Source organism: Elephas maximus, chromosome 2 (assembly GCF_024166365.1).
Source record: "Elephas maximus indicus isolate mEleMax1 chromosome 2, mEleMax1 primary haplotype, whole genome shotgun sequence".
NCBI lineage: Eukaryota > Metazoa > Chordata > Mammalia > Proboscidea > Elephantidae > Elephas > Elephas maximus.
In genome coordinates, this window is record NC_064820.1 from 65,074,809 (window position 1) to 65,651,524 (window position 576,716).

A 576,716-nucleotide genomic window follows, 5' to 3' on the forward strand; every position below is an offset into this window, starting at 1 on the left:
GCAAAAGGAAGAAATGATGAAGTAAAAGAGCTGAATAGATTTCAAAGGGTGGCTCAAGAAGACAAAGTAAAGTATAATGACATGTGCAAAGACCTGGAGATAGAAAATCAAAAGGGAAGAACACACTCAGCACTTCTCAAGCTGAAAGAACTGAAGAAAAAATTCAAGCCTCAAGTTACAGTATTCAAGGGTTCTGTCTGGAAAATATTAAACAACATAGGAAGCATCAAAAGAAGATGGAAGGAATATACAGAGTCACTATACCAAAAAGAATTGGTTGACATTCAAACATTTCAGGAGGTAGCATATGATCAAGAACCAATGTTTCTGAAGGAAGAAGTTCAAGCTGCACTGAAGGAATTGGCAAAGAACAGGGCTCCAGGAATTGATGGAATACCAATAGAGATGTTTCAACAAACGGATGCAGCACTGGAAGTGCTCATTTATTTATGCCAAGAAATTTGGAAGACAGCTACCTGGCCAATTGACTGGAAGACATCCATATTTATGCCTATAACCAAGAAATATGATCCAACCAAACGCAGAAATTATAGAGTGATATAATCAATATCACACAAAAGTAAAATTTTGCTGAAGATCATTCAAAAGCAGCTGCAGCAGTATATCAACAGAGAACTGCCAGAAATTCAAGCCAGATTTAGAAGAGGATGTGGAACCAGGGATATCATTGTTGATGTCAGATGGATCCTGGCTGAATGCAGAGAATACCAGAAAGATGTTTACCTCTGTTTATTGACTATGCAATGGCATTCAACTGTATGGGTCATAATAAGTTATGGATAACATTACAAAGAATGGAAATTCCAGAACACTTAACTATGCTCAGGAGGAACATGTACATAGATTAAGAGGCAGTCATTCGAACAGAACAAGGGGATACTGTGTGGTTAAAATCAGGAAAGGTGTGCATCAGGGTTGTATCCTTTCACCATACTTACTCAAATCTTTATGCTGAGCAAATAATCTGAGAAGCTGGACTATGTGAAGAAGAACAGGACATCAGGATTGGAGGAAAACTCATTAACAAACTACATTATACAGATGACACAACCTTGCTTGCTGAAAGTGAAGAGGACTTGAAGCACTTACTGATGAAGATCAAAGACCACAGCCTTCAGTACAGGTTACTCCTCAACATAAAGAAAACAAAAATCCTCACAACTGGACTAATAAGCAACATCATGATAAACAGAGAAAAGACTGAAGTTGTCAAGGATTTCATTTTACTTGGATCCACAATCAACATCCATGGAAGCAGCAGTCAAGAAATCAAAAGATGCTTTGCATTGGGCAAATCTGGATGGAAAAGATCTCTTTAAAAAGTGTTGAAAAGCGAAGATATCACCTTGAAGACTAAGGTGCGCCTGACCCAAGCCATGGTGTTTTCAGTTGCCTCATATATATGCAAAAGCTGGAAGATGAATAAGAGACCAAAGAAGAATTAATACCTTTGAATTGTGGTGTTGGCAAAGAATATTGAATATAGCATGGACCACCAAAAGAACAAACAAATCTGTCTCGAAAGAAGTACAGCCAGAATGCTCCTCAGAAGCAAAGGTACTTTCAACATGTTGTCAGGAGGGATCACTCCCTGGAGAAGGACATCATGCTTGATAAAGTAGAGGGTCAGTGAAAAAGAGGAAGACCCTCTGTGAGATAGATTGACACAGTGGCTGCAACAATGGGCTTAAGCAATACAACGACTGTGAGGATGGCACAGGACCTGGCAGTGTTTTGTTCTGTTGTACACAGGGTCTCTATGAGTCAGAACTGACATGACAGCACCTGACAACATGAAGAACATTTACATGGTTCCAAAGTCAAAACTATAAAACTGGGTATCTTGTAAGCAGTCTAACATCCATCCATAAACCATCCCTCTATTCTCTCCACTCACAGGAAAATTTTTTAAATCTTTTGTTCATCTTTCTAGTATTTTTTTTTAAATGTAATCAAATGCATACTTATGTATGAATGCATGTGTGTGTGTCTTCTTGCCCTTCCCCCCATTCCTTTCCTATATAAAAGGTAAAATTATCTTCTGAACCTCATTTTTTCTGAGTATTTCCTGGAAATCACTTTATGGCAGTATATACAGCTTCCTCATTCCTTTTTTTTCATCTGTACCATACTTTATTGTATAGACATACCATAGTTTATTCAATCAGCCCCTTATTGAAGGGCATTTTGGTTGTTTATAGGCTTTTGTTTTTATGAGGGCTGCAATGAATAGCCTTGTGCATATGTTATTTCATATTTTTACCAGTTACTAGAAAGGGCTTTAAACACATTATCTCATTTAAGCCCTAACAACCCATTAAGGAGAACTTGCACTATTATTCCCATTTTATGGATAAAGAAACAGAAGTGGAGAGAGGTTAACTGGTTTTTAAGAAAATAAATCAAGCTTTGTTTTTTTTTATCCCCTGTTCTTTTTGCTTCCTTTTGGTCTTTGCCCTACATAGTTCAGGGACCCTGTGTATGTATAATAGCACACCTTCTCATTTTAGCAAAGCTTGGATATGAAGAGTCAAAACAGTAAAACATTGAAGGAATCCTGAGAGTCATACGGTGAAATAATTGAGAGCTGCTATTTCTTTTGACTCTTCTCTCCTGTTTATTCTTTGCTAAAAAAAAACTATGACAACTCCTTCCCCACTTACCATTCTTTAGCTTCTCATACAGTGAAAAACCCAAAACCAGACTTGCTGTCATGGAGTTGATTCTGTATATAGCCAATTCTACTCTAGTAAGCAAATAAAATAAAGGCAGATAACCTTATAAATCTGGTAAGCATGACGACACAAGGACATGGTGTAGAGTGATGGAATAGAAGCGAGACAGAGAACTATAGCAGTTTACAGTAAGTGGCAACTCAGGCTTTGTTGTACAGTATCATGGTGTGTTACACAGTAACTGGAGTTCATAAGCACTAATTTTTAAAAGTCATACAAGCAAAAACAGTCATTTAAAATTGAGTACAAACATAACAAGGGAAAAAAGCAATATGGAAGAATTCAGAAATGCCCAAATACCACTGTTTCTTGGACAAAGCTATATTGACCAGCAGTTTGGTTCTTCAATAAGAAAATGTGAAACAGAATTTTTAAAATAATTTATTTTATTTTTTGTTGTCATTGCTGCTGAGAATATACACAGCAAAATATACACCAATTCAACAGTTTCTACATGTACAGTTCAATGACTTTGATTACATTTTTCAAGTTGTGCAGCCATTCTCACCCCCCTTTTCTGAGTTGTTACTCCCCCATTAACATAAAGTCACTGCTCTCCTAAATTTCCTATCTAATCTTTTGAGTTGTCGTCAGTTTCATCCCTTACAGACAGATCTTAAAAGAGCATAATACTCACATTGTTTACTACTTAAGCTAAACTGTTTTTTGGTTTCAAGAAGACTTCAGTGGATATTTTTGGTTTAAGGTTTAAAGATTATCTCGGGGCAATAATTTCAGGGGTTCATCCAGCCTCTGTGGCTCCAGAAAATCTAGCTTTCACAAGAATTTTAAATTCTGTTCTGCATTTTCCACCTCTCAATCAGGATTCTTCCATAAAATCTTTGATCAAAATGCTCAGTAATGGTAACCAGGCACCATCCAGTTCTTCCGATCTCATGGCAAAGGAGGCAGTTGTTCATGGAAGCAATTAGCCGCACACTCCATTTTCTCCTCCTATTCTTGACTCTCCTTCTTCCTCTGTTGCTCCAGGCAAATTGAGACCAATTGTTGTGCCTTGGATGGCTGCTTGCAAGCTTTTAAGATCCCAGGCACTACTTACCAAACTTGTAGGTAGAACAGAAGCACTAAACACGTTATTAGGCCAATTAACTGGGAAACAGAATTTTTGAAAGTGGCAATCCCAAAGAAAAAAACCCTATGCAAAATGAATTTCAGTCCTTCACTATCTGATTTATAGGTCTGATGGAAGAAATCCTTGCAGTTAACTAATTCACAATTCTAAAATAATTTTCACACAAGTCTATCTATAACAATATTATGTAGACTCTTTTTCTGTCTTTCCTTCCTTATTGAAAAGGTAGAACAACTCTTAAATAACTCAGTCTTCTCTGGATAAGTGACATTATAATACAACTGACAGTTTTTTTCCTCTGAAACGAGAGTATTTTTTTATGACCAAATTTGCCTCTTTGCAGAAATATCCAAAATTGCAAGGCATTCATTATCCCATCAGAACAAATCGCCTTGTTTGCAAAATAATAACTTAACCTTAGAGTCACTGGGTAGAGTCAAGTACATCCTGTGTTAAGTGAAAGGCTTGCTATTTTGCAACTGTTTACAGAACAGAAAAATTATAAAGAAATCTTATCAGCCAAATTCATGACAGCTACTCAAGAGAGCCATTAAAAATTATCGTTAGTGATTTAAAATGACAACTTACTAAAAAATTTATTTAATGTTCACCTGTGTTAGCACTTGAGAATGGGAATTCAACCCTACAGTAGATACAGGGTTTTTTGAAAATCGTCAACAAGCAACAAAGCCAGAGCCCACAGTTAGAGATTTCCAGACGTGGAAGAAGGAATCTATTGTACTGCATTGGATCTCTTCTCAGTGCTCAAAATAGCAGATGCTATTTTTCATCTATGCTGGACTTCTTTGAAGAGTACTGTATGCTCTTTCACATCCTCCTTCCACTGTAACAAAATGTGTTAAACAAAACCTTTAGATTATGTTTAAAAGTAGCTGAAAAATTTCTGGCTGTTCTAGGCTCTAATTATCAGAAAACTCAGTTATCTGGGAGCTTTGGGCTCTCAAATATCAGAAACCTCAATAACTTATCATAAAAATACAAGCTCTTGGTTTTGAAAAATACACAAAATGCACTGCAAATGTAAATATTTGTTGATTGTCCAGGAAGATAAGATCTCAGTCTCAATCACTGATTCACAGATTTGGTGCTTCTGTTTCAGTGATCTTTGCTTTTGTAGACTTCATTTCGCACAGTTTTGGGCAGCCTTTGACCTTTGGTGTAAGCACGGTACCAGAAATGGAGAAACAGCAGCAGAAAGATGCAGCCATAGCTCATGATGATGTACAGAAAGACGGGAAACTGGTATTTGCAGTCCTCCATGAAAAAGAACTGGCCTATGTGGATGGTGACAATAACAAACTGGACCTAAAAGATGAAAGACAGAAAAAAAAATTGCCCAGCCAGATACGAAGAATTCCAATGTAACAATGACTTAGTGCATTCCTTGCTCATTTATATTTAAACACTCTCCAGCCATATCTAGGCTACTGCTGGGTAGGTAATTTCGTCTTTAAATCTAGCCTCTCTGGGAGTGACAGTAGGTGGCATAGTGTCAAAATCCAGATGGAGGTTTGGAAACACAGAGCAGGTTTCCTTTGGAAGTCTCTGTCCTGAGTCTTTGACTCTGATGAGATGTACATCAGAACACTACCTTATGGCCTGATTTTTCAGGATGGTTTCAACTTCAAATATTCTGTCCTGCTGCATTTCAATTTTTGGAAAAAAACAACAGCCTAATTAGAGCCCCTCTAGCCAAAGCATCTCTGAGTCCCTGTATCTGCCACTTGTCTTCTGCTGTCATAAATAAAAATATGCCCTATCTGCCAACTGCAGCCGAGAATCTGAAAGGACTGGTGACCTTTCTAGTGATGTTCAAAGGCTCTATGTTCCAGAGAGTCTAAAGCCTGAAGACGGACACTTTCTAGGCTAAGGTTCAGGGTTTTGTGGATATCTCTTTTCTCCTAATTAAAAGGCAACACGTGTTCTATGGAAACTTTGGAAAAGTAAAAATCTGTAAGGAAACAAATAACAACTACTCATAATCCACCCAGTGATAACCATAGTTAAGATTTTCACCTAGTTCTTTTAATTACCACTTAATCATTATCATCAACTTTCTTTGCATTATCTCAATGCATTTTTATGACAATCCTGTGTAGTAGCTACAAGTCCCTGGGTGGTACAAATGGTTAATATACTTGACTGCTAACCAGAAGGTTGCAGATTCGAGTCTACCCAGAGGTATATCGAAAGGAAGGTCTAGTGATCTACTTTGGAAAAATCAGGCAGTGAAAGCCATGTGGAGCACAGTTCTACTCTGACATGTACAGGGGTCAACTTGAGTCAGAATCGACTGAACAGAAACTGTCTTTTGTGTGTGTGTAGTAGCTCCAATTATTTCTCTCATTTTGCAGATGAAAACAGAAAGGCTAAACAACATTCTCAACATCCTATACATGCATGTGTCTGCGTATAACCGACACATTAGGAATAATAATAAACAACTGTCCGTTTTCTCTGTCAGTATTTTCTCACATTATTCAAAAGCTTCACAGCATTTAAGAGCATGTTAATTGAAAAAGGCCCAATGTAAAATTGTATACGTAGTATAATGCATATTATATAAAGGCTCTGTACATATACGCATATAAGAAAAAAAACTGGAAAAGAACAAAATAAAAATGTCAGCAATGATTTTGCCTGGGTGGTGAAATTATGTTTATCTTTCCCATTGCTTAATTAAATTTTCTAATTTCTCTGCAATGAGCCTGTATTACTTTATAATCAGGAAAAAATATTTAAAAAGAAATCCATTTTGAATAATTTTCACAGCTTCATAATATTCAAATATAAGAATTGAAATAATTTATTTGACCGTTTCCTTATGGTTGGTCACTTAGGGTATTGTCAGTTTTGGATACAGTGAACAACTCTGCAAGGACACACTCTGATCTTGATTTAGTATCCTTATAGACTAAAATTTCAATCTCTCACCTGGGAGAACACGTTATATGGATGTGCCAAATTTCACCTAACAAGATATAGGATCTTAATAAAAATTATGCCTCAATAGGCCACCTATATCAAAATTCAGACTTTCTCCTTGTATTATTGGCAGAATACGACACCAATTTATTGTAGACTATAAAATACAAGGATGGTAGAATTCTTTTTGATTGCAAATCCAGTTACTCTTCAAGAAAAAAAATGATGCCATATATTTTTAGGATTAACGTTTGGAAGGTATTTTTAGGTCTAAACTAAGTGACTCTGCTCTTTTGAACATTGTTTACTTGAGGGCAGTACTCAAATTTATGTAACACATTTACATTGGTCTAGTGGGTTTTGGGAGCTATATCTTTGATCTTCACAATCTTTTTTTATTAGTTGGTGGAAAAGATACACTTATAAATGTTGAGACCAGATAGGGAGGCCCCCAAGAAGACTCAGAATTCCCTTAGGGTTACATTCCCTGAAGTCCAGTTAGATCTTGAATATGAAAATTCTAACTTCTAATTGAGTAGTGTGCTTTTGAGGTTCACATCGTTTTGAGATTATACTGATCATAAATATATTTACTTGGTATAAAAGTGTACAGCAGTATAAAGATATTCGTGCTGGTTTCATTGTCTGAATTGCTTGGCTAGCAAACATGCTTCATTATTTTCAATGAAGTTCCTGACAAAGCTCAAATAACACCGAAAAGATAATGATGGCATGCCCCATAAGGTCTAGACGCTTTATATCCTTTCTTATTGTTTTGTAAACATTGTTCTACTTTAGTTAGAGTCCTAATTCATACCAAAAACAAGTGACTCCAGTTTAGCTTCAAATCTGGTTTTAGAGAAAATTAATTACTCACAAGTTGTAATGATGTCAAATATTTTTTCCACCACAAATACTTCTGGTAGGCTGGTCCCAGTGCACACAGTCCATAGTAGGAATACATGACTACATGGACAGCTGTATTTAGAAGGGCATGGAATGTTCCCAAACCACCTGGAAAGTAAAATTATTGTAAAATGAGGGCATTGTTCCTTAAACCAAGAAACATTTCTGTCTGAGATTTTACTATAATTATTTCTTGGATTTTAATGGAAAAAACATATATAAAATATCAAACCTGTTTTTTTTTTTAAAGCCATCAAATTAGAAGGAGCTGGTTAATACATTCATTTAGTAAAATATGATACAAATCTTAGAAAATTAATTAGCACGTCTCTTTTATCGTACCTTAACTTTAAGATGGTCTTATGATTTGGGTTTACTTTAAAAAACTAAGTTGGGTTATCATTTAAATATGACCTATTACTTGATAATTGTAATCAAATTTACTTTTTGAGAGTTAAGATATATAAAGTACACAAAGTGCCTTAATCTCAGGTGTATAGCTTGGTGACATTTTACGTATGCATACACCTACGCAACCACCACCAAGATCAAGATATAAAACATTTCCAACACTGCATAAGGTCCCTTCATGCCCCTTCCAAGAACGTACCCCTTCTAAGGTAACCTTTATTCTAACTTTGATCATCAACTACTAGTTCTGCCTGTTATTGAACGTCACAAATAGAATTATACAGAATGCACTATTTCGTGCCGGTCATCTTTCAGTCAATATAAAGTTTCTGAGATTCACCCATGTTAGTATGTGTATTAGTAGTTTGTTCTTCTTACTGCTGTATAGTAGTACACTATATGCACGTGCCACAATTTGTTTTCCTACTGAAAAACATTTGGGTTGCTTCTAATTTGCGTTCTTATGAATAAAACTGTAAAGAGTATTTTTTTTTACAAGTCTTATTGTGGAATCAATTTCACTTTTTCCACTCTCAATATTTTTTCAATAAATATTTTTAGTGCCACAAAATTTTTGGCAGCAAAACCACTGACTTTTATTAGTCATTAAGTTTGCTTTGAACAATTATTTTTTTTCTAAAATAAATATCTATTAAACCATCTTTGTTTATTGCTTCCTTTTGGTTATTATCACTTATGCCTTCCTATCCTGGTTTTCCTCTTCTAATTTGATCATATCTCTTATAGATCACCTTCAGTTTAGAATAGAAGCAAGGGATGCTGGGGAATGTTAAAAAAAAAAAAAAAAAAGGCCATTTTAATTGTCTTTAGCTGGACCAGCAGTACAGTGGAAAGGGTAACAGGGTGCTTAATTGATGGCTAAAAATATCCCCCCACAAAAAACCCCAAAATACCCCTACCTGGGGGTCTCTTTCCAAAGAGGCACAATCTAGAAGAATCTGTATGTTGTGTGTATAGCTTGATTCAGCTTAGTAATGTTGACCTGGAATTTTAAATTTTCTCCAAAATATTCTAGTTTTTTTAATGCCAACCAAAAAAAAAACCAAACCTGTTGCTGTCCAGTTGATTCTGACCCATACTGACCCTATAGAACAGTGTAGAAATGCCCCATACAGTTTTTAAGGAGTGCCTGGTGGATTCAAACTGCCAATCTTTTGGTTCACAGTCATAGCTCTTAACCACTACACCACCATGGTTTCCTTTTTAATGCCAGTATTCTCTAATTCCAGAAACAAGGCATAACCTCGCATATTTGGACTAGTTATGGTAAAGGACTGAATTCATGAATACTATGAAGTATAGAGTAAGTTTAAAGCAAAATAAATATTTATTACTTCTAGTATAATTTCCTAAAGGTGAATGTCATAAAAATTGTTGCACGGTAGAAGCTAATTACTTTTTAATAATTATTCGTAATTGCAGCAACTCAAGATACTTCAGGATACCACCACTGACAAAACAATCCTTTAAAGTAATCCATTTCAGATAATTAGTTTTAAGTAGTTTAAACATTTCCCAAAGCCTCATTTAGGCTATAGCTATACTGTGCATCATAAACTTTGCCCACCTGAATACAGTAAATAAAATTTTAACTAGTCCTTTAATTATCACAAATTCCAAGTCAGAAGAAACTGAATTAATGAAGCTTATTAGCAAGCTCCCAGATTTTATTATTTACATCTGGATTAGTCTTCTTTTCCAAAAGAAACTTGAATAAATAATTATGTGTGAAAACACCTTTTTCTGGGGTAATTTAAAAATAGAATAGCTGTCTATTTCTGATAGTTTAGGATTCAAGTTGCTTAACAGAGGGGATAAACCAAATACCTCTCAAATCCATTTGTGTCTCACAATTCTATATACACAGCAAATCTATTTCACCCTGATAAGGAACTATATCAGAGCCTTTCCTACTAAGACATCTCTTCCATTTCTTGATGGAGGAGTGTCCATTTTCCAATTGGACACTTTCACCTTTTAAATGAGGATTCCATGGGCAGGAGTTTAGCAAAGCACTCGTGTAGTTAAGAGTGTTTAGTAAGGATTTCTGTTCAAAATAAGCTAGCCAATGAAATTAACTCACTTATATTCTCTAAATGTATTTTCTGATAAGTTCTTTTAATAAGTCTGTTTCCAGAACAATCCCGTTTTAATTAGCAATGCCATCTATATCTTTTTTGGAAAGCTTTTTTAATGAAGTATTTTTAAAACGTGCCTTCTTTATACCAGCTGTAAAGAGCACACACCTGACAATGGATTACAACTAGTGCCATCACATTTTACTCCTTTGGTTTGGAGAAGAAGAAGAAATCACCTAGGTAATTATCACAATTCCCCTCTTCTCTTGACCTGGGTACATGCATAATTAATACAAAAACTTGCCACAGAAATATTTTCATCATATTCAAAAGAAAAGCTGGGTTGCTATTATTCCAGAGAGGAGTGCCACAGGCAAAGAGGAAGTGAAATACTAGATAGGGACCAGCTATGCTCAAGTTTTTGAAAAGAACAGTTTAAAATGGACAGTTTCATTGTAGGAATGGAAGCCAATGCCAAACCACATTTCTGGAAATACCTCTGAAGTTCTTGTTGTGCTTGTCACTGAGCAGATATCAGACACACTGCACAAAGTGTTTACTGGAATTCCACACATAAGACTGAACAAAAACACCAACTGATGGAATACATACACAGAGTGAAGAAAGCATTATTTTCTACTATTTAAATTTTGGAAAGCAGAAGGGGGATTTAGGGATGAACAAGCGACAAGGAATCCATTGTAAGTGTTTGATGTTCATAAACACAGTAATGTTTAAAAATTGAGGTACAACATAAGTCTAAATTCTCGTTATCAGAAGCCATTCCTTATTTTTGAAATGAAGGATAAATTATTAATGGACTCAATGATAGAAGTGAGAAAAAAATGCTCAGCTTTCTATTCTTTAAATAAAATTTATTTTTCCCATTACAGAACTAATAGGTGTTTATTACAGAAAAATTGGAAAATACAGACAAGGATAAAGAAGGGGAGGAAAGTCACTTTTTATATCAGTATCTCCAAATTCCCTCTGCTTGCATTTTGGGGGTACTACCTTCCAATATTTTTTCTATTTCTAGTTATTTTTCAGTGTTGTGATATAGTATTCTGGTCTCATGGAAGAAATCTGAATAAATAAATTATAAGGGCATGAAATCTCCTCTTCTAGAGTATTTTAAAAACAGAATAGTCATCTATTTCTGATAATTTAAGAGTCGAGCTGCAGAGACGGATAACAGAGAGGATAAGCTAAACACTTCTGAATATCATTTGCATTTCACAATTTTTTACACACAAGAAATCATAACCACTGTATTAGGTAATGTTTCAGCATTACTCAATTTTTCACTAATGCAAAGAAGGTGTGAATAAACAACCTCTCTCAAAAGAACTGAGAGGGACATGTGCATGTGAAAGAGAACAAAAACACAGAGAATAGGGATACGTAAAACAACGGAGATTAAATAATATAGCTCCCCTAATTTGTGAAATGGACACGGAAGAGACGATGCTGTTACAAGGTGAGTCAGTTTTCACATTAGCATACATTATAAGAAAAAAGATTCCTCAATAGACAAATACTGATTTTGGGCAAGGAGATACTTGACATACTGAAAAACCCAGCGCCCACTGGCAGTGGTAGGGACAGCTCTTTACCCACTTTCACAGCCCTTGTGGCTCCGCTAGGTTGTCATCTCCTTCCTGTCACTGGCTTATCCATGTCCTCTCATGCTCTGAGAAGGCAGGCTTTTTCCCCATGCTAGGAGAGTCCAAAACTCAAATAAGAGTTCCTAAGATGTGGCTCCTTTTCTTTCAGTTCAGGGGAGTCAGAATGCCTAATAGCATTGACAGAAATGTTAAAACACACTTAACACAATGTCCAGTGTGGGTTATAAGCCTATTTGATAACTCTTAAATTTAAGAAACTAGCATAAACAGTCCCCCAACCAACTTTTGCTGATGAGGTACGAATATGTCCTTCCTGATATAATTCATTTAAAAACTTTACGAAAGGGCAAAATTAAAAAACCTCCTATTTTTCCAATACCGTTGTCCCTCAGTATCCATAAGGGATTGGTTCCAGGACCCCCAAGGATACCAAAACCCAAGGATGCTCAAGTCCCTTATATAAAATGGCACAGTATTTACATATAATCAATACACATCTTCCTGTATACTTTAAATCATCTCTGGATTACTTATAATACCTAATACAATGTAAACGCTATGTAAATAGTTGTTATACTGTATCGTTTAGAGAATAATGACAAGGAAAAAAAGTCTTCTTCTTTCCCCCAAACATTTCCTTTTTTTTTTTTCCCAAATATGTGAGACCCGCGGATGCAGAGGGCTGACAGTACTAGATATTAAGAAGCACAACGCCAAAACGAAACAAACAAAAAAGCCTGTTTGCCAAGCTTTTGATATAAACTATTTTGACCTAAAAAATAATGTCAACATATTCTTCAATATGGTAAGATCCTTAGGGAAGTTGGAACAACTGCCATTTGACACATCTTTAAAGGGTTATTAGGGGTTAGCATGAGTGTCAGTTACTGGAAATTTGAAGGCAAAGAAGACATGGAATTAAAGATAAATATTCTAACTTCCTAGAAACATATAAGGAATAGTTATCTAGCTATAGTCCTATAAATCAAGGTGTTTACCATTTTATTTATTTATTTATTTGTCTTTTTAAAATTAAAGACATTTAATAGAACATTATAGGAAAATAATAAAATCTAAACAAAACATCCAAAGAATACGTATAGAAGACTATGTCCAAAAATTACAGGTGCCTGAAGAGTTGGGGGGAAACCTAGTTAAAAGTCCCACGTAAGTTTCAAATTAATAATGATTTGTCAGAATTTTGGCAAAGTAGACATCAGATTTTTTGAGTTTCTTCTTTTTTTGAACTTTTCTGAGATCAAGATTTACAGATCATAACAAATGTATATAGATACAAACTGTTTCTCAGTCTTCCAGATTAATTCCTGTAGAAATGGCTCCCAGAAAATACCACCACAGGTAACTGTTTGAAACTAGCAGGAAACCTTTCCACCAGGGAGCATTTTGTTCAGACTTTTCCTGGAAATTCTTTTTTTTTTTTTTTAATCCCTATTTCTTCTATTGTTGTTGAAAATATATACCAATTCAACAATGTCTATATGTACAATTTAGTGGCACTGATTACTTTCTTCAAGTTGTGAAAGTTATGCAACCATTCTCATCCTCCTTTTCCAAATTTACCCACCCCCATTAACATGAACTCACTGCTTCTTAAGCTTCCTGTCTAACATTTTAGGTTGCTGTTGTCAGTTCAATCCCATATAGATAGTTCTTTAAAACAGCACAATACTCAGGCAGATATTCTATACTAATTCAGATAAACTATTGTCTGTTTAAAAAAAAAAAACTTCAGAGGCTATTTTGGTTCAAGGTTAAAGATTATCTTAGGGCAAAAGTTTCAGGATTTCACCCAGCCTCAAGCTCCAGAAAATCTGGATTCTATGAAAATTGAAATTCTGTTCCACATTTTCCCCCTTTTGATCAGGATGCTTCTATAGAATCTTTGGTCAAAATGTTCTGTAGTGGTAGACAGGCACCATCCAGTTCTGGTTTCATGGCAAAGGAGGCAATTAGCCATTCCATTTCCTCCTCCTGTTCCTGACTCTCCTCCTTCTGTTGCTCTAGATGAGTTTCTCTTAAATCACATTTAAGGATATAATATTTATTTACAGCACTGTTGTTGTTAGTTGCCATTGCGTCAATTCCACAACTAACTGCCCCACAGAGTTTTCAAGGCTATGACCTTTCAGAAGTGGACTGCCAGGCCTGTCTTCCGAGGTACCTCTGGGAGGGCTCAAACCACCAACCTTTCAGTTAGTAGTTGAGTGCTTAACCATTTGCGCCACCCAGGGCTCTATTTACAGCATACAGAAATGTTATTGTTTGTAACACACGATCCCAATTCTCCCTTGGCTACCTGCAGCAAATTTGACTCCAAACCACCAGGTCCATGGCATGATGGTGTGATGGAAGACATGCAGGAAAGTAACTTGGCTATTTTTCTTACGCAGAACAAAAAAGATCTGAAATAATTTAAAGAAAATCAAGTTCATATAAAATCATGTAATAATTTATCTAGTATTACAAAAAATATTGGTAAAGTGCAAACTATTTCATACTATAATTTGCTTTGAAAGGGTTGCGTTATGGAACGCTCACAGAAACAGCTGACCCTCCAAGGGACAGCTCAAAAATTAATTAGGATGGAGGAATTTAGGTATGATGTCTAATCATGGGAGAACCAAGAAGGTGAAAGAAAATTTTTTGCATATTTAAAAATCAAGGATATAACATAAAGAATATGGCCAAAAATTGCTGGAAAAAAAAAATGCTATCACTAATATATATATCCAAGCAGATTTTGAAGTACTTGGGAAAGCAGAAGAATCTTAACTCTTAGAACTGAAATTATTCTACATTGCTCTCTAACACATCCTTCCAATTGGATAAAGGAGAAAGCAAACTGAAAGAGGACTTGGAACAAATCAGAAGTTAACAAATTATTAAAGAAAGGTGAAGGGATGAAAACTTGAAGAGTTCATTTTAGAGACAGGATGGAAAAGAAAGCAAAGCTTCCTAAAATAAGGAATAGAATAGGAAGGCTTTTTGGAGAAAACTGTTTTAAAAAAAAAAATCAAAAAGCAAAATTCAGAAAACCAGTGATTAGACACTTTGAAATACAGGACTAACCAGAGTAGCACAAAGAAATGTATTAATAGGAGTATTTGAGAAATGTAGCTCCGAAGAGGACACAGGAAGCAGCAACAGTTTCTTTATGGAAACTAGAACTGAGGACATGCAAAACAAAAACCATGAAGCCAAAATTCATTTGCTTATGCACATGGAAGAAGGCAGCATGGTACAACACAAAAAGCCATAAACTAGCAATCCAGGGTCCTGGTCCCAGTCAGTACTAACATTTCTCTGAGCAAATGGTTTCTTGGTTTCAATTTTTTTCAGACTGAGGGCTCTAGATTAGATCAATGGTTCTCCACCTTGCTATGTATTATAACCTCCAAGAAGCTTTTGGAAAAATAACTGTGCCTGGTCTCTACACCAGATTGTCTGGCACCAGATCTCTGAGGGTTGGGGCCTAGTTTTCTTTTCCCTAATGCAATTAATTCTACTACACTGTGAGGGCTGAGACCCATCGGACTATAGCTGAGAACCATCGGACTATAGCAAGGATTCTTAAAGGGTGGTCCCTGGGCCAGCAAAATCTGCGTCACCCGGGAACTTGCCAGGAATGCAAACTCCTGAGCCCCACCCAAGACCCACTGAATCAGAAACTCTAGGGCTGGGGTTTCCAGAATCTGTGTTATAACAAGCACTCCAGATGATTCCGATGCATACTTAGATCTGAGAACCACTGGACATGACGCTCACTAAAATCCCTTCCAATTCTAACATTAGGTGATTAGTCAACCAAAAAGGTGACGCATGTCAAGATTTGCTACAAGAAATTTAGTGCATACATTCTGAAGAGAGGGCACATTTGTCAGTCTCAGATCAGAACTTGTTCCAGACCCACATGCCATAGAGATACAATAAGGATCCAACTTTCCTAAACTACTCTGGAAATACAGGTGCAGGGCTTTTTGCTCTTACCACAAACCCTAATCCACGGCACTTGCTTCTCTCAGGGCCCGCTCACCCAAGTTCAGAGTTGATCCTCAACAAGGTCTTAAGTAGGAAGAGAGAGGGCCCGGTGAGCACAGACTTCAGAAAGGCAGCTGGGGATAGTTTTGGCACAACCAAAATTACTTATATCCCAGGGTTAACTCAGCATCCTAGTGTGCATTTATGAATTCTGAAGCATTCATACCCTTAAAAGAGTATGGATAAAACACAGTGCTTTGGTATAAAAGAGCCAAAGGTAGGATGTTCTCTGCTCTTTGCTCCTGAGCTTGCTTCACAAAGTGACTGTCATGGATCTACATAAAGATGCACAGTTTTGTTGTGTGTTTAACAGTTACATGAATGTCTTCATCAAATGACCTACAAGAACATTTTTTGGAGCTCAGAAAACACTGAAAAATAAGCTTATCCTGGCTTTTTTCTAAAATTACTGATAATAAAAGGTACAAGATAATGGGTACACCTGAGGAAAAGAGAGAGCCAAAGTTATCAGACAACTGAACTATAGAAGCTTATTGGTCTCGTTGAAGCATCAAACATTAACCAAATGTGGTGATGACATACTCACAGTATCTAATAGCTCAATAAATTTGGAGAAGTAATAAAGCCAGCAGGCGCGTGCCATCTGTAGAAACACAAATATGAATTTATTTTTAAATCCAAGAAATTTAAAAGGCACCAATTTTTATGTGATGGAAAACACCCACTTGTCTTCCTTTGGTTCTTATATTTAATTTTATTTTACAATACATATAAACTGATCATGGAATCATTTACTCCCATTCTTAGTTCACATTTAGTGTTGCAAATAAAATTCAAAAGTTGTAAAAACTGATTTTGAATTATAAGTTTTTCCAAGGAGAAACTTACCCTCAAAGCGGCTGGTGACTGTGAATAGTCAACAATTTCGCATCGAAATGAATAACCTGTGCCCCAGCCAGACATCACAAACTGCAAGAGAGCACATGCGTATTAAAGAAGGAAGTATTTGCTCAACAGCTACAACAAAGGTGGTTTAGATTACATCCGATCTTGAGGTTCTCAGCTGAGTCAGCAGTCACTGCAGAGGGAAAGGCTTGCTAAAACAATTACAAACTACGAACACACTTGATATCACAGCAACGAGGATTTCCAAAACCACAATCTCATATGTTACTTATATAAACTGTGTTCTGACTGAAATGCACATTCCGTGTGACAATTATTTTAATCTAGTGAAGAACAAAACACTGGGAGCATTTTGCTTAAGCAGCAAATACTGGTAAGTGATTTATCTTATGTACATTTATATGCGCGCACACACATTGTGTGTGTGTGTGGACTCTAAAGGGAATAACTTGGTCAAAATTCAGTCTTTTCTGATTTCCAATCTTTCACATTAGTCAATAAATGAATGGGCAAACCAAAATTCCCCAATATACTCATAAGGTGGCTGCAATAAGTAGGTTTTTCCTGACCTTGGGTACTGGGTATAATGTGAAGCGGTAGCCCAGGACTGTATTACTCTTTTTCTCCTCATTAAAAATCAAGACTGACCAAACACAAGACTCAGACGCTAGTTTTGCTTTGGATTCACGTTACAAGTCAAGATTTGAAAATGGTCTTGTTAACAACGCAGTTAGTTATAAGAGCACAATTTGGCAGGCCTTAATTCCAGTACACCTGCAAAGTGACCTTAGACCAGTGGTGAGAAGAAAAAGCCTATTGCTGATGAGGCTGAACTCTAATTCCAAGATGATATCGACATTCTCTCAATCTGGTGGTGGGAAGGTCTGCTTTTAAAACAGTATCTGAAAATGCAAGGCTAAGGGCTGTAATTTTAAGGCAGCGCATATATTTAACAGACAGCTTAATTTAGGTGCTGACAAGGTGATCACGTCTTCTCTTGTCTGACATTCTATTCTCTCAAGGGCCAACATCTTTCCTACAATGTCTTCTTTTTGGGTATGATGGTTGTATTATTTTGACCACTAGAGCAAGCTTTAAATTTCTATTTTTAATTACATTAAAGCAAAAATTACAATTTTACCATAAATTAGCTTTTAAAACCAAAGCCTTATGAGGTATTATCAGAATGATATTTAATAGAGAAAAGAAAAAAAACAAGAGATGAGCTAGTATTTAGACTGCAGTGTTTTAAAATGCCCTGTCCTTTTCTGATACTAACTCCTAGCTTGAGTCATTAGATCATCACACTGTTAATTCGATAAGTGATCTTGAAAATTAAGAAAAATACAACAAATATATTTCACAGGTAAGAAAAATATTTTACAAAAACAAGCCAATAAATTTTCTCAAAGGAACAAGGCAATGTGGCACAGATATGGCTAGTCATGTTTTATAAAGCCTGATCTGTTGGTGAATGCTCTCCTGTTCTCTAGCACTCAGACTCGCTTCTCACTGATGCAAAGGAACACTCTAAATCCAGGAGCTATTAACTTAAACTGTAAAGTGCAAGCAGGGGAGGGAAGATCTCTACCGTAGCCAACCATAAACAAGCACAGAGTTAAATCTGAGAAGTTGTGTGACTTTGCCCTCTTTGGGTTCTAAACTGAACTGGTGACTACATGTTCAAGCAATCACTATAAAATAAGGCACATGCATTCCTTTAGTCTCCTGCATTTGACCGTCACTTTGTTTATTTTTGGCCTCACATCCCTAGTAGAGGTATTTATTCTGTATATCACTCGTGCTCCACACACTAAACCAGGTGTTTGGATGTGTCCTGGAGATGGCATGCTGCTTGGTTGTCAAAAGTCTTTGTTTATACAAAGTTGTACTTACTGCTTGTCTGATATTTCATTTAAGAACATTCCAACAGTCTGCTAAGCATTTTATATATACACATACATATATATATACATACATATACACATACATATATATTTACACATACATATATATATACACAAACATACACACATGCGTATGCCTAGGAATAAAAGAAGAGTAATAATTTATATTTGGCAGATAATAAACTCTGAAACTACCATATAAGTAACTGAAGTAATTAGTGGTTAATGGGAGACAAAAACTCTCACATTCAGGTTATTTTCAAACTTTCTTTTTATTTGTAGTTACTAAAGTATAAACCAAAACTGACTGGCTACCATTGGATTCCATCTAAACCTGAGAAATATATTTAGGGACATCACAATCATTGACACAACCAGACAAAGAGCCTAAGAATATCTGAACTTGAGGTACCCAAGAGAAAATTTGATTCAACCCTGACTCTGTAAGATACGTAACCAGAGAGGTTAAGTGCCTTACTCAAATCAGGTCACTAATTAGTTGCAGAACCAGGACTAACTATGCTCTGGTCCCCCACCTTCCAGGTGTATTCTTAACACTATACTACAGTATGCTAGATCCTATCCCTGACAACAGATGAGCATGTACTTCCTCTCTTCCTCATCCCTGCGACTCTTTCCCTTTAGGTTGCTCATACTCCAGAAGGGATAGTAAGAGTGGCCTGTGAGTTAATTTTGGAAATAAAGTAGAAGAAATGGAATGTAGCAAAGTAAGTCCAGACTTCAGCAGGCCTGTGAAAAACAAGGCTAATGTAGATGAAAGGTGATCTGATCACGTGGATTAGCAGCAGAAGGCAGGTTGAAAAGATGCAGGTGGAGAGGCTATGGGATCAAGAGAATCCAGAGGGGCCATGCTGGGCCCTGAGTGAGTCTCAGTTGTAAGAACAAGCTGTGTTGCACAGGAAGTAAATAAGGGGTAGAAGATGAGGAAGCCAGCTGGTACTGGAAAGGAAGCACAGAATTCCAGAGAAGCTGATGCATGAGAGGGGCTGAGGAACATTAAGAGCTGAGGAGAAAGAGGATCCACAAGTCTGTTTTTGGGTCCTGGAACATCTCCATTCCTTTAATTACAATCAAGGGACAGGCCCCCTCACCAGCTTATATTAAGTCTCAGCTCTGTGTTCGGTCTGTCATCTTATTGCTCACTAGAGCATGCAGAAACCAAAGGTGCCTATCATGATGATGGCAACTCATTACAGGGTCAGAATAAGCTCTGATGTCAGACAGAACCTGGTTCAAATATCAGATTTCCACTTACCAGCTATGTTACTAAGTTATTTATTTCCTCTGAGTATGAATTACCTCAAAACTACCATTTATGGACTCATTTAATCATTTATTAAGGCTTACTACATGCCAGTCCCTAGATTAGATGTTAATCTTTCTCATCAACTATGAGTTAGACTATTCTGAAATCTTTTCAAGAATTCCTTATCTTATCTACACATAACAATTTTTAGACAAATAACTGCCCTAGTGAGGTCAGTTTCTAAAGCCCCTTAAATCTCAAAAAGCTACCCTTATAGTCACGAAAACATAATGACAGATAAACAGGAAGACAGACAAAATTTTCCCATTAGGAATACTGAAAACACTTGCCTCATAACACATATACACAGAAAAAAGTACTATGAAAAAATTGTACGTTATCATCGCTCTCTTGAGTTCAAAGGGCTTTCGGTTCTCCATGAGCTTTGGTCCCAGAGAAGTGACAAAATAGACATAGATTCCAAGGATGATGGTTTGTGGGAGAGGCGAGGACATGAGGAGCCAGTCTTCAACTCTCGGATCTAAGAGAAAAGCAAGATGTAAGTGCACACTCACTTGGCCAAGAGATAACTGGCAGCAACCAACATTTCTTTAAGCAAGCACCTAGATCCTAGCTTTGATATGGACTATTTGACAAGGGTATCTTTGGAAAGGGAGAAGGCAAGGGAAGTAATGAAAGATAGTGAAGTATCCTGGGATTAGAAACAGTGGGGCTTTTACCACTCCTAGGCTTCAAAGGGCAAGGCATGGTATTAGTTACCAAAACCTAAAGGAGTAAGTCATGTGGAAAAGCCCTCCTTGAGAGGAACTGCAACCTTCACTCGAAGGACTCAGCTAGCCCAAGGCAGTTCTACAAGAGGACAGGAGGATAGATACCCAACTTTATCCCCATCCTTCTTTCTACTTTGCTGGGGCTTTCAATTGGCTGAACTCAACCAGAAACCAAAGGGCAAGGAACCCATCCCATGGGTGTAATTAATACTGTTTAGCCTCCCCTGTGAGTGAGCCTGCAGGGTGCAGCAGAGAGGAAGAGTAGATTTGGAGGACAGAGGACATTCAGCAAAATCCCACCGCTCATCCATCTATAACTACCATTAACATCTTAGAGTTTTTCTATACTGGTTTTCTTCTGTATATAAGAAATATGTTTGTGTTTGCTTCTCAACTTTGTTTTTCCCCCAAGAAAACTGGAGCACTTCTACATGTATTACATCATAGCATTATAGAGTTGAAAGGGACCACAGCATCATCTAAATCTCCAAAATGTGGGGTCTTGGAGTCCAAAATGTGGGCTATCCAACCTATAATTTTGAACAAAATATGTATTGGCCTTACAACCATGTATTTAGAAACTTATCTGATCATTTAAAGTGGCAGGCCAGCAGAGTTAGATGAATTAAATATTGCAACTCAAGGTGAAATGTGATTCATTCTATAATTTAAAGTAGTTCAAGTATAATTTTACTAAATTGCCTCATAAACCCAGAGCATTATGAAGGAAAGTGAGTGTGGACAAGGTTCCACGTGCACCTCACTCCAAACTGAGTCTCAACTAACATCAATATGCTGAACACCATCACTTCATCAATTGAAAAAGAGGAACGAAGGGCATGCAGACCTCGATCATTTCGCTAATTATGTCACCAGTTACTGAGAAATTATGACTACTCTTCAGGTCTGACTTTCCACCCCATGCAAAAATTTCTTCTTCAGCAGAAGTCCATGACAGACGGTTCACACGGTCTCAATCTGAGTGTGGAGAGCTCACCTTTGACAAACATTCTGATATGCTTGGGTATGACTCTAACTATTAAAAATGATTTTATCTGCAGTCAAATGGGCATCCCTCAAGAATACTAACAGAATAATATGTTGTGGGGTTGGCAACCAATATAACAAAACACTATGTATATTGTTTAATGAGAAACTAATTTGCTCTGTACACCTTCAACTAAAGGACAATAAAATAATAATAATAAAGAGAAAAAGAATACTAAGAGATGCCCCGTCTTAAAAAAAAAAAAAAAAAAGTAAGCCAACAGAGTCAATAATCAGCTCTAAAACAGACCCTAAGATATTTAGGAATTAATATATGATGAAAGAATTCCCATAAACAAGCAGGAAAGGGAGAGATTATCCAACAAATGCTGATAGGAAAACTGACTACTTAGGAGAAAAATAAGTTCATTCCTAACCTCATATATATATATATATATATATATATATATATATATATATATATATATATATATATATATATATATATATACACACATATACACACTATACAAGTATGTCCCAAACTATGGGATGAAATCAAGTTTTTTTTTTTTTTTTAAGACATTTCACAAAAGGGGAAGGGGGTATCTACTGGAAACGTTTGGTTAAACAGGTTTCTTTACTACAAAATTTCTTAGTGCCTCATGTTCATTGTGAACTGTCAAGATGAGAAGGGTAGTATGCAGCATTGCCCAAACTTAACTGGCCATAGAATCCTGGTTTTTTTTTTTTTTTTAATGTAGAACACCACTTAAGATCTTATGGAACTAAGGTTCGGTGGAACACGGTTTGGAAAAGATAGCCATTCACTAAAATAAATTTACAAATTAAACCATTAAAAATTAGTGATGAGAAGGTAAGTAAGAGCAATTTAGATATATTAAGGAGGTAGGAAATACAGGAATTTGTAATTGGTTAAATACAGAGAATGAAATACAGGTAGAAGGAAAACACCCAGACTTTTTGATTGGATAACTATACCATCACTGAGAATGGGGACACAGGATTAGGAATATGATTAGTCAGGGAGAGATGGCTTATATTGTAGAAGACCTTACATTTGGGGTGCCTGTAAAACATTCATGTGGAGATTTCCCCAGGTACCTGGATCTATGGGTCTGGAATTAAAAGAAAGATTTTGACTGGAGGTGTAGGTTTGAGAGACATCATCACATAAATGATGGGCAGTAAAACTGGCTTAGAAAAGTGGGTGGAGTAAGCAGAGTAAGTGGCTTAAGTCAGAGTCTTGGGGACTCAACATTTAAAGGACGAGCAGCAGAAGAGAAAACTGCGAAGACAGAGAAGGAGCAGCTGGAGAGGTAGAAAGAAGAAAAACCACAAGAGTGAGATATCCTAAAGCCAGAGGAAGAGTGAATTTTGGAAGGAGGCAAAGTATCAAATGTGGCAGAGAGGCAAGTAATGTGGGCTGAAAAGTGCCACTGGATTTAACAACAGGAAGTCACTGATGCTCTTAGCAAGAACAATCTGAGTAAAGTATCATGCACAAATACAAATTCAACAAATGTTTGCTGACAGACATTCTTAAAAATAGAAAGCTCTCAAAATTTTAAAAGCACTTTCCCATATTAAGAGGTTTTATGTAAAAGCGTTGAAATTGGCTACCCAGATACACATCACTGAAGTCTTTCATTGTCTCCATCCCTTTCCCTTTAACAATGTCAAGTTTCCCTGGACATCTGGTTGTCACACGCAATTAAAATGGCTACCAGGAACCCTAGCCATAGGCCTGCACCTCACAAAGGAAGTCTCAGTAAAGAAAAGTAGTCATACAACTGGGGACTTAGAGACAGAGTTAGAACTGATCAAACTTTGGTGGACTTCTTCTATCAGTGGGTAATACAAAACCTTAAATAAACAAACATCATAATCTATATTAATGTATCTCATTTTTATTCCTGCTGAAATAAGGATTTCAAACCAGCACCAAAAGCAGGCCTCTGGGAAAATATTAATGCTGTCCCCTTTTGATGGTGAGAGTACGGATGATTTTTATTTATTTTTTTATAAGCAATTTCAAATGTTTCTGTTATTAACAGACATCACATGTATGATTAAAAAACAGGTCATTTTTAAGGGTCGGTAAAGGAATTCCTGAATCAGAAATTTATTTTATTTTACTCTTTCACTGGCTCAGCAGGAAGAAAAAAAAATCAAATGACATCATCTTTCTTTCTTCCTCTGGTAGCAGCAGAAAGAAAACAAGCCTGGGAAAGCACACTGAGCTGGTTTGGGAAGCAGAAGAAAATAATTCAAAAATAAATATTTTTTTTCCTGTAATTTAACATTTCTAGCAGAAACCTTTTCTTAAAATTCTGTAGGTGACTACCAAGTTTAGAAATAAAAAAAAAATCATTGCATCTTTTGGGAAAAGCTGGTTAATTTAATTGTATGTTATTTTCAAAGCAAATAAAAAAGCACTAAGCTTTTTATCCTGTTTCAGCAAAGTTTTGGCATAGGACAGCCTGGGTTCTAATCCTGGCTCTCCCACTGATCAGTTATATGATCTTGGCCAATTTACTTCTGTGCTGACTTTCCTTATCTGTGAATTGGGCATGAAACAACATCTATCTCACAATAGGTTTAACAAGTTATTTTTTGCAAAGAAGAGCCCAGCACATTGTATGTGCTGAACAGCAACTGCTACTGTTGTTACAACAGATAATTCTGTCAGCACAGCAGAGTCATCTCTGGGGTATTTAAAAATCAAGTGGCAAAAGACAGCCCTGGTCTAACTGAATCAAACTCCTAGGGCATGGGTCCCTGGCATCCATATTTTGAAAAGCTCCCAAGGAGACCATGATAAACTGTTAGAGCTAAGAGCCAGGGGTTTGGTGGGTAACCAAGTTTCCTTCACCTATATTGAGGGCCATGGCATTGCGTACCAGGTGTCCTGCAGTCATCTGTTAGGTGGTTTCCTGTCCCCTGTTCTATCCTGCTACACCCCGTCTTCCACAAAACTGCCAAATTCACTTTCTAAAAGTACAGCTCTGCTCTAAATTAAATTAGCTCTCTCTCACTAAACAAATAAAATTCTAAGGCTTTAGTACAACATTCGTGATTCTGGTGGTTGTTCACTTTTCCTACTTTCTCTCTCACCAGTAGTTATACCTTTCTGAATAGGAAGTTCACTTTCATGTGAGATAGTGAGCTGTCTATGAGAAAGCTACAAGTCTGGTGTGGATGATGATTTGATGGGGTTGCTGTAGACAGGGCTCCTTGATGACTTTTAAAGTTAATTCTGACTCAGCCTACGATCCAGCAAATTACACTGGCGGGGGAGGGGAGGGTGGTAGAAGTGAAGTCTATTTTCCCAGAGACAAAAGGGTGATGGGGTGGGAAGAGTACTTCCCCTCTATTTGATGTCAGAGTTGGGCTTAAGTATCATGAGTAGAGCCAAGAACAAAGCAAAGGACGGGAAGGCAGCCTGTCTGAGAATGTACACCCCAGTGATTACCTTATGACTATGACTAATTACTATCACTTTGAATTATGACTAGCCTGTAATTTTTTTCTAAGAGTGTTCCAGTGAGAGTACAAGCTATAAGTGCCACAAAGATAGAATACTAATGAGCATTTCCATCAACTACTTGTAGGAGAGTGCTGTCTTTTTAAGTAGCACGCACTAGCTCAAAAAGTGCACCTGTTAAAATTTCAAGCACCAATTAAGATGAAGACGCTGGAAGGAAACGCAAACATGTACCTCTAGTACTTCGTGAAGTACTAAAGGTTCAGGTTGGAAGCAATCTGGGTCATACTCTACCCTGTTGCAAAAAGGTCACAACTAAGTTTGGAAAGTCATTATTGCTATACAAGACAGGTCTTTTTAAATATTAAAAGCTTTTTCATTTCTCCACAGCCCGAAATGCTAACTGTAGCATTATTTACAAACCTGACATTTTATATGTAGGAACCATAACAAATCCTCTTATAGCTTAAGTATTAATTAAACTATTTTATAATTCTGTAGCTGTGGAATTTTCCACATGAAATAGCTACACATGACTACCACTTCTCTAGCAATCAGAAAACCAGTGAATATCAGTAAGTTTCCCCAAGGCCAGCGAGGAGTAAAGCCAAAGCCAAGAACACACTTGAAATTCTTGGCCCTTAATCATGGGATCAGGACTTCCCAGGGAAAACAAAATAAAACCGAACTAAGATGGCCAGAAATGATTTATAGCAGCTCTCAGAGATCAATACTTCACTAAGTAGAAGGAAAAAGAATCCTATTTTGTGTGTGACAGTGTTCTCAAAAGCTGTAAAGCCTAACACAAAACATTTTAACCCTTCTAGGGTTGCTATGAGTCAGAATCAATTCGACGGCAGTGGGTTTGGTTTTTGGTTAGACCCCAAAAGAAAAAAATAATAATAATGTGAAGAAACTTTTTTAAAAAGTGATATGCTATATTAAAAGTATTTTAAAATAAAAACCCTCTCTCATCTGTAACAACCAGCACCACTATTTGTGTTGAAATACTTCCCAAATAACAGAGCACTTTCATGCATATTATTTGGTCGATACCATTCTCATCTCCATTTTGCTAATTAAAAAAGAGACTCATGGACAATAAATAATGTGTCCAAGATCACACAGCTAATAACAGTAGTGTCAGAACTTAGATCTAGATCTTCTCATTACACCTCCCCATGCTCTCTCTCTCTTCTCCCAAGACTTCAAATTAATGCAACTTCATATATTCAGCATTTCCAGCCTTCTCCTCTCATTGTCCCTGTACTGTCTACAATGCTGTCTCCAGGACTCTCTTTATTACTCTCTATCTTTAAGCACCTCCAGCCCTTTGCAGTTCCTTTTTATACCTCAGCATTACCAAGTTTTCAATGTCAATATTCCAAACACAAAGTAAATGGTCTTCGATGTAAATATCCCAAATAAAAAGTAAATGGCTGATTCATGGATAAAAGTGGAAGTGGCATTCTGAAGTAGTTCACTTTAAAGTTATACTTGTATAACCATCTGAATCTATTAGGCTCTTGAGTTAGGACAGTAAAGATCTGAATCTCTTGGGTTCCTGCATTTAGGAGAGTGAATAGCAAGAGCTGGATAGCCAGGAATTCATTTTTACAAACAGCTCTATCTCAAAAAAAATATACACCCAAATATATTTGGATCCCAAGTTCAAATAATGAGAGTTCAAGTAGCAAGGTCTACGTCTACTTTGAAAAACAATTGAAATATTAGTATTTAAGTTAAGTACTGAATATATGAGAACAAATCACTGTTAACCTTCAGAGAAGGATGACCCCTAAAGTAACCTATATGTTCTTTGCATCATTACATACATTGAGAAACTAGGAAAAAGAGAAAACATAGGCATAGTGACTCCCCAGTCCCCTCCCAGAGTGAAACTTCTCTCTTTATGGGACACTAAAAAATGATCCTTTGGGGGAAAAAAAAAGGAATAAAGGAGGAAAAAGATCCTGGGGGCCCTCGCATGGTCCAAACATTAATGTACTCTCCTGTTAACCAAAAGGTTGGAGGTTGGATTCCACTCAGAGGAGCCTTGGAAGAAAGGCACAGCGATCTACTTCCAAAAATCAGCCATGAAAAACCCTATACAGCACAGTTCAACTCTGACACACATGAGGTCACCATGAGTCAGAATCAACTCAACGGCAACTGATAAAAAAGATCCTAGGCATTTTTATGGGGCAAAACTGTTGTGAAACTTTTTAGCGAAATAAAATTGATCTTTAGCAGATTACAGAGAAAGACGTCAACCATGAAAGGGTATCTTTGCTGAAATCACTGTATAATAAAGTTAGGAGGGGCCAAGATGACAGTGTAGTCAGACACTTCCTGTGGTCCCTCTTACAACAAAGACCCGAAAAAATGAATCAATTTTATATGATTCTGAAGGAACCCTGAACATCAAAGGCAAAGTTGAGGAATCAGACTGAGTGGCAGCGGAGGGAGAGACATTCAGAAGCAGCAAGGAGTTGCCAGTCCTGACCTGGCAGGAGCCAGCATCCTGCAGGATGGGATCAGCTGGCACCAGCGGTGAAGCAAGCAGTGGCATTTGGGACGCGTTTTCCACATCAGGAGAGATGGAGTGGCAGAGAGTTTCCTTATGCTTCCAGAATCAGTGAACAGCAGTACTCTACTGGCAAAAGATAAGCACATGCATCTAACCTACCATGTGGATCAAAAAACGCCCCTTTGGGAAAAACATCTCTCCCATTTACCTGCCCCCTTCCCACTCTACACTGGGTCCGAGCCAGCTTCAGAGATTGCCACATCCCCCGGCCAGAAGTAGGACCTGCCATGTGCCCTGAGCCATTCTCCCGGCCTTGGAGAGGGAACAAATTAACAAACAGGAAAAAAAGAATCTGCTGGCTCCTCTAAACTGGGGACTCAGGGCAGAAAGAGCTCCTTTGCCTAAGCACAGGCATAAGGGGTCCATGAACTCTGAATGCCTTTCACCCCTGCATAGACCTGTGAGGGCCCATTTCAACAGTGTAGGCCCTCATTAGCACAGTATAATAGGGTATATACCTAAAGTTTAGCTTCAACTATTTCACGTATATGGTGGAAAGGCAGGTTTGTGACATTTGACACTGCTCTGCCTATTAAGCAAGGTCTTCACCTACCCACATGAGGGGCCTGAGAACTGGTGGCTCCACCCATGCCACCTAGCCACCTGCAACAGGGGTGAAAGAATAAGTGGTGCCTCCCAGCCCTTACAGCCAACAGCACAGGTGCCCACAGTCTGGTTGCAAAACTCACCCATCTACATGCTCTAGGGAACAGAGACACACTTTCCTCACAAATACTCAGGGGTGGCTGTCAGCCCTCTGCCCTTGTTCAGCACGTGACCCCCTACTGCAGCCAGATAGCTGTGCCCACACCAATCACCCCTAATTTGTCTAAGACTATATGTGGGAGCCTGCACCACACACTTGGTGACCGACTACCCGTACACCTGAGCTGAATCCACACAGGAAAAGTAAACGGACTCCTGGGCTCACATACCTAGTAACATCTCCAACCACCTGGTGACAGGATGCTAGAGCTTCAAAGACACCAAGAATCAAACTAGCTCACATGAGCAGCCTATTTGGGCATAACAAAACAAAACAAGAAGCTAGGACACAGTAAGCAAACATAAAATAAATAAATACAATAACTTATTGATGGCTCGGAGACAACAGTCAAATCACATAAAGAGGCAGACATGATGGCTTCAGCAAGCTCCCAAAACTAAGAATCAGAAAATCTTGTGGATGAAGAGAACTTCCTGGAATTATTGGAGGTAGAATATAAAAGATTAATATACAGAACTCTTCAAGAGATCAGGAAGGAGATCAGGCAAAATGCAGAACAAGCCAAGGAGCACAGAGACAAAGCTGTAGAGGAACTTAAGAAAATGAGAGAATAGCATAATGACAAATTCAACAGGCTACAAGAAACCATAGAGAGACAGCAAACAGGAACCCAGAAGATGAACAACTGAATAGACAGTCCTGGGAGCAGAATTGAGGCAATGGAAGTCATAATTAGTGAGATTAAAGATAAAGCACTTGACACCAACATATTTGAGGAGAAATCAGATAAAAGAATTAAAAAAAATGAAGAAACCCCTAAGAATTATGTGGGACTCTATCAAAAGGAATAACCTATGAATGATTGGAGTACCAGAACAGGGAGGGATAACAGAAAATACAGAGAGAATTGTTGAACATTTGTTAGCAGAAAACATCCCTGAAATCATGAAAGATGAGAAGATATCTATTAAAGATGTTCACCGAACCCCATACAAGGTAGATCCCAAAAGAAAGTCACCAAGACATATTATAATCAAACTTGCCAAAACCAAAGATAAAGAGAGAATTTTAAGAGAGGCTAGGGATAAACGAAAAGTCACCTACAAAGGAGAGTCAAGAAAAATAATCTCGGACTATTCGGCAGAAACCATGCAGGCAAGAAGGCAATGGGACGACTTATATAAAGCATTGAAGGAAAAAACTGCCAGCCAAGAATCACATATCCAGCAAAACTGTCTCTCAAATATGAAGGCGAAATTAGGACATTTCCAGATTAACAGAAACTTAGGGAATTTGTAAAACCCAAACCAAAACTACAAGAAATACTAAAGGAAGTTCTCTGGTTAGAAAACCAAGAGCACTAGATATCAACCCAAGACTAGAACACAGGACAGAGCAACCAGATGTCAACCCAGATAGGGAAATCACAAAAATAAATCAAAGCTAAAACACTCAAAATAGGAAAATAGAGATGTCATTATGTAAAAGATGACAATAAAACAAAAAAGAGGGACTAAAAAATGTAGTCATAGATCTTCCATATGGAGATGAAGCCAAGGCGATATAAAGAAATAAAAGATTCGTTCAAACTTAGAAAAATAGGGGTAGATATTAAGGTAACCACAAAGGAAACTAACAATACTACACATCAAAATAAAAAACAAGAAAAATGTAAAGATGAGCAAATACAAAATCAACGACAATGAAAAAGATGAAAAGAATATACATAAAGAAAAATGACAGCCCAGAAAATTAAGTGGAATGAAATGTCAACAACACAAAGAAGAGACTTCAAAATGACAGCACTAAACTCATACCTATCAATAATTACAATGAATGTAAAAGGACTACACGCACCAATAAAGAGACAGAGAGTGGCAGAATGGATTAAAAAACAGGATCCATCTATATGCTGCCTACAAGAGACACACCTTAAAGAGACACTGTATAATAGAATATAATAACAATTGTGATAGGTGCCAAGAAGTGGTACTTTTTCCTCCTGAATTTGGTAGATAATGTGATTTTTGGTTGATAGATAAGAATTAACCTAAAATGGTAATGGTGATATGTATAAAATAATTCAAAGCTTAAGTACAGGCTACTAATCATGTTCAGAAAACGTATGTTCTAGTCTTTTCTGCCATCAACTAACCATGATTTCGGTAAGGTCACATCTCTGGGCCTCAGTTTCTTCAACTCTAAAATGAAGAGTTAGGTTTGATGATACGTAAGGTTCACTTCAACACTAAAATGATTTGATTCCTTGTCTATTTTAAAAATTGACTTTTGTTAATATTTTTTAAACAAATTTTTTATAGTTATAAATCGACACATTTGTTATGGTTAAAAAATAGATATAGATAAGTAAATAAAAATTACCTACAATCCTACCATACAGAGATAACTGCTAACCCCCACAAAAGGCAATTTTATATATGGTGTTTTATAACCTGCTTTCATTTAACATAGTTCAAACTTCTTCCTATGTCATTAAATGTTCTTCTATAACATTGTTTTTTTTTTTTTTTTAATGGCTAAGGAGAGAAGGTAGGCATTTCAGAATCATCCAGGGATTTTCTTTCCCCAAGAAATGGCTGCCTGCCCTTTCTGATACACTCCCGGGGGGTGCAGCCCCTCCCATTCATGGGCAGAACCGTTGTTGGCAGTAACTATTATCTTCCTTAGGAGCATTAATAAGGCAGAATGAAGCCTAAGAGAACCTTTCCTCTAAATCAGTTCTAATGACCACTGAATTAGAACATGCCATCATTTATTATCCTATTTGCATCACTGTAATTTAGGCTATTTTCAATATTACAAACATTACAATGAATATCTGTGTAGCTCTATCTTTGTACATATCTGCAATGAAATCCTTGACACTTCCTCCTCGTTAACTAGTAATAAAAATCAATATTTGGGGTGTCTATGAGGGAGTGTTGAGTTGCAAAGTCTCTGAATCTGTTTCAGTGAAATTCTATTCAATATGGCAATCTGACATAAAAAGGAAGGATGAAATGAGCCTCATTTGGAAAGTTTGGCTACTCACCAGCATCTTTGATCCAATTATCATAGAGCCGCACAGTCCTCGATGTAAGATCACTGAAGGCCATTTTCCACAGGGCTTACTGACTCTTAAGTTCTTCAGTAGAACAGGAAAAAAAAAAAAGAAAGAAGTGCTTTTATGATTTATCAATGCAAATAAAGCCAAGATTCTAGTAATACAATATTAAAAATGCTAAAAATTTAACAGGAATAACTAGCAAAACAACAAATTTTACTGAAGGAAAATGCATTAGTGAACCACATTAAACCCTGATGCAGCTGCAAATATTTCAGGTTTTCCATCATTCTAGGGACACTACTTTCAGCAAAAGGGCTGCAAATCTATATAAAAAAGAAAAAAAAAATACAGCAGATACAAAAGGAGTAACCATTTTGTAAGTAAGAACTTTCATAGGACTATCTTCCTTTTATGGCAGCAATGCAGATCAGGAATAGTCTGCGCCTATCAAGAAAGTCGAGAAGATACACAAACTTTCAAAGAAGCTACTCTGATCCCAGCCTCATAGCTAATCTTCACGTCTAATAAGTTCTTCCATGTGCAAGTTTTTACAATTTAAGTAAAACAGAGGGAGAAAGGGAGAGGGAAAGAAGATCCACAAGAGCCAAGGAGAAAGAACCTGCCTATGGCTGAGTTTTAGATATCAGCCCTCTGGTTATTTTATCTGGACAGATAAACAAGGTTAGCTAGGAAAATTCTGAGAAGATCAATGAACTCTCTATTATACATTCAAATACATTGTAAGTCTTCAGTAGCTAAAGTAGTGTGACACTGGAATGATGAAGAGACAAACCAGTGGAACAGAATAGAAAGTCCGGAAACACATGAAATACACATGGGAATTCAGAACTGTATTTCAGAAATTCTAAGATGTACTTCTGTGCTATTAGTACCCACCTGACAAATTGATGTTATGTCAAAGTTTAACTGACAGTGCTTTTTCTTTCGTATTGGGACATGAAATAATGCTGTGTCTTATAATCAATGGTGTATTTTATACAAAGACATATGCTATATGATAAAAGTGGCATCTCAAACTAGTAGGTACTGAATTACCAGCAGTTATTCAATAAATGGTGTGGTACAACTTGATAGCCATCTGAAAAAAAAAAAAGTTGGGTACACCAAGATAAACTCCAAAAAGATCAAAGATTTAAGAAAAATCGAACCATGAAAGTACTAGATGAGAACAAAGGAGAATGGAAGCATGGGAGAATACTTTTACAAACTTGGAGTGGGAAAGACCGAGCTATAATTTAAAATCCAGAAGACATAAAAGAGAAGACTAACAAATGTAACCATATTAAATTCAAGGGGAAAAAGTTAAAAAAAAAAAAATACAAACCAGGAACAAATATTTGAAATTCATATTATAGACAAAGGGCACTTCTCCATAATATATAAAGAATTCCTACAAATTGGTAAGAAAAAGATCTAGAATCCAAAAGAAAATGGACAAAGTTCACAAAAAAAAAAAACCCAAAAACAAATATCTCTTAAAAGTGGAAAAGTTGTTTAACTTTATCTGTGGAAGAAATCTGCAATATTTTTATCTATCAGATGGACCAAGTTTAGACATTTTTCATCAATCAGATGGGCCAACATCCAAAAGTGTGCTAACTCTATTGGTAGGAGTTTGGACAAACAATCTCTCTTCATACACTGCTGGTGGAAGGACAAATTAGTATAACCCTTAGGAAGGGCAATTTGGCAATGTCAGTCAAAACTACATATGCATATATTTTAATTCAGCAATCCCACTTCTGAGAACTTTTCCCATAGACATACTTGCACTCACGCAGAATGACATGTATTCAAGGCTATTCGTTGTATCAGTTAGTAATACCAAAAGACCGAAAACAACCCAAATGTCTATTAATAGTGGGCTGGTTAACAAATGATAATAAATCCACACTATGAAATATACCATTATAAATAAGAACAAGGAAGCTCTCCACGTGCTGATACATGAAAAAAGCAAAACAAGGTGTATAATTTTAAAAATTACTCCCTTTTATACAGAAAAATGACAAAACAAGTAAGAATATAAATTTGCATTTATATATACTGCATAAAAGAAACTCTGAGATGATACCTATAGAAAAGGGAATGCAAACTGGGTTGAAGGAATAGAAGGAAGACTTTATACTATTTAGTTTTTGACTCACATGAATATATTACCTATCCAAATAAAATAATTAAAATATTTTAAAGAAAAAAAGAGAGAGAGGATGAAATCAACTGCTCCTTTACTGGAGTATCTTACTTACACACCCATACACAAATGAACATACACGAAAACAAGGATTCTATCTTAATTCCTCAAGACTCGGTCCCTCCAAAGGATCTCTTCAAATCCAGGGAAACATGTCAACATGGACTGCTATCTGACACATCCTGTGTCCTGAAGCTGAGTTCTGACTCAGATTGTGGTGCGTCCAGACTCTTGCCAGAAGTCAGCCTGGACTCTTGTTTTCCTAGGCACCATTGCCATAGTGGAAATATAATATAGGATTATAAGAAGGGACTCAGGAGTCACGAAGACCTTGGTTTGAACTCCACCACTTAATAGTTGAGTGACCTTGGGCAAAATTAAAACTCAGTTTCCTAATATGTAAAATGGGAATTCCACAACCTATGGAGACAAAATTCATAGAGTTGTTTTGAGGACCTCACAAAATAATATGGTTTTGTAAAGTTCAAAGCATGGAATCTGATAAAGAATGAACATTCAATCAAAGTTAGCCATTATCATTTTTAGAGGCAAGTTGTACCACTTGGATTAGAAAATACCTGGATAAGCTCATAACCCAGTGTCGTTAAATGACAGTTTATGGGACAAATCTAGGGAAAATCTGATAGCTACTTTGATTTTCAGAGCTGGTATGTCATAGATTATATACCATTCTTCCCTGTTGTTTTCTAATAGTCTTGGTATAAGCGTTTTCGACCATGCTAAAAGCAACTTTCCCCTCATTTTAACCACTGATATAACAAACTCCAAGCCCTTATTCTCATAAATAAAATTTTTTTTATTTTAATAATATTATTTAAATGAATCAGCCAGAGTGAAAGATTTTAATCCTAAAGGGCATGTGATGGGGTTACATCTCAAAGCATTTATTCTTGTTTTCTATACAATCCCCTTCTCTCTTCTTTTACCAGTTCCACTAGATTGCTAGTTTCACTAGGCCATTTTTCCCTCCTCACCCCTCACCTAAGCTCAAAGCCTCAAAGAAATCACAGTATAATGTGGCTCAGAAAGATCCACAGGCAGCAAATAGAGCTGGTTTCTCTGATCTCAAAGACTACATACTAAGCTGAGATGGAGGAAGGGAAGAAGGCAGTCAGAGGAGCAAGTGAAACTGGATGGGAATGAGCAGCAGGAGTAGGCACCCTCAGAGTAGCCAGGAGATCAAGGGTGAGACAGGTCTGCAAGGGACTCATTAGTCCAAGAGTCCAAACTCTCTCACTGACCCTTTGCATGTAGATAAGCACCTGTTCAACAATCCTTAACACTTCTAGGCCCACCAAAAGTGAAGGAGTGGATATAACTGTGCAGGGATGGGCCATGCAAGAAAAACTCGATCCCTTCATCTTGTTGGAACTGAACACAAGCGGCTAGGAATTTCCTCAGAGCTGGGACAATGATGGGCTTGATTTCAACATGACTTGTGGGGACTGGTATAGAAAGCTGTTAACTGAATTTGGGGCAACCTGGGTTGTTCTGAAAGTGCAGTGCTATCCCTAGAGCCAGGCATATCTCTTCCCCCTTTACCGTGATTCAGCACGGGCACTAGCTTGCTAGTCTGTTGGCACACAGGAAGCCGCCTATTCCCTGTGGCGTAGATAGTAAAGATACCTTTTAGCTGACAGCAGAACCAGGGCCTTATTAAACAATTTAGAATACTTGGTTGCATAAAAATTCAGGGCTGGAAACACCAGAAAAGTCCAGACTTTCATGTAAACGTGTGTGAAGCTCACCAGACTAATGAGCCCAACATGGTTTCTAGAGACCTGGATCAAAAAAGGAGGACCCTTAGAAATATTTGATCTGCGATCCTATCCCCATAATAAGCCCTGAATGCTGTTAAGTGTAGAGGAGGTGCCCTATAGCCCAAATGTTGTCAGCCTGGGAGAAAAACATGTCACTAGGGTACCCCTTGTTGTTGTTAGCTACCATTGAGTCAATTTCAACTCATAGTAACCCCATGTGACAGAGTAGAACTGCCACATAGGGCTTTCTAGGCTGTAATTTTTACAGGAGCAGATTGCCAGGTCTTCTCTCCTTCAGAGTGGCTGGGTTGGGTTTGAACCGCCAACCTTTCAGTTAGCAGTTGAGCGCTTCACTGTTGTGCCACCAGGGCTCCATAGGATACCCCTTAGGGAAGCTATTCCTTTGGGGTACAAGTAATTACTTTTGTGTGTAGCCTTTCTAGCTGTGGGCTTGTAACTCCCACCTAGGCGATTGTGTGATAGGGTAATCGTGGCCTACCAAGGGGATTGGTCAGTTTTGCCTTAAAAGAGAGCCAATTCCAGAGCAGGAAGGAGGAGCCCATCACCAAGGAAGCAGAGACCAGCCAGAGAGACCCAGCAGCAGGAGATGGTGCAGTGGGCTTCCCAGCCCACAAAGAAAGCTGAGTACCTCTGGGCAGAGACCAAAGGCCAGGGAGAGGCGTACTTGCGAGCACAGCTAGGGAGAGGCTATCCTGATGGAAGAACTGTATCCTGAGTGTTCTTGAACCTGAACTGTAAATGTCGCTTCCCTAGTAAACCCCACGGCCTGAGTTCTATGTGGCCACTGAAAGGAATTATCAAACCCAGTAGAGAGTGCTGCGGGAGGGACAGATGGTGTCGGAATTGGTAGAGATGGCTGGGAGAGCAAGCTTGTCTGGCCTCCACATCACGGGAGTCAGCCTTGTGCTACTGATCTTGCTTCTCCTGCCGCCTTGTGAAGTTGGAGGAAGTCAGACACCTCCCCATGCTGTTTTTACATCCTTCTGTTATGAAAGGAGATCATCATTAATGTTAAGGTTATTTTCAAAGTGTATACCAGGGCCAGGCTTTTGAACCTTGGCTAGGTCGTAAGACAGATGCTATTTAGGTTGTAACCATCAAAGTCTTAGAAATGCTTTAGGTTGATGGAATACTCAAGAGACCTGGCCTTTGAGATCATAGGTGCTTCTAAGAAATATATTCTCTGGGACTGTCACAGACTCATCAACTGCACCCAACCAGCCTTTGTGAGGAACAGAGAGCTGGAGCAGAGAGTTGACTAATTGCTTAAACACTTGCCAGAGACTGGAGACACCATGTCTGCTCACATGCTTGAGGCTGGAAACCTCATGCAGAAACTCTGGAAATGCAGATGGATCAGGTTTGGGACATTCTAAGTGAAATGTTCTGCTATACGCACAGTCAGGTAGAGTACAGACTCCTTTCCAACATCTCAGTCATTATAAACAGTGGAGGAGAAGGAGGAAGAGGAAACTGAAGGCAAAAGCACTCTGGAGAATCCTAGAGCTTGTTTTAGATTTCTAGGCTCCTGCTTTAATGGCAGCTTCACAGGTCTCATGAAATAGTCCCCAAGAGCAGACTGCCAGGTTAGGGGATCTCAGTACTTCTCTGATGCTGTTGTGGGCGACCAGAGACCTGTCAAGGGGCACCACTGGCCAGGGTGTGGGAGGTGGGAACCTGCAACGGCCCCGGGAATTCACCTGCTTGTTCTTGAGTATATCTCATGGCGACTGGGTCGTTTGGTAAAGAAAGAACTTAATCTGCTCAGGTTAGCTTCTTTGGTCCCAAATTAAAGATATCAAGTCTAAATGTGAGAAATGTGCCTGCCGCGTACAGCAAAAGGCCCTTCCAACAGGGCAGCTTATCTGGAGACTATACGAAACCACAAACCACTTAAGGCAGTGCAACACCAGAACAGAGAGTGCTTGCTTGAGGCATCTGATCACTTGGCCCATTTTGTTCAAGCCTGCCCCAACACTAATCAGAAGGCAGAGCTCCCCTGGGAGAACTTCCTGCTGGAATTCACTCAGCTAGGAATGGGACCTTGAGCTGCCTATGGTGGGAAGTGCCTGGCAGGAGCCCAGAAATCTAAAACAATGGCAACCATTTACAAGTAGACCCTGAATTGTAGAGATTTATCCAAACACAGCAAAATATGTTGGTTTTTCTGAGGGAAAAACACCATGAGGTGTTTTGAGGGCATGCCTATGGTTCAGGAATAGAGCCATATGCTTTTCCCTTTCTCTTTTGATATGCAGGAGGTTCTGGGCTCCCCACTGATGTCAGCTTTGGAAATCAGGCATCAGGGACAAACCTGCAAGAACAGAACTGGCTAGCCACAGATGCCGCTCAAGGACACAAAAACTGAAATAAGCTACAAGCTAGTCTTGGGATGGTGCAATTGGTTAACACACTTGGCCGCTAGCCAAAGGGCTGGAGTCTTAAGTCCACCCAGAGGAACCTTGGAAGAAATGCCTGGTTATCTACTTCTGAAAAATCGGCCATTGAAAACCCTAGGGAACACAGACTCTGATACACATAGGATTGCCATGAGTTGGAACTGACTGGAAGGCAACTGATGGAATGTGAAATAAGCTACAGGAAGTTACCAGCACAGGGATGGAGCTCAGTGGTGGAAGTGGGAACTGCAGGATAAGAACCAAATGGCTGTATCTCACCACTTACTAGGGAAGTTTGGAACTTTTCCTTCATACAAAGTAAGGGAGGAGAGAGGGACAGGGGAAATCAAGCTATTCCACAGAATGAATCATTGCTCATGGGAGAACTAATAAGGGAAACACTCCCTCAATGTTGCAAGGGCAGAGAGCAGGGGCAGCGTGGAGCGCAAAAAGGAAAAGGGAGTCAACCTTGTCTATTAGAAAGAGGCAGGTTACATCTAGGATGAGTCAGAAGAGGTGGGACCTCAGCCTGCAGGGATGATGCCTTCCCCATGTGCAGGTATCACACACACAGCCTCTGGTTGATGGCTCCTCTTGAGGCGCATTGGCTGGGGGTTGGAGTCTGGGTCTCCTGCATGGAAGGTGAGAATTCTACCACTGAACCATCAGTTCCCCGCAAAGACCAGATAGGATCCTGGATATCTTGGAGGATGTCAATGAGAATAGAGGCCATCAAGGACTAAAGGGATTCTTCCCCCAAAATTACCTGGATTTTACATAAGCTTCTTATAACTTGCAAAGGCAGAGGAGGGAGGCACTCATAGAGTGGAGCTGACAAAAATTAGGCTTCTACAACCTCTAGGAATAGGGGTTTGAAATAAAAATCAAGTTATGAAGAAATAAATTATGTTCTTACATAGCTGACTTAGTCAAGTGAGATTTGAAATCATTTTCTTTAGGTATGGAATCAGGTCAATACAATTCTTCTATCTTCTGTATCCCTTATATCAGTGATTCCCAAACTCGGCTGATGAACAGAATCACCCAAGAGAGACTCTGATTCAGCTAGCATGTTTCGGGGGAGCCTGCTCATTGGTCCAGTATGGGAACCTCTTCTTAATACTGCATCAACATTCTCAGAAACGACAACACAAAACAAGAGGAACAGGCATAGAATACATGACAAAGGATTCAGTGAACAAATATAACCTGGAAATGGCACAGCATCTGGGTCAAGAAGGGCAGGAACAAGAGATGCAATCAATACTGAAAAAAAGTTCTCCGGTGATTCAAAAGAACTTGCAAGAGATCTTTTGAGTCAGCACCCGTACACAGGATCTAAGGAAACGAATCTTAGGGGTGAAACAGTCTAGAAGTTCTCAAACGTCTTTAAAAAAAGAAAATCACCGCTACATGTTAGATCTTTTAGTAAGTTACAGAAAATTAGACCATAAGCCTTATCTTTTTTTTTTTTTTTTTCTGGTGAAAACGTCGTCGTTGTTGTTGCTAGGTGCCAACAAGTCGGTTCTGACTCATAGCAACCCTATGCACAACAGAACGAAACACTGCCCGATCCTGCGCCACCCTCACAATTGTTGCTATGCTTGAGCCCACTGTTGCAGCCACTGTGTCAATCCATCTTGTTGAGGGTCTTCTCCTTTTTTTGCTGACCCTCTATTTTACCTTCTCCAGGGACTGAGCCCTCCTGATAACATGTCCAAAGTATGTGAGATTTAGTCTCACCATCCTTGCTTCTAAGGAGCACTCTGTACTTTTTCCAAGACAGATTTGTGCATTTTTTGGCAGCCCATGGTATATTCAATATTCTTCGCCAACACCACAATTCAAAGGTGTAAAGTCTTCTTAAGTCTTCCTTATTCATTGTCCAGCTTTCTCATGTATATGAGGTGATTGAAAATACCATGGCTTGGGTCAGGCGCACCTTAGTCTTCAAGGTGACATCTTTGTTTTTCAACACTTTAAAGAGGTCTTTTGCAGCCAATTTACCCGATACAATACGTCTTTTGGTTTTTTTAACTGCTGCTTCCATGACTGATGATTGTGGATCCAAGTAAAATGAAATCCTTGACAACCTCAATCTTTTCTCCGTTTGTCATGATGTTGCTTGCTAGTCCAGTTGGGAGGATTTTTTTTTTTTTTTATGTTGAGGTGTAATCTATACTAATGGCTGTCTTTGATCTTCTTCAGTATATGCTTCAAGTCCTCTTCACTTTCAGCAAGCAAGGCTGTGTCATCTGCATGACACAGGCCGTTAATGAGGCTTCCTCTGATTCTGATGCCCCGTTCTTCTTCATATAGTCCAGCTTCTCGGGTTATTTGCTCAGCTTTCACATTGAGTCAGAATCAACTCGATGGCACTGGGTTTGGTTTTGGTTTTACACATTGAATAGGTCTGATGAAAGGATACAACCCTGATGCACACCTCTGCTGATTTTAAACCCCGCAGTATCCCCTTGTTCTGTTCGAACGACTGCCTCTTTATCCGTGTACAGGTTCCTCAAGAGCACAATTAAGTGTTCTGGAATTCCCACTCTTCGAAATGTTATCCACAATTTGTTAAGATCCACACAGTCGAATGACTTTGCACAGCCAATAAAACACAGGTAAACATCCTTCTGGTATCCTCTGCTGTCAGCCAGGACCCATCCCTGGGGTTCCACATCCTTTTCTGAATCTGGCTTGAATTTCTGACAGTTCCCTGTTGATATTCCTCTGCAGCCACTTTTGGATGATCTGCAGCCACAGAAGTACATATTAACTCTCTTTATTTAAATAGACTCAGGCCTGTCCTTCAATCAGGCTTAAGAGTTGTCATTTGTATGTCAAGCCAGCCCTCAAAGCGAATATCTTCACCATGCCTTCCATTCCTTACTACTCCATTATTTCATTTTGATTTTCACCTCTCACTTTCCCTTAACACGCAAACTCATTGCCATCGAGTCGATTCCAACTCATAGTGACCCTATAGGACAGAGTAGAACTGCTCTATAGGGTTTCCAAGGAGCAGCTGGTGGATTCAAACTGTCAACCTTTTGGTTAGCAGTTGGGCTTTCAATAGAGGGGTTCATTAAGAATCAGATGTTTCTGTTATGAAAAGAGGAAGCCCTGGTGGCGTAGTGGTTAAGTGCTACAGCTGCTAACCAAAAGGTCAGCAGTTCAAATGCACCAGGTGCTCCTTGGAAACTCCATGGGGCAGTTCTACTCTGTCCTATACGGTTGCTATGAGTTGGAATCGACTCAACAGCAACAGGTTTGGTTTGGGTTTTTTGGTTATGAAAAGAAGCAGCACTGGTGGTGCGGTGGTAAGCACTCAGCTGCGAACTGAAAGGTTCGCAGTCTGAAACCACCAGCTGTTCTGTGGGAGAAAGGTGTGGCAGTCTGCTTCCATAAACATTACAGCCTTGCAGACCCTACGGGGCAGTTCTACTCTGGTCTACAGGGTCACTATGAGTTGATTTGACTCGATGGCAATGGGTTTGGTTTTTCATGGTTTTGTTATGAAAAGATATTATTATACATGCATAACCTACCAGACTAATTCAGATTGCATTTCTGTTTGGCTCAAGTTCTACGGCATAATCATGACTCTTGAGTTTGGGCAAAGAGCAAGTCGAACTTTAGATGTTCTCTTAACAATCTCAACATGCAAACATGACAAATTGTTAGAAATGAAGAAGTCCTGGAAGCCAACATTATCTGCAATACAATTCATGTAAAGCCTTTAGTACAACGCTAGGCATTGTGCTACTTATCTTGAGTCCCTGTGAGGTGCAAACGGTAACATGCTAACCAAAAGGTTAGAGGTTTGCGTCCACCAGAGGTGCCACAAAGAAAGGCCTGTTGATCTACATCCGAAAAGTCAGCCATTGAAAATCCTAAGAAGTGTAGCTCCACTCTGATATTCATGGGGCCACCATGAGTTGGAGTGAACAGAATGGCAACTGGTTTATTATTACTCTTATTATAACAAAGGGTCTTCCTCCTCTAAGCGGCAGCAATCTCTACCCTTCTTAAGTGCCTTGTCCCAGCTCAGCAGTCTATGCTTGAAAAGACATGGTGAAGTTACAGAAAAATCAGAGAATCTTCAAGGTAAATGAAGGTTCGAATTACCAGGAGGTAAAGCTCAGCACCAGGCAGTAAGGGATCAGAGGATGAAGACAGTACCCCTGCCCTCAGGTAACCTCAATACATGCAAAGATTCTAGAAACTGGGATGAGTAACTCTGAAAAGAGAAAAGCATCCTAAAAACTACGCAGATGACAGTGACAACCTGGGCTGACTGGACTGTTTCTCTATTAGAAGAAATGACAGACAAGAGTCTGTAAGTACCTCAAGGACACTTTAAATCCTATTTATAATCTAAATCCTAATATAATGCCTTGAGTATAATATATAGATGCTCAATATATATTTGCTGAATCAATTTAAAAAGGTCTTAAACAAGAAAAATGAGGTAGGCAAGAGGCTTAGACCAAATGACCCATCCCTTAGGCTTTCCTTCCTACTCTTTCCAAATGGAACGCAAAATACTTCTCTAATTCATTCTCTCATCAAACAAAAAGTATTTTTTGAACATCTCATATTGTGCAAGGAGGTGCTAAGCAAGGGACAATATTACATTTTAAATATGATCGCTGAATTCAAATAACTTTCAGTCTGGCAGGAAATAAACACCTATACAGACATCTACAATGCAAAGCAGAATGCAGGGTCATGCAAACAGTTCACATAGGATATGAAAAGCCTTTAAGACTGCAGGCTCATATCAGGGGAAAAAAACATAATGGAAGAGAGGGTACACTAGATGAGGCTTCAGGATAAGATTTCACTGGGCAAAAATATGTGTACCTGGGAGACAGGAGGGGTATGCAGCCCAAGCAGGGGGACCTCCAAGGGAAAATTTATTCATGTGTTCATTCATCCAATATTCTTAAGTATCTGTTATATGCCAAGCACTGTTATAGGTACCAGCTATATAACAGCAAACACAACAAAAATCTGCCTTCCTAGAATGATGGAAAAGCTCCAAGTGTGTCTGCAGAATTCTTTTTAGTCCATTTTGGTAACGTACAGAGTTAAGGAAGGGAACAGTGGAAAGACCAAGGCAGAAAAGGTAGATTCCAGTGGTGGTACTTGATTGTGGAGGAAGCAAAGGCCAGGCTAAGGAATTTGAGACTTAGTTTTGTTGACAATGAGGAGTCATTACAGGTTTCTCAACTAGAGAGTGTCTTAATCAAACAGGTGCTTTGGGAAGATTAACTGGGTGGTAGGGTCCAGGTTTGGGTAACTGTACGGTGTGGTTTGGAAGCAGGGTTGACTAGGCAGCTATTGCATTCCATTGGGAAGGATCCAGCATAAACACCACTTCCTGTGAGATGCCACCTGATTCAGCCAGCCAGGACTTGTTCCACTAAGGTATTCTCCTAACAATCTGTCTCATCTATGACAGCACTTATTGCATAATACTGCAAATGTCTGCTTATTAATATTTGTCTTTTCCATGCACATACTCAACCTCATTATCTTTGTATTCCCAGTGTCTAGAGAAGTGCCTGGCATGTAGCAGAAAACATCTGTGGCATGAGCAAACAGTCAAGGGAAAACGTCAACTGAAGGTCAACTATAAAGAGAGGTGGCAATTCACATGGGAGCAGAATAAATCTCGGTGAGAAATGATATAGGAGGGGAAATGGCAAAGGGCAGCACCTTAGAGAACACTTGTGTTGAGGAAGCAGAGAGAGAATCCAGGGACAAACATAAAGACACAACAGCCAAAAAGCTGCAGAATGAGGCTAACTGGTAGAATCTGGCCTCTGTATGCCGAAGAATAGAAATGACTAAAAAAAAAAAAAATTAGTGAATGCTCACAAAAAGTTCATAGAAGCAACCAAATAAAGAAGGGCCATAGACAGATTTTCAAAATCTCCACAAGCTGTGGCTCAGGAAATGCCCTGGAGTAGTGGTATCCACAGCTCAGCTAGGTTCCTGACGCAGCACTGCCTCCTTCCCGCAGCTGTCTAAGTGATGCAAAAAAAAAAAAAAAAAGATCCAGAGAATTCTCACGTATCTCTAGATCTGAAGAGAAGCAAATTGACTAGCATCTTAATTTGTCTGTTCCTTCTCCAGCCTGGGAAATGAGCAACAGGCCAGACTGATGATGGAGGCTCCACAACGAACAGCTGAACAGATAAAGATGCCTTAAAGGTGTCCACTTGGGGATGGGCTACAACCCTGCAAGGCAGAGTGAATCTTGATATGGATATTTAATAACACTTCAAAAATGCCAGTACAACTCATATATAACCTGCCTTAGCAGATGTCTTCTTTCCTTTACCCTCTATGTCCTCAGGCTACAGAAAAAAAATGGGTATAAATTGAAATTCTCAGCCCTCAAACTGTAGCTCAGTGAGGATAAACAAATTGGACTCAAAAACTAGTATGGGAAAAGGTTAACATTATATCAGAGCAAACAGATGGTCTAACCTGGCCAGAGGTACCCAAGTATTTACAAAAAAAAAAAAAAACCCAGTGCCATACAAGATGGGGAGAAAAATGGCAAGACGGCTTCACAAATAAACTAAAAAAAAATTAAACCCATTGCCATCGGGCAGATTCTGACTCATAGCCCTAGAGGACAGAGTAGAACTGCTCCATAGAGTTTCCAAGGCTGTAAATTTTTATGGAAGCAGACTGCCACATCTTTCTCCTACAGAGTGGCTGGTGGGTTTGAACTGCCAACCTTTTGGTTTAGCAGCAGAGCACTTAACCAATGCACCACCACGGCTCCTTAAGAAAGACACATAGCATAAAAAACCGACCAAGGGGGGAGAAAAACAAAAATGAAATTCTCCTCAAGTGCTTTGTTAAAACATGTATTCATAAGATGATAAAACAAAATAATGAAATAAGAAACTAATTTGCCCAATACATTTTCACCTGAAGCTCAATAAAATTTAAAAAATTTATATAATGAAGTGAAACTGGAGAATGTAGAACCAAGGAAACAAATTGAGGATCAAAGTATCATTATAGCACTAATTAGTAAATTAGAGACAGCAAGAAACAGAATAGTTGAACATTCAATTCTTGACATAGAGGAAAGGCTGAAATAGCCAAATTGAAGGTGACAAATATTAAAGCAATAAAGAAAAGTTCTAGCAAGGGCAAAGATGATCCACTATAAGGTTAATTAGTGTTTCTAAAGTACAGAACTCAACAACAATAAAAAAAGTGGTAATATTCAAGTATTTAAAAATAGAAAATTTCCAGCTAACTTTACAGACAAAGCAAACCAGATTACAAGAAAATTTGATATCAACAATCAAAATCAATGCAATCCTGGTTAAATCGATGACCTGAAAGAAAAAATTTGTGTATCCATGCAGAAAAAGAAAAAAAAAAAAAAGAAATCAAAGAAGACACAAATAGAAAGTTATACCATTTCCTGAGACACCTGTTGAAAAGGCCTCTCCCACAGGCAATCACATTCAGGTGCCTCTTTAACCACACTTTGAGAAACACTTCACTATGGTTTTCTGTTTTTGTTTAAGACAATGCTTGTTAACACAGGAGTCCCTGGGTAGTGCAAATGGTTAACAAGCTCAGCTGCTAACCAAAAGGCTGGGAGTTCAAGTCCATCCAGTGGCATCTCAGAAGAGAGGCTTGGTGACCTAAAAAAAGAAGAAAAATCAGCCATCGAAAACCCTAAGGAGCACAGTTCTACTTTGACACAGATCTGGTCTCCATTGAGTTGAAACAGACTTGATGGCATATTAACACATGTGGATCTTTAAGTATTTTAGGTACTTAAGAAAATGAAATTAAGCATTTTATATAGTGTGGAGGAAAATATTTGGGGGCAAGAGAACTATAGAAGCAGTTTGGTGCAGCCTGGGGCACTGCACTTAATGACCCTCTTCCAGCTATGTCATAATCCTTAGCACACATCTTCATTTCCCATTCATGGGTCAGAATCCCATACTGACCATACTGAAGGTGAAAGGGGACAGTGAGTTTATTCATTTAGCATGCCCAACTCATAAAAGTCTTTGCATATGTATGGGTTGTTCTAAATCTACTGCTTAGCTATTGTCTAATACTTATCTAAGCTTCTGCTTAAAGGACTTTTATGGAGAATTCACATCAGAAGCATTGTTTTATCCAAAACTGGGGACAGATAAGCCTATATATTATCATTCAGCTGAATCAACGTTAAATAAATCTGTATCCTACAGCACACCGTAACCAAAGCTGATTCTCCGCTCATGTACACTGGCCCAGCAGGTCAGTTTTTCACAGCTGGCATCCCATCTGATAGGCTGGGCATCTTGCCACACTGGTTGTTAAATATTTTGATTCTCATTCCTGCTGGTACCTTTATATTTATTTGACAGTTATCATACTGCATTTTGTTTTGTTTATTTGTAGACATGTCTTACCTCGACTTAAAAACCATAAAATCTTGTGGGTTAGGGTAGGGGGTGACTACGCAAATCTTGTACTGACCTGGGGAGGTGAGGCAAGGAATAAATATCTGTGTTATTAATAAATCAATCAATAAAGGAAATTATTATAGCTGATGATCTCATTTTGCTGCACTGGCTAGGAGGGTGGCCCAATTTTCTCAATTTGTTACATTGCAACCAATGTTTAAGTTAGAAGCATAAGTAAATAAGGCATATTTACCATGAAACAACCCACATGACAAGGTCAGCTTCTCAACGTTTTGCAGTTTAATTATATTCTAAAGGAGGCCTGATGGCATAAAAGGTTAACCACTTGGCTACTAACCTAATGGTTGGAGCTCGAACCCAACTCAGACTTCGCGATCTGCCTCCATAAAGATTACATTCAAGAGCCAAGAAAAACCTTATGTGGCAGTTCGCCTAACAACACAACAATCGTATTCCATTTATACTCCTGCCCTTTAATGAGTCTGTACTTGATCCTCTCAAAAGATTTTCTTTAACAGGATTTAATTCTAAAAAACTTGAGGAATGTGTTTTCATGAAATGCCTGTTGTACTTTTTTTTTTTAACTTTAGGAATAAAATTAGTTGTATTTTGTTCATTTGAATTATGGCCATTTAACCAAATCCTGATGGCTTGAAGGAAGCCATGAACATCAGTACCTTTTATCTGCCTTGGACCCTGATATATACCCAGACTAATTTGAATTTTCCCTCTTTTCCTCTCTCCTGCCACACTTTGTTAAAAAGACAAATAAATAATGAAACACCAAGAATAAACAGAAACTGAAAATGGGGGTCTAGATAACTCATACAAAAACAATCAACTTTTATCTTCATTTGGACTTTATTGTCCAGTGCAGTTTCAACTTTGAGGTTCATTGCCAAAATACAAAACAGGTACCAAAATTCAGCAGTGCTACAGATGGGATTAACAAGAAACACACCCTTTGTTATTGCTCATATAAATTTCCTACAAATTAGAAGTGCTTTTCCTTTCAGACAGTACATAGAAGGATATATATTATTCCAAAGTCTAAAAAACTCATAATTAGTCAAATTTCACATAAAATGTTTAATCTTCTTTGGTTTATTGTAACATTACAAATTTGATCATACATAAGTCTAGCATCTATCTAATTTTTTTAATTAAAAGAATAATCTCTTTAAAAAATGGTACAAATAAATTACAAATCTCCAGAGTAGTAAAAGCCTAACAGCATCTTTTCAGAATAGCTTACTACTGATGTATTTATCACCTAGCAAATTTCTAAGTGTCTAACTGATAGCCACCTAGGTGAAGATACAGGAGCACTAGTCTTATGTAAAGGAACTCTGATGGCACAGTGGTTAAAGCACTCAGCTGCTAACCGAAAGGTCAGGTTTGAATCCACCAGCCTCTCTGCAGGAGAAAGATGTGGCAGTCTGCTTACCAACTTCTGCAGCCTAAAAATTGATCAAACATACAATTGAGATGCACTGATAATTACTGGTGATTGGAATTTAAAAGCTGGAAACAAACAAGAAGGATTGGTAGTTGGAAAATATAGCCTTAGTGATAGTAATGACACAGGAGATCACACAATAGAATTTTGCAAGACCAACGACCAGTTCATGGGAAATAGCTTTTTTCGACAACATAAACGGTAACTGTACTGGTGGACCTTGCCAGATGGAATACACAGGAATCAAGTCAGCTACATCTGTGGAAAGATATGATAGAGAAGCTCAATATAATCAGTCAGAACAAGGCCAGGGGCTGACTGTGGAATAGACCATCAATTGCTCATACGTGCAAGTTTAAGTTGAAGCTGAAGAAAATTAAAACAAATCTACAAGAGCCAAAGTACGACCTTGAGTATATATATATATCACCTGAGAGACCATCTCAAGAACAGATTTGACACGTTGGATGCTAATGACTGAAACCAGACAAGTTGTGGGATGACATCAAGGACAGCATACATCAAAAAAGCAAAAAGTCATTATAAAAGACAGGAAAGAAAGAAAAGACCAAAATGGGTATCAGAAGAGACTCTGAAACTTGCTCATGAACATAAAGCTGCCAAAGCAAATGGAAGAAATGATGACATAAAAGAGCTGAGCAGAAGGGTATCTCGAGAAGACAAAGTATTATAATGAAATGTGCAAAGACCTGGAGTGAGAAAACTAAAAGGAAAGAACACATTAGGAATTTCTCAACCTGAAAGAAATCAAGAAAAAATTCAAGCCGCAAGTTGGAATATTGAAGGATTCTGTGAGCAAAATACTGAACAACACAGGAAACATCAAAAGCAGATGGAAGGAATACACAGAGTCAGTGTACCAAAGAGAACTGGTTGACATTCAACCATTTCAGGGAGTAGCATATAATCAAGAGCCAAGGGTATTGAAGGAAGAAGTCCAAGTTGCACTGAAGGCATTGGCAAAAAACAAGATTCCAGGAATTGTCAGAATGCCAACTGAGGTATTTCAACAAATGAATGCAACACTGGAAGCACTCACTCATCTATGCCAAGATATTTGGAAGACAGCTGCCTGGCCAACCGACTGGAAGAGATCCATATTTGTGCCCATTCTAAAGAAAGGTGATCCACATCATACACAAAAACAAAGTAAAACTGGATTAAGGACCTAAATATGCAAAGTCAAACCATAAAATTCTTAGAAGAACAAGCAGGTGATAATCTTAAACCATTGCTAGTGGGAATGCAAAATGGTACAGCATTTTGCTGGAAAACAGCGTGGTGGTTCATCAAAAAAACTAAAAATAGAACTACCATACGACCCAGCAATTCTACCCCTAGGTATATAACCAAAAAACTTGAAAGCGGATAATCAAAGAGAGACTTGAACACCAATGTTCATTGTAGCACTATTTACAATAGCCAAAAGGGAAACAACCTATGCTCATCACCAGATGAATAGATAAACAAAATGTAGTACATATATACGATGGAATACTATTCAGCCAGGAAGAGAAATGAAGTCTTGATATATGCTATAGCATGGATGGAGCTTGAAGGCATTATGCTGAGCAAAATAAGCCAATCACAAAAAAACTAATATTGTATGACCTCCCTTATATGAAAACACAAGTAAAGGCAAATACGTAAAGAACAAAGTTTATCTGTGGTTACCAGGATTGAGAGGGAGGGGTTAAAGGGGGATTAACAGTGATGGAAAAATCACATTGATTAAGGGTAGCATTGCAGAGCAGATTATTAGAATTGTTGTCAGTAAGTTATATGCCTGTACAAAGCTGAATTGGCAAAAGTTGTGTGACAAATGTACTTACAACAAAGACAAAAAAAAAAAAGAGCACCTGTTGAGGCTGCCTGTGTACAACTAGACACCTCATGGGTTTTAGTTTCTTGATTTGGAGGTTTCATGGGACATCCCAGTTAACTGGCCTAATAACTGGTTTAGTGCTTCTATTCTACCTCCTAGTTTGTTACATAATGCCTGGGATCTTAAAAAGCTTGCAAGAAGCCATCCAAAGCACAGTAATTGGTCTCCATTCACTTGGAGCTACAGAGGAAGGAGAAAAGTCAAAAACAGGAGAAGGATGTGTAGCTAATTGCCTACAGGAACAATTGCCTCTTTTACCATGAGACAAGAAGAACTGGCTGGTGCCCAGCTATTAGTGAATATTTTGATCGAAGATTCCATTGAAGAATCCTGGTCAAAAGGAGAAAACTGCAGAATAGAATTTGAAGTCCTCATGGATTCTAGACTTTCTGGAGCCATGGAAAATGGATGAACCCCTGAAACTATTGCCCTGAGAAAATCTTTAAACTTTAAACCAAAAATATGCCCTGAAGTCATCTTAAAACCAAACAATAGTTTAGCTTAACTGGTAAAAAAAAAAGTCTGTCTTGAATATTATGCTCTTTTAAGAACTATCTATATGAGATCAACTTGACAACAGCAACTTGAACGACTAGATAGGAAACTTAGAAGGCAGAGAGTTTATGTTAATGAGGGAGAAACAACTCAGAAAAGGAGGGTGAGAATGCTTGCACAACTCAAAGTATAATCAATGTCACAAAACCGTACACATATAAACTGTTGAACTGGTGTATGTTTTGCTGTGTATATTCTCAACAACAAAATCAATAAAATTTAGAAGAAGAAGAAGAAAAAAAAAAAAACTTTACTCAAACAGGTTTCAATCACAAGAATCCCCAGAGATGAGGACTTCAGGTTGGCACAAGTTGACTTGGGCCTACTGAGACGTCTTTCCGACCTTTGTCAAAGAAGTTGCTTAGCTGATCTTGTTGCCTGCTTGCTTTTGAACATTTTGGTTAATTTATGAAAGCAGAGGAACTGCTTTCATCTGAGGAACACAGTGGCAAAGTTCCTACGGCAGGAAGTGTTTGTTCCTACAAGTCTCATACATAGTGGTCACAAGGGAAACTCTGGTATTTTGTTTTACTTGCTTGGACTTTATTGTAATTTTATGATTGTTTCAGTGTTTTTATCCGAGAGCTAACTAAGACAAAAGAATATGACAAAATTGTCTTTAAGGGTCTTCATTATTCAGTCCAATCTACCTTTCCAATTTCTGTGGCTGCTTTTCACCTTTACAAATCTTTATCTACTACAACTTGAATACTGGTCTTTCAACGAGCGCCCTCTGAAGTTTCCCAAGTGCGTGTTCCTGTTAGCAGAAATAATATGGTAAGAGCAAAAATAAACAGTTTATGAGTTTTGGGGTTTGGAGGGAGGGAAAAGGACAGGTGGAAAATGGTGTACTAAAAAAAAAAAAAAGCTTTTAACACTAGAGAGTACTAGGGAATGGTGAGAAGTAAATTTAGATGGAAAGAGTAGATTCAGATAATGGAGCTGAGAACTTAGGACTTCATGTGATTTATAATGCAGAGTCATTGTAGGTTCTTGAGAAGGGGAAAAAGATATTGAAAGCTGCATTTTAAGATGATTGTGTGTGCGTGTGAATAATATTAACCCAAAGCATGGATTAAAGGGAAATAAGAGTGCAGGCAGGATTTATCCGGGCCCAGTTGCAATAATCCAGGTGTGAAGTGGGGCTGGTCTGGTTGTTAGCAATAAGAATGGAAAGTCAGGGGAATCTGTTAATAGCTCATGGGTTAGGGGTAAAGAGCTCAGTCAAGGATGACTCTAGTACTTTGGAGTCAAAGAAAAGTCAGGCCATTAACAGATCTGGAGGAGTTGGGTAAAGCATCTGTTTGATGGAAGGTAGAAGGTTGGCCAGATGAGTTCTTCTGGGGGTTATCTGGGTTTCCTGCTACAGTGGAATATTCACGCTTCAATGTTTATTGGCAGTTAGAAATAGTGGACTCTGATATATGTGGATAATTAGGGTTCAGAGTGTAGGGTCAAAGGGAGTCATTACTACAGTGTTAGGCAGGGTATCGCAATGGAAGGAGTAGATAAAAAGAAAAGTGCTAAGGATTGAGGGAGGCATCCCCTGGGCAGGGGCATGAAGAGGAGAACTTCCTGAACAAAACTGTTGAGGGATGGATGATGCAAAGGAAAGAGCCCAGTCAAGAGAGTGCTATGTTCTGAAAGGCAAGGCCAAGGCTTTGGGAAGGAAGGAGTGGTCAGCAAGGTGGGACTACAGGGAAATCAGGATACTTAAGAATTCAGGAAAAGCCTTTGAGCTTAGCAAGAAGGAGGTTACCTCCATTATGTTCAGCTCTGGTGAGCAAACACCTCTAACCAAGCAAGATGCTTCTCAGAGCACAGTCACACCCATCATCTCATCCAGCACCCCTTAGAGATGGTAAGGTTCAGAATCCCTACTGCAATGAATCACTGTACTTCTACTCAAGAACAATTCCACTCCCTTATTTCATTATTATATGCCTATTCCTTGTTTTTTTTGTTTAGATTTTAGCAACTTGTCTGTTCCAACCTGATTAGGGGCTTATCAATATTGTTACAATTACAACACATATTTTCTGATAAAAATTAAACATACCAAATAATAAATTTGACTCCCTATTGCCAAATTTATCACCAAGGATCTCTTTTTCTTTGTGTCCTTTCCTTTCTCCTCAAAATAAGTTTTTTCTTTTTATATTTCTTATTTTTATTTTTGTCTAGGACTCAGATTAAGGTTGAGCCTAGATAAGTAGAGAATCATTCTCAATAGTGACTAGAGGAGAGCTTGAATCAAAGGAAGCACAGAATGACAGTGGTGCTGTGGGAAAAAGACTTTAAAGTTCGTGGAAAGATGATGAGTTGCTCCTAACTATTATTCTTCTTAAAGGAGCCCTGGTGGCGCAGGGGTTAAGACCTATGGAGAGATACGGCTGCTAACCAGAAGGCTGGCAGTTCAAATCCACCAGCCACTCCTTGGAAACCCCATGGGGCAGCTCTACTCTGTCCCATAGGGTCACTATGGGTTGGAATTGGGTATTTCATGGGTATTCTTAAAATTTGGCTGATATTAGACTGAGATTTAAGATCAACATACCTAATGTAAGAATGATTTGAGCTTATATTCCTAAATTTTATTTGGAGGAACACAAACTCTACAGTTCAGATGAGAGAATGGAAGAAATCCAATAAATATTGCTTCTATCCTAGGTGGCAAAAGAAAGTAAAGGTGAAATCTTTTGTGATTTGTATGGTGCAAGTTAGTGGTAGGACTGCATTTTCATATAATGATGATTATCTGAGATAATAAAGTCTATCAGAAGGGAGTTCCAGTTGACAAAAACTTGTTATCCTTAGGTACCTTCCAGTCGGTTCTATTCATAGCAACCATATGTACAACAGAACAAAACACTGCCCAGGCCTGTGCCATCCTCACAATCATTGCTATGTTTGAGCTCATTGTTGCAGCCACTGTGTCAGTCCATCTCACTGAGGGGCCTCCTCTCTTTTGCTGACCTTCTACTTTACCAACCATGATATCCTTCTCCAGGGAATAGTCCCTCCTGCTAAAATGTCCAAGTACGTGAGACAAAGTCTCTCCACGATTGCTTCTAAGGAGCATTTCGGCTGTACTTCTTCTAAGAGATTTGTTCGTTCTTCTTGTAGTCCATGGTATATTCAGTATTCTTCACAACCCCATAATTCAAATGTATCAATTAGGTCTTCCTTATTCATTGTCAGCTTTCACATGCATATGAGGCTACTGAAAACACCATGGCTTGGGTCAGGGGCACCTTAGCCCTCAAAGCAACATCTTTGCTTTTCAACAATTTAAAGAGGTCTTTTGCAGCAGATTTGCCCAATGAAATATGTTGTTTGATTTCTTGACTGCTGCTTCCATGGGCATTAGTTGTGGATCCTAGTAAAATGAAATCCTTAACAACTTCAATAGTTTCTCTGGTTATCATGATGTTGCTTAAGGGTCCAGTTGTAAGGATTTTTGTTTTCTTTATGTTGAGGTGTAATCTGTACTGATGGCTGTAGTCTTTGATCTTCATTAGTAAGTGCTTCAAGTTCTTTTCAATTTCAGCAAGCGACGCTGTGTCATCTGCATATCACAAATTGTTAATGAGCACTCCTCCAACTCTGAAGCCATATTCTTCTTCATGCAGTTCAGCTTCTCGAATTATTTGCTCAGCATACAGGTTGAATAAGTACAGTGAAAGGATAAAACCCTGACACACACCTTTCCTGACTTTAAACCTTGCAGTACCTGCTTGCTCAGTCCAAAAAACTGCCTGTTGGTCTGTGTATAGGTTCCACATGGGCACAATGAAGTGTTCTGAAATTCCAATTCTTCACGATATTATCCATAGTTTGTTATGATCCACATAGTCAAATCCCTTTGCATAGTCAATAAACACAGGTAAACATATTTCTGATATTTTCTGCTTTCAGCCAAGATCAATTTGACATCAGCAATGAATATCAAAGACTACAGCCTTCAGTATGGATTGCACGTCAACACGAAGAAAACAAAAATCCTCACAACTGGACCAATAAATAACATCATGATAAACAGAGAAAATACTGATGTTGCCAAGGATTTCACTTTACTTGGATCCACAACTAATGCCCATGGACACAGCGGTCAAGAAATAAAATGATGTATTTCCTCGGGCAAATCTGCTGCAAAAGACCTCTTTAAAGTGTTAAAAAGCAAAGATGTCACTTTGAGGACTAAGGTGCCCCTGACCCAAGCCAGAGTATTTTCAATTGCCTCATATGCATGTGAAAGCTGGACAATGAATAAGGAAAACTGAAGAAGAATTAATGCCTTTGAATTACAGTGTTGGCAAAGAATATTGAGTATACCATGGACTGCAAGAAGAGTGAACAAATCTGTCTTGGAAGAAGTACAGCCAGAATGCTCCTCGGAAGGGAGGATGGTAAGACTTTGTCTCACATGTTTTGGACATGCTATCAGGGTTTTTTTTTTTTTATTTTTAGCAGGAGGGACCAGTCCTTAGAGAAGGGCGTTATGCTTCGTAAAGTGGAGGGTCAGTGAAAAAGAGGAAGACCCTCAATGAGATGGACTGACACAGTCATTCTAACAATGGGCTCAAGCATAGCAATGATTGTGAGATGGCATAGAACTGGGCAGTGTTTCATTCTGTTATACATAGGGTAACTGTGAGTCAGAACTGACTCGGTGGCACCTAACAACAACAGCAATGGTATCCCTCGTTCCACATCATCTTCTGAATTCATCTTGAATTACTGGCATTTCCCTTTCAATATACTGCAGCAACCGTTTTTGAATTATCTTCAGCTAAAATTTACTTGCGTGTGATATTACTGATATTGTTTGGTAACTTCTGCCTTCTGTTGGATCACATTTCTTGTTTTTTCCTCTAAATATTATTTATTTTACTATTGTTGTTGAGAAGATGCATAGAAAACATACACCAATTCAACAGTTTCTACAAGTACAATTTAGTGACAATGATTAACATTCCTCGAGTTGTGCAACCATTCTCACCCTCCTTTTTTGAGCTGTTCCCTCATTAACACAAAGTCTCTGCTCCCTAAGGTTCCTATCTAATCTTTTGAGTTGCTATTATGAATTTGAGCCTCAGTGGCTAAGTGGTTAACCACTCAGTGGTTAAGAGCTCAGCTGCTAACCAAAATGTCAGCAGTTCGAATCCACAGTGGCTCCTTGGAAACCCTATGGAGCAGTTCTACTCTGTCCTATAATGCTGCTATGAATCGGAATCAACTCGATGGCAATGGGTCTGGTCTGATCTAAAAAAGCATAATGCTCAAGGCAGATATTTGTTACTTGTTAAGCTAAACTACTGTTCAGTTTTAAGATGACTTCAGGGCATACTTTTGGCTTAAGGTTTAAAGATCATCTCAGGACAATAGTTTCCCTCCTGCCCCTGGTAACCACTAATAAACTCTGGTCTCTATACATTTGCCTTTTCTTGTCTTTTTATATAAATGAGGTCATATAATATATGCCCTTTTGTGATTGGCTTATTTCACTCAGCATTATATCTTCAAGTTCCATCCGGATTGTAGCATGTATCAAGACTTCATTTCTTCTCCTGGTTGAATAGTATTCCATTTTATGTATGTACCATATTTTGTTTATCCTTTCTTCGGCAGTGGGTTTTTTTGGGTTTCTTCTGTTGATGGGCATTTAGGTTGCTTCCACCTTTTGGCTATTGTGAGTAGTGCTGCAATGAGCATTTGGTGTACAGATCTCTTTTTGAGTGTCTTCTTTCAAGTCTTTTGGCTATATACCTAGGGGTGGAATTGCTGGGTCATATGGTAGTTCTATTTTCAGTTTTTTGAGGAACCACATCATTTTCCACAAAGGCTGTACCATTTTGCATTCCCATGAGCAATAGTTCATGGTTCCAGTTTCTCCACATACTCACCAACATTTATTATTTTCTGTTTTTCTTCTTTTTTTTTAATCTTATCCACCCTACTGGGAATGAAATGGTATCTCGTTGTTGTTTTGATATGCATCTCTCTGATGACTAACAACACTGAACATCTTCTCATGTTTGTGGCCATTTGCACGTCTTCTTTGGTAAAATACCTTTTCAAGTCCTTTGCCCACTTTATGATTTGTCTTGTTTTTAAGTTGCCAAAGTTTTATATATTTTTTGGTTATTAGATTCTTGTTGGATATATGTTTTCTGAAGATATTCTCCCAGTCAGTATCTTGTGTAAAGACTTTTGGTGAACAAAAGTCTTTAATTTTTATGAGGTCTCATTTATTTGTCTTTTGCTGTTTGTACTTTTGTTATTACATTAGATAATCCATTATTGAAAACTAGACCTGACAGTGTTGCCCCTGCTTGCTCTTCTAAGAATTGTATTGTTTTAGTTTACATATTTAGGTCCTTAATCCAGTTTGGATTTGTTTGTATGTATGGTATGAGGTGTGGATTCTGTTTCATTTTTCTGCATGTGGAAATCCTGTTTTCCCAGCACCATTTATTGAAGAGACTCTTCTTTCCCCATCAAATGGATTTATCACCCTTGTCAAAAATCAGTTGACCAGAGATGTGTGGGTTTATTTCTGGACTCTCAATTCTATTCCATTGATCCCCATATCTATTGTTACACCAGCACTAGACCGTTTTTATTATTGTAGCTTTATAAAAAAACAAATCAAACTCGTTGCCATCGAGCTGATTCCCACCCATATCAACCCTATAGGACAGAGTAGAACTGCTTCATAGGGTTTCCACAGAGCAAATGGTGGGTTCGGACTGCTGACATTTTGGTTAGCAGTCAAGCTCTTAACCACTCTGTGGCTATATAAAAATATACGTGGCTATATAGTATGTTTTAAATCAGAAAGTATGAATCCTCCTACCTCCTACTTGGTTCTTCACTTTCAACATTGTTTTAGCTATTTAGGGACTCTTTCCATTCCATATAAAGTTGAGGAATAGTTTTTCTATTTCTTTAAAGATGGCTGTTGGAATTTTGACCGGAATTGCATTGAATCTATAGATCACTTTGGGTAGTAGTGGCATCATAACAATATTGAGTATTACAATCCAGGAACATAGAACACCTTTCCATATATTTAAGCCTTCTTTAATCTCGTTCAGCAGTGTTTCACAGTTTTCATTGTATAAGTCTTTCACATTCCTGGTTAGATTTTTTCCTAGTTATTTTATTCTTTTAGATGCTATTATTGTGAATGAAATTGATTCCCTAACAATTTGTCATTGCTGGTATATAGAAACCCAAATGATTTTTGTTTGTTGATGTTGTACCCTGCAACTTTGCTAATTCCTCTATTAGCTCTAGAGGTTTTCCTGTGGCCTCTTTGGGATTTTCTATATATGGCATCATATCATCTGCGAATAGAGATAATTTTACTTCTTCTTTTCCAATCTGGATATCTCTTTTTATTTTTTTTTCTTGTCTTATTGCTCTGGCTAGGATTTCTAATAGAATGTTGAATTGAAGTGGTGAAAGCAGGCACCCTTGTTTTGTTTCTGATTTCAAGGGGAAAGCTCTCAGTCTTTCTCCATTAAGTGTAATATTGGCTGTTGGCTTTTCATATATGCCCTGAATCATATTGAGGAATTTCCCTTCTATTCCAATCTTCTTTAGGGTTTTCATTAAGAAAGGGTGTTGGATTTTATCAAATGTTTTTCTGCATCCATAGATATGATCATGTGGTTCTTTTTCTTTGTTCTATTGATGTGGTATATTATATTGCTATTCTAATGTTGAATCATCCATACATTTCTGGAATAAATCCTGCTCGTTCATGGTGTATGAATTTTAATATGCTGCTGGATTCTGTTCACTAGTATTTCACTGAAGATTTCTGCATCTATAGTCATAAGAGATACTGGCCTGTAGTTTTTTCTTGTGGTGTCTTTGTCTGGTTTTGGTATCAGGGTTACGTTTTCTTCATAAAATGAATTAGGGAGCATTCTCCCTTTGTCTAACTTTTGAAAGAGTTTAAGCACTATTGGCGTCAATTCTTCTTTAAATATTTGGTAGAATTCCCCAGTGATGCCATCTGGTCCAGAACATTCCTTTTGTTGCAAGGTTTTTGATCACTGATTCGATCTCTTCACTTGTTATGGGTCTGTTGAGACTTTATATTTCCTCTTGAGTCAGTCTGAGTAGGTTGTGTGCTTCTAAGAATTTGTCCATGTCACCTAGGTTATCCATTTTGTTGCCATATAGTTGTTCATAATATTCTGTCATAATTCTCTTTATTTCTATTGGCTCAATTTTAATGTCCCCTCTTTCATTTTTTACTTTGGTTATTTACATCTTTTCTGCATCAGTCTAGCTAAAGGTTTGCCAATTTTATTGACCTTTTCAAAGAACCAGCTTCTGGTTTTATTGATTCTATTGTTTTTCTATTTTTGATTTTATTTATTTATGCTCTGATCTTTGTAATTTCCTTCCTTCTTGTAGGTTTAGGCTTTATTTGCTCTTCTCTTTCTTGTTCCTGGAGTTATTGAGTTAGGCTGTTAAATTGAGGTCTTTTTTTTTTTTATGTAGGCATATATTGCTATAAGTTTCTCTATGAGTACTGACTTTACTGCATCCCATATGCTTTGGTATGTTGTGGTTTCATTTTCATTTGATTCTAGGAAATTTTTTATTTCTTCCTTGCCCCATGGTAGCTTAATAGTGCGTTGTTTAATTTCCACGTTTGTGTGTTTTCCAGGTTTTTTTTTTTTTTTTTCCTGTCATTGATTTCTAGCCTCACTCCACTGTGGTTAGAAAAAATATTTTGTATGATTTCAATCTTTTAAATTTATCAAGACTTGCTTTGTCACCTAAATTGTGGTCTATCATGGAGAATGATGCATGTGCACTGGAGTAGAATATGTATTATGCTTTTTTGGGGTGGAGTGTTCTATACATATCTGTTAAGTCTAGCTGGTTTATATGATTAAGTTTTTAAAACTGGTACACTTAAAAAAAGAATATCATTTTAATAATGAATTACTGTTGTTGTTGCTGTCACTTAGTCAGCCCCAACTCACAGCAACTCCATGCGCAATGGAACCAAACTTTGACTAGTCCCGTGCAATCTCCATGATCAATTGAGGATCAGACCATAGTGATCCACAGGGTTTTCACCAGCCAGTTTTCAGAAGTAGATCACCAGGACTTTCCTCCTAGTCTGTCTTGGTCTAGAAATTCTGCTGAAGCTTAAGCAGAAATTCCTAAGAAAGAAGCAGACCGATGGATGACAGTCAGCTTTCTCAGCCAGTCTCAGTTCTTGTCTTGGAGTACTGCTCAACAACTGAAGAGGTGTTACCAGATTCTGTGAGAAGATTTGCAGGGAATTTTCATGAAGAAAGAAAGGGAGATGACCTGGCATACCACAGGCAATGCAACTAGGTTCATGCCCTGATATCAGTGTAGTCTCTATTTCCTGAGGCATGGGAGTAGAGCTAGTCACTACCAAACTTATCCAAGAGAGTATCAACAGCTCACACCTACTGAAGGCTCTAGGCGTTTCACATTATCCTATCTAATCCTCGTAGCAACTCTTTGGGAGAGGGATCGTTATCTTATTTTATTAATAAGGAAACTGAAGCTCAGAGAAATTGCCCTAGATCACAGTTATTAAGGCACAGAGTAGGAACTCCAAAGTCCAACAGGAATCTAGTCTATGCCCACCCTCTACAACTGCTTCTCAGTGTGGAAAGTATTGAGAAGAACAAGATGGTGAGACAGATTTATGCAATCAACCCGCATTTATTAACACCATGGTAGGCACTGTGTTGGGGGTTCAAAAGTAGACCAGACAACCATTTCACACCCACTAGGATGAGTATGGAAACCCTGGCGGCATAGTGGTTAAGTGCTACAGCCACTAACTAAAGGGTTGGCAGTTTGAATCTGCCAGGAGCTCCTTGGAAACTCTATGGGGCAGTTGTACTCTGTCCTATAGGGTCGCTATGAGTTGGAATGGGCTCAAGGGTACTGGGTCTGGGAGGATGGGTATAATAAAAAAAAGACAGATAATAACAAGTGTTGATGAAGATATGGAGAAATTGGAATGCTATTACCTTGCTGGTGGGAATGTAAAATGGTTCAGCCACCTTTGGTAGCTCCTCAATATATTAAATGTAGAGTTATCATATGACCCAGTATTCCCCTCCTAGACATATACTCAAGAGAACTGAAAATATATATTCCACACAAAAACTTATGTATGGATGCTTATTGCAGCATTACCCATAAGAACCAAAAGCAGAAACTGTCCAAATGTCCATCAACTAATGAATGGATAAAGAAAATGTGGCATATCCATACAATGGAATATTATTTGGCAATAAAAAAGAATGAAGTACTGATACAAGCTACAAGATGGTTAAACGGTGAAGGCATTATGCTAAGTGAAAGAAGGCATTCACAAAAGATTACATATTGTATGCTTCCATTTATTGAAATGTGTACTACTTACTACTATCAGTTGCCATGGATTTGATTCTAACTCATAGTGACCCTACAGGACAGAGTAAAACTGTCCCATAGGATTTCTAAGGAAAGGCTGGTAGATTCGAATTGCTGACCTTTTGGTTAGCAGCCGAGCTCTTAACCACTGTACCACCAGGGCTCCATGAAATGTGTAGAAAAGGCAAATCCATAGAGACAGGAAGTAGGCTGAAAGGGACATGGGGAGTGACTGCTAATGGGTATGGGGTTTCCTTCTGGAGTGACTAAAAGTTTTTAAAATTGGTTGTTGTGATGGCTGCACAACTCTGTGACATACTAAAAACCATTCAATTGTATACTTTAAACAGACAAATTGTATGGTATATAAATTATATCTCAATAGAGTTCTTTAAAAAATGTGAAGTAGGAAGAATGCTTGCCTTCTTAGAGTTCACAGGCAAGTAAACCAAAAATCAAACCCGCTGTTATTGAGTCAATTCTGGCTCATAACGACCCTACAGGACACAATAGAACTCCCCCACAGCGTTTCCAAGGAGCTAACCTTTGGTTAGCAGCCTGAGCTCTTAAACACTGTGCCACCACAACTGAGTAAACAGTTAAAATACTGAAGTATATGTTCTACATAGGGCGCTTTAGAAGCAAAGAGGAGTATATGTACTCTAGACTGGGAGCCAGAGTAATGAGCAGAGATCAGGGAAGGCTTCCTACAGGAAGTCACGTCTGAGAAGACCATTCAACGGATAAGTAGGAGCTAGGCTGGGGAGAAAGAGACATTATTCTACAGAACCCCAAATGTAACCTAGAAATATATAATAAATAAAAGTTATTACAATCTATCCCATTAAAAAACAATAAATAGACTTTTAAACCTGAGATGGCTTGTGGTTCATGCCATTCATAATCTTCCTGATTTGCCCTGTAGAAAAGTATCCGAAAAAAAGTAAAGGTAGATTCAGGGATAGAAAGTTGAGGTGCCTCAGTGAGATGAATCTCCAAATTCAAGGACAAAATCTAGAAGTGCCAACCATCCATCTTCACAGATTGAAGGTTAATACTGAGCTGAAGGTCTTTGTAGTCCTATGGATTGGGTATGAAAGACAGCCAACCTACTGATAAGAATGAGGTACCACTCTTTATATAAACAAGAAATAATTTAAAATTTAGGTTGTGAATAAGATTTAGTAGGTTGTAACAGTTCTGTTAAAGCTAGCAAAATCAAATGCAAATTGAAAGGCCGTGGCCCCCTCAAAGTCTAGAAAACAGATAGAAAAGACTCACCGGGGTTTCTCCAGGACTGCCTAAAAGACTGGTGCTCAAATGAAGGTTTAAAAAATCAGAACCATCTTTGACAGGTGACCATGATTAGTCAAGCTCTTTTTCCTTGAATTTTACCAAACAACTGTCTCATCTGGACCTGTTCTCCTGAGCAGAATTACCCATGTCTTCTTGCACATTTATTTAATCTTGGGTTTGTCTATACATGTGATTGATTTTAAATTAATGACTTGGGATTCTAGTTTATGAACCAGTTTCTTGGGTGTGGCTGATGTCCAAGAGTAATGAGTATAACACTCACTCTGTTAAACTAAAGCAAGGAGATTTATTGAAGTTTCGAAAACAGTACAGGACCAGGAAAAACATCTGATCTCACACAGTGAAACAAACACTTCCAAAATGGTGACAGTAAACACATATTTAAGGGGTTATAACAAAGAACCTAAAGTGTATTAATGGATTGGAAGTTGCAACCTTAGATTAATATAAGGCAAGTTTACTGGAATCGGGAACTAGGAGGGGATTGGTTTCGAGTACATACGTGTTTCCATTAGATTGGTTAAAGGGTGATAATTGCAGAGGTATGAGGTAGGAAAGGGCTACAGGGAGGATGAAATAGCTTGCTCAAGTAAAACTTTTCCGGTTGCCTGGGAGATTCACATAACATTGGCGCCAAGACGCAGATAACTGCGTCTTGAGACACAGTTTCTACATCTTTATTATGGAAGGAATATTTCTTGAGGCCCTTTTGCATAAATGTAGTTGCCTCAAGACCCTCTCCTTAGAGTGCATACCTTCCACATCCTGGCTTGACCACAGAGAGAAACATCTCCTTATCTACCCATGGTTGCTAGCCAGACAAAGAGCTCAAAGTTCAGGCACTGTTAAAAACTCAATTTAATTTTGCTGAATGTAGCAGGAGCCTGGGTTAGTTCGTCCATTTCACTCTGGTCAAAGGGGCTTCAGGGTTTCTCCTTTACGCTGGTCTTGTATTAATTCACCATACCTTAAGAACATACTCCTCCCCACCAAACACACAGTATGACTGAAATAACTAGATATCCAAATTGGCCAGCTTGAAATTGTCAATGGAGACTCCACACAGGGATAGCTTCCAAGAGAAGTGGGTAAAACCACCTGGAAGATCTTACCTAGCTATAGTAATGATTCTGAAAGGTAAGCAGAAAATTCAGAGCTAGAGAATTTCCTCTCTTTCCTTCTCCTAAAATCCTTATACCTTAAAAAAAAATCACATGGACTAGACTACAGCTAAGAGTTAAGGAACTTTAAGAGGACACTGCAGGGTATGTGAACTGATAGCCTTAAATTTAAGGTACGAACAGAATTTTTAGTGGTGGCCTTCAAACATATACTAGGAAGCTAATGTAAGTGAAATCAAGACTCCTATTATGTTATACAATAACCAGCCTACATGACTTCCCCTAACAGATGTGATTTTTAATTGGATAAAGAATTTCTAGCATATTTTCCTTCTAAATAACCCACATGAAAATACTTGCCATTCTTTAAATGCTTTTGTTCACTCCCTCCTATATGAGAACACAAAGCTATAGAAACACTAGCAAGATAAAATACATATCTACAACAGAGTTGGGAAAAATTAAAAGAATTATCTAAAGTTAGTCCTTAAATTCGGATAACTAAATAAGTATTATATTTTTCTTTTAGTATTGCTCAGAGTAAAGTCAGAAAAATCTTAATCATTATTAGCTCAGAGAACTTAGAGAAGAAATCTGTCTTTGCTTTAGCCTTCCATTGAGAAGTAATAGGGACTAAAAATAGCGAAAGCCTTTAGGTTTACTAAAGCGGAGATGAAAGAGTGGTGTTATGTTGTATCCCAAAAGTTAGAGTAGATTTTCTTTCAGGTCAATGAAATGAAGAGACATCTTGGGCAGAACCAAGACAAGTCTTGGAATGGTGTGGGATAATATTAATCACAAGGCTAGAACCTAAGTCACCTCTGCCAACTTGATCTACGATCTGAGATGTTGATGTTTTTGTTAGTTGCTATTGAGTTGGCTCCGTGTAAAACACAACAAAATGTTGCTTTGATTTGCGCCATCCTTACAATTGTTGGAAACCCTGGTGGCATAGTGGCTAAGTGCTATGTCTGCTAACCAAAAGGTGAGCAGTTCAAATCCACCAAGCGCTCCTTAGAAACTCTATGGGGCAGTTCTACCCTGTCCTATAGGGTCACTATAAGTAGGAATCAACTTGACGGCAACAGAATTGGTTTACGGGATTGGTTACAATTGTTGACATGTTTGATCCCATTTTTACTGCTATTTTGTTAGTCCAGCTCATGGGGTTTTCCCTCATTTTCACTGACCCTTCACTTTTTTTTTTTTCACTTTACCTACCATGATGTCCTTTTCTAAAGACTGATCTCACCTGATCACCTGTCCAAAGTAAGCAACCCAAAGCCTCACCATCCTCACTTCTAAGGAGCATTCTGGCTATACTTCCTCCAAGACTGATTTGTTCATTCTTCTGGCAGTCCATGGTATTATCAATACTCTTTTCCAACACCAGAAATCAACTGCGTCAGTTCTTCTTCAATCTTCCTTTTTCATTGAGCAACTGTCACGTGCTTATGAGGCAACTGGAAAGATCATGCCTTCAGTCAAAGTGCAACTTAGTCATCAAAGCAATATCTTTGCTTTTTAATGCTTCAGAGAGATCTTTGGAAGCAGATTTTCCCAAAAGCAATACATTCATTGGCTTTTTTTTTTTTTAATAATTTTTATTGTGCTTTAAGTGAAAGTTTACAAATCAACTCAGTCTCTCACACAAAAACCCATATACACCTTGCTACACGCTCCCAATTACTCTCCCCGTAATGAGACAGCCACTCTCTCCCTCCACTCTCTCTTTTCGTGTCCATTTCACCAGCTTCTAACCCCCTCCACCCTCTCATCTCCCCTCTAGGCAGGAGATGCCTACATAGTATCAAGTGTCCACCTGATCCAAGAAGCTCATTCCTCACCAGCATCCCTCTCCAATCCACTGTCCAGTCCAATCCCTGTCTGAATGGTTCCTGTACTGGGCCAACAGAAGGCCTGGGGGCCATGACCACCAGGATCCTTTTAGTCTGTCAGACCACGAGAATTTGAGGTCTGCATCCCACTGCTCTCCTGCTCCCTCAGGGGTTCTCTGTTGTGTTCCCTGTCAGGGCAGTCATCGGTTGTACCTGGGCACCATCTAGTTCTTCTGGTCTCAGGATGATGTAGTCTCTGGTTCATGTGGCCCTTTCTGTCTCTTGGGCTCGTAATCACCTTGTGTCGTCGGTGTTCTTCATTTTCCTTTGATCCAGGTGGGTTGAGATCAATTGATGCATCTTAGATGGCTGCTTGCTAGTGTTTAAGACCCCAGATGCCACTTTTCAAAGTGGGATGAAGAATGTTTTCTTAATAGATTTTATTATGCCAAGTGACTTAGATGGCCCCTGAAACCATGGTCCCCAGACCTCTGGTCCTGCTATGCTGGCCTTCGAAGCATTCAGTTTATTCAGGAAACTTCTTTGCTTTTGGTTTAGTCCAATTGTGCTGACCTCCCCTGTATTGTGTTCTATCTTTCCCTTCACCTAAAGTAGTTTTATCTTCTATCTAATTAGTGAGTGCCCCTCTCCCACTCTCCCTTCCTCCCCCCTCTCGTAACCACAAAAGAATGTTTTCTTCTCAGACTAAACTATTTCTCAAATTCTTATAATAGTGGTCTTATACAATATTTGTCCTTTTGCAACTGACTAATTTCACTCAGCATAATGCCTTCCAGGTTCCTCCATGTCATGAAATGTTTCACAGATTCCTCACTGTTCTTTATTGGTGCCTAGTATTCCATTGTGTGAATATACCATAATTTATTTATCCATTCATCCGTTGATGGGCACCTTGGTTGCTTCCATTTTTTTGCTATTGTAAACAGTGCTACAATAAACATGGGTGTGCATATATCTGTTCGTGTAAAGGCTCTTATTTCTCTAGGATATATTCTGAGGAGTGGGATTGCTGGATCCGATGGTAGTTCTATTTCTTGCTTTTTAAGGAAGCACCAAATCGATTTCCAAAGTGGTTGTACCATTTGACATTCCCACCAGCAGTGTAGAAGTGTTCCAGTCTCTCCACAGCCTCTCCAACATTTTTTATTTTTTGGATTAATGCCAGCCTTGTGGGAGTGAGATGAAATCACACCGTAGTTTTGATCTGGATTTCTCTAATGGCTAATGTTCGTGAACATTTCCTCATGTATCTGTTAGCTACCTGAATGTCTTCTTTAGTGAAGTGTCTATAAATATCTTTTGCCCATTTTTTAATTGGGTTATTTGTCTTTTTGCAGTGGAGTTTTTGTAGTATCATGTAGATAGATTTTAGAGATCAGATGCTGATCAGAAATGTCATAGCTAAAAACTTTTTCCCAGTCTGTAGGTAGTCTTTTACTCTTTTGGTGAAGTCTTTGGATGAGCGTAGGTGTTTGATTTTTAGGAGCTCCCAGTTATCTAGTTTTTCTTCTACATTCTTTATAATGATTTGTATACTGTTTATGCCATGTATTAGGGCTCCTAACGTTGTCCGTATTTTTTCTTCCATGATCTTTATCGCTTTAGATTTTCTATTTAGGTCTTTGATCCATTTTGAGTTAGTTTTTGTGCATGGAGTGAGGTATGGGTCTTGGTTTTTTTTTTGCAGATGGATATCCAGTTATGCCAGCACCATTTGTTAAAAAGACAGTCTTTTCCCCATTTAACTCTTTTGGGGCCTTTGTCAAATATCGACTGCTCATATGTGGATGGATTTATGTCTGGATTCTCAATTCTGTTCCATTGGTCCATGTATCTGTTATCGTACCAGTACCAGGCTGTTTTGACTACTGTGGCAGTATACTAGGTTCTAAAATCAGGTAAAGTAAGGCCTCCCACTTTGTTCTTCTTTTTCAGTAATGCCTTATTTATCCGGGGCCTCTTTCCCTTCCATATGAAGTTGATGATTTGTTTCTCTATCTCATTAAAGAATGTCATTGGGATTTGGATCCGAATTGCATGAAATGTATAGATCACTTTTGGTAGGATAGACAGTTTTATAATGTTAAGTGTTCCTATCCACGAACAAGGTATGTTCTTCCACTTATGTAAGTCTCTTTTGGTTTCTTGCAGAAATATACTGTAGTTTTCTTTGTATGTCTTTTATATCTCTGGCAAGATTTATTCCTAAGTATTTTATCTTCTTGGGGGCTACTGTAAATGGCATTGATTTGGTGATTTCCTCTTCGATGTTCTTTTTGTTGGTGTAGAGGAATCCAACTGATTTTTTTTTAACTTTTTTTTTATTAACTTTTATTAAGCTTCAAGTGAACGTTTACAAATCCAATCAGTCTGTCACATATAAGTTTACATACATCTCACTCCCTACTCCCACTTGCTCTCCCCCTCTTGAGTCAGCCCTTTCAGTCTCTCCTTTCGTGACAATTTTGCCGGTTTCCCTCTCTCTCTATCCTCCCATCCCCCCTCCAGACAAGAGTTGCCAACACAATCTCAAGTGTCCACCTGATATAATTAGCTCACTCTTCATCAGCGTCTCTCTCCCACCCGCTGACCAGTCCCTTTCATATCTGATGAGTTTCTTCAGGGATGGCTCCTGTCCCCTGCCAACAGAAGGTCTGGGGAGCATGGCCGCCGGGATTCCTCTAGTCTCAGTCAGACCATTAAGTTTGGTCTTTTTATGAGAATTTGGGGTCTGTATCCCACTGATCTCCTGCTCCCTCAGGGGTCCTCTGCTGTGATCCCTGTCAGGGCAGTCATCGATTGTGGCCGGGCACCACCTAGTTCTTCTGGTTTCAGGATGATGTAGGTCTCTGGTTCATGTGGCCCTTTCTGTCTCTCGGGCTCTTAGTTGTCGTGTGGCCTTGGTGTTCTTCATTTTCCTTTGCTCCAGGTGGGTTGAGACCAATTGATGCATGTTAGATGGCCGCTTGTTAGCATTTAAGACCCCAGACGCCACATTTCAAAGTGGGATGCAGAATGATTTCATAATAGAATTATTTTGCCAATTGACTTAGAAGTCCCTGCAAACCATGTTCCCCAGACCCCCGCGCTTGCTCCGCTGACCTTTGAAGCATTCATTTTATCCCGGAAACTTCTTTGCTTTTGGTCCAGTCCAATTGAGCTGACCTGCCATGTATTGAGTGTTGTCTTTCCCTTCACCTAAAGCAGTTCTTATCTACTGATTAATCAATAAAAAACCCTCTCCCACCCTCCCTCCCTCCCCCCCTCGTAACCACAAAAGTATGTGTTCTTCTCAGGTTTACTATTTCTCAAGATTTTATAATAGTGGTCTTATACAATATTTGTCTTTTTGCCTCTGACTAATTTCGCTCAGCATAATGCCTTCCAGGTTCCTCCATGTTATGAAATGTTTCAGAGATTCGTCACTGTTCTTTATCGATGCATAGTATTCCATTGTGTGAATATACCACAATTTATTTAACCATTCATCCGTTGATGGACACCTTGGTTGCTTCCAAGTTTTTGCTATTGTAAACAGAGCTGCAATAAACATGGGTGTGCATATATCTGTTTGTATGAAGGCTCTTGTATCTCTAGGGTATATTCCCAGGAGTGGGATTTCTGGGTTGTATGGTAGTTCTATTTCTAACTGTTTAAGATAATGCCAGATAGATTTCCAAAGTGGTTGTACCATTTTACATTCCCACCAGCAGTGTATAAGAGTTCCAATCTCTCCGCAGACTCTCCAACATTTATTATTTTCTGTTTTTTGGATTAATGCCAGCCTTGCTCGTGTGAGATGAAATCTCATCGTAGTTTTAATTTGCATTTCTCTAATGGCTAATGATCGAGAGCATTTTCTCATGTATCTGTTGGCTGCCTGAATATCTTCTTTAGTGAAATGTGTGTTCATATCCTTTGCCCACTTCTTGATTGGGTTGTTTGTCTTTTTGGGGTTGAGTTTTGACAGAATCATGTAGATTTTAGAGATCAGGCGCTGGTCGGAGATGTCATAGCTGAAAATTCTTTCCCAATCTGTAGGTGGTCTTTTTACTCTTTTGGAGAAGTCTTTAGATGAGCATAGGTGTTTGATTTTTAGGAGCTCCCAGTTATCGGGTTTCTCTTCATCATTTTTGGTAATGTTTTGTATTCTGTTTATACCTTGTATTAGGGCTCCTAGGGTTGTCCCAATTTTTTCTTCCATGATCTTTATCGTTTTAGTCTTTATGTTTAGGTCTTTGATCCACTTGGAGTTAGTTTTTGTGCATGGTGTGAGGTATGGGTCCTGTTTCATTTTTTTGCAAATGGATATCCAGTTATGCCAGCACCATTTGTTAAAAAGGCTATCTTTTCCCCAATTAATTGACACTGGTCCTTTGTCAAATATCAGCTGCTCATACGTGGATGGATCTATGTCTGGGTTCTCAATTCTGTTCCATTGGTCTATGTGCCTGTTGTTGTACCAGTACCAGGCTATTTTGACTACTGTGGCTGTATAATAGGTTCTGAAGTCAGGTAAAGTGAGGCCTCCCACTTTCTTCTTCTTTTTCAGTAGTGCTTTGCTTATCCGGGGCTTCTTTCCCTTCCATATGAAATTGGTGATTTGTTTCTCTATCCCCTTAAAATATGACATTGGAATTTGCATCGGAAGTGCGTTAAATGTATAGATGGCTTTTGGTAGAATAGACATTTTTACTATGTTAAGTCTTCCTATCCATGAGCAAGGTATGTTTTTCCACTTAAGTATGTCCTTTTGAATTTCTTGTAGTAGAGCTTTGTAGTTTTCTGTGTATAGGTCTTTTACATCCTTGGTAAGATTTATTCCTAAGTATCTTATCTTCTTGGGGGCTACTGTGAATGGTATTGATTTGGTTATTTCCTCTTCAGTGTTCTTTTTGTTGATGTAGAGGAATCCAAGTGATTTTTGTATGTTTATTTTATAATCTGAGACTCTGCCAAACTCTTCTATTAGTTTCAGTAGTTTTCTGGAGGATTCCTTAGGGTTTTCTGTGTATATGATCATGTCATCTGCAAATAGTGATAACTTCTCTTCCTCCTTGCCAATCCGGATACCTTTTATTTCTTTGTCTAGCCTAATTGCCCTGGCTAGGACTTCCAGCACGATGTTGAATAAGAGCGGGGATAAAGGGCATCCTTGTCTGGTTCCCGTTCTCAAGGGAAATGCTTTCAGGTTCTCTCCATTTAGAGTGATATTGGCTGTTGGCTTTGCATAAATGCCCTTTATTATGTTGAGGAATTTTCCTTCAATTCCTATTTTGGTAAGAGTTTTTATCATAAATGGGTGTTGGACTTTGTCAAATGCCTTTTCTGCATCAATTGATAAGATCATGTGGTTTTTGTCTTTTGTTTTATATATGTGATGGATTACGTTAATGGTTTTTCTGATATTAAACCAGCCTTGCATACCTGGTATAAATCCCACTTGATCAGGGTGAATTATTTTTTTGATGTGTTGTTGGATTCTATTGGCTAGAATTTTGTTGAGGATTTTTGCATCTATGTTCATGAGGGATATAGGTCTAAAATTTTCTTTTTTTGTAATGTCTTTACCTGGTTTTGGTATCAGGGAGATGGTAGCTTCATAGAATGAGTTGGGTAGTATTCCGTCTTTTTCTATGCTTTGAAATACCTTCAATAGTAATGGTGTTAAGTCTTCTCTGAAGGTTTGGTAGAACTCTGCAGTGAAGCCGCCTGGGCCAGGACTTTTTTTTGTTGGAAGTTTTTTGATTACCGTTTCAATCTCTTTTTTTGTTATGGGTCTATTTAGTTGTTCTACTTCTGAATGTGTTAGTTTAGGTAGGTAGTGTTTTTCCAGGAATTCATCCATTTCTTCTAGGTTTTCAAATTTGTTAGAGTACAATTTTTCATAATAATCTGAAATGGTTCTTTTAATTTCATTTGGTTCTGTTGTGATGTGGTCCTTCTCGTTTCTTATTCAGGTTATTTGTTTCCTTTCCTGTATCTCTTTAGTCAGTCTAGCCAATGGTTTATCAATTTTGTTAATTTTTTCAAAGAACCAGCTTTTGGCTTTGTTAATTCTTTCAATTGTTTTTCTGTTCTCTAATTCATTTAGTTCAGCTCTAATTTTTATTATTTGTTTTCTTCTGGTGCCTGATGGATTCTTTTGTTGCTCACTTTCTATTTGTTCAAGTTGTAGGGACAGTTCTCTGATTTTGGCTCTTTCTTCTTTTTGTATGTGTGCATTTATCGATATAAATTGGCCTCTGAGCACTGCTTTTGCTGTGTCCCAGAGGTTTTGATAGGAAGTATTTTCATTCTCGTTGCTTTCTAAGAATTTCCTTATTCCCTCCTTGATGTCTTCTATAACCCAGTCTTTTTTCAGGAGGGTATTGTTCATTTTCCAAGTATTTGATTTCTTTTCCCTAGTTTTTCTGTTATTGATTTCTAGTTTTATTGCCTTGTGGTCTGAGAAGATGCTTTGTAATATTTCGATGTTTTGGACTCTGCGAAGATTTGTTTTATGACCTAATATGTGGTCTATTCTAGAGAATGTTCCATGTGCACTAGAAAAAAAAGTATATTTTGCAGAAGTTGGGTGGAGAGTTCTGTATAAGTCAATGAGGTCAAGTTGGTTGATTGTTGTAAGTAGATCTTCCGTGTCTCTATTGAGCTTCTTACTGGATGTCCTGTCCTTCTCCGAAAGTGGTGTGTTGAAGTCTCCTACTATAATTGTGGAGGTATCTATCTCACTTTTCAATTCTGTTAAAATTTGATTTATTTATCTTGCAGCCCTGTCATTGGGTGCATAAATATTTAATATGGTTATGTCTTCCTGATCAATTGTCCCTTTTATCATTATATAGTGTCCTTCTTTACCCTTTGTGGTGGATTTAAGTCTAAAGTCTATTTTGTCAGAAATTAATACTGCTACTCCTCTTCTTTTTTGCTTATTGTTTGCTTGATGTATTTTTTTCCATCCTTTGAGTTTTAGTTTGCTTGTGTCTCTAAGTCTAAGCAGTGTCTCTTGTAGGCAGCATATAGATGGATCGTGTTTCTTTATCCAGTCTGTGACTCTCTGTCTCTTTGTTGGTGCATTTAGTCCATTTACGTTCAGCGTAATTATAGATAAATAAGTTTTTAGTGCTCTCATTTTGATGCCTTTTTATGTGTGTTGTTGACAATTTCATTTTCCCACATACTTTTTTGTGCTGAGGCGTTTCTCTTAGTAAATTGTGAGATCCTCATTTTCATAGTGTTTGACTTTATGTTAGTTGAGTCGTTACGTTTTTCTTGGCTTTTATCTTGAGTTAAAGAGTTGTTATACCTTTTTGTGGTTACCTTATTATGTACCCCTATTTTTCTAAGTAAAAACCTAACTTGTATTGTTCTATATCGCCTTGTATCACTCTCCATATGGCAGTTCAATGCCTCCTGTATTTAGTCCCTCTTTTTGATTATTGTGATCTTTTACCTATTGACTTCCATGATTCCCTGTTATGTGTATGTTTATTTATTTTTTTTAATTAATCTTAATTTGTCTGTTTTTGTGATTTCCCTATTTGAGTTGATATCAGGACGTTCTGTTTTGTGACCTTGTGTTGTGCTGATATGTGATATTATTGGTTCTCTGACCAAACAATATCCTTTAGTATTTCTTGTAGCTTTGGTTTGGTTTTTGCAAATTCTCTAAACTTGTGTTTATCTGAAAATATCTTAATTTCGCCTTCATATTTCAGAGAGAGTTTTGCTGGATATATGATCCTTGGCTGGCAGTTTTTCTCCTTCAGTGTTCTGTGTACGTCATCCCATTCCCTTCTTGCCTGCATGGTTTCTGCTGAGTAGTCTGAACTTATTGATTCTCCCTTGAAGGAAACCTTTCTTTTCTCCCTGGCTGCTTTTAAAATTTTCTGTTTATCTTTGGTTTTGGTGAGTTTGATGATAATATGTCTTGGTGTTTTTCTTTTTGGATCAATCTTAAATGGGGTTCGATGAGCATCTTGGATAGATATCCTTTCGTCTTTCATGATGTCAGGGAAGTTTTCTGTCAGGAGTTCTCCAACTATTTTCTCTGTGTTTTCTGTCCCCCCTCCCTGTTCTGGGACTCCAATCACCCGCAGGTTATCCTTCTTGATAGAGTCCCACATGATTCTTAGGGTTTCTTCATTTTTTTAAATTCTTTTATCTGATTTTTTTTCAGCTATGTTGGTGTTGATTCCCTGGTCCTCCAGAAGTCCCAGTCTGCATTCTAATTGCTCAAGTCTGCTCCTCTGACTTCCTATTGCGTTGTCTAATTCTGTAATTTTATTGTTAATCTTTTGGATTTCTACATGCTGTCTCTCAATGGATTCTTGCAACTTATTAATTTTTCCACTATGTTCTTGAATAATCTTTTTGAGTTCTTCAACAGTTTTATCAGTGTGTTCCTTGGCTTTTTCTGCAGTTTGCCTTATTTCATTTGTGATGTCTTGAAGCATTCTGTAAATTAGTTTTTTATATTCTGTATCTGATAATTCCAGGATTGTATCTTCATTTGGGAAAGATTTTGATTCTTTTGTTTGGGGGGTTGGAGAAGCTGTCATGGTCTGCTTCTTTAAGTGGTTTGATATGGATTGTTGTCTCCGAGCCATCACTAGGAAACTAGTTTTTCCAGAAAATCCGCTAAAAAAAAATGCAGTCAGATCCCTATCAGAGTTCTCCCTCTGGCTCAGGCTATTCGGATGTTAATGAAGCCACCTGGGGAGGGTGGAGGAGGGGACAGAGAGATAGGAGAGTAGCACCTCAGAATATAGCCAGAGTTGCTTGTCTTGCTTGGAAGGACTATTATATCTGAGATTCCCGTGGGCGCGTCGCCTATGTGTGCTGGCTGTGTGGAGATTGCCCCCGGGGGGTCTGGCCCGCTGGAGTCACGGTCAGATCCTCCGCTTCCAGCCCCACGCCCAGCGTCAAGGCTCCCCTGCTGGGACGGTGCACTCTCGACTCCAAAATCAGTCGCTGCCTCCCGGGACTTCTCGTCCTGCCAGCCGCGTTGCCGTGCCGCCGTCGCGAACCTGTTGGGCCCTCTCCCGGGGTTAGCTCAGGTGGGTGGAGCAGCTCCCCGTGGTTGTGCCGTGACCGAGTGTCCTGGCTGGGACGCTGTTCTCCCCGCTCCAATACCAGTCGCTGCCTCCCGTGGACTTCTCCTTCCGGCTGCGTCCCACGCCGCCTGCCCGAACCAGCTGGGCCCCCTCCTGGGGTTAGTTCAGGGGGGTGGAGCAGCTCTCTGTGCTTGTGCCGTACCTGACTGGTACGCTGGCTTCAGGCTCTGAAAACAATCGCTGCTTCCCCGTATTAGTTCGTTCTCCGTCTCTAAATCTGTGTTTGTTGTTCAGAGTTCGTAGATTGTTATGTATGTGATCGATTCACTTGTTTTTCCGTGTCTTTGTTGTAAGAGGGATCCAAGGTAGCGTCTGCCTAGTCCGCCATCTTGGCTCCGCCCCCCCAACTGATTTTTGTATGTTTATCTCGTATCCCAATATTCTGCGGATTTCTTCTATTAGTTTCAGTAGTTTTCTTGAGGATTCCTTAGGGTTTTCTGTGTATAAGATCATGTCACCTGCAAATAGAGATACTTTGGCTTCTTCCTTGCCAATCTGAATGCCCTTTATTTCTTTATCTATCCTAATTGCTCTGGCTAGGACTTCCAGCACAATGTTGAATAAGAGTGGTGATAAAGGGCATCCTTTTCTGGTTCCCGATCTCAATGGGAATGCTTTCAGGCTCTCTCCATTTAGGGTGATGTTGGCTGTTGGCTTTGTATAGATGCCCTTTATTATGTTGAGGAATTTTGCTTCTATTCCTATTTTGCTGAGAGCTTTTATCATGAATAAGTGTTGAACTTTGTCAAATGCCTTTTCTGCATCAATTGATAAAATCATGTGATTCTTGTCTTTTGTTTTATTTATGTGGTGGATTACATTAATTGTTTTTCTAATGTTGAACCATCCCTGCATACCTGGTATGAATCCCACTTGGTCGTGGTGAATTATTTTTTTGATATGTTGTTGAATTCTATTGGCTAGAATGTTGTTGAGGATTTTTGCATCTACATTCATGAAGGATATAGGTCTATAATTTTCTTTTTTTGTGGTGTCTTTTTTTTTTTACCTGATTTTGGTATCAGGGATATGCTGGCTTCATAGAATGAGTTTGGTATTCCATCCTTTTCTATGCTCTGAAATACCTTTAGTAGTAGTGGTGTTAACTCTTCTCTGAAAGTTTGGTAGAACTCTGCAGTGAAGCCATCCGGATCAGGGCTTTTTTTTGGCTGGGATTTTTTTGATTATCTTTTCAATCTCTTCTTTTGTTATGGGTCTATTTAGTTGTTCTACCTCTGTTTGTGTTAGTTTAGGTAGGTAGTGTGTTTCTAGGAATTCATCCATTTCTTCTAGGTTTTCAAATTTGCTTGAGTATAGTTTTTCATAGTAATCTGATATGATTCTTTTAATTTCAGTTGGGTCTGTTGTAATATCACCCCTCTCATTTCTTATTTGGGTTATTTGCTTCCTCTCCCGTTTCTCTTTTGTCAGTTTGGCCAGTAGTTTATCAATTTTGTTGAGTTTTTTTCAAAAAGTCAGCTTTTGGTCTTGTTAATTCTTTCAATTGTTTTTCTGTTTTCTATTTCATTTTTTATTTCATTTAGTTCAGCTCTAATTTTTATTATTTGTTTTCTTCTGCTGCCTGGGGGTTTCTTTTGTTGCTCTCTTTCTATTTGTTCAAGTTGTAGGGATAATTCTTTGATTTTGGCCCTTTCTCCTTTTTGGATGTGTGCATTTATTGACATAAATTGGCCTCTGAGCACCGGTTTTCCTGTGCCCCAAAGGTTCTGATAAGAAGTGTTTTCATTCTCATTGGATTCTCTGAATTTCTTTATTCCATCCTGAATGTGTTCTATAATCCAGTCTTTTTTGAGCAGGGTATTGTTTGGTTTCCAAGTGTTTGATTTCTGTTCCCTGCTTTTCCTGTTATTGATCTCCACTTTTATGGCCTTATGGTCAGAGAAGATGCTTTATAATATTTCAGTGTTTTGGATTCTGTTAAGGCTTGCTTTATGACCTAATATGTGGTCTATTCTAGAGAATATTCCATGTGTACTAGAAAAGAAAGTATACTTGGTTGCTGTTGGGTGGAGGGTTCTGTATATGACTATGAGGTCAAGTTGGTTGATTGTGGCATTTAGATCTTCTGTGTCTTTATTGAGCTTCTTTCTGTATGTCCTGTCCTTCACCAAAAGTGGTGTGTTGAAGTCTCCTACTATTATTGTGGAGCTGTCTATCTCACTTTTCAGTGCTGATAGAGTTTGTTTTATGTATCTTGCAGCCCTGTCATTGGGTCCATAAAAATTTAATATGGTTATATCTTCTTGGTGTACTGTTCCTTTAATCATTATATAGTGTCCTTCCTTATCCTTCTGATAGATTTAACTTCAAAGTCTATTTTGTCAGAAATTAATATTACCACTCCTGCTCTTTTTTGATTGTTGTTTGCTTGATATATTTTTTCCCAACCTTTGAGTTTTTGTTTGTGTCTCTAAGTCTAAGGTGTGTCTCTTGTAGTCAGACAGATCTTGTTTTTTAATCCATTCTGCCACTCTCTGTCTCTTTATTGGTGCATTTAGTCCATTTACATTCAGGGTAATTATGGATAGGTATGAATTTAGTGCTATCATTTTGATGTCTTTTTTGTGTGCTGTTGACAGTTTGTTTTTCCCACTTGATTTTCTGTGCTGAGTAGATTTTCTTTATATATTGTCCTTTCCTCATATTTGTTGTGGTTGATTTTGTTTCTGCTGAGTTTCTATTTTTCCCTTGTATTTTATTTTGATGAGTAGGATAGCCTATGTCCTTTGTGGTTACCTTACTATTTACCCCTATTTTTCTAAATTTAAAACTAACCTTTATTTCTTTGTATCGCCGTATCTTCCTCTTCATATGGAAGGTGTATGATTACATTTCCTAGTCCTGCTTTATTATTTTAATGTTGTCTTCTTTTATACAATAACATCGCTGTTACCCTGTCTTGGGCTTTTTTTTTTTTTTTTTTATAATCTTGCCTTTTTTTTTTCTTATTTCCCTGTCTGGGTTGATTTCTGGTTGCTCTGCCCAGTGTTCTAGTCCTGGGTTGATACCTGATATTATTGATTTTCTAACCAAAGAACTCCCTTTAGTATTTCTTGTAGCTTTGGTTTGGTTTTTACAAATTCCCTAAACTTGTGTTTATCTGGAAATGTCTTAATTTCACCTTCATATTTAAGAGACAGCTTTGCTGGATATATGATTCTTGGCAGGGAATTTTTTTCCTTCAATTTTTTAAACATGTCATCCCTTTGCCTTCTTGCCTGCATGGTTTCTGCTGAGTAGTCCAAGCTTATTCTTCTTGGCTCTCCTTTGTAGGTGACTTTTCATTTATTCCTCACTACGCTTATAATTCTCTCTTTATCTCTGGTTTTGCCAAGTTTGATTATAACATGTCTTGGTGACTTTCTTTGACCATCTATCTTATGTGGAATTCGATGAGCATCTTGGATAGATATCTTCTCATCTTTCACAGTATCAAGGAAGTTTTCTGCCAACAAATCTTCAACAATTTTCTCTGTATTTTCTGTTATCCCTCCCTGTTCTGGTACTCCAATCACTCATAGGTTATTTCTCTTGATAGAGTCCCACATGATTCTTAAGGTTTCTTCATTTTTTTAAATTATTTTGTCTGATTTTTCTTCAAATATATTAGTGCCAGGTGATTTTATCTTCGAGTTCAGAAATTCTAGCTTCTGTTTGCTCAATTCTGCTCCTCTGACTTTCTACTGAGTTGTCTAATTCTGTAATTTTATTGTTAATCTTTTGAATTTCTGATTGCTGTCTTTCTATGGATTTTTCCAGTCTATTAAACTTTTCATTATGTTCCTGAATAATCTCTCTAATTCCTTCAGTTGCTTTATCTGTGTGTTCCTTGGCTTGTTCTGCGTATTGCCTCTTTTCCTTCCTGATGTCTTGAAGGGTTCAGTATATTAAACTTTTGTATTCTAGCTCTGGTAATTCCAGGAATGCACTTTCATCTAGAAGATCCCTGGATTCTTTGTTTTGAGAGCCTGTTGAGGTGATCATGGTTTGTTTCTTTATGTGACTTGATATTGGCTGTTGTCTCCGAGTCATCTATAAGTTATCATATTAGTTTATGGTTGCTTACTGTGTTGTAGCTGCTTGCTTTGTTTTGTTTTGGTATACCCCTATGAGTTCCTTGAGTTAGCTAGCTTGATTATTTTTGCCTTTGGAGCTCTGGTGTCCTGTCCCCAGCTGGCTAGAGCTGTCAGCAGGTATATCAGTCTAGGAGTCCTTTCAGTTTTCTTGTATGAATTCAGCTCAGGGTTTCAGGTAGCTGATATCAAGTGTGTGGTACAGGCTCTGTCCTACAGTCTTAGAGGGGCAGGGGTGATTGGCGTATATATCGGTATCTGGTTGCAGCAGGGGGTCACACTCTGAACAAGGCAGGAGGCTGAGAACCGATCCCCAGGTGTCTCTGAGGAAAACACGTCTCTGTTCCCTAGAGCATGCTGATGGGTAGGTTCTGCAGAGGGACCATAGGCACCCAAAGTTTTTGGTTGTAAGGACTGGGAGGTACCAGTTATTTTTAGACCCCTGTCACGGGTGGCTGGGTGACCTGAGTGGAGCTACCAGTCCCTAGGTCCCTGTTGTGGGTAGGTGAGGACCTTTTTTAATAGGCAAAGCAATGTCAAACGTCAAACACCCACCTCTCCACCGCACAGCTGAAATGGTTGGAGCTTGCCAACAAGGGCCTATTCTCTCAAAATAGGCCCACACAGGTCCATGCAGAAGGGAAAGGTGCTCAAGGTCCATGGACGGTTTATGCCTGGACAGGAGCCACTTCTGTCCTGAGCTTCCCCTGTTAATGGAGCTAGCAAATTATCTTTTCCCCCCAGTTGCAATCTTTTTCCTTCCCCAAGGCCAGGAGGATGGCTCTAGGTGCTCACTAGGGTCTATCTCAGGCCCAGGGATTCAGCCGCTGGAGCTGGCTTGGGGTGGGTGGGACACAGTAAAATATCCGCAAGTACTTAGCTTTTGCTGAGAGCGCTGTTCTCCTCAGGTTCCAGAGGTGTGAGTAGGCTGTGTGACTGGCTGCTTCTCCCTGAGGAAACTGCAGCCAAACGCTAGGACCAGCCTGCCACAGCCGCGGCAGCCGCACCAGGAATGGTGCCTGAGGGCTCCCCGGGATTCAGGTCCGGTAACTCCTCTCCACTTCTAAATGGTCTTTTCCTCCCCCTGCCTCTCAGTTCTTTGTCTAAGCTTGCCTTCGATGCTCAGAGCTCCCAGCTTGTCACAACTATACTCGTTTCACTTGTTTTTTTGGGTCTTTGTTGTAAAGAGGGGTTGCTGGAAGCGTCTGTCTATTCCGCCATCTTGGCTCCGCCTCCAGCTTTTTTTTAATTCATTTATTTATTATTAATTTTAATTGTTCTTTAGACAAAAGTTTAGAGAATAAACAAGTCTCTCATTAAACAGTTAATACATACGTTGTTTTGTGACATTGGTTATCAACCCCACCATATGTCAACACTCTCTCCATCTCGACCTTGGGTTCCCCATTATTAGCTTTCCTGTCTCCTCCTGCCTTCTCGTCCTTACCCCTGGGCTGGTGTGCCCATTTAGTCTCCATTTGTTTTATAGACCTGTCTGATCTTTGGCTGAAGGGTGAGCCTCAGGAGCAACTTCATTACTGAGCTATAAGAATATCCAGGGGCCATAAGCTCGAGGTTTCTCCAGTCTCTGTCAGGCCAGTAAGTCTGATCTTTTTTTTTTTTTTTTGGTGAGTTTGAAATTTGTTCTACATTTTTCTCTACATCTGTCTGGGACCGTCTATTGTGATCTCTGTCAGGGCATTTGGTGGTGGTAGCCAGGCACCATCTAGTTGTGCTGGACTCAGTGTGGTGGAGGCTGTAGAAGTTGTGGTCCATTAATCCTTTCGGCTAATCTTTCCCTTGCTCCAGATGGGGTAAGACCAGTGTAGTATCTTAGGTGGACCCTCACAAGCTTTTAAGACCCCAGAAGCTACTCCCAAAGTATAATGGGGAACATTTTCTTTATAAACTATGTTATGCCAATTGAGCTAGATGCTTCCCAAGACCACGGTCTCCACAGCCCTCAGCCCAGTAATTTGGTCCCTCAGGGAGTTTGGATGTGTCTATGGAGATTCCATTACCTTGGCTTGGACAAGTTGTGCTGGCTTCCCAGTATTGTGTACTGTCTTACCCCTCACCAAAGTTACCACTTATCTATTGTCTATTTAGTGTTTTTCCCTCCCTCCCCTCCCCTCACTTGTAACCATCGAAGATTGTTTCTTTTTGTGTGTAAACCTTTTCATGAGTTTTTATAGTAGAGGTCTTATACAATATTTGTCCTTTTGTGATTGACTTATTTCACTCAGCATAATGTGCTCCAGATTTATCCATGTTGTGAGATTCTTCGCAGATTCATCATTGTTCTTTATCATTGCATAGTATTCCATTATGTGTATATACCATAGTTTGTTTATTCATTCATCTGTTGATGGGCACCCAGATTGTTTCCATCTTCTCACTATTGTGAATAATGCTACAATGAACATGGGTGTGCATATGTCTATTTGTGTGATGGCTCTTATTTCTCTAGGATATATTCCTATGAATGGAATTGCTGGATCATATGGTATTTCTATTTCTAGCTTTCTAAGGAAGTGCCATATAATTTTCCAAAATGGTTGTACCATTTTGTATTTCCACTAGCAGTGCATAAGAGTCCCAATCTCCTCCAGAGCTCTCCAGCATTTGTTATTTTGTGGTTTTTGATTTGTGCCAGTAATGTCAGGGTGAGATGGTATCTCAGTGTGGTTTTGATTTGCATTTCTCTAATGTCTGGTGATTGCAAGCATTTCCTCATGTATCTGTTAGCCATTTGAATGTCTTCTTTGGTGAAGTGTCTGTTCATATCCTTTGCCCATTTTTAATTGGATTATTTGTCTTTTTGTTGCAGAGGTTTATTGGCTTCTTGACTGATATTTCCATGGGTGTTGATTGTTGACCCAAGTGGGATGAAATTCTTGACTTCAATTTTTTTCACCATTTATCATGATGCAGACCTGAGATGTAAGCAACTTTAATCTTTCTGAGCCTGTATTTTGTAATCTACAAAACGAGGGTAATATACCTCCAACACAAGGGTGTTGTGAGGATTAACTGCATGGTTAGCCTTAAGCGCTACATAGTGTAAAAGCTTTATGGTAACAGATTGGGATCAATAAGCTAAAATAAACCCCTAGAAGGCAAGGACTCAATGTTATTCAACTGCACCCAACACAACCCAGCACTACAAAGTCAGTAAATAAAACTTCAAGTCCAGATAAACATTTTAAGCTGCACTGATGACACTAGTGAAAAACAAGGCTCCAGGAATGGACAGAATACCAATTGAGGTGTTTCAACAAATGGATGCAGTGCTAGAAGCACTCACTCATCTATGCCAAGAAATTTGGAAGACAGTTACCTGCCAAATTGACTGAAAGAATTCCATATTTATGCCCATTCCAAAGAAATGAGATCCAGCAGAATGTGGAAATAATCAGACAATATCACTAATATAACATGAAAGTAAAATTTTGCCGAAGATCATTCAAAAGCAGTTACAGCAGTACATCAACAGAGAACTGCCAGAAATTCAAGCCGGATTCAGAAGAGGATTTGGAACTAGCAACATCATTGCTGATGTCGAATGGATCTTAGCTGAAAGCAGAGAATACCAGAAAAATATTTACCTATGTTTTATTAACTATGCAAAGGCATTTGACTGTGCGGATCATAACAAATTACGGATAACACTGTAAAGAATATGAATTCCAGAACACTTAATTGTGCTCATGCAGGACCAACAGGCAGTCATTTGGACAGAACAAGAGGATACTGTGGTGGTTTAAAATCAGGAAAGGTGTGCATCAGAGTTATATCCTTTCACCATACTTATTCAATCTGTATACTGAGCACATAATCCAAGAAGCTGGACTACATGAAGTAGAACGCAGCATTAGGATTGGAGGAAGACTCATTAACAGCCTGCAGTATGCAGATGACACAACCTTTTGCTAAAAGCAAAAGATGACTTAAAGAATCTACTGATGAAGATTAAAGACTACAACCTTCAGTATGGATTACACCTCAACATGAAGAAAACAAAAATCCTCACAACTGGACCAATAAGCAACATCATGACAAATGGAGAAAAGATTGAAGTTGACAAGGATTTCATTTTACTTGGATCCACAACCAAGGCCCATGGAAGCAGCAGTCAAGAAATCAAAAGATGCATTGCATTGGGCAATTCTGCTGCAAAAGGCCTCTTTAAACTGTTGAAAAGCAAAGCTGTCACCTGATCCAAGCCATGGGATTTTCAGTGGCCTCATATGCATTCAAAAGCTGGATGATGAATAAGGAAAACCAAAGAATTGACGCCTTTGAATTGTGGTGTTGGCAGAGAATACTGAATATACCATGGACTGCCAGAAGAGTGAACAAATCTTTCTTGGAGGAAGTACAACCAGAATGCTCCTTAGAAGCAAGGATGACGAGACTTCATTTCGCATACATTGGGTATGTTATCAGGAGGGATCAGTGCCTGGAGAAGGAGGTCATGCTTGGTAAAGTAGAGGGTCAGCGAAAAAGAGGAATACCCTCAACGAGATGGATTGACACAATGGCAGCAACAACGGGCTCAAGCATCACAATGATTGTGAGGATGGCACAAGACCAGGCGCTGTTTCGTTTTGTTGTACATAGGGTCACTATGGGTCAGAACCAGCTCAATGGCACCTAACAACAACAATAACAACATTGCAACTACAAATGTTTTACATGTATACTTACACTTGTGTTGTTACCACAACAATTTTTTAGCCAAGGAAGTAAAAACAATCCAAATATCCACCAGTATGAGGCTGATTATTAAATTGGTATTCATATCGTAGAATACTATGTAGTTATAAAAAGAAATGAAGTAGCATTACTTATGCTGCTTTAGAATAATCACAACATATAATCAATGCCAAGAACAGCATAAATATCTCCTTGTATATGCACAGAACATCTCTAAAAAGATTAATAATTAATTCATGGAATGTACAAAGTATGAATCTAGGAAAAGCAGATGGCATAGATTCAAGAAAATTTAGTGTAGAACTTAATATACTGAAAATGAGCTGTAAGAAATCAGACGTTATTTATCTTTTAGTTCTCTATTTTCTTCATTTCCCAACCTAGCACAGACTCTTAGAACAAAGCAGGTTCTCAGATGTTTAGGAGTGAATGAATGGATGGGATGGAAGAAATGCATGGATGGAGGAGGGATTGATAGAGGGATGGGCGGATGACTAGACGAATGAGTTGAAGTTGAAGGACAAGAATCTACCTTTGCTCCCATTGCCTTTTGACAGTGGACAAGCCTTAGTCTTCCTGTGCCTTGGTGTACAAATGGGAGGTGCTAGGATGTACGCTTGTTTAAAAACCATGATCATAATCCCTACATAACTTTATGGATAATTACTAAGTGGTAGGCAAAATAACACCCCCCAAAGATGTCCATACCATAATTCTCAGAATCTGTGAATATGTTACATGGCAAAAAGGAATTTGCAGATCTAAGTAATAGTATAAACATTAAATTAGGGAGGTTATCCAGAATTTTTAAGGTTATTGTTGTTGTGGCTATTGTTAGGTACCATTGAGTTGGTTCCAACTCACAGCAACCCTATGCACAACAGAATGAAACACTGCCCGGTGTTGTGCCATCCTCACAATTGTCGCTATGTTTGAGCCCACTGTTCCATCTCATTGACAGTCTTCCTCTGTTTCACTGACCCTCGATTTTACCAAGCATGATGTTCTTCTCCAGGGACTGGTCCCTCCTGATAACGTGTCCAAAGTACGTGACGTGAAGTCTCTTCATCCTTATTCATTGTCTAGCTTTTCCATACATATGAGAGGATTGAAAATACCATGGCTTGGGTCAGACACACTTTAGTCCTCAAACTCACATCTTTGCTTTTTAACACTTTAAAGAGTTCTTTTTAACAGATTTGCCTAATGCAATAGGTCCTTTAATTTCTTGACTGCTGCTTCCAAGGGTGTTGATTGTGGACCCAAGTAAAATGAAATCCATGACAACTTCAATCCTTTCTCCATTTATAGTGATGTTGCTTATTGGTCCAATTGTGAAAATTTTTATTTTCTTTATGTTGAGGTGTAATCCATACCAAAGGCTGTAATCTTTGATCTTCATGAGTAAATACTTCAAGTTCTCTTTTGCTTTTATCAAGTAAGGTTGTATCATCTACATATCGCATACCGAGGTGGGCTCAATGTAATTGCACAAGTCCTTAAAAGGAAAAAACTATCTCTGGCTGGAAGAAGAGGAAGTCAGATTGGAAGCATGAAGATTTGATGCACCATTGCTTGCTCTGAGCTGTAGCAGCCCACATTCAAGGGTTGGAAGCATCAAAGAGCTAAGGTAGTTTTCAGCTGACAATCAGCAAGAAACCAGGGACTTCGGTCCTATAACCACAAGGAACTGGATTCCTTTTACAAACTGAATAAGCTTGTAAAGATTCTTCCCAGAGGCTTCCAATAAGAGCCCAGCTGGCCAACACTTTGATTTCAGCCTTGTAAAACACAGAGAAAACCAGAAAATTCAACCTGGACTTGTGACCTACGGAACTGTGCAATAATAAATTTGTGTTGTTTTAAGCCACTAAGTTTGTGGTAAGTTGTTATGGAAGCCACGGGAAAATAATATACTATCTTTTTTAGTTTACCAACCCTTTGTGGAGCCTGTTCCACATAATAGGACCTGTGCTAAGTGTCTAGAATAGAAAAATGGGTACACATTTTCAAGGAGCTAACAATTTAATGGGAAAGACAAGCACATAAGCCAATCAAACAATTCTATGATAGAGGTTAGTACAAAGCACTACAAGAAGCACTACTCACTTCAGTCCCTTCCCTTTCTAGAATGCCCTCTCCCAATGAACTGCACTACCAACCTTATCACAAGTTAGAAACTGTAAGCCATCCTTAGATTCCACTGACTCTTCAAGGCCTGAGTACTGTACCACCTTAATATTGCTCCTAAAAGGTCCCTTCTTCTTCCTTCACTACCACCTCCTCCCCTGACTCCTGATTGCTACTTCTTGGCCCTTATCATCTCTTACTCAGATTATTGCAATAGCCTCTTAACTAACTTTCCCGACTCAACAGCCATCCATGTTCCACGATGGCACTGGAGTCATCTTTCGAAGGAATAAATTGATCATGCCATCTTCCAGCTTAAATGATCAAAGATTGCCTACAGTAAAAGTCTAATTCCTTGGCTCCCCTAACAACACTTTATTGTTTCTAAGCTGTATTAGGGTAGCAACTGTTTCTGCCTAGCTTCTGTCCCCAGTGACTAAGAAGGGTCAGGCACATCATGGATTCTCAGAAAGTATTCATTGAATGATTTATCTCAACCCCACCTGGCTCTCCAGTTTCATCTCTTGTCTTACAGAAGGCCCCCTTCCACTATGCTCCTGCTATATACTCAGTCTTAGCAGCCCCATGTTGCTGTATCTTCCTTCTCTATCTATACTCCAATTTATCCTCGTGAATAAAAGTCTTGACCTTTTAGCTGGTGAGTAGATTTCACTTTTTAAGATTCTGTCCTCCTTTAACGGGCTTTCTGTCTGTTCCCCTTAACAGCTCAAGCTTCCAGGCAAACTGTCTCGTCTCTTTTGAGCTCCTGATATAATCTGTCTCCTTTTCTACGTGTCATCTATAGCAACCCTTCTAATGTCATGCTACTCAAAGGTAGTTGGTGGACTGGTTCTGATGTATCAACTATCTATCACCAGTCTGGTACAAGGTAAGTCCAGAAATCCAGTGTTAGCAATTAGAAATGTTTATAACAATTTGACATTGCTGTTGACACCCAAGTATGTGATACTTGTTGAACAAGGTATGGACCTATTTGGGTGCTGCTGAATTCGTGTGGTGATTCATGTGTGGCACAAACTTCATATTAGTCCCATGTCATATGACCACTTATTAGTCCATGATAAAATGGTAACAAACGAATAAACAACGGGTCCATCACCACAGATAGTTTGAGAAGCATTACTCTAATGCACTTTGGTATATTTCCATCTTCCCTCTTTTGGGATGGTGTTTGCTGCCTGGAACAATGGAGGTGTCCAAAAATATTAGTGACTAAATGAATAAAGAAGTGAGTGATAGGAAGGCCTTCTGGAGGACATGAGATCTGAGCTACCTCTGAGTGAATGGAGGAACTGGGCACTATGGGGTAACCAAAAAAAAAAACCAAACCCAGTGCTGTCAAGTCGATTCCGACTCATAGCGACCCTATAGGACAGAGTAGAACTGCTCCGCAGAGTTTCCAAAGAGCGCCTGGTGGATTCAAACTGCCAACCCTTTGGTTAGTAGCCATAGCACTTAACCACTACACTACCAGGGTTTCCAACAATAAACCCGTTGCCATCAAGTCAATTCCAACTCATAGCGACCCTACAGGATAGGATAGAGCTGCCCCACGGGGTTTCCAAGGAGTGGCTGGTGGATTCAAACTGCCGACCTTTTTTTGGTTAGCAGCCGAGCTTTTAACCAGTGCACCACTGGGGCTCCTATGGGGTAACAGCATGGGCAGATGAACTGACGAAGGAGTACAAAAGAGGAACAGTGAGTGGGAAAAGATGTACAGACAATACAGTACAAAGTCTGCAAACCTTAGCTGTAGGCAGAGGGAGCCCCTGAAAGGTTTTAAATCACTGTTGTGACCCAGCTGCATGAACAATAAATTTGATGAATTCAAGGGAGGGTAAGCCTAAGGGCAAGGAGACCAACTAGGACTTAACAGCAATCACCCCGATGAGACATGATTAAAGGCCTCAACAAGGGCAGAGATGTTTAATAATGTGCAGTGGTGATAAGTGCAAAGTCAAGAAATATATATGAAGCACTACAGGAAAGGCTTAGTGATTCATTAGAGAGGATAAACAGACAGGGTATTATGACACTAAAGTTCTGGTTTTGTTTGAGTGAGTACATGAATGGCGTTGGTACTAGATGAGATAAAGAACACAAAAAAAAAAGGTACAGCATGGGTAATAAATCCAACTGTGACAAGTCTGTGGGACATTCAGGTAAAGATGTCCAGCAGACACTTTCGAAAAAGTTCAAGGCTAAAGATACAAGTTTTAGAAGCTTTCACATGTGCATGTTGATTAAAGCCACAGTAATGGCTTTTTTTTTTTTAATGGATGAGTGCAAAAAGTGATCTAAGGACAAAGCTTTGGAGCATACCATAATGTAAGGGGCAGGCTGAGGAAAAGAAGCTCATAAAGAAGATGAAAAACAGGGTCAAAAGACACGAGAAGAACTTGAGTGCATGAACAATCACAAAAGGAAAGGTGAAGAAAACTTTAAAGGAGTAGACAGTGATGAGCACAACCAAATGCACCCAGTATAAGAGGGACTGAATGGCTTCCACCACAGTGAGCCAAACCAGGGTCCCTGTGGCCTTAGATGGGGCAAATTAAGTAAAGTGATGAGGCAGGAGCTAAAACGTAAAGGCAGGTGAGTAATAGAAGACACTGAACAGGTCTCCTCCAAGAGGCTTGGTTGTGAAGAGTAGAAGTGAGGACCATACCAGCTGCCAAAGGAGAGAGATGGAAACTCAAGGTTCAATCATGAGTATTTTTATGTGAGAGAAAGAAGCAATGGAAAACAGCCAACAAAGGTCCAGAGGAGAAGGTGGGAGGGGACTGGAGACAAATTCCTGGAAGAGTGTGCTCCTCCTTATCTCAAGCAGGGATGACACCTTATCCACAGAGAAGGAAAGGGAGGAAGGAGGGAGTGATGTAAATGAGTTTGTAAGTGGGAAGAAAGCCTTCACCCATGCCAAGTCTGGATTCCGGCCCTTCCTATGTGTTCCAGTAACACCTTATTGCCTGACCATAGCACTTAGCCTGTGCTGCACTTGCCCAACTTACCTGTCTGGGCAGTGCTGGTTCAGCGGTGGAATCCTCCCCTTCTATGAGGGAGACCCAGTTAGATTCTCAGCCAATGTACTTCATGCACAGCCACCACCTGTCAGTGGAGGCTTGTGTGCTGCTATGATGCGGAACACATTTCAGTGGAGCCTCCAGACTAAGACAGACTAGCCGATCAGGGGATGGTGCAGGAATGGGCAAGTTTCATTCCACAGTGCATAGTGTCACCATGAGTTGGGGGCTGACTCAACGGTAGCTAACAACCACATCATGCCACACCAGACTGTAAGCTTCTAGAAGGCAGGGGCTGTAACTGTCTTATTCACCACTCAGTGCACAGTGACTAGCACATTGCATGGCACACACCAGGTACTCATTGTTTAGTTGACTAAATGGGGACAAAAAATTAAACGGGATTCACCAACAAAAGCTTCAATTTTTCCTGTAAAGTAGGTTTTAAACCAAAACCAAAACCTGTTGCCATTGAGTCATAGTGACCTCACAGAACAGAGTAGAACTGTCCCATAGGGTTTCCAAGGAGGATGGTAGATTTGAACTACCGACCTTTTGGTTAGCAGCTGTAGCTCTAACCACTGCGAAATTAGGGCTCCAAAGTAGGTTTTGGAGGGTAATTAAAGTTTGGGATAGCTTTTCAGGGGAATGGAAGATGAAAATCCTTCAAGGACACGTTAAAGCAGTGGTTCTGAATCTTGGCTGCACATTGGAATCACCTGAGAACTTTAAGAAATACTAATGCTTGGTTTTACTCACAAAATTTCTGGTTTAATTGGCCTAGAATGCGGCCTAGGCATTGAGATTTTGAAAAGTTCCCCAGACGATTCTATTACGCAGCCAAACATGAAACACTGAATGAAAGGATTAAGTAATATTGGTCAGGTCTTAGCTGAGATTAGAAACCATGAATTCATAAAGTATCAGTTCACTGTTTCCCCCAATACTGTCCAGCTGCCTAGCTATAGGTGCAGAGAAGAATGACTTTAGGATTAATTTGGGGTTAGGGCTTTGACAGATGAATATGGGAGGCCAGAAGAGAGCTAAGAGACTGAGAGAAAAATGAAGGTAAAGAGAGGGAAGTGTAAGACAACTGGAAAGCCAGAAAATGTGGTTTGAAGATGGGATATAGAGCTAATTATTTTCTTCCTGGCAGATTTCCATGTGGTAAAGCCCTGAGACTGGCCATGAAAGCAGGTAGAGTGTGATAGAGGTTATCGCAGTTGAGTCAGACAAGGAACTTTAAGGCTGCTGTACAAATAGGCATCTGAAAGGATTCTGAAGTCTCCCAGAGCAATAGCAGGCAAGGGGATGAAAAGGTGGACTGTGAGTCAGATGTCAAAGTCCAAAACACATGTGGGATTGAAGCAAAGAATTGGAGACAAAGATGATTAAGAAAGGCAGAGAATATCAAAGCCAAGAGTAAGATGCTCAAAAAAGGAGAGTTATGCTTCATTTTCCACAGAAGTGAAAAAGAAGAGGTTTAATTTGAATGTAGCAATGGGCAGACAGGGAATTCAGACAAGGCCACCCTGTAATGTAGTACCTTTGATTATGGGAGAAAGTCTGCATTTTTCTTACCCCCACATCAAATCCATCAGCAAACCCTGACAACTCTATCTTCCAAGTGTATTCTAGAATCTAACCATTTCTTACCCTAATGGTGGTGCTAAGCCACCATCCTCTTATCTGGGTGATTGCAATAGTCCCTTGGCTGATCTCTTTGCTTTTTTCACCTTTGTCTCTCTTCAGTGTATTCTTCACATAGCACTAGAATGAGCCCTAAAAATAAATATCCCAAATCATGTTGCTTCTCTGCTTATAAGGCACCAATGTTTTCCCACTCCACAGTAAAATTTTTGGTAATGGGCTACAACGCCTTATGTGAGCTGAGCTCTGACTGCCTCTCTGACCTTCAGTTCTACTCATCCCTTCCCTTACTCCGCTTCAGCCACATTGGCCTTGCTGTTCCTTCAACATGCTATTCCTTGCCTCTGGCGCTTGCTGTTCCCACAACCTGTGCTGCTTCTGCAACCTGAATTCTTTTCCTCCAGATATCTGCTATGGTTCTCTCCTTCAGTTTCTTCAGATCACCTTCACCACCCCAATATTCAATTCCCTAGACTCCTTACCTTGCTTTATTTTTCTCCATAGCACTTTTCACCATTATGTGTGTGTGTGTAATACACGCATATATATATGTATACATATGTGTGTATGTGTGTGTGCGCACGTGCGTATGTACAGTAGTCCCCCCTTATCCACAGTTTCACTTTCTGAGGCTTCAGTTACCCACAATCAACTCCGATTCAAAAATGTTACCTAAGTACATAACATGATGAAACCTCATGCCACCCCACTATGTCATTCACATAGCTTTTATTACTGTGTATTGTTATAATTGTTCTATTTTATTATTTCTGTTAATCTCTTACTGTGCCTAATTTATAAATTAAACTTTATCATAGGTATGTAAGTATAAGACAAATCATAGTATATATACAGTTCGGTACTATCTGCAGTTTCAGGCATCCACAGGGTCTTGGAACATATCCCTTGTGCATAAGGGGGGATTACTGTATGTATATATATGTATGTATGTATGTGTGTATATATATATATTTACCAATATTCTATATTTGTTTAATGCATCAGATCTACTCTTGAGATAGATGGTCTCTAAATTCAGGTGGAATATACTCAAGGTAATACTTCAGCCCTCCTGAACTTTCAATTTTCTTCAGCTTCAACTTGAACTTGCATATGAGCAATTGATCTGTTCCACAGTTGCCCCATGGCCTTATTCTGACTGATGATATTGAGCTTCTCCATCATCTCTTTCCACAGATGTAGTCGATTTGATTCCTGCGTATTCCATCCAGTGAGGTCCATGATTATGTTGTTTAAAAAGGTATTTCTGATGAATAAGTCACTGGTCTTGCAAAATTCTATCATGTGATCTCCAGCGTCATTTCTATCACCAAGGCCATTTTTTCCAACTACCAATCCTTCTTCTTTGTTTCCAACTTTCACATTCTAATCACCAGTAATCATCAATGCATCTTGATTGCATGGTTGATCAATTTTAGACTGCAGAAGTTGATAAAATCTTCGATTTCTTCATCTTTGGTGTTAGTGGTTGGTGCATAAATTTGAATAGTTGTATTAACTAGTTTTCCTTGTTAAGCATATGGATTATTATCCTATCACTGATAGCGTTGTATTTCAGGACAGATCTTGAAATGCTGTTTTCGATGATGAGTCCAATGCCATTCCTCTTCAATTTGTCATTCGAGGCATAGTAGACCACATGATTGTCTGATTCAAAATGGCCGATACCAGTCCGTTTTAGCTTACTAATGCCTAGGATATCTATCTTCAAGCATTCCATTTCATTTTTGATGACTTTCAATTTTCCAAGAGTCATACTTTGTACATTGCACATTCCAATTATAAATGGATGTTTGCAGCTACTTCTTCTCATTTTAAGTTGTGCCACATCAGCAAATGAAGGTCCAGAAAGCTTTATTCCATTCACGTCATTAAGGTCAACTCTACTTTGAAGAGGCAGCTTTTCCCCAGTCGTATTTTATGTGCCTTCCAACCTGAGGGACTCATCTTTCATCACTATATCAGACAATGTTCTGCTACTATCCGTATGGTTTTTACTGGACAATTTTTTCAGAAGTAGATCTACAGGTCCTTCTTTCCAGTCTGTGTTAGTCCGGAAGCTCTGCTGAAACCTATCTATCATGGGTGATCCTGCTGTTATTTGAAATGCTGATGATATAGCTTCCAGCATCACAGCAACACACAAGCCACCACATATGACAAACTGACAGATGAATGGTGGAGAGGCAATTGTTCAAACAGAAAAAGGGGATACTGCATCTTTTAAAATCAGGAAAGCTGTATTTCAGAGTTGTATCCTTTCGCCATACGTATTCACTCTGTATGCTGAGATATAATCCAAGAAGCTGGACTATATGAAGTAGAACACAGCAACAGGATTGGAGGAAGACTCATTAACAACCTGCGATATGCAGATGACACAATCTTGCTTGCTGAAAGCAAAAGAGGACTTGGAGAACTTAGTGATGAAGATCAAAGACTACAGCCTTCAGTATGGATTACACCTCAACAAAAAGGAAACAAAGACTCTCACAACTGGACCAATAAGCAACATCATGATAAATGGAGAAAAGATTGAAGTTGTCAAGGATTTCATTTTACTTGACTCCACAATCAATGCCCATGGAAGCAGCAGTCAGGAACTCAAAAAACGTGTTGCATTAGGCAAAACCGCTGCCCTGAAAAACCAGTTGCCATCGAGTTGATTCTGACCCTAGAGGACAGAGTAGAACTGCCTATAGGGTTTCTAAGGAGCGGCTGGTAGATTTGAACCACCAACTTTTTGGCTAGTAGTTGGATCACTTAACCACAGTGCCACCAGGGCTCCATGGCAGCTGCAGAAGGCCTCTTTAAAGTGTTAAAAAATAAAGATGTCACTTCGAGGACTAATGTGCACCTGATACAAGCCATGGTATTTTCAGTTGCTTCATAAGCATGTGAAAGCTGGGCAATGAATAAGCAAGACCAGAGAAGAATTGATGCCTTTGAATTATGGTGCTGGTAAAGAATATTGAATATACCCTGGACTGCTAGAAGAATGAACAAACATGTATTGGAAGAAGTACAACCAGAATTCTCCTTGGAAAAAAGGAAGGCAAGACTTCATCTCATGTACTTTGGACATGCTATCAGGAGGGACCAGTCCTTGCAGAAGGACATCATGCTTTGTAAAGCGGAGGGTCAGCAAAAGAGAGGAAGACTCTCAATTAGATGGACTGACAATAATGGGATCAAACATAGCAACGATTGTGGGGATGATGCAGGACCTGGCAGTGTTTTGTTCTGTTGTAGTACATGGAGTTGCTATGAGTTGGAATTGACTCCATGCCATTTAAAACAACATTTGTCTGTTTATTGTCTCACCCCTGCACCTGCAAACACCACTCTAAAATAAAAGCTTTTCAGGGGCAAAGATCTTTTTCTGTCTTTGTGCTGCTACCTTTCTAGCACCTAAGAGAGGGCCTGGCATGTGGCAGACATTCAAATACTTGTTGAATGAACCTTCTCATAGATGTATATGGACATGAAGAGAAAGAGTCATGATTCAGTTACATTGGAAAGTTAATGGGACTGAGAATATAAACGGGTTTGAACATAATAGAACAAGGTGTTAAAGGAAAAAGGGCAGAGCTGAAAGGGTGGTTAAGAGTAGGAGGAGACAACAGAAAGGCTGTAATACCCAGTAAGGGGCTTCTCTTTTAGGCAGTTACCAAACTTTACAAAAATGAGAGGAATGAAGTGTGGGAATCAACTGGCCTCAAATACCTTGCCTTTGAGGCAAGCAAAAATTGGCAGTAACAGGTTCAGTCCAGGTGAGAATAGAAAGAGGGAATCGAAAAATAGAAGCCTATCTGGATAGGGAAATGGTACCCAAAGATAGATGGGCAAGCCATGTGGACTGCTGAATCCTACAGAGAACAAAAGTCACAATTGTCTTTCAGGTTACAGATTTTAACATAGGGAAGGTGTTGCCGCACACATATATGTAACAGTAACTATCTCTGTAATATACAGGTAAGCCCATAAAAGTAGTCTGGGTGGTAGGTACATTTGGTCCATTATCTTACTCTCTACTTACATAAATGTTTGGAAATTTCCATAATATGAGTTTTTAAGAAAGTAAGGAATAAAATTTCCATGTTGAAAATACCTATAAGGTTTTAAATAAAAGTATACTAGGAGACAGTTCTTGTTCTTCCCGTAATAGTACTCAATTAAAACTTCAACGACTTTTTAAAATAGCTAAAATAGGCTACAAAGCAATTTATCAAAATGTTAGCAGTGGAACCACGGCCTCATCTATCCTGAGACCAGAAGAACTAGATGGTGCCCAGCTACCATTAACAACTGTTCTGACCAGGGACACAATAGATGGTCCTAGACAGAATGGGAGAAAAATGTAGAACAAACCTCAAATTCCCAAAAAAGCCAGACTTACTGGACCAGTAGAGACTAGAGGATTCCTCAAGGCTATTCCCCTTGTCTTAGTCATCTTGTGCTGCTATAACAGAAATACCACAAGTAGATGGCTTTAACAAACAGGAATTTATTCTCTCAGTCTAATAGGCCAGAAGTCTGAACTCAAGACGTCAGCTTCAGGGGAAGCCTTTCTCTGTCAGCTCTGGAGGAAGGTCCTTCTCATCAATCATTCCCTGCCTAGAAGCCTCTCCTCACAGGAACCCCAGGTCCAAAGGATGCACTCTGCTCCTGGGGCTGCTGTCTTGGTGGTCTGAGGTTCCCATCTTGTGCTCACTTCCCTTTCCTTCTAACTCCTGTAAGATAAAAGGTGGTGCAGGCCACACCCCAGGAAAACAACCCTTACATTGGATCAGGGATGCAACGTGAGCAAGGGTGTTACATCCCACCCTAATCCTCCTTAACATAATCTAATCTTGCCTTATTAACCATAGGCAGAGATTAGAATTTACAACACATAGGAAAATGACATCAGATGACAAAATGGGGGCAATCACACAATATTGGGAATCTTGGCCTAGCCAAATTGATACACATATTTTTGGGGGACACAACTGAATCCATGACAGCCCTGAAATACCTTTTAAACTTGAAACTGAACCCACTTCTGGAGGTTACCTTTCAGCATATAATAAGATTGGCTCAAAAAAAAAAAATATTACCCACGAATACTGTGCTCCTTTAAATAATCATCTACATGAGACCAAATTGTCAGCATTTACCCTAAAGCAAAGATGAGAAGGGGGTGCAGAGAAGACAGATTAACGGAAATATAATTAGAATGCTGACACATTGTGAAAAATGTAACAAATGTCACTGAACAATATGTATAGAAATTGTTAAATGGGAACCTAATGTGCTGTGTAAACTTTCGCCAAAAATGTAATAAAATAATAATAATAAAAAATTAAAAATAGTTATTTTTGGTTAGTAGATTATAGGTGATCTTTCTTTTTTGTTAAAAATTTTCCGTATTTCTAAAATCAGCATCTATTACATAATCACAAAATAATTTGGTTTTCCTGAGTAAATGGAAGTACAATCTTCCATGTCAAGCAGAAAAAAAATCTGCCTATATCACAAACCTCTATACCTTTTTCTATATTTACTATGAAAAACATGGATATGAAACCCTGGTAGTCCACAAAACTACCTGTATTCTGACAGTAGGTTGGAAAAAGTGAGTTCTGACTGCCACTGGGGAAAGGCATGCTAACGAAGATAATTCTGGAATGATGGAAAGGCTGGTAGATTTTGATGTCTTTTTTTTTTTTCTTTTGGCAGTCAGTCTTATTGACTCATATGACTGAGTGCTCATAATGAGCCTTCTCAGAACAAATGATCCAGAGGGGTCAGGTATTTCAGGAAATGTGATATATGATATATGATATCTCATATTACTTTCATTTTAAGCTTGGTTTGGGTAGGGTACGTATATAGCTTTCTTCTGTTTTTCTTTTTTGACAGGGGAGAAGATAGAGGAGAGGACATTTCTCTCCATCCTTGAACAACAGGAAACAGTCCACATGCTTTTCTCACCCTCCCTCTCCCCCTCCCCTACATAATTTTATTCTGGACAGAACTCAGTTGCCCATTCTCTATGTCAGTCTAGCTTTGCCAGCACACTGAAAGGCTCTTGACATCCTTGCTCATAAGCACAACTCAGCTCTTGAGACCCAGTATCAGAGACCATAAGGTTCTTGGGGGGAGGAACCATGCATTAATTGAACAAACATCTGGGTACCTGCTATGTGCCAAAAGTCCTTTGTGACACTAGGGATATAGCAAGATCCCTGTTTTCACTGAGTTTATATTTATTTTTGTGGGGAGACAAACAAGTAAGCAAAGATAAGCAAAAATAAACATAAATAAGACAACTAGTACCAAAATTGGAAACCCTGGTGGTATGGTGGTTAAGAGCTACAGCTGCTAACAAAAAGGTGGGCAGTTCAAATCTACCAGGTGCAACTTGGAAACTCTATGGGGCGGTTCTACTCTGTCCTATAGCGTCATATGAGTTGGAATTGACTCAACAGCATTGGGTGTGGGGTGGGGGGGGCGGAATGGCAGTGTCAAAACTATGAAGAAAATGAAACAGAATAACACAATAGGCTACCAGGGGGAGAGGGCTGCAACAGTAGAAGGGTGGTCCGGCATAGGCTCCCAGGAGCAGAGGGCTGCAACAGTAGAAGGGCAGTCAGGAAGGTTAGAAAGATCTGGAAGATCTGAAGCTGTCAAGGGGTCCTGGAGGAGTCAACCATAAGGACAAAAGCCTGGAGGCAGAAACAAACTTAGTATTTCTTACAGCTTGAATTGTGTTCCCTCAAAATCTGTGTTGGAATCCTAACACCTATATCTGTGGAAAAGCGGCCCTGGGTGATGCAAACAGTTTATTCTCAGCTACTAAGCAAAAGGTTGGTGGTTCAAATTCACTCAGCAGTGTGTGGAAGACAGGCCTGACAATCTCTTTCCATAAGATTACAGCCAAAAAAACCCCTATGGATCGGAGTTCTACTCTGTAATACATGGGGGTCACCAGGAATCAACTTGAGGGCAGTGGTTTTGTTTTTTGACTTTTGCTTGTTTTGTATAAAACTGTGGATGTAATCCTCTTTGAAAATAGGGTTTTCTCTGTTATGCTAATGAGGCCATGTCAGTGTAGGATGTGTCCTAAATTTAATCACTTCCGAGTTACAAGGAGCAACAGAGACACAGAGACAAGAAAGCAAACACAAACTGGGGAAGATAGATGCCATGCCAAGGGAAGATGGCCAAGGGACCAGGGATTGCAGGCTACTAGAGGCCAAAATAGATAAAGGAGGACCTCTCCTGTCTTAGTCATCTAGTGCTGCCATAACAGAAATACCACAAATGGATGGCTTTAACAAAGAGAAATTTATTTTCTCACAGCCTAGTAGGTCACAAGTCCAAATTCAGGACGTCAGGTCCAGGGGCAGTCTTTCTCTCTCTGTCAGCTCTAAGGAAAGGTCCTTGTCCTCAGTCTTTTCCTGGTCAAGGAGCTTCTCAGGCCCAGAGACCCTATGTTCAAAGGACACATTCTGCTCCTGGTGCTGCTGTCTTGGTAGTATGAGGTCCCCAACTTTCTGCTTGCTTCTCTTTCCTTTTATCTCTTAAGAGATAAAAGGTGGTGCAGGTCACACCTCAGGGAAACTCCCTTTACCTTGGATTGGGGATTGTACCTTGAGTACAATTCTAATTCTCTCAACATAAAATTACAATCACAAAATGGAGGATAACCACACAATACTGGGAATCATGACCTAACAAAGTTGATACACACATTTTTGCGGGGACATAATTCAATCCATGACATCTCCCTAGAATCACACACTGAATTTGCACTTCTAGCCTCCTCAACTGTAATAAAATAAATAAATTTTTGTCCTTTAAAGCCACCCACTTATGGTATTTCTGTTATAGCAGCACAGCACTAGGAAACTAAGATAGTACTAGAAGAAGAGAAGGTAGCACACGAGGAAGGCAGTGATGCTGGATGACTCGGAGATGTGGGAGTGCAGGGCCTTGAGGCCCCAGTTAAGGAGCCTGGTTTTTATTCTATGTGGAACAGAAAACCATCAGAGGCTTTTTAGGCAAAGCAGTGATATGAATTGACTTATGTTTTTAAAAATTAATTTGGTTCTTTGGTAGAGAATAGGGGGACAATCGAATCAGGGGTTTATTGAAGTAGATGGATTCAGAATATATTTTATGGACATAGCTGACATGACTGCTGCTAATTTGGATGTGAGCATCAGATAAAGAAAGAATAAAATAAAGGGAAAAGATGACTTCTAGATTTTTATATTTCCAGTGCCTCACACATAGCAAATAATAAAAAAAAAAACCAATAGCCAATGTTTATTACATAAATGAGTGAATGTTGATTTCACATTAAGAGTAGAAACTTTCTTCTTAGAGGACTAGGACAACAGAAATGAAAATTACCAAGGATGTGGGAGACAATAATTTTTTCTGGTGACTCTCTGTCCACGTGGCCTCGTACAATGGATAAGTCTACACAGTTGGTTAATGTCAATATTATCTGCCTAATTTCAACATTAGCATGAAAGGCCAATCCTTTTAGAATTATACAGTAAGGTAAATTTTATTAAGCATTTTACATGTATTATTTCATGCCTTTCTTAAATTAATAGCCTTTAGCCTTTAAGAAAGGAGCTCTGGTCATGCAACAGTTAAGTGCTTGGCTGCTAACCAAAAAAGGTTGGCGGTTCAAACCCACCTAGTAGCTCCACGGGAGAAAGACCCAGTGATTTGCTCAAAGGAGAAAGACCTGGTGATCTGCTCATGTAAAGAAAACCCTCTAGAGCAGTTCGGCTCTGTCACATGGTGTTGCTATGAACCAGAAATCGACTCAACAGCACCTAAAAAAAACCAAGCCTTTAAGATTCAGTACCATAGGCTACCTTTATAGACCAACCGTCTATACACCAATCTCAAGTTTAAGTTCTGCTCTACCTAGTGAGAGTTGAGTTATTCTATATCTTAATGAGAACCTAGACATTATTAGCCTAGCCCTTGAGCCTTTGGAAAAATGCCTTCAAAGAATTTACCTTCATTAACGGCCATAATTATAGAGTTATCAAGGACCGATATTAAAGACTACCTTAGAATCTGTAGCAAAACTTATATGAAAGTATAAAGCTATTCAAGATCTTCTTTATAAGAGCCTACTTGATAAATTCCTTCTACAATTCACTTCTAGGGGGAAAAAAAATACGTTTGAAATTTTTTATGCCTTCTTTTAAACCAAACAATTAGAGTTGTGGAAACCATTCTCTTGCTCTTTCAATATGAGATCCGAGCTAACCGTTAAACTTAAGTGTTCCATTTATCACAGCTACATTACCTAGATTTTCCCCCTTTTAGATGCTTGGTAAAGTAGAGGGTCAGGGAAAAAGAGGAAGACCCTCAATGAGATGGACTGACACAGATGGCGCAGAACCAGGCAGCGTTTCATTCTGTTGTACGTAGGGTTGCTATGAGTCAGAAATGACTTTACAGCGCCTAACAACGCTTAGATCTTAATATATCTATTGTAAGCCTTTCAAATCTTTTTTGGAAAAAGGTAGGATGTAAACCATATACTATCACACACAAGCTCTGCAGTCTTCCTATTTCTTGGGCGTTATTATCTACTTTCCTCCCCCACACCCCCGCCCCTACACACACACACACACTTTTTTTCTAAAGATAAGGAAACAGACTTGGAGACTGTGTGTAAATAAATAGTGGGAAGATTTGTGTTCTAGACTTATGAGTGCCACTCACCACACAGGTGACCTTGGAGAAAATCATCAAAATTCCTTGGAGGCTGAGTTTCTTGGTCTGTAAAATTGACATAAGAGTATATACCACACAGAATTGCAGTGGGAATTGAGATGATGTGAAAAGGTTTTCATGAAGTATAAAGCCAAAGAAGGACAAGGAGGAGCAGCAGTAGCAACAGCAGTAGCAGCGGCAGCACATATATGCCTGTTACTAAGGAGATGGCTAACAACCCATCCTTGCTGTCTACTGATGAAATGATGGAAACCACAGTTTGGGGGTCAGAGAGATTTTGTTTTAGGAAGCATGCGACAAAGCAGTAAGCACCAACTTTCCATTGACCTCACCCCTGCTCAGCCCCACAAATGCTACATCTATGAGATTTTTTGGATATCAACTAAGGGGAATAAACTCTGGGGGTCATAGGACTAAGGACAGAAAATGAGGACGAATGAGAGGGGTTTGTAGATGAAGAGATATCATGGTTTTGGCTGAAGATTTTAATCATCTTTGCTAAAATAATGCATCTTCTTTTCTGCTTTTAGTCATGGTTCAGGGTTTTACAGCACATGAGCCTCAGGACTAGGTATGACACTGCACTGCTCTGAGCTTCCCCATTTGTAACATTGGAAAAACATAATCCTTGCCCATCCACATTTTACAGTAAAGTCTATAAGGAGTACAGGCAGTCCCTGGGTTATGAAGGGCAGACTTGTACTTGCTCTTTAATGTTATGTAAATTTGCCCTCAAGATGAAACGATTGAATCAACCCCTTGCTGTTGTTGGGTACCATCAAGTTGGTACCCATCAACTCACAGTGACTCTATAGGACAGAACAGAACTGCCTCATGGGGTTTCCAAGGATAAGCTCTTAACCATATGCCAGGAGGGCCCAGGCTTAACAGACAACTAAACTTCTTCTTGGTCTTTAATGTTATGAAAGCTTGTCTTCACGTCAAAACCACTGAACCAATCCCTACTCACAACAAATTCTTCATCACAATCACCTTCATTTGCTCCATGTGCAGCTTTAAATCACTGAAAAGGCCACCTGCCTTTTCTTGCACTAATTAAGGCTAAATAAGAACCATAAGCACCTGTTCCAACTTACCTACAAATTCGACTCAAAGGCTTAAAGACACAGTTAGGAATGGATCTGGTTAGTAACATGGAGACAGCCTATAATTAAGTTTGTGGCTTAGAGTCAAGAATGGAGTAGGGCAATTTAAAGCCACAGACTTGAGGCTAGAAAAGAGAAAACGGTTAGTAAGTTAGATAAACACTTGAATTCTCATTAGTAGAACTTGTCTGTGGTCCCAGCATGTCAGAAAGGTTTGTGGCCTTGGCCAAATGGCTTGGTCTCTCTGGGCCTCAGTTTCCTCATTTGTAAAAAGAGGAGATTGGCCTAAATAACTTTTAAGGTCTTTTAAAGCTCAAAACACTTTAGCATTCCTTTAAGAAATGATCTACATGCTCATGTTCAAGCAACGGTCCCACTTCTTCACCTCTTGGGTGGGATAACACTGAAGTGTATCCCAGTGGGGTTGAGCCCCAGGTGTCTACAGTGGTAGCCTCTTCATTAACATACTGGGTATCGTTTGCCCCCTTTCCTTGTCTCATTTCCCCACTTTCCAACACCTGGAATCCTGGAATCACCTCACCAATAAACTGCTTACATTAAAAAAAATACTAGAAATTCAGATCAAAAGTACTAAGCTATAATAAATAGCGGTAAGATCATCGGCCTTGGAGTTCAGACTAATGGGGTCCGATAACCAGTGCTTTTTCTAACTAACCACGTAATTTTGGGCAATTTACGGAACTTGTACACAAGTGAGTTTCCTGTATATAAAATAGGAGCAGTGACACTTTCCTCAGGACTTTCATCAACATTTAGTGAAATAAGATGTGTAAGGAACTTAGCACAGTGCCTGGCACATAGAATGTGCTCAATAAATGTTATCACTATAAAATATACTTTTATTTTTCTCATCTTACAAACTTGCATTTTTTTTATTAACTTGTTATAATGCTTCAGAGAAGAATTCTATACTTCAGTAATTACTATTTGAATCTCAAATAAGTTATTCCTTGGCTGATTCAGCTTGGCAGGTTAACAGCACTCAGAAATTCATCAAGTTTAACAGACCTCGACATCAATGGTCTTTTTTTTTTTTTTTTTGTAGTTAACATTATACTAGGCATTTCTGTTTTCAATTTCTATTTTAATCCTTTAAGGGAGGTATGAGGCAGCTCTAGTTCTACATATTGGTTCACATTATTAAAATAATCTTTTAAAATTAGTTCATTAATTTAAATATTTGCATTGCGCTCACCTCCCCTATATTTTACATGGAAAACAGTTTTATTTTCTTCTTTTTATTATGATTTAGATGAAGGTTTACAGAGCAAAGTAGATCCTCACTGAACAATTAATACACATACTATTTTGTGACATCACTTGCCAACCCCATGACATGTCAACACTTTCCCGTTCTCGACTTTGGGTTCCCGATTACCAGTTTTCCTGTCCCCTCTTGTCTTCTCATCTTTGCCCATTAACTGGTGTGCCCGTTTAGTCTCGTTTTGTTTAATCTTTTGCTGAAGGGTGAATCTCAGGAGTGACTTCATTACTGAGCTATGAGGGTGTCCAGGGGCCATACTCTCAGGGTTTCTCCAATCTCTGTCAGACCAGTAAGTCTAGTCTCTTTTTTTTTTAATTGTGAGTTTGAATTTTGTTCTACATTTTTCTCCAGCTCTGTCTGGGACCCTCTATTGTGATCCCTGTTTGTGTTAGTTGGTGGTGATAGCCGGGCACCATCTAGTTGTGCTGGACTCAGTCTGCAGAGGCTGTGGTACTTGCGGTCCATTAGTCCTTTGGACTAATCTTTCCCTTCTGTCTTTGGTTTTCTTCATTCTCCCTTGTCCCAGACAGGATAAGACCAGTGGAGTATCTTAGACGGCCACTCACAAGCTTTTAAGACCCCAGATGCTACTTAAGAAGGTAAAATGTAGAACATTTTCTTTATAAACTATGTTATGCCAATTGAGCTAGATGTTCCCCGAGACCATGGTCCCCACAGCCCTCAGCCCAGTAATTTGGTCCCTCAGGGCATTTGGATTTGTCTGTGGAGCTTCTATGACCTCATCTTGGCCAAGCTGTGCTGGCTTCCCCACTCTTGTGTACTCTCTTACCCTTTACCAAAGTTACTACTTATCTATTGTTTATTTAGTGTTTTTCCATCCCCACCCCTCCCCTCCTTCGTAACCAACAAGGATTGTTTCTTTTTGTGGGTAAAACTTTTCAAATTTTTAGAGTAGTGGCCTCATACAATATTTGTCCTTTTGTGATTGACTTATTTTACTCAGCATAATGCTCTCCAGATTCACCCATGTTGTGAGATGCTTTGCAGATTCATCATTGTTCTTTACCATTGCATAGTATTCCATTGTGTATATATACCACAGTTTGTTTATCTGTTCATTTGTTAATGGACACCTAGGATGTTTTCATCTTTTTGCTATGGTGAACAATGCTGCAATGAACATGGGTATGCATATGTCGTTTGTGTGATCGCTCTTATTTCTCTAGGATACATTCCTAGGAGTTGGATTGCTGGACCATATGATATTTCTATTTCTAGCTTTCTAAGAAAGAGCCATATTATTTTCCAAAATGCTTGTACCATTTAGCATTCACATCAGCAGCAAGAGTTCCAGTCTCCCCACAGCCTCTCCAACATTTGTTATTTTCTGTTTTTTTGATTCATGCCAGTAATGCCAGGGTGAGATGGTATCTCATTGTGGTTTTGATTTGTATTTCCCTGATGGCTAGTGATTGCAAGCATTTCCTCATGTATCTTAGCCACTCGAATGTCTTCTTTGATGAAGTGTCTGTTCATATCCTTTGCCCATTTTTTAGTTGGACTGGCTTTTTGTTATAGAGGTGTTGGATTTTCCTGTAGATTTCAGAGATTAGAACTTTGTTGGATTTATCATAGCCAAAAACTTTTTTCCAGTCTGTAGGTTCTCTTTTTACTCTTTTGGTGAAGTCTTTTGATGAACGTAAGTGTTTAATTTTTAGATGATCCCAGTTATCTAGCTTACCTTCTGGTGTTTATGTAATGTCAGTTACGGTTTCTATATTATTAATGCCATGTGTTAGGGCATTGACACTGTTTTTTCTTCTATGATCTTCATAGTTTTTGGTTTTATATTTAGGTCTTTGATCTAATTTGAATTAGTTTTTGTGTATGGTGTGAGGTATGGGTCCTGTTTCATTTTTTTTGCAGATGGACATCCAGTTTTGCAAGCATCATTTGTTAAAAAGACTGCCTTTTTCCCATTTGATGGGCTTTGGGCCTTTGTCAAAGATCAGGTGACCGTAAGTGGATGGATTTACATCTGGGTTCTCAATTCTGTTCCAATGGTCAATGTATCTGTTGTTGTACCAGTACCAGTCTGTTTTGACCAGTAGGTTCGGAGGTCAGGTAGTACGAGTCCTCCTACTTTATTTTCCTTCAGTGCTGCTTTACTTATCCAGGGCCTTTTCCCTTTCCATAAAAAGTTAATGATTACTTTTTCCATCTCTTTAAAAAGAAAACTTAAAAAAAAAAGTTCTTTTACTTTTTAAAAAAGAATACTGTTGGTATCTGGATCCGGATTGCATTGTATTTGTAGATTTCTTTGGGTAGAATTGACATTTTCACAATGTTAAGTCTACCTGTCCATGAGCATAGATTGTTTTTCCATTTTACCCAGGTCTCTTTAGGTTTCTTGCAGTAGTGTTTTGCAGTTTTCTTTGTACAGGTCTTCTACTTCCCTGGTTAGCTTTATTCCTAAGTATTTTATTTTGGGGGGGACTATTATAAATGTTTTTTTTTTTTTCCTGATTTCCTTTTCATCATTCTCTTTATTGGTGTATAGGAATCCAATTGATTTTTGTATGTTTATCTTGCACCCTGCTACACTGTTAAATCTTTTGATTAGTTCCAGTAGTTTTCTTGTAGAGTCTTTTGGGTTTTCTATGTATAGAACAATATCATCTGCAGATAGAGGCAGTTTTACTTCTTCATTACCAATTTGAATGTCATTTATTTCTTTGTCTGGCCCTATTACTCCAGCTAGGACTCCAGCACAATGTTAAATAGGAGTGGTGATAAAGGGCATCCTTGTCTTGTTCCTGTTCTCAAGGGGAACGTTTTCAGCCTCTCTCCATTAAGAATGATGTTGGCTGTTGGTTTCATATAGATGCCCTTTATTATGGTGAAGATTTTCCCTTCTGTATCTATTTTATTGACAGTTTTTATCAGGAATGGGTGTTGGACTTTGTTGAATGCCTTTTCTGCATTGATTGAGATGATCACGTGATTCTTTTTTTTGTTTGTTTGTTTTATTTATGTGGTGGATTATGTTGGCTGATTTTCTAATGGTGAACCATCCTTGCATACCTGGTATGAATCTCACTTTTTCAAGCTGTATTTTTTTTTTTAATATGATGCTGAATTCTGTTGACTACAATTTCGTTGAGAGTTTTTGCATCTATGTTCATGAGACGTATGGGTCTGTAATTTTCTTTTTTTTGTGGCGTCTTTGCCTGGTTTTGGTATCAGGGTTATGCTGGCTTCATAAAATGAATCTGGTAGTATCCCTTCCATTTCTATGTTCTCAAATAGTACACAGTACTGGCGGAAGCTTTTTTCTGAATGTTTGGTAGAATTCTCCAGTGAAGCCATCTGAGCTAGGGCATTTTTTGTTTTGGAGTTTGTTAGTTTGTTGTTGTTGTTTTTTAATTACCTTTTCAATCCCTTCTCTTGTTATGGGTCTGTTCAGATTCTCAACTTTAGTTTGGGTAAGTAGTATGTTTCTAGAAATTCATCCATTTCCTTTAGGTTTTCATATTTGTTGTAGTATACTTTTTCATAGTACTGTTAACAATCTTTTTTATTTCAGTTGCGTCTGTTGTAATGTCCCTCATTTCATTTATTTGACTTACTCGAGTCCTCTCCTGTTTTTCTTTTGTCAGTTTGGCCAATGGGTTTGTCAATTTTGTTGATCCTTTCAAAGAACCAACTTTTGATTTTGTTGATTCTTTCTATTGTTTTTCTATTCTCTATTTCATTTATTTCTGCTTTGACCTTTATTATTTTCTTTCTTCTGGTGGCTGTGGGCTTCTTTTGCTGCTCTCTATTTGTTTGAGTTGTATAGCTAATGTTTTGATTTTGTTTCTTTCCTTTTTGATGTGTTTATTGCTATGACCTTGGAGCACAGTCTTTGCTATGTCCTAAAGGTTTTGGTATGATATGTTTTCATTCTTGTTTGATTATAGGAATTTTTGGATTCCATCTTTGATTTCTTCTATTACCCAGTGGTATTTAAGCAAGGTGTTATTCAGTTTCCATGTATTTGATTTTCTTCCCTTGCTCTTCCTGTTATTAATTTCTACTTTGATGGCATTGTGATCAGAGAAGATGCTTTGTATTATCTCAGTGTTTTGGATTTTGTTGAGGGTTGCTTTGTGGCCTAAGATATGATCTATTCTGGAGAACTCTCCCTGTGCATTAGAAAAGAATGTGTACTTTGCTGCTGTTGGGTGGAGCGTTCTATATATGTCTATGAATTAAAGTTGGTTGATTGTGGCCTTTAGATCTTCTGTATCTTTGTTGAGTTTCATTTTAGATATTCTGTGCTTTACCAAGAGTAGTGTGTTGCAGTCTCCTATTATTGTGGAACTATCAATTTCTCTTTTTGTGGTGTTAGAGTTTGTTTTATGTATTTTGGAGCCCTGTCATTGGGTGCATAGATATTATGGTTATGTCCTCACGGTGGATTGTCCCTTTAATCATTACATAATGTCCTTTTTTGTCTTTTTTTTTTTTTATGGTGCATTTTGTCTTAAAGTCTATTTTATCTGAGATTAGTATTGTCACTCCTGCTCTTTTTTGCTAGCTGTTTGCTTGACATATTTTTTCCATGCTTTGATTTTTAATATATTTATGTCATTGTTTCTAAGGTGTATATGTTGTAGACAACATATTGATGGGTCTTGTTTTTTTTAATCCATTCCATCACTCTTTGTCTCATTATCGGTACATTTAAGCCATTTATGTTCATTTAATTACTGAAAGGTGTGAGTTTATTGCTGTCCTTTTTTGGTGGTGCTAATATTTTCTTTGTTCTTCTTACTCTTCTGTGCTGAATTCCTTTTGTTTGTGTATTTTTTTATTTGTTTCTTTTGCTTTTGTAGATTTTGAAACTTTATGTTTTTCCTCTTTATTTTGATGAGCAGATTTGTTACTTTCTTTGTGGTTACCTTGAAATTTACCCCTCTCTTCCTAAGTTTAAACCAGTCTTTTATCATGTGACAATGCTTGACTTCCTCTCTGTTTGAAAGTTCTATACCTACACCATTTATTCCCTCTGTTATTGTTATGATGTTGTTGTTATCTGCAGACGGACCTCTCTGGTTCCCTGTTGTAAATTTTTTAGTTTTGTTTTATCCTTGAGAAGTTCATTATCTGGCTGATTTCGTCTTATGTGCTAGATTTAGGTTGTTGTCGGTTCTCTAATCAAAGGGCTCCCTTTAATAATTCTTGTAAGTTTGGTTTGGTTTTTACAGATTCCCTCGATTTCTGCTTATATGGAAATGTCCTAATTTCACCCTCATATTTGAGCGAGAGTTTTGCAGGATATATTATTCTTAGTTGAACGTCTTTTCTTTCAAGATTTTATATATCTCATCCCATTGCCTTCTTGCTTGCATGGTTTCTTGCAAGTAATCTGAGCTTAGTCTTACTGTTTCCCTCCATATGTGGCTTTTCGTTTTTCTCAAACTTCTCTCAGAATTATTTCTTTGTCTTTGATTTTAGCAAGTGTGATTATATCTCTTGGTATTTTCCTTTTGAGGTCTATCCTATATGAAGTTTGCTGAGCTTCTTGGGTGGTTGGCTTTTCATCTTTCATCATATTACAGAAGCTTTCTGTCAGCAGATCTTCAATGATCCTCTCTTTTCCATTTTCTCCCCCATTCTGGAATGCCGATCACACGCAAATTTTTGCTTTTGATTGTATCTCACATCGTTCTCAGGGTTTCTTCATTTTCCTTCGTTCTTTTCACTGATTTTTCCTCAAAGTGGTATCCAAGTATTTGTCTTCAATTTCATTGATCTTCTCTTCCATCGTTTCAAAGTTGCTCCTAAAACCTTCTACTATACTGTCCATTCCTGAAATCTTGTTTTTTATCTCTTGGATTTCTAATTGCTGTTTTTGTATGATTTCTAGTTGTTTATTTATTTTGACATGTTGTTCCTGTATTATTTTCCTGATTTCTTTCACTGTTTTGTCTGTCTTTTCCATGGTTTTGTCTATTTTTTTTCTTAATTTTTGGCTTTATTTTCCTTCATCTGTTGGAGAACTCTGATATTGTTATTGTTCTGATGTTGTTTTGAATTCCCTATCAGGTAGTTCCAGTGACTTTTCTTCCATCAGAAGGTCATTTGTTGTTTTATTTTGGTCACTTTCTGGAGCCATCCTCCCCTGGTTTTTTGTTGTTGTTGTTGTTGTTAATATGTTTCGATATTATCTGCTGTCTCTGGGACATTCAGGAATTAATTCATTTGTTTATTGATTATACATTTGATTATTTTGTCCTGCTTTTTGTTTTATTTGGTTATGTGGTCCATTGGAAAGAGGCAGAGGCCTCAGAGGGAAGAAGGATGGGGGGTGGGAAAATGTGTATTCCTGGTTGCCAGGTGCTCTGTCTCCTGCTGGGAGCTCCATGGAGTTGCCTTCCCATATTCCCTGTCTTCATTCTTTAGCAGCTGTAATCTGAGATGCCGAATTAGCCATGTTAGCTGGTAGGGGACCTCCACTCCATAGCTTTCCTCATTCTCTTTTCTTATTAGTTTCTTATTCCATTTGGTGCTTAATCAAGTTCTTTATTCCTTCATTTGGTACTTAGGCTTCCAGGATTTATGTTTGTATCTGTTTTACTTAGTTTTTCGGCTCTTTGCTACAGAGGGGCACCATGGTGCTTCTGTCGATAGCATCATGCTGGCTCCACCTCCTCTTGTCAAAACAGTTGTATTTTACTTCAGCCTTTCCAACTAGTAAAAGACTCTCAAAAAAATCCATTAAAATAAATTTAAATCTCATTTAGGTGTAAAAAGTAGGAATTGATTATGTACCATTAGCATGATATGCTAAACAAAGAAAATAAATCCACAAGCAACTCTCCTGTACTACATTCCCAACGGAACTGTTTTTTTTCTTTTTTTAATGTAAGTGTGTATAATAACACAGAGGCAAAGGTTCTGACTACTTACTACACTACAGCATAAACTATTACAGTTATAATAATAGCAGCAGCAACTTTGGCCAGTTCTGATTGGTTAATCAAAACAGTTGCATGTAGTGAATAACTGAAAATTATGTACACACTATAAACATTTATTTTACTTTAAAACATATAAATATGCATATATGTCCCAATTTTTTGAAGTACCATAGTTCTAAGACTTTCCTTGAGGAAGAGTTCCTCCTCAATACTTTTGTATAACCCCTACTGAGAATTTATTTTACATAATTTCCAGTTTTAATTTTCTAAGTGGATCTGAAAGAAAAAACAAAATGAAACAAACTAAATTAACTTGTAATCTCAGGATATTACCTTTCAAGTTTTTATCGTTTTCTCTCCAATCTTTTTAGATTCTATGCTTGCTTTTTTAGTGACTCACTCTCATGGAATCTTTCTAAAGAATTCAACATTCCTTTCACAGAAACAATAATATTCTTTCCTTTTGCACTGTCCTTGTGTTTCCTGGAAACCCTGGTGGCGTAGTGGTTAAGTGCTACGGCTCCTAACCAAAGGGTCGGCAGTTCAAATCCACCAGGCACTCCTTGGAAGCTCTATGGGGCAGTTCTACTCTGTCCTATAGGGTCGCTATGAGTCGGAATTGACTCGACGGCACTGGGTTTGTGTTTCCTAGCTTTACACACTTTAATTATCTAATCATAATAACAAGTGTAACTGGCACCAACAGGCTTGCAATAAATACAGTGTACTGTTGTCGAGGCAACAGCCCAGTCACTGGAACTGGGAACAGGCCACTCTAGCAGCGTTCTTCATGCCTTGGCGTCACTCAGCATGTTTTATGGGGAAATGGAGATGGTCAACCAGGTAGACGTAAACAGTATTGCATTTGTATCAGATGAAGCACGTGCCAACGTTCAACTGTTTTTATTACCTATAGAAATAGCAGTGCATATGTTCAACCAAATATCTATTTTTTAATTAAAAAAATATTAACTATACTTAATGTTGCAACCCTGGTGGCGCAGTGACCAAAAGGCTCGCAGTTCTAATCCACCGGCCACTCCTTGGAAACTCTATGGGGCAGTTCTACTCTGTCCTATAGGGTCGCTATGAGTCGGAGTCGACTTAACAGCAACGGGTTTGGTTTTTTGGTTTTATAACCAACCAAAAAAAAAAAAACAAACTCATTGCCACCGAGTCGACTCTGACTCATAGTGACCCTACAGGACAGAGTAGAACTGCCCCACAGAGTTTCCAAGGAGCAAATGGTGGATTTGAACTGCTGAACTTTTGATTAGCAGCTGTAGCACTTAAACACTACACCATCAGGGTTTCCGACTACTTAATGTTAAATGTTACATTTACTATTCCTTTTTGTCTCCCTTTGAATAACGAATACTAGTTCTCACAACTTTATTTTTAAAATTCCATTCCACATTTGCTCAGGAACTCACCCTAAGCTAATGAACAATCAGGAACTGGACTCTGGTTTCCTACAAATGTCACTTCTCCCGCTTTTCTTTCCTCAAGTTAAAGTCACACCTGTTGGAATTACAAAGAAGAGGATGAAGGTATTAGAGTGGGCCTGCTAGCTAACTAAGTGATAGGCAACACAGGGATTGAAATGCAGGGTCAACATTGGTTTGTTCTGTTTCTGAGACATAAATCCCTTTGGCCCAAGGAGCAATCAAATACTGTCATCCAGGAGAAAGTAGGAAAAAGACAGGTAAGAAGAGAGGGCCAGAGAAGCCCCTAGACAGACTTAAGATAAACCAAAAACCAAACCAAACCCACTGCCATCAAGTTGATTCTGACTCATAGCAACCCTATAGGACAGAGTAGAACCATCCCACAGGGTTTCCAAGCAGCGGCTGATGGATTCAAACTGCTGACCTTTTGGTTAACAGCCAAACTCTTAACCACTACACCACTAGGGCTCCAGACTTAAGTCACCTTTAAGTGAACTTTAAGTAACAATCACCCTTCTAAATTGAGAATTTGTTATGTCATTTAATTCTAATAAGCAAATAAATTACAAATGTGCTCTTTAGAAAAAAAAAAAAAATCCAGAAATCTGGGATGAAGAGGAAGGAAAAGGAGCGATGCTATTTAGGTTGGAGGCTGCTAAATACGCCATCACTCTGGCAAGAAAGGGTGCAGGTTCTGCAACAGGTCGGATCTGTTTCTAGCAACTGCCTACAATAGGCTTTCAGTAACTTCCCTCATTCCAGACCCTCATTCATCTATCCTTGGACATTTAATGACCATCTGGGAGGAGAAGCCAAACGGTCCTTTTACAGATCCCACATTTCTACCACGAACCCTAAAGAAGTCTAAATCAGGTTTATTTTTACAGTTGCCCACAAGAGCCCTCATAAAACTAGTGCGATATCAGAGCCTATACCCACCAAGTGTCTCCTACACACACTAAAATGTCAACTCACAGAGTTAATACACAGAGTGGGAAGAGTCTAAGCGTTGCAGTTAGACCTGGGTGTAAATCCTGGCCGCACCACTTCTGCCAGTGTACCCTGCATAAGTTCTTTCACCTTTCTGCACCGTGGGTACAGTGAGGGTTATGGGGCACAACTTGCTGGCTTCAGAGGGTTCATAAGAAAATGTATGTGAAGTGCCTCAGTGCAATTACTTACTGGTTTACCTGTTGCCATTGAGTCAGTTCTGACTCATGGCAGCACCATGCGTATTAGAGTAGACCTGTGAGAAGTTTGTCAGTGACCAATTCTTCAGAAGTAGATCACCAGGCCTTTCTTTTGAGGCATTCCTGGGGGGACTTGAATCTCCATCTTTTAGTTAATAGCTTAGCACATTAGCTGTTTGCACCACCCAGAGACTCCAGTGCAACCATTACTGGTGTTTAAAAGATGCCAATATTTTTTTTTTTCATTTATATTTACCTTTACTTTTTTTTTTAAATAATTTTTACTGTGCTTTAAGTGAAAGTTTACAAATCAAGTCAGTCTCTCACATATAAACTTATATACACCTTACTACATACTCCCACTTACTCTCCCCCTAATGAGTCAGCCTGCTCCCTCCTTCCAGTCTCTCCTCTTGTGACCGTTTTGCCAGTTTCTAACACCCTCTACCCTCCCATCTCCCCTCCAGATGGAAGATGCCAACATAGCCTCAAGTGTTCACCTGATGCAAGTAGCTCGCTCCTCTTCAGCGAGAGATGCCAATATATTTACGTCATGATTGTCAATGAAAAGTTTAAAATTTAAATGCAGGCCTGAGGATCCTATAAATATGTGACAGCTGGTACAGAAGATGCCCATGATGTTTGCTTTTTAGTCCAAAATTATTAGGCAAACTCAGCATAATCAAGATAGTTAATGTAAACAATGAAGGTAGCTGTCCCTTCCAAATCAGACAGAAAAAGGAGACATGAGATAAATGAGATAGAGCCCTCCAGCGGGAGGGTGGGGAGGTTTCAGAAAAAGCCAGATGCATGGCTTTAAAATGCAAATATTCCACAGAAGCCAGAGGCATGGCTTTAAAATGCAAACCTTATCAGGTCCCTCTCCTTCTTATAGGTCTCCAGGAGCTCCCCATTGACTTTGGGAAAAAATCCAAAATCTTCAGTAGGTCAAACAAGGACCTGGACCCTAAATGCCTAGGCAGCCTCATCCCATACCCTCTCCTGCAGTTATTTTAAAGTAACTCTGATCACACCTGCATTCTCTCTGCCTGGGTTTGATTTCTCCACACCTCCCTTCACCCCACTTCTCCACTGCCTTTACTCGCATTCTTCTTTCTCTCCACTCAGGAGGACCTCCTTGTCTCCCTTTCTCTGCTTTGCTTCCTCAGTGCCCTGTGTCTATCACAGCAATTATCACACTATACTGTAATTGTTTACCTCCCTCTAGCTCACGTAGAGTTAGACGGACTGACTTCAAGCATCCTGCTGGTCACCTTGCCTTACACAAGGCCGACACTCAAATATCTATTGGACATACAACTTCTGAAACTTCCCAATTTTGTCTAGGTTTGCCTCTATTAAACTTACACTAGAGGGGCAGAGAAGCTGGGCTGCTGGTGCTCGTGCCTGTGTGGTCGCTTCTCCAGGCTGACTGAGATTTGTGTTTAACATGGCAGACATAGGTATATGGTAACATATTTCATTTGAATAAGTCTGTTTAGAAGGAGTCCTGGTGACAAAAATGGTTAAGAACTCGGCTGCTAATTCAAAGGTCAGCACTTTGAACCCACCAGTCGCTTCATGGCAGAAAGATGGGGCAGTCTGCTTCCAAAAAGATTACAGCCTTGAAAAGCCAGTCAGTTCTACTCTGTCCTATAGGGTCACTATGAGTTGGAATGGTAGTGGGGTTTAATGGGACGCCTTCTTCTACAGTCCCTGGGTGGCGCTAACAGTTAAGTGCTTGACTACTAGCTGAAAGGCTGGCGGTTCAAACTCACTCAGAGGCACCTCGGAAGACAGGCCTGGCAATCTGCTTCCAAAAAGTCATAGCCTTCGAAACCCCATGGAGCAGCTCTATTCTGCACACATGGGGTCTCCACAAGTTGGAGATGATACTATAGACACAGCAACTAACAACAACATGCCTACTTTTATCATTAACAAAAGGAATAACTTTACTTGCCAATGTAATAACATTTGCTTTTAATAACCAAACCACCAAACCCACTGCTGTCGAGTTGATTCCGACTCATAGCGACCCTATAGGACAGAGTAGAACTGCCCCATAGATTTTCCAAGCAGCGCCTGGTGGATTTGAACTGCCAACCTCTTGGTTAGCAGCCGAAGTACTTAACCACTACGCAACCACGCAACCAGGGTTTCCAATACATTACCCTAAATCAATTATCACGAATAAGTGGAAATCTCAATTTTATGGAAGACCATTCTTATAAAATTCCCAATTTACACTAGCTTTCAATTTTTTTCTAACTTGCAAATGGTCAAAATTTGCTAAGTCACAGAAGCACATGTAAGATATATTCCTCTCTAAAACTGTTTATGGCATGCTTTCTTCCATGCTATGTGATGCATATTATTGAAATTCCAGGTTCTTTCTCAATTTAACACGCTGCCAAACTTACAACTGCTCTAAAATTATGTTTTTGGTAGATAGCATCCGTTCCTATCCTAAAACTGATGTATGCACAAACAGCACACCAAGGAAAACAAACAAATGAGGACAAGTCCTAATTCCTCAGCTCTATGAGAATTCGAGGACAGAGGCTTTCTTGTATGCACGTTCCAATGTCTCTAGCATAAGCTCAAACATGCAAAAGTCGTTTAACGAAACTGTTCATATGGAACTGAATTGCCGTTACTTCAGAGAGAAAAAGTAAGCATGACAATACACCCATCCCAATTTTTAAATTGCTTTTAGAAATCTGACAATGTGTATTAAGAACTATGACTATACTTGTTGACAAAGTAATTCCACTTCTGAAACACTATCATAAGAACCCCTAATTTGTAAAATGATATATCTGCAAAGATGTGTATAACTGTACTTTAGATTGCTTACAATTTGTAACTAATATATCTGTCCAACAATATAAGCCTCATTAAATAAATTATACCATGATTACTGGGAACGTAATGCAAACAAGAGTGTTGAAAGTATGTAAGATGCAAAGTGTTTGTATGCTGTGTTATGCAGAAATTGCGGAATACTAAGCTTTTACATAGAGTAGGAAACCATGCATAGAAAAAAAGAGAAAATGGCAAAAACATTTATTGTGGTTGAATTATACTGAATGGGTCCAGAATAACTACCCTTCCTGGCTCCCCAATCTCACCATATTGGTACCACCTTTCCTTCTCACCTCACACCTTCCCAAACTCAGACAGTTCTTTCTTGCCAAAGCCTCTTGGGTCCACAACACCTTACACAGAGATTTTGGAAAAAACCTGACTGCAGCCTCATCCAGCTACCATATTTACTGCCAAAATAAGACAGTTATTCTATTTCTAAAAATATCTATTATATCAAACTATTCCTGTTTTATGAAGCTTTATTTAAAAAAATTTTTTTTAATTTACTGTGGTTCTGTATCAATTTCTTTTTATTAAGGTAAGCTTAGAACTGACAACAGTATCTCTAAAACAGCAGATGAGACGTTTAGGCTGTAGTGAGTCTAAGTTAATGGTGATGAAACAATAGGGGAGGAGATAGCAAGAACAGAGACACAATGTGAAAAAAGTAATCAACGTCACTGAGCTGCCCAGGTAGAAGCTGATGAATGGGTGTACGTTCTGCTGTGTACATGTTAATTAATTTTTTTTTTAATTAAAAAATGAGGAAAAAAAGGTAAGTTTAGGATCTGTGGTCTCTGCTGATTTGGTCCTACTTCATTCCCTCTAAATGTGATGTTCAGCCAGAGTAACTGGGTTCTTGTCTTCAGCAATGCAGTCAGCACAGGCTTTTCTCCCTTTCACCTACAGTAATGCTCCCCACCCACTCCCCACAACTACCCAAGCGAACTCTTTAACATCCTGTAAAACCTGGCATAAAAAGTTCAAAATGTTTTCCACCATCATCAAGTCTACCAGGTCTTCCTCTGCAAACATTTATCAAACAATTACTAGTTGTAAGATCTGAAGATTTAATGTCTAAGTTGTTTATAATTTTACCAAGATAATCCACAGTAGAAAATGGTAAATAATAAGTGATAAATGAGTGTACAAGGGTGAAGAGGAGGGAGACTGGTGGAGAGAGTATTCACAGAGGTGAGACTGATGAAGGCTAGAAGGAAGAGAAAACATAAAAGCTGAAAGAGATTTCTCCATTCAAAGAGGGGTGATGTGAGACAGGACCATTGAGTTTTAAGCCTTGGTGACTAGAACAACTGTGGGGCACCTGACAGGAAAGGGATTCCCTAGAGATGCTTTAGGGCAAAGCAGGGCAAGTCCAAATGGAATATTGTAAAGTGCACTGACAGATGTTACACGAAAACTGAAGAAGACATATATGGAAACCACAGAATCTTAAACCCGGGAACGCTGAAGTAACCATGAGATCTTTAAAAAAAAAAAAATGAAGTGAAATAAGGAGCCTAAACTAGGAGAGCGCAAAGCCACACAAAAAGGGAAAAGGACCTGAGAATGATAGACTGGTCAATGATGCTTGAAATAGCACAGGACTTCAATAAAGTAAGGACTAAGAAAGGAACTCCAGCTGAGGCAGTATGCATAGTGGTGAAAAGCTCCAGCGCTGGAGCGGAGCCCCTGGGTCGGAATGCCATCTCAGCTACTTATTAGGGGTGTGGCCCTGGGCAGGTTACTTAACCTGTCTGTGCCTCAGTTTCCTCATTTATAAAATGAGGGAAATATTTTCACGTATCTCACGGGATCGTTTGGGGGGTTAAAACAGTTAATACAAGTACTTAGAACAGTCCCTGGCACAAAAGCACTTGATAAACGTCTGCCACTGCGGCGGGGGGCGATTGTTTTAGTTCTGGGTGACCTTGGGGAGAACAATTTCTGCCCAGTAGTAGGAGCAGAAGCTGCAAAGTAAGGGAATTAATAAGCAAGCGCGCGGTAAGAAGCCGGAGACAGCCACAAAGTATCTGACTTTTTTAACAGTAAAAGCGAGCAGTGAGAGCAAAGGGTTAAGTGAAAACGCTTTTCAAGGTGATATCTCAGCAAGACGGGGAAAGACCAGCAGCCAGATCTCCGCTGGATCAAACTGCTCCTCAGTTGGTGTGGGACTTGATTCCCCAACCACAAAGGGAGCTGAGCAGCGGTGGAGACGGGATCCTTCCTGCCGGAGTTCCCCTGGGAGTTCGAAAGACCATTCTCTCCGCATCCGGTAAGTTTGAATCAGTGCTGGCTGATTAAGGGGGGGGGGGGGGGGGAAGGCTCATTTCCCAACGAACGAAACCTCATAAGATAAAACAACAGGCTTTCCCGTTTCCATCTCTGGCAAGACCTGTTCTACGGCTCTGTACTCAGCACCCTCCTCCCCTGCCAGCCGCAGCCACCGGGCAGGATGCGGCTCCCGCAGCCAAAGAGACAGCGCCCCGCTCCGCGGCCAGCGTTGCAAGTACATTCCGGCCGCGAGGACACAAAAGCGCCCGAGAGGGGAAGGAAGCAAAAAGAAAGCGGCTCAGGAATTGTGCGGGGTGGCTAGCGAGGCCAGACCCCGGAGCTAGAAAAGTGACCTCGGCGGACAAGGTCGAGCAGGTCCTGCCCTCTCCCGGTCCCACCCGGCGAGCACCTTTGTCCTCCCTCCCGGAACAGCAGGACCCGCGCTGGGCAGCGCTCGGAGGAGGCTCGAGTCCCCCGGCGGGCGGGCAGGAACCCACCGTCCTGGCTCCGCTCGCGATGCGCTCGCCGGGCCTCGACCTGCCCTTTCGGATGCTAGGGGTGGCAGGCGGTGGTTCACCGCGAAGGCGCAGGTGAGCGCGGCGTCCCGGTTCCCCAGCAGAGAAGGGCCTCCGCCCTCCCCATGCCCAAGCCCGGGTAAGAGAACTTCCGAAGCGCCGCCTCAGGGCCCAGAGAGGGCCTGGCGCTTCTCCCCGAGGCTCCTTCACCGGAGCGCAGACCCCCGCGCGCCGCACCCAAGTTCTTCCATCCAGCACTTCCCCGCGCCTCTCCCCTTGGTCTCTCTCCCTCCCCCATCTCTTCTCCGCGCCGGGAAAAAGTTTGGCTCCAGCCGGCGGACCGGGAGCCCCGCACTCACCCCTCCGGGAGAGGAGCCGAAGGCCCAGGAGCGCGCGAGGGCGGCGGCGGCGCGAGCGCGGAGCTCCTCACGGCCGCCCCTGCAGCCCCGACCGCCGACGGAGCTGGAAAAGAGGAGGAGGCAGACGGGTGTCACCTGCCCGCCAACACACCCCGCCTCGTGACGCCGCGCAGCGCCGCCCCTGCCCGCCCGCAGCCAGGTACCCGCCGAGGGGCCGGGAGGGAGGAGCCGCCCGCCGGCTCAGAGGGAGCGGGAGCGGCCGGGAAGGGCTGGAGGCTTCGGGCGCCGCACCTCAGCCCGGCTCCCCCGACCTCGCCTGTGCGACCCCGCGCCGCTCGCTGCAACCCTCGGAGCCTTGCCCTGGACCGGGGACTACTGGTCACTTAGGGGTACCGGTCTTGGTACTGATTACGTTTCTTTCTGAGCGAAAATGCCATCACTGGGATCTTCTCGACTTAACAAATAGTACGAAAATGGTCGTCGTGAATGACTCAGGAATGCGTTGTAGGAAAACCTGGAATGAAAAAAAACCCTGAGGATAAGGCTGGCGGGGAAGACGACAGAAAAGAAGTCTCTCCTCCTGAAAGCTATTCGGAGAGGTTAATTCGTACCTAAAACGGAGGGCTGACCGAAGGACGACCCCGAAAGGAGAAGCCCAAAGTAACTTGAAGAAGTGAGGTGTGAGATCCACTCCATCATCTGCTTACGAAGAGAGTGGAGAAGTACTGCAAATACTAGAGGGTGTAGGACGCTTTTAGAGCAGCGAAGAGTAGATTGTATCTAATCTTTTTTTTTTTTTTTTTTTACTGAATAGTGACATTAACTGCTGCAGGGAACAAAGTCTAGCAAACTCATGTCATCTTACCTACGGTTGGATTGGGGAGTGGGGTGGTCACAAATACTAGACGAGTGTGCACACGAGCCGTCCCTATTTTTACATTTCAGTTTACCTGGCCTTGTCTGATTATGATCCTTTTAACCACTGGTGCCTTTTGGAATCCTGGTGTAACTGGAAGTCAAAATAGGAGTCCAGAGAAGGTATTTGCCTAGAAAGCAAAACCAAGAAATAGAGTGTTCATCTAGAAACCTGAAAAATAACCTGACCTAACCATTTCACAAACGTGGGCTGTGAGTTTGTGCCCTGAGTTCTAATCATTGAATCAGAATAAAAGGATTAAGTAAGACAAGGGGCAGGGGGAGGTTATAGGCAGGGAGAACAATCAAAACCATGTTGAGGATTTGCCTTCCACAGCCTGATCCTATGACATTGAACAAGTGGTTTTTAATGTTTCATGTACAATGCTGAGCCCGTTAAAAAACCCATTGCCAAGTCGAGTCGATTCCGACTCATAGCGACCCTGTAACACAGAGAACTGCCCTGTATGGTTTCCAAGGAGCATCTGGTTGGTGGATTTGAACTGCCGACCTTTTGGTTAGCAGCCAAATTCTTAACCACTTGCCACCAGGGTTTCCTATTAGTAGTCATTAAAAGGAAGTTTAAAAAAAGAAAGAAAGCTCAAATTTGAAAGAATCTTGAAGTCAAGGAAACTAAAGATTTCACATTTCTCTTTTTTTAGGTAAACTTTGCCTTCATAGTAAAAACAAACTGTTTTGTAGACTTGGGAAATTCCTTTGGGAGATAATTCATGTTTGGTCAATTTCAGACTGCAGAAGCTCATAAAAATCTTCAATTTTTTCTTTTTTGACCTTAGTGATTGGTGCGTAAATTTGAATATGTGTTTTAATTGGTCCTATCACTGACGGTGTTGTATTTCAGGATAGATCTTGAAATGTTCTTTTTGACAATGAATACAACACTGTTCCTCTTTAATTTGTCCTTTCCAGATAGTAGACCATATGATTATCTAACTGAAACCGGCCAGTACCAGTCCATTTCAGCTCGCTAATGCCTAGCATATAGGTCTTTATGAGTTCCATTTCATTTTTGACGATTTCCAATTTTCCTAGATTCGTACTTCGTACATTCCAGGTTCTGATTATTAATGGATGTTTGCAGCTGTTTCTTCTCATTTTGAATTGTGCCACGTTAGCAGTTGAAGGTCCCAGAAGTTTGACTCCATCCACATCGTTAAGATCGACTCTACTTTAAGGAGGCAGCTCTCCTCTAGTTGTATTTTGAGTGCTTTCCAACCTGAGGTGCTCATCTTCTGACCCTGTATCAGACAGTGTTCCGTTGCTATTCATAAAGTTTTCATTGGCTAATTTTTTTCAGAAGTAGATTGCCAGGTCCTTCTTCCTAGTCTGTCTTAGTCCAGAAGCTCAGCTGAAACCTGTCTGCCATGGGTGACCTTCCTGATATTTGAATACTGGTGGCATAGCTTCTAGCATCACAGCAACACTGAAGCCCTGTGGTATGACAAACTGACAGACATTGTGGGAGTAGGTGAAGGGGTAGAATTACTGTGTTTTTATGCAAATAATGCATGCCTTCTATCTTTGTTTGCCAACTGTGCCCTCACCTGCAAGGTATTTTCATAAGCATTAGGCTAATTTTTATACAGCAATGTGTAAAAAAAAATGGACGTAGCAGAGCCTATGGAAATACCTTTCTGGGGTAGGGGAGGTGCAGTTGGCAAACGTAGAAGGTATGCATTATTAGCATAAAAATACTGTAGTGCACAGATAATTTGACCTTTGATATGAACATACACATTCACCCACAGGTAACAGGTGGGATGGTAGAGTGTGAGCATATATGGGGGTAGGTGGGAATTGTTTTAATAAATTGTCTTAGTTCAAGCTCCCCACAAGCAGGCCTGAGACTAAGATTTATAAGTAAATGTTTTCTTGAGAGCCCTGGTTGTACAGTGGTTAAGCACTTGGTTGCTAACCAAAAGAAGAGTCAATGGTCAGCTCACACCAGCTGCTCCACGGGAGGAAGATGTGGCAGTCTGCTTCTGTAAAGATTACAGCCTTGGAAACTCTGTGGGGGCAGGTCTACTCTGTCCTATGGGGTCACTATGAGTCGGAATTGACTTGAGGACAACAAATTTGGTAATTTGGCAGCAACTAACAAAACCACCTCGGGATCCAGGGGGATCTGGGTGACCAATGACATTTCTGGTTTTAAAACTATTAATATTTTCCAAATTTGCTTTAGTCTTTGTTTTGTTTTTTAAGAAATGAAGTGTTACAGCTATATCTTCACTGTACCCTAGTCTCTTTCTTTTCCCTCAAAGGTAATCCCCCAAACCTGAAGTAGGTATGTATCATTCCCATACATGTTTTTATATTTTTACAACATGTAAATATACTGTAACTTTGTATATATTTAAACTTTATATAAATAGTGTCATACTGCATGTATTCTGCAACTTTGTTCTTCAGTCAACATTTTTTTTTTTGGAGGTGTATTCATGTTGATGCATGTAAATCTTGTTCATTCGTGTAATTACTATACAGTATTTTAAACAATAGCATGTTTTATCCATTTACCTACTAGTGAACACAATTGGGTTATTTCCAATTTTTCTCTTTTGGAGACAATGTGGCAATGAATAAATACATATTTTCTTGTACACATGTAGGATTGCTAGGTTTATAATTTATATTTAGAGAGGAGCCCTGGTAGCACAATGGTTAAGTGCTCAGCTGCTAACTGAAAGGTTTGGCAGTTCAAACCTACCCAGCCGCTCACTCTGCAGGAGAAAAGCCCTACCAATCTGCTCCAGTAAAGATACAGCCTAGAAAACCCTGTGAGGCAGCTCTATGTTGTCACATCGGCTTGCTATGAGTCAAAAATTGACTCAGTGGCAACTAACAACAACAACGACATACTTAGCGAGGAGGCATTGGTGGTTTAGTGGTAGAATTCTCATGGGAGAACCAAATTCAATTCCGAACCAATGCATCTTATGCATAGCCACCAGCCATCTGTAATTGGAGGCTTGCCTGATGCTATGACACTGGACAAATTTCAGCAGAATTTCCAACTATGATGGGCTAAGAAGAAAGGCCTGGCAATCTGCTTCTGAAAATCAGCCAGTGCAAACCCTATGGATCACAATCGTCCAGTCTCCTTGCACCTGGGGTTGCCACAAGTCAGGGAACAACTCAACAGCAGCTAACAACAATGCTTATAAATGGAATTCCTGGACATGGAGTAGATTGTTTTCTTATATGGATATTTGTTATTTTATAGCTGCCCTGCAGCTGAACACACTTTCTACATTTGACGAAATGACCATTTATAAGACTTGGTGGGAGGCAGAGTTCACCTCCATTATTAAAATGGAAAATGTATGATACTCACTCTACCAGTCCTGACAGGGGTTATGACATAGGCAGGGCCAAGCAGATCACCCCTCACTCCCTTTCCCCAGTCAGGATTCTGAAGTTGAAGCTGGTGACACAAAGAAGTTGAGACGGGGAGCATTCCTGCCGTCTGGTGTTTGCCAGTGGTAGGGAGGGCTCCCCAGATGGTTCAGTGGTATGAATTTAGCTGTGGTTTGTCAGCGTTTCCTCCTTTGCTCCTGCTTTTCCAAGCCTGTTATCCAGCCTTTATCTGAGATTCCGTAAATGTCTCACTCAGGGTTCTTTCAATTTCTTTTCTGTTTACATCAGCCAGAGTTAGTTTCTATTGCTGTCAGATAAGGACGCTGACTGATTTACTTCCTATATGGTATCACTTTACCCTCTTTATGCAATGTATAATAGTGCCCATACCCCCAAATCCTGCCACCATTTGGTGTTTTCAGAATATGTTTTTGCCAGTCTGATGGATGTAAAATTGTATCTTACTGTGGTTTTAATATACATTAAATGCAAATATATATGAGTACTAGTGACACTAAACATCTTTTCAGATATATATAATTGAGGTTTCTTCTTTGAATTGTCTGGTCATGTTGTTTGCTCATTTTTAAATATGTTTTTCATATTAATTTGTGCTAATCCTGTCAGTTGTATATTTTACAAATGTCTTTTCTCAGTCTAGGGCTTGTTTTAGCTTTATGAGGATTTTTGCTATCAAAACCCCAGTGCCGTCAAGTTGATTCTGACTCATAGTGACCCTATAGGACAGAGTGGAACCACCCCACAGAGTTTCCAAGGAGCACCTGCCAGGTTAGAACTGCCAACCCTTTGGTTAGCAGCCGTAGCACTTAACCACTATGGCACCAGGGTTTCCAATTTTTACTATACTGAAGTTTTAAAATTTTTTGATACAGTTAAATTTATCAATATTTTTCTTATGATTTGTGTATTTTGTCTCTTTTATAAGAAATATATCCTTTTCCTGATGACATAAACATACTCATTTTTATGTTCTAAAATTTATATATTTTCTCTCATTAAATTTAGATTTTTAACCCACCTGGAATTGTTTTAAAATTATTATTTTTGAACAGGTAATATATTCACATGCCTTACCTATCCAAAAGGCCTACAGTGAAAAAATATCCCTCCCATCTCTTCTCCTAACCATCCTTCCAGAAATTTTTAAAATGCGTATATAAGACATATGCACATATTCCCCTTTTCTCCATCCTTTTCTATACGAAGAGTAGAATATTATACACACTGCTGTGCACCTTGCTTTCTTCACTAAACAATATAGCCATAAAAGGGCTTCTTTATACCTTTTACATCTATATTGTAAATATATATTATTATTGTAAATAAATTAAGCAGTTATGTACTGATAAACATTTAGGTTGTTTGTAGTCTTTTGATATTAATGACAAGAGCTAACACTCGAATAGCACTTGGTATGTGCCAGGTGCTCTTGTAAGCACTGTATATATAGATTAACTGCTTTAATTCTCACACTAACCAAAAGAGGCAGGAACTCTTATTCCCCATTTTACAGAAGAGGGAACAAAGGCACGGAGATTAAGTAATTTACCTAGGGACATAACATCACTAAGTCGTAGAACTGGGATTTAAAATCAGGCTGTTAGGTTCCAGCATTCATGCTCTTAACTACCATACAGTGCTACAATGAATAACTTTGCACCTACTAGATAAATTCCTGGAAATGAAACTACTGGTTCATGGGCTAAGTGCATTTGGACTTTTGATAGCTATTGCCAAATTGCCCTCCATATAAAAAAAATAGGGCTGCACTAATTTACACTCCTGCCAGCAATGTATGAAAGTGTCTTTTTTTCTCCATACCCTTACCAACACAGTGTGCTATCAAATGTTTGGATGTTTTTCACAGATCAATTGGATTCCTCCACACCAACAAAAAGAACATCGGAGAGGAAATCACCTAATCAATACCATTTACAGTAGTCCCCAAGAAGATAAAACACTTAGGAATAAATCTTACCAGAGACATAAAAGACCTATACAAAGAAAACTACAAGACACTACTGCAAGAAACCAGACGAGACCTACATAAGTGGAAAAACCTACCTTGCTCATGGGTAGGAAGACGCAATATTTAGAAATGTCTATTCTACCAAAAGCAATCTATGGATACAATGCAATTCTGATCCAAATCCCAATGACATGTTTTAATGAGATGGAGAAACAAATCACTAACTTCATATGGAAGGAAAGAGGCCCCAGATAAGTAAAAAGCATACTGAAAAAGAACAAAGTGGAAGACCTCACACTACCTGATTTTAGAACCTATTATATCGCCACAGTAGTCAAAACAGCCTGGTACTGGTATAACAATAGATACATTGATCAATGGAACAGAATTGAGAATCCAGACATAAATCCATCCACGTATGAGCAGCTGATATTTGACAAAGGCCCAAAGTCAGTTAAATGGGGAAAAGACAGTCTCTTTGACGAATGGTTCTGGCATAACTGGGTGTCCATCTCCAAAAAAATGAAACAAGACCCATACCTCACACTATGCACAAAAACTAACTCAAAATGGATCAAAGACCTAAATATAAAATCTAAAACAATAAAGATCATGGAAGAAAAAATAGGACAACGTTAGGAGTGCTAATACATGGCATACACAGTATACAAAACAACGCACAAACCCCAGAAGAAAAACTAGATAACTGGAAGCTTCTAAAAATCAAACACCTATGCTCATCCAAAGACTTCACCAAAAGAGTGAAAAGATTACCTACAGACTGGGAAAAAGTTTTTAGCTATGACATTTCTGATCAGTGTCTGATCTCTAAAATCTACATGATACTGCAAAAACTCAACTACAAAAAGACAAATAACCCAATTAAAAAATAGGCAAAGGATATGAACAGGGACTTCACTAAAGAAGACATTCAGGTAGCTAACAGATACATGAGGAAAAGCTCACAATCATTAGTCATTAGAGAAATGCAAATCAAAACTACAATGAGATTCCATCTCATTCCAATGAGGCTGGCATTAATCCAAAAAACACAAACTAATAAATGCTGGAGAGGTTGTGGAGAGACTGGAACACTTCTACACTGCTGGTGGGAATGTAAAATGGTACAACCACTTTGGAAATCGATTTGGTGTTTCCTTTCAAAAGGTAGAAATAGAACTACCATATGATCCAGCAATCCCACTCCTTGGAATATATCCTAGAGAAATAAGAGCCTTTATATGAACAGATATATGCACACTCATGTTCATTGCAGCACTGTTTACAATAGCAAAAAGATAGAAACAACCAAGGTGCCCATCATCAGATGAATGGATAAATAAATTATGGTATATTCACACAATGGAATACTATGCATCAATAAAGAACAATGATGAATCTGTGAAACATTTCATAACATGGAGGAATCTGGAAGGCATTATGCTGAGTGAAAGTAGTTGCAAAAGGACAAATATTGTATAAGACTACTAATATAAGAACTCAAGAAATAGATTAAACAGAAGAGAAAATATTCTTTAATGGTTATGATAGTGGGGAGGGAGAGAGGGAGGGAGAGGGGTATTCTTTAATTAGATAGTAGACAAGAACTATTTTAGGTGAAAAAAAAGACAACACACAATACAGGAGAGGCCAGCACAACTGGACTAAACCAAAAGCCAAGAATTTCCTGAATAAACCAAACGTTTCGAAGGCCAGCATAACAGGGGCAGGGGTTTGGGGACCATGGTTTCAGGGGACATCTAGGTCAATTGGCATAATAAAATTTATTAAGAAACCATTCTGCATCCCACTTTGGAGAGTGGTGGCTGGGGTCTTAAACACTAGCAAGTGACCATCTAAGATGCATCGATTGGTCTCAACCCACCTGGATCAAAGGAGAATGAAGAACAACAAGGACACAAGGTAATTATGAGCCCAAGATACAGAACAGGCCACATAAATCAGAGACTACATCAGCCTGAGACCAGATGAACTAGACGGTGCCTGGCTACAACAGATGACTGCCCTGTTAGGGAACGCAACAGAGAACCCTTGAAGGAGCAGGAAAGCAGCGGGATGCAGACCTCAAATTCTCGTAAAAAGACCGGACTTAATGGTCTGACTGAGACTGGAAGGACCCCAGGGGTCATGGTCCCCAGACTTTCTGTTAGCCCAAGACAGGAACAATTTTCAAAGCCAACTCTTCAGACAAGGATTGGACTGGACTGTAAGATAGAATATGATACTGGTGAGGAGTGGGCTTCTTGGGTCAAGTAGACACAGAAGACTATGTGGGCAGCTCCTCTCTGGAGGGGAGATGAGAAGGCAGAGAGGGACAGAAGCTCATTTTATGGACATGGAAATAGAGGGTGGAAAGAAGGAGCATGCTGTCTTATTAGGGGGAGAGTAGCTAGGAGTATATAGCAAGGTGTATATACATTTTTGTATGAGAGACTGACTTGATGATTTGTAAACTTTCACTTAAAGCACAATAAAAATTAAAAAAAAATGGATGTTTGTCAATTTGGTAAATGAAATGTAGTATGTCACTCTAGTTTCAATTTGTAATCCCAATGAGTGAGGTTATTCAATTTGTAATTTAAGTGAGGTTGAGCATCTTTCTCACATGTTTAAAATGAAACGTGTTGCCATCGAGTCAATTCTGACTCATAGCTACCCTACAGGACAGAGTAGTACTGCCCCGTAGGGTTTCCAAGGATTCGAACTGCTGACCTTTTGATTAGCAGCCAAGCTCTTAACCACTGCACCACCAGGGCTCCCATATGTTTAAAAGCATTTGTATTTCCTTTTCTGTTGATTGTTTCTATCCTGTATTTTTCAATTTTGTTGTAGCATTTTTTTTTCCTTATTAATTTCTAAGAGGACTTTATACATATAGTAAGGAGATTAGCTCTTTGCTGTGAGTTCCTGATGTCACGCCTGCCTCCCCCCACCTCAATTTATTAAGATCCTGTAGTACATATCTAGTTCTATGTCTAGGTCTCTGTTCTGTTCCATTATCTATTTGTCTATCCTTTGGCCAATGTCATGGATTGAATTGTGTCCCCTCCAAAATATGTGTCTACTTGGTTAGGCCATGATTACCAGTACTGTTTGATTGTCCTCCATTTTGTGATTGTAATTTTATGTTAAAGAGGATTGAGAGGGGATCCTAACACCCTTACCCAGGTCACATCATCCCTGATCCAATGTAAAGGGAGTTTCCCTGGGCTGTGGCCTGCACCACCTTTTATCTCTCAAGAGATAAAAAGGAAAGGGACGCAAACACAGAAGGGAGACCTCATACCACTAAGAAAGCAGCACCGGGAGCAGAGGATGTCCTTTGGACCTGGAGTCCCTGCACAGAGAAGCTCCTAGTCCTGGGGAAGATCGATGAGAAGGCCAACAGAGAGAGAAAGCCCCTGGAGCTGACACCCTGAATTTGGACTTTTAGCCCTCTTTACTGTGAAGAAATAAATTTCTCTTTGTTAAAGCTGCCCACTTGTGGTATTTCTGTTATAGCACCACTGCATGACTAAGACAGCCAATAACACTGTTTTGAATACTAGAGCTTTTAGTAAGTTATGATTCTGATAGGGCATGATTTGCATATAGGGTCGCTGTGAGTCAGAATCGACTCGATGGTAATGGGTTTGTTTTGTTATCTTCTTTCCTTTCTATTTTACTCTTCCATGTAAATTCTAAGAGCGGTCTTTTTTGTTTTTTCCTCAGTGAAAAACTGTAGTAGAGTTTTAATATGAATTCCATTAAAGTTAAAGATTTATTTCGGGAGAACTTCCATTTTTACAATATTGAGGTGACCTATCCATGAACATAATATTTCTCTCTATTTATCTAATTCTTCTTTTATGTCTTTTAATAAGGTTTTAAATTTAAATTTCCTCCTTATTGGTTTTTCGTATATTTTACTAGATTTATTCCTGGAAACCTTATAATTACTGCTGCTTTTATAATATATAGGTAACATTTTCTGATTGTAAGTATAGGAATGTTATTGATTTTTGTGTAATGGTTGTATATCCTTCATTTTTACTAAACTCTTTTTAGTTATTTTTTAGTAGAGTCTTTTGGGTTTTCTGTTGAGACAATAAAATACTTTGGGAATTATTACAATTTTGTTTCTTTTCAATGTTTTTCATCCTTTTAGGAATATTGACAGATGAGAGAGGACCGAATCCTTACTGGCCACTTCTTTCTTTATTCCATTCACTTGTGGATTTAACTTTTACCAGTGGTTCTCAAACCTTACTGAGAGTCAGAATCATGGGGAAGTTCAAACGCATGTTCCTGGAAGCATATCTCCCGAGACCGTGATTTAGTCGATCTGGATGGCAAGCTGAGGCACCAGCATTTTAACAAAGCAAACTATATAATTCTGATATAGTTGGTGAGAGCGGATAAAAATCTTACGTGTAACCTGTCTATCTCTTTTGATATTTACCTTTGAGTCCCCAACTAAATTATAAACCTTGATGGCAGACTTCGTCGAATCTCTCTTTGTATCCTCACTACATAGGGTAATAGCCTACGAACAGAAGATGCTAAGTAAGTGTTAGCGAAGAGGAATTTTGGAAAGTTTGGGGAAGTACTTATATGAGTTTGCTAATTAAATGTTTTAAAATGTCATATGTATATTTTGTATATATTTAAATAATAGCCTCAGAGAAACATAATTGCAGTGTGGTAGGTACATTGACTGACAACCAAGCCTTCCCACATCTTTTTGTTTCTTGTCCTTACTGTGTGTACACCCTGCCAGCCTTAATGGCTTCATCTTTTTTGGCATTGAAAATGGCAACTATGCATTTTCTTTTTAGTAATTGTTCTGTTCAGATATCCAAGATGTATGCAAAATTTATGTTCCCAGGACAGGATATAAGTAAGATATGGAATGAGACTATCCATTAAATTATTATAAAAATAAATACCGTAATTATCTTCCTATAAACCCCATTTTGAAACGCTAATAAAAATGGCTTTCAACTGTGAAGGACTGCCTCTTACTGAGATCACATGAGACTGACGTTGATTAATCTGATTTCAAATGTTACAAAAGTACTTTCTGTACCAACCATGTTTTCTGAAAATAGGGTACAGCCGTTAATTTTGTTTATTCAATTAATTTATCTTAATATCACAAAGTCCTGTGAGGGACAAATTCAAAATAATAGTTAAGATCCTCATGTAATTTCATGCCAAAGTACTTTTCCAATAGATAGGAGAACTACTATCATATTTCATGTATTGTTGAAAAATTAAATATCATGAAGAAAAACTACATTTTTATGATCTAATTGAAACAGCCCAATACACAATTAGCAAAACAATGTTTACACTATAAAACTTTAGTAGTTTTTAGGAGTTTCTTCCATGTCTGTTTTAGTTTGGACGTTCCACTGAAAGCTGTTCAGCATCATCGCAGCCTGCAAGCCTCCCCTGGTAGACGAGTAGTGGCTGCGCATGTGTGGCAGCCGGGAATTGAACCCAGGTCTTCCACATGAAAGGCAAGAATACTACCGTTAAACCACCAATGACTCACATCTGTGCTATGCATTACACTAAATTGTAATGATGGTTAACTGATGTTCAGTGTACCTCATAGGCTTATGTAACAATTCAGCAAATGGAGGTCTTCTTTGAGGAGTTTCATTTATAGTCTAGATTGGTGTTTCACAACCTTGCCTGATTTTAATAAATCACTGGGGAAAAATGTTAAAAATGCAATAAATTTTTTAGAAAAGCTTACTAAGTTTTGGTAAGAGAAGAAATTAAGGACGCTTTTATTACTGGGCTATCACCTAAGCTTCTGTAAATAAATTAGATTTTACATAGTATATGATTCACCAAATAAAACATTAAGAATTTTTGTAGCTTTTGGGAAAAGATCCCCGGATGGCGCAAATGGTTTACACTCAACTACTAAAGTTTGGCGGTTCAAACCACCCAACAGTGCTGTGTAGAAAAGGCCTGGTGATCTGGTTACCTAAAGATGTGTTGTTGTTAGGTGCCATCGAGTTGGTTCTGACTCATAGCGACCCTATGTACAACAGAAAGAAACACTGCCCGGTTCTGTGCCATCCTCACAATCATTGTTAATGCTTGAGCCCATTGTTGCAGCTACTGTGTCAATCCATCTCATTGAGGGCCTTCCTCTTTTTTGCTGACCCTCTAGTTCACCAAGCATGATGTCCTTCTCCAGGGACTGATCCTTCCTAACAACATGTCCAAAGTACATGAGATGAAGACTCACCATCCTTGCTGCTAAGGAGCTTTCTGCCTGTGTTTCTTCCAAGACAGATTTGTTCATTCTTTTGGCAGTTCATGGTATATTCAATATCCTTTGCCAACACCACAATTTAAAGTCATCACTTCTTCAGTCTTCCTTATTCATTGTCCAGCTTTTGCATGCATATGAGGTGATTGAAAACACCACGGCATGAGTACAGCGAAGAAAACCCTGTTGAGCAATTCTACTCTGTAGCAAATCGGTTGCCATGAGTCAGAATCAACTTGATGGCAGTAGGTTTTTTGTTTTTGTATTTAATAAACAACATATGTGAACCTTGGTTGTGTACAAGAATATCAAAATAATCAATTGTATTGTCCAAAGAACATAGCCGTTGATTGAAATGAACACTTTAAACTCTGTAACTGGTGTGTTATTTTATAATTGAAAGTTTATTTTCAAAACAATTTATCATACAGGTGTAATCTGTATTCAACTCATCCCAATTTACAGACCATTTGGCATAAATGACAGAGGGGACCTGCTAGGAAAATCAGGTTTAGTGGAGAAGGGCATGTACAAGTTAGTAACTGAATTCCCAAGTGAAGAAAAGAAATTGTAAATCACTTTATATTGTGCATGTTTCTTTTTCGTTGGCACAGAGCATCACAAGTTGACTCTGCCCCCAGATGTAATTTAAAAGGTGTGGTTTTAAATATCAATTTTAATGTATTTAAAATTAGTTTCTTATCTATTCTGAGAGAAAGCAATTGTGCAGATAAAGCATGCTAGGATATGAAGGTGGAGGAGCTGTAAATTACAGTCCCAAAAGCAAAGTTTGTTAGTAATTCAGTTTGTTATGGCTTCATCGTTCTAGGCTCCTTTCTTCTGGCCTAGAAAGCAGAAACATTAGGCTTGTTCAGAAAGCCTAGGAAAAGAGATGGTGAGGGGGTGAAAACAGTGGTGGGCACACAAATAGCCTAGCTCTTCATCATTTGAATCTGCAGAGGAGTGCTTTGATGCTTTGAAGAGAGCACTTGGGACATTATTTTTGGAAGTTTTGGTGACAGACATGGGTACAAATAAAATGCATGCATATTCACAGTGGTAGCAGAAGATGGCCAGCTATTAACTAAGCTTGCTTCCTTTTCTTCCTGGGTACACAGCTGGGCTATATTTCCCAATCTTCCTTACCATTTAATGAGACCATGTGATTGAGTTCTGGCCAATGGAATTTGAGCAGAAGTGCTGTTTGTCACTTCCACGCCTGGCTCCTTCAAACTTACCAGGTGAGATCCTTTATGCTCTCTCCCCTTCTGTAGCAACCTAGGAAGCTACCTGTTGAATGCAGTGGAGCCACAAGGTGGAGGAATCCTGAGTTCTCAAATTACCATTTGGAGAAGAACTTTATATGATCTATAAATAAATTTATATTGCATTAAGCCTCTGAAGCTTTTTAGTTCATCTATTACTGATAGAACAGTGCTATCAGAAAAGGATTTTACTTCTCACTATTCAGGAAGCAGGAAATGGTTAGTGCTTCCTTTGGGATCTTTTTGGTATTTGCTGGGTAAGACCTGGCAACTTCTTCGGCATTCTTCCTTAATGAACCAGCTTTCCTAAACCCCACCTTGATTTTTGCAGTAGCTTCCTTACCAGCTTCTGCTTCTGCCCTTCCCCGCTATAGTCTATTATCAAAGCAGTGACCACAGCGACCTCACGTTATTTTGCTCAAAACTCTCCAAGTTGTCCATTTCTTTCTGAGAAAAACTAAAATCTTTTTTAATGCCCTCGATAGCACTTTATGATCGGGCACCCTTCCCCATTTCCTCTGTGTCCTCATCTAATTCTCTTCACATCATTCTGATGGAGCCACACAGATTTCCTAGCTGTTTTTGAACTTGATAGGCATGGTCTGGCCTCGGGGCTTCTGTGCTTCTCCGCTCTGCCTGGAGTGCTCCTGTTCACTCACATCTTTCCTGTGTTTGCTCAGGGAGGCCTTTTCTGAGCACTCTATTTACAACTACAACTCCTGGCTCCCTACACCCTCTACCCTCCTTCCCGGCATTGTTTTTCTCCATAGCACTTATCACCTTCTAATAGACTATAAACGTTCCTTTTTTTGTATCCTTTATTGTCTATCCTTCTCTGGTCTCCCTGTCTCCCACCCGCCCAACCATTAGAAAGAAAACTCCATGAAAGAGGATATTTTTGACTTTTTTTTTTTTTCTGCCAGCCTAGAATAGTGGCTGGCAAAGAACAATAGATAAATTTTTGTCGAATGACTAAATGCTATTATGAGCTATGCCCAAGGAGCACTAAAAAAAAAAAAAATCAAAACCAAACCCTTTGCCGTCAAGTCAATTTAGACTCATAGTGACCCTATAGGACAGAGTAGAACTGCCCCATAGAGTTTCCAAGGAGCACCTGATGGATTCAAACTGCCGACCTTTTGGTTAGCAGCTGAAGTCTTAACCACTACGCCACCAGGGTTTCCAAAGGAGCACTAAACCAAAAAAACCAAACACGCTGCCGTCCAGTCGCTTCCGACTCAAAGAAAACCTATAGTACAGAGTAGAACTGCCCCATAGAGTTTCCAAGGAGTGCCTGGTGGATTTGAACTGCTGACCTCTTGGTTAGCAGCCATAGCACTTAACCACTATGCCAACAGTGTTTCCAAAGGAGCACTAAGAATCCCTAATTCAAACTGGGGTCTGGGAAAATTTTCTGGAGAAACTTGCTCCTCTTCCAGTACTGGGAACCAACACAGTGGTTGAGAAGGTGAGCCAAAGGTCATGCCCTTTTTTTTTTTTGTTATTCATAATCAATAGGTTTTTTTTTTTTTTAATTATTGTGCTTTAGATGAAAGTTTAGAAAACAAATTAATTTCTCATTAAACAATTAACCAATAGGTTTTTTTTTAAATTGTGCTTTAGATGAAGGTAATTTTTTTTTTTAGAAAACAAATTAATTTCTAATCAAACAATTAATACACATACTTCTCTGTGACATTTGCTGCCAACCCCGAAAAGTGTCAACACTCTCCCCTTCTCAGCGTTGAGTTCCCCATTTCCAGTCGTCCAGCATTCCTGTCCCCTTCTGCCTCCTCGTCCCTACCCCTGGACTGGTGTGCCCCTTTAGTCTTGTATACTTGGTTGAGCTATGTGTGTTATTGTTTTATGGGCCTGTCTAATCATTGGCTGAAGGGTGAACCCTAAGAGTAACTTTGGTACTGAGTTTTAAGTATGTCCAGGGGTCATACTTGAGGAGTTTCTCTAGCCTCTGTCAGACCAGTATGTCTGTTCATTTTCTGTGAGTTAGAATTTTGTTCTACATTTTTCTCCAGTTCTGTTTGGGACTCTCTATTGTGATCCCTGTCAGAACAGTCAGTCATGGTGGCCAGGCACCATCCAGTTGTGCTGGACTCAGTCTGCTGGAGGCTGTGGTAGTCATGGTCCATTAGTCCTTTGGACTAATCTTTCCCTTGTGTCTTTAGTTTTCTTCATTCTCCCTTGCTCCAGACAAGGTGGGACGAGTGGAGTATCTTAGATGGCCGCTCACAAGCTTTTAAGACCCCAGACGCTACTCACCAAAATAGAACGTAGAACATTTTCTTTATAAACTATGTTATGCCGATTGTGCTAGATGTTCCCCGAGACCAGTAATTCAGTCCCTCGGGGAGTTTCAGTGTGTCTATGATGCTTCCATGACCTTGCCTTGGTCCAGTTGTGCTGACTTCCCCAGTATTGTATACCATCTTACCCTTCACCAAAGTGAAGTCAAGTCAATTCCGACTCATAGCAACCCTGCCCCACAGGGTTTCCAAGGAGCACCTGGTGGATTCAAACTACTGACCTTTTGGTTAGCAGCTGAAATCTTAACTACTACCCACCAGGGTTTCCTCACCAAAGTTACCACTTATCTATTGCCTAGTTAGTGTTTTTCCCTCCCCACCCCTTCCCTCCCTAGTAACCATCAAAGATTGTTTCTTTCTGTGTGTAAACATTTTCATGAGTTTTTATAATAGTGGTTATCTTAGTCATCTAGTGCTGCTATAACAGAAATACCACAAGTGGATGGCTTTAACAAAGAGAAGTTTATTTCCTCACAATAAAGTAGGCTAAAAGTCCAAATTCAGGGCATCAGATCCAGGGGAAGGCTTTCTCTCTCTGTCGGCCTTCCCATCAATCTTCCCCTGGACTAGGAGCTTCTCAGCACAGGGACCCTGGGTCCAAAGGACACACTCTGCTCCCAGCACTGCTTTCTTGGTGGTATAAGGTCCCCCTGTCTCTCTGCTCACTTCTGTCTTTTATATCTCAAGAGATTGCCTCAAGATACAATCAGTCTTGTAGGTTGAGTCCTGCCTCACTAACACGGCTGCCACCCATCCCCCTCATTAACATCATAGAGGCAGGATTTGCAACATATAGAGAAATCACACAATAGGGAATCAGGACCCAGCCAAATTGATACACACATTTTGTCAGGGGGGACATAATTCAGTCCATGACAGTGGTCTCATACAGTATTTGTCCTTTTGTGATTGACATTTCACTCAGCATAATGCCCTCCAGATTCATCCATGTTGTGAGATGTTTTATAGATTCATCATTGTTCTTTATTGTTGCGTAGTATTCCATTGTGTGTATGTGCCATAGTTTGTTTATCCATTCATCTGTTGATGGGCACTTAGGGTTTTTCCATCTTTTTGCTATTTTGAATAATACTGCAATGAACATGAGTGTGCATGTTTATTCCTGTGACGGCTCTGATTTCTGTAGTATATACTCCCAGGAGTGGAATTGCTGGATCATATGGTATTTTTATTTCTAGCTTTTTAAGTAAGCAGCATATCATTTTCCAAAATGGTTGTACTGTTTTACATTCCCACCAGCAATGCTTAAGAGTTCCAATTGCCCCGTAGCCTCTCCAACATTTGTTATTTTCTGTTTTTTTGATTCTTGCCAGTAATGTTGGTGTGAGATGGTATCTCATTGTAGTTTTGGTTTGCATTTTTCTAATGGCTAGTGATGGTGGGCATTTCTTCATGTATCTGTTAGCTGCTTGAATGTCTTCTTCGGTGAACTGTCTGCTCGTATCCTTTGCCCAATTTTTTAATTGGATTTTCTTTTTGTTGTAGAGGTGCTACATTTTCCTGTAGATTTTAGAGATTAGACCTTTGCTAGTTTTGTCACAGCCAAAATTTTTTCCCCAGTCTTTAGGCTCTCTTTTTACTCATGTGGTGAAGTCTTTTGATGAACACAAGTGTTTAATTTCTTAGAAGATCCCAGTTATCTAGCTTATCTTCTGGTGTTTGTATATTGTTAGTTATGGTTTATATCCTATTTATGCTGTGTATTAGGTCCTCTATCACTGACCTTAATTTTTCTTTTTTGATCTTTATAGTTTTTGATTTTATGTTTAGGTCTTTGATCCATTTTGAATTAGTTTTTTGTATGGTGTGAGGTATGGGTCTTGCTTCATTTTTTTTATAGACAACCAGTTATGCCAGCATCATTTGTTAAAAGACTGTCTTTTCCCCATTTAATGGACTTTGGGCCATTGTCAAAGATGAGATGACCATAAGTGGATAGATTTACATCTGGGTTCTCAATTCTGTGCCATTGGTCAATGTGTCTGTCATTGTCCTAGTACCAGGCTGTTTTGACTTCTGTAGCTGTACAGTAGGTCCTGAGGTCAGGTAGTGTGAGGCCTCCTACGTTAGTCCTCTTCTTCAGTAGTGCTTTACTTATCTGGTGTCTCTTTCCCTTCCTTATAAAGTTAATGATTAGTTTTTCCATCTTGTTAAATAATGCCATTGGTATTTGGATTGGGATTGCATTGTATTTGTAGATTGCTTTGGATAGAATTGACATTTTCATAACGTTGAGTCTACCTATCCATGAGCATGGTATGCTTTTTCATTTATGTAGGTCTGTTTAGGTTTCTTGCAGTAGTGTTTTGTAGTTTTCTTTGTATAGGTGTTTTACATCCCTGGTTAGATTTATGTCTAAGCGTTTTACTTTTTTATGGGCTATTATAAATGGTATTGCTTTCCTGATTTCCTTTTCATAGTTCTCTTTATTGGTGTATAGGAATCCAACTGATTTTTGTATGTTTATCTTACATATGCTACTCTGCTGAACCTTTCTATTAGCTCCAGTAGTTTTCTTGTGGAGTCCTTTGGGTTCTCTATGTATAGTACCATATTATCCACAAATAGGGATAGTTTTACTTCTTCCTTACTGATTTGGATGCCGTTTATTTCTTTTTTTGCCTTATTGCTCTAGCTAGGACTTCCAGCGCAATGCTAAATAGAAGTGGTGATAAAGGGATCCTTGTCTTGTTCCTGTTCTCAGGGGGAATGTTTTCGGCCTTTCTGCATTAAGAATGATGTTGGCTGTTGGTTTTGTATATGTTGAGCAATTTCCCTTCTATTCCTATTTTATTGAGAGTTTTTATCAGGAATGGGTGTTGGACTTTATCAAATGCCTTTTCTGTGTTGATTGAGGTGACACAATGTGGTGGATTACATTGATTGATTTTCTAACATTGAACCATTCTTATATACCTGGTATGAATCCCACTTATTGGTGGTGTATTTTTTTTTTTTATGATGCTGAATTCTATTGGCTAGAATTTTGTTCAGAATTTTTGCATCTACATTCATGACAAATATTGGTCTGTAATTTTCTTTTTTTGTGGTGTCTTTGCCTGATTTTGTTATCAGGCTTATGCTGACTTCATAGACTGAATTTGGAAGTATCTTTCCTTTTCTGTGTTCTGAAATAACTTGAGTAGTACTGGTGTGAGCTCTTATGTGAATGTTTGGTAGAATTCTCCAGTGAAGCCATCTGGGCCAGAGCTTTCTTTTTTGTTGGGAGTTCTGTTTTGTTTTTTATCTTTTCAATCTCTTCCCTAGTTATGGATCTTTTCAGATTTTTTACCTCAGTTTGTGTTGGTTTAGGTAGGTAGTGTGTTTTTAGAAATTTGTCCATTTTCTCTAGGCTTTCAAATTTGTTGGAGTATAGTTTTACATAGTGCTCTGTTATAATCCTTTTTTATTTCAGTGGGGTCTGTTGCAATGTTCCCCTATTTCATTTCTTATTTAGGCTATTTGTGTCCTTTCCTGTTTTTTTTTTTTTTTGTCAATTTGGCCAATGGTTTTTCGATTTTGTTGATCCTTTCAAAGAACCAACTTTTGGTTTTGTTGGTTCTTTCTACTGTTTTTCTATTCTCTATTTATTTCTGCTCTGATCTTTATTTCCTTTCTTCTGGTGGCTGTGGGCTTCTTTTGCTGTTCTCCTTCTATTTGCTTATGTAGCTAATGTTTTGAATTTGTCTCTTTTTTGGCGTATGCCTCAATTGCTATAAATTGACCTCCGAGCATTGCCTCTGCTGCATCCCAAAGGTTTTGGTATGATATGTTTTCATTCTTGTTTGATTATAGGAATTTTTGGATTCCATCTTTGATTTCTTCTATTACCCAGTGGTTTTTAAGCAAGGTGTTATTCAGTTTCCATGTATTTGATTTTCTTCCCTTTCTCATCCTGTTATTAATTTCTACTTTGATGGTGTTGTGATCAGAGAAGATGCTTTGTATTATCTCAATGTTCTGGATTTTGTTGAGGGTTGTTTTGTGGCCTAAGATGTGGTCTATTCTGGAGAATGTCCCATGTGTGATGGAAAAGAATGTGTACTTTGCTGCTCTTGGGTGGAGTTTTTTTATACACTTCTACGAGGTCAAGTTGGTTGATTGTGGCCTTTAGACCTTCTGTATCTTTGCTAAGATTCTTTTTTAGATGTTCTGTCCTTTACCAAGAGTGGCATGTTAAAGTCTCCTACTATTATTGTGGAACTGTCAGTTTCTCTTCAGTGCTGTTAAGAGTTTGTTTTATGTATTTTGGAACCCTGTCGTTGCATACATGGATATTTATTATGGTTATGTCTTCATGGTGGTTTGTCCTTTTAACCACTATATGTCCTTCTTTGTCTTTTATGTTGTATTTTGTTTTAAAGTCTATTTTTAACTGAGATTAGTATTGCGACTCCTGCTCTTTTTGGTAGCTGTTTGCTTGATATATTTTTTTCCATCCTTTGGTTTTTAATATATTTATGTCTTTCCTTCTAAGGTTAGCCTCTTGTTGATAGCATAATGATGGGTCCTATTTTTTTTTAACCATTCTGTCACTCTGTCTCTTTATGGGTTCCGTTAAGCCATTTATGTTCAGTGTGATTATTTCTAGGTGTGAGTTTATCGGTGGCATCTTGTAGTGCTTTTTGTTGTGGTGCTGACGTTTTCTTTGGTCCTCTTGCACTCCTGTGCTGAATTCCTTTGGTTTCTGGGTTTTTTTTTTTTGTTTTGTTTTGGTAGATTTTGTGTTTACTGAGACTTTGTTTTTCTTCTTTGATTAGTAGGTTAACTTTCTTCGTGGTTACCTTGAAATTGACCCCTCTCTTCCTAAGTTTAAACCAGTCTTTTATTAATAATCACCTTGACTTCCTCTCCATTTGAAAGTTCCATACTTACACCATTTATTCCTCTTTTATTGTTCTGCAATTGTTTTCATTAACAGATTGACCTGTTTGTTACCTGTTGTAAATCTTTTAGTTTTGCTTTATCCTTGAGAGTTCATTACCTAGGTTGGTATCTGGCTGATTCTGTCTCTGTCAGTTTCTTATTCAATTTGGTGCTTGATGGAGTTCTTTATCCCTTCATTTGATGCTTAGGGTTTCAGTATTGACGTTTCTGTCATTTTACTTAGTTTTTTGAGTCTTTGCTGCAGAGGGACAGCATGGTACGTCAATCTACAGTGCTATGTTGGCTCTGCCTCCCAGTGGCCACTTCTTTGTCCTCATCTTAGCTGACCTATCAACGGCATTTGACACAGCTGATTACTGTCCTCTTGAAATGCTGTTTTCACTTGAATTCTGGAATACATACTACACTTGCCTGGCTTGCCTCTTACTTCTCTGACCATTCTTTCTCAGGTTCTTCTGCAGGTTCACCCTTATTTCATCACCTCTAAATGTTGGAGTGTCTCAGGTTAGTCTTCAGTCCTCTTATCTAGCTACACTTCTCAAGCGATCTAAAATAATCTCAGGGTTTTAAATGCCACCTATAAACTCAGGATTCCCAAATGTGTGTCTCTAGCTTGTAACTCTTTCCTGACTTCAGACCTATAAATCTAGGAACCTACAGGGCCTCTCCACTTGGATGTCTAATAGGTATCTCAAACTTAAATGTCCAAAACAGAGCCTTTCATATTTCCTCCTTCCCCTTGAAGTCTTCCTTATCTCATGTAACGACAACTCTATTCCTGTGGTTGCTCATGCCTTCGAGTCATCTTTGACCTCTGTTTCTCTCTGCTGACTCTACCTTCAAACTATATCCAAAATTAGACCCCTTTTGACCATCCTCACTGCTCTTACCCTGGTGGTGCCACCATCATCCTTTGTGTGGATTATTTCAATATCCATTTAACTGGTTTCTTTGCTGCTGTCTTGTTGCTCCCTCTCAGCAATCCCCACACTGATACCAGAGGGAGCATATAAAAACCTAAGTCAGAGCATGTCTCTCCTCTGCTCAAAACCTTCCAATGACTTCTCATTTCTCTGAGTAAAAGACAGTCCCTAAAACCCAAAAACCACAGGGACCTACAATTCCCTTCTTAATCTCACATTCTCTTCTACCATTATTTCCCTAATTAGCTCCATTTGGCCTTCTTGCTGATCCTTTAACACTCCAGGTGTGTTCCCACCTCAGGGCCTTTGCACTTGATATCCCTTTGTCTGGAATGCTTTTCCCTTAGATATCTGCATAGTGAGCTTCATCTTTCTTTGGAGCCTTACTCAAAATTCACCTTCTCCAGCAAGGCTTTCCTTGGCCTATCTAAAATTTTAATACTGTCCCATCCTCCTACTTCCCATTCCCTTTCTCTGCCTTTTTTTCTTTGCACTTATCAATAATACATCTTATTTTACATTTGGATCTCATTTGTCTTTTTCCTCCACTACAATATAAGGCCATATACTCTCTTAAAAAACTGCACTACCGTCATTCCATTTCTCTTTCTGCACTCACAACTTTAAAGTCATGCTAATAACTCTCAAAAATAATGCCTGAGCTTAATCGAGTATTTGGTTGGTTTTGTTCACTGGCATATAGTTGGTGCTCCACTTTTTGTGAATGACTCAGTGAATTAATTTGAACTTGTAAAACTCTTTCCTTAGTGGGCAAAGGTCCCTCCAAACACAGGAATTAAAAAAGAGAAATGCTAAGGGAATCAAACTTATAATACCAGCATGTCAATTTTGTAATTATTAGGATAGATAACCTATGAACATTTAGTATTTAAAGTCCTAGTAGTATTTAAACAATTTGACAGGTTATGCCTCCATTTTTAACTGGGTAATTGAATTTAGACAATTTCAAGATGAAAGATGTAATAATTATTTGTAATCAATTTTAAAAGCTTGAAATGAGAACTCAAGTTCACTGTATGAATATAGTATTAGGGAATACTGGCTTGTTATATTAGATTTTTAGTTAACCACCAGATTTTGTTTCACTGTTGTGAAGTTTACCTCACTTTGCAATTGGCAATTGGCATTTGGAACTTGTGTCAGGAATGCATTCTGCTGCAAGTAACAGAAAACTGACTCTGGAGGCTTAAATTAAGAGGAGAGCTAGGAGTTCCTAGTGTGATGTTGGTTCAGTGGCTTAACAGAGTCAAGACCTATTATCTTGGCCTTTCTCTTAGCTTTTCTCCTGCGCTTATGGCCACAAGTCAGATTCCAAACTGCCAACCTTTGTTGGCACTGTCTTCCTTTTTGCATGCCATTGCCTTCCTTTTTCTTGTTCGGTGGAATGCAGATATTGCTAGAGCAGTCATCTTGTATCACAAAGGGGAAGCTGATGTAGAGGGTGCAAGAGCAATGAGCTAGATAGAGCCTAGGCTGCTGATGAACTTGGAACCATCATACCAGCACGGGACTGCGGGACTGGATTTTTATTGAAAGAAATGCATTTATATCTTGTTTAAGTTATGTTATTTAGAGTTTGCAGGTAAAAGCTAATCCTAATTCATAAAAGCTGCTGCCATTGGGCAGGGGTTCTCCAGTTTATCAACTCTACCTCATGTCATCCCAAACGTTGACAGGAGTTGCCAGTTATCACAACATACTAGTGTTTTTCTCCCACCAAAACCTGGGAAAGGCTGACATACCCATGTGTTTCAAAAGAAGTAGAAGAGCATATGTCATTGCGGAAGTAGAGACTACTTCTACATGACTAATACTGCACATTGTATTGAATGTACATGACTTAAGAAGAAATATAACCAGAATAGCAAAGACATGTAATGACAGCCTTAATAAAAAACTTAATGAACTGCAGAGAATTTCAGCAGATTTAAAAGAAAATGCACACACAGTAAGTGATAATGCTGTGAACTATATTAAGTGAAAAAAATTTTCTTTGCATGAAAACTTTTTTTTTTTTTTTTACCAATGATGGGTTTGCAAAATGTTGACTGCAGCAGAAATTGTGTTCTGAACAAAAAATAACATTTGCAGATATAAATTTAACAAGGTATACAATTGCTCAGAAGCAGCCCGGGTGCAGTTGTGGTTAAGTGCTCGGCTGCTAACCCAAAGGTCGGTGGTTTGAATCTACCAGCTGCTCTTCGGGAGGAAGATGTGGCAGCCTGCTTCCATAATGATTTACAGCCTTGGAAACCCTATGGAGCAAGTCTATTCTGTCCTATAGGGTAGTTATGAGTTGGTATCACATTGATGGCAGTGGGTTTGGTTTTAATATTGCTTAGTATGTTGAAACTAGGGTAAAGGGATTTAAAGTAAAAACTTGCATGAAAAGGTTAAATAATTTATATATATTTTTTGGCAGCCAATGACAGTTCAAATATAAAAGATATAAATACCACCTAATTAACTGTAGTCATTTATAATATCTGACAGTTTTGAAGTATCTGAATAATTTTTTAACATCGTGCCCATGCTGAGCATATCAAGAAATTATTTTGGCATGTTGAGAGAAGAGGGTGACTATGACTGTAGGAGGTGCTCTGGCTAGTCTGTGATAACACTGTTGTACAAAACTTAAATTCATGGTGGCAGTTTGCACAAGCCACAGGATGTATGTTTATTTCATAATTCAGTGGGAATCAGTTGGTTAAAAAAAAGAGAACATGTCATTAATACAGTGAGATGGATGTGCTGGCATGGACCGAACCACAAAAGACATGTCAATGCTTTCTTGCTTGAATTGAATGTACAATGTATGTGGTGTGGGACTAAAGAGATTCAGGGAGGATCTACGTTGGGTGTACCGGTCAACAGTAACCTTGAGAAAAGAACCCTCCGTCATTTTGTGAGAAGACTACAAAATTAATGTAATACTCAGGCTATCAACTAATATCTAATAACATTCAACAATTCCATACATAGTTAAGTAAAAAAATAACCAAATCAAGCACCTTTCCATTTGTAAATTGTGAGAGGAGTTGCTTCACAGTTAAGTGCTTGGTAATGGTGTTCTTCACTAATTAATTCAGTAAATATCTCTTTGAGCATCCATCTACCTTTTGTTAAGCAGTGTTGTAGGTACACAAACATAATAATGACTGAGGATGGTGCAGGACCAGGCAATGTTTCGTTCTGTTATGCATGGGATCACTACAAGCTGGAGCCGACTCCATGGTACCTAAAAATAACAACAGTTCTAGGTGCTGGGAATAAAACAATAGACAAAATTCCTGCACTCATGGAGTATACATCTAGAGGGGAGAGAAAGATTAAATAAGCAGACCATGTCCTGAAGGAGTAAAATTTGAGTGAACTTTGACAAGAACCCAGAGCCTAATAATGAGATTGTTAAGTAGTAAGAGACCCATTAGCTTAGCAATTTGTAGATATCAGAACTTTAGAACTTTATTTCATTATCCTTACAACTCTGTAAGGTGCATTTTATTCCCCTTCTACATATCATGAAACTAGCTTAGGGAGGTAAAGTAACTTGCTAAATCAAACAATTAATAACTGGTAGTTCCATAATAATTTGTATGGAAACTTTATAAAAAACCAGAATGGAAATCATGAGAATGCTGACAGAATATAAAGAATATAACGAGTGTCACTGAACAATTTATATAGAAACTGTTGAATGGGAACCTATTTTCTGTGTAAACTTTCACTGAAAATACATTATTCAAAATATCAAAAAACAAAATACTTTGAAAGTTCTAATTCAGGCAAAATAGCAAGTTCATTCCATTAGAATTTGAATGTTCATTCAGTATAAGACAGTTCTTTAAAGTTTTACAAAGGCACTCCACACTTAGCTTCAATGAACTTCAATTAATTTTGAATATAAACCTCTATTAATGCATTTCTCACACGGAATATCATTTAAAGTGCTTTCTAAATATCACAACGCATGATTTTACAGCAGGAACAGTTTTAACAACTTTCTATTCCAGTTTTTTATTCCTTTCTTCCATTTTTTTTAAATAATGAGAAAAACATGGTAAAAAATTATTCAAATTCGTGTATCTACTTAGTTATAAGACTCAGATATTCTGATTTCTAGTGTACTCTTTCTTTGTGATTATTTTTTAATAATCTTACCAATCTTTAATGTCCACAGTGATTATCATGAACTTATTTTTAATAGCATTTTCCACAGTACTTACTGAAACTATGGCAAATTTTTGAATATACGTATATATAAACATTAGAACAGTACAATAAAATCAGTTGATATATTCAATTCTAAAGTTCTTATTAGGAATGTCATTTCCTTGTTTTAGGACAACTGTGAACAGTATATTTATATAGAAAACACACACATTCATACAACAGTTGATGATGCCATTATAAAGGGTAAAGAGAAGCTGGAGAGTTAAAAAGACTAAGCCACCTGGGAAGCAGCAGCTCTCTTATTCCAGCTGGTGTTTGTCAAAGGTCTTTACAGCCACATGGCTCTCTACCCTGTAGTGCTGCTTCTAATCCTTGCAAGCGAAGCAAGAGATGAACAAAAAAGGTTTGTGTGAATCACTTGAGCCAATCATCTGTTACCTTCAAAAGCTGACCACCAATGCCAGGAAACAAGGCCACCAGCCAGATCTGCGACAACCTGCCTAGAAACTCTGCATACCCAATGCAATAACCAAAAGCAGATTTCCGAGGTATAAGAAAATGAGGAGCTTGAGGAACTCCATCTTAAACATTAACTTACTTGTGTTTTTAGTGACAAAATAACTAGGTTATAATTGTAATACCCATTTCTTTCCAAGCTTTGGGAAAGCACAAACTAGGAGAGCTGAACCAGCCCATTAAAACCAAAAAAATCAAACCTGTTACCACTGATTCCAACTCATAGCCACCCTATAGGAGAGACAAGAACTGCCCCATAAGGGTTTCCAAGGAACAGCTGTGGATTCAAACTGCTGACATTTTGGTTAGCAGCTGAGCTCTTAACCACTGAGCTACCAGGGCTCCATCAGCCCATTAAAAGAAAGTTTTACCAGTGTCCTTGTGATGACCAAAGAGGAGTGGTTGGTCAAGAGGGCATTTGCAGATTCTTACACATGGAGAACCAAGAGAGGCCACGACACAGGTGTTTGTTTTATTATTCCTTTTACTCTTCTATATTTTTAATATTGTCCAATTAAAAAAGGGGGGGGGGGGAGAAAAAAACCCAAGAAACGAGATGGCAGCAAAAGAACTAAGCCACCTGTATTTGAGAATGTTGCTGGCATAGCTAATAAGATAGATAAGCTTGTATTAACAGATAAGCTTGTAATAAATTCCAGGCACAAAGAAGGTTTAGTGCAGTGATTCTGGGTGGCACGGGGTTTCACATATTCTTTGCAAAGAAAAGCCATGATTGAACTTTGTTCAATATGTCAACTGAGTTTAATAGTTTTCCAGAGTTAAAACAGAAGAACCAACTCTGTCCTGAGAACCAGATTTTAGCTTCAGATGTCTAGAATCTCCATCAAAATATAAAACAAAGTGAATATTTTCCTTTCTGTAATCATCCTTCCCTAGTATACTTTCTGAAAGACAAAATCCCAAGTATGCCAGGATTTTTGCCAGTTCCATTTCTTGCATGGTTATAGCAATTCTGAGTTTCTACAGTATTGCTGCTCAAGAGTTTTTCAGTGAAGGATTGATAATTAGTATTGGAATATGAAAAAATTACATTAAAAAAGTTATCAATGCATTTGTCTATAAAAATTATATAATTTACGGAAATGCCTTTTTTAAAACTAGGCATTTTACGGGTGTACCATAAATAATTTTACTTAAAACTGGGATCAAATTGAAGTGAAGGTATACTACTGGCATAAATGTTTGTTTGAAATATAGCAGGATACCAGCAACTTACATGACTAAAAGACACGTACTATGAAAGGAAAATACATAAAATGTAAAAGAAATGGAGAGAAGTTATAGGTGATGGAATGCAATGACTTACTTAATATGGCCCTTCTAGCCATAGTTTTTGTAATTCCCAACAAAAGAATGAGTGAGGACTATGCTAATGAGGTAACTGTGGCCCACCAAGGGGATTGGATAGCTTGCTAATAAATTAAATAAGGTGCCTGGCACCCATTTTGGGATGGGACCACGCAAATATGGTATATGGAACCCCAACAAGGGGACTGGTCAGTTTTGCCAACCCGCTAGCCTTAAGATGATTGGTCCCCTTCAGAGGCAAGAAGAGAGGCTCTCACCACCACCAAGAAATTACAGCTAGAAGTAGAGTGTGTCCTTTGGACTCGGGAACCGTGTACTGAGAAGCTCCTGAAGCCAGGAGACGGAGAGAGAGAGCTGTAACACTGAAGATGGTGAGAAGCAGCAACAGAGAAACGGCGACAGCAGAGGCAGGAGACCGGCAGGCAACAGCACATTGAGCTTCCTGGCCCATGAAGCGAGAACGCTGAGCGCCTTCAGGCAGGCTTCCTGGTGGAGTAGGGTGCCTCCAGGCACTTGGTGGAGCTAGGTTTGTGGACCCACGGAGCTAGAACTGAGTGCCTTTGGGCTTACGCTTACTGGCGGAGTGGGGTGCCTCTAGGTACTTATCAACAGAGCTCAAAGAGCTTTGTAACACTTGCTGGAGAAGGGCAGATGCCAGGCTGAGAGGCTGAGGGCCAGAGACAGGCCTGCCTCTGGGCATGGCTGAGAAAAGGCTATCCTGATTGAAGAACCATATCCTTAACACTCCTGAACCTGAACTGTAACCAATTACTTCCCTAATGAACCCCATAACTGTGAGTATGGTCTGAGTTCTATGTGGCCATTGCAAAGAACTAGTGAACCCAGCAGAGAATTAGAGTGCTGTGGAAGGTTGGTTAGTGTCAGAATTGGTAAAAAGTTTGGAGAGAGGAAGTATGTCTGTCTGATCTCTGCCTCATAGGACTCAGCCTTGGGTTGTTCGTGTTGATTCTCCTTCCCTGTTGTGAAATTAGGTCAGATGCCACCCCCACCACACCATTTTTACAGGTGTAACAGGTTCATGCATGTACACCTGCATAAAGCTGGACAAGTATAAACTGACTGGGACAATAAAAAGTCTAAAGTGGAAGCTTCTACAGATCTCTGTATTTCTGTGATAAGTTAATGCAAGTGTTTGAAAAACAATGGTTTAGGGTGGGAAGGTGTGATGGCTAGTTTATGCGTCAACTCAGACTAACGTACCCAGTTATTTAATCAAACATGAATTTAAATGTTGGAGTCCCTAGATGGTGAGAACGGTTAAGCACTTGACTATTAGCTGAAAGGTTTGTGGTTCGAACCTTCCCAGTGGCACCTTGGTAAACAGGCCTGGCAATCTGCTTCTGAAAGGATGCAGCCTTAAAAACCCTATTGAGCAGTTCTACTTTGCATATATGGGGTCGCCATGAGTTGGAATCAACTTAATGGCAACTAACAATGGAATGACCTGGGCTTAAAGAAATCAACTATAAAAATAAATGCATGGAAAACAATTGGGCAGAAAGATCTGATATGAGGACTACTGTTTCTACACTTCAAAACTTAACTGTCACAGCCAATTAATGCAACTGCTGTCAATAAGTTGAATACCTGTAAAAAGTTGAATTAGCAAAAGTTGTGCGATACATTTACAATGACAAAAAAAAAAGAGCAGCTGCTGAGGTGGGTTACGTACAACCAAACACTTCAGGGAATTTGGTTCCTTGGTTTGGAGGTTTGGGGTCATGGTTTCATAGAACATCCCAGTTGATTCCTGGAGCCATGGAGGCTGGATGAACCCCTGAAACTACTGCCTTAGGATAATCTTTAAACCTTAAACCAAAAATATTCTCTGAAGTCTCCTAAAAACCAAGGAATAGCTTAGCTTAATTAGTAGAATGTCTACCTTGAGCGCTGTGCTCTTTTAAGGTCTAACTATATGGGATCAAATTGATAACAGCAACTCAGAAGATCAGATAGGAAACTTAGAGGGCAATGAGTTGATGTTAATGTGGGAGGAATAACTCAAAAAAGGAGGGTGAGAATGGCTGCACAACTTGAAGAATGTAATCAGTGTCACTATTATACATGTAGAAATTGCTGAATTGGTTCTGCTGTGTATACTCTCAATGAAAAAAATAAAATAAATTAAAAAAATTAACTGTATATTTAGAGTTTAACTTCACAAAACCCTTTTTCACTAGTTCTCACCTGGTAAGAATGAAGAAGGGAATATAAGATTAGCTTCATGATACTCTCCCTTGTGAGTTACGATACAAGAAGAAAAGACAATAAAATATAGATTTTATCACATGTCCTGATCCCATGCCAGGACATTTTCTGTTTGGATGAATTAGGATTTGGTCATATCTTCATAATTTCATAGAAAGGGAAGAGTTCAAGCGTAAGTACAAGCTACCCTCTGACACATTATAATAAAGTAAATGTGAGATTTTTCCCAAGTTAAAAGACTCCAGTCCATGTTAATAACCTCCACTTGCTATCCCGAGAGTACATCTTATGGTTCACACAATCTGCTCGAGGTCCTGCATGGGTACGATGACTTGTCTCCTTATACTGTAGCAACAGGGGCTGCCCCAGGCCACAGCAAATGAGATGAAGGAGACAATTTTTTTTTAAACCAAGGCTTCGAAACAGTTTATTCCAGTTTGAACTAGCTGAGAATAGGCATTTCTAACAAGCTCCTCCTAGGTAATGCTAATACTGTGGTTAGGGCCCAATGCTGAGCAGTTCAGAATGAACCAAAATTTATTATACGTAAGAATCACCTGGGGATCTTGTTAAAATGTAGATTGATTCGGTATATCTGGGAGGGGAAATGCAAATTTCCAGCAGGCATTTGAACCAGAATGAACCAGTTCAAAACCCTGGATTAAAAACCTATACAAAAGTCTGTTTTAGGATTTCATGCAAATATGACCTCTTTAAAACACAAGAATAAATCACTCAAATTCAGGGCTAATTTAGCTGTTAGAAATAGACTGGACAGTTAAAAATAAGTAACAGTCCCCCTTGAAAAGTTTCCCCCATAGAGATACAAGGTACTGAGGACTGACGTTTATCCTTCTTCATCACTGCTGCTCCAGGCATCTTCGAATGCTGGGTTTAACTGTGATTTGGTTGTAGTCTAAAAAAAAGAAGAAGAAGAAGAAAAGATTGTATTTTCAACTCTCATAGTTTTAGGCTCACAATAAAGTTTAGTTTTGAAATATATCAAAATGAATGATTGATTATTTTGAAAGAAACTGTGTAGCTGTTAATTTCAAAAAGAAACACTCCACATACAATATAAAATAACGTAACCTCACTTTAAACAGGTACACCAGACTTTATCCAGATATGCGTGCTTCCTTCAAAAGAGTCACCTCATAAACATATATACTATGATGTTGCCTTTGCTCAAAGCATTTCTAAAACTCTTTAGAATTGCCTGGAGAAGGTGGCACATTACCATTCACAGGGCCAAGACTGGACCCATGTCTACTGTCTGACTTGAGAACCTGATAGAATAACCGCAGCTTTTCATTGTTTGGATGGACTTGATTTTTGTAAATAAGTGGTTATCCAAATACAGGGAAGAAGATGTTCATCAAGCTGAGTAATTCCATTTTTGGCCCCCAAAATACTGTGGACTATTAAGCATTGAGGTTTATTTTAATATGGCTGGTAAAGCAGTTCAGAAGCACATGTAAAATGTGTCTGAAATAGTAACATAATTGTAATTAGCATTTAGGCTTCACTGGGAAATTTCTTTGAAGAAGAACATGCATTTGGATTGTGTTTATTTAAACAACAACAAAACATCAGAATAGTCTTACAACTTTTAATTTCAATTCAATTCACTTTTTTGGGATACCTTCTGAATAAACCAAAGACCAAGCCCACTGCCGTCGAGTCAATTCTGACTCATAGCAACCCTACAGGACAGAGTAGAATTGCCCCATGGAGTTTCCAAGGAGCGCCTGGTAGATTCAAACTGTTGACCTCTTGGTTAGCAGCCGTAGCGCTTAACCACTACTCCAGAATGGGTACCTTCTTATTCTCCAGCAAATGACTAAAAAGGGTTTAAGAGGGCCTCTCTTTTTTTATTTGGGCTTTATGAACCAGGTTTTGCCTTTTATTTTGTAATGCTTTACCTTTGCTATAGGTTTATTCAGATCCAAATCCCAATAATGTATTATTAGCACCAAGACTACTCTTAAATTATCTTATAGTGCCCTCTACAAAATATAGCATTGTTTTATGTTAAGGGTAACCTCTACAACATGTCTGAGAATGTTCATTTCCTTTTTGATGAACATGAACTTGTTGCTGTTAGGTACGGTCAAGTTGGTTCTGACTCACAGCGACCCTATGTAAAATAGAATGAAACACTGCCTGGTCCTGCGCCATCCTCACAATCATTGCTATGTCTGAGCCCACTGTTGTAGCCACCGCATCAGTCCATCTTGTAAATGGTCCTCCTCTTTTTCACTGACCCTCTACCTAGCATGATGTCCTTCTCCTTCCTAATACCATGTCAAAAGTATGTGTGATGAAGTTTAGCCATCCTTGCTTCTAAGGAATATTCTGGCTGTACTTCTTCCAAGACATATTTGTTTATTCTTCTAGCAGTCCATGGTATATTCAATATCCTTCACCAAACCATAATCCAAATGCATCAATTCTTCTTTGGTCTTCTTTATTCACTGTCCAGCTTTCATGTGCATATGAGGCAACTGAAAATACCATGGCTTGGGTCAGGTGCACCTTAGTCCTCAAAGTAACATATTTGTTTTTCAACTTTAAAGAGATCTTTTGTAGCAGATTTGCTCAATGCAATACTTTGTTTGATTTCCTGACTGCTGTTTCTATGAGCACTGATTGTGGACCCAAGTAAAATAAAATCCCTGGTAACTTCAATCTTTTCTCTGTTCATCATGATGTTGCTCATTGGTCCAGTTGGGAGGATTTTTGTTTTATGTTGGGGTGTAATCCCTACTGAAGGCTGTAGTCTTTGCTGTTCGTCAGTAAGTGCTTCAAGTCCTCTTCACTTTCAGCAAGCAAGGTTCTATCATTTGCATAACGTAGGTTGTTAATGAGTCTTCCTCCAATCCTGATGCAGCACTTTTCTTTTTATAGTCCAGCCTCTTGGATCATGTGGTCAGCATACAGATTGAATAAGTATGGTAAATGGATACAACCCTGAGGCATACCTCTCCCGATTTTAAACTATGGAGTATCCTTGATTCTGTTCCAACGACTGCCTCTTGGTCTATGTACAGGTTCCTCATAAACACAAGTTAAGTGTTCTGGAATTGTCATTCTTCGCAAAGTTATCTATAATTTGTTATGATCCACACAGTCGAATGCCGTTGCATAGTCAATTAAACACAGGTAAACATCTTTTTGAAATGTGTAAAGACCTGAAGTTAGAAAAGCAAAAGGGAACAAAGAACTGAAGAAAAAATGGAAGCTTCGAGTTGCAATATTGAAGGATTCTATGGGCAAAATATTGAACACAGGAAGCATCTATCTGACACAAGCAATGATATCGCTCATTCTATGTCCTCTCCTGAATCTGGCTTGATTTTCTGGCAGTTCCCTGCCAATGAACTGCTGCAACCCTTTTTGAATCATCTTCAGCAAAATTTTACTTCTGTATGATATTAATGATGTTGTTCAATAATTTCCTCAATCTGCTGGATCACCTTTCTTTGGAGTGAGCACAAATATGGAACTCTTCGGTTAGCCAGACAGCCATCTTCCAAATTTCTTGGGATAAACAAGTGAGCACTTCTACTGTTGAATCCATTTGCTGAAACATCTCAATTGGTGTTCTATCAATTCCTAAAACCAAAAAACCAAACCCATTGCCACTGAGTACATTCTGACTTATAGTAACACTACAGAACAGAGTAGAACTGCCGCATAGGGTTTCCAAGGAGTGGCTGGTGGATTCAAACTGCCGATCTCTTGGTTAGCTGCCATGCTCTTAACCGCTGCTGCCACCAGAAAAAAAAAAAAAAATTTTTTTTTTTTTTCTGGAGGCTCCTGTCAATTCCTGGAGTCTTGTTTCTTCCTTTAAAATCATTGGTTCTTGATCACATGCTACCTCTTGAAATGGCTGAAGGTCAACAAAATCTTTTTGGTACAGTGACTCTGTGTATTCCTTCCATTTTCTTTTGATGCTTTCTGTGTTCAATACTTTGCCCATAAAAAAACCAAAAACCAAACCCAGTGCCGTCGAGTCGATTCCGACTCATAGTGACCCTGCAGGACAGAGTAGAACTGCCCCATAGAGTTTCCAAGGAGCGCCTGGAGGATTCAAACTGCCAACCCTTTGGTTAGCAGCCGTAGAACTTAACCACTACGCCACCAGGGTTTCTTTTTGCCCACAGAATCCTTCAATATTGCAACTTGAGGCTTCAATATTTTCTTCAGTTCTTTGTTCCTTTTTGGTTTTCTAACTTTGGGTCTTTACGCATTGCAGTACGATACTTTTGCTTTGTCTTCTCAAGCTGCCTTTTGAAATTTTCTGTTCAGCTTTTTTATGTCATCATTTCTTTCCTTCTCTTTAGCTACTCTATGTTCAAGAGCAAGTTTCAGAGTCTTTTCTGACATCCAGTTTGCTCTTTTTTGTCTTTTTAATGACCTTTTGCTTTTTATCACACGTGATAGTCTCCCGCAACTTGTCTGGTCTTCGGTCATTAGTGTTCAACGCTTCAAATCTATTCTTTTTTTTTTTTATGCAGGATTTTCATTATTATTTTTATTGTGCTTTAAGTGGAAGTTTACAAATCAAGTCAGTCTCTCATATAAAAATTTACATACACCTTGCTATATACTTCTAATTGCTCTTCCCCTAATATGACAGCACACTCCTTCTCTCTACCCTGTATTCCCTGTGTCCATTCAGCCAGCTTCTGTCCCCCTCTGCATTCTCATCTCCCCTCCAGACAGGAGCTGCCCACATAGTCTCATGTGTCTATTTGAGCCAAGAAGCTCACTCTCACCAGTATCATTTTCTATCTTATAGTCCAGTGCAATTCCTGTCTGAAAAGCTAGCTTTGGGAATGGTTCCAGTCTTGGGCTAACAAAAGGTCTGGGGACCATGATCTCTGGAGTCCTTCTAGTCTCAGTCAGACCATTAAGACTGGTCTTTTTATGAGAATTTGAGGACTGCATCCCACTGCTCTCCTACTTCATCAGGGATACTCTGTTGTGTTCCCAGTCATGGCAGTCATTGGCTGTAGCCAGGCACCATCCAGTTCTTCTGGTCTCAGGCTGATGTAGTTTCTGTCAAATCTGTTCTTGATATGGATTCTCAGGTAGGATATACTCAAGGTCATATGTGGATCTTGTGGACTTGTTTTAATTTTCTTCCACATGAACTTAGACTCTTATAATTCAAACAAGGATCACAGTGGAAAAAGTGGATGTTCCCAGAAAATTCACTGAGTCTCAGCTACAACAGCCAGAAAACAATATATTAATTTAGGCATTCTTTACAGTTGTTAAATAGATGAGAGTCCATTACTAGAGGTAATGTTGGCTATCATCACTTAGGAGTACAACCAAAATTCCATCATACCCTAAATCTCCAGATAACAAAACTATTACCAAACCTCAGCTAATCACCCACTTATTCCCAGCAGCAGTTCACTTGTTTTCAAGTGCAGTATACTGAAATCTGTCCATTCATTCCTTCATCCAAACATTATTTGCCATTTCCTGTCCTTTTCGATTTAAAATTTAACTTTTAAGTTAGGTTATTTAGTGAGTGTTTATTTGAAGACTTATTGGCCTTTAAGCAACTTGTCTTTCCTATTCTGTCTTTAGAAGACTTTTAATTCTGCCTTAGATATCCACCAAAAAATGTCCCTGGGTAGATAAGCCAAAGCTCATGCCTCCTAAGTCTACTATGGAAGCCCAATGGGTAGCTTATTACATATTTTTATTTCATCTGATGACTCAAAAGAGAAACAAAATTATATTTTATTATATATTACTGTTGCTATGTTTGGCGAAAAATCAAAAATAAATGAAAATTGTAACAGCTGCATATAAACTTCAGTGTTTATAGGAATAGTAAACCAAAAAACCTAGTGCCGTTGAGTCGATTCCGACTCATAGTGGCCCTATAGGGCAGAGTAGAACTGCCCCATAGAGTTTCCAAGGAGTGCCTGGCGGATCTGAACTGCTGACCTTTTGGTTAGCAGCCATAGCACTTAACCACTATGCCACCAGGGTTTCCAGTAGTAGTAAAGCAAAGATAATAAATGTGAATGTACTACAGTATTATTATAAACATACTTACTGCTAGAACAATCACAAATAAAACATCATACTAACCCAAACCCACTGCTGTCGAGTCGAAAACATCATACTGATAGTTAAACCCACCCAGAAAACCAAACCCACTGCCATAGAGTTGATTCTGACTCATAGCGATCCTATAGGGCTTCCAAGGCTATAAATCTCTGTGGAACCAGGCTGCCACATCTTTCTCCTGCATAGTTAAATACTGCAGTAAAAACAATGTAGATGGATGTGGTACACATATTACTGTTTGAGACCCACTGATCAAGTGTAACCACCACCCACTGCTTCAGTTTTTTCTACAACATCTCCTCCTAGTGGACATTCAGGCTATGCTTGAACATATCTAGCTCTATTTCACAAGGTTTCCCTTTCTACTGAGAGTTATTAGTCGATATCCAAATAATTGGAATGAAGAACGAAACTATCCTTAACATCTACCAGGGATACATCTTGATAGATTTCTTATTGGAAATTACTGGAACATCTCTACATGGGGAACACAGAGCTGCCTGTGTCAGCAATCATGATCTTATTTACTACCTACATTCACTGTAATCATTCAAAGTTTGTGGAAATAATCTTAGCATACACCATTTTATATTAATATGAGAATGATGGTGATCTTAAAGTTAAAATACACAAGTAGTATATTTCAAAAGATAAGGTTTCTAAGGTCTAAAACTTAGATATAACACTCAACTTGTTTTTGTGTATCACTATTTGATGTTCCACTCATTCTCCTTAATTTCTCATATACAAAAGGTCTTCTAGATGAGGAGCTCAAACTATCACTATTAACTATATAACTAGGAAATAAATAAACCACCAGAGTAATATACTATCTTCATAAATTTAGGAATTCTGCTTTCTTCTAATATTCTTTTTCTCTACACAGGTCATAGTTGATTTACCTTTAATTTATTTTTATTGTTTTTATTTGATAAATGTTATACTACTTAACAAGGCCTACAGTGGTATAATGTGGATTTAATATATACAGTAATTCCTAAACAGTAAGACACAGTGATTAAATAATAATGCAAAATAAATTGCTAAACCAAACAATTTGACCATATTAGGCTTTCTAAATAAAAAGACTCAGCCATTTAAGGCAGCTGTATGCTAAAACTGATACAGCTATAATAAACTAAATTAGCCATGTGATGAAATCTTCAAGTATTCATATGGCATTAGGCCAGCTGCTTGAAAATTTATCAACATGTGTTTTCCTTTTCTTTTGTATTTGGATTAGGGACAAAAGAAAATAATTCACAGGCTTTACACTGTAGTAAGTTGCAGCAGTTGCAAATTTAGGCATGAAATATATTTTGTTGGTAGATGCTAAATGCGATCGATATCCTTATAAAACTTCTTTTCCATGTGGTTTTTGACACAGTCCTATTTTCACAAAGGGACTAAATACATAAAAAATATTTTTAGAATTTCAGACCTGCTCTATCAATTATGTTCCTCCACCTCCATTTAAGATACTTTCTTTTTACTATGACTTGGTCAAGATTAACCTAAAGTGTTTCTAACTATATTTCCAACTTTAAAAAATGATATATATATTGTCTATTAGACCTTAGACTTATATATCCCAGAAATTAAGATATATTAGGATGATTAAGACTGCTTAGTAAAATAATCCTTGGCAGGGAAGACATCACCTTTAAACAGCCTTTATGTTATTACTGCTTGACATAAGTAAAAAAATACAGAGGCTACTACTTAAAGCCAAGGATCACGTCTTATTCATCTTTGTTTACAAACAGTCACCACCAAAAAAATACAGAATGAATAAATGGCTAGGCTGAGTGAGGTCAATTAACCTGAATTTATATTTAAAGGTCAGTTATGGACTTTCTACTACCACTCCAAAACTGGCTATTATAAACCTTTTTTTTTTATTAGTTTTAAAATGAACTCATCTCTAAAAGAGTAGACCAAGTAACTAACGACTTCAATAACAAGCAAGAAAAAAAAAAAGAGAGATAGCCTTGATAAAATGGAATGTGTTCATATATACTTTCTGGAAACCCTGGTGGTGACCAAAAGGTCGGCAGTTTGAATCCACCAGGCACTCCTTGGAAACTGTATGGGGCAGTTCTACTCTGTCCTGTAGGGTCACTATGAGTCACAACTGACTTGACAGCAACAGGTTTGTTTGTTTGTTTGTTTTTTAAATATACTTTCTACATAATTTTCTCCCCAAAATTGAATGCTGTAGTTATCGACTAAAATAGACAATATACACTGAATGAAAGATAACAACATGTAACTTGAGTTAAAGTCAGAAAAAGTAGTTGATTTGTAAAATTAAGTTAATGGAACACCAATAACGTGAAAGCTATTATGTAAAACAGAATCATGGATATCTATAGTTGACGTATCTGAATTTCTACTTATCTCCAAAAAAGACAAATAATCCATTATCTCTTGATAAAGCTAACTTTGGAAGCAACAAAGAACCAAGGGCTGAGAAATTCTTTAGGATTAAAGTTTATGGAATAGAAACATGGGAAAATTTTTCAGCAATTATGTAATCCAACTTTCTTCTTAAAAAGACAATAAAATCTAGCTCCAGAAAGCTAGAGAGACTTGCAGAGATCCTACAACTGGTAACTGACAGTCTGTTTTCTTGATTTGTCATCTTATTCCTTCATAAAAGATAAAAGAGATTAAACTGCTAGCTTTTCTCAATATAAAGAAAAGCATGACATAAGAAAGATGTATTCCATATAGTTTGAGATAACATTAACTTAAACTGGATTAGATCATAAATACTGTTTCATAAACTCTATATTATGTTTGGATTAAACCACTTTAGCAATCTACCTACCAAGATTCAAAAAGATACATAATGGAAACAGTCTACAAATCAATGAAAAGCAAGGTATTAATACTAAATATAATTAAAATTAAATGAAACCTAACACTTTTATTGTGGGTTTAATAGGATAAAATAACAAGCCACATTCTAAGATAGGCACAATCATGCTGCTGATAGAAGTGTAAATTGGTATAAATCTGACCATGTGAATAAAAAGCTTAAAAACATTCATACATGATATCTCAGGAGAAAATTCCACTTCTGGGAAATCTATCCAAAGAAATAATCAGAAACAACTTATGAACAGATATTTACCTTGACTTTGTTTATAATAATCAACTGGAATATCTCCAAACAGGGAATTTAAGTAAATTGTGGCATATAAATGACAGAATACATTATTATTATATTACTAAAAATAATGCTTATGAAGTTATCAATGACATGGAAAAGGCTTAATGCACAATGGTGACAGAAGTAGGATACCAAGTTATACGTCCAAGTGTGATATTAACTATGATTAAAAAAACCCCATATACAAGGGGAAAAAATGAATAAAAATGTTAATATTGATTAACTCAATGGTAGTACTTTTATGTTCTTTCCATATTTTTCTGATTTTTCAGATGTGTTTTAACAGTTGAATTATTTTTATAATCAGAAAACAGCAATGAATGCTTTAAAACTCTCATATAAAGTAAATTAATAAAACTTCATTCCTTATGATTTAGAAGTCACTATACAATTTGTGTAAATAATATTTACCTCATCATCATCAGGAACAGGTTCATATAAGGCTGGTACCCAAGCAAGAATATTGCAGTCTCTGCTCCCACTATAAAGTTCCTATAACAGAGACAGAAAAGATGTGATTGTGAAACATAACAAAATCTGAAATGAACTATATCAAATTTTTAAATGACTAATTATCAGATTAGATTAATTCTATCTCTACTTTCCAAAGAAACTAGACGGAACGCCCTCTTCTCTCTGTTTTCTAATACGTAGTAAAGCTTTATCTTGTATTTAAAGATAATATTAGGATATGTAAGAGCTCAGAATGTAAGGTTACTAATGGTATGAAAATTTTACAAAAACACTCAATATCCCAGTGGAATCACAAACGAAAAAAAAAAAAAAAAAAAACCCACTGCTGTTGAGTCGATTCCCACTCGTAGCGACCCTACAGGACAGAGAACTGCCCCATAGAGTTTCCAAGGTGCACCTGATGGATTCGAACTGGTGACCTTTTGGTTAGCAGCCGAGTGCTTAATCATTGCCCCATCAGAGCTCCTTTGGTTTGGGTATTAGGTGTTTTCATTGTTATTGGCTTGTTGTTACTCCCAGGCCTTCTCAATGGAGAGAGCTGGGGAATATGTATGCATATGTATTACACACAACACATACACACAAAAATACATGCATACAAATATCTACATCTATTCTTATATCTATCTCTACACATTTAAAACTATGAGTTCACACTGATACTTCAAATTCCAATCCAGCACCACACAGTTAATTCTGTTTTCTCCATTTACATATCTGTAACTCCTTCTCTGACAGTGGAGCTCTGTTGGCACGGTGTTTAAGAGCTCAGCCGCTAACCAAAAGGTCAGCAGTTCCAATCCACCAGCTGCTCCTTGGAAGCCCTATGGAGCAGTTCTACTTTGTCCTATAAAATTCCTCATGAGGAATAGAAATAAAGGAAACAGATAACACCTAACTACTTGCTTCCCAGCAAAACATGCCCTCCAGTAATATGGCCCCAACTCCTCAGTATAGGTTAAGGGGCTACACCTGGAAATTGAAGATCCCATATTTTAACTAATACAAGGTAACATTTAATATTTTGGATATAAAGTGGGCAGGTGAATTATTTTTACTGTGATGTGAAAAAATTCCCAGAAATACTTGGGCTAAGATATGAAACCAAATCTTTATAAAACTATTTCTGCTAAGACCTATGTGTACAAATTAGTGCAAGAGTTTACAAACTGTATTCTGAGGAACCCTAGGATTATGCAAACGTTTGATTTTAAATTAACATTTTTAACTATTTAAAAATATAGCAAAAAATAGGGTGTATGCAAACTTACATAGCAAAAATGCACACATACAAAAGACCACTGATGCTTTTACTTGCTTTTGAGCCGGGCTCAGAATACAATTTTCTAGCTATGTATTTGAATTTCTTGTATATGGATTTTTGATTAAGTAAGCTATACTCTATTAAAAAAAAAATTAATGCCTTCCATAGGTCCTCATGTAAACGTGAAATAGTTACTGAGTTATTTCAGAACGTGTATATTGCACTCAATCAAAAGCCACTGAAGTTCAGCCTCACATGATTGGTTGATGATTTATTGGTCACAGCGTTAACAGGCAGTTGTACAATAAAAGAGCTAATAACATCATGCATGGATAGTTTTAGGACACATAAGTTTTGGGTGAAACTTGTCTGATTTTTATATTTATGATAGAGTTAATATATATGTCAATTTTATTTTCAGTGAGTTTTGTGTAGTAGTTAATTTGGAAAAGAGTTTTGCTGCTGAATGGATGCAAAACTAATACCTTTTTTAATTTTGAGATTTATAATTATTTTCCTAGACAGAAATAATAGATGAAATAGGATTAAAGTGTTAAAAGTTTGATGTAGTGCTTCAACATAGGATATAATACTTCAGTGATTCAAACCTCTTTGAATTCATATCACATATAGAAAATGTTTATTTGTCAGGAGGCAACTGGCCCCAGGTCTCTGGCTGTCCCAAGCCTGCCCCACCTATTCCAGGAACTGTGGGGAGTCATTGTTTTGGCACATGTATAATTCATATTGGGCACAGCACAATTCTTAGGAAAATCTGACTTGGTAGAACAGACTAATTTGTAGTCAGAACACCTGGGTTAAAACCTTGGCTCTGTCTCTAAGTGACTTTGGACAAGAAAAGAGGTACAGTATTTTAAAATTTTCTTTACATGAAGAATCACGGTCTGTCAATAACTACTTGTAGGTTTGAGGCAAGTCATATTACCTCTCTGGTGCTTTAGTTTCCTTCTCCTAGAAGTAATACTAAAGATATTTTACAAATGGTGTATCAGGACACTGACCAATCAGAGAAGAAATACTGGCCATAGAGTTGGAACAGAGTCCTGGAGGTCTCTTAGTTACTGGGTTGAAGTAAGGCCCAGGAGGACCGAAGGGAGGAACTGAGGCTAGAGGAGGTCACTTAGAGGACTCTGAGCAGCAGCTATTTATCAGCCAGTAAGATCTGTATGTCAATATTTTAATAATGGATACCACCATACTTGTATGCACTAGCTGAAAAATCAGTCTTGTGTCTCTTAAAGTGTTGGACACAAATTAAGTAATCAATGTTAATGAATAAATAGGAGCCTTGCCAACTGATAAAGTCCCTCCTAGCTCCAATACTCTGTAATTTTATCTGTATTTAGCTTTCATGTGCCTAACTTTGCTTACCTATAAAACAGAGAAAACACTATTTGCTATATCAGAGACTCATTTAAAGGGGCACATGAGATAATTTTGCAAGTGTTTTCCGGAAAAAACAAACAAACAAAACAAAAACCCTGCTCCATTGGTGAGATGGAAGAAAAAGGCCAGGAAGTTAAAGAACAAAGAATAGCCATGAGTATTTAAGAAATTTTGTAAGTTGCATAATCTTAGGAGCAAACCTTTATTAGCCATCAGCAGAAAATTAGAAATAAGCAGAATTTTAGACACACCCATACATACATAAAGCAAGATACACTAACTGTATCTTGAGATTGTTGTTGTGTGCCATTGAGTCGATTCTGACTCATAGCGACCCTATGTCTTGAGATTAGATGCATATAATTCTATCTTCTCCCAGAAGATTGTTTGTAAGAAAACATTCTAATTTGCCAGAGATTTAAATTGCTAAATAAATGGAGCCCATATGCAAAAGAAAATTTATCCCAGTCAAGTTTCACAGTACTATATGGATTCACACATTATCCTTATGCCATCTAAAATATACCCTAGCTCAAATATACACTAAAAGTATAATTCCTAGGATGAAATCACAATTTACTCTTTTATATACAAATAGTCTGGCAAGCTAGCTACCTGCACAATTTAATATCCCTTAAGTATCATTCTTACCTGGAAATTAGACTGAAATACACAGCAGTCAACACTTTTATAATGTCCCTTAAGCATAGTTATCTTTTCTCCTGAGTAAACGGTATAAACAGCAATGGTGCTACCATATGGTACAAAAACAAATTCTGAACTGCAGCCACAGGAGACAGTGAATTTCAATCCTTTTCTACTGTCATTGTAAACCTTCCCATAGTTCACCTGTAGGATGTAAAATCATAGTCACTCATTTCTTAAATCTGAGTCAAAAAGACAACAAAGACTATGCCAAATATTTACTTCAAACACAATACTATATAAATGAGTCTTTTAAATTTAAAGAAAATTATCAATGTCCTAAAGAAAACATGGGTTAACAATACGAATGCACATTTGACATAAGAGGAAATACAAGTATTAAAATAAAAAAAGGGCAAATGTTCACATTTCAACCTTGACAGAGATAAAAATGAAAATTAAGGCAACTGTAAAGAATTATTTTAGACCACATTCTAGTTTAGCAAAAATTTTAACATGAGATACTCAATATTGGTACAAATGAGGTAAACATGTTGCTGGCCCTGCAGTTTGGTCATTCCTTCTAAAAGGTCAAATGGTATTAATGTAACAAATGACAAAGATATTCTTACCCCCGACCTGGTAATTACTCCTGGGAATTTATCTTCAAGAAATAATTAAACAGCAAAAAGCTATATGCCCGGAGGAATTCAATGAAACATAATCTAGAATGGCAAAATAACTGAGAATAGATGCAAATTCCTAATAATGTTATATTAACTGTACAATTTATATAGGAATTAAAAAAAACATAATTATGAAAATGGGGCAAGGGTTAAATTAAAAAAGTACAGAACATAAATACTGTGCATAGTGTAATTGCAGCTTTACATAAATACATATTTGGAACAAAAAAAAAATCTTCAAAGGTGTAGTTTGCAGACAAGCAGTACTGGAGTCACCTGGAAGCAGTCGGAAATGCAGAAACACAGGCCCCGCTCCACTCCTACTGAACTAGAATCTTCCTTTTAACAAGATCCCTAGGTGATCTGCATGCTCATCGGAGTCTGAGAGTCACCGGGCTAGAGAAACTGATGGTCAGGTTTACTTCATGCTGGTAACTGTGATATGAAGCTTGTGGTGAGTGTAAAACCAGTAGCTGAACACTCAGGAATTAGGAGCAAGAGAATCACCATGCATAACTAGAGTTTATACAGACAGTGATTTGCCTTTTTCTACAGGATGGGTGAGAGTGTGTCTATGGACACTGAGGCTCAAATGGTATACGCTGATCATCTATGGATACTAAACACGTGACAAAAATGAATATATGCATTTACTCCATGACAGTAGTGGGTCTACAACCTGCCCTTTTTTGCCTCTAGTAGTAGTGCTTTAAATTCTGAGTTTTATTCCTCTAATTTATTAAATGAGAATAACATCATTTACCACAGTTATTGTGAAAAATCAAATAAAATAATGCATACGAGAGCATGTGAGACATAAAGTATTCACTAAGTCCCTGGATTTATTAATTCGAATCTACCAGCCACTCCTTGGAAACACATGGGCCAGTTCTACTCTGTCCTACAGGGTTGCTATGAGTTGGAATCGATGGCAACAGCTTTGTTTGTACACGTGTTAAAAATGATAGCATTCTCTCATTTACATCTTTTAGTCCTACATGTGCAACAATCTGTATGAAGATGAAGTAAAGGGAGAAAAAACAAAACGTTTCTTCTCAACCAGCAAGTCTCTGTTCCCTTGGAAAAATTATAAACTGCTACAGAGAACTTAGCTACAAAATCTAAGTTCTTTCCATACCACATGCCTTCCCAAATGTTAATTGGAAAGTGCTGAATGAAGTATTAGTGCTGAATCAGCTCACTAACTTTGTCTCTGTCCTTAAGCTTTCCCTTTCCAATCTATCCCACAGCTGTTATGTTAACCTTTTTAAATCCCTGCTTTGATTAAATCACCTGTGGGCTCAAAAACTATCAATATCTTTTTAATGCCTATGGAATGAAGTTCAAATAAAAGATGAAGGGGGGCTACCATTTACTAAGTGCTTATTCCATGTCACACACTATGCTAGGTGATTATTTAAGGTTCCCACTTCATGAATATAAACGCATACCGTAAGAAGCAGTGTGGTGGTAAGTAGCATGTTATAAATCATTACGAAAGTACTGAAGAGGAATAGGCTACTTTTGTCTATGATAATGTCTTAAAGATGGTATTTAAGGGAAGCTTTGAAATGATTTTGATAGAGGAGGAGTTCATAGACTTGGGATAGGATGATGGCAAATCCAATTCGCTATCTTATGTGAGTCCCTTTTCTTGCACTAAGGTAGATATACTTCTGCTCTCTAAGTGAATACCCAGAGTGATGCAGAGATTCACCACAAGGCAGCTTATTCAATCGTCAGACTACCATCAGCATAATACTGTTGTTGTTAGCTGCTGTGGAGCTGGCCTCTGACTCACGGGAGCTCATGTACAACAGAACGAGATGCTGCCCAGTCCTATACTATCCCCGACCGGTTGTGGATCAGACCATTGTAATCTGTAGGGTTTTTACCGGCTGATTTTTGGAAGTAGATCACCAGGCCTTTCTTCCTAGTCTGTCTTAGTTTGGAAGCACTGCTGAAACCTGCTCAGCATCATATCAACATGCAAGCCTCCACTGACAGATGGCTGGTGGCGACGCCCGAGGTGTAGTGGCTGGGAATCAAACCCAGATCTCCCATACGGAAGGGGAGAACTTGACCACTGAACCACCACTGCCCTCATCGGCATAATAATTAATATCAGATAACAATTACTGAATGTCAACACTTACTGTATATTCCTGACAATGTGCTAAGAGTTTTACATGCATTATTTCATATAATCCTCAAAACAATCCTACAAGATAGGTAGAATTAAGATGCAAAAACACTTAGAAAGGTTAATTAATTTAAGAAAGGTCTTTTGGCTAGTAAATGACACAATCAAAAACTGAACCTAGACTACACGAATCAAAGCTCAACAAAAAACCACTGTGCCATATTGTTGAAGATTACTTTTCATTCATTCAATAAAGTGATGATCACAGTCCACTGTAATAGGAGTGAGCACAGGGTACTCTGGGAGCATCTAAGCTGGACTGGACAAAAAGAGAGGTTGTGCCATAGATGAATTTTGAAAGTTGACAAGCAACTAGGATGGGAAAAAGGAGGGCATTCTAAAGCATGTATAGCAGTCTACGCAGCTGAAAGGAAGGGTGAGAGATCACGGTACATTTGAAGACCTCCAAGTCATTCAGTGGAATCCCTGGATGGTGCAAATGGTTAATGCACCTGGCTGGTAATCGAAAGGCTGGAAGTTTGAGTCCATCCACAGGTGCCTTGGAAGAAAGGCCTGGAGATCTCCTTCCAAAAAGCCAGTCATCAAAAACCCTGTGGAGTACAGTTCTACTCTCACACACATAGGGTTGCCATGAGTCACAATCAACTCGATAGCAACTGGTTTGGGTTTTTTGGTTTAATAACGCAACACCATGCAAACCATTTATGGTATCCTATTATTTTAGTACTACTCCTTACGTACTTCTATTCTACCCTCACAATTAGTTTTTAGGCAGGTAATACTTCTGATTTACAAGATGAGGAACCTGAGGTGCTGACCTCAGTAGTTCATGCTGTCACCTTAAATAATCTGAAGTCCCCAAATTATTAAATGGCAGGACTAGAATTTGTTTCCTATTCTGTCTGACAGCCCGTTAAATGTTAAAGATAGTGTCTGCGTTTCCCCTTAGAGTTACTTTTTCTGGGATAAACGTCCCAGATTCCTTTAAGTGTCTTCTGTAGGTGAGTTTCTGGGCTCTTTACTACCTGACTCATCTCTGATCAATTCCATTTTAAGATTATCCATTACTAAACACAATATTCTGGATATGGATTTACTAGCAAAAATTCATAGCGCAAGAGTATCACCACCAATAAGGAAAGAAAAATAGAACAAGATCACAATAGTAATTTATGTACTCATATCATTATATTTTTTTTGTTTTCATCATTATATTTGTATCTAGCTGCTTCGGTGTCCTATTCCTTCAGTTCTCATCTCCTACTGCTCTCCCACTGGCTCACTCTATTCCATCACAAGAGCCTCTTCGTGTTCCTCTAGTATCCCAAACAGGCTTCTGCCTCAGGGTCTTTGCAGTTTTTTTCTTCCTCAGCCTAAATGCTATCCCCTAGATATATGCATGACTCCCTCATTTCCTTCAGGCAAATGTCACCTCCTCAGTGAGGCCTACCTTGACTCCCAGCTTCCCTGTATATCCTATACTCCTTACCTTGCTTTGCTTTTCCTCATAACATTCTTCTCATCTAACATATTATTTATCTATCCATCCACTCATCCATTGATTGACTGACTGAATTCTTTCTCCTCCTCCCTAAAGTGCAAGCTCCATGTGGGCAAGATTTTTTAATGTTTGTTCGCTGCTATGTACTATTGTTGTGTGCTGCCGAGTTGATTCTGACTGTGACACTAAATGGCAGCGCAGAACTGCCCCCAGGGTTTCCCAGGCTATACTCTTTAAGGGAGCAGACCGCCAGGTCTTTTCTTCTGTGGAGCGGGTGGCGGGTTCAAACCTCTGGCCTTTCAGTCAGCAGCTGAGTGCTTAACCAACGTGCCACTAGGCAAACAGTAAGTGCTCAATAAATATTTATTAAATAAATAAAATGAGAAAAGGAAAGTGGGACCTGATCAGGGATACGAATGGAAGGTTCTAAATTATAACTCACTGTGTTTGCTTTGGTAGTCCATGTACTAAATTGTAATTCACGATGTCTGAGTTCTAGCCTGAGATGTGATAGAGAAATCTCTCGTAAAGAATATAAGGTATTAACAGACTTTAAGGTAAACTGGACATAAACAATTTTGACTTTACAGTAAAATTAGTAATAATAATGAAAGTGGCACCTAGAGCATCTGAAAGAAAATTATTAGCTAGAAAAGATGATTATAGAAAAGAATACGATTAACATTAATACCTACCTAAATGCACTAAAGGGTTTGGGTACAATCAGCATTATAGTAAGAGTAGAGTCCAGAGTCAAGCTCTGTTACTTTCTAGCTGTGTAGGCTCAGACTAGTTACCAAGCCATTTTGTCTCATTTCCCTCATGTGTAAAATGGTTATAGCAGTAAACTACCTTCAGAGTGTTCATGTAATGATTAACTAGGATAATATATGCTCTAGCACATAAACTGTTAATTATTATTAGCACACTATCTAGCATATAAACTCTCAATAAATATTAGCTACTATTATGACTGTCACCAATTTCTAAACTTTTAGAAGTTTATCTTGAGAGTTATTAAACAATAGGTATGCATGGCAAGAACCACTACTTAAAAAAAAAAAAAAAAAAACAGGAAATAATTACCACATCAAAATCTAATACCTTCAAAACACCTTTAGACCAGTTTAAACAAAGTACTGGATTTTGGATTTTTTTTCACAAGCCACACATATAGTATAGCATTTGATTATTTAATTTTTAACTTTAATTTATATCAGTTCTCAATCTTTTATTCTTTCCTAATATGCCTGAGAGACACGGCACACCACCCCCATTAGGAACAGTGGCTCAGCGGAGCAGCGATTCTTCACTAAGTGGTGGTAATATGGCAAGGGGTGGAATGGATAAGGGCTGTCCTAAGCTGAAAATCACTAGCTCACATATTATCAAAAAAAAAAAAAAAAAAAAGCTGTGATTCAAAAGCAAGAAACCAAGGTAAATCTACAGAAAGGCACCATTTCTTTAATTTATATTAATATAGCTGGAGATAATGAAAATGTCTTACTAGTGTGTTTTCTCCATTGGAACTATTCCAGAGCCTCATTCGATTATCTGTACCAACAGTGAGGAGATGAAGCCCATCACTTGTAAAACATAAGCCATTAACTTTCCCATTATGAGCAGTGTTTGCTGCAATGAAAAATACGTTCAGTTTATCTGGTCCTGTATTCAGTACATATTTAATGTTTGATGATACAGTTATTTAAATATATTAAAAAAACAACTACTGAATTCCTTAAAATATGTAAGTTGATTATATTTAAAATTAAACAACCCTTTGAATTATTTGAATAATGATAAACTATATAAATTAGAACCATAAAAATAGAGGAAAACAGGAACAGCGAAAGGAAAAAAATCCTGCCAAGTATAATTTTTCTTCAGAGAGTAGGCTGAGCTAACAAATTTAATTAAGTACACAGCTTAACACTAAAATTTTAAAGCAAACACCTCTCATCCCTTTAAGGTAGTATTTCAATTTCTAATCTAAAATCAACCCGTAAACTATTAAAAATCAGTAATACGAGTGTTCCACATCAAACAAACTTTAACAAGGGAAGGACTGTATTAGTCTCAATCAAAATTTGTATCTTTTTCAAATTGAACAAGTTTGAGAAAGCATAATTCTCAAATAGCCTGATTCATTTAATTCAAAACATTACTAAAACAATCATAGGTTTTATACTTCATTCTAATGTATTTCCAGTCGAGATTTAATTATAAATCAAATTTTTAATGTACAAAGAAATTAAGCTCTATTATAAAAATGCAGCTGAGGTACTTGTCACCCGGATTATAGCAGACTTACATTTATTACACATCTTGCAGTTTTTATGCTGACATAATGGCTACAAATGTTACTATTCCTTTAGTATCCTGAAGATAGATAATTTAGGTTATGCATATTTAACAATTGATTTATTGTTACTATCTTTTTAAAACATAAAATTTGTAATTTGTCAATATATACTTATTTAGCTTCGATTAAAAAATTTTCAGTATAATATTTCATTACCTGATTCAACAGCTTGTGACTTTTTCCCATTATATTGATCAAGAGTAATCAAACAGCCTGATGCTCTCCTCACGTCCCATAATTTTACTCTACTGTCAGCACTGAGAAGAAATAAATGTTACATTAGCATATGGATCCAGGACAGCGACTACACTCCTTACCTAACTTTCTAGTAGTACAGCACACAGAGGTCTCATTATATTGGTACAAATATATTTGTACATTTGGGTTGTTCAGCAGTTACAAAGAGAGAAAATAACAAAAAAGTAAATTTTCTTTTTCAGATTACAAAGAGGCATTTCAAAATCTGCTGCTTTTTATAGTTATTTTTAATTACATGAGCATCCTTCCCCCTAAGAACCAGACAAGCTTGCAGCTTGTTCCTTAGAGCAAGTTTGTTACTACAGTAAAACCTGTAAAAGCCGTAACCTGTGAAAGGCTGAAACCTGCCAGAGAAGGAAAACTCAAATATTTTCCACTAATAGAGTTATAGAAAAGTGGTATGATTGCATTCTGTCAAAGGCAGATAACTTGTGAGACCCAGGAAAACAAAGCAGTGCCATGGAGTTCTGGCTCTCACAGGTTTCATTGTATATCCTCTCTACTATTTGTTATTCTAATACTATTTAGACAATCAAGCAGTTAACTGATTTCACATTCCTTAAAAACGCATTTGCCATATACACGGTAATTTTTTTTTAACAAAAAAAAATTGAGAGTAAGGTGAATAATGTGGACAATTAATTTTCACTTGGTTTCATGTACCCAAATTAATGTCTAGATATACAGAACTAAACTGAATGTCTCCTAGCAATTATAAACTTTTTCTTCCAACTAAGTGAAAAGAAGAAAGGTAACACCAAGATCAAACATCAATTTCAGCTTCACACTACTCCTAAAGAAAAATATAAATCAGCTCAATCGATGCTACAATTTCTTCAGGACAACCCCAACGGTATTCTAACCCACTGAGTTTATCTATGCCATTTGAATAAGGGCCTAACATTACACTTTATAAGCCCATTTCTCATGTATGTATGGATCCATGAGGTCTATTTGCTTCTAAAACCTTTACTCCTCTCACCGATCATGATCCAGCCCAGCCAGATGGAATAGTTGCAAAAAGCTAGCACTTCCCATTCCCAGGCTGGTTTTCTTTCTTCCCAGCTGGGGGAAAAGTCTGTGATACGATGAGTCTGAGGATTTAAATCTATTCAGATATATCAAATCATATCTGACCCTTGACATTGATTACTAGGTCCACTTTAGTGCTGATTCAAATTCCTGGGAGTAGTCCGAGAGCTGAAAGCCTCTTAGCTCCTCTCTGACTTGTGTATGACCAAGTTAGGCAGGAGCAGTGTACATCCATCCTAGCACAGACCTGCAGTCACCACCTAGCTCCTCAGTTTCGCCTTCACACCACTTTAGCCAGCTTTCTAATGGTTACACTTTAGACTCTGCTCTACTTCAGACATTTCAACATCACATTCTGCAAACTATTATCAGAAGTACCTTTGGGGACTAAAACTATGACATAGAGGGAAGACTGTCAGTCTTTAAAAAAATTCAAAGATCTTTGTAAAACTAATACAAATAGCTTTTGTAATAATAAAACTTTAAAACCAAAATTTAGTAAAATGTCTATATCCAAGTCTTTGACTGCTACTTTCTATCCCTTTTTGAATTTTCTTCCCCTGGCACTCATACCTCCACCTCGTTAGGTCCCTGACTCCTCCTATACACCTTTTGTGATTTTACTTCCTTCCTTATATTCATGACTTCAACAATTTTCAGACACTGAGCTACTTACCTTTTAAACACCGAAAATGTTAACTCTGTGTCATTTAATATTTTGCTTGCTGGGGCTTGGTATAGCTGAGATCTAAATCCCCAACTGACAACACAACACTACCCAGCAATCCTATGTGCCCCTAAGCAGCTCCCTCTCCTACTCATTAAAACAGTTACTCCAAATCTTCACAACCTTCCCTCAAAACCGCATCTCCATTTCCATATTTTCAACAGATGACTCAAGTCTTATTCTGCTAAAAAACAATAGAGGCCATTGTTGTTATCAGCTGCTGTCAAATTGGCCCCTGACTCATGACAATCCCATGCACAAGATTAGACTGCTGTGATCGATAGGGTTTTCTTTGGTTGGTTTTTCAGAAGTAGATCACCAGGCCTTTCTTCCTAGTCTGTCTTAGTCTGGAAGATTTGCTGAAACCGGTTCATAATCATAGCATCACACAAGCCTCCACTGAGAGATGGGTGGTGAGTATGACAGAAATTGAATTGGAAATTGGCCAGAAATTGAACCTGGGTGTCCCATGTGGAAGGCAAGAGTTCTACCACTGAACTACCACTACCCCCATAGAGGACATTAGGTTTGCACTTTGAGCTTTTCTGCCAAACCTACAAACTTAACTGCATTCATGTCCACCTTGTCCTCCCTCCATTTAGTCAAATCAAGTGTCCCTCCTCTCGATCTGGATCCTTGATATTACCCCCTCCTGTCTATTTAAGGTCCCTGATACACGAATTATTCCTTCCATTTTTTATTTTCACCTTTATCTTTCTACTGTTACTTTCTCCCCGGCATATAAACATGCAAGCCTCTTCCTTCCACCACACAAACAGAACCCTCCAAATCTCCTGATTTTCTCAGTTAAGCATTCCTATTCTCTTTCCCCATATTATATTTACCAAAGATGTGTATCTATTAAAGCATTTTTCAGGATGTATTGAAATCACTGATTTTTCTGACTAGATCTTTAAATAGACCGTTAGCTTCTTGAAGGGACTACGCCTTGGTTACCTGTGTCTCTAGCACATAGTAATAATTCATTTAATATTACTGAACTGAATTACTGAATGGATGGATGTGTTATGTCAAATTCAGAAAAATTTTTGGTTAAAGAAAATGAATAAAAATGCTATTTTTTGGTTTGTTTTTTATAAAATCTAGTAGCCTTTCATGATAAAAATACTCAACAAACCAGGAACAGAAGGAAAACTTCTCAATATGATAAAGGACATTCATGAAAAACCCACAGCTAACATCATGCTCAATAATGAAAGACTGAAAGGTTTTCCCCTATGATCAGAAACAAGACAAGGATGCCTGCTTTTATCATTGCTATTTTTTTTTTTTTATTATTATTCAACATCATACTAGAAATTCCAGTCAGAGTAATTAGGCAAGAAAAAAAAAAAAGGCATCCAAATCGGAAAAGAAAAAGTAAAGCTATTTCTATCCATTGATGATATAACCCTACATATAGAAAATCTCAAATAATTAAAAAAAAAATTACTAGAGCTAATAAATGAGCTCAGCAAAGTTGCAGGGTACATGATCAACATGCAATAATCAGATGTGTTTCTATACACCAGCAATGAATAATCCAAAAATGGTATTTTGGAAACAATTCCATTTCCAATTAACATCTAAAAGAATTAAATACCTAGGAATAAATTTAATCAGGGAGATGTAAGACCTTACAATGGAAATTATAAAACAAAACTGAAAGAAATTAAAGAAGACCTAAATGAAATGCAGGGATGGATTAACCAGTAAGCAAGGTACACATGGACTTAATTCTGTTTACTTACTAATTTGTAGTGCACAATTTCACATGGGTTTCCCTACCTCTTTGACGTGGTGAAAAACAGGTAAAATTGTGCACTACGAATTAGTAAGTAAGCACAACTTAAGCTTGCGTGTACCTTGCTTATTGGATAATCTGTCCCTGAGAGATGGAAAGACACTCTGTGTTTATAGACTAGAAGACTTAATACTGTTAACATCTCTATCAAAATTGGAACACTCTTTTTTGCAGAAATGGCAAAGTCAATCCTTACATTCATACGGAATTATACGGGGCCCCAAAGAGCCAAAACAGTCTTGTAAAAGGACAAAGTAGGAAACTCATACTTCCCAATTTCAAAATGTACTATAAACTACAGTAACATTGTAGTATATTCTTTTACCAGTACCACAGGTAAGGACAGACATACAGATCAACGGAATAGAATTGAGAATCTAGAAATAAATTCATACATCTATAACCAACTGATTTTTCAACAAAGGTGTCAAGTCCATTCAATGGGGAAAGAATAGTCTCTTCAATAAATGCCGGGACAACTCCCATGCAAAGAATGAAGCTGGACCGATACCTCACATCATAAACAAAAGTGAACTCAAAATTGGTCAACTACCTAAATGTAAGAGCTAAAACTTAAACCTCCTGGAAGAAAATACAGGGGAAAAGTATCACGATCTTGCTTTTGACAATGAATTGTTCGATATGACATTAAAGCAAGAGCAATTACAACAAACAGTAGGTAAACTGAATTTCATAAAAATTAAAAACTTTTGTACATCAAAGGACTTTAATAGGAAAATGAAGAGACTACCTACAGAATGGGAGAAAATACTTGGTAACCATATTTCTGATAAGGGTTTAATATTGAGAATATATAAAGAATTTCTGCAATTCCATAAAAAGACAAAGAACCAAATTAAGAAATGGACAAAGGACTTGAACAGACATTTCACCGAGGAAGATACATAAGACATTTCTCCATTAGCCTCTATCCTGACTTGGGATGTTCCAGTGTCTACAACTGCATGAGCCGTTTCCTTGATATATAAATCTCTCTATCTATATATTTGTACACTTCTACTGGTTTTGCTTCTCTAGAGAACCCAGCCTAAGACAAGGGGAGAATGTGGAGAAACTGGGATCCTTGTGTAGTGCTAGTGGGAAAGTCAAATAGTATAGCCTTGGTGGAAAACAGTTTGATGGCTTCTCAAAAAGTTAAATATAGAATTAGCATGTGACCCAGCAATCTCACTCATAGGTATACAATAAAAGACTTGAAAGCAGGGATTCAAACAGACACTTGTACAACTATGTTCATTATAGCATTACTCATAATAACCAAAAGGTGGAAACAACCCAAGCATACGTCAACAGTTGAATGGATACATAAAATGTGGCATATACATACAATAGAATATTATTCATTCATAAAGAGAAAAGAAGTTCTGACACATGGGTGAACCTCAAAAACACTGTGATAAGTGAAATAAGCCAGACACAAAAGGACAAATATTATATGACCCCACTTATATGAAATATCTAGAACAGGCAAATGAATAGGGACAAAAATTTATCAGGGTTAACAGGGGCTCGGGGGAGGAGAGAATGGGGGAGTTATTCCTCAGTGGACCCTGAAGATCTATTTGGGGCAATGAAAAGTACTTGGAAATAGTGGTGACAGTTGCATGACATGGTGAATTAATGTCACTGAACTGGACATGTACAAATGGCAAATTATTTGTTATATATATTTTACCACAATAAAATAAAAAAAAAAAAACCTATTTTTAAATTAAGAAAGTACAATAGTTGTGTACGCAAAAATGACACAGCAGAGTTGTTTTACTGGAATTAGCAGATTTGTATTACTACAGATTCTCTTGTTCTATTCTCTTTGTTCTAAAAGGTGAATATCTTCAACAAGGATAGTCAGGATTAGGATTATAATGTAAAGATTTCTTCTGGTGACATGAATTAAAATCCATAAATGTATTTAAAATTTCACGGGCCCAATTAATAACTGAACATGCAAAATATGTATCTTACATAAATGTAGGCTTTTCAAAATGTATCTCATAAATTACTTACAAAAAAAACCAAACCCACTGCCATCAAGTCGATTCTGACTCACACTGACCCTAGAGGACAGAGTAGAACTGCCCCATAGAGTTTCCAAGGAGTGCCTGGTGGATTCGAACTGCTGACCTTTTGGTTAGCAGCCATAGCACTTAACCACTATGTCACCAGGGTTTCCAAATTACTTATACGAAAACAAAACAAAACAAAATGAAACCCACTGCCACTGAGTTGATTCCAACTCCTAGCAACCCTACAGGACAGAGCAGAACTGCCCCATACGGTTTCCAAGCAGCAGTTGGTGGATTCCAACTGCCGACCATTTTTGGTTAGCAGCTGGATGCTTAAACACTGCACCACCAGGACTCCAAATTACTTATACTGACTTTAAAACCAAATTGCATCTTACCTTGCAGTTGCTAAGATATATTCATAACGTGGTGACCAGGAAACTGCCAGTATTTCTTGTCTGTGACCTGCAAATACAAAGGTATGAAAAGTTTTATAAAATATTTGAAAAAACCAAGAGATAAAGTGCCAATATTGTGCCTGATTCTAAAGTGAAGATTAAATATTAAAAGTGAAGTAACTGATATGACTATCATTTTTTTTTAACATTTATAATAACAATCTGTTTTAAATATTAATGTGAAATCTATGGGGCATGAGGTGACTGCCCCGTAACAAAAGAGGTGGTTGATATTTTATTAACAAAAGAATTAGTTTTGCCTTAGAAAGAACAATCAAAGCAAGTGGGTCTTTTTAAATAGTTTTTAGCCTATATAAGTCAATCCATCAATAATCAATATAGCTCAAGATCAATTATCTGTACAACAAAAAGTCAGTGCAACAAAAATACAAGATAAACATTTTAAAGAATAAAAATGGCTTTCAATTTTTCAGAAAGTTTTAACAGACAGAAAATTATTTTAACTCATGACTGTAAAAAGGCATTCGCATAAAATTTTTTTTCATAGGATAAATGATTGACTTCTTACCTCATTCAACTATTCAAATCAGACATTTTCTTCTGCCTACCTTATATTACAGAAATTCATTATAGTATTAAAAAATGTTTTCCATCCTACCAAATTTTCTTAATATATTTATTATGTGTTTCTTAGAAATGAATAAAAATGAGTATCTATGAATTTACATTCCATCTTTCCACTGTTTGGAATTAGATGATCTAATACTAATAAAACAGTAGCAAAAATAAAGTAACATACCTTTTCCAAATAAAGTATTATTTCAACAATTTTTTCTAACATATTTTTATGGGAAAAAAAGCACCTAAATGTTAAGAACAATGTTTAATGATTAGCCAGGACAACACTGAACAATGCTGAAGAGACATGTGTACGGTGTAAGATTCATCGGTAGTTTATTTTTTTTAAATGTAGAAATAACAAGGTTTTGATTTAGCCTCTCCATTTTCCATATCCTTGAGCTTCCCCTATGGCCACTGTTCATATAAATGTCTCCTCAATAGTTCAGTTTTCTAAGAATAATGCACAGAAGAATCTTTATTTCCCTGTTGACTTTTAACAACTAGCACAAAATACATTAGTCATGTCACTTACAAAGAACACATTGTTAGTAATGTTTCTTTTTATTGAATGTTTATTGTTTCAAATTTAAAAAAAATACCCTGTAGAATGTGGGAACAGGATCCAGACTTCAAGTCACAAAGTTGTACTTTGGGCCCTCTAGTACCAACTGTAAAAACAAAAATTTTTAAAGATAATTTTATTACAAATCATCATCAAAAAGAAACAAGAAACATTGTAATTCCTAACATTTTTACTGTATCCTTCCAGAAATACAAGAATGCATGCCAAAAATATACTTCAAATCATTTTTTAATTAGAAAAATTATTTTAATCAGTTATACTTGAGTACCAAAAGAACTCTACTATTGCACTATTTTTTTAACTTTTTATTTTGAAGTAATTATAGAGTCACAGGAATCTGCAAAGATCATACAGAAAGGTCCCATGCACTCTTCATCCAGGTTTCCCCAGTGGTTGTATCTTAGGTAGTTGTAGTACATGATCAAAATCAGGAAATTTAAATTGGTATGAGTATGCGTACAGTTCTATACCATTTTATTACATTAAATCATTTTAATAGCTTAGTTTTTCCATGTAAATGATATACTTCCAATCACTAGTAAGAGATTCATAACCTCTGGACACAGACTAAATGGACCTCAAAGATAATTAGTGCACAGCTTTTCTTAGGAGATGAAGCAGCTCACTGATGTCCAGAGGTGAAGAGATTGGCCCAGTGCCACAGAAATAATGGAATCACAGGGATACCTGGTACCAGAAAAGCATTTGTTTCTTTCTCCTATAGGAACATTATTGTTGTAGATAAAAAAAACATTATTGTTGCAAATACTTTAGTATAAATGGATATTTAATTTGAATCATACAATCTTTAAAGAGAGGCAATGATGTCCTTGTTCTATTGTCTTCAATTAAAAAAATTATCAGATTTCATTCATGTGAAGTCTTTGCAAAGTCGATGGTTTAAAAGTAAACTCTCTAGGAGACAGAAATATGCTTTCTTAATCTTTGAATCCTGGCCCCTAGCATAGTACCTGACTTGAATAATATCATTGAACTGAATATAAATATAAATAGTAGTGGCACATACTTTTTTTTTTTAAAGAACTACGATCTTCATATGGGTTAAAATGTCTATATCGAAAGTAACTCGATATAAAAAGGGAGAAAAGGTTCAATGTTAAAAGACAAAAGAATACACACACAAACCTGCTACCAAACAGTGCTTGGTGGCAACTGGAGACATATGATGACTATAAACTGTTTCCTCAAAATTAAATACATCAGCAGCCTGTTAATCAAAAGACAGTTTTAAAGTATGAGTTCTAATTATAATCGCAAAAGCCACAGGTAAGACATAGAGGTATGATGACATTACAGAATAGTATACGAATATGTGTTGAAATGAGAATACAGAAAATAGTTCTATAAAAATTCAAATAAAATTGTGATTAATGTGAGCTCCAGGAGCTGAAATAACTGATTATAAAAATGAACCTTACAAGGGACCGTAGACATCATATAGGCACACCTCAATTTTATAGCTGAAGAGAGCTTTGCTAATAAATGACTTACCTAAAGTAACACATCTAATAAGTCGCAGAATGGGACTAGAACTCTAGTGTCCTGATTCTTGGTTCAATATAATTTCAAAAAGGGGTGCTGACCTTAAGAGAAGGGAAAAGCGGCACAGGGAAAGGTAGTCGAGGCATGAAATACAATAAAGACATAATCAAAAGGCAAAAGAGAAACAGTTTAACTGCAGTAAATCGTTTATGTTAAAAAGAGAAGATAAAGCTGAGAAGTAGGGTGTGAGGTTATGGAGAACTTAGAATGCCAGGCTAAACGCAGGTAATGGGAATCATTAGAGGGCTTGAGTAAAGTAGAGACATAATGAAACTGTTTTACAGTAAGGTTAATTCTGAGGTAGAACTTACGGAGAACATGTTAGAAGCAAAGTGAGGCAGGAAAACTAGTCAGGAGTTTTTAATAATAGTCTAGATGTGCAGTTAGAGTAAGAAATTAAAAAGAGAAATATAAGAGAGTTTGAAAGAACTGCTAAGATTTGATGAGTAAATGGATGTAAGGAATGCTCATGTCCACTTTGGGACATGTAAACTTTGTGTAGAAGAAACATTCAAGTGGAGATGTTCTGTAGACAGGTAGAATACTTGGGATCAGAGCTCAGAGAAAAGATTTGCACTAGAAATATAAATTTCACCTTGTTGCTGTTGTTAGGTGCTGTTGAATTGATTTAGATTCATAGTGACCCTATGTGACAGAGTAGAACAGCCCCATAGGGTTTCCTAGGCTGTAATCTTTACAGAAGCAGATTGACATGTCTTTCTCCTGTGGAGCCACAGGGTGGGTTCAAACTGCCAACCTTTCAGTTAGCAGGTAGGCCCTAAACCACTGCACCCTATTATCCACTATCTACCTTTACTAAAAACTTTTTCCTTTGAGATTGATAGGAGATAAATCCAATTTTCTTCCTCATATCACTGGAACATGCTGTTGTTGTTGTTAGATGCCGTTGAGTCAATTCCAGCTCATAGCAACCTTATGTACAACAAACCAAAACACTGCCCAGTCCTGTGCCATCTTCACAACAATTGCTATGTTTGAGCCCCATGCTGCAGTCACTGTATTAATTCATCTTACTGAGAGGGTTTTCCTTTTTTGCTGACCCTCTACTTTACCAAGCATGATGTCCTTCTGTAGGGACTAGACCATACTGGTTTTAAAATAATAAAGATATAATAATAGCTAACAATTTTTGAGCATTTATTATATGCTAGCTAATTTGTTAGCTAATATTCTGATATTTTATATATCTTAATTTATTTAATCTTCACAACCATCCCATGAGGTACAATTATTACCCCCCGTTTACCGATGAGGAAGCAGACACAGAGAGGTTTGGACTCCTGCCCAACGTCACATTGCTAGTCAACAGGAGAGACAGGATGTGCACTCACGCAGTCTAGCGCTCCTTAATCCCTATACTGCTTTCACATGTAGCATTCATGACATCTTAGCAAATAATCACACTAAGTGGCTTAGGATTAAATTCTCCTTCATCCTATACAGCAGTTTGGAAAGGTTTTAGTATACTTACTTGTAATGTATTTGTATCCCATATTTTCAGAGTTTTATCAAAGGAGCTTGATGTGAACATTCCAGTGTCATGAGGATACCACTGCACAGTCTCCACACTGTATTTGTGAACATCAGGATGGCTCCTACAAAACAGCAATCAAAATTTAGGCCTGACTTGTGTGAATTTGAAAATCGGTACTACTTAAGAATAAGAACCAGTCTAAGGGGTGGTGATGTGAACAGCCAAATCTAGATCACCTGCCTGTGTCCTAGCTGTCCAGGAGAAAGGGAGAAAGAATGTCCTGTTCACATTTAATTAGAATTTTGGTAGAGGAAAGCAATCTTCTTTGGTGTTCAAAAAGAAACACAATAAGTTTACCCAGAATAAATATCAAGAGATTGAATTAAAGCACATTAATTTAGCATGAAACATATAAAAATACTATTTGGCTATACAGCAATTTAGACATAATGTTAAAATGTTAGCTAGGATGAAGTAAGATAAAACTGAATTAAACTAGTTAAGGTAACTGTTTTACACTTCAGAATTTAGCATGTTTTCTTTTTTGGGGGGGGCGGGGTGAAAATGGCCTAAGCTTCTTGAAATCAAATTGCAGAATATTTGAGGTGATACCTTGTTTTGCACGAAGGTTCTCTATGCCTATAATGCTTTCCATTTATACAGTCGTTTTTACAGTTTTCAAAATGCTTTTTAAAAGACAGTATCTCATTTAATTCTCACAGAAACCTTATAAGAACAGCAGGACAAGTGTAATCATCTCTAACTCAAGACAAAAAAAATCTGAGGCTCAGAAATATTAACTGATTATCCCAAATTTATATTTCCAAGGTGAAGTGCCAGAACCAAGAAACAGTCTTCTTGCAAATATTCCTTGGATTTAAGCACAAATTTTAGTGCTTTGGGAACAGCTTTACTACAGAGTGGTTGCTGATATTGTTTGTAAAGTTCTTCCTCATGAAGGCATTTTCTCGACACTCATTCCCTCTTAAAAATAATTCTCCAAAGACTGGTAAGCTGATATGGGTGATGGCTGCACAGCATGACTAATGTCCCTGAATTGTACATATAAAAAAGGCTGAACCGGCAAATGTATTACATATGCTTTTACAGTTAAAAAAAGATGAGTAAACTAGTAAAGAATAGAAATATCAGGATAAATTGAGGTATGTTTTCAAATTAAGCAGCTTTGAGTGAGTAAAAGGGCGTGTGTGAGTGTGTGTATGTCTGTGTCTGTATGTGTGAGCGGGGAGGATTGCCACCACATTTATTACATCTGGCCCTTACTGTTTCTTTATTAATACCAGTTGGAAAATCTCTTTTAGATTGTGTTTATTACTAGTTAAAAGATTCATAAATGAATCTTATACCAAATGGTACTAAAGACTATAATTAGTTACTGAGTTGTGCTATGTAGGTATAGTACAAAAAAGGACAATTTCAAGTCTTTAAATAAAATATTTTTTAAAAACTGATATCAAAGTTGTTTGGGGGAAGTCACATGTTAAGAACAGCTATACCTAAATTTAAGTTATTATTTTCAGGATAATGTCAAGTGATACCCATGTAAACATGCAATTTCAATAATTTGCTTGAGCCATTCATACTACTGCTATTTTCATGCTTTGCATTTGATACAAAAACCACTAAACTGTTCACGAATTCATGAATCACATTTTTAATACACACCTGCCAATGGAACATACTGCTTTACATGTGTAATAAGGTTGTCTGCTGGAGTTTTGAAGGTCATAAAGTACAATCACACCATCTGAACCACCTGATAACATACTAATAAAAGAGTTCACATTAATTTATCATTTTATGTAGCCCACTTATTTATGATGATTGCATATTTCTGAAAATTATTAGTCTGCAAATACCCAGGTGGCATTAAGTCCATAAATACAGAGTAAATCCTCATTACTACAGACTTCAAAAAACTAAATTTTCCTAATTTTAGAAAAAATGATTATAGCAAAATTCAATCATTGATCATTTAAAATCTACCTTTATGATCCCAAAAACAAAAAATGGTTGAAACAAGACAGTACGGACACTTCTTACTTAAGAAAGTAAAGTGTTACAAAATTATTTTAAACATCCTAGTTGTAATTGTGATGAATAAAAATGGAATCATATAGACTAGCTATTACTAAGACCAGCTAGCTGACCCTGGGCAAGTTACTTTACCTGTCTGATCTTTTATCAATTGTAAAATGAGAACATTTTCACCTAAATCACAAAGTTAATGTGAAAATAAAAGTTATGTGAAGTATGTCTTTTACAGTAGAGGACCAATAAATGTTAGATTCCAATTCATTCATTCAACTTTAACTGAGAGCCTATGTTAGGCACTCTGTTAAAAAGAGTGGATGTAACTGAACAAGACAGACAGGCATGGTCCTGTCCTGACACAGCTTATAATCTTTTAGGGAAAACAGATATAGCGTATACCCCCCAAAATTAAAAACCTGTTGCCGTTGAGTCGATTCTGACTCACAGCGACCATATACGTTACAGTAGAACTGCCTCATAGGGTTTCCAAGGAGCGCCTGATGGATTCAAACTGCTGACCTTTTGGTTAGCAGCCGAGCTCTTAACCACTGTGGCACCAGTATATATAACCACACAAATTGTTATAATTGTGATCATTGCTATATCAACCTATTTTTATTCCAGTTTGAGAATTTAGGAAAAGTTTCCTTGTTTCTAATAGTTAAGCTAGCACCTGAAGGGGAATAGCGGTTAGCCAGACAGGCAGGAAAGAAACAATTCAAGCAGTGGTAAAAAATGTGAAGACCCATTCTGGGCACTGAGGGAAGGACTGTGTTATCAGTGGTTTGTTCCCATTCATCCACACATTTTGGGGTTTGTGGGGATACCTCATGATCTAGTTTTGTTACAAGTGTTATACGCTGCTTTTGATTTTGCTATCTTCAATTTCTTTATGTGTTTTAAAAGGAGATTTGAGGAAGCTAAAAAACCATGCTGCCATTGTCATCTTCCCAGAGTACAGCCCCCAAACTGAAGTTTTGGCATTCTATTCATTACATACTTTGATTAAAGACTTCCATCTTATTTTGAAAAAATATATAATTAAATACAGAACAATGCTACTCAAAGCGCCTGTCTGTGACAAGATAAGGAGCTTGTGCCAGAAATAAACTTACTTCTTTCTTCATTGAGAAAGTCTTGCTACAAAAAAAAAAAAACTCAGCTCATCTAAACTGTATGCATAGTGATATAGTAAATTTACATTTTGATACAAGCTCCTTATCTTGTTGGGAACCTGTAACAAAGAATTCACGAACAAGTACATGCCTGAGTAGCACCAATTACAGGCTTGTTTTAAAAAAAATTTAATGCCAATTTGTAGAACAATTATGTTAACTGAAAAGTAGTTTTTTTGAAAGCTCAAATAGCTCTAAAGGTTTATTGATAATGGGCAGCAAGTAATGCCATGCAGATTTTTTTTTTTTTAATTCAATATCAGCTTCATCACAAAAACTTTGTATATTTGTGCGTGTAGAGAGATACTTGTAAATTTTAACAAACACAACTTTAACTTTGATTAAGTATTCTAGGTTGTCTGGACCCAATTACATGTACATATCACAACCAATTCTGAAAACATTTCTGCTTCATATTTTAACTGTGTAGAATCCTGTTTTTACCATGCTACTGTGCATGTATTATCAATGTAAAAACAAGTAATTTTGTTTTCAATATTAAACTTTTTAACTGGATTTACAATGGTATTTATAATAACATCAGATATTTCACCTTTGGTAGAATGGCTTCCAAGATAAATTGAATCATTGTTGAAATTAACTGACTTTCTATTTGAAGTAGGAAGCCCTGGTGGCGTAGTGGTTAAGTGCTATGGCTGTTAATCAAGAGGTCCGCAGTTCAAATCTGCCAGGCGCTCCTTGGAAACTCCATGGTGCAGTTCTACTCTGTCCTATAGGGTCGCTATGAGCTGGAATCGACCTGACGGGAGTGGGTTTTGGTATTTGAAGTATGTTTGCACTGGTATAAAAATGACATCATTTAACTGTTTGTAAGGCTACTATTGTTCTGCCAACAGACTCAACTTATTAAAAGATAAGATTTCATGTTTTTATACAGACAAGAATACTTGGTATCAAGAAGAATCAAATTAATTCAAAACATATAAAAGAATATTCAAGTTTCACAGAGTGATTATACAATAAAATGTACCTTCTGCAGTTTCAGAATTTTAACTTTCAGGTAGCTTTTTAAAAGTAAAACTTCTAACTTTGCAAATAAGTACCTCTTTGCCAGATTTGTACATTATGGTTTTCATTCTGAGTTCAGTGATAACATTACAGTTCTCATGGTGGAAGATAAATATTAACAACTATTTTGAGCAAAGTACACATGCGGCAATTTTTTTAAGAAGATGAAAAACAATATTTAAGTTTCCATTAAACATACATTTTCCTTTTTATATTTCTCTTTGCTATCAAAAGGATTTAATGCAAAATTAAAGTGTTACCAAACAATGAAAGTTATAGCTTTAACCATGCAATAAATGGTAAAACCACTGTACCAAGAGCCTTCAGGGTCTTCTCTATGACAAGACTCCTCAGCTGGTATTTTTCAAGAATATTTCAGTACACCTAATCTATAATTTCCCACTGACTCTGCCAAATGATAGCCAACTAGTTTTACGGACTTCACAGGTCATACAACTGACCACTACACCAAATGGCTGGGTGTGGTAGGGTGGCAGTATTTAATACTTTTCCCACCAGCACACAAGATAAAAACATAAGCAGCTATCCTTCATGTCTGCATACATTTTATACGTGAATGCCCCACAGCTGTCCCTGAATGGGAGGTGTTATGTTGCGCCTGGAAAAGGTCAGGAGAAGAGAATTATCGCTGGCCATCTTTTAGATTTAACCACATGTTAAAATGAGAAGTCTGTTCACTATGTATGTTTCTTATACTCTACTAGACGAGGCCATGCAGAAGCTGGCCATGAACAAAGTTAGACTATCCTGGCTTATATTAAAATAAATAATAATAATAAACTACAAAAACTTCATTATAAAAAAAAAAAGTGTAAATCCTAAACATGACACTGGGACAACGAGGATAAACCAGGACTGTCCCAGGCTTTTTTTTTTTAATGTACTCTTATACTTGGTCTAATTATAGACCACATGAAGGATTTTGAACTTTACTGTAAGAGCTATATGGGGCCATGATGAGTTTGAAGTAGGGGAATGACATTTCTAGATTTGCATTTTTCAAAGCACTTCAGCTGTTATGTGCAGAATGGATGAAAGGGGCAAAAGTATATGTGATGCTGCTTTTCATTCATAGCTGCAATAGAGGAAGCAACCATTTATGATATGCCAGGTCCTATGCTAGTTACATGTTATGCACATTATCTCAATTAATCCTCACAAGAAACTTGTTAGGAAGGTATTATTTCTCCCACTCTATAGATAAGGCTCTGGGAATTACAAAAGCCAGACAAAATGCCCAAGGTGACACAACTGGTAGATGGTGGGTCCAGGAGGAACACAAATACAAGTCAGGCTTGCTTCAAACTTAAATCTCCAAACTATACCTTTTTATATCTACTTTTTATATCTGTTTTCGCATTAGATGCCTTAAGGGTAGCAATTACATTTTAAAAGAGCAGCTAGGAGGGCGGAGCAAGATGGCAAAGTGAGTGACTCTCCCAGCAACTAATCATTGAACAATGAATAAAAACAAGCATAGATTGAGATCTCAGAACTCTAGATGACAGTTGAGATACTGGAGTCAGGGTGAACCCAGAAGTGGGGGAGAGCAGGAGAGGGGACAGCACAGAAACTAGGCGAATCTACTCGCTAATATCTGGAGCACTTGTTCGTTGCAGCCATTTTGGGATGGTGCTAGGCTACACCCTAAACAAGGAATACAGAAAGGGAGCTAATATGAGGTAGCTGTTGCCTGTCTTTTTAAGGCAGCATGGAATGGCCATGGGAGTTCGCGGGCCATGCAATTGGGAGGGGGCAAAAGAAGGCTGTGGTGCTGAGAGAGGGTACTACTGAATCCCACTGAGGCCTGAGATGGACAGGCACAAGCACCAGGAGGAAATGCAAGGGCAGCAAAGCAAGGGGAATACTTTGGATTGATCAGCAACACAGAGGGAAATGGCCAGCTCCCTGCCCACAGCGGGATGCCATGGGAGAGCCTGTGCAGGGGTGTCCATGAGGGAAAGACAGAGAACCCCCATCTTCGCCACAGGAAAGTTAAGCCCCACTGCTGACATCGGCATCTGCCACCAGCTAAAATCTACTGCCCCACAGATGTGTATTGAATTCCAGAGATCAAATATCCAGAACTCCTGAATCAACGCTGAAAAAAAAAAAACAAAAACAAAAACCTAGGGATAGAATGCTCTCTAGAATGCCCTCTAGTTCTCAGGTGAAGATACCAAGCCCACTGTTGCTGGTTTGATTCTGAATCATAGCGACCCTGTGGGGTGGAGTGGAGCTGCCCCATGGGGGTCGCAGGGCTGTGAGTCTTTGTGGAGTGGTTGGTGGCTGTGGGCCTGGGCCTTTTGGTTGGCAGTCGGGCACTTGGCCACTGCACCAAACCAGAAAAATTTGCCACATAAATCAGAAAACAAAATTTAAAGTAAAAAAAAAAAAGGATAACAAAATGGTCTAAAGTATAACAGGAAAACACACAAAACTATGAGAAGGATCTATCAAAAGCAAAACATGAAGAAAAGAAAATTTCTCCTGAAGAGGCCAGCCTAAAGGAAAAAATTGATAATTTTGAGACTATGGTGCTAAATATGTTTAAAGAAACCAAAAAGTACACAGAAAACAAACTAGCAGAGATCAGGAAACAAATGTAGGGACAAAATGAGTGACTCAACAAGGACAATGGAACAATAACAACAAAAAAAAAACCCTGAAAAAAAACTACTGGAAACTGAAAAATAAAACAACTGAATTAGTAAAGCAAGAGAAACACTCAACAATAGAGTCAAACAGACAGACAGAATAAATGAACTAGAAGACAAAATAACTGAACTTACCAAGACTCAAGAGAAATAAAAGAACAAAGAGAACAAACCCAAACGGAAATATGGGATTCAATTAAGAAATCTAAAATAAGAATTATTGGAATCCCAGACTACCGTGACAACGATAAAGGCATAAAAACAATTTTCCAAGAGGTAATCAGAGAGAATTTCCCAGACCTGAATAGAGAACCAAGCCTGAAAACAAAGGAAGCTACACAAACCACAATTAGAAGACACACAAAAAGATGAAGTCCATGCCATGTCCCAATGAAATTTTTGAAAACCAGGGACAAGAAGAGAAGTCTGAAAGCAGCAAGACAAAAGCGCAATATAACATACAAAGGGTCTTTCATAAGAATCAGTGCGGATTTCTCACTTGAAACTCTAGAGGCCAGAAGACAAGGGAGCATCATATATAACATACTTAACAAAAACTACTGCCAGCCAAGAATTCTTTTCCCAACTAAGTTGTCACTCAAAAATGAGGGGAAATTATGACATTCCCAAACAAACAGAAGCTCTGAGAATTTGGTACTACCAGACCAGCTTTGCAAGTACTACTCCAGGTAATACTACAAACGGAAAGGAAAGAGCATTAAATAAATACTGGTATCTATACATGGGAAAAAGGAAATAAATAAAAAATAAGAGACAGAAAGAGAAATCTCCAAAAAAGGCAACAGCATGAGCAATCATAAGGACCAAATACATGATATTTGGGAAAAAATTCAATAATTAAATTCCACAAACAATACAACATCAAGCTTGTAAGAAATAAGTAAACTTATCAAATATAGGTTGTATACTGATGTTAAGGAAATCTTGGTGGCATAGTGGTTAAGAGCTTTGGCTGCTAACCAAAGGATCGGCAGTTCAAATCCAGCAGATGCTCCTTAGAAATCCTATGGGGCAGTTCTACTGTGTCCCGTAGGGTGTATGAGTTGGAATCGACTCAACGGCAATGGGTTTGGTTTTTTTGGTTTTAGTGATGTTAGTGGAGAGATAAGGAAGGAAGGAAGGATCTTACATAATAATAAAAAAGTCAATCGAGCAAGAAGACATAAAAATTATAACTACGTATGCACCTAACAGCAATGCTCCAAAATACATGAAACAAATACTGACTAATATGAGAGAGGAAATAGACAACTCCACAATAATAGTAGGGGACTTCAACACACCACTTCCAATTATAGACAGAACATCCAAAGAGATCATTAAAGACGTTGAGAACTTAAATAAAACCATAAGCCAACTGGACGTAATGGACACATGTAGATCATTCCACACAGCATCAGAACAATATATTCTTCTCTAGTGCACATGGATCATTTTCCAAAATATGTGCTAGGTCACAAAACGAGTCTCAAAAAATTTAAAAAGATCGAAATCATACAAAGCATCTTCTTGGATCATAACCGTAAAAAAAAAATTTTTTTTTGTACAAACCTAGAAATCAACAACAGAAAAAATAGGGAGAAAAATACATGAGAAGTAAATAATACATTACTAAAAAACTGTTGGGTTAGAAAAAATCAAAAGTGAAATTAAACAAATTCCTAGAATCAAATGAAAATGAAAACAAAACATCAAAATCTTACTAAATAATACACTATAAAAAACTATTGGTTCACAGAAGAAATCAAGAGTGAATTAAAAATTCCTAGAATTAAATGAAAATACATATCCAAACCTTTGGGACATAGTAAAGGCAGTACTCAGAGAGAAATTCATTGCAATAAAAGTATTTTTTAGCAATAAATACTTACACTAAAAAAGAAGAAAGATCCAAAATCATTAACTGCAACCAATAACTTGAACAAATAGAAAGGAAAAACAAAAGGAGCCAAAAGCTACCAGAAAAAAGGAAATAATACAGATCAGGGCAGTAATAAAATAGAAAACAAAAACAATAGAAAGAATCAACAAAACAAGAGTTTGGTTCTTTGAAAAAAGAACCATTAAGATAGACAAACCACTGGCTAGATTGACAAAAGAAAAAAACCAAAGAGCCAAATAACCAAATTAAGAAATGAAATTGGTGACATTATAACCAATCCAACAGAAATAAAGAAGATCATAACTGATTACTACGACAACTTGTACTCCAACAAATTTGAAAACCTAGATGAAACAGACAAATTTCCAAGAAACACACTACCTACCCAAACACAAACAGAGGTAGAAAATTTAAACAGACCCGTCATAAAAGAGATTGGAGATGTCATCAAAAAACTGCCAACAACAAAAAAGTCCAGGAGCAGATGGCTACACTGGAGAATTCTACCCAACAATCAGAGAACAGTTGACACCAATTCTACTCAATCTTTTCAAAAACACAGAAGAGGAAGAACACTACCGAACTCTTTCTATGAAGCCAGCATAACCCTCATATATAAAACAGGCAAAAACATCACAAAAAAAGAAAATTACAGACCAATATCCCTTATGAACATAGATGCAAAAATTTTCAGCAAATTCTGGCCAACAGGCTTCAGCAACATATCAAAAAAGCCACACACCATGATCAAGTGGGGTTCGTACCAGGATTACAAGCATGGTTCAATATTAGAAAATCAATCAATGTAATTCACTACATAACACAAATGAAAACCATATGATCAAGTCAAGTGATGCAGAAAAGACATTCAATAAAACTGAACTCCCTTTCCTGATAAAAACTCTTAGCAAAATAAAAAGAGGGAAAATTACTTAACATAATTAGGGCATATGTGTGCAAAACCAACAGTCAAAATTATACTCAACAGAAAAAGGCTGAGAGTGTTACCTTTGAGAACGGGAACGAGACAAGGATGTCCATTATCACCACTCTTACTGAACATTGTATTAGAAGTCCTAGCCAGAGCAATAAGAAAGAGAATTAATAGTATCCAAGTTGGAGAGGAAATAGTAAAATTATCTCTATTTGCAGATGACATGATCCTACATATAGAAAACCCTAGGGATTCCACAAAAAAACTGCTGGAACTAATAAAAGAATTTAAAAACGTTGCAGGGTACAAAATCATCACATAAAAATCAGCTGGATTCCTCCACACTAACAAAGAGTACCGTGAACAAAGAAATCAAGAAAACAGTACGATTTACAATAGTCCTCAAATCGATAAAATACCTAGGAATTAACCTAAACAGTGACATAGAAGACTTATACAATGCAAATTTTTAAACATTAGTACAAGAAACTAGAAGAGACCTGCAAAAATGGAAAGACATCCTGTGCTCAGGGATTAGAAGACTTAATACAGTGAAAATGTCAATTCTACCTAAAGTGATTTACAGATACAATGTGAACCCGCTACGAATCCCAACAACATTCCTTACTGAGATGGAAAAGCTAATGACCAACTTCATATGGAAAGAATAGTCTGGTATTGGTTCAACGACAGACGTATGATTGGTGGAACAGAATTGAGTATTCAGAATTAAACCCAGTCATCTATGGACAACTGATTTTTGACAAGCAGTCAAAGTACATTCAGTGGGGCAGAAACAGTCTCTTTAATAAATGGTGCTGGCAAAACTGGATATTCACCTGCGGAAAAATGAAACAGGACACATACCTTGCAACATACTCAAAACAGATCAAAGGTTTTAATATTAAACCTAAAACCAAAAAATTTCTGGAAGAAACAGAGAAAAAACTGTGAGATCTAATCTTTTGTAAAACAGGATAACAAACATAGCAATGAATACACAAATAGAAGACAAAATAGATAAATGGGACCTCATAAAAATTAAAAACTTATGCTCGTCAAAAGACTTCATTAAAAAAGTAAATAGACAAACCAGACCAGGAAAAAAATCTTCAAAAATCTGATAAGGGTCCAATCTCTAAAATCTATAGAAAACTGCTATAAATCAACAACAGAAAGGCAAACTCAGTCACGAAAAGGGTAAAGGACATGAAAAGAAGCTCTACCAAAGAGGATATCCCAACAGCCAAAAGTATGAAAAGCCGATCATGATCATTACCCATTAACCAAAAAAAGCCAAACCCAGTGCTTGGTTTAAACGCTTAGGACCATAGTCTCATGGGACAACTCAGTCAATTGGCAAAACATAGTTCACAAAAATCATGATCTGCACCCTAGAGAAGTGAGTAGCCTCTGGGGTCTTAAAAGCTTTCGAGCAGCCCTCTAAGAAACAACTACTGGTCTGTACTTGCCAAGTACAAAACAGTAAAAAAGGTAACCAAAAGCTCAGAGAAGAAACAAGTCTACACAAGCCAGGATCTCATCTACCCTGAGACAAAAAGGACTAGATGGTACCCAGCTACCACCACTGATTGTTCTGACTGGGGTCACAGTAGGTGGTCCCGGATAGATTGGGAGGAAAATGTGGAGCAGAACTCAAGTTAAAATAAAAAAAAGGCCACACAGACTGGAACAATAGAAAACAGAGGACGCCCTGAGACAGTCTTTAAACCTAGAACCGAGCCTATTCCCTGAGTTTACCTTTTAGTGAAACAGCAGAGTGGCACACAAGATAAAGGATATTACCCGTTTACGATTGGTGTTCTACTTAGAAACAATCTGTATGAGACCAAAAGGTCAGTAATTACTCACAAGCAAAGATGAGAAGGGGGCCAGCAACTACAGTACTGGAAATGGAATAAACAACACAATTAAAAGGAATGTTGACACAGTCTGATAAATGTAACTGATGTCAATGAACAATTTGCACTGAAATTGTTAAATGGGAACCTAACTCATCATGTAAACTTTCACCAAAAACTCAATAAAATATTAGTAAAAATAAAAGAGCATCTAAAGACATACCCTAGTACTTAAAAGAGCTCTACATCCTAAAGAATTTAAATATTTCTGAATTAAACAATGAAATTTTTATAATAACGTAGGTTGGAAATACTTTTATTTGGCAGTATTTTGTGGGTTTGACATTCTTTATTCATTTGAAATTAATAGTTCCACATTAAAAAGGCTACGATTTTGAATTTTTACTAAATTTTATGAACATTCTATGTAATTAATCTGAAAAAGCAAGATTTTGCTGTATCTTACTAATAAAGAAAAATGATTATATAAGAAACTTACTATCTCCCTTCAACAGGTTCAATGTCAAGGGTGTTAACTCCACTGCCATGGACTCTTTCAACATCTCTGTCTTTGTTTAACTCCAGTCCCAAAACCCTTTAGGAAAAATATAAAAATTAAAAGGAAGAAAAGAAACACAAAAAAACTTACCTAGAAAGTAATTTAACATAAAAAATTTCCTTATTTCACCAAAATTACAAGTAGTATAAAAATCACAAGCAATGTTTAAATCTTCTTCCACTATACATCTAAACAGCATTTAGACTGTGAGATTTTTAAAGACCTTGTAGACACTTTTAAAATATCAACGGTATTAACAACTGAAGGCAAATAATTTCTCCTGAAGCAATTTCTTAAAATTTATTTAAAATGCTATTTTATTAAGTTTCTATGAAGAAATTTAGAGGCTGACACAAATTTGCACGAAAAGTTAAATTCTTAAAATACACTAGTTATCTTTTGACGTAACACTTAACTGATGACACCTAGTGGAGAAAACCTTAAATTACAGAATTTTTTTTTTTTTAATTCCCTGCAGTGTTTCATAACACTTGGAAGTACAAAATGATTATGTTTAACTCAACAATTAAGCACACTGAAATAAAATCAATTAAATATTTATAAATACAATTAACAAATACTCTCACAAATTAAGACCTAAATAGGATTTCTGATATTTCATAGCTGTAAACTATCATTATCATGGTCAGGATATTTACTATGATTAAATGAGTTAATACATGAAAAGTGCTCACTACAATGCCTAGCATATAGTAATGTGCTAGTGAATGTTAATGATTTGAGTTTGTCTGAGTCTGCTGGATGGTATTAGAATTTACATTAATTTAAGCAGAATAAGGAGTCAAAGGGTGGCATAAATAGTTAAGCACTCGACTACTAGCTGAAACGCTAGCACTTCAAACCCATCCAGAGACAGGCCTGCCTTCTTCTGAAAGATCACAGCCTTGAAAGCCCCATGAAGTAGTTCTAGTCTGCACACACGGGGTCCCCATGAGTTGGAGTCAACTCAATGACAATGAATAACAGAATAATGTCAAAACCCGTTATTGATCAAAAAGATTCTTATTTAAATGAAATATTTTTGGCCTGTCAAATTGTGAGTTAAAAAAAAATTTTTAATGGCAATGCACAGTGCTAGAAAAGGTACAAATTGACATTTTCGCACAGTGACAGCAGCAGTACAAATATATTTTTTGGAAATAATTTTAGCATTATTAAGTGCCTAAAGATATTCATGGCATTTTTTTCTTCTGGAAGACAGTTTAATGTCCAAATATCCAGAATAACACTTATTAGCTGTCTGACTTTGCTCTCAATAAATACTAGTAACAACTAATGTTAATTAACAGGCTACTATTTGCTGACACTGTAATAACTGGTAATAATAAGCGTAATAATTGGTAACCCAAGTGCTAAAAACCCAGCTAAGCTACATTTGAACTTGGATATTCTTTCTCCAGACCACTATTCTGCTCTGCCATTTCTGAGCTTCTATGTTTTCATCAGAAAATAACTTCTACAATTTTTCAATTGAAATTGTCATTTCTTCTTAAAAAGAATTTTCTAGTTGATGATTTTACAAATGACAACAGTAATATGTGCTTTTTGTGACAAGCAAGAAAAAGCTATCATACGAACACGTATACAGGCAAAGGTCTGTCATCCCTTCCTTGAGTTCCCTTTTCCCCAACAGTGAGAAACGTGGCTTCCATTACCCTTAATATATTTACTTATTTGATCAGTTCCTCTGTCTGTAACCAATCTCCCATCTACACTGCCATTCCCTTGTCCCCAAATGAAGCCCCCTCACATGATTACTATTCCCCTGGCTACTCCTTTTCAGTTCATTTGCACTCTCCTGCCTAACCTTAAATGTTGATGTTTCTCAGGCTTTTGACATTGAATAGCTTCTCTTCTTACTCTATAAATAGCACCTGAATGATCTCATCTCCTCCTCATGACTTCATACATCATATTAAACCCACTGCCATCTAGTCTATTTCAACTCATAGCGACCCTACAGGACAGAGTAGAACTGCCCCACAGAGTTTCCAAGGAGTGCCTGGTGGATTTGAGCTGCCAACCCTTTGGTTAGCAGCCACAGCACTTAGCCACTTACGTCACCAGGGCTCCCTGTATCATATTAAAGAGGTTTAAATTTCTCCTGAGCACCAAACTCATATGCACCCATGTCCTCCACTCTCCAACTGAATTATCTTGACAGGTTCTTCAAAATAAATGCGGACAAAATTAAAGTTATCATGTTTGCTCAAGCAAAATTTGCTCTGCCTTCTGGGGCCTTAAAAGCTAGCAAGTGGCCATCTAAGATGCATCAGTCGGTTTCAACCCACCTGGAGAAAAGCAAAATGAAGAACACAAAGAAAATATGAGCCTGAGAAAAAGAACTCCAAAAAGACAAACCCTTTGCTGTCGAGTTGGTTCCAACTCATAGTGACCCTATAGGACAGAGTGGAATTGCCCCATAGAGTTTCCAAGGAGCGCCCCGTGGATCTGAATTGCCGACCTTTTTGTTAGCAGCTGTAGCTCTTAACCACTATGCCACCAGGGTTTCCAAGATAAAGAAAGGGCCACATAAACCAGAGACTCCATCAGCCTGAGACCAGAAGAACCAGATGGTGCCTGGCTTCCACCAATGACTGCCCTGACAGGAAATACAACAGAGTCCCTGATGGAGCTGGAGAAAAGTGGGATGCAAACCTCAAATTCTAGTAAAAAGGCCAGGATTAATGGTGTGACTGAGACTGGAGGGACCCTCTGTTAGCCAAAAACTAAAACCATTCCCGAAGCCCACTCTTCAGACAAAGATTGAACTGGACTAAAAGGCATAAAATGATACTGGTGAGGGCTGTGCTTCTAAGCTCAAATAGATACATGAGACTATATGGGCAGCTCCTGTCTGGAGGTGAAATGAGAAGGCAGAGGGGAACCGGAGCTAGTTGAATGGATACGGGAAATATAGGGTGGAGGAGGAGCATGCTGTCACATTGTAGAGAGAGCAACTGGGGTCACACAGCAATGTGTATGTAAGTTTTTGTATGAGAAACTGATATGAATTGTAAACTTTCATGTAACGCATAATTTAAAAAAAAAATTTTGCTCCGCCTATGGAAAACCCTGTCTTAGAGAATGTCACCATCATTCACAGTTACACAAGCCGTGTATCTGACAATCATCATTGATTCTTTTTCATCATTCATGACATCCAATCAGTGTCCACTGCTGTTCCATCTATTTCTTAAATATTTCTCATGTGTCTCTACTCTCTTCATTCCAATTGTCATCTGCCTGGCCCAGAATTCCATCACTCTCTTCTGGACAATTAAAACTGCCAACAGTTACCTAACTTGGCTCTCAACTTCAATCCATTCTCCAAGCAGATAGCAAAATGCAACAGTTGTCATCTTATTTTACTCTCCATACCTCTTAACCACACAGGGCTGTTCCTCAGCTAGCCTCTGCCTACTTCTTCAGTGTCTTCTCTTGGTAATAGCTTCCGCTCTCCAGCTCTTTTCTCCAGTTATGCTGAATTTTGTTCAATTCCTGGCCTATGCTCTCTCTCTAAATACTGCCTGCACACAGAATTCACTAAATATGTGGCCTGAAAGGATGAATGAATCCTTGAAGGGCAGTTATTTCTCTGGGGATGTAACATGAGGGAAAAGGAACAAAATGAAAAAGTAACCTCATTTATATTCATAGTGTCCTCACCTAAGTCCTTTTTTTGCACTCACCACCTTGCTGTTATTGTTGGTTGCCCTCACAACAACCTCATCTGTGCAAATTTTGCAGAAAGAAACACGATGACGACTACTTCATTGGGTTTTCAAGGTTGCGACTCTTCGGAAGCAGATCGCCAAGCCTCCCTACCGAGGCGCCTCTAGCTGAGTTCAAATCGCCAGTCTCGGCCAGTAGTGAGCGCTTAACCTTTCAAGCGCTTAATCCAGGGATGCCTCCCAGGCGCACATAAGCTGTTCAACTGTACATAGAAGATATCCTATTTTCATAAGTCACAGCAGAGGCAGAAGGCTAAGTCGAGACTGGCGGGAGCAAAGTGATAATGGGGCGGGTAAGTGTGGAGCAAGGCTAACATGACCACTGGTTTGGTCTCTTAATTGGCCTGTTGGAGAAAAAAGTAAGGCGTTCTTTACCTCCGTGTGGACTCCGCTCGCCGGAGGTGAAGAGGGTCGTCCAAACCGGCTTGTCGCGCAGATAAAAACCCAAGCATCCCGTTCCCTCGAGCCGGCTTGAGCACTGGACGCCGCCATGACAGGGCTTGGTCGCGGGGGCTGTAACAGCTGCGTCTTCCACTGGCCCAGCCGTGAATCCATCTGACCAATAGCCAGAGCCGTTACTGAAGAGCGCGGGCATGGAGGCGGTGCTGGACCCCCGCGGGGCGGGGTCGGGGCGTGGGGCGCTCCATCTGGGGCCGAGCGTCGGGCTGCTGTTCGAGCCGGGAGTTGGGCGGACGGCATGGGCTGGTCTCAGCGTCTGTTTCGCTCTTTGTGGCGAGTGCTGTCAAAGGAAGTGAAGCAGCACGTGGGCACGGACCAGCTCGGGAACAAATACTACTATATCCCGGAGTACAAGAACTGGAGAGGTGAGACTAGAGCTAGGGCGGCGGTTGCGTGGTCATTAAATGAGGGAAAAGTGAGAGCGTCTTGGAAACTAAAGCCACGTGTGAGACTCCTGTTACCTGGAGAGAGATCCAGAGCTCATTCCCCCGCTGTCCCCTTTACTCTGAAGTCCGAGCTTTGCCCCAGCCTGGCTCTAGGCCCCTTCCGCTGAGTGATTTTCCGCGCAGGCGGGCTGTGCGGCCCGGCTTCGGTCTGTCCGCTGTCCCTGCGTCTCATTGCCTTCCCCAGTTGCGCCCGACGGCCGGGGCAGCGCACGCACCTTCCCTCCCAGCGCAGCACTCCACGCCTGCGGAGGACCCTTCAGTTTTAGTCCTTGGTGTTGCGTATCGTAGACAAGGACAAATCCTTAGACGTATTTGACCAAAGGTGGCTCGGGAGGGCAGAGAAATGAATTTTTCTTTTCCTGTGTCCCCTTGTGACTCAAATCTGGTGTAATTGAGGCTGTGTATTTTCATTGCCTCCTTTTTTCTCTTGGTGGTCATCATTCTCAGCGGCACCTTAGCTCCCGGGAATCACCTTCCTCACAACCAAAATCTGCTACAAGCCCATAGAACAAAACGAGAATAAATGGGCGCACCAGCCCAGGGTCGAGAAGAGGAGAGTGCTGACATGTTGTGGGGTTGGCAGCCAATCCAATACGTTTTTTGTTTAATGAGAAACTAATTTGCTCTGTAAACCTTCATCTACAGTACAAAAAAAAAAAAACCTGCTGTCAGAAGTAGGTCCATCCACCTGAAGAGTGTGCAAAGGAGATCCTAACAAGGCTCTATGTTTTCTTTCTCACCAGTTTGCATTTGAAGATTCTCTTGAGCTCTGTTTAAAGTACAGGGCTGTAAGATCAGTGTTGCTGGGTAGGATTCCTCTTCTGTGTTGTTCCGTCATCCCAGTGAAGATCTCATGCTTTGGGGTCAGACAGGCTTGGGTTAGAATCTCACCTAATAGTTGAGGAATCACAGGCAAAGTATTTGCATCCTTCAAGTCTCAGTATTCTCACCTGAAAGGTACAAATGATAATAACGGCAATAATACTGAGAAACACTAAACCCTTTACAAAATTGTATTCTGTTTCCGGTAACTCCAGACTAATGGAACACCTTCCTTCCTCATACAGCTTATATAAACTGTATCTTATGATTTATCCCTCAAATTATTTTGCTTAGGATTTTTCGGTAACTTGCTCTAATACCTTAAACTTTTTCCACAATGAGCTTTTATATATATTTTGGCAGGTCAGGGAATATGTCTTAACTTAAAAAAAAAAAAATGTATAGAACTAGCATGGTGGTTAAGTATTTTTTGGCACATTGCAAACAGAGGGAAAGATATTTCTTTTTGTAAGTTATCAGTAACTGAAAAATATGCACAATATTTTATTGAAATATATGTGTGGTAACACCGTTTTGGTGTACAGTTTTGTGATTTTTGACAATGCACAGAGTTGTGTAACTATCACCACAATCGAGATGTAGAACAGCTCCATCATCCCAGAAATTCCCTGGTGCCCCTTAGCGATGATTCCATCACCTCATCCCCGCCCTTTGTAACCAGCCACGGATCTGTTTTCTGTCCCTATATAGCTTTGCCTTTTCCAGAATATCATGTAAATGGAATAATATACCATGTAACCTTTTCAGTCTGGCCTATTATATATCATAATAAATATGCATTGTCATACCCTGGAGCCCTGGGGGCACAGTGGTTAAGCGTTCGGCTGCTAACCAAAAGGCTGGTAGTTCGAATCCACCAGCCACTCCTTGGAAACCCTATGGGGCAGTTCTACTCTGTCCTATAGGGTCACTATGAGTCAGAATTGACTTGATAGCAACAGGTTTATTCCATTGTATGGGTTTACCATGGTTTGTTTTATCCATTCACCAGCTGAAGGACATGTAGGTTGTTTTTGGTGATTGTGAGGAAAGCCATTATAAACATTCTCGTATAGGTTTTTGTCTGAACATGAGTTTTTATTTCTTTTGGGTAAATAGTTAGGCCACCACCCATCTGTCAGTTTGTCGGACCGTGGTAGCTTGTGTGTTGCTATGATGCTTGGAATTTATGCCGCCATCATTTCAAATTCCAGTGGGTCATCCAGAATGGACAGGTTTCAGTGGAGCTTTCAGACTAAGACTACCTTTAAAGTATTAAAATTAAAAAAACTGCCAATCTTGAATTCTATACCCAGAAAAAATATCTTTTGAAGTCAAGTAAAGGTCTTTTCAGACATTCAGTACCTTAAAGAATTCATTTCATTGAGACCACGATTCCCATTGCCTCTTACCTATGTTGGATATCCTACTTTCTGGATATCCTTCTTTCATGCTTTCTTTTTCATGGCTTCCACTTTGATTTTGTGTCATAATTGCTTCAGTACATTCCTGAGAAAAGATGCAAGGGAGGTGAATTTTTTTGAGTCTTTGCATGTTTGAAAATATTTTTATTCTACCCTCACTTGGCTGATTTATTTGTTGAATGTGGTTTCTGTAGCAGCCATGGTGTGGGAGTGTCTAGGGGAAAGCATGCAGTTGAGTCTCATGAACCTAAAAGAGAGAGACTCTGAAGTGATTAACAATATTGATTGTACTTTATATACATAAAGTGGGGTTAGGCCAATGTTTTTTAATGTTATACTTTAATGTATTTATGAATATGTATATGAAATATATGACTAAATTATTATGATTAATAATTATTAAATTGAATAAAAATATGTTTTTGGCTTTAGTAGTTTTTTCTAGACTCATCAGGGCTAAAATTATTTGGGACGACCACATACTTTGTGCCAAGTGGAGAGCAACCAAAGGAATTTATCCTTACTATTACTGGAGTAATAGTTGTTTATGATGCTTTGTGTACTTGGCACACAAAGCTCAAAGGGGTTCCAGCTTTATAGATCATCATGCATAGAGCCATATCCATGTCCCTGGTCCCAAGTCATTAGATGTAAGATGGCCAAAGATCTATGAGGTGGCCTGGCATAAGAATTATATATTTCCCTACCCTTTTTTGGGGGGGGTGGGGGAGGGGAATACTGAAGAAGAGTTACTTTAAAAATAATAATGGCTTTTACCTGTTTATATTTATTGTAATAAGCAGTACATTTAATCTTTAGTCCTATTTTATGCTTTCTGTTTTTGTTTTTCTGATTCCTAATTACCTTCCTTAGACGTATTTTGTAGCCTTCATTTTGCTTAAGATTGGCTGTGTGTACGAGGTGAGACCTTAGTGAATGCTACAGGCAAGTGGCCTCCCATAGGGCTTTGGTGGAATTACTCTGGGAGAACTAAGTGTACTCGGGATGCTTTAACTTTCAGTCCCTGCAAGTCGGATCTTAAGAATGTCAGTATTAGATCAGAGTTGTGGGTTGCCTCTGAGAAATAAGGAAGAGTCTCATTGGGATACTGAACTCGTGAGATTTTGCTATTGTTTGGAGCCTTTTTAACCTAATTTTGTAACACCTTACAAGCTGTTCACATTAGGTGATAATAACCGGGACTCCCTGTGGTTGCACTGGTGGCATCCTCAAAGCCTTTTGACTTGATCCCACCATTTGCCCCTTGTTCTCAGCCCTACTGCACCACGCTTGGCGTTTTCTGAGAATTTTTTTGGGAAAAACTCATATAGATTCTTTCCAGGCTGCTCTGTCTGCCTGTGCTGATTCACGGGCCTGCCAGCACTGCTGAGTTTGCCTTCCATCTCATCCTGTACCATTCATTAATTTTCTCATGTGGCAAATATTTATTGAACACTGCTCTGTGCAAGACATATCTGTTTTATGTATTTCAGACCTGTTGGTCTTAGTTTCTGGCCTTTTGATGTTACCTTTTACCTGTTTTTCCAGCATAGTTACTTCCTCTTTTATTCTTATATTCTTTAATAAATTCAATAGGATTTGGAGAGATAAAAGAGGGAAACATGAATCAGTGGCTATCTTAAACTGAAGTTTACATATTTAATTTATAACAAGTTAGAAACACATTATTTCTCCATTTTGTTCTTAACTTTCTATAGCTTCCATTTTTTTTTAGTAATGCTTAAATTAATGTAGCTAACTCTAAATATTTTATATCTTTACAACAACCACATAACTAGGGAATATTCCTCCCATTTCAAGCATGAAGTGATTGTTTTATTTCTGAATACTTAAGTAACTTCATGTGTTCACACCTGGGTACAGAGTAGGTACTCAAAAAACATTGGTTAAATGAATGGAGATATTTATAGGACCCAGAATCACAAAAGCAAAACAAAATTTTAAAAACCACAGGAAATGATAAAATAGTTTTATAAAAATCTTAAAACAGGTGATTATGGTATATTTTTCTTTTTATTTATGTTAAGTAGACCAAATTATTCTTCAGGGGCTAAAATACTTTTCGTAGAAATAAGAGTGTCTTTCCCATGATGTTGTAACTCTTCTTATGTAGTTCAGGTTTAGACTTTGCTTAGCCAGTGTCCTGCTAAATGTAGTTTCTTTGCCAGTGTCAAACTTCCATTAAGATACCCCGTCTTATTTTTTTCCAGGATTTGTATATCTTTATCTAATAATTCAAAACCTGCATTGCCTGCTACTACATATAATTACAGAACTGCATTGTTTTAGATGATATCACCTCAACCTATTTGTATTTAATATTTGAATATGCTAAAATACAATTAATTAGTACTCAATTAAGAAGCACTTATTAAGAATTAGAACAAACTAAGTGGTCAGAATTACGTGTTTTGTTTCAGTAGGCAGTTGGAAGATCATAATCTGGCTCTTTTGGATGTGGTATATACTCTTTAACGTTTGGGAAATAATGAAGACATTTCATTTTTTTCCAAAAGGTGGCAGCATTGTTTAAAAAAAAATAGGTTTATAGTTTATTAAATATTTTTTCTTTGAGCTGATTTGAGGGAGAAGCCTTTTCTCTGAAATAATTGGATATACTTGTTTCCTCCAAATAAACCAGGCACAGTTTTATAAACTGTTAACTTCTAGGACATGAATTTAAAAATGACAGAATGGATTCTTCCTCATTGGTAATGCACAGTGATGTCATTGGCAATTATATTTTGAAGAATTGGGCAAAATTTTAAAAATTATACTTAAAATTTTCCCAACAGTAACATTCTGTCTTGAGTTGCCAGAGATCACGTAATATAATCACCACCATGAAAACCAAAAAAAAAAAAACACCCAAACCCGTTGCTGTCAAGTTGATTCCGACTCATAGTGACGCTGTAGGAGAGAGTAGAACTGCTCCATAGAGTTTTCAAGGAGCGCGTGGTGGATTTTAACTGCCGACCTTTTGGTTAGCAGCCGTAGCACTTAACCACTGCGCCACACACCATAGATGTCATCAAATTGAATATTTTTAAATGTGTTATAATTTTAACTAGAGCTTGCCTTCTATTTAGAGATACCTAGAAAAAGAGCAACTTATTTTAAAATGTTTTTTGTTAAATACAAAATAAGAATTATGGACTTTTTATATAGGTCATTGCCTCAGGGTTTGAAGGTTAGATTTTAAATTTTAATCTTTATTTTTAAATTTCATTTCTTAATTGTACCCCATACGGCTTCCAAGGAATGACTGGTGGATCTGAACTGCCGACCTTTTGGTTAACAGCCTTAGCTCTTAACCACTATGCCACCAGTGTTTCCTTTTTCTCTGAGATTATTTCAATTGCTTCTTGAATTTCGTTTAGCCTGCATTTAAACAATTATATTTCGGTGAAGGGAAAATACCAACATTTTCTCAGTAGTTCTTGATTGCATTCCTATTTCATACAAACAGAATCACATCTGCGTCAGACTTCCAGCCAAGAGAAATACAGGAGGATGAAATCTACTCGCAGTCATACATGTCACTCTGTTATACTATCTTTGGAATCAATATAAGAAACCTTTATCTCTAATTCTGGCTTTCTCTACCAGGGAAATATGGGACCTTTTAAGCAGAAATAGAAACTAATAATGGATGGGTGGCTACAGCTATATTATCTCCATTTCTAAGTGATGCTGGAAATATTTCATGTAAGAGGGAAGAGTTACTTGCCCTCTTTTGCTTTGAAGATTTCATAATTGCTTTGCATTAAGAATAATAATGTCAATAACAGTAATAATGATAACTAGTGTTTATTAAATACTTACTGTGCATTAGGCATTTTCTAAGTGCTTGTCATGCTTCACTGTATTTGTGGAGGAATTATAACAAATGAGGAAAAATAATATATCTAGTGTTGGTTTGCCAGGGTCACTTAGTGGTGAAACTCCATTTGTCATCCTATTTGCAGGGAACCCAGTTGCCCTGTTTCAGTGTAAATCCAGCAAAACTACTGCATTTCTCCCTCACTGCTCTCAATTTTCAAAGTACTACTGAGTTAAGCAACTTATTTTTGCCGTTATTTGAAGGCTTTCTAAGTGTAAGTTACTCTGCACAAAACCAAAACCACACCTGTTGCCATCGATTCTGTTCCAGCTCATAGCAACCGCATATGGTTTGCAAGGGTGTAAATCTTTACGGGAGCAGAATGCCACATCTTTCTCCAGCAGAGCGGCTGGTGCGTTCGAACTACAGACCTTTCAGCAGCCGAGCATTTTAGCCACTGCAACACCAGGGCTCCTATTTACCCTGCAAGGGTTGCAGAGATGAGTTAAGACATTCTTGATTTGAGAGTTCACAATTGAATGGGATCAGGTGGAGAAATCATATATCTTCAAAACCATATTCGATTGTTAGAATAAATTTTTATTTTTACAAAATGACTCAGGAATGTATAAGATTTTTGAAAAATGAGTTTTATAATTTTAACACTCAAATGACTATTTCTTTCCTTTTGTGTTTACCGCTGTCCTGGTGACTAGCCTCTATCTTGTGGTCTACACACGTTACACCCTTTGCCAGAGATTCTAATTAAGCTTAACCCTCCTCATCTGAATATATCACATAATGTTACTTAGGTTTTTTTTTAATTAAAAACATAACTCATTCCTTTTTTTTACTGTTGACAAAAAGAAAGCAAAATATACACCAATTCAGCAGTTTTTGTGTGTATAATACAGTGATATTGATTACATTCTTCAAATTGTACAGCCATCCTCACCCTCCTTTTCCAGTTTGTTCCTCCCCTGTTGGCATAAACCGTCTTCCCCCTAATCTTTGTACCTAACCTTCCAAAGGAATGAATAAATCTGTCTTGGAAGAAGTTTAAGCAGAATGCTCCTTGGAAGGCAAGGATGGCGAGACTTCTAATGTACTTTAGACATGTTATCAGGAGGGACTAGTCCCTGGAGAAGGACGTCATGGTTGGCAAGGTAGAGGATCAGCGAAAAAGAGGAAGACCCACAATGAGGTGGATTGACACAGTGGCTACAACAGTGGGCTCAAGCATAACAATAATTGTGAGGATGACAGTGTTTCCTTCTATTGTACATAGGGTCGCTATGAGTCGGAACAAACTTGACTGAAGCTAACAACAAAAACCACAGTGTATGAGGTACCCCTGCACTGAAATACATCTGTAACTTGCCTTCCTTTCACGGGCAAGATTTAAAAAAAATATTGTCAATATACTTATTTTATTTCTCATCTAAAATTAACTATTTCCTAAGTATTGTACTTTGTAATGTGATTTTTGTGACTACTATATGTGCACTTGAGAAGAAAGTGTTCTATTATCAGATGTAAAATTTCAGTATATATACAGAAAATATGCTTTTTTGATTCCGTTGTGCGGTTTTCTCATACTTAGTATTTTTTGTCCACTTAATTTGTCTTGTCCTGAGAGTGGTATGTTAACATTTCCTTTTTTTAGTGTGTTTTCATCTATGTTCTCCTAACATGTTTTATAAGTTTTGCTTTAATAAAGTGGTTGTAGTTTTATTTGGTAAATAAATATTTATAATCTTGTTTTTGTTGTTCATTGCTGTCTAGTCAGCACCTACTCATGGCGACCTCATGTGTGACAGAATGAAACATTGCTGGTCCTGTGTCTTCAGAATGGTTGATGTGCTTGAGTCCATTGTTGCCGCTACTGTGTACTTTGAATTCCTTCCAAGCTAGGGCACTCGTCTTCTAGCACTGTGTTGGACTATATTCTGATATGATCCATAGGGTTTTCACTGGCTAATTTTCAGAAGTAGATCACCAGGCCTTTTTTCCTAGTCTGTCTTTGTCTAGAAGCTCTGCTGAAACTGTCCACTTGGGTGACCCTGTTGGTATTTGAAGTATTGGCAGCATATACTCCAGCATCATCGCAGCATACGAGCCACCACACACAGTATGATAAACTGACAGACGGGTGGTGGATTTGTTATTTGTTATGTCTTTATTGTGAATTGTGGTCTTACGATTAAAAATTTCCTTTTCTCACATTTGATGCTTTTTGTAGGAATTCTACCTTGATATTGGCATCACAACCCCTGCTTTCGTATTGATTGCCTCATATACCTTTGTTCATCCTTGTTATTTTTAGCGTTTTTGTGTCACTTTGTTGTAGGTGTGTCACTTGTATACAGTATATAATTGGGCCTTGCTATTTTTTTTTTTATGTGAGGCAAATTCTTTTTTTTTTTTAATAATATATTATTGTGTTTGAGGTGAAAGTTTACGCAGCAAATTCATTTCCCGTTTAACAATTTCTACAGAAGCTATTCTGTGATATTGGTTATGTTTTTTGCAATGTGTCATCATTTTCATTTATTTCATTCTGGTTGTACCATTTCTAGTACTCTAGTTTCCCTGCCCTCCTACCTTCACATCTTTGCTTTAGAGTAATTTTAGACCATTTGGTCTCCTGTAGATGATTTTTTTAAAGGAGCTCATTACTCATGGTTGATATTCTTTATTTTCTTGAGCCAGTCTTTTATTTAGCTAACAGGTGACCTCAAAGGATAATTTTGCATTAAGATTTAAAGATTATCTCAGGGTGGTAGTCTCAGGGAGTCCTCTAGTCTCAACTGGTCCAGTAAGTCTGGAGTTTTTAATAATTTGAGTTCTGTTTAACATTTTTCTCCCGTTCTATCAAGATGCATCTGTAGTCAGTAGTAGTAGGTGGGCACCATCAAGTTCTTCCGGTGTCAGTGTAGTAGAGGCTGTGGCTTGTGTAGGCTGTTAGCCCTATAGATTACTTTCCTGAGTCTTTTGTTTCCTTCTTTCTCTTTCGTTCTGTATGAGTAGAGACCAATAGTTGTATCTTAGACGGCTGCTCACAAGCTTTTAAGACCCCAGACGCTACTCAACACCTTGGGATGTAGAAAATACACATTATGAACTACTGTGTTTTTACGTAAATGATGCAAACCTTCTACATTTGTTTGACAGCCATGCCCTCCCCCTGCCAGGTCTTTTTGTAAGTACACTATGCTAATTTGTTTACAGCAACATGTAAAAAAATATTGGCATAGTGGTGCTTACAAAGATACCTTGCAGGAATAGGGCTTGGTTGGCAAACAAACATAGAAAGGGCACATTATTTGCATAAGATATGGTACATTGTACCAATTATCTGAGTTGTTCCACTAGACTGATCCTAAGCCCTCAAACCCAGAAAACCAGTCTCATGAGGTATTTGATTATGTGTAAGAAGTATCTGTAACTGTGTCCTCATGTGATTAATTATATTAATTATATATATGGATATACATGCATGCATACACATAATGCCTATAGATACCTCTGTGTACACATATGTACCCACATATTCATAGCCATACACATATATGCCGATACATGTATTTGTAACCACACATGTATTTTTTGGTTGTTGGTGTTGTTGCAAATTTATATTTGCCATACTTTGCCAAATACATCGTTTTCTCTTATGCACTTCTTAGTGATGTCATTTACCTTGGTCAAGTTGTGTGCAGTTCACCTACATTCAGTGCTGCCTTTCCCAACACCAAAGATAACAAGTATCTACTGTCTCAAGGGTGCTTCCCTTCTTTTCCACCCACCCACCCCTGGTAATCACCAGTGAGCATTGGTGTCTATGTATATCTATTCTTGTTCTCTTATAATAAATATGATAATACAATACTTGTCTTCTTGTGATTGGCTTATTTCACTCAGCATAATGTCCTCCAGATTCATCCACGTTATGTTTCAAGGACTTTCATTCTTTATGGCTGTACAGTATTCCATTGTATATATGTATCACATTTTGTTTAATCCATTCATGCGTTGTTGGGCAGTACATCTTTTTGCTATTGTGAGTGATGCTGCAATGAACACAGGTGTGCCTACGTCTGTCCGTGTCTCTCTTATTAGATCTCTAGGTTATATCCCTAGGAGACGGATTACTAGATCATAAGGTATTTCTAGCATTTTCAGGTAGCACCACACTGTTTTCCATAGTGGTTGTACCATTTTACAATTCCACCAACAGTGAGTAAGGATTCCAGGCTCCCCACTACCTCGCCAACATTTGCCTTTTCTGTTTTTTAATCACTGGTAATTTTCCGTGGGTAGGATCATATCTCCTTGTAGTTCTGATTTGCATCTCTCTAATGGCTAATGAGAAGTAACTGGTGGCGCAGTGTTTAAGAGCTATGGCAAGCAGTGGTTGCTAACTAAAAGGTCAGCAGTATGAACCCACCAGTCGCTTCTTGGAAACCGAGTGGAGCAGTTTTGTTCTGTCCTATAGAGTCACTATGAGTTGGAGTTGACTCAATGGCAATGGGTAGTAATAAAGTAATGGCTAACAATCGTGAGCATCTTTTCAGGTGTTTATTGGCTACTTGAATGTTCTCTTCGGTGAAGTGTCTGTTCATGTCCTTTGCCCATTTTTTAATTGTATCATTTCTTTTTGTTGTTGAGTTGTTGACATTTTCTGCATATTTCAGCGATTAGCCCTTTATCAGATATGTTATTCCTGAAGTTTTTTATCTCAGTTTATATGTTGTCTTGCCTTTTTTACTCTTTTTATGAAGTCTTTTGATTAGCATAAGTAATTTTTAGGAAGTCTCAGTTATCTAATTTATCTTCTGTTTGTGCATTTTTATTGTGTTTGATAATCTATTTCTGAAAAAAATTAGGGCTTATAGCTTCTGTGTTATTTTCTAGGAACTTTTACAGTTTTAGCTTTAACACTTAGGTCTTTGATCCATTTTTGTTAGTTTTTGTGTATGGTGTGAGGTATGGATCTTGTTTCATTTTTCTACACATGGATATCTAGTTTTGCCAGCACCATTTATTAAAGAGACTGTTTCTTCCCCATTGAATGAACTTTGACCTCTTGATGAAAATTGATTCATGATAAAAGTCATAAATTGATGTATTTTTTTCTAGGTTCTCAGTTCCACTGCTCTATGTGTCTGTCATTAAATTAGCACCAAAAATATATTTCAGTTACTGTGGCTGTATAGTATGTTCTGAGATTGGGAAGTGTGAGGCCTCCTACTTTGTTCTTCTTTAATATTGCTGCAGATATTCAGGGCCTCTTTCCTTTCCATATAAAGTCGGTGATTAGTTTTTCTATTTCAGTAAAGAATGTTGTTGGGATTTGGATGGGTATTGCATTATATCTATAGATTGCTTTGGATAGCATTGACATTTTCACAATGTTAAGTCTTCCAGTGCATGAGCACAGAATGTTCTTCCATTTACATCGGTCTCTTTTAATTTCTTGTAGTAGTGTTTTATAATTTTCATTGGATAGGGCTTTTGCATTTCCAGATTAGGTTTATTCCTAGGTATTTTATCAGTTTGGGGGCTGTCGTAAATGGTATTGTTTTCTTGATTTCCTTTTTGTAATTCTTGTTAGCATAAAAGAGCCCAACTGATTTTTTTTGTTGATCTTGTACCCTGCCACTGTGCTGAATTCTTCTGTTAGATCCAGTAGCTTTCTTGTGGGATCTCTTGGATTTTCTGTGTATAGGATCATGTGTTCTGTGAATAGAGATCATTTTACTTCTTCTTTTCCAGTTGGATACCCTTTTTTTTCCCCTTTCTTGTCTTATTGCCCTGGGTAGAACTTCCTGTACAATATTGAATAAGAGTGGTGATAATGGGTATCCTTGTCTTGTTCCCAAGGGAAAGGTTCTTAGTCTTTCTCTATTAAGAGTATTGTTGGCTGTAGGTTTTGCATTTATGCACTTAATTGAGGGATTTCCCTTCTGTTTCTATTTTGCTGAGAGTATTTATCAGGAATGGGTATTGGATTTTATCAAATGCCTTTTCTGCATCACTTAAGATGATCATGTGGTTCTTTTCCTTTGTTTTATTTATGTGGTGAATTATATGATTGATTTTCCAGTGTTGAACCACCCTTGTGTTCCTGGTAGGAATCCCACTTGACCATGGTGTATGGTTTTTTAAATATGTTTTTGAATTCTGTTCTCTAGAATTTTGTTGAGAATTTTTGTGTCAATATTTATGAGGGGTATTGATTGGTCTGTAATTTTCTTTTTGTATGATGTCTTTACCTTGCTTTATTGAATTAAATTATAATTAGTGATGCAATATTTTTAAGTTAGTTGTTTTCAATTAGGAGTCCCTGGGATATAAGTGGAATGATACTGGGTGAAGCAGATTGGTCTCTGGCCTCTACCCCTGTTCTGAAAGGACTGCTCCGCTTTAGAGTAATTTTATGTATTGGATTTTCATATAATGGAAACCCTGGTGGCTTAGTGGGTTAAGTGCTATGGCCGTTAACCAAAAAGTCAGCAGTTCGAATCCACCAGGTGCTCCTTGGAAACTCTATGGGGCAGTTCTGCTCTGTCCTATAGGGTCGCTATGAGCTGGAATGGATTGGACGGCAACGGGCTTGGGCTTTCATATAATATTCTGTTTGGGGTTGGTGGCTAAAGGGATCTGCTCCTAAGTAAATAAATATACTTACAGTTTGTAAAACACATAGAATTTTTCAAAGAATAAATAACTAAGTATAAATCTGCAAAAATTTTTATTAATGGAATATTTTTGTCTTAATACAGTTTCTATAATTACTTATACTTATTTTAACTGTAGTATCAAATGCAGCTGACTTTGATTACAGTGTATCTGCTTTTTTAGCTTCTCTTATCGTAAAGTCAAGTATATCTTTCAAACTCATCTCTATATTCTCCTGATTCAGAAGCTAAAGTTCATGTATTATACTCTTTCTGTCCTCAGCACTTAGGAGAGTGCCTAGCATGCAGTAGGTACGACATTTAGAATGTAATTAATAATGCTGCGCTCCTTGGAAACTCTGTGGGGCAGTTCTGCTCTGTCCTATAGGGTCGCTATGAGTCGGAATCGACTCGACGGCACTGGGTGGGTATCTGTGTACTCCAAGGGGGTAGACTTTGGCTTACCTATCTCATTTCCTTCCTTGCGGTGCTTCTGCTGCTTCTCTCTCTTGAACAGTAGGAAAGGGAAGAGAAAAGTAGGCCTTTTGAGACTATAAAAGCCCCTGAGATGCTTTCACTTTAAGCCTAAAAAGATTCCTTTGTCATTTTACCACTAAACTTTGAGTTTATTTTAAGGTGTTATTCTTGAGCTTTCCTTTCTGCGTTTGAAATGAACCTACATTTAGTGACTGTTCCTAGTCTTTAACAGAAGTTGCTCTTAGCAAATGCCATTTTCACAAATTACTTTCCTTTAGGTACTATGATCTAGTTTGTAATAATATTTAAAGTACTTTTCAGCTAATGAGCATAATTGTAAGATAAATATAGTATAATCAAAATATAGGCTTTTTTAAAATTGAAGATACTTTTCCTCAAAAATTAGAGATGAGTAAATATTGCCATTGAAAGTAAAGAGTAAATTATGAGCCATTGAGAAGATGTTAAATTTAGAAGAAGTGGGATATTTTAATTTATGCACATTTCAAAATAACCCAGCTTACTTCCATCAAAGCTAGAACATGTGTAAAAGACTTCAAATCTATGGTAAAATTTATACAGATGCAAGAAATGTACCTTTATTAAGCAGACTTTCTCATGTAGTTCTATTTTATTAATGCTATGAATTGTGGAATCACAAAATACAAATGATATTTGGAACATGTCATTAGTAGCCATTCATCTCACATGTATTTTCCAAAGTATTGTCTCCCTCAAGACTCCTCTTAATCACTCAGCTGTCTATTTGTATCAAAGGCACTTGGTGATCACTGGTAAAACAGCACACTCACCTCTAAATCCATTTTTAACAGAGACACCTTATTTTCTTCTTCATGGCTCTTAGATACTTCTCTCCTCTTAATCTTAAAGTCACAGGAGAGCATTAACTCTACATTTGTAGTTTTTTTAGAGCAAATTTTAAAAATTTCTAGCATCCTTTATATTTAAAAAATATATCTAACTTACATAATTCATGAAATTTTTTTCTTGTTAGAAAATTAAAATAAAAAAAATTTTACTCCAATTTCATTAAATCAGAAACTACACGAGCAGCTTAAAAAAGACAGAGAAACCTTTGAATCATTTAATTTTTAACCTTGTTTTTCTTCGTATATGTATGTGTGTGTAACTTTAAGGCACTGTTATTTTCTGCCAGGTAGGAATTGTAAATAGAAAGCCTTTTGATGGGAATTTATTTTCATTTATATGTAGATGAGACAGTTGAGACCTAGAGAGATTGTGATTGGCCCCAAACCCCAAGAACTCATGCTATATTTTCCCATATTGTTGTTGTTAGGTGCCATCAAGCTGGTTCCAACTCACAGTGACCCTATGTACAACAGAACTAAAACGGTCCTGTGCTGTCCTCACAGTTCTTTTTATGCTTAAGCCCATTGTTTCAGCCACTGTTTCAGTCCACCTTGTTGAGGGTCTTCCTCTTTTTTGCTGACGCTCTGCTTTAGCAAGCATGATGCCCTTCTCCAGGGACTGATCCCTCCTGATAACATGTCCAAAGTATATGAGATGCAGTCTTGCCTTCCTTACTTCTGAGGAACATTCTGGTTATACTTTTTCCAGGACAGATTTGTTCGTTCTTTTGGCAGTCCATGGTAGATTCAGTATTCTTCTGCAACACCATAATTCAAAGGCATCAATTCTTCTTTGGTCTTTCTTATTCGTTGTCCAGCTTTGGCATGCATATGAGACAATAGAAGACACCATGGCTTGAGTCAGGTGCACCTTAGTCCTCAAAGTGACATCTTTGCTTTTTAACACTTTCAAAGAGGTCTTTAGCAGCAGATTTGCCCACGACAATATGTCATTTTATTTCTTGACCGCTGCTTCCAAAGACGTTGATTGTGGATCCAAGTATCCAAGTAAAATGAAATCCTTGACAACTTCAGTTTTTTCTCCATTTATCATTACGTTGTTTATTGGTCCAGTTGTGAGGATTTTTTGTTTTCTTTGTGTTGAGGTGTAATCCATACTGAATGCTGTGGTCTTTGATCTTCATCAGTAAGTGCTTCAAGCCCTGCCTCCCTCCCCTGCAAGCAAGGTTGTTATTATCTGCATAACACAGGTTGTTAATGAGCCTTCCTCCAATCCTGATGCCCTGTTCTTTTTCATACAGTCCGGATTCTCAGATTATTTGCTCAGCATAAAGATTGACTAGATAATGGTGAAAGAATACACATACCTTTCCTGATGTTAAACCATGCAGTACCCCATTATTCTATTTGAATGACTGCCTCTTAATCTATGCACAGGTTCCTCATGAGCACAAATAAGTGTTCTGGAGTTCCAATTCTTCGCAATGTTATCCATAATATGCTATAATCCACACAGTCAAATGCCTTTGCATGGTCAGTAAAACACAGGTAACTGTCTTTCAGGTATTCTGTGCTTTCAGCCAGGACCCATCTGACATTAGCAATGATATCCCTGGTTACATATAGTTTAACAAAAATTATCTTAAAGTGATTTTGTAGGTATACTACTTAGTATTTAATGCACCACACAATAAAAACTGTACTTGTCTTTTATACCAATTGATGCTTTCTTTAGTACCATTCTTAATTTTTATATATACATGAGTTCACCACATAGCTGCTACATTTACAGTTTTTCATCTGTTTTTCTTTTGAAAATAATCGTCTATTAGAACCAAAACCAGCCTTATAGCTAGTTCACGACACTATGAAAGCAGCAAGGTTTTACAGTGGAAGCATTGACACATACCAACAATAGTAGCCCAAACACCATGCTATAACTGTAGCACATATTCAACAACACAAAGGTTTAGTGATCGCAGTGTAGTTTCCAATCAGCCCCTTTTGAAACTCGTAAAAAAACCCGTCTGACCCAGTTGTGCAATAAATTCCTTTAACTGTGTATGACTTCACTAAGATGTTTCCATTTAGGCAGGATGTCCAAATGAGGAAAATAACTGAAATATTGGAAATACTGAAAAACAATTGGGTAAGCTAGAAGAAAGGAAAATGGGCTAAAGCCAGTGTCAGAATTTAGTCACTTACACCGCAACAGTTTGGTTCAATTTAGACATGAGGAAAAAGCTGCTAATATTGGAGTTAAAAAATTTCATTGAACTCTGTTTGAATAATTTAGCTTTGATTCATAAACTGGAAGATAAGTCTTAATAATATTTTGACACGACATTAGAGTCGAGTTCTATTAAAAAATAAGAGAACTAAGCACCATTATTTATTAATAAAATTTTATTTTTTCTTTTTAGTATTATTTTAATAACCACCATTATCCACCCATTAAAAAATTAAATCTTTTCAGGATCTCCCTTTCCATTTGTATCTTTTTTTGTGTGTGGATTCCCTCCCCCCTTATATTTTTTAACTATATGCTAGTATTGTTGTTAGTGCCGTCAAGTCGGTTCCAATTCAGAGTGACCCCATGTATAACAGAATGAAACACTGCATAGACCTGCGCCATCTGTTATGCTTGAGCCCATCGTTGCAGCTACGGTGTCAGTCCATCTTCTTGAAGGTCTCTTTTTGATGACCCTGTACTACAGCAAGTTTGATGTTCTTCTACAGGGCCTGATCCCTCACGTCCAAAGAATGTGAGATGAAGCTTCGCCATCCCTGCTCCTATACTTCTTCCAAGATATTTGTTCGTTCTTTTGGCAGGCCATATTTATTCAATATTCTTTGCCAACACCATAATTCAGAGGCATCAATTCTTCTTCAGTCTTCCTTATTCATTCTCCAGCTTTTGCATGCATATGAGGTGATTGACCCATGGCTTGGGTCAGGCTCACCTTAGTCTTCAAAGTGACAATTTTGCTTTTTAACACTTTAAAGATGTCTTTTGCTAGTACTGGAACAAATTTTTTTAAATGTCTAGCTACCTGCAAATGAGAAAGGCTTAACCTTCTAAATTCTGATTCTCTGCCCATCTGCCAAGTGTCCTGCTGAATTATTGGCAACCAAGTACTTAATGTACCTCGCAGCCAATAAATGGCACTAACCTATGTCTTTTCTTTTTGGGGGCTAGAAGATAGTCAAACTTAAAATCTAGGAGTTGTAGAAATGATTTTAGGCCAGGTTTAGAGCCAGCAGAATTAAATTTGTAGCTATTGCTTAAATTGTGTAACTGTGAACATATTCAGGAAGATTTTGGGCAACCGAATGAGTAAATAAACCAACAAATCTAGATCTTTAATTTTAATAAGGGCAATTGTAATTGGTAACAGTTTGTGTCCTTTAAGAAATTAATACTTAAAGAAAAAACTAATGATCATTTTCTTTCCAGAAGTATATTTTTGTGGAGGATTGTTCTTATATAATGTCCGTTTTCTGAAAATTGTGTGTGAAAACTCCAAATAAATTGTTTCAGCAATAGGAAATTATTGCTATTTTGGAGATACAGTAACTTGATAACCTTTAAAAAATGTCCCTTTTGTTTAATAAATATGTAGAATAAGATTATAAATCTTTATTTGCTCATAACATGCTGAAAACATATTTTTACTGTATGAATAGGCGTGAATCTTGGCATAAGAGATTTACTTAACAAAAGCTTTGGCAATCAATGAGTCCTCTATAGAAACGTTTTAGAGGTTTGAGCAATGTGCTTCCTTCAAAGTAAAAGATAATTGTGTCTCAGCCTAATCTCTATGATCATTCTTTCTCTCTGCTAGTATCTCACTTTTCTCTCCTTCTAATAGTATTTCCACATAGCAGGTGGTATCTTCCTTTGGCCTTCCTTCCATAGCATCACCTGTGTAAAATTCCTTACCAAACCTTCATAGGTCCCTTCATTTTTCTTAGCTAGATAATTTATTGTTCAGAATTTTTCAGTGTAGGAGACCCATTATATTCAGCAATTCAGAAATATTTGCAGTTTTTGAGGGAACTGTGCCAACTCATGTTTTCAGTATATTACCAAGTGCAAAGCCACTTACATATTAGAGGAAGTGGCATTGAAGGCTTTGAGGCTAAGTGTTCTTAATGTAGATTCTATATACAGTATTTCAGAACCCTAGCAGATCAATTAAAAACCCGTTGCCATCGAGTCAATTCTGACTCATAGGGATCCTATAGGACAGAGTAGAATTGCCCCACAGGGTTTCCAAGGAGCGACTGCTAGATTTGAACCTCTGACCTTTTGGTTAGCAGCTGTGGCTCTTAAGCACTGAGTGGAAATAATGGTATGTTACCCCAGATGGGTAAGGAGCATAGAGGGTCTCAAAACTGTTTTCCACAGAGCAGATTCCCCACTAGATATTAATGCAGTTTAAAAGATAATCTTTTAAAATGCAAATACCCCTTGGAGGAGTGAAAAACCATTGCTATCCAGTTGGTTGCAACTGAAAGCGACCCTATAGGACAGAGTAGAACTGTCCCATAGGATTTACAAGGAGCCGGTGGTAGATTCGAACTGCTAACCTTTTGGTTAGCAGCCGAGCTCTTAACCGCTACGCCACCAGGGTTCCTGAAGGAGTAAATCTATCAGTAATTCTCACTTAAGTCTGAATTGCTTTACTCATCAAGGATTGTTGTTATTAGGTGCCGTAGAGTCTGTTTTGACTCATAGCGACCCCATGTACAACAGAACGAAACATTGTCCAGTCCTGTGCCATCCTCACAATCTTTGCTATGCTTGAGCCCATTGTTGCAGCCACTGTGTCAGTCCATCTTGTTGAGGGTCTTCCTCTTTTTCGCTGACCTTTCACTTTACCAAGCATGATGTCCTTCTCCAGGGACTGGTCCCTCCTGATAACATGCCCAAGTACATGAGACGAAGTCTCACCATCCTTGCTTCCAAGGAGCATTCTAGCTGTACTTCTTCCAAGACAGATTTGTTCATTCTTCTGGCATTCTATGGTGTATTTCATATTCTTTGCCAACACCACGATTCAAAGGCATCAGTTCTTCTTCGACCAATCTTCCTTATTCATTGTCCAGCTTTCGCATGCATATGAGGAGATTGAAAACACCATGGCTTGGGTCAGGTGCACCTTAGTGTTCAAAGTGACGTCTTTGCTTTTTAACACTTTAATGAGGTCTTTTGTAGCAGATTTGCCCAAGGCAGTACATCATTTTATTTCTTGACTGCTGCTTCCAAGGACGTTGATTATAGATCCAAGTAAAATGAAATCCTTGGCAGCTTCAGTCTTTTTCCATTTGTTATGATGTTGCTTATTGGTCCAGTTGTGAGGATATTTGTTTTATGTTGAGGTGCAATCCTTAGTGAAGGCTGTAGTCTTTGATGTTCATCATCAGTATATGCTTCAAGTTCTGTTCGCTTTCTGCAAGCAAGGCTGTATCATCTGCATAACACAGGTTGTTAAAGAGTCTTCTTCCAATCCTGATGCCCCCTTCTTCTTCATAAAGTCCAGATTCTGGGATTATTTGCTCAGCATAAAGATTGAATAGATATGGTGAAAGAATACAACCCTGACACACAGCTTTCCTGACTTTAAACCACGCAGTATTCCCTTGTTCTGTTCAAACAGCTGCCTCTTGGTCTATGTACAGGTTCTGCATGAACACAATTAAGTGTTCTGCAATTCCTGTTTTTGCGGTGTTATCCGTAATTCGTTATGATCCACACAGTCAAGTGCCTTTGCATAGTCAGTGAAACACAGGTAGACATCTTTCTGGTATTCTTTGCTTTCAGCCAAGATCCACCTGACATCAGCAGTTAATATCCTTTGTTTCATGTTCTCGTCTGAATGCTGTTTGAATTTCTAGCAGTTCTCTGTCGATGTACTGCTGCAGTCGTTTTTTAATTATCTTTAGCTGTGAGCTCAGAGGGCCTCTTATATAAGGAGGTGGGATTACTAGATCTAGGGAAGGTCTGGTGTAAGCTTCTGCACCGTAGTAGTGTCCTCACTGTACCTGATATCGGTGGTTTACGGTATTTGTAAGGACTGATAGCTTCCGGCCAGATAATATCTTTATTCTTCTGCTGCTCCTAAGTGTTCTGCTTCTCTGGATGATGTGGGGAAAGCCGAAGACTTCTGACATCTCATGAGTAAATTTCAAGCAGCATCCAATTCTAATAGCATCTTGGTGGTAAAGAAGGCACTTCTTCCTAAAAGTAAAAATGAGGATATTTCCATGATCATACCACTTTAAAACCCATGACCTTCTGCCCACCTCTTGATGTCATTGTATTGTGAGTTATAAATAAATCCCTTTATGGTGTTCAATGTTGATAACAGTGGAGCGTTACAGGCTTGGTAGATCAGAGCTATACAATTTATGATTTCATCTACTTGGATGACTGGTGAGAATAAACTAAAAAAGGGAAAAAAAGTCATTTCTTATACTTTTTATAATATTGAGATATCAATAAATAATTCCTAAGACTTTTCTTCCTTAAAACTACTTTGAAAGGAGTCTTGCAAGTGACTTCGAAAAACATCTTTGAAACCAACATCGTGCGCTGTTTTATGCCTTTACTTCTTTCGTTTGCCTATTTCCATGCACTAGTTCCTGAATTCATAAATCAAAAGAACACAAGTGTCACTTGCAGCAAACACACCACACATTCACGCAACTTAAAATGAGATCTTTACAACAAAGACTTAGAAAGAAGACGAATTGTATTACTTGGACTGAATATTTGTGCCTCTGAGGTTACTAGTAACAATTGATGCCTGTAGGTATATGGGGAGCCCTGCTGGGTGGTGGTTAAGGGCTCGGCTGCTAACCCGAAAGGTCAGCAATTCGAATCCACCAGTCACTCCTTGAAAACCCTGTGGGGCGGCTCTACTGTGTCCTGTAGGGTCACTGTGAGTTGGAATTGACTCAGTGGCAATGGTTTTTTTCTTTCTATATGTGTGTGGTGAACTGGCTTGTTGATCATTTGCCCCAGGTTTTAGCTTTTGCTGACAAGTAGCATAGATCTCCTGAGAGTAGAAATTTGGTGTGTTCTTCTGTTACCTTTCTCTTTTTTTTTCCCCCTACGCTTCATCTTCTAGTGATGGTGAGCTGTCTCAGTGCCACCAAGTTGATGCTGAAAAGTGCCGGAAATTGATATTTTTGAAAATCTTTTCCTCATATCAGTCCCAGGAAGAGGGGGCTTAAAATCAGTGGCGGCAAGGGTGTGAACCTTTCCAAAAGTCATCTACTTTATTACTCAGATGTGGTTGCTATTGAAAAAGCAAGTCACCAGTCTAGTAGGAAACCTTTGATCAAACTAAACATTTCATATCTATCTAACCTCATATGGTTTGAGCATACAGTTTAAAAGGATAAATATAGACTAATGGAATAGAATGGAGAGTCTAGAAATAAACCCATATCTATAGCCAATTGATTTTTGATAAGGGCCCCAAGACCATTCAGTGGGGAAAGAACAGTCTGTTCAACAAATGGTGCTAGGACAACCAGAATGTTGTTGGACCCCTGCCTCACGCCGTATGCAAAAATTAATTCTAAATGGATCAACCAGCTTAATATAAGAGCTAAAACTTTAAAGCTCTTAGAAGAAAACGTGGAGGTAAATCTTCATAGCCTTGGATTTGGCATTGTATTCTTAGATATGACTCCAAAAGCAGCAGCAACAAAAGAAAAACTAGATAAAATGAACTTCATTAAAATGAAAAGCTTTTGTGGATCAAATGACTTTATCAAGAAAGCAAAAAGACAGCCTATAGAAGGGGAGAAAATATTTGTAAATCATGTCTGATAAGAGTTTAATACCCAGAATATTTAAAGAAATCCCACAAATGAACAGCAAAAGGACCAGTCAGTCAAAAAATGGGCAAAGGACTTGAATAGACATTTCTCAAAAGAAAATGTACAAATGGCTAGTAAGCGCATGAAAATATGTTCAACATCATTAGTCATTAGGGAAATACATATGAAAACCATAATAAGGTATTACTTCACACCCACCATAATGGCTGTTACCAAAAAAAAAAAAAAGAAAGACTGAAAATAACAAATGTTGGTGAGGATGTGGAGAAGTTGGAGCCCTTGTCCATTGCTGGAGGGAACGTCAAATGTCAAACTGTGGAAAACAGTTTGGTGGTTCTGCAAAAAAGTTAAACATAGAATTACATATGAGCCAGCAATTCCACACCCAGGTATATACCCAAAATAATTGAAAACAAGGACTCATATAGATACTTGTTCATAGGAGTACCATTCACAATAGCCAGAGCGTAAAAATAACCCAAATGTCTATCAACAGAAGAATGGATAAACACAATGTGTTATATGCATACAATGCAATATTATTCAGCCATAAAAAGTAATAAAGTACTGTTACATGCTACAGTATAGATAAACCTGGGAAATATTATGCTAAGTGAAAGATGCAGAAGGTCACATATTGTATAATTCCATTTATATGAAATATATATACATACCAAACCATTTCCCATTGAGTAAATTCCAACTCACGGTGACCCCATGTGTTACAGAGTAGAACCGTACTCCGTAAGGTTTTCAAGGCTGTAACCTTTTGGAAGCAGATGGCCATGCCTTTCTTCCAAGGCACCTCTGAGTGAGTTTGAGCAGCCAGCCTTTGGGTTAGTAGTCTAGTGCTTAGACTAATATCCAAATATCCAGAATAGGTAAATCCATATAGACAGAAAGCAGACTGGCAGGGACTGGAGGGAAGGGGAAATGGGGAGAGATTACTTAATGGGTATGGGTTTTTTTGGTGGGGGAGTAATGAAAGTGTTTTGGAACTAGAGGGAGTGGTTGTACAATATTGTGAATATACTAAATGCCACTGAATTGTACACTTTAAAATGGTTGATTTTATGTTATGCAAATTTCACCTAAATTTTAAAAAGTATGAAACTAGTTATAATCAATGTCTTCAAATACAGTGTATTTTGGAAAATGTTTCCTGTGGAACCAGGGTCCCTTATTCTAGAACTATTTAAAGAAGGTCTCCAAAAATGAAATGTCTTATATATCATTTTGTTTTGTTGCATGATATGGTTTCTGCTTTTGTTTTTGTTGTTGCCTTTTACAAATCAGAAAAGCTAACGATGTCTGGAATTCCAGATTGAGAGAATTTTGTTTCTTTTTGCTAGAATCTGCGTGATGATATTAGAAGAGAACATGTTAGAAGAAAAATAAAACTTAAATTATTGCTAAGGAGTGTAATAAAATCTTCATAGTGTTGAAGGATTAATGCTTAACCGAGTATGTAATTTGTCAGCATTGAAAATGTGCTAATCATCTGTGTAACAAAAAGATGCACAAATGAATTAAAAGGGCGATAGTCTCTAGTGCTTCTTTTCAACAGAAGATGGATAGATTTAATGTTCATTTGGCACATATCATTTCATTAACAGTATTTCATCTTTTCTCTGCCCTTCTTGAGGCTTTATACTTAGAGGTAAATCTGGCCTCCCGTTCAACTTGCCAGAGTTTCTGTGTGTACTGTTCATTCAAAGGTTCTCTTTCAATACTTTCTAAACTGTAATATCTGTGTTAAGAAATGATTTATTCATAAATTAGCTGTTTTCATGTTTAATTTCAACAAATGGCATGTTGACATTATATTTAGTAAGAAAACATACAGGTATCAAAATAATCTTAAATTTCTATGTTTAATGGTAATGAAATGAAAGTAACTGCACTTAACCTGAGTTGAAAATACACTGCTTCCTTCAGGCTAGCCCTTTGGCCCTCTTCCTCCCCACTTTTAAGACCTGGGACTCCTACTTGCCCTTGTGCCCCGTGAATTAGACATTTGACCGTGCTCCTTGGTGATGGTCCATTAGCCTCCTTAGTTAGTGCCATGACCAGTAACTGGAGTTAGAGCAATACATAACATGTTTTGTGAAATCTTTTGTTTTAGGTTACCTATTAAGTAAAATTTCCAGTCATATTAATAGAAGAACGATGACTGAATGACAATGTGATATATATATTGCTATGAGAGAGTGAGGAATAGAGTGTTTGGAAACCATGGAGCAGCTTAAGTTTAAATAAGAGAGAGAGCATCAGAATGTGTCAGAGAGACAAAATATGATTTCTGGTCTACTTCTTCCTCTTATTATTCTCTAAATCATTAGCATATTATACCATGGCCTTTTTCTAGCAACAGACTCTCTTTGGGCATCCAGCCACCACATGATACTATTCCTGAAGGTTCTATTCTTATTCTCCTTCCTTGGCAGAAACACTCCAGGGAGGGAGCCAACTTGAGTTCCCCTTTCCCAATTACCCTCTAACTATTTTTCCTATCCCACAGTCCCAGCTATTTCCCTCAAGGCTTTTCTATGTCTAATAAGTCCAGTTGGGCCCAACCTCCTTGTGCTTTTAGGTTATATTTATTTGTCTTTCTGTGTCTTTAATGAGCTCTTCCCTATTTCACATTTGCCTATGTTAAAAAATGATTGGGAAAGTGGAAAGACTGACTTCCCTGTGCAGCTTATATTTCTAAAGGAATACCACTGTGAAGATATTGCACCAACACAGACTTCTGATTCGTTGTGTAAATGTGATACCTGCTCTCCATTAATATTTTGTAGGATTGCACTGAACGTATTTTTCTTACCTGTGCTGTTCTCACAGTCTTGTGAGACATAATTCAGTTGGTCTTCAAGATAGTGAATCCTTATTCAATATAGTTTGATTGAAAATCGTATCTGATAAAATATTCTGTCACTTTAGATGTTTAGTAAAATCTCATTGCATTGTTATTACTGACTTAAGTCAAAAGAAATCGAAATGTCTATTATTTAATTATAAGATCTTTGCATATTGGAGACATTTTTTTCCTTTTGCTCCTTTCTCTTTTAAGTACTAACCTCAGGATTTATTCTACTGGTCATCCTGAGGCATTATTTACATCCCCTGGTCAGATCTTCTGGAATGGTCATCTTATAGCAGTGTGGTGGACCAATGCTAACTGACATTATATCTTAAAAACAAAACAAAATAACAAACCCTCCTAGTTCTACCTGTCTTCTAAAGCTGGATCCTCTTATTTCGTCTTCAGTTGAACTAGGGATGTAATGAGTTGGGAGAGAGAGTGGAAAGCATTGATGGGAGGATTGGAAGTTGAAGTATAGGATTGTATAAACTACCTTCATGAATCGGCTCCAGCAACGAGCAAGAGTTGGCTAGGAAAAAAAAAATCAAACCCATTACTGTCGAGTTGATTCCGACTCATAGTGACCCTATGGAACATAGTAGACCTTCCCCATAGAGTTTCCAAGGAGCACCTGGTGGATTCGAATTGCTGACCTTTTTATTAGCAGCTGTAACTCTTAACCATTACGCAACCAGGGTTTCTTGACTAGGAAAACAGTTGGAGAATTCCAAACAGGTACAATTCCAGTAGACTTGGAATTTACAAAAGGGAAGAAAGGAGTTCATCTCGACCCAATTTCCTTAGTTCAAAACTCGTAGGATCACTTATTAACTGTAAATTACCACAGAGACCTCTTTGTGGTTACCTATTTTGTGAGTCCTCTTTAATACTAATAAAAAAAAAGCTCATTAAAATCAGATAAATCCTAATTTATTAAGATAAACAAGTTCTAGTTTAATACATCACTCCTCTGTCAGATTAAGCAAAAATGTGCTCAGTCTTAACTTTTTTAGGGCCTTAAGTAGCCTTTTTTTAATTCATTCTGATTTATAAAATCCTGAAAATATGGTTTTATTTTTCAGAACCTACCACATTTAAAAAAATATGTTAAGTTCAAGGGCATTGAAATCAGTATAATTTATGGGTCTTTTTTCCTCTCAGCATGAATAACTTCAAATTCAGTGAAGTGTTGCTTTGGCTTTTCTTACCCAAATGGTATACTTATCTTATTCACTTCAATAGTTGCCTATTTTCCCTTTCAGAAATGTCTGTTCTCACTCCAGGAGACTAAAACATTGTGCAGATGTACAGTTGGATACAATGATGCCAATATAATATATGCACTGTTCAATAATTTATTTTGTATCTGGAGTGATGCATCTGTTTCCTTCTTGTGGGAGGGGGTTTGAGCTTCATTTCAATGTCATTTTAGGTACTGGTCCAATTCTTCCATCCAGTTAACCAAAAATGAAAATTTCCATCTGTTCAATTGCCATTCAGAGGAATGTTTTATCTCTGAAGCACATTATGACAACTAAAATTGACAGCATAATCTGTCTGACTTTTTTCTCTTTTATCCCTCTTCAGATTCTCTTGAGCTTTAATAAGAGAGGATTCTTTTTCATACCTGCCTGAAATGATAGGACTCACTGTTCTGTCTGGTAACTGTAGACCAGTACAGCATGAATGAATGGCTGTCCACTTTTCACGGCTTCATGATATGCTTTTTTTCTGTCCATTAGTGACTCTACAGGAAACATGCTGGTTAGCATGTTATTAACAGAACAATGCAAACACAGCGTTCTTTCTATATAAGAGTAAATGTCTGCCAGTATTATCTGGCATTCCATTGAATGCACAGATTCTTCCCAATTGACGTTTGGAAAGTACAGTTATAGGCTGATTTTTATTAATCGTTCTGTACTTTAGAAAGCTGGCTAAGGAGGCTTTTGGAATATATGCCTCTAAAGTTTTTAACTCTTAGAAAATTAATAATAATTTTGCCTTGAATAAGTTTTGTTGCTGAAATAGCAGAAAGATTTTTTAAAAAATTATTATTTGCAATTTAAACACCCCAATCCCCCGCCAAAAAAAAAAAAAAAAAGAGCCTTTTCTATGTATGGGCCAGATAAAAAAAAATTAGGTGTCATAAATAAAACAAGGTACTGCTTCTCAAATAAAGGGTTACATCCTTGGGGCAGCATAATCAGGTTAAAATAAGAGCTAATTTTCCTTACAGTCTACTCTGTAAAATAGAGTAGCAATACACTAAAACCTCATACATCTGGCCCTCCCCGCAAAAAAAAAAAAAATTATTTTGGATAGCTGGGTTTCCACTACACTTTTAATTTATACTTTTAATAAACATCTTTGACACCCTGTACTCTTTCTCACCTTCTTGAAGAGATTATATAGTGTTTACAATATAATAGTAGCCACCACTTACTTTTCTATCCTGTAAAATATTTGTGCCTTTGTAGCCCTTTGAAGTACATTGGGTTATTTGCACCTATGTTATTCATCCTACATGGGTGTGCTAAGGTTTTGTGCCCTTATTGTTTTGATTTTTTTTTTTCTTTTCTCATGCTACTGGCTTGTAGGTATCTCTTTTACCTTCCCATGTCTCATATACCTTTCCATAGCAAACATGATTTTCTGTGGATGAAATCAATGACTACGAGTATTTTATTCCTGTTGTATATTTTGCTACCCAATATAATGGATAGTACTTTAAAACTGAAATTGGTGTTTTCTTATGGCACAAATATCTTTGATATAATGGATAACCGACTGTTGTTGTTAGAGGCCATCTAGTCGGTTCTGACTCAGCGACCCATTGTACAACAGAACAAAACATGGCCCAATCCTGCGTCATCCTCACAATCATTGCTGTACTTGAGCCCGTGATTGCATTCACTGTGTCAGTCCATCTCACTGAGGGCCTTTCTCTCTTTCGTTGACCCTCTGCAAAGCATGATGTCTTTCTCTAGGGACTGGTCCCTCCTGATAACATGTCCAAAGTGCATGAGATGAAGTCTTGCCATACCAGCTGTAGACTACTCAATATATGGAGTATTTCAAAAACTGTGAAACCCATTGCTATGTCATATAACGGAATAAAAGAGCACCCTTGAGAGTGTTAAACATTACAACCTAAGGATTCCAGATCTTCGACTTTTTTTTTAGCTGTAATAACATGGAAATATGTACTTTTGTGTATTTTATGAGAGGCTGAGTAAATTTAAACTTAGTATATCAGGTCTTTGGAATCTTATGATTTCAGAAATTATCCAATTAAATTGTTACTGATGTCTCAGCTTCATTGGGTGTGCTTTAATTTGTCATGATCTAACTTCGTGGGCAGTTTTTCTTGAGGAAATGCAGCTAGATAGCATTTAAGACATATTCATATCACTTAAAGGGTTACAATTTATTTTAATTCCAGGACTATAAATGTTTATGTTTTGCAAACATTTTAAACCTCTTCCCTTAATGACCTAAGATAGAAAAAAAAAAAAAAAAGTGGGGGGAGGGAGAAAAAGCAATGAAAAAAGGAAGGAAGGAAAGAAAGAAGGGAGAAACAACAAAGAGAGAGAGAGAAAAGTGGGGGGAGGGAGAAAAAGCAATGAAAAAAGGAAGGAAGGAAAGAAGGGAGAAACAACAAAGAGAGAGAGAGAGAAAAAAAAAAAAGAAATGGAGCCAGGACCCTGCCTTAGTCTTGTGAGAAATATCAATCATATAATAAATGTAGGAAAAAATTGCTATTAGAGTTCAGAAGTTGTAATGCCTGTTTTTGTCAGTGCTGAGGAAAACTTAAAAACAAGCTGTGATCCTTGAAAGCAAAGTAAGAATTTGTTAGATGGAAAAAGGAGGGATGTGGTATTGGGAAAGTATTCTAAGAAGAAAAAATGGCATTAATTGGTTCTGTACTTACAGATGCTCATATCATACTGTATTTATTTGTTATTCCACTACATGAGAATTTATGGTATGTAAAATATTATTTTATTCAACAAGTATGCATTGGTAGCATATTTTACACAAAGCAATATGCTAGGGGATGTGAAGGATACAAAAAATATATACTTTTGTATACTTTGTGAGCTACTATGACGGCACTGGTTTTTTTATGATAACAAGACACAAAAGGTCCATAGTCTGTTATGGCATTCTCATTTGAGAAGAGGGAGACAGACAATACTCAAATATATAAATATAAACAATATAATAAGCAAGATACGATATAAACAGGATAATGATAAATGCTATTAAGAAATAAACTGAGACATGTGATAATTAAGATAGGGTACAGGAATACGTGGATTTTGTTTTTGATTAAATAGTCAGAAAAGGCATGAAGGCAGGAATGGTTTTCTGTTCCTGGAACAGAAAGTAGGCTTGTAGCTGGACTCTAGTGAGCAAAGGAGGAAGTGATATGAAATGAGATAAAAGATAATGTGGGAGCAGATCGGGTGGGCTCATTGCTTGTGGTAACGAGTTTCATTTTATTCTAAATGTATTGAGAAGCTTTTGGAAGATTTTAAGCAGGAGGATTAACATGATCAGGTTTCCCTTTTAGCCTTTTAAATTTTTTTAAAGGAACCTTTTTGTTTTGTACAGAATTTGGTGTCCAAAATGGAAGTGGAGAATGAATTATACCATTAGACTTTTTTGTTTATTCTGGACAACTAGGAATACAAAATAAAATTGATATTCATTAGTAATACTGATATTCACAGTGTCTTTCCCACTAGACTGAATACTTACTGAACACAGGTACTGTATCATATTCATGTTTGAATCTTTACCACCTAGCATGGTAGCTGGCACTTTTACAGGTGGATAATATTGTGCCTGAGGAGGAACACATAGGATCTGGGTGATCAAATACCACCAGTCACGGAGAAGGACATGCAAAGAGCTGTCTCACATCCATAGACTCATACAAAAGAAGTTAAAGCACTTCTCATTTATATGGGGGGTTACCCATAGCACCAAACCCAAAATAGTCCAATCAAGCCCCTAGCTTACCTCATCTCAGGCACTGAAATACTGAGTCCTATATGGCTATAAAATGTACATAATTTATCATTCCTGGTATGTGTCCAGAGAAGGTACTAGACTGTGGGATTACTACCTCGTGAGTTAACGTCGTAATAGAACCATAACTTTTTATTTGCTTAAATTCATTGATCATTTTAGTAAAAGCATTTGACTTGCTAGAGCTTCCAAATCTGCTGGTTAACACCCAGACTCCGCTTTTGAAACAATATTGTAGGAAGAAGCTGTCAGTCAGTGTTCAGTTTCTTAGAAACATGTTCATATCCCTCAAACTTTGGTAACTGACATTACCAAGAGCAGCCTTTGTGACAAACATCTATATACAGATAGCAGAGGTATTCATATACAGTCTTATTAAATAATACCTAAAATTTGTGTGGAATTTTACAGCTTCCTGAGTGCTTTGTTCTTACCTTATTTCTCCTGATGGTCAAAACAACCTCTCAAGTCTTAGAAAAATTGCTTAAATTCACTGAGCCTGAGTTCCATTACCTGTAAAATGTGAATGATTCCACCTACATGAAACATTGCGAGTAGTAAATGAGTATGTAAAGGGCTTGGTATGTACTAAATGACCAATAAATGGTAGACAATCCGCCAGGCGCTCCTTGGAAACTCTATGGGGCAGTTTTACTCTGTCCTATAGGGTCGCTATGAGTCAGAATTGACTCAACAGCACTGGGTTACTGGGTTTTATTACTGTCATTATCACCACCATTATTTTACTCAATCATTTGAGTCACACATTGGCTGGTTGACTCAGCTAGTAAGTGAGAGAATCAGGATTTGAACATAGGTCCAACTGATTCCAAAACTCATGCTCATTTCTTTCCACTGGTATTTTCATAGAGACAGATGATATTAAGCTCTGTAGAGAACACAGCAGTGAACAGAGCCTTGAAAGATGGGTTGCATTTCTAATCCACGGCTTTTTTGAACTGCTTTCCTTGTCTCCCTCACCAAGTTTTCCAATTTTATTATTTATTCCCTTAAGTGTATCTTTGAGCTTCTTTGTTCCTGCTGTTTGTGTCTTTGTACAGTATCATTTCTAGGTGGCATTCATATATTTTGCTGAGGTCTTTACTACTAATCCATGTCTATTATCACTATCATTACGGTTTACAGGAATCCCCTACATTTTGTTGAAAGTCTCTAGCAGTGTTTTCAGATCATGGAATATTATTAGGTGTTATAAAAGTGTTCCAAAGCCAAATAAGTTTGGAGAACAATCTGTTCAACAGAGTTAAATAGGTTACCTAACAAAATGTGTAACTTTGTAGAGCGTTTAGTTTGTTTTTGACACCAGGAATCTCTAAGAGGGAAGGTAGGAGTATAGTGGGCACAGGATGTAGTATGAAACAGCCCTCAAACTAATTTAATCAAGGGATCCTTTTATTTTTATTATTATTATTACTTTAGTGAGCATCCTGAGAAATTAGCTTCACTGGAATGCCATGTCTACAGCAATGATTACCAGAAAATTCTGGAACTTTTGTACCATAATTGCTTAGGGTACATATTAGAAGTTCCAAGATTCCTAGGCCCCACCCCAATTCAGCTAAAACAGAATCTTGGAGCAGCAAGACATGTCTCCTAGTTTTTATTTTTCCATCTGTTAAATAATATTTACTAGTCTTACTGTACACTCTTCTCAAGCCATGGCATTCACACCCATGGCTTCAAGTGCTGATTGCTCTGAAGTGCTGACTGCTCTAAAACATATTGTATCCATTCCGCATTTTCTGATTCCAGACACGTAACAACAGCTACTGAACAACTTTGAGGAGATATTTCATGGGACCTCAGACTCAGCATGTCAAAACTGAAACTAAAGATTCCTTCCTTCAAAAAAATAATTCTTCTTCTTCTCTAGTCTTCCCTGTTTTAGTAAATGATGCCCACCCCCATCTGGATGTCCCGGTTAGAAACCTGAGAGTCAGACTTGACTCTTCCTTTTCCCTTACTCCTGACGTCTCTTCAGTAACCAGGTCTGTGAATTACACTTTCTAAATAGCTCTTGAATACCTCCACTTCTCTCTACCCTCAGTACCTCTACCCTAGTTTAGGTCTCTATCACTTGTCTCCTAAAGTACAGCTGTCTTTGACTTGACTTTCTGCCTCCAACCTTTTTTCCATCTAATCCAGGCCTTAGTAAAGTTTCCGAATTGTAAATATGATTATATAACTTTGTTGCTTTAATTCAATGACTTTATACCACCCTTGGGATTAAGCCAAACTGCTGAATTTAAGAGGAATTGCATTGGATCAAGTTCCTGCTTACCTGATGAACATTGTCTCAGGCTACTCTTCTTGCTCTCTAGCCTTCAGCCAGCTAAGACATTCTTCAGTTCCTTCTCTATATATCTGTTCTCATTTGGTGTCACGTCTTTATACATGTTTCCTTTGCCTTTAATTGCATTTCCCTTCCCCATTCTCTCCTTTCGACCTCCAACCTTTCCATCTAGCTAACTACATATTCTTCAATTCGCATTGAAATACATCTTCCCCAAAGAGGCCTTTTTTGCTTTATAGACTTGGTTAGAATCCTATATGTTCTCATAGTTCTTTTTTGTATTTTTTTCACCACCCTTATAATAAAGGGTGGTGAAAAAAATACAAAAAAGAACTATGAGAACATATAGCATATTACATATCTCATTGTAGTGATTGCTTTTCATTGTGGGCCTGCTGTATGCTACCCTTGGTCTCTCAATATACAATCACCCCCTTCCTTCTTAGTAATAAGAACTCTGATACTTAGCTGATCACATTGCCGCAGAGCTAATATCTGTATTCCCCTCTTTTCCTTATGGCTGGATTTGGCCTTATGATTAAGTATTCGGTAATGATATTAAGTTGAGTGTGACTTCTGTAAAGTATCATTAAAGGGAAGGGTCATGCTTTTCTTTGCCCTTCTCTTTTCTCCTTCTGCTAGATAGAACATAGATGTGCTTGGCTGGCCCTTATGTAGCCTTCCTGGGTCACTATAAGGACAGCAGAGTAGCCAAATAGAAGGAGTCTAGATCTCTTAGGACTGCAGATCCACCACCGTATCAGGCCTGGACTCCTGGCCTCCAGATTTCCTTTACATAAAAGAAAAACAAACTTCTGTCTTGTTTAAGGTACTGTTATTTACTTACTTCCTTGTATATTTTTACTATCTGATATAGCTTTCCTTCATCTGAGCCTCTTCCTGTGTTTGGATAATTCTGAACCTTATGAGTCTTACGAGGAGGCACAGCCCACTTCCCACAATAGAAGAGCAGTCTACTTACTTCCCCAGCTTCCCTTGGGTGTGGACATAGGTCTAGACTCAACCAATGAGGAGCACCTGCCCCATTTTTGGATTAAAGAGTTAGTGATATAAATAAAAGGGGGCAGCAGACAATTCTTCCTGACAGTGGTTATAGCTGGGTAGGACTTTTGGAAACAGCAGTGGCATTCCAGCTGCAGTCCCCACCCATTTTTCAGTGATTGTGAGATAGGTGGTGCAAACTAATCTAATGCTTGGTGGTGGCAGCAGTGAGGTCTTGACTGGACTAGTTATGTGGCATGATTTTAGATGGTTCCCCTTCTCACTACATAGGCCTAGCCTGTTTTTTAAGCCTCCCAATAATTCTGTGAGCTATCCAATATTTTATTTTTGGATAAACTATGCAGAAGTTTTTATTGCATGCAGTTAAAATCCTCTACTGATACAGTCATGATTCGTCTTCTCTAGCAGATTGCCGATGCTGTGAGGACTGTATTGCTCATTGGTATATCCCCACAGTACCAGCATCTCAATATACCCTAGCTGAATGCCTGGCAAATTAAATATGTGCCCAGTAATTTTTTTTTTTTTTTTTAAGAAATTTGGTATCCATGCCTCTGATCTCAACTTCCTTATGTACCCCAGTGATTTTGCTCCTAGTTCCAATAACCTTCTTAAATTACTCTTGGTAAGGTTGCTACTGGCATCCTACTTGTCAAATCGAATGGATACTTTTTACTTTCTAACTTCACTAAAGCTTCTATCACACTGTTCCTCCCTAGTTGTCATTTTACTGCTCTGGCTATTCTTTTTCAGGTTTCTAAAGCTGTTCCTTATATCTGCCAGCTCTTATATCTTAGTGTTTCTCAGAATTCTTTCTTCAGCTCCCCCACTTCTATGGTTTCAGTTACTGTACATGATAATGACTTCCAAAATGTGTCTTTCACCCAGACCTCTCTCTTGAGCTTTAAATCAGTATATCCAACTGCGTACTTAATAGTATTCATCTGGATAGGTTACAAACCTCTCAAACTCAGTATGTTCTACATGTCTAAAATTAAATGAATTTTCTTCTCCTTTCTTCACAGAGTCTTCCTAAATCATCTGGTTAATCTAATTCTCAGCAGATTAGTTTAAATTAATATGCATATGTAAATTCACATAGTTAAAATATTCTCAGATGTTTTTCTTTCGGTAGTTTAGTACTTAATGTTTTCCTATTAGTATATAATTAAGATTTTCTAAATTCCAAAATTCTGTTTAATACCAGGACTTTACTATTGAATGTAGACACGAATAATGTGTTAGCATTGCATGAAATAGACTTAAATTGTAGAATATATTTGCATCTATATTTTTCTATTTTGAGAAATCATTTTTAATTACTTTCTAAACAATTTTAATTTAGCATTTTTATTTAATAGAATTTTTAATCCTTCCTAAGTAGAATGACTCTTAGCTTTCAGAAAGAGGTAATAGGAAATGGTTTACAAAGAAATGGAACACAGTAATTGAAAATAAATAGACAAACTAAGTCACATTTATTTATTACATAATAATTTCACCTATAATCTTACTGATTCACTGACATTTTCAATGAAGCGTTTTGAAAATTATAATGATAATTTGTTTTAAATTTGTATTTTGCCTGAACTAAGTACAGTTGTGTAAATATCATGACAGGACAAATTCAGTTAGAAATCTCTCCAACAACTTAGTTACCTTGTAACAAAAAAAGTCTTCTTCATATTGGGGAATTGTTAAACCACATAAACAAACAAAAAATCTTTGTTAACGTTGGCGACATTGGAACAGAGAAGTTGAAAGAATTATTGAAATTTGTGAAGTAGCTTTTTTTTTTAATTTAATCACCTCCGGGAAATAGCTGATGCATAAAAATATGTTAGTGCAATTTTGTTCATTTGAAACACTCAAGCTTAATTAGGTTTTTTTTTTCCAAACAATTTATGGAAGAATAGTAGTTTCTATTGAATTTTAATTTTGTTTAATGTCTTTTGTTCAAAGGTACATGCAAAGAGATTTTTCCCTTTATGGTGATTTCTTTCAACTGTCTTAAAATAAGATATTTTAAGTTTACCCTTTGTTGATGTATTGGCTTAATGCTCTGTGCCGCATATCCTTGGATTGTATTAAAGCTAATGGATTTATTTCTAACTAGTTATTGTTTTCTATCGGACATCTGCCTGAATGTTTGAAGATTCAGAATAAAGCCAGTTTTGTTTTGTTTTTTTAATTGTGGTGAATCACATGACATTGAATGCTCTTGTGTAGTCAAGTGTTCTATGGACTGTTGCCTGTGGGTCAACAGGGAGCTAGCCAAGATATCTTTGGTCATGATTATTCATAAGTTTAGGGTGTCTCTTCCTTTTGTAGAGTTAGGAATTCCTGGAATGAGTGAGAGTAAAATCGGCATTCAAAGGAATAGTGTAAAGAAAGCAAAGATAGAAATGTAAAAGCATGCTGGGAAGTTTCTGTGGGGTTTGTGTAATATACCGATAGATCATGTGCAAAACATCTTGATAGTATTCTAACCATTTTAGACAACTGACCTTAGGACAGTTCCTATTGGAGATTCTTGAATTTGACTGTAGCTACTTTTTAAAATTTTTGACATAATTGTAAATTATGACATAATTGTAAACATCTCTTGCATATGTCTAATATTTATTCAGTGTCCTCAATATACCAAAAAAACCAAACTCACTGCCATTGAGTTGATTCCAACTTACTGCGACTCCGTAGGGTTTCCAAGGCTGTAAATCTCTTTGGAAGCAGACTACCATCTTTCTCACTGAGCCACTGGTGGTTTTGAACCACTAACCTTTTGTTGAGCAGTCAAGCACTTTAACCACTGTACCACCAGGGCTTGTTACCCTTGATGTGGGCATTAAATAAGAATGCAGATGTTTTGTTTCTCTTCAGGTTTCTTGTTTATTACTTCTTGAGTCCAAATCGAAGTGAAAGAACCATCACGAGCACGGCTGACTTTTGGGACATTTTCCGTCTTAGAAATAGTCATACTTAGGTTCGAAATTCTGTTAGCTCTGAAAATACATAATATGGTAGAATAAAAAGACTTGCGTCTGAGTTGCTAAACCTGTATCTACTTACCTGACATATTATTTTTAATTACTTAAAAGTGTTACTACATTTAGCATCCAATTTCTTGTATTTCTGTATTTAAGGGAGTCCTATTTAAGAGGAAATATGATGATTGCTTAAATATTTCTGTGCCTTTTCCAGGACTCAAAAATCTTTCAACGGTACTTCACAAAAAAAACTACATGTCAGAATAACAATCAGTGCTTAAAGTTTCCAAACCTCTGTAAAAAGGATGATTTAAAATCTGAAGGGTTAAAAAGAAAAACTTCAGTAATTGTGGATTATATTTTAGTCATTAAATGCATTGTTAATAATATTTATTTTTGAATAATTCTTCATATAGAGATAAAAATGATTAACCTTGGAATTTGGTAAGGAGCCCTTTTTACATAGAAGTAGAAAAAGACCAAAGGCAGCAGAGATGGAGGTAGGATGCTATGTAAATTTGAGAAGCAAAAGGCTGAAGTTACATAATAACTATATACTGGGGTGATAGGATTAATTTCAAAGAAATCCCGTTGGATGATTGCTGTGATTGTGCATATTGAAATTATAATAATAGCATTTCTGGTAGGTGGCAGCCAAGTAGCATGAAAGCTGGTAGCAAATAATTGTGTGGTGGGAAGAGCTATGGGATGCTGTCAGGAAGGAATTTGAGGCTTTGTTCTCTTTTGCTTTCTATCACACTAATATATTCTGTCTTGAAGTGGTGTTTTTCTTAAGGGTGGAGATAAATGCTTGGGCAGTTACCATAGTTTCCCCCTGCTGTCATGGCAGGAGCCTGTGGGACAGTTGCCTCCCCAAGGCCTGAGGATCTTAGATCAAATGCTACTTTGTTTTTCTAATCATCTCAGTGTCACTTAAAGTGGCTGAATCTTGTAGGTAATAGATGTGAACCTGACTCGTGAATCTTGATTACATATTAAAAGGCAGTTTGAATTTAGGGGCTAATGCTGTGTTGCAAAGGTAAAAAGTGATTCTGGCTTTTAGCTGTTTTTTTAAAGGACTGATAGGTTGCTTGTGTGTGGGTAGCCTATAGGTCTAAATGCACTCTGGATGTATCTGTGATGTCTAGCCCTCAAGTGTCTGGCCACTCTTGCTAAAGTGGTCTCAGTTTCATTCCTTACAAGCTGAAAACCTAGCAGTATATAAAACACTCTTTTTACTATAGGCTATTTTGTAATTTTCCTTACATATCAATGCTTTGGAAACATAGAATACTTAGGGTACATTGAGCTTTTCTATATTGAGATAGTTTAAAAAGGTTTTATTTTGCTCTTTTTTTCTCATAGGGAGTAGAGAAGCATGTCATTTTCTAAATGGCTCCAAGAGCATAGGTCTCTGAAAAACATTAATACTAGATTTAGGCTAGCTTATATGAGATCAGTTTCTTCCTCTTCCATCAATATCCTGTAAGAATCACTCCCCATTCCTTGTCTGCAGAATGCTCGATCTCTGAGTAATGCAGTTCTGGGACAAGAATCCTGGATTGTCATTAGCTGCTGTCAAGTTGGCTCCCAACTCATGGTGACCCCATGCACAATGGAATGAAATGCTGCCTGGTCCTGCTTCATCCCTGTGATGGTTGTGGATTGGACCTTTGTGGTCCATAGGGTTTTCACTGGCTGATTTTTGGAAGTAGATTGCCAGGCCTTTCTTCCTAGTCCATCTTAGTCTGGAAGCACCAGCCTGTTCAACATCATAGCAACATGGAAGCCTCCACTAATAGATGGGTGGTGGCTGCGCGTGAAGTACATTGGCTGGGACTTGAACCCAGTTCTTCCTCATGGAAAGTGAAAATTCTGCCACTGAAACACCAGTGATCCTACTTTAAGGTTAGCATTCTCCTTTTGAATTCTGAGCTAAAGAGTCAGAACTAGAGGGAGTGTTAAGTTCTGAATGGGGCTGATAAGGTGGGAGAGGAAGATGCCATCTCACTTCTGTCTTTCTGAGAATTGGGCAAGTGGGCCCAGGTGGAAGGGAGAGGAGTCAGCTGTGATTAATAAAGAATGATGGCCTCTTCTGGGGGAATAAAAATCAAAAGCCAAGCCCACCATTTAATCAATCCAAAAGGGTAGGCCAGAGAAGGAGGAGGCAGGTATAAGGCAAGTATAGGAGCAAAAGGGCTGGAAATATAGGAGGAAACATTGGAGCTTAGGAAAATCCCTGAGCAGTGGGCACATGGCCATAGCTACATTTTTAAAAAGGCTTCTCTCTGGGTGGGGAAAGGGTTTATGAATTCACTCGTCTTGGGAAGAGGAGTAGTGGGAAATACCCAGAATACCATTGAGATTTAAAGCTTTCCGAGCCCCAACTTTGTGCTCTTCATCCAGCACTCTTAATCTGAGTAGCACTTGCATACTGCTGTCTTTGCGCTTGGTCTCAGCATTAAGACAAGTATTCTTTTATACATAGATTCCTGATGCACTCAAAAACCCAAACCAAACCCATTGCCCTCGAGTTGATTCCAACTCATAGTGACCCTATAGGACAGGGTAGAACTGCCCCATAGGGTTTCCAAGGCTGTCATCTTTGCAGAAGCAGACTACCACATATTTCTTCCGTGGAGCGGCTGGTGGGTTCAAACCACTGACCTTTTGGTTAGCAGCCAAGCGCTTTTAACCACTATGCCACCCAGGCTCCTTTCTAAAGTACAGAAGGGACTAATGGCTCACCTGAAGACTTGTGGACATACTGTAGCAATCCAATAACTTCACTTAACAGGGGAATCAGTGGCAGATCAGTAACGCTGGCTTTCCCGGGCAGACCTATGTGTCAGAATGGCAAATGAACAATAGCCTACAGACTACGTTTCGTCCACTGTCCTGTTTGGCCTGTATAGTGTTAACCTGTTTAGTTATCAACATTTTAAAATTGGGATATTTCAGAAAAAGTTCAGGTTCCTAGTGTCCGGTAAAAATCTGGTCTATATTCTAAGTGGGTGGAGCTGGGAGTAGGTACTCTCTTTAAATATTTGACCAAATACTCTCCAGTTTGTCATAGTCCCTACCTGACCTATTCATGGTTCTGGCCCATGTGATTTGATTTGAAGAACATCAGGAAAGATCTGTTCGTAAATCTCCCTTCCCATTGTCTGAAATGTTGTTTTTAGTAATCAGCTAGCTTTTGCTTCATAATATGCTTCCCTAAGACTTGTTGGCTTTGAACAACAACCATTTATTTAGCTCATTATTCTGTCTGTTGACAGTCTGGGCTCACTTGTAGGTCTGTGCTAGGTCAGCTGGAGCCAGCTAGACTAAGATGGTCTCAGCTGGAGTGGCTTGTCTCTATTCAACAAGGTGTTCATCCTGTTGGCCAGCCTAGGATGTCCTGGACTAGATTGGCTTGTCTTTGCTTTACGTGGTCTCTCATCCTGTAGCAGGCTAAGCCCAGGCTTCACATGGAGTGTGGGTAGGTTCCCAAGAGAGCTGACCTAGGCTTGGAACTGACACAGCATCATTTCTATTGTATTCTGTTGGTCAAAGCAAGTCACAGACCGGCCTAGATTCAACAGATGGGGAAATAGACTCTACCTATTGATGAGCTGCCAAGCCATATTACAAAGGGGCATACATATAGAGAAGGGAATAAATGGCCATTTTTACAAACAATCTACCGTATTAGTGGTTAACTTTGTTGTCATAGTTGGTAGTAATAACTTACATTTACATATTCTTTAATTTGTTAAATGCTTTTCATGGCATTAAAAGTCCATAAAAGGTAGAGGAAATACAGGGGTGCTAACAGAAAGACAGTTGATCGGCACTGTACCTGGAGGCCACATATAGTAAATTTTATTCAGTTCGGAGCGGAGCTCTTAGCTTTATAAATCAGAAAACTCAATCTCATCACAATTCCAGAATTAATCAGATCTACAGAGCCTGATTCATATTGATTAAACACATAAAAGACTGATATCTATAAATCAGAATGTGAGTTTATTAATTTATAGTGAGAAAAAGCAACTGTTACGCAAGCCAGATCTTCTCATCAACCTAAATAGGGCCACTTTTCTCTCTGGGCAAATCTACACAGGAAGTCAGCAAGTAGAAGATTGCTTAGTGAGAATGAAATCAAAGCAAGAGAAATTAGATGTATGACTCTAATGTTCAGGGGCTTCAGATTCTCAGAGCCTGTTACTTATATCTCCACAGTAAAATACGTATCCGTTAGGTGGACTTGACATTTCTGTACCTTGTCAGAGTATCTGTCTCTAATCAGTGTTGGAGAACCACCAGCTTTGGGCTTCTTAATGTCCTCCCCTATGTTCTAGCACTGAGCACTCTTTCTAATGGACCTATTCATAGCTTTGGTAATGCTTGCTACTTTTTTTCTTTTTTAACCTGTGTGCCATTCTGTCTCTTTAAGAAAACTTCGCAAATCTGATTTTATTAATAATGTGCCACTTTTGTTATATAGTTTTTCCTTTTTTCTCCAAATATTCTTTTGGCGTCCATGCATTGCCTGTTTACCATATTCCGACTAATCCTTCCCAGATCCTGTGATCCAGGTTATTTTCACTTTGTAGACATTAACGTTGACAGGTTAGTGGCTTACCCAAAGTCACTCATGATTATTTATATGATTATTTATTGATTGATTTTCTCTTTGGTTCTTTTAAACATATTTTAGTCCTTTTTTTTTTCATACTGACCAGTTTTTTTTTTTTTTTCAATTTCTCTCTCTTTTTTTTTTTTTTTTGTCAAAATCTGTAGTCATTTTAAGCATTCTTATTGTTTTAGTCACTTCCACATTTTTCTATTACCTACATTGCTTGGTGGCTAATTTGTATATTTATTGCATCAGCTAACTTTGTCGTCATGGTGGTTTATTTCTTTAAGTCATAAATTTTTTATTGTGAGCCTGTCTTCCTTAGGGATTGTGTCTTCTGTGGAATCTGTGGAAGTCCAGGGTAGTATGTGAGTTACCTCTACAGGACTATATGTTCTGGGTCCTTAAAGATTTCAAAGGCTTGGCCAGATTTTGTAACTTTTAAATTTATGCTGTTCACATCATGCAGGTGTGTAAATTTGTAATCCACATATGTATATGTTACTCCTCTATAGAGTTTTTTCTTTCTTTCTGGTGACTTTTTCCCTTGCTCATTCAAGACCTCAACGTAATGATTAACTTCTTTGCTCCTTCTCACAGTTTATGGGGCAGAAATTTTCTAGTTCCTCTTTTATAGGTAGCACAGCTCTTTGATTCTCTGAGCTTTACGCAGACGCTCAGTCCCAAGTCCCCCTTCTCTTACGACTAGCAAGAGTTTAAAGCTGTGCTTTCAAATCCCCAGCCCTGAGGGCCTAGAGCGGGGTCTGGTTATGGACTGCTACTATGTCAGCTCCAACTTAGGGCTCTGACTTTGATTTCTGTTTGTTTCCAGCACTTGAGGAATTCTCCTTTCTTTTTTTATTTTTAGCTATGTTTTATTTTAAAGTATTTTATCTACCATTTCTATATTTTTTATTTTTGAAGTATTTTATCCACCATTTCTATATATTTTTATCAGTAAGGAAGTTCCTACACATCAGTTTAGACAACCATGTTATAAGAAGTATCAGTATTTTTTTTTAATATTAATAAAACTTGATTGAACTTAATGTCGTTTTATTTTAAGGGTATTGATTGATTACAATAATACCTTCAAAAAAAATATCTCTTTTGAGGATATTTTAACTTTCTCCTTCCTGCAGTTTTTTTTTAACCTTTTTTTTTTTTAATAACAGGCATTTAGTAAGTGTTTTCTGAGTTGAAACCTTAGTTTGCCAAACAGTGTTTTAGATGCTTTTAATTAGGTTATCTATTTTAGACTCATTAGAATTAGTCCTATAGGGCTAACAAAATTACAAAATGATGATAATAATAGTAATGATAGCTTCAAGTATTTATGAATCACTTAACTCTTACATTCACCCTGCAGCATATAGTATTATTTTCACTATTTTACTACTGAGGCAACTGAAACTGAGACATGTTTAAATTAAGTAACATGCCCAAAATCACATAGCTAGCAAGTGGCGGAGCTGGATTTGAACCTAGCGTGGCTCGAGGAGTGTTTAATCATTATACTATAACTTTTATATCCAATTGAGACTGATCATATTTTTACACCTCTCCTTAGAATCCTTCAGAGGACCCCCATTGCCCTTCATGATCTTATTTCACCCTTTTTATTCTGTCATACCCCATACCAGTCCTGTTGTCAATTTCTGATTACTAACAGTTTTCCAAAGGCACTAAGGTATTTCATGCTGTCGTGTTTTCTATTCTCCCCTCTGCCTAGAATGTGTCTCCCTTTTACTTCTCTCCTGGCTAACCCCTGTATGTCCTTAGAAACGATGGCACTTTCTGAAAGCTTCCCTGACTGCTCATTGAGTTCTCACTCTCTTCTGTGTTCTCCTAAATATGTCCTCCCTTAATGTACCAGTGTATACAACTTATTTCACTGTCTGTTAATACATGATTTTATTACCTCTCTCAACTCTGCTGCAAAAGATCTCTTTAAATTGTTAGAAAGCAAAAATGTCACGTTAATGACTAAGGTGTGCCTGACCAACTCCATGGTGTGTTCGGTCGCCTCAGTATGCATGCGAAAGCTGGACAATGAATAAGGAAGACCTAAGAAGAACTGGTACCTTTGAATGATGGTGTTGACGAAGAATATTGAACATACCATGGACTGCCAAAAGAATGAACAAATCTGTCTTGGAAGAAGTACAGCCAGAATGTTCCTTGGAAGCGAGAATGGTGAGACTTTGTCTCATATACTTTGGGCATGTTATCAGCAGGGACCAGTCTCTAGAGAAGGACATCATGCTTGGTAGAGGGTCAGCGAAAAAGAGGAAGCCCCTCAACAAGATAGATTGACACAGTGGTTGCAACAATGAGCTCAAGCGTAACAACAATTGTGAGGATGGCACAGTACCTGGCAGTGTTTTGTTCTGTTGTACATAGGGTCGCTATGAGTCGGAACTGACTCAACAGCACCAAACAACAACAACAACTCTCAACTAGACTGCTTTCTTTGAGGTAAAGGACTGTGTTCTGCACATCTCTGTATCCTGATGGTGTGGTAAACTTACCTTGCACATAGGAGATGCTCAGTAAATGTTTGTTGAATGAATACTGATTGTCATTTCATTGTTTTCTTTACAGACCATCTATAAGGTTTGCTTGCCGAAGTCTCTTTGAAATTTTAAATAGGGCTATGGATTATTTTTTTAATAACATTAATGAAAAATGTTTATTAGAATAAGAAGTTGCGACCTTGGAATCCACATCGTTTAATGAGTCTCAAGATATTTTTTTAAAACCATACCCTTTTTGCTCACTTGGCTGTAAAACAATATAGACTCTTTAACAGTGCATTATTTTAAAGTGATTCTATTTAGCTATTCTGTTAAAAATGGCTCTTTGGTCCAAAATTAACTCAATTATAAATATGTTATTAAGAAGAATGCCTATTCTAGCTGTTTTAATTCTGTGTTTTAATATTTTTACTGTTTGCAGTATTTAATGAAACTGCCTGATGAAATTTGAAATTACTAGGCATCATTTTTTGACTGCTTTTCATTTGTGTGCCATCTTGACGTTACACGTAGAAAATATGAATTTTATCAAATTTTTTTTTATAGCTACATTAAAAAAAAAAAAAAAAACCCCGTTGCCGTCGAGTTGATTCTGACTCATAGCAACAACCCTATATTATTCACTACCAAATAAATAAAGACAACTCAGGACCTGATAGAACAAGTATGTCTCTTGGAAAAAAATCTGTTTTAAAACGTATTAAACATAGCAATGGTTTTTATTTCTTCATTTTCTTATAATAGTACAGAAAAATTTAATTCCGTTTAATATGGGGGGAGTGTTTTGTTCTTGGCTTTTTTTAAAAATTAACTCTTTAAATGGCATGAAAGGATAAGAAGAGAAAATTACTTGTTTCAGCCTGATAGGCAGTGTATCTAGGCTAGCACTATTTTGCTGCAGCTGAAATTCAAACATAGGAAATTGCAGAAATTTACAATTCAATGTGTGTTTCATCAGGGAGAAATCCACAGATTGTTTTGACACTCAGTTAGAAATTCAGCATGAAGATGGACGTCTCATGAAATTTGCAGCTGCTGATTGAATTTATATTTCCATAAAGGCCATCAACAGTAGCAGCCTGCAGGGGAAGAGAGGGGAGAAATGACAAAAATCGTGAGGCTAGCATTTTTCCTCACCATTATAGTCGCAAATTACTGGTAATAAGGCCTTACACTGACCAGGATTAAAGAAAAATATAGACAGCCAGAAGGGAAGGACTTATCAGTTTAATTGATTTTAACTAAATATGTCTACATTTGAAATCTAAATATGTGTTTAGCCATCTGTAGAAAATGTAATACGTTCCTAAAAATCAGTTTATTCATCTTTACTATTTAAACAGGAAAAATAGAGTAATTCTTGAAGTTACAGAAGGTTTTATTGTATAGGTTTTTTTCATAAGACCCTCTCAAGATAGAAGAGTAGGGTAGGAACACAATACAAGCTTGTTTTTATGGGACTGAAAATAATCACATTATATTCTTGCAAGAAATCTGCAGTTCACTTTTTGAGAATACTGGTTCATTATTTTAAAATGGTAAAAAAAGTTGTTTTTCAACGGATCCCCCAAAGTAATCTTGGGTAACAAGTTGTCTCTTACATGAAGGGAATTATTTCATTTTCATTTTAAAGTGTTAATTTTTTTTTAGTAGAATGGACAAAAAATTATTTCTTTTGTTTATAGGTGAACCAAAGGGTTTAGGAATGTTCCCCTTGTTTCTGCACAGTCCTTTGTCTGTGTGGACAGCCTGCGCTTTAACCGTAGCAGGGTGTCCCCAGGTGGCTTTATTGAAAATTAGAGTTTGCACATTTATACGTGAAAAATGGGTGCAGCTGAAATTCAAACATGGGAAATTATAGCAAATGTGTGTTGAAAAATTATATTCGATTATAAATATATATAGATTATATTTGATTTAAAATGATATAGCCTAAATGTAAAAGTGAGTTAAATCTATTGTAACATAATAGATTATTTAAGAGTATAAGAACATAGAAACTATTCCCCTTGTCTTTGTAATTATATTTGAGGATATTTAATATATCTATGTGATAAACTATTCTAATTTGAGAAGAACGGTATACGTTTCTGGTACATATACTTTAAATATACATGTGGACATTTTTCAGGGTTTCAGAATTTGCTTTAGGTGTTAAATAAGCATCTTCAGGTAGCTGACAACAATGTGCTTTTTCTGTTGGTATTCTATGAACGCTTGCTTTTTATAAGATCATTTGCTGTTTAAGTTAATAGCAAAATTTGCTGGTTAAATATATTTTTGCTTCTCGTACACTGGTTTACAAACCAAAGCAGAGCTGTTTTGGAGTGTAGTACCATTGTATCCAGCATATAAACTATATGGTATTTGGAAGAGCTGTTTTCTCATTTGTGCTTTCTCTTTGTAGTCTTCTACATTGTAGATAATTTATTCAATGTAGACCTTTCTTATTTTTTCCTCTTCCTTCTTCTCCTTTTGAAGATATACCGTTTTCAACATTCCAAAATATATGAGTTTAACTAGTTTAACTAATTTGACCTATTAAAAATCACTTTTTCTTTAAGTAGCTGTAAATTCCATCACCCATTGAAATCAATGTCTTTATTTGCATTTTATCTTCTTGTCCTTGCCCGTGTGTATTTTTAGTTTTTCACATGTGATGTGATTCATTTATTCTTTTATTTATTCATTCAACAAATATTTATTAACTGATACGCTTGTATCAGAGACAATTTTAGGTGCTAGGGATGCATAGTAAACAACACAAAGGCCCCTCCCCACCCTCATGGAGCTTACATTCTGGTGGGAGAGGCAGACAATAAATAAATGAATATGTATTATAATATCAAGTAAGAATATGAAAAACTATAAAGCAAAGGGCTAGAACATGACAGAATGTGGGTGCTGTTACTGTTTAGATGGGAAGTTCCATGACACTGTCTTTGGGAACGTGATGTTTGAAAAGAAACCTGAGTGAAGTGAGAGAGGGAGTAATATAGAGTTCTACATATTTCTCCTGTGTAGCGTGAGCATTTTTTTTTTTTAATTTTTGCTCTGTGTGTGTGTGTGTATTTGTTTTCCACTTAGCGCATCTAGTCACAACCAATATTAGTAGCCTGAATTATGTTTTCACAGTGTCCATAGCTTTTCCATGCTAATGTGATTTATATATGATGATTCATATAAAGTACTTACACACAAATAAGGGTTTTTTTTAGAGGGAATATTGTTTATTTTTACAAAAAGTGGAATTATCCTATTGACCTTTCCCGTCACTTGTGTTTCTTAGCAGTAAACCATGAACATCACTACAGATCAGAAGATACGTTTAATAACTACATATTATTTCATAATATGGATGTACTACAGCTTATTTAGCTTTGATTAATACATTGATGGACATTTGATTTGCTGACAGTTTTTTTTTTTTTTAATCACTACTAAAAATTCTGCTATAAACGTCCTCTACAAATATCCTTTCCTCCTTACGCTGTTACTTCTGTAAGATAAATTTCCAGAAATGGGATTGCTGTGGCAAAGGATAGGTACACTTTTTATTAATAAATATTACCAGACTGTTTTCCAAAAAGGCCTTAGCAATTCACATTCTCATCAGCAGAGCTGGTGAGTGTCCTTTTCCCTACAACCTAAGCAGCCCTAGGTATCTCTGAATAATGATGCACAGCTTGTGTGTACTGTGGGCACTCACTCTGCAGTCTCATGGAACTCTGTGCCCTTATAGAATTGTGCACACCACTTGGCAGCAGCTTACCATGTTGTATTTTAATTACATGTTTAGTGTTTGTCTTCACCCTCCCTGCCCCTGACCCTAAATAACACCAACTCTTGCACACAGTAGGAAGTGGGCTTGGTAAATACTTGCTTTCCAAACCAAATGTGCAAGATTTTTCAATTGCCAGGCATGTTGGATTTTCTGTGCCATTGATTCATCTTTGCAAATAATCAAGATTTCACTACATTTAAAAGTTGTTACTTAAAAGGTAATGTTCTTTTTTGACGCTGCTTTCCTTTGGGGTTTAAACAAGCATTTTTCTTATCTCACATATTACTATAATCAGGATAGCTATTTGTCAGATTGTTGCAAGCTACGTTTTTTTTTTTTTCTGGCTCTGAAATTACATACTTATTCTAGGCCTGAATTCTGGAATTTTTTGAAGTAGTGTTGTTGACATTTAGAGCATTCTGTGTGGCAGTGTCTTTGCTCCAGCAGGAGATATGCACCAGTGAGAGGTCAGGTAAGGCAAAAAGCTGTTTGTCAGCTGCCAGACTGTTTGTTAACAGCAGGTAAAAGTGTGTTCCCTTTTTCAGATTTGAAGTGTAAATAATGGACTTCTCTAGTCTCAGCCAGTCTCTTCATTTTAGAATCTTAATGTGGAAATACCCATTTGTTATCAGCTAGCCCAATCTTCTTTTCCCTGCCACCCAGTACAGAAGGTTATATTTACAGCTAGAACCAGTATATTTGGGCTTTTACCGTTAGTCATTCTTCATGAGAACTGGGAGCAGCACTACATGAGTAGATCCATGGCTGCCTAACAAGAGCCTGGGTAACCGTGGAAGTAGGCCACAGTAGCTGCTGGACTCTTCAGAAAAGGGAAAATGTGACTCTGATTAAGCCCTGTTGACAGAGATCATGCCTTTAAATGGTGGCATTCAAAGACTATTCAGTTTTCTTAAGTGCAAAGAGTGAGGTGGTATTTCCAGTTTTGTAGGCTGAGTATGAGGGTATTTAGAGCTGGTCTTAGTAATGTGGCAAATACAGGAATCTTATAGACTATTTCATAGTGTCTGATAGATACTTGGGGAGAGCATATTGATTAATCCCAGAGGCTTCTGACAAATACAGCTTTGAGAGTGTATGCAGAATGCACATGGCCAGGACAGAACCTTTTTAGCTCCTCACACTGAGTCTAGGGTTGTGGTATACAGAGCAGCCCGTTCTATCTACTTTGCTTTCCTAGTCCCTATTTTCTCATTCACCATCTTATTCATTCTTACCATTTTAATGTGATCATAGTATATATTGTTCTCCTATTATTTGTTAGAGATTATTATCTGGCTCAGAGTTGGAATAAAACTCTTGTAAGCTCTGCTGTCACCAACAGACCTTGCCTCTTGGATCTTTTTCTTAAATCTTACTATTTAGCATGGACCACTTTTCTTTCTGAGGTATTAGCTCCTTAATTTAGACTATGTATAAGGTCATTAATTTTATTTATTTTCCCATTAGTTTTTTGCCTCAGCTCTTTCCTTTGTTAATGTTTTGTTGAAAGTGCAGTAAACCTAAATTCACAAGTAAGAGATGTTATACCATGTTGATAGCTCAACAATTATTTTGTTTTGTTTTCCTCATCTTTCCTTCCTTCCTTTTTTTCTTTCATCCTTATAAGCATATTTGAATATTACTTCTAATTCCCCAGCAATTCTAATTCCTGTAGCAAAAGGCAAAGCAGTTTACATAATACAACCTTTACTTTAAAACTAGAACTTTAGTATTTTCTTGAACCTACTTATTCCAAATACCCCTTTTCTTTTTTAGTTTGTATCATTCTTTGCCTTAAGTATACCATTTCTCTATCTCCTTAGTGCCTTTCCCTGACTGCCCAACCTTATCATCATCTCTTTTCTGGTCGGTCCTTCTGGCTACTCTTTTAAACTAGGTTTTATATAGCCCCCATCATGCTTACCAAGCACTTCAACTCATGTGAGAGTCATGATTGTAAGTGGCAAATTATTAATCATCAAATTACTGTAATGCTTTTGCGTAGATAATCTAAGAATTGGGTTTATGTAGGTTTGTTTTGAATTATTTTTTAATTCAAAATTAGTAATTTTTATTATTACCTATATAAAGGTAGTGATAAAGTGTTTATACCATCTGTCTTTCTACCTATCTCTCTACCAATTGTATCTGAATATATATACCAATTCATAATTAAGTTATAGTAGTATACAAAAAAAACCCACTACAGTTGATTCTGACTCATGGTGACCTCATAGGGTTTCCAAGGCTGTAAATCTATACAGAAGCAGACTGCCACGTCTTTATTCCATGGAACCGCTGGTGGTTTCAAACTGCCGACTTTTGGGTTAGCAGTCCATTGCTTTAACTACCGTGCAATCAGGGCTTCTTATAGTAATATACCCAGCCATATAGAAGATATTAAACACATCATTTCAAGTCAGGTCTTTATTATATATTGTCCCTCACAGTATAAATTTGTTTTATATTATTCCATATCATACCTATTTTGGGGTACAGAATTAGTTTTTATCATAGAATTGTTTACATTTTGATTTAATGGGACTTCTAATTAACCTAGAACTACTTAGGGCAATTTTCTTATATCAATATTCAATATTCCCTTATACATACAAATACATTTATTTCAGTATTTGTCCAGCAGAAATTCATGTTGTTCTGGCTATGATAATCTTAAACTATCCTTAGATAGAATTATTTCTTTCTTGGAAAGGGTTTTAATTCAAATACGTTTCAAATGTTCAGAACAATGATAAACCAAAGCTGTGCTAAGAAAGCAACATAGGCATTGTAATTGCAACAAACAGGAGAAATCAGACAAACAAAAAGGGTGCTTTATAACTCTATGCATATATAAATACACACACACAGAGACACTTACTTTTACCTGGCTTACCTGGTTTATATGACTGAGATTCTTATTATATCGAAAGTAAAATGACACACCTGTGACTCATGGACTAATTCTGATCATCAAGGAGAAAACTGATGGGTAAAGTAGAAACGTGGGAGAAGTCAGTATGTAATTTTAGAGTTATGATATCCAGGGAAGGCATCGCTATAGGAAGTTAGATATATATTCTAACCTAGATAAGGAGAGGAACTCTCAGAAAGTTCTGGAGAAAAAAAATAGGTGTTATGTTTCAAGAGAAATAGAAATACATAAAGAAAAAAAATTTTGACAATGCATCTATTAATGATGCTGATGAGAAAGAAATGGAAAGAGTGCTAAACAAAGTGCCTTGATTAAGTAGCATTTTCCAAGGGTGTATACACAAAATGTCTGTAACAATAGCCGCAGTAAATGTGCCCACAGCAAGACAGGCTGCGTTGTGTTTTCCCACATAAGCATAACACACATAATCATACCTTTTTGAGACTATTTATATATATATATACATAAAATTGACTAAGGCATCTAAAAACAAAATGATACGTTCAAACTATTACAGGAACACAAAACCAAGGATAGTTGCTTAAATCAGTAAAACACAATACCTGAAAGATTAAATCTCAAAAAGAGCTGAGATTTTAAAAACTCTGAAATGATAAAAATGGCTATCTACTGTTATGTGTGAATTTATGTGTATGTATATGTGTTTTGTCTTAGGTAGTTAAAAATATGTATGTACCGAATATGTTCTCCTTTGATAATATTAGTACTCCATTGTCTAAATATGACTATTAAATATCCATGAAAGGCTAAAGACATTTGGAGCATAAAAAATTTAAATGATTTAACCCCTACTTGAGAAGATAATGTGTTCTTTGTGTGTGTGTGGTTGTTGAGAATATACACAGGAAAACATATGCCAATTCAACTGTTTTCTACATGTACAATTCAGTGACATTGATTACATTCTTCAAGTTGTGCAGCCATTCTCACCCTCCTTTTCTGAGTTGTTCTGCCCCTATTGACATAAACTCACTGCCCCCTAAGGTTCCTGTCTAATCTTTGGAGATACTGTTGTCACTTTGATCCCATATAGATCTTTAAAGAGCATAATGCTCAAGGCAGACATTTTTAACTAGTTCACCTCTCAAGACCCTATTACTTTCTCCTTTCTTTTTTTTGATCCTATGTGTTTTCAGTAATGGAAGGCATGCTGAATCAAGGAATCTTTCTGGATTTATGTTATGAAATAGGGATTTTGATATATATTTTGTGGAGCACATATGTCTCAAAAAACATTAGACTTTTCAAACATAGGCCAATACATAAAGATGCCTTCTCTTTTTGATATTATGTGTTTGCAGTAATGGAAGGCATGCTGAATTCAGTCTTTGTGAATTTATGTTGTGAAATGTGGATTTTGATACATATTTTGTGGTCATATATTTCTCTACAAAATGTCAGTGGTAGTCTGGCGCCATGTTAGTGACCTCCATCTATCCCAAGAATCTTCGGAGGGTGATGCCTTCCATTTTGTTACAAATATGACACACATACACAAAAGCCAAACCTGCACAGGAAACCATAAATATACTTACAAGGCTTATCTATTTGTACAAAAGCCAAAAGAGACAAAAGTTTGACCCAGTCACATTCCCTGGATGCACTGCCTCGTACTGAAGCCTCCTATCTTAGTATTTGCCAAAGAATTTTCTTTCGTTTTTCACCATTCATCCACTGGAGGGCAGCAAATACTTTTAATGGGAAAAGTACCCTCCCAAGAAACCTGAGAGCCTGAAAATGTTTGTGGGCAAATTCCGTCCCACGTGTCTTGAAAAGGTTAAACTTTTGTTTGGTTTTAAGAAGACTTCGAGGAGATATTTTTGGTTTATTTATTTATTTATTTATTTGCCTGTGAGAATGTTTTTTTTTTTTTCATTAACTTTTATTAAGCTTCAAGTGAACGTTTACAAATCCAATCAGTCTGTCACATATAAGTTTACATACATCTCACTCCCTACTCCCACTTGCTGTCCCCCTCTTGAGTCAGCCCTTTCAGTCTCTCCTTTCGTGACAATTTTGCCGGCTTCCCTCTCTCTCTATCCTCCCATCCCCCCTCCAGACAAGAGTTGCCAAGACAATCTCAAGTGTCCACCTGATATAATTAGCTCACTCTTCATCAGCATCTCTCTCCCACCCGCTGACCAGTCCCTTTCATGTCTGATGAGTTGTCTTCGGGGATGGTTCCTGTCCTGTGCCAACAGAAGGTCTGGGGACCATGGCCACCGGGATTCCTCTAGTCTCAGTCAGACCATTAAGTTTGGTCTTTTTATGAGAATTTGGGGTCTGCATCCCACTGATCTCCTGCTCCCTCAGGGGTCCTCTGCTGTGCTCCCTGTCAGGGCAGTCATCGATTGTGGCCGGGCACCAACTAGTTCTTCTGGTCTCGGGATGATGTAGGTCTCTGGTTCATGTGGCCCTTTCTGTCTCTTGGGCTCTTAGTTGTCATGTGGCCTTGGTGTTCTTCATTTTCCTTTGCTCCAGGTGAGTTGAGACCAATTGATGCATCTTAGATGGCCTCTTGTTAGCATTTAAGACCCCAGACGCCACATTTCAAAGTGGGATGCAGAATGTTTTCATAATAGAATTATATTGCCAATTGACTTAGAAGTCTCCTCAAACCATGTTCCCCAGACCCCCGCCCTTGCTCCGCTGACCTTTGAAGCATTCATTTTATCCCGGAAACTTCTTTGCTTTTGGTCCAGTCCAGTTCAGTTGAGCTGACCTTCCATGTATTGAGTGTTGTCTTTCCCTTCACCTAAAGCAGTTCTTATCTACTGATTGATCAATAAAAAACCCTCTCCCACCCTCCCTCCCTCCCCCCCTCGTAACCACAAAATTATGTGTTCTTCTGAGGTTTACTATTTCTCAAGATCTTATAATAGTGGTCTTATACAATATTTGTCCTTTTGCCTCTGACTGATTTCGCTCAGCATAATGCCTTTCAGGTTCCTCCATGTTATGAAATGTTTCACAGATTTGTCACTGTTCTTTATTGATGCGTAGTATTCCATTGTGTGACTATACCACAATTTATTTACCCATTCATCTGTTGATGGACACCTTGGTTGCTTCCAACTTTTTGCTATTGTAAACAGAGCTGCAATAAACATGGGTGTGCATATATCTGTTTGTGTGAAGGCTCTTGTATCTCTAGGGTATATTCCCAGGAGTGGGATTTCTGGCTTGTATGGTAGTTCTATTTCTAATTGTTTAAGATAACGCCAGATAGATTTTCAAAGTGGTTGTACCATTTTACATTCCCACCAGCAGTGTATAAGAGTTCCAATCTCTCCGCAGCCTCTCCAACATTTATTATTTTGTGTTTTTTGGATTAATGCCAGCCTTGCTGGTGTGAGATGGAATCTCATTGTAGTTTTAATTTGCATTTCTCTAATGGCTAATGATCGAGAGCATTTTCTCATGTATCTGTTGGCTGCCTGAATATCTTCTTTAGTGAAATGTGTGTTCATATCCTTTGCCCACTTTTTGATTGGGTTGTTTCTCTTTTTGTGGTTGAGTTTAGACAGAATCATGTAGATTTTAGAGATCAGGCACTGGTTGGAGATGTCATAGCTGAAAATTCTTTTCCAGTCTGTAGGTGGTCTTTTTACTCTTTTGGTGAAGTCTTTAGATGAGCATAGGTGTTTGATTTTTAGAAGCTCCCAGTTATCGGGTTTCTCTTCATCATTTTTGGTAATGTTTTATATTCTGTTTATGCCTTGTATTAGGGCTCCTAGGGTTGTCCCAATTTTTTCTTCCATGATCTTTATCATTTTAGTCTTTATGTTTAGGTCTTTGATCCACTTGGAGTTAGTTTTTGTGCATGGTGTAAGGGTCCTGTTTCATTTTTTTGCAAATGGATATCCAATTATGCCAACACCATTTGTTAAAAAGGCTATCTTTTCCCCAATTAATTGACACTGGTCCATTGTCAAATATCAGCTGCTCATACGTGGATGGATCTATGTCTGGGTTCTCAGTTCTGTTCCATTGGTCTATGTGCCTGTTGTTGTACCAGTACCAGGCTGTTTTGACTACTGTGGCTGTATAATAGGTTTTGAAATCAGGTAGAGTGAGGCCTCCCACTTTCTTCTTCTTTTTCAGTAGTGCTTTGCTTATCCGGGGCTTCTTTCCCTTCCATATGAAATTGGTGATTTGTTTCTCTATCCCCTTAAAATATGACATTGGAATTTGGATCGGAAGTGTGTTAAATGTATAGATGGCTTTTGGTAGAATAGACATTTTTACTATGTTAAGTCTTCCTATCCATGAGCAAGGTATGTTTTTCCACTTAAGTATGTCCTTTTGAATTTCTTGTAGTAGAGCTTTGTAGTTTTCTTTGTATAGGTCTTTTACATCCTTGGTAAGATTTATTCCTAAGTATCTTATCTTCTTGGGGGCTACTGTGAATGGTATTGATTTGGTTATTTCCTCTTCGGTGTTCTTTTTGTTGATGTAGAGGAATCCAAGTGATTTTTGTATGTTTATTTGATAACCTGAGACTCTGCCAAACTCTTCTATTAGTTTCAGTAGTTTTCTGGAGGATTCCTTAGGGTTTTCTGTGTATATGATCATGTCATCTGCAAATAGTGATACCTTTACTTCTTCCTTGCCAATCCGGATACTTTTTATTTCTTTGTATAGCCTAATTGCCCTGGCTAGGACTTCAAGTACGATGTTGAATAAGAGCAGTGATAAAGGGCATCCTTGTCTGGTTCCCATTCTCAAGGGAAATGCTTTCAGGTTCTCTCCATTTAGAGTGATATTGGCTGTTGGCTTTGCATAGATGCCCTTTATTATGTTGAGGAATTTTCCTTCAGTTCCTATTTTGGTAAGAGTTTTTATCATAAATGGGTGTTGGACTTTGTCAAATGCCTTTTCTGCATCAATTGATAAGATCATGTGGTTTTTGTCTTTTGTTTTATTTATGTGGTGGATTACATTAATGGTTTTTCTGATATTAAACCAGCCTTGCATACCTGGTATAAATCCCACTTGATCAGGGTGAATTATTTTTTTGATGTGTTGTTGGATTCTATTGGCTAGAATTTTGTTGAGGATTTTTGCATCTATGTTCATGAGGGATATAGGTCTAAAATTTTCTTTTTTTGTAATGTCTTTACCTGGTTTTGGTATCAGGGAGATGGTGGCTTCATAGAATGAGTTGGGTAGTATTCCATCATTTTCTATGCTTTGGAATACCTTCAGAAGTAGTGGTGTTAACTCTTCTCTGAAGGTTTGGTAGAACTCTGCAGTGAAGCCGTCCGGGCCAGGGCTTTTTTTTGTTGGGAGTTTTTTGATTACTGTTTCAATCTCTTTTTTTGTTATGGGTCTATTTAGTTGTTCTACTTCTGAATGTGTTAGTTTAGGTAGGTAGTGTTTTTCCAGGAATTCATCCATTTCTTCTAGGTTTTCAAATTTGTTAGAGTACAATTTTTCATAATAATCTGAAATGATTCTTTTAATTTCATTTGGTTCTGTTGTGATGTGGTCCTTCTCGTTTCTTATTCAGGTTATTTGTTTCCTTTCCTGTATTTCTTTAGTCAGTCTCGCCAATGGTTTATCAATTTTGTTAATTTTTTAAAAAAACCAGCTTTTGGCTTTGTTAATTCTTTCAATTGTTTTTCTGTTCTCTAATTCATTTAGTTCAGCTCTAATTTTTTTAATTTGTTTTCTTCTGGTGCCTGATGGATTCTTTTGTTGCTCACTTTCTATTTGTTCAAGTTGTAGGGACAGTTCTCTGATTTTGGCTCTTTCTTCTTTTTGTATGTGTGCATTTATCGATATAAATTGGCCTCTGAGCACTGCTTTTGCTGTGTCCCAGAGGTTTTGATAGGAAGTATTTTCATTCTCGTTGCTTTCTATGAATTTCCTTATTCCCTCCTTGATGTCTTTTATAACCCAGTCTTTTTTCAGGAGGGTATTGTTCATTTTCCAAGTATTTGATTTCTTTTCCCTAGTTTTTCTGTTATTGATTTCTAGTTTTATTGCCTTGTGGTCTGAGAAGATGCTTTGTAATATTTCGATGTTTTGGACTCTGCAAAGGTTTGTTTTATGACCTAATATGTGGTCTATTCTAGAGAATGTTCCATGTGCGCTAGAAAAAAAAGTATACTTTGCATCAGTTGGGTGGAGAGTTCTGTATAAGTCAATGAGGTCAAGTTGGTTGATTGTTGTAATTAGATCTTCCGTGTCTCTATTGAGCTTCTTACTGGATGTCCTGTCCTTCTCCGAAAGTGGTGTGTTGAAGTCGCCTACTATAATTGTGGAGGTATCTATCTCATTTTTCAATTCTGTTAAAATTTGATTTATGTATCTTGCAGCCCTGTCATTGGGTGCATAAATATTTAATATGGTTATGTCTTCCTGATCAATTGTCCCTTTTATCATTATATAGTGTCCTTCTTTATCCTTTGTGGTGGATTTAAGTCTAAAGTCTATTTTGTCAGAAATTAATATTGCTACTCCTCTTCTTTTTTGCTTATTGTTTGCTTGATATATTTTTTTCCATCCTTTGAGTTTTAGTTTGTTTGTGTCTCTAAGTCTAAGGTGTGTCTCTTGTAGGCAGCATATGGATGGATCGTGTTTCTTTATCCAGTCTGTGACTCTCTGTCTCTTTATTGGTGCATTTAGTCCATTTACATTCAGCATAATTATAGATAAATAAGTTTTTAGTGCTGTCATTTTGATGCCTTTTTATGTGTGTTGTTGACAATTTCATTTTTCCACATACTTTTTTGTGCTGAGGCGTTTTTCTTAGTAAAGTGTGAGACCCTCAATTTTCCTAGTGTTTGACTTTATGTTAGTTGAGTCGTTAACGTTTTTCTTGGCTTTTATCTTGAGTTATAGAGTTGTTATACCTTTTTGTGGTTACCTTATTATTTACCCCTATTTTTCTAAGTAAAAACCTAACTTGTATTGTTCTATATTGCCTTGTATCACTCTCCATATGGCAGTTCTATGCCACCTATATTTAGTCCCTCTTTTTGATTATTGTGATCTTTTACCTATTGACTTCCATGATTTCCTGTTATGTGTATTTTTTTTTTTAATTAATCTTAATTTGTTTGTTTTTGTGATTTCCCTATTTGAGTTGATATCAGGACGTTCTGTTTTGTGACCTTGTGTTGTGCTGATATGTGATATTATTGGTTCTCTGACCAAACAATATCCTTTAGTATTTCTTGTAGCTTTGGTTTGGTTTTTGCAAATTCTCTAAACTTGTGTTTATCTGTAAATATCATAATTTCGCCTTCATATTTCAGAGAGAGTTTTGCTGGATATATGATCCTTGGCTGGCAGTTCTTGTCCTTCAGTGTTCTGTATATGTCGTCCCATTCCCTTCTTGCCTGCATGGTTTCTGCTGAGTAGTCTGAACTTATTCTTATTGATTCTCCCTTGAAGGAAACCTTTCTTTTCTCCCTGGCTGCTTTTAAAATTTTCTGTTTATCTTTGGTTTTGGTGAGTTTGATGATAATATGTCTTGGTGTTTTTCTTTTTGTATCAATCTTAAATGGGGTTCGATGAGCATCTTGGATAGATATCCTTTCGTCTTTCATGATGTCAGGGAAGTTTTGTGTCAGGAGTTCTTCAGCTATTTTCTCTGTGTTTTCTGTCCCCCCTCCCTGTTCTGGGACTCCAATCATCCACAGGTTATCCTTCTTGATAGAGTCCCACATGATTCTTAGGGTTTCTTCATTTTTTTAAATTCTTTTCTCTGATTTTTTTTCAGCTATGTTGGTGTTGATTCCCTGGTCCTCCAGATGTCCCAGTCTGCATTCTAATTGCTCGAGTCTGCTCCTCTGACTTCGTAGTGCGTTGTCTAATTCTGTTATTTTATTGTTAATCTTTTGGATTTCTACATGCTGTCTCTCTATGGATTCTTGCAACTTATTAATTTTTCCACTATGTTCTTGAATAATCTTTTTGAGTTCTTCAACAGTTTTATCAGTGTGTTCCTTGGCTTTTTCTGCAGTTAGCCTAATTTCATTTGTGATGTCTTGAAGCATTCTGTAAATTAGTTTTTTATATTCTGTATCTGATAATTCCAGGATTGTATCTTCATTTGGGAAAGATTTTGATTCTTTTGTTTGGGGGGTTGGAGAAGCTGTCATGGTCTGCTTCTTTAAGTGGTTTGATATGGATTGTTGTCTCCGAGCCATCACTGGGAAACTAGTTTTTCCAGAAAATCTGCTGTGTCCAGTCCAAATCCTGGCGGGACGGTTCCCCGGCTGGGACGCTGCTCTCCCTGTTCCAAGACCAGTCACTGCCTCCCGGGGTCTTCTCCTACCGGCTGTGTCCCACGCCGCCCGCGGAACCGGCTGGTCCCCCTCCCGGGGTTAGTTCAGGGGGTTGGAGCAGCTCTCTGTGCCTGTGCCGTACCTGACTGGTACGCTGGCTCCAGGCTCTGAAAACAATCGCTGCTTCCCCGTATTAGTTCGTTCTCCGTCTCTAAATCTGTGTTTGTTGTTCAGGGTTTGTAGATTGTTATGTATGTGATCGATTCACTTGTTTTTCCATGTCTTTGTTGTAAGAGGGATCCAAGGTAGTGTCTGCCTAGTCCGCCATCTTAGCTCCGCCTCTTTTGGTTTATTTTTAATGAATGTCAGAGACCAAGGCAACTCCATTTCTTTCTTTTTCTTTTCTTTTTTGAGGAAAAGGGCTTTTAAACTGAAAATATAAAACAAACATAGTCAAGTCAAACTGTGATTTAAAAAATGGAAATAACTGATGTTGGTAAGGATGCAAAGAAATTGGAATCCTCATTCATTGTGGGAATGCAAAATGGTACAACAGCTGTGGAAAACAGTTTGGTGGTTCTTCAAAAAGTTGAACATAGAACTACCAGATTACCTAGCAATCCCAATCCTAAGTATATACCCCCCAAAATAGAAAGCAGAAATGCAAACAGAAACCTGTGTGCCAGTGTTTATTGCAGCACTATTCACAATAGCCAAAAGGTAGAAACAACCTAAATATCTATCAACAGATGAATGTATAAACAAAATATGGTGTGTACATACAACAGAATATTAACCAGCCATGAAGAGAAATGAAATCCTGATACATGCTACAACATGGATGAACCTTGAAAGCAGTATGCTGAGTGAAATAATTTAGTCATGAAAGGACAAATACTGTAGTATCTCATTTATATGAAATAAGCAAATATATAGAAAACAAAAAAAACAAACCTGTTGCCATCAAGTGGATTCCAACTCATAGTGAAGTATATAGAAACCAAAGCTTATTCATGGTTATCAGAGATAAGAGGGAGGGGGAAAGGAGGGAATTATTGCTTAGGGAGCATTGAGTTTGTATTAATGGTCATGGAGTAATTTGGAAAAGGATAGTGATAGTGGTTGCATAACACAAAGAATGTAATCAATGTCAATGAATTATATATGCAAAAATTGTTGAATTCACAAATATTTTCTTATGTGTATTTTTACAAGTAAGTAAAAAAAAGAAACATTGACAAGAAGGTACTAAAACTGTAAAGAAATTATCTAGTGAATCAAAAAATGGCCACACTTCTGAAAGCACCATTCTTTCTTTAATAAAATGTTGTTATTGTGGTAAATATATATGTAACAAAATATATGACATTTCAGCAATCTTAATGTGTACAACTCAGTGACATCAATTCTGTTCATTATGTTGTTTAACTATCACCTTTATCTGTTCCCAAATAAGCTATCACCTTTAACCAAAGCTCAGTGTCCCCTAAGCATTGAGTCCTCCTTTCCCCTTCCCTCCTATCCACCCCTGTTAACCACTGATAAACTTTGGTCTGTATGTTGTTGTGTTAGGTGCCATTGAGTTGGTTCCAGCTCATAGCAACCCTATATAGAACAGAATGAAACACTGCCTGGTCCTGTGCCATCCTCACAATTGTTATGCTTAAGCCCATTGTTGCAGCCACCGTGTCAGTTTTTGTTGAGGGCCTTCCTCTTTTTTGCTGGCCCTCTTCTTTACCAAGCATGATGTCCTTCCCCAGGGACTGATCCTTCGTGATAACATGTCCGAAGTATATGAGACATAATCTCGCCATTCTTCTAAGAAACATTCGAGTTGTACTATTTCCAAGACAGATTTGTTTATTCTCTTGGCAGTCCATGGTATGTATATTCAATATTCTTCCCCAACACCACAAAGGCATCAATTCTTCGGTCTTCCTTACTCACTGTCCAGCTTTCACATGCCTATGAGATGATTGAACACACCATGGCTTGGGACAGGCACACATTAATGTTCAAGGTGACATCTTTGCTTTTCAACACTTTAAAGAGGTCTTTTGCAGTAGATTTGCCCAATGCAATGCGTCTTTTGATTTCTTGACTGCTGCTCCCATGGTTATTGATTGTGAATCCAAGTAAAATGAAATCCTTGACTACTTCAGTCTTTTCTCTGTTTATCATGATGTTGCTTATTGGTCCAGTTGTGAGGATTTTTGTTTTCTTTATGTTGAGGTGTAATCCATACTGAAGGCTGTGGTCTTTGATCTTCATTAGTAAGTACTTCAAGTCCATTTTATCAAGCAAGGTTGTGTCACCTCATATCGCAGGTTATTAGTCTTCCTCAAATCCTGATGCCCCATTCTTCTTCATATACTCCACCTTCTAGGATTATTTGCTAGAAGCATACAGATTGGATAGTTATGGTGAAAGGATACAACCCTGACTCACATCTTTCCTGACTTTAAACTGCGCAGTATCCCCTTGTTCTGTTTGAATGACTGCCTCTCGATCTATGTACGGGTTCCTCATGAGGACAATTAAGTGTTCTTAAATTCCCATTTTTAACAATGTTATCCGCAATTTATTATGATCCACACAGTCAAATGCCTTTGCATAGTCAATAAAACAGGTAAATATCTTTCTTGTATTCTCTGCTTTCAGCCATGATCCATCTGACATCAGCAATGATATCCCTGGTTCTGTGTGCTCTTCTGAATCTGACTTGAATTTCTGGCAATTCCCCATTGATATGCTGCTGCAGTCGCTTTTGAATGATCTTCAGCAAAATTTTGCTCACATATGATATTAATGATACTGTTCAATAATTTCCGCATTCAGTTGGATCACCTTTCTTGGGGATAGGCATAAATATGGATCTCTTCCAGTCTGTTGGCCAGGTAGGTGTCTTCCATATTTCTTGGCGTAGACAAGTGAGCACTTCCAGTGCTGTATCTGTTTGTTGAAACATCTCAGTTGGTATTCTATCAATTCCTGGAGCCTTGTTTTTTGCAAATGCCTTCAGTGCAGCTTGGACTTCTTCCTTTAGTATCATTAGTTCCTTATATTTCCTGCATTGTTTCGTATTTTCCCTGTAGAATCCTTCAGTATTGCAACTCTAGGCTTGAATTTTTTCTTCAGTTCTTTCAGCTTAAGAAATGCCAAGCGTCTTCTTCCCGTTTGGTTTTCTATCTTCAGGTCTTTGTACATGTCATTATAATATTTTACTTTGTCTTCTCGAGTTGCCCTTTGAAATCTTCCGTTCATCTCTTTTACTTCATTTCTTCCTTTCACTTTAGCTACTCGACATTCAAGGGCAAGTTTCAGAGTTTTTCTTGACATCTATTTTGATCTTTTCTTTCTTTTAATCACCTCTTGGTTTCTTCACGTATGATCTCCGTAATGCCATTTCACAGCTTGTCTGGTCTTCAGCCATTAGTGTTCAATGCATCAAATCTGTTCTTGAGATGGTCTCTAAATTCAGGTGGGATATGCTCAAGGTTGTACTTTGGGTCTCATGGACTTGTTCTAATTTTCTTCAGTTTCACCTTGAACTTGCATATGAGCACTTGATGCTGTGTTCCGCAGTCGACCCCTGACCTTGTTCTAACTGATAATATTGAGCTTTTCCATTATTTCTTTCCACAGATGTAGTTGATTTGATTCCTGTGTATTCTTGTGTATCCCCACATGTCTGTCGGTTTGTTGTACTGTGGGGGTTTGTGTATTGCCGTGATACGGGCAGCTATGCCACCAGTATTCAAATACCAGCAGGGTCACCCATGGCAGACAGGTTTCAGCTGAGCTTCCAGACTAAAACAGACTAGGAAGAAGGACCCAGCAGTCTACTTCTGAAAAGAATTAGCCAGTGAAAACCTTATGAATAGCAGCGGAACATTGTCTGATATAGTGCTGGAAGATGAGCCCCTCAGGTTGGAAGCCACTCAAAAGACGACTGAGGAAGAGCTGCCTCCTCAAAGTAGCGTCGACCTTAATGATGTGGATGGAGTCGAGCTTTTGGAATCTTTATTTGCTGATGTTGCATGACTCAGAAGAAGAAGAAACAGCTGTAAACATCCACTAATAATTGAAACGTGGGATGTACCAAGTATGAATCTGGGAAAATTGGAAGTCATCAAATTGAAATAGAATGCATAAACGTTGACATCCTAGGCATCAGTGAGCTGAAATGGATTGGCATTGGCCATTTTCATTCAGACAATCGTATGGTCTACTATGCCAGGAATGACAAATTGAAGAGGAATGGTGTTACACTTATTGTCAAAAAGAACATTTCAAGATCTATGCTGAAGTACAACGCTGTCAGTGATAGGATAATATCCATATACCTACAAGGAAATATATAGGGTCACTATGAGTCGGAATCGACTCGACGGTACTGGACTTCTGGGTACAAGGAAATAAGCTAATAAGATTATTATTCAAATTTATACACCAATCACTAAGGCCAAAGATGAAGAAGTTGAAGATTTTTACCAACTTCTGCAGTCTGAAATTGATCAAACATGCAATCAGGATACATTGATAATTACTGGTAATTGGAATATGAAAGTTAGAGGCAAAGAAGAAGGATTGGTAGTTGGAAAATACGGCCTTGGTGACAGAAATGATACCAGAGATTGCATGATAGAATTTTGCAAGACCAACAACTTCTTCATGGCAGACACCTTTTTTCAACAACGTAAATGGTGACTATACACATGGACCTTGCCAGATGGAATACACAGGAATCAAATTGGTCTGTATACACTTGTTTATTCTAGATATTTCATGTAATTGGGATCACACAATGTCTTTTTGCAACTGGCTTATTTCACTCAGCATAATGTCTTCAAAATTCATCTGTGTCTTAACTTGCGTCAGGACTTTATTTCTCTTTATAGCTGAGTAATATTCTCTTGCATGTATATACAATAGGCTCTCCATATCCATGGGTTCTGCATCTGCAAATTCAGTCAACAGTGGATTGAAAATACTTGGGAAAAAAAAAAAAACTTTTTTTTCTTATCATTATTCCCTAAGCAATACAGTATGACAACTGTTTGCATAGCATTTATATTGTATTAGGAGTTATCAGTGATCTAGAGATGATTTGAAGTATATGGGAGGATATGCATAGGTTATATGGAAATACTGTGCCATTTTATATACGAGACTTGAGCATCCACAGATTTTGGTATCCGTGGGGATCCTGGAACCAATCCCCTGTGGATAATGAGGGGTGATTGTATCACTTTGGTTTACCCATTCATCCGTTAGACATTTACAGTATTTCCACCTTTTGGCTGTTCTGAGTAATGGTTCAATAAACATTGGTATACAGGTTTCTGTTTGCATTCCTGCTTTCTAGAGCTGTATAGTCTTCTTAGGCTTACCTTTTGGCAACCAAATAAAAAGAATGCTCTTAGTTGTTTGCTATTTGTCAGTAAGAAATTATTGGTAAAGCACATATTTTATTCGTTGTATAATTTAGAGCATATGATTAGTTTTTATTGTATCTTGAAATAGTGAAAAATTCTATTAAAAAAGCTATAATATCAAAATAGAAGGTATAATCAGTTGTATCATTTAAAATGGAAAATTGTTATAAATAGGGAATACTTAGACTCTGTGTTAGGTGTAAATATACCAGGCTTTGCTCCAGTAATAAATAAACCACACACTTAACAAAAACATTTATATCTTGAATCAGGTCACTGTCATTAATTTTATATTTATAACCAAGTGAAAAAAGTCTTCAAGGTTGACAAAGGAAGAAGAGAGCTGAAGCCTCACTTGGAATGATTTTAAGGTCCAGGACTAGAAGAGGGCATACATCACTTCCACCCATATTCCATTGGTCAGAAGCCAATCACATGGTCCTCACCCAACTACAGAGAGGCTGGAAAATAGAGGAGCTTGCACATATTTGATGGATGTTCTTTGTGCCATAGACTGTTAAATTCAGTTAGGTGAGTGTTTATTGCACACTGTGTGCAAGGGATTTTCTAGGCACATAGGGTGGGTACAAAGATAAATAGGCCATGGTTTCTTCTCTCAAGTGGCTCATAATCTAAAATTCATTGTAGACTATTGCTTGTATTTGCTTATAGATTCTCAAAACAAATCTATTGCCTTTGTATTGTATTATGAGACTAATAACTATTTTCTTAAAACAGCCAAGTGTTTTGTACCTACCATTTGTATCAGTCAGGATTTGGGAGAGAAACAGATGGCACATTCAAATTAGGTAATCTAAGGAAAGTTTAATAAAGGGACTGTATAAAGATGTGGGCAGGGTCTAGGAGGGAAACCGCAGGGCGTAGGAAACCAGAAGTGCAATGCTAGAGGACTACCGGCATTTCCAAGCCAGAAGAGGAGAGGTGAAAAAGTGTTTTCTTATACCTGGAGACCAAGTTGTGTCCTTGAACCAAGGGACACAGCCAGCCTATTTCGACCTTGCAGGGAGGGAGCTGGCAAAATAAATTCATCCACCTCATTCTTCTTCCCTCTAGTCTCCTGTTGGTATTCACTATTAGCTGAATCCCATTAAAAGCCAGAGGGCAAAGGAGCCTTTTGATATAATACATATAGGTCAGCTTTCTTCAACAGGGGACAGAAAGGTGCAGAGTAGATCTGCAGGGACAAATAGTACACCATCCTGATTTTTTTTTTTCCCAACTGGCATATATTTTTGAGACCCTATTAATGGCACAACTGCACATACTATAAACCAAAAAATCAAACCCATTGCCATTGAGTGATTCCAACACATAGCGACCCTATAGACAGAGTAAAACTGCCCCGTATGGTTTCCAAGGAGTGCCTGGTGGATTTGAACTGCCAACCTTTTGGTTAGCATCATGTGAAAAAGGTATGCCCTTTCCTTCAAAGACATTGGTCAGTAAGGGAGATGAGACCAACAGAAACTAAATTCAAAAGTCAAATACCTGGAAGATCTGTGTTCAGGCAATGATTAGGTGCCCGATGAACATTAGATGAAGTGTAAGTGGTGAGCGCAAAGTATTAGAGAAGGCTTTCTGAAGGAAACAAAACTTGAACTGGAGTATGGAGCGTTGGGAGTCCCTAGGTGGTGCAAATGGTTAATGGGCTTGGCTGCCAACCAAAAGGTCAGAGGTTGGTGTCCCCCCAGAGGTCCCTCAGAATAAAGGCCTGCTGATCTACTTCTGAAAAATCAGCTAGTGAAAATCCTAAGGAGCACAGTTCTACTCTGTCACACAGGGGCTCACCATGAGTCAGAGTCACCTCCATGGCAAATGGTAACGTAAATAAAGGGTCGACAGAGTTTTTATGGACAGGAAAGAAAATGGAGTCATGTATGTATAACATGTTCCGTGTACAGTGATTGTATGTTTAGTGGAAAGTGGGAATTTGTACAGTAGTTAGTAAGAGGTAAGTTTAGAAATACTTTGAGGTCATTTTGTTGTTGTTAGGTGCCGTCGAGTCTGTTCCGACTCATAGTGATCCTATGTACAACAAAACCAAACTCTGTCCAGTCCTGCGCCATCCTCACAATTGTTCCTGAGCTCATTGTTGCAGCAACTGTCAGTCCATCTCATTGAGGGTCTTCCCCTCTTTCACTGACCCTCTACCAAGCATGATGTCCTTTTCCAGGGACTGGTCCCTCTTGATAACTTTTCCAAAGTATGTGAGATGAAGTTTATGCAGCCTGGCTTCTAATGAGCATTCTGGCTGTACTTCTTCCAAGACAGATTTGTTCATTCTTCTGGCAGTCCATGGTGTATTCAGTATTCTTCACCAACACCATAATTCAAAGGCATCAATTCTTTGGTCTTCCTTATTCATTGTCCAGCTTTCACACACATATGAGGTGATTGAAAATACCATGGCTTGGGTCAGGCGCACGTTAGCCCTCAAGGTGACATCTTTGCTTTTCAACACTTTAAAGAGGCCTTTTGCAGCAGATTTGCCCACTGCAAGGCATCATTTGATTTCTTGACTGCTGCTTCCATGAGTGTTGATTGTGGATCCAAGTAAAATGAAATGCTTGACAACCTCAGTATTTTCTCTGTTCATCATGATGTTGCTTATTGGTCCAATTGTGAGGATTTTTGCTTTCTTTATGTTGAGGTGTAATCCATACTGAAGGCTGTGGTCTTTGATCTTCATCAGTAAGTGTTTCATCTCCTTTTTCTTCAAGCAGGGTTGTGTCATCTGCATATCAAAAGTTGTTAATGAGTCTTCCTCCAATCCTGATGCAGCGCTCTTCTCCATATAGTCCAGCTTCTTGGATTATTTGCTCAGCATGCAGATTGAATATGTATGGTGAAAAAATACAACCCTGACACACACTTTTCCTAAATTCAAACCGCTTTAGAATCCCCTTCCTTTGTTCAAATGACTGCCTCTTGGTCTCTGTGTCGTTTCCACATGAACACAAGTAAGTGTTCTGGAATTTCTTTTCTTTGCAATGCTATCGATAATTCATTATGACCCACCCAGTCTAATGCCTTTGCATAGTCAGTAAAACACAGATAAACATCTTTCTGGTATTCTCTGCTTTCAGCCAAAATCCATCAGCCATGATATCGCTGGTTCCACGCCCTCTTCTGAATCTGGCTTGAATTTCTGACAGTTCCCTGTTTATGTACCACTACCACCACTTTTGAATGATCTTCAGCAAAATTTTACTTGTGTTTAATACTAATGATATTTTTCTATAATTTTCACATTCTGTTGGATCACTTTTCTTTGGAATGGGCACAAATATGGATCTCTTCCAGTCGTTTGGCCAGGTAGCTGTCTTCTAAATTCCCTGACACAGACAAGTGAGCACCTACAGTGCTGCATCCATTTGCTGAAATATCTTAATTCGTATTTAGTCAGTTCTTGGACTTGATTTTCGTCAGTGCTTTTAGTGCAGCTTGGATTTCTTCCTTCAGTACCATCAGCTCTTGATCATATGCTGTCTCCTGAAATGGTTGAACATCAACCAGTTCTTTTTGGTACGGTCACTTTTTTTGATGCTTCCTGCATCATTCAATATTTTGCCCATAGAATCCTTCAGTATTGCAACTCAAGGCTTATAATTTTTTCTTCAGTTCTTTCAGCTTGAGAAATGCCAAACATATTTTTCCCTTTTTGTTTTCTTACTCCAGGTCTTTGCACGTTTCGTTATAATACTTTACTTTGTCTTCTCAGGATACCCTTTGAAGTCTTCTGTTCAGCTCTTTTACTTTATTATTTCTTCCATTCGCTTTAGCTGCTCTACTTTCAAGAACAAGTTTCAGAGTCTCTTCTGACATCCGTTTTGGTCTTTTCTTTCCTTCCTGTCTTTTGAATGACCTTTTGCTTTCTTCATGTATGGTGTCCTTGATGTCATCCCACAACTTGTCTTCGGTAGTTAATATTCAGTGCATCAAATCTGTTCTTGAGATGGTCTCTAAATTCATGTGGAATGTTCTCAAAGTCATATTTTTGTTCTCATGGGCTTGTTTTAATTTTCTTCAGCTTCAACTTGAACATGAGCAATCGATGGTCTGTTCCACAATAAGCCCCTGGCCTTGTTCTGAGTGATCATATTGAGCTTCTCTATCATCTCTTTCCACAGATGTAGGCATTTTGACTTCTGTGTATTCCGTCCAGTGAAGTCCACATGTATAGTCACCATTTATGTTGTTGAAAAAAGACATTTGCAATGAATAAGCCCTTGGTCTTGCAAAATTCTGTCATGTGATTGCCGATATCATTTCTGTCACCAAGGCCATATTTTCCAACTACTGATCCTTTTTCATTTTCAACTTTTGTATTCCAATCACCAGTAATTATCAATACACCTTGATCACATGTTTGATCAATTTCAGACTGTGGAAGTTGGTAAAAATTTTCAGTTTATCTTTGGCATTAGAGGTTGGTGTATAAATTTGAGTAATAATTGTATTAACTGGTCTTCCTTGTAGGTGCATGGATATCATTCTATCACTGACAGTGTTGTACTTCAGGATAGATCTTGAAATGTTGTTTTTGATGATGAATGCAACACCATTTCTCTTCCGATTAGACAGCCCTAAAAAGCCCTGAAAAGCAGACTAAGGAATTTGTGCTTTTTAAACTGTCCTAGTGTTCAAGTTTGGGTACTACTATGAAGTAAACTTGGTAAATGAATACTTTTCTACCTTGGATATATGTAATTTGTATTTAGCATATTAAAAATTCTAAAAAATCTTGCTGTAATGAATTCACTTTTTCTTTTAACCCATACTTGGCTAGAGAATCCACTTTTCCCCCACCCCCCTTTTTACTAGAAGTCATTAAAAATTTAGTGAAACTCTGGTATTCTATAAGACATGTTTTAGGAGATGTTTCTTTAGGTAATGAGAAGGCTTTGAATAGTTTTGAAAGAGAAACTCAATCATGACTAAATAGTATGATTAAAGGGGTGTTTTAAGGAGATTATTCTGGGGGCATTGTGCAAAATGGATTGGAGTATGGATGATCATTTGGGAAGCTATTGTTATTGCAGCAATGGGCACGTAGTGCTAGTCTGAAGTAAAGACTAACTTGAGAGGGGCATTAGGAAAGAAATGATAGCTACACTTGGTGATCGTTTGTTTGAATTATGGATGACGAGAGGGAGAGAGGGTGGGCTAGAGAGGGAGAGGTAGAAGTCAGTGATGACACCAACTGTGAGCTTCAGGCCCCAACCTTCCGATTCAGTGTGAGTTTGTTAAAGTTCAGTCTATAATGTACATAAACCGTGAAAATAAAGCATAAGAAAGACATGAGAAGATTGAGAGTACACAAAAGGCAATGTAATCCTCATCTGAAAGAGAGTTTAGAACATGTATCCAAACTCACTGTGCATCATCATCCTGGTGTCCAAGCTGATTGTGATTCGGAGACCAGAAGAGCAGTGTTCTGAACAGACAAGTTGATTGACCAGACCACTGGGATTATATTTACGTAGCAACTCAAACTGTTTATTCATTGTTCATACCTGTAAACTTAGAATTATTATCCCTCCCTGAAAAAAAAAAAATTTTTTTTTTGCAGTCAGAACCAGTTTTGCCTGAGTCAACTGTATCTTGTTTATTTTCAGTATTATTTAAAGTGATAAGCTAAGAATTAATGCTAATTTTTATAGCATGTTTCTTAATGCCTTTCAAACGGAAATAGTGTTAGCACCCAGCTGCTTGCTTGGTGTTTGTTTAGAACCACATACTAAATGAAACAGATTGGTATTGGATAATGAGGAACGTTCTAGGTAGATCTCTGAAAAGTTATTTGTTATTAAGTTATAATTAAATACCTGAAAAGGGGGAAAAAACCCAGCAACAACTCTGTAGCATCATTGTTTGGGGTCATATTTCTTAATTGATGCTCTTTGCAGCTGTAACTTTTTTTTTTTCATTTAATTTCATATTCTTTCTGTCATTTGCCAGCTTCTCTTCTTTGCATGAATGCTTTTTTATCTTCTTATATTGTGTTTTTATTTATAGAACACAGAGTGCAATGTTATGTTTCTTCCTTATTACTCTCTAAAGTCCTTGTTTACATGCTAAATCCCTATTTTAATGTAGTTTGGGGATAAATTTACTGAAAATATTCAGTGCTTATATTTTCAGCTTTGAATTTATTCATATTGTGACAGTAATTGGTAGAAAACTGTTGCTCACAGCTGACAGGCCAAAAAAAAAAGGGGGGAGGGTGCTTGGGGACAAAGCTACCACATGCCAGAGTGCTGAGGACCCATCAGATATTTAAAGAAGTGGCATTTGTACTTGCATTATTTAAGCTACTGTTGAAAAAGATGGGAAGAGAGTGTATTTGTAGGAAGCATATTACAGAATTTATTTTCTAAAGAATCATGTTTATGAAGAAGGTATAACATCTATTAAACATTTTATAAAACACAAAACAAATAGATCATAGTTCCTCTCAAAAAGAACTGGAAACTGAATGCTATGACATAAATCTTTTTTTTTCTAAACCCAGAAACTCAAAGAAATATTTCCACCTAGAAAATAGTAATTATGCACAAATTTCAAACAAAATCTTAGTGAATAATTTTATCCTTTTGTACCACAGGAATACTATTTGGTAAACAGGAAAAGCAAAGAAATAATGTAGATTTAAACTCTGTTATGGCAATTAACTGAGGTCATTGGTTGTCAAATTGTGATTTGGGGACCTCTGGTGTCTTTATTGGAGTCTTGGTGGCACAGTGGTGGTGTCTTTAAGATTCCCTCAGGTGATGGGGTAGTTGGTCTTTTGTTTTAATGATTATGGCTCTATTTCTATTCATTCCTGGCAGGAATGAATAATTATACTTAATAAAAATTAGACAGCATTTCATTGATATCTTATCAAAGAGAAAACTAACCTCACCCTTAATTCTGATGAGATATGCAGCTGCAAGCAGGAATGAATGGAAGTCATCTCTAGTTTATTTTGCTGTTTTTAATAGCCAATGGGCTAAATTTTGAAGAGTTATCACTATAAATCAAGATGGAATAACTCTTTAGGATTTTGTTAAATCATCTCAGATCCATTGTTGAAGATTTCTGAAATGACTGACTAATCCAAAAACTTTTAAGAAGTTACTAAATTGTCCCCCTTCTCTGACTTGAACCATGAATACAAATTGTAGAACACTTTAAAGTTTACATAGTCTGAGAAGTATTTTTTGTTTTTTGCCCTCTTACATGGTTAGTATTCCTGAACGTTTTCCTATAGGCTTATATTTTACTGCTTTTTTTGGTATGTTCCATGCACTAAACTGTGAAGTCCTTGAGGACAGAACCATGTCACACTCATTTTGTACAGTGCCTTATACATAGTAGGTACTCATTTCCGTAACCAATTGTGTATTTTTATATTATAGAGCTGTGTAGACACTCTTACTTTTTAAAGTTCTAAAATCTCTTCATGAACAAGCATGTTAGTTTGAATTAAATTTGCATATTTGAAGAAGACTAGAGTATAAACAACCATAAGGGTATTCTGCTTGGAAAAAGTTGTAGATAATTACCAGGCTCCAGTTTTTGTAGTTAACAGAGGGAGGTATGCTGGCTATTACTACCACTTTTATGTCCTATTCTTAGATAAGATCTGAAGTGGGTCTCAAAGGAAATGAAATCCCTCAAGGGCTTTTTATCTGAATTCTCCATAGAACATTCAGTTTAGCACAATTTTGCCTTTTTTTTTTTTTTTATCATAGAGCACAGCTGAAAATAAGTAACTGCCTAACTCCCCAATTCTGTGTAGTTTAAGAGTGTAGTTTAAAGTAAGATGGTATTTGATGAAGAGCTGATATTAAAAATAACATCAAATTTTAAATTTTTAATCTTAAAGGATTGGCTTATAGCTTAAATTTCTAAGATAGAAAAAATGATCATTAAATAATATTCTTATGTCTCAGTGTAAACATATTCTCCATTTACTAATTCATCTTTATCTCTTTTTGATTAGAAGTAGTTTTAAATTGTTCTTCTGAATATTTCTTATTCAGGAGTTGAAATATTGCCGATAGAGGCACTAGTGACTATTTGAGTTGGTTCAAGGTTCTTTCATCTGTCCCAATTTTTTTTCCATGAGTTTTAATATGCAAAGTTTCCCGGTCTTATACTAAATTTATACGCTTCTTAGAGATCCTAGGTAAGAAATATTAAATGCTCAACTTGTTACAAGAAATAGATCAGTACTAGAATAAGAGAACACCAAACATAAAGCTGATAAAAACTGTGTGTGTAACTTTTTAGTTTCATAAACTAATGAATTATGAATTATAAGCATAATTTAGTTTATTCAGCCAGGTGAATAAACACTAGTTATTATAGTGATTAAATCTTTATATGTCTGGGGCAGACACTCAAATTATATTCTATTAATAAGGAGAAGATGAAGGAAGAAGTCCAAGCTGTACTGAGGCATTGGCAAAAAACAAGGCCACAGAAGTTGACGGATTACCTGTTAAGATGTTTCAACAAAATAATGCAACGTTGGAAGCACTCGCTCATCTATGCCAAGAAATTTGGAAGACAGCCACTTAACCAAATGACTGGAAGGTGTCCATATTTGTGCCCATTCAAAGAAAAGTGATCCAACAGAATGTGGACGTTATGGAACAGTATCATTACTATCAACATGCAAGTAAAATATTCTGAAGATAATTTAAAAGTGGTTGCAGAAGTACATCCACATGGAACTGCCAGAAATTTAAGACAGATCCGGAAGAGGATTTCAACAAGGGATATCATGGCTGATGTCAGATGCATCTTGGCTGAAAGTAGAGAACACCAGAAAGATGTTTACTTGTGTTTTACTGACTATCCAAAGGCATGTCATGGTGTGGATCGTAGCAAATTATGGATAACATTGTGAAGAATGGGAATTTGAGAACAATTGATTGTGTTTTTAAGGAACCTGTACACAGACTAGGAGCGGTTGTTTGAACAAGAACAAGGGGATACTGCATGGTTTAGGAAAGGTGTGCATCAGGGTTGTATACTTTTACCATACTTATTTGATCTTTATGCTGAGCAAATAATCCGAGAAGCTGGACTACGTGAAGAAGAACATGGCATCAGGATTGGAGGAAGACTTATTAACAACCTGCTACATGCAGTTGACACAATTTTGCTTGCGGAATGTAAAGAAGACTTGAAGCACTTACTGATGAAGAGCAAAGAATATAGCTATCAGTATGGATTATACCTCGACATAAACAGAATAAAAATCCTCACAACTGGACCAATAAGCAACATCATGACAAATGGAGAAAATATTGAACTTGTCAAGGATTTCATTTTACTTGAATCCACAATCAATGCCCATGGAAGCAGCAGTCAAGAAATCAAATGACATATTGCATTGGTCATATCTGGTGCAAAAGACCTCTTTAAGGTGTTAAAAAGCAAGGAAAGGTATCACTTTGAGGACTAAGGTGCACCTGACCCAAGCCATGATATTTTCAATTGCCTCACATGCATGCGAAAGCTGGAGAACGAATAAGGAAGACCAAAGAAGAATTGATGCCTTTGAATTACGCTGTTGGCAAAGAATATTGAATATACCATGGACTGCCAGGAGAACAAACAAATCTGTCTTGGAGGAAGTACAACCAGAATGCTTGTTAGAAGCAAGGATGGCAAGACTTTGCCTCACATACTTAGGACATGTTATCAAGAGGGTCCAGTCCCTGGAAAAGGACATCGTGCTTGGTAGAGGGTCATTAAAAGAGAGGAAGACTCTGAATGAGATGGATTGACACAGTGGCTGCAACGATGAACTCAAACATAGCAACAACTGTAAGGATGGTGTAGGACCAGGCAGTGTTTTGTTCTGTTGTACATAGGATCACTGTGACTTGGAACCGACCTGGCCACACCTAACAACAACCATAAGGAGAAAATAGTCATTGTTTCTAGTTGGTAGATGACATATTCTTTCCAGATATTTGTTCACCGTGTTTCCTAGAGAAAAATGAAGGTTTTAAGGGCCTTTTGATAATTTTTTTCTTTCTACCTTCCAACAATTCTTTCACATGCCATGAATCAAAATAAAAATCCCTGTGGCAGCCATTGGCAAACCAGGTATACTTCTTGAAGCCTGACAATTTCCCTGACATGTCATATTAGTGAATCATGTGGGTAAAGTCATTCATAGTAAATTCAAATTAAATATCCAAACGGGACCAAGTAGATTTGTCACTAGTATGATGTACCCTTTTTTAGAAATGTATGTGTACCTTTGGACTTAGAACTGCTATTCTCAATACCTAAATAAGCACAGTAAATTTGGTAGCACTATTTTAGCCATAGGAATTTATTTACCTTTTGTTTGAAATTTGATGGTCCTATTTATATGAACAAGTAATTCCATAGTTGTAACTTAAATTTCTCCTAAACCCAAGTGCTTATTATTAGGGGGCAAGTCTGATGGCACAATGGTTAAAGTGCTCAGCTGGTAACTGAAAGGTCGACAATGAGAACCCACCAGCTGCTCTGCAGGAGAAAGATGTGGCAGTCTGCTTCCAGAAAGATTTCCAGTCTTGGAAACCTGTGGGGCAGTTCTTCTCTGTCCTGTAGAGTTCCTGTGAATTGGAATCGACTCCACGGTAGTGCATTTCGTTTGACTTTTTTAAGTCACATAAGTTGTGGTATGTGTACACAATGGATGCAGCTGTAAAAAGTAATGAGTAAAGCCTTTATGTCTTAATATGAAAATTAAAAAAAAAAAAAGCCCTTCAATATATATTACTAGGTTAAAATGAAAGTACAGAATAGTTTTGGAGTAAGCCATTTAGGGAAAACAAAAAAGGGGAAATTGTGTGTGAGTGTGTGTGTTTGTACACTTATATTAATTTATGTGTGCATAAAAATAATCTGTGAAAGGATAAATGAACTGATAAAAAATGGATGCCAATTGAGTGTGTGTGTTATGGGGGATTGGGAATTTAGCAGATGGGACACAGGCATGGGAGGGAGATTTTCCACTGTGTATCATTTTATGCTTTTTTATGTTTGAAATTTAGATAGATAGATAAAATGTTTTTAAAACTATGCTCGTGGTTCTGTTTTAAGAAAAACTCAGTAAGAGGAAACCCACTTTAATAATGAATACATTTGGAGATGTATGGATTACATCTAAACATAAAGAAGATGAAAATCCTCACAACTGGACCAATAAGCAACGTCATGATAAATGTAGAAAATATTGAAGTTATCAAGGATTTTATCTTACTTGGGTCCACAGTCAATGCCCATGGAAGCAGCAGTCAAGAAATCAGGTAACATATTTCATTGGTCAAATATGCTGCAAAAGACCTCTTTAAAGTGTTCAAAAGCAAAGATGTCACTTTGAAGACTAAGGTGCACTTGACCCAAGCCACGGTATTTTCACTTTCCTCATAGGCATGCAAAAGCTGGATAATGAGGAAGACAAGAGAAGAATTGATGCCTTTCAATTATGGTATTGGAGTTATGATGTTGAATTATGCTTGTTAGAAGCAAGGATGGTGAGATTTCATCTTCAATAATTTGAACATGTTATTAGGAGGGACCAGTCTCTGAAGAAGGACATCACGCTAAGTGAATAGAAAGCAAAAGAGAGGAAGACCCTCAACAAGATGGGTTGACATAGTGGCTGCAGCAGTTGGCTGAAGCATAGCAATGGTTGTGAGGCGGGCACAGTACTGAGCAGTGTTTCATTCTGTGGTACATAGGGTCTCTATGAGTCAGAACTGAATCAACAGCTCCTAACAACAAAACATTTGGGGATGGATTTGAATTAATCAAGATAGTATATCGAGCAACTATTGTGTATTAGTTACCATACTATACACTGTTGAAGCTAACAAAAAAGTTTAAGGTCTTAGCTTTCTTAAATTTTACAAAAATATTTGTCATTTTACAAAAGGATTCCATGTATTGTCTCTTTGAATCATGGTATGATTATGACCTCCAGAGTCTTTCAATCAAGAGATTAACTTTGTAGTTCTTCCAACTTTTGTGTAGAAGATAGAGTTTGTAAATTTCATGTCATCCTAGTTACCTTCCTCTGATTGTATTACAGTGTGTCGGTATGGTTTGTAAAACCTAGGGTCGAGAATGAAAACTAATGCCCTAGGTTGGTCTAACTCACTCTGGTTACTATTTCTGCATTTGTATTACAACTATTGATCCTGCTTCTCTGCCATTGGGCATTCTATGCAGGCAGAATATTCTAAGCAACACTCTTAAGTAGGACCCTACCCTAAGTGTATCCCTGCCCTATATGGCAACATAATACTTGTGCAGTTTTATTCCATAAGATTTTCTCATCTGCTCCGTGAGGCTATCTTTCCATTATGGGACCTGCCTGTTAATTGTGAAACTTGAAATACACCTTCTGTGTAGCCTTTACCTGTTGGAAACACAGGACCTTCTGGCAAACATCACCAGTTGCTGTTGCCCAATTCCATCTTCCCAGTGACTGTCCTTGAGTTTAACTCTGGCTGACTTCACCAGAAGCCTGCTCCTTTGAACCATAAAGCCTGCAGACTTTCCAGTTGGATATGCTCTAGCTTCGATTAGGTGAGCTTGACTCATCAGGTATATCATTCCGCAGAAGCTTTGACATAATTATATGTCATGTAGTATGCCCGTTCGTTAGTTTCTGACTTTTGCAGTGATACATGTTTTGCAATGATTAGAATCCTTTCCTACATTTTAACCACTTTGTTTTCAGAAGTTAAGCACCCTAATGTGGTAACTTTTTTAATGGGACTTAATATTTTATGTCTGCATCATTCCACAGTTGTGATTTTAGGTGAAAGATTTTCTAATTATCTTTTTGCTCCAGGTCCTTTCTTCACATGAAATCTCATGTGGTACACCAGTGGAGAAAACCTAAAAATGGGGCTCTTTTGATTGGAATGGAGGGTGATGGAGGAAGGATGGAGTTTCCTGGAATTTTACCTGCCAGGCTTCTATGCCCCTCCCAAGGCAGTCCTTGAAATATTTTCATGGAATCTTTAAAGTTTAATTTGACTTCTGTTTAATGTGATAAGAAACCAAATTGGTACAGATAAAGTTAGATTGGTCTTATCTCTGGCAACCTTGGGAGGACCGTTGTATAGCTTTCCACTTCATAAGATAATTTTGGTCACCAACATTTAAGATTTTTTTTTGGTAAAATCATTTTTCTTTATTGAGGTATTTGCCTAATGGAACATATGGTCTTTATTTTTGATCTTTTAACATTTTTGTGTGTATACTGTAGCCAGAATGATTATCTTTGGGGCCTGAATATCAGAGTTGATAATAAATTCAGTACAGTCATACCAAAAGCAATTGATGAATGGGAGGGTGTCTTCTCTGTGGGCTGTTCTGTTAAAGACATATGTATTAACCTAAAGGAGAAATGTTTCTCCAAATCTGGTGGTGGACATTTAGGGAAATTGTTACCCTTATTTGTACTTTGGGTACCAGCATTTTTTTAAATATATTTTTAACTTTTGTTGTTGTTGTTGTCTTGTTGCAAAAGTTAAAAAAAAAAAAGTAAATGGCAAAAATCTACTATAACCTTACCCAGACCCCTCAAATAACCAGTTTGCAATTTGGAGTATATTTATATTAGTATGTCGTGATAATACATTAACCATGAAATTCCAGTGGACTAACTTGCCAGAAATTTTCTGGGTAGGGCAAAAGGTTTGTACTCATACGCAAACCTAAAAGTTGGAGGTTTGAACCCACCCAGCAGCACCATAGAAGAAAGGCCTGGCAATCTGCTTTCCTAAAGATTACAGCCAAGAAAACCCCATGGAGCAGTTCTGTTCTAAAACACATGGTGTCACCATGATTTGGAATCAACTCAACAATGATGGGTTCGTTTTAACATGTGTCTTAGGCTGGGTTCTTCAGAGAAGCAAAACCAGTGAAGTGCGTATATATAGAGAGAGAGATTTATATCAAGGACATGGTTGACAGGGTTGTAGAAGATGGAAAGTCCCAAGTCCGTGGTTCCTGTTGGAGGCTTTTCCCTACTCACTACTCACTAAGTCCACTAAGCCCGCTAAGCACAGACTCAGCTGCAAGGGCTGGCAAATCCAGGATCCAAACTGAGGAGGCTAATGAGTCCCAAGATTAGCCAGCAAGCTGCGGGCTAAAGTTCCAAGAACCACAGATCAGATGAACAGGAGCCAGCTGCAGGATCTAGAGCAAGCAAGAGCCCTTGACCCTTGCCAGAAAGTTCATATATATTGGATGCAGGCCACACCTCCCAGGAAACTCCCTTTCAACTGATTGGCTACTCACAGCAGATCCTATCATGGAGGTAATCACATATCAGTTCTCATCATGGAGATGGTTATATCATTATTACAACTGCCAAACTACATCAGAACTGCCAAACCACTGAGAATCATGGCCCAACCAAGTTGATAAAGCTGATACACAACTTTAATGATCACAACTTGCCAGAGGTTTCTTTCTCACCTTACCTTGTCTATTCCAGGTTGGTTTAGGGAAGTCAGTAGGGCTCAGTTCCACTCAGAGAACTAGGCTGATAGAAAGATTCCTCTATCTTGTAGCTGCATTTTTAAAAACATGTGGCCTTTTGATGCTGTGATAGGGGAAGAGAGCTATGGAGGGTCCTTCACCAGCAATTAAATGCTTTGGAGTAGAAGTGAGACATGTTACTTTACCTCTTAGCCTATTGGCCAGAGGTCCATCTTCAAGGGTATAAGGAAGTGGAGAAGAGCACTTGATATGGATAAACAATGAGAATATGACAATATTATTGAATATGTTTCTAGGTGTATGCTCCCATCTATATTTTCATCTAACAAATGAGAATATCTTTTTCTATCTATATGTCTTTAACTTTTAGTGAGGTTGTACATCTTTATTTTCTTGCTTTGGGAGCCCTGGTGGCACAGTGGTTAAGTGCTCAGCTGCTGAGAAGTTGGTGGTTCGAACCCACTGGTGGCTCTGTAGGAAAAAAGACCTCGTGATCTGCTCCCATAAAGATTACAGCCTAGGAAACCCTATGGGGCAGTTCTATTCTGTCCTAAAGGGTCCCTGTGAGTTGGAATTGACAGCACACAACAAGAACAGCAATGAGAATTATTAATATCCTTTGTCCATAGTTTTATTAGTTTTTTGAACCCATTTGTATATTAAGAAAATTTAGACCTTTGACTTTCATTTGGTTAAAAATCATTTCCCAATTTTTTGCTCAGTCTTTTAACTTTCTTTACGGTAGTTTTTTTTTGCTTCCCAGAAGTTTATTTCTATTTTAATAAAGAAAATTATCTATATCCAACCTTTTTTCTTTCTGGATTTCCTGTCATGAATAGAAAAGCCATTCCCATTTTAATTATTTTTTTCAAAATCTAGTCATGTCACTTTATGTCTGAAATAGTAAGCTTCAAATAAGGCAGCCCAGCAATATAAGGGCTTGCTTTTCCTAGGCCTCGGAGACAGATTTGCTGGTTCCTCTGCATGTTTTGACCTCTTACAGTTATTATTTAACCATAGTCTGTATCCATTTTGCTATATATTTTCTAATCTATCATAACCTCTCTTCAGAGGGGCTTTGATAGTGACAGCACATCTGGGAAAGAGAAAAAGTTAACAATTTGGATGTGTGCTGTGTGAAGGAGCGAGAATTGCCACAATTCAAGATCACCTTGGGATTAAGCAGTTTATAAGACCATGGTAAAGTGAGCATCCCACCAGCATGCCTGGCAAATAAACCATCTGTACTCGTCCCATCCTTTGTGGATTGAGAACCTGCTCCATGATGATCTCCTCTACTCTGCTGTGCACTTTAATTGCACCCCAGACAAGGGAGGGAATCCCCAGGCTCGAGAAGGCAATGGTGCTTGCCAAAGATGCTCAACCGTAAATTATGTCCCACCCCTGTTTATTTTTCTTTTGACCTTTCTCTCTGCCCGCTTTTCTGAAAGACTCCTTGGATCCTGAAGTTACTACAGCTTTTTAGGCAAAGGTATGACTGCCCTAGAGCGCTAGGCTGACTTCAAGAACATCAAGACTTGCTCTTGCCCACCCTTCCCCTTTAACAGCAGAACTGCCCCAGGTCTTAAACATCATCTGACACTGTATGGTCAAAGCCTGACTTCTGACCACCTGCTTCACAGAACCCTAGGGAGAGCACTAATACAAACTTCTGTGTGTTGCTTTTGTTTTGATGCCTCGTGATATCTGAATGTTCAGTATAAAAAAAAAAAATTTGCTTTATAGTATGAGTTTCAAACTACAATGGATCAACAGAATAATTTATAATAATAGTAATAGCTGATACAGGCAATGTCCACTAAGTACAAGGCACCATTCTTAGCACCCTACATATATTGCTGTTGGGTGTCACCCAGTCGATTTTGGACTTATAGCGACCCCATGTGACAGAGTAGAATTGCCCCATAGAGTTTCCTGCTCTGTAATCTTAATAGGAGCAAGTCACCATGTCTTTCTCCTGCAGAGCCACTAGGTGGATCCAAGTTGCCAACCTTTTGGTTACCAGTTGAGTGCTTAACCGTTGTGCCACCAGGGCTCCATACTTAACATATTGTGCTCATTTTATCCTCTGAGGTAAGTAATTATATTATCCCCATTTTACAGATAGGAAACTGGAACACATGGAATTACATAATACCAAAAATGGTAAGCTGGTAAATATCTGAGCCAGGTGGTCTGGTTCCAGAGTCTGTGCTCTTAACCACCGTATTATACTGCCTATGCAGTAAAATAATCTAAGTTTATTGAGCATTTGTTTTGAGCCTTGCTAGTGTCAAGGAACTCAAAGGTAGTGTTGGCTCTTTGTAGGGACTTGTGAAGTAAGACATTGCTGTAAGTGGTTGAGGTGTAAGGGTTGACCTCAGTGATTTCTGAACCAACTCATGGTTGTTGGCATTAGGGCACACTGCCCATGGATCTCAGCGTTAAAACAGCCATTTTCCTCCCTTCTTTCTGCTGTTGCATATCGTTTAAACCATGATGAGAATCTCGTCTTTGTCAGGCAGGATTATAACCTGCCACAGAGCCCATAACCTAAAAAAGTATTAATCCAACAATCCCCAGAATAATATCTCATCCCAGTAAGACTATTTACTGAGATATTAAGGTCAGGAAAAAGCTGTGTACGCCTCGAGTTAGCTTTAAGTGGCATTTATTAAGGGTATGTACTGTCACTACTGTGAAAGGAAGCCTTTCTAGCCATTTATTAATGATTTTGTAGTCCTTATGTTTTTTTTTTTTTTTTTTATGTCATAGCAGGTGGGATGAAAGAACAAAGAAAGTTTATGTCCGAAGCAATTTATTAAATATGAAGTGAAAAAAAAAAATCAAGATAGACTTGTTTCTTTTCACATTTCCTTCAGAATTGCCCTCTTATTATTGGTGAATGAATTCATTTCTCTTTCATATCACAAATTTAAGTGTGTCTCTGAATGAGACTTTGTGCCTAGCATTTTTTTTTTAAGTTCTATTATGTTCTGAAACTGAGTTTAAAATTCCATTCCCTTAACTGCTTGCGAGCATTTCGAAATTATGTTTGGATGGCTTTCACTGAGAAGATATGTGTGCTTGTTTATCCATTTTAAATTGGGGGAAAAAAAAACAGATAAATATTTATATCATTTCTTGCCAAGTAACTCAGTTGTCAAATTATTTTTGTGTCCTGGGTTTACTGCTTACTCAGATTAAACTTTTTCAAAAAGGAGATAGAGTTTAAAATGTAAATACTGCTTAATCAGATAAGATTACAATTTCAAAGGTAAGGGTGGTGTGTGTTTTTATATTTAGTGAAGAATGAAGCTTTAGAGTTATAAAGTAAGAGTCTTGTTGGATAAATGAATTCGTCCAAGGGTGGGGATAATACAAACGTTTAATGATTTTCGATGAGAGGTTAGTATTGCCCAAAGCTAACTTTCAGGCAGCTCTCTTCAAGCCATAATGCCTGGGCTAATAACCTTGTTACCCAATCTCAGCAAAACTGATCTTAATCCTAAATCTGAATAAGAGTTCTTGTGTAACCTTTGTGTGTTTTTTTCTTGAAGACGTTGTAGAGAAGTGCCATTCCTCTCTGTGATTTAGACATTACTCATCCTATTGCTAGAGGCAATCCAGCCATGCAGAATATCGTCTTGGAGTCTGTACAAACCCCAGAGCCTGACCAGAGTGAAGTAAATGAATGATTGGAGTGAGAGTGGTGACACAAGGGCACTCAAAATGGGGTCCTCTTTCTCAGGCTTTGCGGTTGTGTCTCCAATTGCTTTTGACACAAACATGAAGGTGAAACTCTCCATCCCCATCATCTCTCTGTTGAAGCCAAGGTATATTTAAAAAATCTTTCATAATTAAGCATTTTGGATTTGTATTAGAGTTTTATCTTTGAAATATGTATATATAGCGGGAGAGAATTTTAATTTGACAGTTTTAAAGATCAAATACATCCCTATGGATTTTAGCCTCTAATTATGTACTATTTTAGTCAATACGTTCATGTAACCTTTTATTAAAAATGCTATAAATAGATCACAACAGGACATAGTAATTTTTTTTATAAACCCAGTCTTATTTGGTACAAGGAGCATCTTTTATTAAGAGAGTTTTTTTTAAATCACTTCCAGGTATAAGTTTGTAGTCCCTAAAATTTATGATCTCATCGAGTACTAAAAAGTTATTCAAGGAATGAGTTATGGATTTTTGTCCTCCATCACAGGTAAATGTGCTGTTGATAAGAAGTATTCAGTATACCTATACTTGTATTTTTGTCACATAAAGCAATTTAACTATTTTGGATGTATATTGATTGACAGCAGAGTAGTTCAAAATTCACATGCACAGGCTTTGAAGTCATATATACCAAAATTAAAATTCTAATTTCCCTGCAACTAACTGAGTGACCTTGACCCAGTTTTAGCTTGCCTGAGCCTCAGTTTCCTCATCTATAAAATGGGAGTAATAATATTAAGCTTTAAGGTGAAGGTTTAAAGTAGTGACCTAAGAAAAGCACCTAGTATCAACCCTTAAACCCTGTATCTAATTAATCCCAAAGTTTAGCCCATTTCATTTTGTAAAGTCCTCTCTGGCATATTGTAGTAGTCTAGTATTCCAATGCTGTCTATTTTTATTTATCTTCATTATTGCCACCATATGATTCTCTTAAAACACATTTAAAAATAAATAAATAAATAACAAGCACACATCTTTAAATGTGTTACTCCATGCTTTATTAAACTTGTCAGTGGCTCCCTATTGTTTCAAAGAAGATGTTTGAGCTACTTGACTTGGCATACTTCAACTTTTCATGATCTGATCCCGCTATCTCTTCAGCTTACAACCTTTTCCCACACGCCCTACACTTATGACCAGCCTGTACTGCTTTTAAATCTCAGAACATGCTCTGCCATATCACACTGAAACTAGGCCAGATTACAAGGACAGGTCCAAGTTCAAGGATGGGCAAGGATAATTGGCCATAGTTACTTCAACTTTGGTTTACTTTAAAAACAGCCAGCAAGTATTAAAAAGGGTAGAGACAAGATCATGGATCTAACCTGAGTAGACATGGCTTCCTGAGACTTTCTGTCACAAACAAATTTTTGAAGTTCAGTGGGACCTGTAGGCCCGATGAGTGGGGAATTTGATGAGTTAGAAGAGCGCAAAATCATAGGTTTATTGCCTTTTTTGTGTAGTTTTAGGCTCTGGTAGGATCTCTCAGCTCATGTGATCTCACGTCATCCTGTTACCACTGAATACTTTTCTTGCAGTACCATAGTTAAAGAACTAGTGACTTTAGTATTTTATTCCTTCTGTGTTGTCAGGTGAGGTTACATGAAGCTTCAGTGCAGTGTCTGTGGTAATGACCAGCCACAACTTTTCTATGCTGTAGCACTTGTCCTTGGAAATCTGTCATTGTCTTATGTATATGAGGACTTTTTGTATTGAGATAAAATTCACATAACTCAAAATTAACCATTTTAAAGTGTACAATACCGTGACATTTCATGCATTCACATGATTGTGTAACCATCGCCTCGATCTAGTCCCACAACATTCTATAAAGGACATTTTTTAACCTAGTGAGTAATGTCTTTGAATGAGTAATCAAAGAAGAAGTTTCCATCCCTTGGCTTTTAAGAACTTTAAGTGGCTTGATGACTATTCTAGTAGGATCTCTTGAGTATCCTTTCAGTTCTAGTTTGTTTTTTAATTTTAAAATTATATGGTGGCATAATGAAGACATAATATGCTGCCTAAACATTCTCGTGTCAGCTAGCATTAATTGCTTTCTGTTTGCCTACCATAGAATATTTGGGATCTAAAATAAGCAGAACACACTGTGTTTACACAAAGGGATTTGTCATTCACTTGGCGAACAAGATATAGATCAAACATATAGAAGAATACACTCATTCTTATTTTGCTCTAGTAAGCCTAAACCAAAATTAAATCCGTTGCCATCGAGTCAGTTCCAACTCACAGCGACCCTACAGGACAGAGTGTAACTCCCCATTGGGTTTCTAAGGAATGCTTGGTGGATTTAAACTGCTGACCTTTTTATTGGCAGCTGAGCTCTTAACCTCTGTGCCACCAGGGCTGTGTGGTAATCCTAGGGCCTTTTAAATGTCCAAGGTCAGGTCACTTCCTTTTGTAGAACTGTTCCATAATTAAAAAAAAAAATCTATGTTGTTGTTGTTGTTGTTAGGCGCCGTTAAGTCGGTTCTGACTCATAGCGACCCTGTGCACAACAGAACGAAACACTGCCCGGTCCTGCGCCATCCTTGCAATTGTTATGCTTGAGCTCATTGTTGCAGCCACTGTGCCAATCCACCTCGTTGAGGGTCTTCCTCTTTTGCACTGACCCTGTACTCTGCCAAGCATGATGTCCTTCTCCAGGGACTGATCCCTCCTGACAACATGTCCAAAGTATGTAAGACGCAGTCTCTCCATCCTTGCCTCTAAGGAACATTCTGGCCGCACTTCTTCCAAGACAGATTTATTCGTTCTTTTGGCAGTCCATGGTATATTCAATATTCTTCACCAACACCACAATTCAAAGGCGTCAACTCTTCTTCAGTCTTCCTTATTCATTTTCCAGCTTTCACATGCATATGATGTGATTGAAAATACCATGGCTTGGGTCAGGTGCACCTTAGTCTTCAGGGTGACATCTTTGCTCTTCAACACTTTGAAGAGGTCCTTTGCAGCAGATTTACCCAATGCAATGCGTCTTTTGATTTCTTGACTGCTGCTTCCATGGCTGTTGATTGTGGATCCAAGTAAAACGAAATCCTTGACAACTTCAATCTTTTCTCTGTTTATCATGATGTTGTTCATTGGTCCAGTTGTGAGGATCTTTGTTTTCTTTATATTGAGGTGCAATCCATACTGAAGGCTGTGGTCTTTGATCTTCATTAGTAAGTGCTTCAAGTCCTCTTTACTTTCAGCAAGCAAGGTCGTGTCATCTGCATAACGAAGGTTGTTAATGAGTCTTCCTCCAATCCTGATGCCCCGTTCTTCTTCTTATAGTCCAGCTTCTCAGATTATTTGCTCAGCATACAGATTGAATAGGCATGGTGAAGGAATACAACCCCGACGCACACCTTTCCTGACTTTAAACCAATCAGTATCCCCTTGTTCTGTCCGAACAACCACCTCTTGATCTCTGTAAAGGTTCCTCATGAGCACAATTAAGTGTTCTGGAATTACCGTCCTTTGCAATGTTATCAATAGTTTGTTATGATCCACCCAGTCGAATGCCTTTGCATAGTCAATAAAACACAGGGAAACATCCTTCTGGTATTCTCTGCTTTCAGCCAGGATCCATCTGACATCAGCAATGAAAAAATCTATGTTATATTTTAAATCAGACTTTAACACTGAGAAAATTATGATGGTATATATAGTCTCATTTAGAGATTCAAGTCTATATTTGAACACTATGACAAATGACCCCTTTCTACCCCACCATACCCCTAATGGAACCCTGGTAGCACAGTGCTTAAACGTTTAGCTGCTAACCAAAAGGTTGGCAATTCAAATTCACCAACCACTCCTTGGAAACCCTATGGGGCAGTTTTACTCTGTCCTATAGGGTTGCTATTAGTCAGAATTGACTCAATGGCAACAGATGGGTGCTCCCAAATAATAGTCCTCTAGTAAGATTTTTTTTTTTTTTAGTAAGATTATGATGGTCCAAGAAAGACTTGCCTGAGAATTGGCCAAAAGAAAAACCAACAAAATCTTTTTTTTGAGGTAGTGTAAAAAATAAATCACAAAATTTATGTACTTTGAACTTTGTACAGAATAAAGGTATCCTCAGACCAGAACTTTTGACTTGGTGTAATGTCTAAAAATAAGGTTAGAGATTTAGCAAGCTCAAGTATATTTCTTTCTCTGCCACCTTTTTCCCCTAATTTTGTACACATAACAGCTTAGAAGAGAGCTGATAAGCAGTAGTTAGAAGCAGTAACACTGATTGGCTATAAGAAGTAAGTGAGTTATTGTAATGTGGTGAGATCTTCTAACAGTCAAAAGATAATCACTGTAGGGTCTAGTTTTATAAAAGTACAGTATGGAAGTCTTGTTCATAATTAGCAAGATGTCCAAAGAGAAAGTAAGTACACGAAGGGCATTTAGTTTACTAATGCAGAAATAAAGCCATGAAGTATTTTTAAATTTCTTTTCGTTAAAATGATCAAAATAGATATATTTTGCTTTCCAAAGGAATTAGCTTTATTTACCTAAAAAATGCTATCATATTAGTGGAATTTCCAGTAAGGCAGAAAACTGGTACGTTATAATACAAAGTAGCATATATATATATTCAAATGTCCAAAAATATTCTCACCATCTTTCCAGGTAAAATTCAATTGTCCTCTTAATTTTCCATTCCCTGGAGTGGTCCTTCACATCTCTATTTTCCTTTTCCTTTGCCTGCCTAACTCCTATTTGATCTTCAAGACTCTCATTAGCTAACGAACAAGAGGAAATGCTTGCAATTACTAGCCATTAGAGAAATGCAAATCAAAACTACAATGAGATACCATTTCACCCCAACATTACTGCCAGGAATTAAAAAAAAAAAACTAGAAAATAACAAATGTTGGAGAGGCTGTGGGGAGATTGGAACTCTTAGCACTGCTGGTGGCAATGCAAAATGGTATAACCATTTCGGAAAACAATATGGTGCATCCTTAAAAAGCCAGAAATAGAAATACCATATGATCCAGCTATCCCATTCCTAGGAATATATCCTAGAGAAGTAAAAGCCATCACACGAATAGACATACTCATACCCATGTTGATTGCAGCATTATTCACCATAGAAAAAGATGGCAACAGTCTAAGTGCCCATTAATAGATGAATGGATAACTATGGTACATACATACAATGGAATACTATGCAACAATAAAGAACAATGATGGATCTGCAAAACATCTCACAACATGGGTGAATCTGGAGGACATTATGCTGAGTGAAATAAGTCCATTACAAAAGGACAAGTACTGTTTGAGACCACTATTATAAAAACTCATGAAAAAGTTTACACACACAGTGTCTTAATCATCTAGTGCTGCTATAACAAAAATACCACAAATGGATGGCTTTAACAAAGAGAAGTTTATTCTCTCATAGTCCAGTAGGCTAGAAGTCCGAATTCAGGGCCCCAGCTCCAGGGGAAGGCTTTCCATCTCTGTTGGCTCTGCAGGAAGGTCCTTGTCATCAGCCTTCCCTTGGTCTGGGAGCGTCTCAGCGCAGGTACCTCAGGTCCAAAGGACATGCCCTGCTCCCAGCACTTCTTTCTTGGTGGTATGAGGTCCCCATGTCTCTCTGTTCGCTTCTCTTTTATATCTCAAAAGAGATTGGCTTAAGACACTATCTAATCTTGTAGACCGCATCAGTATAACTGCCACTAATCATCTTATTACATCATAGTGACAGGATTTACAGCACATAGGGAAATCACATCAGAAGATAAAATGGTAGACAATCATACAATCATATAAGGGAATCATGACCTAGCCAAGTTGACAGATATTTTTGGGAGACACAATTCAATCCATGACATACAGGAAGAAACAATCTTTGATGGTTATGAGGGAGGGGAGGGGCGGGGAGGAAAAAACACCAGATCGACAATAGGTAAGTGGTAACTTTAGTAAAGGGTGAGACAGTACACAGTACTGGGGAAGTTAGTACAGCCTATCCAAGGCAAGGTCATGGAAGGTTCATAGACACATCCGAACTCCCTGAGAGACTGAATTACTGGGCTGAGGGCTGAGGACCGTGGTCCCGGGGAACATCTAGCTCAATTGGCATAACATAGCTTATAAAGAAAATGTTCTACATCTTACTTTGGTGTGTAGCATCTGGAGTCTTAAAAGCTTGTGACCAGCCATCTAAGATACTACACTGCTCCCACCCTGTCTGGAGCAAGGGAGAATGAAGAAAACCAAAGACACAAGGGAAAGATTAGTCCAAAGGATTAATGGACCACAAATACTACAGCCTCCATCAGATTGACTCCAGCAAAAGTAGATGGTGTCCAGCTGCCACCACCAACTGCTCTGACAGGGATCACAGTAGAGCGTCCCGGCCAGAGCAGGAGGAAAATGCAGAACAAAATTCAAATTCACAAAAAAGACCAGACTTACTGGCCCGACACAGACTGGAGGAACTCTGAGAGTATGGTCCCCAGACACCCTTTTAACTGAGTATTGAAGTCACTCCTGAGGTTCACCCTTCAGCCTAAGATTAGATGGGCCCATAAAACAAATGGGCATACCAGCTCAGGGGCAAGGATGAAAAGATAGGGGACAGGAAAGCTGATAATGGGGAACCCAATGCCCAGAAGGAGAGTGTTGACATGTCGTGGGGTTGGCAACCAGTGTCACAAAATGATACGTGTATTAATTGTTTAATGAGAAACTAGTTCTCTCTGTAAACCTTCTTCTAAAGCGCAATTTAAAAAAAAAAAAAAAAGACTCTCATTAGATATCTCTTACAGAAAGTTTCTTGTTTGACTTTACCTCACAATTCTGGATCCCTTATTTTTTCCTGTGTGGTATCAGAGCATACAACATTTTCCCTCTTATACTTCTCTCTCTATATTGCAGTTATTCTGTGTTGTTAACAGTCTGACCCCTGAGACCAATGGTGTGTCCCAGATCAGTAATATCCAAAGAGACAGACTTGTTGCTATCATGCTGAGAATTGTATAGAGCTTATGTCTTGATATGCCTCTGGGAATGTGAAGGGTATTAGGGCTGTCAGGGATGAGTCCTAGTGGAAAAAAATACTGGAACCATTGGTCTAGGCTGTGAGCAACTTGAGCCTTGTGTCTCTTTATCCCATGCATAGAATAATATTTAACATTTTTATTCAGTGTATGTATGTGTGTATATACATATATATATACATACATATATATGTATAGTGAAGAATTTGGGTTTTTGCTGTTTCAAAAATAGGCATTATAATTGATCTCACTGAATTGTATACGTGAAAAATTGTTGAGTCGGCAAACATGGAGTTAACCTATATTTTTACAATGGTAAAGAAAAAACGGTGTAGAATTTTCAGCTTTGTGTAGGGAGAGCAACAAGCAGAGTTATCAGAAGATCGTTCTCTGATTTCTTCCAGAAGGAACCTGAGATTGATGACTCAAAGATAGAGGCGTGAAATTGGAGCAAGAGGATAAAGTAAAATTAAGGTGGGGAAAAAGTGGAGCCAGATAGTGTGGCTCCAGTGTATACTCCGATGACCTGCACATTTTCTAAGGGTGGCCACAAGTACAACTCGAAGCGTCGTAGCATCCAACTCAAAAAGGGAAAATCTTTAGGCCATAACTTTACAATGGCTATGAGCTCAGGCATCTGTTAAACAACAATTTTTGAAAAGTATGACTGTTTTTTCTAAAAATAAAAAGCAACCAACCTCATTTGGTTTTATTCTAAAAATAATACATTTCTTGTTAAAATAAATAAAGGAAGTACAAAGCATCTCATGTAATTACCACACTAGAGATAACTTGTAGCCACACCTGTGTCCTTGATAGTCAGTCTAGAAGAGGAAGGATTTGGTCGCAGAGTTCACACTGCCTAATTTACATTCCCAACAGTATGAGTGCCTGCGAATTTTCCTGCAGTCCCAATAACACTGGGCCAGTGTTGTTCATTTTCCCTAGGCCTGTAAAAGAAAAATGACCTCTTATTTTTCAGCTGTCCTTCGTACTAATGTGACTTTCTCCCATTGTTTTCATAAGTAGACATTATCCAATGTAATGAACAAGTGTCCTTGAAACATCCTTTTGATTAATGATAAATTTCTTTATTGAGTATTTCTTATAATTAAACTGAGTTCTGGCTAATAGCATCCCACTAGACTTTAATGAAAAAAACAACAAAAGGTTTTTCTGGGAACCAGTGTGATATGGTCTGTTATCCAGCTCCTGCTTGAGTTGGCTTTATCCAGAAATATATTTGTGATAGAGACCACCAGCTTTCCACCAAAATTCATTTTCTCTTTCTTCCTAGACACATAACTAGACTATATTTACCAGCTTACTTTGAAATTAGGTATGGCTATGTAACTAAATAGGCCCCCAGGTGGTGCAGATGGTTTTCACTTGACTACTAACCTAAAGATTGACGGTTTGAACCCATCCAGACGCCCTGCAGAAAAAAGCCCTGGCAGTCTGCTTCCATAAAAATTACTGTCAAGAAAATCCTATAAGGCAGGAGTTGCCAAGTGTTGGAATCCACTTGATGGCAACAGGTTTGTTTTTTGTTTTGTTTTATCTAAGTTTTCTCTAGTGCATCGTGAGTGGAAGTGACACAAATCACTTCCTGGTCTGGGCCATAAAAGTATCCATATCTGTTCTTGAATGCTCTTCTTTTTGGCTGAATGAAATGGCAGTGCTCAGGAAACCTCGAAAGTCATATCTTAAAGATGGCTGAATAGCCGTCATTTGAATCCTTGAGTGTATGGGAAGAGCTGCATAGCCTATAGAACACCCATCTAGGACTGTTACATGAGAGAGAAATACACTTCTTACTGTTTTCAGCTACTTAGTTTTAGAAGTCTACTTGTTACTGCAGCTTAGCGTACCCTAACTAAGCGAATAATTTCTTCTATAAGGATCAGCATAAACTGGTTCATATGAGGCAGAGGTTGAAGATGTCCCAAATCTCCAACTTTTCCAAGCAGTTGTATCACTCCATTACTCCCCCCATCAGTACTCTCTCTCCCGTCTTTCAGTTCCCTAATTCACTTCAGCGTCTCACAGAACTGACAAACCGTATAAGGGAAATGGCTCATACAGTTGTGGAGGCTGGCAAGTCCCAAATACATGGGTCAGGCCTAGGCTTCTCCCTAACACTCAGTGACTGCCCAAGGGCAACTCAGCTTTCTTGCTTCGTGGGCCCAGGAGCTCACAGCACTGTCTTCTTACAGTCTCTCCTGCCGATCTCTCCTTCCTTGGTGGTGTGGGCTCTTCTTTCTGCTCTGGAATTGGCTCTCTTTTAAGGCAAACCTGACCAATCCCCTTGTTGTTGTTAGGTGCTGTCGAGTTGATTCCAACACTTAGCGACTCTATGCACAGCAGAACGAAACACTGCCTGGTCCTGTGCCATCTTCACAATTGTTGCTGTGCTTGACCCCATTGTTGGAGCCACTGTGTCAGTCCATCTCCTTAAGGATCTTCCTCTTTTTTGCTGACCCTCTACTTTACCAAGCATAATGTGCTTCTCCAGGAACTGATCCCTCCTGACAACATGTCCAAAGTAATCCATCCTTGCTTCTAAGGAGCATTCTGGTTGTACTTCTTCCAAGACAGATTTATTCATTCTTTTGGCAGTCCTTGATATATTTAATATTCTTTGCCAACACCACAATTTAAAGGCGCCAATTCTTCAGTCTTCCTTATTCATTGTCCAGCTTTCACATGCATATGAGGCAATTGAAAACACCATGGCCTGGGTCAGGTGCACCTTAGTCCTCAAGGAGACATCTTTGCTTTGACACTTTAAAGATATCTCTTGCAGTCGATTTGCCCAGTGCAATGCATCTTTTGATTTCTTGACTGCTGCTTCCATGGGTGTTGACTGTGGATCCAAGTAAAATAAAATCCTTCACAACCTCAATCTTTTCTCCATTTATCGTGATGTTGCTTGCTGGTCCAATTGTGAGGATTTTTGTTTTCTTTAGGTCGAGGTGTAATCCATGCTGAAGGCTGTGGTCTTTGATCTTCATCAGTAAATACTTCAAGTAGTCACTTTCAGTAAGCAAGGTTGTGTCATCTGCATAATGCAGGTTGTTAATGAGTCTTCCTCCAATCCCGATGCCGTGTTCTTCTTCATATAGTCCATCTTCTTGGATTGTTTGCTCAGCATACAGACTAAATAGGTATGATGAAAGGGTACAACCCTGACACACACCTTTCCTGACTTTAAATCATGTAGTATCCCCTTGTTCTGTTTGAACGACTGCCTCTTGATCCATGTACAGGTTCCTCATGAGCAAAATTAAGTGTCCTGGAATTCCCATTCTGACCAATCCCTTTGATGGGCCACAGTTATCTTATTTGCACAGCCCTGCTCAATCACACCTGTGTGGGAGTTACAACTCATGGTGAGAAAGGCCATGCTAAGTAATTCATCACACTGCACTAATACAATATTTTAGAAAATGTAACTGAATAGAAGTTGAGCTAGATTAGGGTGTTCAATATTATCAGGATATATTCTCCATCACATGACTCTATCTTCTTCTGAATTGTTTTTTATTCATAGATAGGTTTTTCCCACATGGTAGGATAAATGGCCCCAGCAGTTCCAGGTTGACATGGTCTTTAAAGCTCATGATCATGAATGATGAAAAAGTGTCTTTTCTGGGAGCTCCAATGTAAGTTATAGGAAAACTCTGATTGGCCCAGCTGAGGTCATTTGCCTGATAATTTCTGTGGCTAAAAGGATGGAATACCATGGCCAAACTTTGTTCACACTCCTGCCTCTATGGGGAGGGGAGATAGCCTTACCCAAACCCCACAGGCTGAGCAGGATTATGGAGAATAGGAGAGAAGATGGTTCCTTAAAGGATTTCTGAACAATAAAGAATAGACAGAATATAGTATGGTTAGACAGGTTTTTCTATTAATATCAGCATGAATCAAGAGGGGTCTGGATGAGAATAGTGGTATAAATATAAAAGGAACAAATCAGAGGAATATTGGCAAGCGGCCATCTAAGATGCATCTGTTGGTCTCAGCCCACCTGGAGCAAAGGAGAATGAAGAACACCAAAGACACAAGGTAATTATGAGCACAAGAGACAGAAAGGGCCACATAAACCAGAGATTACATTAGCCTGAGACCAGAAGAACTAAATGGTGCCTGGCTACAACTGATTATTGCCCTGACAGGGAACACAACAGAGAACCCCTGAGGGAGCAGGAGAGCAGTGGGATGCAGACCCCAAATTCTCGTAAAAAGACCAGACTTAATGGTCTGACTGAGACTAGAAGGACCCCAGTGGTCATGGTCCCCAGACCTTCTGTTGGCCCAAGACAGGAACCATTCCCAAAGCCAACTCTTCAGACAGGGATTGGAGTGGACTATGGGATAGAAGATGATACTGGTGAAGAGTGAGCTTCTTGGATCAAGTAGACACATGAGACTATGTGGGCAGCTCCTGTTTGGAGGGGAGATGAGAGGACAGAGTGGGTAAGAAGTTGGCTGAATGGATGCAAAAAGAGAGGGCGGAGAGAAAGAGTATGCTGTCTCATTAGGGGGAGAGCAACTAGGAGTATATAGCAAGGTGTATATAAATTTTTATATGAGAGACTGACTTGATTTGTAAACTTTCACTTAAAGCACAATAAAAATTTTGAAAAATTGGGAATATTGAAAAGAAAATGTATTTTTTTTTTACTGAAAGGTTACATCATGGGGTAAGGGAGTAGTAAAAAAAAAAAAAACCCAAGTTTTCAATTAGGAAACGAATAAAATATTAGTACTATCAAAATAATTAAGAGATATTAAAAGAAACACAATTGGAAGCCAAGAGAGGTGGATGTCATAACCACTGATTGAACAAGCCAGATCATAGATTCCCAAGTACCAGGGAACAGGTAGAATAACCTGGGCAGGTGATGTATAAGGCAGAAATAGCCGACAGTGAGGAGACGGTCACACAGCTGTACAGTTGGCATCAGGATCTTCCAAGCATTAGGTCATGTAGGTCTTGGTAGATCTGTGGAATCAGTGTCAGGGAGCAAGGTCTGTCTTTCCATAGGGAATACGCTCTGTCTAGGCAGGTGAGCAGTTATATAAGGGGCAGTAACAATCTTCCCCTGCCTATAAGGAATTGAACTCAAATCAGGATTTTAGGAGCAGTTTTTTTTTTTTTGGTGGCATACAGGGACGAGACCAAGGGACAAAAAGTACATGTTAAATGGTATCAGCAGCCAAAGTGACTTCATATTGACCAATTGGCTTGGAATTTCTTACATGTTTTCCCTGCTTCAACACAGAATTCCCACAGAGGGAAAATTATAGGTCTTATGCATAAAAATAAGACAACTTCAGAGAATAGATGCTAAGAATAGGAAGATATAGAATTCTGTGCGACAGAAGTGTAAAGACATCCAAGTAGCATTGCTTTAAACAAAAATTCACCGTTGGAACATGTCGAGCAGTTAGAGTGGTAGATGTAATCCTGGTAATCTTCATCATAGAGAGAACAGTTACATAATGAGAGCTGTTCTCTCCTGTGTCACTGATGTAACTTTCAACGAGCCACTGCAGAATAGCAATGGACTTCATCATGTTATCCTATTTATTAACAAATATTTGAGTATCCCACTGTGTGTAGTGAAAGATTCGAATTCCACAGGCCAATGTAGTTGTGTAGCAACTCTGAAGAGGGGGAAAAATATGTACAATATTGCTTTGTATCAGCATCCTATTCCTTTCTTTACCTCAGATGCCACAGTGAAGGACTTAATGCTTTGTATGTTTTAATAATATTGCAAGACCTCAACCTACAAATTACTTGAATTCCAAAAGTTTCATGTAAGCAAGTTACTCAAATTCAGTACGTTTTTCCATAGAAATTATGTTATAAATGGTAGCTCAGTTTCAAGAATAATTCAAAAATTCATTTTAATCACAATTCATCTGAATCGTTACACATTAGTGAAAACTCATATTGGTTAGCCAAGGAGTTGAGAGGCAATAACTCTGAGGCTTTTAAAACAGAGATGAAGAAGAAGAAAAGATTTATTTATATGAGGAAAAGATTATTATTTTTTTTAAAGTATAGACTTAAGTCAGCTGTAATAATAAAAGGAAAAAAAAAAAAAGAGACCAGATTTTGCAGTAAGTCTTCCCGAAGGGGAAGGAAGTAGGTGCTGAGATTCTGATTACGTTCCTAGTAACTGCGTTGTCACAGAATGCTTTGGTTGCTCTCTGGAGCAAACGCAGAACTGTGGGAAGTGTACGCGGAGTAGCTTTACGCTGGGCTGCAGAAGAAGGACTGTGGGAAGTGTACGCGGAGTGGCTTTACGCTGGGCTGCAGAAGAAGGACTGTGGGAAGTGTACGCGGAGTGGCTTTACGCTGGGCTGCAGAAGAAGGACTGTGGGAAGTGTACGCGGAGTGGCTTTACGCTGGGCTGCAGAAGAGGGAGGCTGTGTGAACCTGATTGTATGTGGAAGATGTTGACACATTAGGTTTTTATAGCATCCGAGGTAAGTATACCTGTGCATTTTCTTGAATTTCCATGTGAAATTAGATATGATTCAAAACACACTTTCCCTCCTTTGACCTTTAGTTTCCTCGATTATAAAAATGAAAATTGTTGTGAGAATTAAACTAGAAAATAAAAGGAAATTTTAAAAAGTCCAGTTCTTTGATTCTTTTGTATTTAAATACCCTGGTACACATTACCAGTGCACCCTTGAGTAGAGGCCAACTCCACTTTTCTCTACACTGTATTCCTGGAGGCTCTCTCTTAAAGTAATATCACCATGTAGTAGGTTTTCATTATCCATGCCTCTAGTCGTTTTTTTTTTTTTTTTTTTTTTTTGAAGATGCATGAAAAATAAGGAATGAATAGGTGAAATTACAGGATGAATGATCTTCATTGCAACCTTCACAAACAAAATGGAACCATTCTTTCCCTTCCATACTCCTACAGCTTTCTTTTTGGTGAAATCACAATTTAATGGTATCTTTCTCTATTAGTGAATTGGAGTAGAGAAGGAAGGTAAGATTCATGTCACCCAATCTTATTAGTTATTAGCTGTATTAGTTTCATAGGGCTGCCATAACAAATACTACAAAATAGGTGGCTTAAAATAATGAAAATGTATTCTCTCACAGGGCTGGAGGCTAGTAGCTCATAATCAGGGTGTTGGCAGTGTTGGTTCCTTCTGAGGGCTTTGAGGAAGAATCTGTTTAATGCCTCTCACCTAGTTTCTGGTGACAGCTGGTAATTCTTGATGTTCTTTGGCTTGCTTAACTTGGCAGCGTAACTCCAATCTTTGCCTCAGTCTTTACATGGCCATCCTCCCTCTGTATCTCTTCTCTTTTTATAAGGACACCAGTCACATTGGATCATGGCCCACTCTACTCCGGTGTGCACTTCTGTGAATTAATTAATTACTACATCTCCAAAGATGCTATTTCCAAATAAGGTCACATTTATACCTACCGAGGAATAAGACTTGAGCATATATTTTTGGGGGGTCACTAATCAAGCCATTGCATTAGCTCAGATAGCTTTGTCATAACCCATTGCCGTCGAGTCGATTCCGACTCACAGCTACCCTATAGGACAGGGTAGAACTGCCCCATAGAGTTTCCAAGAAGTGCCTGGTGGATTTGAACTGCCAACCCTTTGGTTAGCAGCCATAGCACTTAACCACTACACCACCGGCGTTTCCATAGCTTTGTCATAGAGAAAGCTTAATGAATAAAGTGATGTGGTGCTATAAATAAAGCGCTCTTGCTAGAGTTTTCTTTCTTTCCTTTCACTGTGATTGCCTTCAGAATACCTCAATCTCTTGCCCTTCACATGAACTGCCAGGTCTGAGGGACTAAAGAAAGTGTTGAGAATGCCTTTCCAGTGAAGGCCTGCTTCCTTGAGGATATACGAATTGAAGATTCGTTCTTCCCTCTTACTATTCAAACTTTTTTGTCTTTTCCCAAGGACTTCTTGCTCTAAAGTGAGAAAACGATTTCTCACTGAACTCATCCTGTCTAAACACTAGAAACAAGTCTTAAGGTAGGTTCCAGCCTTAAATCATAGATTCACAACTGAAGTAGAGCTGATATATCCTTGGGATACAGAGCTGCAGGAAAAATGCTGTTTGTCTTACCACTGATTAATCAAAAGTTAGGGATTTGTGACAAGTTGCTTGACTAAACTGAGGGTAGGGTAGGGTAGAGAAAGAAGCGAAATATATGAAGATTTTTCAGCCATTCATGAGATCTTGATTTTGTTTAGGGGACCAATGTATGTAAAATGGATTTTGGAATCTCAAAACTGTAAAACTTAGTCTGAATCAGTGATTTTCACAGGACTACTTACAGTCCAGGGCTGTGAGGAGGTGCCTCCATGGGTGGGGAAAGGAGGAATGTGGTTGCCTCAACCAGAGAAGCTCTGCTTTGAACAGCTTTACAAGTTGAATAGTGATTGAAGATATTTTGAAAGAAAAGCTTCTACAGCTAAGAAAGAGTTTGAAGTCTTTTGGCACCCCGTCCTCTTACCAACTGAGCCCAATTTTTATGCCCAGGAATCTGGTTTGCAAGTACCAGTGTAATTCCTGTTAAGCTGATGACTGTCACATTTCATTAGATGATTATATGATCTCATTCTATGTCAGAATATATTTCTATTCATTAATGATAAGTAGTGCCTGGTGGTTAACTAAATTAAATAGATTAATGAAGGGTATTGGTAATTTCATTGATTAATAAATAAATATAATTTTTCTAAAATTAAGACTAATGTACCACAAAATGTACTCTATTTATTTTCATTAAATTATCCATATTTAAAACTGTCTTATATTCTGCAAATTAGTAACAGTAGCTACAGTGCAAACCTTGACTCTTATGGTCTTCAATAAATGACCAAGTACTACTTGATTTCAATGAGACTATTTGAGTTTGGGAATCCATCCATATATGCTATATTTCAAATTTTAAATTGAAGTTTGAGCTAGGCTCAAGCTTTGCAGTTAGCATAATTTTATAATTCTCTAAATTCTAGTTATATTTTCTACCATTAATTCTTTAAGTTTCTCTCTTTACCTCTCTATTGACAGCCCCACGTGTTCAAGTTAGACTTTCAAAATGAAAATAAAAAATAACTTGGTTATTGTCATGCATTGAATTGTGTTCCCCCCAAAATATGTGTCAACTTGGTTAGGCCATGATTCCCAGTATTGTGTGGTTATCCTCCATTTTGTGATTGTAATTTTATGTTAAAAGGATTAGGGTAGAATTGTAACACCACCCTTACTCAGGTCATCTCCCTGTTGCAGTGTAAAGGGAGTTTCCCTGGGGTATGGCCTGCACCACCTTTTCTCTCTCAAGAGATAAATGGAAAGGGAAGCAAGCAGAGAGTTGGGGACCTCATATCACCAAGAAAGCATCAGCAGGAGCAGAGCACATCCTTTATACCTGGGGTCTCTGCACCTGAGAAGCTCCTCAACCATGGGAAGACTGAGGACGAGGACCTTCCTCCAGAACTGACAGAGAGAGTTAACCTTCCCCTGGAGCCAATACCCTGAACTTGGACTTGTAACCTACTAGACTGTGAGAAAATAAATTTCTCTTTGTTAAAGCCATCCACTTGTGGTATTTCTGTTATAGCAGCACTAGATAACTAAGATAATTGTATTGGTTGATGCCACACTATGGGTGTTTATTAATTTTGAGAGGAAAAAAATATTACTCCCTTTTATATAAGGGTTTGGTGTTGTTGTTGTTAGGTGCCATCGAGTCGGTTTGGACTCATAGCGACCCTATGCACAACAGAACGAAACACTGCCCGGTCCTGCGCCATCCTTACAATCATTGTTATGCTTGAGCTCATTGTTGGAGCCACTGTGTCAATCCACCTTGTTGAGGGTCTTCCTCTTTTTGAATGACCCTCTACTTTACCAAGCATGATGTCCTTCTCCAGGGACTGATCCCTCCTGACAACATGTCCAAAGTATGTAAGACGCAGTCTCACCATCCTTGCCTCTAAGGAACATTATGGCCGCACTTCTTCCAAGACAGATTTGTTCATTCTTTTGGCAGTCCATGGTATATTCAATATTCTTCACCAACACCACAATTCAAAGGCGTCAACTCTTCTTCGATCTTCCTTATTCATTTTCCAGCTTTCACATGCATATGATGTGATTGAAAATACCATGGCTTGAGTCAGGCGCACCTTAGTCTTCAGAGCATCTTTGCTCTTCAAAACTTTGAAGAGATCCTTTGCAGCAGATTTACCCAATGCAGTGCGTCTTTTAATTCTTGACTGCTGCTTCCGTGGCTGTTGATTGTGGACCCAAGTAAAACAAAATCCTTGACAACTTCAGTCTTTTCTCTGTTTATCATGATGTTGCTCTTTGGTCCAGTTGTGAGGATTTTTGTTTTCTATATGTTGAGATGTAATCCATACTGAAGGCTGTGGTCTTTGATCTTCATTAGTGAGTGCTTCAAGTCCTCTTCACTTTCAGCAAGCAAGGTTGTGTCATCTGCATAATGAAGGTTGTTAATGAGTCTTCCTCCAGTCCTGATGCCCCGTTCGTCTTCATATAGTCCAGCTTCTCGGATTATTTGCTCAGCATACAGATTGAATAGGCATGGTGAAGGAATACAACCCCGACGCACACCTTTCCTGACTTTAAACCAGTCAGTATCCCCTTTTTCTGTCCGAACAACTGCCTCTTGATCTATGTAAAGGTTCCACATGAGCACAATTAAGTGTTCTGGAATTCCCATTCTTTGCAGCGTTATCCATAATTTGTTATGATCCACACAGTTGAATGCCTTTGGATCGTCAATAAAACACAGGTAAACATCCTTCTGGTATTCTCTGCTTTCAGCCAGGATACATTTGACATCAGGAATGATATCCCTGGTTCCACGTCCTCTTCTGAAACTGGCCTGAATTTCTGGCAGTTCCCTGTTGATATACTGCTGCAGCCATTTTTGAATGATCTTCAGCAAAATTTTGCTTGCATGTGATATTAATGGTATTGTTCTATAATTTCCACATTCGGTTGGATCACCTTTCTTGGGAATAGGCACAAATATGGATCTCTTCCAGTCAGTTGGCCAGGAAGCTGTCTTCCATGTTTCTTGGCATAGATGAGTGAGCACCTCCAGCGCTGCATCTGTTTGTTGAAACATCTCAACTGATATTCCATCGATTCCTGGAGCCTTGTTTTTCGCCAGTGCCTTCAGAGCAGCTTGGACTTCTTCCTTCAGTACCATCGGTTCCTGATCGTATGCCACCTCTTGAAATGGTTAAATATTGACTAATTCTTTTTGGTATAATGACTCTGTGTATTCCTTCCATCTTTTGATGCTTCCTGAGTCATTTAATATTTTCCACATGGAATCCTTCACTATTGCAACTCGAGGCTTGAATTTTTTCTGGGTTTACCAGGTTGGAATTTGCTTTTTTTAATTAACTACTGTCACTATAAATGAAGATTTTCGATTATAGTCCTAAATTTCCTCTTCTTATAAAATGGTCTTTTGAAACCTGGAATTCCCATACAGTATGTCTTAAAGCCTACTTAATTTGGATAAGAAAAAATTTCATCTTTCCCTTTTTTTTCCTTTCCTTTTCATGTGTTTTTAAGACATGTTAACTCATCTGTCTTGTTTCAGATGTAGCCACAGCTTAATCACCTAATTGCTTCTTGTGATATTAACGCTCAAGCTCTCAATTATAAATATACTTTCTATATTGGATATAATTTAACTTTAAAAAGAATGATAGAATGTGTTAGGTGAATAAAGTGCTTTCAAAAACTGATTCTCTACATATCAATCAAAACTTGCAATGGCTGCTTCTCTTTCAGTTGTTCAGAGTGGACACCTTATTAATACATAGACTAAAGAGTCATGAATCTGCCGTTTGAATTTTTCTTTTTAATGGTTACCTCCTTTGGGGGGCTGTAATAGCAACTGTACAAGGAGTCAGAAATGCTTTGCAATTTGGAAAATAAATGATTCTTTACAAAACATTCAAAGGTTTTTATTTATTTATTTTTTTTAAAAAAAACATTATGCATTGATTGTCCCCCGTAATGAGAAGGAAGTATGTGAGGTAAAATACCAACATTTCTAAGACTTACATGCATGATTTGAGAATACAATCAGAAAATTGATTTAACTTTTGATTTTAAATCTTCCTAGACTAACTTGATAAACTATTCTATATGTGTGTATTGGTTGAATAACAGATATTTTAAAAACTTTAGTTTTTCGCTTGAATATAGAATTACTGTGAAACATTTTTATAAACAGAGTTAATTGTCCACATGAAAGCATAAACACAAATTTCTAGGTGGGATTATCTGTTTTTCTTAAAGTGTGGTATTCTTCATATGTACATTCAGACTTAAATTTTACTTATGACTTTCAAAATAATTAATGAAATTAGATTTACACACTAAGACTATTGGTGTGCTGCACACTTGCCACAAAGCATTTACACTAGTACAGGCTAGAGATCACTTGGAATTTTTCTGCTGTATTTCTGGGTATAAAGTAAGACCATTCAGCTTATGGGGCCTGAAAGGCTAAACCATATTATATAAACATTTCAGAAAAGCCAAGCATTTTGATACAATTTGGATTTTCTAAGATAGAAGCTGAGATTTCTTATGGGAAACCTGTAAATATGGGGAAGCTAATAAGACTTTTTTTTTTTAATAAGACTTTAGGTAATCCGTTGAACTACTTGGCAGTCTTAAACTTTCAGAAAGCTTATCTGTAAGGCCTCTTTAATTGCTTTTTAAAAGTATTACCTGCTGAGACCTGCTGAGATAGTCTTCCATGCTCACATAAATATATGTAGAATGTGTCAAATTATAGAATCATCACATTTTCAAGCAGGAATGCCTCATTTGAACACTATAGGAAAATAATAGCTTATGATAGTTATGAATAAAATGTTAGCTTTTAATTGGATATCTGTAATGATACTGTGTGCAAACTTTGTAAGTGCTAATTTTAAAATCATAAATGGAAAAGCTTACACTTAAAAAAAAAAGTCGGGAAAATGCTTAGTTAGGTGCAGGTACTGGCTATACTACTTTTATCGGCTGTGTGCGTTTGGATGAGTTAATCAGTCTAAGCCTCTTTTTCCTGATCTGTAAAAGATTGCTTTAAAGTAAGAGATAATACAGATACCTAAACATTGCCTGGTGCATAAAAAAAAAAAAACCCAGTGCCGTCGAGTCAATTCCTATTCATAGCGACCCTATAGGACAGAGTAGAACTGCCCCATAGAGTTTCCAAGGAGATAAATAGATGCTGAGTGTGAGTAACATTACGTAAAATAAGTTTTAAATCTAATTATGTAAAAATGGCTTTCAGTCTAAGAAGTCCTATTTTAGTATTCTTGTTGTTAGGTGCCACCGAGTCAGTTTTGACTCATAGCGACCCTATGTGATGGTAGAACTGCCCTCATAGGGTTTTCTTGGCTATAATCTTTATGGAAGCACGTCACCACATCTTTCTCCTGTGTTGCTGCTGGGTGGGTTCAAACTGCCAGCCTTTGCGTTAGCAGCTGGGTGCTTACCCGTTCGTGCTACCAGGGCCTCTTATTTTAGTATTCTTCATTGATGTTTATTCTATTTGCAGTGCTTCAGAATAACAAGATAAAAAAGTACCCAATGTAGTGTGGTTCTTGGCTTTCAGTAGCCTTCACTTTCATAAATTATGCTTTGACACTTCTAAGCCTCCCTCATATGCAGAATTTAGCCTTGATTATATGTCACCAGAAAAACTGATGTCACCTGGTCAGACTGCCTGCTGCCACTGGTAAAGGGCCAACCATAAGTAAGACAAGTAAGGGTCTTACCTTGGCCATCCTACCTACTTTATCAGCATTTCTCCAAGCCAGGGGCTCCTGTGAGGCATCAGAGGCGTAAAGCTTGCTTACTCACAAAGGGACAACTATCTCAGAGATGTGTCACTTCACTCAATCTAACCTTCCCACCATCACCCCCACCCCCACCCAAAAGAAAACAAACAAACCAGACCTGTTGCCCTCGAGCCAATTCTGATTCAGCAACCCTATGGATCAGAGTAGAACTGCCTGGTAGATTTGAACTACCCAGCTTTTGATTAGCAGCTGTGCTTTTAACCACTGTGCCACCAGGGCTCCAACTTAGCCCCAGATTTCACTGTCTCTACCTATGCTAAGGCACCAGTGGGAAATACTGGACTGGGAACAGACAGCTGGTTGAGAACCCTCACCAAGCATCACATGTGAGTCTCAGTCAGTACAGGCCTATTCCACCTTTGATGTGGTGGTTGCGGAAGAAAATCCCTCTTCCACTCTCTTAGATATCCTGTGAGTTCTACTTAATTTTTTGTGCTGAGTAGTTTTTCTTTATATATTGTCTTTTCCTCTTTTTCATTGCTGTTAATTTTGTTTTTGCTGAGTCTTTATGTTTTTCTTATCTTTTATTTTGATGTGTAGGTTAGTTAGTCTCCTTTGTAGTTACCTCAATATTTACCCCTATTTTTCTAAGTTTAAATTTTTATGTTTGTATCTTCTTGACTTCCTCTCCATATGAAAGATCTACGACTACATTTTTTAGCCCCTTTTAATGACTTAATGTTGCCATATTTTGTACAATGACATCTTTGTTTCCCTGTTTTGAACATTTTTTATCTTGATTTATTTTTGTGATTTCCCTGTCTGGGTTGATATCTGGTTCCTCTGTCCTGTGTTTAGTCTTGGGTTGTTATCTGATGTTATTAGTTTTCTAATCGGAGGACTCCCTTTAATATTTCTTGTAGTTTTGGTTTGGTTTTTGCAAATTTCCTAAACTTCTGTTTATCTGGAGGTGTCCTAATTTCACCTTCATATTTGAGAGACAGTTTTGCTGAATATATGATTCTTGGCTGGCAATTTTTTTCCTTCAAGGCTTTATATATGTCACCCCTTTGCCTTCTTGCCTCCATGGTTTCTACCAGTAGTCTGAGCTTTTTCTTATTGACTCTTCTTTGCAGGTAACTTTTCCTTTATCCCTAGGGGCTCTTAAAGTTCTCTCTTTATCTTTGGTTTTGGCAAGTTTAATTATAATATGTCTTGGTGACTTTCTTTTGGGAACTAGCCTGTGTGGAGTTCGATGAGCATTTTGGATAGATATCTTCTCATCTTTCATGATATCAGGGAAGTTTTCTGCCAACAAATGTTCAACGATTCTCTGTATTTTCTGTTCTTCCTCCCTGTTCTGGTACTCTAATCACTTGTAGATTATTTCTCTTGATAGAGTCCCACATGATTCTTAGGGTTTCTTCATTTTTTTAAATTCTTGTATCTGATTTTTCTTTTAATATATTGGTGCCAAGTGCTTTATCTTCGATTTCATTAATTCTGATTTCCATATCCTCAGTTCTGCTCCTCTGACTTTCTACTGAGTTGTCTAATTCTGAAATTTTATCATTAATCTTCTGAATTTCTGTTTGCTGTCTTTCTATGGATTCTTGCAGCCTATTAAATTTGTCATTGTGGTCTTGAATAACCTTAATTTACTCCACTGTTTTATGTGTGTGTTTCTTGGCTTGTTCTGTGTTTTGCCTCATCTCCTTCCTGAACTCTTGAAGAGTTCTGTATATTAATCTTTTGTATTCTACTTCTGGTAATTCCAGGACTATCACTTCGTTCAAAAGATTCCTTGATTCTTTGTTTTGGAAGCTTGTTGAAATGATCATAGTCTGCTTCTTTATGTGGTTTGATATAGACTGTTGTCTCTGAGCCATCTGTGAGTTTTTTTTTTTTTTTTCCAGATATGTGGTTGCAGTTTTATTATAACAAAAAGGATACAAATAAAGAGACACACAGGGGGAGATCTGGGAGGGTTCCCGACACAGAACTTCCATGTCCCAAAAAGGAACACACTACCCTCCCCCAGGAAGCCCCAGATTTTTTTTTATGCTTTTTTTTAAATTGTGCTTTAAGTGAAAGTTTACAAATCAAGTCAGTCTCTCATACAAAAATTTATATACACCTTCCTATATACTCCTAGTTGCTCTCCCCCTAAAGAGACAGCACACTGCTCCCCACCCTCTATTTTCATGTCCATTCAACCAGCTTCTGACCTCCTCTGCCCTACTCATTTACCTTCCAGACAGGAGATGCCCACATAGTCTCATGTGTCTACTGGATCCAAGAAGCTCCCTCCTCACCAGTATCATTTTCTGTCCTATAGTCCAGTCTGATCCCTGTCTGAAGAGTTGGCTTTGGGAATGGTTCCTGTCTTGAGCTAACAGAGGGCTGGGGATCATTACCTCCGGGGTCTTTCTAGTCTCAGTCAGAGCATTAAGTCTGGTCTTTTTATGAGAATTGGAGGTCTGCATCCCACTGCTCTCCTGCTCCCTCAGGAATTCTCTGTTTTGTTCTCTGTCAGGGCAGTCATTGGTTGTAGCCGGGCACCATCTAGTTCTGCTGGTCTCAGGCTAATGTAGTCTCTGACTTATGTGGCCCTTTCTGTCTCTTGGGCTTATAATTACCTTGTGTCCTTGGTGTTCTTCATTCTCCTTTGCTCCAGGTGGGTTGAGATGAATTGATGCATCTTAGATGACCGCTTGCTGGTGTTTAAGACCTCAGATGACACTCTCCAAAGTGGGATGCAGAATGTTTTCCTAATAGATTTTATTATGCAAATTGACCTAGATGTCTCCTGACACTATGGTCCCCAAACCCTCATGCCTGCTATGCTGACCTTCAAAGTGTTCAGTTTATTCAGGACCATCTGTTAGTTATTGTATTTATTTATTTTATGTTTGCTTATTGTGTCCTAACTTACTGCTTTGTTTTGTTTTGATATGCCCAAATGGGCTGCTCGAGTGAGCTAGTTTGATTATTGGTGCCTTTGAAGCTCTAACGTTCTGTCACCAGATGGCTAGAGCTGTTACTAGGTATATGAGCTCAGCAATTCATTCACTTTACTTGTATGGATTCAGCTCAAGTGTCCAGGTAGATGGTCACCAAGTGTGTGGTGTAGACACAGGTATGTAGCTGCAGCAGGGGTTCATGCTTTGAGCAAGGCAGGGGGCTAACAACCATCCCCCAAGTGTCTGTGAGGAAAGTACGTCCCTGTTCCCTAGAGCGCACAGGTGGGTAGGCTCTGCAGCCAGACCTGGGCGCCCAATTCTTTCGGCTGTAAGGACTGGAAGGCCGCACTTTTCCTCGGACCTCTGTTGCAGGTGGCTACTTGGCGTGAGTGGAGCCACCAGTCCTCAGGCCCCTGGTGTGGGTAGGTAAGGACCCTGCTTAACAGGCAGAGTGGTGTCAAACATAAAAAACCTATGTCTCTACCACACATCTGAAACAGCTGAAGTCACACCTCAGGCACATACGCCGTTGCACTGGCCAAGGAGGTCTTAAGCTGCTGAAATGGCCCACACAGGTCCATGAAGGGGTGAAAGGCATTCAGAGTCCATGGACCGCTTGTGCCTGTACCCAGACAAAGGAGCCGCCTCTGCGCTGAGTTCCCAGCTTAGAGGAGCTGGCAGACTATTTTTTCCCCATTTGCTAGTTTGTTCCTTCTCCAAGGCCGGGAGAATGGCTCAGGGCACGCAGCAGGACCTATCTCAGGCCCAGGGAAAGCGACTGCCACTAAAGCCAGCTCAGAGGCTGGAGCAGAGGGAAGAGGGATCAGATAAATGGGAGAGAGTTCTTTCGAAAGGGGTGCTTTTTGCTCCACGTGGTAAATTAGATGCAAGTACTTTTGCCGAGAGCACTGTTCTTCACTGATTCTGCGTGTGTGAGTAGACTCTATGTCGCTCGCTCTCACCTGCTGTGGAAAACGTGTCCCAAATGCTACCACCAGTCCCCACTTTGGTCGCACCAGGGAATCGGGCCTGCAGGATGCTGGTTCCTGCTGAGTCATGTCTGGCAACTCCTCGTTGCTTCTGAACCATCTCTCCTTCCCCCTTCCACTCAGTCTGATATCTTAACTTTGCCTTTGATGTTCAGGGTTCTTAGCTTGTCATATATATAATCAATTCACTTGTTTTTGGGGGTCTTCGTTGTAAGAGGGACCACTGAAAGCATCTGACTACTCTGCCATCTTGACCCCACCTCTCCTGTGAGCTCTGAAGCTCTGAAATTTAAAAATGAAAGGCTGCCCACTATCTGCCTTGGCCCATCTGGGTGAGTTAGGGAAGGGGTAGTGGCCAGGGGAAGGAGAGATACCTAGGTCTGCTGTCTCATTCTTCAGGACCACTGGAGTCTCCTGCCTCAGACTGGTACCTGTCAAAGGTCTTAGCTACCTACAGGGTCACTAAAGAGTATAGGATGGCAGTGTTGGTAGGTAGCAAAATTAGAAATTTCATAATGCCTAGCTCAACTGTGTTTTTAATATGAAACTCTTGCTCAGCTTTCAAAAATGTAGGAACACTCTGTATCTAGAAGAAGGGGAAATTGTTCCCAAATAAAAACATAGTAAAACAAAAGACAATCCCCTTTCATTAATGATTCATGCCGGAACCAATCTTTCCCATCATGCTTACAAAAATGATTATTTGCCAAGTCTGGCACTTGCTCCACGTTTACTATCTAGCACCATGGTAAGTAAAAGCACCCTTTTCCTTCTCCCCTGTTCATTTATTTCTCCATCTATTTTTCTATATCTTTTATTGGCATGGACTCATGAATTCCTTTTTTTTTTTTTTTCCAATGGCGTATGTAGTTCTCAAACTTTTTGGTGTCAGGAACTCATTTAAACCCTTCCTAGTTATTGAGGATCTGGAAGAGTTTTGTGTATGGGACGTGTATTAACATTTATCATATTGAAACTAAAACTGAGAAATTTTTAAATGTTAACATGTAAATCTATTACATGTTAACATAATGTGTATATTTTTTGGGGGAGAAATAACCATTTTCCAAAACAGAAACATTTAGAGAGAAGCGTAGCTTTGTTTTTCACTTTTGCAAATCTCTTTAATTTCTGGCTTAACAAAAAACAGCTGGATTTTCATAGCTGCTTTCTCATTCAGTCTGTTGTTTGATCCTATGCCATGTAGCCTCTGTAAACTTCCAGTGTCATTCATGAGAGAATGAATGTGAAAAGGGCAGATAGCATCTTAGTATTATTATGAAAATAGTTTGGCTTCACAGACCCCTTAAAAGGTCATAGGTACCCCCTAGGGGTCCCCAGATCACACTTTGTGAATTACTGGTCTGTAGTAATTATTTTAGTGTTCAGATTATCCCAGATTTGGCCAGTGTGACCCCTTCAGACTAGCTCTTAAGTCCTGTGACAGGCCCATATACATACATACATATATATATATATATATATATATTTTTTTTTTTTTTTTTTTGGAGAACTCTTTTATGTTTGACGTAACAAGATGTTCCAGGTTTATCTTGAAAACACCTTGCTCCAGGCCTGGGATCAGATGTGTCTTTTGAGGAGGCCTGGTTTCTTTTAGTGGATAATAGTATGAAAAACAACCACATCATTGTCAAGTAGATTCCTACTTAGAGCGACCCTATAGGACAGAGCAGAACTGCCCCTCAGGGTTTCCAAGGCTGTAAATCTTTATGGAAGCAGATTGCCACATTTTTCTCCAGAGGAGGGCTGGTGGGTTTGAACCTCTGACCTTTTGGTTAGCAGCCCAGTGCTTAACCACTGCACCACCAAGACTCCCTTGGGTAATGGTATAGAGATCAAGATTTAGGCTGTAGAAGTACCTGTTGCTATTAGTATCTTTGCTCCTAGGCTCTTTCTGCAAATAGACCTGGAACTACACTGATAAATTCCGATTTTAATCTATCCCCACATGGTTCTTTTTCGCCTTACCACATTCCATATTTGTCTGTCTTTCCACAGTTAGAACCTTGGCTTCCAACATCATTAATTCATTTACTCATTTTCTGAATCCTATAACCGAAAACCAAACCAAACCTGTTGCTGTTGAGCTGATTCTAACTCAGAGTGACCCTATAGGGCAGGGTAGAATTGCCCCATAGGGTTTCCAAGGAGCTGCTGGTGGATTTGAACTGCTGACAGTTTGGTTAGCGGCTGATCTCTTAATCACTGCACCGCCAGTCGTTAATACACCCGTAATACATCTAAATGAGTTTGAGAATTTTGTCACCATACAGAAAACAAACATACTGAAAAAGTTTAGGATTTTTTTTTCCAGTTCTCCTCACCCTGGCCAAGACTGAGGATATATACTCAAATACTGTGTTCATAAGGTGTAGTTTTTTCTTTTCTTTCCCCTTTTGGTGTGATTATGTTATTAATTTGAAATGAAGTTATATTCATTTGTTTCAGTTTGCTTTCTGTGTTAGTTTCTCTTTTCCCCTTCACATGTCCGTTGATACTGTTTTTTTTTTTTTGAATATGTAAAACATTAACATGTTTTCAAACTTATTCAAAAGTGTATACTCAGAGAAGTATCACTCCTTTCCATATCATTTCCACTCGATTACCTGACTGCCCCCTGCCGCTTGTAGGTAAGCAACTTCATTGTTTTCTAATTTGTCTTTCCTGTGTTTTTTTTTTAATAACAATAAGCCAACCTATCTGTCTATCTGTATCATCATTCTGTATTTTCTTATTTCCCCTTCTTTCTTAAGATATTATACTATCTATCCTCTTTTGCATTTTGCTTTTGCTTTTTTTTCACTTAATATCTTCTAGGAATCTCACTTCTTAGGGATGTTTTTTCTATTTTCAGCTGGATAGTAGCCCACTGGTGTATTGTTTGTCCAACCAGTCTCCTATGCTTGGCCATTTAAGTAGTTTCCAATATTTTGCAATTGCAAATAATGTTGTAATAGATATTCTTGTGCTTATTCTTTGTGTTATTGGGTAAATTCTTAGAAATGGGATTGCTGGGTCAAATGATGGGATTGCTTTTTAAATGAGTTTTTCCTATAGCAATATCAATATTTTGAAAATATTTAGGATGTGAAAATGAAGACATAAAATAAGGACAGAACACAGAAGTATGAGACAACTTTAAAACTGAGAAACAAAAGGATTAAAAAATTCAATCTCAGTGTAAAAAAAAAAATCTACAATGAAAAAAGTATAAATAAAGCTGAAAAGACAAACTGTAAAATATTTACAGTTTCTACCTATAACAAAGAGTAAACTTCTTAAGTTTATAAAAAGCTTCTACAAATCATTAAGTAAAAGACAAATAACCAATAGAAAACTGGTCAAAAGACACAATTTATAAAAAAGGATGTACAAATGCTCTTAAAATGAAACAGTGCCACCCTTGTTCATAAAAAGAGAAAGCTATAACAATTACAATTTTTTAACCTATCATATGGGAAAGATCAAAGAGTCAGGGTATAGGGAAAAATGTGCTTTTATGGAAGGCAATTTGGAAATAGCTGTCAAAATTGCAAATGTACATTGAATGTGACCTAGCAATTCTACTTCTGGGAATTTCGCCCACGGATATACTTGCACATATTTGAAAAGACATGTGTAAAGCTATTCATTTCAGTGTTGCTTGTTACAGCAGAAGATTAAAAACCTAAATATTCATCAATAATGAATTGGTTTAATATGGTATACCCATTCTATATATTATTCTGTTTATTAAAAATAATGACACAGATCCTTTTATATTCATGTGTAAAGATCTCCCAAGTAGGTTGTTAAAGGAGAGAAAAAAAAAAAGGAGGCAAACTAGTGTAATTGGTATGCTACCATTTGTGGCCCCCCTCAAAAAACAAAAAAAAACCTACCTGCACATTTGCTTGTACATCTATAAGCTGTCCCTAGAAGGTTACATCAGAAAATGGTAACTACGTTTGCTGCCAGGGAGGATAACTGAATGGCCAAGACACAGGAATGGGGGGAGACTTTTTTACATGTGCTTATATAACTTGGGACCTGGTGGCGCAGTGGTTAAGAGCTTGGTAGCTAACCAAAAGGTTGGCAGTTGCAGTCCCCCAGCTGCTCCTTGGAAACCCTATGGGGCAGTTCTACTCTGTCCTACAGGGTCGCTAAGAGTTAAAATTAACTTGATGGCAATGAATTATATAACTTATTTAAAAAATAAACTTTAAATTCTTAGAGGAAGTATCACAAGACTGACAGTAAAATCTACATCCTGAAAATGAGGTTTAAAACATCAAAAAGTCTCAAGTCTTTAAGTCAGTTCTTTACCTCCTAACAAGCCACATTCCAATTCTTCTGCAGAAACTTGCTCTGAGAGTAGAGAATATCTGCACCCTTTCCATCCACCAGTGGTGCTGTGCGGGGGCGGGGGGTGGGAGTGGGGTGTCTTTCATGGATCTCTTTTCTCTGGAAGGTAACCACATACTTCTGCTGTTGTTAGGTGCCATCAAGTCAATTTTTGACTCACAGTGACCGAGTAGAATTGCCCCATAGGGTTTTTTTGGCTGTAGTCTTTACAGAAGCAGATTGCCAGCTTTTTCTCCCATGGAGCCACTGGGTGAGTTCAACCACTAGCCTTTCGGTTAGCAGGTGAGCACTTAACCATTGTGCCACCAGGGCCCTTTAACTGCATGCTAACTTCAGGGAATTCCTCAAAGCATTTTTCCGAACCCTAAGATTGCTTCGGCTTTCTTCTAGGTCAGAAATAGAGATGGAAAAAAAAGTCGGAAGACTTTTTCCCATGATAGATTTTTGTCTCTCAGAAAAGAATATTCCTTTGGTGATCAAGGTATTAAGTGGATCACTGCCCTTTACCTCTTCCTCTCCTCCAACCCTGAAGTTCTGCCCTAATTTATAAAATTTACTTTGTGTGGTATACCTGAAAGTTATCTTTTAATTGGCAGAAATTTTTCTTTAGTATTTTTTTTTAATTTTCTTTATTATCTGTTCTTAAAGAGTAAAGTTCTTTTAGTTTTCTCTTTACATTTAAAGCACAATTTAACCAAAGAAATGTTATTTTACACACTTATGCAGGCATTTTCTTCTTCACCAGAGCATAGGAACATTAATATTTTTAAATTAGGAAATAATACTGTGTTGCTTTTAGCTGCCGCTGACCCTAGATCCAATGGGATCAGACTGTTCTGGTCTATAGGGTTTCATTGGCTGGTTTTTCAGAAGTAGATCACCCGGCCTTTCTTCCTAGTCTGTCCTAACCTGGAAGCTATACCGAAACTTGTTCAGCATCATAGCAACACGCAAGCCTCCACTGACAAAGTGGCCGGTGGCTGCCCATGAGGTGCATCACCTGCAATTGAGCCAGGGTCTCCTGTGTGGAAGGCGAGAGTTCTACGCCAAACCTGTCCCTGTGGAAAAGGGACATGAGAAACTTCGTATTTTCTATGCGGAAGGGAAAGGGATAAATTGCAGCATGATTTAAATCTAATAAATGTAAATGTGTGTGTGTGTATATATGTATACAAAAGTATTTGTGTATTTATAATCTACACATTGATAAAAAACTGAAAGGTAATATAATAAGCAGTTAATAGGGTTTTTTGATGAGGTTTTAAATTATTTTCTTTTCCTGTATTTTCCAGATTTTCTTCAGTGAACTTATACCACATTTATATATAGGATTTTATGTTGAATGATTGTTAGTATTGTTGTGTTAAATGATTTAATATGTGTTTTCTACATTCAGAAAATACCCTAATAAAAGGCACCTGTTTTTTTGCGGAGAAATAGTTGACTTCTAATCTTCTTAGATATGACAGTAACTTTGCCGTTGGCTTACCAGTTACCAGTTGTTGTTGCGTCAGTTTCGACTCATGGTAACCCCGTGTGTGTCAGAGTAGACCTGCGCTCCATGGGGTTTTTAGTGACTGATTTGTCTAAAATTACCAGGCTTTTCTTCAGAACGCCTCTGGCTAGACTAGAACCTCCAGCCTTTCAGTTAGCAGCTTAGTGCATTAACCTTTGGCACCACCTAGGGACTCCTTAGCCTTTGTATGTTACTGACTGAAATATGGCAGGTTTATATATGTAGCATTTGTAATGTCGTAGAATCTGGCAACATGGTGCTTAGCTGGGTAAGTAACCAAGGTCTGGGGTCGGAAGACATGTGTTCAAGTTCTAACTCCTGTTTGTTATACTGTGTGACCTGAAGTGAATATCTTAAGTTCTCTTAAGCCTCAATCTCTTTAGAAAATGGAGTGATAATAGTATCTCATGGAGTTGTAAAGGATGAATGAAATTGCCCATAAAAAAGTTAAAACTTAATTCAGTGGCCACATGATAAACATTCCATAAGTATTAGCTTTTTTTTTTTTTTTCCTTCTGGTCACTCCTGGAATTCTCACACCACTATCCTCTTCCTTCAAACCTGAGATTGTTGTATACAGGATTTTAAGAAATGAAGGGTAAATATAACTCAAGCAAGACATTGATACTCTTTAGCCATCCCCCAGCCACAGGATTCCTTACTGCTTATGCTGGTCCTTAATGCCCTGTGTCACCATATTATTGCCACGCCTGTCTCTATGGACCAGTATAGTCTGCAAATGTGGTTTCTGCAAAATGGCTTCAGGTGATACAAACTCAACCCTTTAAAACTTTTTAGGTATATATCTATTTTAATGTATGTTTGAATAAAAACACAACTAGTACGTTAAGTCAATGATCTAATGGTATTCTTTTAGAGTAAAGTAAAAGTGAATATTGAAGAAAAAAGCAAGAAAAATATTCAGGCTAGAATATTAGGTGCAGATATGGCAAAAATTGCAAAGGTGATACTTGAATGAATAAATTTAGCACTCTGCTGTAGATCTTCCTTCCCATGTCAGTGCCCGGGGTCCCCATATTCACCCCAAACCTCTTTAATCTACCCCATTCCTGGGAATTTCACCTTTTTTTCTTTACTTTTTTAAATTTTTACTAAATGGGTTTCATATTTTTCTAAACAAAACCAAAAAAAATAAAAAACCAAACCCAGCGCTGTCGAGTCAATTCTGACTCATAGCGACCCTATAGGACAGAGTAGAACTGCCCTGTAGAGTTTGCAAGGAGCGCCTGGCAGATTTGAATTGCTGACCCTTTGGTTAGCAGCCGTAGCACTTAACCACTACGCTACCAGGGTTTCCTTTCTAAACAAAGAAACAGGGAATCTGTCTTCCTAAGGTAATGAACTCAACAGCAGCTAGTTAAAAAAAAATTTTTTTTAAGCTTGAAAAACACGCTTATTTCTACAATCTTTAAATCCATGTAGTGTTGGCTGTTATGATCTTCCTGAATTCAAAATTTTGTTTTCGCTATTTTGATTAAATCTAATTAAAAAAAAAAAAAATTTTTTTTTTTAATATTATTTAACATTACATGAAACAACTGTGCATTGTTGTAGTCAATAATATTCATTGAATATCAAGGTCAATTGTTTATTGCTGCACTGTTGTTGTTGTTATGTGCTGTAGAGTCTATCCAGCTCATAGCAACCCTGTTTACAACAGAACAAAACACTGCCCAGTCCTGCACCATCTTCACAATCGTTGCTGCGTTTCAGCCCACTGTTGCAGCTACTGTGTCAGTCCGTCTCATCCTGGGTCTTCCCCCTTTTTGCTGACCGTCTACTTTACCAAGCATGATGTCCTTCTCCATGGATTGATCTGTCCTGATAACATGTCCAAAGTACGTGAGACAAAGTCTCACCATCCTCACTTCCAAGGAGTGCTCTGGCTGTACTTCTTCCAAGATGGACTTGTTTGTTCTTCTGGAAGTCTGATTAATACATTCAATATTAATCACCAGTGTCATAATTCAAAGGCATCAATTCTTCTTCGATCTTTCTTCTTCATTGTCCAGCATTTCTAATGCATATGAGGTGATTGAAAATACCATGGCTTCTGTCAGGTACCCCTTAGTCCTCAAAGTGACATCTTTGTTTTTTTAAGACTTTAAAGACGTGTTTTGCAGCGAATTTGCCCAACGCGATACGTCCTTTGATGTCTTGACTGCTGCTTCCACTGGAAATTCCAGAACACTTAATTTTGCTCTTAAGGAACCTATACATAGACAAAGAGGCAGTCTTTTGAACAGAACAGGGGAATACTGTGTGGTTTAAAATCAGGAAAGGTGTGAGTCAGGGTTCTATCCTTTCATCATACTTAGTCTGTACACTGAACAAATAATCTGAGAAGCCGTACTATATGAACAAGAATGGGCATCAGGATTGGAGGAAGATTTATTAACCTGTGATATTCAGATGACACAACCTTGCTTGCTGAAAATGAAGAGGACTTGAAACACTGATGAAGATTAAAGACCATAGCCTTCGGTATGGATGACACCTCAACAATATGAAAACCTTCACAACGGGACCAACAAGCAGCATCATGATAAACGGAGAAAGTATTGCAGTTGTCAAGAATTTTATTTTACTTGGATCCACAGTCAACACCCATGGAAGCACCAGTCAAGAAATCAAGACACATTGCATTGAGCAAATCAGCTGCAAGAAATCTCTTTAAAGTGTTAAAAAACAAAGGTCACTTTGAAGACTAAGGTGCACCTGACCCAAGCCATGGTGTTTTCAGTTACCTCCTATGCATGCAAAAGCTGGACAATGAATAAGGAAGAGCGAAGAAGAACTGACTTCTTTTAGTTATGATGTCAGCAAAGAATACTGAATATACCATGGACTGCCAGAAGAACAAACAAGTCTGTCTTGGAAGAAATACAGCCAGAATACTCATTGGAAGGGAGGATGGCAAGACTTTGTCTCACACACCAGGAGGGACCATTCCCTGTAAAGGACATTACGCTTGGTAAAGTAGAGGGTCAGGAAGAAAGAAGACTGTCAGTGAGATGGATTGACATAATGGCAGCAACAGTGGGCTTAAACATAGCAAAGATTGTGAGAATAGCTCAGGACTGGGCAGTGTTGTTCTGTTGTACATAGGGTCACTATAGTCAGAACTGACTTGATGGCATCTAACAACATAACAGGAAGCTTCCATGGATGTTGATTATGGATCGAAATAAAATAAAATCCTTGGCAACTTCAGTCTTTTCTCCATTTATCGTGATGTTGCTTATTGGTCCAGTTGGGAGGATTTTTGTTTTCTTTATGTTGAGGTATAATCCATACCGAAGGCTCTAGTCTTTGATCTTCATCAGTAAGTGCTTCAAGTCCTCTTTTTCATTAAGCAAGGTTGTGTCATCTGCATAACTCAGGTTGTTAATGAGTCTTCCACCGATCATGATGCTCCATTCTTGTTCGTATAATCCAACTTCTCACATTATTTGCTCAGCATACAGATTGAATAAGTATGGTGAAAGAATAGAACCCCGACTCACACCTTTTCTGATTTTAAACCATGTAATAGCGCCTTGTTCTGTTTGAATAACTGCCTCTTTGTCTATCTCTGGGTTCCTCATGAGCATAATTAAGTGTTCTGGAATTCTATTCTTTGCAATGTTATCTATAATCTATTATGATCCACAGAATTGAATGCCTTTGCATAGTCAATAAAACACAGGTAGGCAGTTTTCTGGTATTCTCAGCTTTCAGCCAAGATCTGTCTGACATCAGCAATAATATCCCCCCTTTCACATCCCCTTCTGAATCTGTCTTAAACTTCTGATATAGTTCCTGTTGCTGTACTGCTGGAGCCATTTTTGAATTATCTTCAGCACAGTTTTACTTGTGTGGGATATTAATGATATTGTTGATGATTTCCACATTCTGTTGGATCACTTTTCATTGGAATGGTCACAAATACAGGTATCTTCCAGTTGGTTGGACAGGTAGTTGTCTTCCAAATTTTCTTGATGTAGACAAGTAAGCACCTCCAGTGCTGCATCTATTTATTGAAACATCTCAATTGGTAATTTGTCAATTTCTGGATCCTTGTTTTTTGCCAATGCCTCCAGTGCAGCTTGGACTTCTTCCTTCAGTACCATCAGTCCTTGGCCATATACTACCTGCTGAAATGGTTGAATGTCAACCAATTCTTTTTGGTACAGTGACTCTATGTATCCCTTCTATCTTCTTTTGATGCTTCCTGCATTGTTCAATATTTGCCCATAGAATCCTTCAGTATTACAACTCGAGGCCTGAATTTTTTCTTCAGTTCTTTCAGCTTGAGAAATGCCAAATGAGTTCCCCTCCCTTTTGGTTTTCTAACTCCAGGTCTTTGCACATTTCATCGTAATATGTTACTTTGCCTTCTCAAGCCACCCTTTGAAATCTTCTGTTCAGCTCTTTTACTTCATCATTTCTTCTATTCACTTTAGCTACTGTGCATTCAAGAGCAAATTTCAGAGTCTTTTCTGACATTCACTTTGGTCTTTTCTTTCTTTCCTGTCTTTATAATGACCTTTTGCTTTCTCCATCTATGATACTCTTTTTTTTTTTTAATAATTTTTATTGTGCTTTAAGTGAAAGTTTACAAATCAAGTCAGTCTGTCACATATAAGCTTATATACACCTTACTCCATACTCCCACTTACTCTCCCCCTAATGAGTCAGCCCGCTCCCTCCTTCCAGTCTCTCCTTTCGTGACGATTTTGCCAGTTTCTAACCCTCTCTACCCTCCTATCTCCCCTCCAGACAGGAGATGCCAACACAGTCTCAAGTGTCCACCTGATACAAGTAGCTCACTCTTCATCAGCATCTCTCTCCGACCCATTGTCCAGTCCCTTCCGTATCTGATGAGTTGTCTTCGGAAATGGTTCCTGTCCTGGGCCAACAGAAGGTTTGGGGACCATGACCTCCGGGACTCTTCTAGTCTGTCAGACCATTAAGTCTGGTCTTTTTATGAGAATTTGGGGTCTGCATCCCATTGCTCAGGGGTTCTCTGTTGTGCTCCCTGTCAGGGCAGTCATCATTTGTGGCCGGGCACCATCTAGTTCTTCTGGTCTCAGGATGATGTAAGTCTCTGGTTCATGTGGCCCTTTCTGTCTCTTGGGCTCATAGTTATCGTGTGACCTTGGTATTCTTCATTCCCCTTTGATCTAGGTGGGTTGAGACCAATTGATGCATCTTAGATGGCCGCTTGTTAGCATTTAAACCCCCATACGCCACACTTCAAAGTGGGATGCAGAATGTTTTCTTAATAGAATTTATTTTGCCAATTGATGGTGGCTTAAGGGGACTTCAAAGTCCCCAAACCCCCGCCCTTGCTCCTCTGACCTTTGAAACATTCAGTTTATCCCGGAAACTTCTTTGCTTTTGGTCCAGTCCAGTTGAGCTGACCTTTCGTGTATTGAGTATTGTCCTTCCCTTCACCTAAAGTAGTTCTTATCTACTAACTAATCGGTAAATAACCCTCTCCCGCCCTCCTCCCTCCCCTCCTCGTAACCACAAAAGTATGTGTTCTTCTCAGTTTATACTATTTCTCAAGATCTTATAATAGTGGTCTTATACAATATTTGTCCTTTTGCCTCTGACTGATTTTGCTCAGCATAATGCCTTCCAGGTTCCTCCATGTTATGAAATGTTTCAAAGATTCATCACTGTTCTTTATTGATGCGTAGTATTCCATTGTGTGAGTATACCACAATTTATTTAACCGTTCATCCATTGATGGACACCTTGGTTGCTTCCAGCTTTTTGCTATTGTAAACAGAGCTGCAATAAACATGGGCGTGCATATATCTGTTCGTGTAAAGGCCCTTATTTCTCTAGGGTATATTCCAAGGAGTGGGATTTCTGGGTTGTATGGTAGTTCTATTTCTAACTTTTTAAGAAAACGCCAGATAGATTTCCAAAGTGGTTGTACCATTTTACATTCCCACCAGCAGTATATACGAGTTCCAATCTCTCTGCAGCCTCTCCAACATTTATTATTTTGTGTTTTTTGAATTAATGCCAGCCTTGTTGGAGTGAGATGGAATCTCATCGTAGTTTTAATTTGCATTTCTGTAATGGCTAATGATTGAGAGCATTTTCTCATGTATCTGTTAGCTGCCTGAATATCTTCTTTAGTGAAGTGCATGTTCATATCCTTTGCCCACTTTTTGATTGGGTTGTTTGTCTTTTTGTGGTTGAGTTTTAACAGAATCATCATCTATGATATTCTTTATGTCATCCCAGAAATCGTCTGGTCTTCGGTCATTAATTTTCAATGCGTCAGATCTGTTCTTGAGATGGTCTCCAAAGTCAGGTGGGTTATACTCAAGGTCCCCCCATGCGTCTGTCAGTTTGTCTTACTGTGGGGGCTTGTATGTTGCTGTGATGCTGGAAGCTATGCCACTGGTATTCAAATGCCAGCAGGTGGACAGGTTTCAGCAGAGCTTCCAGACTAAGACAGACTAGGAAGAAGGACCTGGCAGTCTACTTCTGAAAAGAATTAGCCAGTGAAAACTTTATGAATAGCAGCAGAATGTTGTCTGCTATAGTGCCAAAAGATGAGCCCCCCAGGTTGGAAGGGACTCAAAATATGACTAGGGAAGAGCTGCTTCCTCAAAGTGAGTCGACCTTAATGATGTGGATGGAGTCAAGCTTTCAGGACCTTCATTTGCTGATGTGGCACGACTCAAAATGAGAAGAAATAGCTGCAAACATCCATTAATAATCAGAACCTGGAATGTACGAAGTATGAATCTAGGAAAATTGGAAGTCATCAAAAATGAAAGGAAACGTATAAAGATTGATAGCCTAGGCATTACTGAGCTGAAATGGACTGATATCGGTCATTTTGAATCAGACAATCATATGGTCTACTATGCTGGGAATGACAACTTGAAGAGCAGTGGTGTGGCATTCATCGTCCAAAAGAACATTTCAAGATCTATCTGGAAGTATAATGTTGTCAGAAATAGGATAATATCCATACACCTACAAGGAAGATCAGTTAATACAACTCTATTCAAATTTATGCACAAACCACTAAGCCCAAAGGTGAAGAAACTGAAGATTTTTACCAACTTCTGCAGTCTGAAATTGATTGAACATGCAGTCAGGAGGCACTGATAATTACTGGTGATTGGAATGTGAAAGTTGGACACAAGGAAGAAGGATCGGTACTTAGAAAATATGGTCTTGGTGATATAAACGATGCCAGATCAAGATCAAGAGGCAGTTGTTCGGACAGAACAAGGGGATAGTGATTGGCTTAGAGTCAGGAAAGGTGTGTGTCAGGGTTGTATCATTTCACCATACCTATTCAATCTGTATGCTGAACAAATATAATCCAAGAAGCTGGACTATATGAAGAAGAATGAGGCATCAGGATTGGAGGAAGACTCATTAACAACCTGCGTTATGCAGATGACCCAGCCTTGCTTGCTGAAAGTGAAGAGGACTTGAAGCACTTACTAATGAAGATCAAAGACCACAGCCTTCAGTACGGATTGTACCTCAACATAAAGAAAACACAAATCCTCACGTCTTGACCAGTAAGCAACATCATGATAAATGGAGAAAAGATTGAAGTTGTCAAGGATTTCATTTTACTTGGGTCCACAATCAACAGCCGTGGAAGCAGCAGTCAAGAAATCAAAAGACACATTGCATTGGGTAAATCTGCTGCAAAGGACCTCTTTAAAGTGTTGAAAAGCAAAGATGTCACCTTGAAGACTAAGGTGCGCCTGACCCAAGCCATGGTATTTTCAATTGCATCATATGCATGTGAAAGCTGGACAATTAATAAGGAAGACTGAAGAGGAATTGATGCTTTGGAATTGTGGCATTGGTGAAGAATATTGAATATACCATGGACTGCCATAAGAACGAATAAATCTGTCTCGGAAAGAAGTGCAACCAGAATCCTCCTCAGAAGCAAGGATGGCAAGACTGCGTCTTACATACTTTGAGCAAGTTGCCAGGAGGGATCAGTCCCTGGAGAAGGACATCATGCTTGGCAAAGTACAGGGTCAGTGGAAAAGAGGAAGACCCTCAATGAGGTGGATTGACACAGTGGCTGCATCAGTGAACTCAAGCATAACAAAGATTGTAAGGGTGGCGCAGGACCAGGCAGTGTTTCGTTCTGTTGTGCATAGGGTCGCTATGAGTCGGAACTGACTCGACGGCACCTAATAACAACAACAGCAGATTGCATGATTGAATTTTTCGAGACCAGTGCCTTCTTCATTGCAAATACTTCTTTTTGACAACATAAATAGCAACTATACACATGGCCCTCATCAGATGAGATACACAGGAATCAAATCAACTACATCTGTGGAAAGAGACTCAATATCATCAGTCACAACAAGGCCAGGACTGGACTGTGGATCAGACGATCAATTACTCAAATATAGGTTCAAATTGAAACTGAAGAAAATTAGAATAAGTAGACAAGAGCCAAAGTAGGACCTTGAGTATATCCCATCTGAATTTAGAGACCATCTCAAGAATAGATTTGATTCATTGAACACTAATGACCGAACACCAGACCAGTTGTGAAATGACATCCAGGACATCATACATGAAGAAAGCAAGAGGTCATTAAGAGACAGGAGAGAAAGAAGAGACCTAAATGGATGTCAGAAGAGACTCTGAAACTTGCTCTTGAATATCAAGTAGCTAAAGCCAAAGGAAAAAATGATGAAGTAAAAGAGCTGAACAGAAGATTTCAAAGGGTGGCTCGAGAAGACAAAGTATTACGATGATATTTGCAGAGACGTGGAGATCGAAAGCCAAAAGGGAAGAATACACTCAGCATTTCTCAAGCTGAAAGAACTGAAGAAAAACTTCAGGCCATGAGCTGCAATACTGAAGGATTCTATGTGGAAAATATTAAATGATGCAGCAAGCATTAAAAGAAGATGGATAGAATACACAGTCACTTTACTAAAAAGAATTGGTTGACAGTCAACCATTTAAGATGTAACATGATCAGGAACCAGTGGTACTGAAGGAAGAAGTCCAAGCTGCACTGAAAGCATTGGCAAAAAACAAGGCTATGGGAATTGACAGAATACCAACTGAGATGTTTCAACAAACAGATGCAGTGCTGGAAGTGCTCACTTGTCTATGCCAAGAAATTTGGAAGTCAGCTACCTGACCAACCAAGAGGAAGAGATCCATATTTATGCCTACTCCCAAGAAGAGTGATCCAAGTGAATGGGGAAATTATTGAACAATATCATTAATATCACACGCAAGCAAAATTTTGCTGAAGATCATTCAAGAACGGTTGCAGCATTGTATTGACAGGGAACTGTGAGAAAGTCAAGCCAGGTTTAGAAGAGGACAAGGAACGAGGGGTATCATTGCTTATGTCAGATGGGTCCTGGCTGAAAGTGAGAATACCAGAAAGATGTTTACCTGTGTTTTATTGACTATGCTAAGGCATTCGACTGTGTGGATCATAACAAATTATGGATAACATAGTGGAGAGTGGGAATTCTGGAACACTTAATTGTGTTCATGAGGAACCTCTACATGGATCAAGAGGCAGTCATTCAAAGAGAACAGGGGGATACTGCATGGTTTAGAGTCAGGAAAGGCATGTGTCAGGGTAGTATCCTTTCATTAGACCTATTCAATCCGTATGCTGAGCAAATAATCTGAGAAGCTGGGCTATATGAAGAATAATGGTGCATCAGGTTTGAAGGAAGACTCATTAGCAACCTGCATTATGTAGATGATATAACCTTGCTTGCTGAAAGTGAAGAGGACTTGAAGCAGTTACTGATGAAGATCAAAGATGACAGCCTTCAGTATGGATTACACCTCAACCTAAAGAAAACAAAATCCTCACAACTGGGCCAAGAAGCAACATCATGATAAACAGAAAAGATTGGAGTTGTCAGGGATTTCATTTTACCTAGATCTACAATCAACACCCATGGAAGCAGCAGTCAAGAAATCAAAAGATGCATTGGATTGGGCAAATCAGCTGCAAAAGATCTCTTTAAAGTATTGGAAAGCAAGGATGTCACCTTGAGGACTAAGGTGAACCTGACTCAAGCCATGGTGTTTTCAATCGCCTCATATGCCTAGGAAAGCTGGACAGTGAATAAGGAAGACCAAAGAAGAACTGACACCTTTGAATTGTGGTATTGGAGAAAAATATTGAATATACCATGGACTGCCAAAAGAATGACCACATCTGACTTGGAGGAAGTACAGCCAGAATGTTCCTTAGAAGCAAGGATGGCTAGACTACATCTCACATGCTTTGGACATGTTATCAGGAGGGATCAGTCCCTGGAGAAAGACATCCTGCTTGGTAAAGTAGAGGGTTGGTGAAAAAGAGGAAGACCTTTAATGAGATGGATTGACACAGTGGCTGCAACAGTGGGTTCAAGCATAGCAACAGTTGTGAGGATGGCACAGGACCACGAAGTATTTCATTCTGTTTTGCATAGGATCGCTATGAGTCAGAACTGACTCGACAAAACCTAACAACAACAGCAACATACTCAAGGTCGTATTTTGGTTCTCGTTAGCTTATTTTAATTTTCTTCAGATTGAAGTTAAACTTGCATATAAACAGTTGATGGTCTGTTCTGAAGTCGGCCCCTGGCCTTGTTCTGATGATGACATTGACATTCTGATGATATTCTATCTTCTCTTGTTCCACAGATCTAGTCAATTTGATTCCTGTGTTTTCCATCTGTTATGTCTATGTGTATAGTCACAGTTTATGTTGTTGAAAAAAGGTAATTGCAATGAAGAAGTCAATGGTTGTGCAAAATTCTAACATGCGACCTCCAGCATCGTTTCTATCACCAAGGCCATATTTTCCAACTATCAATTCTTTGTTTCCAGCTTTTGCGTTCCAATCACCAATAATTATCAATTTATCTTGTTTGCATGTTTGATTAATTTCAGACTGCAGAAGTTGGTAATAATCTTCAGTATCCTCACCTTTAGCATTAGTGGTTGGTGCATAAATTTCAATAACAGTCATATTAACTGATCTTCCGTGTAGGTGTATGGATGTCATCCTAACACTGACAGCATTGTACTTCAGGATAGGTCCTGAAATGTTCTTTCCAATGATGTATGCGACACTATTCCTCTTCAATTTGTATTTCCTGGCATAGTAGACAATATGATTTTCTGATTCCAAATGGCCAATATCAGTCCGTTTCAGCTCACTAATGCCTAGGTTATCAATCTTTATATGTTCAAGTTCATTTTTGACAACTTCCAATTTTCCTTGACTCTTACTTCATACATTCTACATTCTGATTATTGATGGATGTTTGCAGGTATTTCTTCTCATTTTGAGTCATGCCACATTAGCAAATGAAGGTCCCCAAAACTTGACTCCATCCACATCATTAAAGATGGCTCCACTTTGAGGAGGCAGCTCTTCCCCAGTCGTATTTTGACTGCCTTCCAACCTGAAGGGCTCATGTTCCAGCAGTGTATCTGACAGTGTTCTGCTGCTATTCATAATGTTTTCACTGGCCAATTTTTTCAGAAGTAAACTGCCAGGTCCTTCTCCTTAGTCTGTCTTAGCCTTGAAGCTCAGCTGAAACTTGTCCACCTTGGGTGACCCTGCTGGTATTTGAAATATCAGTGGCATAGCTTCCATTATCACAGCAACATGCAAGCCACCACAGTATGACATACTGATAGCCACGTGGTGGATTGTTGCACTAGGACTTATAAACCTATACATATATTAGGTTAAATATTTTTATTATTAAGTTAATTTTAATATGTAAATTTGTCCCTAAAATTATGACAGTTGATCAAGTACTTAAATTTGCTCTATTCATTAGGATAGAGATTTCTTTGCCATGATAAGTAGGGCTGTCATTATGAATATTGCATGAAAGCATATTGGTACAAGTAAGTATACAGTTTGTGCATAATTTCCTACTCAGTGAGTAGCATAACCTTCATTCCCAATTCATAAAAATTGTTCAGGTAGGATTTTTTCCAATAGATGGAGTAGTTTTAAAGCAATTTATTTGGGGGAGGAGGGGAACACAAGACCTTGTATCTGATTACACAGAATTTATTCAGTGAAATAATGCTTTATATTTCTTAAAGATGTGTACATGGTTTTTCTAAATACATCTTTGATGTCACTTGTGTTTATTCAACAATTATCAAGGAATTGCTTTAATTGGTTCATGAATTATTTTCCTGTCCTCCTAAATATGCACAAATGTGTTTGACTTTTTATTTTTAAAAATTTTGGAAGATCTTTAATGAAGTTTATAGACCTGAGGATAGGAATAGAAAGTTAATTTTTGTGTCACAGATATCTGTAATATATATGCATTTAGTTGTGCTACTGAGAATGGTAAACCCCTCTATCCTCTTCCCAGGTGCTAAATTTTATTGATGTATATTTAAAAGCTTATAGACCACACACATACTTCAAAATTCATCTGTTGACATTTTGTATTTTAAACAATAATTTTCCTTTCTGTAATTGTTAATGCTAAAAGGTCATACATCTGTACGTCTTGGTGTTTAGAAAAGAACTATACAAAAATGTAGGTATTTTGATTGTTTGAAATATTTTGAAAATTTACTTGTAAACATACTTTTGTTGTTGTTGTTAGTTTCTGTCAAGTTGTCTCCAACTCAAGAAGACCCCATGTACATCTGAACAAAATGTGCGGATGGCCCCATACCATCCTCACGATGGTTGGCTCGCTCAAGTCCATTGCTTTGACCACTGTGCACAGCCTTCCATCCTAGGATACTCATTGGTCAGCACCGTATTAGACAAAATATTCTTCTGTAAGGTTTCATTGTTAATTTTTGAAAGTAGATAGCTAGGTCTTTCTTCCTAGCCTGTCTTAGTCTGGAAGTTCTGCTGAAACCTGTCCGCACCATGGGTGACTTTGCTGGTATTTGAAATATTGGTGGTATAGCTTCCAGCATCATAGCGAAATGCAAACCACCACAGTACAACAACCTAGAAGTGATGGAAGTGTACTTTAGTATGTATGTTTGGTATATGCTCAATTTATGGTGACTCTTGTTATTATGATATATTTATATATGTGGCCATAAACAGCGTTTTAGTAAAAAATACATGTATATGTATTGAGTCTTTGCTAAGAGAGAAATGCAGCTGTCATTGTTACAGGCTCCTTTTACCCTGACCTTTGTCCTGACAACTTAGCAATTTGTCTTACCATAAATTCAGTGGGTAAGATAAGTGAAAGGGAGTTCTACTATAAAACTTGGGGAACTTCTCTGTTAGGATTAAACCAGTCTGATTAAATGAATCCATAATGAAATGCAGAACTTCCCTGACCCTATAACCCTATAACCAATAAGGGTTATTAGTCCTTAGTGGCTTGTCTATAACATCCCAGCCTTTCACTTACTATCACTAAGGCAGAGAAGATAAAACCAGCCATTCAGTCTTCCCAGCTGCCCTTTTGTGCCTTCCTTTTTCCTGCACAGTCACTCCCAGGAGTTTCCTTATTAGCACAAAGGAATTTTCAGTTAGTAGAATTCAGGCAGTGCAAGGGAAAGATTTGCAGGCAACAGGTCAGTTTCTTTAATTATGTCACCTAGCCTATTTAGCATAGTGCAAGGGTCGCTATAAGTTGGAATCAACTCTATAGCACACAACAACAATAAGGTTGGCCTAAGGAGCCCCAGTGCAATGGTTAAGTGCCTGGCTGCTAACTGAAAGGTTGTTGGCTAGAACCCCCCAGCGGCTCCCCAGCAGAAAAGATCTGGCTATCTGCTCCCGTAAAGATTACAGCCTAGAAAACCCTGTGGGACAGCTCTGCTCTGTCACATGGGGTTGCTATGAGTCAGAATTGACTTGGCAGCACCCAACAACAACAACACAAGATTGTCCTAGGAGGAAGAAAAAGGAGTATTTTGTAAGGGCCAGATTTCTCCTCGACAGGGCTGATCACGATTCAGCCTTGGTGCTCCCCTCATTGTTACCCACCAATGTCTTCCCTGTCTCAGCTGGCATTGTCCAGAGTTGGCAGGCATGCTTGTTAACTAGCGAGAAGTAGAAAGCGTACCTGCTTTTCTCAGGCTCAAAGCTCAATGGCAGAATCACATGTTTTGAAGCTGCCGTTTTGACAAAGCTGTTTTGAAGAATATAATCAAAATTTTCTAAAAACAGAAGAAAATATCAAATAGTTTTTTGCCTTCTTTATGAGCTTACACCGTAGGGTTGCTATGAGTTGGAATCAACTCAACAGCAGTGGGTTTTTTTTTTTTTTTTTTTTTGGTATAAACCCACTGCCATCAAGTCGATTCCGACTCATAGCAACCCTATAGGACAAACTAGAACTGCTCCATCAGGTTTCCAAGTTGCAACTGGTAGATTGGAGCTGCTGGCCTTTTGGTTGGCAGCTGTAGCTCACTGTAGTTCTCAGTAGGACAGAGTAGAACTGCCCCATAGAGTTTCCGAGGTGCGCCTGGTGGATTCAAACTGCCGTCCTCTTGGTTAGCAGCTGTAGCACTTAACCACTACGCCACAAGGGTTTCCTTTTTTGTTATAGGAACTTAAAAATATACACTAATTAACATTTTATTATTGAGAAATGTAGGCATTCTCATAGCATCCCTGATCCCTCTCTTTTTCCTTACTGATCTCTCTGCTTTCATGTTTTCTACATTGTCACCATCCATTCCTGATGATGATCCCTCACCTGAAGCCCCACACCTGAGGCACACTGGCTTTTTCCCTCTTCATTCAGATTTCCTTGAGAGATTATGACTTAGATGGACGGCAGGATGCAACACAATGCTTAGGTCCCTTGTGTTTGCCAAAGTACTGTAAGAGTAGGGGAGTGCCATGATCTTCTGGCCCACTGCATACTCAGTAGGGGCTGTGAGTAGCAGTTCCCTCAGGCAGTACCAGTAGCCTTGGGCACCTCTAATATATACTTGTAAAGAGCCCTGGTAGTGTAACCGTTAAGCACTCGGCTGCTAACTGAAAGGGTGGTGGTTCAAACCCACCCCAGCAACTCCGCTGGAGAAAGACCTAGAGATCTTCTTCCGTAGAGATTATAGCCTAAAAAAACCCTGTGAAGCAGTTCTACTCCGCCACATGAGGCCGCTATGAGTCAAAACTGACTTGACAGCACCTAACAGCAACAACAATGTTGTTTGAAGGGATTGAATCCTCTGTTGATTATTAAAGTGATTTTTATTAGCCATTAGTGCCCAACAGGATTAATTGTTTGCTCATTTGGCATCCTGTGTTTATTGAACATACCCATACCTGTTGCCGTTGAGTCGATTATGAGTCATAGTGACCCTATAGGATGGAGGAGAACTGCTCCATCGGGTTTCCAAGTTGCAGCTGGTGGATTGGAGCTGCTGACCTTTTGGTTAGCAGCTGTAGCTCACTTAGTTCTTAACCACTTCACCACCAGGATTTAGTCTACCAAAATTAATTTTGCATACTGTGGTAGGAAATATAAAAATTTTGCAATAGTTTAGAAATTGCATCTTCTAATATACCTAATTCTAAAAGGCACCTGTTCTTTTCCTGTTAATGTAATTCTTTTACCATGCATGGAGGTGTGCAACATCAAAGGATAAGGTGTTACTTGCAGCAACTATTGTATTGTGGGTTCATTTAAAAGTTTATTAATTATTTTTGTCTTATAGGACAGACTATTCGAGAGAAAAGAATTGTAGAAGCAGCACAGAAAAAAGAAGTAGACTATGAAACAGGGGATATCCCAGCAGAGTGGGAAGGTAAGTTTCTGCTTTTAGTGGAATCTTCTGAGAGGCCAATTGTTTAATGATATACAAGTTCAGTAAGAGCATATGTAATTACATGCTTATTCTCTTTTCAAAAACTTTTTAAAAAACATGAATCCATGGAACTATTTTTTGAGACATTACATTTCTTTGAAAATTGTGAAGGTACCAAATTTTAATCAGGGAAGCATGTAAAATTGAATTAGACATTAAAGAGGAGCCCTTATGGTGCAGTGGTTAAGCTCTTGGCTGCTAACCAAAAGGGCAGTTCAAACTCACCAGCCGCTCTTCGAGAGAAAGATGTGGCAATCTGCTTCCATAAAGATTTACAGCCTCGGAAACCCTATGGGATAGTTCTACTCTGTCCTTTAGGGTCACTCTGAGTGGGAATCAAATGGATGACAGTGGGTTTTATTAGGTGATAGCAGAGCTAGGACTAGGATGAGGTGAGTGAGGCACCTAGAACGTAAAATGTAAGGAGACAACTCACTTTCAGTTGCTGACACTGTGTTTGCACATATGAACTTGGGGAAGTAACTCATACCTCTCAGCCTCAGTTTTATCTTTTATTATTGTGCATAAAATACTTATTGGAGATACCATTTAGAATATCTTTTTTATTCCTAGTGACCCGTTAACTGACCCCTACATAGAGACAAGGATGAACACTTGATCCCTGTCTTGCTGTTGATTGTTGTTAGTTGCTGTCGAGTCAGTTCTGACTCATGGCGACCCCATGTGTGCAGAGTAGAACTGCACCATAGGGTTTTCAAGGCTGTGACCTTTCAGAAGCAGAAATCTAGGCCTGTTTTTCGAGTGGCCTCTTTTGGCTGCAAGCCTTTCGGCTAGTAATCACTTAACCATTTGAGCCCCCTAGAGACTCTAGATGCCCATCTTAGGACTTTGAAATAAGATAGCAGATGGTAGGGACATAAAACAGCAGCAATTTTTCAGTGGATGGAACAGGAAGTGACGTTTCTGTATCTGTGTTATAAAAGTCTTTTGTTTGCTTACTAGTTGCTAGTACAGTGCCTGGCACATAACAAAGTGCGTAGTAAGTGCTCAGTAAATATTTATTGAATAAATGAAATCTAGCTTGAATTCATTTTCATTGTTTACAACTTAAAGAAGTTTAATGAAAACATCAATATCTATCTTATACATCACTTAACACTTAGCCAGTGTTTATCTCTATGCCTGGTATTGTGCCAAGTGCTTTACAATCATATCTTATTTAATTATCACAACAATCTGATGGGTAGGTACTGTTATTATACCATTTAATAGATAGGAAATCTAATGTTTCGAAAGATGAAGTAAATTGCCTGGGTAATGCAGCTGCATAATGTAAGCAGTAGACCCATTGGTTCCTGTTGGGGCCTAGCATGGGTTCTTACATAAGGTAACTATAGGCATTATGTTATTTTTAATACATAACAATATGGCATAATGTGAGTGTAAATACCATTTCAGTGAAAATAGTTTTTCATTTCTCTTATTAGGTATGAAAATACTAGGACTATAAGAAAAGAACATACAAATGGGTAGATACCAGAGATTTTTTAAAAGAAATACAGAATATAAATTGGTAACTTCTAGGGCAAGTAATTGAGCTTTCTTATTTTAACAGACTTTCCAGTGCTGTGAGCCACATTTGCAATTCTTGAATAATGCTTGCACCTTCTTATAATGATCCTATTTTATCATTTTTCCAATAATAGTATAGAATTAAAATGTTTATAGAAATAAATTAAGTTATAAATAAACAAATAGGTAATGGCTCATTTTTCAGCCTTTGAGACTTTCAGAGAATTGGAATGAAGGTCTAATGTTTTTTATGCCTTTTTCCTGATCTAGTAATTCTGCTTAACTATTCTGTGGGGGCATAGCCTCAAAACAAAAGTATCAGCAAAAACTGAAGCTAAAATTATTTTTACAGTTTTACACATCAGTTAAATGTAAAAAAAAATAAAAACACTACTCCGTGAAAAAGTACATCATTAAGACGTAAATAAACACTATACAGGCAGTTCCCGGGTCACGAACTTCCGACTTACAGACAACACCTACTTAAGAACAGGCCACCGTAAAGCCTATTGCATTAAAAATTTGAATTAAATACAATGGTTCATAATAATGAATGCGCATACTACTTTGTGACACTCATGAAAACAATTGCAGAATTCGGAAGTGTTTCTTAAGTGTTTTATATGCATAGAAAGGTCAAATATATACTATATATTAAGACAATCATTGACTAAGAACCATATGTATCTCTTATGAGTTACCTACAAATTTGACTTAAAGACAGACTTAGGAACAGATCTTGTTCATAACCCGGGGACTGCCTATATATAGGGAATGAGAGAGAAAGGGAAAACAAAACAAAACTTTTAAAGTAAATGATGTCAGCACCGAATACATCTAAAGTATTTTCAGGTTGAGATGAATATTTATCAACTGCTAGTAGTAGATGACAGGTATTCACAAATTGCATAGTCTCACACAGTATGGAGTCGACAATTTGCCCTTTTCATTTGTTTATTTAATAAGCATCTATTAATCATCTTTCCACTCATGGAGCTTACATTTTGGGGTGAATGGGTGGGAGAAAGACAATAAACCAGATAAATAAACTATATAGTGTGTTAGATGGCCACAGAAAATTAAGGTAGGAAAAAGGAATAGAGAGTTTTGGGGAGGGTTTTGCAGTTTTAAATAGTGTTCAGAAAAGGCCTTGCTGAGAAGATGACTTTTGAATAAAGACAGAAGGGATGAGTAGACACAGAGAACCCAGGGTAGAAAAGGAAAGCGGGAGAGTGCTGATACATTGTGGAGATTACAACCAATGTCCCAAAACAATTTGTATATAAATTTTTGAATGAGAAACTACTTTGTACTATAAACTTTCCTGTAAAACACAGTAAAATAAAAAAAAATAAGAAAAACAACAGCAAAAAGACAGAAGGAGCTGGACAAGCAGATAACTAGTAGAAGAACATCTCAGGAGAGCCAGTGCAAAAGCCTTAAGGCAGGAAGATGCACAGGTGTTTAAGGAATCACAAGGAAGCCAGTGGACTAGAACAGAGCCAGAGGGAAAGTAATAGAGATGAGATCAGAGAGGTAGCAGGGAGCCCAGTCTTATGAAAGTAGAGTCAACAGAATTTGTTGACAGATTGGAGGTGGAGTGAGAGGAAGAGAGCAGTCAAAGATGAGTCTTCAGTGTTTTGGCTGCACCTGGAACAATGGAGTTGCCATGAACCAAGATGGGCAAGACTTTGAGAGGAGCAAGTATGGGTGGAAGATGAGATTAGTTTTGGACATGTTAAGTTTGAGATGCCTATTAGACATCTAAGTAGAGATGTTAAGTTGGATATATGAGCCAAGAGTTTAGTGAAAAGGTCTGGGCTGGAGAGAAAAACTTGGTGGTCATCAGAAAATAAATGGTATTTAAAGCCGTGAGATGGGGACAGTGGTGGCTCAGTGGTAAAATCCTCGCCTTTCATGCAGAAGACCTGGGTTCAACTTCCAGCCAGGGCACCTCATGCGCAGCCACTACCTGTCTGTCAGTGAAGGCTTGTGTGTTGCCATGATGCTGAACAGGCTTCAGCAGAGTTCCAGACTAGGACAGACTATGAAGAAAGGCCTGGTGATCTACTTCCAAAATCAGCCAGTGAAAGCCTTAGGAATCACACAGATTCAATCCACAACTGATCTGGGGATTGGTATAGGACCGGGCAGCACTTTTTTCCATTGTGCATGGTTCGTCATGAGTCGGGGGCCAACTGAACATCAGCTAAACAACAACATAGCCATGAGACTAGATGAGATCACAAAGGGAATGAGTGTAAATAGAGAGTAAGAGAGGTTCAAAGACTAATCTGTAGGTTACTCCAAGGTTTAGATGCAGTGGAGACGGAAAAGGAACATCCAAAAAAGTAGAAGCAAAGGAAAGTGTCATGTGCAGAAGCCAAAGGTAAAAGAACAAGTGATCAAAAGCAAGTAGGCTTGGAGCAACAGAGGAAGAAGACAACCCAGGAACCAGAGAAGGAACCGCAGGTCTAATTACATCCATGAACTACTGTCTCTTTTGCCAGGCACAGCTGAGCTGATTTCTCTACTTTAGGTCTCACAAGGCTGCAATCAGGATGTCAGCCAGTGCTGAGTTCTCATCTGGAGGCTCAATTAGGGAAGGATTCACTTTCCTGCCTACATGGTTGTTGGCAACATCCAGTTCCTTGTGGTTGTAAGACTAACAGCTTCAGTTTTTTTTTTTTTTCTGGGTGTTGCCCAGAGATTTCTCTAAGCTCCTGGAGGTGTCCAGCAGTTTCTTTTCACAACATGATCACTTGTTTCCTTACAGCCAGCAAAGAGAGAGAGACTTCAGCTACTATTTTATGTAACGGAATCAAATAATCACATACATCCCCTCACCTTTGCCATGTCCGCTTTGTTAGAATAAAGCCACGGGTCCAGCTCTCATTCAAAGAGAAGAGATCATAGAAGGGTGTGAACACCAGGAGACGAAGTTCGTGGAGGCCACCCGAAGAGTCTGTTCACCACACACAGTAATATGGGTGAACTTCCAAAACATTATGTTGACTAAAATAAGCCACATGCAAAAGAGTACATAATGTAAGATTCCATTTATCTGAAATTGTAAGTATGACAAAACTAATCTGTAGTGACAGAAAGCATTTCATTCATTGCCTGTGGGCTGTGAGTGGAGTAGGGGTGGCTGCTTTCTAGTAAACCAGCACTAGGGAATTTTTGGGGGTGATGGAAATTTTCTATACACACATTGTGGTGCTGGTCAAAGGGTTGTACACATTTGTCAGAAGTGAACTGTACACTTAAAATGGTTTCAATCCATTGTATGTAAATTATACCTCAATAAGGTCGACTAAGAAAAAGAACAGTAATAGCCATGTTGTTGTTGTTAGGTGTCATCAAGTCGGTTCCAAATCATAGCGACCCTGTGTACCACAGAATGAGGCACTGCCAAGTCCTGCACCATGCTCACAATCATTGTTATGCTTGAACCAATTGTTGCAGCTACTGTGTCAGTCCGTCTCGTTGATCCTCGTCTTTTCCGCTGACCCTGTACTTTACCAAGCATGATGTCTTTCTCCAGGGACTGATCCCTTCTGACAACATGTCCAAAGTATGTAAGACCAAATCTTGCCATCCTTGCTTCTAACGAGTGTTCTGGCTGTACTTCTGAAACAGATTTGTTTGTTCTTTTGGCAGTCCATGGTATATTCAGTATTGTTCACCAGCACTACAATTCAAAGGCATCAGTTATTCTTCAGTCTTCCTTATTGATTGTCCAGCTTTCACAAGCATTTTATGATGGGATTGAAAATACCATGACTTGGATCAGGTGCACCTTAGTTTTCAAGGTGACATCTTTGCTTTTCAACACTTTAAAGTGGTTCTTTGCAGCAGATTTGCCCGGTGACTTGTGTCTTGATTTCTTGACTGCTGCTTCCAGGGGTGTTGATTGTGGATCCAAGTAAAATGAAATCCTCGACAACATCAACCTTATCTCCATTTATCATAATGTTGCTTATTGGGCCAGTTGTGAGGATTTTTGTTTTCTTTGTGTTGAGGTGTAATCCATACTGAAGGTGGTGGTCTTTGATCTTCATCAGTAAGTGCTTCAAGTCTTCTTCACTTTCAGCAAGCAAGGTTGTGTCATCTGCATAACACAGGTCGTTAATGAGTCTTCCTCCAATCCTGATGCCCCATCATTGTTCTTCATATAGTCTAGCTTCTTGGATTATTTGCTCAGCATACAGATTGAATAGGTATGGTGAAAGGATATATCCCTGACTCACACTGTTCCTGACTTTAAACCACGTAGTATCCCCTTTTTCTTTCCGAAAAACTGCCTCTTGATCTACATACAGGTTCCTCATGAGCACAATTAAGTGTTCCAGAATTCCCATTCTCTACAATGTTATTCATAGTTTGTTGTGCTCCCCACAGTCGAATGCCTTTGCATAGTCAATAAAACACAGGTAAACATCCTTCTGGTATTCTCTGCTTTCAGTCAGGATCCATCTGACATCAGCAATGATATTCTTGGTTCCACGTCCTTTTCTGAATCCAACCTGAATTTCTGGCAGTTCTCTGTCAATATACTGTTGTAGTCACTTTTGAACAATATTCAGCAAAATTTTACTTGTGTGTGATATTAATGATATTGTTCAATAATTTCCACATTAGGTTGGATCACCTTTCTTGGGAATAGGCATAAATATGGATCTCTTCCAGTTGGTTGGCCAGGGATCTGACCTCCAAATTTCTTGGCATAGACGAGTGAGCATTTCCAGCCCTGCGTCCATTTGTTGAAAAATCTCAATTGATATTGCATCAATTTCTGGAGACTTGTTTTTCACCAGTGCCTTCAGTGAAGCTTGGAGTTCATTCCATATCATTGGTTCCTAATCATATGCTACCTCTTGAAGTGGTTGAACATTGACCATTTCTTTTTGGCATAAGGACTATATTTCTTCCATCTTCTTTTGATGCTTCCTGAGTCATTTAATATTTTCCCCATAGAATCTTTCACTATTGCAACTCAAGGCCTGAATTTTTTCTTCAGTTCTCTCAGCTTGAGAAAAGCTGAGCATGTTCTTTCCTTCTGGTTTTCTGTCTCCAGCTCTCTGCACATGTCATTATAATACTTTGTTTTCTGGAGCTACCCTTTGAAATCTTCTGTTTAGTTCTTTTGCTTTATCTTTCTTCATTTTGCTTTAACTGCTTGATGTTCAAGATCAAGTTTCAGAGTCTCTTCTGGTATCCATTTTGGTCTTTTCTTTTTTTCCTATCTTTTTAATGACCTCTTGCTTTCTTCATATATGATGTCCCTGATTTCATTCCACAACTCATCTGGTCTTCGGCCTTTAGTGTTCAATATGTCAAATCTATTCTTGAGATGGTCTCTAAATTCAGATGCGATAGACTCAAAGTCATACTTTGGCTTTCGTGGACTTGTTCTAATTTTCTTCAGTTTCAACTTGAACTTGCATATGAGCAACTGATGGTCTGTTCCACAGTCAGCCCCTGGCCTTGTTCTGACTGATGACATTGAGATTTTCCATTGTCTCTTTTCACAGATGTAGTCAATTTGATTCATGTGTATTCTATCTAGCAAGGTCCATGTGTATAGTCGTTGTTCATATTGGTGAAAAAAGGTATTTGCAATGAAAAGTCATTGGTCTTGCAAAATTCTATCATGCAATCTCCGACATCGTGTCTATCACCAAGGCCATATTTTCCAACTACTGATCCTTCTTCTTTGTTTCCAACTTTTGCGTTCCGATCACCAGTAATTATCAATGCATCCTGATTGCATATTCGATCAATGTCAGACTGCAGAAGCTGGTAAAAACTTCAATTTCTTCATCTTTGGCTTTAGTGGTTGGTGCAGATATTTGAATAATAGTCATATTAACTGGTCTTCCTTGTAGGCATATGGATATTATCCTATCACTAACAGCACTGTACTTCAGGATAGATCTTGAAATGTTCTTTTTGATGATGAATCCAACGCCATTCCTCTTCAAGTTGTCCTTCCGGCATAGCAGGCCATATGATTGATTCAGAATGGCCAATACCAGCCCATTTCAGCTCACTAATGCCTAAGATATCAATATTTATGCATTCCATTTCATTTTTAAGAGCTTCAAATTTTCCTAGATTCATATTTCGTACATTCCAGGTTCCGACTATTAATGGATGTTTGCAGCTGTTTCTTCTCATTTTGAGTCATGTCACATCAGCAGATGAAGGTCCCGAAAGCTTGACTCCAACCATATCATTAAGGCCGACTCTACTTTGAGGAGGCAGCTCTTCCCCAGTCATCTTTTAGTGCCTTCCAACCTGGGGCGCTCTTCTTCTGGCACTACATCAGACAGTGTTCTGCTGCTATTCATAAGGTTTTCACTGGCTAACTCTTTTCAGAAGTAGACTTCCGGGTCCTTCTTCCTAGTCTGTTTTAGTCTGGAAGCTCACTGCTTTGCACAGTGGCAATATCGTAGCCAGTAGGGTTTATCCAAGGCACAATTATTGCTAAAAATGGTCCCAGAATGCCTGGCAAGATGAGGTTCCGGTTCTGTAATGATCTGGACTGTCCCAACTGGGTCCTGGCAGAGATCAGCACACTGGCTAAGATTTCCTCTGTGAAGCTACAGTTGCTGTGCAGCCAGGTGCTGAAGGAGCTTCTGGGATAGGGGATTGACTATGAGAAGATCCTGAAGCTCTCAGCTGATGGCAAGTTTGAGACAGGTGATGTGAAGGCCCTGGTGGCGATGTTGAGTTTTATCGTCTCCAGTGCAGCCAAGCATAGCGTGGATGGCGAGTCCTTGTCCAGTGAACTGCTGCAGCCAGGGCTGCCCAAAGAGCGTGCTGCCATCCTATGCTGTTGCTACAAGGAGAAGCAAAGCCCCTGGAGGGTGGTCTACACACTGAGCTCCAGCCTGCTGTGGTCCATGGAGGAACCCATGGTGCACCTGCGACTGGAGGTGGCATCTGCCCTGGGTGCAAATGCCCAGCCTGTTGCCATGTCCCTCTCAGCAGGAAAGTTCCAGGTCCTACTGGCAGAACTGAAGCAGGCCCAGACCCTAGTGAGCTTCCTGGGCTGAAGAGAATGGTGTTTGGGGCCCCTGCAGAGCCTTCCTACCTGTGTCAAGTGGCTGCCCTTTGAACTTCTCTTCGGGGAGTGGCCCCAACCCCAGGATGCAGGATGCCTGGCCTCCCGGGTCCCTGGCTTCCCAGGTCCTCACTTGAGAATTTAGCATAGAGATCCTAAGGCCCTTTGTCCAGCATTGCCTTTCCTCCCCATCAAAGGCACTTGTCAACTGTTCCCACACGTCAGGAAGAATAAATGGAAGTGTAAAGAACAGCCGTGAGCATCACAGAATTAGTAACTTATATATGCCATATAATTTAATAATGACCTTAAGATACACCTAAGTGTCAGTAACCAGAAAATGATTCATTTCCTAGTATATCCTCTGAAGAATTTTCACAGTTAAAATATATGGATTTCTTACTTTATAATTCTTCATGAAGTATCAGTACTCAGAACTGGCAAAGATTTTTTTTTTTTCTTTTTTTTAATGAGGCTTTATTACATACAGTCTCTTCTCTTCCGTAAGTGAACAACATATATTTCTACATCTATATCTTTTGGATGTAGACTCTTAATAACCTTTTCATAATTTAAGTTCTGAATGGTCATCTACTGTGTCTGGTGAAAGATTTTCTCGCCTACCTCAACCTCTGTGGGCAATGCTTCTGAAAGGGTATCAGCCATTTTCAGTGCCTATTTTTTATGGAGATCTGAAGAATGCATGCTTCATGAAGTTTTTTCCTCGCTTCTTCTAGCCTCTTTTAGAGATTAATGGAAGCTTTAATTTGCATGCTCACTTTTACGCTCATTGTATAGTGTGTTATGTTCCAATAGGAATAATAAAGTTCAGTGAAAATCTCATGCATACTGATAATGCAAATGAACACCATGAAAGAATGCTAGGATTTAAGACATAAACTATCCAGTTATCTTGCTAAATTCTATTCAAACAATGGTTATGTTATAATAAAGACCGACACAGTATCCACCATACAGATTTAATTAGCAATGGCAAAATCATTACATAGTATATAATTGGATGGAGTTTCACTTTCAGAAGGTTTTGAGGGAAAAAAAAATATAACGATTTGATATCAATGCTTACTTTTATTGCTTTCTCCTTCTAACCTTTACCAACCTTCAGCAGGACATTTCCTTTATAATACGTAGTTTCTGGAGGACTGGGGATGATTATATGAGTGAGTGATCACATTGAAAATTTCCAGCTGTAACCTTTACTGGGAAACCCTGGTGGCACAGTGGTTAAGAGCTATGGCTGCTAACCAAAAGGCTGGCAGTTCGAATTCACCTGGCGCTCCTTGGAAACCATATGTGGCAGTTCTACTCTGTCCTATAGGGTCACTATGAATCGGAATTGACTCGACGGCAATGGGTTTTGGAATCTTTACTGAATACATAAGTGAATGGGCATCAAACATCATCTCAAGAGGACATTTCAAGAACATGGTTATTATAGAATTATAAATGCATAAATTTATTTTAGCAGTTGAATTTTTTTTATCTATATACTACAAAGGAAAAAGATATTTTTCCTTGGGCCATTGAAAATGAAGCTAGAGAAAGCCCTGATATCTTAGAGAATAGTGCCCCATGGAAATTAATAGACTAAACCAAAAATACTATTGCCAACGAGTGGTTTGTGAGTCTAGTAGAATTGCCCTATAGGGTTTCAAAAGCTGTAAATCTTAATGGTGCTGCAAAAGACCTCTTTAAAGTGTTAAAAAGCAAAGATGTCACTTTAAGGACTAAGGTGTGCTTTACCCATCCCATGGTGTTTTCAGTCACCTCATATGCATGAGAAAGCTGGACAATGAAAGAGAAAGACCAAACAAGAACTGATGTCTTTGAATAATGGTGTTGGCGAAGAATATTCACTATACTGTGGACTGCCAGAAGAACGAACAAATCTGTCTTAGAGGAAGTACAGCCAGAATGCTCACTGGGTGTGAGGATGGTGAGGTATCGTCTCACATACTTTGGACATGTTATTAGGAGGGACCGTTCCCTGGAGAAGGACATCACAATGAGATGGATTGACATAGTGGCTGCAACAATGGGCTCAAGCATGACAACAATGGTGAGGATGGCACAGGACCTGGCAGTGTTTTGTTCTCTTGTACATAGGGTTGCTATGAGTCAGAAGCAACTCAGTGGCACCTAACAAACAAATCCTTACAGAAGCAGACTGCCACGTCTTTCTTCAGCTGAGCGGCTGGTTCGTGGGAACTGTTGACCTTCTGATTCGCAACGAAGCACTTTAACCATGGCACCACCAGGCCATTCAGTATCTGAGTTCTATTACATTCTTACATCTATGAATGAATTTTATCAACTTACGCAAAACCAGTAAGCTTTAAAAAATACATATCAAAGTTTCCCAACCTCTCCACCTACCTGGGATATCTGCTTTAATGATTTGTATTCTACTGAAGTATTTTTTTCCCTAACCTTACAAGAAAACTAAAAATGCTGTTTTATAGACTGAGCAGTAGAACAGATTGTTATTTTGCGTTGTTTTCTTATGGTGGTGATAAGTGTGCGTTGTACCATTATACTTTTTCAGCATGATCTTATGCCTACTGGTACATGTTCATAGACCCTAGAATCACTAGTAAAAAGTATAATCCTTAATAATGTTTTTTATTTTAGATGAAATAATCAGGATATAAAGTTGTTTCCAAATGGTAGTCCTAGCACGGGGGTTGGCATACTTTTTCTGTAAATGGCTAGATGGTAAATAGGTTTTGTGGTCCATACAGTCTTTGTTACAACTATGCAACTTTGCTATCGTAGCATGAAAGCAATCACAGATAATATGTAAACAAATGAGTGTGGGTGGCTGTGTTCAAAAAAACTTTATATATGGACACTAAAATTTGAATTCTATGCAGTTTTCATGGGCCATATGTTCTTCTTTTGCTTTTTTGTTTACCATTTAAAAATGTAAAAACCATTATCAGCTTGCGGGCCATCTACAAAATAGGTGATATGTCGGATTTGGCTTGCAGGCTGTAGTTTGCTGATCCCTGCCTAAAAAAAAGCAGGTGATTTTTCTGAATTAATTTTGCAATCTAAATTAAAATTGAAGATTTACTGCTTAAACCCTTTTAGGGGTTATATGGCTTATCACGAATTATTTTAGAAGGAGCCTCTTTTCTAGAAAAAAAAATCCATAAAATATAATTAATTTTTGCTTTGACCATAAAAAGGCACTCAAAAAAATTCCATAAGCCACTTGACAGTATAGAAGAATCTTGGTTTTGCTAAGCTGGATTTCTTAATACAAGTCAAAATCCCATTACAATGAATATTTTTACAGTAGAGGTATTCATTCAACAGCTGTATTAAGTACCTACTCTTTCAAGGCATTTGGTGTTGGGTGCCATCGATTCTGACTCAGTGACCCCATGTGACAGAGCAGAACTGCCCCAAAGGGCTTTCTAGGCTGTAATCTTTATGGCAGCAGATTGCCAGGTCTTCCTCCCTCAGAGCCTCTAGATGGGTTCAAACCACTAACCTTCCAGTTAGCGGCCTAGCGCTTAACTGTTGCGCCGCCAGGGATCCTTTCAAGGCATTTAGGTGATAGAAAAACAAATCTCCCACGGGTGCATACTGCCCTTGGCAACCTCATAGCCTAAAAACGGAAATAAAACATCTGCATGTTGTGGCTAGAAATGGGCTAAATGTGGGAGCTAATGGGAAAAAAAATACAGAAAGAGTAGCAGGAGTAGAGGGTGAGAAATAGGAGTAAAGAAGGCAGAATGCTGGAACTGGAATGGAAGCGCATATTTGGAATCAGGGCGAGAGAGAACAGAACAAGGAGAAATAACTAATCTCAGGTCCACAGATGAATGTTGCTATTTCCACCTTCACAGCCATTCAGTGCTGGGCTTGTCATGAGGACAGGTCCTGGTGCTACAGTTTGGATGATAGGAGGCAGGCTGGTGTAGTCAGTCAGAAGAAAGATGGCTGGTAAATGAACAGAGCCCAGACTTTAGAGTCAGATCAACCAGGGTTTGATTCCAGTCAGCCACTCACTAACTGGTGACTTGGGCAAGTTACTTAATCTCTCAGAGCCTCAGTTTCCCAAACCAAAATGGGGTCAATAGTTCTTCTTTTCTGACATGTAGTTAGGGCTGCAACCTACTCCTCTTCCTAGAGTAGTGTTCTTTGCATGTTGCTCACTAATGCTTGGGGGACTACTAGTAGAGCATGAATGGTTTTTAGAGGCAGAGAATGGTCAGACCTAGATTCATCTCCCACCATTACTACTTCGTGTTTAAACCTGGGAAAGTTAAGTATCTTCCAAAGGTAAGATACTCCATATTACATTACAAAATATAATGATATATTTTATAATGTAAAATCACAATTTTGTAATGAGGATTGAACCAACTAAAGTGGTAAAACTGTTTTTCTACCAAGAGGATAGTCTTTACAATTTGTTTTCTCACAGTCTTCTATATATTCTCATAGGCCAAGCAGACATTGAGTTTTGCATTTTGGAATTTCTGTTATAAGAAAATAAAAGTTTATTGAATGTTAATGATAATAATACCAATAATTTATATTTACATGTTAACTTTATGCCTGGCTCTGAGGTAAATATTGTAGATTTCTCATACAACTTTTACAACAACCCTAAAAGGTAGACACTATTTTAAAGTATATTTTACTGATGAGAAATTTGATGCTTAGAAAATTAAATAACTTGCCCCAGGTGAGACAACTAGCAAGTGATGAAGTTGGGATTTGAATTCTGAAAATCTGAATCTAGAGCCTACTCTCCTAAGCTCTATACTGTACTGTGTTTTATGTGATTCTGGCACACTTCCTTGCAGGCACCTGCCTTACTCCCTTCCTCTAAATATGAAGTATCTAGCACCATGCCCAGTGCCCACTAGGAACTTAACAAATATGAGCCCTCTCTACCTCTGCAGCAGCTCATCTTCCAGGTGTTGAAGCTAAGGCCTGATGATGCTCACCAACCACAGTTGTGGGGTGGGGGGGGTGGGTTTGCTTGCTTGAGCAGATCAGTAGAGAACTCTTTGTAAATGAAAGTTTTTCTAAGTCTTTTTCTTTATTGAGTAATAGCTAAGTAGAAATTCCAGGGCAATGTAATTTTGATATTGCCATGAAGTTTTTTGTATTGTGATTTGGCCTCTATGCCATAAATACACTACGTTGAATTCTTATTCACCAAAGAGGATGTTCAGATGTCCAACAAGCACATGAAAAGACACTCAATGTCATTAACCATTAAAAAACCAAACCAAACCCATTGCTGTCAAGTCACTTCTGACTCATAGCAACATTATAGCCATTAGCAAAAATAAATAAATAAATAAATCCATCGCCATCAAGTCGATTCCAACTCTTGGCAACCCTATAGGACAGAGTAGAACTGCCCCATAGGGTTTCTAAGGAGCAACTGGTGGATTCGAACTGCCGACCTCTTGGTTAGCAGCCTAGCCCTTGTAGCCACTAAAAAAAAAAAAGCCATTGCCTTCAGGTTAGTTCCGACTCATAGCAACCCTATAGGACAAAGTAGAACTGCACCATAGGGTTTCCAAGGAGCAGCTGGTAGATTTGAACAGCGGACTTTTGGTTAACAGCCATAGCACTTAACCACTGTGCCACCAGGGCTACTTTATAGCCGTTAACCTGTTGCCGTCGAGTTGATTGCAACTCATGGCAACACTACAGGACAGAGTAGAACTGTGCCCATAGAGTTTCCAAGGAGCCGATTCAAACTCCCAACCTTTTGGTTGGCGGTCAGATGCTTAACCACTGGCACCACCAGGGCTTTTTATAGCCATTAGGGAGATGCGAATCAAAACCACAATGAGATATCACCTCACTAAAATGGCAATGTGACAATGATTTAAAAAAAAAAAAAGGAAAACAACAGGTGTTAGCGAGGTTGTGGAGAAACTGGAACCCTCATCCGTTACTGGTCAAAATGCAAAATGGTACAGCCATTGTAGAGAACTGTTTGGTAGTTCCTTAAAAAGTGAACATGGAACTACAATATGACCCAGCAATCCCAATCCTAGGTATATACCCAGAATAGGTGAAAGCAGGAATGCAAACTGGAACCTGTGCATCAATGTTAATTGCAGCACTTTTCACAATAGCCAAAAAGTGGAAACATCCTAAATGTCCATCAACAGATGAACGAATAAGCAAAATTTGGTATATACATAGAATATTGCTCAGCCATAAAGAGAGGTTAAGTCCTGAATCATAATGAACCTAGAACACATTATGCTGAGTGAAATAAGTCAGTCACAGAATACTGTATGACCTCACTTATATAAAATAAGCAAACATATAGAAACCAAAACAGAGATGTCAATTTAAGGACTAAGGTGCGCCTGACCCAAGCCATGGTACATTCGGTCGTGTAATATGCATGTGAAAACTGGACAATGGATAAGAAAGACTGAAGAAGAATTGATGCTTTTGAATTATGGTGTCGGAGAAGAATATTGAATATACCACGGACTGCCGGAAGAACAAACAAATCTGTTTTGGAAAAAGTACAGCCAAAATGCTCCTTAGAAGCCAAAATGCTGCGTCTCACATACTTTGGACATGTTATCAGAAAGAATCAGTCCCTGGGGAAGGACACCATGCTTGGTAAAGTAGAGGGTCAGTGAAAAAGAAGAAGACCCCCAATGAGATGGATTGACACAATGGCTACAACAAGCATAACAACAATTGTGAGGATGGCACAGGATCAGGTAGTGTTTTGTTCTGTTGTGCATAGGGTCGCTATGAGTCAGAAGTGACTCGACGGTGCCTAACAACAACAACGCAGAAATCAAAGATTATTAATGTTTACCGGAAGTGGGAAGGAAGGGGAGAGGGAGAGTTTTTGCTTAGAGGGCATTGAGTTTATGTTATGCTGGTAGAATAATTTGGAAAAGAACAGCAACAAAATTTACACAACATATAGAATGTAATCCATGTCACTGAATTTCTACATGTGGAAATTGTGGAATTGTTGAAGGTTTGTCGTGTATATTTTCACCGCAATAAATACAATATTACTCTGGGAATTGATACAATTACATGAGGTATGATTATAAAGACATGAAACTGCCCCCTCTTTATTCTCTCTGCAATGTTGTATTTTTTATGACACAAATCACCAGACGTGATGTTTGTTTATTTTCCGTGGCCCCTTCGGTAGTGCATATGCTGCATGAGAGGAAAGACTTCATCTGTTTGACTCCCTGCTGTATCTCTAATACCTGGAGCAATATATACTAGGTGCTCAATAAATAGTTATTTTATGAATGTGTATATTATGGAAAATTTACATTTAAATATTATTTTTCTTTCTAGCTTGGATTAGAAGAATGAGAAAGATTCCGCCTACTATGGAGGTAAGAAGGAATATATTCAAATAGCATGTGTTTATAATGCTGTGCTTCTCAATTGGGGGTTTGTACTCTCAGGAGCGCAGGTGGTGCAGTGGTTAAGCACTCAACTGCTAACCAAAAGGTCTGAAGTTCAAACCCACCTAACGGGTCCGTGGGCGAAAAACCTGGCAATCTGCGTATGTAAAGATTACAGCCTCGGAAACCCTTTGGGGCATTTCTAGTCTGTCATATGGGATCACCATGGGTTGAAAACTGACTTGACAGCACTTACCAACACCACCACCACTGCCTGGGATGCATAAAGCTTCAGAATAAATATGATGCATCTTTCCAAAGGTAAGATACTCCATAGGAAATAATTTTAAAGATTTTCATGATAAAATAATGTACATATGATAGGATACAATATAAAATTCACACAAATTAAAAAATAAAATTTTAAAACAGAATAATAATAAAACTCTTTAATAGTTCGGGCTTGTAGCAGCCTGTGTCAGGATGTTTCCCTAGGCCCTTGGAGGTTTTCTGTATTGATATAGATGCTTTGGTGGTAAAGTACGAGAAATACCGAATTTCTTGGCGCTAACCAAATCAAGTTGTATTTATTTATATATTTAACTCTATCAAGTATTCTAAGAAGCTTTGAAATACAAAATTAAGAAGTAACGTGTAATACTCAGTAATTAATAGTTGAATTGAATTTTTATTTAAAAACTTATGTTTTGGGGGCCAGCTGAATAAAAGATAGAAATGCCATTATATATACGTTTAAAGAACATGCTTTTTTCATAATTATTTTAAAGCAATAGCATAAAGGGTTGTAAAATCATTTTGTAATATAAATATGAGAGTCTTTGAATTCATTAGTATACAAACTGTGGCTAACCACCCTGTGTACTTTCTATTTAGAGACATTCCCTTTCCTCTAGTATTTAGGACTTCCTTTCTCTTTTCTCTCTTCTACTTCCTCACTACTGCACACCCTGATGACAACTTGAGTGGGCCCCTGGGCTTAGACACACTTGTTGAGAGATGGGATACTCCGGGGTGGGACTCATGACAGCACATGATTGGCATACCTATATTTACTTGCTCCATGCTGACCCCATCAGTGTTTGTCAGGCCAATGTCTAGACCCATTTCGGGTTTAGTACGTTGCTTCCCCATTGGACCTGCCCTACTCTTCTCAGACCCTTCTTTCTAATGTCAGCGAACCATGGAATAAAATTTTTAAAAAATGACAGTGTGATCCAAAATTCATAAGTGTCCTCACGGGTCTAGAGTGAAAGGATGGGTGCAGGAGCCTTCTGATTTCCCTTCTTTTGGCCATGGTAGAAGTTACCATTCTCAGAGGGAAAGGTGTTTCTTCTATCCTCAGAAGATTAGATGGACTAGGGAAGCAACTGCAATAATGAGGCCTCACACGCCACCTCTGCAAGTTTCAGGTAATCCAGCACCTCAAACAAGCTCCAGTTAGAACAGTGACCAGGTCGTTGCATCCATGCCACTCTTTTCTGTCATTCTTGATTAGCCATAAAGGAGCCCTTTCTTGTTGCCTCTTCTCTAATGTACCATTAGTCACATAGTTTTTTGTTTGTTTGTTTGTTCTGTACCAAGAGCATGAATGAGATCAGCAAAATGCAGACTATATGGCAAACCCTACAGGTCAAATGGGCTGGGTTTTCCAACAAATAAATTTGTAAGGAAATAAAAGAGGTGGCGGAGGACCCTATAGATTAAAAGAGATTTAAAACAAATATTAAATTTTACAAAATGAGCAAGTCTCAACTATAATGTACATTTAGGTGATAAAATGATTTTAAAATGTGAGGAAATTATTGCTGTAAAAGTCAGGGCCAGGGTTACTTTTGTGGGGAGAGAGAGGAGGTCGTAACTGGAATGGGGCGCGTGACTCTGAAGTAGCTGGCAAAGTTCTATTTCTTGATCTGGGTGGAATTTGCCTTGTAATGATTTCTTAAGCTGTACGTTTAATTCTTTTGGCGGGGGGGGGGGTTGGTATATGTATTTTATTTTACATTTTAAAATTTTTATTATTTTCTTTTTGCTTTTTTTTTTTTTAAAGAAAGTATTTAGTATCTGGAATTGAAGAGTTTAAAGCTTTAGTTGTAGAATGGTGTTTGGTGTTTATAAGAGCCAACGTTTGTCGTTGGAAGTGGTTGTTCATTTTAGCTAGAGAGACTAGTGTGGTTGAAGGCAAAGAACTGAGCAATTAAGGCCTAAGAAGGCACTGGAGAGAGAACACTGTAAGCCAGGTTCTATTCTCTTCCATCAGTGTGGGAGAGTGACCTGAAGGTTGGTAAAGATAATAATGAAGAACAGGTAGAGACAGATATACTTAAATTGCAAAAGTCTTCCACTCCCCTGGACCCACAAAACGGAAGAGTATTTGGAAGTGGCTGGGGGAAGCTAGGATAAGCTGAACCCACTTTCTGTGGTGTGTGGGAGAGTGAGCACAGTGGAGGTTCACTATCCATCAGGCAAAGGCAGATTTCAGATGAGGTGTGTGGTAGAGAAAGTTCCTGGGAAAATATTAAAGGTGAAAGGTAATTTGATAACCTTTAAATTCCTGAAAAAGGTCATAATAAGGGAAAGGTAGGAGTGCGTGTGTATGTATGTGTGTGTGTGTTTATCGGGGCGTATACAGAGGAACATAAAAAAGGAACACTTTCCCAGTAAGACCAGGAATAAGGCAGGGATGGCTGCTTTTACCATTTTTATTCGATAGTCATTGTCTTAGAGGTCTTAACTAGTGCAGTAAGTCAAGGAAAAAATAATAATAAAGGGCATACAGATTGGAAAGGAAGAAGTAAAACTATCCTTATTTGCGGATAGTATTTTATGAACATGTAGAAAATCCTAAGGAAGGAATCTACAAAATAAAACCTATTAAAACTTATAGGAGAAAATAACAAGGTCACAGGCTATCAGTTCAGTATACAGAATGAATTATATTTCTATCTATCAATGAACAATTGGAAAATGAAGTTTTAAAAAAATGCCATTTACAATAGCATCAGAAAATATAGAATATGTAGGAATAAGTTAAGCAAAATACATGCAAGATCACTTAAAACTATAAAATATTGGTGAGAGAAATGAAAGAAAACCTAATTAAATTGGGAGAAATCTCTCTTCATGGAGTAGAATATTCAGTATTGCTAAGATGTTCATTCTCTCCAAAGTGATCCACAGCAGTGATTCTTATACTTTATCATGCATCAGAATCATTTGGAAGGCTTGTTCAAACACAGATTGCTGGGCTCCTTCCCTAGAGTTTCTGATCCACTTGGTACGGGGTAAGGTCTGAATATTTGCATTTATAACAGGTTTCTGGGTAATGCAGATGCTGCTGGTCCAGGGCCACACTTCATAAAGCAGTGATCGATCAATCAATTCAATCAAATTAAATCTAATTAAGATCCCATCAAACTTTTTGAACTTGTTGAACATCAACATACTGATTCTAAAATGTACGTGAAAATGCAAAGGACCTAAAATAGCTAAAAATAATCATGGAAAAGGAAAAGAAAGGACTTACACTGCCTGGCTTTAAGACTTACTCTAAAACTATGATAATTGAGACAGTGTGATCCTGGCATAACCAAAACCCATTGCTGTCGAGTCAATTCCGACTCATAGCAACCCTATAGGACAGAGTAGAACTGCCGCATAGAGTTTCCATGGAGCACCTGGTGGATTTGAACTGCTGACCTTTTGGTTAGCAGTTATAGCGCTTAACCACTGTGCTACCAGGGTTTCCAATACTGGCATAAGGATGTATAAATAGATGGATGAAGAAGAATAGAGTCCAGAAATAGACACTATACAGTCAGTTGATTTTTTTACAGCACCAGAGTGACTCGATTAGGAAATCCTCTTCAACAAATGATGCTGGAATAATTTAATGTCCATATAAAGAAAAATGAACCTTGATCCCACCTCACATTTTACACAAATATCAACTCAGGATGGATCATAGACTAAACATAAGCTAGAACTGTAATGCTTTTAGAAGAAAACAATGGCATATCTTCACAACTTCGGGATAGATAGGAGACAGAAAGCACTATCCATAAAATAAAAATAAATTGAACTTCATCTAAATTAACAACAAATGCTTATCAAAAGAGAACATTAAGCAAATAAATAGGAGAGCAACAGACTAGGAGAAAATATTTACAGTACATGTATTTGACAAAGGACTTGTATCAGATTTTATAAAGAACTCAATTTTAAAAAAAGGCAAAATTAATTGAAACTGAGCAAAAATCTTGAACAGTGACCACTTCATGAAGGAAGGTATAAAAATGGTCACTAAGCATGTGAAAAGATAGTCAACATCACTAGCCATCAGGGAAACCACATGAGATGTTACTGTATGCCCACTAAAATGGCTGCAGTTTAAAAGATTAACAACAGCTAGAACTGAAGTAGCCACAGCTTTCATACATCACTTGTTCGAAAACTGCCAGTTTGTTTTAAAATCTAACATACACCTCCCCTATGACCGAGCAATTTCTCCCTTCGCCACCTTAAAGGCTGATAGGATAATTTTTTAAGCACACTTCTTGGGATGCTGTGGCCGATAGTTGGCCCAATTTCTTGGCGTACCATGTAGGGCCTCCTGATTTTTACCCTGCCCAGTTTTCTAGCACCTGGTCATCAATGCAATACGAGTTGAGTTAACCCTTTACAAAACTAATGAGATAGAATTTTCCTAGTCCCAACTCCATCCCATTAGAAGCCACTAATAGCAAATATTTTGAAATATTGCTTCTCCTTTCATACCAACAAAATAGTTAGGAAACAGAATAAAGCTTTCTATTTGAAAATGTGAAATAAATTTATTTCCAAGTATTAACAATATATGATTCAGCAATAGGTTTCTAGGCAATAGAAAAATGCTATAATATTAGAGCTCTGCTTACTTCATTTTAATTTAATACATGTTGTTGTTGTTAGGTCCCATCAAGTCGGTTCCAACTCATAGCAACCCTGTGTACAACAGAATGAAACACTGCCTGGTCCTGAGCCATCGTGATAATCTTTGTTATGCCTGACCCCATTGTTGCAGCCACTGTGTCAATCCATCTCGTTGAGGGTCTTCCTTTTTTTCATTAACTGTCTACCAAGCATGATGTCCTTCTCCAGGAACTGCCCCCTCCTGATAACATGTCCAAAATACATATCTGCCATAAAAGATAAAAGGAAATTCTAGAATCCTGAAGAAAATGGAGTTGGAGGATGTTGATGCTGTAATCTAAGGAAAGGCTTGGGGTTCCTGGGTTAAACCACACTACATAGTGTCTTCTTGTTTACATGACCGTGTTTCAAACCTGGGCTGAAGGCTAGAAAGGTTTTTTTTTTGTTTGTGACTTGGCTCTAAAAGATTAAATAATGGTGACGGAAGCCCTCTTGAGTTTGCAATAGTTGCCAGAATTCCAGTACATTAATTTACAGTAAGAAATTAATTTTGGCACAGGAAAAAAACAGGAGGTTGTTTGGTGAGTATGGCATTAGGAGTTCAGTAAAATAAATGCTATAATTGCATCAGGCATCCATCTCCCAACAGGGATGGTTTGACAAATAGAGTGAATATATTTAAAGTGAATTGGCTGTGATTCCCAACATCTATCTATAGTAGGAGTAGCCTTATGATTTGGAATAGAAAAAAGTCAGCACATGATGGCTAAAGTTTCTTCCCTCGTGGACAGTGTTTTTTATGGATTTCCAACATTTGTCTCTATGATTCTTTTTTTCTTTGCTTCTGTGTTCTGGTTGGTTTCTGACTTCTTTTCCTGTGACAATGGTTATATTATGGCCAAATGTTGCTGGTTCTACAGCTGCTCTTTTGTATTACTCTTTTCATATCTCTGCTCTAGCCTATAATGTGTTGACCTAACAGTTTTAACTTCCAAAGAGAAATCTTATTTCTGAATTCTTGAGGCTCATTTTGCTGTTGTCTCCAAGTAACTGACATTTATGAAGTTCTTTGTGCCCGGTATTATTAGGCTTATTTTATGAGTGACAGAATTGAAATGTCTTAAAATTGACATTTTGCATATATAATTCTACCGCATTGACTTAAATTGCAAAGATGGAGTGTATGTTCTTGTGGAAAAAATAGACCCCTCTCCCTAACTTAACGATACCGTTTTGGGGAATGTAGTGGAAATGAATAAGAAAATTGTGAATGTTCATACACTGAGGTAAACATCAGTCTTTAAAAATGAATGAACTAAAGCCACATGTATCAACATGGATAAATCTTGGAAACGTGATACTGAACAAAAGCAGAAAGTTGTAGAATAATTTATGCAATGTGATATCATTTATATGAATTTGAAAGCAGGGAAAGAATAATAGACTTTCTAGTAAAGATGCTGGATTAAACACATGCTTTTAGTTTTTCTCAAGTCTAATGAAAATGACAGTAAAAGGATTTATTTTTAAAGCCATGAACCCACAGAGTGGAAGAAAATTGGAGATACAAAAACAGCAACAATGTTCTATAATCTGGAAGGCAAATAGACAAGTGGTAACTGATTTAGCAAAATTGAGAAGAATAGATCCAAATCTGGCAGAGGAGAAATCCAGAAGCAACCCAATTTAAACCACAGAAACCCTAGAATGCCCAGGGGTTGGCAGTGCCAGGAACCTCTAAAAGTGGAGTTGAGCCTGGCACCTAAAACAATGACCTGGTTGAAAAATCTGTTTAAGAAGTAATTATATGCTAATCAGTAAATGTAGAAGAAATAATAGAGTTGGGAAAGCACCATTTTTCAACTATCATAGTAATAGTTGATAACAGTAGTAGTTGATTGTTCAGTATCATCAAAGTACACTAAAACCACTGGGTCAAATTTTGTTGGGGTACAGGATATTTACATGGGCTCAAAGTGTCCCTCTACAGATAACTTACTAATTACAAAGCAAGAAAAAGTACCTTTAAAGTAGCCAAGTCTGTCAGATAACACCTTAACCAAATGATCAAGAGTTGTAACAAGTAGGACAAATCTGACATTAGATATATCTCCTTATATGATGCACTAAGATTAAGACACCATTCATGTAGTATTTTTGCCAAATATTGATAACCTTAATGTAATCATGAGGAAACAACTAGAAAACCTAAATTGCAGGATTGTCATGTCAGTGAGGAGCCCTGGTTAAAATGCTTGGCTGCTAACCAAAAGGCTGGTGGTTCGAACCCACCAGCTGCTCCGTGAGAGAAAGATGTGGCAGTCTGCTTCCAGAAAGATTTAGAGCCTTGGAAACACTATGGAACAGTTCTACTCTGTTCTATAGGTTCTCTGTGAGTCGGAGTCAAATCAATGGCAATGAGTTTGGTCATGTCAGTGCCATGAAAGGTTGATAAACTATCCCAGATTTTTGGAAAGACTAGAGACAGGACAACTAAATGCAACATGTGATCCTGGATTGGGGGGAGGGGGTGTTATAAAGGAGTGTTGGGATAATTGAAATTAATTCCGCTTGACAACTGGAAGTTTATTAATGGGAAAGGGAAAATAGTCCAGTCTTTTCAGGACTGTTTTCCAGGAAAATTTGAGAGAAGAGGTACCATTCTGAAAATGGAGGTATTAAATGAACATTTACTTACTGAAAATGACTCTTGCAGGTCTCCTCCCCCATTTAGATCCCAGAATGAAGATAAGCCTGTATGTTCCAGGCAGGATATTAGAAAACTTTCTCTGGGGATTCTGATAGCCAAGAGGAAGGGCATAAAACCTCAGTTAGATTATCCTACAGTGAAACTCAGTTGACAAGCTTCATCTGTGGTATCAGAACTTCTAATCAGATTTACCCAGAAATAGTAGATATCTGAGGAAAGTATCTAAAATGAAAGAGACCCAAACAAATAAACAAACAGAAAAAGGCAACCTGGAAAGACATACTACTACTAAAAAACTTAAAAACTATCCTCAGAGATAAGAGAAAATATTGCAATCATGAAAAAAGGACAGAATGCTACATAAGGAAAGGAAAATTCAAAGAACAAAAAGAGCTCTTGCAAAATAAAAATATAATAGAAAGGAAATAATAATAGAAGAGTTAAAACTTTCTATTGAAGCAGTTTCCCATAAATTAGGGTAGAAAGATAGAGATGGAAAACAGGGAAGAAAAAAATTAGAGAATGAGTCTAAGAGGTCCAGCAATACTGGAAGCTAGAAGATAGTGGAATAATGATATCTTCAACATACTTATGATTAGTGAATTCCAGCCTCAGATTCTATACCCAGTGAATATCATTTAAGCTTGGATGCAGAATAAGAACATCTGTAGACATAGAAAGTCTCATAGAGTTATCTTCTACAGACTTTCTCAGGAGGTTACTAAAGGAGTAAACAACAACAAAAAAAGAAAAGGACAGGATATTGAGATCTAATAAACAGAAGTTACAGTATGGGCAAAGGGTACTAGATTCTGGAAGATAAGAATAGATAACAAGGATCTATAAGAGATTTTTTTTTTTCTCAAAACCTTGAAATGCATAGCATACCTGACACATTTGAACAAGTGTGGCTGACTTATAGATAAGTATATTGCCATGCAGAGCCCTGGTGGCACAGTGGTTAACCATAAGTTTCCCAGTTGGAATCCACCAGTCAGTCACCCCTGGAAACCCTATGGGGCAGTTCTACTCTGTCACATAGGGTTACTATAAGTCAGAATCAGCTTGATGGCAAAGGGTATATTGCCATGCACAGGAGAAAGATATGGCAGTCTGCTTCTGTAAATATTTACACCCTTGAAACCCTGCAGGGCAGTTCTATTCTGTCCTATAGGATCACTGGAGAGTTGGAATTTTCTGGATGGCCATGAGTTTGGTTTGTTTGGGTATATTGCCATGAGTTGGCATTGACTCAGCAGCAACCCACAACAACAACAACGTGGAAAATAATCAAAATTTATTTATTAACACCAAAAAAATTTGGTGCAGGTAAAGGAAAAGTAATCCTACTGTACTATATAATTCATTTAGATATTCAAATATAAATATTGATCTGTAACTATATTGAGAGTATTAGGGAACAAGAAGGATTGGGTAAATATTTTCAATAAGAAGAAGTCAATATACAATGCTTACAACTGAAAAATTAAGAAGTAGTAATATAAGAATGTTATTCAGATATTATGGAGAGTTAGGGGCAAAGCCTAACCATTGGGCATTTTTGTGACTCCCTGGGTTGGCCTATAGGGTTGCTATAAGTCAGAATTGACTTGATGGCAACGGGTTTGGTTTGGGTTTTGGTTTGGCCTACTATGACCATAAACATCAGCTAAATGGATATAAAGTACTTGCTTCTGAGGAAGGGGATATATTTCTCATAATAAGGCTTTTAGAATGATGTGGCCCTACAAACTATGTGAATTTATAACTTTAATTTGAAAAAATTTAAAAAATGCATACCCAGTGCTGTAGCGTGGGGAGGTCTATAGCATATATATGGAGAGGGTGAAAGAGGTGAGGAGATTGCTGGGAGGAAACAAACTTTTTCAGCAGAGGTCCAGATGGTGAATATTTTAGGCTTTGTGGGCCATATGGCCCCTATTATAACTACTTAACAGTGCCATTGTGTGCAAAATAGCCACAGATAATATGTAAAATATGAGTGTATATGTGTCCAATAAAACTTTATTTACAAAAACGGATAGCAGGTGGATCCTAGTTTGCCAACCCCTGCGATTGATTGATCAGTGGTTTTCAAATCGGAATACTTGTACCTCTGGGTGCACAGAGACTTCCCATCAAATATACAAGTGTGGATAGCTTTAAGGAATTTCATTTCCAGATTCTCTATTTTCATATGTAGGCTTTCCTAAAATTGATCTGCCTGAAAGCTCCTTCTGGTTTGCCAGTTCTCCTTTCCAACTTCTTTCATAATCACCTGTCTCCCATTTTTCAAAAGAAAAGCTTGCCCCTGGTCCATACTAAATCTTACTATGGTGCATTACCTTGGGGTAAAAATCTCCCGGGCACCAAGCAACAAGACCGCTAGAGAGTGAATCTCACCTGAGGCAAAGTCACACGACAGCAAAGCAGAGAAATCTTCAATAAAGATTGATGGGGACAACACATTATTTCATCCACGCGATAAACTCACGGCAAGGTTCCATGCCTGATAGTCTCTGTCTGCTTAGCTGCTAGCTATCCATTCATCTGTCTTAAAAATAAAATTCACAGGTGAGAAAGTTGTCCGGAGTATGCATAGCAACACATTTATTTGAATTTAAAAATTAAGTCAGACTTTTTCTGACAGAGAGTAAATAAGGTTTGGCTTATTGGGTTTGACAGTAAGGACTGGCTTTGCCAATTAAGTTACATGGTTACATTTTCTGTAAAAAGAAGAAGCTAAACTGTAGCTCTAAGACTTTGACAAGAACATATTTAAAGCATGCATTCAATATACAATAAGCTGGAAAATACATTCTTTGCCATTATTTAAGCGCCAACTTAAATGTGCAAGGTGGTACATAGTTTTTCAAAAGTATCAGGAAAAAAAAATTTTTTTAATTATTACCTCCTGGAAAAGGAAAGATGTAGAGTTTGTCAGGAGGCTTTAGTTGTAACTATAGTGTTTTCTTTAAGTTGAATGGTGAGCACATAGGTGTATATTACATCATTAGCTATACTTGTTTATACACATGAAGTATTTCATTAAAAAAGAATACATGCCCAATAAGCACATGAAGAAATGCTCAAAGTCATTAGTCATTAGGGAAATGCAAATCAAAACCACGGTGAGATACCATCTCATACCCATAAGAATGGCAGTGATCAAAAAAAATAGAAAACTCCAGGTGTTGGTGAGGATATGGAGAAACAAGAACCCTCATCCTTGCTGTTGGGATGTAAAATGGTACAGCCACTGTGGAAAACAGTTCACTGGTTCCTGAAAAAATTAAACATAGCCTCATATGCCTCAGTAATTCCACTCCTAGGTGTATAACCAAAAGGCCTGAAAGCAGCGATGTGAACAGACACATGTACACCAGTGTTCATAGTAGCATTAGTCACAATAGCCAAAAGGTGGAGCTAACCCAAGTGTCCATCAATAGATGGATGGATGGATAAATAAATGTGGTATATTCATACAATGGAATATTACGTAGCCATAAAGAGGAATGAAGTCCTGATGCATGCCACAACATGGGTGAACCTTGAGGACTTTATGCTGAGCGAAATAAGTTAAACACAAAAGGACAAATACTATTTGATATCACTTATATAAAATAAGCAAATACATAGAAAACAGAAGTAATTAGTGGTTACCAAGGGTGGAGGAGGGGGAAAGAAGGGACTGTTGCTTGAGTGCACTGAAGATATTTTAGTGTGGTGGAATTATTTGGAAAAAGCGAAAATGGTTGCACAACTTGAAGAATGTAATTAATGTCACTGAAGGGTACATGTAAAAATTGATATTTTATGTGTTGTTGTGAGTATAATAATGAAAGAAATTTTTTTTAAAGGATACAATGAAATCTTGTAATCATATATTTTGAAGTCTCTGAGTGGTACAAATGGTTACACGCACGGCTGCTAACCAAAAGGTTGGAGGTTTAAGTTCTCCCAGAAATGCCCAGGAAAAAAGGTCTGGCAATCTACCTTGGAAAAATCAGCCATTGAAAACCCTGTGGAACATAGTTCTACTCCAACACACATGGGGTTGCCATGACTTGGAATTGACTCCGTGGCAACCAATTTTTGGTTAATCATATATTTTATGTGAACATGTTTAGATACTGATAGAAAAATAAAATATTCAGAATAAACTTAAAAATGAAGTACTAGAAGTTAGAAAGTACCAAAGGCACTTAAGGAATTATCATAGCATTATGCATAACAAACAAATTAGCGTGGCTTAGTTTTTGGAACTCCTTTTAAAAGCCTTAATGCTTATATATATTTTTATTTCTCATTCACTTGTCAAGCACCTGCCATCTGCTTCATAGCTAACATAATTTCTTTGTAGACTTCTTTTGCACATACCAACCTGCCTTAGATACTTTAGATATAACACTGCCAAATTATGTTTAGATTCTGTTTTCGGTATCATTTTTTTTCTCTGTGAAACTGAATTAATGTGGTTTTTTAAGGTTATAAGGAAAAAAGCATTTACATATTGCCTTCAGAAATTGGATCTTATGGATAGTTTACACAGGAGTATTATGTCTTCAACGATACAGTCATTCTGCAATTTTCCACCCCAAGGAGGGACTCCATGTATCCTCAGCTTGAACAACACCCCATTCTTTATTTATGTGCTACCATTTCTACCTCACCAAAGGAGGGGATATGATTGAATGAGTTTACCTCCGACCCCAGTGGAAGATTCTGGTCAGGAAGTGTTTTATGCCAATCACTGGGCCTCCATCATGCCTAATCAATTTGTGCTTCTTTTTGATCAGGCAAAGAAGCAGGTTGTCTCCGTTCAGCAATGCTTGAAACTCTATAGTTTATACAGAAACAAATCACTCAGAACATGGAGGAGTGGGGACAGAGCCTGCCGGTGTAACTATTGGACACTGTTGTAACTCTCTGGGTTGGCCTATATTATGACTTTATTTGATTACATACTAGGGCATTCTGGTGGCATAGTGGTTAAGAGCTACAGCTGCTAACCAAAAGGTCAGCAGCTTGAATCCACCATGCGCTCCTTGGAAACCCTATGGGGCATTTCCACTCTGTCCTATAGGGTTGCTGTGAGTCGCAATCAACTCCAGGCAACAGGTGTGGGGTTTTTGTTTGGTTTTACTTGATTATTTTTCCTTTATTTTATTAAAAAATTAATATAACAATTTTTTAAATAAGAAATTACCTCCAAATCCTATGACTGACCTCGTAACTTTTAACTTTAACAAGTTAATCTAACCATGCATACATTGGTGGTGGTGGTAGTTTTTAGGTCCCATAAGAGGCAGTTCTGACTCACAGCGACCCTTTACACGATAGAACAAAACACTACCCTGTCTTGCGCCATCCTCACAATCATTGTTACGCTTGATCGTTGCAGCCACAGAGTCAATCCATCTTGTCAAGGGTCTTCCTCTTTTTCGCTGACCCTCTACTTTACCAACGTGATGTCCTTCTCCAGGGACTGATCCCTCCTGATAACATGTCCAAAGTGTGTGAGATGAAGTCTCACCATTCTCACTTCTAAGAAGCATTGTGGCTGTACTTCTTCCAAGACTTTTTCATTCATTTTGCAATCCATGGTATGTTCAATATTCTTTGCCAACACCATAATTCAAAGGCATCGATTCTACTTCAATCTTCCTTATAAATTGCTCAGCTTTTGCACACATGCAAGGCGATTGAAAATACAATGGCTTGGGTCAGGCGCAACTTAGTCCTTAAAGTGACATCTTTGCTTTTTAACACTTTACAGCAGATTTGCCCAATGCAATGTGTCGTTTGATTTCTTTTTCTTCTTCTTTTTTTTTTTTTTTAATTGTGCTTTAGGTGAAAGTTTACAGCTCAAGTTAATTTCTCATACAAAAAATTCATACACGTATTGTTACGTGACCCTAGTTGTAATCCCTATAATGTGAAGGAATACTCCCCTTTTCTACCCCCGGTTTCCTGTGTCCATCCACCTAGCTCTTCTCATCCCTCTGCCCATTTAGTCTCATGTATCTCCTTGAACTAGAAGCACACTATTCATGAGTGTTATTTTATTTTTTGTAGTTCATTCTAATCTTTGTCTGAAGAGTTGTCTTCGGGAATAGTTTTAGTTCTGGGTTAACGGAGGGTCCACGGGCCATGTTGTCCGTGGTTTCTCTAGTCTCAGACCATTAAGTCTGGTCTTTTTACTAGAATTTGAGTCCTGCACCACACTTTTCTCCTTCTCCATCAGGGACTGTTTGTTGTTGTGTTCCCTGGGAGGGCAGTCATTGATGGTATGGTAGCCAGGTACCATCTAGTTCTTCTAGTCTCAGGCTGATGGAGCCTCTGGTTTATGTGAACCTTTAGACTCTTGGGCTAATATTTTCCTGTGTCTTTGGGATTCTTCATTCTCCTTTTCTCCAGGTGTCTTGGGACCAATTAATGAATCTAGATGGCCTCTCACAAGCTTTTAGGTCCCCAGTCACCGCTCACCAAAGCGGACGCAGAACATTTTCTTAATAAAATTTGTTATGCCAGTTGACCTAGATATCCCCCAAAACCATGGTCCTCAGACCCCCACCCCCTACTACTCTATCCCTCGAAGTGTTGGTTGTGTTCAGGAAACTTCTTAGCTTTTGGTTTAGTCCAGTTGTGCTACTAGTCCCCCATATTGTGTGTTGTCCTTCCCTTCACCTAATTCTTGTCTACTGTCTACTTAGTGAATTCCCCTCTCCCTCCCTCCTTGCCCTCATAACCATCAAAGAATGTTTTCTTCTGTGTTTAAACCTTTTCTTTAGTTCTTATAATAGTGGTCTCGTACAATATTTGGCCTTTTGCAACGGACTAATTTCACTCAGCATAATGCATTCCAGATTCACCCATGTTGTAAGATGTTTTGTGGATTCATTATTGTTCTTTATTGTTGTGTGTGTAGTATTCCACTGTGTGTATATACCATAATTTGTTTATCCATTCACCTGTTAATGGCCACGTAGGTTGTTCCCAGAATGGGAAGTCCAGAACACTTAATTGTGCTCATAAGGAACCTGTACATAGGTCAAGAGGCAGTTGTTTACACAGAATAAGGGGATACTGAGTGGTTAAAAGTCAGGAAAGGTGTGCGTCAGGGTTGTATCCTTTCACCATACCTATTCAGTCTGTATGCTGAGCAAATAAAATGAGAAGCTGAACTACATGAAGAACAATGGGGCATCAGGATTGGAGGAAGACTCATTAACAACCTGCGTTATGCAGGTGACACCACCTTGTTTACTGAAAATGAAGAGGACTTGAAGCACTTACTGATGAAGATCAAAGACCACAGCCTTCAGTACGGATTACACCTCAACATAAAGAAAACAAAAATCCTCACAACTGGACCAATGAGCAACATATGATAAACGGAGAAAAGATTGAAGTTGTCAAGGATTTCATTTGACTTGGATCCACAATCAACAGCCATGGAAGCAGCAGTCAAGAAATCAAAAGACCCATTGTAGTGGGTAAGTCTGCTGCAAAGGACCTCTTTAAAGTGTTGAAGAGCAAAGATGTCACCTTGAAGACTAAGGTGCACCTGACCCAAGCCATGGTATTTTCAATTGCATCATATGCATGTGAAAGCTGGACAATGAATAAGGAAGACTGATTTGAAGGCTTTGAATTATGGTGTTGGCAAAGAATATTGTATATACCATGGACTGCTAAAAGAACGCACAAATTTGCCTTGGAAGAAGTACAGCCATAAGCTCCTTAGAAGCAAGGATGGCGAGACTGCGTCTTACATACTTTGGATATGTTGTCAGGACATCATGCTTGGTAAAGTACAAGGTCATTGGAAAAGAGGAAGATCCTCAATGAGATGGATTGACAGAGTGGCTGTAACAATGGGCTCAAGCATAGCAACGATCGTAAGGATGGTGCAGGACCCGGCAGTGTTTCGTTCTGTTGTGCATAGGGTCACTATGGGTTGGAACCGACTCGACAGCATGTAACAACGACAGGTTGTTTCCAGCATTTTGCTCTTGTGAACAGTGCTACAATGAATATGGGTGTGCATATATCTATTTGTGTGATGGCTCTTATTTCTCTAGGATATATTCCAAGGAGTGGAATTACTGGATCATATGATACTTCTATTTCTAGCTTTTAAAGGAAGCACCAAATCAATTTCCAAAGTGATTGTACCATTTTACATTCTTACCAGCAATGTATAAGTGTTCCAGTCTTTCCACAACTTCTCCAACATTTATTATTTTGTGTTTTTTGGATTAATGCTAGTCTTGTTGGGGTTAGATGGTACCCCTTTGCAGCTTTGATTTGCATTTCTTTAATGGCTGATGACCCTGAGCATTTCCTCATGTATCTGCTCTGCTAGCCGCCTGTTGTTTGATTTCTGCTGCCTCCATGCATGTTGATTGTGGATCCAAGTGAAATGAAATCCTTGACAACGTCAATCTTTTCTCCGTTTATCATATGTTGCTCATTGGTCCAGTTGTGAGGATTTTTGTTTTCTTTATGTTGAGGTGTAATCCATACTGAAGGCTGTGGTCTTTGATCTTCATCAGTAAGTGCTTCAAGTCCTCTTCATTTCCAGTAAGCAAGGTTGTGTCATCTGCATAACGTAGGTTGTTAATGAGTCTTCCTCCAATCCTGATGCCCCGTTCTTCTTCATGTAGTCCAGCTTCTCAGGTTATTTGCTCAGCATACAGATTGAATAGGTATGGTGAAAGAATACAACCCTGACGCACACCTTTCCTAACTTTTAATCACTCAGTATCCCCTTGTTCTGTTCGAACAACTGCCTCTTGATCTATGTACAGGTTCCTCATGAGCACAATCATGGTACATTTACTCTTGTATTCTGCTGTTTTCTTTTAACTGTCATAGTAAGTGAATAAAAATAAGCATTCGAAATGTAGTAGAGTGACGCTTAGAGACGCATTTGCTGTATACCTTCTTTGGTATTGAGCACTAGCTTTGTGAAAACTGAGAGAATATAAAACATCTTTTTCTTTAAATTTTTCTATGCTTCTTTTGAAAAATTTGATTAAAAGATGAAAATGGATCAGTTGAGTGTTTTAAGCTCCTCATTACTATGCTCCTAACCGATAAGCAATCCTGCCTTTCCGACTGTTGCTGTTAGATGCTGGTGGGTGGCCCTGGACTCATGGTGACTCCATGTACAACAGATGAAATGCTGCCCAGGTCTGTACCATCCTATCCCTATGATTGATTTCAGGTGGAACTGTTGTGATCATGGGGTTTTCATTAGCTGATTTTCAGAACTAGATCGGCAGGCCTTTCTCCCTAGTCCTTCTTAGTCTGGAAGCTCCACTGAGATCTGTTTAACTTCGTAGCAACATTCAAGTCTCCGCTGACAGGTGGTTGGTAGATGTGCAGGAGGTTCATCGTCTGGGAATCAAACCCAGGTCTCCCACATGGGAAGCGAGAATTCGACCACTGAACCTCCACTGCTCTCACCTAGTTATAGGGTTTATTTGTTAATTTTGCAAGAAATGTTCAAGGTAGTTTGTGTTGTAAGTCTTCTTTGGTTTTCAAAAGGTAAATTTTATGTGGGCCTTAGTAGAAAAGTCATTATCTCGAATTTTAAGTATCCCACCTTCTCAGTCTAAAAGATTGCTTCTTTTAGGAAGTATTTCTGATGCAAAGCTGAGGTTTGAGGTTGAACTTAGTTTATTCTTAGCACATTTTTTCCTGTATTTTGACCTTTATCTAACTTTTAAGGAGCAGAATATTAAAGGGTTTGTTTTTAAGCTGTATATAAATAAAGTGCTATTATTCATTATTTTTAAATATACTCCCGTTCAGTTTCTTCTAAGAGGCAGCATAACTTACTAGGTGCATATTAAAGAGTGTACAGAATTAGTTCTGAATAATTGACCTTCTGAGTCATACCATCAGTCACTGAGACAAGTCCCATTTAGATTTTAAAGCTGGGCTTAAATCCAGAGTGGAAAAGGTTAAGGAAGTAAAATGAGGTTAGGGTTTTTAAATCTACACTTTTGCTCAGTTATCTCACCAAAACAATTTGTGTTTTTCCTCATATCCTTTCCATGCTGGAGAAGGAACTATTTTCTTCACAGTTAAATTAAAAAAAAGAAATTGCTGCCAGTCACTTTTATCAGACATAATTTGATTTTTTGTTTTTAATGGGATAAATAATGGTATTTTAGAAATTTGTATTGATTGTATCGGTAATGTACTCTAGGATACCAAGGCACAGTTGATTGCCTTCAATTTTATTTTATCTTTAGGCATGCCAGATTTTATTCTCAAGTATTTACCATGATAGTGATAAAATGCTGTATTCATTTGCTCAGTGTATGTTATTCCTAAGGTGATAAGGAATTAGGCATTTTACATAGTTTTTCGGATACACATGTTCGTTTTGTTTCATGTATTCAAATATACTTAGTTTACTTCCAAAATATCCCAGTCTAGTGTCATTGTAAGGAGCCCTGGTGGTACAGCAGTTAAGCGCTTGGCTGCTAACCAAAAGGTTGGTAGTTTGAACCCACCCAGCAGCTCCACAGGAAAAAGAGCTAGCCATCAGCTCCCTTAAAGATTACAGCTTACAAAACTGTATAGGGCAGTTCTACTCTGTCACATGGGGTCGCTATGAGTCAAAATCAACTCAGTGGCACTGAACGGTAACAGCAGTGTCATTGTGCTGCATTTTTTTAAAACCAGTATTCTGAAACAAGTGAAAATGGCTGTGTCATCTGGAGCAGGGTTTTTCAATCTCTGTGATACATTAGTGAGTTGTGAAATCAATTTAGTAGGTTACAACAAGTTTTTTTTTTAAAATGAAGTAGAAAAAAACATGGAATGGAAACTATCAGCTGCAGAACCTTACTAAGAGTATTGTTTTCTAAAACTCTTGTTTGTGTACCCAGGTGTGATATAAAATGTATTTCTCACTAAAAGTCATAGTCAAAAAAGTTTGAAAATTATTACTCTTGAGGGTAGTTTTTTTTTTTTAAACTGGTGAATTTGTGTATATGAAGTTCTTAGCCAGTGCCTAGTTCAAAATAATCATTCCATAAATGAAACTACCAACATTTTATTATCATTTCTATTTATTGTAATTTAAAATCTGCAAGAATAGCTGGACTAAACCAAAAGCTAAGAAGTTTCCCGAACACAACCAAACACTTTGAGGGATGGAGTAGTGGGGGCTGGGGTCTGGGGACTTTGGTTTAGAGGACATCTAGGTCAATTGGCATAACAAACTTTATTAAGAAAATGTTCTGCATCCCACTTTGTTGAGTGGCACCTGGGGTCTTAAAAGCTTGTGAACAGCCATCTAAGTTGCATCAAATGGTCCCAACCCACCTGGAACAAACGAGAATGAAGAAAACCAAAGACACAAGGAAAATATTAGCCCAAGAGACTAAATGTTCACATATACCAGAGACTCCATCAGCCTGAGACTAGAAAGAACTAGATGGTGCCGGGCTGCCACCAATGGCCAACTGCCCTGCAGGGAACACAACAGAGAGTCCCTGATGGAGCAGGAAAAAAGTATGGTGCAGGACTCAAATTCCAGGGAAAATACCAGGCTTAGTGGACTGAGACTAGAGAAACCACCAACAACATGGCCCCTGGACTCTCTGTTAACCCAGAACTTAAAACCATTCCCAAAGCCAACTCTTAAAACAAAGATTAGACCAGACTATAAGACATAAAATAATACTTGTGAAGAGTGTGCTTCTTAGTTCAAGCAGATACATGAGACCAAATCGGTGGCTTCTGTCTGGAGGCAGGATGAGAAGGCAGAAAGGGACAGGAGCTGGTTGGATAGACACAGGAAGCCTGGGGTGGAAAGGGGGAGTATGCTGTCACATTATAGGGATTGCAGCTATCACATAACAATATGTGTATCAATTTTTGTATGAGAAATTAACTTGAGCTGTAAACTTTCACCTGAAGTATAATAAAAAAATAAAATAAAATCTGCAAGAATACTAATTTGATGCAAGTTTATACAGATGTAATTCTAAGACCTAAACTTATTTATCTTTTTATTAAAGGTTAATTTAGGTCTGAGACTAGTACTGTGTTATTTTGAATATTTACATTGCAGAAAGTAGTGTGAAATTTTTTCCTACATATTTGTCACCTCATTTATATGGCCTAAGAGCTGTCTCTGTTTTTCTCACCATGGTACTCATAAATAATTTAATATATTTGAATTTTTGAAAATATGATCTTTTTTTCTGTTCTTCAAGTTGATTTTAAATTCTCAATCCAATTGGAAAAAGATGAAAGCATATGAGATCTCTCTGTTAGAACCTCTCGTGGCCAACATCATATCCTTTGTCCCATCTTTTACTCCAGCCTTGCTTCAGCAACCAGCTGCTCATAGGTGTAACGTCACTGCAGCACTGCTGACTGTCTTTTGCTTTCTGCCCTGACGCTGTGGCATGGGATGCCTCTGGGAACCAACCTGGAAATATGAGGGAGTCAATACACCAGGTAACCCTTGACCAGTTGGGGATAGGAGCTAGTGGATAAATGCTTCCCTTCTGTCCTTTGGGCAGACAGTTCTGAAACATAATTCAGCATGACTCCTCAGAAGGTTTCAGCAGGGATTGAGTCCCAGTGCCCAGGACAGTGACCAACTTCAGTGCCCACCTGTGTATTGGCTTTCTGTCCTTCCCTGTTTTGCTGTCCCCAGGATCTGGCTCCTCTTCCTTGGGATCACTAGTTCAATACCAGCTATATCAAAACCAAGACTGTTGTCTTTAGCAGACATGAGCCCCAAATTTAAATGGTCTGTACTAAGTAATTAAATCCAGCAGGCCAACTTATTTTGTAATGTGAGTGTGCATTAGTCCTGCTAGCACAAAATATGTTCTTTAAGAATATTACTGAGTTAGATTTGTTTATTTGTTTTGTGGTGCTCAAAAATTTGTTGCCACAATCATCCCAGTGGAATGAAATTCCAGGGTGTCAATCAATATTTGCCCAGGTAATTGAGAGGCCCTGAGGTTAATTTTTCAGGAACAACTAGGTTTTGCCTACAAGGATACTTGGAGCTCATGCAGGAGTGGAATGATTTTCTTTCCCAGTAAGAACCTCATTTTGCTTTCCAAGTTTAATAATAGAGCATCCTCTCTACTACTGTTCATCCAGGATTGGAAGCAGGAATCTCCTCTCCATCTGGAATACTGCTAACAAACTGACCCTCTGCAGAGGAGTAGGCTCAGACTACCTAAAGTCTGGATCCTTTCAAAAGCTTGACTGATAGAAATCATGTCTAAAGGTCTTCTAGGATAGACCTTCCCAGCTGGTAAGCTGGGGCTGCATTAGAGATGTGCCCCAGATATTAATGCTCTTAGCTTTCCAGTGGACAGTTGATTTCTGTTGTAGAAAAAGTTGAGAAGAAATATCTAAGGCTGTGCTGTCCAGTGGAGAGATAATGTTTGCCACACATGTAATATAAAATTTTCTAGGAGCCACATTAGAAAAGGTGAAATTACTCTTAATAATATATTTTATTTCATCTGGAGCACTGGTGGCACAGTAGTTAAGAGCCCGACTGCTAACCAAAAGGTCAACAGTTCGAATCCACCAGCAGCTCCTTAGAAACCCTATGGGGCAGTTCTACTCTGTCCTGTAGGGTTGCTATGAGTCAGAATCAATTCAATGACAACAGGTTTGGTTTTGGTTTTAGGTACATCAACCATATTATCATTTCAGCATCTAATCAATATAAAAGGAGTCTCTTTGTGGCACAAATGGTTAAGCACTCCACTATTAGCCAAAAAGTTGGTGGTTTGAACCCACCCAGAGGTGCCTCAAAAGACAGACATGGTGATCTGCTTTTGAAAGGTCACACAGCCTTGAAAACCCTATGGAGCAGTTATACTCTCCACACATGGGATCACCATGAGTTGGAATTGACTCAGTGGCAACTAACAATAGCAACAACAACAATCAATATAAAATTATTGAGCTAGCTTACATTTTTAGAGTTATCTTCAAAATACAGGGTTTATTTTATACTTACAGAGTATGTCAACACAGACTAGCCACGTTTTAAGTTGTCAGCAGCCACATGTGAAGACACTACAGATTTAAGGGACATAGTGGTTACCTACTTGTATCAAATGAGATCATTAGAATATAGCTCCCCCATCGTTAAGTTCTAGCTTTAGGTCTTCGAGAAATGAAAAAGCTGGAAAATGATCACTCCTGTATCTGTTACAAAGCTGTTATTGAGACATCAGCTTCCACTTTGATTCTCTTTTCCTTATTTAGAAATTCTTCATTGAAGTCTCTACCAGAAAAGTGTTCTCTCTCAAAGAGTAAATATTTCCTTTTTATTAAATAAAAATAATTATGCCATTTATTTTGTTTTCTATCTTTGCCTTGACTGCTAGAAAGTTTAGGGTAAAATGGTATGTTAAATCACAGTAACTTTTTTTCTTCTAGGGCTTTTATTTTTTAATTTTTATTTTTATTGTGCTTTAGGTGAAAGTTTACAAATCAAGTCAGTCTCTCTTACAGAACCTTATATACACCTTGGTATATACTCCTAGTTGCTCTCCCCCTAATGAGACAGCACACTCCTTCTCTCCGCGCTGTATTTCAGTGGCCATTGAGCCATCTTCTGTCCTGCTCGGCTTTCACATCTCCCCTCCAGACAGGAGCTGCACACACGTAGTCTCATGTGTCAACTTGATCCAAGAAGCCCATGCCTCACCAGTATCATTTTCTGTCTTACAGTCCAGTCCAATCCCTGTCTGAAGAGTTGGCTTCGGGAATGGTTCCTCTCTTGGGCTAACAGAAGGTCTGGGGACCACGACCTCTAGAGTCCCTCCAGTCTCAGTCAGACCATTAAGTCTGGTCTTTGTATGAGAATTTGAGGTCTGCATCCCACTGCTCTCCTGCTCCTTCAGGGGTTCTCTCTTGTGCTCCCTGTCATGTTAGTCATCAGTTGTAGCTGGGCACCATCTAGTTCTTCTGGACAGTAACTGTATTAACTCCCTAGAAAAGGACATCATGTTTGGTAGAGGGTCAGTGAAAACAAGGGACCCCTCAATGAAACAGATTGACACAATAGCCACAACAGTGGCCTCAAACATATCAATGGTCATGAAGATGGTGCAGGACCAGGCAACATTTTGCTTTGTTATGTGTAAAGTGACCATGAGTCAGAGCCAGCTGGACAGCAACTAACAACAACAATGTTAACACCTAGCTATCTTTCTTCCTTTTCTCCATGGTTTGATTCTTTTAACAGTGTGTGTGTGTGTGTGTGTGAGAGAGAGAGAGAGTGTGTGTGTGTGTGTGTGTGTGTGAGAGAGAGAGAGAATCCCTGTAGTGATTGACTAAACACGCTTTGAGAGGGATAACTAAGCTCAGTCTGTTAAATGCACTAATCTTTGGCACCTGTCAGATGGTCAGGTATGCAGATTTCAGTACCAAAGTGATATAATTGCAGTGAACTTACAATGATAGTGGAGAGCTACAGAGCCCATAGATCACTCAAAGAAGATGAGGTATTTCTATGTCTAATTGGTAGAGATGATTCTTCAGAGAAACAAGCAGTAGAATACACACATACACATATATATATATAATATATAATAATCTGTATATTATTAACTGATTTATGCCAAGAAATTGTTTCATACAATTGTGGGGGCTGACAAGTCTGAAAATCGTAGGGCAGACTGGCGTGCTGGAAACTCTTGGGCAGGAGCTGGTGCTGCAATCTTTAGGCAGAATTTCTTCTTCCTCAAGAAACATTTTTTCCTCTTAAGAACTTGCAACTAATTGGATGAAACCCACCCAGATTATTGAGAATAATCTCCTTTACTTAAAATCAGCTGATTGTAGATGTCAACCTACATCTATAAAATACCTTCATATCAACACCTAGGTAAGTGTTTAATTGAGTAAATGGATAAAATAGCCTAACCAAGTTGACCCATGAAACTAACCATCAGAGATGCTAATCAGCTTTCAGTCATGTTTCTTGGTTTAACATCTAGTGGGTTTTGAATGCTCAGGAATTCTGAGTCTTCAAATTCCTGGCCAGGAAGGCATAAGGGTAACCCAGTGAAATTCCACTCACACAAATGTGATTAATCTTTTAGGTAGTAGCCTTTGGGCCATAATAATTTGGATCAATCCTTTATTCTGTTTTCTTCTAGTTAATTAGATGTTTTATAATTTGGAATTTTCTGAAACAAGAAACAACAATTAGTATATTAGTTGGCGGTTTTATTTGTACCTCTATTTTTATTTTTTTGTTTTTCAAGACAATTATTTCTTAACTTGGGTAAGATCCTATTTTGAAGACAACTGGAGATACGAGAAAAAATTGCTTGAGTTCAGATTGTTATTGAGAATGAAAGACTTAAGAATTTATACATGATTGTAAAATTTAAGTACATTATCGCCTACCGATAAAAGCTGCTGGCTAATTAACCCCTGGAGACCTTAATTCAAACAAGTTATCACAATTAGCAATGAAGGTGCAAGTGTGAATCTAATGAGTTAGTTGGGTGAGTCTCTTTCCAGGTTAATGTAATGTTTATGTGCTTAATTTTTACATATGCATTGTATGAAAATGATTTTATAAAAAGAAGGAAATTATAAAATACATTATATAGCCTTGACTCTGTTACTTGTTAAAATAGGGGAGTTTGTGTGTAGAAAAAAAAAAAAGACTGGAGGAAAACATAAATATGAAATTTTAATGGCTATTTGGATGGTCAGCATTCAGTTGATTTTCATTTTCTTCTTTAATGCTTTTCTTTAACTTATGAATTTGCTACATAAAGCAAGCATTTCATCTCAATCTGTAGCCAGGAAAATTTTTTTTTTTTAATAATTTTATTGTGCTTTAAGTGAAAGTTTACAAGTCAAGTGAGTCTCTCACACAAAAACCCATATACACCTTGCTACATGCTCCCAATTACTCTCCCCCTCATGAGACAGCCCGCCCTCTCCCTCCACTCTCTCTTTTCATGTCCATTTCACCAGCTTCTAACCCCCTCCACCCTCTCATCTCCCCTCCAGGCAGGAGATGCCAACATAGTCTCAAGTGTCCACCTGATCCAAGAAGCTCACTCCTCACTAGCATCGCTCTCCAACCCATTGTCCAGTCCAACCCATGTCTGAAGAGTTCGCTTTGGGAATGGCTCCTGTCCTGGGCCAACAGAAGGTCTGGGGACCATGACCACCAGGGTCCTTCCAGTCTCAGTCAGACCATTAAGTCTGGTCTTATGAGAATTTGGGGTCTGCATCCCATTCCTCTCCTGCTCCCTCAGGGTTCTCTGTTGTGTTCCCTGTCAGGGCAGTTATCGGTTGTAGCTGGGCACCATCTAGTTCTTCTGGTCTCAGGATGATGTAGTCTCTGATTCATGTGGCCCTTTCTGTCTCTTGGGCTCGTAATCACCTTGTGTCCTTGGTGTTCTTCATTCTCCTTTGATCCAGGTGGATTGAGACCAATTGATGCATCTTAGATGGCTGCCTGCTAGCGTTTAAGACCCTAGGCACCACTCTTCAAAGTGGGATGCAGAATGTTTTCTTAATAGATTTTATTATGCCAATTGACTTAGATGTCCCCTGAAACCATGGTCCCATGACCCCTACCTCTGCTACGCTGACCTTTGAAGCATTCAGTTTATTCAGGAAACTTCTTTGCTTTTGGTTTAGTCCAATTGTGCTGACCTCCCCTGTATTGTGTGCTGTGTTTCCCTTCACCTAAAGTAGTTCTTATCTACTATCTAATTAGTGAATGCCCCTCTCCCACCCTCCCTCCCTCCCCCCTCTCATAACCACAAAAGAGTGTTTTCTTCTCAGTTTAAACTATTTCTCAAGTTCTTACAGTAGTGGTCTTATACAGTATTTGTCCTTTTGCAACTGACTAATTTCACTCAGCATAATGCCTTCCAGGTTCCTCCATGTTACGAAATATTTCACAGATTCCTCACTGTTCTTTGTCGATGTGTAGTATTCCATTGTGTGAATATACCAGAATTTATTTATCCATTCATCCATTGATGGGCACCTTGGTTGCTTCCATCTTTTTGCTATTGTAAACAGTGCTGCCATAAACATGGGAGTGCATATATCTGTTCACGTAAAGTCTCTTATTTCTCTAGGATATATTCCAAGGAGTGGGATAGCTAGATCGTATGGTAGTTCTATTTCTAGCTTTTTAAGGAAGCACCAAATCGATTTCCAAAGTGGTTGAACCATTTGACATTCCCACCAGCAGTGTATAAGTGTTCCAGTCTCTCCACAGCCTCTCTGACATTTATTATTTTGTATTTTCTGGATTAATGCAAGCCCTGTTGGAGTGAGATGAAATCTCATTGTAGTTTTGATCTCCATTTCTCTAATGGCAAATGATCGTGAACATTTCCTCATATATCTGTTAGCTATCTGAATGTCTTCTTTAGTGAAGTGTTTTGCCTATTTTTTAATTGGGTTATTTGTCTTTTTGCAGTTGAGTTTTTGCAGTATCATGTAGATTTTAGAGATCAGGCGCTGATCAGAAATGTCATAGCTAAAAACTTTTTCCCAGTCTGTAGGTAGTCTTTTACTCTTTTGGTGAAGTCTTTGGATGAGCATAGGTGTTTGATTTTTAGGAGCTCCCAGTTATCTAGTTTTTCTTCTACATTCTTTATAATGATTTGTATACCGTTTATGCCATGTATTAGGGCTCCTAACGTTGTCCCTATTTTTTCTTCCATGATCTTTATTGTTTCAGATTTCTATTTAGCTCTTTGATCCATTTTGAGTTAGTTTTTGTGCATGGAGTGAGGTATGGGTCTTGTTTCATTTTTTTGCAGATGGATATCCAGTTATGCCAGCACCATTTGTTAAAAAGACAGTCTTTTCCCCATTTAACTCTTTTGGGGCCTTTGTCAAATATCGACTGCTCATATGTGGATGGATTTAGGTCTAGATTCTCAATTCTGTTCCATTGGTCCATGTATCTGTTGAACCAGTACCAGGCTGTTTTGACTACTGTGGCAGTATAATAGGTTCTAAAAGTAAGGTAAAGTAAGGCCTCCCACTTTGTTCTTCTTTTTCAGTAATGCCTTATTTATCTGGGGCCTCTTTCCCTTCTGTATGAAGTTGGTGATTTGTTTCTCTATCTCATTAAAGATTGTCGTTGGGATTTGGATCGGAATTGCATTAAATGTATAGATCACTTTTGGTAGGATCCCAGAAAAAACCAGTGCCGTCGAGTCAATTCCGACTCACAGCGACCCTGTGGTAGGATAGACATTTCTACAATGTTAAGTTTTCCTATCCACAAAAAAGGTATGTTCTTCCACTTATTTAAGTCTCTTTTGGTTTCTTGCAGAAGTGTAGTGCAGTTTTCTTTGTATAAGTCTTTTACATCTCTGGTAGGATTTATTCCTAAGTATTTTATCTTTTTGGGAGCTACTGTAAATGGCATTGATTTGGTGATTTCCTCTTGGATGTTCTTTTTGTTGGTGTAGAGGAATCCAACTGATTTTCGTATGTTTATCTCGTATCCCGATGCTCTGCTGAACTCTTCTATTAGTTTCAGTAGTTTTCTTGAGGATTCCTTAGGGTTTTCTGTGTATAAGATCATGTCATCTGCAAATAGAGACACTTTGACTTTTTCCTTGCCAATCTGGATGCCCTTTATTTCTTTATCTATCCTAATTGCTCTGGCTAGGACTTCCAGCACAATGTTGAATAAGAGTGGTGATAAAGGGCATCCTTGTCTGGTTCCCGATCTCAATGGGAATGCTTTCAGGCTCTCTCCATTTAGGGTGATGTTGGCTTTTGGCTTTGTATAAATGCCCTTTATTATGTTGAGGAATTTTCCTTTTATTCCTATTTTGCTGAGAGTTTTTATCATGAATGAGTGTTGAACTTTGTCAAATGTCTTTTCTGCATCAGTTGATAAAATCATGTGATTCTTGTCTTTTGTTTTATTTATGTGGTGGATTACATTAATTGTTTTTCTAATGTTGAACCATCCCTACATATCTGGTATGAATCGCACTTGGTCATGGCGAATTATTTTTTTGATATGTTGTTGAATTCTATTGACTAGAATTTTGTTGAGGATATTTGCATCTACCTTCATGAGGGATATAGGTCTATAATTTTCTTTTCTTGTGGTGTCTTTACCTGGTTTCGGTATCAGGGATATGCTGGCTTCATAGAATGAGTTTGGTAGTATTCCTCCCTTTTCTACTCTCTGAAATACCTTTAGTAGTGGTGGTATTAACTCTTCTCTGAAAGTTTGGTAGAACTCTGCAGTGAAGCCATCTGGACCAGGGCTTTTTTTTTTTGTTGGGAGTTTTTTGATTACCTTTTCAGTCTCCTCTTTTGTTGTGGGTCTATTTTGTTGTTCTACCTTTGTTTGTGTTAGTTTAGGTAGGTAGTGTGTTTCTAGGAATTCATCCATTTCTTCTAGGTTTTCAAATTTGTTTGATTATACTTTTTCATAGTAATCTGATATGGTTCTTTTAATTTCAGTTGGGTCTGTTGTAATATCACCCATCTCATTTCTTATTGGGGTTATTTGCTTCCTCTCCTGTTTTTCTTTTGTCAGTTTGGCCAGTGGTTTATCAATTTTATTGATTTTTTCAAAAAAAAACAGCTTTTGGTCTTGTTAATTCAGTTTTTTTTCTGTTTTCTATTTCATTTAGTTCAGCTCTAATTTTTATTATTTGTTTTTTTCTGCTGCCTGGGGGTTTCTTTTGTTGCTGTCTTTCTATTTGTTCAAGTTGTAGGGATAATTTGATTTTGGCCCTTTCTTCTTTTTGGATGTGTGCATTTATTGATACAAATTGACCTCTGAGCACCCCTTTTGCTGGGTCCCAAAGGTTCTGATAGGAAGTGTTTTCATTCTCATTGGAGTCTCTGAATTTCTTTATTCCATCCTTAATGTCTTCTATAATCCAGTCTTTTTTGAGCAGGGTATTGTTCAGTTTCCAAGTGTTTGATTTCTTTTCCCTGCTTTTCCTGTTACTGATTTCCACTTTTATGGCCTTATGGTCAGAGAAGATGCTTTATAATATTTCAATGTTTTGGATTCTGCTAAGGCCTGCTTTATGACCTAATATGTGGTCTATTCTAGAGAATGTTCCATGTGTACTAGAAAAGAAAGTATACTTGGTTGCTGTTGGGTGGAGGGTTCTGTATATGTCTATCAGGCCATGTTGGTTGATTGCGGCATTTAGATCTTCCGTGTCTTTATTGAGCTTCTTTCTGGATGTCCTGTCCTTCACCGAAGGTGGTGTGTTGAAGTCTCCTGCCATTATTGTGGAGCTGTCTATCTCACTTTTCAGTGCTGGTAGAGTTTGTTTTATGTATCTTGCAGCCCTGTCATTGGGTGCATAAATATTTAGTATGCTTATATCTTCTTGATGGTATTGTCCCTTTAATCATCACATAGTGTCCTTCCTTATCCTTTATGATAGATTTAACTTTAAAGTCTATTTTGTCAGAAATTAATATTGCCAGTCCTGCTCTTTTTTGATCGTTGTTTGCTTGATATATTTTTTTCCATCCTTTGAGTTTTTGTTTGTTTGTGTCTCTGAGTCTAAGGTGTGTCTCTTGTAGGCAGCATATAGAGGGATCTTGTTTTTTTTATCCATTCTGCCACTCTCTGTCTCTTTATTGGTGCATTTAGTCCATTTATATTCAGGGTAATTATAGATAGGTATGAATTTTTTTTTTTTTTATGAATTTAGTGCTATCATTTTGATGTCTTTTTTGTGTGTTGTTGACAGTTTCTTTTTCCCATTGATTTTATGTGCTGAGTAGATTTTCTTTATATATTGTCCTTTCCTTATATTTGTTGTCATTGATTTTGTTTCTGCTGAGTCTGTATTTTTCCCTTGTATTTTATTTTGATGAGTGGGATAGTTTGTCTCCTTTGTGGTTACCTTATTATTTACCCCTATTTTTCTAAATTTAAAACTAACTTTCATTTCTTTGTATCGCCGTATCTTCCTCTCCATATGGGAGGTATATGGTGACATTTCTTAGTCCTTCTTTATTATTTTAATGCTGTCTTCTTTTATGTAATAACATTGCTGTTACCCTGTTTGGGGCTTTTCTTTTCTTTTTTTAATAATCTTGCTTTGTTTTTTTGGATTTCCCTGTCTGGGTTGACTTCTGGTTGCTCTGCCCAGTGTTCTAGCCTTGGGTTGAGACTTGATATTATTGATTTTCTAACCAAAGAACTCCCTTTAGTATTTCTTGTAGTTTTGGTTTGGTTTTTACGAATTCCCTAAAGTTGTGTTTATCTGGAAATGTCTTAATTTCTCCTTCATATTTAAGAGACAGCTTTGCTGGATATATGATTCTTGGCAGACAATTTTTTTCCTTCAGTTTTTTAAATATGTCATCCCATTGCCTTCTTGCCTGCATGGTTTCTGCTGAGTAGTCCAAGCTTATTGTTTGCTTCTTTGTAGGTGACTTTTCATTTATCCCTCACTGCTCTTAAAATTCTCTCTTTATCTTTGGTTTTGGCAAGTTTGATTATAATATGTCTTGGCGACTTTCTTATAAGATCTACCTTATGTGAAGTTCAATGAGCATCTTGGATAAATATCTTCTCATCTTTCACAATATCAGGGAAGTTTCCTGCCAACAAATCTTCAACAATTCTCTCTGTATTTTCTGTTATCCCTCCCTGTTCTGGTACTCCAATCACTCAAAGGTTATTTCTCTTGATAGAGTCCCACATGATTCTTAAGGTTTCTTCATTTTTTAAATTCATTTATCTGATTTTTCTTCAAATTTATTACCGCCAAGTGACTTATTTTCAAGTTTAGAAAATCTAGCTTCTGTTTGCTCAATTCTGCTCTTCTGACTTTCTGTTGAGTTGTCTAATTCTGTAATTTTATTATTAATCTTCTGAATTTCTGATTGCTATCTGTCTGTGGATTTTTCCAGCTTATTAAACTTTTCATTATGTTCCTGAATAATCTTTCTAATTTCTTCAGTTGCTTTATCTGTGTGTTCCTTGGCTTGTTCTGCATATTGCCTCATGTCCGTCCTGATGTCTTGAAGGGTTCTGTATATTAAACTTTTGTATTCTGCATCTGGTAAATCCAGGAATGCACTTTCATTTAGAAGATCCCTGGATTCTTTGTTTTGAGAGTCTGTTGAGGTGATCATGGTCTGTTTCTTTATGTGACTTGACATTGACTGTTGCCTCTGAGCCATCCATAAGTGATTGTATTAGTTTATGCTTGCTTACTGTGTCGTAGCTTCTTGCTTTGTTTTGTTTTGATATGCCCAAACAGGTTGCTTGAGTGAGCTAGCTTGATTATTTTCACCTTTGGAGCTCTGATGTCCTGTCCCCAGATGGCTACAGCTGTTATCGGGTATATCAGTCTAGGAGTCTGTTCACTTTTCTTGTATGAATTCAGCTCAGGTGTCCAGGTAGCCGATCATCAAGTGTGTGGTACAGGCTCTGTCCTACGGTCTTAGAGAGGCAGGGGTGATTGGTGTATATACCAGTATCTGGTTGCAGCAGGGGGTCACACTCTGAACAAGGCAGGGCACTGAGAACCGACCCCCAAATGTCTCTGAGGAAAATGCGTCTCTGTTCTCTAGAGTGTGCTGGTGGGTGGGTTCTGCAGAGGGACCATGGGCACCCAAAGTTTTTGGTTGTAAGGACTGGGAGGTACCAGTTATCTTTGGACCTGTGTCACAGGTGGCTGGGTGACCTGAGTGGAGCTACCAGCCCTTAGGTCCCTGTTGTGGGCAGGTGAGGACCTTGCTTAATAGGCAAAGCAATGTCAAACATCAAACATCCACCTCTCCACTGCACAACTGAAATGGTTGGAGTTTGCCAACAAAGGCCTCTTCTCCCAAAATAGGCCAACACAGGTCCATGCAGACAGGAAAGTGCTCAAGGTCCACGGACGGTTTATGCCTGGACAGGAGCCACTTGTGTCCTGAGCTCCCCCGGTTAATGGAGCTAGCAAATTATCTTTTCCCTCAATTGCAATTTTTTTCCTTCCCAAGGCCGGGAGGATGGCTGTAGGTGCTCACCAGGGTCTATCTCAGGCCCAGGGATTAAGCCACTGAAGCCAGCTTGGGGGTGGGTGGGGGCGTAGTAAAATATATGCAAGTACTTAGCTTTTGCCAAGAGTGCCATTCTCCTTAGGTTCCGGAGATGTGAGTAGGCTGTGTGACTGGCTGCTTCTGTCTGAGGAAACTGCAGCCGAACGCTAGTACCAGCCTGCCACCGCTGCTCTGGGAATGGTGCCTGAGTGCTCCCTACAATTCAGGTCCGGTAACTCCTCTCCGCTTCTGAATGGTTTCTTCCTCCCCCTGCCCCTCAGTTCATTGTCTGAGCTTGCCTTTGATGCTCAGGGCTCTCAGCTTGTCACAAATATACTCGTTTCACTTGTTTTTTTTTCGGGTCTTTGTTGTAAAGAGGGTTTGCCGGAAGTGTCTGTCTATTCCGCCATCTTGGCTCCATCTTAAAATATTTGTTTTAAAAACTAAATTAAAAATGTCAGCTCAATGTTTTTTTTCTTTCCACTATATGACCTGACAGACAGTGCTAAAGGACAAGGTGAGGAAGAGCCCACCATGCTACCCACCTCCAATGGCAGATAATGTGCCTTGACTTCCTCTAATCTAATATGGGTAACTCATGCATTATTAATTTATTAATCTTGAGGCTATTTTATTTATAACCTTAGGGAAACAAGGGCTGTGTGTTACCACTGCAAAATTCATTCCAGTTCAACAAATATTTATCAAGGGCTGTTATGTTCTTTTTATCAAATAATTCATGCTTTTCCTGTCTTAGTCTTACAAGATTGTTTACATAAATAAACTTTTACTCTTGCCTTTCTTTTTATCCTTTTACATACTTATTTTTCTGTACCTACACCTTTGAATAGGTCTTCTTTTCCGTTTTAAAGATTTTTTATTCAAATATCAAATTATGGGAGAATTTCTATTTTGGACATGTCCTTGGCTCTCTATTTTTATTGATATAATTTATAAATCTTTCATCTTAAAATTTCTTTTAATAATTACTAATGTTTCCGCCTTTGGCCACTGTTTATTCCTAACTATCCAATACAGTAACCACTATTAAAAATTTGAATTTATTAAATTTAAAAATTCAGTTCCTCAGTACAGTGATCTGAAATGCTTAGTAGCCACATGTGGCTTGTGATTACCCTATTACATAGCACAGAGTATAACATTTCCAAAGTGTAGAAGTGCTGTTATTTAAAATAAATTACATAAATCTAGGTATTTCTCAATTTAATCAAAGAGCATTCTGTTGGATAGTACTGTTTTAGCCTCATGGTAATTTTTACTGTGGCTCTCTAAACTTCCTTCACCTGGGTTCTGTATTTTGTTTTTCTGCTTTTTTTTTTTTTTTTTTGTGCTCTATTAGAATTTCTAAGTACGTTTTTTTGTTAAGTTGAATCAGATTTTTAATCCCTGGCTGCAATATTCAGGAGTTACAGGCAGCATGTTTTTTGGCACAATAACTATTACCACAGCCGTGTCTAAGTTCTCTGTTGCTTTTTAGTTTTTACTGAATATTGTTAAAACCCTTTTTATGCCTTATATTTGGTCAATACAATGTGTGTATTTGGAGAGTAGACTGATTTTTCACTGTCTAAGAGCCTTAATGATAATATTTGGGTTTACTTTACCATGTGTTATCATGGCCAAGAAAACTGGAAATCATGGTTCCATAGCGTCTCTAGAAGAATACGGTTGTTGCCTCTGGAAGGACACCTAGGTGGCTGAATATGTGTGAGGGGGATCTTACTTTTTAACTAAATCCTTTTGCATCATTCAGATTTGATCCTCTATACCTGTACTTCTTAATTTAAAAGGAATAATTTTTTTTAAGTCCATTAGATTCCAGGCCCTCACTGGTAACTTGACATGAATATTTAACTAGATGTCCTGTGCCTCTATGTCTAGTAGATGGCCCCACAAAGTGTTCTTAAAAAGAATAAAATCTACATTTTAAATTACCTGTCTTGACAAAGCAGAAGGTTTCATTAATTAAAGAACCAGAGACTCCCAGGCCCTCAAATTAAAGGAATTGAACCCATCCTCCAAAATGGGAGATAAACTTGTTGCTAACTGGATGTTAACTCTGACAGTTTTACATATTTAAAAATTAGAAGAGGCGGGGCCAAGATGGCGGACTAGGTGGACGCTACCGCGGATCCCTCTAGCAACAAAGACTCGGAAGAACAAGTGAATCAATCACATACATAACAATCTACGAACTCTGAACAACAAACACAGACTTAGAGATGGAGAACGAACAAATACGGGTAGACAGCGATCGTTTTCAGAACTAAGAGCCAGCGTACCAGGCAGGTGACCTTCAGAGCCCGGGCTGGGGCAGAGCCCAGGGGGGCAGACGGCACAGACAAGGGGCCCAGCCCTACCCCCCCGAACCCATCCCGGGAGGGAGTCCAGCTGATTGGCGCAGGCGGCATAGCGGAGCAGCCGGTGGGAGAAACACCCGGGAGGCAGTGACTGCTCTTGGAGCGGGGAGGGCAGCGTCCCAGCCGGGGAGCCGTCCTGCCGGGATTCTGGCGGACGGGGGCGGAGTGTGAACGCGGGGATCAGCTCTATATTCTGTGGTGCTACACGCCTAGCTCTCTGATCCCTCCCCCACCCTCCCCAGGCGGCTCCATTAACATCCGAATACCCTGAGCCAGAAGGAGAATTCAGATAGGGATCTGACTGCATTTTTTTTTAGCTGATTACCTGGAAAATCTAGTTTCCCAGTGATGGCTCGGAGACAGCAGTCCATATCAAACCACATAAAGAAACAGACCATGACAGCTTCTCCAACCCCCCAAACAAAAGAATCAAAATCTTTCCCAAATGAAGATACAATCCTGGAATTATCAGATACAGAATATAAAAAACTAATTTACAGAATGCTTAAAGATATCACAAATGAAATTAGGATAACTGCAGAAAAAGCCAAGGAACACACTGATAAAACTGTTGAAGAACTCAAAAAGGTTATTCAAGAACATAGTGGAAAAATTAATAAGTAGCAAGAATCCATAGAGAGACAGCATGTAGAAATCCAAAAGATTAACAATAAAATTACAGAATTAGACAACTCAATAGAAAGTCAGAGGAGCAGACTCGAGCAATTAGAATGTAGACTGGGACTTCTGGAGGACCAGGGAATCAACTCCAACATAGCTGAAAAAAAATCAGATAAAAGAATTTAAAAAAATGAAGAAACCCTAAGAATCATGTGGGACTCTATCAAGAAGGATAACTTGCGAGTGATTGGAGTCCCAGAACAGGGAGGGGGGACAGAAAACACAGAGAAAATAGTTGAAGAACTCCTGACACAAAACTTCCCTGACATCATGAAAGACAAAAGGATATCTATCCAAGATGCTCATCGAACCCCATTTAAGATTGATCCAAAAAGAAAAACACCAAGACATATTATCATCAAACTTGCCAAAACCAAAGACAAACAGAAAATTTTAAAAGCAGCCAGGGAGAAAAGAAAGGTTTCCTTCAAGGGAGAATCAATAAGAATAAGTTCAGACTACTCAGCAGAAACCATGCAAGCAAGAAGGGAATGGGACGATGTATACAGAGCACTGAAGGAGAAAAACTGCCAGCCAAGGATCATATATCCAGCAAAACTCTCTCTGAAATATGAAGGAGAAATTAAGATATTTACAGATAAACACAAGTTTAGAGAATTTGCAAAAACTAAACCAAGACCGCAAGAAATGCTTAAGGAGATTGTTTGGCCTGATGACCAATAATACCAGGTACCAGCACAATACAAGGTCACAAAACAGAACGACCTGATATCAACGCAACTCAAATAGGGAAAGCACAAAAACAAAGTAAGATTAATTCTAATAAATAAATAAATATATAAACAAAATAATACACATAACAGGAAATCATGGAAATCAATAGGTAAACGATCACAATAATCAAAAAGAGGGACTAAATATAGGAGGCATTGAACTGCCAGGTGGAGAGTGATACAAGGCGATATAGAAAGATACAAGTTAGGTTTTTACTTAGGAAAATAGGGGTAAATAATAAGGTAACCACAAAAAGGAATATCAATTCCATAACTCAAGAAAAACGTAACGACTCAACAAACATAAAGTTAAACATTATGAAAATGAGGATCTCACAATCTACTAAGAAAAACGTCTCAGCACAAAAAAGTCTGTGGAAAAATGAAATGGCCAACAACACACATGAAAAGGCATCAAAATGACAGCACTAAAAACTTATTTATCTATAATTATGCTGAATGTAAATGGACTAAATGCACCAATAAAGAGACAGAGAGTCACGGACTGGATAAAGAAACACGATCCATCTATATGCTGCCTACAAGAGACACACCTTAGACTTAGAGACACAAACAAACTAAAACTCAAAGGATGGAAAAAAATATGTCAAGCAAATAATAAGCAAAAAAGAAGAGGAGTCTGACAAAATAGACTTTAGACTTAAATCCACCACAAAGGATAAAGAAGGACACTATATAATGATAAAAGGGACAATTGATCAGAAAGATATAACCATATTAAATATTTACGCACCCAATGACAGGGCTGCAAGATACATAAATCAAATTTTAACAGAATTGAAAAGCGAGATAGACACCTCCACATTTATAGTAGGGGACTTCAACACACCACTTTCGGAGAAGGACAGGACATCCAGTAAGAAGCTCAATAGAGACACGGAAGACCTACTTACAACAATCAACCAACTTGACCTCATAGACTTATACAGAACTCTCCACCCAACTTCTGCAAAATATACTTTTTTTTCTAGTGCACATGGAACATTCTCTAGAATAGACCACATATTAGGTCACAAAACAAATCTTGGTAGAATCCAAAACATCGAAATATTACAAAGCATCTTCTCAGACCACAAGGCAACGAAGCTAGAAATCAGTAACAGAAAAACTAGGGAAAAGGAATCAAATACTTGGAAAATGAACAATACCCTCCTGAAAAAAGACTGGGTTATAGAAGACATCAAGGAGGGAATAAGGAAATTCTTAGAAAGCAACGAGAATGAAAATACTCCCTATCAAAACCTCTGGGACACAGCAAAAGCAGTGCTCAGAGGCCAATTTATATCAATAAATGCACACATACAAAAAGAAGAAAGAGCCAAAATCAGAGAACTGTCCCTACAACTTGAACAAATAGAAACTGAGCAACAAAAGAATCCATCAGGCAGCAGAAGAAAACAAATAATAAAAATTAGAGCTGAACTAAATGAAATAGAAAACAGAAAAACAATTGAAAAAATTAACAAAGCCAAAAGCTGGTTTTTTGAAAAAATTAACAAAATTGATAAACCATTGGCCAGACTGACTAAAGAAAAACAGGAAAGGAACAAATAACCCTAATAAGAAATGAGAAGGATCACATCACAACAGAGCCAAATGAAATTAAAAGAATCATTTCAGATTACTACGTAAAATTGTACTCTAACAAATTTGAAAACCTAGAAGAAATGGATAAATTCTTGGAAAAACACTACCTACCTAAACTAACACATTCAGAAGTAGAACAACTAAATAGACCCATAACAAAAAAAGAGATTGAAACGGTAATCAAAAAACTTCCAACAAAAAAAAGTCCTGGCCCAGACGGCTTCACTGCAGAGTTCTACCAAACCTTCCGAGAAGACTTAACACCACTACTACTGAAGGTATTTCAAAGCATAGAACAAGACAGAATACTACCCAACTCATTCTATGAAGCTACCATCTCCCTGATACCAAAACCAGGTAAAGACATTACAAAAAAAGAAAATTTTAGACCTATATCCCTCATGAACATAGATGCAAAAATCCTCAACAAAATTCTAGCCAATAGAATCCAACAACACATCAAAAAAAATAATTCACCCTGACCAAGTGGGATTTATACCAGGTATGCAAGGCTGGTTTAATATCAGAAAAACCATTAATGTAATCCATCACATAAATAAAACAAAAGATAAAAACCACATGATCTTATCAATAGATGCAGAAAAGGCATTTGACAAAGTTCAACACCCATTTATGATAAAAACTCTTACCAAAATAGGAATTGAAGGAAAATTCCTCAACATAATAAAGGGCATCTATGCAAAGCCAACAGCCAATATCACTCTAAATGGAGAGAACCTGAAAGCATTTCCCCTGAGGACGGGAACCAGACAAGGATGCCCTTTATCACCACTCTTATTCAACATCGTACTTTAAGTCCTAACCAGGGCAATTAGGCTAGACAAAGAAATAAAGGGTATCCAGATTGGCAAGGAGGAAGTAAAGCTATCACTATTTGCAGATGACATGATCGTATACATGGAAAACCCTAAGGAATCTTCCAGAAAACTACTGAAACTAATAGAAGAGTTTGGAAGAGTCTCAGGTTATAAAATAAACATACAAAAATCACTTGGATTCCTCTACATCAACAAAAAGAACACCGAAGAGGAAATAACCAAATCAATACCATTCACAGTAGCCCCCAAGAAGATAAAATACTTAGGAATAAATCTTACCAAGGATGTAAAAGACCTATACGAAGAAAATTATAAAACTCTGCTACAAGAAATTCAAAAGGACATACTTAAGTGGAAGAACATACCCTGCTCATGGATAGGAAGACTTAACATAGTAAAAATGTCTATTCTACCAAAAGCCATCTATACATATAACACACTTCCAATCCAAATACCAATGTCATATTTTAAGGGGATAGAGAAACAAATCACGAATTTCATATGGAAGGGAAAGAACCCCCGGATAAGCAAAGCATTACTGAAAAAGAAGAAGAAAGTGGGAGGCCTCACTCTACCTGATTTTAGAACCTATTATACAGCCACAGTAGTCAAAACAGCCTGGTACTGGTACAACAACAGGCACATAGACCAATGGAACAGAATTGAGAACCCAGATATAAATCCATCCATGTATGAGCAGCTGATATTTGACAAAGGACCAGTGTCAGTCAATTGGGGAAATAATAGTCTTTTTAACAAATGGTGCTGGCATAACTGGATATCCATTTGCAAAAGAATGAAACAGGACCCATCCCTCACACCATGCACAAAAACTAACTCAAAATGGATCAAAGACCTAAACATAAAGACTAAAACGATAAAGATCATGGAAGAAAAAATAGGGACAACCCTAGGAGCCCTAATACAGGGCATAAACAGAATACAAAACATTACCAAAAATGATGAAGAGAAACCAGATAACTGGGAGCTCCTAAAAATCAAACACCTACGCTCATCTAAAGACTTCACCAAAAGAGTAAAAAGACCACCTACAGACTGGGAAAGAATATTCAGCTATGACATCTCAGACCAGCGCCTGATCTCTAAAATCTGCATGATTCTGTCAAAACTCAACCACAAAAAGACAAGCAACCCAATCAAGAAGTGGGCAAAGAATAGGAACACACATTTCACTAAAGAAGATATTCAGGCAGCCAACAGATACATGAGAAAATGCTCCCGATCATTAGCCATTAGAGAAATGCAAATTAAAACTACAATGAGATTCCATCTCACACCAACTAGACTGGCATTAATTCAAAAAACACAAAATAATAAATGTTGGAGAGGCTGCGGAGAGACTGGAACTCTCATACACTGCTGGTGGGATTGTAAAATGGTACAACCACTTTGGAAATCCATCTGGCGTTATCTTAAACAGTTAGAAATAGAACTACCATACAACCCAGAAATCCCACTCCTCGGAATATACCCTAGAGATACAAGAGCCTTCACACAAACAGACATATGCACGCCCATGTTTATTGCAGCTCTGTTTACAATAGCAAAAAGCTGGAAGCAACCAAGGTGTCCGTCAACAGATGAATGGGTAAATAAATTGTGGTATATTCACACAATGGAATACTACGCATCGATAAAGAACAGTGACGAATCTCTGAAACATTTCATAACATGGAGGAATCTGGAAGACATTATGCTGAGCGAAATGAGTCAGAGGCAAAAGGACAAATATTGTATAAGACTACTATTATAAGATCTTGAGAAATAGAAAAAACGGAGAAGAACACATACTTTTGTGGTTACAAAGGGGGGAGGGAGGGAGGGAGGGAGAGGGTTTTTTATTGATCAATCAGTAGATAAGAACTGCTTTGGGTGAAGGGAAAGACAACACACAATACAAGGAAGGTCAGCCTAATTGGACTGGACTAAAAGCAAAGAAGTTTCTGGGATAAAATGAAAGTTTCAAAGGTCAGCGGAGCAGGGGCTGGGGTCTGGGGAACATGGTTTGAGGAGACTTCTAAGTCAACGGGCAAAATAATTCTATTATGAAAACATTCTGCATCCCACTTTGAATTGTGTCGCCTGGGGTCCTAAATGCCAACAAGTGGCCATCTAAGATACATCAATTGGTCTCAACCCACCTGGAGCAAAGGCAAAGGAAGAACACCAAGGCCACATGACAACTAAGAACCCAAGAGACAGAAAGGGCCACATGAACCAGAGACCTACATTACCCTGAGACCAGAAGAACTAGTTGGTGCCCGGCCACAATCGATGTCTGCCCTGCTAGGGAGCACAACAGACAACTCCTGAGGGAGCAGGAGAACAATGGGATACAGACCCCAAATTCTCATAAAAAGACCATACATAATGGTTTTTTTTTTTTAATGATATGAATGAGACTAGAGGAATCCCAGAGACAATGCTCCCCAGCACTTCTGATGGCACAGGACAGGAACCATCCCCGAAGACAACTCATCAGGCATGAGAAGGACTGGTCAGTGGCGGGGGAGAGAGATGCTGATGAAGAGTGAGCCAATTAAATTAGGTGGACACTGGAGAGTGTGTTGGCAACTCTTGACTGGAGGGGGGATGGGAAGATAGAGAGAGAGGGAAGATGGCAAAATTGGCACGAAACGAGAGACTAAGGGCTGACTCAATAGGGGGAGAGCAAGTGGGAGAAGGGAGTAAGATGTATGTAAACCTACATGTGACAGACTGATTGGAATGGTAAATGTTCACTTGAAGCTTAATAAAAATTAATTAAAAAAAAATTAGAAGTGACTAATTTCATTTGGTATGGCCAAATTCTCCTGATTTTTATTAACTAGGTAATCTTAGATAACTTTAAAGCCTGGGTACCATGATAATAAATAAGCTAACATTATAAAACAGTAATACAGGTGGTGGATCCATTCTGCACTAAGTGTGCCCCAGATCACATCTATGCAATCATATCTTTAGCTTGGAAATATGATTATACTGAAAGAACCATAACACTAAGTGTGGAAGTGCTTTTCATTTAAAATAAGTAACATAAATCTAGGTATTTTCTCAATTTAATTTAGTTTTATTATAAAAATCGTATTTTTCTTTCATTTTTACTCAGTATGAAAAAACATGTAGTTAAAAATATTGATTGCTTTTCATCTTTACTGTAAAATAATGCTCGATCTGCAGCAGTGAAACTAAGTGTGTCCTAAGTTGTACAGTTGTCTATAGCAAGACATGTTAAAGAGGAAAGTAAAGTTTTTGTGACAGGTCCTATGTTGTTTCAAACTATGTCTAGATTTTCTGTAATTATCTGTTTTAGCAGTCTCTGTTTTTAAGACAGGAAAAAAGGTATATTTTAGTGAAGACTAACGACTATAAAAGGAGCCCTGGTTGTGCAGTGGTTAAAGCACTGGTCTGCTAACCCAGAGGTCAACGGTTCAAAACCACCAGCAGCTCCTCGGGAGAAAGACAGGGCAGTCTGCTTCCACAGAGATTTACCGCCTTGGAAACCCTATGGGGACGGTATGAGTTGGAATCGACTGGATGGCAGTGGATTTAATGAGTATAAGGTTCCACTAACTGCCTTCCCAACAAAGTTAGGCTAAATGCATTATCTGTGGCCACCACATTACGTGGCAATTTATCATAAAAATACTTCATTTCATATGTGTGTGTTGAAAATAACCTAACTAATGAGATTGTCTGTAGAATAATTTCCATCACCAGATGGATATTTTTGTCAAGAAATTTATATCACAAAGTAATTTAAATGTGGTAATTTTTTTAAATCATGGCATATTATTACAGTAGAGTAATACTTGTTAACAAAATTCATTTGTGTATTGGCAAAATATTTGCAACAGGTCCAATGATTCTTTCAGTGAAGGTTAATAAAGTGCATGGATTCACCTAAGAAAACATCACAGTTGCCTCTCAATTTAAAAAGAAAAAGTATTTACAAGTAAATGATAATAAAATATGAATATAAATCTATACTGTGAAAATAAAACTCAGCTATACTTCAACCTAAATGTGCCAGGAGGACCTTCTGATCCTAATGCTGTGGATATTCCTGAGGAAAATTCCCAGAAGGAGCTTTCCTAACTCCCGCCACACTTAAAAGATAATCCAAAACCCAAACCCACTGCCGTCGAGTTGATTCCAACTCATAGCGACCCTGTAGGACAGAATAGATCTGCCCCATAGAGTTTCCAAGGAGCGCCTGGTGGATTCAAACTGTAGGCCTCTTGGTTAGCAGACGTAGCACTTAACCACTACGCCACCAGGGCTTCCAGTTAAAAGATATCTTAGTTTAAAAGGAAAAAAGCATTAAGAATTATTTCTATAAAAAAAAATCTGTCTAATCTGAGTATCACAGAGCCGTTTGTTGCTAGAATGAAAAGAACCTAACCTTGATATCTTTGAAGTGACCCTTACTAGCAAGGGTCAAAAGATGCTATCTTAACTGTGATAGTTAAGATTGAGTGGCAATTTGTCTAGGCCACGATTCTCATTGGTTTGGCAGTTATGACGTAATTTTTCAGTCTATAATGATATAATTCCCTCCATGATGAGATCTGATATAATGTGATCACCTGCATGATGGGATCTGCTGTGAGTAGACAGTCAGTTGAAATGGAGTTTCCTTGGGAGTATGGCCTGCATGCAGTATAGGCAGACTTTCTGGCAAAGCTCATTGGCTTTTGCTCACTCTGGATCCTGCAACTGGCTCCTATCACCTGACCTCTGGTTCTTGGGACTTTAGACAGCAGCTTAAGTGCCAATCTTGGAATTTGTCCATCTCTGCAGCCTGTGAGTCAGCTGTCTGACCTGGCAATCATGGGTTCACCAGACCCTGCAGCTTTGTGAGTCAGGAGAAACCTCCAGCTTGACCCACAGACTTGGGACTTTCCAGCCTCTACAACCATGTGAGCCATTTCCTTGATGTAAATATATATATTTATACTCTTCACTAGTTTTGATTCTCTAGACAACCCAGCCTAAGACACTAACCTTCAGGCTGACACCTTATAACTGATACTGTTCAAGGGATTTCCCAGCACTCTTGCTGAGCCTGTACCTTAAAACCTCCCACAAATACCACTTTCCTAGAAATAAGTGATCAGTTGCTATCATATAGCAATAAAAACTGAATTAGAAGTTCTTAACTTTTTGGGTGTCCTGACATCACAACAGCTCTCCTTTCATCCTGAATTTGTTGTAAGTAACGTATTCATTTTTGAAAATGAACTAGTAATAGGTTTTGAAGCTATAAAAATTATTGAGATATAGGACTTGGATCCACCTTTGGTTATCATAAAAGCAACATTAAAAAGACTCATTGCCGTCAAGTTGATTCTCATAGCTACCCTATGGGGAAAAAAAAAAAAAAACTAGTGCCACAGAGTAGAAATGCCCCATAGGGTTTCCAAGGCTATAAATCTTTAAGGAAGATCACTGCCACATCTTTCTCCCATGGTGCTGGCTGGTGGGTTCAAACCACCAACCTTTTGGTTAGCAGCCAAGTACTTAACCTCTGAGCCATCATTACAAGTCCTTAAACCAGAAGAATTTCCTGAAAGACCTTAGTAACTTGCTTGACTCAGTTGCCGTATTGCAGTACCAACTAGTCAAGGCCCAGCGATCCTTGATTTGATGCATTTCTTTTGAAGAAGGAACAAGTCAGATTTACCTTTCCTCTCTCGAAATTACTTTTTAGTGAAGGGTTAGTTTCACTGTTATTACTATTCCACCAATCTCTTAGAAGGAACATTGTCCAAGAGAAAACTAGCAGTAGGCCCCAGGAAGGAAGAAACTAATTTTTGTTCAACAAATGATCCTGAGTGCCCGTTTTGTGCTTGACTTGGGAGGTGGAGTGGAAAATACACAGATGACCTGGGGAGCATTGTAGTCCTCATGAAGTTTATGTTCTGGTGGGAAAGACAGACATGGAACAAAATGTTGTTTAAATTTCTCTATTTGTTTCAAGATGTATTACTTTTGTAATAAAAAAGACAAGTGATTTCCATTTTGACCAAAAAAAAAAAAAGAAAAGTAACCTCCGAAGGAGCAAAAACATTCCGTAGGTCCCCTTTGTAGATACTCCCACACTAGTTCAAGCTTCCTATTTTGTGGCTAACTCAAAAAGTTAAGGGAAGGACATGGCAGCAGCAACCAGTTTATCACCAGTTGTGTTCTTTGTTTATAGTCTGTCTCTTCCTATTAGAATTTAAGCCCCAAGAGCAGGGACTTCTGTTTTATTCCCTACCATATCTCTAGGATCTAGAACACCTCTGGCTCAGAGTAGGTACTCAATAACATATTAAATGAGTGTGTGAATGAATAGGCCAAAGTAAGATGGCTCTAGCCTCAGCCTTGGTGGCTGCCTGAGGAAGCCCCGCTTCCTTCTGCCCTTGATTTCCCTTCCCCAGTGTTCTGATTTCTCAGTGGCCATTTTGATGCCCTCCCCCAACTCCCATGAGAATTCTCACCCCACCTTGTTTCTTCTTTCTTCCTGTCTCCATCACTCCTGGGCAGGGGCAGATTAACCAGTAAGCAAGGTATACAGGGCTTACATGAAGCAAGGTACTTACCTGCTTACTGGTGTTTATTTACTCATCAGTAGTGACCAATTTCATATGGGTGAAACAGGTGAAATTGTGCATTACAGATTAGTAAGTAAGCACAAGTAAGCCCGTGGATACCTTGCTTTTTGGGTAATCTCTTTTTCTCCTTGTGCTAAACCTAAAGGAAGCCTGGCTCCTTGGCTACCACCAATGCCCACTTAAACTTACACCTGCTGGCTCGCCTGATTGCCTGACCTTTAGGACTCAGTCTGCACCCTCATTGCTAATATTCGAACCTTTTCTTTTTCCCTTGGGAGAAGAGATGTTACTGTGGTTCCTCTCTTTCACCTTTCCCACAGTGCTATTTCGTTTGGTTTCATCAGCAGCTACTCTTGTGAGAATTCCACTTCCCTCCCAGTATAATTGCCACAGGCAGCCCTGACAGCCTACCTGTAGATGCTGTTCATGTTGCCGGAAGTGGGTGTTACTGCTATTGCTGCTGCAGTGCTGATGCTTATCTGACTGCTGTACCTCTAGTTGGCCACAGGGTGACCTTCTCCCACCCCCTACCACAGTCCACCCTATACCCTAGCCTGTCCTCTTACTGGAGGAGCCCTGGTGGCACAGGGGTTAAGTGCTCAGGTGCTAACTGAAAGGTCAGTGATTCAAACCCACCAGCTGTTCCGTAGGAGAAAAGACCTGGTGAACTGCTTCCTTAAAGATTATAGCCTAGGAAACCTGATGGGGCAGTTCTACTCTGTCCTGCAGGGTCACTATGAGTTGGAATCTCGGGATCAACTCCACAGCACATGACAACAACATCCTCTTATCCCTACCTTCTCTAATCCAGTGATGCGAAGGAAAATGCTTGGGCAACGTTTGAAATGGTAGGAGCTGGTTCCTGAGTTCTGTTTTTAGTGACTAAGAGTCACCCCTTTTCCTTCCCACAGTACCCCTGCCTCTGCTGGAAAACAGCACCAGGAGTCCCTCCTCAGAGGCCAGCAACCTGTTTTCAAGTTTTGATTATGGGTAGGACCAGTCTAAGATTCTCTCCTGGTTCTGCGACAAAGGTCAGGTTCTACTGATAAATCATGGGCACTATGGATGATGTTTTATAATTCTGTCCTGTTTGTATTCATCCTTGCAAAGTGAATTGGTTAATATGTACTGTTGTTGTTGTTAGTTGCCATCAAGTTGGCTCCAGCTCATACTGACCTTATGTATAACAGAATAAAACGTTGCCCCGGCCTATACCATCTTTACCCATTGTTGTAGCTCTTGTGTCAATCTATCTCATTGAGGGTTTCCCTCTTTTTCACTGACCCTCTACTTTACCAACTATAAAGTCCTTTTCTAGCCATTGGTTTTTCCTGATGGCATGTCCAAAGTAAGCAAGCCAAAGTTTGGCCATCTTCACTTCTCAGGATTCTGGCTGTACTTCCTCCAAGATTGATTTGTTTGTTTTTCTGGCAATCCACTGTATAGTCAATATTCTTTGCCAACACCACAATTTGAATGTGTCAATTCTTCAGTCTTCCTTTTTTATTGCCCAGCGTTCGCATGCAAGTGGGTGAGTGAAAGTAACCATGGTTTGGGTCAGGGACACCTTAGTCATCAAAGTGACATCTTTGCTTTTTAACACTTTAAAGAGGTCCTTTGCAGCAAATTTTCCAAATGCAATACATCGTTTGATTTCTTGACTGATGTTTCTGTGGGTGTTGGTTGTTGATCCAAGTAGAAGAAAATCCTTTGGCAACTTTTAATTTCTAGTCAGGGAATATAACTGTTATTATAACATTGTTTCTCTGGGGGAAGAAAAAAAAAAGCGCTTCAGGTCCAAAATAGTTGATTTACTATTAAACGCTCTTACTTTCGCCCCTTCCTAATTTGGCAGCTGTTTTTGGATGGTGATGAATTTTAAACTAAATACTGATTCACAGCTGGAGGGTGCACAAAGAAAAAGAGAGAGAGAAATTTTTTTTTTTTTTTTACTTAATTTTCACAAGTAGTAAGCTGAGTCATCTATACCACACTGACTCTGGAAAAAAAGCTTAAATTCTTAAGAGTATAAATAAATTTGCACCTATCTTTGACCACTTTTCAGGCTATTATAGCCTCTTCAACATTTTGAAGAAAAGGGTTTTAAGTCATTTAGAATCAGAATTTGTTTTATTAATAACAGAATATGGTTTAATTACTAGCCATTTAAGTTTACATTTGGATTTAATAGCAAACTACAATATAAAAAGTTAATTTGTTCATTAGGCAGCGAGTAAAGTGCACATATACAGCCAAATTCTGGGAGAGTGCCCATTTCACTCCATTCATCCATTCATTCAACAAATATATATTGAGCACCGATTATATATTAGGCATTGTTCTAGGCACTGAATGGGGAGAGAGGGACAGAAAGGGCAGGTGAAAACCTATTCCCTTATAGCTAGCAATATATATATATAGTTGTCCCTCGATATCCACGGGGAATTGGTTCCAGGACAATGGCGGCATAGTATTTGCATATAATCTACACACATTCTCCCATATACTTTAAATCATCTCTGAGTTATTTATAATACCTAATACAATGTAAATGCTATGTAAATCGTTTTTATACAGTACTGTATTATTATTATTTTTTTATTATTATTTAGGGAATAATGGCAAGACATGAGGCTAACAATGCTCAAACAACAGGGACTGGAGAGAGACCGAGGATCTGTGAAATGGTGGGAGGTTACTGCAGGATATGCCTACACATCACGCCCATTTGCGTGGATTCAGTGTAATTGCTTGGAGCACAGCAAATTCAAGTTTTGCTTTTTTGGAACTTTTGTTTTTTCTCTGAATATTTTCGATCTGCAGTTTGCTGTTGCTTGAATCTGCAGGCAGGGGCCGACTTACATATATCTGTATATCTATATAGATATAGGAAACCCTGGTGGTGTAGTGGTTAAGTGCTGCGGCTGCTAACCAAGAGGTCAGAAGTTCGAATCTGCCAGGCGCTCCTTGGAAACTCTATGGGCAGTTCTACTCTGTCCTATAGGTTCTCTATGAGTCGGAATCGACAGCAGTGGATTTGGTTTTTTGGGTTTTATATAGATATATATATATAGAGAGAGAGAGAGAGAGAGATGTATTATATAGAGATAGAGATGTATGTATGTGCATCTGGATATATATGTATGTATATTTGTGTATGTATGTGTATATATATATATATCTATGGAAACTCTGGTAGCATAGTGGTTAAGAGCTACGGCTGCTAACCAAAAAGTGAGCAGTTCAAATCCACCAGGAGCTCCTTGGAAACTCTATGGGGGCAGTTCTACTCTGTCCCGTAGGTTCGCTATGAGTTGGAATCAACTCAACGACAGTGGGTTTGGTATATATATATATATATGTTTATAGGTGTATATAAAAAATTTATATGTATATATATGTGTGTGTGTCTATATATGTATGTATGTATACACATACCTGTCAGAGAAGGAAAACTCAAATTTTTTTTCCACTAAAACGAGTGAGAGAAAAATAGTAAAACTACCTCCTGTCAAAGACGGAAAACTTGGGAGACCCAGACAAACGAGGCAGTCCCATCCAGTTCTGGCTTTCACAGGTTTCACTGTATATGCATTTACCCTCTGCCCTAAGAATCCAACTTCTAGGAAATTACTCAAAGATATGCAGTTTGTCACTGGATTGTTATTGCTACTAGGCCTTTTCAGTGGATGGAGATAGGAAATACGTATTTTCCAGAAAAATATATCTGAAAATATAATTATTATAAATATATAATTCATAGGGCTATTTGTAATATTGATAGGTAAAAGACTGGAAAGCATCCAAATTTCTGTTAATAAGCCATGGTACAGGGACACAATGTAGTACCATGAAGTTAGAGAGGAATGAGGAAGATCTTTATATACTGCTGTGAAATTATCTTCACCATATATTGTTAAGTGAAAAAAGATGCTTAACAGTTTATAGTATGCTACCTTTTGTAAAAGGGAGGAAATATAGATAGGTAGGTAAGTAGACAGACAGACAGGTACCCACTAACCAAACCCACTGCCGTCGAGTTGATTCCGACTCATAGCGACCCTATAGGACAGAGTACAACTGCCCCGTAGAGTTTCCAAGGAGTGCCTGGCGGGTTTGAACTGATGACCTTTTGGGTAGCAGCCACAGCACTTAACTACCATGCCACCAGGGTTTCCTGATAGACAGATGTAAATATACACATATACATATTTGCTTATTTTATAAAAGAAACAATACAAGGACAAACAGAAAACTAATAAAAAATGGTAGAAGGGAAGAAATCAGATGAAAGAACAAGGATGGAAGTTAAGCTTCTTTGATTATATTTTGTTTTATGCTTTTGACTTTGGAACCACATGGATGTTTTACAAAATTAAAATACATTAATCCCTAAAAATAAAAAGTAAAAAAAAAACCCCTGAAATAAATCAGCCTACTTGTAAATCAAACAGATAGCATAACCACACAGAAAAGAACTGTTTTAAATGACTTTAAACCATTATACACCTTGAGTGAGTCTATTGTAAGGACAAAAAGAATCACAAAGAAATCCCCAACTACATTCAGTAATATTGTTAGCAATAATAATATATTGCTATCTTAAGACACACACGCATGTATATAAGTAATAATATTAATAGTCTTAAAGCTAATATTTATAGCATGAAAGTTAAATAAAAACCTATAATCTTAAACTGGAATTTGAAATACTATAATGAACTAATAATATTTTTTTTTTTTTTCAGAAAAAAAAAATACATACTTTCCAGCTCTATCCACTGAAAAGGCCTAGCAGCAGTCACAGTTCAGTAGCAATTAACATCTCATCCCAGATTATGGATGTTAAACACCATTTCCCACTAGAAGGAACCAGGGCTCCTCGGAGAAGTCACTGGCTCCAAATCTGAGCCAGGACCATACAAGGGGAGCCTAGGACATCTCTTCACAACAGAAAGCAGGGAAGCAAAAAGACTTGTGTCACCAAGGACACAGGAGCCACCTGAAAGGGGCTCCCACTGGCCAAAGACGGGATACATTTGAGCATCAAAAAGGAAAAATACTAATTAAGGCAATGGATTGAAACACATTAAATATATAAAAATATAAGTTCATGATAGTAAAAAATATTAATCAGTAACCTTTGAAAGTTGCTAGGGTATAAACTTACTGTCCTGACTATTTCAAGCATTTATCCTGCTTTCTTGTACAAATTATTTCAGTAGTCAAAGAGTTGATGCAGGAAAAATTTTCTTATATAAAATTTCCAACTAATAAATTTACAAACAATAGAATTAGAAAGATTATACTTTGTAACCCCTAATGAAACAATGCATTAAGCGGTGATCATCAGTGGATACTTAAACCATTAGGAAGGTCGATGGAATATTGGGTAATAGATGAATCAGGCTGAAACCACCGACTTCATGCTTCTCCTGATGTGATACGCCTGTGAAGTTTTCTTGCCCAAAGAACCTAATCAGCCCTCTAGATCAGGGATTAACAAACTTTTTTGGTAAAAGGCCAATTAGTATTGCCATCTTTTCTGGGCCATATGTTCCCTGTCGCAGCTACTCAACTCTGCTGTTGTAGCACAAAAGCAGACAAAAATAATATGTAAATGATAGGTGTGGCTATGTTCCAATAAAACTTTATAAGAATAAGAGGTAGACCGGGTTTGTCCCACCGTCTGCCTGCCAGCCTCTGTGCTGTATCAGTGGTTCTCAGGTGTGATCAGTGGAGCTGCAGCATCAGAATCACCTGGGAGCTTGTTAGAAATGCAAATTCAGAGCCCTTGCCCCCAAACTAGTGACTCAGAAACTCTGGGGGTGTAGCCCATCAATCTGTGTTTTAACAAGCCCACCAGATGATTCTGATATAAACTAATGTGTGACAACCACTGCTCTACATCTAATTGCCTGTTTTCATGAAATACAAGGGTAGAGAAACACGTTAATACACTGCAAGGAATATAAGTAACCAATTTCAGAACATGGAAAATGTTTTAAAACTAATGAGCCTTTTTTCTCCCAACGAATAAATCAGCAGGGATGGGGTGAGGTGTACATTCCTAGCTACTGGCCTTCTCCAACTAAGTGGATTCCAGAGCTTGAGGCGCTCACTGTTCAGGATACAGAATTTTCCTTAACCACCTCCACTCCCATTTATAGTCTGGTGTTTTAACCCAGCCCTCCTCTGCCTTCTGTCCTGCATCTAAGTCTCTCTATATCAGTTTCTCCAGAGAATATATCTTTTGGCTCATTTGGGAGTGGAGAAATGACAGATACTTAACTCCTGGGTTGGTTGTGAGGACCTCAGATAGCCAATTCTTACACAGACCTTGAAATAGTCTTCCACACTTCATTCCTACTTCTGGTATTTCTATTTTCTAAGTCTTTTTGGTATTCTCCATTCTCCAGAGTGAATTGCTTTTTTTCTCATCAGTATCCCTCTTTTCCAAGCATTTAGGTTTGCCCTTCCTATATACAACTGACTTATTTGCTAATCTTCCATTTATTTCCATCTCTTATGTTGTGATTTGCTATTTTAGATAATACCTTGATTATCAAAAGAAGGGCTTGGGGTTTCTAATCTTGGTGTCCCTTTTATTTAGGGGGAGGTTTTCAAAAAGAAAAGGGGCAAAATTGGGACTCTTGGAATGGAAAGTCTGGTATGTATGTGTGGAGCAGTCATTAATTTCATGAAAAGCTAGTGTGGTCTTTAGAACATAATTTGGGAAATGCTTCCTCACCTTCAAGTTGTTTCTTCTTACCCAGTACAGTCTCCATCTGCCTCTACCACCTCCCTGAAACTCCTCTTTCCAAGGTCACCGAATACCTCTTTGTTGCTAAATCCAATGTATATATCTCAATTCACCTGCCCTTTATTCAGCATTTTCTTTCCTTGAATTTCCCTCCTTTTGTTGCATCTTTACTGTGGTAGTTTTGGCAGAACCTAAGCAGGAATTTAAATGCAAGTAGTTCATTTGCGACCTAATTCCTGAAAGCATCAGAGTGGAAACACAGACAGGGAAAGGAGGAAAGTCAATGAGGAGTACTTTAAATAAGCTGGGAAACTGAGGCTCACTTTTGATGGAGACTCTCTGACAGGCTGAATAGAACACATCACAGAATTGTCCCACTGAGGAACAAGGAAGCTGAGGTATTTATCTGCCAGTTCCTCACTGAAGCTCACTCCTGAGGAATGTTAACTCCCTGGTGTTTTCATCCTGCCCATTACGGGAAGATGCTCCCATAGCTAGAGAATGCGCTCAAACCAAGAGATGCAGAAACCAACTGCATGTAAGTAAACTGTTCAGAAAGCTACAGAGTGAGCTGAGAGAATTTGGGCAAGGCATCAACATTTACTACTCTAACCAATGCTTTTCTGATTTTTCTGTCATTTTTTGGACCTTTCTTTCAGTCCTTTGCTGGTTCCTGTTTTTCTCTTGTCTCTTACATTTTGGTGATCCACACAAAAGGATCTGTGCTTGGCCCTTGACCCTTCTCATTCTTGACCCTTTCCCTGGACGATCTCGTCCTTGGCCATGGTTTCAGCCAGCATATATGCTTTCAGATTTCTAGCACCAACCTGTCTCTTGAGCTACAGACCCATAGAGTCATTTGTTAATTCATTAAGCAAAGGTTTTTTCAATGCCTGTGTTATGTGCGGAAACCCTTGTGGCATAGTGGTTAAGAGCTACGGCTGCTAACCAAGAGGTCGGCAGTTCAAATCTGCCAGGCGCTCCTTGGAAGCTCTATGGGGCGGTTCTACTCTGTCCTATAGGATCGCTATGAGTCGGAATCTACTCGATGGCAGTGGTGTTTTATGTTACGTGCTAAGCTAGGTGCTGGGGATGTTACAGTGAACTGTACATACTTCTAGCCCTTGGATTTTATACTCTAGTCAAAAAGCCATATAGAAATGCATGAATAATAAAGATTAATAGATATTATGATAAACACTATGAAGTAAACTCGTGTCGTACCAACATCTAATTGGGAACGACACTAGATAGATTAGCCAGGGAAGTGCTCTTTGAGAGGTTGATCTTCCCTTAAGCATGAAGATCGGCTAGGCATGTGAAGAATTGGAAGAAAAGTCTTCCAGGAAGAAAGTACAACAGGCAGGAGACAGAAGGGACCAAAGTGAGGTGTAATATGTTTGAAGAAAAGAGTGTTCTCCAGAGAGGCTGGAGTGTTAGGAGCAAAGGGGAAAATGATAGGAAACGAGATTGGAAAGGTAGGCAGCAGACAGGTCATGTGTGGCCTTGTCAAGATTGGATTCTCCAGAATCAGACATTGAGGTAGAGTTGGGGTGCAGTTGTTTATTAGGGATCCTTGTGAAAGGAAAGGTGAAGCAGGAATGGACAGAGGACAAAGTCAAACTGTGATGCAGCAAAGCTTCGGTCAATGCAGTGAGGAGCTCTGGAGCAAGAGGTGCCCATCAGAGTTTTTCCCCATCTGGTTGAAATGGCCAGGCCCTTATCCCCCTGGCTGTCTCACTCGGTCTCTGGATGTGGGCTATGCTGGGAAAGGTGTGACCCCTAGCAAGGCAGCTCTTGGCAGATGAATGAAGCATAGCCTCAAGTCATTGACAGGTGGCGGCTGTCTGCTGACTACACTCTGTGCAGCTGGGAAGTAAGTCTGTCCTTGAAGGGGGATCTGAGCAGTCTGCCACGGGCAAGCCTGGGTTTTGTTCTAAGGATCCATTAAAAGGTTGTTAGTGGGACGTGGCATGGAAGGTTACTCTGTTTGCTATGTGAACGTTAGATCATAGAGGACCAAAGAGACCTATTAGAAGGCGATTGCTGTCAAGGCAAGAAATGCTTCTGGCAGTGGAGATGCAGAGAAAAGCAGTTTTTTTCAAGATACATTTTGGAGGAAGACTTAATAAGATTTAGTGCTAGGTGGAAGTAAGGGAAAATAGGAGTAGATTTAGTAAATGTACGTAGTTGTATAAAAGAGGCTGATTCAGCAGCTGCTAGCTAAAGTGCCACCTCCCCCAACAGAGACATCTCACTGGCCCCTTCCTCCTCCTCAGATCCTGCCCACTGGTGTGCGTTTGGATATGTCAGAGAGGCTACTTTGAGAGTATGGTAATTAACTTTCAGGGCTGCCCCTCTCTATATATGTGCAGGGCTTGCTGCCTTGGAGCTTGTCTGTACCTCAGCATCTTAGGATATGGGGTAGGGTGAGGCCTGACTGAAACAGGCAAAGCTGGTAGTGATCAGGTTACAGTGTGTGCTCAGGCAGCAAGTCTGTATGCTGCATGCTGTAAACTGTGTGCCAAGCGTGTGTATGGCTTCCTGAGAACTGTGCGAGGCAGTCATGAGTACTGGAAAGAGAACTCAGTGGAGGCAGAGCCTCAGTTTCCAGTCTAGTCTTTTTGTGTGACCCTAAGCTAGTCAGTTCTGTCTGAGCCTCAGTGGCCCTTTGGACATACAGTCATGCTTCATCCAATGTCCATGATATGTTCTGTAAAGTAGGATGTCATGTGATTTGGACATTGTGCAAACACCACATTAAACACTTGGCAAAGCTGTATGGGATACCTTTTGTTTCACTTCCAAATTGGTACTTTTCCTTTGCCTTTTGCTGCTGCTATTACTACTGGTTTTGCTGCGTTTGGGAGCCATGATGCACTTCATAGTAATATTTTCGGAAGAAAATTAAACAGAGAGATAACACTACAACACTCAAGAGATGAGAGTTGGATGCATGAGGTGGGATGCTCTCCCTATGAGTCGAGACATACACTGTTACATGGTAAAGTTTTTATTTGTAAGTAGGGGAAGTTCACATTAAAATAACAATAGAAAGTATAGCACAGTACGTATATAAGCCAGTAACATAGGCATTTATTATAACTATCAAGACATAATGTGTTACAGGTTATATATGTACTGTACCACTATAAGCCTGGCAGTGCAATCACTTTGTAGACGAGAGACATGAGATACATGTGTTGCATGCGGGAAGCTGTTTCATTTGCTACATCCAGTTATATCTGTTGTGATGTATATGTGGTCAGACATTGCCTGAACAGATGTTCTACACCATATGACTTATGTAATTTAAAATAGCCATTTCACATCCACGTGGAATCATAATTAAATAGTTAAATAATGATTCTGGAGCTTGGAGAGTGGCTCTGGAGCCCGGCAGTATAAATTTGAGGTTCTTCAGCATGGATAGACAGTATTTAAACTCATAGAATTAGAAATGATTACTCAAGGGCAAAGTATAAAGAGAAAAAAAAAATGTCAGTTGCCATTGAGTCAGTTCTAACTCATGGTGGCTCCATGTGTTGTAGAGTAGAGCTGCACTGCATAGGGTTTTCAAGGCTGTGACCTTAAAGAAGCAAATCGCCAGGCCTTTCTTCCAGGGGTCTCTGAGTGGGTTTGAACCACCAATGTTTTGTTTAGTAGTTGAGCACTTAATCATTTGTGCCACCCAGAGCTCCATGTATAGAAGAAGAGGGCCTAGAATTGAGTCTTAATGCACTTCAGTGTTCAGAGGTTTGGCTGAGAAGGAGCTAACAGTTTGCTACAAGATATTGGTTATTTTACAGACATCTCACATTTGGTATGTGTACACAGAACTCCTCTTTTTCTGTATTCCCTACCATGGTTAATTTCATTATCCTTCATCGCTCATCAGAAACCTGGGGATTGTCCTGGCGTCCTTTACCTTCATGTATAGTTAGCTACCAAGACCCTTCTCATTTTGATTATTTTATCAGTCTGTCTTTCCTCCCCATCCTCATGACTATTGCCTCGGTTACCGCTCCGATGCCGTCTTGCATTTCTGCAGTAGCATCCTAACTGATTTCTCTAGTCCAGTCTTCCTTCCCTCCAATCCGATTTCTGCAGTTGCCAGTGTCTTTTTTAAATGTGGTATAGGGTTGCCAGATATAGCAAATAAAAAGAAAGTACAACCAGTTAAATTTGAATTTCAGATAAACAATTAATAATTTTAAGTGGAAATATGTCACGTAATATTTAGGGCGTTTATTGTGATGAAAAAGTTATTTGTTGTTTATCTGAATTTAAATTTAGCTGAGCTTTATTTTGTTGTTTTTTGTTTTAATCTGGAAATCCTACTCTTGCTTCAAAGTTCAAAATGTTTTATCATTGCTTTCAGGGTAAAATTCAAACATCCTAATATTGCATCACAAGATTCAGTGTGGTTTGACCTCTGCATAGCATACAGGCCATTTACAGAGTCCTGAACTTTCTTTGCTGCTTTACCCCTCCATAACTTTGAACATGTGCTTACCTTTTCCTAGAATGCCGCCTCTCTTCTTTGTCCTGTAGTTAATTTCTTTTGACTTTTTAAGACGGGGGCATCACCTTCTCCAGGAAGTCATCTGGAATTCTCTAGTCCTCAACCTGTGGATAATAATAGAGACACCTTCTTTTCTTTTGCATCCTCTTAACATTCTTTGCCTAATATTATCAGAGATTTTATCATATTGTAATTTCAGTTAAATATTTACCTGTCTGTCGTCCATTGATTGTGACTTTCTTGAGAACAGGGTAAAAACTGTGTTCTTTAACTCTGTGCCCTTGGTGACCAGTGGGCTCTCAATGAATGTATGAATGAACAAATGAATGAGTGAATGAGGAAGTAGGAAGGGGTCTGGACACATTAGCTACACAATTGGCCCTTGTGTGCTTCCCCAACTGTTTTCTACCTTGACTGCAGAAGGAGAAAAAAATGCAGAAGGAGGCTGTGCTATATCAAACCACTTCCTTTGCCTGTCCTCTTCTGCCCCTCATTCTGTCCCCTCCCCACAAAGAAGCTCCATAAGAGTGGGAGCCAGGTTATGTTCTCCTGTGTACCCCCAGGGCATTGAATTGTAGATGCTCAATGTATATTTTTTGAATGAATGAATAAAAATACATGAATAGATAAGTATGTCATACAGGGCCACTGCTCCTGTTGTCCCCTGCATCAGGGGACAGTATCCCTGCGTCAGGTCCTGGGGAATATAACCTCTGGCCACTACATTGTTGATTCACTAGGGCAGGCTCTGTAAAGCCTGAGCTGCAGCCTCTCTAACTCTGTGTTTCACCTCTTTTTGCCCAACTCCTCTTCTTCTCTCCCTCAACCTAGAAGAGCCTCTTTTGTCTCCCACAGTACCTGGAACATAACAGCTCAAAACTGTGAGCAACCATTCACAGAGGGAGCCTCCTCTTTTTCTCTGGGGCTGTAGCCTCTCTGCCATTTCTTTTTCTGTCTTGGAGGCCAGGCCTGGGAAGCCATGAGGACCTGACATTGCGTTTTCTCCCAGGGACTATGGTCTCTCCCCTTCGCACACAAGGAGCCAAGGCTTTCTTAGTCTCCCGCCAGGGCAATTCAATTAAATAGGACCAAAGTTAAGTGACTCTAATTATGTTTTATTAATGTATAACTGATAAATTTCCTTTTCAATTAAATAATGGTGTTTTTATGCTTAGAGGTTCTTTTTTTTTGCATCTGTATGGAAGTTCACTTATTTTATTAAAGGAAATACCACCTACAAAACCATTAATGACTTGAGTTCTGTGATCAGTTCATCATAGTGACATTTCAGGGTTTAATAATTAATTTGGCTCAAGTTCAGAGAAAGAAAACTCACTGCCAGAAATTCCTAGCCAGCAAAGAATATAAACAGTTCTTACAATTGTCCCCTCAAATAACAGGAACCATTGAGATCAACTTCTTGCAATTAGAAATGTTTTGAAAAAAGGCAGGAGGAAAGTTCAAGAAAGCATGTCAAAACAACAAAACTCAGTCTACATTTTCATTATTGTAATTGATCAAAGGATGTTTGTAATAGATTTGAATGTGAATAAATTAAACGTGACATTGATTTGGCAGAGGCACACCAGTGATTGGCAAGAACACATAGCAGGAGCAGCTTCTGCTAAAGTATAACTCGCTTGGCTGTTTTTCATTCTAATAGATTTCTTAGCAACCCAGTGCTATCATGCTAACCTAAGCTGTCACTTATTTACCCTTTTGGCTTCTGCTCCCATCCAGGCAAGATTAAATTCATTTTTGATTACTAATCTAGCAGGCGTTGCCTTGGATCTGAAGACAGAGTACCTTTTGCTGACCTAGGTTCCTCCCCCACTTTTTCCCTTTTCTCTTTTATAGATGGAAAAACAGTGATCTAAAAATTTATTATTTCATCCTGGCAGTTCAACTTGTAGAACTAGAAAATGTAGTTTAATTAAACAATTTGGCAATTTTTTCAAGCTTAGGCATCACAATAGCATTTGCTAGGCCTGAATTTTCTCAGCATGTTACAGATTTGACACTGTAAAAAGAATATTCAGCTTAGAACATTTTTGAAAGAGTTGTACAGCAAATTCCCATTACAATTATGTTGAGGGTGGGGGTTGTGGCATATTCTGGGAGGATACTTTCTAGGTGAGACCATCTTACTGATTGTCTATGGTTTGAGGTCCTGAGACATACTTCATGCCATTTCACTTATAATCTGTTCACTTAAATCCTTTTGTATTACTCAAAATGTTTTTTTAATTGACTCAAAGCCACGTACTTATACTTTAAATTTTTTAATATAGATTAAAATAAAAATTATTCATTATTATTCACAGTGGCTGCAACAATAGGCTCAAACATAATGATTGAGAGGATGGCACAGCACCGGACAGTGTTTTGTTCTGTTGTACATAGGGTCGCTATGAGTTCGAACTGACTCGACGACACCTCACAACACCAACAACATGTATAGTTTGAATTATGGAAAGGAATTAATGGACCTAGCTAAGTCAAGTGTATTTGTACCATGTATAGCACATATCTGATAAGAGGTGAAAAACGGGATTTGGGAGAATGTATTTAATACTCAAAAGATTTTAGAAAGTTGATCTGTTTCTCTAAGACCAAAACTTTCATTGTATCTTTATCTTATGTGCACTATGAAAAGTATTCATGTAGCTTCAGTAGTTATTAAAGAGATTTATATTATGCTGTTGTCACAAATATATTGCTAATATATCATCTTTAATTTTTAACTTCTTAAAAATTCAGGTTCCCATTTTTCATATGTAATATAACTTTAGTTTATGCTTGAGCTTTGTGGAATGAACCATGGTTTTGTTGCCATGAAAGACTTAAAAAAGAACCCAGTGACACAAACAGTTTTATCATTATCCATAAGACTGACTCCTGGGTCTTTGCTTGCTCTTACAGTCAACTTTCGAACAACAAAACTCTACTGAATTTACATTGAAATGTGTTTAGATTTTGTCTTGGAATGTGTTTTGTACGTAAGTTTGAACATAGTTAGATATGTTATATTTGGAATTCACACGTACTTGAAACCAAACATTTATAAATACTAAACTCCAAAGAACGTGGAGCAGGAAATTGAAACAGAAACAGGGTATGATATGTATATACATATTCTACTTCCCTTTTTCCTTACTGAATTGATAGCACTTTTAAAACCAGTTCAAAAAACAAATAAAATTTTATAATTTTAAGTTTAACATCACACTATCAGCATTATATATATTTATAATGTATTATATATATATATAATTATATATCTTTATAAAGTATTACTGAAACAGTCCTTGATAGAAGAATTCTCAGTTGACTAGATTGAGTCTTAAAGAGAAAAAACAGGGTTAAGGATTGAGATCTTGAATGATATGAAAACCTTATTCTTTTTGTTTTGTTTATACACATCACACACAAATAAGCACACTAAAGAAAATTCTGACATTTATGTATCTTAAATTAGTAATAATAGGTACTTCATTATTTGTGTTTACCTTTCCTTGTTCACTAGGTATATGTGTACTAACAGGTAATATTCATTAAATGTTTTTGTGTATATGCTTAGATCTGCATCCAAATATTCAATTCCATTTTTATAATCTAGATTCAGGATTGTTCACTGCCATAACTCTAGTCCACGTATGGATCCTAAGACACAGAATGACTTGGATACCTGAAACAGAAAAATCTAATGTCTATGCTATAAGTCAACGTATTAGTAGATTGCATTTTTTTAAGCCTTGTTTTTGCTGTGGTTTTATTCATTAACAAACTTTAAAAGCCTTTTGTCATTGCCACACACATAGCAATTTGGAATGTTGAGTACAATAGTACAGCTACCAAAAGGGCTCTTTAGCAGGGTTGACCCACAGCAAAATAGCAGCATTTAAAGGACTTGAGTTACAACCACTTTCGAGGGCTAGAGTTCACATTGCTGAATTAATGAATAGTATTGGTGGTTTATACAATAAATAACCATTAACTTGTCTATGCTACAAAAACTGTGGTGAGCTTTTTAAAGGCATCCAGAGCTCTTTTCCTTTTTTGTTTCCTTTTCAATGTAACCCTTCACAATGGTAATTTATATTATAGTCTTGACATCAAAAAAATATATAATTTCAAACATTTAATATATACTTTTTACAACTGAGTTTGTGTTTTCCCAATATTGAGACTCCATAAACAACTCAAATCTAAGCTAATTTACCCCAACTGAACACCCGGCTACTGTCTGTTGAAATAAGAGGGATTGTCACAAAACAATGGTCATTCTTAAAAAATACATTTAAGGAAAGTTTTGAAATACAGATTTTGATACTGATGAGTAATTAAAATGATCAAGTCATGCTGTCCCTGTTGTCAGTGTGTTTTTCTCTCTTTGTCCCTGAGATTGGTTGAGAATGATTCCATGTAATACTTCACTTCAGGGGACCCTTCAATGTGTCCATCCCAGAAGGCATTGACCTCATGCATGACATTCTCATTGTCAACTCCATGGGGCTCAGCTTCAGATGCACAAGAAGGGCCATTGTTGGCATACGGCTCCAAATCCCAGGCCAGGGCAGCCAGGACAGTGGTGAAAGACATGGAAGGTTTGGTGGGCAGAAGTTCTTTGTTGAGTGGGGTAGGGAACTAATAGGGCATTGTGTACCTTTCACGTAGCTGTTAATTTAGGGGCTACGTATGGTCATGACTGTCTTCTTGCCTTTCAGGCTGTGCTTCGCCTCAAACCAGATGATTATTGGTATTTTTCCAAAGCTTGAAAAGTCCTCTTGGTGGGGATACAATCATAATAAGCCTCAAAACCCACAACAGTAATTTCAGTGGACAGTGAGATGATGCTCCTCATGTGCTCAAGGAACTTGGAGTGGGTGTACATAGAATTCCAGGCCATCCAGCACCTATCGGAGCAGCCAAAACTCTGGCACTTTTCTCCACAGTAAGGGCCTTCATTCTAATATTTTCCAGTGGTATTTATTCCTTTATGTAGATTTAGTTTCCATCTTGTATCATTTTTCTTCAGCCTGAAGTATGTTAATGTTTCTTGTCGTTTGCTTCTTGAAGTTTGCTCGTGACAAATTCTGTCAGCTTTATTTATCTGGAAATGTTCTTATTATGCTTTCATTTTTTAAAGATTTTCACTGGATATAGAATTCTAAGTTGGAAAGGTTTTTTGTTTTCTGTTTTTTAGCTTTAGAGTCATTCCATTGTCTTATAGCTTACACTGTTTCTGATGAGACCTCAGTGGTAATTCTTATCTGTGTTTCTTATATAAATGTCTTTTTTTTCTGTGGCTCATTTTAAGATTTTCTCTTTCCATTTGTTCTCAGCAATTTGATTTTGATATGCTTTTTTCTTTGTACTTGTCCTGCTTGGGTTTTGTCAAACTTCTTGGATATGTGGGTTTATTTATTTTTTTTTTTTTTCTGTTTGGAATATATTTAGTTGTACTTTTGTGACTCCAATTACATATATGTTAGACCACTTGATATTGCCCCACTGCTCACTGAAGCTTTGTTAATTTTTTAAAAACGCTTTTGTTCTCTCTTGCTTCATTGCCTTATTTTCAAATTCACTGTTCATTTCTTCTGTAGTTTCTAGTCTGCTGTTAAGCCCATCCATTAAATTTTTCATTTAAGATATTGCATTTTTCACTTCCAGAAGTTCCAGTTGGTTCATTTTAATAGTTTCCACTTCTCTCTTCTTCATGTTCATTTTTCCATTGAATTCTTGGTCATATTTATAATAGCTGTTATAAAGTCATTGTCAGCAAATTTCATCACTTCTATAATGTCTTGTCTCTGTTTCTATTGACTGGCTTTTTTCTTTTTTCCCTCTCCTAGTAATGTATCACAATTTCCTGCTTCTTCACTTTTTGATTACACGATAGACATTAAAATATTATATTGTTTAGTGTCTGGGTTTTGTTGTCTTCCTATAGGAAATGGTTTGTTCTGAAGGTCATAATTTACACATGAATTAGCCTGACCTTTTGGAAGCTTATATTTAAATTTTATTAGGGTGAATCTGGAATAGCACTGCCTGATAGAAGTTTCTGCAACGATGGAAATTTTCTGTATCTGCACTTCCCATTATGGTAGGCACTAGTCACATCTGAATATTAAACACTTGAAATGTAGCTAATGTAACTGAGGAACTGAATTATCTTATTTTAATTAACTTAAATTTAAATAACTACATGTGGCTATTGGCTACCGTATTAACCCAGGGCAAGCTCCAGTAGTTGTTCAGCTTACAGCTTAGACCTCTAGTTGTTCTTTAGCCAGAAGTTATCCTTCCTGGCCTTGTGGAGTCTCACCCTACACATGTGCAACTTAGTATTCAGCTGAACACTCAAGTGGATCCCTATCCAGATTTCTAGAACTCTTTCTGTATTTCATAACTCCAGCTTCCTCAGCCTCTCTGAATAAACATGTCAATCTCCTCAACTCAGTGAGACCACCACACTCTGCTTGGGTTTCCCCACCCTGTTCAATGGCCCATAATGTGCCTCCAGGCAGAAAGATGGGGCAATACAGTGCTCATCTCATTTGTTTCCCTTCTCTCAATGATCATAGTACTGTACTGTATCTGAAACAATTGCTTAATATATTTTTGTCCAGTTTTCTAGTTGTGTATGGCAGGAAGACTAATCTCGAACCAATTATCCCTATTGGTCTGAAACCAGTAGATTACATTTTACTAACACCTCTATTCTCAATCCAGTGGTGATGGCTACTGCCTTTGTTGGAGGCTGTAGCACATAAAAACATAATTTTTCATCCCAGCAAAATTATGAATTTTGTCTGTCTGATTGATGTGGGGATATTACTATTTTTAAAATTTGCACAAAAAATAATTATTCAATGTATGGCACAAATAAGTGAGTTAAAATTTTAAGTACTTAAACAAAAATATATCTATTGAGACTATATTCTGAGAGGAGGAAGAGGGTTAGGTAGAGGTTTGGTATGGTTATTTTTAATGGAATGGAATAAACAGTCACTGTTTAAAAAAAAAAAAAAACTCATCTGTACCCTCTTCTGTTGTATTATTTTATTATTCCCAACCAGCAGCCAGTTCTTTCCCAATCTTCACAACAATCCACTGAGGTAAATACTGTTGTTATCTCCATTTTACATGTGAAACTGAGACACAGGTTAAATACGTTTGTAAAGTCACACAGCTACTAACTGGCAGAGCTTGAATTTGTACCCAGGAAGTCTGTCTTCAGAGCTCATGTTCTTAATCACGATGCTATACAGACTGTGCAGAGGTTGGTGAGAGAGTGGCCAGGGGAGATTGTGACAAATATAATCGTGGTAGTTACAGATAGCAAGAGCTGTTTGAGTGTGCAAAGCAGAAGGAGAAAGAAAGAACCTGGAAACTGACAACTGCATAATGAGAAAGATCATGGGGGAGCAGAGGCAAAAGAGATTGAGACGTACCACTGGGTATACAGAATGTGTGGGAAAGCGGGGGCTTAAGAGTGAGACTGTGCAGTGGAAAATAAGTAATGTAGTGTAGAAATAGAAGAGAAGCAAAAAAAGTACTGTTTATTAACAATTTGCAGCAAGGACAGCCATCCCAGTAATAAATATTTGTAGCTAAACATTGAGAAAATTTCAGAGGACCTAGCAATGTGAACAGTATACATATCAGTATCTTAGGTATAAATATTTATGCTGGCATAGATTCACACTTTTGAATCAATATTAATGTTAGCCTTACATTAGAATTTGGAAGAGTCCATAATCTGTATAGACTTGTCAGCCTTTAAGGTAAATCTAAAGATTGCTTAAGAGGAGCAAAAAAGAAGATAGTTCCGGTTGGCATCATTGTTTTATAAAAGCATAACCATCTTGTAGTACATAGTCAGTCATCTTAGAAAACATACTACTGATCAGTTAGCTTTATTCCCATTTTCAGATAATGAAACTGAGGCTGAAAGAAGTGACTGTCTTGGTGTCACACAGCTAGTAAGAGGTAAGAGTTGGAACTGGAACCCTATCTGTTTGGGCCCAAGGTCCATGCTTTTAGCGATCATGCTATGCTCAGACGTGCTTATCAGCTTTTAACACGTTAATGTGATTAATGTTGATAAATCTTATGTCCATGAAATATACTGATAAAATACCAGAAGTGGATATATTGATATAATTCTATTATTTTGCCTAAAAAACTATTTAAAAATCTTTGTTGCACACTATGATGTTTGTTCACACATGGTCTTTTATGGAGACTGGATTATTATTGAATTAAGAATGCTGTTCTTGCACTGTTTATATGCAATTTTAGGTGTGGGACTCAGTTTTCCCAGACAACTTCAAGAAAGCTCTCTAGGACCTACAGGGTACACCTTTAAGATGGTGCTTCCTGTTTCCCAGGTTTAAAAGAGTAAACGCAAGAATAATGTAAAGGGATAAAGCACCATAAAATAATGAGGTAGATAATATAAAAAAAAAAATTCTGCCATACTAAAAAATTGTATTAAAGACCAGTGAAGACTGTGGCGCAGAATTTTAAATTACTGAAAAAAGTTAGCCAGATCCCTAACAATCTGCAGTGTCGAGGCTGGGTTTCTTTTTAGAGAACTCCGTTAGGGGAGAATTAAAGGTTGAACTCCCTGTCATATTTCCCTAGCAGAAGAGCTATGGACAGAGAATTTAGGGTTTGACATTGAGTGGAACCAGAAACTCAGGACAAAGGCATGAAGATCATGTACCTTCACAACACATTCAGGGGATCCCTGGTAACATCAACAGTGTGTGTGTGTCTGTGTCCCCTCTCCCCCTATCTTTTGGGAGGCAGGTTGGCAACATGTACCTGAAACCTTAAAAATATGTCAGTCTGAACAATGACTAGGAAGTTTATTCAGTAATCATTGCTGTGCACAAAGAATTCTCTACATAGATGGTCATCACAGTGTTTTTTAAAAGAAAAATAAAGTGAAAGACTGGAAACAGCCATAGGGGAAGTGGTTATATAAAACACAGTACAATGGTTGTGTAAATCCTAGTACAATGCAAGTGATAGCGTACCATACAGCCAATTTTTTTTTAATGTTGAAGAAAAGTATTGACAAGGAGAAAAGCAATATGCAAAATGATAAATATTTGTTTTAAAAATATAAACATTTATGTGAGGGGGAAAAAAAAACCTTGCGCTTGGTTTATCCCTACACAAACAGAGAAACGTACTTTTTTTAATTGATAAACATATTGAAATTGAAGGCAATCTCTTTCCAAGGAAACGTAAGGAAATATCCTTGCTTTATGTAGTTTCTACTTTAAAATAGATGTTTTTAAGAGATGATTTCTGTTTACCTTTAAGTCTACAAATTCCTATTTTCTCCATCAAACTACAACTACTTTTGTCTCTTCCAAATATTTAGAAAACTAGATTTCCTTTCATAAACGATTTATGTTCTGTTTAATTTTCCTGGAAGCTGTTAGCAGGAGTCTGGTAACAATTAGTTTTTTTTTTTTTTTATAATAACTTTTATTAAGCTTCAAGTGAACGTTTACAAATCCAATCAGTCTGTCACATATAAGTTTACATACATCTCACTCCCTACTCCCACTTACTCTCCCCGTCTTGAGTCAGCCCTTTCAGTCTCTCCTTTCTTGACAATTTTGCCGGCTTCCCTCTCTCTCTATCCTCCCATCCCCCCTCCAGACAAGAGTTGCCAACACAATCTCAAGTGTACACCTGATATAATTAGCTCACTCTTCATCAGCGTCTCTCTCCCACCCGCTGACCAGTCCCTTTCATGTCTGATGAGTTGTCTTCAGGGATGGTTCCTGTCCTGTGTCAACAGAAGGTCTGGAGAGCATGACCGCCGGGATTCCTCCAGTCTCAGTCAGACCATTAAGTTTGGTCTTCTTATGAGAATTTGGGGTCTGCATCCCACTGCTCTCCTGCTCCCTCAGGGGTCCTCTGCTGAGCTCCCTGTCAGGGCAGTCATCGATTGTGGCCGGGCACCAACTAGTTCTTCTGGTCTCAGGATGATGTAGGTCTCTGGTTCATGTGGCCCTTTCTGTCTCTTGGGCTCTTAGTTGTCATGTGGGCTTGGTGTTCTTCATTTTCCTTTGCTCCAGGTGGGTTGAGACCAATTGCTGCATCTTAGATGGCTGCTTGTTAGCATTTAAGACCCCAGACGCCACATTTCAAAGTGGGATGCAGAATGATTTCATAATAGAATTATTTTGCCAATTGACTTAGAAGTCCCCGCAAACCATGTTCCCCAGACCCCCGCGCTTGCTCCGCTGAGCTTTGAAGCATTCATTTTATCCCGGAAACTTCTTTGCTTTTGGTCCAGTCCAATTGAGCTGACCTTCCATGTATTGAGTGTTGTCTTTCCCTTCACCTAAAGCAGTTCTTATCTACTGATTAATCAATAAAAAAACCCTCTCCCACCCTCCCTCCCTCCCCCCCTCGTAACCACAAAAGTATGTGTTCTTCTCAGGTTTACTATTTCTCAAGATCTTATAATAGTGGTCTTATACAGTATTTGTCCTTTTGCCTCTGACTCATTTCGCTCAGCATAATGCCTTCCAGGTTCCTCCATGTTATGAAATGTTTCAGAGATTCGTCACTGTTCTTTATCGATGCGTAGTATTCCATTGTGTGAATATACCACAATTTATTTACCCATTCATCCGTTGATGGACACCTTGGTTGCTTCCAACTTTTTGCTATTGTAAACAGAGCTGCAATAAACATGGGTGTGCATATATCTGTTTGTATGAAGGCTCTTGTATCTCTAGGGTATATTCCGAGGAGTGGGATTTCTGGGTTGTATGGTAGTTCTATTTCTAACTGTTTAAGATAACGCCAGATAGATTTCCAAAGTGGTTGTACCATTTTACATTCCCACCAGCAGTGTATGAGAGTTCCAATCTCTCCGCAGCCTCTCCAACATTTATTATTTTGTGTTTTTTGGATTAATGCCAGCCTTGCTGGTGTGAGATGGAATCTCATCGTAGTTTTAATTTGCATTTCTCTAATGGCTAATGATCGAGAGCATTTTCTCATGTATCTGTTGGCTGCCTGAATATCTTCTTTAGAGAAATGTGTGTTCATATCCTTTGCCCACTTCTTGATTGGGTTGTTTGTCTTTTTGTGGTTGAGTTTTGACAGAATCATGTAGATTTTAGAGATCAGGCGCTGGTCGGAGATGTCATAGCTGAAAATTCTTTCCCAATCTGTAGGTGGTCTTTTTACTCTTTTGGTGAAGTCTTTAGATGAGCATAGGTGTTTGATTTTTAGGAGCTCCCAGTTATCGGGTTTCTCTTCATCATTTTTGGTAATGTTTTGTATTCTGTTTATACCTTGTATTAGGGCTCCTAGGGTTGTCCCAATTTTTTCTTCCATGATCTTTATCGTTTTAGTCTTTATGTTTAGGTCTTTGATCCACTTGGAGTTAGTTTTTGTGCATGGTGTGAGGTATGGGTCCTGTTTCATTTTTTTGCAAATGGATATCCAGTTATGCCAGCACCATTTGTTAAAAAGGCTGTCTTTTCCCCAGTTAATTGACACTGGTCCTTTGTCAAATATCAGCTGCTCATACGTGGATGGATCTATGTCTGGGTTCTCAATTCTGTTCCATTGGTCTATGTGTCTGTTGTTGTACCAATACCAGGCTGTTTTGACTACTGTGGCTGTATAATAGGTTCTGAAGTCAGGTAAGGTGAGGCCTCCCACTTTCTTCTTCTTTTTCAGTAGTGCTTTGCTTATCCGGGGCTTTTTTCCCTTCCATATGAAATTGGTGATTTGTTTCTCTATCCCCTTAAAATATGACATTGGAATTTGGATCGGAAGTGCGTTAAATGTATAGATGGCTTTTGGTAGAATAGACATTTTTACTATGTTAAGTCTTCCTATCCATGAGCAAGGTATGTTTTTCCACTTAAGTATGTCCTTTTGAATTTCTTGTAGTAGAGCTTTGTAGTTTTCTTTGTATAGGTCTTTTACATCCTTGGTAAGATTTATTCCTAAGTATCTTATCTTCTTGGGGGCTACCGTGAATGGTATTGATTTGGTTATTTCCTCTTCGGTGTTCTTTTTGTTGATGTAGAGGAATCCAAGTGATTTTTGTATGTTTATTTTATAACCTGAGACTCTGCCAAACTCTTCTATTAGTTTCAGTAGTTTTCTGGAGGATTCCTTAGGGTTTTCTGTGTATATAATCATGTCATCTGCAAATAGTGATAACTTTACTTCTTCCTTGCCAATCCGGATACCTTTTATTTCTTTGTCTAGCCTGATTGCCCTGGCTAAGACTTCCAACACGATGTTGAATAAGAGCGGTGATAAAGGGCATCCTTGTCTGGTTCCCGTTCTCAAGGAAAATGCTTTCAGGTTCTCTCCATTTAGAGTGATATTGGCTGTTGGCTTTGCATAGATGCCCTTTATTATGTTGAGGAATTTTCCTTCAATTCCTATTTTGGTAAGAGTTTTTAGCATAAATGGGTGTTGGACTTTGTCAAATGCCTTTTCTGCATCAATTGATAAGATCATGTGGTTTTTGTCTTTTGTTTTATTTATGTGATGGATTACATTAATGGTTTTTCTGATATTAAACCAGCCTTGCATACCTGGTATAAATCCCACTTGATCAGGGTGAATTATTTTTTTGATGTGTTGTTGGATTCTATTGGCTAGAATTTTGTTGAGGATTTTTGCATCAATGTTCATGAGGGATATAGGTCTATAATTTTCTTTTTTTGTAATGTCTTTACCTGGTTTTGGTATCAGGGAGATGGTGGCTTCATAGAATGAGTTGGGTAGTATTCCGTCATTTTCTATGCTTTGGAATACCTTTAGTAGTAGTGGTGTTAACTCTTCTCTGAAAATTTGGTAGAACTCTGCAGTGAAGCCGTCCGGGCCAGGACTTTTTTTTGTTGGGAGTTTTTTGATTACCGTTTCAATCTCTTTTTTTGTTATGGGTCTATTTAGTTGTTCTGCTTCTGAATGTGTTAGTTTAGGTAGGTAGTGTTTTTCAAGGAATTCATCCATTTCTTCTAGGTTTTCAAATTTGTTAGAGTACAATTTTTCATAATAATCTGAAATGATTCTTTTAATTTCATTTGGTTCTGTTGTGATGTGGTCCTTCTCATTTCTTATTCGGGTTATTTGTTTCCTTTCCTGTATTTCTTTAGTCAGTCTAGCCAATGGTTTATCAATTTTGTTAATTTTTTCAAAGAACCAGCTTTTGGCTTTGTTAATTCTTTCAATTGTTTTTCTGTTCTCTAATTCATTTAGTTCAGCTCTAATTTTTATTATTTGTTTTCTTCTGGTGCCTGATGGATTCTTTTGTTGCTCACTTTCTATTTGTTCAAGTTGTAGGGACAGTTCTCTGATTTTGGCTCTTTCTTCTTTTTGTATGTGTGCATTTATTGATATAAATTGACCTCTGAGCACTGCTTTTGCTGTGTCCCAGAGGTTTTGATAGGAAGTATTTTCATTCTCGTTGCTGTCTATGAATTTCCTTATTCCCTCCTTGATGTCTTCTATAACCCAGTCTTTTTTCAGGAGGGTATTGTTCATTTTCCAAGTATTTGATTTCTTTTCCCTCGTTCTTCTGTTATTGATCTCTAGTTTTATTGCCTTGTGGTCTGAGAAGATGCTTTGTAATATTTCGATGTTTTGGACTCTGCAAAGGTTTGTTTTATGACCTAATATGTGGTCTATTCTAGAGAATGTTCCATGTGCGCTAGAAAAAAAAGTATATTTTGCAGCAGTTGGGTGGAGAGTTCTGTATAAGTCAATGAGGTCAAGTTGGTTGATTGTTGTAATTAGATCTTCCGTGTCTCTGTTGAGCTTCTTACTGGATGTCCTGTCCTTCTCCGAAAGGGGTGTGTTGAAGTCTCCTACTATAATTGTGGAGGTATCTATCTCGCTTTTCAGTTCTGTTAAAATTTGATTTATATATCTTGCAGCCCTGTCATTGGGTGCGTAAATATTTAATATGGTTATGTCTTCCTGATCAATTGTCCCTTTTATCATTATATAGTGTCCTTCTTTATCCTTTGTGGTGGATTTAAGTCTAAAGTCTATTTTGTCAGAAATTAATATTGCTACTCCTCTTCTTTTTTGCTTATTGTTTGCTTGATATACTTTTTTCCATCCTTTGAGTTTTAGTTTGTTTGTGTCTCTAAGTCTAAGGTGTGTCTCTTGTAGGCAGCATATAGATGGATCGTGTTTCTTTATCCAGTCTGTGACTCTCTGTCTCTTTATTGGTGCATTTAGTCCATTTACATTCAGGGTAATTATAGATAAATAAGTTTTTAGTGCTGTCATTTTGATGCCTTTTTATGTGTGTTGTTGACAATTTCATTTTTCCACATACTTTTTTGTGCTGAGGCGTTTTTCTTAGTAAATTGTGAGATCCTCACTTTCATAGTGTTTGACTTTATGTTAGTTGAGTCGTTACGTTTTTCTTGGTTTTTGTCTTGAGTTATAGAGTTGTTATACCTTTTTGTGGTTACCTCATTATATACCCCTATTTTTCTAAGTAAAAACCTAACTTGTATTGTTCTATATCGCCTTGTATCACTCTCCATATGGCAGTTCAATGCCTCCTGTATTTAGTCCCTCTTTTTGATTATTGTGATCTTTTACCTATTGACTTCCATGATTCCCTGTTTTGTGTATTTTTTTTTTAATTAATCTTAATTTGTTTGTTTTTGTGATTTCCCTATTTGAGTTGATATCAGGACGTTCTGTTTTGTGACCTTGTGTTGTGCTGATATCTGATATTATTGGTTCTCTGACCAAACAATATCCTTTAGTATTTCTTGTAGCTTTGGTTTGGTTTTTGCAAATTCTCTAAACTTGTGTTTGTCTGTAAATATCTTAATTTCGCCTTCATATTTCAGAGAGAGTTTTGCTGGATATATGATCCTTGGTTGGCAGTTCTTCTCCTTCAGTGTTCTGTATATGTCGTCCCATTCCCTTCTTGCCTGCATGGTTTCTGCTGAGTAGTCAGAACATATTCTTATTGATTCTCCCTTGAAGGAAACCTTTCTTTTCTCCCTGGCTGCTTTTAAAATTTTCTGTTTATCTTTGGTTTTGGTGAGTTTGATGATAATATGTCTTGGTGTTTTTCTTTTTGGATCAATCTTAAATGGGGTTCGATGAGCATCTTGGATAGATATCCTTTCGTCTTTCATGATGTCAGGGAAGTTTTCTGTCAGAAGTTCTTCAACTATTTTCTCTGTGTTTTCTGTCCCCCCTCCCTGTTCTGGGACTCCAATCACCCGCAGGTTATCCTTCTTGATAGAGTCCCACATAATTCTTAGGGTTTCTTCATTTTTTTTAATTCTTTTATCTGATTTTTTTTCAGCTATGTTGGTGTTGATTCCCTGGTCCTCCAGATGTCCCAGTCTGCATTCTAATTGCTCGAGTCTGCTCCTCTGACTTCCTAGTGTGTTGTCTAATTCTGTTATTTTATTGTTAATCTTTTGGATTTCTACATGTTGTCTCTCTATGGATTCTTGCAACTTATTAATTTTTCCAGTATGTTCTTGAATAATCTTTTTGAGTTCTTCAACAGTTTTATCAGTGTGTTCCTTGGCTTTTTCTGCAGATATCCTAATTTCATTTGTGATATCATTAAGCATTCTGTAAATTAGTTTTTTATATTCTGTATCTGATAATTCCAAAATTGTATCTTCATTTGGGAAAGATTTTGATTCTTTTGTTTGGGGAGTTGGAGAAGCTGTCACGGTCTGCTTCTTTAAGTGGTTTGATATGGATTGTTGTCTCCGAGCCATCACTGGGAAACTAGTTTTTCCAGAAAATCCGCTAAAAAAAAACTGCAGTCAGATCCCTATCAGAGTTCTCCCTCTGGCTCAGGCTATTCAGATGTTAATGAAGCCGCCTGGGGAGGGTGGGGGAGGGAACAGAGAGATAGGAGAGTAGCACCTCAGAATATAGCCAGAGTTGCTTGTCTTGCTTGGAAAGACTATTATATCTGAGATTCCCGCGGGCGCGTCGCCTATGTGTGCTGTCTGTGTGGAGATTGCCCCCGGGGGGTCTGGCCCGCTGGAGTCACGGTCAGATCCTCCGCTTCCAGCCCCACGCCCAGCGTCAAGGCTCCCCTACTGGGACGGTGCACTCTCGACTCCAAAATCAGTCGCTGCCTCCCGGGGACTTCTCGTCCCTCCAGCCGCGTGGCCGTGCCGCCCCCGTGAACCAGGTGGGCCCCCTCCCGGGGTTAGTTCAGATGGGTGGAGTAGCTCCCCGTGCTTGTGCCGCGACCGAGTGTCCCGGCTGGAACGCTGTTCTCCCCGCTCCAATACCAGTCGCTGCCTCCCGGGGACTTCTCCTACCGGCTGCGTCCCACGCCGCCCGCGCGACCCGGATGGTCACCTTCCCGGGGTTAGTTCAGGGGGTGGAGCAACTCTCCGTGTTTATGGCGTACCTGCGTGCAGTCCATATCCCTGTGGGACGGTTCCCCGGCTCGGGTGCTGCTCTTTCTGCTCCAAGATCAGTCACTGCCTCCCGGGGACTTCTCCTAACGGCTGCGTCCCACGCCGCCCGTGGAACCGGCTAGTCCCCCTCCCGGGGTTAGTTCAGGGGGGTGGAGCAGGTCTCTGTGCTTGTGCCGTACCTGACTGGTATGCTGGCTCCAGGCTCTGGAAACAATCGCTGCTTCCCCGTATTAGTTCGTTCTCCGTCTCTAAATCTGTGTTTGTTGTTCAGGGTTCGTAGATTGTTATGTATGTGATCGATTCACTTGTTTTTCCGTGTCTTTGTTGTAAGAGGGATCCGAGGTAGCGTCTGCCTAGTCCGCCATCTTGGCTCCGCCTCCCAACAATTAGTTTTTTTAAAAAAGGAAATTCTTTTCTTGGAAAAATGATAGTCTCCATGTTCTCTACCTCTGCAACCTTTAATCTGTCTTCATATGTAAAAATAATTAACATTCAGATTGGCTTTTCATTTGCCTAAACAGCTGTTATAAGAAAGAGATTGACTTGGCAGAATAGTTTTGAGTAAAGAGAAATTAGGAGTCCTGGTGGCGCAGTGGTTAAAGTGCTTGACTGCTAATCAACAGGTCGGCTCTTCAAACTCACCAGCTGCTCCACTGGAGAAAAAAAATGCCCACTGGAGAAAGATGTGGCAATCTGGTTCCGTAAAGATTTATAGCCTTGGAAACCCTATGGGGCAGTTCTGCTCTGTCCTATAGGGTCGCTATGAGTTGGAATCTACTGGACGGCAGTGGGTTTGGTTTTTTTAAGAGAAATTATGCAAACGCAGGATAAGAGGAAAGGAGAGTGGATCTCTGCCCTCCGTTTCCTTTTATGCAGCTGTAAGACTGAAACAGTAGGAAAAACAATACATTGCTGTCGAGTCGATTCTGACTCATAGTGACCCTACAGGACAGAGTAGAATTGCCCCTTACGGTTTCCAAGGAGCAACTGGTGGATTCAAACTGCCAACCTTTTGGTTAGCAACTGAGCTGTTAACCATTGTGCCACCAGGGCAACAGTAGCAGTGGAGTAAATAAAGTAGGCTTGGGCAGCTTGGGGCCATGTGACTGGTCCTATACCAAAACCAAGCAAGCTTCATACCGACTTCTCAGTAGCTTCTTGCTACCTATTGGTGGTTACTAGTGCAAGTTTAAATTGGTCCTGAACTTTTCATTCTGCTCCAAAGATGGAGCTTCCATGAAGACACTTCCGTTATTAGAGGGTCTTGAAGATAAGGAGATATGAAGCAGTATCTTTGTCTACTTCCATTATTTCCAGATTTCTAGTATCATCACGAGAGATTTCCTTTGTAAAGCATTATCAGATTACCTGAGAATTCTACAAGGTATCTGTCTGAAAGGCAAAGCCTAACTTCTCTACTCCCACCCTTACTCATAGCAACTGCCCTAAACTCATAGTTCCTACAGTTCTTAAAGTAGACTACTCATGGGGAATTGCCCTGTTGTGAAAATAACAAGAATATTCATAAATATTGTTCTTTCCCACACGTTTGCTTTGAAAGGGAAGTGTCATTAGATGGACCCCTCTTCAAGTCTAAAACAAAGTCTGTAACACTACAATCAAAAAGTTTTTTTTTTTTTCCACTGCTGCAAGAAACCAAAAGAGATCTACATAAATGGAAAAACATATAATGCTCATGGATAGGTAGACTCAACACTGGGAAAATGACAATTCTACCCAAAGCATTCAAAAATACACTGCAATTACAATCCAAATACCAACAGCATTCTTTAAAGAGATGGAAAAACTAATGGTTAACTTTATATGGAAAGGGAAGAAGTCCCAGATAAGTGAAGTACTATTGAAGAAGAAGAATAAAGTAGGACTCACACTGTCTGACCTCAGTACCTACTATACCACCAGCCTCAGTAGCCAAAACAGCCTGGGAGTACAACAGAGAGTCCCTGATGGAGCAGGAGAAAAGTGGGGTGCAGAACTCAAATTCTAGTAAAAAGACCAGACTTGATAGTCTGACTGAGACTGGAGGGATGCCAGAAGACATGGCCCCCAGACTCTCTGTTAGCCCAGAACTAAAACCATTCCTGAAACCAACTCTTCAGACAAAGATTAGACTGGACTATAAGTCATAAATTGATACTGGTGAAGAGCGTGCTTCTTGGCTCAAGTAGATACATGAGACTAAGTGAGCAGCTCCTGTCCAGAGGCAGAAGGGGATAGGAGCTGGTTGAATGAACACAGGAAATATAGGGGGGAGAGGAGTGTGCTGTCACATTGTAGGGAATGCAACTAGAGTCACATAACAATGTGTGTATGTTTTTGTATGAGAAAACTGACTTGAATTGCAAACTTTCACTTAAAGCACAATTTAAAAAAACAGCCTGCTACTCGTAACAATGACAGACACATTGACCAATGAAACAGAATTGAGAACCCAGATGTAAATGCATGAATCTACAGTCACCTGATCTTCAACAAGGGTCCAAAGTCCATCAAATGGAGAAAAGACAGTTGTGTTTTTTTTTTTAACAAATGATGCTGGCAAAACTGGATGTCCATCTGCAAAAAAATGAAACAGGACCCATACCTCACACCATACACAAAACGTAATTCAAAATGGATCAAAGACCTAAATATAAGGCCAAAAACTATAAAGTTCATAGAATAAAAAATAGGATCAATGATGTTGTTGTTAGGTGCTGTCCAATCGGTTCTGACTCATAGCGACCCTACGCACAACAGAATGAAACACCCTACGCACAACAGAATGAAACACCGCCTGGTCCTGAGCCATCCTCACAATCGTTATGCTTGAGCTCATTGTTGCGGCTACTGTGTCAATCCACCTCATTAAGGGTCTTCCTCTTTCCTGTACTCTCCCAAGCATCATGTCGTTCTCCAGGGACTGATCCCTCCTGACAACATGTCCAAAGTATGTAAGATGCAGTCTCACCATCCCTGCTTCTAAAGAGCATTCTGTCTGTATTTCTTCTAAGACAGATTTGTTCGTTCTTTTGGCAGCCCGTGGTATATTCAATATTCTTCGCCAACACCACAATTCAAAGGCGTCAATTCTTCTTCGGTCTTCCTTATTCATTTTCCAGCTTTCACATGCATATGATGCAATTGAAAATACCATGGCTTGGGTCAGGCGCACCTTAGTCTTCAAGGTGACATCTTTGCTCTTCAACACTTTGAAGAGGTCCTTTGCAGCAGACTTACCCACTACAATGGATCTTTTGATTTCTTGACGGCTGCTTCCATGGCTGTTGATTGTGGAGCCAAGTGAAATGAAATCCTTGACAACTTCAATCTTTTCTCCATTTATCATATGTTGCTCATTGGGCCAGTTGTGAGGATTTTTGTTTTCTTTATGTTGAGGTGCAATCCATACTGAAGGCTGTGGTCTTTGATCTTCATTAGTAAGTGCTTCAAGTCCTCTTCACTTTCAGCAAGCAAGGTTGTGTCATCTGCATAACACAGGTTGTTAATGAGTTTTCCTCCAATCCTGATGCCCCGTTCTTCTTCATATAGTCCAGCTTCTTGGATTATTTGCTCAGCATACAGATTGAATAGATATGGTGAAAGAATACAACTCTGGCACACACCTTTCCTGACTTTAAACCAATCAGTATCCCCTTGTTCTGTCTGAACAACTGCCTCTTGATCTATGTAAAGGTTCCTCATGAGCACAATTAAGTGTTCTGGAATTCCCATTCTTTGCAGTGTTATCCATAATTTATTATGATCCACACAGTCGAATGCCTTTGCATAGTCAATAAAACACAGGTAAACATCCTTCTGGTATTCTCTGCTTTCAGCCGGGATCCATCTGACATCAGTAACGGTATCTCTGGTTCCACGTCCTCTTCTGAAACCAGCCTGAATATCTGGCAGTTCTCTGTTGATATACTGCTACAGCCGTTTTTGAATGATCTTCAGCAAAATTTTGCTTGTGTGTGATATTAATGATATTGTTCTATAATTTCCACATTCAGCTGGATCACCTTTCTTGGGAATAGGCATAAATATTAACAGGATACAAACCATAACCAACAATACACAAACTCCAGATGAGAAGCTGGATAACTGGGATCTTCTAGAAATTAAACACATTCATCAAAAGACTTCACCAAAAGAGTAAAAAGAGAACCTACAGACTGGGAAAAAAATATTTGGCTATTACAAATCCAACAAAGGTCTAATCTCTAAAATCTACAGGAAAATCCAGCACTTCTACAACAAAAAGACGAATAATCCAATTACAAAATGGTCAAAGGAAATGAACAGACACTTCACCAAAGAAGACATTAAAGCGGCCAACAGACACATGAGGAAATGCTCGTGATCACTAGCCATTAGAGAAATGCAAATCAAAACCACAATTAGATACCATCTCACCCCAGCATTACTGGCACAAATCAAAAAAACAGGAAATAAGAAATGTCGGAGAGGCTGCAGGGAGATCAGAACTCTTATGTACTGCTGGTGGGAATGCACAATGATACAACCATTTTGGAAAACAATCTGACGCTTCCTTAGTAAGCTAGAAATAGAAATACCATATAATCTAGCAATCCCACACCTAGGAATATATCGTAGAGAAATAAGAGTCGTCACACAAATAGACATATGCACACCCATGTTCACTGCAGCATTGTTCACAATAGCAAAAAGATGGAACCAACCTAGATGCCCATCAACAGACGAATGGATAAACAAACTATGGTACATACACACAGTGGAGTATTAGGTGTCAAAAAAGAACAACGATAAATCTGTGAAGCATCTCATAACATGGATGAATCTGGAGGGCATTCTGCTGAGTGAAATAAGTCAATTACAAATGGACAAATATTGTATGAAACCACTACTGTAAAAACTCATGAAAAGGTTTACACACAAAAAGAAACAATCTTGAATGGTTACCAGCGAGGGGATGGGTGGGGATGGAAAAACACTCAATAGACAATAGATTAAGTAGTAACTTTGGTGAAGGGTAAGACAGTACACGATACTGGGGAAGCCAGCTCAACTTGTACAAGGCAAGGCTATGGAAGCTCCATAGACACATCCAGACTCCCTGATGGACCGAATTGCTGGGCTGAGGGCTATGGGGGCCATGGTCTCGGGGAACATCTAGCTCAATTGGCATAACATAATTTATAAAGAAAATGTTCTACATTCTACTTTGGTGAGTAGCATCTGGGGTCTTAAAAGCCTGTGAGCGACCACTTAAGATACTCCACTGGTCTCAGCCCTTCTGGAGAAAGGAAGAATGAAGAAAACTAAAGATACAAGAGAAAGATGAGTCCAAAGGACTAATGGACCGCATCTACCATAGCCTCCACCAGACTGAGTCCAGTTCAACGAGATGGTGCCTGGCTACCACCACTGACAGCTCTGACAGGGATCACAATAGAGGGTCCCGGACAGAGCTGGAGAAAAATGTAGAACAAAATTCTAACTCACAAAAAAAGACCCGACTTACTGGCCTGACAGAGACTGAAGAAACCCTGAGAGTATGGCCCCCAGACACCCTTTTAGCTCAGTAATGAAGTCACTTCTGATGTTCACCCTTCAACCAAAGATTAGGCAGGCTGATAAAACAAAACGAAACTGAAGGGGCACAACAAACAGCCCAGGTGCAAGGACTAGAAGGCAGGAGAGGACAGGAAAGCTGGTAATAGAAAACCCAAGGTCGAGAAGGGAGAGTGTTGACATGTCATGGGGTTGTTAACCAATGTCATAAAACAATATGTGTATACTAACTATTTAATGAGAAACTAGTTTGTTCTGTAAACCTTCATCTAAAGTACAATTAAAAAAACACCAACAATTCTGAAATAGAGACATGTGAGAATGCAGGTAAGAGCAAAAAAGAAAGGGGGGGGAGAAATCGTTTCACTCACTGTCGTCAGATAAATCAGTTACTTTAATATTCTGATTTTTTATATTGAAAATGAAATATATGTTCTTAAAGAAACATCAGAAAATACAATCAAAAAGGACGTTAAAAAATTTCATGTGTTCAGAAACAATCAGCAATACAAAGAACTCAATAAAAAGATGAAATTACTGTATTTCATCTGTTTTAACGTGCACATCTTTTCCAAATGTTAACACCTCTGAAATCAGGATGTGTGTGAAGAAGTCTAACTGCTTTTTTTAGTGTACATGTAATAATGCTTCTTAAAATCAATGGCCTTGTATTTGATGAAATAGAGTAATACGGTCAATGTAATTCTTTGGTATAGATCCTTCTAGATAGAACAGCACATTTGAGAAACAGAAATGTATTGCACAAATTGTTTGCACTGCTTTGAGGAGGCATTTCCAATAGCAGAGTTCTTCTCTGGAATTGGTGTCTAAGACATGCTGAACTTATTCCATTCCTATCCTCCACTTCCACAGTATCCTAGAGGAGGAAGGGAACTGCAAAAGGTGGCCTTAGCATCCACACTTTAACTTCCACATTGAAAAGAGTGGTAGGAACACCTTTCGGAAGGCATTTCACCTTCCAGCCATTCACTTCATCTGCAGTGGAAAAGTACTGTCACTGACGATTAGCTTTTGAGACAGAAAGTAGCTGTTAAACTTGGAAAATCTTTGACAGAGTGATCTGTTCTTGTGTAATATATCATGTTAAATAACTTGCTTCACTTTTTTGAGTGGTATTTCTATATAATCAAAACCACACCTGTCAAGTTGATTCCAACTCACAGGGACCCTATAAGACAGAGTAGAACTGCCCCATTGGGTTTCCAAGGATCAGCTGGTGGATTCAAACTCCCAGCCGTTTTGGTTAGCACCTGAACTTTTAACCACTGTGCCATCAGGACTCCATATTTCTATATACAAGAAAACAAAAACCAAACCCACTGCCGTAGAGTCTATTCCAACTCATAGCGACCCTGTAGGACAAAGTAGAACTGCTCCATAGTTTCCAGGAGCACCTGGTGGATTGGAACTGCCAACCTTTTTGGTTAGCAGCTGTAGCTCTTAGCCACTATACCACCCAGCATTTCCTATTTCTATTCTATTATTTAATGAGGCAGAACTATTTAATTCACTGTTGAATTTAATTCATTTCTATAACACTGGTATATAATCAAATATTTCTTTCAAATTTATGCTGTATATAGCAATACACTACTTAAATGCAAAGCAAAATCATGTATATATTTTATTTTTACTGGCTATATTCATAAAAACCTGTATTTTTTTTCTAATTGAAATTTAATAATTTATTACCTGCAGGAAATCTTAAAGAATGAAAAATATAGAGAAGAAATGAAAATAAAAGGCCAAGATATTTATGAAAAAGAAAAACTACTATGTAAAGAGGAACTCTTGGCTCCACCTGCTCAAACTCAAATTAAAGGCCATGCCTCTGCTCCGTACTTCGGAAAGGAAGAGCCCTCAGAGGATCCCAGCAGCACTGCTAAAACCTTTCAGCCAGGATCCTGGATGCCACATGGCAAGAGCCAAAATAAGTGAATGCACTGTGGTAAAATCATTTCCTTAGTAAGGACGTACTTTAACAAATAAGTAGAAAGTTCTTTTGTATTTTCCGAATGTACAATAGTTCTCTTTTCCATTAAGAGTATTTCAGTATGCATAAGAAATGTGAGATTGTGAAGTATAGAAACCTAACTTCTTTCAGACTTAAATCCTCTATTTTAGTTATCATTCTGTTCATGAATTTGCTTAGATTCGTTTTTCTCTCCTTGGATTACATCCTTGAGAAGTGTCACGTGGCTGTGAATCCTGAGTACATTTGGAATCCTTACAATCATTTAGGTACTACCCACAGATGTATCTTGGTAGAAATTATTAGGGTACACAGAGAGCTCTCCTAAATGATCAAATGTAGATGAAAAAACTAATGAGAAGACTACTTCTGGGAACATACTCTTAAGATTCTAAAGAACTAGCCAAAAATGTTAACTTGGATTTTATTAAAAATTTTGGAGGACCATATATTTTCTCGAGTGCACAACTAAGCTTCTGTCGCTATTCTAATATAGATTTCTTTTCCCAGTGTTTGGCATATAATAGGTGTTCAATGAATGACCCAAATTTTTATGTTCTGTAAAATATTAGGAAATCCTTGGTTCACTATTAACAATGAATTCCTAAAAACACAATGGTTAAAGTTTTGACCTTTCAGCAGGTAAAAACTTTAATTGCCTAAGAAATATACTATAGAAAAGTACTTTATACAGCTTTTGTACTAAAATAATCAAATGTAAGATCACAAAAAAGTACTTATTGAGTAAAAATAAAGCCCCTAAGTGATAATACTAACATTCCAACAGTACTGTTACCATGAGATCATTGTGCCTCTTTAGTCATTACAACGGACTAGTACATGTAAACCATACCCATGTTACATGTAAACCATAGAGATGGCTAAAAAAGGGACTAGCCAATAGGCGATCTAAAAGGGGGTATAATTTATACTATAATTGGACTGTGAATTCAGATTCGGCCGTTGTTGAATCCTGTATCGCAGGGAAAATTGTAAATGTTCTAACAGATGCTAGAGTACTTCTACTGCCAAAAATTCCTATTAGCTTATTAATTGTATTCTGTGTACAATTTTTGCAAATGTTTGCCATGTACCATATAGTCTGTCTATAAATATCTTCAACATATGGCATAATTTGCATTAATTTTTATTTTTAAGGTCCTCGTTTTAAAATACGTTTTACATAAGCAGCAAAAGAAAATTTTAGCCAAGAGTCCTTGTGGGGAACTGCTTTCTATTCCAGTAAGATGATGAGGACACTGGCCCACCAAGCACTTTGAAGGTGCTTTTGGAAGGTGGGAATGAAATTTGTAGTAATCCATCCATACTCCTTTTCTCAAGGCTGACATTTTTAGGATGACTGGTTGCATGATTAGGGGACAAGTGAATGGAGTTAAATGTCATATATAAAAATGTAACTATAATCTTGCTGTAATTAACACTGCTTTTCTAAAGCTTTTATACTTGGGTTTAGGCCACCCACATGCAAAACAGAACTGAATTATTAAGGAAAATATTAGCTTGGCCAGCATTTTCATATTGTTTTTAAATAGTCATATTAGAACACTTCAAAGTTTTTTATAGTGAAAATGCTTTTCTTCCCTTTAAGACAAACTTCCAACCTATGCAAAACAAATTCTTTATTTCAAAAGTGTTCATTTCAACCTAAAGAGCATCATATTCTTCCTTTCTATAGCTCTACTAGAGCTTTTTTTTTGTTTTTACAATGTGCTTACATTACACATATTGCTCAAGTACAAAAAATGTTGTATTGACTATTGTTTAATCATGTACAGTTTGCCAATTAGCCAGGCCTTGAAAAATCAACTACGTGCAGGAATAATTTTTGCCCATTATCTGTTATCCTTTTCCATTCCTACTTTTACTTACCGATTTCTGGCTGTGATTTATTCATTTTAATTAACCTTAGAATGAATACCAGTACACTGGTTTTTTTTTTTAATGCTGTCTCATTAACCACACTATTTAAAATGTGACCTGAATTTATTTAGACCAGGCTTTCTCAAACTGTGTTTGTGTTATTTTGAGAGAAAAGAGGGGTAGAAGAGAGTGAATGGTAGTCAAATTAATGAGAAATCATGCAGGACAAAAACCTATCTACCTTGTGTTTCCCAGACCACGAAATTCCTTGAAATATGTTTGAGAAATGTAAAATATGCCCTTAAATATTTATTACAGATATGAAGTACATCAGAGTAGAGCCTATGACTAATTATAAACATAAAAGCTATCATTCCTAAATAGGAGTCAAACTTCCTCTAACTTGGAAGCAGAATAGGTACCAAGTGCCCCTCACCACTTTCCTTTACTTCATGTGTAAGGAAGGAGGGAATGGATGAAGATCTATTTATTATTATGTATTTCAACACTGGGTTTCCAGCTTATACCTTTCCAAGCTTATTTCCAGTTTGCCTAATGCAAAGAAATCAAGTAAACAATGCACTTACACATGCTTATTGGAGGGACAGTGGATCAAATTTTGACAAACCAACATTTTTTTGATAAATGTGTGTTATAGGCAGTGTGGGAGTAGCTTGTTCCTTTTTTCCCCCAAAACAACCTTACAAGGGTAACTGACTGTATCTAGTTTTCATAACTTCAAGTACAGCATACTTAAGGGAAAAAAAAAAAAAGCCGTTACCATCCAGTCGATTCTGACTCATAGCAACCTACAGGACAGAGCAGAACTGCCCCACAGGGTTTCCAAGGAGCACCTGGTAGATTCAAACTGCTTAGCTTTTAGTTAGCAGTGGAGCTTTTGGCCCCTATGCCACCAGGGCGCCATAGTGAATATATACTTTACTTAATACTTTTACTCCAAAACTGTGGCCATAAGCAAGACATATGTTTATAAATTCCTTCCATGGAACAGCTTGACTGCAGACACGTGAACATTTTAGACGTATCTTAAGCTACCTGTTGCTGTTGAGTCAATTCCGACTCATAGCAACCCTACAGGACAGAGAACTGTCCCACAGGGTTTCCAAAGAGCGGCTAGTAGACTCAAACTGCCAACCTTCGGTTAGCAGCCAAACTCTTAACCACTGCACCCCCAGGACTCCTATCTTAAGCTAGTTTTTCTTAAACAGGGTCTACAGACCTATGGGGGCCAGTAGTTCCAAAGAAGTAAGTAAGTTCATTACACTGGGACCAAGTAGTAACCTAAAATAATAGCATTAAGCATTACGCAAACTATCCATAAACATTCTCAGGGGTCCTCAAATTCTCAAATTTGAGAAACACTGTCCTAAACTCTAATGAGAATGCTTAGCTATAATTAAAATTTGTAACTCTTTGAAAAGTCTAACTTCCATAACATATCTAACTTGAATTACACCAAAAACAAAACAAAATCCCAGGACCTCTTTATAAATCAAACTTATTTCAGTATCTAGTTTCATTTTTAAATTAGGGCTGTTGGACAATTTAAATTGTCCAGGAAATTAAAATTCATATCAGGGGTGGAGAAACATTAGTAATATACTAAATAGCAGTGAAAAAATTACTTGACCCTGTATTTATAAAAGCCACATTTAATAGGAAAAAATTCCAGTTATACTACTTAATCAAGTTAGCTCTTCTAATTATATAGTACATTTTCATTTCATATAGCTTACTTATTTTCACCCAATCGCTACTATGCCCAAAATGTTTTTCTTTACCATTTATGAATTATGACTTAACTGTCATTCATAAAAGTTCCTTAAAACTTGAAATTTTAATTTTCACCTTGAAACTGATTGAAAAGTGTAAGACATCACTGTCACGAGTTAAAACAAAGAATGAAATAAAAAATAAAAGTGGTAATATAATCAACAAACTATCAGATATGACATTTTAACTTTCACATTTCTGTTTAGCAAGCAAGAAAAAACTGGCTCCAAGGTACTACAATGTTTGGCATTTTAAATGCAAGCTTTAAGTCACAGTTTTATTCTTCTCAACAAACCATCTCTAAGAAAATGGCAGTATTCATAAGTACAAATAGTTATATCCAGTAGATGGTATTCTACATAGTTAATAAGAGAACTCTTTGTAAAATTAGGTTTACAAAAATGCAGAATGTCTGATAATTATATTAATATCTCTAAGGCTAAAATCAGAAAATCAATGCAGAAAATAGAAATATTTATTAATATCATTTTGGAAAAGGCAGAAATTATTCTATTCCAAGAAATAAGCAATAATGATAAAAGATGTAATTAATATACTGTATCTTTTTTAAACCAAAGCACACTTTTCACCTCAGAAAGGATAATTTTCACTTTTACATTCATCATTTCCTTTGTCCAAAACAGGGCCTTAATTTAAGCCATTATTTGATTAGAGTTCATAATTTATTTTTCTCCATAGGATGTTTTCATTTCAGTACATATGCTGCAAAATAACTGACAAATGACTAGGTCAGTTATAAAGAATATGTAGCATAATAAATGCCAATTTACAGTAACTGTCAATAGACACCAACAATCTTTTACATCCGAAACTAAACATTACTACATTATTGAGGTCAGCGCTAACAGGATTCTCCCACATGGTCAGACTTTGTTTACTAAGTAATACTGTCACAAAATCCAAAGAAGAAACCTTAGTGGGTCCTTCCAAAGTTGCATCATTTTCCAAATGATTTTTCTTTGCCTGCAGAGTCTCCTCTTTCCTTCAATCCTTTTTCAGTCGTTTGGCTTTTGCAATATTTTCTTGACGTTTTTGTTTCTTCTTTTGCTCCTTTTCCCTGGCTTCAATCATCTTGGCCAATTTCCAGGACAGCACAGCACTTGCTAGGAACAGTGGTGTAAGGGCCAAAATCACTGTCGTAAGGAAGCCATATGGGTCCTTTGCAGCCCATTCCACAACATACTCAGCCCATGCCTTTATATCAAACATCTTTGTAGTGGTCTGAGGAAAACTGAGGAGGTCGAGGGGGAAGAAAAAAACCACAGGAGAAAGACTATATTGTTAATCATATTTTGGGAAAAGTTACATCATACAGACAACTGGTTAATGCAGAATACATTGTCACTCATTAGCTTTAAAGAAAAAAGGTACTATTTTAATAAGGACTAATATCTCCAGCAGGATCCCTGGTGGTATAGTGGTTAAGTGCTACTACTGCTAACTGAAAGTTCAGCAGTTCGAATCCGCTAGGTGCCCCTTGGAAACTTTATGGAGCAGTTCTACTCTGTCCTATATAGAGTCGCTACGAGTCAGAATCGACTCGATGGCAACAGGTTTGTTTTGTTTTTTTATCATCTCCAGATAGGGGACATCTGGTGATTCAGTGGTAGAAGTCTTGCCTTCCATGCAGAAGACCCACATTCAATTCCTGGCCAATGCACCTTATGCACAAACATCACCCATCTGTCCGTAGCAACTTCCGTGTTGCTATGCTGCTGAACAGGTTTCAGCGGAACTTCCAGAATACAACTAGGAAGAAAGGCCTGGCAATCTACTCCCAAAAATCAGCCAATGAAAACCCTATGGATCAGAACAGTCCAATCTGCAAACACCCATAGGAATGGCACAGGACCAGGGAGCTTCTCCTTTCATTGGGCATGGGGCTGCCATGAGTCAAGGCCAACTCACAGCGGCTAACGTCATCTTCAGATAGGAAAAAAATTTTTTAACTAGGGACAACCAGAATAGTAACACAAGATGTGACAATAAAACAGATAAAAGTAAAAACTATGTGGAATCTCACTATGCATTCTCACATGCCTTTTATATTCAAAACAAACTATTTAGCACAGCTTTGTAAAGGAATTTTGAGCCAATTCCTATTTATTTTTGCATACTAATTTAAAATTTTTTAAAAGTACAAATTTGAGGTTTGAGAAGGACAAGCTACAGAGCATGTGAATGGAAAGAAAGCAATGATAACATCCACATTCATATGCTAAGAAGTATACACAAAAAGTGACATGCTATTTTATGTCCTCTTTCATATCTGGGGATCCTCATGGGGATAAACATAATTTAAAAAATGAGCAAAGTGACCTTGACAGGTGCCATGCATTTTGTTCCTTTTTCGGGTTGGAAGGGAAGGGCCATCTAGCAAATGAGGATGGTGTGGAGTTGAGCAACATTTTCTGTTTTGCCTTTCATGTTTTTGTCAACCTCTGTTCAAAATGGAGAATCAGAATACCTGTGTAGGGAATGGGTATATACGCAGCCACTTAAATTTCAGCTGGGATTAAAAAATCATCTACCTTATGCTTGAGGAGTGATCTCTAACTCTGTCCTGGGATTATTAATGAGTAAATCACCATTTAGGATGACCCTTTTGTCTTCTTTAGTTCTACCACACACTTCCAGGAGAAGGCTTAAATTGTTTAGTGGGAGGGTTGAAAAAAATGGATAAAAAGAAAAAATTAAGTCACAACTTTCAGGATAGTCACAATAAAATTTTAAATGGAAAACTGCTGAATTCTGTATATACAACCGATACTTGACATGATAAAACTGCCTGACACATTGTAGGCGTTTAGTATCTATTTCCTCCTAACTGAATTTACTGCAAATGCTCTATAAAAAAAAAATACTAATTACTGGCTATCCAGTATTACTGTTAACTTATTTCAATACAATTAGGTATGCTCAGATATGTTGTTATGGGCCATTGAGGTGGTTTCCACACAAGACATAGAAGAACTGCACCACAGGGTTTCCCAAGAGTAGCTGGGGGATTCGCACTGCCGACCTTTTTGGTTAGCAGCCCAGAACTTAACCACTGGACCACCAGGGCTCAGACATACAAAAAGACAAGTTGGCTCACTGATATGTAAAAAGACCTCTCCAACGATGTTACAGCATATCCATTCCTAAATCTTTAACTTTTTATACTAAAAAGAGAGGTGTAGATAATATTTTATATTTTAGGAACAGGATGGCACAGAACCCTGGCACTGTTTCGTTCTGTTGTGCATAAGGCCACTATGATCGACGGCACCTAACAACAACTTTATATAAAAGCAAGCAGCTGGCCTGACTCTTGTCTACCTATTATACAGTTTGTGTTCTTTATTAAAAAAAGAGATAACCGCAATAAAATATAAATCATTCACTACACCATAATCTCAAAAACCCTGTTGTCAATGGTTTTAATTTAATCCTTTCACGATTAAAAAAAAAAATTCAACAAAAAAAAATCTCTTTTTTCAACTAAGACACATTAAAGTGTCTAACGTATTGTTCAACAGCCTAGCCTTTATATGCCCCGCCCACACAGTCGGGAACCCATTGCTGGGCTCTACTGAGACCAATCTTTCTTCAGCTTCTCCAGGCCAGTAATGAATGAATAATGCAAGCTTCAGTTTAAAAGAACTCTGCGATAATGATTAGAAAGGGAGTAAAGTTATAGCCATTAACACTCAGAAAGGAGTTATCGTCCACACGCCACATACCTCCTGTGAACCTCAATTCTAGACCCAAACGCCCGCGCCTCCCATAGTTCAATATAAATATCACTCTTCTTCTGTCCGAGACGGGTTTATCTCCGCGGCAGAACCGCGCGGCACCTGAAGCTGCACCTGGCGACACTGTACCGCCATCGGTACTTTCCCTTTTGTCCTTCTCTCCTTATATTGTCTCCCCCCTGCTCACTCATCCATCCCCACAACCGGGCCGCTGGTCCTTGGGGGCCACATCCACCCCTGACCCTCGGCCTTGATGGGCGCGGGCCTCCCATCCAGCGGGGGAGCCGGCGGGGCTCCAGAACGGAGGAGCCCCAGGCATCCGAGGTCGGCCCCACCACGCCACCAGCTCCGTGGCCACCTCCCTTGGGCACGGGGGTAAAACGAGCGCAGCACTCACAACCAGCCTTCCCCGCAAGGTGCCCAAACCCGGGCACAGACCCCACTCCCAACTCACCGCCAAACCGGAAGCAGGAAGAAGGAAGCCCCAGCTTTCCGTCCCGCCCACAGCCGACCCCGGCTTTCCGTCGGGCGTGAGGAAGTCGGAGGCCAATTTCCGGCTGAGGCCCGTGCTGCGTGGGGCCCGGCACCTCGGCCTCGGAGGACGCGGGGCGGGGGTGGGGCGGCTCTGGGATTTCCGGGGAGCGGCAGGTGAGGCCGCGCCGGCTAGCGGCGGCGTCGGGGCTCGCCTGGGCCTAGAGCCCGAAGCCGGCACCTCCAACCGGGGACGAAAGGGTGGGCGTGGAGGCACGGGGCGGACCGAGCCTCTGGCCTCGAGGTCCGCGTCGGTGCTGAGAGTCTTGGGCCTTTGCCCCTGGGGTCATTCGGGAACGGCCCGCCTCGTCTGCCGAAGCCAGACAGTTGATGGAGGCCCCTGTGTGGGCGAGGTCTTTGGCGAGTAGAAACAGAACAAATAGCGTTCTAGAGAAGGGTGTTGATCTCCACAAACCGCCCGAAGTCAAGGTGAGGGTCACATAGGACCCTTTAAGTATTCTGGCGAGTTTCTGCTGGTTCACACCCCACTTCAAGCCTCTGTCTTCTCAGGTGGGGCATTAGTTAAATCCACACATAAAACAGGCAAAGAAGCAGGACCCTCGTGGATCCCCTGAACTTTATTACTAAGGGAAAAGACATCCATGCTGTGTGAAAAAGCTTTTTTTGTTGTTTGTTTTTAATTTAGGAAAGAATGATTGATACTTGCCCAAAGTAAACTTTATAAATAATTGAACTGTCTGGGCATAGAGTTCGCACAGAGGTACTTGTTCTTTTAATACACAAATAAAGGGATGCAAAAGTCAACAAGCAGAAAAGGTGAGTTAGTATTGTCTTCTAATCTACAGGAACTGAAAGATTAGCCCTGGTTTGGTTGTTGACCAGCTTTTGTAATTGCATGCACTGAAGTGCTCTGTTTGACTACCCCTGGCAAATGTTGCAAGACCTCTTCATTGTTGTGTGCCAATTCAAGCAGGTTTTTATTCTTGAAAGACTATATAGAGTGTTCTCTTTGAGGAACAAGCTACAACATGTATAGCTTGTTTAGGTATAACAACAGTAACTATTATTTACCAGGGAACAGGGTTTTGGCAGATAATCTAATGATCTAAACTACTGTTCATTGGGCATATATTAATGTTTGTATGTTGTATTACCAGCAGTTTTCTTACTCATTCTTGTTTGAAAACTTGGATGATAGTTTCAAAGCCTGAGCTGCTGAAACCTAGCTTACACCTGTAGTAGCCAGAAAAAGCTGATTCAGTCACTGGATTATGTGTACTATAAACTTTAACTACTGGAGGTAACTGTATGTGATTTTTAAAAACTTGCCCAAGTACTGATTCCAGGAGAGGATCTGAATTTATTTTAACATACTTCACCCAGGGACCAACGTGGCTTTTTGTTTTAAATCACGAGTAGATAGTTTTCCCAGTTACTGCCTTATTAGGTTTCCCTGCTGCATTCCTGGTTAAAGCATAGGTGTCCTGGACTAGAAGAAAAGGCACATGAGGAGGAAGCCTCTGTAGCTCTTGGGCTGTTACGTAGACCATGCCTTCACAGTCTGATTTTCCTGGTGTGGCTTCCAGTTGTAGGGCAGGCTGCAAGCCCAGGAGCGTCGTAAGCCAGCCTGCGTTGACTTAACAAAAAGGTGGTGTCAAGATTGGTTCAGATGTTGCAGACTGCTTCCTGTAGTGAGGAGTCTTCACTTGTCAGTTGAGATTGACAAGTCATGTCTCACTCGGCACTGATCTGTGTACTCTGATTAAGTCACTCTGAGCCTGTTTCCTCTTCTATATATGGAAGATGTACCAGGTGATCTCTGTTGCCGTTCCAACTTTTCAGTTTTGTAAATTGAACTGGACTTGGCCATCTGTCTCACTTAGGCTACACAAGCAGCAGCAGAGTAAGGTATTTAGTGGAAACATCATAGCCAGTTTTCTTAAGGTCATGCTCTTGTTGTTAGGTGCACTCGAGTCAGTACCAATTCATAGCAACCCTATATACAACAGAACGAAGCTCTTAAGGTGGTGTTACTCTTTATTTGAAAAAAATCCTTAATCAGATATTTATTCTCTCTCAAATACCTTTCAGAATACCAATTTAGAATAACAAGAAAAAAAGGTCTGCATGAACTATGGCCTTTTACTTATTTTTAAGAAAAGAGCCTTAGCCATTCATGTAATTTTAATCAAACTAAATCTTACACTGTTAATAGGATCTGTTTTTGCGTAAGAATGTTTCCCATCTAGCGTATCAAAACAGCAGCCAAGCGGCCCAAGTGTACCCTATTGCAGTTGTATTTTGTAATTGGAAGTGTACAAAATGCTAAGTTTTTTTCCTCCTAAGAAAGTAAGTCCTTCTAGTCTTAGGTCATTTGTTTGCTTTTAAAAAAGTTACATTTCACCCTAACCCTGTCACAATTGTGAATGAATTGAAACCTGAATAAGACTGATAGAGTCAGACTAGGAGCCCTGGCGGCTCAGTGGTTAAAGCACTTAGCTGCTAACCAAAAGTTCAGCAGTGTGAACCTAGTGGCTGCTCGGGAGAAGGATGTAGCAGCGTGATTCCGTAAAGATGGCAGCCTTGCAAACCCTATTGGGCAGGTCTAATCTGTCTGTTGGGGTTGCTGTGAGCCAGAATCAACTTGATGATAATGGGTTTGGTTTGGTTTTTGGTATAGTCATGCTTGGCTAAAGACGTTGAGAACTCTCTCACTTGCTCAATGTTTTGTGCTTAACTCTTGCACTATCTCCTCAAATATTTGATTTTGATGGAATTGGTTTCTTCCCTGAGGTGTGTGTGGGATGGGCGGGGTCCCCTTCCATTGAAACACAATGAAAATAAATTTCTTAATAGATGTTTTATGTAATTAAAAAAAATAACCAGGTTTTAGTGATAATTTTAAGGTCGTTCTGAAGAATAAATTTTTTAAAGCTGTTTACTTGAATGTATTTACTTACTCTGTACCAGGTACTAGACTAGGTGTTTCCCACCTGTTATCTCAAATCCAAGACCAAACAACCGTGCAGGATAGTATTGTTATACCCATGTTACAGATAAGGAGCAGAATTCGAAACACATCTGGCCAAAATCAGTGCTGTCTTTTCATGTACAAAGACTGGGTAAAAAACTGTGGATTTTATAAAATGAAAGTATATTCTTTGATTCTGTAATTATTAACTGATAATCACAACTAACTCTCCTCCCTCCTCCCCACCCCCATTCATTATTGCCTGGGTTGTGGCAGCACGTTTCAAAGAGCTAGTGTAATGTGGAAAGGTTTTCTCCAACCTAGCCAGTTGATTTGCTTGCTTTTTCATCGCACCTGCTTGACCTGTCTACAGCCTCTAACTTCACTATTATTAGACCTACCTATCAGTAATTCACTCCATCTTCCATCCTCCCATCAGCCTTGTCTTCTGAATGGGTCACAAAGCCAAAAAACCAAACCCATTGCTGTTGAGTCTGACTCATAATGACCCTACAGGACAGAGTAGAACTGCCCCAGAGAGTTTCCAAGGAGCACCTGGTAGATTCAAACTGTTGACCTCTTGGTTAGCAGCTGTAGCACTTAACCACTATGCCAGCAGTGTTTCCGAATGGGTCACAACCTACCATTTTTGCTTTCATCCTTTTTAGCTTACAAAATACCATCCTTTCACCAAGTTGTTATTTTCTGGAAAACTTGTTTAGGCCTGTCCATAACACAAATGGAAACCCTAATGGCGTAGTGGTTAAGTGCTACTACTGCCGACCGAAAGGTCAGCAGTTCAAATCCACCAGGCTCCTTGGAAACTATGGGGCAGTTCTACTCCATCCTGTAGGGTCACTGCGAGTCAGAACAGAATCAACAGCAGTGGGTTTGGTTTTTTTTTAATGACACAAATGATTTTTTATATGATTGTTAGTTTTCACCACTGTTAATTGTTCCTTGACAGAAACACATCCTAAAATAAATATTAACTAATATTTTAAAATGCTTGTATAAATTGGAAACCCTGGTGGCATAGTGGTTAAGTGCCACAGCTGCTAACCAAAGGGCCGGCAGTTCAAATCCGCCAGGCACTCCTTGGAAACCGTGGGGCAGTTCTGCTCTGTCCTATAGGGTCACTATGAGTCAGAATCGACTTGATGGTAATGGGTTTGGTTTGATTTCCCCTTGTTCTGTTCGAACGACTGCCTCTTGGTCTATGTACAGGTTCCTCATGAGCACAATTAAGTGTTCTGGAATTCCCATTCTTCACAGTGTTGCCCATAATTTGTTGTGATCTACACAGTCAAATACCTCTGCATAGTCAATAAGACACAGATAAACACCCTTCTGGTATTCTCTGCTTTCAGCCAAGATCCATGTCACATCAGCAATGATAGCCCTGGTTCCATGTCCTCTTCTGAATCCAGCTTGAATTTCTGGCAGTTCCCTGCAACTGTTTTTGAATTATCTTCAGCAGAATTTTACTTGTGTGTGATAGTAATGATATTGTCAATAATTTCTGCATTCTGTCGGTTACCTTTCTTTGGAATGGGTACAAATATGGATCTCTTCCAGGCAGCTGACCAGGTAGCTATCTTCCAGATTTATTGGCATAGACAAGTGAGCCTGTCTGTATTACATCTGTTTGTTGAAACATCTCAATTGGTATTCCATCAATTCCTGGAGCCTTGTTTTTCTCCAGTGCCTTTAGTGCAGCTTGAACTTCTTCCTTCAATACCATCGATTCCCAATCATATGCTACCCCTGAAATGGTTGAACATCGACCACTTCTTTTTGGTACAGTCACTTAGTGTATTCCTTCCATCTTTTCATGCTTCCTACATCGTTCAATTTTTTGCCCGTAGATACTTTCGGTATTGCAACTCGAAGCTTGAATTTTTTCTTCAATTCTTTCAGCTTGAGAAACGCCGAGCATTTCTTCTGTTTTGGTTTCCTAACCCCAGGCCTTTGCACACTTCATTATAAATACTTTACTTTGCCTTCTCGAGCCGCCCTTTGAAATCTTTTGTTCGGCTCTTTTACTTCACCATTTCTTCCTTTTGATTTAGCTACTCTGCGTTCAAGAGCAGGTTTCAGAATCCCTTTTGACATCCGTTTTGGTCTGTCTTTCCTATCTTTTTAATGATCTTTTGCTTTCTTAATGTATGATGTCCTTGATGTCATACCACAGCTCATCTGGCCTTCAGTCATTAGTGTTCGTTGTGTCACATCTTCTTGAGATGGTCTCTAAATTCAGGTGGGATATACTGAAGGTTGTACTTTGGCTTTTGTGGATTTGTTCTAATTTTCCTCATCTTCAGCTTGAACTTGCGTATGGGCAATTGATGGTCTTTTCTGCTGTTGGCTCCTGGCCTTGTTCTGACTGATGACATTGAGCTTCTCCATCTTCTCCTTCCACAGGTGTAGTTGGTTTGATTCCTGTGTATTCTAACTGGCAAAGTCCATGTGTATAAACCAAAAAAAAAAACCATTCCCTTGAAGTTGATTCCAACTCATAGTGACCCTATAGGACAGAGTAGAACTGCCCCATAGAATTTCCAAGTGGATTTGAACTGTCGACTTTTTGGTTAGCAGCTGATCTCTTAACCACTACACCACCAGGGCTCCATGTGTATAGTCACCATTTATGTTGGAAAAAGGTATTTCCAATGAATAGGTCATTGATCCTGCACAATTCTATCATGCTATCTCCAGTGCCTTTTATCACCGAGGCCTTATTTTCTAGGTACTGATCCTTTTTTTCCAACTTTCGCATTTCAGTCACCAGTAACAGTGCATCTTCACTGTCAAGTACTACCTCTTCACAGAAGACCTCCCCATCCCATCACTTTTAGTTTTTTCAAAGCACTTACCTCAGTCTGGTATCTTATTCATTTGCTGGCTTATTGTTTATTTCCTTCCCTAGAATGTACACTGTGTGAGATCAGTTACTCCGGTACCTAGAACATTGCTTTGAATGATTTATTCCAAGATACAACATTGCTACTTACAAATAAAACTATTAGTGTTTTAATACTTACTTAGAATGAAGGAATCGTGAAGAAATCGAAATCCTAAGTATTTGTGAAGTTCACATTAAAGCGCCAAACTGTTGGAATATGTCTTGAAAGTGATAAGGGAATCCCCAGTAAGAAGAGGTCTAAAGATTAGAAATAAGATGTTTTGGGAAAGGTTAGAATAATTATCTTGGTCAGGAAGTTATCTTGTTAATAGAAAAAAGACTAGTTACTTAATGAGTTTGAAGTATGTGAAAGTATTTACAAGGAAAGTAGTGATTCATAATCTCCATTGATAAGATAAAAGGAATTAGTAGGAGACTGTAGGTGCTGAGATTTAAGATAAGAACAAACTAGGCTAGAGGCCTAAATGGAGATCTTCAAAAATGGGTTAGGGACAGTCTTATCTGGGAATGTGTACGCAGACCAAAAACCAAAAATAAAACGAGTTGCATTTGAATGGATTCCAACTCACAGCCTCTTTAGGTTCCTAGTGCTCTATGATTCTCAGTGCAGATTGCAGGAGAAATATTTCACTTAGATAGCAGATGTTTTTCTTGGTTGGTTTTTCCTTGCTGCTCATGGCTATTCCATACATTTTAAAATCAATTCCATGTGTCTTTTAAGCACTTCTGTCTGGAGCACCGGAGCACACTGATTCCTATCATCTTCCAGTACCTGCATGCCAAACGTGGCTTATTTGGTTGGATGGGCATCATTGGATTTGGTGTCACTGAATTTGAGACGGTGTCATTGGATTTAAGGGGACAGGAATCTGAAGTGCTGCCAAAGTTGCATAGTCAATATAGTTGGTTATAGATTGCCACTTCATGTAGTTTATAGAATTTTGTTCACATAGCACCAAAAATTTGGTGTCTGCTTTTTTAACACAGAAACTGTTTCTATTTATAATTAATCTTCAGAATGCGCTATACGCATACATGCAGCACACTAATTTCCTGTAGTTAGAGGACGCTCTTTTGGAGAAGTAAAATGTCCAGGGAATCTCTCTGAAGCCTTGGTTTACTGTCCTGTTAAAATTGTGAGAAACACTAAGCTTTCCTGCTGTATCTAGAGACTCAAAAGTTAGGCCTATTCTTAAATGATATTATATTAGCCATGCAAAGTCATCTTTTATTTCTGTGCTGGATTCTCCTAGCCATAAAGTAAGAATTGTTGTTCTGTTGGGAAAACTAATCCATGTGTAAGAAACCTTCAGTGTAAAAATTATTTATATTGTAAAAGCAACTCTTCACAGACATCACCTTTACCAAGCAGCGTTTTAATTTGACACCTTCAGCCTGTACCTAAACAAGCAACTTAAAGTACCATATAAAAATTTTTTTGTGTTTTCCCTCTGTTGTCAGGGACCTTATCCTCTATCATACAGTGCCTTTTGTGTAAAGCCTCATGTGAGATATTTTGAAGTGTGACTCTAAAAGAAGTTGAAAGCTGCTTTTTGATAGAATTTTTACCACTGTCTTTGATTGGCTGTCAGGAAGCTCAGGAGCCAAATTTGAAATTCATAAGTTTAACATCCATCCTAACCTGGATACTTGTATTTCTTTTTTAATGTAATATTTCTGGGACAGGTACCCTATTTCTATCATTGTTACATATGTTCATGTGATAAGGTACCGCAAGTCTTTGTAAAAAAAAGGTTGGGTATAGTTTGCCTGTAGGACAAGTTTTGAAACTCAGAACTTTAGACTCCTGATATGTAACAAGTATTGAGGAGTAAATTTCTTCCACTGATCCTCATTTTTATGTTTATTTTAAAATCTTGTATTATAACCATATCTGATTAAGAACCAGGGAACACAGGAAATCATTGTTTGGAAATGCAATCCAAAATTCAATTCTGAAAGCTAGTTTGTGCCTTTAATAGCCTCAGAGTATAATGTGTATATTTGGAATCTAGTTTAAAAAGTGAACAGAAATTTACTGGTGCCAGGCCTTGTAAATATAGTTCCCTAAACCATCACTTAGAGGCATATCCTGGTCCCTTACTTAAAGACATCCTGGTCCCAAATTTGTAAATTGCTTTTGCTGAGCTCACAGTTTATATTTTTAGACTTTAGGTCAGGAAGTAAAACCATCTGAAATTCAGGAACTCCATTGTGATTCACATATGTCTTCTCAAAGTATAAGTACAAATGCTGAGTAGTGTGTGTTTCTGGAGCCTTTAAATTTGGAGTTTTATGAAATTTTTTTATTTGACCTTGATCAACTAATTTGCCCTGTAATAAGTCTTAAGACAGAGTGTTGAACCAGTGTTCTCAAGATTCTTTTTATCTCTAGGTTTTAATATTCAATTGTAGGATTGTACTGCAGTGGTTTTGGGTACTGCTACTGTAGAGTTGTACTATTAATGATATAAAAAAATATAAAAATCTGATTTTATCTCTAGTTCTAGGTTTTTGTATTTGATCTCATGATGTGGACCAGGGAAATCATTTTAACATTTCTGTGCCTTTTCTTACAACCCATAAAATAGAATTAATAATACTTGTTTCTTGTGCAACACTAATTAATGAAAATATATATAAAACCCTTTTTTAAAAAAGTTGTATTTTATAGAATTATTTGTGAGTTGATTGTTGGGTACTTACATTTACTTCCATGGAATTAATGTTACAAGTAGTGGTTACATTTTGGTTTGGAGCCTGTAAATGCCTATTTGACACATGGTGTAAGTGGGAATAGTGCCTCTGCATAAAAATAGTAGATCATTTTCAATACTAGTAGTAAAAGAGTAAAAATTCAGTGAAATTTTGATTGCCTTGTACCATTTTATTTCCTGGCTGCTGAGCCAGTACACACCCATTACTGTCGAGTTGATTCCGACTCAAAGCGACCCTATAATAGGACAGAGTAGAACTGCCCCACGGGGTTTCCAAGGAGTGCCTGGTGGATTTGAACTGCCGACCTTTTGGTTAGCAGCCATAGCACTTACCCATTATGCCACCAGGGTTTCCAGAGGTATGCTGGAATGGATATATTAGGTAAGGCTGGCAGACCCATCAGAGGATTATGTCCCATGAGGGCCCAGAGAACACACCATTTCACCAAGGTCATTATGAAACACTAGTGAGATAGGCACCAGCATGACTAACAAGTTTGGTGGTGGTAGCTCTCCTTCCAGGCTGGGCATGGAAGTAGGAGAAGCAGCCACAGAGTAGGGCTCATTAACATCCATGGGAACAGTGGAGCCCTGAAGAAGTGATAGAGGCCAGATGGTGGTGCTTAAGTGCCAGAAGGCCACAATTACCATAATAACTGGCAAGGTCATTCTTGCAGCTAAAGGGACTTGACCCACAGGGAGTTGTGGAGATGGCTAATAGAGCATGGTCTCCCTAGGGGAAAATAGATGGGCAGTCAACAGGGGTGCTGATTAACATCTGTTACAATTGATAACAAGCAAGAATGGAGGAAAAGGAAGCTGAGGGCAGTCACGGCAGTAAAAAGCCCTGATCCCTTGCCGAGTTCCCACACCTGAGACTATTTTGAGATCCAGTACCCATTTACTGAATATGTTGCTGGCTCCCTAAGAGGAAGGACCCTACAACCACATGGCAAATACATACTGTGACAGTTCCCCCAGCGGACTCCCTGGGCATCTATTTGGGTGACTGTACACTAGGGAAGGAGGTATAACCAGGCATTTTGAGTTGATGTTGATATGGGAGATGCAAAACACCATCATGGTGCCCCTGTTAGAATGGCGGCCTCCCAGGGTCAGGTAATAAATGGGGTCCTGGCTAAAGTTTGGCTCACAATGGACCCACTGGGTCCACTAACCCACCAAGTGGTTATTTCCCAATGGTTATTTCTTGAAGTGCATAATTGGTGTTTATACTTGAGAGCTGGAGTAATGGTCACATTGGGTCCCTGGTCTATAGAGTAAGTAAGAGCTATTGTAGTGGGTAGGGCTAAATGGAAACTGCCAAAACTACCCCCCTGCGCGCGCGCGCACGCACGCACGCACGCACGCACACACACACACCCGCCAAAGTACTAAGAAACAATATTCCAGTCCTTTCTGTTTGATTTGCCAGTGTGGTTCCTAAAGATCCTAGAGAGTGACTACAGACTAATGCTGACTTAACCAAGTAAAAACTTTGGTCACAGCTGCTGTGCTGGACTCACTGGAGATAAACAAGCCCTGAGGTGTATGGGGAAACCCTGGTGGTGTAGTGGTTAAGTGTTAGGGCTGTCAACCAAGAGGTCAGCAGTTTGAATCCACCAGGTGCTCCTTGCAAACTGTATGGGGCAGTTCTTCTCTGTCCTATAGAGTCATTATGAGTTGGGATCGACTAGACAGCAACAGGTTTGGGTTTTTTTGGTAAGGTATGTGGTGGAGCCCCAGTGACAGTGATTAAGAGCTCAGCTGCTAACCAAAACGTCAGCAGTTCAAATCTACCAGCTGCTCCTTGGAAGCCCTGTGGAGCAGTTCTCCTCTGTCCTGTGTGGTCGCTATGGGTCAGAATTAACTTGATGGCAATGGGTTTGGGTTTTTTTGCGTAAGGCACACGGTATGTGGACATTTATTTGATGAATGCATTTTTTTTTTCCATTCCAATTGGAAAAGAGAATCAGAAATGGTTTGCATTCATGTAGAAAAGGCAGTATCTGGAGTTAGTTTTGGCCTCAGGGCTACGTTAACTCTCCCACCCTCAGTCATACATAAACTAAAGGAATCTGGATTGCCTTGATATCCCTCAGAACACCACACTGATTAATTTTATTGACGACATTACGCTGATTGAACGGGCGAGCCAGAGGTAGCTAGTATGCCGAAGCCTTGGTAAGATACATGTGCTTCAAATGGTAGAGATAAAAACCATATGAAGATTCAAGGACCAGCCACTTCAGGAAAGTTTTTAGGGATCTCGCAGTGGGGGAATTGCCACAATATCCCCCTTTAAATTAACAGTCACATTGCTGCATCTTGTATCCCCCACTGCAAAGAAGGAAGTATAGCACTTGGTAGGCCTCTTTTGGATCTGAAGCAACACATCCTACAATTAGGAATATAACCAGTGACGTGGAAGTCTGACAGTTTTGAACGGGGCCAGAGCCAGGAGTGGGCTCTGCAGGAGGTCCAGGCTTTAGTGCAAGCAATCCTGACACGTGGACTGAATGATCCAGCAGACCCTAGGATGTTGTCAGCGGTGGGAAAAGATCCAAGAGGGGGCTTAGGGCAAATCCAGTGAGAGAATCACAACACAGACATCTGGGATTCTGGACCAAGACCATGCCATCTACAGCAAAGAGTTATATGCCCATTTAGAACCAGCTCTTGGCACGTCACTGGGCTCTATAGAGACCTGACCAGTGAACCCTTAAAAACCTGCGCTTCCTCCCAGCCTTCATCTGAGTGAGTGGCTGATTTTCTAACTCAAGCATCCATCAGTATTTTAGCTGACATTCTACAGAAAGGAAGTATTTTCTTTTGTCTCTCCTTTATTCATTATACCAGAATGGACTCGGATCTTTAATCAACAGATTACTATTATTATTTGCTTTGATCCTCTAATTGCCCCAGATTTGGTCAGTGGAAGCCCCAGGATGAGCCCTGTATCCTTTTCTCATGTCTCCATCATTCTTTGAGTCCTTACTTTTTGGTACAACAAGATGTCCAGGTTCACCTTGTACTTTCCCTGCCCCAACCCTGGAATCAGCCATTTCTCCAAGGAGCCCTGCTTTCCTTTTCATGGAGAATAGTATTCGGAAAACAAAATCTGAGTGCTAGGTTTGCGCATCATGACTGGTGTAATTGGTGTGTCATTGCTTCCAGCCCCTCTCAGCAGACAGGTAAATACATAAGTATATTATTTTTCTTTGTATCTACTAAAAACCATGAGTTTGTACTAATATATTCAATTCCAGCATAACACTACATTCTAGTCTTCCTTTTGTCCATATTTCTAACTCCCCCAACAGAAATCTGGCAGTCATTATTTTCAATATATTTACTCATTTGCTCAAGCCTAGAATACACAGAAGGTATGTTTTAAAATTGCTAACTCATGCCACTGTGAAAAGAAAACTTACTAGCTTGATTTTTAGGTGACCTCTTTGTTTTTAATCCATCTCTTGATTTGGCAGCTAAAAATGCCATCTTTTAAGTAAGGTTAATAAATTCAAACTTAAGCCCCAAATAAGTGTTATCTAAGCAATAGGACCTGGATGGCTCAGGGGATCAGTAAAGGGTTCTAAAGCTTCAACAGTCTTCAGGTCACTGGCTTTAATCCTCAAGCCTGCTGTAACTAAAAATTGTTGACACAGAATTGCTTGTGTTGGGTAATAGTAGCTGATCATGGCTTTATCTTCCAGATCTTAGTGATTATAATCATGTTACTTAAAATTGTCATCTCAGCAAAAGGAAAGGGCAGATTTGCCCCCCAATGGTGCTGTTTAATCTTTTTAAAAGCAAACTACATAAGTCATTTCTGCCCAGGCATAGTACTTAAAGCACAATTTCTCAATTGTATCTTTTATAGCCTTGCATTATGATCATTCATTTTTAAAAATCATATCACGTTTTACAAACTACTAATATTTTTCAACAAATATTTAAGAAATGATTCAAGGTACTGTGAAAGGCAGCACATTTAGTCTGGAAGGCTAGCTATTTCTCTCTGCACCAAAACCTAACTGATTTTTAGGAGAGGGAGCATAAATTTAGGGTTTAGGATTTTGTGTAAATGTGCTGTCAACATCAAGTCCCAAGAGTGAAGGTCAAGTGTGTCTTAATAAGGCTTTCTTTCCTCCTTTAGTACTTTGTGTAGTTCTGCTAAATATTAAGCAATTACAATTTACTGTCTTAGCATTAAATGGTAAGCAGCCCGCAGATGAATAAATCCTTTTTTCTATTGATAGGATCTTTGAGAAAGAATTAGATTATGGTTTTTAGGGTCAGTATTTAGTGGTGTTTAATACACTGAAAAAAAAAAAAAAAAATTTTTTTTTTTTTAATACACTGACTTGTCCCTTTAAAGTGAGAGGCCAATTTAAATTTGATTACTCTTATCAGTTTAACGCCAGGACATTAACTTGCCTATTTTACTTGGAATTTTGTTTCTAGGTGTACTGTTAGCTGTGTTGTACTAAAAACAAGTTTTGTTTTGAGTTCTTAAAATGTCTGACCTCTTTTCTGTGAACTTGGATATAACTAGGGAAATGTTAAGGAAAAGAAGGAGGAGTACATTTAATCTTTGAAAATCACACTGACCTAATTCATAAGGCCATGTAGTTATCAGGCTGACCTACCTTGATATTATCTTGTCTAAATAGTCTTAAATTAAAGCATCTGTAGTTAAATAATTAAACACAAAAATATATAAATTTATTATTAGTAAGGGCACCTGTCAGTTTACTTGTAGTTCATCTCTGTCAAAGTAGGTTGAATCAGTTTTACAAGGAAACCATTGCTGGGTATACTGCTTAAGTTAAGACAGTCCATTTGGGATTTCTTCAAAGTAAGTAAGTTCATTTTTCAGCCAAGTGTCATTAAATGTCTACGGTAGGCAGTTTCTAAGGCTCCCAGTGAAAACCTGGTTTTCATGCCCTTGTGTAATTCCCTCTCCTAGAGATTGGGCTGGACCTAATGACTTACTTCTGGTGAAGAGAATGTGGCAAAAAATGATGGGACATCACTCCAAGATTAGGTTATAGAACAAGTGTAGCTTCTGTCTTGCGTGTCCTCTTGTTCTCCACTTGCCTGCTTCAGTGGAAACCAATTACCATCCTGTGCGCTGCCCCGTGGAGAGGCAGAGAATGGATCAAGGCCTCTGGCCAACAGCCAGTGAGGGACCGAATCTGCCAACAGCCATGTGATTGAGCTGGGAAGCCAGTTCCCCCGGGCAAGCCTTGAGATACCTGCAGCCCCAGCTGACACCTTGGTTGGAGCCTTATGAGAGACCCAGAGCCAGAGGACCCAGCTAAGCCACACCCAGATTCCTGATCTACAGAAAGTGCGAGATAATAAATGCTGGCTGTTTTAATCTGATCAATTTTGAGGTGATTTATTACTCAGCAATAGAGAACAAATACAGTGCCTTATAGAAAAATCACAGAAGACCATCAGACCTGTGTTTTCTTGATATAGCTTTAAACTAACATTTCCAGATAGTTGATTTAGCACAGTGGCTTTCAACTCTGGCTGCACGTAAGAATCACCTGGGGAGCTTAAAAAATGCCAGTGTCTGGGCTCCACCCCCAGAAATTTAAATTTAATTGGTTTGGAGTAGGGCCTCAGGCCCCAGTATTTTTAAAAGCACATCCAATGGGTGGGTGGAGAATCGCTGATTTAGCTTAAATCAATTAGTTAAGCACCTGATTGCCAAGTGTAGGAGCTATAACCTTGCTAGGATGTGGAGCTCACCTTCATCCATAGGTTAGAAGGGACAAGCTGTAAAAAAAAAATATATATATATATGACATCTATGTGGCAAATGCTCTGTTAAGAGTTACATACAAGTAAGAAGCACAGAAGAGGAAACACCTAACTCCACCCGATAAAGCCAGAAAAGGCCTGACAGTGAAAGTTTAGTTTAGGCCAAGTGTTAAACTAAGTGTAAAAGCTGGTCAGCAAGAACGTGAGGGAATAAACATCCCAGGCAAAGAAAAAACAAGAGCAAGGCACAAGTTGTTAAAGGTTAGCAGGGAAATGAAAAGTGCATATTTGAGTACTGGGGCAGGGAAGCCCAGGAGCAGAGGGAGGAGTGTTGAGAGAACACAAAATAAGGTGTACAGAGACCAGTTAGGAAGCTGGGGCAGTCTCCAGGTGTAAAAAATGGGGCCATGACCTGCAGTAGTGGCAGGGGGATGAGGAGAGGGGCGGATTAATGTGCCCTTCGGGGTATATAATGGGCAGGACTTGGAGGCTGGCTTTGAGTTGCAAAGGGCAGAGGCAATGGTGACTCCAAGTTCTGGCTTGGTGATTGTGTGGGCAGTGGACTGTCGAGTTGGCAGCAAATACCAGGGATGCAGGAGCAGAAGATGGAGGGAAATGAACAGGTCAGTTTCAGACATACTAAGCTTGAAGCCTCAGAATAAACAACTGACTGCGGTTGGCACTTGAAATGAAAACCAAATTGCCATGTCACTTGCCAAAAGGGAACATCTTTGTGGATGGTTCTGTATATTTGAAAATAATCAAGAGCATAGCTTCGGTTTTGCCTGTTTGTTTTGATGGTTTGCCGTCCGCTTTGAATAAGACTGGGAGGATCTTGGGAATTAGCTGTATTGACTTTCAGAAAGCACTCTATTTCACTAAACCAAAGAAACCTTTAATATAGAACCACATAGGCCACTTTTCACCATTTTTGTCTGCTGGCTACAGCTCACTGGCAACAATCTTCTCCTTCCACACCTTTGCCCAGCTGGTTTGCCCAACTGTTAGTAGGATTTTGAGCTGACATCAGATTACATCGTGTCATGAGGTGGGAAGGGTTTGAGTCGCGGCGTCCACATATCCTCATTATGATCCGGTCGTTGTTCTAATTCCAAAGGAGCAACACATTCAGCTCTGTGCTTCTGTCTTTGTAAAAAAAAAAAAAAAAGGCATGTTAATTAACCCTGTGTATATCAGAGCAGAGTTACACATTCTTACCGTAAAGTCCCTGACATTGTAATGTCTGCTTTTGAATTAATCTACTCATCTGGTTTTAAGTGGTAGTTTCCCTTTTTTTCCCCCTCTCTTTTTAAGGAGGAAAGATACCTAGTATTCTCATTATTAAATGCTATTGATAAACTGACACAAACTTTTGAAGCTATTTTCTTCTCTAGTCCGAACATCTCGTATGGCTCCACAGGAGGTGGAGAAGCCACAGAGAAATACGGTCGAATCTTATTGTTAAAGGAAAGATTGTGAGTTCGTCATCAAGCCTGCCTTCAGGCTGGTGTAAAATAATGCTGATTTCCGCAAAACTTGTATCTCTTAAGTAAATCAAACCTGTAATTAAACTTGGCTGCCTCTAAGTCGCTTTGATTCCTCTCAACAAGAACATTAATGAACTTAGTATCTCCACAGGTTTATTCATGTGTAAGGGCCCTATACCTTATTCCTCATTCCAGAAGCTGCCCCTGTTCCATCTGATAAAGTGGAAAACTAGAATCAGTCATACAAATCCAGGTTATTGTAGGCAGTGTTCTTTTCTAAGTCTGTTTGATTTTAGAATGGCAAACAATATAAAGTCTCTAGGACTTGGATTAGAAAAAAATTCCATATACTAGTAATTCTTGTCATGAAGAAACATTAAGAAATTCAGTTTATTTACACCTTTATTCTTATTTTATTCTCCTTGTGACAATGATAAATAATTCAACTATATTGTACTTATGCTTCTAGATTTTAATTTACTTCCATGGATTTACAGTTGTGGGAATATTCCAGGACAAGTACACCTTCCCTAGATTTCCCAAAATGACAAGACCAAGATATATAGGAATATATATAGGTATATAGGAAGTATGCTAAAATTGACATGAACTTAATTTGTGAGAAATTTTAAAGATAAAAGTATAAAGGAATATAAACCAGCTGTCCCCAAACTTGCCTGTACGTTACAATTACTTGGGATCTCTTTAAAATTCCAAAGCCCAGGCCACACCCCCAGACCAATTAAATCACAATTTCTGGGGGTAGAACACAGGCATCAGAAGTGTGTTTTAACTCCCCAGGTTATTACAATGCGCAGACACGCTTGGGAACTGCTGCTACTTCATGATTATGGCTTTTTCTAGACTACTTGCACTGCCCTTGTGGGAGATTCTCTTGTCCAGCTTCTCCATCCGCTTTGTCAATCTGATTAGTAGAAAACTCTGGGGCTGTCAGGCTAAGCAGGCCACTGAATCAAAGAGAAAGGCAACAATTAACTAATCAAAGACCACAGATGTATATAAAATAGTTGGTAGCAAATTTTTTTTAATTGTTACTTGTAATTCTCCCCCCACCCCATAGCAAAAGTTTTGTGTCTAAGATTTTCTAATCCATTTCCAGACACTGAGAGCTTCTCATACCCTTAGTTTTATGAAATTCTGGCCTGCCAGGGTGACATTTTTTTCATGCTTTTGATGATTGTTTTAGAAATCCTTCTTTGAGTTAAGTACAACTTTAAAATACCTAACTCAGTGGGGGGGATGCATTGAGTGAGGATTGTCCAAGTGCCTTGTTGAAAAGAAACACTTTGATACAAAGATAAGTATTTACAATTTTATTTTCTGTGCATACACAAGCACATTACTCCTTTATATAAGCAATCACTGGCTGTCTAAAAGCTGGAAAAAGCTTGATTTTAAATGTAATAACAATTGTTTACTGATAGATGATGAATTTACATGGTTGACACCATTTATCAGAACATATAACCAGTATGCTGGCTTATAAAGTTTTACGGCTAATAGTGTAACCTGATAAATGATTTTGCCTTATGCCTGTATGTGTCTTGAACAAAATAAAGAAAATTGCAGTTGAATTTGCTGGATGGTTGAAATTATCTGGGTAGGCATAATTTTGACTTTAATGAATTAACAAGTAAGGGTCTTACTTTAAATATTTAATTACTTTAAAACCGTATTTGATTTGGAAACCATTTATATTTAATTTCTGGTATTGTGTTCAATTGAAATTGTCTGTAGTATCCTGTGCCAGTTCTAGATCCTGTCCCTGCTTTGGATATTGCATGCCCTTCGGTCACTGACTCCTGCCGAAGTGTGGAGAAAGGATATAGCTGTCAGTTTCTAATTTCTCATCATCTTTTTCAGGGAATACCTTCAGAAAAAAAGTTTAGTTAGAAAATACATGAGTTTTTTTTACTCAGGTTTTATCCTGTAAGTAATTATTTGCAGGGGTATGGGGAATAGAAACAAATCAGAATGCATTTTTATCTCATTAAAAAAAAAAAAAAAAGCCTGAGAAGTAGAAGTTACTTACTAAAATCACTTTTTTTCATTTGAAAATTTGGAATGACTCATTATTAAGGAAACAGGTGGTTTTGGAAGACAGCTGTGGTGCCCTGAAAGAACACTAGACATGGAATCAGAAAGCCAGTTGATTTGTAAGATGGTATTTTTATCCCTCCTCTGTCAAAATGCTTTTTTTATATAGGAAGTTTACATTTTGTCCTGGAATACATATATTTCTCCATAGGAAGAGGTACGTACTGTATGCCAGTTTTTCATTTCATTATAATTGGGGGCAACTATAATCTAAACAGTAATTAATTGCAACAAAATTTGGCTTTGAAATAAGCCTTGGAGTTTATATTTGAATGTGAGTGATGTTTAGGGAACTATCACCCTATTTATAACAGTGATGTTGAGGAACAGTAATCAGGCATGGTCTGTTTTATTCAGTGGCTGGTTTTTTGAAAGTAGATTGCCAGGCCTTTCCTTTGAGTTGCTTTGGGTGGCCTCAAACCTCTTAACTTTTTGTTTAACAGCCAAGTGAGTTAATCATTTTGCCAGGATAAAGAGAGGCAAATAATTATTTTGCCTTTAAAGGCATTAATTCTGGATGTTAACATAAGTAGACACAGGTGATTTTAAGTAGTTGTCTTAGGCTGGGTTCTCTAGAGAAGCAAAATCAGTAAAGCATATAAATATAGAGAGAGATTTATATCAAGGAAATGACTCACAGTTGTAGAGGCTGAAATGTCCCAAGTCTGTGGGTCAGGCTTCTCTTTATGCACATAACCACAAAAAAAAAGAAAAAAGTGCTGTCACATAACCACAGGGGCTGGCAAACCCAGGATCAGCAGGTTGAAGAGTAGGGCTCTTGTTTACAGGCTGTGAAGATTGGTGAATACCAAAGTTCGGCAGGCAAGACCACAGGTAAACTGCTAGCTCAAGTCCTAAGAGCCAGAAATCAGATGAACAGGAGCCAGCTACAGGATCCAGAACAAGCAAAAACTCATAAGCCTTGCCAGAACATCCACTTATATTCGATGCAGGCCACACACCCAAGGAAACTCCCTTTCAACTGATTGACTACGCACAGATCCCATCATGGAGGTGATCACATACTATCACATCTCATCATGGAAGTGATTGTACCATCATACAACTATCAAATCACTGAGCACCATGGCCCAGCCAAGATGACACACAACGTTAACCATTACAGTAGTGTTATTATTTACCAAGCTTCAGATCAAGATTTGCCTGAAGTAAGCTTTGTTAAGGCTTATCTTTAGATGATCAACAGTGAACTGCATTGCCCTCTACATTGTTTCCACCAGGACACTACTTGCTGGTAGTGATTTTGAAAAATAAAATTTAACTTTCTAATAAGAGCAAAGATCAGATTCAGCTACTCTTAAGTGTTAAATTGATTTTGACCTACCCAGGAGCTATAGGATAAGTGTGATCACAGAGGGGAAAAGTTGCTGTACAGATTTTCTGTGCCCCTTTTAGGAAATCCGTTCTGCAACATAGAGGTGGGCATTTGGTCAACCCAGTTTCTTTCTTGTGTGGTATGTCAGAGTTTGATACTGCCATTCTGTTAACCAAGATTTGTACTGGGATAATTGCTGAAAGAGGCTTTAAGGATGTAAAATCAACAGTACACAGATGTTGTTATAAGTTTCATCCAGGGCAGATAAAGGGAGATAATTTGGAGACACAATAACCTAGTACCCAACTAATTCAGGAGGATGGAGAAAAATAGGTTGATGAAGGCTTAACTCAAGTCAGATAAATTATATAAGTGGACACAGCTGGGTTGGTTCGGTTTTGTTTTCCTCCCAAAGAAGCAGGCTTTTTCTAAGATTAGAATCAACAATACTGGTGGAAGCAGGAAACTTAGGGACTGGCCATTGGTTGTAAGATCAAAGTAGATGTGCTTCTTTGTAGCAGCTGTAAGTACAGGAAAATGCCCATTTTTCTCAAGTACTGTTTCTGCATAGTTGTATCAATAGACAAAGGAGAGAATAAGAATGTATACATACAGTTCCACTGTCAGCCAAAAAGCCATGTCTTTGAGATTCTGAAATAACGTTTGAGACAGGAAGTTGTACATTTTGATGCACTTGTAAACCCTTATCTCTTTAATTTTCAAGTACCTTTGAGCACTTAATACGTGCTCAACAGAAGAAGAGAACAAGGGAAGTCTAATATAGAATCACTGTTCTTTTTTCTCCTTGAAACTAATTAGGCTAAGTGTGTTTGTGTGTGTGTGCACACACATGCATGGATATATAATATGTATGGATATAAATTATTTAACATAGTAGCACTGTGTTTTTTTAAAAATGTTTTTCTGTGATGTATAATATACTTCCAAAAAAAAGATAACATGTGATGTGTATAATTTACAAATGGTTGTAGAAGTAAAAACCCCTTGTAACTGCCTGCCACCCAGGGAAAAAGAAAAGAATTTGACTGGCCACTAAGAAGCCTTGTGGCTCTCTTCCCAATCACAGCCCCCTCCCCGTGCTCACACCCCATTCCCTGAATAAGCTCTAACCTGACTTTTACGGTAATTATGCCCTTGCTTTTTTAAACCGTTTTACCAGTTGAGTGTGCAACCACATGCACCATATACATCGGAATAGCTTAGTGGTGTGTGTTTGAACTTCATATAAATAGAATCATAACTTGTGTATTCTTTTGTCTTGCTTCCTCCATTTGTTCTCCATGTTGTTAGATGTAGCCTCAGCTTGTTCATTTTCATTGCTCTGTGGTATTTTGTTATATAAATGTACCACAGTTCATTGATTCTATTGTGTTATATATCTGGGTTGTTTACAGTTGGCACCTATTACAAAAAAAGTTGCTATGAATATTGTTAGGCAATTGTTTGGTGCATGTGGGCAAGCATTTCTAGTGGACATTTTCCTAGTTAATAAAAATTAATACTATAACAGGGCACAATGAAACTGCCTTTTTCTAAATGAAAATTTAGTGAACCAGTAATCTAATGAAGGAAAACAACCATTCTTTTGGTTATTCTAAGGTAGAAGGTGCTGTCTGCACATGGAGATAGCCATTCCAATCCAGGGACATAAAAAATGCTCAGAATTGTGCTTTGCTTAAGGTGAACATCTGCAAATGTATTTCTTCAATAAAATAAGTTTTAGTTTTTAAACCGTCTGCTCTAACCAAGGGGCATAGTGGGCACGTCTCACTTCATCACTAAGTGCGTGGTGTTAAGGACCAGCATGAATCCAGCTCCCAGAGTATAGAAATGGATCCAGTCCTCAGCTCCCCGCTTCATCTTCATCACCAGCCCCTCACATGGCACTCTTTCTCTTAGTCTCAGCCACCCAGAGCTGGGTCAGAGCTCATAAATTAGATGAACACGTCTTTCAGCCCTGGCCACCTAGAGCTAGGTCAGAGCTCACAAGTTAGAAGGACACCTTTCAGACTGCCAAATAGGCAGCCACCAGCTGCCCCTGGCCCTCACTGCCCCTGTGGGTTCATTAATTCACTGGAATGACTCAAAGAATTCAGAGGGTACCATATTTTCTACAGGTTTATTATAATCAAAAAGAATAAAGATGACATGCATAAGGTGAGATCTGAGAGGGGTGACAGTGTGGGGCTTCCATGTCCGAAACAGGGACATGCCACCTTCTCCGTGTGTGGCCACCATCTAGGAAGCTCTACTTGAGCCTTAGAGTTCAGAACTTACTGGCCTTGCCAAACAGCCATGAAAGATTACATCATATCTCGTGAAGTTTAGTCAGCATCTGGCTCCCAGGTGGTCACTCCTGGTCTGGTCAGCCCCTTGTTCATTAGCCTCAGGTGTTAGTATGGCTCCAAAGAACCGAGAACAAAGGCCAAATTTCTCTTTGCAAGGTGATTCCATACCTCGAGCCATCTCCGGTATTATTTCTATAATTCTAAAATTAACATGAAGGCAGAAACTTTAACATATATATATATTTTTTTAATTTTTTTTTTAATGTGCTTCACAGAGACCATGGCAATGCTACTAAGATGTTAGGTCCCAAGTGAATATGTGTTACCTAAATAAACACACTTTGGAGTAAAAATGGGTATAATTTTCCAGACATTCAGAACTTTAACTTTTCTAAAAGGGTGTGGAGTGATTAGTTTAACTTAAAACCTTTTCTATTTAAAACTAAACATTTGTATGAAACTGGTATACTGTTTTGAAAGCCTCTTTCCTGAAAGATAGAATGTAATAGTTTGGATAAGTCAATATAAGACACTGTCTTCTCCACCAAAACAAAACAAAAAACCCACTGCCGTCGAGTCGATTCCAACTCATAGTGACCCTATAGAACAGAGTAGAACTGCCCCATAGGGTTTCCAAGGAGTGCCTGGCAGATTCGAACTGCTGACCTTTTGGTTAGCAGCACTTGACCACTGCGCCACCAGAGTTTCAGTCTTCTCCATGGTTACGTTTTTTTCTTACCACATTGTTTATCTATACATGTCCTAAACTCGACAGCATGGGTTTTAAGTACAGGTAATGTTAGTGTATTCTTAAGGCCTTTTAAAAATTATAATTGGCACCTTTTTGCCTTTTGAATACGGATGATAAAGTAGATAACATACTAAGACACAAGTTTATTTCTTTTGACAGAGCTGTGCTTCAAAGTGTTTGTATTTTAGGGCTTGACCTGATTTCTCCAGGTAAGGCTAGATCAGCCAAATTGATTTCAGTATCTTTCTGTTTTTATGGGTTTTGCTGTAAAGCTTCACAGGAAGAATCAAAATAATGTCGTCACATTATTCCTCAGTTGGCCAAAGTCTTGTTCCTGTTTACGCTAAATGACCACTGGCCTACTACAGTTAACATAACACTTCACCACTCATCTATGTACTATTTCAAGTGTTGAGGAAAAGGCACTTTAATTGAAAAATTAGTTATCCAGGATTAGGCTGGGAGAGAACTCTGTGAATTTAGCATACTATCCATGCTATCATTCATTTTGTTCCTTTGTCTAACAGATGTGTTTGAATTCTTTTCTGCAATGAAAAGATTCTTAGGGTTTTCCTTGCTTGGGAATTGTTACTTTCAAATAGTGCTCTTAAATATATAACTACCTTATTTAAACTATTTACTCTTCCAGGATGCCCAGTGCTTTGCACAAAGAGTAAGCCACCAATGCCTTGGACACACAAAAGGAAAATGCTCTGCTGGGTTTCCCTTTTTATTTTGTTTTCCTGAGGTAAGTTTATGACTTGATGCCCAGCTTCTTTATAGACTCACCTACCAGAGGACACACTTCCTTTTAATGTGTTTTCCATGCTTATAGAAAGAAACACTGTTAGCAAATACCCGTTGAAATTTAATTTTCACCACATGGCTTTCCCTTGGTGTATGGAGAGGAGGCCTCTCCAAGGGCTTCTGTGAGAAACTGAAAGTATCTTTTTGACTGATGTCACCTGTGGTTCTTAAATATTTGCTCAACAACTGCTAGTTTTTACTAATCAGGGATAAACAATTTAGACTCTTTTATGAACTTGAAAAACATTAAAATCAAGTAATTGGAAAAGTATCTGCAAAGTTGCCAATTTCCATGGAAGGGTGGTGTGGAGTTAGCATGTGTAGGAAGGTGTATGATAAAGTGGTGTTTAAAGACGATTATACAGGCAGCAGGCCAGAGCGAAGGACATCTACTCTTCTGTGAAGTTTTCTCAGGCTGCCCTGGCCACGCTAGTTTCTGAGCCCTTATGCAGCAAGTAGAGGAAAGTTCACCCTGATAGAACAGCATTGGCTGAAATTCACATGAAAGAAAAAGATCTTAGATGTGGTTTTTTTTCCTGACATTAGACCGTTTAATATGTTAATGTGTGTCTTAGGCTCCAAGAAGAGATATGCTTCAAGGATTAGTAGTGTTTAAAGGAACAGAGTTTGAGAAACACTGAGTTAAACTATTAAAAAAAAAAAAAAACGCTCACAGCAAGTGGATTCCGACTCACAGCGACCCTATAGGACAGAGTAGAACTGCCTCAAAGAGTTTCCAAGGAGCACCTCCTGGATTCAAACTGCCAACCTTTTGGTTAGCAGTTGTAGTACTTAACCGCTACGCCACTATAAAATAACGTATTCATCAATTGCTTTCAAGTTGATTCTGACTCAGGGCAGCCCCATGTGTGTCAGAACCGTGCTCCATAGGGTTTCCTTTTTTTGTTCATTCCTTCAGTGCCTTTTTTTATTTTTAATTGTGCTTTAGGTGAAAGTTTACAGAGCAAATTAGTTTCTCATTCAATTTATACACAAATTGTGACATTGGCTGCAGTCCCCGCAATGTGTCAACACTCTCCCCTTCTCTACCCCAGGTTTCCCATTTCCATTTGTCCCATTTTCCTGTCCCTTTCTGCCTTCTGGTCTTTGCTTTTGGGCAGGTGTTGCCCATTTGGTCTCATATACGTGATTGAACTACAAAGCACGTTCCTAACGCAGGTTGTTTGTTTTATAGGTTTGTCTAATCTTTGACTGAAGGGTGAACTTCAGGAGTGACTTCAGTTCTGAGTTAAAAGGGTACCCAGGGGCCATAGTCTCGGGTTTCCTCCAGTCTCTGTCAGACTAGTAAGCCTGGTCTTTTTTTGTGTGAATTTGAGTTTTGTTCTACATTTTTCTCCTGCTCTTTCCATTACCCTCTATTGTGATCCTTGTCAGAGCAGTCGGTGGTGGTAGCGGGGCGTCATCTAGTTCTGGGCTCAGGTTCGTGGAGACTGTGGTACTTGTGGTCCATAAGTCTCTGGACTAATATTTCCCATGCATCATTGGTGTCTTAATTCTCTTTTGCTCCAGACAGGATGAGAGCACTAGATGTATCTTAGATTCTATAGGGTTTTCAACAGTCAGTTTTTCAGAAGTAGATCACCGTGCCTTTCTTCTGAGGCACCTCTGGGTTGACTTGAATCTCCAACCTTTCGGTTGGCAGCTGAGTGTGTTAACTGTTTACAGTACCCAGGGACTCCTGTAATGTATTTAGGGAAGAGGTAATTAAAAGAATATACACTAGCAGCATGTAATGAGAATGGCTGTGGCGTCCCTATTTTGAATATCATCAGGAATAGAGAGATGGTTGTCTATCTGTGTTACTCCCTGTGAAACAGTGATTCTCAACTGAGACTTCCCTTGAGAGGAGTGGGAACAGAATCTCAGTTGGAGGGGTATGGTTTATATATCTAATATTATATTTTTATATTTGAAAACAAATATGTTTTTCATAATACAAACTGTAGAAAGTAGAACTTGACAGAATTCTTCTCCATTGGTGGGGATCGGCAGAGGTGGAATAGTCCCCAAAGGGGGATGGCATCCTGGGGGTGGGGGAACACATCTCAGAATCTCGTAAATGTGTGTTAAATTTAGTGTATCAGAAGGGAACATTGTTCATCAAACAAGTAGCATGGATTGATGGGTAGACGGATGGATAGATTTGTGAAAAAACGAGTATAATAAAATGTTAATTGTAGAATCTAGGTGGTGGCATACAGGTGTTCGCTTTAAAATTCTTTAAATTTTGCTGTATGTTTGAAAATTTTCAAAATAAGGTGTTGAGTAGGAGGACATTATATAAGGAAATCGAAAACTGCTTCAGAGGTGGTGTCTAGTCCTCCAGTAAATCTTTTTTTTTTAATCCTCAATCTAGAAATTATGCCATTTTGGTGCTTTAGTACTTTCATGGTCTCTGAGTTGTTCTTGGGAAAGGTAAATCTGTTATCTCTACTGAGGTTAAAAAAGATGCTTCATGATAAATTCTGCATCAAACTGTTCCTCATAAATTTAATCTCTGGTTGGAATTATTTTACAAAACTTCCACCTCCACAAATTTTTGCTTCTACACTGACCTTTTTATAGATGTATTTATTTCGGTTCCTTTCCAAGTTTTAGGGCTATGAAGTTTCTGAGTGGAGCCAGTCTTGGTGACAGAGTATACAGCTTAAAACCACAGTAATTCTGATACTAATGTAAAGTGTGAACAGGGAATGATTTTCCATAGGTAAAATTGAACTTCTGTGTAAAATTCTGATCTGGGTTGTCACTACAGCAACTAGCAAATGTATCAAATTGCTTCTCCTGGTGTGAACAGTGCCAATCACATCACATGGCCGTTATTAGGAAAAGCTGGGTTTGTACCTAATGATATTCCCTCATGCAGGCTTCCTACCAGCCAATTACATGGGACAAAGGATGAGAGGATTTCGGAAACATTTCCTATAAACCATGAAAGGGAGGCCCTTCTTCCAACCTTTGATAGAAATCCTGGTACAAAGAAAAATAGAAACGAGATGAGGCTCTAAATCCTGGGTTTCAGTTTTTAAAATGGGGAATATAAATACTTTCATGTTTAGAGATAAAGCAGTAGATAAAGTACTTAATTTTTTTTTTTTAGTAAGGAGGAATACTTAGGGAGAGCAGCTTTTTATCTTTTTTTTATTTTGTTGAAAATATACACAACAAAACATATACCAATTCTACACATATATTCTTCAAGTTATACAACCACTCTTGCTATTCTTCGCCAAATTATTCCACTACCATTATCAGTGTCCCCTAAGCAAAAAATCCCCCATTCCCCCACCTCCCACCACTGGTAATCACTAATAATCTTTGGCTTCTTTATATTTGCTTATTTCATAGAAGTGAGATCATACATTTGTCCTTTTGCGACTAACTTGTTTTGTTCAGAATAAAGTTTTCAAAGTTTATCCACGTGTGGCATACGTCAGGACTTCATTGCTCTCTATGGCTGGGTAATATCCCATTGTGTGTATGTACCACGTTTTGTTAATCCATTCATCTGTTGATGGACATTTAAGTTGTTTCCACGTTTTGGCTATTGTGAAAAGTACTGCAGTGAACATCAGCGTACGGGTTTCTGTTTGTGTTTCCACTTTCACTTCTGAGTACATACTATGATTGGGATTGCTGGGTTATATGGTAGTTCTATGATCAACATTTTGAGGAACCACCAGACTGTTTTCCACAGTGGCTATCCATTTGCATTCCCACCAGCAATGGATGAGGGTTAATACTAACTACTTAATCACCTGTACAAACTGAGCTATTGGCGTCTGCCTTTTGCCTGCAATGATGTGCCCAAAAAGACACGGCTTCCTTCCACAGCTCCTCAGCACTAGTCAGTATTGCTTTAGATAATCAACAATATATTGGTGAAATGATTTCAATTTAATATTCTTTAAGAGTAGAAATTTCCAATATTTTTTGGTGTTTTTATATTATATGCCTCTCCAAAAGTAAAGTGTGTTAAGTACAGCTAACCTACCATGTTGTTGCTGTGTCGTCGAGTCGGTTCCGACTCATAGTGGCCATATAGGACAGAGTAGAACTGCCCCAAGGGTTTCCAAAGAGTGGCTGGTGGATTCAAACTGCTAACATTTTGGTTAGCAGCCAAGCTCTTAACCATTGCTACCACAGGTGGCAAATTATTCATGGGCTAAGATGCTTTTGGTAGTCTGAAGTTAGCCAGATTTTCAAATGATATTAAAATTCTTTCATCCTTACTTTTTTATTAGGGAAAAATAATTACATTTTAATAATTCTAAGACTTAGCATTAAAAAATTTTTTTGAATGTCTTTAGTAAGTATAACTGACATATACAATGTTAAAGCAATTGACTGCCAACTGAAAGGTTGGTGGTTTGGAACCACCAGTGGCTCTGCGGGAGAAAGATGCGGCAGTCTGCTTCCGTAGAGATTTACAGCCTTGGCAACCCTATGGGGTTTCTATGAGTTGGAATTGACTCGACGGCAGTGGGGTTTTTTTGTTTTTTGTTTTTTGTTTTTGTTTTTGACACACAATAAACTACTCATTTAAAGTGTATAATTTGATAAGTTTTGATATATGTATACATCAATGAAATTGTCACCACAATCATATCCATCACCCTCAAAAGTTTCCTTGTGCCCCTTTGTAACCCTCCCTGCAGCTCTTCCCCACTTTCCATCCCCATGGGTCTGCTTTCTGTCAACACAAATTCGTTTTCATTTTCTAGAATTTTGTATAAATATAATCATATAGCATGTACTCTTTAGTCTGACTTCTTTCACTCAGCACAGTTCTTTGGCGATTCATTCATGTTGTGTCAATAGTCCATTCCTTTTTTTATTGCTGGATAACATTCCATTGTGTGGCCGTACCACAGTTTGTTTATCCATTCATCTGTTGTTAAACATTTGAATGTTTCCTGTTTGGGGCTATTACAAATAAAACTGCTATGAACATTCATGTACAAGGCTTTGTGTGGGTATGTATTCTCTTTTTGGTAAATACCCAGGTGAGCAATGCCTAGATCGTGCAGTAATAGGTATAAGTTTAATTGTTTAAGGAACTGCCAAACCATACTGTTTTCCAAAGTGGTCATATCATTTTACATTTCCACAAACAGTGAATGAGAATCTCAGTTTCTCCACATCCTCACTAACGCTTGGTATGACCAGTCTTTCTAACTGATGTGATGGCTCTGAGTAGTGTCTCATTGTGGTTTGAATTCTTAGTACACTAATGACTAACGATGTTGAGAATTTTTGCATGTGCTTGTTTGTCATATGTATATCCTTTTTGGTGAACTATTTGTTCAAATCTTTTGCCCATTTTTTTTTATTGTACTTTAGATGAAGGTTTACAGAACAAACTAGTTTCTCTTTAAACAGTACACATATTGTTTTATGACATTGGTTAACAACCCCATGACATGTCAACATTCTCCCTTCTCAACCTTGGGTTCCCTATTACCAGCTTTCTTGTCCCCTCCTGCCTTCTAGTCCTTGCCCCTGGGCTGTTGTGCCCCTTTAGTCTAGTTTTGTTTTATGGGCCTGTCCACTCTTTGGCTGAAGGGTGAATGTCAGCGAGTGACTTCATTACTGAGCTAAAAGGGTGTCCAGGGACCATGCTCTCAGGGTTTCTCCAGATTGTCAGGCGAACAAGTCTAGTCTTTCTTTTTGAGTTAGAATTTTGTTCTACATTTTTCTCCAGCTCTGTCTGGGACCGCTATTGTGATCCCCGTCAGAATTTGCCCATTTTTTTTAACTGGGCTGGTTGTTTTCTTATTGTCAAGTTTAGATCTTTATAAATCCTGGATACAAGTCCTTTATCAGATGTATTCTTTGTAAAGATTTTCTCCCAGTTTGTGGCTTGTCTTTTAATTCTCATAATAGTGTCTTTTGAAGATCAGGTTTTAATTTTGATGAGTCCACTTTATCAATTTGTGCTTTATGGATTGTGTTTTTCATGTCCAGGCTTTGTCTGATGGAAGGTCACAAAGATTTTCTTCTTTCATCTAGATTTTTATGGTTTTAGGTTTAAGTTTATGATCCATTTTGAGTTAAATTTCATATATGGTGGAAGATTTTTTTTTTTTTGCATACGGATACCCAAGTACTCCAGCATAATTTGTTTAGAAAGGTGTTTTCTCTCCATGTTACTGCTTTTTTACTTTGTCTAACCAATTGTCACACATATGTGTGGGTTTATTTCTGGACTCTCTATTCTGTTTCATTAGTCTGTCTTTGCACCAACACCATGCTGTTTTGATTATTAACTTTATAGTAATTTTTAAAATCAGAAAGTGTTAGCCCTCCAATTTTGTCCTTCTTTTTCAGAGTTATGAGGCTACTCTAACTCCTTTGCATTTCTGCATAAAATTTAAAATCGGCCTCTCAATTTCTACCAAAAATGCCTGCTGGGATTTTTTTTGGGATCACATTGAATCTGTAGGTCAATCTGGGGAGTTAATATCTTAATATCGAGTCCTCAGAACTGTGAACAAGGTATACCTCTTCATTTATTTAGGTCTTCTTCATTTCTCACAGCAATGTTCTATAATTTTCAGTGTACAGGTCTTTGACTTTATTTGGTCAGGTTTATCCCTAAGTATTTCACATTTTTGGTGCTATTATAGATGATATTGTTTTTTTAATTTCGATTTCCGACTGTTCATTATTCGTAATAGAAATACCATTAATTTCTGTGTGTTGATCTCATAGCCTGCAACCTTGCTAAACTCACTTATTCTAATAACATTTTTGTAGAATCCAATGAGTTTTATCGTGTCATCTGTGAATAAAGGCAGTTTGGCTTCTTCCAACCAATCCGATTACCTTCTATTTCTCTTTCTTGCCTGATTTCATTGGGTGGAATCTCCAGTACAGTGTTAAATAGAAGCAGTGAGAGCAAGCATCCCTAGTTTGTTCCTGACCTTAGTGAAGAAGCATTCAGTCTTTGACCATTAAGTATGATGTTAACTGTAGGTTTTTCATAGATGCCCTTTATCAGGTTGAGAAAGTTCCTTTGTATTCCTAGTTTCTTGAAAGTTTTTATCAGGATGGATGTTGGATTTTGGCAAATGCCTCTTCTGCATCTATTGAGATGATGATAATGCTTTTGGTTTTTTGGTTTGTTAGTATGATGAATTCCACTGAGGATTTTTGAATGTTAAACCAGCACTGCATTACTAGGGTAAATCCCACTTGGTTATAATGTGTTGTCCTTTTAATAGATTGTTGGTTTTTATTTACTAAACTTTTTAAGAGTTTTTACATCTATATTTATAAGGAATATTGGCCTGTAGTTTTCTGGTAATAAGTTGGGAAGTATTCCTTCCTTCTTTTTTACTTGGAAGAGTTTATATAGAATTGGTATTTTAAAAAAAACCACTGCCGTCAAGTCGATTCCAACTCATAGCGACCCTATAGGACAGAGTAGAACTGCCCTATAGAGTTTCCAAGGAGCACCTGGCAGATTTGAACCGCTGACCTTTTGGTTAGCAGCCGTAGCACTTAACCACTATGCCACCAGGGTTTCCAAGAATTGGTATTATTTCTTCACTAAATACTTGGTTAAGCTTACCCAGAAGCTATCTGGGCTTAGAGTTTTCTTTGTGGGCCAGTTATAAACTATTATTTCAATTTCTTTAATAGATATATAGTTCATAGCAATATTCCCAAGTCTAATCCAGTACCATAAAGTATATTCTAGGTTTCGTCCTTTCTATATTTGTAATTCACATCTCAGAAATGAGGAACTCCTTTCCCATTATCTTTCGTATATTTATTTATGAGGTTACCCTTGTAGGTAACCTTTGCCACTGCCACCCCCTTCTCTATGCAGATACCCTCCTCATCTGGCTTGGACACTGACACCCTGCCCAGGGCTGCAACTGCTACCTCCCTCTTAACCCTCATCCCACGTGGATACCTCTTTACCCCGCCATGCTCCTAGACTCCACATGGGGCTGCCCTACTACCCGGGAGCCCTCCTCACCCCACCCAGGCACTGACACCTGTGCCGGACCACCTCACTGCATGGACACCCACCTCACTTTATCTTCTCATCAATTTGTGAAACTGTTCTTACCAACTGAGTGTTTAATTCAGGTTAAAATCTGCATTGGCTAGTATGTAATAGGCAATTAATAAATATTTAGTCAATAAGAATAAAAAATATGTCTTTTTAAATGAATATTTGCTATATTGACAATCCGAAAAATGTGTGATTTTTCAGATTCCTAGTGTGATCAGAATTGCCTGAAGTTTACATCTTAGCTCTGCTGTTGATGGTGTAGCATAGGTAAATTAAATTCTTTGAACTTCCCTCTCCCTATCTGTTCAATATGGATGATGTTAAAAAATAATTATACTATAATAATGAAAATTGCTAACATACACTGCCTGTTATGTACCAAGGTGCTATTCAAAGGACTTGGCATGTATTAAGTCATCTGTCTTCAAAATGGCCTTTTGGAGAGATTGTATTAATATATTCATTTTACAGAGTGAAAGCTGTCATTTCAAGTAGGTGCCATTGGGAGGCAGAGCCATGATGGCGGAATAGACAGATGCTTCCAGTCAGCCCTCTTTACAACAAAGACCAAAAAAAACAAGTGAAACAAATATATTTATGACAAGTTAGGAGCCCTGAGCATCAAAGGCAAGCTTAGAAAACAAACTGAGGGGCAGGGGGAGGAAGAGACTGTTCAGAAGCAGGGAGGGGTTACCGGACCTGAATTACGGGGAGCCCTCAGGCACCATTCCAGGAGTGGCGGTGGTGGGCTGGTACGAGCGTTCAGCCACAGTCTCCTCAGGGAGAAGCAGCCAGCTACACAGCCTACTCACACCTCTGGAACCAGAGAAGAACCGCGCTCTCGGCAAAAGCTAAGTACTTGCGTATATTTTACCACGCCCCGCCCTCCCCCCCCCCCCCCCCGCCACAAGCTGGCTTCAGCTGTTGAATTCCTTGGGCCTGAGATAGGCCCAGGTGAGCACCTAGAGCCATCCTCTCGGCCTTCAAGAAGGAAAAAATTTGCAATTGGGGAAAAGATAATTTGCCAGCTCCACTAACCAGGGGAGCTCAGGACAGAAGTGGCTCCTGTCCAAGTATAAACTTGAGTACCTTTCCCCCGCTGCATGGACCTGTGTGGGCTTGTTTCAGGAGAATAGGGTCTTGTTGGCAGACTCCAACCATTTCAGCTGTGCAGTAGAGAGGTGGGTGTTTGATGTTTGACATTGCTTTGCCTATTAAACAGGGTCCTCACCTACCCACATCAGGGGTCTAAGGACTGGTACCTCCACTCAGGTCACCCAGCCACCAGCAACAGAAGTCCAAGGTCCGAAGATAACTGGTAGCTCCCAGTCCTTACAACCAAAAACATTGGGAGCCCATGGTCCATCTGCAGAACCCACCCACCTGTACACTCTAGAGAATAGGTACACGCTTTCCTCAGAGACACGTGGGGGACGATTTTCAGTCCCCTGCCTTGTTCAGAGTGTGACCCCCTGCTGCACCGGTACCTACACCAATCACCCCTCCCCCTCTAAGACTGTAGGACAGAGCCTGTACCACATGCTTGATGATCAGCTACCTGGACAACAGAGCTGAATTCATACAAGAAAAGTGAATGGACTCCTAGACTGATATACCCAGTAACAGTTGTAGCCATCTGGGGACAGGACGTCAGAGCTCCAAAGGTGAAAATAATCAAGCTGGCTCACTCAAGCAACCCATTTGGGCATATCAAAACAAAACAGCAAGAAGCTACAACACAGTAAGCAAACATAAAATAAACTAATACAATAACTTATAGATGACTCAGAGACAGCAGTCAATATGAAGCCATATAAAGAAACAGACCATGATCGCCTCAATAAGCTCTCAAAACAAAGAATCAAGGGATCTTCTAGATGAAAGTGCATTCCTGGAATTACCAGAGGCAGAATACAAAAGATTAATATACAGAATCCTTCAAGACATCAGGAAGGAAATGAGGCAATACGCAGAACAAGCCAAGGAACACACAGATAAAGCAATTGAAGAAATTAAAAAGATTTTTCAGGAACATAATGAAAAAGTTAATAAGCTGGAAAAATTCATAGACAGCAATGAGAAATTTAGAAGATTAACAATAAAATTACAGAAGTAGACAACTCAGTAGAAAGAGGAGCAGAACTGAGCAAGTGGAAGGCAGAATTTCTGAACCTGAAGATAAATCACTTGACACTAATATATTTGAAGAAAAATCAGATAATAGAACTTAAAAAAATGAAGAAACCTTAAGGATCATGTGGGACTCTATCAAGAGAAATAACCTATGAATGATTGGAGTACCAGAACAGGGAGGGCTAACAAAAAATACAGAGAGAATTGTTGAAGATTTTTTGGCAGAAAACTTCCCTGATATCATGAAAGATGAGAAGATGCCTATCCAAGATGCTTATCGAACTCCACATAAGGTAGATGTTCAAAGAAAGTCACCAAGACATTTTATAATCAAACTTGCCAAAACCAAAGATAAAGAGAGAATTTTAAGAGCAGCTAGGGATAAATCAAAAGTCACCTACAAAGGAGAGCCAGTAAGAATAAGCTCAAGTAGGTTCCATTATCTTCCTCATTTTACAGATAAGGAAACTGAAGAACAAAGAGTTAAGTAATTTGCCCAAGATACATAGCTAATAACTGGTGGAGTTGGAAGCTAGACATTCTGAAAATTCCTAGCACAGTGCTTGCTATATTGTGGGTATGACGGTTAAGGTTATGTGTCACCTCGGCTAGGCCATGATTTTCAGTGGTTTGGCAGATATTATATAATCATTTTGTAATCTCAAGTGAGCAGCCCATCAGTTGAAAGCCAGTTTCTTTGGGGGTATGTCCTGCGTTCAATATATACGGGTGTTCTGACAAAACTCTCTCTGGATCCTGCATCTGACTTATCATCCTCTGACCTCCGGTTTTTGAGACATGAGCTAGCAGCCTGCAGCCTGCCTTCAGATATTGAGATTCACCAGCTCCTGCAACCCCGTGACCCAGGAGCCCTCGCCTGACATGCCAAAGTTGGGGTCATCGGCCCCTGCAGCCACGTGTGTCCAGAGAAACCGCCAGCCTAATGCCTGACCCATTGATTTGGGACTTGCCAGCCTTCACAACTGCATGAGCCATTTCCTTAAGATTGTTGTTGTTGTTGTCAGGTGCCATCCAGTCAGTTCCAACTCATAGCAACCCTGTGCAGAACAGTATGAAACACTTCCTGGTCCCATACCATCCTCACAGTTATTGTTATGTTTGAGCCCATTGTTGCAGCCACTTTATCCATCCATCTCATTGAGGGTCTTCCTCTTTTTCACTGACCCTTTACTTTACCAAACATGATGTCCTTCTCCAGGGACTGGTCCCTCCTGATAAGATGTCCAAAGTACGTGAGATGAAGTCTTGCCATCCTTGCTTCTAAGGAGCATTCTGGCTGTACTTCTTCCACAACAAATTTGGTTGTTCTTCTGGCACTCCCTGGTATATTCAGTATTCTTGCCAACACCATAATTCAAAGGCATCAATTCTTGTTCCGTCTTCCTTATTCATAGTCAGCTTTCATATGCATATGAGGCAATTGAAATTACCATGGCTTAGGTCAGTCAAGTGCACCTTACTCCTTAAAATGACATCTATTTTTTGAATGCTTTAAAGAGGTCTATTGTGGCAGATATGCCCCATGCAATAACCAAACCCAAAACCCAGTGCCATCAAGTCAATTCCAACTCATAGTTACCCTATAGGACAGAGTTGAACTGCCCCATAGAGTTTCCAAGGAGTGCCTGAAGGACTCAAACTCCTGACCCTTTGGTTAGCAGCCATAACATTAACCACTATGCCACCAGGGTTTCCCCCCATGCAATACATCATTTGATTTCCTGACTGCTGCTTCCATGGGCATTGATTGTGGATCCAAGTAAAATGAAATCCTTGACAACTTAAGTCTTTTCTCCATTTATCATGATGTTGCTTATTGGCCCAGTTGTAGGGATTTTTGTTTTCTTTATGTTGAGGTGTAATCCATACCGAAGGCTGTAGTATTTGATCTTCATCAGTAAGTGCTTCAAGTCCTCTTCATTTTCAGCAAATAAGGTTGTGTCATGTCACAACACAGCTTGTTATTTAGTCTTCCTCCAATCCTGATGCTGCATTCTTCTTCATATAGTCCAGCTTCTCAGATTATTTGCTCAGCATACAGATTGAATAACTGTGGTGAAAGGATACAACTCTGACACACACATTTTCTGATTTTAAACTATTCAGTATTCCCTCGTTCTATTTGAGCAACAGCCTCTGCATCTCTGTACAGGTTCCACATGAGCACAATTAAGTATTCTGAAATTCCCATTCTTCGCAGTGTTACCCATAATTTGTGATGATCCATGAAGTCAAACAACTTTGCATAGTCAATAAAACATAGGTAAACGTCTTTCTGGCAGTCTCTGCTTTCAGCCAACACCCATCTGACTTCAGCAATGATATTCCTCATTCCACATCATCTTCTGGATCAGGCTTGAATTTCTGGCTGTTCCCTATTGATGTACTGCTTCAACTGTTTTTGAATAATCTTCAGCAAAATTTTACTTTCTTGTAATATTAATGATATTGTTCGACAATTTCCGTGTTCTGTTGCATCACCTTTCTTTGGAATGGGCACAAATATGAATCTCTTTCAGTTAGTTGACCAAGTAGCTGTCTTCCGAATTTCTTGGCATGGACAAGTGAGCACCTCCAGTGCAGCATCCCTTTGTTGAAACATCTAAATTGGTATTCTGTCAATTCCTGGAGCCTTGTTTTTTCGCCAGTGCCTCCAGTGCAGCTTAGACTTCTCCCTTCAGTACCATTGGTTCTTGATCATATGCTGCCTCACGAAATGGCTGAACGTTGACCAATTCTTTTTGGTATAATGACTCTGTATTCCTTCCATCTTCTTTTGATGCTTCCTGAGTAATGCAATATTTTGCCCATAGAATCCTTCAAAATTGCAGCTTGAGGCTTGAATTTTTCCCTGGTTCTATTTTTTTTTTTTTCTTTCTATCAGCTTGAAAAATGCTGAGCGTGTTCTACCCTTTGGTTTTCTAACTCTAGGTCTTTGAACATTTCGTTATAATACTTTACTTTGTTTTCTTGAGCCACCCTTTGAAATAGTCTGTTCAGCTCTTTTACTGTGTCATTTTTTCCATTTACCTTAGCTACTCTACATTTAAGAGCAAGTTTTAGAGTCTCTTCTTACATCCATTTTGCTCTTTTCTTTCTTTCCTGTCTTTTTAATAACCCATTGCTTTCTTCATGTATGATGTTCTTGATGTCATTCCACAACTCGCCTGGACTTTGGTCATTAATGTTCAGTGCATCAAATCTGTTCTTGAGATCGTCTCCAATTTCAGGTGGGATATGCTCAAGGTTATATTTTGGTTATTTTTTTTGCGGGGGCGGGGGTTCTGCTGCAATCGTTTTACTTTTCTTCATCTTCAGCTTGAGCTTGCATATGAGCAATTGATGGCCTCTTCTGCAGTCAGCCCCTGTCCTTGTTCTGACAGATGATACTGAGGTTTTCCATTATCTTCTTTCCATAGATGGAGTCGATTTGATTCCTGTGTTTTCACCCAGTGAGGCCCATGTGTACAGTCACCATCTGTGTTGTTGAGAAAAAGTATTTGCAATGAATAAGTCATCACTGGTCTTGCAAAATTCTATCATGCAATCTCCAGCATTGTTTCTATCACCAAGGCCATATTTTCCAACTACCAATCCTCCTTTGTTTCCAACTTTCACACTCCAATCACCAGTAATTATCAACTCATATCAATTGCATGTTTGGTCAATTTCACACTGCAGAATTTGGTAAAAATCTTTAATGCCTTCCTCTTTGGTCTTAGTGGTTGGTGTGTAAACTTGAACAATAGCTGTATTCAGTAGTTTTCCTTGTTGGATGTATGGATATTATCCTATCACTGACAATGTTGTACTTCAGAATAGATCTTGAAATGTTCTGTTTTGACAATGAATGTGACACCATTCCTCTTCAGTTTGTCATTCCCAGCATGGTAGACCATATGATTTTCTGATTGAGAATGGCCAATACCAGTCCATTTCAGCTCACTAATGCATAGGATATCAATCTTTGTGCATTCCATTCCATTTTTGATGACTTCCACTTTTCCTATATTCATACTTCGTACAGTCCAGGTTCCGATTATTAATGGATGTTTGCAATTGTTTCTTCTCATTTTGGGTCGTGCCACATCAGCAAATGAAGGTCCTAAAAGCTTGACTCCATCTGCATCATTAAGGTCAGCTCTACTTTGAGGAGGCAGCTCTTCTTTTATGGTATTTTGAGTGCCTTCTGACCTCAGGGGCTTATCTTCTGGCGCTATATCAGATGATGTTCCACTGCTATTTATAAGGTTTTCACTGGCCAATTTTTTCAGAAGTAGACTGTCTGGTCCTTCTTCCTAGTCTGTCTTAGTCTAGAAGTTCTACTGAAACCTGTCCACCAAGGGTGACCCTGCTGGCATTTGAAATACCAGTGGCTAAGCTTCCAGTATCACAGCAACACACAAGCCACCAGGGTATGACTGACAGATGCATCATGGTTCCTTTGTTGTTGTTACCTGCCATTGAATTGGTTTCAACTCATAGCAAGCCTATGTGCAACAGAATGAAACACTGCCCAGTCCCACGCCATTCTCAAAATTGTTGCTATGCTTGAGCCCATTGTTGCAGCCACTGTGTCAGTCTATCTCATTTAGGGTCTTCCTCTTTTTCGCTGACCCCCTACCAAGTTCCTTAAGATAAATATATATATATATACACACCCCACTGGCTTTGCTCCTCTAGAGAACCCAGCTTCAGACAGTGTGCCATAGTAAATAATAGCCATTTTAACATATAAAGTGATTACTAGTAATCGCCTTGAATCACTGATGCCAGGTGTGTGACATAAGAGTCATGGGACTGTTCAGTAGGAGTAGGAGGGATGATCCATTTTTAGCCTGGATCCAAACTGGAAGCCATTTTTCTCACTAGGAGGACTTTAAATCCTTTCTCTTTATTCCAGATTGGATAAAAGGTATCTTTATGTAGAAAAAAGACACAGACTGAGAGATAGGATATGTACTTAAATCTCAAAGGAAATTTAACATGAGGAAAGGTATTTCTAGTTGGTAGATGAGGAAAAGAATTAACAGTACCCTATAGATAAAAAGAATAAATAAAAGAAAGGAGAGCTGGGGAAAGTAGCCCTATGGTTGTGAGAAGGGCAATCAAGTCTTCAGAAGCACCTGTCATTCTGGTTCAGCACGTGAATAACACCTGAAAACCCACAAATCCATTCATGTTGTAAGGGATCTGGGGACCTGGCACATGATAGGTGTTCAATATTTGCTTGTTAAATTAACAGTCCTTTAAAAGCTTAAGCTGAATTTCCAATCAAGGGCATAAACCTAAAGTGAAAAGGAGAACTGGAAAGGAGACAACAACCTCAAAATTTTAGAGGCTGGAACAGTTTGTCCAAGGCAAGGTCATGGGAGCTCCATAGACACATCCAAACTCCCTGAGGGACCAAATTACTGGGCAGAGGGCTGTGGGGACCATGATCTCGGGGAACATCTAGCTCAATTGGCATAACATAGTTTATAAAGAAAACATTCTACATTTTACTTTGGTGAGTAGCATCTGGGGCCTTAAAAACTTGTGAGCAGCCATCTAAGATACTTCACTGGTGTCACCCTGTCTGGAGCAAGGGAGAATGAAGAAAACCAGAGACATAAGGCAAAGATTAGTCCAAAGGACCGATGAACCACAACTACCACAGGCTCCATCAGACTGTGTCCAGCACAACTAGATGGTGCCTGGTTATCACCAAAGACTACTCTGACAGGGGTCACAATAGAGGATCCTGGACAGAGCTGGAGAAAAATGTAGAACAAAATTCTAACTTACAAAAAAATAGACCAGACTTACTGGTCTGTCAGAGACTAGAGAAGTCCAAAGAGTATGGCCTGAGGGCAGACACATTTTTAGTGCAGTAATGAAGTCACTCCTGAGGTTCACCCGTCAGCCAAAGTTTAGACAGACTCAAAACAAAAGGAGACTAAATGGGCACACCAGCCCAGGGGCAAGGATGAGAAGGCAGGAGGGGATAGGAAGGCTAGTAATGGGGAACCCAAGTTTGAGTAAGGGAGAGTGTTGACATGTGGGGTTGACAACCAGTGTCACAAAACAATATGTGTATTAATTGTTTAATGAGAAACTAGTTTGCTCTGTAAACCTTCATATAAAGTACAATTAAAAAAAATAAAAAATGCAGTCAAGTAAAAAAAAGTTTGAGGTTCAACTCCACCCAGATATGCCTTGGAAGAAAGGCCTGGTGGCCTAATTCCAAAAATCAGCCATCGAAAACCATATGGAGCACAGTTCTGCTCTGACACGCATGAGGCCACCATGAATCAGAATCTGCTGGTTTTGAACTGGGTTATCAGCAGTGGGTATGGAGAGAAAACGATGGGTTTAATGATAGTTGGGAAATAATATCTATAAGATGTAATGATTGATCGTTCAGAAGGAAGAGAGAAAGGAATCAGGGTAGATGCCTTGGTCAAATAACTAACTGAATTGATGGTGATGAGAATTACAGGACAAAGAATCACTGGGTAGGAAAAGAATAATTCAGTTTAAGAATCGTTGAGTGTGAGATTCCTTTGATAAAGGATAGGATTATTTGAATAGACCCTATGCCAGAATTTGAGATCTAATTTTTAGGTCTAATCTTCTTCAAACTAGTAAAGGAAAAACAGACCAAATCCATTGCTGATTCTTCCTTGAACCTAATAGACCATCACTACTGCTGATGAGATATAAAAGTAAAAAAGTCCTCCAGAAAAAAAAAATTTTTTTAGAGGCTGGAAAGAATATCAGTACTGATTTAGACTGGAGTGAGCAAAATCCTGCAAAGGCAGTGAGGAAAGCTAAACAGAAACTCAATTTACATTGTAAAATCCCCCAAGACCCAGGTTTCTCTAGAAAGTGGGGGTGAAGATGGGGTTAGCGCTTCACTGATAGTACATTAATGAAGCAATTATTTTTTGATCCTTCTACCACTTCCCCAGTGACTGCCAGTGACCCTCTCAGCTCCCAGACTGCTGGCTGTCAAACCAATATGCCCCAGGCAGAAAAGTAGAAACCTACTTTAAGGGAGAGAAAAGAACTAAGATCCTGACATCAGAAATCCCCCAAGGAGTAGAAGAAGATCTTGACATTGGGAACCCCCTAAGGAACAGACCCAGCTCCATTGCCTGCAATAAAGACTATAGTCAACAAGCTACATCTTTGTGGTGGACAACTCGAGTCTGAGCAAAAACAACCAGGAATAACAGAAGGAAAGCCTCTGATAAGACTGAGACTCAAACACACTTAGAGATGCAAACTATCATTAATATCTTAACAAAGATAAGAAAATTTATTACATTATTAAATAAGAACATGGTGCTATGTTTAAAGAAAACATTGAAAGAACAAAGAAATGAACTTTTGGAAATTAAAATTATGATAGCATATTTGAAGGATGTTTAGATAAAGTAGAAGATAAAGAAGTCAAATTCAGGAAATATTCCAGAAAGTAGAATAAAAAGACAAAGAGAAAAATACGAAAAATAGGAGAAAAAAGATAAGAAAATTGGAAGATCAAACCAGAAGGTTTAATATCAAAATAATAGTTCCAGAAAGAAAAACAAAAAAAGCGAAGAGGTAATTATAAAAAGTAATTCCAGAAAATTTCTCAGAACTGAAAGACATGAGTGCCTGGCTTAGTGGTCTAAAATAAACCCATGCCATAGCATATAATCAAGACAATTTGCAACGCTAGAGACAAAGAGAAAATCCTACAGTTCCCAGAGGGGTGAGGAAACAAGTTTCATAGCAGAATCAATAATCAAAATTGTACCAAACTTCTCAAAAGATAGCATTAGACAATGGAACAACACCTTCAAAATTCTGAGGGAAAATAATTTCCAATTTCAAATCAATACCACCCAAAATGTGAGGCCAGAATGAAAATCTCTAAAAATATATCTCGTATGCACCCTACAGTAGGTTGTGCTCCCCCAAAACAAGGAATTAAGGTGAGAAAGAGGAAGACTTGAAATCAAGAAACAAAGGGAATCCCCAGAATGGGTAATGGGAGACCTCAAAGTGACAGAAGTACCTAGAGAACATGCCCAAGGATGGGGTAGGTCAGTAGGTTCAAGGAAGGATAGAATGCCTTATTTATATATCTTGAGAGTAAATTTGCACACTTCGGGCAGGATTTGGGTTAAATTAGCAATGATTTCATAGAAAATTAAATCTGCAAAAAGACCACTATTCAAGGAAAGCAAAAAGCTGTGCAGACTTATTAAAATTGAGAATTTTTGCTTATCAAAAAACATCTTAAAGCAACTGAAAAGACAAGTTATAATCTTGAAGGAGATGTTCCCAATACACATAAATGACAAAGAAATAATATCAAGAATATATAAAGAACTTCTAAAAAATCAGTAAGAGTACAAACAACCCAATAAAACATAGAAAAGAGATATGAAGTCTTTCACAGAAGAGGAAATTGTATATGGCCAATGAAATATGAGATATTCAAACCTATGAAGGGGTGTGTATAATCTATTGTTAGATCTATTTATTGGGTTCTTAATATAAGTTATTGTTTTTAGGTTTTAGATTATTTTTTCTGTTCTTACATTTTTCACCAAAATTCTCTATTTTTTCCTTTATTTCTTTGAGCACATTAAACATAGTTTTTTTTTCAAGAGAATTTGATCATGTATACAGAAAAATAAATGTCATAAAATAGACAAGAAAACAACGGTAAAGAGGAACACTAATGAAGGACTTGTCACTACAGATATCAAGATATAAAGTTGTCGCATTCAATTAAGTCTGGCATTATTTTACAGAGAGGCAAATATCCAAAAGTATTCAGAAAGCTAAGTCTATTCCTTTTAATCAAAAAAGAAAAATATTTTCCATAAGCATCATAAAGAAGGCCTCCATTTGTGCTATTTGGCCAGACCTGGGTTATACAGCCACCCCCAGACCAATTATTACCCAACAAAGATTACTGGTTTAGGTGATCATCCACTGGATTTGAGGCAGATTTTTCTTCTCCTGGAGCTTAAGAACCTTCTCTGATTTTTCACAAATTGAGTAATCTCTTAATATGAATGAGGATAGGCATGAGGTATTCTGAGGATGGTAGTTCTCACAATGCAGACAAAGACACGCACATCAGGGGACAAGATAGAAAATATAGGAGTGTATACTAATGTTACTTAAGAGCATGATATATGATAAAACTGATAGTTCAATTCACTGGGAAAAAAAGGTGGATATTAAAGAATAGTGGAGACAGTCTATAATTGACCTGGCAGAAAATAAAAATGGACCTCCTTCTAAACATGGAGTCCTAGTGATGCAGTGGTTAAGAGCTATGGCTGCTAACCAAAAGGTCAGCATTTTGAATCCACCAGCTCCTCCTTAGAAATCCTATGGGGCAGTTCTACTCTGTCCTATAGGGTCACTATGAGTAGGAATCCCCTGGATGGCAACAGGTTTGTTTTTTGTTTTTTTTTTCTAAACATTATTTTAACGTCTATGCATGACAACTCCATTATCTTGATCTTCTATTATCTGTTGCTTCTCTTGGTTTTCCATCATGTGGTCATATGCTTAGTTATCTTTGATCGAATGCTTGGTGTTGTGTTTGAAACTTTGTAGAGATAATTTGAGGTCTAAGATAAGGTCGTCTTACTCCATCGAAGATTTAAGTTTGCTTCCAGCAAACTGCTAAGGGCACTGGCAACGTTGGATCACCTTAGTTCCTTAGAGAATTGAGAAAATTCAAGCTGGGGTTCAACCCCCGTGAGGGCTGGTCTATTTTTAGTTCACTCTTTACTTTTAATTATCTAAAACCTGAGAGATATTTCAGACACCCTCCTCCTCAGTGGACCCTGATCTCCAATTTTTGTCATGCTAGCCTTATGAATCTGTCAGACTTTTCTCAGCTATTTAGTTACCTCTTCAGAATCAGTACATGACTAAGGGGAATATAGTTCCAAATTCCTGGATCACCTCTCTAGTTTTCTTTCTTCTCCTGTATCATGGCCTCATAATTTATTCACTGCTTTGTTATGTCTCTGATAATTTCAAGCAGACTTTATATATCTATATATATAGTCTAGTACTTAGCTTGTTCTTGGTGTAAGAGTTGGTGCTGATTACAAAATTTGCTATTCCTAAAGTGAACCTCCAAAACATACTTTTAAAGGAATGTATCTAGGTGCAATAGAGTTATGTACAAAGAATTGTAAGGGAATGATGAACACAAGATTCAGGACTATGATTAATTCAGATGAAGAGAGAAAGATGGAATGGTTATGGGTTGGGGACAGGTCATTAGATGTAAGTTATCTTCAAGATGCTAGCTTTTTTTTCAGGAGTTGCTTCAATGGAGCTAATTACATTATTAAAAACAACCAGTTAAATGGTTATACAAAAGAGGGCCATAATAAGTATGTGTCATGAATTGTGATTAATCTAAATCCACGTACCTCAGGTTCAATAAAAAAGAAAACAATTGTGTAGGAAAGGAAAATTAATCAGTATATTATGTGGCTCAGACGGGAATAGCATATTTGTAATCACTGTAAAGTTGGCATTGAATAATGGTCACCAAAATTGTCATACAACCAAATTTGGGGATTAAAGGTGTGTGTTTGTGTAGAGAATCAGGAAATTAAAGAAAACTAAATCTTCACCTTGTATACTGATAATTCGAAAGATTAATGCCTAAAATGGGAAAATCATGAGATCATCATATAATCAGATTATTTAGAACCAAGTTTAGAAAATAAATAGCAAAAGAATCTGCTACAAGAGTTCAGGGTGGTTGCCTGGAAGTATGGTGGTAGGTTTGGGAGTGAGAAAGAATGTTGATATTTATAACAAGCATGTAAAGGTTTTTACAAAACTTTTTGTAAAACCTGTAACTTTGGTAAAAAATGAAAATTAAAAAGAATGAAAAAGGTTTGTCAGAGCTAGCTAAAAATAAAAGAATCATATGGTAGAAAATAATGGAAACTTGTACCTGAAAATATTTTGCTTACAACCTGTCCTATCAGTTGTTCTATTATGTCAGCCAATTGGTTTTCAGCACATTCCTTTGCCATTTTTCACATGGAACACAATCAAAATTCTGCAAGATTTTTGCTTCCCATGATCTGAACACTCAACATAAGATTTAGCTATGGAATACCATTTGTTCAAGCACTGAGTTTCTATGCCTGCTTTTAATAACAAAAAAATTAGCTAAAAACAGTACGTATTGTTCATATGCATTAATTTTTATTAGATTAATGACTATGGTGAATAGTCATAAAATTCCGAAAAGAGGTTAGATAAACTTTTTTGGGCATTGTGAGTTGAAAAGACAGCTAAGATGTTTTTCTGTTTGAAAGAAAAAAAAAAAAAAAAAAGGCCCCATAAAAATAGCAATGTTATTAGATAAACTGAAGACTAGAAAAATTATTGTCCAGATGATGTAACATTGTTAAACACTGTGAAAAATGAGGATTCCTGTTCTAAACTTCTGGTGGTTATGGAATAACTTTACTCAAAAATATCCTTTTGCTCAGACATGTTTAGTAGTTACGTAGGCTGAATTTTCAGCACTGTGTTGGTTAGCTGTAATAGCATGTTTTGTCTTCTAGTTAATGTATATCGAGCTTGGCACTCAAAGGAAACTCTCCAGATTCTAGATGTTGAAGGATAGGCACCATCCAGAGGACTTCTTCTCTGACCGCTGGTCTTACATCCAACCTTTGTTCCTTCCTTCATGTTTTAGCCCTGAAGCCAAAGTGTTTACAACTTGCTGATTTGCACAGAACTTTCTAACCTTTTTCTAATTTGGTTTTACGAACTGTAGTGAATTGAATAGTGTTTCCAAAAAATTCAGGTACACTCAGAATCAACACACAATGTGACATTATTTGAAAATAGGATCTTTGCAGATATAATTAAGTTAAGGACTGAAATGAGATCATAGTGGGTTAGGATGGGCCCTAAAACCAATGAAAGTAACCTTGTAAGAGATAGAAAAGGACACAGAGAGATGATGGTATGAAGACGGCGGCAGAGAGAGTGATGTATCTACACACCAAGGAATGCCAAGAGCCACCAGAACCTGGCAGAGGCAAGCAAAGATTCTCCCCTAGATCCTTCAGATGGAGTATAGCCCTGCTAGCACCTTGATTTCATATTTTTGGCCTCCAGAACTATGAGAATAAATTTCTATTGCTTTAAGCCACCAGGTCTGTGGTAATTTGATATGGCAGCCCTAAGAAAGTAATACACCAACTTTAAGCTAGGATAATCATTCTGACTTACCTATTAGGGTCATTCCAAAAAGATGATTGTAAAAAACTTGACGATCATCTAAAAAAAAAAAAAACTCTTGTTACATATTGTAATAAACACAATGGGAAAGTGAAATTGAGTTTTATATCAAAATAGGAACGGTATTGTTTCAACTCTTCGTGAATAGGTGACATTCAACTAAAGGGAATGGGCCATGTGTTATATAAATAAGCACATACATATTTTAAAATCCTGTGGTATTTACTAGATACTTATTATCTACTAGCACTGTGTAACATACCAAGTATGTGTATATTTTTGTCTTGACCTGTCCACAAAACCCTAATTCAGGATTTTAGGTATAGCCAATGAACCAGCTATAGTCAGCCAAAGTAAATGAATATAGAACATATTTTCCCAGTGCTCTATTTGCCATAAGCAATGAGTTGACAGGCCCCATAACATTTTTTAATGACATGTTTTAAATGACCACATTTTGAGTTATAGGGCTTACAGAACTTGTGGCCATAAAGTTTATAACACTCCCACCCCATTAGATATTGCATTTATATCTAGTTTATTCATTTCTGCCTCCACATCCGGTAACTAGGGAAACAATGATGTCACTGCTCAGAGTGGTGCTTACAAACTTCTCTACTAGCCTCATGATTTGGGAAGCATACAGGTATTTAATAAGTCTCATTTCCACCTCTGTAACAAATTCATACAACTTTTTTTTCCTGAGCTGCTAGTAGGGAAAAGGGTATCATTCTGTTTTATTTTAATATATTTGGGGGGAAACTGTATTCTAAAGTATACCATTTCTGAAAAACCATCTGTGCATTTACAGAAGGTTTTTGATGTACATTGACAACATCAGGCAAGTTTTGTGACCCAAATTAAATGTTACCCCCTTGGACTATGCTCCTTTGACCAGTCACCCTTCAGCTGACTTTTACTGTCGCTGACCTTCACCATCTTTCACTTTCACCTTGCTTTTGATCTGAGAAACTAGCTCTCTGTCTTGCTCTTCTTCATTGTAATCTGCGTTCCAACTTTATCGTGTTGGTAGCAAAAAGTTTTTAAAAATAAATAGTACCTGGGTATAACCATGGTCCTTAAAAAGTCACCTGATTTTGTAGAAATTAGTTAGCCATCTTTCCAGTGAATAAATGGGCAAACAATACTGCTGAACAACCACTTGCCTGATATGTTTACATTCTCAGTTTCAAAATTATTTTACTCCTCTTTTTTTCTCAAAATTGTTATACCACTCTCCCCGCCCCCCACCCTGGTTTTTGACCTCACATCATAATCCTTTGACAAAATGGAAGTGACCAGACATGAATTCAATTATTTTCCCACCATCTAAACCACCAAACCTACCCATATCCATACATGTCTGTACTGTATCTTCCCTTCGCTTCTATGGATGAAGAATCCCTGTTCTGGTCAAAAGCCAACCCCTACACTTAGGCTCAAGATCCTAGCCACTCTCATTTTAATTCTCACTTTCTTTCATGAGTTTCTCCCCTTTTTGCTGGACATTGTGTTCATTCCTATGGTCTACTGTCCCCTGCTTAAAAAAAACCTTTCCTTGACCCTACTGGGTTTGTTTCTTTTTTTTGACCCTACATACCTTTGTAGTTACTGGTCCATTTCTTTTCTTCCCAATCAGTGGCGATATATTTCAAAAAGAAGTCAGTTTTATCAAATGCTGCTAGAGGGTCAAGGGGCCACAGAATGTGGACCCTTGAAAGAGTGTCTACAGTTCTTGGTCTCCACTTCCTCATCCCCTTTTCTGCCTTAAGACCCTTTGATTGGGCTTCTACCCCCATCTCTCCACTGAGACCAGTCTTGTCAAGGTCACCAGCAATCCCATCTAGACATATCTTGTGAACCCTTGACCTCTCTGCAGCATTCAACATGATCGACTCCTCTCTCTTTCTTGAAATACCAGTTCCCCCAAAAAACAGAGGGTGAGATAAACACCTGTGAATAGATGGTTTATTTGGGAAAAGATTCCAGGGAGCTAGAGTGAAGGATCAAAGCACTGGTAGTTCTGTGGTAGAATTCTCACCTTCCATGCGAGAGACGTGGGTTCGATTCCCGGCCAATGCACCTCATGCGCAGCCACCACTTGCCTGTAGGTGAGGGCTTTTATGTTGTTATGATGCTGAATAGGTTTCAATAGGGCTTTCAGACTAAGATAGACTAGGAAGAAAGGCTGGTGATCTACTTCCAAAAAGTCAGCCAGTGAAAACTCTATGGATCCCAACAGCCCAATTTACAAGTAATCATGGGAAGGTGCAGGCACAGGCAGTGTTTTGTTCCATCGTGCTCGGGATCACCAAAAGCCAGAAGCCAACTTGATGACAACTAGCAACACCAGGCCAAGGGGTCAGGGAGAGTGAAATAGAGGAGAGAAAGCCAATATGAAGTTGTATTACCAAGTTGGCCGTGTCTATAGGTGACTCAAGCAACTAGTGCTTAATTCTTGAGACTCTGAAGAGTGCCTCAGAACTCTCTGCCTGGGGAATAGCAAGGGAAGAGTATGTGTCCACTGAATCTCATCCACCATAGCACAGGCATTATTGTCCCAGTCCCAGCACTTTTGAGTTGCTCATGCTTAAGTACTGAGTTGGTTCCTGGGGGTTCCCAGTCCATGAGTCAGAGAAGCCCCAGGGCAAGAAGGGTGAGGTACCTGAAGAAGGCATGTCCTGACTGCACCTACACGAATCTGTTGAAGCCTTCACGGGGCTGGTCACTGTAGCAGTGGCTGGAGTAGAGTTTGGGGTAGAGAGGCTGTGAAGGGATCACAACCTTCCTGACACCACACTTACCCAGTGATCATCAGTCTCCTTTGCAGACTTCTCCTTGGCTACACATCCAAATATTGGTGTTTCTCAGGGCTCTGTCCTAGAGAGGCTGCTCATTTTTTTATATTCAACCACTGTTTTAGATGACCTCATTCAGCTCCATAGATTTAAATATCATCTATTTTTTGACTCCCAAATCTAGCCCTGACCTCTCCTAGAACTCCAGGGAAATAAATATATCTAATTGTCAGCTTGACAGATGTCCAGATGCATGTCTAAGATGCATCTCATACTGAACATGGCCAAAACAGATACCTTCTTTCACTACTCCCACCACCCCAAACCTTCTCTACCCACAGTACTCAGCAAAGGACATCACCATTCATCTAGTTGCTCAAAACCCAGATTTAGGAATTAGCTTCGATTCCTTTATTACCCTCATCCCCACATCAGCAAGTCCCATGGACACATCCTACAAGTCACATCTTCTGTCTATACTGCTGCAGCCAAGCCGTCACCTCCCACCTGACCCTGTGAGAGTTTCCTAACTGGCCCCTTGCCCTCTTGCCTCCTAACACTCCATTGCCAGAGTGACCTATTAAACCCAAATCAGATTTTCGTGCTCACCTGTTTGAAACCCTCCTTTAGATGAATATCCAAACTCCTTACCCACTTTACTAAGCGGTGTATGATGCCCCTTGCCCACTATGCTCCCACCCACTAGCTTTCTTTCTGTTCCTCAACTATGCCAAACTTAAGGCTAACTGCTGCCTGGAAGGGTCTTTCTTCATTATTTTGCATGGCCAACTCTTTGTAATTTAGATCTCAGCTAAAGGGCACCTTCTCAGAGAGGGCTTCCCTGACCATACCGGCTAGTCACCTGGCCACCTTCTATCATGTCACCTTGTATTAATTATCTGCATAGCACTTAGCACTATCTGACACGTTTCTTGTTTACTATTTCTTCTCAGCTAGGATTTAAACTCCATGAGGGCAGGGACCTTGCTGGTGTTTTCACCTAGAACTGTGCCTGGCTCGTAGTAGGTGCTGCATAAATATTTGTTAAGAGAATTTAAAAAAAAAATTAAACAGCATGCAAAACAAATAAGATTTTATTCTGTAAGGATTAGTCCTTCTGGGAAGAGATGCATAAAAAGAAAATTAAATTTATCTAATACTTTACACTTTAGAAGACACAATCAGATAGACATGGAGACAAATCCGGATTTTGCTGCTTACCATCCATGTGTCTTTGAGCAAGGTGCCAAGCCTTAGTTTTTCTATTTTGTGAAATAAGTGTCATAAGCTCATCTCATAGGACTGTTATGAAAATTAAATAAGATAATGCATATAAAGTGCTGAGCACAGTGCCTGACACATGGTAAACGTTCAGTAAATGCTAATTTTGTCATCATCGTTGTCGCTGTAGTTATCATCACCATCATCATCTACATGCTCGAACCCACTTATCCATTTTTATAAGGAGCATATCAGTATTGTCAAACAACCACTCATTTTATTTCTTCTCCTGTCATTTCTTCTCATCCTCACCTTCATCTCAAACTCGTTTCAACCCTCATCTCACCTTATCTCATCTCATAGTTTAGGCAAACACCCTTGTAATTACCACCCAGGTCAAGAAATAGACCCAGAAGCTCCTCCATATGCTCCGCCAATTCTGTCATGCTCCCACCTCCCTACAAACATAACCATTCTCCTGACTTTTAAAATAACCATCCCTATATGTTTCTTTGGGGGTCCTGATAGCACAGTGGTTAAGTGCTAAGGCTGCTAACCAAACGGTCAGCAGCTCGAATCCACTGTCTGTTCTCTGGAAACCCTATGGGGCAGTTGTACTCTGTCCTATAGGGTCACTATGAGTCAGAATTGACTCGAGGGCAATGGGTTTTGGTTATGTTTCTTTGTGATGTTATTACTCAATTGTGCATCTTTATATACTATAGCTTATTCTTGCCGAATTTTTTCATGTCTTTTGATTTCCTCACAATTTATCTGTTGAAGAACTTGGGCAATTTTGTCCCGTAGTGTTTCCAGCAGTCTGGGTTTTGCTCATGATGTAGTTCAACATGTTCCTTTGTCTTCTGTATTTCCTGCCAATCAGCAGACAGATCCAGACACTTGATCAACCTCAGGTTAGATCCTTCAGTAAGACCGTAGGTAGTTGTCTTACCTCCTTTTTGTTATGTTGTCGTTGTCTGGGTCTATTAATTCCATTCTATTTCAGTCATTTCGTTTTCATTTATTAGCTGGAGTGATTTGGTTTTCTCTCCTCTGAAGGAAATTAGTTTTAATATCCTTATTAAACAATGAATTTAAAGACATTTGATAGGTTTAGATTCTTTTCAATTCTTATCCTGGTTGAAGCTCAAAATGCCCCATTTTTGGCCAGTGGAAGCCTTTTTAAGTTGAAGCCTGTATCCTTTAGACATGACCCCTATGTTCTCTCTTAGCTTCCTTGCTCTCTGTTATGATAAGATGTCCCAGAATCATCTTAAACATTTCCGTCTCCAGACATGGAATCAGCCATTCCTCCAAGAAGCTCTAGTTTTCTTCAGTAGGAAATGGTATTTCAAGACCACAGTCTAGAGGATAGTGATCTTATTGCTACTAGATTGACTGTTGTTTCTAGGCCTTTCAGGGGAGCTAGAAAAAAAAATTATTTAAAGATAAAAATTTGGTTTATACTGCTATTTTTAATTCAAATGTATAATGGTAGAGGTTTTACTTAACATCTTTTATATTACATCTGTATTTCCTTTCTTGGTTTTCATGGGCACAGGGAGAATAGAATTAGACTATCCCACAATAATTCATTTGTTTATCACAATTACGCTCACAAATGTCTCAGAATATTACATCGGCAATTATGATTACTAAATTCAGTTACATTTTTTTGCATATCCTATCCAGAATGGGCAGGAACCCTGGTGGCGTAGTGGTTAAGAGCTTAGCTGCTAACCAAAATGTCGGCAATTCAAATCCACCAGCCACCCTTGGAAACCCTATGGGGCAGTTCTACTCTGGCCTCCAGGGTTGCCATGAGTTGAAATTGACTTGATGGCAACAAGTTTGGTTTGGTTTGGGATCCTAATTCTGGAGAGCCCTGGTTGCACCACGGTTAAGCCTCAGCTGCTAACAAAAGGTCGGCTGTTCGAACCCACCAGCTGCTCCACAGTAAAGATTACAGCCTTGGAAACCATATTGGGCAGTTCTACCCTGTCGTATAGGGTCGCTATGAGTCAGAAGTGACTCAGTGGCAATGAGTTTATCCCCATTCTACTCTCTTATTTTTAATAGTTGTACAATGTTTGCATCATCAGAGCATATAGTTTTTACATATGTTTAAACCTTACTTAGCCTTAGCTCTACAAGTAACTGTATATGTAATGCTCACCATCGGTCCTGTGTCGGTATCTCTGTAGTCATTTTTGTTGTCTGGAACTTGTTCTCCAGTAGATGCCTGAAGATGTATATGCTGTGAGTTCTTGCATATTGTAATAGTTTGTGTTCTTTGTACTTGAAGATGTGTTTTGCTGATGTAAATCTTTGGCTCATACTTTTTTTTTTTTTTTTTTGAGTCTTAAATATGTTACTCTATTTTCATCTGCCATAAAGCATTGCTATCAAAATGTCTGATTGCAACCTAATTTCCTTTTCTTTTTGGCCCAGATGCTCAAATAATTTTTTCTTTTTCTTTGACAGTCCATTCAATTTAATATGTAGTTTCAAGTATTTGTTTATTTTAGGGAAGTTGTCTCGAATTACAATTTTTAGCTTTTGTTCCATTGCCTTGTTCTATTTTGCTTCTTCAAAAACTTTTATTATCCATATATTGGATCTTCTTTGCCTGTTTTTAGTATTTATCATCTTTTTAAAATCCTTTTTAATCTCTTTTTTCTAATGAAAATTTTTTTTTCCCCATTTTATTTTCTATTTCTCTGAAGGTATTTTCATTTCTGGTCATTCATTCTTATACTCCTTTTAGTTTAACCTTCATTTCTAGAATGAATTTTTCCTTTTATTTCTAATTATTTCTCGAGTTCTGTCACCTTATTTCTGAGTTTTTCTGATTTCTATTTATGTTGTTATTTTATGTCTTATTTTCTTAATGTCTTTTAGAATATTTTGAAATTGTAAGTGAAGTTAATCTGTTTTATGGGCATATCTTTCTGCATGACCTTGTTGACTATAGATATGTCATTCTGCTCATTATTCCCTTTTTAAAAATAAAAATGTTGCAGTGGATATGGCTTCAGTATTTTATGTTGCTAATTTTTATGTGCTATTCATTTTCTGTGACTTTTAGAAAAAGCCCTGGTTCGTGTAACTTTTCTCACTTCACAGTGCTGCCTCTTATTTTCATATAGTGTTAAAAAAAAAAAAATAGTGGCTTTTGTTCAGAAATGTTCTAGTTATATTTCCCTCTCCAACTTTAATGTGGACCTTATCTTTCTGTGGTCTCTATTGCCCATGTCCTTCTCAAATTTACTTTCCGTATCAGCTGTTTTGCCACAGTATGGAGTTCTGTACTGGAAGACAGCCCTGGCTGATCATTTTCAAAAGTTTGTAGAATCTAGCCCCTTTGGATGTTACTGTGTGTCTTGCTTTTACCCACTATTGCCTACTCCAGTAGTGCGTAAAAGCAAGACACACAGCCAGCTTCAGTTGCTGTTCTCTGAATGCTTTCTGTGAATTCCTACAGGCAATTGTGTGAACTCCTGTTTTCATTTCTATCAAATCTCCTATAGCTTCTGTTTGCTTCCCCCTGCACAGATGCTTATACTAGACAAATCTTGTGGTTCCTGGTGGTTTGTCCCCACCCACTTGTATTTTTGAGTTCATAGAGATACTTTATCACTTAGTTTTTTGTAAACATAGTCCATGGAATTTGGGCTTTGCTATCCACTTGCACTAGGTTAGGTTTTTTTATCCACTTGCTGTGACAGTGCTATGTGAGGTTTTGGTTTTCACCATTGCTGCCTTACTCCTCGCATTCTTAAGCAACTAGTCATTTTAGGCAGTAAATAAATCAGTCCAATATTTCTTTGAATTCACTGTCTGGTTATTCTGTTTGAAATGATAAAGCTACTTTGTGTGTACAAACATGACCAAATTTTACTTTTACAAGAATGAAACAAAATGTATTTCTGCTTTCCATTGAGCCAAACTTCTGTCTCTTTTTGAAGCCCTATCAAAGATGACATTACAGAATGTAGCATATTGTTCCTCATTTAACAATTTTCAGATGACTAGATTGCATAAATATAAATATTAGAGAGGTGGCTGAGATCTTTGTAGATCATTGTGTTAAAGTAGGTCATTCAACTCAGCATATTAATATTGTGACTGAAGTTCAGTTTCTGACTTCATACACAAGTGGAAATGAATAGGTACAGTTATTTACCTACTGATTAAATAAAAATAGCCTCCCACATTGATTACTGAACAGATTAGGTGTTTAGAGAATTATTACTTAAACATTTACCTGGTATTCTGCTCGACTTCCCATGTAATTTAATTCATGACTTGATTAACCCACTGCTTTAAAACCATATTCACCAGAACTAGTGTTTTCTAAGATAATTTGAGATTTTCCTTCCAGGCTACTGTGTCAAATACAGCTTCTTAAGACCATAACAGATTACGCTTCTAATATTTTTACTGCTGGAAAGATAATATCTGGTAGAAGTAAATTTCATTTAGACTTCTAAAGACGTGTACTTTAAATTAAAATATGAGATGACTTTCAAAGAATAATTAAAATGCCATCATAGATTGATAGATAGATGGATATTGGCATGGACAAATGGTTAGATAAATGATAAAAACAAGTATACTCGGTGTTAATGGTAGAATCTAGATGATGGATATACAGATGTTTACTGTAAAATTCTTTCAACTTTGCTGTATACTTGAAAGTGTTTATAATAAAGTATTTTTTAAATGTCATCATAAATATGAAAACAGCATGAAAGAGAAACAAAAAGCACTTTGGATTTTTTTCTAGAATTTCCTTATTTAAAAACCAAACTTTGTAAGATCTAAGGGAATTATCTTTTGAAAGTTTTTTCTATGTGTATCTATGCACATCCTGATTACTTTTATGAAATGAGAATTTCTCAGTAAAAGGTTGTTATGGATTAAGTAAGGAGCCTTGGCGGTACTGTGTTTAAGCACTTGGCTGCTAACCAAAAGGTCAGCAGTTCGATGATGAATCCGTGAAACATCTCATAACATGGATGAATCTGGAAGCCATTATGCTGAGTGAAATTAGCCAGTCACAGAAGGACAAATATTGTATGATACCACTATTATAAGGTCTCAAGAAAAGGTTTAAACACAGAAGAAAACATTCTTTGATGGTTACGAGGGTGGGGAGGGAGGAAGGGGGTATTCACTAACTAGATAGTAGACAAGAATTAGCTTGAAGGGAAGGACAGCACACAATACAGAGGAAGTCAGCACAACTGGACTGAACCAAAAGCTCAGTAATTTCCTGAATACAACCAAACACTTCGAGGGACAGAGTAGCAGGGGCCAGGGGTCTGGGGACCGTGGTTTTGGGGGACATCTAGGTCAATTGGCATAACAAAGCTTATTAAGAAAATGTTCTGCATCCCACTTTGGTGAGTGGTGTCTGGGGTCTTAAAAGCTAGCGAGTAGCCGTCTGAGATGCATCAATTTGTCCCAATCCACCTGGAGCAAAGGAGAATGAAGAACGCCAAAGACACAAGAGAAATATTAGCCCAAGAAACAAAAAGGGCCACATAAACCACAGACTCCATTAGCCTGAGGCCAGAAGAGCTGGATCGTGCCTGGCTACCACCAATGACTGCCCTGACAGGGAACACAGCAGAGAGTCCCTGATGGAGCAGGAAAAAAGTGGGGTGCAGAACTCAAAACTCATGTAAAAAGACCAGAATTAATGGTCTGATTGAGACCAGAGGAACCTCAGAAGACATGGCCCCCAGGCTCTTTGTTAACCCAGAACTAAAACAATTCCTGAAGCCAACTCTTCAGACAAAGATTAGATTGGACTGTAAGACATAAAATGATACTCGTGAAGAGTGTGCTTCTTAGTTCAAGTAGACACATGAAACTAAATGGGCGGCTCCTGCCCGGAGGTGAGATGAGAAGGCAGAGAAGAACAGGGGTTGGTTGAATGGACACGGGAAATCAGGGTGGAGAGGAGGAGTGTGCTGATGTAGGGATAGCAACTAGGGTCTCATAACAATGTGTATATATTTTTGCATGATAAACTAACTTGAGCTGTAAACTTTCACTTAAAGCACAATTAAAAAAAAAAATTCTAAAAAAAAAAAAAAAAAGGTTAGTGGTTTGAACCCACCAGCTGCTCTGCAGAAGAAAGAGGTGACAGCCTGCTTCCTTAAAGATTCACAGCCTTGGGAACCCTATGGGGCAGTTCTACTCTGTCTTATAGGATCACTATGAGTCAGAATTGACTCAGTGATAATGGGTTTTATGGTCTGAATTTTGTCCCACAAAAATATGTATTGAATTCCTGGCCCTTGTACCTGTGGACATAATCCTGTTTGGAAATAGAGCTTTTCATTGTTATGTTAATGAGGTCATACCAGAGTGGGGTGGATCCTAAACCTAATCCCTTCTGAGTTATTAAAAGACCAGAACAGACAAAAAGACATACACAGGGGGAAAACAGATGCCAAGGAACACCAAGGAAAGCCAAGGCCCTTGGCAGACATCAGAAACTAGAAGAAAGGCCAAGAAAGAACTGACACAGAAAAGACCCTGATTTGGAATTTTTGCCTCTGGAACTGTGGTAAATTAAATTTCTGTCCTTTAAAGCCACTCATTTGTGGTATCTGTATTACAGTGGCACTAGGTAACGAAAACACAGGCTACATCTGTTCTTTCTTTATGGAGGTTTTCTAATCAAAATATTGTCAGGAAAGAGGTTTTCTTGATACAGACTTAAAAGAAAAACCATATTTAAAGAGAATTTTTGGCTAGGTGCACTGGGTGCCACACGACACTGGTGTCGATAGCCCCTCCCTCGTACTCATCCACAGCCCACCATATGCAGGGGCTTTTGTGTTTTAGCTGGAGGAGGAGGAGGATGTGTTTGGTTGAGGGAATAGACTGCAAGAGGATTTTAAAGGGATGATGTCAGTTTTACCACCTGCCCCTAGAACTGGATTTGATCCCTCAGGATTAGAAAGAAGACTCAATTCAGAGTTAGCTCACAGGGCGTTCAGTCCTGTTTCTACATTTCTGTGACTTTGGCCAAGTCTTTAGACTGCTCTGGCCCTTCACTAGATAATAAGTAATTGATATGTGCTACAGCCCTATTAATATTTTGCTTGTTATATCTGTGAGTTAATGGGAGACCACTGAAATTCCTCAAGCAGAAGCCGATAGGTTTAAAGTATCTTTGAGAAGGGTGAGCCCAGTAACTCTTGTTACCTGAAGGTATGAGAAGGAGGGAGACAAACTAGAAGCCTGGCTTGAGTTAACCTGGCTTTCCCTGCCTTCTCCCCTCTGAGTTAACTGTCTAGTTGTTCTACTTGGAATGAATAGCACAGAGCTCTATCAAAGCTCTTTGTAATTATATGTTCAACAACCATTTTATTGACTAAATTTTACTTTTTATTCATCATCCCATACCCAGAACTGGACACAGTATCTGGCAAATATTTGCTGAAGAAATGAGTGGCTTGAATAAAATAGAGGAATATAGTTAAGTTCTGTAGATATTAGTTGGGACTAAGCGTTAGGTGTTGGTATCTGAGGAGGGGAAAGAGTCACAGGTAACTTTAAAGTTTTCAGCCTGAGAAATGTGAGGAGCCTGAGAGGATAATAATAAAGAAGTTGGAAGGGTAAGTGTATAAAGTTTTCTATTGCTACAAAAAAAATTACCACAAACTTATTGGATTAAGATAATACACAGTTTCTGTGAGTCAGGCGTCTGGGCATGGCTTAAGTAGGATCTTTGCTCAGGTCCCACAAGGCTAGTCAAGGTGTTGGCCAGACTGTGTTCTCATCTTGAACTCAGGTCCTCTTCCGAGCTCATTCAGGTTGTTAGCGGAATTCAATTTCTTGCAATTGTCAGACTGTGGCCCTTAGCTGCTGCTTTCCATAGACAGTTTATAACATGACTATTTGCCTTTTCAAGACCAACAGGAAGTTTCTCTCTTTGAGTCTATTATTTCAGGGAAGGCCTGGACTCTCTTTTCCAGAGATCACCTAATTAGGTCAGGCCTATCCAGGATAATCTCCATTTTAATAACTCAAAGTCAGCCTATTAGGGTCTTCATTTACATCTGCTACTAAATCCTTTCACCTTTGCCAGAAAACAAAGGCCTAATTTTCGGCTTTAGGAAGCTGTTTGATATTTAAGGAGGAGAGAGGACCTAGCAAAGTTGAGAAAGATCAGCAGAGAGTAGGAGAGGAACTAATAATGAACTCCCACATGATTAGGAAGGAATTTCAAGAGCAGGGCAATTATAGGGCCGAACAACGTGGCAGCAATAAAGGAAGAAAGCCCATTCATTTGACTAATTAGTGACCTAAGGGAAAGCTGTTTTGTGGAGTGGTGCTGTCTGAGTTGAGGTGGCAGGAATCCGATAGGGCAAGGAATGCTATAATAGAGGAAGAAGGGAATGTTCATCCAGGCCTCCCAGAACTCTCCACATCAGTCAAGGCCAAGGCCAGGTCAGGAGACTCACACCGATTCTAGAAGAGAATGAACTTTCCCAGGTCCTTTCAGTCTAGCTCCACCAGCATGGCCCTCAGCTGAGTTCCATTCTGGGAGGTGTGAGGTGGTACCGCAGTTTGCATTTGAGCTGCCTTTTCGCCCCCTGGGCAAGCCAAAAGGAGACTGAGCAGGAATCGTGGCTATCTAAAAAATTGGGGAAATCTGAGATAGGGAGCCTTCCTGTTCTCTGAATAATTAAAGATTGGCTTTTCTATCTAGTTCTGTGAATTAAATTTTTAATGATTAGTAAAAATCCTTGCTTCGTTCTTTTTTCTGACCAGGCCTCATTTCTTTCAGGCCAGGAGCCCAGGTGCCCTAGCTATTTTGCAAAGATCTCTCTCAAGTAGAATGTTGATAAATGAAATAGTAGGGATTTAGTTTCTTCTGATGAAATAATGACACAGGCAAGGATTGAGCACTTTTTGGACCCAATACAGATATTCTGAGGCTCTTGAAATAACCAGTATTGAAAAGGAATATTATTAAACAAATGCCGCATGACCCTAGAGAAACCAAACATAACTCTAATGTAACAAATCACAAATGAAACTGTTTCTCTTTGTGGTGTCCCAGGTCTCTGTCCTGCCTCTTCTCCTTTCATTCAAAGGATTAACCTAAAATAATTTTGTTTTCTTATGAGAGAGCCATAAGAGCTAAGAAGAGTGGTAGGTGTCTGATTCTACCAACATGCAATGTTATCATCTGGCTTTCTTATACTTCACTTCCATTATTAGTTACAATATTTACCTCCATCACAGAGTAGTTGGCATTTTGTATTTTCAAATATTTTCAGCATCTTTTTTTTTATTATCATTATTCTATGTTAAAAATTCTTGAATATAAATACGATGTGTGGAAAAATAGGATTAAAAACCTACAGCTCTAAGAATTTATAATCATCTCTGCAGCCCACAGTGTGTTCATTTAACATTTTAAGTGGGCTTTTCCATCATTCAAAGCCAGGAGGGTAAGTGCTGTGCACACTGTTGTAAAGTGTATCTCATGGCTCACTGGGCTTTTCTGTCTTTAACTCTCCAATATATGTAATTTGATTAAAATTTTGGGCAGGTCAGGATAAGGAGGAATAGACAGAAATTGCTCTTAACAGAATCTTCAGTGTGCCTGGGATCATAATTGAAGCATAAATGAACATCTTTCTCTGTAGGAAGTTGAAGAAAAGCTTTGTTCCATTTTTACATTGAAGATCATCTGTTACCGCAACCGAGACACCTAAACTCACTCCAAATTCAAAATGTGCCATTTATAAACAGGCATGCAAGTTTCAAATGCCCTTTTTGAATGTTTGCATATAATTTGAAGCTTGCAATGCCAAAGTAAAATACAGTTTCCATTGTATTGCATTACCCACACAGCCTCTGAGGTGTCTCTTTTCTCTGACATAGCTTGAATAGAAGCAGCATAGTTTGACTTTGTTCGAAAAGAGGAATGTTTCTCAGCTCAACTGAAATGATTGCTGGGTATAAGCTGCCAACTTCATTTTCTTCGAGCAGAAATGTATATTTTTTCCCTATTATAAAATGCACTCATAATAGAAATGAGACAGTTCCCAGGAGTGCAGTTATCCAGAGGTAATCTTAACCCAATCTGATTAGAGGCAAGTGGCTCATGCCTCAAAATGCTCCAGGGTATGATTATTTTATGATAACCATACTCTGTATCATGTCTTATTGATTAACTAATAAAGCATCTGCATTGCTATTTAGAAGAAAAGCTGAGAAACCCAGGGAGGATAACTAGTTCTAGAAAGGAAGCAATTCTTTCTAAAGACCCAAACTACCTCTTTTGTGCCACTTCTTTACAATTTTGGGTGGAACATGAAAGGTCATCAGGTACTGTATTTATTTGAGTATTCTTTGGTGATACGCTCATTAAATAGTCAGTTTGGATGCATTTAGTTAACTTTAAAACAAAAAAAACCAAACCCACTGCCATCAAGTCGATCCTGACTCATAGCAACCCAACAGGACAGAGTAGAACTGCCCCATAGAGTTTCCAAGGAGGGCCTGGTGGATTTGAACTGCCGACCTCTTGGTTAGCAGCTGTAGCACTTGACTACTACGCCACCAGGGTTTCCAGTTAACTTTAGAAAAAAAAAAAAAATTTTTTTTTTTTAAAGTGTACCCTAAATTGTTACTTCTAATTGTTCTGAACGTTGAGTGTGTGAGAGCAGGATGGAGTTCCTTTAAAGGATGTTATACTTTGTTCTCATCATCCACATGACATAGTCGCAGGAAATATAGATAGAACCTGAAAAATATAGCCGCCAATTTGCCTATGGTAGCCATATGCTGGTGATGTCACCTAGCATAGGACTGAGAAGAGCATATGACTAGTAGGCAAGAATTTTGCACCTAGAATAGCATACTAGGAGTATGTCCCCTTGCAATAAATGCCTTGCAATACAAGTCCAAAATTCAGACATCATGCAATATCCATATCACCCCCAAAGGCTATGACTACATATCTATTAAGAAAAAGGGAAATTGAAAAAAAAAGGGCAGGGGTGGAGGATGGGGGTGGGGTGGAAATTGGAGCAATTACATTAGGTGATTCAAGTTAACAACCTATTTGTCACAATTTATGTTTTCATTTTAAATAGAATCTTATAGCCTGAATTACCAAATCATTGCTTAAATATTCCATTTCCTCTTATTACATAGACACAGCTAATATATTCAAATTGAAAAATGTTCCACAGGTAATGATATCCAGCTGTAATTCTTGATGATGTATCTTTTTGATCAAATTTAACTCTCTGAGAAACAGAATCTAGTCACTTCTATAATAATTGGGCAAGAGCTACAGGGTGCTGGAGTCAGGAGGTCTCTTTCCTCTTCAATCCATTTCCTTGGCGATACATTATTGATGTAGCCTGAACATAAAAACACTTTGAGAAGATATACGTGAGGGTTAGTTTAATTTATACATGTCTGCTGTAAGTATCCCGCTATATACAGAGTCAATGATATTTTTATCTTCAGAATCCAAAACTGCTAGAATAGAATTTCTGTTAATTTTCCAAGGAGCATTTCACCAGAACCTCTATCTTTAAGATGTAAGTTTAGTGTTTACCACTGAAACCATCAAAAATGTTTTCAAAAAGACCTTCAGACTGATGGCAGTGATCATTTAACACACGTCTGCCTATTAACCTAATGCTATATCTCTTTTACAAACAAGCTTTTACTGTTTGTTTCTTTTTCTTCTCTGATAGCACTTTCTTTTACCAGAATTTGTTTGTTTCTATTGGGTAGATGCACTCCTTCTAAACTTTCTCTGGCAATCTAGTTTAACAAGATAAGAAGACTCTGCTCTCCAGGATCTCACTATGAAGGGAACATGGAAACCCCCAAAGACTGATGATAGCATTTGTCCCAAGAAGAGTTGTCCCCACTCTTCCTCCTGGATACTCAAGAGCCAATCACTCTGCTGCTTAATTTATGACTTCTCTGACCTTAGTATTTCCTGTGATCCTCATGCTTTCAGTAGTAGATGAGTGGTGATTGACATTCACCTGTTTTTCTCTTCTGCTTGCACTCAATTACCTAAGGTGTTTTTTGCTTTGGCTTGTTTTTATTTTTGAGGAGTGGAAAGCATGGCCTGGTTACCATAATGGACAGTGGAATCAAAGCAGTAATCAGAATAGCCTAACTAGTATAGACTTATGGCATTGGCTACTTAGTCATGGTGTCCCTAGGAGTGAAATAGACAGGAAATCTACTAAATATTCTTCTGCTTGTACAGATACTTGTACAAGCAGAAGAATTCTAGATCAAGTGAATGGCAGTCTAACTTGGATTGCCAGAATAGACAGTCATGGCCCCTCAATCAATTCCCAAACTTCAGCAAGTTTACAGACCCACAACCCCTTGAATGAAGGGGAGGCCAAGTCCCCTTGAGGAAGGACCTCACTACACTTCCAAAAATTTACATTGTTAACGTTTCTCCCAGCCTTCCCCAAAGGGATCTATGGCCTTTTACAGGACTGACTGTTGATTGGGGAAAAGGAAATAATCAGATTTTCAGGGACTGATGAATACTGGCTCTGAACTGACACTAATTCCAGGAGACCCAAAATGTCACTGTGACCCACCAGTCATAGTGGGGGCATATGAAGGTCAGATTATTAATGGAGTCTTAGCTCATGTCTGTCTCACAGTGGGTTTGGTGGTTCCCCAAACTCATCCTGTAGTGATTTCCCCAGTTCCAGAATGCATAATTGGAATAGATATACTCAGTAACTGGCAGAACCCCCACACTGAATCCCTGACATGTGGAGTAAGGACTATTATGGTAGGAAAGGCTAAGTGGAAACCATTAGAAAAGCCCTTACCTAGGAAAATATTAAACCAAAGGCAATACTGCATTCCTGGAGGGATTGCAGGATTACAGCCATCATCACACCCCCATTCAACTCACCTATTTGGGCTGTGCAAAAAACAGATAGATCTTGAAGAATGATAGTAGATTATCAAAAACTTAACCAGGTGGTAACTCTAATTGCAGCTGCTATTGCAGATGTGGTTTCAATGCTTGAGCAAATTAATACATCTTCTGGCACCTGGTATGCAGTTATTGACATGGCTAATGTTTTTTTCTCTATACCTGTCTTGAAGGACCATCAGAAGCCATTATCCTTCAGTTGGCAAGGTCAGCAATACATCTTCACTGTCCTACCTCATAGTATATCAGCTCTCCAGCCTTATGTCATAATTATTCTGCAGGGACCTTGACCACCTTTCCTTTCCCCAAGATATCACACTGGCCTATTACATTGATGATATTATTCTGATTGGAGCTAGTAAAGAGGAGTTATCAATGACTCTAAGCTTATTGGTAAGATATTTGTGTGCTAGAGGGTGGGAAATTAACCTGACAAAAATTCAGGCACCTTCCACCTCAGTGAAATTTCTAGGGGTCCAGTGATATGGGGCATGTCAAGATATTCCTTCTAAAGTGAAGGATAAGTTGTTGCATCTGGCCCCACTACAACTAAAAAGGCGACACAATGCCTGGTGGGCCTCTTTGAATTTTGAAGGCATCATATCCCTCATTTGGGTGTGCTATTCCAGCTTTTTCATCAGGTGACTTGAAAATCTGCTAGTTTTGAGTGGTCCCCAGAACAAAAGAAGACTCTACCACAGGTTCAGACTGCCGTGCAAGCCACTTTGCCACTTGGGCCATATGATCCTGATCCAATGGTGCCTGAAGTGTCAGTGGCAGATAGAGATGCTATTTGGAATCTTTGGCAGGCCCCTACTGATAAATCACAGTACAGATGCTTAGGATTTTGGAACAAAGCCCTGCCATCCTCTGAGGATAACTACTCTCTTTTTTTTTTTAATTGTGCTTTAAGTGAAAGTTTACAGTTCAAGTCAGTTTCTCATATAAAAACTTATATACACATTGTTATGTGATCCTAGCTGCTCTCCCTACAATGTGACAGCACACTCCTTCTCTCCACCTTTTATTTCTTGTATCCATTCAATCAACTCCTGTCTCCCTCTACCTTCTCATCTCACCTCCAAAGAGGAGCTGCCCACATAGTCTCATGTGTCTACTTGAGCTAAGACGCACACTCATTACTGCTATCATTTTATGTCTTATAGTATAGTCTAATCTTTGTTTGAAGGCTTGGATTCAGAAATGGCTTTAGTTTTGGGCTAACAGAGAATCCAGGGGCCATGAACTCTGGGAACCCTGCAGTCTCAGTCAGATTATTAAGTCTGATCTTTTTTGCTAGAATTTGAGATCTACATCCTACTTTTCTCCTGCTCCATCAGGAATTCTCTGTTGTGTTCCCTGTCAGGGCAGTCATTGGTGGTAGCTGGGCACCCTCTAGTTCTTTTGGTCTCAGGCTGATGTAGTCTCTGGCTTATGTGGCCCTTTCTTTCTCTTGGGCTCTATTTTCCTTGTGTCTTTGGTGTTCTTCATTCTCCTTTGCTCCAGGTGGGTTGAGACCAATTGAAGCATCTTAAATGGCTGCTTGCTAGCTTTTAAGAACCCAGATGCCACTCACCAAAGTGGAATACAGAATATTTTCTTAAAGCGCTTTGTTATGCCAATTGACCTAGGTGTCCCCCTAAAACCATGGTCCCCAGACCCCTTCCCCTGCTACTCTGTCCCTTGAAGTATTTGGTTGTATTCAGGAAACTTCTTAGCTTTTGGTTTTAACTACTCTCCTTTTGAGAAATAGCTTTTGGCTTGTTACTGGGCCTTAATAGAGACTGAACGCTTACCCATGGGCCACCAATTCACCATGTGGCCTGAGCTGCCCATCATGAACAGAAAGCTACCTAACCCACAGAGTCACAAGGTTAGGCATGCCCAGCACACATCATTATGGAAGTGGTATATACGAGATTGGGCCTGAGCAGGACCTGAAGGCACAAGTAAGTTGCATGAGGAAGTGGCTTACATGCCCATGGTTTCCACTCCTGTCACATTACCTTCTATCTCCTAGTCTGCACCTATGACCTCATGGGAAGTTGCTTATCATCAGTTTACTGAGGAAGAGAAAACTTGTGCCTGGTTTACAGATGGTTCTGAGCAATATGCAGGCACCACTCAAAATTAAACAGCAGCAACACTACAACACCTTTATGGAACCTCCCTGAAGGAGAGTGGTGAAGGGAAATCCTTCCAAAGGGCAGAACTTTGAGCAGCTCACCTGGTCATTCACTTTGATAGGAAGGAGAAATGGCCAGATGTGCGATTGTATACTGATTCATTTGGTTGGATGGTCAGACACTTGGAAAGACCATGATTGGAAAATTGGTGACAAGGAAGTATGGGGAAGAGGTATGTGGATCAATCTCTTTGAATGGGACAAAGAAGTGAAGAGATTTGTGTCTCATATAAATGCTCACCAAAAGGTGACCTCAGCAGAGGAGGATTTTAACAATCATATTAATAGCATGACGTGCTCTGTGAAAACCAGCCATCCTCTTTTTCTACCCACCCCCATCATTGCCCAAAGGGCTCATGAACAAAGTGGCCATGGTGGAAGGGATGGAGGTTATGCATGGGCTCAATAACATGGACTTCTACTCACCAAGGCTGACTTGGCTAGAGCTGCTGCTGATTGCCCAATCTGCCAGCAACAGAGATGAACACTGAGTCTCTGATATGGCACCATTCCTGCAGGTGATCAGCCAGCAACCTGGTGACAGGTTGATTACACTGGACCATGTCCATCATGGAAAGGGTGGCATTTTGTTCTTACCGGGATAGACACTTACCCTGAATATGGATTTGCCTTCCCTGCTCACAGTGTTTCTGCCAAAACTACTGTCCATGGACTTACAGAATGCCTTATGCACCATCATGATATCCCACACAGCAGTGCCTCAGATGATGGGACTCAGTTCACAGCAAAAGAAGTATGGTAAGAGGCCCATAGTCATGGATTTCACTGTTCTTACCATGTTCCCATGTGTCTGTCAGTTTGTTGTACTGTGGGGGCTTGTGTGTTGCTGTGATGCTGGAAGCTATGCCACCGGCATTCAGATACCAGCAGGGTCACCCATGGAGAACAGGTTTCAGCTGAGCTTCCAGACTAAGACAGACTAGGAAAAAGGACCCGGCAGTCTACTTCTGAAAAGCATTAGCCAGTGAAAACCTTATGAATAGCAGTGGAATGTTGTCTGATATAGCGCTGGAAGATGAGTCCCTCAGGTAGGAAGGCACTCAAAAGATGACTGGGGAAGAGCTGCCTCATCAAAGTAGAGTCGACCTTAATGATGTGGATGGAGTATAGTTTTCGGGACCTTCATTTGCTGATGCGGCATGACTCAAAATGAGAAGAAACAGCTGCAAACATCCATTAATAATTGGAACCTGGAATGTACGAGGTATGAATATAGGAAAATTGGAACTCAACAAAAATGAAATGCAATGCATAAACATCGATATCCTAGGCATTAGTGAGCTGAAATGGACTGGTATTGGCCATTTTGAATTGGACAATCATATAGTCTACTATGCTGGGAATGACAACTCGAAGACGAATGGTGTTGCATTCATCGTCAAAAAGAACGTTTCAAGATCTATCCTGAAGTACAGTGCTGTCAGCAATAGGATAACATCCATACGCCTACAAGGAAGACCAGTTAATACGACTATCATTCAAATTTACGCACCAACCACTAGGGCCAAAGATGAAGAAACAGAAGATTTTTATCAGCTACTACAGTCTGAAATTGATCAAACATGCAATCAAGATGCATTGATAATTACTGGTGATTGGAATGTGAAAGGTGGAAACAAAGAAGAAGGATCAGTAGTTGGAAAATATGGCCTTGGTGACAGAAACAATGCTGGAGATCGAATGATAGAATTTTGCAAGACCAATGACTTCTTCATTGCAAATACCTTCTTTCACCAGCATAAATGGCAACTATACACATGGACCTCGCCAGATGGAACACACAGAAATCAAATTGACTACATCTGTGGAAAGAGATGATGGAAAAGCTCAATATCATCAGTCAGGACAAGGCCAGGGGCTGACTGTGGAACAGACAATCAATTGCTCATAAGCAAGTTCAAACTGAAACTGAAGAAAATCAGAGCAAGTCCACGAGAGCCAAAATATGACCTTGAGTATACCCCATCTGAATTTAGAGACCATCTGAAGAATAGATTTGATGCATTGAACACTAGTGACCAAAGACCAGACGAGTTATGGAATGACATCAAGGACATCATCCATGAAGAAAGCAAGAGGTCACTGAAAAGACAGGAAAGAAAGGAAAGACCAAGGTGGATGTCAGAGGAGACTCTGAAACTTGCTCTTAAGCATCGAGCAGCTAAAGCAAAAGGAAAAATTGATGAAGTAAAATAAATGAACAGAAGATTTCAAAGGGCCTCTAGAGAAGACAAAGTATTATAATGACATGTTCAAAGAGCTCTAGATGGAAAACCAAAAGGGAAGAACACGCTCGGCGTTTCTCAAGCTGAAAGAACTGAAGAAAAAATTCAAGGCTCAAGTTGAAATAGTGAAGGATTCCATGTGGAAAATATTAAACGATGCAGGAAGCATCAAAAGAAGATGGAAGGAATACAGGGAGTCATTATACCAAAAAGAATTAGTCGATATTCAACCATTTCAAGAGGTGGCATACGATCAGGAACCGATGGTACTGAAGGAAGAAGTCCAAGCTGCTCTGAAGGCACTGGCAAAAAACAAGTCTTCAGGAATTGATGGAATATCAATTGAGATGTTTCAACAAACAGATGCAACACTGGAGGTGCTCACTCGTCTATGCCAAGAAATATGGAAGACAGCTTCCTGGCCAACTGACTGGAAGAGATCCGTATTTATGCCTATTCCCAAGAAAGGTGATGCAACCAAATGCGGAAATTATAGAACAATATCATTAATATCACACGTAAACAAAATTTTGCTGAAGATCATTCAAAAACGGCTACAGCAGTATATCAACTGGGAACTGCCAGAAATTCAGGCTGGTTTCAGACGAGGACGTGGAACCAGGGATATCGTTGCTGATTCAGATGGATCCTGGCTGAAAGCAGAGAACACCAGAAGGATGTTTACCTGTGTTTTATTGACTGTGAAAAGCCATTTGACTGTGTGGATCGTAACAAATTATGGATAACATCGTGAAGAATGGGAATTCCAGAACACTTAATTGTGCTCATGAGGAACCTTTACATAGATCAAGAGGTGGTTGTTCAGACAGAACAAGGGAATACTGATTGGTTTACAGTCAGGAAAGGTGTGCGTCAGGGTTGTATCCTTTCAGCATACCTATTCAATCAGTATGCTGAGCAAATAATCCGAGAAGCAGGACTATATGAAGAAGAATGGGGCATCAGGATTGGAGAAAGACTCATTAACAACCTTCATTATGCAGATGACAGAATCTTGCTTGCTGAAAGTGAAAAGGACTTGAAGCACTTACTAATGAACATCAAAGACCACAACCTTCAGTATGGCTTGCATCTCAACATAAAACAAAAATCCTCACAACTGGACCAATGAGCAGCATCATGATAAATGGAGAAAAGATTGAAGTTGTCAAGGATTTCATTTGACTTGGATCCACAATCAACAGCCATGGAAGCAGCAGTCAAGAAATCAAAAGACGCATTGCATTGGGCAAATCTGCTGCAAAGGACCTCTTCAAAGTGTTGAAGAGCAAAGATGTCACCCTGAAGACTAAGGTGTGCCTGACCCAAGCCATGGTATTTTCAATTACATCATATGCATGTGAAAGCTGGACAATGAATAAGGAAGACCAAAGAAGAGTTGATGCCTTTGAATTGTGGTGTTGGTGAAGAATATTGAATATACCATGGACTGCCAAAAGAATGAACAAATCCGTCTTGGAGGAAGTGTGGCCAGAATGCTCCTTGGAGGCAAGGATGGTGAGACTGTGTCTTACCTACTTTGGACATGTTGTCAGGAGGGATCAGTCCCTGGAGAAGGACATCATGCTTGGCAGAGTACAGGGTCAGCGGAAAAGAGGAAGACTCTCAACAAGTTGGATTGACACAGTGGCTGCAACAATGAGCTCAAGCATAACAATGATTGTAAGGATGGCGCAGGACCGGGCAGTGTTTTGTTCTGTTGTGCATAGGGTCGCTATGAGTCAGAACCAACTCGACGGCACCTAACAACAACAACAACCACCATGTTCCCTATTATCCTAAAGCAGCTGGCTTGATAGAACGATGGAATGGACTTCTAAAGACAGAATTACAGTGCCAGCTGGGTGGCAATACCTTGCAGGGTTGAGGCAATGTTCTCTAGGAAGCTGTATATGCCCTAAACTAGCATCAAATATATGGTCCTGTTTCTCCCATAGCCAGGATTCATGGGTCCAGGAATCAAACAGTGGAAATGGAAGTGGCACCACTCACTGTTACCCCTAGTGACCCATTCACAAAATTTTTGCTTGCTGTCCCTGCAACCCTATGCTCTGCCGATTTAGAAGTTTTAGTTTCAAAGGGAGGAATGCTCCCACCTGGAGACACATCACTGATTCCGTTGAACTGGAAGTTAAGAATGCCACCCAGTCACTTTGGGCTCTTTATTCCTGTGGATCAATAGGCAAAGAAGGGAGTTACTGTATTGGCTGGTATGATTGATCCTGATTACCAAGAGGAATTTGGATTGATATTATGTAATGGAGACAAAGAAGTGTGTGTCTGGAATACAGGAGATCCCTTAGGGCATCTCTGAGTACTACCATGCCCTATGATTAAATTCAATGGAAAGCTACAGCAACCCAATTCCAACACGACTAGTAATGGCCAAAATCCTTTATGAACGATGGTTTGGGTCACCCCACCAGATAAAGAACCATGACCAGCAGAGATGCTTGCTGAGGGTAAAGGGGATATGGAATGGGTGGTGGAAGAAGGTAGATCTAAATACCAGCTATGACCAGTTATAAAAATGAGGACTGTAATTGTTATGAGTATTTCTTCCTTGTATGTGTGCATCAAAAATTTTTGTTTTCTTCATTTATAAAATAAAAGATGTAAATGGGGCTAGTACATTTTCAGTTGTACACTGTTCATTGTATTATGTTATGCACAAGTATGATTTTACAGTAGTCCATGTTTAGAGATTATGTATGGTTTAAGGAGATATGTACAGGTGCCAGCTTGACAAGGGGTGGACTGTGATGACTAAGGGTTGTGTGTCAACTTGGCTGAGCCATGATTCTCAGTGGTTTGGCAGTTATGTAATGATGTGATCAACTCCATGATGAGATCTGCTATGAGCAGCCAGTCAGTTGAAAGGGAGTTTCATTGGGGGTGTGGCTGCCTCTAGAATATAAATGGATGTTCCAGCAAGGCTCTCACTTTGCATCCTGCATCTGGGTTGTCATCATCTGACATCTGGTTCTTGGGACTTGAGCTAGCAGCTTACCTGCCGGTCCTGGGGTTTGTTGGCCTCCACAGCCTGTGTGTCAGTAGCCTGCTGTCTGACCTGCTGATCTTGGGCTCATCAGCCCCTGCAGCTGCATGAGTCAGAAGCAGCCTTTACACCTGACCCACAGACTTGGGACTTTCCAGCCTCTGAAACTGTGTGAACTATATCCTTAAGATAAATCTCTGTCTGTCTGTCTGTCTCTTTATATATATGCTTCACTGGTTTTGCTTCTCTAGAGAAGCCAGCCTAAGATATTTCCCCATTTAAGTCGGCATGGATTAAGTTACATGGCAGTAACAAACAAATGTAAAACTGTAATGCCTTAAAATAACAAAGTTTTTTTTTTTTTTAAGTTTAATTTTTGTTTGGGAGAATTTTCCTTTGAAGAACAGTCTCCTGAGGAAGCTTATGTTGTGTGCCATTGAGTTGATTCTGACTCATAGTGACCCTATAGGACAGAGTAGAGCTGCCCCTTAGGGTTTGCTAGGCTGAAATCTGTATCTGGGAGCAGATAGCAAGGTTTTTTCTCATACGGAGCCACTGGTAGGTTCAAACCTCTAACCTTTCAGTTTGCAGCCAAGCACTGAAGCGTTGTACCACCAGGGCTCCTAACAAAGATTTATTTTTCAGTCCCACTGCAGGTCCATTATGGCTCAGCAGGATGTGTTCCGCCCCACATATCCTTCCTCAGGTACCCAGACTATTGGAGCATCCACTATCTAGAACATTCCTGTACTTCATAGCAGAGGGAAAGAGAGCTCTGAGAATCTTGCACTGGTCAAGTGCCCTGGTCCCGAACTGATACATGTCACCTCTTCTCCCACCTTATTGACCAACAGGATACCCATGATCCATCCAACAAGAATTGCACTAGGGGAGACAGACAATTCAATTCTGTCATGTGCTTGGAGTTAGGGGAGAGCTGGAAATACTTGACGTACTGCATGAATAATTACCACCTGCCCTCAACTAAAACAATAGATACCTTTTTCCAGTTCATTGGCTTCTTCTCCTATATTACCTAATAAATCTTCATCACATCTCAAAACCTCAGATTAGGCATATTGTCATCAAACTTTAAGGCTCAAAGATTTATAGAATTTATTTTCTACTGCTACATAAAAAAAAAAAAAAATGCCACACGCTTAGTGGCTTAGAACAATGTACATTTATTATCTCACAGTTTCTGTGGCTCAGGAGTCTGTGTAAGGACTAGCTGGGCATCAGCAGAATTCCGTTTCTTTTAATGGTTGGAATAAATTTCCAGCTTCTTGCTGGCTAATGATTGGGGGTTACTCTTAGTTCCTAGAGGCCACTCTCAGGTTCTTGCCATATGGCCTCCTCCATAAGCAGTTTACAACACAGCTGTTTGCTTCTTCAAGGCCCGCAGGGGAAATTTCTCTCACTTTGAATGTCTCTGACCTCTTTTAAGGCTTTCATGATTAGGTCAGGCCCACTGAAGGTAATCTTTCTTTTGAATAACTCAAAGTCAACTGATCGGTAAACAGAATTACATCTGCAAAATTCCTTTTGCCATGTGAACAACATAAGTATGTCTCTTAGCCATCTAGTGCTGCTGTAACAGAAATACCACAAGTGGGTGCCTTTAATAAAGAGAAGTTTATTTTCTCACAGTCCAGTAGGCTACAAGTCCAAATTCAAGGATCAGCTCCAGGAGAAGGCTTTCTCTCTCTGTTGGCTCTGGAGGGAGATCCTTGTGATACATCAGTCATCTCTTGGTCTGGGCACATCTTAGCACAGGAACCTCAGGTCCAAAGGACGTGCTCTGCTCCCGGCACTGTTTTCTGATGGTATGAGTTCCCCACATCTCTCTGATTGCTTCTCTCTTTTATATCTCAAAAGAGATTGGCTTAAGATACTACCTAATTCTGTAGACCTCATCAATATAACTGCTCCTAATCCATCTTATTACATCAGGTGATAGGATTTACAACATATAGCGAAATCACATCAGAAGATAAAACGGTAGACAATCATACAAGGGAATCATGACCTAGCCAAGTTGACAGACATTTTGGGGGGACTCAATTCAATCCACGACAGTATGGAATTGATATACCATGATAGTCACAATTTCTGTTCACACTTAAGGGGAAGGAATTACACAGGGCATATACACCAGATGGCAGAAATCTTGGGGCCCATCTTAGAATGCTGCCTACCACAGAGACACAGAGGGATCACATCTGTGCCACTAGAAGCCAATCTTGAAAGATGATTGATTTGAGGATGTTTGGCACCACCTTAATATCTTGCTTCAAGAATAATTTGTTGGATTAGTCAATGAATCAACATTTAAAACATTAAAAAAAAGAGAGAAGGCAAGAAAAAAAGGAAGGTAAGAAAGGAAGGGAAGGAGGGACAGAGCGAGGAAGGAAGGAAGGAGAAAGCTGGCATGACATGCCTTGATTTGGGGCTGCAGGTAGAGGGTAATGAGGCCATGATGGAGCCGTATGTGAGTCAGGTCAGCCTCCTAAGTGCTAAACTTCCAGTTTGTTTACAAGAGTCGAATTGTCTTTCTAACACAGGTAAGTGTGGCATTCTTCGAACCCATGATGATAGATCTCTTCATATCTCCCTTTTGATGTAACATTTCTTTTTAAGGTTTTCTTCTGGAAACATTACTGCATTGCAGCATTGGTTGTTCCGCTGCTTGCTGAACTGCCTGGTTCATTATTGTATAATATATGCAGTATTGCCCAGAAGTAATTTTCCCTTTATTTTTGCCCACAAGGTGGAAAATTAAGGATGAAATGCAACTTTATTTTTGCTTTTCCCAGAAGAGGTGACAGCGTAGGGTTTTTTTCTGCTCATTTTTCTTCTAGCAGTGAAGTATTATTTTGGCTATAATCGTTGGCTCCTTCAAACTATTTTGGCAAAAGTTTTACATAGGGAATCTCCCTGTCCTCATTTATGCCCCAAAGGCCCATCCCAGGCTCTGTGGGATGGGGAGTGATTTCCCTCCCAGATCCAGTGACCTGATTCTTCTGTCATCACCATGCTCAGATATGCCTTTGCACACTCTTCTTTTTCTAACTGGAGAGGTTTATTTGCAATCTGTCCTTAATGTTTCTGCTCAGGAAATAATACTTTTTTATTTTTTACTGAAGAAATAAATAGCCTCTAAGGAAGACTTGAAAATTCAATGGTTTTGACTTCCCTCTGGTCCTGAGTATGAATGCACTCTTAAAAACGTTGGCCAAGGGAGGCTCTGCACATTTTAAGAGACTTACTCTTCACTTTGCCGTTGTCTTTTTTTATCCATTCCAATGTGGTGAAGAGCTTAAAGAAGAATTTTCATGATAAAAGGCCTCCAGTGTAGCATTATCTGGCACTGGGGTGAGTATTATCTGTAAGGGCATTGACAGTTCGGTGGTAGAACTCTCACCTTCCATGCAGGAGACCCGGATTTGATTCCTGGCCAATGCATCTCACGTGCAGCCATCACCCATCTGTCTGTCAGTGGAGGCTCGTGTGTTGCTATGATGCTGGATCGGTTTCAGAAGAGCTCCCAGACTAAGGTGGATTAGGAGGAAAGGCCTGGTGATCTATTTCTGAAAATCAGCCAATGAAAGCTCTAAGGATCACAATCGGTCATGGGGATGGCACAGGACCAGGCAGTGTTTGGTTCCATTGTGCATGGGGTCACCATGACACAAGGCCAACTCGATGGCAGTTTACAACAAGTATTATTATCTGCTAGGTCCATTTTTATAGGCTTCCTCTCTTTTTACACTTAACATCCGTTTTGTGACCAATACCTAAGATGCAGTAATTTGATGGGAAAAGTGTTATTATTTTTCCATCTAAAAAGCTTTAAAGAATCCCTAGAGTCCTGAAGTTCCCATCTGGTATTCATTCAATGCAGATTATGGAGTGGGTGCTATGGGCATAGCACCACCCTAGATATTTGAGAGATATAAAAAAGACCTGATATCTGGCCCCAACAAGGATAGCTGGTAGAAAGAACAAAAATTTAGAATCTGATAGACCTGGGTTTGAATCCTTGTTCTGCTGGGTATAAACCTTATGCATGTTATATGTTTCTCTAAGTTTCAATTATCCATTTGCAAAATAAGTATTATAAACCCTATCTCCTTAGATTGTGAATATTAAAAGAATCTAGTCACATAAAAAATATCATGACTAAGTTGAGATTACACAAGGAATGGATGCGTTGGTTTAATGTAAAAAAAAAAAAAATCCATAAATATAATCTACCGATTAACTAATTGTTAGAGGAAAACAAAAAAAATGTGATTATCTCAGTAAATGCTGAAAAAGCATTGAAAGAGATCAATACCTAATCATGATAAAACTCTGGCCATGTAGAAATGAATAGGAATTTCCTTTACTTGATAAAGTTGAACTACCAAAAATCTGGAGTAAACATCTTTCTTAATGATGAGATGTTAGAAGCATTCCATTAAAATCAGCCACAAGATAAGAGTAGTTATCTATCACCATCTATTCAGCATTATACTGGAGTTACTAGTCAGCACAGCAAGACATTGAGAAGAAAGAAAAGCATAGGGATTGGAAAACAAGAAATAATCCAAAACATCCATGCTATCAAGTCGATTCCAACACATAGCGAACTCGTAGGACAGAGTAGAACTGCCCCATAGGGTTTCCAAGGCTGTAAATCTTTGCAGGAGCAGGCTGCTCACCTTTCTCCCACAGAATGGCTGGTGAGTTCAAACCGCCAGCCTTTCAGTTAACAGCCGAGTGTTTAACCACTGCGCCATCAGAGTTCCCCAAGCAAGAAATAGGACTGATAATATTTATGGAGGATGTATGCCTACAAGAGAACTCAAAGCAGTGCATATAAGAGGTATTGGGATTAATAAGGGAGTTTCTCAAACTGATTTGATACATGATCAAGATACAAAATCAAATTTTATTTGTACTCTAGCAACAAACAATTGGAAAACATAAAGATTTCAATTTATCAAGAACCTAGAAATTAATCTAACAAAGTACTTTCCAGACTTATATAGAAGAAATTATAAAACTTGTTTGAAGTCCTTACCCAGCTTATATTCTATGGCTAATAATTATAATCACTCGGAATCGCATGCCTGTACTCAAGTCCCTTGAATTTCTCTTGGTTTAACACACCAGTCTAGCTAAACCAAAATCGCAGTTATAACCAGCATTTCCATACCCAATACTGTGTAACTGAATGTGGCTGGAGCAAAATAATACAAGCGTGCTGACTGGTTTTACTCTAAATTCAAGACAGCTAATCTCAAGTAGTAAACGGCAGTGGTGGTTCAGTGGTAGGATGCTCATCTTCCTTGATGAAGACCTGGGTTCAATTCTAGGCCAGTGCACCTTATGGGAAGCTTATGGAGGCTTGTGTGTTGGTTATGACACTGAACAGGTTTCAGAAGAGCTTCCAGACTGGGCTGGGAAGAAAGGCCTGGTGATCTGCTTCTGAAAATCAGCCAATGACAATCCTATAGATCACGATGAGCAGATCCCTCACCAATCATGGGGAAGGTACAGTACCTGGCAGTGTTTCCTTCTGTTGTGCATGGAGTCACCATAAGTCGGGGGCAAACTTAATCTCAGTTTGGCCCTATAGCTGCCCTGCAATTATGCTATGTTTCCTCAGTCCATTTTTACTGATTCCCCTAGACCAATGTCTTCAAAATGGATCCATGAAGACTTTCCAAGAGACATGCGGGCAAGGATAATTTTAAGGGAGTCAATTTACAAATGTACTTTCCTAAAATTAATTTCCTTGAGAACATGTCTGGGATGCACAGCTCCCTTTCACAATCAATTGCCCTTCCCTTCTTTACAAAAAAAAAAAAAGCATGCATTTAATCTATTATGAATCTTACTGTGGTGCATGGCCCCAGTGCATAAGAAAACAGATCAAGAAACAATTTGAAATAATGGCGTGTTGAGAAATTCGTGACTCATTGCAGCTAAGGTACTTCCCGTTTTTTTTTTTTTTTTTGCTTTTGATAAAACTGAACAAGGACCAGTTGAGTTGTAGGCTGATAGATCATTAGAAATAATTTTTTTATGATAGATCTCTGTGATTTTTATAAGTAACTTAGAAGAGTTTTATCTTTTTTTCCTAGGGTTGACATAGCAAAATACCACCAAGTTGGTGGCTTTAAAGAACAGAAATTTATTTTCACAGTTCTAGACGCTAGGAGTCCGAACTCAGGGTGGCAGGCGGGCTTTGCTCTCTCTCTCTGTCAGCTCTAGGGCTCTAGGGGAAGATCCTTCTTTGTCTCCTGCAGTTTCCGGCTCATAGACAGATCCACACATGCTGTCTTTCCCGTGTGTGACTCTCTCCCTGTCTGCTCCCATTTCACAAGGCACTACTCAGAGAGGATTAGAAGTAGGACCCACACTACTCTGGCGTGACTTAAATGATAATATCTTTAAAGAAAGACCCTATTTCCCCAAACAAGGTCACATTCGCAGGTACAGGGGATAGAGCTTCAACATATCTCTTTGGGGGACATGATTTAATCCATAACAAGTTTCAAAAGTTCTGTAACTGCTTTAATAAAACTTCTCTTCCCAACTAGCTATATAAGTGAAATTACATTTTTTTGCAACTATTGAACTTTATGATGAAAAATTTTAGATGCCACCTTAAAATGCATATCATTTTTAAAATTTATTTTCAGAGGAATGGAAGCAAAATCATTTGATGATTACTGAGCTAGCTAATTCATTTTATTTCTTCTCTTCTCAAACCATCAACTTCTCCCAGAATCTCTCTCAGCTGATGACTTAATTTCTATTGCACTGAGGCAATTGAAAGAGAACCTTTACAAACCACTAGCACATCTACACACCCGCAAGCATCCGCACCCACACGCTCCACATTTCCTCCTGTTCCTGTAGATTAACTCCCCAGGCATTTAACTAAACCCAAGCCCTCTGTTATGCACTATGTCTCATTTATTCTATCCTATTCCGGGCTTGCTCCCACAATTCACCTCTCTCATACATCATCCACTTTTTTCCAATTATCCTGGATCATTCCCATTGGTATACAACCTGCTATTATTTCCTCTTATCATAAAAAAGCCTATCTTGATCTGCTTTCTCTGTCAGCAGCTACCTATTTCTTTTGCTTCCTTTACAGCAAAATTCCTTGAAAGAGTTGTGTATTCTCAATTCTATAATTTCTCTCTTGCCATTCTTCCTTGTTGTTGTTGTTGTTATTGTTAGGTGCCATCAATTCAGTTCCGACACACAGCGACCCTATGTACAACAGAATGAAACACTGCCTGGTCCTATGCCATCCCCACAATTGTCACTATGCTTGAGCCCATTGTTGGAGCCACTGTGTCAATCCATCTCGTTGAAGGTCTTCTGCTTTTTTGCTAACCCTCTTCTTTACTAAGCATGATGTCCTTCTCCAGGGACTCATCCCTCCTGATGACCTGCCCGAAGTATGTGAGACAAAGTCTTGCCATCGTTGCTTCCAAGGAGTATTCTGGCTGTACTTCTTCAAAGACAGATTTGTTCATTCTTCTGGCAGTCCATGGTATATTCAGTGTTCTTCGCCAACACTATAATTCAAAGGTGTCAATTCTTTTTTGGTCTTCCTGATTCACTGTTCATCTTTCACATGCGTATGAAGCAATTGAAAACACCATGGCTTGGGTCAGGCATATCTTAGTCCTTAAAGTAACATCTTTGCTTTTTAACACTTTAAAGGAGTCTTTTGCAGCAGATTTGGCCTTAAATCTACTTCAGTGAGCTCCCCTCCCCATCACCACTGCTCTTTATCAATGTAACCAATGACCTCTGCTTTGCTGTCTCCAGCGGTCAGTTCTCAGTCCTCATCTTAATGGAACTATCCACAGCCTGTGACACATTTAACACTCTCTCCTTGAAATAGTTTCTTCATTTGACTTCCAAGAAGTCACTGTCTCCTGGAATTCTTTTCTGATTGCTCCTTCTCGGTCTCCCTTGCTGTTCACTCCTCATCTCTCCAACCTCTAGGTGCTGGAGTATTTGAGAGTTCAGTCCTTGGCCTTCTTCTCTTTTCTATCTATACTAATTTCTTCAGTCACCTCACCCAGTCTCATGGCTTTAAATACCGTCTTATCTGATTGTTCTATGATCTAGCTTCCACTTCTCTCCACCCTGCTATCTACCTCAGAAGGTTGCTGGGGTACGTACTGTATCAACAGGCCTTTGTGTCTTCTTGCTTCTGGTTGGTTGTAACCAATGGGCAGCACCAACAGGATATTAAGTGGGGAGAGAAGAGTGATGTTGTGGTATTTGTTCCCTTGGCTTCTCTGTGCGAGGACCCTTAACCAAAGATGACTGCTCCCCTTCACTTCCAATTTCCCGTAGGCCCTATCTCCCTTGTCCTTTTGGCCTAGGGACACTGCTTCTAGACCAGGGTTGTTTTGGCACAAAGACATAGTATTCTCTTCACATCCTGTCCCTAGGATGGACCCAGAAGCCTTGAGCTGATTTGAGATTGCTTCCTGGCCCACCAGGGAGTACACAAGAGATTTTCTTGTGGGGAATGAACCAACTGAGACTCTTCTCCTTGATCCTGTTCTCTGCCTGTTTCCCATTCCCCTTCCTGCCTCAGGGCCGTGATTCCAGCCTATCTTCCGGATGTGCTCATGATATCTGTGTCTCTTGGTGCTATCTGTCTGCAGGGCATCCTCTGACCCACTGACTGTGCTGCTCTGTGTGTGCCATGTGTGAGCCTGGTCTCGGCCTGTCCTCTCTTCCTAGCCGGACTGATTCCTGGCTCATGGCTTGGTCCCGAACTTCCATGTTTTGTACCTGGGCCCCTGCCCAGAAGCTGACGCCACCCCTGGATACCGCTGGTCCTGGCTTTTAGTCCTGACTCTGGTCTTCAAAACTTGAAGGCAAAGCACTGACGGCAGCCTCCATTCTGGAGGAGAAAGAATTTGTTTCCATGGTGTGGAGCGTACCTGCCCAGCCTAACAACATCTTTGAGCAGCCAGACTTGCTCCACTTGGGCATCCTATAGCAGAGATGTGCTGACACACACCACTACTGGCAGATGGCCCCTTGGGCCCTCCGTCTGTTCTAGTGCTCACTTCTTTATTCTCTGGTCAGTCTCCACAGAGTTCATTTCATTACTATTTCTCATCCTGTGCATTTGGCAGGTTAGAGATGATGTTTCTCAGCAATGTGCTCACCGACTCTCAGTAATATCCTTCACAGCTTGACCCAGCTCCTGAGGCCCTCCTAGACTTACATCTCCCCCAGTGGTCTCCCCTCTTAAACATACACACAGTCTTCATTGGGGTGGGGCCCAGGGAGCATTTGGTTGATGAAGCCAGGTGCAGGATGAGTCAGAAAGCTTTTAAGGAAGGGAGAGGGGCCCGCACTGAATGTCACGTTTTTATGGGAAGGACTGGCTATCCCCATGCTGGGACCTGAGCTGCATGGTTTGCTGGGATATGAGCAACACAGGCTGGTAAGGCTGGAAAGAAAGCCAGGACTGGGGAGAAATAAGATACTAGGGGAAATGTTCCTGCCAAAAGCCTGGGAGAAAAGATTACACTTCAAAAACTGCTTAGGAGCCATTGTGCCTCCTGCTCTCTTCCTCTATCTCCAGCCCCACTTCTGACTGGAACCTTTGAAGAGCGTGGAAGCCCCACTTCTGACTGGAACCTTTGAAGAGCGTGGAACGTTTGAAGAGTCCACCTCCCTTCCCCCCCTCATAATTCATTCTGGCTACCTATTCATTCCAACACACCACTTTTTGATCTTATATTTGTAGCTCAGCTCCAGGTGTTTGCCTCAGTGACCTTGGCTTCACCAGTGCCTCCCCTCCCAAAAATCCTCTCCCATGGAGGAAATTTCTGGCTCCCCCTCTGCTCCCTGCACCCTAGCTCCAGTGAAGTGTGAGCTCCCACAGGCAGGGGTCCTTTCTTAACACCCCTTTTCTACTCTCTAAATACCTAACCTGATTCTGGGCCCATATCAAATGATCAGTATATGTTTGTTAATTGACTGAGGGATAGATTGATTATAAGCACACTTTCTGTCACAACTTATAACATGGTATTTTTCAAGTACTCTGAGGACCCCTTGCGTTGGAATCTCATGGGGTGTTTTCTAAAATTCAGATTCATGGACCATACCACACACCTACTAGATCAGAATTTTTTTTTTCCACTAGATCAGAATTTCTGGGAATAGAACCCTGGAGTTTGCATTGTGGTGGATTAAAGTTGGTTGTAAATTCTTTGACATTTCTTCTATCAAGAGGTAAGTCTGTTTCTCCTCTCCTTGAAATTGGCCTGTAGCTGCTCTGAACAGTAGAGCGATGCTATGCTGGTGCCAACTCTAGCCTTGATCTCAGGGATCCCTGAAACACCAGGGATGATATGGGAAGACTACATGGAGAGGGAGAAGAACCCAGCTGAGCCAGATTCCCAGTCGGGCCCTCCAAGGTGCTAGACGTGTAAGTGAAGCTGTCTTAGACTCTCCAGACTAGACCAACCACTAGCTGAATACAAATGGGTGCCCCAGTTGATCACATGGAGCAAAAGAACCATTCAGCTGAGCCCTGCCAGAATTTTTGACCCACAAAATCATAAGATATAATAAAATGGTGGTTGTTTTGTGTCACTAAGTTTTAGGATTGTTGTTGTTGTTAGGTGCTGCCAAGTCGATTCTGACTTATAGCAACCCTATGTACAATAGAACAAAATACTGCCCAGTCCTGCACCATCCTCACAATTGTTGTTATGTTTGAGCCCATTGTTGCAGCCACTGTGTCAGTCCATCTCATTGAAGGTCTTCCTCTTTTTCTCAGACCTTCTACCAAGCATCTCATCCTTCTCTAGGAACTGGTCCCTCCTAATAACATGTCCAAAGTAAGTGAGATAAAGTCTCGCCATCCTCACTTCTAAGGAGCATTCTGGCTGTACTTCTTTCAAGAAGTAGTTTGTTACATAGCACTAGACAACAAGAATATGCATATTTTTAAAATTCTCCAGGTGAGATCTCTGTACCCTAGAGTTTGAGGGTCATGGGTGTAAAGGCATTTGACATTTAATGATAAAATGTTATATTAAAGAATAGAAAATATAATTCATTTCATAATTTGTTGTCTACATATCCTAGGGGAAGATATGGTAAAGCAGAATCTCATGATTTATGTCATTTTGTTCACTGGGTGGCAGAACAGTTGTGTTCATAGCACAAACAAGAGAGAGTCTCCAGCTCTCCTTAACTTTTCTAAACAACCCAATTGCCAGAGACAGTGTTAATAAACAGTGTCACCCCAATGGAATAAAATTCAGTTTTGGATGTAAAATGTAGTGAGCCCTGACAACATTTGGTTTGGACGTCTTTCCCATTCCTTAGTCTGTGCTTCCAGGCTGAAACTAAGATGATTTTTTTTTTTTTTTTCTGGTTTGTCTCTTGGGAGTATATTTTAAGACTAGAGTTTGTGGGTTTCTTTCAGGTTTCATAATGAAACCTTTAGGCTTGTAAGTCACATGACTGACCACTGCTTTTGCTGTAGTTTTGAACAAAAACCATGTAACCCCACTGGGATTCGTGCTTTTTGTTTTGGTCTTTCAACAAAGCAGTTTAGACAAATCTGAGAAATTTGTACAGACTCAGCAGAGGTCTGTGTGAAACTTAGCATCTTCCTTGGATGGTTCAGCTCAGCTTCAGTGGGTTTGGATGGACCCAGTGCTTAAAAATGGAACTCTAAAAGCATAAAACCACATGAGCCAAAAATATTTTCCAAAATGAGTTTAACTAAGCTGAAGCTGCTGGGATCTGTGCCCTCTCTGTGCAAACAAGCAAATGTGCCCCTTCTGACTTGATTCCCAACCTGCCTTCTAGATGACTGGATCTGCTGGGTCGCATACCAAGTCAGCTTGTCCCACTAGCACTGAACTCTGTCCTCTTCAGAGACTCATCAGAGGTTGCAGTGTGTTTTTAAAAACTCAATAATTCGAAACCTGGCAAGAAATAGATCTCATCATTTATTTTCATTTTGTTTGTCTGAAAAACAAAGTGTCCATATGGTGGTATCACTTGAAGATTGCTGACAGACACATATAATCGTCTTTTAAGTCAGTGGTTCCTGAACAGAGTTCTGGTCCATGGCAGGACTGCATCAACATCTCTTGAGGTTCTAGTTAAAAATACAGATTTCCAGACAGGCCTGCTGAATCAGCATTGCTGGGTGGAGCTCAGGAATCTTTATTTTTAATGAGCTTCTCAGATAATTGTACACATCCAAGTTTAGGAAGCACTTTGGTGTTTAGAAAATATGACATTTCTGCTTCTGGCCAAGATGGAGTCACAGGGATTGGATTTATCCTCCTTCCTGAGACAACTAAAATACTGGGAAATATAGATGAAGGAATGGTTTTCAGACATTGGACATCAGGTGGCACTGGACAGTGATCCCTGAGAGGGCAAATGAATGAGGTGAGCCTGACGAAGGCCCCAGCTTACTGCTTGGAGAGAGTTTCCCAGCCTCAGCACAGGAAGGGGGAAGCAGGTAGAGCTGAATGTCAGGGAGGCCAAGTGAGCTAGAGCTCCTGGGGCAGAGTGCCAGAGAGGAGAGAGCTACACAAAACATGGAAAATGACCAAATAAATTTATAGAAAGAGATTGATGAGAAGGTGATTTTATTCTACTCTGCAAAGGACTTTCATTCACCTCATAGAAAATCATCATACAATGGGAACCAGAAACCCATCCTTCCAGTGGGATAGTTGGCAGTACTGGGAAAGGACGAGAGAGCTGAGCTTGTGCCATTCATTTAAAGACACTCTCATTTGTGCTTTTAAAATAGAGATATTGACATATTACAATATGCAGAATATTTCTGTAAGAAACATAGGAAAGTGGTATGTTGGTTGCCTCTGAAGGGCAGGCCTGGCAAATTGGGGTAAGGGTAGGAGGGAGATTACTTTTATTCTATATTTTTTGTACTATTAAACTATATTATAATGTTGGTGTATTTCTTTTTCAATAAAAACACTAGTTAACAAAATAAAACATCAAAATCAACCATTCTGCAAACAAAATGATCTCTTTAAATATTTAATCAAATATTATTTGATTTTCACAAACTCACCTATCACGCAACTCTTTAAGGAAATATATCCACCATAAAGCGATCGTTATAATACGCACCTATGCAAGAATTTATATGTCATGCACCATTTGCTTTATCTTTTTTACTCATCTGGCAAATAAGCTAACACTACGCAAAAAGCCACAACAAGTTACATCGTGACTGTGTTTCAACCTGTTTGATAGACAAGTTGTTGTCTTTGTTGCCTGTTCATTTCCAAAATATGAGTTTTAAATTATTTTCATTGTTTTTTGGGGTCTGGCACAGTCTCACACAATGCCCAGCATCAGTTACCCAGTTACATATACACTACTGCAGTTGTTTCTGAACTTGGCAAAACTATTTTATTTTAGTTTCTCAAGTGTCAGAAGAGAAAGATGTTTGTAAGGCCTTCTTTTTTCTCTGTGCATCAGTAGATGTAAGATAAAGAAAAGCTTCTTGGTCAAAATACACATTCATCTCTTGGGCCACAGCCAGCATGCCATTGGAAGAACCAAGATACTAGTGTTCAGACCTTGGGTGAGGGGAGCTCTCCTTAATGGGACCCTGCACTGCAGGTAGAGCCCCTGGGTGGCACAAACAGTTAATGTGCTTGGCTGATAACCAAAGGTTGGCTGTTTGAGGCTACCCTGAGGCACCTTGGAAGAAAGACCTGTAGATCTACTTCCATGAAATCAGTCACTGAAAACCCTTGGAGCACAGTTCTACTTTCACAAACGTGGGGCCACCAGGAGTTGGAGTCGACTCCGTGGCAACTGGTTTTTTATTTTGTTGTGTTTTTTTTTGACACTGCACTTGCTATTGTGCTTTTTTTCTTTTCTTAAGGATGGCACACACCTGCTTTCGTTGTTAGACAGAAAAAAAAAAGAACTATATGAATGTCTGAAACACTGCTTGTTCGACAACAAAGATTTCGGAAGTTTAAAAAATTAAGAGGCCCGAAGAACAGATTTAACCAAGGAATCAAAGTAAAAAAAAAAAAAAAAAAGATTCTGGAACTCTAAATAACTGAGATATTCTTTCCTTTCTTACAAGCTGCTATTAGCCCATTATGTTTTCTCTACACATGCGTTCCTACCACTAGGACCAGCAAGGCCAGTGTCTTCTCTTTTAAATTCTTTCTCAAAAACAGTGGGAATAATCTGCTACCTTTTGTGTTTAAGAAAGGTAGAAAAACAGATATATATCTGTGTTTGCTTGTGTCAGCATAAACAGTGGTTGGATACACAAACTAACCACGTGATTACCTGTCGGGAGGGGTGAGGCGCAGAGACAATAGCATCAATGGGAACAGACTTCACACCATATACATTTTTATATTGCTTTGCTTCTGGACCATGTGAATACCTGGGCTATTTTAAAAATTAGAATTGAAAAATTTCTCAATGTTTACTCCTACTCACAAAACCTTTATATAAAATGCCTAAGGCTGGGTTGAATAGGCTGAAGCAGAATTGCATAAACTGAGACCCAAACCCCATCTCCCTCCTCTAGTTCTCAATTTGGATGAAAACAGATCTCCAGAAATTGTCTAATTGATTTCCTCCTGGCTACCACTTTCCATGACTGATGTTGGATTAGTCTGTAAGTTCTTCGAACATTTCGAAAAATAAGAGAGAAAATTCCATTTTGTGTCATTCTTCCTTTTGGAGACATTTTGGGCACCTCACTACAGAATCACCTGTGTACATGTTATGACAACAAAGGTGAACAAAACAAAGAGGACCCTGGGAAGAATAAGAGGTGTGTGTGTGTATGGGGGCTGGGAGAGATGGCAGAGAAAGACTGGAGGTATTTCCCAGTGTAAACATTAGAGGTTTAATTTTTGCAAAGCAGCTTTTCTGGTGAAATATTGCTGACTGTATTTGGAAGTTGATAATATAATTCAGTTCTCCTCTGGGCATTGTGGGTATTCTATGATTTTCTTGGTTGAAGTGCCTCCCTCTCCACCCCAGGATGGTAGAAAGACTGAATAATTTCATATTGGACACTTTCCCTTTTGGGGAATAATTTAAGCATTACCATATGTCTTCTTATTTTGTCCTTCTACTGTCTCTCACAAACCGCTGGGCTTTGAAAATGCAAAAACAAAACAAACACAAGGAAACATATTTGAGAAGTGTGTATGTGTTTAAAATCACTCTGGGGTGATCACCTCAGCCCTGAGCGGCCCAATCACTGGGCCATGGTAATTACCCAGGAAGGTGTTTGAAGATATGCTCCACTGAAGAGGAGTGATAACAACCTTCAGAAACTGTTTAATCCCCAGGAACTAAAATCAGCATGATGGCAGCTGCACAAGACGGGAAGAAATAATCATCGAAATTAGACCCAAGGAAACCCCTCCTCCCTTTCAAGCTGTTGGAAGAAGAGTGCAAGAAGTCTGTGCTTGCTATCAGCAACCAGCGTCAGAACAGTTCAGGCCCAGGTAGCAGACATTTTATCTGAGATGAACTGTGGATTATTCTTCTTCTATAATAGCTTGCTCCAAGGCACTCCTGGTGGGTAGATGTCTCTTTCACACATGTTGTGTGGCGTCATTGTCCCAGGTGCACAGTGGGCTGTCAGAATCCCAGGAGCAGAGGTCTATTTCCAAAGCAGCCAAATCAGTCTAGAAATAATAGTCTGGTTATTTGATTTTCACAACTCTTTACCTTTTCTGCACATTCGGGATTTATGTAGCTAACTTTATTCACATCAAACAGCTGTGGAGGTTAAAGCTATCTCAAATTTGGAGCCATATAATTTACTTGAGAAGTGCAGTGATTCTTTAAGTACACCTACTTCATAAGCACTTAGCAAACCAGATTATTAAGGAAGCTTCTTGTCTCAGAAAGTTGATTGAATTATACAAATTATCAGGACATTTATTTCAAAGATACTGAGAAAATCAGAGGGTTCTTGTCATGTGCCTGTAGCACTTTTAAAACACGACCCCAACATTCTTTAACATTCCTCCCATCAAGAGGAGGGGTCTTTGTACCCTCCCTTGAATGTAGGTGGGTGCAGTTGCTTTGACTGATAAAGTGTGGTGGAAGTTTCCCTGTGGGACTTCGGAGGCTAGGTCGGGAAAGGCCATCTGGCTTTTGCTTTGTTCACTTGGAACACTTGCTCCAGGGAAAAACCAAAACAAACAAAAAACCCATTGCTGTCGAGTCAATTCCAACTCATAGTGACCCTAAAGGACAGAGTAGAACTGCCCCATAGGATTTCCAAGGAGCACCTGGTGGATTCAAACTGCCGATATTTTGGTTAGCAGCCATAGCACCTGACCACTACACCACCAAGGTTTCCTAGGGAAAAACAGTGCCCCTTAAAAAGCCCAATGACCCTGAGAATGTCCTGTTGGAAAGGCCTCTGGTCATAAAGATGTGGTGAAATCCATGTGAAATGTGCACTATGGATGAGCAAGTAAATACAATTAAGCCCGTGCATACCTTGCTTACTGTAAGCTGGTGCTTACTGGTTAATCTGCCCCTGCTTCAGGTGCCCACAGTCTTGTCTGATATCTGACTGCAACCTCAGGAGAAGCCCCAAGTGACAACAGAGCATCCAAGCCCTCCTGAATTCATAACCCACAAAATCATAAAATAATCATCATCATCATAAATTGGTTGTTGGTTTACACCACTAAGTTTTGGGGTAGTCTGTTTTTCAGAGCCAATGGGAAATAGCTTTCTCTCCTTCGACCCGTTTCCTGATCAATTCCCTAATCCATCCAGCTGCCTACACTAACTTCTGGGTGGTTACACTGTTGTTGCTTTTATCCATTTTTCCATGGGTTTAACTTTCCATACTCTACATGTATACACACAAACACACACCCACCTGTACCTGCACAGCCACCCACATAGACACAAAATCCATCAGTTGGCTCAGTTTTACTCCCTTGATCACTTAGTTCAACCTCGGCTGAGAAAACTTGAGTCAGGAAGGATGAAGTATCTTGCCCAAGTTCACATGGCTGAGTAGTGACCCAGCTGGAAGTAAACCCAGGTCTTCTGACTCCCAGTTCAGCATTTTTTCCACTAATTAGTTTCCCATTGACCTCATAAAATAAAATGGGTCAATCCTTTTTAGTCCAGAGGCCATAAACTCTGAACAAGCCAAGCAGGCTCTTGGGCACAGCACCTCACTCAGTCCTCTGCAGGTGGCCGGAGACACCTGTAAGCAAGCCTACCTGCAGACAGACTGCCTGGTGTGTGAGAGGGGCTGTGAGAAAGGAAAGGCAAAAAGAAAATGCTAGAAGGGCCTAGCCTACGCCCCCTTTCTTCCTCCTAGCCCTTCATTCTGAAGGCCACACACTAATTATGGTCAGAATGCAGGCGGGGGTGAGGAGGGACGCCCAAATGTGCTGGAAAAATGCCAAACTCCTCCCTCAAGCTTCTATGTTAGGTAATTTTGGTAAAAACAAAAGCATTTTAAAATCGTATATTGCGTATATCTGAATCAGGCTTATGAGTGATTGGGACAAAAGACTGGGAAACTCTTTTAGACAAGACTGGGGCCATTGAAATGTGGGGAGTGTGTATCTGTGTGTTTAATCTGTCACTCAAAGCCCTAGGCAGGCTGTCATTAATACAGTCTCCACCGCCCACTGCCCCAGAGTTGCCCCAATTTTTCTAAGCCCTACAGCATTGTCATTTCATGTGTCTGGCGACGGAATTAGAGCCAACGAATAAGAAGGCCACCACCCTTCTCGGTATTGATATATTTTCATTCCCTTCAGCTATCTTGCCAATGAGCAGCTCTCCCTCCTCCACCCAACCCCCACTACCATATTCCTACACCAAAGAGTAAAGCATGATTAAAAGTCTTTTACATGAGGTGTGGTTTAGTTCAATATGTACTGTTGGTTCTGCAAATATGCTGGTGGGAGGTTGACTATGCATGTTCTGTGCCATATGCCACTCTGTTGGCTAGCATGCAGTGAGGAGCCTGGAAAGCAAGGGAGGGAAAATGGGTAGACTTTCTGCTTTTGAAGCACAACCTTTAATAAAAAAAAAAAAAAAAAAGCCTAGAGTTTTAGAGAAAAAAATTTCACATAATTACAGTTTTGTTAATCCCTTATGGATTCCTGGCACTATGCATAATTTACCTCTCAAAAAAGAAATGGCAGATTAAATTGACCTCCTCAGATTCTTAAAATCATGTCTAAATAATTATGCCTCACTTTGTGTGTTTGATATATTCTGGGAAAGTTATGTATAGATTGAAGTCTTACAAATTTGGTCATCTTCAAAATATTCTCAACGTGCCTTTAAATTGATACCATTTTGTAAAGCAAATAATAATTTTGTAATGCAAATAGTTGCTCCCTAACTTATTTGTTTTGTTAAGTTTTAGCTTTTGTATTCATCTATGTATATATATATATATTTTTTAAAGCAAGATCCATCTATAAGAAATAGCAGACAGTAAGATTTAATTTATAGGTAACACTTTAAAATATAAACTAAAATATTTTTGGTTTAAAAAATTTAATCTAGGAACTTTTCTTTTTAGAACTTTTTTTCTAAAATTAGAACTTGTGCCTATTCCGAAGTTAGACTGTGTACCACTGGAGATTAAGTGTTTGGGGTAGCCTTTTCTTAGGGAGGTCTAATACCAAGCCCAAAAACCAAATCAAATGCCGTCGAGTCGATTCCGACTCACAGCGACCCTATAGAACAGAGTAGAACTGCCCCACAGAGTTTCCAAGGAGCGCCTGGTGGGTTCGAACTGCGAACCTTTTAGTTAGCAGGCATAGCACTTAACCACTACGCCTCCAGGGAGGTCTATTAGCATACAGCAAAAATGCTGAATTTATCCTAAGGCCGTAATAGAAAATTGTGCAAATGCATATGTACTAAAAAAAAAGTTTATCATAACATTGTTTATAACAACAAAAAACTGAAAGCAAGCTAAGGCATCATCAATAGAGAAGTGATTTAAATAAAAATAGGTTGTTTTACTTTCATGCAAAGAAATACTATGCTGCTGTTAAAAAGGGTAAAGTAACAGTGAAAGCCACCACCTGTCCGTTTGTCACACTGTGGTGGCTTGCATGTTGTTATGATGCTGTAAGATATGCCCCCAATATTCAACTACCAGTAGGGTCACTTACGGTGGACAGGTATCAGCAGAGCTTCTAGACTAAGGCAGACTAGGAAGAAAGGCCTGGCAATCTGCTTCTGAAAATTAGCCAACAAAACTCTACGGATCACAGAATATCATCCAAGATTTTGACTCGCTTACTTAGGAGGTGTCATCAGGAGGGACTGACTGTCGGAAAAGAATATCATGTTTGGTAAAGTGGAGAACCAGCAAAGAAAGACGAGAGAAACCCCCAGCGAAATGGATTGATACAATGGCTGCACCAGTGGACTCAAACACACCAAAGATTATGAAATGATGCAGTAGAGGGCAACGCTTTATTCAATTGTATATAAGGTTGTTATGAGTCAGAGCTGACTGGAAGGCAACTAACAATAACAACAACAATAGCTAAAGAATCAAAATGAGGTACCATTTTTCACCTAACATATTGGCAACAGTTTAAAAGTTTGATAATCCCTTATTGGTGAATGTGGGGTAATTAGGAAATCAGAAGTAGCAAGTATGAGTATCATAAAACACTTCTTCCCTGTGTGGTTTTCTCTGGGAGCTGTTGTAGGTTTGGATGTCATTGAGTTTAAAAAAAAAAAAACACTCTACAAATATCCAGGAGTCTGGGAAAATATAGTCGATGTGATAGGAATTTGAATTATTCACTTCAAAAAACCCTTAAAGCCATTTTTATGTATTTAAAACATTCAAAGAGGTAGTTTAAAGAATTATATTTTTAATGAGCAAGTAGTCAAGTTTAATTTTTGTAAGTTTTTTTTCTTTTACTGTGGAAAAATCATTTATTGTTTTTTATGGGGAAAATATGATTCCAGCTCTTTCAGAACAAGCTTTGAATAGGATAGTTTTATGTATTTTAAAGTCGAGTAGTGGTTTTGCTATATTAATAATACTCCATATTACCTACTTCTTGAGTCTTTATTATTATTTTGGTATATTCCTCTCTAAATTCATTTGATTAAAGTAAGTTAAGAATGACTTGGCATTCAGTTTATGGAAATGAGCTGTTATTTAAGATGTAATCCTGAAGACTTTCACTTGGTTACCAACTTTTAAGTTTTTTAGCTTATAGTACAGAAAAATGGGAGTAGGTAAAACTCACTAATAACCTCACCATCATAATTTAACAATTTGGGAGGAGGTCTATTTCATTCCAGGAGTTTTTCTTAGAACTCTTATTCTTTTAAATATGAAATACTTCAAACATACAGAAAAAAACAGTAAATAACATAGTAGGACTCATTTCCTTCAGAACAAAGGAACCCTGAAAACAACTAAAATTACTAAATGAAATAGTGGAATTAAAAATTATTTTTATATGCATCGGAACTCCCTTTCTGCCTCGGCTGCCGCCATGGCACCTGTGAAAAAACTTGTGGTGAAAGGGGGCAAAAAAAAAGAAGCAGGTTTTGAAGTTCGCCCTTGACTGCACCCACCCTGTAGAAGATGGAATCACTGATGCTGCCAATTTTGAGCAGTTTCTTCAAGAAAGAACCAAAGTTAATGGGAAAGCTGGTAATCTTGGTGGAGGGGTTGTAACCATTGAACGAAGCAAGAGCAAGATTACTGTAACCTCTGAGGTGCCTTTTTCCAAAAGGTGTTTGAAGTATTTCACCAAAAATATTTGAAGAAGAATAATCCACGTGATTGGTTGCGCGTGGTCGCTGACAGCAAAGAAAGTTACGAATTACGTTACTTCCAAATTAACCAGGTTGATGAAGAGGAAGAAGATGAGGATTAAAACTCACTTACTTGGAATATTTTGTATTAGTCCTTGAATGAAACTTGGGAACGAAAAAGGTGGCTATCCTTGTATCTCTGCAGTGTGGATTGCACAGAAAACCAGAAATCATAGGGACAGGGCTTCACTTGGGCTCCACTCACTCATTTGTAATATGATTTTTTTCCTCCTTGAAAATTTCAGTTCTCAGTGTAGTGATACCGGAATAGAAATATGCAGCGACTTAAGGGAATGGATGATGATTTGACATTGACTGGGCAAGTAGGGTGTGGAGAGGTGAGTTTCAGTTAGTCACTATTTTATTTTAAAACATGACAGTCAATTTTATCTGGCGCACCTTCTCAAAGAGAAAGAGTCAGGAATACAAACACGGGGACTCCTAATTCATTTAAAGCAAAGCAAGTGACTTCTTTCTGAGGTTCTCCTCTTGTGGGGAAATGTCTGTGACAATAAAGACACAGCTTTCTGGGGCAAAAAAAAAAAAATTATTTTTATATGCATCACTTAGCTGGTCAGAGATAAGAAATATTCAGAGGCAAATAAAATGAAAGCAGGAATCCTGAAAGGAAAGGTAAGGCTCCTCCAAATTTAGCTTTCTCCAAGAAGGCATCTGAAGAATCCTGCTGACCTTGATCTTAGGCTTTGATGGTGGTATGGGGTAAAGGGCACAGGAGACCAAGCCCAGTGCCTGACCAAAGTGGAGTCTAATAGGAGATCTCCACATACAGCTAGGACCCCAAAGAGCAACACCTTCAGTGTAAGGGTGAAATAGATATAACCTCACCCCACAGACGGTAACAGCAATGAAATTTACTTATCTTGACTTGTGCTGGGTAGAGGGGGAAAAAAAATCTCCCCTGAAAATTCATAACCACAGGCAAACTGTCACGGAGGTTTATGGTCCAAAATTTACACTACTTGCGAGGACCAAAAAACCTCAAACTGAAAAATTTATTTTAAAGTGGTTTGAAGTTGTTAGTTACCTCCAAAACATTAGCAGAAACAAAAGCAATCTTCTCTGGAGAAACCCACCTTCAATTCAGCCCTAAGCACATTTCCACAGATTAAGCACCAAAAAACATGACCTGGCAGTCAAAAATCATAAAACGCACAAGGAATCAAGACATCGTGAGGGATATCCAAGAAACAGCAAATAGAAGACTCAGACCAGAATAACATTAGATATCATAATTGTCCATCATGCATAAAATAAGTATGCTTAACTGGCAAAAAGTAATAATAGAGGGAATTAAAAATATATAAGTAAAAAGAGAATGACATGGACCATAGTTCACAAAAATCATGATCTGCATCCTAGTGAAGTGAGTAGTGTCTGAGGTCTTAAAAACTTGCAAGCAGTCACCTAAAACACAACTATGAATCTCAGCTCGCGAGGAGCAAAACAGGAACCAAACACGGTAACCAAAAGCACAGAGAAGAAACAAGTCTACAAGACCTACAACCTTATCTACCCTAAGATCAAATGAGCTAGATGGTGCCCAGCTATCACCACTGACCATTCTGATCCAGGTCACAATAGCTGATCCCATGAATAGGATGGGAGAAAAATACAGACCTGATCTCAAATTCTCATCTTAAAACAAACAAAATAGAACAGTAGAGAACAGAGGGCCCCCTGAGACTATTGCCCTGAGACATTCTTTAAACCCAGATCCGAGCCTATCCCCTGAGATCAATTTTTAGCAAAATAGAAGAATGGCACTCAAAATCAATGATATTACCCGTAAGACTGGTGCTCTACTTTAAAAAAATCAGTATGAGACCAAAAGGTCAGTAATTTCTCAAAAGCAAAGATGAGAAGATAGGGGGGCAGTGAATCTGCAGTACTGGAAAGGGAAAGCACAACACATTTAAAGAGAATGTTGACACACTGTGATAAATGTAACTAACATCACTGAAAAATTTGTGTGGAAATTGCCAAATTGGAACCTGACTTGTTGTGTAAACTTTTACCAAAAACTCAATAAAATATTATTAATAAAAAATAAAAAGAGACTGAAATTAGTGACCTTGCAAATTTGCAAAAAAATAGAATTTGTAAAAATAAAAATATAATTGAAATGAAAAAACTTCACTGGATTGGTTAAACAGAGGGTTCTGCACAGCCAAAAAGAAAATAAATGTGGATTCAACACAATCCTATTAAAACTCCAACAGCCTTCTTTGAAGAAATGGAAAAGTCAATTCTCAAATTTATATGGAATGGCAAAGGGTCCCAAATAGCCAGAACAATCTTGAAAAAGAAGGACAAAGTAGGAGGTCTCACACTTCCTGAATTCAAAATGTACCATAAAGCTACAAATAATCAAAATAGTCTGGTACTGGTATAATGATAGGCATATAGACCAATGAAATAGAGTTGAGGGTCCAGAAGTAAACCCATATGTCTATAGTCAATTGATTTTTGACAAAGGCTCTAAATCAATTCAATGGAGAAAGAACAATCTCTTATATAAATGGTTTTGGGACAACTGGATTTCCAAATGCAAGAGAATTAAGCTGGATTCATACCTCACACCATATACAAAAAAGAAAAATGAACTGGAAGAAATTATTCATAATGTAGAACCGAAAAGACTAAGAGATGGAAAATCTGAATGGGAAATCAAGATACTTAGAGAATAGCTACAATATTACAGAGATGTAATAGGAGTTTCAGAGAAACTTCAATAGCCATCAAGGAAATGTAAATTGAAACAACGATGAAAGGTCATTTTACTCCTCTCAGACTGGTAAAATTCATGATACCAAGTCCTGGCAAAGATGTGTAGAAACAGGAACTATTATACACTGCTAGGAGCAGTTCAAGGAAACCCTGGTGGTGTAGTGGTTAAGCGCTATGGCTGCTAACCAAAGGGTCAGCAGTTCGAATCCGCCAGGCGCTCCTTGGAAACTCTGTGGGGCAGTTCTACTCTGTCCTATAGGGTCGCTATGAGTTGGAATCGACTCGATGGCACTGGGTTGTGGGTTAGGAGCAGTTCTACTTTGCACACGTGGGGTCACCATGAGTTGGAATCGACTCGATGGCAACCAAGAACAACAACAACAATGGGACAGTAAATTGCTACAACTGCTTTGGAAAGCAATTTGCAAATATGTAGAAAAGCTGAAGATGTATCCAGGTGCGTACCTGGAAGCTCTCTTATTCACATGTCCAAGATGCTACTGTGTACAAGGATAGTAATTATTACACTTGCTTGTAACAGCAAAGACATGAAAACAACCTAATTATTACATATGTTTTACAAATTATTCTATAATCTCATTCTGCAGGAAAGGAGTGCATAGCAAAAGTCTAGTCATTTACAAAGCCCAGAGAAAAGGTCTGCCTTCTTGTTCTGCAAGGACAGCTGGGAAGGGAGAGTGAAAGTTAGGACTGAAGAAGTTCTTCTGGGGATCATCTTGGTCATACTGAAAGCTTAGTCTGTAGTAGGTGCCATTTGTTCAGTGAAAGAGTTCATTTCTCCAAGCTAGCGTCCATTCTAACTTTTTGGGGTATGACTATACTCAGTCTGGCATCCTCATATCTGTTATCTTGCCCTTTAGATCTCAGCCTTTTGGCCCTTTACTGTACATTAAACTTCACAGGAGGAGATGTTATTGCTGCTTTTGCTGTTGTTGTTAGCTGTTGATGAGTCCATCCCCAACTCATGGCGACCTCACGTGTTACAGAGTAGAACTGCTCCATAGGGTTTTCTTGGCTGTAATCTTTATGGTAGCAGTTCACTAGGCCTTTTATTTGTGGAGCAACTGGATGGGTTTGAACAACCAAACTTTAGGTTCACAGTCAATCACAAACTGCTTGTGTCACCAAGGCTTCTCACTAGGGGATACCAGATGTCTTAGGCTGGGTTCTCTAGAGAAGAAAAACCAGTGAAGTGTGTGTGTGTGTGTGCGTGTATGTGTGTGTTTGTAGAAAGACATTTATCTCAAGGAAATGGCTCATACAGTTGTAGAGGTTGGCATGTTTCAAGTCTGTGGTCAGGCATCAGGCTGGAGGCTTCTCCTGACTCACGTAACTGTGTGGGCTGACGAACCCAAGATCAGCAGGTCAGAGGGCAGCCTGCTGGCTCACAGGCTGTGGAGGCTGATGAATCCAAGATCAGCAGGTAAGATGGCAGGCTGCAGGTTCACCGGCTGTGGAAGCTGACGAATCCAAAGATTGGCAGGCCATTGGCTCAAGTCCCAAGAACCAGAGGTCAGATAATGAAGAGCTAGATGCCTTTTTTTTTTTAGATGCAGGATCCAGAGCAAGCAAAAGCCAGCCAGCTTTGCCAGAATGTCCATATGTATTGGATGCAGGCCACAACTTACAACTGATTGGCTGATCACATCAGATCACATCATGGAGGTGATTATATCACAAAAATGGAGGATAACTACATCGTTACATAACTACCAAACAACATCATGACATAGCTGCCAAACCACTGAGAATCATGGCCCAGCCAGGTTCACACAAAACCTTGACTATCATACCAGAAAAACCAAACTCATTGTCAACAAGTCAATTTCAACTCATAGTGACCCTATATGACAGAGTAGAACTGCCCCCACAGGGTTTCAAGGCTGTAAATCTTTATGGAAGCAGACTGCCACATCTTCCTCTGGCAGAGTGGATGGTGGGTTCAAATCCCTGACCTTTCAGTTAGCAGCCAAGCGCTTAAGCACTGTGCCACCAAAGCTCCTCAGTAGGGGTTAGTCAGGACTAAACAAAGGAAGAACGCAGTTCATTCTGCCGTTTGTTAGGAAGGAAAGGTGGGAACATGGTGGAAATTCTTGACTCTCCATCTTTCAAGGCTCTACTCAGATATGATCTTTTCCTAACCTCTTGGGCTGGTATTTCTTTCTCAGTTCCCAGGCTTCTTTTTTACAGAAGTCACTTAGATCTTGATAACAAACTATCTTGGAATTTCTTGCAATGGTGTTTAAATTGAAAGGTAAATTTCTCACTGCCCAACCATGTTTTGTATTTGTTTGATGGTCAGGCTGGCTCTTGCATTTTCTAATTGTATGTAGTGTATTACCATACACAAAGGTGGTTATTAGCAAAGGTTTCTTTTTTTTCCTTAGCCAGTTGCCTAAGTACCATTTATTGGGCAGTTCATTCCTCTTTTTATTTATTTAGGCTATAGTCTTTTTTTTTTTTTTGTACTTTAGATGAAGGTTTACAGAACAAGCTAATTTCTTATTAAAGTTAGTACACATATTGTTTTATGACATTGGTTAACAACGCCATGACATGTCAACACTCTCCCTTCTCCACCTGGGGTTCCCTTTTACCTGTACCTCCTAAAGGTTTCTTGAAAGAATGAATAAATATATAAGTAAATGGATGACTTAAGCAAAAATTGGGGGATTTTTAATTTTATTTATTTACTTCTGTAGTCCCTTGTCCTTCTCATAAGACCCTAACTCTGCAGTCACTTCATATGTGACAGACACTGGAAAGCCACGGAAAGGAAATGGGGTGTGCAGATCAAAACATATTATGTTACATATAGCTGAGGCCTGGGTGGAGGTATTTTGAAGCACCTTATCCTACAGCTATGCACTTTGGCTGCTTATCTTCTTTATGATTCTACAGAAAGAGCTGCATCTAGCAAAATAAGATATAGTATCTCCTGAATCTATGTGTCTGCACACTTGAATACTTTCTCAAAAAGGCCCTTTCAAAGCGTTTTTAAAACCTTAATTTTCGAGAATCAGATCTTGTTTTTAATTAAGGCTTAACTTCCATCCTCCCTTGCATCACCATAGAAGGATTAGACCAGGCCACATCACATCTGGCTGGGTCTGTGATGTCTCAGGGATTTATGAATGACAAGCTATATTAGAACTGGGGTCGTGTGCAGTCATCCTGAAACCAAAAGCTGAGTGTTCCCTTCCCAGCAGTGCTGGGGTCGGGGTAAACAGGTCATCAATCGCAGCACCATCTCTGCTCTCTCCTTTTTCTTTCTTTCTTTTTTTTTTCTCAGAATCTTGCTTCATAAAAATTCAGAACCAGAGTTTTATGGCATGCTCTAATGAGGAATATATAAAAGAAGGAAGGCTATTTCTTTCTTAATGTTGGTGATGAAGGTGAGGAGGGGAGGAAGCGGCTGGAATCTGTGTGCGGGAGAGTCAGAGCAGACGGGGCACTGGGAGGTCACCAGCAGGAGCCATGCCCTTGCACCCTGTCCAAGAGGGCCATGGAAAAGCAAGGTCATGGGCCTGGTCTGTGGGAGCTCCCGCTAATAAGCTGAAAAATATGCAAACTAGTGAGTTCACACAGAAGTTCAGACATTCTTGGGGCATTACTGAGAATTATTTTGAAAACATACAATAAGATTATTGAGCAACTTGTTTCTAAGAGCGGCAGCAGAGGCACTGGGAACATGAGAGCCTTTGCTGAAGCTGCTGCAGGTTGTGGAGAGATGGCGTGTCTCCCTGCTGACAGGTCCTGTCTGTGTCCCGCCGGTCAGACTGGCCGGGTAGCTCAGAGCTGTCTTAATTTCCTCAGTGACTGCTGCCACTGAGGCCACGTGGCCTGGAGTCACTCCCCGCCTCCCGTAGCCCCAGGTGTGTGCCTCTTCCAGGGACAAAGTGCCAGAAAACAGCAAGAAGAAAAGTATCTTAAAGATTGCTCTGGGAGAGACAGAGACCTAGAGATTGAGTAGCCACTAACTAGCACCATGAGGTAATACATGTGGATGTGTGTTGAAAAATTCTGAGGGCTACATAAGTAAAAGCTAATGTGGTTTCTATACAATAGCATGGCTTAGTGGATCTACAAACTGTAAGCACTGAGCCGTGGATAAGCTGGTCCTAAAAAACAGAACCAATAGTACCATCTTTTCTCTGTGCTTCTAATCCATAATTCAGCCTTCTGGAAATTCAACTAGACTTTGATATGCTGTGGTTGGTAACATGCAGTCGAGTCAGAGACCTTTATCTTCTATCATTGGTATGGTCAGATAGGAAACTAGAGAATAGAAAAGAAAGTGGGATTTAATGGTATATATATATATATTTTTTTTTTTTATATATATATATATATTTTATTAATATATATCACTTTACAGTTGACCAAGCGCTTTTGCTTTGCAGCCTCAGAACTCTGTGGAATAAATAGGTGGGAAGTATTATCTTCATTTTCCAGGCAAGGAAACTGAGGTTCAGGAGGTGGTTTGCCCTGGGCCACACGGTTGGTGAACAGGTCTACCATGGTCTCTAGGATACTTTGCAGAATCATAGCAGAATATAATTCTAAGCCCAGAAGTTTAAACAGCTGAACTGCAGACCATTGAGGCCAAAGTCCTTTCCCTATTTGTAGCTCCTGACATCGCTGAAGAGCTGAGGGGAGCCTGGGGATAGGGTGTGTTTGACTTGCCTAAATTATGTCTCACCTACTGTTCCTTCTCTTTCAGAGTCTCCTACTCTTGAATAATCTGGACACAGGAATGCTTCCTCCAGTGTCAGGGTAATTGCAACTTGGTGGTATTAGCATACTCAGCACTTTCCCTCTAGATGTAATCTCATTAACCTTCCCAGTGTCCCAGAGAGGCGTGTGCTGCGTGCAATGTTGCCAGCACCCCCACTGCTTGAGGAGAAGAGTCTGTCCTCCCGTGCGCCCCAGGATCAGGCCCTTTGGCGCAGCAGCTAGGCCGGTGACTGGGGTTTCCTCTTAAAGGAAATGGCTGCGGTGTAAACTGCAAATACTGTCGGTCTATGGCTCTTTTTTTTTTTATGGCTCTATTCTGAGTGCAGGTATTCAGAAGCCCCTTATTACTGTAAAAAGGGAGTATTTGCTTCTCTACAATGATACTGAGTAGTGGATAAATGTTTCCTCCTGTCTGCTATTTAATCCAGACAACAACTTTGGAAGTAGATATTGTTACCTTCATTTTATAGGGAACTGAGGCTCTTGGAGATTAAATACCTTGCCCAAAGACACTGGTATTAAGTGGTAGAACAGAGTTTGTGCCCAGATCTGGCCTGGGTGACTTTGGAGCCAAGGTGTAAGGTGCCAGGATCCTGTTTAAGGGATTGTTCCATCCTTTAATCTCATGAGCTGGAGGGAAAAGGCAAGGACCTGAATAACACAGCCTAGTTGGCACTGACTAAATCTGCACACTCCCCTTGGTCCACTGCAAGCCTCTGGGTGGAGTGGGAGAGGGAAGGTGTGACGGGGCAAGGGAGAGGAGGACAAAGGTCCCAGACAGATTCTGGCAGCTCCCGAGCAGCTCCTCTGAAGTCAGGAAGGTCTTTCAAAACCCGGAGGCTGTTTCCAGGGCTTTGCTAGGCTGTTAGGGAGTGCTGCCCAGTGCAGCGAAGAATTTGAGGAAGGGAGCATGAAAAGGGATCCTCAAAAACAAGATGAAAGGAGAAGAGAGGAGAGGGGCTGGAGAGTCCATGCTAAGGAAAAGGAGCAGAAAGGCTGGGAGCAAGCGGGGCCAGTGCTGCTGTCTGCCAGTGTCTGTGTCAGCTCCTGCTGTTTGAGTAAGAGCTCCCTTAGAAATATGCCTGGTATGACCAGAAGGGGACTTGTTGACTTGTGAAGGCTAGAGTTTCAACATTCAGGAACAGCATTTTCCGATTTGTCCTACAAATTTGAGGAGGAAAAGAATGCTCCAGGGGTAATTTCAGTACAGTTAGATGGTGCTCACATAACCAGATCAGCAAGACTGGACCTTTTAAAACTGATTTTAATATGCCTTTACTGTATTTATTTATAGGGTTGCTGTAAGTTGGAATTGACACAATGGCAATGGGTTTTTTGCTTTATTGTATTTATATTTAATGCAAAAGTCTTGCTAATAATATATTTTACACAAAGTTCGTTGCAGAGGAAGAGATAGTTGTTGTCTCATGTTAATTATGATCCAGCATTATACCTCCACAGCTAGTAAATCAACTTGAAATACCATTTGTTTGAGTGGTGCCTTTAACCCAGGCCTTGGACTCAGGAGCTGGTGGCCCCAACCAGAGCAGCTCCATACCAGGCTGCCTGGGGACTTGTGTCCTCTGTGTGTTTTAGAATTTTGACATGCTCAGAGGTTTTTCAGAGGTACTGACCAAAGCAAGTACTCACTGCTACGTTCATCCATGGAAAACTGGATTCAGGTTAGGATCAGCCTTACTAATAAGCACTCCAGAAATAATCAGCCACCTTCCCCAAGGCTACATTTCTCATGCAATGTCCTCGTTCTGGGCATGTGGCTAATCAGAAAGCTCTGATAAAGTAGTGTATGTTCAATGTAAATTATAAACTGGATGTCAGGCCAACAGTACTGAAACAGGTATTTCCAGCTTTGTCAGATCAAACTTGTAGCCTAATGAATATGTTTGTGGGTCTGTAGTTGATTCCTCATCTGTTTAAATATCAGTAGCTCCTCTGCTCTAGATTAGCACACAATTACAAACTTCAAGTAGTGGTTTGGTTATTGCCACTGTCTTTTAGTTGGTGAATAATAAATGGTTCAAAGACTCTGGCTTGTCCATTCTTGTTCTCTTCTAAGGGAAGAGTCTGTCACTCTCAGTAGTGCAGTTCACTGTTCTATTATTCCTAAGGGCAATTTAAGTCCAGCCAGAGTCCCTCCTGCTTTAATTTAAATTTATTTCCTCTTTCAGTTAGATCTTCAGAAGACGTAAAGAATAACTGATTGACAACCTATCCGTAAAATCCTCCATGAACTTGAATATAGCAGTCAGGTTTATCCATAGGCTTCTCTACTATAGGATAAAAACCTTTGAGTCCTTTAAAATTTCCATTTTGGCCCTATTCCCCACAAGAGAGGCCTCCTGAATCCTTTCTGGTTTCTCCCATATTTACTAAGTGTGGTGATGTCTGTTAGGATGCACTCAGCAGTTAGTCATCTCTCAGAATGCAAGTCTACAGGCAAGTAGGCTCCAGGGCAACTGTATCACCAAGGATCTCTTTCCCATCTTTACAGGTTGGGGATGTCCCCTCATGTTGCAAGATGTCCACAACAGTTCCAGACATCCCATGCAATACAGTAATGCTCAATGAGAAAGAGGGGGTTTCCTTCTATGAGTCTCTCCATACTTCTCCTAAAGTTCCCCAGATGACTTGTCCTCAGGCTTCATTGGCTAAGATTTGGACCACAGGCAAGGGGAAAGGGACCACCAAGGCTGCCTAGACCAGTCATCATTCATGCCCCCACCCCAGCCTAGCAGGGAGAGCCATTTCCTGGGCACATGGCCTCATGGAGTGCAAACCCTCAAACAAAATCAAGGCTCCATTGTAAGGAAAAAGTGAGGACGAGTGGTGATGACTGTTAGGTGGCAGTCAGCTGTGTTTGTTGTCATTCGTTGCTGTCCAGACAATTCCAACTCATGGTGAGCCCCTGTATGCAGAGTAGAACTGCTCCACAGGGTTTTCAAGGCTGTGACCTTTCGAAAGCAGATTGCCAGGCCTGTCTTCTGAGGCACCTCTGGGTGTGTTCGAACCACCAACCTTTCAGTCAGAAGTCGAGTGCTTAACTATATCATAGGAGCAAAAATGTAGACCAAACTATTTTCCACGTAGTTCAAAATATTAGCCCTCAGACAACAAAACAACTAATTGCAGAGAACCTACTAAATGCCAGTTTCTGTGAGAGCTAGCAGGCACACAGAGATGAACAAGATGAGGACCTTGACCTGGAGGAGCTGGCATTTAAGTTGGGGAGAGGACACATACCTACTTAATTTCAAAATCGTACAGTAAGTGATAAAAGAGAGATCTGTATCAAGTGTTCTGGAAGCACAAAAAAGGAACCCTTTGCTCAACCAAGAGGTTTCTGCCTTGCTTGGGGAGAGGCCAAATGATCTGGCTGTAAACCCAGAATGAGTTAGGCTCAAAAAAGTGGTCCAGGCAGAGGAAATAGCCAAGGCAAAGGAACAGAAGTAAGAAACAGCTCATGGGAGGAAGCAAGAAACAAGACTTGGGAGGAACTGTGAGGTATCTGACTCTGGATTTACTAATCTTTGTATAACATTTTATGTTTTATTGTTATGGCTCATCTGAAGTTGATGAAATAGAAAATCCTTTCAAGCCTGGAGGGTGGTGTGAATTTCAAGGGTCATTTCCCATGAGTTCATTTTTTCATATTTTGTGTCTGGATGAAATCCATTTTATGATCAGTGAATTCCATATTTAAACAAGGAAGCCACTCATCCCAGTAGGAAAATGTGTGAGGGAGTGAAAATGAATGCCATGCTGATCGTTAGGATGTCACTGGGTCTGTAAATGACTTGTTTTTAAGTATCATCAGAAAACTTCAGTGATACAGGCCAAGGGGGGAATCATTCAGAATGAATGAAAGTCTTTCATTTAGAATTGGTAAAAGATACATTTTTTATTACTTTTAGTTATGTGTATCTTAAGATAGGGTAGCAGAGTTGCTCGTGAGAATTTATGCTAACAAATAGATAATAGCATTTTCCTTATCATACTCATCGTCTGTCTAAAGGGGTTTCTCAGATGGCAAGAGATACAGAAAAATGGGTTGTTCTTTCCTCCTGCATCCATCTTTTTTTTTGTCTTTTTACATGATTTATATTTTGTTAGAAAAGTTTGTTATAGCAGATATAAACTTTAGCCTGGGCTTTATTAAGGTTATTAAGAAAATTTATGAATATGCAAAGAATCATTGCTTTTTCAAATCTTCTTAGATCTACCTTTGGGGCTCTGAACAAATGCTTTCCTATGAGAATGCAATCCTTCTCTTATAAATCAATGAGAAGTGATATGTATTCTAACAGACACCTAGGTAAAAGTCAACGAATAGGCAATTGAGAGCAATATAAATCATATAAAATAGGGTTAGATTCCTTAACAATCAAAGAAATGCAAATTAAAGCAAGTCAAGAGGTATACCTGCCAAATTGGCAAATGTTTTTGTGAAAAAAAAAAAAAAACAATAAGTAAGTAAAGTGTTAATGCCCAGTGCTGGTGAGAATGTCAAGAAATAAGCGCCAATGTTTTATCCTTTTATGGACTTTTTTTTTTTTTTAATGTATAAGGATGTCTGTTCTAGTACAAAATTTTAAAACAACTTAAATGTCTGTTAATCAAGAACTGATTAATTAAATAATGGTGTATTCATGTAATGGAACACTGGAATAATTTGCATATACTGATTTTTAAAAATCTCAAGATGTATTAAATGAACAAAGCAAGGTACAGAACAGAATAATATATAATTATATATATGTATGCATATACATAGAAACCCTGGTGGCGTAATGGTTAAGTGCTAAGGCTGCTAACCAAGAAGTCAGCAGTTCAAATCCACCAGGCGCTCCTTGGAAACTCTATGGGGCAGTTTTACTCTGTCCTATAGGGTCGCTATGAGTCGCAATCGACTTGGCAGCAGTGGGTTTCATACATGCATTTCTCACTTACCGATATGGTTAGGTTCCAAAGACCAGATCGTTATGTGAAAATCGGCATCATGCGAAAATCACGTCATCACATAACTGTCAAATTACATCATTACATAACTACCAAACCACAGGAAATCATGGCCCAGCCAAGCTGACACATAACCTTAAATGACACAGACAGTGTTACTCTCGCCTCGTACCTCAGTGTTCATTGCTGCCAGACATATGTCGCTAATGCCAAAATAGTCAGGTAGTAGATTTTTTAGCATTATCGTAAGTTCAAAATGTCAGATAACGAGAGAGTTGACAAGTAAGGAGTAGGTATATATGTAAATATATATTTACTTGTATTTTCTTGAACGATATATGGAAAACAGCTACAGTGGTTAACTTTGGGGAAAAAGACTAGAAGAAATGAAGGATGGAACCTTTACTTTTCATTTTATACCTTCTGTATAGTTTGAATCTGTGCAATAATTGCCGTATTTGAAACAGGAAGTGTGTTTTTAAAAAAGAATAGGTTCCATCTTCATGGTATGACATGGAAAAATATCTGAAATATGAGAAAGAGCAGGTAGAGAATGATCACAATGCTATGGCCTTGTTATTGATTCCGTTTACATAGAGATATAGATGTACACTTATACAGGATTTGCATAAAAAGTCTAGAAGAGTATACCCTGAACTACCAATGTGGTCATCCTCTAGACAGAGCTAGAGAAGTGTTGAGATTATAGATACTTCTACTTTCTTTGGACTGTTTAATTTTGCATAGTGATAGTAAATTATCAGTAGGAAAAGCATTTTTTTTTTCCAATTGGGGAAAAAATTTAAAAAAAAGAAAGCAGATCCAGTCTTCCTACTCCCTTTTGCATGAGGCACTCCTGTCTGCTCTATGCAAAAACAAGAGTGTGGCTCCAATCTCTCACCTGGATCATCTAAGCCTATTCTTACCTATTCCCCATCTAAACCCCACCTGTGAGAGGAGCCTTTGTAGTGAGAGTGGGATAGACGAGAAATCTCTCCCCTGATCCAACTTATCCACCCAAGCCTCACCCAACTAGAAAAACTGGAAAATAAAAATCAAAAACAATGTTCAAACAAGACACTGAGAACTAACCTAACCTGTAAATGAAACCAATATACCTCAGTGCACCATGCATTTGTATAAGGGGCTGGCAGCCAACTGCAATGAGAGGAACCATGGGCTGAAGACCCAGACCTAGATGCCCCCACAGACCACCTGTGGGGGCACTCCACTCTTTGAGCTGCCTCATTTTTTCTTGTTTGCTCATCATTTCTGTTCCCCTAACTTGGGGGGCTGATATGAAAATCTGGTAGAGGGCAGAAAGGGATACAATGGAAATGAAAAACTATTAACCACATCAATGTGTGAGCCCTGGAGACTAAGGATTGTGTCAGGAGCTTGTTATGAATATTGTCTAGAAAATTAGGAAAATCCCAGATATTCGTTAACTCTAACATGCTCTGACATTACTAAGAAAATGCTCAACAACACTTAAGTGTCATTTCTTTTAAGTCTTGCATCATGACAGTATAATCATGAGTGTGAATTGCTATTTGTCAACCAATATTATCTGTGTCAACACATTTCTCAGTACTTCTCCTTTATCCCCTTGCTACCCCATCAACAATGGGCGTAAGGTTTTCGTTACTGGTGAGAGTCATTATTACAGTAAGGAAAGTCAGGTCAGATGTATCTTAGTTCTGGAGGAAAGCTTAAAAAAGAGAAACCTGAGTTTAAAGTACAAATCAGACTCTCACCTTGTTCACAGAAACCAGAAGAGACTTGAGCACACACAAGGGGAAGTGGCCAAGCAGAAGTTTCTGAAGCCTAAGCCACAATTTAACTTATAGAGCAGTTCTTCTCTGCCATTTGTTTGAATCTTGTTATTACTCTAGTTACAGAACATTCCACACGCTGACCCACAGAAGAGCGGAGAGTAGTCTTTCTTGCAAGGAGAGAAAATATTTAAACGACAAGATAGACTACTTCAGACACATGTCCTTAACAAACTTCAGAAAATGGAGTGAGAATAAAACCTCAGCCTACTCCAGCGTGGGATGTTCATGAGACAAAATAAGTAACAGGAGATCCTGGCTTTCCATTGTAGGGGTGGCTTTCTCTGGAAACACTCAGCCTAGAGGTGGTTCCTTTTCTGTGGAGAAGCCAGTGACCCCCAAGCCCCACCACAGCTTAGCCAGGCAGAGTAGAGAGGCCCAGAGCCAGCATAAACTGGCAGGGAGGAGTCTGTCCTAAGTCGGACCATTGCTTGGTTCTGTGCAAGAGCTAACACAAAGTGCTTAACTGCTTAAAGCCCAACATTTTACCAAATGGAGGCAGAAACAGTGATAAGTCTCCTAAAATAGGATGAAAGCCCTGAGAACAGGAGGTGACCCTTCTAACACCAACCCACAGAGACAGAAATCAGCTGGCAAGAAGGTTCATAAGCAAAGCAGAACCTGAAAAACTCAAAACATGGGTGTCTTAGTTTCCTGGAAACCCTGGTGGCATAGTGGTTAAGCACTACAGCTGCTAACCATAAGATTGGCAGTTCAAATCCATCAGGCACTCCTTGGAAATTCTATGGGGCAGTTCTACTCTGTCCTATAGGATCAGAATCTTCTCAACAGCAACTGGTTTGATTTTTTTTTTAGTTTCCCAGTTTTTTTTAGTTTCCTAGTAACAGAAACACCACAAGTGGGTGGCTTTAAAGAACAGATATTTATTTTCTTACAGCTCAGGAGGCTAGAAGTCCGAATTCAGGGTACTTGCTCTGGGGGAAAATACTTGTCTCTTTCAACCTCTGTTCCTTTTGTTCCTTGGCGATCTTCACAAGGCATCTGTCTTCCCCTGTTTGTGCTTGCTCGTCTGTGTCTAGGCTGCTCTTTATACCACTCAGAGGTGATTAGATTAAGGACACACCCTGCACTGATATCGCCTCATTAACATGACAAAGAAACCCTGTTTCCAAATAGGATTACATAGACAGGTACAGGGGTTAGGACTCCAACACATATATGAGAGGACACAATTCAATCAATAACAGTGAGCAACTGGACCACAGCTGGCCAAGAATTTTTTTGTTCTTGGGTTTTTTTTTTTTAATTGTTGTTTCTTTTTGTTTTATTTTAAAACTTCCTTAAAAAATTCCTTAGAGAGGAAAAATTAGCACAAAAATTGGAAGCCCAGTGCTTTTGTGTGTGTGTGTGCGCGCGTGTGCGCATATACATACATATGTACATTTGTGAGACTATAATTGCTTCCTAACTGTGTGTGTCTATCATTCAGTTCTCAGCTAATCCTTTTGTTGTGTTTTTGAAGCCAGGAGATAAAAGCAGAAATTCCCCGATGTTGTTAAAGAGAGGCACCTGGACCAAGAGGTCCCACATGGTTGGTAGCCCAATGGGGAGACCAGTGGTCTGGAAGCTGCCTTAACAAGGACTGCTGCCTGCGTGGGGGTACATCCTTCTACTCCCTAATCAACCTCAGTCTGTGCCACTCGGTTAGACAGACTTCAGCCCCGAGCCTTTGTTTTCCTCCATTCAACAGTTCCTAAGACCCAGTTCTGCTCCCTTTTGTTTAAAGAGTAGGCCAGGGTGGGAGAGGAGGGATGACTGATATCATACCTTTGGTTGTGGAATCAATTCCAACTCATAGTGACCCTATAAGATAGAGTAGAACTACTCTACAGCGTTTCCAAGGCTGTAATCTTTACTGAAGCAGACTGCCACATCTTTCTCTTGTGGAGCCACTGGTGGGTTTGAACCATCGACCTTTTGATTACACAGCCAAATACTTAACCATTGTACCACCAGGGCTCCTTGCTGACATCATAGAGGACCCTAGGAAACAATGTTACAAATTTGAGGTAATTTCCCTTATTTACCTCACCCTTAAAAGAAAAAGAGATTTATTGTGTCAAAATAAAAAACATATAAAAAGTACAGGTTTGTTGTTGTTTTAAAGAATTTGAGCAGCTAGGTGTTTTCCCTGGGACTCAGTTTCAAAATCAACTAACTAACACCTGCCTGGAAAAGGAAAAATGGAGTCAGCTATGTGATGATTCCTCCTCAGCAGCACTCCAAGTTGAAGAGCAAAGTGTCTCCTTGGGCCTGCTTGCCCCGAATGAACAAGTGCTCAAGGCCTCAGAACCCAACCAAGCCAAAATTTACACCCCTCCCCCATGTGGGGTGGGTGAGGAAGAAAGGTCAAATTGTGTATTTGGTCTTCAGAATATTACCTGGCTGGTAAAATTGTTTTTCTGAGAGCTTTTTGTTCATCTGGATTTTAAATACTTATTAGGCTGCTTTTTCTTCTTTTTTTTTCTGTCAGAAGGGTGAGAGAGAAGCAAAATTTCCACAGTAGTAATAACTGTCACGGATTTTTCCTCTGCTGGGCAATCTGAGTGGCAGTGAGGTGGCTCTTAAAGGCGTGATTTATTTATAAGCATATCTGGGATTATTTTTAAAATAAAAAATGCCAAGGGTGAGGCTGGGTCATGTCCAAATAATAATAAGTCAGATATTTATTCTGGAGGTCACCATCAGCACCCTCCCACAGGTAGTGTAGAGTAATTTCGGGTCAAGTGGAAACATTGTGATTATACTTACCTTCAAGAGAGTGTGGACTCTGGGTTGCTAGGAAGCTGATTGGAGTTGCCCTAGGCTTTAAACACAGTCCTGTATTGGAGAATTTCCAAGATAAATTAAAAGAATAGTTTGCTTTCACTGCTGATGGCGTATTATTTAAAGAACAACTTCTGCAGTCACTGTCGCCCCCTGCCCTCACCTTTATTTCCTCCTCTTCCTTCCCTTTGTATGCCTCTTTCTTTTGCTAGGACATACATATCCAGTGTAAGCTGCCTGGGGACCACAGAGGATGGGGGAGTCACTAACATGACGAAGCACGCCCTTCCCAGGCCAAGTTGGCCACCTTTCTACGCCTCTGTTCCTTCCATTCTCGTTAGGAGTGTTTCTCCAGTCGCTTTAAGTAGGGGTGGGGAGAGGATGTTTGGTCAAAGGGCATCGAGATGGGAACGGGAGAATCAAGGAGAGGAAATGAGGGGAGCAGAGATAAAGAAATCAGAGCTAGGAGGAGAGAAATAAATAGAAACAGAGATGATGAATAATATCAGGTACTTAATAGACAGGGAATAAAAATGGAAAAGGAGAGTGACACAGAAATTGCCCTGTAGGAAGAATTCCAAAATAGAAAAATGTGAGAAATCTGAAAACAAACAAACTTAGAAGCCCATACAGGAAAGGAAAGAACCAAATGGAGGTAAGAAATAGAACCCCAAACAGGAAGGACGTCTGAATGAGAAATGCAGTTGAGAGGCGAAACAGAGAGGCCTTTGTGGTGTGTTTGTAGATTAGAGGGAAAACGACAGAGCAGAGGGATCCAAGAGTGTTTACTCCTTGCACCTGGCAAACAAAAAATTCATTATTTTTTAATCGTGGAAGAAATATCTCTAAGAGCACTGGGCCTTTCATGCTTCCGGCCTGTCTCTCACTCGTCTTAATTCCTTAGGACTCTTTTAAAAGCGGAAGAAAGCCCAGCATGAGGAAAACGAAATTTCCACCTAAATGGCTGTTATATAAAGTTTATTTTACACAGATAAGCCATCATAGTCTTAGAGTTTGAGCTGGGTTACCTGTCCCTGGTGGGGAATGATCTGGAGCTTTTCATCCCCAGGGGAAATGACAAAAATATCTTGGTCTCTTAAAAATGTGGATGAAAAAGTGAAATAATTCTTTGCTTGGCTCTCATTTCAGAAGGCTGACTTACCATTAATAAGTTAGAGGTTGCCTTGTAAGTTTGAATAATTTAACAAATGGAGTAATAAAAGAATGTAAGTAAAGCATAAACCGACAAATACAACACAACCCAGGAGAAGTAAAGATTAGTTATTTCAATACTGCAAATTGCTGTTACTAAACAATGATAAATTACCCAAAAGATGCCTCTCCACCCCTTTCTATAATTTCAGGTTATTAATTTTATTCATACACAAATAATTCTTTCCTTGCCTCTCTTGCCCTGTTTCTCTAATGAGAAAACAGAAAAAAAAAAAAAGTAGTAATATAAATGCTCAAATTGGGGCTGAAGCAAATGAAAAAAGATACCAGAAACAAATAACATTATTGGCTTTTTGCCCCATAATAAGCTCTTATTTATTTAGACCCTATTAATTTGGAATTTATAATAACTTGGTTGGGATCTGGGCAGATACTTGCCTTCATTTAGCAAACCCTGTCTTGCTAAGTAGTGCAGAAGAATAATGTAAATGAGATTACAAGGGGAATGTTTGAAATGCATCTCTGAGCACTTCGGGCAATCCCATATATATGAATAATTAATATAAGCATAGATATCATTCTTATCCAATAATCATCTGGTAATTCTGAAGGAATTTGTTAGGTCACCCTGTGGAGTAGGGAGGTGTGAACTTGCCACTAAATAGCTCTGTGACCATAGGCAAGGCACTTAACTCATTCAGCCCCTATTTTTATCTTACCTGTGCAATTAGGTTGACAATGCCAACTCTGCCGAGTGTAAGGGTTGTTATGAGCATAAAATGAGAGGAGGACTGGGATTCCATTTTGAAATTCATAAGGTATTATGAAAATCTATTTTACTTCAAAGGAATTTTAAATTCATATTTCTACTAATTCCACTAATTCAATCCTGCCCAATATTCTACACTGGTAAGGTTTTTATGCTTTGTGCAGTTTCACCAGAGGGAATTCCCTGATGTTACATAGATAACTTTTATTTCCTTTCCAGTCCCCCACCCTCCTCCTTGGAGTCGTTCTTTGTGTCCTGTTGTTGTTGTTAGGTGCCACCGACCCAGTTGCAACTGACAGCGACCCTATGAACAACAGAACAAAATGCTGTCCGGTCCTGCGCCATCCTCCTAATTGTTGTTATGCTTGAGCCCATTGTTGCAACCACTGTGTCAGTTCATCTTGTTGAGGGTCTTTCTCTTTTTCGCTGACCCTCTACTTTACCAAGTATGATGTCCTTCTTCAAGGACTGGTGCCTCCTGATAACACGTCTAGAGTCTGTGAAATGAAGTTTCACCATCTTTGTTTCTAGGGAGCATTCTGGCTGTACTTCTCCCAGCACAGGTTTGTTCATTCTTCTGGCAGCCCATGGTGTATCCAATATTCTTCTCCAACACCATAATTCAAAGACATCGATTCTTGTGTCCTGGGTATACTGAATATACTGAGCATGGCATAATTGAAGACAGTTGTGTGTAGTTGACTGAGTCTGGGTGTTGGAGTCTGACAGGCTTGATATTGAGTTCAAATTCAGGATCCTCTACATAGATGAGTTACCCTGAACAATCATTTCTCTGAGTCCCAGTTTCTTTATCTGTATAAATGGGTAATAATGTCAATTTTATGGGATTTTTATAAAAACTAAAAGAGATATTATACATAGCACAGTGTCTATCACAGAATTAAAAAAAAAAAAAAATTGCCGTGAAGTTTATTTCCACTCATGGCAACCCCACGTGTGTAAGAGTAGAACAGTGCTCCATCGGGTTTCCAATGGCTAATTTTTTGGAAGTAGATCACTAGGCCTTTTTTCAGAGGTGCCTCTGTGTGGGCTCAAACCTCCAGCCTTTCAGTGAGCAGCCAATTGGGTTAACTATTTGCACTACCCAGGGACTCGCTATCAAGTCTTAAATGATGATGATGGTAGTTGTGAAAGATAAGTTGCCTTAAGGTGATATCTGCATTGCAGAAAATCCCCCAGATTCCTCTCTTCAAATCTCTGGCACCTATTACAATTTGTAACTCCCAAAATAAGAAGCCAAATATAGTCGCAATCCCACTGTCCCTCCAGTACAGTGCTTTTACAGACAGTCAATATGCTTTCAATGAAATATATGTTGTGAAGTATTAAAGTAATATTTTCTCAATCCTAAAACACCTGCTTTTTCACATTTGAATGTGTCAGAAATCAGAATGAGCTTTACAATCATTGTCAAAATAAACATGTCAACTGCTGGGTAGGAGAGTTGCTGAGAAGAGTTGTCATTTGCTTGCAAGGGGTGAATTCAGCCAAATCTTTCAGAGTGAAAGATTTTCAAAGGCAGCAGATAGATGTTAGTGTTGATGCTTGGCTCAGATGCAGAACACCTGCCTGTCAAGCTCTTTCAAGAGGAGCTGTTGAACTTCCTGCAAGAAGTAATCAATTAAAGGAATAAAAAAATTATAAGATTCTAAAATCAGGGGTGCTGAAGACAGCAAACTTACAGGCACTGTTATGAAAGCCACTGTGTCACTTCTGCTTTGCCACAACTCCAATGGTTTAGTGTTTCCAAGGAAGCTTTACAATATGAGTTAAGATGTTGGGTTGTTATATGAATAACATGTATGTTGTCTGTTGATAAATAGAAAATTGTACATATTAAAGCAACATTTATTTTTATTCTCTCTGTCATGGACTGAGTTGTGTTCCCCAAAAATGTGTGTCAACTTGGCTAGGCCATGATTCCCAGTATTGTGTGGTTGTCCTCCATTTTGTGATCCCATGTATTAATCCTCTGTGTTTAAATCCTAACCTCTATAATGTTAATGAGGCAGGATTAGAGGCAGTTATGTTAATGAGGCAGGACAAAATCTACAGAATTAGGTTGTATCTTCAGTCGATCTCTTCTGAGATATAAAAAAGAGAATCAAGCAGAGAGGAGAGGGACATCCCTACAACCAAGCAAGAAAAGCCAGAGTGGACTCCATGTTCCTGCTGAGAAGCTCCTAGACCTAAGGAAGATTGATGACCAGGACCTTCTCCCAGAGCTTACAGAGACAGAAAACCTTCCCTTGGAGCTGGCACCCTAAATTTGGACTTGTAGCGTCCTAAACTGTGAGAGAACAAATTTATGTTTGTTAAAGCCATCCACTTGTGGTATTTCTGTTATAGCAGCACTGGATGACTAAGACACTCTCTAAATAAAACCGTCTTTTAATTAATTTGTTTCTCTTCTTTGTTCTAATTGATAGATTCAGCAAAAAATGCTTATAGCTGCTTTTAAATCAGCAAATACCATAAAAAACCCATTGCTGTCCTGTGAATTTGAACTCATAGCAACCCTATAGGGCAGAGTAGAACTGCCCGGTAGGGTTTCCGAGGCTGTAATCTCTACAGAGGCAGACTACCATATATTTCTCCCACGGAGAGGCTGGTATTCAAACCTTCAACCTTTCAATTAGCAGCTGAGTGCTTAACCACTATATCGCCATGGCTCCAAAATCACTGAAAGAAAGGGTTAAACACAATTAAATTTATATTTAAGATGTGTATATATATTATGTTTTAGTAAAAGATGTTAAAACTATATATGTGTGTCAGTGTATTTACCATGATGAATATTTACCAAAATATAACCAGCTACAGCTTTCAAACTAGTAAGAGTAACTACTGCTAGCACATACTTTTTCAGACAAGTCCTGGGAATTTTACACAAAAATAACAGCTAGCATTTCTTATTACCACTCATCTGTCTCTTTGTCCTAATGTGGCAGCTGGCGTATTGCTGTGATGCTGGAAACTATGCCACCGATATTTCAAATGCCAGCAGGGTCAGCATGATGGACAGGTTTCAGCAGAGCTTCCAGACTAAGGCAGACCAGGAAGAAGCACCTGGCGGTCTAATTCTGAAAAAACTGATCATTGAAAACCTTATGAATAGCCGTGGAACATTGTCTCATATAGTGCCAGAAAGATAAGCTGCTCAGTTTGGAAGAAACTCAAAACAGGACTGGGGAAGAGCTGCCTCCTAAAAGTAGAGTCAACCGTAATGGTGTGGATCCAGTAAAGCTTTCAGGACCTTCACTTGCTAATGTGGCATGACTCAAAATGAGAAGAAACAGCTACAAACATTCATTAATAATAAGAACATGTAATGTATGAGTCTAGGAAAATTGGAAGTTGCCAGAAATGAAATGGAATGCATAAAGACTGATATCCTAGGCATTACTGAGCTGAAATGGACTGGTATTGGCCATTTCTGAATCAGACCATCATAGGATCTACTATGCTAGGAACGACAAACTGAAGAGGAATGGTGTCATATTCATCATCAAAAAGAACATTTCAAGGTCCATCCTGACATACAATGCTGTCAATGATAGGATAATATCCATACTCCTACAAGCAAGACCAGTTAATATGACTATTATTCAAATTTATGCAGCAACAACTAATGCCAAAGGTGAAGAAACTGAAGATTTTTATCAACTTCTGCAGTGTGAATTTGATCAAACATGCAATCAAGATGCACTGATAATTACTGGTGATTGGAATGCAAGAGTTGGAAACAAAGAAGAAGGACTTGTAATTGGAAAGTATGGCCTTGGAGATTGCATGATAGAATTTTGCAAAACCAACAATTTCTTTATTGCAAATATCTTTTTTCAACAATATGAATTGTGACTATGTACGTGGACCTTGCTGGATAGAATACACAAGAATCAAATAGACTGTATGTGTGGAAAGAGATGATAAAGAAGCTCAATATCATCAGTCAGAATAAGGCCAAGGGCCAACTGTGGAACACATCATCCATTGCTCATATGCAATTTCAAGTTCAAGCTGAAGAAAATTAAAAGTCCACAAGAGCCAAAATACAACCCTGAATATATCCCATCTGAATTTAGAGACCATCTCAAGAATAGATTTGATACACTGAACACTAATGACCAAAGATGAGACAAGTCGTAGGATGACATCAAGGATATCATACATGAAGAAAGCAAAAGGTCATTAACAAGATGGAAAGAAAGAAAAGACCAAAATGGATGTCAGAAGAGACTCTGAAACTTGTTCTTGAATGTAGAGTAGCTAACGTGAATAGAAGAAATGATGAAATAAAAGAGCTGAAAAGAAGATTTCAAAGAGTGGCTCAATAATAAAAAGTAAAATATTAAAATGAAATGTGCAAAGACTTGGAGTTAGAAAGGGAAGAACACACTGAGCATTTCTCAAGCTAAAAGAACTGAAGAAAAATGTACTCCTCAAGTTGCATATTGAAGGATTTTATGGGCAAAATATTGAACGATGCAGGAAACTTCAAAAAAAGAGGGAAAGAATACACAGAATTACTGTACCAGCGAGAACTGGCGGATCGATGTTCAGTCATTTCAAGAGGTAGCCTATGATCAAGAACTGATGGCACTGAAGGAATAATAAGTCCAGTCTGCACTGAAGGCATTAGCGAAAAACAAGCCTCCAAGATTTGACAGAATACCAACTGAGATGTTTTAACAAATAGATGGAGCACTGGAGGTGCTCACTCTTGTATGCCAAGAAATTTGGAAGATAACTACCTAGCTAACAACTGGAAGAGATCTATGTTTGAGCCCATTCCAAAGAAAGGTAATCCAACAGAATGCAGAAATTATTGAATACTATCACTAATATCACACATAAGTAAAATTTTGCTGAAGAAATTTATAAAACGGCTGGAGCATTACATCAACAGGGAACTGCCAGAAATTCAAGCCTGATTCAGAGGAGGGCGTGGAATGAAGGATATCACTACTGATGTCAGATGGATCTTGGCTGACAGCAGAAAATACCAGAAAGGTGTTTCCCTGTGTTCCATTGACTATGCAAAGGCATTCGACTGTGTGGATCATAACAAATTATAGATAACGTTGCGAAGGATGGGAATTCCAGAACACTTAATTGTGCTCATGAGGAACCCGTACATAGACCAAGTACCAGTTGTTTGAACAGAACAAGGGGATGCTGAGTGGTTTAAAGTCAGGAAAGGTGTGAGTCAGGGTTGTATCCTTTCACCATACTTACTCAGTCTGTGTGCTGAGCAAATAATCCATCAGAATTGGAGGAAGACTCATTAACAACCTGCAATATACAGATGATACAACCTTGCTTGCAGAAAGTGATGAGGACTTGAAGCATTTACTGATGAAGATCAAAGACTATAGCCTTCAGTATAGACTATACCTCAACATAAAGAGAACAAAATTCCTCACAACTGGACCAACAAGCAACATCACGATAAACAGAGAAAAGATTGAAGTTGTCAAGGATTTCCGCCCATGGAAGCAGCAGTCAGGAGATCAAACAATGTATTGCATTGGGCAAATCTGCTGCAAACGACCTCTTTAAAGTGTTCAAAAGGCAAGATGTCACCTTGAGGACTAAGGTGCACCTGACCCAAGACATATTTTCAATGACCTCATATGCATGCAAAAACTGGACAATGAATAAGAAATAGCAAAGAAGAATTGACACCTCCGAATTATGGTGTTGTTGAAGAATATTGAACATACCACGTACTGCCAGAAGAATGAACAAATCTGCCTGGAAGAAGTACAGCCAAATGCTCCTTAAAGCAAGGATGGTGAGACTTTGTCTCACATACTTTGGATATGTTATCAGGAAGGACCAATCCCTGGAGAAGGACATCACACTTTGTAAAGTAGACCATCAGCGAAAAAGAGGAATACCCTCAACAAGATGGACTGACATAGTGGCTGCAAAAATGGGCTCAAGCATAGCAATAATTGTGAGGATGGCACAGGACCAGGCAGTGTTTCTTGTTGTACATAAGGTCACTATGAGTCAGAACCGACTCAATGGAACCTAGCAACAACAGCATTTCATAAGCATCTACTATGTGCCAGACACTTGTGAAGTGTGTACCAACTATCTAATTTAATCTTTAAAAGAACTGTGAAGTGGGTATTATTATTCCCAACCATATGAATTGGGTATCATTATTTTTACAAATGAGGAAACAAAGGCACATATATGTTAGTTACTTCTGTGCAAAGTTACTTAGCTCGAAAGTGGTTAGAGGAAAAATTAGAACCCAGATAGTCTGACTGTAGAGGCGTACACTTATGTACTTCTCTGCAGTGCCCCTCAAAAAACACAGGGTACTTCGTATTTTTCTTATTTTACGGATGAGCACCCTCAGACTCAGAGAGGTTAAGCAATCACACAGCTGGTAAGTGGTAAAGCTGGGATTCAAACCTGGGCCTGTCTCCAAAGACCCTGCTGGTTTCTTTATAACAGGCAACATAATGCCTTTCTTCAGGAGAACGTGTTTTTCAGACAGGGCTTTCTTAATAGCACATTAAGATATAGCCTCGGCTATGAGGGTGGGGGTTAGAGAAAGTGAGGGAGAGAAGAGAAACTGAGGGAGCAACTCTTAAACTCTTAAAATTTCGTGGGAGTTGCCCACGACCTCTTTAATCCAGGCACTCCAGAAGCTGGAATTTTCCTTTTGAAGTGACCTTTCTTAGTTGCTATGACTGTGGGTGCAGTTGCCAGTGAAATTCAATTGACATTCATGGGGATATTGTGTCACAAATTTTCTCTAACTTGGAAATGTATTTTCTTTTCTTCTCTCTCCTTTCTGACTTGCCCCAATACACCAACCATTCCTGCTAAGAAAAAAAAAACTAGAGAAATTTAAGAAGTATTTTTCTCAAATAAGAACCCTACATCAGCAGTCATTGTTGTCTTGTTCAAAGAGGGACTGGCCAGGGGTGGTTGGGTTGTGCTCCTTGACACCAACCAGAGGGTTAAGCCTATTTAACTTCCTTTATGTCTCTGCCATTCATGAAGTAGTACTAACTCTTTTAGATTCCAACTCAATCAAAAAACAAAAACAAAATATGCTGATTTCAACAATAATTTATTTTGGGCCATTTCAACTGGCTGTAGTTTTCTTTACTAAACGGTTTGCTGTTAAGTCGATTCTGACTCATTGCCCGCCTCCACTGCCTGTAAAACATAAGCTTCATTTCTCCCCATCCTGAGCCCTGATGACATTCATGTTAATGACTTATGAATTTACAGTGAACAGATAGCCTTGACAATCAAAGTACTATTCTGGCATTTTTAGCATTTGAGAAGCCACGTACTCCCTTGTAGTTTGAGAATTTTTATAAGAATTCTCTAAAAGTTGGATTTGAGAGACAAACAGCAAAACAGATATTGGAACAATTTCACTAAATTGCTAATCTTCTGGAAGAGTTAACAGACTACAGAAATTTTTACTCATAGGAGTATGTTCTCATTTCCATTTGGTTCACTCTCAATAAATGTTCCTGGTGATAATGTGCATTGTAAAGAAAGCTGTTTTAACATCAGCATTGACCTTAACAATAAAAGTTAAAACTTATTTTTTATTTCAATGAGACGTCTCAAGAATGACTTTTTTGAAGTACAAGGTTAAAATACTCTTCCACAGTCCACGGTGTTTGACTGTTTGTCCTCTTGTTAATTAAACAGTGGGTTAGTGGGTGTGTCATTTTTTCCTTGTGTTCAATTTCCCTTTCACCTGCTACATAGTGACATATTTAGTACCTTCAGCCAGGAAGAGAGTTGAAAAATAAAAGAATCTTCTCCAGATTCTAGGTATTGGTCTGCATCCCAGTTCCTGCTCACTGAAATTCATATCTACGCTGGTGCAAGGACTCCAAGCTTAAACCTCCACTCACAAATGAAGGAATTGGAGGGGAGGTGAAGACATAAAATTATTTTTAGTAAAAGAAGTAGAATCTAAAAGCAACGATGATGTAAGTTTAGCTGAAAAATGCTGGACTGCCCAATGCATTTGAGTGTTATGAGTTACGACGGCAGTGGGTTGGGTAATGTGAATGCCCCTTTTAAATAATTATTTCAGTGGTTTAAACTATCATCAGCCCCACAAGTCCTTCAACTGGTCACTAGACAAAAGAGAGGCCAAGCTGGACTCCAGTGAAGTCCCTGTTTAATAAGGTACGTTTTTTTATTTTATTGTGGTAAAATATATATAACAAAAAGTTTTGGCCTCTATCCATTTGCCTATTCTGGACATTTCATATAAGTAGGATCATACAATATTTGGCCTTTTGTGTCTGACATTTCACTCAGCATGATGTTTTCAAGGTTCATCCATGTTGTAGCCTTTATTAGGTCACTTTAAACTGATTTATATGTTGTGATAAGATAGTTTATAAAACAATTCATATCACTTTGAAGCTTCATGTGTAGCAGGAAGCCCCAAGTCCTTCTCTGGGAAAAGGTACTTTCTTGGTTTTCCACTGAGGGGTTGAGTGGATAAAGGCCTTTCACGTCTCCCAAGCCCTTAGCCTGCATGTGGGACTGTGGGAAATGCAAAAAAGCAAGAGCCAGCTGCCTGCTTAGGACAGGGAAGCCCAGACCACCCTGCCTAGTCAGCTTCCTCTGGTCCTGACTCACTTTCCAAACTGGGACCTTTGGCCCAGGACTGTGTACAGACAAGGACAGCAGCTAGCAGGGTAGGCCCAAGTGGAAATGTTGCCAGGTAGAAATCCCAGGTTCTGCTCGATGTGACTTGTTGCAGCCAATACACGAGGCTGAGGTAGAAGAGAAGAACGTCGCCTTTATTTTGTTGCACAAGGAAAGGAGCAGTTGGGGCTGCTGCTTCCAAGACTGCTTATAGGCAGCTTGGGGAAGTGGGCTTTTACAGACAACAGACTAGGAAATGCAAATTAATCATGAATATTCAGGACTGACCTCCACGCAGGTGCCCAGAACTTAGGGTTGACTATGCATTTTCTCTAGACAAGGGTTCAATTATCTGGGATGGAGGAAGAAGTCGATTTTCCTTCATTAGTATATTAAGTCTCCACCCAGAGGTGGGGTGTTTATATGTATTTTTTTACTTAATAAGCTAATAAAACCTGTTGCTGTCAAGTCAATTCCAACTCATAGCTACCTGCTAGGACAGCGTAGAATTACCCCACAGCATTTCCAAGGAGTGCCTGGTGGATTTGAACTGCCAGCGTTTTGGTTAGCAGCCAGCCTCTTGACCACTATGCCACCAGGGTTTCCAAACAAGGGATTGTCAGAAGTGGGATAGGTCACTGAAAATAGCAAGATGGTGCCGAAAGGTGCTAAAACTGAGGTCACCTATGCTATGGCCTGTTCTGTGGTTATCTTATCAAGAACAACTGAAGAAATATGTGTAGCCTATTCTGCTCGGTGTAGGAGGATATGTCAGAGCAGGTGTCTCTAAGAAGGGTTGGGCTGTGAGGCTGTCTGCCTCAGTAAGACAGTCTATGTGAAAGCACCCAGCTTGGAGTCGAGTAGGCATCAAGAGATGTGTCCAGAACAGCTGTTTATAGCAGAGCAGAGATGAGTTGGTTTACTCCAGGTGAGGAGGGCCATGTCCTTTAGAGCAAGGACCCAAAACTGCAGCCCCTGAGTAAACACTTAAGAACCCACAAGGAGGCCCTGGAATTCCTTCCCAAGGGCAACTGGGTGTGGGGGTTTCAGGCAGACTCAGGAATTCAGGCAGCTTCCCCCTACTGCCCAGGACTGTTTTTATTGAGCCACCTGCTCCCCTGCAAGCCTCCCCCCACATACCCAGCTCACAATAGAAGCTCAAAGAACATTAGTTTCCTTCCTTCCTACTTTGACCTGCAGGCTGTTGGCCAGCAACGATCTCAGGGAACTATAAACCTTTTGGGGGAAGAAATCACAAGCCAGAGCTGCAGACATGAAATTCCATTTAATTCTACTCCATTCAAGAAGAGGCTTCAGAGCTTTGCGTTCAGTTTGTGCTGCAGAGTTGCAGGAGTTGGGCTGCGGCCCCGAAGGTCTACTGTCTTCAGCCCTTTTCTCTCTTCTCCACCAAGCCTACTCTAAACCTTCTCCAATCTTGAAAATAAACCCGTAGGAAAAAACTGACAACCCAGTAGAAAAATGGACAGGGACATGAACAGCCTGTTCACAGAAAAAGAAACCAAATTGGCTTTTAAATATATGAAATAATTTTCTGCCTAACAACTAAAAAAAAAATGCGAAGTAAAACAAACTACTACTCTTCACCCATCAGATTGGCTAAAATAAAAATATTTGCTAATATATTGCATTGTCCGTGATTGGGAGAGGGGAGTATAACACAGTATAAATTAATACAACCTCTTTAGAGGGCAATTCTACACGTTTTTCCTATATTACATTCTCACATGTGAGCAAAGGTGTATGTACAATGATGCACATTGCAGCATCCACAGGAACTCGTTAAAGAAGGTGTGGCCCGTAATAGTATAGATTTATTTGTGCTAATGAGGAACCATCTTTAAGACATAATGTGAAGTGGAAAAGTATGGCTCAGAACAGTACATAAAATACCTCTGAAATTGGCCACTGTAGTTGTCTCCAGAGAAAGGGGCTGGAGGGCTGGAGGCTGGGGTGAAACACAGACTTACATTTCAAGGTATACTCTTTGGGATTTTTAAAAACTGTGTGCATTAACAAAGTGTATTAAGAAAATGTTCTGCATCCGGCTTTGGTGAGCGGACATCTAAGATGTATCGATTGGTACCATCCCACTTGGAGGAAAGGAGAATGAAGAAAACCAAAGACACAAGGAAAATATTAGCCCAAGAGACTAAAGGCCCATGTAAACCAGAGACTCCACCAGCCTGAGACCAGAAGACCTAGATGGAGCTCGGCTACTAATAATGACTGCCCTGAAAGGGAATAGAACAGAGATTCCCAGACTGAGCAGGAGAAAAGCCTGGAGCAGAGCTCAAATTCACGTAAAAAGACCAAACTTAATGGTCTGACAGAGACTGGACGAACCCCCAAAACCATGCCCTGTGAATGCTCTGTTAACCCAGAACTGAAACCATTCCTGAAGCCGACACTTCAGACAAGGATTAGACAGGACTATAAAACAAAAAATAATATATGTGAGGATAGTGCTTCTTAGTTCATTCAGATACATGAGACCAAATGGGTGGCTCCTATCCAGAGGCAGGTTAAGAAGGCAGGAACGGACGGGAACTGGTTGAAGGGACACAGAGAACATGGGGTGAAAAGGGGGAGTGTGCTGTCACATTGTGGGGAATGCAACTAATGTCACAATAAAAAAAAATGCAATACGTATATAAATTTTTGTATGAGAAATTAACTAGAGCTATAAACTTTCACCTAAAGCACAATAAAGAAAAATTGTGATAATGGCTGAATAATTAAAAAAAAAAACACCATGTATATGTATTTCTTTTTCAACTAAAAAAAGTACTACTTAATTTTTTTAAAAAAGAAAAAACTCCATCATCTTCCCCCTCATTGTTTTTATTTATTTTTTTATTGTGCTTTACGTGAAAGTTTACAGTTCAAGTCAGTTTCTCATTAAAAAAAATATATATATATATATACACATTGTTGTGTGACCCTACTTGCTCTCCCTGCAATGTGACAGCACACTCCTCTCCACCCTGTATTTTGCGTGTCCATTCAGCCAGCTCCTATCCCCCTCTGCCTTCTCATCTTGCCTCCTGACAGGAGCTGCCCACATTGTCCTGTGTCTACTTGAGCTAATAAGCACAGGCCATATCAGTATCATTTTATGTCTTATACTCCAGTCTAATATTTGTCTGAAGAGTTGGCTTCGGGAATGGTTTTAGTTTTGGGCTAACAGAGAGTCCAGGGGCCGTGAACTCTGGGGTCCCGCCAGTCTCAGTCAGACCATTAAGTCTGGTCTTTTTTTCTAGAATTTCAGGTCTGCATCCCACTTTTCTCCTGCTGTGTTCCCTGTCAGGGCAGTTATTGGTGGTAGCCAGGCACCATCTACTTCTTCCAGTCTCAGGCTGATGGAGTCTTTGGCTTACGTGGCCCTCTCTGTCTCTCGGGCTCATATTTTCCTTCTGTCTTTGGTTTTCTTCATTCTCCTTTGTTCCAGGTGGGTTGAGACCAATTGATGCATCTTAGATGGCCACTTGCTGGCTTTTAAGACCCCAGATGACACTTACCAAAGTGGGATGCAGAACATTCTCTTAATACATTTTGTTATGCCAGTTGGCCTAGACGTCCCCTGAAACCATTGTCACCATGCCCCACCCCTGGTACTCTGTCCCTCGAAGCGTTTGGTTGTATTCAGGAAACTTCTTAGCTTTTGGTTTAGTCCAGTTGTGCTGACTTCCCCTGTATTGTGTGTCGTCCTTCCCTTCAAGCTAAGATAATTCTTGTCTACTATCTAGTTACCTCATAACCATCAAAGAACGTTTTCTTCTGTGTTTAAAACTTTCTTGAGTTCTTATAGTAGCGGTCTCATACAATATTTGTCCTTTTGTGACTGACTAACTTCACTCAGCACAATGCTTTCCAGATTCATCCTATGTTTAGAGATGTTTCACAGATTCATCGTTCTTTATTGTTGCATAATATTCCATTGGAAACCCTGGTGGAGTAGTGGCTAAGTGCCATAGCTGCTAAGCAAAGCTCGGCAGTTCGAATCCGCCAGGAGCTCCTTGGAAACTCTGTGGGGCAGTTCTACTCTGTCCTATAGAGTCACTATGAGTTGGAATCAATGGCAATGGGTTTTTTTGTTTGTTTGTTTGTTTGTTTTTAATATTCCAGTGTGTGAATATACCATAATTTGTTTATCCATTCATTCGTCAATGCGCACCTTGGTTGCTGCCATCTTTTTGCTATTATAAACACAGCTGCAATGAACATGGGTGTGCATGTATTTATTCATGTGAGGGCTCTTATTTCTCTAGGATATATTCCAAGGAGTAGGATTGCTGGATCATATGGTAGTACCATTTCTAGCGTTTTAAGGAAGTGCCAAATCAGTTTCCAAAGTGGTTGTACCATTTTACATTCCCACCAGCAGTGTATAAGTGTTCCAGTCTCTCCACAACCTCTCCAACATTTATTATTTTGTGTTTTTGGATTAACGCCGGCCTTGTTGGGATAAGACGGTATCTCACTTTAGTTTTAACTTGCATTTCTCTAATGCCTAATGATCATGAGCATTTCCTCATGTATCTGTTGGCCGCCTGAATGTCTTCTTTGCTGAAGTGCTTGTTCATATCCTTCACCCATTTTTTAATTGGGGTATTTGTCCTTTTGTTGTTGAGGTTTTGTAGTGTCTTGTAGATTTTAGAGATTAGATGCTGATCAGATTTGTCATAGCCAAAACTTTTTTCACAGTCTGTAGGTTGTCTTTTTACTCTTTTGGTGAAGTGTTTGGATGAGCATAAGTGTTTGATTTTTAGGAGCTCCCAGTTATCTAGTTTCTCATGATTCTGTATTGTTAGTAAAGTTTTGTATCTGTTTGTGCCATGTATTAGGGCTTCTTGCATTGTCCCTATTTTTTCTTCCATGATCTTTATCGTTTTAGATTTTATATTTAGGTCTTTGATCCATTTTGAGTTAGTTTTTGTGCATGGTGTGAGGTATGGGTCTTGTTTCATTTTTTTGCAGATGGATATCCAGTTATGCTAGCACCATTTGTTAAAGAGACTGTCTTTTCCCCAGTTAACGGACTTTGGGCCTTTGTCAAATATCAGCTGCTCGCAGATGGGTGGATTTATGTCTGGATTCTCAATTCTGATTCATTGGTCTATGTATCTGTTGTTGTACAAGAACCGTGCTATTTTGACTACTGTGGAAATATAGTAGGTTCTAAAATCAGGTAGTGTGAGGCCTTCCACTTTGTTTTTCTTTTTTAGTAATGCTTTACTTATCCGGGGCCTCTTCCCTTTCCATATGAAGTTGGTGATTTGTTTCTCCATCTAATTAAAAAATGCTATTGGAATTTGGATCAGGATTGCTTTGTATCTGTAGATTGCTTTGGGTAGAATAGACATTTTCACTATGTTGAGTCTTTCTATCCATGAGCAAGGTATGTTTTTCTACTTACGTAGGTCTCTTTTGGTTTCTTGCAGTAGCATCTTGTAGTTTTCTTTGTATAGGTCTTTTACGTCTCTGGTTCGATTTATTCCTAAGTATTTTAGCCTCTTTTTTGTTTTTTTTTAATTTTATCCTCTTAAGGGCTATTGTAAATGGTATTGATTTGGTAATTTCCTCTTTGACGTTCTCTTTGTTGGAGTAGTGGAATCCAACTGATTTTTGTATGTTTATCTTGGATCCTAATACTTCACTGAAATCTTCTATTAGTTTCAATAGTTTTCTCGTGGATTCTTTAGGGTTTCCTGTGTATAAGATCATATCATTTGCAAACAGAGATACTTTTCTTCTTCCTTACCAATTTGGATGCCCTTTGTTTCTTTTTCTAGACTAATTGCTCTGGCTAGGAACTCCAGCACAATGTTGAATAAGAATGGTGATAAAGGGCATCCTTGTTTGGTTCTCATTCTCAAGGGAAATGCTTCCAGACTCTCTCCATTTAGGATGATGTTGGCTGTTGGCTTTGTATAAATGCCCTTTATTATGTTGAGAAATTTCCCTTCTATTCCTATTTTGCTGAGAGTTTCTATCATGAATGGGTGCTGGACTTTGTCAAATGTCTGCTCTGCATCAATTGATAAGATCTGTGGTTCTTGTTTTTTGTCTTATTTATGTGATGGATTACATTGATTATTTTTCTAATGTTAAACCATCCCTGCATACCTTGTATGAATCCCACTTGGTCATGGCGAATTTTTTTTTTTTTGATATGTTTTTGAGTTCTGTTGGCTAGGAGATTGTTGAGGGTTTTTAGGTATAAGTTCATGAGGGATATGGGTCTGTAATTTTCTTTTTTTTTTAGTGTCTTCATCTGGTTTTGATATCAGGGATATGCTGGCTTCATAGAATGAGTTTGGGAGTATTCCGTCCTTTTCTATGTCCTGAAATACCTTTGTAGTAGTGGTGTTAACTCTTCTCTGAAAGTATGGTAGAATTCTCCGGTAAAGCCGTCAGGGCCCGGTCTTTTTTTTGTTGTTGGGAGTTTTTAAATAAACTTTTCAATCTCTTCTTTTGTTATAGGTTTATTTAGTTGTTCTATCTCTGTTTGTGTTAGTTTAGGTAGGTAGTTTGTTTCTAGAAATTTGTCCATTTTCTCTAGATTTTCAAATTTGTTAGAGTAGGTTTTATCATAGTATTCTGTTATGATTCTTTTAATTTCCATTGGGTCTGTTGTGGTATTGCCCATCTCATTTCTTATTTGGGTTATTTGTTTCCTCTCCTGTTTTTCTTTTGTCACTTTGGCCAATGGTTTATCACTTTTGTTGATCTTTTCAGAGAATGAGCTTTTGGTATTGTAATTCCTTTAATTCTTTTTCTGTTCTCTATTTCATTAAATTCTGCTCTAATTTTTATTATTTGCTTTCTTCTGGTGCCTGAAGGCTTCTTTTCTGCTTTCTTTCTATTAGTTCGAGTTGTAGGGATAATTCTTTGATTTTTGGTCCTTTCTTCTTTTGGGATGTGTGCAATTGTTGCTGTAAATTGACCTCTGAGCACTGCTTTTGTTGTGTCCCAAAGGTTCTGGTAGGAAGTGTTTTCATTCTCACTTTATTCTATGAATTTCTTTATTCTGTCCTTAATTTCTTCTATAACCCAGTAGTTTCTGAGCAAGGTGTTGTTCAGTTTCCATGTGTTTGATTTTTTTTTCTGTTATTGATTTCTATTTTTATGGCTTTATGGTCAGAAAAGATGCTTTGTAGTATTTTGATGTTTTGGATTCTGTTAAGGCTTGCTTTATGACCTACTATGTGGTCTATTCTAGAGAATGTTTCATTCCATGTGTGTTGGAAAAGAAAGTATATTTGGCTGCTGTTGGGTGGAGTGTTCTGTATATGTCTATGAGGTCAATTTGGTTGATTGTGGCATTTAGATCTTCTGTGTCTTTATTGTACTTCTTTCTGGATGTTCTGTACTTCACCAAAAGTGGAGTGTTGAAATCTCCTACTATTATTGTGGCACTATGTCTCTTTTCAATGCCCTTAGAGTTTCTTTTATGTGTTTTGGAGTCCTGTTTTGGGTGTGTGTATATTTATTATGTCTATATTCACCTGGGATACTGGCCCTTTAATCATTATATAGTGCCCTTCCTTATTCTTTGTGGTAGATTTTACTTCAAAGTCTATTTTGTCAGAAATTAATATTGCCACTCCTGCTCTTTTTTGATTGTTGTTTGCTTGATATACTTTTTTCCCATCCTTTAAGTTTTAGTTTGTTTGTGTCTTTAAGTCTAAGGTGTGTCTTTTGTAGGCAGCACATAGACAGATCATGTTTTTTGATCCATTCTGCCACTCTCTGTCTCTATTGGTGCATTTAGTCCATTTACATTCAGCATAATTATTGATAGGTATGAGTTTAGGGCTGTCATTTTGATGTCTTGTGTGTGTGTGTGTGTGTGTGTGTGTGTGTGTTGTTGACAGTTTCTTTTTTCCACTTAATTTTCTGTGCTGAGTAGTTTTTCTTTATATATTGTCTTTTCCTCTTTTTCATTGTTCTTGCTTTTGTATTTGCTGAGTCTTTGTTTTTCTTATTTTTATTTTGGTATGTAGGATTGTGGTTACCTTAATATTTACCCCTTTTTTCTACATTTAAGCCAAGCTTTTATTTCATTTTATCGCCTTGACTTCCTCTCCATATGAAAGATCTATGACTACATTATTTTTTAGTCCCTCTTTTTTGATTTAATGTTGTCATCTTTTACATAATGACATCTCTATTTCCCTGTTTTGAGGGTTTTAGCTTTGATTTATTTTTGTGATTTTCCTATTTGGGTTAATATCTGGTTGCTCTATCCTGTGTTCTAGTCTTGGGTTGTTATCTGATGTTATTGATTTTCTAACCAGAAGACTCCCTTTGGTATTTCTTGTAATTTTGGTTTGGTTTTTGCAAATTCCCTAAACTTCTGTTTATCTGGAAATGTCCTAATTTTGCCTTCATATCTGAGAGAGTTTTGCTGGATATATGATTCTTGGCTGGCAATTTTTTTCCTTCAAGGCTTTATATATGTCATCCCATTGCCTTCTTGCCTGCATGGTTTCTGCCGAGTATTCCGAGCTTATTCTTATTGACTCTCCTTTGTAGGTGCCTTTTTGTTTATCCCTAGCTGCTCTTAAAATTCTCTCTTTATCTTTGGTTTCAGCAAGTTTGATTATAATATGTCTTGGTGACTTTCTTTTGGGATCTACCTTGTGTGGGGTTTGATGAGCATATTTGATAGATATCTTCTCATCTTTCATATAAAAAAAAATCATATATCAGGGAAGTTTTCTGCCAACAGATCTTCAACCATTCTCTCTGCATTTTCTGTTATCCTCCCCTTTTCTGGTACTCATAAGTTATTTTCTTGATAGAGACCCACATAATTCTTAGCATTTCTTCATTTTTAAAAATTCTTTTATCTGATTTTTCCTCATATATGTTGGTGTCAAGTGCTTTATCTTCAGTCTCTCTAATTCTGACTTCCATTGGCTCAATTCTGCTTCTATGACTTTCTGTTGTCTAATTCTCAAATTTTATTGTTAATCTTCTGAATTTCTGTTTGCTATCTGTATGCATTCTGTTTGCTGTCTCTCTATGCATTCTTGCGGCCTATTAAATTTGTCATTATGCTCTGCTTTAATCTTCTTAAGTTCTAATTCTATGTCTGTGTGTTCCTTGGCAGCAGCGTAATCAGCCTGCGGGGTGCTGGTTCCCACTGGGTAAAGTCTGACAGTTCCTCGCTGCTTCTGAACCGTCTCTTCTTCCCCCATCACTCGGTCCGATTCCTCAACTTTGTCTTTGATTGTCATATATAATCGAGTCACTTGTTTTTTCAGATCTTTGTTGTAAGAGGGACCACTGGAAGCATCTGACTTCTCCACCATCTTGGCCCTGCCTCCTTCCCACTCATTCTTAAGATAATTTGCCTTCTAATATTGGAAAAAATGAAATTATCTGTGAGAACATCATCAAGTCCTTTCTGCAGCCAATACTATACTCTTACCTATACCACATCCATTGTTTTCACTTCCTTCTCCTACCCCAGTCCCAGTATGCCATCCCTAGCCTCATCAGGGGCCTTGCCTCTCTTTTCTGAACCCTCAGCCCCTCTCTCTCTCCTGAATTCTAGTTATTAATATTTAAACTCACCAGAATCTCCTACATCTTAAACCACCCTGAGCAGCTATTTCTTGCTCCCCATCACCCCTTATGTTTAAATTTTTTTGAAGGAGTTGTCTCCACTGTCTGTCCCCCACTCCTTCTTTCCTGCTCACTCTGCAACTGGTCTTCTGCCACCGCCACCCTGAACTTACTTCTCTAAAATGACCAGTGACTTCCATGTTGCTAAAATCACTGGGCATTTTTTAGCCCATATCTTCTTTGATCTTTTGGTAGCCTTGGACACTGTTGTGTACTCTTCTCAAACATTCTGTCCTTGGCTTCCACAGCACCATCGCTTCTGATGTTCCCTCATACTCTCTAGTTAATCAATCTCAACTCCTTTGTAGGCATTTCTTCCTCTGCCATTCCCATACAAGTTAATTTAAAGCTAATTTATTTTGAGGACATGTCCCTGGCCCTTTTCTCTTCTCATTCTATACCTCTTCTTTAGCACCTCCATTCACTCCTTCAGTTAGCTTCAGTTATCATGTCTATATCTTTGTCCAGATCTTTCTACTAAGTCTAACTAGTAGACATCTCAAGCTCTGCGTGATCAAGCCCATCTACCCTCCAGTGTTTTCTCCCTCAAAGAATGACACTATCCATCTATTGGGCAAGTCAGAGACTTGGGAGTCCCCATCCACCGCTATCTTTTAGCCAACTCTCCATTATCTCTTGAATTTACCCCCTTGGCTACTGTCCTAGCTCAGGCCACCATTTTCTCATCATCAAACCAGCTTCCTAATTGGTCTCCTTGCTCTGTCTTTCCCCTCCTCGATCAATTCTCCACATCCTCTATACTCCCTGCTTTAACCCTTTCAATGGCTTCCTCCTTCCCTCAGAATGGAGCCCTGGTGGCACAGGAGTTAAAAGCGGAGCTGCTAACCAAAACGTCAACAATTTGAATCCACCAGCTGCTCCTTGGAAACTATATGGGGTAGTTTTACTCTGTCCTATAGGATCATTATGAGTTGGAATTGACTTGTCATTAATGGGTTTGTTTTTTTTTTTGTTTTAACACTCAGGATTAATTCTAAATTCCTTAAGTTTACAGGGCCCTGCAGTAGCTTGGGGTCATTCATCAGTCTCTCCCCCCATGCTTCTAAGATTCAGTCATACTGAACTGCTTTCAGTTTTTAATACTCTACGTTCTCGCTCATCTCTGAGTCTTTGAATATGCTGCTCCCTCTGTCTGGATGCCACTTTTCTTCTTCTCTTGGATAGCTCCCACTCATCCTTCAGATCTCAGCTTAAACTTCTCTTCCTCCAGAACTCTGGCTTGATCACCACTACCGTAGTTTAGGTGTTTCTCCCTGCCCCCTCCTCCATAGCACCCTGTGTTTCCTCTATTGTAACCACTATTGTACTGTAATGTAATTGGTTCTTTACTTCTGCTCCCTCCACAGGACTGAAATTTAAGAGGGAGCTTATGGTTGCCTTCAATACCACTTGCCTCCTGCCACAGTCTCTGGCACATAGTAAATGCCAAATAATCATTGCATGAATTAATAAATGCAGACCAACCACCATTTCACAAGGCATTTTAACAAAAGAAACATAAATGGATCCTTGCTGTCTTTGTGGAATCATTAGAGGGAAGAAGCATAATAAAGGTATTCTACAAAGTTAGAATTATAATTCTGAATAATTTGTTAGAGCTGTCCCTGTGGTGATACATTTTAGAATTTAAGAAATTTTGCAATTATACATGCCTTCATCTTCCTTTTTAAAAGTATGTGTGTGAGCATGTGTGTGACAGAGAGAGAGAGAATAGCTCTGACAAATTGGTCTTTGTAGTCCAGTAGTTTGAATTAGAAGTCTGTGTGAAGGTTGTTCTTTAGCAAGTTTTCCAAAACTTATCTTGAGGCAAGAGTGTAGTAACTGAGTATTAAAAAATGTATTTTAGTAGCAGCTATAGACATGCACAGTCTGTATTGCTGAGGAAATCTTAACATGAAGATACCTAAAGTGCATTGTCGAAATAAAGCAATATATGCATTCCAAGATCTGTGTTGGAATTAACAATGTCAGTTGACAGAAGAAGTGTTTGGGAGTTAGAAAATGTGGCTATTTGCTCAGATTAATTCTGAGAGAGGGGGAAGAAAATCAGTGAGCACATGAATCCAAACAGTCTTCAGACAGACTTTCTAGGAATGAGGTCAGAGTAAAAGCAAAACTTTTACAAACTAAGAGAAGTAAACATCAAGTTGAAAAATAAATAAAGCAGGAAGAGAAATGGCATAGGTCTAGTTTTTAAAAGAAGAGAACTGAGGTCCTTAGTTCTTAAAGTTCTTAGCAGATCTCATGGAATTCCCAGTAAGAAAACCAAGAAAACATGACTGTCCACACTGGATTATCAAAGCTGTATTCTTTTCCTTTGCTCCAGAGCTGTAAAGAATTATCCACAACAATACTGTGCTCTCCACCCTGAACCTGGCCTCTGCAGGGCTCTCTAGCACACTGAGTTGCATCCCTTCTACCATTTTTATTGTTGTTGGGTGCCGTCAGGTGGACTGACTCATGGCAGCTTCATGTGTACAAGAACGAAGCATTGCCCAGTCCTGTGCTGTCTTCATGACCGTTGGTATGTTTGAGTTCACTGCTGTGGCTATTGTGTCAGTCCATCTCATTGAGGATTTCCCTCACTTTTGCTAACCTTCTGCTTTACCTCACATGATGTTCCACCATCTTACACACACAGAAATCCGGAACTCTCCCTCACCTCTACTGCCAGTCGGAAAGTCTAATCAGTTCTTCCCATGTATCAGCTCCTGGGCCTACCCACTACCTCTACCCTGACCACACCCCCTGCCACATCTCCTCCCAGGCCCGCTGGCAGGAAGGAACCTCTGTAGTACAGTGATTAAGCAGTGGGCTTTAGAGACAGATTGCCCAGGGTCACAACCTGGTTACTAGCATACTAGCCTTGGCCCAGTTATTCCCTGTGTCTCTGTCTCCTGTTGTGTGAAAAGAGGCGGATAATAGCATCTGGCTCAAAGGGTTGTATGAGGGTTAAATGAGACAATGCCTATAAAGCTCATAGAACAATACTTGGTCCACAGTAAAATGCTCCATAAACAGTAGTTATTATTATTCCTTATTGTTCCCTTGCTTCCTTTCTTGCCTTATTTGAATCCATTTCCCTGGAGTGATTATTTCAAAATAAACCCTGGTCATGTTACCTTCCCGCTGAAACAAACAAAAAAAAATCATTGCAGTCAAGTCAATTCTGACTCATAGCAACCCTATAGGACAGAGTAGAAATGCCCTGTAGAGTTCCCAAGGAAGCGGCTGGTGGATTTGGACTGCCACCTTTTGATTAGCAGCCAAGTTCTTAACCACTGCACACTTGGAAAAGTTCCCTGGGGCTTTTAGGAAAAGCCTAAGTCCTCACAAAGGTCCAGAAGCCCAGGCTTGGTCTGGGCCCTACCTCCCTCTCCAGCCTCATTTTGCACCCTATCCCCTGCATTCTCAAAGCTCCAGACACTCTGACCTTCTTTCAGTTCTTCAAATTGGCTGAGCTTTTTCTCACCTCAGGGCTTTTACACAAGCTGCTTCCTCTGCCCGGAATGCCGACTCATCCTTCCCGTCTCAGCTGGAGTCTCATCACTTCCTCAGGAAGACCTTCCCCAGCCTCCCTAACTAGGTCAAACCTCTCGACAGCTATGGCTCCGTGCACTTCTCATAGCCCTTCTATGTGGTTATTAGATTAACATCTCTCTCACCACTGCAGTGGAAGCTCTATGAAGGCAGGGACCATGTCTATTTTTGCTTTAGTCCAACCTTCAGGGTGCCCTGGTAGTGCCATGGTTACAGTGTTTGGCTGCTACCCGAAAGGTCAGTGGTTTGAACTCACCAGCTGCTCTGTGGGAGAAAGATGTAGCCTAAGGCTCAGAGCCTACCATAGTTCCTGATACATAACATGGTAGGTGTGCAATCAATATATCTTAAAGGAAAGAAGGGAGGGAGGAACAGAGGGAGGGAAGGAGGAACTGAGGGAGGGAGGGAGGGAAGACTGAAGGAAGGAAAGACAAATGAACATCTGAATGTCTTTGTTTTGGAGGCAACACCGCTAAGGAGATTTGTGGGGGTCACGAGGAACCATCTCACACCACAACCCTTCTGTGCTTCTCGCACCTCCCACTGCCTTTGATTCATTAAGGAGTTTAGTTTTTAATTCAGTTTCAGTGTTTATTATTAGGAAAAATTGTGCTTGCATTGGCATTACTGTTGTGACCTCCGAATGCAGCTAGATGGGTTGTTTTTCCTTGTTCAGATATTTGTGGTCACAAGAAGGGACAAGGTGATAGATATGAAGTTGGAAGTTGCAGGGGAAATGTTTCAACCAACCAAACCCAAAAGGGACTCCTTGCCCGACACATCAGCTCTCTCCCTGGTATTTCCACTCCAAATAGAGGAGAAGCCCCATAAGGAGCTCTAGGGCAAGCAGAAGGCAGAGAATGGGGGGAGAGAAAAGTCTTTCCATTTCATCAATCTCAACCCTGTAGAGAATGTACTAAAAATGAAAGTAGGCATAAATAAAAGGATACCATTTCTCTGAACTAAAAGCAGAGGGGAGGTGCGTGCCTCCTGCTGCACATGGGTACACATAAACGAGCTTCCAAGGAACCAGAGAAAGAAAGAATGTAGATTCCGAAAGGGGTGTTTTTTCCCTTAATCCACCCTGATCTTGCATGAATGCGACAATTTAGGGAGCCAAGAAAGCGACGGGGCTTATTCAAGGCCGTGCAGAGGCCTAGAGGGAAGTTAGAAGGAAACTGAGGTTTATTCAGTTAACCAGCACTTTGACCTCCTACCCATGTTTAGGTACTTTGCCCTGATTTAATCCTTACATAACTCTACAAAATAGGTTTCATTACTCCCATTTTATAGATGAAGATATTGAACCTCAGAAAGGCCTGGCACAAAGGTGAAAACCTGTTTAGTGGAAACACTCTGAGGCTAACACTGCGAAGTATCCTGGTTTGGCCACTTACTTGATCTTGAGCAAGCTAGCATTCTATGCTTGAGTGTCCATATCTGCAGGGTGAGCACATGCTCTGGGGTGCCTGAGTTAATCTTGGTTTATACCTGTGGTCCCCGTGTCATTATTAATAGCATCTCCTTTCTCTCTCAAAAGTGCCCTAATTGGGAAGTTAAGTTTATTGTATGGTCATCCTATGGTCTATAAAATGGGGATAATATTACCTAGGTCATGGAGTGGTTGCAAGGAATCAATGGGACTTTGCACATAAAGTGCATGACACCTAACCAATAGTAAGCACTCAATAAATGTTAGCTGTGATTATTATTGTTATAATTAGGAAGGCACCTAGAGAAGGGACAGCAAAGAGCTAAGCCAAGTTTTCCTACTTTACTTCCCCATCACGGTCTCTGTGAGTGGTGCTCCCTGGAACTGGGCAGCATCCAGCCTTAGGAGCTTCAGAGTGACCCAGCTGTAGTACTCCCAGCCGTTGTAGAGCAGTTGCCATCCAGTCAGTTTTGACTCATTGCAACCCAGGTGTGTTAGAATACCACTGTGCGCCATAGGGTTTTCAATGGCTGATTTTTCAGAACTAGATTGCCAGGCCTTTCTTCTGAGGAGCCTCTGAGTAGACTCGAATCTCCAGCCTTTCGTTAGCAGACAAGCTTATTAACCATTTGCACTACCTAGGGACTCCAGCCGTTCTAGACTAGAGGCCATATGATTGCACCAAGATGGCCTTTTCTACATCTGCACTGATCAAAATCACCACCTGGTCCTTCTTAGGTCAAGTGGTTGACACTGAATTGTTTTTCTTTTATTCTAAAATTTAGAGCCCTCCCCCAAAAAAGCCCAGATTCCTTAAATAGGGAACGTCCGCAGAGAACCAGGGCTTTAAACTGGTTTGTTCTGGTTCAAACTCCTGCTGAGAATTTGCATTTTCATTCCGGGTATACTGAATCAGGATCTACATTTTAACAAGATCCCCAAGTGATTTTTCATATAATAAATTTTGAGAACCACTGCTCTACTATGGCTCTCAGAATTGGTCTCAAACCAACAGTATTACCATTGCCTGGAAACCTGTTAGAAAAGCAAATTCTCAGCAGGGTTTGGAACCAGAATGAAGGTTGGAAGCCCTGTATAGAATCCTGCAAATAGCCCCACCCCAGTCCCAGCCCATATTAATTAACTGAGTGGCTTAAGGGAGTTGCCTCATCTTCAAGATTAAGAGGTAGGAGTGAATGTTTTCCTCTGGCCCCCTCAAATGTTCTTGATTACAGTAATAAAAATGCTAAGCGCTATTGCCTCTTATTGGACTGAAGGCTGCTGAAAACTCCTCATTCCCTGAAGAACCTAATTGCTGATGCTAGTGCATCTAAACAGGTGTTCTTTAGATTGCTTTTCCTAACGCTTTTTCACTAGAAAGATCAATTTAAATGTTGCTTTGAGCTAATCAGTGATTGCTTCTGTATTCATCCAAATTTATATCACTGATGCTGTGTACTGGATGAGACATTACCTTCAAAGTCTATTAACTTAAACAAGGTAGGTGATTTTTAATTTAATTCTTTGTCCTTTTCTATGTCCTCCACATTTTACACAAAATACAAAATAAGCATGTAATTAAAGTAGCCCTGGTGGCACGGTGGTTAAAGCGATTGACTGCTAACTGAAAGGTTGGTGGTTCGAAACCACCAGCAGCTCCATGGGAAGAAGATGGGACAGTCTGCTTCCACAGAGATTTGAGTCGGAGTTGACTTAACAGCAGTCGGTTATGCATGTATTACTTCCATTATTTCTAATGCCGAGTTTAAACTTAAACTTCTAGAGTTATCATTAGATGTCCTACAGCACCCAGCATAATGTACTGTAGAGTGTGAGTGTTCAATAAATATTTGTGAAATAAATAAATAAATACCCTAACCTGGGTTGCAAACAAATGAGGTTTGTTGTCTCCATGTAATTTGGTCCAGGAATTCTTTCATGTTGTCTAAAGTTAATTTCGGAAAAATTACTGCATTCCCTTCCACAAAGCTTTCATGGTACGTTCTTACTGCTCTCCCTCAGAAGAAGGTGGAATGTGCCAGTCAATGGATGAAAACGTTACAGAGAAGTGTGGTCTGGATGAAGACGGTCCAATGAACCCGTAGAGAAATGGGACCAGAAAGATTGTACATCCAGGAATCTGAAAAGAGTAGCAAGAATGTTTCAACCTTTGATTCTTTGTTGGGAGTAACTGGGATTCAGTTTGGAATTTGGACAGACCTTTCAGAAATTAAAAAAATAGGGATAACCGTGTCCTCTGATGTTGTACCTTCATCAAGATGAAATAGTGACAAAGCCAATTAATTACCTTCCTTTCCTAAAAGGATTCTCAGCGCGCCAACAAAAATGCCAAAACAAAAATATGGCTGGCCAGTCTCTGAACAGCCTGAAACACAAGCTTGTGGGGAGATAATCAGGGTCACAGTTCCAAATGGTGGTTTCACACTGACCTCGCGGAACTGAATACAAACTGGACGAGTATTACAGAGAAGTAATTGTTAGTGGGATGATTTAAACACAATGTCTGATTGTTTTCTATGTGTTCCTGAATTCAACACCCAACCGATTGTACATACAGAAATGCAGGATGGTGTTGTGAAAGGCGTATGGGCTCTCACTCAGACAGACCTGGGTTAAAAGCTGATGATCCTCGTATGGAGACCTGGTGATGCAGTGGCTAAGAGTTCAGCTGCCAATCATAAAGGTTGGCAGTTCAAATCCTGCAGCCGTTCCTTGGAAACCCTATGGGGCAGTTCTAATCTGCCCCAGAGGGTCACTATGAGTTGGGATTGACACGACAGGAATGGGTTTGTTTTTTTGTTTGTTTAGTCTCTTATTGGCTATGGGACGTTAAAGCACTTAACATTCTAGAGCTTTGATTTTTGTCATTTGTTATTATTGGCTGGCATGTTCTAAATCAGCATAAGGATCTATTTAAAAGAACCTCGTTAATGGATTTGAGTTACATGTATTTCAGTTAGTTTTTGCTGTGTAACAAACCATCCCAAAACTTAGTGTTTTAAAACAGCAATTACTTATTTAAGCTCACAATTCTATGAAGCAGCAATTGGGGCTGGGCTCAACTGGTCAGTCCTTCTGGTCAGGGTTGCGTTCACTTATATGTCTGTGGTTGGCTTTCAACATAGCCAATAGCTGGTTGGATTAGGATGAACTCAGATGGGATGGCTCATCCACAGAACCTCTTATTGTCCAGCACACAATTCTGGCCTTGTTCACATGGAAGCTGGAAATAATTCCAAGGGACAGCAGAGCACACAAGACCTGTTGTGGTCTAGGTTAAGAACTGTCGCACCATCATTTTCACCACATTCTCTTGGACAAGCATGTCACAAAACCAGCCCAGATTGACGAGGTGGGTATAGAGACTTTACTTCCTGATGGGAGGCACTGCAAAGTCATATTGCAAAGGATGTAGACACAGGGAAGGATGAAGGATTTAGGCGATTTTTCATAATCGATCTACCAAAGTGGATAATTGAAGGAAAAAATGGACAACTGAAGACATAAAGTAAAAACAAAAAGAATTTTGTAAATCATTTGGTAAAGTAAAAGCCTCCCTCATGTGATTCCCCTGTACTCACCCTCAGTGGCTCCTCATTTCCTTCTGAATGGTGGGCAGGCTCCACAGCCAAGCACTCAGGTTCCTGATGTTACATTTTCAACCAGCCTTGCCATTCACAACAGTTTTATTCAAGGCCAAACCCCAAGCAGACGAAACATCTTGAGTGAAGCAGGGATTGAAATTTCTTGTGCTTGCACTTGTGTCTATTCTGTCCTTTCTGTCTAGAATTCCCACCATTTCATCTCTGCCTTTGGAAATCTCACAATTCATTTGAGGTTCTCATCAAATGCCAATTCCTCCATGAAACCCAGTTTGCAGTCTCCATCCAGATATCATGGAGTCCGAGTTTTACAAGAAAAGAGCTAGAAAGGGTCGTGCCTGGTTTTTCAAACCTGACAGTATTCTGGACCTTTGTTACCTTATCTTGAGAGTATTTGTGCCCTTATTATATTCATTCATTCACCATATGAACTTTTTAAGATGAGACAGACAGTATACACTGCCAAACCAAGTATGTGGCCTATGGAGAGTACGTTCTTAAGGAATTGTAAGTTTTGAAGAATGACTTTTTAAAAGTAAGATATACCTGAACATAGAAATGACTAACGTGGCCTCTTAATCAGAAGTCCCCAGGTGGTGCACACACTTAATGTCCTCAACTGATAAGTGAAAGGTTGTAAGTTCAAGTCCACCATGAGATGCCTGAAAAGAAAGACCTGGTGTTCTACGTCCGAATATTCAGTGATTGAAAACCCTAGGGAGCACAGTTCTACTCTAACACACATGGGTTTGCCATGAGTCAGAGTTGACTCGATGGCAGGAGCTTCTCAATCAAGTCTTCAAAACATGGAACTTTAGAACTAAGAGCTCATCTCTTTGGACTCCTTCCTTCAGGGGTGAAGAACTTTGTTTCAGAGAGGTTGAGGGTTTTGTTCAAGGTCACCCAGCTGAGGAAGAGCAGAGTTCAGGCTGCAGAGCTCCTGAGTGCTCTTCCAGACTTTTCTTCGGGCATAATTTAACATGTATCAGTTTATCCTTGAGTGTAAAGTACACTTCATGACTGAATTTGGGTAACTGGCTAACTATTCACAGTTCCCCCACCCCCTCCCTTTTAATGCCTGTTTCTAAGCAGCAAAGTTGTGGTTCAGTGACTTCTGTCTGGATAATATGAAAACAGGGCGCCCAGCCAATTTCGATGAGCTAACTATTTCTCTAAATTATCATGCCTAACCAAAGGGCCCTAAAGCCTGCTGTTCAACACTTATCATCGTATCTGGGGGATGGGCCATACCCAGGCATGTCATCAAATAGCTGGAATTTTATATTTAAGACTGTCAAGCAGTGAAAATTGTCATCCTTAGAAATGACTGACAGTTCCCCTGCCTCATTTCTGCTACATTGAGTTAGGTAAAGAAAAAAAAAATCAACTTCAGTCTTTTTGCAGATTTCTCGCCGAAGATACATGTGACAGGGCTATAAATTTTCACCAGAAAATGATGGGAGGAGGGACACTCCAAAATGCCTGAAAGACTTTGCAAATGGTCCCAATTAACAGAATGCAGCTAACACCTCGAAAAAGAAAATAAAATGAATTTTGCAGTGGGAATGAATCTTGTTTGGAGTGCTGGGTTGTTGGCTAATTGCCTAGGGAGAGTGGTGGCCAGGCTGCCAGCTGGCTGATCCACACGCCTATGAAGGATGCAGTCAGCTTACACCTTGGCAAACCATGATTTTGATGGAAATCTTAGAGGTCGGTAGATGTTCTCCCTAGTAAAGTACATTAGATCAGGTCATTGCTTTTATTTGAGTGGGGAAAATATTTTGATGTCCTGAATTAGTGGACCAAGTCAGTACTTTGTTCCAAATGTGAGTCCATTACTGTATCAGACTAGATATATACCCTAAAAGAGACAAGGGATGTAACTGAACAGTAGCGCTTTCATCTAATCCCAAGTTAAACCAATCATGCCACTGAAACCAACCAACTGGCTCACTAACAATAGCACATCTTCCCACAAGTCCCACTGAACAACCTTTTATTTTTTCAAACTCTACACACCAAAGCTACTACTGTCCTATCCTCTAAAGTTCACTCATATTTAGCCTTGCGTAGTTGTTTGTTTTTCCTAAGTCTGAAGACAGGGGTCAGGTGTAAACATCTTAGTATCCCCACAATGACTAGTTTAGTGCTTTTCATGCAGAGGCACTCCCTGAACGAAAGAACAGCAGAGAGAGCTTCTATATTCCAGATTCCATACCGAAAAGACAGCCATTTAAACACTGTTTTACCTGACAATACCAAGTTTTGATGATGAATATGGAGTAACAAGAATGCTTATTCACCATCAATGGTGTGAAAATTGGTACAAATCTTTGGAGAACAATCTTATAAAATTGAGTAACAGTTAAACATGTTCACACCCTACAATCCATCAATTTCAAATCTCTGTACATACCTTAGAAAAACTCTCATATCTATCCGTAAGAAACATAGATAAGAACATTCAAAAAGTGGCATTGTTTGCAATAGCAAAAAGAAAAAGAGGAGTAAACCTAAATACAAGAAATCAACAGAAAAATAGATAAACTATGGTATATGCATATAATGGAAATCTATGCAGCATTAAAAATAAATGACCTAGAGTTACAGTTACCAACGTGAATGACTCTTACATGCATAAAGTTATACAAATAAAGCAAGAATATATCACCCCCTGAAAAAAAAATCTGTTTTTAAAAATTGACAAAATCCCCATGAGTATTCCAAAAGAATTTATTTTTTGGAAATTTGTCAAAAGTGATTCTAATATTTATGGGGGGGGGAGATATAAAAATGGCCAGAAAAAATACTGTGAACAGGTTTAAAAAACAAATAAAGACTGGGAAAAGTACTGTATATGAACAAACAAACAAAAAGTTAATATCCTCAATTAAAACAAAAGGTAATATCTTTACCATATAAAAATGGACAAAGAATGTGATCTGGGAATTTACAAAAGAAGAAATGGCCAATTAGCATATGAAAGCTTTTCAACCTAACAATCAAAGAATACAAATGCCAGCTAGATACCAATTTTCATCTATCTGACAAGGAAAAACTAGATTTTCCTGGGTGGGGTTATTTGATACTTTCACACACTGTCCATGGCAAAACAAAATGATATCACCTTACTGGAGGGTAAATTGTCAATAGATATTTAAAGGCTTAAACATAGGACCTATAGAAATTCATCCAAAGAGAAGTAGCATATAAGTCTGTAAAGATACAAACAGCCTAAATGCTGAACAACAGAGGATTAATCAAATGAGGTCGACTCCATCCATACTATTATACAGCTATTAAATTGCTAAAATTGATATCTATTAATTAGAATAGAGAGATACTTGCAACATATTAAGAAAAAAGCAGGCCTCAATTTATGAATTTTTAGAATCACATTAAAAACATTTATATACGTATATTAACATATACTTACCGATATATATGAACACATACATACATTTTTATATCTGCGTGATAGGCATGCTTTATGCCTGCTTCAGAGTTGTTTTCATATGAAAGGGCTGATTGACCTTAGCTCCCTGATAATAAATATTTGAGAGTTTTGTTCAAACACACTTATAAAGTTTAAAAAAGCAAAAATATAATGGAGCTGACAAAAGTTGGAAAGTAAACAGGAGTAGACCACAGCATTTGAAAGAGCTCCTTTAATGAAACTTGCACCAATAATGGTGAATGTACCAATTTTTTTCCTTGCTAGAGATTAGGCTGGGTTAGGTTTTTAAACTTAAATATACTTGAAATATGCATATGCCTATTCACGCACTAATTGGGAGGTTGGATTAGATGAACTATAACAAGTCTTTCACGCTTTAGATTTACCTTATTACAAACATATACAGGCAATCCGTGCCTTATACTTTAATTAGATATTGAAAGATTTTTATAAGCCTAAAGTTAATTATACAAGTTCAAATATATAGAGGAGGGGAAATTGATGGGCAAAGGAAGGATGGTAAGAGATAAGAAAAAATGAGAAATAATTTTTTAAAACAATATTTTTTAAATGCCACAGAGAATAAGTGAGTGGAAGATAGTTTAAAATTGCTAAAACAAACCAAACCCATCGCTGTGAAGTCAATTCCGACAGAGTAGAATTGTCCCATGGGGTTTCCAAGGCTGTAAATCTTTACAGACACAGACTGCCATATCTTCCTCCCACAGAGCAGATGGTAGATTCGAACCACTGACCTTCTGGTTAGCAGCCAAGCACTTGCCACCAGGGTTCCTAAAATTACTAAAGTTGAACATAATAGATCAAATTAGCATTAGTATTTTTGAGTACATGATTGTAAAAAGACAAACTAAATGATCAGCTGTCTTTCTAAGACTAGAGGTAATAGAATCAATTATGATTTGTTATTAAGTACATTAGGTGAAAATTAGCCTTTACTGGTTCCTAAAAAATGAGCTCAAGCATTACAACGACTGTAAGGATGGCTCAGGACTGGGCAGTGTTTCCTTCTGTTGTGCATAGGGTCGCTATGAGTCAGAACCGACTTGATGGCACCTAACAACAACGACAACAGTTCCTAAAAATATGAGGTTGTTATAAAAGACTGTGGTCCCTTATTAACATTTGTACACTGATGGTTCATAAACCAGCTCCTTTCCTGGAACTAAACTAGACTAGATGATCAATTAATGGCTAAAATGCTATTATGTCTCTTTTTAATATTGCTGGTCAAAAACGTAAATATTCCTGATTCAACTTCTGTTTCTATTTGCGTAATATAATTTGGTCATAATTGGTTTCGTTTCGATTGACTTTACATTTTGGGTACTTACTATCTTTTCTCTCATCCACTGGGAATGCCAAGTACCAATTTTTGCCATTTAGCAAGTCAGCTACGAGCTTCCCACTAAGTGCCTTAATTATTGTTAATTGAATATTATAAACGGTTTTTCGCCTTTTTCAAGATCACCATCTTGGCAATCGATGTAGCCTTTTCTCAGCTAGCCTACGTTAAAGCACCAAGAATCCTTTCTACCTCTTTTCCATACAGTCATCAAATCAAGTATCAGCGATAACTGGTTACTGTAAAAACTACCCTCCTCTTTTCAAATGTCACGTCACATATATGCTTCGTATGGCACTTAGAACATGGTGGTTGCTTAATGAATATTAAACGACAGCTGTCCTTTTAAATAGAAAGATTCCCAATTCCAGTCTGAGAGAGAACATTCAATTTCACTTTCCAGAGCGCTCACGGTGCCTGGCATCTCCCCTAGTGTGGCAGGCCTGGTACTCTAGGGCAGAGTTCTCCCACTGTCATGCACTAGGACTTTCTAGGCCTTTTTGCTGTTTTATCATTGAAAGAAAAGATAGTAAATAAAAAGCCTCAGATGATCTGAGAATATCAGAAATGCTATAGGCAAAAAACTGGAGAGCGGAAAAATCACTGAGCTGGCCTTCCTGTGTACTTCTGCCTTACAATGCACAATAAAAAAGAAATGAGAAATTTATGATCTGTCTTTTCAGCTTTCAAACTTTGTCTCCAATTTTGGAGGGGGCTGGGGACTAAGGCTACAATGGAATGAAGTTATGTTGGAGGCTGGTTTCAGCTACACAAAATTTTGCTTTCTTACTGATTTGTTTTCTTGCTTAGTCAATGAAATCTCAGGCATCATTATGGAATCAGGACTAGAAGAAGCCTTGAGACACAATTCAGTGTCTCCTTCCCTATCGTGGTGACCCGTAAATCATCACAGAAAGGATGGAGTCCATCTCTTTGGAGGAACAGGCTTCCACAGGCTTGGCTGGTAGCCTGTCCTAGCGTAGCTGGCATTTTCTGTCAGAACTCTTTCCCTTGTATCTAGTCACTTGCTGTTAAGTTTGGCAGGTCTTAGGGTTAGAGGAAAATTCAAGGCTGACCTTTAGCAATTTTCCAGTGTTGAGTGTCACCCACAATGTGGTGCTAAATGTGTCCCCAGCTTTTTCTTTTCCTATTGCTGACATTTCTTAACTATCTGATCCTTTTACCTTGTATATAGATTTGTAAGCCACCTCAAATCTTTCTGATAGAAGGTAGGTCAGTATGAATAAAGGATTGAATGAATCAAATAATAAAACATGCACTCCAGCTGCAGTTTAAGAGCATTTTTGCTTGTTCTGAAGAAGAGCTGGTTATCATTACATTTTAATAGAGATAGCAATCCAAGCCTCCCCAGGCCCCAGCCCTTTCTAATGAGAAATGCCCTGACTACAACTCCTGCTGTATAGGATCCTACCCCTCTATCCCCTACCCTTTGTTTGCCCCAGGGAAATGGACCAGTGGCAGGTACCATCACATTGCCTGGAAAATGACCTGGCACCAACAGGAAAACTGGATCAATCAGATTCAGCTTCCCAAGGATTTAAAGTATAGCAAAAATTTGCTAATCAGTCGAGGGGGAGCTGAAGAAGCCCAGGTGGTGCCGTGGTTAAGCGCTTGACTGCTAACCAAAATGTTGGCGGTTTGAACCCACTAATTACTCTGCAGGAGAAAGACGTAGCAGTCTGCTTCCATAAAGATTACAGCCTTGGAAACCCTGTGGGGAAGTTCTACTCTGTCCTATAGGGTCACTATGAGTTGGAATCAGCTTAGTGGCAATGGGGAGGGGAGCTGAAACTGAAAGGTCTTGATTACAAAGAAGCCCAAGAGGCTGTCTTGTGAAGTGCAAGCTGGTTATGAGGGAGCAGAAACCATGACTAAGTTAAGAAGCTGGTCAAGAGGGAGATGAGGGTAAGCCAGGGTGGCCCACTGACAGAGGTGAGAATACGGAGGGACCCAGAGCTGCTCCTGATCCTGGAGGCTTTTACATCTGCTTCCAGTGCACCCAAATTCTCATGGTAAATCCTCCTTTTCCAAGATGACCTGGCAGTCTTCGTCATTTGCAGCCAAGAGTGCCTGCGTGTGTCAAAGCACTTCTTTTTTTTTCTGTTTTCACTCAGTTAAAAGTTTTTACTTGCTCGTTTGGAGCTTTTCTATTTTCCAACAAGATTTTAGAAATTATTGTATCATAGATATTTGGAGGCAGAAGTTTAGTAGAGATCAAACAGAAAGGGCTAATTATTTCCACCTACTTGTCTCCACATAAATACTGTATTAAAAATTCCTAAATATTTATGGAAGTAGATTCCCTAACTTCCTTCAATGTCTCGCTCATTTTCTCACAAGTAGTAGACCTCACATGCTATGAAGCTCCACTGTCTGATGTTTGTACATACTGAGGTTTCCATACTTTTTCTCATTTTTGGAGGGTAGAATAGTTGGCTTTTTGACTTGACTTCTCCCTGAAACACTACTCCCTTGTCTCCAGTCAATGTAACACTTGGGCAAGTTTCTTCCTTCTCTGGGGCTCAGTGCCCTAGGCTAGTGTCCTGTTCCGCTGGGAGGAATGGCAGGAATGTATCAGTCACCTCCAGCCTGTTTCTGTATGTGAGGAAGCTGAATTTCTTTCAACTTTGCCTATGATCAGACTGACCAATTGTGACATACAGAGATCCAGAACATTTGGTCATTTCATCTCCTATAAGGGACCACTGGTAATTAGCTTGATGGGAAATATATACCCTCTGGAGGTTCTGTTACTGTGGTGGTTAAGATTGTGTGTAAACTTGGCTGGGCCTTGATTCTCAGTGTTTATATGCGATCACTCCCAAGATTGAAACTGCTGTGAGCAGCTAATCAGTTGAAAGGGAGTTTCCTCTGGGGTGTGGCCTGTATCCGAATATAAGCAGACATTCTGGCTTTTTTGCTCACTGTGGTCCTGCGGCTGTCACCTGTTCATCCGACCTCCAGTTCTTGGGAATTGAGCTATCAGCTTATCTGCCGATTTCGGGATTCATCAATCTTCACAGCCTGTGAGCAAGAGCCCTGCTCTCCGGCTTGCTGATCTTGGGTTCACCAGCCCCTGCAGCTACGTGAGTCAAGAGAAGTCTCTATCCTGATGCATGGATTTGCGATGGTCCAGCCTCTACAATCACGTGAACTGTTTCCTTGATATAAATCTCTCTCTATATATACATTTATACGCTTTACTGGTTTTGTTTCTTTAGAGAATCCAGCCTAAGACAGTCACAATAACATGTTTTGGGTCCCCATGTTAGCCATTGCCCTCTATTTATCAGAGTCACCTTAAGCTTTTAGATATATGCAGACATTTAAACCCCTAGAAACATGTAAAGCTCCTCATTCTCATTGTTTTTGTATTCTTTAGGGGCTGCTACATAGAACCCATGGTGTTAAGTAATTCATGAATTTATCAATGTCTAGCTTCTCTTGTAGCCAAAATTGACATTAAAAAAAAAAAAATACAGCAAATCAAATTGGTTGCACATAATTCAATTTGGTCATCCACTCTAAATGATGACTTTTCATCAGATGACTTTTTTCTGAATATATGTGGATGTTGGATGTTCTAAGAAATATAACAATGAGTCAAGATCTGTTGCATAACATGTTGCGTATGCTTGATTTCTGGTTAATGGTGACTGGATTTGCCACATTATCTGTCATGGTAAACCCACACCCATTGCTGTCGAGTCGATTCCGACTCATAGCGACCCTACAGGTCAGAGTGGAACTGCCCCATAGGGTTTCCAAGGAGTGCCTGGTGGATTTGAACTGCCGACCTTTTGGTTAGCAGCTGTAGCACTTAACCACTATGCTATCTGTCATGGTAGGGTCAGCTTATTCTTAAATTTATGGAAAGTTAACACATACTCTTCCAAGGAATTTGCTTTGTTGACATTTCACCTACTTTCTATGAAAGAACTCTAGCTGCTTAATGGAACCTGTGCATAGAGACACCCTGGACATTTACGCCTCAGTGCATCCCATGACTGTTCTCATTCTACTTGGCTCAAACATTCTCCTTTTCCTGACTATCTTTCAAGGCCCAGTTTAAGCTTCTTATCCTTTCTGAATTCTTCTCTGGCTTTTCCAGACCTCCCTGATCTCCAGTTCTTCTGAGCTTGTATAGCCTTAACCATTTTTGCCAGCCTAACTTTTTACTATAAACTGCAATGAATTACTTCTTGTTGTTTATCAGGTCAATCCCTCAACCAAATCACATGCTTTGAAATGGAGCTAGCACCATGGCCTTGACTCTGACTGTCTACTCCACACAGCTTGCATGAACTCATTCATCTTGATACAAATAATGGTTTGGTTGATTCGCTTCACTCTATTTTGTTTGCATGTAGACAAGCAATAGGAGCACAGTCACCATCACTTCTTCTATAGGAAAAGCTAGAGAAGATATAAATGTTTCAATCATTCTGGAAAAGAACCCCCACACCCAAACTGCATTGCAGGACAGCAGCCTGGAGAGAGAGGGATGCTTCCCAACTCTTCAAAAATGTGCTTCATTAAGTTGTTGTAAGAGAATGCTCAGATGAACTGACCTCACCGTATTTAAACATAAGCATAAAAATACATTGGAAAACAAAAATGAAACGAAACCTGAATGATTTTTTTGGTTATCTCTATGGCAGTGGACAAATGAACACTGGCCATAGTCAAATTAAACCCGTTGCCTTTGAGTTGTTTCTGACTCAGAGCAACCCTATAGAACAGAGTAGAACTGCCCCACAGGACAGAGTAGAACTCTCTAAGGAGCAGCTGGTGGATTCGAATTGCCAACCTCTTGGTTAGCACCCAAGCTCTTAACCACTGCACAACCAGGGCTCCACAGTCAAATTAGCCATTGTTAATGCCATGGTGTTACTATCATTCCCCTCCTCCCTAACTCACAGGAGGGAATAGCATAGTCACAACGGAAAGTGGTTGATGAAGATTTAGTTAAAATGTTATGGAAGAATCCTGATCAAAAGGGGGGAAATGCAGAACAGAATTTCAAATTCTCATGGACTCCAGACTTTCTAGAGCCAAGGGGGCTGGATGAACCCCTGAAACTATTGCCCGGAGATAATTATAAAACTTAAACCAAGATATCCCCCGAAGTCTTCTTAAAACCAAACAATAGTTTAGCTTAACTAGTGAAAAACGTCTCCTTTGAGCAATATGCTCCTTTAAGAACTACATATATGGGATCAAAATGACAATCAAAGATGTGGTGAAACCCATGTGAAATTGTGTGCTACAGATTAGTAAGTAAACGCAACTAAGCCTGTGAGTGCCTTGCTTACTGTAAGCCTGTGTGTACCTTGCTTACTGGTTAATCCACCCCTGGATAGGGATCTTAGGGGGCAGTGAGTTTATGTTAATGGGGGAAAAACAACTCAAAGAGGATGAGAATGGTTGTACAGCTTGAAGAATGTAATCAATGTCACTGAATTGTACATGTAGAAACTGTTGAATTGATATATCTTTTGCTGTGTATATTTTCAACAACAACAAAATAAAATTTTAAGAAATGTTGTAGAAGACCTTCTTACTCTCAACTGTTATCTATTCTGGATGCCAAAAAAAGCAAAATTACTTTTACCATGCAGTTGAATAGCTTCTTGATTTCTGACATTTAAGGTTACTGTGATATTTGCTTGCAACCAGTAACTTTGAGCTTGCAAGTCAAGCCCTATAAAGACTGGTTGATTTCCCTTAAGCCCGAGGTCTGAAAATTAGGTAGCTCCCACCAGGGTTTCCACATGACTCAACGGTTTTCCAAACTCTATGCTGAGGCAAAGCATTTAGCATACAATCTGTCAATACCTTCAAATAAGATAATGTGAACTGGCTTTGTAAGTGTTGCCCTCACTCTGGGGGACTGAGGTCTGACAGCAGTGACCCCAGAATGAGAAGACACTTGCAGTCACTGAGCCAGGCTCAAGACTCCAGGCAGAGAGGAATTACTCCAAGGCTTCAGCTTCTCACTCTGGGGCAAAGGGAGACGGTGTCTTTCTACATTTCTGCCCCTATTTCACATAGTGTCGCTGGGAACAGAGCAGAGGGCCTGGCCAAGTCACCTAAATGAGCTATGAGATGAATAGGAGCAGATTAGGTTCCCCTGCTCTGGGGTCAGGGAAGTAGCTTCATTAGAGTAGGGAGTACAGCAAGCACCGAAGCCCCAGATGCAGTTCCTGCTGGCAGTGGGTATACACGAAGAAGACAGGGAACTCAAAGGCCTGGGCCGGGCTGGCCATGGCTGTTCTGCTCTGGTGAAGTCTCTTTTGAAAGCCTGTAGCACCACTAGCCCTGGGGTACATCTGCAAGTGTTGAGGGCACAGTTCTGAGCCAACTACCTCACACCAAACACCTGGCACAAAAAAATGGGAAGAACTTAAAAAATGGAGTCAGAAGTCTTAGATTCATGTTCCAGGCAGTGGGGTGCTGGAGCTGACTCATGAAAGCCAATGCATTTCTTCCCAACTTTGTTTTCGGTGACGTCATATTTCTACCTTGAAATCGGTCATGGCTGGAATATTTACACTACAGAAATTGGCAAACAATACAAATCAGTGTTTTGTTTTCACACAGCCTATTCCCCAGCACACCATGCATATCTGCCACTTATTAGCTGTGTGGGTCTGGGTAAATTTCTTAATTTATCTAAACCTTGGGTGACATCTGTTCCATGGGGTTACTGATGTAAACAAGATAATTAATTCAGAGGTTTTTTTGTAAATTATAAGGACACTGCAAAAGATAGTTTTTATTATTTGAACTAAGGGGTTAAATATAAACATTTTTTGAAATTAGATCATTATAATGATTGCCTTTGAAATGCAAGCTTAAAATATGATATAGGACAGGATTTCAGAAAGTATAACACTTGCGAAGCAGTATAGTTATATAACTCTTACCTGCATGTTACAAAACTTCCAATTCAAATCAGCTTCAACAATAAAGTGATTTCATCATCATATAGACTAAAAAAGGCCAGAGAGAGAGTGCTTGTTTAATCCAGCTAGCTGAATCCAGAAGTGGAAAAAAAAATTTTTTTTTTTTTTTTTGAATCCAGAAGCAGGGTTTAATCCAACGGTTCAAATGATGCCATTGTAGGGTAGGTCGACCATATGTCCCTGTTCACCCGGGCCAGTTTTGTTTATGCCTATTCTTCCGGCATCCTGTCTGGTTTAGCAATTGCCCTGCCCTGTTTCATTCTCAGAATTGTCCTGGTTTGGAAGATAAATGATATGTTTATCCAACCAAGGTTCTCTCTCTGCTCTTTTTTTT

General features: G+C 38.7%; 4 protein-coding genes and 2 pseudogenes across 12 annotated transcripts; 3 read left to right on the forward strand and 3 right to left on the reverse strand.

Moving 5' to 3' along the window:
- Positions 1-3,133: 3,133 nt before the first annotated feature.
- Positions 3,134-118,703, reverse strand: ELOVL7 (ELOVL fatty acid elongase 7). 6 transcript variants are annotated; one of them, XM_049857676.1, is made up of 9 exons: positions 118,614-118,681; positions 45,485-45,716; positions 31,595-31,687; positions 20,290-20,480; positions 16,748-16,828; positions 16,446-16,502; positions 14,157-14,262; positions 7,673-7,809; positions 3,135-5,175 (listed from the first exon to the last, which is right to left on the reverse strand). In XM_049857676.1, exons 3-9 carry the CDS (start codon positions 31,656-31,658, stop codon positions 4,966-4,968), a joined length of 846 nt encoding a protein of 281 aa, XP_049713633.1. In that variant the 5' UTR covers positions 31,659-31,687; positions 45,485-45,716; positions 118,614-118,681; the 3' UTR covers positions 3,135-4,965. The 6 variants fall into 6 exon arrangements, with proteins under 6 accessions (XP_049713635.1, XP_049713633.1, XP_049713620.1 ...); XM_049857663.1 differs by lacking the exon at positions 118,614-118,681 and adding an exon at positions 117,664-117,751; XM_049857671.1 differs by lacking the exon at positions 45,485-45,716 and having other exon boundaries at positions 118,614-118,703.
- Positions 118,704-143,136: 24,433 nt separating this feature from the next.
- ERCC8 (ERCC excision repair 8, CSA ubiquitin ligase complex subunit) lies at positions 143,137-194,706 on the reverse strand. Of its 3 annotated transcripts, none has more exons than XM_049857637.1 (12): positions 194,567-194,706; positions 190,377-190,472; positions 179,928-180,029; positions 178,239-178,362; positions 176,330-176,411; positions 175,200-175,268; positions 173,959-174,025; positions 167,869-167,969; positions 166,858-166,982; positions 161,006-161,203; positions 157,621-157,701; positions 143,137-148,845 (listed from the first exon to the last, which is right to left on the reverse strand). In XM_049857637.1, exons 1-12 carry the CDS (start codon positions 194,641-194,643, stop codon positions 148,777-148,779), a joined length of 1,191 nt encoding a protein of 396 aa, XP_049713594.1. In that variant the 5' UTR covers positions 194,644-194,706; the 3' UTR covers positions 143,137-148,776. The 3 variants fall into 3 exon arrangements, with proteins under 3 accessions (XP_049713594.1, XP_049713582.1, XP_049713601.1); XM_049857625.1 differs by having other exon boundaries at positions 176,324-176,411; XM_049857644.1 differs by lacking the exons at positions 176,330-176,411; positions 179,928-180,029; positions 190,377-190,472; positions 194,567-194,706 and having other exon boundaries at positions 178,239-178,356.
- A 127-nt stretch (positions 194,707-194,833) lies between these two features.
- NDUFAF2 (NADH:ubiquinone oxidoreductase complex assembly factor 2) lies at positions 194,834-424,509 on the forward strand. Of its 2 annotated transcripts, XM_049857685.1 has the most exons (5): positions 194,834-195,015; positions 323,571-323,660; positions 339,682-339,722; positions 385,208-385,327; positions 419,317-424,509. In XM_049857685.1, exons 1-5 carry the CDS (start codon positions 194,889-194,891, stop codon positions 419,554-419,556), a joined length of 618 nt encoding a protein of 205 aa, XP_049713642.1. In that variant the 5' UTR covers positions 194,834-194,888; the 3' UTR covers positions 419,557-424,509. The 2 variants fall into 2 exon arrangements, with proteins under 2 accessions (XP_049713642.1, XP_049713652.1); XM_049857695.1 differs by lacking the exon at positions 385,208-385,327.
- LOC126061280 (COMM domain-containing protein 4-like) lies at positions 325,457-335,470 on the forward strand (annotated as a pseudogene).
- On the reverse strand, positions 424,271-424,495 carry SMIM15 (small integral membrane protein 15). Its single transcript, XM_049857730.1, has one exon. It carries the CDS (start codon positions 424,493-424,495, stop codon positions 424,271-424,273), a length of 225 nt encoding a protein of 74 aa, XP_049713687.1.
- Positions 424,510-518,249: 93,740 nt separating the features above from the next.
- LOC126061474 (60S ribosomal protein L22-like) lies at positions 518,250-518,658 on the forward strand (annotated as a pseudogene).
- Positions 518,659-576,716: the final 58,058 nt, after the last annotated feature.

What these genes read in the sequence shown, in the direction of transcription:
- ERCC8 (XM_049857625.1), bottom strand. Translation starts at nt 194,643, where the DNA reads ATGCTTGGGTTTTTATCTGCGCGACAAGCCGGTTTGGACGACCCTCTT. An exon ending in GAACCTGTTGAAGGGAGATA is followed by an intron (nt 180,030 to 190,376) that starts GTAAGTTTCTTA and finishes CTCTTTTATTAG; the next exon opens with TATGTTATCAGGTGGTTCAG. An exon ending in CCAATGGAGAAAACACACTA is followed by an intron (nt 161,204 to 166,857) that starts GTAAGACATTTT and finishes TACATCCTACAG; the next exon opens with GTGAACTATGGGAAGGTTTA.
- NDUFAF2 (XM_049857685.1), top strand. Translation starts at nt 194,889, where the DNA reads ATGGGCTGGTCTCAGCGTCTGTTTCGCTCTTTGTGGCGAGTGCTGTCA. An exon ending in GGAGTACAAGAACTGGAGAG is followed by an intron (nt 195,016 to 323,570) that starts GTGAGACTAGAG and finishes TTTGTCTTATAG; the next exon opens with GACAGACTATTCGAGAGAAA. An exon ending in AGATTCCGCCTACTATGGAG is followed by an intron (nt 339,723 to 385,207) that starts GTAAGAAGGAAT and finishes TCCTTCCCACAG; the next exon opens with TACCCCTGCCTCTGCTGGAA.
- ELOVL7 (XM_049857671.1), bottom strand. Translation starts at nt 31,658, where the DNA reads ATGGCCTTCAGTGATCTTACATCGAGGACTGTGCGGCTCTATGATAAT. An exon ending in TGGAGTCAAATTTGCTGCAG is followed by an intron (nt 7,810 to 14,156) that starts GTAGCCAAGGGA and finishes TTTACTTTCCAG; the next exon opens with GTGGTTTGGGAACATTCCAT. An exon ending in ATTTGACATCATTACAACTT is followed by an intron (nt 5,176 to 7,672) that starts GTGAGTAATTAA and finishes TTCATCTTTTAG; the next exon opens with GTCCAGTTTGTTATTGTCAC.
- SMIM15 (XM_049857730.1), bottom strand. Translation starts at nt 424,495, where the DNA reads ATGTTTGATATAAAGGCATGGGCTGAGTATGTTGTGGAATGGGCTGCA.